Consider the following 458,560-nt stretch of genomic DNA (forward strand, 5'->3'; position numbering starts at 1 on the left):
AAAGTCACCTGCACTTTGAGGTTTATAGGTCATTTTCTCTCTGTCTCCTGTTAAGACTTTTTTTGTCTTTCAACTTTAACCATTTTACTGCTTGGGGCCCAGGTATGGATTTCCTCTGTCACACTTCTTTGGATTTGTTGCACTTATCAAATCTGTGACTTGAGTCTGTCATCAATTTGGGGAACATCTCAGCTAATTGTCTTCAAATATTGCTTCTGCCCTATGTGCTCTCTCTCCATCTGGTATTAAAATCACACAAGCACTTTCTTTGGGTTCCATGTGTCTCTTACACCCTCTTTCTATTTTATATCCTTTCGACTTTCTCAGAGTTTCAGTCTGTTTGTTTTCTACTGACCATTCCTCTAGTTCTCTTTTCAGCAATGTCTAATCTGCTTTTAAACCCACGATTGAATTTCTAATTTTAGTTATAGTATTTTTAAGTTCTAGATTATTTTATAGGTTCAAGGTCTGCGGTGAAATTTTCCATCTTGCCATCTTTTCCTTGAATATGTTAATCATGGTTATTACAAAATCTACTTCTGATCATTCCAATATCTAGATCACCTATGGGTTTGTACATATTGCCTTTTCTCTCCTTTTTTTCTAATATATTGTTCTGTGTCTTGGCATGCCAGGTAAATTTTTTTTTGAGTGCTGGGCATTATGTGTGAAAAACTATAGAGGCTCTGGATGGTAATATATTATCTTACTTCGAGGAGGGTTTATCTTTCTTCCAGCAGGCAGGTAGGATGAGAAATTTTACTTTTATCCAATCAGGAGCTGGGATGATACCAGGCTGTTCTTCAGTCTTTGTGAACACTAGCCTGTTCCCCCATTTGCCCTTTCCCCCGGGACATAGCCTTCTCTGGACAGGTCCTGAATGTCTAGTGTCTCTGGAGAAGACCCTGACCCCCTGCCATCCCCAAAGACCAGATCCCTCCGTGCGGCTCTTTGCGAAGACCTTTTCTCTTTGTGCGTTTTGTTGTTCTGGACTTTTCTGCCTTCATCAGAACCTTGCTGTCCCAGCTCATTCTTTATGAGACGCTCTCCCTTGAGTAGTAACGTTAGTTTAATTTCAAAAACTACTTTTTCAATGGTATGACATGGAATTCAATCCTATTCAGTGGAATGTGGCTAATGTATAATCTATCTGTTTTAACAAAGGTCTTTGATCTGCCTGCACTTTGCTGTGGGACACTGGACGAGTCACCATCCTACGGGGATTGTAAAAAGGGCTTGGTGTCCTCTCGCTCACACTTCGTAACTCCACGACCCTCATGGCGCACACCAGAGGAAAATCTTGTTGTGGTGAGTAAATTTAGACCGAACATAAAAAGGTTAGCAACAGCAAACATTCATATTTTTCCAAAGCATAGGCCAGCGTGGATAACATGGTAAAACCCCGTCTCTACTAAAAATACAAAAATTAGCTGGGCTTGGTGACATACGCCTATAGTCCCAGCTACTCGGGAGGCTGAGACAGGAAAATCGCTTCAACCCAGGAGGCGGAGGTTGCAGTGAGCCAAGATCACACCACTGCACTCCAGCCTGGGTAAGAGAGCAAGACTCCGTCTCAAAAACTAAAAAATTAAAATTAAAAAAATAAAAAAAGAGAATTCTATCAAGACTTGTTATCTGATAAAGTTACAGGCATGACTGAAAGCAAGGAATGAAAGGATCTTGGCTCAATTGTCCATGCCACAGTTACACATTACACAGGGTCACGTTCCAAAGTCTACAGCAAAAGATAACACGTAGGCTGGTAGGCTGTAGAAAAATATTCTCGAAGAGCCCTTAAGTAGCTAAAAAGGAGAGTATGCATAACTAGGGAGGAGACTGATTTTCCAATTCTTCATAGGTCCAAAAAAGTCCGTTTTTCTTTCAACAATAGAACTTAAGTTGACCACCAAAGTATTTGGTTTCTATTTAAAGGTTATATCATATTTTATTTAGTTAGTTAGCTAGTTATTGAGAAGGGGTCTCACTGTGTTGCCCAGGCTGGAGTGCAGTGGCGAGATCATGGCTCACTGCAGCCTTGACCTCCCCAGGCTCTGGTGATCCTCCCACCTTAGCCTCCCAAGTAGCTGGGACTACAGGCATATGCCACCATGCCCTGCTAACTTTTTGTAGTTTTTGTAGAGATAAGGTTTTGTCATGTTGCCCAGGCTGGTCTCAAACTCCTGGGCTCAAGCTATTTTCCCACCACAGTCTCCCAAAGTGCTAGGATTACAGGTACGAGCCACCATGCCTGGCTTTAGAGGTAATATTATATTTTAAAATGTACATCTAAACACTAAAATCACATTGATGCTACAAGAGACAAATAGGAGCTGAAACCATTTAGGGAAGAGTAGATTAAACCTCTCATTGTATATTTGGCAAGGGAGGTGTTGTGGGCATCAGCTCACTGAGGAGCATGACAATGGAAATTACCATTGCAGGTTTCCCTCCACAAGTGGGTAATTAAATTCCCATGAGTTAAGTGTGTATATTATGTGCTTTTTACTGAAACAGATTATATGGGTGAAGGGAGTAAAAGACTCAAAGGTAAGAGCTGCAGGTTATGGGATACAAATTAAATTAGCCAGGGCGCTGAAATTACTAGCTGTGCCACTGTTTCTCAAGTGACAGAAAAAGAACTTGGAGTTTAACATAATAATTCTATAAAAGATAAAAGAGAGATTGCATATCATGTGTCTCTATTACTATGAGGTATCACACTTATATTCTTTTGACAATTGAAATGCTTTTACTGATGCAGAAATAGAAGATCTAAGAGGGATCCCAGCCCATTCATGGGGACCTACTCTCTTCATCTAAGACTGCCCAACTCACTGCCCACATTTCCCACATGCTGGAAATTTGTTAAATGCCTTGAGTTGAGGGATCCTAGTTGTTCTGAGCTCTCTGTTATGTTTTCCCTCCACTTGGGCTTAAATATGCAAAGTAATAAGTTGCAATAATAATGGAAGTATGACTTGCTGAGATCAAATATATATATATATATACACATACACACACACATATATGTATATGTATATATACACATATATATGTTTACCAATATATGTACACACACATATATATATTGATGGTTACTTTTTGTGTCAGTGTGACTGGGCTAAGGGATACCCAGATAACCCAGGTAAAACATAATTTCTGGATGTGTCTGTGATGGTGTTTCTGGAAGAGATTAGCATTGGAATTGGTAAACTAAGTAAAGAAGATCATCCCCACCAATGTGGGTGGACATCACCTAGTGTGATGAGGACCCAAATACAGCAAAAAGGCAGAGGCAGGGTGAATTAGAAATTTGGCCTCTCTCTCCTTGAGCTGGGGCATCCATCTTCTCCTGCCCTCTGACATCTGAGATCCTGTTTTCCAGCCCTTCAGAGACTTGCAACATCACAAACCTCCTCCTCCTCTTCTCCTCCCTCTTCTTCAGCCCTCAGGCCTTGCACTGGGACAATGGGATGCCCACCGTTGACCAAGGGCTCCTTGGTCCTGGGCCTTCAGACTCAGTCTGAATTACACCACCAGCTTCCTCATTCACCTGCTTGCAGGTGGCAGATCTTGGGACTTCGCAGCCTCCAAAATCACATGAGCAAATTCCTATAATAAGTCTCCCCCCTCCGCCTCTCTCCCTCTCTCTCTCTCTGGAGAGAGATGGTTCTGTTTCTCTGGAAAACCCTGACACACACACACACACACACTCACACACACACATTTATACACACACATACACATACATACCATGATACTGGTGTCATTTTTATGAAAAATTCTTTACTAAAGAGGAAAGAACTAATCCACCACCCTTTTTACACATTGGGCAAGGGCAGGTGTAATTAAATTGAAAATATGCTCTTGATTGACTTCTAAGCAGCTCTGTTGAATGGAGCGGTGATTCCAAACACTGATCGACAGTCTTACAATCAACAGAGCAATGAAGCCAGGACACGAGCAACCAGTAAGAGGCTGTCCTGTGAGGGATGATAACTGCTTCTTGCTGCGTAGATGGAGAAGAATCTAGACATTGAGTTGTGACAAGTCCATGCCCGAAGCTGATTAGGCTGCTCACACAGCATGTGCATAAATGGCAATAATTAAGCTCCACTGGATAACAGCTGGGCTGTCACTTCCCACATCCTCCATGCTGGCCTGCCTGAACAGAGGCATTCATGCCTTGCCTGGCTTTATCTAAATTAGGCTCCTTTGTAGGAAATGATATCTGAAAGTAGCAATAATAACCAGAAGCAGTTACATTTTGTGTTGATGGGAAATATTAGTATAAATAACAAAATACGAAATGCATATCCAGTGGCTAATCTCTTGTGGGAACATTTCCATGGATGGACTTCCCACATTCTTACTTTCTTTGAAATGGAGATGTCAGCATCTTTCCCAGGACTCCGTTCCTGGGGGATTATGGTTGCTGGATTTATTTTGACATCATCATTTCACAATAAGAAGTGTCTAAAGAAAGAAGTGGCTATAGAATTGTCTAAAGAAAGACTTTGAAGACTTCACAAGATAATTACAAACCCATCAGGGGTGTCAGGTGGCCTGTAACAGTGGCTTAAAACTTGGGACATAGGTAAAGCTGTTAAGGAACAAGTCCTCTCATTCTTTCCTTTTTATTTTTTGATTAGTTGGTTGTGTTGACCAGAGATCACTAACGTATTGTATGATTGCCCTCATGCATACTGCGATTGGGTCACACACAAGGAAATTGTAAATGGTTTTCTATTTCACCCACCTGCCTATCTTTTACCCTTCCTTTAAACACATTTAACAGACTCTTGACTTTCAATTAAACTCCAATTTTTAAAATTCTACTCTAACACTTCCCATTTAAAGTGCAGTCATAACTGGGAGAGAACAAATCCATGCCAGGATGTGGCTGGGTCCTGAGTGATAAGCTCAGCTCTCGAAAGCCAGCCATGCCTCCCGCAGGATCCAGATCCCTTGGGGGCAGTTACAAGTAATACCACAGCTCATGGACTGCAGTTGCTCTTACACCTATAATGCCTCAGGTCTACTGTGCCCATGCACTATACTAGGGCTGAGGACAGGTATAAAAGCCACACTCTGTGCCTTCCAATACACATTAAAGGGAGAAGAGAGGCATCTGATATGGTTTGGCTGTGTCCCCACCCAAATCTCATCTTGAATTGTAGCTCCCATAATTCCCATGTGTTTGGGAGGGACCTGGTGGGAGGTAATTGAATCATGGGGTCAGTTTCCCCCATATTGTTATCATGGTAGTGAATAAGTCTCACTAGATCTGACGGTTTTGTGAGGGGAAACCTGTTTCACTTGGCTCTCATTCTCTCTTGTCTGCCACCATGTATGACATGACTTCCACCTTCCGCCATGATTGTGAGGCCTCCCGAGCCACGCAGAACTGTGAGCCCATTAAACCTCTTTTTCTTTATAAAGTACCCAGTCTCTGGTATGTCTTTATCAGCAGTGTGAAAATGAATTAATACAGCATCCTCGCTATATCATGCTGGATGGTAAATACTGGTTAGAGATTTACACAGGGTACTGTGGATCCTCTCCCAGCGATGGGAAGGTAGGCAGTGAGCAGAGATTGAGGAAGGTGCCCAAGATGCCCCTAGACCATGCCTGAGAGGTCTTTCTGTCTTTTCTATTTTTCTGTTTCTTCCTGTCCTACCATTTCTTCTTCCTCCCACTTCCTTCTTTTCTTCTTCTCCATATTTATTCATTCTCTTTTACTTTCCTTTTTCTCTTCTCATAGTTTTTCCTCTCCTCCCCTACTCAGACCTCCATTTTACTACCTGCCCCCACTACTCAAATGGGCAATGCTTAGGAATGTTGAATTTCTTATTTTCTCTAAATACCATGTTTTTTTCATGTCTCTGGACTTTGGCACATACACAGACAAGCACACCATGTGATCTAAAAATGTTAGGATATAATCATAATGTAACACTTCCCAGCTAAACATCAATCTCATCCATTTCAAGCCTGATGTTTAGTAAGAAATAAAATATGGCAAGGGGGCAAAAAACAAGTTCACTTATATCTGAGCTGTTCTCTGCTGAGTAATATAAACAAAATATTTTAGTTGAAAAGTCTCACTCCAAATATGAGTTATATTTTTAAAAAGGAAAAGGCAAAATAGACTTTTGTGGATATACAGAAATCAGTAAGCATCAAAACCATTGGTTTGAAACTAACATAAATCATCTACCTTTAGCCTGACCTTTTATAGTGCTTGTGCTATTGGCATTCTGGGGGGAGAATTTATTGTTCAGACTGCCTTTGTATCATCAAAAATTAAAAACTTTTATACTTCAAAGGATACCATCAAGAAAGTAAAAACAAAAAAAAACAGAATGACAGAAAAATTTTATAAACTATATATCTGATAAGGGGCTTGTATCTAGAATGTATAAAGGTGTCTTACTATTTAATAACAAAAAGGCAAATAACCCAAATTTAGAAATGGACACAGGACCTAAATAGATTTTTCTTTAAAGAATATACACAAATGGCCAATTTTCACATGAAAAGACATTCAACATCATGAGCCATCTGGGAAATGCAAATCAAATCCACAATGGGATACCACTTTATATCCACTAGGATGGCTATAGTAAAAGAAACACAATAACAAGTGTCGGAGAGAATATGGAGAAATCAGAACCCTCGTGGACTGCTAGTGGGCATGCAAAACAGTGTAGCTGCTTTAGAAAACAGCCTGGCAGCTCCTCAAAATGTTAAACATAGAGTTACCACATGACCTAGCAATTATCCTCCTAGGAACATACCCCAGAGAAATGAAACCATGTGTCTACACAAAAACTTCACATGCATGTTCATAATATACATAGCATTAAAGAGAGTCAAAAAATGGAAACTATCCCAAAGTCCATTAACTGAAGATTGGATAAAAAAAAATGTGGTATATCCATGCAATAGAATATTATTCTGCAATAAAAAGAAATACAATGCTGATACATGCTACAACATGGATGAATTTTGAAAACATTACACTAAGTGAAAGAAGCCAGTCACAAAAGACCACCTATTGTATGACTCCATTTATGTGAAATGTACAAAAAGACAAATCTATAGAAAAAGACAGTAGATCTGTGGTCACCTAGAGCTGGGAATAAGGGGAGAAATGGGGCATAATAATGGTTATTATTCTTGTGATACTGAAAATGTTCTAAAATTGATTGATTGGCTGCACAGCTAAAAGCCATTGAATTGTACACTTTAAGTGTGTGAATTATATGGTATGTGGATTATATCTCAATAAAGCCTTTAAAAAAAAAAGACTTCCTGGGACATTATAGAACTGATCCCACACCACCCACCCCAACTCTAAATGCCGGTAGCACTCCTTCTGTCATTGTGACAAACCACTCAAACAGCACAGAAATTTCCAAATTCCCCCTGATTGAGGGAACACACTTCCCCCCTATTGAGAATTACTGGAAAAGAATAATGCTGAGGCTGGGTGCGGTGGCTCACACCTGTAATCCCAGCACTTTGGGAGGCTGAAGTGGGTGGATCACCTGAGGTCAGAAGTTCTATAGATGGTGAAACCCCATCTCTACTAAAAATACAAAAATTAGCCAGGCGTGGTGGCAGGTACCTGTAGTCCCAGCTACTTGGGAGGCTGCGGCAGGAGAATCGCTTGAACCTGGGAGGCAGAGGTTGTAGTGAACCGAAATTGTGCCACTGCACTCCAGCCTGGGTGACAGAGCAAGCCTCCATCTCAAAAAACAAACAACAACAACAAAAAACAAAAAAAAAAAAAACGAAATAAAAATAATAATAATAATAATGCTGAATGAGGTGACGAACGAGCACAATGGGGATGCCCAAGGCTCTTGCCATCAGGTACTCATGCAACGACGAAAACAAAAGTCTTCTCCACTGTTTTTTCTCTAAATTACAGGACAGTCTACAATCAGGAAAAATAAAATGAACCTTCCTTTAAAACATCCTATATGTTTCTTTCAAAAATGCATTGTGACATTTTCAAAATTCATTTCCTTTCAAAATGCATTCTTTCAATGCACTGGCATTGTGACATTGGGAGCAATCTCACATTAATTTTTCTGAGGCTACTTTCATTTCCAAAATAGCCAAACATTTTAATCTCTGAAATGGGGGTGTTTTCAAACCCATAATCTAGATAGGAAATGATTTCTGACAGCCTGTAAGAGTGTCTGTGACACAGTGCTTCCACGGCTCTCCAGTAAAGAGTAATCTAATTGAGAGAAAATATATTGACAATCATACAGGCAGAGAAGAGGGTGAATATGGAGTGAAAGATTAGAAGGAATGATCTCAGCTCAACATCATCAATGCTTATGTAACAAAAAGAGGTCAAACGTGGAATAAGAAAAGTCAGACCAATGAATTATGTGATGATTTAGTGAGTGAGAGCCAGAAACTACCTGAGTATGACTGTGTTATTATACTGGCCTGTAGGAATGACAGCCAGTGCATAGGACTTAATATATTAATCATAGCCCTTTAATCTCTGTACATGCTGATTACCCTCCTCTCTTAGGCTTTGGAGTTACATTTTTTCATCACACACACACAAAAATGTTTTATTTGAAAGGGATAACCCCATTCCGCCCAAAATTGATGCTGTAAGTTGGGTGGGGCTAAGGGTGGAGTCAAAGCTATCCCTACATGTAGGCCAGTGGCTAATTCTTATCCTAAATGACAAAAGACCTGAGTAATAGATGATGTGTAGATACATGTGTTGGCAGAACATTTGTCACCCATGGGCTGTGACATGGGGAGGGCAAAGACCAGTGATGGGGTTCCAATTTGGGAAGACATTCAATTGGCATCCACATGTATGAGGGCCAGGCCTAGGAGATTCTAAACATGCAGCCAAAGCAGGAGTGACTTGAGAAGACAGATGAGAAACAGGAGATTGGGGTAGTTGTGGTTAAGAGTCTAGACTCAGAAGCTAGACTGGTTGGCTTTGAATTTTAGCTCTTCCCATCTCTCATTGTGTAATGCTGGAGAAGCCACTTAACATGTCTGTGCCTCACTTTTTCCGTCTGTAAAATGGGGATGGTAGACAGTCTCTACCTCAAAGGCTTAATGTGAGGCTTTATTGAGTTACTCACCCAAAGCACATTGAAGGGTGTCAGGCGCACAGAAATCCCTGGAGCTTTATTATTCCACCAGGAAAATCTGCTACCAGCTGTTCTCCCTATGTACTCCAACACATTGCCCACTAGATGCCCATGTTGGGGCTGCTGGGAGTGATGGCTTTTCCTTCCTCATAGGAAAACACACCAGGACTAGGGCTATTGGAAGAAGCCAGAAAAGTGATTTCTTGCACCTATTTATTCTCTTGAGGGCCATTCCCCACTGTAGCTGGGAAATGGTCTCATGAATGCCCAAGCCAGAAGGAATTTTAGGGATGTGAGCCCAATTCACCCATTTGCAGATGAGACAATGTGCTCAGAGAGGTGGTATGAGTTGCCCAACATCACTCAGCTGTTACAGCAAAAGTGAGCGTAGACCCTAGCCACTCACTTTAATACTTTTTTCTATTTCACCATGATCTGGGGCTAGATCTGAATGATTCAGCCTTCCAAATGGAGGCACAGTGGCACCAACCTAGTGGGCTGGGTGTGTGGTGCTCATAGGATCCGTCAAAATCCTGGGCAGTTCATCCCTCAAGCTCCCTCTTCATCATCCCAAGATCTCCAGGAATGGCCCAGCTGTCACCTGGGGACCTGAAGGACCCAGGAGGACTCCACAGAGCCTCTTGCCCAAGATGTGAGTTTGGAGACACAAGTGCCTCTCTGGAGTAAGGGTAAGCCCAGAAAACGCCATTATGCACTTTCTCAGGAAACTTCAGCAACTGCAAGCAGTGGAGATGATGCAAGTCAAAGGAGAAACCACCCAAAAGAGGGGACAGTTTAAACTTAAACAAGCACAGCCTTCAGAGAGCCCCCACCCTATGCCGAGAGTGCCTCAGTCCTTCCCAGCAGGGAGTCCACCTTCATATCATGCACGGCAGGGATGACTGCTTTTTTCCAGCCCTCTGAAGTTACATGATGATTCCCTTTGGGGGCTATCATGTGACAGGGCAAACTGAAATACTTGTTTTGCAAACTTCACCCCAATGAGGGAGACTACGGAAAAACATGTCAGCAAGTGCCTGTGGATATTGTGCTTTGGAAGCTTAAGTGCCCTCTGGATTTCAAGGGAGTGGATTTCATGAACCCTTGACAGATTGTCAAGCCAAGATAGGGGGTCAAGTCTAAATGCGGAACTTACCATCTGACTTTTGAAAGGCACTTGCATAGGAACAAAGGTTACCCTTTGTTGAATTTGTTAAAACAATTAGAGGCAGTAATTAAATGTTTCAACCCAATTTCACATATCAAATTTAGTCCTAATTCCAGCTCTTCATGAGAAGAAACCATCTTCAGCCTGCAGATATATTTCATTTCAGGTCCTTTGGTTCAGGAGCCCATGAGGGAATTAACCAAAACCCTGGTTATTAAAAAAAAAAAAAAAGCAAGGGATTGAGCCCCAGTTAAACTCCCACACAGTTGTGGCAAGTTTTGATTTACCTGGTGCTTCTAAACAGATGCTTCTGAATTCAAGGCCATGTACCTTGAACCAACAGATGGTTCTGAAAGGTCATGAACTATTTTGGTGTCCTAACTGGTATTTACTGACACATGGTTACCTATACAGGGGACATTACAAGCAAAGAAATCCTCTTTGGGGCCCAAACCCAAGGATCAGCCCCAAGCCATGATGGACCAGTATCCATAACCTAGATCAGTGGCTTATAAAACTTTTTGGCCTCGGGACTTCTCTGCATTCTTAACAATTGATTCACAGCCCCTAAAAGCTTTTGTTTATGAGAGCTATATTTGTCAATATTTACCATACTAGAAATTAGAACTAATAACATTCTTAATATGTAGTGATTCATTTAAAAATAACAATAAACCCATCACATATATAAACATACATAACACATTTTTATCAAATATGAGAACAGATTCTAAAACAAAAATAATTAGTGAGGACAATGGCATTGTTTAACATTTTTGCAAATCTTTCTAATGTCTGGCTGGAAGACACCTAGAATCTCATATTTGCTTCTGCATTCAATCTGTTGCAATATGTTGTTTTAGTTAAGCTATATGAAAAAAAATCATATATTTAATTGGAAAATAAAGAAGTTTATAAATTTTTTTAGATAATTCTGGATATTATTACTGCTACACAAAAGTTCAACAAATAGTAATTTCTTAAGGCAAAAAAAGATATAAAATTGGGTCAATTAACTTTTTGCTCATTAATGTGGCTTAACATCCATGGTCTATCTTGCATTTTGCATGGATCTTTTACTCATGTTTGATTTCAGACCATCACACAGTAGTTGTTTGGAAAATATTGATTCACTAAGTTATGCATGTCTTCCAAATGTTGACACATTTCCATATTACAGTAACAAAAAATCACATTTGTTATTATCACTTCTGGTCTCATCAGAAATGTGTTTAATGTTGGGCAGCTGTCAGGCTAACAGTGATGGATGTAAGGTTTGCAAAATTCCATTTTTCTAATGTCTAAATATTCTGTTGATAGTTTGAATTGCATCATTGGCAACAAATCCATTCCGTGCATATGTCAACACATTGGAAAAGATAAAAAATTTCTTGGTATATACTGAAAATAGTTTTATTTAACAGATCCTTCTGAAAGGGTTTCGGAAAGTCCCCCCACCAACAGCGTTCTGTAGACTACACTTTGAAAAGCACTGGTTTATATGAAAGGTTGGTCTAAGGGCTGCCCCATGCCCCTCCACCTGTATCTCACCTTGGTTCCCAATGTGGCTTAAATGGAGGAAAAGAAATGTTTTTCTATTCCCTAGCCATATGAAACAAATTCCAAAACAAGAAATAGCTGTCTAAATGGGGAAAGAGATTGTATGAACCAAGAAAGCAAGCCATATAGAAGAAAGAACACTTAACCACTTGACTCCTCTCCCAGAAAGCCCATAATAAGCAGGTGTTCCTAGACTGCTGACTGGTACAGCCATATCCTTCCTGGTACAAGAGTAATTGACAGAGAAATCTAGAGCACATCCTCGGCTCCCAACAGCTATAGCATGAAAATTTCATTCCCTGCACTTCTTTAAAAAAAAAAAACGCATTTATTCTTAATATAAGGAGCGAGATCCAAAGTCTACCAAAGGTTCTAGTACTTCCATTAGGGAAGTAATCAGCAAAATTCCAAAAAAAGACCTGCATCTAAGTGAGACTGTTTCTTATCTTTTCCCTTTGTCCTAAGATCAGTATCTCAAGACGGTTTTCAAATGACTCTTTGATGCTTTCCCCAGAAGTTGTTTTACTATTTTATTTTCCAAAGTAACTTTTGGTTTTAAAATTGTATTAGGCATATTTTCAAACATACTTAGAAGTGTTAAAATGATTAATTGGGGGGTGGGTGGGCATTAGGCTAAGACAGCTCCAGCACCTTGGGTTCCCACATAAGCACACCAAAACCCAACTCAATGTAAACAGTGAAGGGAAACTTGAGCTTAACCAATCAGAAACTGCCAACTCACCTCTAACTGGAGACTTTACCAATCAGGAACCTCCAACTAACCTCTAATTAGGTATTTTCCACTTTAGCCAATCAAATATTTCCTTTATCTTTCTTCCAGGAACACTCTATAAAAGTTCCCCCTTCACACTCCTACAGTGGAGCACTGAACCACTTGAGGTCTGGTGTTGCCTGTTTCATGAATCACTGAATGCCCAAATAAATTCACTGAGATTTTAATGTGCCTAAATTTTTCTTTTAACAGCAGTTAAGAAAATAAAGAACCTCCATATAGTCTTTACCTAGATCAACAATTATTAAAATTTTGCCCACATTTGCTTCAGTTATTTCTTTTTTACTTTCTTTTTTCTTCTTCTTCATTGAAGTATTTTAAAGCAAATTCCAGACATCAAGTCATTTCACTGTACATAATTCAAAAGGCATTTCTAAAAACATTACTTATGTAACCAAGATGCCATTATCACATGTAATAAAGTTAACAGTCATTCCTTTGTTTCCTGTAATACCCAGTCCATAAAAAATGTTCCCAGGTGTCTCAAAAATGTCAATTACATTTCATTGATTCAAATCAGAATCCAAACAAGGTCCACTCATTACCTTTAATGGTTATGTCTGAATTCTCTTTTAATCTAGAGGTTTTCTTTCTTAGTTTTTCGTGTGCCAGTCATTGACATGTTGCAGAAACTGTTAACCGCATATAAAATGTTCCATGTTCTGTAATTGTTTCCTTATGGTGTTTGCTTGTTTCTCCATCTTCTTTGTGTTTCCCGTAAATGGTAGTTAACCCTGCACGTTTTATTAGATTTAGGTTCAATTATTTTTTTTTGCAGGAATCCTTCATCAGTAGTGCTGTGAGCTTCATATCATATCACACCAGGAGGTATACAATCTCTAGACATCCCGTGGTTAGTGATGCATGACCGATCAATGAATTCAGAAGGTGGCAGTCTGATCTCCTCTCCTCCCCCGCTATAAAGCTTCCCATCAACCTTTCACCTAGTGCTTCATCTATTGGTGATCATGAACTGCTGCAAAATGGTGAGTCTTCATTTCATGATTGCCTTCACAGCTTTAGCTGGAGCTCTTCTCTAATAATGGACGCTTTATCTCATCATCTAGATAAGATAACTCTTATCAGGCTTTGTGATAACTCTGAAATATAGGTCATATGAAAAGATGGAATAAATGTCTAATTCTTTACTTTTAGTTCCTGGCTTTTGAGACAAGTTGCTTTTACTTTTGTTCCTTCCAGTGGTGTTCAATGAGCTTTTTCTTAAGTATCATTTTGAACTCTTGGCTTTCTATACAGCAAGTATGTTTCAACCAGTTGCATTCATTATTCTTTTTAATATTCATATATCTCATCTTTGGCCAATGGGAGCCCCTTCTTTTTTGGCACCTGTGTGTTTTGAACATGTACTATGCATCTTTTTTAGCTTACTTTTAGGCCCAATGGAACATTCCAGGGTCTTAATATATATTTCCTTTCTCACAACGGCATTCAGTTATTCTCCAGGGTTCTTGGTGTTCTCCAATAGCAATAATATTTAAGATCACAGTCTCAGTCAATGGAATGTACCCGTCGATTATGGGCTGTCATTTCTTTTTAGCCTTTTCAATGGACAAATCTAGAAAATATGTAATTTTGAAATAAAAATTTCAAAGGTTCATACTAATATTTCCTGTTCAGGTATTATAGAGCTTTACTTACATTCTCTAATTTTTCACTTACGCTTCCCTTTTTACACTGAAAATTTGGCTTTCAAACATTCCTAATATAATTATTTGTTTGTAATATCTTATCATATGCTTAAAAGAGATTCAAAATAATAATTCCAATGTTACCCCTAACAAACTATGGAATCCAACTTAATATAATTTTGCTTTTTTATGTTTCCTTACTATGTATTTCACTAAAAATGTATAGTCAAAATACTGTTTTAAATATTAAGACAGAAATAATTTTTTTCTATCTGTGGTTTATTTAAAAACTAGTTGTTAGTGTTTACTTTAGGTTGTTTTTCATTTTTAGATATAGTTTTTAAGTATGTAATACATTTATAGGTTTTGGAAGCCAAAATTACATAACAAAATGTATATTCAGAGACGTTTCACCTCCAAATCTACCCCACGCATTTTCCTGTTTCATCTATAACTGGATAATTTTCCACTTTATGAATGTGCCATCCATCATCAAGTCCTTTACGCTACATTTTTATGGTGTCACAATTGTTGTAGTGTACAACCTTGAATATTAGCTATTTAATAGCTTTTCCCATAATGTTTTTGGGATAGAGCCTTAGAACTGGAATTACAGGGTCAACTGATCAGTGACTATGATATTTTGATACTATGATACTGCCAAATTCATCTCTGCAAATGTTACACCATTCTGACTTCCCGTCAGCAATGTGTGAGACTGCCCATTTCCCACAGCTTGCCAATGAACAAAGCTGAGCATTTTTTGGCCGTATGTTAAACACCATGTTCATTTCCTCTTCTGTGAAGTGTCGGTTGACATTTTTTGCTCATTTCCCAGAAGCTCCTTTAAGATTGTAATTACCATTTCACTTAAATTAACCCCCAAATCATATTATATCCTAGACTAAGAAATCCATCTACAATCTATTTCCATTCTCAAATTTTGTCACTATGTTACCCAACAAAGGCAAAAAGATAGGCTTTTACAAAGTGCATCACCACAGTCAAAAACTGCAATGTCAGCAGTATAAGATGCCCACTCCATTAAATTTCATCCTCATAGCAGCTCTGTAAGGGAATATTACTATTACCGCAATAATTTGAGGAAATTAAATTTTAGAAATATTAAATAACAAATCTAAGATTACGCAGTTAATAACAAAGCCAAGACTCAAATCCAAGTCTCTTTCACGCCAAATTTTATTCTCTTTATGCTAGGCATTGCCTAGTGTTGTCTGCCTTATTACTGTTTTAAACTTCATCCAGTAGCTCCTAACCTTTTTAATTTTTTATATCTTATTTCCCCAACTAAATTATAAGCTCCATGAGACGGCATTTTAAATATACAGTTGTTTAGGTCTGTCAAGTTCAAACTGTCTGTAGAGTGTAGCCATATACTTCTCTGTAGATGGATATTAATTTTTTTTTTTTGAGACAGGGTCTTGCTCTGTCACCTGGGCTGTAGTGCAATGGTGTGATCATAACTCACTGCATCCTTGAACTTCTGCTCTCAAGTGATCCTCCCACCTTAGCCTCCCTAGGAGCTGGGACTACAGACATACACAACAATGCCCAGCTAATTTTTTTAACTTTTCGTAGAGACAAGTTCTCACTATGTTGCCCAGGTTGGTCTCAAACTCTTGGGCTCAAGAAATCCTTCTGCCTCAGCTTCCCAAAGTGTTGGGATTACAGGCATGAGCACTGTGCCTGGCGATGTTTTTTCTATCAAGCCTATATTATATATGTATTGTGTGTGTGTGTGTGTGTGTGTGTGTACAACAGGTATACGTATATGTGTGTGTATATATTATATACATATTATACACACACACACACACACACATACACATATACATACATATTCCTTCCTGTCTACACAACTAGGGAATGGTGCGTGTGTAGAATGATGAGTAAACCAGATAGTTTTGGAAAATTAATAATCGCAGCAAGGCTGTACAAGGGCTGCCTGATCAGCATTCACCTAGTATAACAAGTGAGTTTTAAAACGTGAGATTAGGCAAATACCCCGAGAGTGGAAATAGCTATTCAAACTAGACCACAAAGTCAGATAGGTCTGACTTTGAAACTTCTGGAAACCTACTAATGTGAGGAATGCATAATAAAGCATTTGATAAATTGAGCCAATACCTCCTGATTCGAATTTGATATGTTAGAGTAAGTGGTTGGGGGAATATCTCCGAGGACAGAGGCATCAGAGGAGTGAAAGGGGAGAGAAGCAGGGGAGTGTATTTCGTATATCACCAAGTCTGGGCCACGCTGGAAACAGTTACAGGCATCATCAAGATATAAGAGCCCAGAGTGGGACAAATGTGAAAGCCATTTCTGATCTAACAACAACTATAATTATAAGATGCACAGATATACATACACAATATCATCTAAATATAAAGCCCTTATTTATATGCTTATTTATGTTCTTAGAAGAGAAGTGAGAATATAGCTGAACTTAATTCCTTGTTTTGAAGGGGCGTGGTGCCCAAAAGTTACCATTTTACTCACCTCTGCCAATTAACAAAACATTGGGGGAAATTAAAAGTAAACAGCTAAATTCTATCAAAAATAAAATGTACCTATCATGTTTTTAAGAGGTATATTTAAAGATAGTGACATCAAATATTTAACACTTATGGAACATATAAATGTCATTTGTGCAAGATAAGCTAAAAAATGAAGGTTATATCATTAATATCATAGTTGAGTTTAATGCAAACAATGTGAAATAAGCCAGGAAGGCCACTTTAAACTGGTAAAAGGTACAATTCACAATGAACACGTGTTGTGAATGTTATGTGCTGGATCTCTCATCTCCAACTGCTCTTTTTCTAGCTGCGTCTGCTCCAAGCACACTGGTTTACTTCTTGTGTGAACACACCAGGAGTGCTCCTGCCTCAGGGCCTTAGCACTTGCTGTTCCTGTTGCATGGATTGCTCTAGCCTCAGAGAGCTGCAGCCTGACACCTTGACCTCCTCAGATCTTTGCTCAGCTATTGTCTGACAGTGAGGTCTTCACTGACCGCCCTATTTAAAGTTGTAACTCCCTTCCCCTGACAACAACCTGTTCTATTTCCCTGTCTTATTATTCCTTATAATCCTTATCTGCACCTAGCATACAAGTTGTTTTACTTATTTATATTATTTATTGTCTGTTTGCCTCCAGCGGAATGAAAAGTCCCAGGGATTATTTATCTATTCTATTACTAGACTAAGAACTAGTAGAGTTCCTAGCACATATTGGGTGGTCAATAAAGAGCCTTCAATGGTGGAATGAATAAGTTATATTGTATTAGAAATAGAAAGAGAATTTTATAGAAAACAGTAGTAAGGAGGAATTTAAAATAGCAAAAAAATAAAAACTTAAGAAGATTACAGAGGCTAAGTAATGTAACTAAGGTTGACTCAATAGCTATACTATGTATCAAACTTTAAATCATACATGTGTATTTTTAAGCAAACATGGAACATTTACATTAACTTGTCACATATTAGGCCACAAAATAATTTCAATGTGTTTTTCAAGGAGAGTTTGTACAGGATGTGTTTGTAAAATTATTATAATAAAAATGGAAATTAATAACCAATGGAGAAGTAAAAATAACCTCTTCCAAATAATTACTGAATCAAAGAGTATATCAAAACTGCAATTACCAATTATTTACAAAATGAAACCATGAGAACCTGACATATCAAAATGGGTGAATTTCCATCAAAGATATACTCGTAGGAAAATTGAATGCCTTAACATTTTCATTCCTAAATCAGTAAGAATGAAATAAATGAACTAAACATTCAGTTGAGGAAATTGGAAAGTGAACCCCAAAACGAACTTCAACAAAGTGGGATTATATTGATAAATTTTAATTTTTTTAATATTTTTAAAAATTATTCTATTAATGAGCTGAAATAAATATATTTATAAATATACACAAGTGTTAGTTCTTTGAAAAAGAAAATAACATGGAAAAATTTCTGGCTAGTCTACTCAAGAGAAAAAGTAAAAGCAAAAGTCCACAGTTATATAACGTAGGAAAGGGAAAGTGGATGTATCTATATAGAAAAATTAGACATTACAATAAAATATAATACTCACTGCTTTCACATGTTAACATTTACTGAAGGGTTTCTATCAACAGACACTTGTCTTCTCACTTGGTTTTCAAAAGCCCAGTGACATTGCAGGTGGGATTAAATATACAAGGGATTTATTGAGGGAGAACACCTGTGAGAGGCTAATGGAAGAGTGTTGAAAAAGTCCAGGAAAGTCATCACGTGGAGGGGCAGAGTTGACTCTTGTGGAGGAGAAAGGGAAGGAAGGAGGGAAGGAAGGAAGGAAGGAAGGAAGGAAGGAAGGAAGGAAGGAAGGAAGGAAGGAAGGAAGGAAGGAAACTGGAATAGAATGAGCCTTAGACTGTAATGCAGTTATAAGATAGTCTGGGCAAGGCTGATGGGAGTCCTCAAGGGAAAGAGAGTACCCACTAGAGGAGCCCCTGGCATCTCAGAACCTGGACTGCTTTAGAATCCCTGCTTTGCTCTGTCATCGCTGGGAGCACCTGTGGGAAGCCTGGCCTCAGCTTGGACACTATTGGATTTAGAACATAGCACTTCAGGGACATAAAGGAGACTTGAATAATTGTAGAAAAATGCCATTCTACTCCTACATGAAAATATTCAATGAGTCAAAATTTCACTCCTCCTCAATTTGGATTACACAATTCTATAAAATATCCAATAGAATTTGGAAATGACCTAGAAAATTGTTTTTAAAGTTTTTCTTTTGTTCTGGATTGCTAACTTCATGGTTGGCCATGATAAATTTGAGCCAAAATAAAATTATTTTAGAAGAGTTATTCTATTTTATTTTAAAGCATAAAAGTATATTTATTAAAATAATACTGGAACAGGTATGAAAATATAGATTAGTGGGACAGAAAAGAAAATCACAGAAAACTGTAATATATGCACAAGGATGTATTATGTGTTAAAGAAATTTAGAACATTCAATGTGGAAAAAAGAAGGATTACACAAAAATACTAACAAATAACTGGTTTGTAATAATTTAAAATCAGAATCTTACCTCAATCCATACATCCAAATGAATTCCAGATGGAGTAGTTAAACTTAGGGCAGGAAATAAAATCCAAGAGTTTCAGAAGAAGCAACAGATAAATATTTATATAACTGTGTGGTAGGGGAAAATTTTCCAAACATTAAACCAAAAACAGAGGCCTTAAAGGAAAAAAAATACTAGATTTAACTAAATAAAATTTTTAAATATCTGTGCATCAGAAAATGACAAAACAAAAATAAATAAATATAACTAATTGGGATAAATATGTCCCAAACTATTTCAAAAGTTAAATAACCTCCTGATATGAAGAGCAAGAGTAAATTAATAAGAAAAAGGTAAACATTCCAATAGAGCAAATAAATAAGGGATGTTAGCAGCGAATTCACAAAGTAAGAAATATAGACGCAAAAAATTATTTTTCATGTGTTTAGTCTTACTAATAATGAAAGAAATACAAATAAAACCAATGAAATTCAATTATTGGAATCTATGTTTGAAAAGATGATGCTATCCTGGAATGGTGAGGGTAGAGAAAATGGTATAGCGTTGGTGTAAAGTGTGAAGTGGATTAACTTTATGCGAGGTAGTTTGGCAGTATATTTCAAAAGTCTTAGATTTTTATATCCTTTTTGAGCTAACAATTCTTGGAATGTATCCTAGGGGATTAATTATGAATGTATGCAAAAAACTTGTCCTCATGGGTAAACACCCCCTCACTGTTTTTGTAAGTCAGTACACACATTTTGAGAAAGAAACAGTCAAAATACTCATTGTCAAAAAATATTAATTTGATTAGTTATGATATGTGCTTACAAATGAATATTAATACAACCATTGAAACACACTGTTGTAAGAGAAAAATTAATAACATGAAAAAATGTTAATGACACAATTTCAAATGGAAAAAGCAGATTACAAAAAGTATACGCCAAATGATTCAATTTTAGAAATACTTTAGAATATATATGCAAAGACAGGTACGCATGCATAGAACAAAGATTGGAAAGCTATCGAATAAAATGCTAACTGTTTTTACCTAAGTGGTAGGATTATTTTTAGTTTTTTCTTTTTGCTTATCTATACTTGCCAAATTTCATATAATAAACATGTGTTGCTTTTCTAAAAAGCCAGTAAAAGTTACGTTAAAATTTTTAATTCACTTGAAAAGTGTCTTTCCTATAGATACTATCTGTGACAATAACAGCATCCAAGCAGGAAGGGAGAGGGGCAAAGTCCATCATTTGTCCAAACTGATTTCTCTTAGCATATGGAATTTACATTTTTGTCCCATGGGAAAACCTAGGGGACAAAAACCTAGGGGGACATTTTAAAAAAAATGGGACTCCCAGTCTCCAGGTCATTTTTGTGCAACCTCCATCCCTAACTCCTATATTTTAAACTCATGATTTTCCTTTAGGTTTTCCTTGGGTTGCTGTGTTCCAAGCGTAAACTGAATATGAGTTTGTCCACAATTCTGTCCTGTGACTCTGACATCCACACTTTTAAAAGTTAGCATTCCAAGGAAATTAGTGAGCATACATTCCCACTCTTCAAAGCTCATTTTTTAAATAGCTCTCCACCCCAAGGCTCTCTCTGTCCCTGTGTAGCTACTGTTGATGCTTCTGAGATTCATGAGAACAGTGTTTCCTCTGCCAAATGTTCCTAGTTGCAACCTTCCAGTACTCCCCAGAGCTTTAGACACCTTACCTGCACTTATTACAGCACAAATATCCTCTAAGACCCTTTAATCCAGCTACAGTAGAACATGACTTGATTTCCCCGGAGTATCATATCAGTCCCTTAAATCTGCATGATAATTTAGAGAAAGTATCAACCCCTTAAAATCAAAGTTCTCCAGTTCAAAATTCTGTGTGTTTAGGGGTGACTCCACCACCAAGTTAGAAAAGGATCAACCACACCTCATCCTACATCCTTCTCCTATGATGATCTACTCCAGATGCACAGTTACGTTTGCACCTTGAGTGAGCCTGTCCTGGCCATTCACTCGCTTATTCATTCAATAAATATCTACTGAGCACTTACTTTCTCCTGGACACTACACTAGGCACTAAGTAGACATTGTGAAAGAAAGCCGATGGGGTTTCTCTTTTGCAGAGTGTATACTCTATTGAAGGAGATATCAAATGAACGAACAAATTCTTAAACATTGTGATAAATGCCAACATAGCTACTACAGTGATGGAGCAAAATAGAAAAAAAGAGATTTATTTAAACAGAAAAAGAAGGCTTGCCTCTCTGAGGAGGTAGCATCTCAGCTGGGACCCAAAGGGTGAGAAAGAATATAATCTGTGATGAGGGCATGCAGGCTGGGCTGCTGTTGGCCAATGCATGCCTAGTCCTTTCCTTGTGCTGCCAGATGTCCATCATGATTGGCTGAAGTTCATGCCAAATTGGAGGGCCTCTGCCATACTGAAATGTTTGAATATCACTTCTGGATACAAGTTAACAGAATAGCATGAGCAAAACTTGTGCAGCAGAAAACTTACCAACATGTTTAAGAAATCTAAAATCAGCTGTCATGAATGGTAAGTAGTGAGGGGGAGGCATAAAGCTATGGTGAGTGAAGTTTGCAGAGACAAGACTATGGCAAAGAATAAAATTTTCTTCCATATTCCATAGAAAACTACTAGAGAATTTAAGCTCAGGAGAATGGCTCAGTATGATTTAAGGTGTATGAAAGGTTCCTATGGCTACTATGTGGAGAAGGAATTGGAAGTTGGCTAGGAAAACACCAATTAATGGTAGCCCAGCTGAGAAATGATAATCAAGATGGGAGATATGAGAGATGAGGAGGTTGGCAGTGGAAATAGAGAAAACTGAAGGTCTTAAATGCATACATCTGGGAGGAACAAACAATAGAACTTGCTGATGAAGTTGGTGAGAGCATGAGGAATCAGGAATTCAACCAGATTTCTGACAAGCCACAAGCGGATGTTTCTTTTTACTCACTGAGATGGGAAAGACGAATTTTAGAAAGGTAGAGTGGGAATTGGTTATTTAATTTGTGACAATTAATTTTGAGGTGCCTGTAGCAGAAATTCAAATGGAGATAAAAAACTAACATGACCCTTCTGACGTCCCTACCAAATGCTCTGTGTATTCGGTGTGTTCTGTCCACTCTGGCTTGGTAAACTTGGATGATTCTCAGCTCTGTGTGAGCTCTGGAAAGGGTTCTCCTTACAGCTCCCTATCATTGCTCTCTCCTCAAATGTTGTTCTCATCTGGCAGTTTTTGGTTTTTCTCTGGAAATTTCTTCATTCATCTTCATTTTCTGGAAGGTATGAAAATTGAGCTGCTGCTATACTCAGCATCTGAAAGCATTATTTTTTTTTTATCTTCCAACATCTTTCATTTGTTGGGAAGATAACTATTTCATCTGTCTAGTTTTCACTGGTTTTCCCATGATGTGCCTAAGTGTGCTTTTTTGTGTATGTCTACATGGCTTGCAACTTAATTCTTTTTTTTTTTTTTTTTTTTTTTTTTTTTTTGAGACAGTCTCACTCTGTCGCCCAGGCTGGAGTGCAGTGGCGCGATCTCGGCTCACTGCAAGCTCCGCCTCCCAGGTTCACGCCATTCTCCTGCCTCAGCCTCCCGAGTAGCTGGAACTACAGGCGCCCACCACGCCCAGCTAATTTTTTGTATTTTTAGTAGAGACGGGGTTTCACTGTGTTAGCCAGGATGGTCTCGATCTCCTGACCTCGTGATCTGTCTGCCTCGGCCTCCCAAAGTGCTGGGATTACAGGCGTGAGCCACCGCGCCCAGCCGCAACTTAATTCTTGAATCAACCAACTGATATTTATCAATTGATTGATACATTTTTCCTACTTGGCAAAGTTGTTCAGTCTTGGTCTCTTCAAATATGTTTATAACTCATTCTTTCTATACTTTCCTTCTGAGAGTCCAAAGTGCATATATGCACTCCCTATGTCTCTTACACTCTCTTCTCTGTTTTCTATCCTTTTTTCTCTCTGTTTTTCAGTCTTGCTATTTTTTCAGATCTGCCTTCCAGTTTACTAATTCTTTCTTTATTATATATAGTCTTTAACTATATATATAGTCATTAACTATATATATATAGTCTTTAACTATATATATATAGTCTTTAACTATATATATAGTCTTTAACTATATATATATAGCCTTTAACTATATATATAGTCTTTAACTATATATATAGTCTTTAACTATATATATAGTCTTTAACTATATATATATAGTCTTTAACTATATATATAGTCTTTAACTATATATATATAGTCTTTAACTATATATATAGTCTTTAACTATATATAGTTTTTAACTATATATATAGTCTTTATATATATACAGTCTTTATATATATACCGTCTTTAACTATATATATAGTCTTGTACCTATATATATAGTCTTGTACCTATATATATAGTCTTGTACCTATATATAGTCTTGTAACTATATGTATATAGTCTTGTAACTATATAGTTACAAGCCATTGAGTTCTTAATATCGTTTTTATACATATAGAATTTTTGTTCATTTTGCATAATGTTTAGTTCTCTGAGGATATAAAAATATTTTTTATAAATCTCCTTAAATATAATAAAGATTTTCTGCCTCTGATAACTCCATTATCTAGAGCCATGGATCTGTTTCTGTTATCTGTTTTTAAATTCTGGTACTTACTGTATTGTCTTGTCTCCTCCCAAGCCTAGTTGTTTATTGTTTACTAGACATTTAAAGTTCTGGATGTTGATATATTCCTCTATAAATTATTTACCTTTGCTTTTTGCAAACAGCCAGGAATACCAGCAATTCTGGATTAAAGATAATTTCACAAATAAAATGATGTGAAGCTGTTAATCCTGATCCATTTCTTATTTAGCATTGTTTCTAAGGTATAGCTTCTTGAAGTTTCAATCCAGCGTGTTTCTTGGGGCTTCCATATTTAGTACATATTGAACTGTAAGTTTTGTACCCACAGGCACAGGATGCTGTCAAAAACTCTGGTCAAATTCTTAGACACTCAGCCATTTCTTCTTGAATTGATAGATTCCCCTAACAGAAAAGAGTCCACGGGAGTTCACCTCTAGATTTCCTTCTTATTCCAGATTTTGGTTGGCTTCACCGTTTTTCACTGCTTTGTTAATAGGGTTGTTTATATCTTCTATATTCTTCCTGATTTTCTCTTTACTTTTCTATCATTTATTGAGATGGGATATTGAAGTCTCTGACAAATTGCAGATTTGTTTATTTCTCCGTGCAGTTCTTTCAGTTTCTGCTTTATATACTTTAAAGCTATGTTATTAAGTATACCTAAGCATTTAGAATTGCTATGTTTTCTTGGTAATTTTATCTCCTTATCATTATGAAATGACTTTCTTCATTAGTCTTTTCTCTAAAATCTACGTATTCTGATATTAATATAGCTTTTATTTAATCATTGTTGTCATGGTATATATTTATCCATCCTTTTTCCTTTACCTTATTTGCATATTTATATTTAAAGTGGGTTTCTTGTCAATAGCATATCATTGTGTCCTGCTTTTTTATGCAATCTGACGATCTCTAATTTTTAATTGGAGGTGTTTAGACTATTTACATTAATATGACTATTTATGTGGTTAGATATAAGCCCATATCTTGCCATTTGTTTTCTACATGTTCTATCTGCTCTTTTTTTTCTTGTTTTTGCTTTCTTTCATACAAATTGAATATTTTCATGATTCCATTTTATATACTTCATTGAATTATATATAAACTATACATTATATATAGTATATATACAAAGTATACATTATATATAATGTATATATACAAAATATACATTAAATATAATGTAGATATATGAAGTATACATCGTATATAATATATAGCTATACAAAGTATATATACATCAAGTGTATTGTATGTGTGTATAGTGGTTTTATATAGAGAGAGACACATAAACACACATAGATGTATCTTTTATTAGTTTAGTGGTTGTGTTAAGGTTTATAACATGTGCTGTTAATTTATCACTCTCTACTTTCAAGTAAAGATGGGCTTTATTCATAGTATAAGAATCTTACAACAGTATATCTCCACTTTCCCCATCCCAGGCTTCATGTCATTATTCTCATACATTTTACTTCTACACATAGTATAAACCCCATAATATACATGGTATAAACTCAAAAATCATTTGGCTTTAAACAGTCAATTGTATTTTAAAGACTTAAAGAGATTTAAGATATTATTTTAAAGTCTTATATTTACCTACATACTTATCATTTCTGATGCTTTTAATTTTCTGTGTAAACCCAGATTCCCATCTAGTATCATTTTTCCTTTCCCTGAAGAATTTACTTCAACATTTCTTGTAGTAATGGTCTGCTAGTGGTAAATTCTGTCAACCTTTGTATGTCTATATATATAGAGAGAGACATACAAACGTTGACAGAATTTATATATATATATACTTTATATATATACTATATATGTGTGAATGTGTGTATATATATATACTTTATATATACTATATATGTGTGTATGTGTATATAAAGTATATATATATACTTAAAGTTCTAGGATACATATGCACAAGGTGCGGGTTTGATACATAGGTATACATGTGCCATGTTGGTTTGCTGCACCCATCAACTCATCATTTATATTAGGTATTTCTCCTAATGCTGTCCCTCCCCCAGCCCTCTAACCACTGACAGGCCCCAGTGTGTGATGTTCCCCGCCCTGTGTCCAGGCGTTCTCATTGTTCAATTCCCACCTATGAGTGAGAACATGTCTTTTTAAAAATATTTCTCGGCCATTCGCAGTGGCTCACGTCTGTAAACTGAACACTTTGGGAGGCCAAGGTGGGTGGATCACTTGAGGTCAGGAGTTTAAGACCAGCCTGGCCAACATAGGGAAACCCGTGTCTCTACTAACAATACAAGAATTAGCCAGGCATGGTGATACATGCCTGTAGTCCCAGCTACTCAGGAGGCTGAGGCAGGAGGATCGCATGAACTCGGGAGGCAGAGGTTACAGTGAGCCAAGATCACTCCACTGCACTCCAGCCTGGGCAACAGAGAGAGACTCTGTCTCAAAAAAAAATTTTTTTAAATTATCTTACCATTGTTTTTTAAATAAAAACATCATTTTCTTTAAACTGTTAGATTTCTTAAAAATGTAAATAGATTATAAACATAAAAGAAATGTCACTGGCCCATAATTATATTAAATTTAATCAACTTTTAGTTTGGTTCCCGTGGTTACTATTAGAAGGAAAAACCCTTAGACAAGTTATATTTAGTAGAACTTATTTCAGTAAGGAAAAGAGAAAAGAAAAATTCATCATTTGAACAGCCTCAGAACCAGAACAGGTTCAAAAATCTCTAATCTACAATGTTATCAGGCAGTATTTAGGGACAGAAAACAAAAGTGAGGTACAAAAATAGCTAAACTGGTTACAAAGACAGGAGACTGCCAGCCAGGCTACAATAGCTGTTGCAATCCCGTACTGCTTGGCTTTTTTTCCCTTGAAAGTTTGGCTGCTTTTAAGACTCTCTTGATCACTGGTCTTAAGGGAGTTGATTCTTGTGTTTGAGATTATCTGAGCTTTGCAATCTGAGTGTTTATAGCTTTCATCAAATTTGGAATTTTTTCAGGCAGTATTTCTTAAAGTGTATTTCTCCCCAACTTCCTCCTTCAGGGACTCCTATTACCTGTACATTAGGGTGCTTAAAGCTATTCCACAACTTACTAACATTTGTTTGTTTGTTTTTCAAAAAATGTTCCTTCATGTGTTTTATTTTAGTTTTGATTTCCATGACTTTAAGTTCTCTAATCTTTTCTTCAGCAGTGTTTAATTCCATCTCCTGAATTTTTTATAACAGGTATTGTACTTTTTTATCTTGGACATTGGATTTTTCATGTATAGACATTTGTGTCTTTTTTAAAAATATATCTCCCATGTCTCTACTTAACATGTTCGAGTTCTCCTTACCTTTTTGAACATGTAGGTTTCAATATATGTATAGGTTTTAATAACTGTTTTAATATACTTATCTACTAATTCTATCATTGCTAGCATTTCTGAGTCTCTTCTATTGATTGATTTTTTCCTTCCACTCTTTTGCATGCCTAGTGATTTTTTAATAGATGTTAGCCATTGTGAATTTTGTCATGTAGCATGCGCTGGATTTTTTTTTTTTTTTTTTTTTTTTTTTTTTTTTTTTTTTTTGAGAAGGAGTTTCACTCTTGTCACCAGGCTGGAGTGCAATGGCATGATCTTAGCTCACCACAACCTCCGTCTCCCAGGTTCAAGTGATTCTCTTGCCTCAGCCCCCTGAGTAGCTGGGATTCCAGGCACACATCACCACGCCGGGTAATTTTTTTGTATTTTTAGTAGAGATGGGGTTTCACCACTTTGTCCAGGCTGGTCTTGAACTCCTGACCTCATGTGATCCACCTGCCTCAGCCTCCCAAAATGCTGGGATTACAGGCATGAGCCGCTGCACCTGGCCTTTGCTGGATATTTTTGTATTCCTATAAATATTCTTACCTTTATTTTGGGACACAGTCAAGTAACTTGGTAATAGATTGATCTTTTCAAGACTTTACGTGTTGTTATATAGGACGAGAGTGACCTTTTTTCCAGGGCTAATTTTGCCCCACTGTTGAGCCAATACCTTCCTGTATGTTATATGGCATACCCTATGAATTGCTTGGGTTTCCATTCTGGCTCATGGGAACACAAATTACTTTCAGCCCTTTCAGAGTGCCAGGGATTGGTCCCTGTATTTCCTTTGTGTAGATCTTTTCCTGGTATTGGGCAATTTACTCACTTGCATGAGCAGATCAGTATTCAGCTGTAGATACAAAAGGGACCTTCTGAAGATCTCCGTATCTCTCCATTCACATCTGTCTCTCTTCTTCAGTACTTTGTCAGGCAAACTCTGCCTTGGCATCTTCACACCCCGAGCTCTTTCATCAACCTGGAGAGACCTCTAGGCATTGACTGAGTTTTTCCTCTCTTCACTGCAACCTGAAAACACTGTAATAAAAAGACTAGGGACATCGTTGGGATCATCTTTTTCTCCTTTCTCAGGCACCGTTATCTTGTGCTGCCTGCTGTCCTGTTTTATATAGGTCCAATTTTTTAGTTGTTTCAAGGCAGGAGGATAAATCTGATATTAGTTTCTCCAATCTGGCTAAAAGCAGAAGTCCTCACTATGCAGTCAGCTCACCACCCATGCCTTCATGTATATAGTATAGTGCAGCCATTCTAATTGTTTTTACTGGGAAGGTTTATCCTGGTTTTGAAGTTTCCTATCTCACTCACCATGATATTAATCTCCCCTTGTTCTTACTAGGTATAACTGCTTAGTTCCTGCCATGACGTAACTCTCCTAAAATTACTTTTATCTATATATTTCCTTCTGAGTTCTCTTTTTTTCTTTTTTTTTTTTTTTTTTTTTTTTGAGAGAGAGAGGTTCTTGCTCTGGCACCCAGGCTGGATTGCAGTGGCACAAACAAATCTCACTGCAGCCCCGAACTCCTGGGTAGAAGCAATCCTCTCACCTCACCTTCCCAAATAGCTGAGACGAAAGGTACATGCCACGACACCTGGCTTAAGTTTTTTTATTTTTATTTTTTTGTAGACTTGGAGTCCCACTATGTTGCCCAGGCTGGTCTTGAACTCCTGGCCTTAAATGATCCTCCCACCTTGACCTCCCATCTCTTGAGGTATATATAGCCAAGAGTTTTAGCGGTCCCATAGGTTCTGTCTCTGGTATCTTTCTCAGCACATAGCCTTTATGACAATGGCAATCACATTTTTCCTCTTAAACACTAACCTCTTGATTGTTATGTAGCCTCACTTTTCCCCTGTATTTTAAACATGTTTTATTAAAATAATTTGTTATATCAATAATCTTATTTTCTTTATATGATATGTTTTATTTTTATCTCCTATCCTTCCTCTTCATCCATTTCCATATATCTTATCATCATAAGTATTACTCACATTGTAATCTTCATTACCATCACACAATCCCAGCATATCCACCAGTTCCAAAGTTTCCCAACACATTCCCACAGCTAGAGACCAGTTGAGTAAGAGAATTAAATGTATCTTTTTCCCACCAGTATCAGATAACAGCTTGAGTAACTCCCTTAATGCATGAGCCATGTTTGCTCATTTGGGACTTTGTGCACATGATTTGCAGTTATTTTCACAGCTTCAGTCACCTATGTGATACTTCTTCCAAATGATCAGCCTTCTATTTTCATAACAGGCCTTTCAATCTGCTAAAGTCTTTTCTCAAGTAAGAGTTTCTCTTGTATCCGGCAGAAGAGAACCCTGAACCCAGCTCTGAATCAGCATCCTTCATAACTATATTCACCCACTAGCACCCTAAGGCATATATATATATGTGTGTATATATATGTGCATATATATGTGTGTATATATATGTGCATATATATGTGTGTATATATATGTGTATATATATGTGTATATATATGTGTATATATATATGTGTGTGTATATATATATATTCTTTTTCTTGGGGATATTTGATTAAAAGGAACAGTATAATCCATGTTGGGACTTTGGCTAAACTACTTTTTGTATTTCTACACTCTGCTGAGATAACTTGGGATACTTTTACTGGGAGAATTCTTTTTCATCCAGTTTATAGACAGGCTTAAATTGTCTGCCTCAAGACCCTTTTCTCTGGGCCCCAACTTGGTTACCACTTTGTCTTCTGAGAGATGGAGGGCACCATGGAGTGCTGCCTTCTTGAACGTAGGAGAAAGTACCACGCCATCCTACATCAGCCAAATTAGAAAAGAATTACAAAGAGAAACAGTCCAAAAAGGGGAATTGACTCAAGAAAAACAAGGAGGCAATCTCAAGTGGAAGGAACTTTTGATTTCTTGGTTTTCTCCCTTGAGAGCACCAACTCCTAACCCAAAGTCCTAAATATGTCCCTGGGTGCCTGATGCAAGCGCACAGCTCCCGGAACGAAAGGGAGGGTGGAACCCAGGAGAAAGCCTGGAGCTCCCCCTAATGCGACTTAAGGCAATCATTTTATTGGACTTTTCCTGATAAAAGACAATCTTTGTGTAACTTCTTCCCTTCTCCTCTTTCTCTTCTTCGGAGTGAATGGAAAGAGGAACAAGAGAAGCATAGTCTTCAGAGATACCAAAAATATTCATGTATAGTTCAAAGGGAGAAAAACAAAAGAAAGAAGGAAGGGAAGAAAAAAGAGAGACAGAAAGGGAAGGAGGGAGAAAGCAAATAATGGAAAGAGGAAGGAAGAAAATAAGGATGGAACAGGAAACTAACTTCCTGGAATGCCCATAATCCTTCCCAAAATGTGCTAGGAACTTTGCATAGGTTATGTGATTAATGCTCATTACAATCTTAAAAAGAAGTATTTTCTATTATCACCACATTATAGCGGGAGCAACTGTGTCTCAGACAAAGAAGATAATTTTGTTGATGCCAAGGTAATGTTTGTTCAAAGCTCGGGTAATGACGAGAAGGTGATGTATGAATAAATTATTCCCTGATAAGGTATGTGGTCATTCAGCAATGATGGTTAGTTGGTAAACCCTGGGAAGAAGAACATGAAAGATATTAGAAATTTGGAGGACCTGGGGAGATTTTAGGGGAAGAAGAGTGAAGAGAAGCCACAACTGATAGTAACTGAATGGGCACTGTGCAGCCAGGGATCAGAGATGTGCTCTCAGAATCAGTCAGCAGACCCCAAGTACCACTGAGTTTGGGAATCCGTCACTGTTTTGAAGCACAATGAAGTAATAAGCTACATATGGAAAGAAAGGCCTTTTCCTCCCCAGGGACCAAAGGAATCAGAAGGTCCACAGTCTTAGACTGGAAAGTAAAAGTGAGCTTGAACATGTAACAGATGGACACATGGTTCATTCAATTACTATTCCCTACAAATGCAGCAACATTGGCTGGACGCCATGTTACTAAATGAGATATGGTTCCCATAACCCACCCAACTGGGAAATGAAATAAAATAGGCCTAAATTTCACAAAGAAATATTTAAGGTAACTCTCAACTGAATACTGTCAATCTGTATACATGAAACTTCTTTATAATCTTTATCCACAAATTCTTTCAAACTGCAATAAATCGGTGAAGTTGAAACAGCTAACTGAAAAAGATCTCAGATATACGTCTGCCTGATTTATAATGGGGATTATTAGTATAAAAGCCAAAATATATGCCTTTAAGATTGTGTATTGTAAAACTAAGAATTAATGATTTTGAAAAAAAATTATCATTATGCAACCCTCCCTGCAGTCAAATAATCTATTGGAATAGCTAAATGTGTGGATCATTGATTCTTATTTAGGCTGATAATTAAAGTCATTAAGTTGATCTACTAGGTTTGAAAAGGAATAATTCATTGATTACCAATGAAATCTAGGACAAATATTAATTTGTATCTAAAATATCCTGAGTAGAAGTCAATTGTCCACCTTTGGATAAAATAACTTGTAGGCTTGATCAAAAGTAATCTGTCAATTTAGCATCAACTGGAGAGTTTAAAAAAATATGGATAGATAAGCACCAAGGAAAAAGCTCATGTTATAGGAGGAAGACAAGATGGTAGCTGAGCCAATGGATGCTAAGGAATCGGACAAGAGAAGTGAGCTCAGAAAAACAGGTGAACGTGAACCTTAGTCACCTAACAAAAAGTGGCCATTGAGCATGAACAACAAGGTAAAATTGTGAAAGCTTCTATTTTACAATGAAGTAAGCTTCTACCTATGACCCTAAGAGCACTGCCAGCCAAAACACCTTTGCTAGATTTATATAGTTTGTGAGCCTAAAATACCAATACTTGTGTGTGCTGGAAATAAAAGAATATAAAGCAGAGAGGGAAAGGTGGGAGGATTTGTCAGCTCCAGATTCATCAAGTGGCGCTTGGAAAGAGTAGAAATTTAAAAGTGAAGTTGTTTAAATCCCACTCCAGATGTTGGTGTCTTTCCCTGTTATTTTCTCCCCACCCTGCACCCCAGAATTCCGCTGTTGTCTGTTGCAGTGACATTGGGAGAAAGGCAAGCAATGGAAAAAGTAGGTAAATGGAGAAGTAACATTTATTGAGAACCTAGCTGCGTATCAGGCACTTTGCTGTTTTATTACATACATTATTACACTTGACTCTCAAAGTACCCCATTCGGTGAGTTTTATCATCCCCATTTTAGAAATGAGAAAATGAAGACTTAGACATATCTTCCCTCATCTCGTGCAACTTGTAAGTTGTAGGAAACATGTTTGAGCCTAGATCTGTTTAAATCCAAAATCAAACAGAGGCTGCCATATTTGAGGATGCCCATCAGTGGAAATAGCATAATGTTACCCTGAGGAAAGGAGTCAGATACCTTCGATCTAGTGCCCTGTCACAGGCTTTGACAAAGAGCACCACCCTCGGGTGCCATTCTATTGTTCTTCTTTGGCCATCAGGAGGAGATTCAGACATACATGACACTTTCCCAAAAAATGCAGGAGACATGGTGACATACACACAATAACCCATTACTGAGGATGACTACTTGGGGAGACAAGATATATATAAGCAAACACTCAGTGTTCTTGCATTTTCATGGGATTTTTATGGGTTACATTTTATCATCAATCATAAATTGATTATTCACAAGAAGAAACGTGTTTTTCTGAAAAATAGCTAGCAACATATTGATCTGAACACTTCAGGGAAAATGTGATGAAGTAGAAAATTAATGGAGAGTAGAGAAGTGAAAGCGTTTCAGTCTTTTGAGAATATGGTAATAATCCCGAGCTAAGGTACTAATGACTTATTGCTAATGTTGTTAGCCATGTCTTGGATGCTGGATTCATTCATCCAATAAAATTTATCATTAAAGATCATTTATAGGAATAATTGTAATCAGTGGCATTCATGAATAGATAATTCAATTGGAAAATATTTCTTAGATGCCCCAAAACAACAATTAATATTTATTGAGCCTCTGTTATGCACTAAGCCTTTGTTGATTAGTGCCAAAGAAAAAGAACTCGGCTGGGCCCCATGGCTCACACCTGTAATCCCAGCACTTTGGGAGGCCGAGGCAGGTGGATCACCTGAGATCAGGAGTTCAAGACCAGCCTGGCCAACATGGCGAAGCCTCGTCTCTACTAAAAATACAAAAATTAGCCGGGGATGGTAGTGGGTGCCTGTAATCTCAGCTACTCAGGAGGCTGAAGCAGGAGAATTTCTTGAACCCAGGAGGCGGAGGTTGCGGTGAGCTGAGATCTTGCCACTGCACTCCAGCCTGGGTGACAAGCAAGACTCTGGAAACAAAAAAAAAGAACTCAACACCTTGTTGGGGAGACCTACATGAACATATTAAATTACAATTGAACCCGTACTTAATGTAATATTTATTAACCCTAAAGGAATAAAATGAAGATAGATTCCCTATGTGTTAGTGACTATTTCATTGGAAGGGTTTGATTGTCATGTGAATTTTGGGAATGTAACAGGATTCTCATATATTTTAATATGCTGTTGTACATGGTCAGTCTCCAAGAGCATTAGCAGGCAATCTTTCCCACACGTGTTGGACCAATGGAACCTTTCTTCATGGAGCATTTTTATGAAAACTACACTGAGAAATGTTGGTGGTGGAGATAAAACATGAACAGAAAATGGCAAAAATCCACTGTGGAGTAAGATAAGCATGTTAAAAGAAGTACTTTCTGTCACTCTCAACACTCCAGTTACAGCTCATAAATCACAGAAGAACGTGCGAAGAATAGCGACCACTGCGGTTTGCACCATCTTGGCGGATTTTCATGACCTTGCTATGCCAGCCATTGTTATCAAAGGATATAATCTGATAGCTCACAGGCGTTGGGTCTTCCAAAGCCATAAACATCCCAACACCCTCTCATCACCATAGCAACCCTATCCCAATTACCAATGGTAACAGCCTGTCTCGTGAAAGTATACGTTTTTGCTGAACTATTGCTCAAGCTCCCAGAAAGAAAACAGCCAGAGCACCACCTGGTGGCCATAACTCTCTCCTGCAAGCTCCCAGACCACTTTGAGGGGCAATGCCAGGCACTCAGAATACCAAGGCTTCCTTGCTGCACAGATCCTCCCCATTCTCAGAAACAGCATGACTACACAGAATTTGCACAGAAATAAATGTCCATGCTTATCTCAATGGAAAACAATTCCCAAGCCTAGTGGAAAATTCTCAGTACGTAATAGAAAGCCAAGACGGAAAAGTAGGAAGGAGAAAGTAGAAATAGAAGCATAAATTTGGTCTTCAAGAAATGGATTTGAGGGAGAGGGGAGGAAGAGCATCAGGATAAAGCTAATGCATGTGGGGCTTCATACCTAGGTGATGGGTTAAGAGGTGCAAGTCACCATGGCACACATTTATATCTATATAACAAATCTGCACGTCCTGTACATGTATCCCAGAACTTAAAATAAAACTAAATTTTTTAAAAAAGAAATGCATTTGATCTGGAAAATAAATATCTCTCATGGACTGTTTAATGAGATCCACTTTATCTACTTTAGTACACAATGAATAGTGAGGAAATAAGTAGATAAACATACCCTTTAAAATGAATGTTTTGCCCCATGCCACAAGTGATAAAAGTTGATCAATATAAACATTAAAATAGTTTAAGATGGCCAATTATGAAACAGCAGTCTAGCAATACCCTTGAAGTCAAAGCACCCTGAGCCCTCCTGGTTATGTGACCCCATAAAGTCCCTTTAATATTTAAATTCATTTGATTTGATAGATGAGTTTCTAGCATCTATACCAGAAGAGTACTTATTAATACATCATACATTTTGTTCATGTCTTGTTCATTTTTAAAGTTTTCATTTGTCTTTTTCCTCTGGATTCTAAGAGAATTTTCCACCTTGGCTTGAATACTTTATTCATGGTGAGTTTATTTATTTATTTATTTATTTATTTACTCACTTACTTATAAATTAAAATATTTATATATATAACCAATTCTAATGCATGTCTCAATTCTGGTACGCATTTTATTTTCCTGAAATACTTCCCAATATCATAGGGATCTCATTTTATGTTTTTCTTTCTCTTCTCAGTCCATTTCACATAAATCTATTTTCTCATCTTTCATCATTACTTTGGTCCATATCTTCTGGAATTTTATAGAGACAAAGCAAATGCTATTTAAAATATTTCTATGGTAATAAATATGTCTCAAAGCAATACCAACCATTCCTATGCAACTTAGTGCTATGAAAGCCTTGTTTTGTGCTTTTGTCTCTTTTCAGTCTGATTGCATTTTCCCTGTTGACACGTCCTTGAACAAGGACAATTCTACATGACCCTGGCATTGGTAAGTCTCTTTCTGCCCATTTTATGTCTCTCTATTTTCTGTGGAGTCCTTATTACAGAGCATAAGCTAAAGGGCTGGCTGGTAATCATCTACATTACCATTCAGTGACACAGCAGCTGGAGGTGACTGAAAAGAAAAATCCTTGAGGAGCCCCAGGAGGCAAAATCTACCCCTGTGCAGTCTCTTTTGCATATTTTACATAAGTTTTCCCTATCAAATCTCGTCTTTGGTTTGACTTCGCTACAAGGTTCCCAGATGGCTGTGCCTGGCTTTTTTCCTGGCTTTGTTTCTGGAGCCACTGTTCTCCTAGGGCAGTGGAGGGGGAGCTGCTCTGGCTTTCTGCCTGAAAGAGCCCTGCAGGACCCCAGCCTCCAGTTCCTCCCATTGCCTTCAGATTAGATTGCTCCTCACTGGCAGGAGGAATTTCAAGAAGCATGTGTTTCCTTGTGTTCCTGAACCTGCCACCACCTTTCTCCCCTGACTCTTCAAGTTAGGGTGTGTGGTGCGCAGAACCGCAAAGATGGCCCCCCAAGATGCCCATTCTATGGAAATGGGGTTCTTCAACCAAACACCAGTCTGGCTGCTGCTGTGAAGAGATTTTGCAGGTGTCATTGAACTCCCAAATCAATTGACCCAAAGCTATTAGAGATAAGCCATGTCCTTAGAGCAGCGCCACAGAGATTATCCAGGTGGAGCTAATTTAAGGACAGGAGCCCTTTAAAGCAGAAAAGAGAGGCAGAGGACTTGAAGCATAAGGATTAGATGGGTCCTTGCTGGCTTGAAAATGCAGATTGCACATGAGCAGGAATGTTAGTGACCTCCAGCTGCACAGAGCAGGTCCCAGCTACAGCCTGCAAGGAACCGAGGACCTCAGACCTATGACCAGGAGGAACTGGAATCTGCCAACATGAATGAGCTTGGAACTAGACCTTTCCCATAATTTCCAGATAGGAGTCTAGCCTAGCCAACCCCTTGGTTTCAATGTCATGAGACCCTGAGAGATCAACAGAGCCCAGGCTAGAATCCTTACCCACAGAACCACAGCTGATAAATGGGTAGAGATTTAAGCTGCTGAGTTACAGCGGCAAGAGAAAATGAATACAGGATGTATTCATGGGCTACTTCTAGAATCCCCTCTGCTCTCTTGAGTTGAGATTGTGCAGCTTTTCTTGGGAAGGGAGCTTCAAGTCAACCCTCAGTGCCTGCCTTCAATCTGGTTCTATCAGCATGAGATGTAGCAAAAATGCATTAAGATAGTATTTCCATGTTACAGAAGAGTAAAGCTCGGAGATATTAATTTGCACGATATCACACAGCTACACATTTTTAGAGCTAAGATTTAATGCAAGTTCAAAACCCATCTTTTTTCAACAGTGCTAAGTTGCCCATGTTAGAAATGTCAAGTACATGGCAGGTGTTTCACCACTTTCTTCTCCTCCTGTACTCACATCAGACGGCTCCCATCAATCACAGGGCTCTTTTGCAATGAGTCCAGTTGGGGTCTCAGAATCCTTCCCAAAACAGGGTCCCAAAGCCTACAGTTAGCTCCAGTGATTGAAGCTGGCATAAGAAGTGAAAATATTTTCCCATCTCCAGACTAATCCACGTCAGATAAAAATCCACCACCTATTTTTCTCTACCCATCTCCTCCTTTCCTTCCCCAATTCGCTAAACACCTCTTTGGTCTTCTTTTTTAAACACTCACCCAAACCTTTGACCTGGAATGCCACAAATCTAAAAGATCTTCTATCCAGCGACAACAGCCCTTTGGAGACATATCAAAGTCCTTTGCCGGTTTAAGCTCTGCCTCTCCCATGTGTTGTATTCAGCACAGAACGACAAGGGTTGAGCAGCAGGGTTAGAACAGATGTGACACATCAGCCTACCACTGCAGTCTGGCCTTTTTGGAGGAAGCTTTTCCTACCCTCCCAGACTAGGTCAGGTCTCCCAGGTGCACATCCTCTTAGCGCCATGTCCTTCCCTACAGAGAACTTATCATTTTTATTCCAGCCTAATTTTCAGGTATTTTTTCTGTCTTCCCCTCCAGTCTCTTTGCTCCATGAACAAAGGCCACAACTGTATTTACCCAGCGTTGTCTCTCAGCACCTAGCACAATGTCTAGAACAGGCACTCAAAACATTGTTTGGTTTCCCTGTATACTGAGATACTCTTCCCACCCACCATGCAATTTTTCCCTAGTGAGCTCGTGGCATTCAGTAATACCATTTGCATAAGCACAGAAGGATCTAGGCTTTGCTGGATGTCTTTGGCTTTTCATTAATACATCATCAGTCAGACACCTGAATTATTAGAGGTTACATAGCACCAATTATGGGAGGGGGAACAGTGGAAGAACAAGTTGCAGAGGCTGCACCTGAGTGGCTCTGTTGAAGAGAGGAGGATGTCAGAGCCTACAGTTACCAGACACCGTGCTCCTTCAATCCTGTTGATTTACCATCTCTAATGTATTTCTTCATGGTTTAAGTTGCCTGCTTTGCTGTTTGAAGATGCAGCCTGGGCAATCTGAAATAACTTTTGAATTAAGAGATTTGAACTGAAATGTTGCCCTTACCACTGTGTGATCTGTATGATCTTGGAAGAGTCATGTTCTCTCTCTAAGCATGAATTTCCTCGTCTGGCAAATGAAGGATATGGACTAATGGTCTCTAAGGGATTGTCCAGCCCAAAAGTCTATGATTAAATGAAGGAAACATTAAGTCAATAGATTTGTCAAGAACATGTCAGGATATTATGCCACTATAGTTTTTTTGTTTGTTTGTTTGTGATGGAGTCTCACTCTGTCACCCAGGCTGGAGTGCAGTGGCACGATCTTGGCTAACTGCAACCTCCACCTCCCGGGTTCGAGCAATACTCCTGCCTCAGCCTCTGGAGTAGCTGGGACTACAGGCATGCACCACCATGCCCAACTAATTTTTGTATTTTAGTAAAGATGGGGTTGGCCAGGCTGGTCTCGAACTCCTGACCTCAGGTGATACACCCGCCTCAGATGGATCTCAAAGTCCTGGGATTACAGGCATGAGCCACCATGCCTGGCCTACTATAGTTTTGACTGGAGAATGATGAACATTCTGGGCTCCCCATTTAATCAGCAATATCTGGAATAATAACTGCTTCAGAATTGCCAATTAGCAGGGATAGGTTCAGTCACAGTCTAGTCCTGAATATGAAACCTGGAAGCTTTCTTGTGGGGGAGGCATTATATTGGCTTCCTACCCAATAGCTGTTCCATGCATCTTCGTTACTGACAGCCTGACCTCCTACTTTATTCTCAACATAGAGACTAGAAGTGTCAATGTTCTCTCTACCAGGAGAATTCTTCCCAAAACAGGGTCCCAGAGCCTACAGATAGCTCCAGAGATTGAAGTTGGCATAAGAAATGAAAATATTTTGCCATCTCCAGCCTAACCCATGTCAGATAAAAATCCACCACCTATTTTTCTCAACCCATCTCCTCCTTCTTTTCCCCAATCCGCTAAACACCTCTTTGGTCTTCTCTTTTAGCCACCTACTCAAACCTTTGATCTGGAATGCCACAAATCTAAGAGATCTTCTATCCGGTGACAACAGCTCTTTGCAGACATTGCAAAGTCCTTTTCTGGTTTAAGCTCTGCCTCTGCCATGTGTTGTAATCAGCACAGAATGACAAGGGGTGAGCAGCAGTGTTAGAACAGATGTGACACACCTGCAGCCTACCACTGCAGCCTGGCCTTTTTGGAGGAAGTCTTCCCTACTTTCTACCAGCCTGGCAACCTGAACATAGAACATGACCACATGAGTCCAGAAGACCTGAAGAGAAGTGTACAGATTTGGGTTTTCTTCCCAAAGAAGAAGAGGTGGGCAGGAGAAACTTCTTCCTGCTTGTGGATGCAGTTGTGCGAGAATATAATTCCCAAAGCAACAACAGCAGCCACTTTGTGACCACGAGGTAACCAACCCAAATGGAAGCCAATGTGGTAAGGAAGGCAGAACAAAATTTGTTTAATACAGATTTTTAATGATCTTATTAAGCTCTTCGAACCAAGTTTGGAACTACCTTCCTCAGAATGAAAAAAACAAAAACAACTGGGAATTCTGTATCCGAGATGCTTGTAGCCCGCCTTTCTAGCATAGGGTACATTCACTCCAGCTGGTTTACCTCTTGCTATCAAAATACATAGGGCCTTTGTTGGTTGTTTGGATTTCCTCTCAGTGTTGTGCAGACCAACAAAATTTGGGGGTATATTAAAGTAAATATGCTTTAAAATTAGTGGTTGCACTGTGTTCTTATTTAACACATCCATTCAGGAAGGAATATGATTATGAGCATGGATTTTGATCAGATCGCCTAAATTTAAAACTCACATCCACCTCTTACTAATTTTGGGATCTAAGGAAAGTTACTAAACACTCTACCTCGGTTCCCTTATGTGTAAAGTGAGGCTATTACTGGTATTTACCAGAAGAGCTGTTATGAGGCTTTCGTGAGTTAACACATAATGTGCTTAGGACAATGCCTAGGTTAGAGTAGCTGCTCCTTAAAGCTAGCAATTACAGCCACCCCTCTGCATCCACAGATTCTGTATCCGTAAATTCAACTGTAGATCAAATATATATTTTAAAAAAAGGATGGTTGCATCTATACCGAACATGTGCAGATTTTTCTCTTGTCATTATTCCCTAAACAATACAGTCTAACAACTACTTACGTAGCATTTACGTGGTATTAGGTATCATAAGTAATCTAGAAACGATGTAAAATATATTGGAGACTGTGCAGTTTTTTGTTTGGGGGGTTTTTGGGGTTTTTGTATGTTTCTTTTTTTTTTTTGAGACAGAGCCTCTGTCACCTAGGCTGGAGTGCAGCGGCAAGATCTCGGCTCACTGCAACCTTCGCCTCCCGAGTTCAAGTGATTCTCCTGCCTCAGCCTCCGAAGTAGCTGAGATTACAGGTGTGTGCCACCGGGCCTGGCTCATTTTTGTATTTTTAATAGAGATGGAGTTTTGCCATGTTGGCCAGGCTGGTCTTGAACTCCTGACCTCAGATGATCCGCTCGCCTCAACCTCCCAAAGTGCTGGGATTACAAGCGTGGGCCACCGGGACTGGTCTTGCACAGTTTACATGCAAATACTACAGCATTTTCTACCAGGGACTTGAGCATCCTTGGGTTTTGATATCTTCAGGGATCCTGGAGCCAATCCCCCATGGATACCACCGAGGGATGCCTGTTCTTCATACCCTTGACTGTATAATTTTGGGTGAATTACTTAAAATTCCCTGAGTCCTGGTTTGCTCATCTATAAAATGAGAACTATCATACTGCAACTGCACTCATATTTCTTGTGAGAGTTCATGCTGATACCCAGTACCGTGCCTTAATACGGAAACTCAGTGTAAAAATGCTACTTCATCCTCACTGAAGTCAGAATGTTTTTGTTGGCATATCAACAGAGCGTAAAATATTTTGGAGAATTGCTGTAAGCAAGAGTCCTGGTGCTGCTAAATGAATTATGGAATGATTTGTTTCCATTGTGTTACATTTTAAGGCAACGGGATCTGTGATTCAAAGAAATTCTTGGGCAAAGCAAATATCCTCTAATTTATCTTTTCTGCAAACGGGGATTTTCATATATCAGATTTGCCTGAAGAAAAAATTGCTTATACTGGATACGTGCTTGTAACCAGAGAACATTGAGAAACATTTCTCTCAAACATCCAGTTGCAGCATTCATAGAATTCAGGGTTTGGGGCTCCCTCCCAAGTACACTGCATGTATGCTTCTTGTTTCTACATGGGAATCTGAGTTTTAATTTTGTATTTTCCCCTCAGTGAGCAGGTAAATAAGTATGGCAGTGACCCCAGAGCTTGGCAGTTTTGTACAGCTAAAAGAAGAACAACGTTAGAATCTGATGAGCACTTAATGAATGGCCATCCTGTATACTTCCGCACACCCCTGAGCAAGTTACCTCTAGTTTTCTCACTAGTAATAAAGTGGAAATATGTCTACCTCCTTTTATTTTTAGGAGGATCAATACAAATTGTATATTTGAAATACCCGTTCTGCACATGGACACAGGGAGGGGAACATCACACACTGGGACCTGTCGGGGTTGGGAAGCAAGGGGAGGGAGCGCATTAGGACAAATAGCTAATGTATGCGGGGCTTAAAACCTAGATGATGGGTTGATGAGTGCAGCAAACCACCATGGCACATATATACCTATGTAACAAACCTGCACATTCTGCACATGTATCCCAGAACTGAAAGTAAAATAAAATAAATAAATAAATAAATAAATAAAATACAAACATTATATATGTGTTTTACATTATGTATTATATAAAATTAGTAGACAAAATTAACTCTTTTCTTTGCTATTATGTTTAAACTGGGGAAAATGACATTTTGAATTGTGTTCTATGCAATTTTTAAATTTGAAAAATCATTGTTTTAGGTAAAAAGATTGACATTAATTTAAAATCCTAGTTCAGTATCTATTTTGTATTTCATAAGGTTAACTTTTGAAAATATTTACTTTTCACACCAAGAATTCTGGACCATCTTCTTGTTTTATTTGGTATTTGGTATTAAATAAGGCATTATCTTTAAATAACCAATCATCTGAAAGTATTTAGTTTTGAAAAATAAAAATATCTTAAAACCGATAGTTTATTGATTATTAGCCTTGTGATGATTATATGGATATTTAAAGTTAATTGAATGTGTATTTTGAACCCAACATTCCTAGAATGGGGGGAATAAAAATAATTTATATAAAGCAAAAAATAAAGTAATACCTGTTCTGTTATAAATCATAGCTATTATTACTTACAATATTATATTTAGCACCTACTTTGGAGACATGGTGAGGGCATGGGATAAAAATATGAAAGAGTGATGTGTCCTTTAAAATATCTCTTAGCTCTTTCTCCCCACAATAGGTTCTGTGTTCATCCTGAAAAAAGCTTAAAGACAGCTGAAGAAGGAAGTTAACTTTTCCACTCTTCTCTCAGCCAGGGACCAGTGAGATGGCCTGAGGCAAGTCATTTGAAATCTAGATTCACATATTCATAAAATTTTGGCAATAACATCCATTATTCTTATCACAAAGAAGTAACTTTAGTGTCAGATTGATGCAGTGAGGAAAACAGGAAGGAAGGAAGGAAGGAAGGAAGGAAGGAAGGAAGGAAGGAAGGGAGGGAGGCAGGGAGAGAGGGAAAGGAAGGAAAAAGGAAAAAAGTAATTCTAGAAAATACTTTTAAACAAAAATATTAGAAAATACTTAGAAAATATCTTAGAAAAATAGTTAGAAAATACTTAGAAAAAATCTTAGAAAATACTTTTAAACAAATTATTTATCTGATGCCCACATACAATTCCATAAAGTATGGAAATTAAAATAGCCTGGCTCTCTTTGTTATGAAACCCAAGCAGGATATTTTTATAGCCAAAGCCTATTGAACTCAAACAAACTGAAATGTTGATTATATTAAGCCACAATGCAACTGCCAAATAGCTAGTCAGGACAGACTCCCAGTTTCTGGTTCAGCATATAAAGAATTGAAAGTTGTTGGCTATGCTCATAACAAAAAAAAACACTGAACAAACTGAAAATCAGCAACTCTTCATAGATCCATCAGAGAATTGAGGTCATGGGGCAAATCACTGTCCCCAAAATTAAAGAAACAGACTGATACAGAGAATCACAACTTACCAGAGCAGAAACCTCTGTAGGAACCAGTATTGGAGCAGTAAAATCTAAACTGTAGCTGAAAGATTGCTGGGGGCTCAGCAAGAACAAGTCTTAGGGTTTAAAACTCCAGGAGAGGCCAGTCTTAGTGGAGCCCCCATGTTTTGTGAATTTTTCCTCCAGGATCTCTACCAGCTTCTCATAGTGAAGGTCAGAGAAAAATCCCCTCTTGCTTCCAGCAGGGAAAGGTAAAATAGCAATTTTGAAGTATGCCCAGAGAATTCTGTTCTTCATAACAAGTCCTACTCTCAAAATAAACTATTTTACCAGATCCTAACTGACTGGGGTTTTACTAAGGCCTAACCAATCTGGGGAAAGTGAAATACCAAAGTTCAGACATCTCTATCCTTCCTATCTCACCTAAGGAGGAGAGGACTGAGAAGCACTTGTATAGGTCACAGCCCAGGGTACAGGCTCACTAAATGACTGAATTATAATAATAAGACTTCAAGCACTCCCCTTTCCTCCACACCTCACTAATATATCAATAGAGCTCCTGTTTAATAACAGGGGGATACAACTGGAAGAAATGCATATCTCAGACCTTATTTAAGAAGAAGACTCTAGGGAAACCTAAAGACAGCAGGGGAGAGAAAACAAGGATGCCAGAAGAAATTTAGCCTCTGAGACCTACAACTATAGCAAACAGTAAACACAGTGTAACTCCTAGACAGATGAAGTCTCACATTAAAAGCCTGTTTACCACAGTTTCTTTTACCCAATAAATCATATCGAGCAAAGTATACTACAATCATGACAAAGTATGCTACAATACCAAAAACACATTCTGAAGACAGAGCAATCATCATAACCAGATTCAAATGTGGCAAATATATTGGAATTGTTAGACCAAGAATTTAAAACAACTATGGCTAATATACTAAGTGTTCTAATGGAGAAATTGGGAAAGATAAAAGAAAAGGTGGGCAATGTAATCAGAGAAATGGAAAAATCTAACAAATAATCACAAGGAAATGCTAGAGATAAAAAAACACTGTAACATAAATTAATAATTCCTTTGATGGGCTCATAAATTGACTGAACACTGCAAAGGGAAAACATCAGTGAGTTTGAAGAAAGTTCAATAGAAACTTCTAAAACTGAATGCAAAGATTAAAAAATATATATTAAAAACACAGACTAGAATATCCAAGAACTGTGAGACAATTACAAAAAGTATAAATATAAGTGGAGAAATGATAGTCTTTTCACCAAAAGGTGCTGGAACAATGGAATATATATATGCAAAAAATGAGCATCAATGTATACTCAGATGATATATTAAAAAAATTAATGCAAAATGGACCGTAGACTTAATTTAAACCTAAAGCTATAAAATGTCTAGAAGACAACACTGGAGAAAAATATCTGTGACCTCCAATTAGGTGAAAATTTCTTAGCTGTGACACTAAAAGCACAATCTATGAGAGAAAAAAAAAACTGATCAAACGGACTTCACTGACATTAAAAACTTCGAAAGAAACCATTAAGAAAATAGAAAAACAAGCCACAGACTGAGAGAAAATATGTGAAAAAATGTGCTAATTGACTTGTATCCAGAATATAGTGAGAATGCTAACAATTCAACAATAAGAAAACAAGAAATCCAGTTTAAAAAAGGGCAAAAGATGTAAACAGAGACTTCTCCAAAGAAGACATACAATTGAGAAGTAAGCATGGGGAAAGATGCTCAACATTATTAATGATGAGGAGAATGCAAACTAAAAGCAACAATGAGATACCATTGCATACCTATTAGGGTGGCTGCAATTCAAAGGACTAACCATACCAAGTGCCAGTGAGGATGTGGATGAACTGGGAATTCTCATACATTGCTAATAGTGATGTAAAATGTTATAACAACTTTGGAAAACAGTTGAACAGTTTCTTAAGAAGTCAAACATATGCCTAACCATATGGCCTAGCTATGCTATTCCTGGGTATAAAACCAAGAGATAAGGAAGCATATGTCCACACAAAGACTTGTCCATGAATGCTCATAGCAGCTTATTTTTATTTCCCAAAAACTGGAAACAACCCACATATTCATTAACCAGTAAACAGATAAACTTTGGTAAATCCATTCAATTAAATATTACTTAGTAACAAATAGACAAACAAATGAAATAAAATAAAGCAATGAACTATTGACATATGGAACAACATATATGAAACAAAATAATTATGCTTAATGAGAGAAGCCAGACCAAATAAAGAGTACATACTATATGATTCCTATTAAGTTTAGAAAATTCAAGCTAATCTGTAGTTACAGAAAGAAGATCAGTGCTTACCTGGGCATGAGGAGGAGGAAATTGGTGGGAAGAAAGGAGTATAAAGGGCCACAGGAAACTTTGGAAAGTTGTGGATATAAATTTATACATGTACATATGTGTCAAAACTTATCAAATTATACACTTTAGATATGTGCAGTTTGTGGGCCAATTATACTCAAAAAATCTGTTATTTAAAGTATAAAATCATCTAAACACTCCCAATTAAAAGACAGAGATAATCAGATTGGGTAAAAAATGTCAGACTCAGCTACATGCTACCTATAAGAAAGCCAGTCCAGCTTTATTTAGATTTGCACTAACTTGATATGTCTTTTTCACCCTTTTACTTTAAACCTTTTTGTGTCTTTATATTTTAAAAAAGTTTTTAAAATATAGTGTTTCTTGTAGGCAGTATACATAGTGAAGAGACAATAACTGAAGTTTTTTTAAATATAATGGAAAACCTCAAACTGCAGATTCAGGAAGCTCAGAGAACCCAAAACTGATAAATAATTCCTCTCTCCAAAAAGTCGTCACACACTTTGACACAACTGCCAAAAACAAACATAAAGGAAAACTTTCAAAGGCAGCCAGAGAAGAAAGACACATTGCATACAAAGAAACAGAGTAAGACTAACAGCAGACTTCTCATTAGAAAATATGCAGATGAGAAGACAATGGAGAGAGATTTTTAGAGTACCACAATACTTCCTTCTTTAGATCCAGATTGAGTAAAGAAAAAAGAGGCCAGAAATAAACTATGAGATTTAGCATAAGTAATCCCAGGTGTGAGGAAACATAGGAATATAAAGGAAGCTAATAATAATATCTAACACTAACATCTTAAGTGTTTACTATGTTTCTTGTACTATAATAAAGCATTCCAGGGGGCATCAGTAACTTCTCATGTCCCTCTGAAGTATTAGTATCTCCATTTTACAGAAAAGATGCAGGCATTAAAATTGTTCATCTTTTTGAGAACCAGAGAAGCTGCATGTGCAGGTATTTCAAAGATTAAATCCATGACATACCAGGTTGGAAGGCAAGGATACAGTGTCAAGAGTCACTGGGATCTGAAAGATCAGCATCAGGAGAAAGACGATGGTTGGCAATGTGTGAGCAAATGGAATGGATGACTGCCAGGAATTAGGATAGGAGAGATCAAAAATAAGAAAATTCAGAAGAGAGCTGGGTTAGAAGGAGATCATTACAGAGAAGAGGTTCTACTCTTCTTGAGTGGTTCTACTGCACTTCCTTTTACCTTCTATGCAGCTGAAAAAAGAATCTTTCCCAGGGGCATTATCTAAGCTGTCCCAGGACCTGTCATTCATCAATAATCATTTATTCAGCACCCAATAAACACTGGATGCTAAGAATAAAAAGAAGAAACCACAAATATTGTTCTCAAATAATTTAATTAGAGGCAAATAAATTGAGAGATTAAAAACAACACAAAGTAGCAGAATTCTAAATTCCAAGGGAAGGGCAGACTTTAAAACTACAAAGGCTTCACAGTGGAGATGAGATTTGAGCTGTTCTATGAAAGAAAAGCAGGGAATAGGCAGGAAAGAGGAGCACACTCCAAGCATGAGGACAGACAAAAAATTGGGAATACGTATTTCACAAGAGACAGATTGTAAGTAGATTACACTGTAGGAAAAAGAGCTTTGCAAAAGGGAATATTGAAAGTTAGGATTGGTGAGATAAATGCAGGAATGTGTGAACTCTTGAATCCAGACTGTAGGGCAATGCAGGATGTTCCATTTTCCAATCATTTTCTATTCCAATCCATTTCTATCTCTATTCTCTAGAGTCCCATAACCTGACAACAAGGGTTTATGCTCATAGTACTATATTTCTACCTCCAAGCACATGACAATTCCCTGAAATAACCAAGGAAGAAAGAAGGTAAGAAAATTAAGCGCACATTACCATGAGTGTTCAAATACTTTTCTTGAATATTAGAAATTTAAAAAGATTAATATCCTGTTTTATTTGAGATATTCAAGACTTCTGAAACTAACTAAAAGTAGCTTGATAGCATGGTGTTCGTATGTTCTTAAAGCTTTCCATATGGGTAAGGGTCTTTTACTCCTGCCCTTTCACTGAAGCTTGTGGTTTATATGTGAAGAGATATAGTGACTTTTAAAGGGGCTTAGCATTGCTCAGTTATTCTTTCTGTATCATTGACGGCAGAGCTTTTCAAGCGGCTTCAGAAGACTCCCTTCTTTATAGATTCAAGGAATCCAAATAAAATTACCAAGAAGAAGAGACGTATGAAGGCTATACTTCCTTCCCATGAGAAACTTAGCCTGCAATGACTCATATACTTAATCAAGTTCCTAGAAGCATCTCCTTTGGGTATTCGAAGCACATCTTAGTTTACCTCATTGAGTATGCACAACATACCCAAGTTCTCTCAGCCTGTAGGAGGCACAGCCAGAAAGTTCTTGGTGTTTTGGAAAGATCTTGGGTTCTAGAGTCAAGCTGATTAGAATTTAAATCCTGGTTCTGCCACTTAGAAAAATCTGATGACTATATCAGTCTCTGAGATCTTCAGCTGCTCTTTAAAATGGGTTCAATAATGCCAACTTCCTAGGGTTTCATGGTGATTAAACTGAATGAGGTAATATAGGCTTCATGCCAGCCATAGAATAGGCACGTAGTGGGAACTTTATGTTTGCTTTTTTCTCCAGTTTCCAGTATGAAATACAATATTAAGGTTATAAAATTTTCCTTTGGTATTTATAAAGAATGAATCTCAAATTAAATTAATTGCACTCAAATAATACTATTAGGAATTCAACCAAAAAGACATTTAATGTATATTACCATTAACCCACAGAGAAGCCATGTACAGACCAAGGGAGAAAGTGTGAAGGTCTCATTACAAATAAATTTAGAGACAGTTTTCTCCTTCCCTAAGGCAAAAATGTTCCACAGCCTTAATTAAACTTTTCAAAATTTGTTTTGATTTTCCCTTCTATTCCTTTGAAATCTTATCTGATATTAGTCTTCAGGCTTTCTTCTCTCCCTTATCTGCCATCTGGAACTTCTATTAAAGATGCACACACATTCTCTCTGTCTCTCTGTCCTTCTGTCTCTGTTTCTTTCTGTTTTTGTCTCTCTCTCCCTTCCCCCTGCATCCTGCCCATAAAATACTTTTAGTCCTTTGGAAAAAAAAAACTGTAATTATAATGTATTTCTATAAAGATGCCCTTCACTACTTTGCTGGCAACACACTGTGAAGTTCTGAATATGAAAATGTGTGATCATTTCAATGACAGGCTGTGAACAGATTTCTTGTCTTTGCAAAACATTTGCAAATCATTTTAATTACCTGTAGATTAAGTCCAGATTTCTCAGTCTGACGTTCAGTGTCCTTCCCAATTGTCCATTCATTCCATGCCCATCTTCTACCAACCCCATTGTACGTGGTCTTCTGGCCACTCTGGATAATGTACTGTTCCCTGAACACAACAGCCTTTCAGGGAATGCTGCCTGGAAATTGTGCATACCATTGCATTTACCCATACATAAGCTCCTTGAGATGCCTTCACCCACCCCACTTCTCTACTCGATGATAGCATAAAAATGCTAAGGATTCATTTTGAATGTCAACCTCACACAGGCAAGGCTAATCATTCCCTCTTTTGTGCCCCTTGAAAACAGCAAGTAATAGATCCTATCACCCATTGTTTTGGTTGGCGAAATATGAGTCTTCCCCAGTAGAACACAGGCAGACCTCAGAGATATTGCAGGTTTAGCTCCCGAAGACCACAATAAAACAAATGTCACAATAAAATGAGTCACACGAATGTTTTGGTTTCCCAGTGCATATAAGAGTTATGTTTGCACTACACTGAGTCTAGTAAGTGTGCAGTAGCATTATGTCTGAAAAAGCAATGTACATATATTAACTGAAAAATACTTTATTGCTAAAAAATGCTAATGAACATCTGAGCCTTCAGTGAGAATCTTTTTGCTGGTAAAGGGTCTTGCCTTGATATGGATGGCTGCTGACTGATCAGAACGCTGGTTGCTGAAGGTTGGGGCATTTAAGAAATTGCTGTGGCCAATTTCTTAAAATAAGACAAAAATGAAGTTTCACACATTGATCGACTCTTCCATGAAAGATTTCTTTGTAGCATGTGATGCTTTTTTATGGCATTTTACCCACAGAAAAATGTTTGACTTCTTTCAAAATTGGAGTCAATCCTCTCAAACCCTGGGTGCTGCTTTATCAACTAAGTTTATGGAATATCCTCAATCTTTTGCTGTCATTTCAACAATGCTCACAGCACCTTCACCAGGAGTACATTCCATCTCAAGAAACCACTTTCTTTGCTCATTCATAAGAAGCAACTATTCATTCGTTCAAGTTTTATCATGAGGTTGCAGCGATTCAGTCACATCTTCAGGCTTCACTTTCAATTCTAATTCTCTTGCTATTTCTACCACATCTGCAGTTCCTTCGTTCCCTGAAGTCTTGAACCCCTCAAAGTCATTCCTGAGGGTTGGAATCAACTTCTTGCAAACTCCTGTTAATGTTAATATCTTGACCTCCTTAGGGAGTCTCTCTGAACCTATTCTGGTTCAGGAGGCTGCCCAATTGCCAAAAAAAAATTAAAATTTTAAAAATATATATTTTGACCTCCTCGTATGAAGCACAAATGTTCTTCATGGCATCTAGAAAGGTGGATCCTTCTATGGTGAATACTAACAATAAGGCTGTTTCACATTCTTATCATTTTTCTGTTCACTGGAGTAGCACTTTTCATTTCATTCAAGAACTTTTATTTGCATTTACAACTTGGCTAACTGGCAAAAGAGACCCAGCTTTTGGCCTGTCTCAGCTTTCAACATACCTTCTTCACTAAGCTTAATTATTTCTAGCTTTTGATTTAAAGTGAGAGACAAGCAATTCTTTCTTCCCCTTGAACACTTAGAGGCCATTGTAGGGTTATTAATTGGCCTAATTTCAAATTGTTATGTCTCAGGGAATAGGGAGTTCCAAGGAGAGGGAAACAGACAGGGGAAAGGCCAGTTGGTGGAGCAGTCAGAACACATAATAATGTTCATCCATAAGTTCACCATCCCATATGGACAAAGTTTGTGGCACTCCTAAACAATTACAATAGTGACATTAAAAAATCACTGATCACAGATTACCATAACAGATATAATAATAATGAAAATGTTTGCAATATTGAGAGAATTACCGAAATGTGACACAGAGGCACAAAGTGAGCACATGCTGTTGGAAAAAAATGGTGCCAATAGACTTGCTCAACAGGGAGTTGCCACAAACCTTCAATCTATAAAAAATGCAGTGTCTGGGAAGCACAATAAAACAAGGCATGCCCGTATACACTTCATGATGGCAGGGTCTTTTTTTTCCCCATACCCAGAATCCCAGAGTTTTTGATGCATTGTTACAATCTCAGGATGTGGGAAGGGCAAGAATTTTACGTGATTTTTGCTAATAAGAAGAAAAAAAAAACTATAGCCAATACTATTCAATCAAATTGTAACTGACAGAAAAAAAATTCTCAAAAAAGTTTCTTTCCCTTTTATAAAAGCTCAGGTTGCAAGTCTGAAGTGAATTTGGATTCCTTGGGGTTAGAGATCCAGGCTTCCTCCACCTCATACCTCCATGCATGCCTCTCCTCCCATCTTCACCTCTGGATCCAAGACTCCATCACATCAACATTCAATCCAGCAGATGAGAGGGAAGAGAAAAAGTTTACATTAAAAACACTCCTGGAAGTTGTATATACCATTTCCACTTCCAGCTCAGCAATTGGTAAAGTGACAATATCTCACAGTAGCGGAGGCTGGGAAATGTAGAGTCTTTAATCTTTACAGTTTCATTATGCAAATTAAACACAGGCTCTTGAACCAGACTTCCTCCAGCCACCGTGACTTGCAATCATTTGACGTTATGCTGAAGGCAAGTTAAGGTGCAATACGTTTAGCATTCATTAGTTACTTCATCTTCAAGCATACACTTTCATACATATTTATAGCTAGGACATAAATTTAACTGGATCATGTGTTAAGATATTATTGCAGTCACTGCTTCTGAGATTGCATATGTCTACTTTTAGCAGATTGTTCTCCCCAGCTTTGGTTGTTAAACATAGAGCTCCATTACTCCCTTGATGGTGTTAATGAAAAACAACTCATGAGTGAGTTATATAACTTAATTGTAATCAAGAACTCGACCTAGTTGTATTACCTAAGGAAATCACATCTTAAATTCATCATACCCTCAACTGAATACTTTCCTCCAGAACTTTCCCCTCCTCCCATATTCTCATCCTGAGGGTAGCATCATCATCTGTCTAGCAGGTCAAGTCAGAAACCTGGAAATCTCTCCATTCAATCACCAAATTCTGTTGATTCTTCCTGTTCCAATCCTTTCGGTTGCTCCATCATTATCAGAGTGTTTGTTCAGGTCCTCACCTACCTGGTCTGCTACACCTTCCCTGACTAGGCTTCCTGCTTCTGGTCACAGCCCCTCCTCACTGCTGTCAGAATGCCCACCAGTTACAAGTGTTCTGCTCCCCTGCTTTCAATCCTCCCTAACACTCACAGGATCATGCCTGTGATGGTTAATATTGGATTGAAGGACGCAAAGTATTGTTCCTGGGTGTGACCGTGAGGGTGTTGGCAAAGGAGATTAACATTTGAGTCAGTGGACTGGGAAAGGCAGACACACCCTCCATCTGGGTGGGCACCATCTATCTAATCAGCTGCCAGCATGGCTAGGATAAAAGCAGGCAAAAGAACACAGAAGGACTAGACTGGTTTAGTCTTCCAGCCTGCATCTTTCTCCCATGCTCAATGCTTCCTGCCCTCAAATATTGGACTCCAAGTTCTTCAGCTTTTGGACTCTTGGACCTTCGACCACAGACTGAAGCCTGCACTGTTGGCTTCCCTACTTTTGAGGTTTTGGGACTGGAAGTGGCTTCCTTTCTCCTCAGCTTGCAGACAGACTACTGTGGGACTTAACCTTGTGATCGTGTGAGTCAAGAATCCTTAATAAACTCCTCTTTATATATACATCTATCCTATTAGTTCTGTTCCTCTAGAGAACTCTGACTAATTCCATGCTCATGCTCCTAACTCCCACCTCTCCTGGCCAAGTGAAAATCCTGGATCCTGCCAATCCTTTCAGCTCCAGTTCCCGGCACATCCCCTTGGTGCCCTAAACTGTCTTTTAAGCAGTCATTGTCACTTTCACTTTGCAAGTGCTGATCCCTCCCCATCTGGAAGACTCTTCACTCCCTTCCCCTAATTCCTTCCTTGTCTTTCTTTGCCTGCCTGATCTCCCCTAGTTATCCTTCAAAAGTCAGTTCAGTCAGACATCATTCCTCTGTGAAACTTCCTCTGCCTCCCCTCCTCCCACCCCACTGTAAAACAAGGCCTTTCCTCCACTCCACTCACATAAAACATATGCTTTTATTATATGACTTATCACATTATTTTAAAACTCTATTTAATTATCTTATTGATTGCAAGATATTTGAAAACAAGAATTTTTCCTTGTTTATATTTGCCTCCTCAGATCCTTGCACAATTCCTTTTTTTTTTTAAGATAGGGTCTTCGTTGCTGCCCAGGCTGAAGTGCAGTGGCGCAATCCTGGCTCACAGCAGCCTCAAACTCCTGGGCTCAAGAGATCCTCCTGCCTCAGCCTCCAGAGTAGCTGGGGATACAGGCACATAACACGATGCTCAGCTGGTTTTTAAAAATTTTTTTGTAGAGAGATTATCTTGCTATGTTGCCCAGGCTGGTCTCAAACTCTTGGCCTCAAGCAATCTTCCTGCCATGTCCTCCCAAAGTGCTAGGATTGGAGGTATGAGCCACAGTGCCAGGCCTCTTGCACAATTCCTAACACATAAGATCTCAACAGAATGAAAAAACAAACAAATTATCATTCTGGTGTGCATAATTTTATATGGCTGAGGATAACTGAATGTATAGTTTGATATTCTGTTTTTTCCAATTAAAATTATATAATAATCTTTTTAAATTTTTATACAGCCAAGTGAGTTAACCTCTCCTTATAGTCTTAAAATTTTTTATCAACATATATTATATCACTGTCCTATACTTTTAGAATATTTTCGCTATTGAAGGACATTTGCATTTGTTGCATTTTTTGATATTGTATTTAATACTTTGATGAACTTTATTGTTCATAAAGATTTGTGTTTCAGAATATTTTATTTAGAATAGATTGTTAGGAAGCAGAATTTCTAGAAAGAGAAAAAGTAAGTCAATGGATATGGACCTTTTTGAGGCTTATGTTTTATTAGGCTGGTGCAAAAGTAATGGCAAAAACTGCAATTACTTTTGCACCAACCTAATATATTGCCAAGTGATTCACTATTATGTTGGTGCACAAGTAATTGTGGTAATGGCAAAAACCTTAATTATTTGTGCACCAACCTAGTAAAATGACAAAACCCATTTGGATTCACACAGGCAGTATATAAGAGCAAGCATCTCATTTTAAAAGAGGTGTAGACCAACCAGAAAGCATCTATCACAGAATGAAAAGAATTTGAGGAATCAGTAAAGCGTAATAAGCAAACAATCATTGAAGGTACACGGGGCTGGTTGCAGTGGTTCACACCTGCGATCCTGGCACTTTGGGAGGCTGAGGTGGGTGGATCACTTGAGGTCAGGAGTTCAAGACCATCCTGGCCAATGTGGTAAAACCTCGTCTCTACTTAAAACATAAAAATCAGCCAGGCATTGAGCTGGATGCCTGTAATCCAGCTGGTATCCTGGGAGGCTGAGGCAGGAGAATCACTTGAACCCAGAAGGCGGAGGTTGCAGTGAGCCAAGATCATGCCACTGCACTCCAGCCTGAGTGACAGAGCGAAACTCTGTCTCAAAAAAAGAAAAAAAAAAAAAAAAAAAAAAAAAAGTACATGGAAAATTTACCTAAAGAAGAGAAGTAATGAGAGAAACTTGACAGATCTTTTCAAATATTTGAAACACCATCATTAGGAAGAGGAAGCAGATTTTGAGAACAATGATAGAGTAACTCACTACTAGGTACTGAGTGTTTGCTGTGTGCCAGGCATTGTGTTACGAGTTTTTGAATCTTCATTTCACAGATAGATAACTAAGACTTCAAAAGCTTTCGTCACTTTACCTAGTCACAGAGGTCACTAGTAGCAGATCTGGTATTCGTAAATCCAGGCTGCACTGGCTCTAAAGCTCATGTCTTAATAGCCACACCAGCACTTCCCAAACTTTCCCATCAAGGTGAATTTAACGGTAAAAAATAGTGAAAGCAGATCCTTAGGGTAGGTGAGGTATAGATGAAGCTAGCTGTCTATAAGCAAGGGAATTCCTAGAAGCCTTCATTTTGCTTTTAATCTATGTGCATTTTTACAGTCGCTATGGAAAACAACGTGACAGTTCCTCAAAATATTAAAAGTAGAATTACCATAGGATCCCGCAACCCCACTTCTGGGTATACACTCTGTAAGGAAAGAGTAGTAGAAAATAGGACAGGAGGGTTTTCCAGAAGACCCCAGAGTCCTATGAATATCTTTCAAGGCCTATGCCTTAATGGTATTAAAAAGAGACCAAGAGAGAAATCAACCTATGAAATAGTTTATGCTTTAGCACTTCCACTTATGTTGTATTTCTCCTTACATTTTGAATATTTAGCATTCTTAGCATGGCATAGTTTTGAGTCTCCAGATATGTAAGTTTATATAGTTAAAATGCTTGTGGGCATTTGCTTGCAACTAACAAAGATAAATCAAATAATTGATAGTAGAATACATTCTATCTGTATAGGAAGTAAGAAGACAAATGCCCTCTACCTACTTTCTGAGACTGCCTGGTGACCCTAATATTGGATTTGTAGATTTTAAGGGTAATTTATTGTGTAGCTATAAGCTCTTGACCCATAATTCTTTGCTATGGCTGTCAAGGACATTGTCCCTCAGATTTTTAATGGACTCTTACAGCTAAAAGCAAGATGAGAAACAAGAATACCCAGGAACTACTTGATCAGGCATCAGCATGACTTCAGCTTGGAGCAAGCCTCCCATCAGCAAGTTACTTTTATGTTTGAAACTAGAGTGAGACTTTGATTTAAAGAGAGATGATTTCCTGTTGCTGAACACTGTGCATGTGTGTGTGCACTCAAGTGTATGTGCGTGCACTCAAGTGTGTGTGCGTGCATGCATTTGTACACGAGTTTGGTAGATTCCTAATTCTCTATCATTCCTGGAGGCTAGTATTCTCACAGTCAAGCTGAAGCTGTATTTCTTCCTTATTAATACACATGCTACTGAAAAGTTTCTCAGGTTCTCAGAATTCTTATTAAAAATTATAGTCCAAGGAAATTTTTTCAGATTTCAGATTCTCCAATGAGAAGAAAAAAGCTTGACATTCTGATTTCATGTTGGCTTTTACAGCTTTTAATTAAAGCATATCATATCTGCCCATCTTCTTTTCTCCAAATTAGTGCTATTTTGTACTAAAAGAAATTAAAAGTGAGGAATTAAAATTTGGAAAGGAAGAAATAATAATACTATTTAAGGATGACCTTTTTGAAAATCCAAAATAATTCAATACGTAGATTCCATTTTTCTATATGAACTTGCTTTTTTGAAAGGGTTTTTGTAGTTTGTGTCTTTCCAAGGAATTTGTCTATTTCATCTATTATGTATTGGCATCAAGTTCATCGTAATATTCCCTTATTGTCTTTTTAATAATGTCAGTGGTCATATTTCCTCTCTCATTTCTGATATCGGTATTTCTGTCTTCACTGTTGTTAACATAATCAGCCTACCAGAATTCTCTCAATTTTATTAATCTTCTCGATGAAACAGTTTTTGTTTTCATTGATTTTTTTTCTGTGTCTTTCTGTTTTTAATTTCATAGATTTCTGCTCTTTATTATTTCCTTCCTTCTACTTTGGGGTTAACTTGCTGTTTCTTTTCTGTTTTCTGTTTGTTTATTTGTTTGTTTTTTGAGGTGGAGTTTCACTCTGTCGCCCAGGCTGGAGTTCAGTGGCATGATCTTGGCTCACTGCAACCTCTGCCTCCCGGGTTCAATCAGTTCTGTCTCAGCCTCCTGAGTAACTGAGACTATAGGCACATGCCACCATACCCAGCTAATTTTTGTATTTTTAGGAGAGGTGGGGTTTCACCATATTGGTCAGGCTGGTCTCGAACTCCTGACCTAAAGTGATCCACCTGCCTCGGCCTCCCAAAGTGCTGGGATTACAGGCCTGAGCCACTGTGCCCGGCTTTGCTGTTCTTTTTCTAAATTCTTAAGGCAGAAACTCAGATTACCGCTTTAAAATCTTCTTCTCTTCTAATTTGGCATTTAAAGATCTAAATTACCCTCTAAGCATTTCTTTAACTGCATCCTATATATTTTGATGTATTTTATTTTTGTTTCCATTTAGTTTAGAATATTTCTAATTTTCCTTGTGATATATGCTTTCACCCATGAGTTATTTAGAGTGTGTTGCTTAATTCCCAAATATCTGGGATTTTCCAAGTATCTTTCTGTTACGAATTCTAGTTTAATTCCATTATGATCTAAGAACTCAATGTGTGTGATTTCCACCTTCTTAAATTTTTTGATACTATTTTATAAGCCTGAATGTGATCTTTCCTGATGAATATTCCATGCGCACTTAAAAAAGAACGTATATTCTGCTGCTGTTCGGTGTGGTGTTCTAGTGGATCAAGTTGGTCAATTATTTCTCCTTTCAGTTCTATTGGGTTTTGCCTCATGTACAGTATTTGGAAACTCTGTTACTGGACGCACATAGTCTTAGAATTGTCGTATCTTTATGAATCAATTCCTTTATCATTGTAAATTGTCCCTTGTTATCTCCGGTAATAATCCATGTTCTGAACTCTACTTTGTCTTATATGGGTATTGCCACTGCAGCTTTTTTTGATTAGTGCTTGCATAATATATCTTTATTCATCATTTTACTTTTAACCAATCTTTGTATTTATATGTAACATGGATAACTCTTGTCCAGCAGATAGCTGAGTCTTGCTTTTTATCCAGTGTGACAGTCTATGCCTTTTTCATTGGAGTGTTTAGACAACTTAAACTTAGTGTAATTATCAATATGGTTAGATTTAAATATACCATCTTGCAATTTTCTGTTTGTTCCAGTTGTTCTTTGTTTCCTTTTATTTCACTGTTTCTCTTGCCTTGTTTTGGTTTGGGTAATTTTTTTTAGTATTCCACTTTATCTCCAGTCTTGGCTTATCAACTATAACTTTTTGTTTTTGTTTTCATCTTCCTTATTGATGTTATTGTTGTTTTCATTATTGCTCCAACGTTTGCAATATACATCTTCAACTTATTTCAGTCTATCTTTTAACATTGCACCACTTCACCTATAGTGAGAGACTTTACAACAGTATATGGAAGTTATATGCTATATTTATATATGTACACAAGTTATACATTATATGTTCCTCTTCTCCTTTTGTGCCTTATAATAGTACATTTTAAACCCCACTGTGCATTGTCATTAACTTTACTTTAAACATTTAAAAAATAAGAAAAAATGTTTTTATATCTGCCCGAATATTTATGATTTCTGATACTTTTTAGCCCTTTGTATGATGACTTTGTTCTGATACTTTTTAGCCCTTCCTGATGACCTCCTTAGTCACGCAAACCTCTTTCTTTATAAATTACCCAGTCTCGGGTATGTCTTTATTAGCAGCATGAGAATGGACTAACACACCCTACATCCAAATATAGTCACATTCTGAGGTACTGAGAGTTAAGGCTTAAACATATGCATTTTGGAGATATACATCCAACCTATAACAATTTATTTCTGATAATAATGTGCTGTGACTCTTAGCTTTAATCCTCTGTGTAATGTCTTTTTTCTCTTGCTGCTTTTGGGATTCTTTTTATCACTGTTTTTCAACAGTTTGGTTGGGATGTTCTTTTTAGTATGGTTTTTTTGTGTGTTTTTCTTTTCTGTGTTTATTCTTTTTGTTAGAATTTTAAAATCTGATGTTTTATACTTTTTGTAAATTTTGAATATTTGAATAAGCCATTACTTCAAATACTTTTCTGACCCCCACCCCAGGGTTCTCACCTCTGGAACTCAAATTTCACATCTATTAAAGCATTCTGTCTTATTCCTCAGGTCACCAATGCTGAAACCACCTTTGCAAAATTGTGACTGAGACAGTGAAAGAGATCTAACCTCACCTATTCCATCTTGCTTTTAACCTCCAAGCTGTCCTTGTTCCTTCCTGAGTGTAGGCTGAACTAACTTTGGGAGGAACTTAGTTTATAATTTATAGTTTAAAACAAAGACAGTAACAGCCCTTTCCCAAAACAAACCTCCTTCTTGCCTGGGGACTAGACTGCCTTTGTAGGATTAACAAATTAGCCACAAAATTAAAAACCTTGGTTTAGGGGTCATGCAGCGGGAGGCTACAAGATTCTGACCCTCCCTAAACTGCTCCTAAGATCAGTACTTGAGATATTTTGCAGACCCTGCACTTGATGGATCAGCTGACACCACCCAGACCACCACAAGAGGACAGCTTCAATTTCCCATGACTTCATCTCCTACATAACCAGTCAGCAGTCTTGGCTGTCTGACTTTTCCCCCACCCACCAAATTGTCCATAAAAACTCTGATCCCCAAATGCCTGGGGAAACTGATTTGAGTAATAATAAAACTCCCATCTCCCACACAGTTGACTATGCATGAATTACTTTTTCTCTATTGCAGTTCCCCTGTCTCGATAAATTGGCTCTCTCTGTGCAGCAGGTAAGGTAAACCCACTGGGCAGCTACTATGCCTTCTTCATTTCTTTAGTCTTTTTCCCTGTCCGCTTTGTTTGGATCATTGCTATTGTTTTGTCTTCAAGTTTTCTTTTGTGGTAGCTAACCTGTTGTAAATCTCATCCAGTGCACTTTCTTCCAAATACTGTATTTCTTATTCTAGAAGTTCCAGTTGGCTCTTTTTCATGTCTTCCATTTCTTTTATGTTTTCCAGTACTTCCTTGAACACTTGTATCATCTTTCTAAGGGCTGTTTTAGAATCTTTGTCTGCAAACTCCATTTTATCTGTAATTTCTATATCTGTTTCCATAGGTTTTTCTCCTAATTGTATGTAACATTGTTCTGCTTCTTTGTATATGTAATAGATGTTTACTGGATTCCAGATATTTTGATTTTTACATTGTTGGGTGTTGGGTTTTGTTAGATTATTTTACATTGATTTGGACTTTGTTCTAGTCGGACCTCCAGAGAGACAAAATTCATCAGAGCTACACATATAGGCAGAAAGATAAGAAGGGATTTATTAAGAGAATTGACTCACTCCATTATGGAGGCTAAGTCCCAAAATAATCCATCTGCAAGCTGGAGACCCAGGGATCCCTGTAGCATGGCTTGGTCCAAATTCAAAGGCCTTAGGACCAAGGAAGCTGATGGTGTAACTCTTAGTGCGATGGCAAAGGCCTGAGAGCCAGTGGGGCAAGCAGAGGTGCCCGCTGGTATGTATCCTGAAGTCTAAAGAACAGAAAACCTAGAATTTTGATGTCCCAGGGCAAGAGAAGAAAGGTATCCAGGCTCCAAAAGAGAGAGAACAAGCATTTGTCCTTCCTACACCCTCTTGTTCTATCCAGGCACCCAGCCAATTGAATAGTGCCCACCCATGCTCAGGGTGGATCTTTCCCACCCAGTCCACCAATTCACACACAGTCTCCTTCAGAAACAGCCTCACAGACACACCCAGAGCAGCCCAATCATTCTAATCAGAAGCAAAACCACCTGGGTTTTTCTTTCAACAGAAAGAGGATGGGTTCAGTGCCTACTGAAGCTTTGAGAATAATTAGTGCAAAAACTGAGAATAAATGATATTTTACCAGCTCTCTGGGCTTCCCTTAATCCAGTCAACTTGACACCCCAAATCAACCATCACAGACTTTGATTCTTTCAAGGCTCACTTTTAAGCTTTGTTGGGGTGACTCCAAAGTAGCTTTTTGCTGGGGGAAGGCACTGAGTAGGAGAATAGAGTTAAATCCAAGGACAGAAAGTGAACCAAGAGAAAAAGGTCTCAAGCCATGGAGACGGCACAGAGCAATAAACCAAATCAGAGCAAAGATCGGAGACTAGCAGAGCTGAAGACTTGCATTCCTGGAAAAGCCAGTGTATATTTAAACTGCAGAAAAACTTTGTGTTTATATGTAAAACTGAGCTAGGTTCTGGGATTAGCTCATCATAAACAGGTTTCTCATTTACATTCAGAAGTGAAGAGTAACATGAGACATTCTCTTGGTGCACATCTAGCATTCTTGGCCTCCACCCACTCACTGGAAGCACTGTGCCTGCCTGCTCCTTGTGTCCACCAAAATTATTGCCACACATTTCCAAAGTGCCCCCTGTGGGAAGCATTACACCCCCACTGAAAGCCACTGGTGTAGGAACAAAGGATTTAAAATATGCCTCTCTTATTTTGCCCTTCATTGTCCCTATTTCCTCATCCTGCTGCATCATCAGGGAAATCCAAGGGCCCTTTTCTGTATACATTCTTCCTGGATGATGAGTTCACTCACTCCTGTGGCTGTAGCCACTGCCTTAATGCCCGTTCAGACGTCCACTCCTTCGTCTCCAGCCCTGCCTCTCCCTTTGTGCCTATTCAAAATCTGCTCATCCTCCAAGGCCCAGCTCAGATTCTGCCTACTCCGCTAAGCCTCCTCCAAGGATTTCAGCTAACATTGACCTGTCCCTCCTCTTGCCCCTGGAGACACTGCCTAAGGCTTAGTTCTTAATTGTACAGAACTCATCAAACTGTGGTCATGATGGGCCTCCAAAAACCTGTGATTAGATTTAGTCATTCCACAATGTATATCTATGTGAAAGCATCATGTCATACACAATACATATGTATAATTTTATCTGCCAATGTTCATATATAAATAAGATGTTTAACAACCAATTGGAATGGATGACAGCCATAGTGAAACTGCCTTCGCAAAGATTACGGCAGTGAGAGAAATCTACCATCACTAACTCCATTTTGCTTTTAACTTCATAAGCTAACTGCCCTGGGTGTAGGCCAAACTATGGGAGGGATTCAGTTTAGAGTTTAACTTTTAAAGCAAGAATGATAATAGTTCCTTCCTGAAACTAACCCCCTCCTTGTTCAGGACCAAAACTGCCTTTGTGAAACTAATGAAGGGCCACAACGTTAGAATCATGATAGGAGCCTGAACTCTGCATAGTTAAGTTATAACCAGCCATTGTTCCCTGGCTTGCTGACTGCTCAGAAGTCAAGTAGCTGGAGGTCACAGGATTTGTGACTTCCCCACTTGCCCCTGTAGATAACATCACTATTGTAAAACCTAAGACTGGTCTTTGAAACATTTTCCAGACTTTTGCATTCAGGCAGACCAACAGACACCACCCCGACCTGAACCTGAGACTCGTGCCAAACAGCTGACTCAACAGGGCCTGTGACCCCCCCACCCAGAAGCTGACTCAATGCATGAAGACAATTCCAACACTCCTATGATTTCATCCCCCATCCAGTTTGCAGCATCCCTTCCCTAGCCACCTGCCCACCAAAAAACCCTAGCCTCCAAGCTCCTGGGGAGGTGAATTTGAGAACTATCTCCCATCATGCTTCTGGGCTGCCTTGTGATAATTAAATCTTTTCTCTGCTGCAACACGCCTGCTGTCTCAGTGTATTGGCTTTATCTGTGCAGCAGGCAAGAAGAACCCACTGTACTATGGCAACCATGAAGTGAGGGTGTGGGGGGCCCTGTAGCACCAAGCTTGAATCCTGTAGTCTTTCTGGATTGTGAGGAGGCACAGAGACTCCCAGGGGAGGAGCTGCACAGCTGGAATGGCAAGGTCACCAGCCAAGCAGAAGGGACATTGGATGAATCAAGACCCACAATAGCTGTAAACCACTAGTTTGCCAACCCTGGCACATACCAACTTGACATAAATTCTGCCAATGACCAAAAATAATTGAAAATGAGGTTAAAGCTTATTAAATCTTAAAAAAAAAAAGAAAAAAAGAAAAAAAACCCGGGGAATGACTTGCTAAAATGTAGTGTCCAGGGCAACACCCTCAAAGGATACTGTAACTCTGGGTGATTATTTCCATTCCCGAACACCTAAAGCAAAGAAATCTACACTTTAACAAGCCCTCAGAGGGATTCTGATGTAAACTGAAATTTTAAGAGCCATGGCTTTGGTACTTTCACGTGTGTCTCAACTGATTTGTAAACTCTTTCAGTGCAAGAATCGCTTTTTAATGCTTGGAAGCTAGCCCCATGCTGGGCACATAATTAGAGTTTTCAGTTTTTAGTGTCAGGAGCTGGGGATTATTCCAGTTCTGGGGCTGTCTTGGATGTGGGTTTTAGTCTCCTGTATAATCTTCATCAGCCATCTCCATTCTCAGTCTTACCTTCAGTGCTGCAGTAAAGTCCTCACAAATGAAGCTTCCAGGTAAGACCCCCGACCTCTCTTTCAACAGAAATGCTGCTCCTAATCCCATCCTATATGGTAATTCTGGAGTAGTCACTGCCTGGACATGGAGATTAATAAACCTGATTTCTGTTTTCAAGGGACATCAAGTCTAAGAGATGAGAGGGATAGGTACATAAACAATTACACCATAATCTAAGCATATAAGAAATATAGAAACACTGGCAGAGTCGGGAAACTTAATATCTGGGCTGAGTTTAAAAAGAATGAATAGTAATTAATTCAACCAGGCAGTGAAGAGCAAGCCTAGTGAGGGAACTGCATGGGCAAAGGATGGGAGTGTCAGTCAATGTGGTTTATGGGCAGGAGATGGATGAGAGAGAGTGCTGGGAACAAGGCTTCCTCTTGGCTCTGGGTATTCCAGTGGGGAAATGCAGATGCTATGGGTAAATTTGTGAAAATAGACTCTTGAGGCCATCCATATGCTTGTCTCTGTTTGCTCAGAAAAAGTTGATTCTTGATGGAAAGGCCACAGCCTCTCTTGCTTTCTCAACCACAGCAGCTTCCTAAAGCCTCCTGGGCTGCAGCCTGGATGTCCTGGCTCTGTCTCCATGTTGATTCTAAGGCAGTAACCTTCAAAGGGTTTTGACTGCCACCCCCCATAAGAAATGCACTTTATGCTGCGATCAACACATATATACACAAAATATAAAATTGAAACACAATTTCCATGAAATAATGCCTCCATTATCACCTGTCACCCATTTTGATGTTTTGTTTTTCTATTCTAATCCACTTAAAAAAGAAAAGAAAGGTTGGGTGGGATCCACTACGTTGATCTCAAGATCCAGTGAGTCACCACTCACAGCTTGAGAAACCCTATTCTGGGACTCAGATGCTAGTTTGGAGGTGTCAAGAAGCAGCACACTCCAGTGGCTAAGAATATGGACTCTGGGAGCAAACCGCCCAATTCAAGTCCCTGTTCTCCCATTTACTCCCTGTGTGACCTTGCCAAGTTACTTACCCTTTCTAGACCTCAATTCTTTTGTCTACAAAATGGGATGATAAGAGTACCTACCTCCTACAGGTGGTGTGAAGATAAGTGAGATAATATAGATGTAAAAGTACAGAAAAGTGTAGGACATCTAGTAAGTGCTGCCTAAGTTAGCTGCTGCCATCATCATCATCATCATCATCATCATCATCATCATCATCTTTGATCCTCCTGTTATCTTATTTTAAAATAAAGCCAAATTACAGTACCACTAGTGAGAAGAAAGAAAAAAAGGCTATACCAAAGGGTTTATTTGCAAAGCTGTAAAAAACTACACAGTGTGCAGAGCAGAGTGGGAAGAGGTCCTGGGACCCGGTTAACACAGGCAGCCCCTGCACTCATGTTTGCAGGGGAAGGGAGGAGGAGAGCTTCTTTTCCAGCCATGGTTCAGTGTCCTGGAGACCAAGACTGCTGGGTCTGGATGCCTCCTTTGCCTTCTACTAGCAAACACTTTATTTCCTTGCTCGTATTTTCTAATCTACCTAGAATCTCAAACCCCCAAAGCATGGAGGACTTCTGCTATGGTGTGAATGTTGCTGTCTCCCCCAATATACAGGTTGAATCCTAATCCCGACACTACAGAATTAAGAGATAGGGCCTTAAGAGGTGAGATCATGAGGACTCCACCTTCATGAATGGGATTAGTGCCTTAAAGAAAAGGCTCAAGGAAGCCCTTTTGCCCTTCCCTTCTGCCATGTGAGGATGCAGCAAAAAGGCATCATCTTTGAAGCAGATGGCAAGCCCTCACCAGACACTGAATCTGCTGGCACCTTGATATTGGACTTCCCAGCCTCCAAAACTGTGAGCAATCAATTTCTGTTATCAATTACTTAGTCTAAGGTATTTTGTTACAGCAGTCTGAACGGTTGTGACTAAGACAAATTCCTTCTTACAGTGCATCTTGGGGACCATATTAGGATGTCAGTTCATTGAAAGGAAGATTGAGTTTCTTTTCTCATCAATTTAGTGCATGCTATCCAATAAAGATTAGCCCACAGAGGGGATTTTAAAAAACAGAAGAGAAAACCTTTCAATTATGCCAAAGGCTGGCCTGATTCAACCCACCTCACCCAGGCTCCAGATGCTTGAATGGCAGAATTAAGGAAGCAAAGGGGCATCTGCCATCAGATGGATGAAAGCCAGGTTTCGAGAACTTTTTAACAATTACCCAAAGGACACATTTGGGAAATAAAGAACTGGACACTTGGAGTCAATGTTTCATTGGTCATGATGATCAAAAAATGATGGTTCACACACACACACAGACCTCATCCCACCTGCTGCAGGGTGGAAGCAACACCACTGGTACTCACAACCCCTCTGGCTGGGTTCTCTGGTGCGCCCTGCAGCCGCTGCCCCACCCAGGACTCTGTCCTTCACCCTGAAGTTCTACCGCCCTGGTTTTCATCTCTCCTCAACATGGTGCCTGGAGGCTCAATGTCCAGGTAGAGATGTGAAAATCAGATCTGCGCCGGGCAGGGTTGCAATGTCCTTGAGTTCTTCTCCATCTCCCTTTCCCAAACTCTCTCCTCTCCCCTCTCCCACCCCGTCATTGTTCCCCGGAAACAAATAGGATGGCTTCACTGGTCAATTCTTAACATGTACAAACACCAAAAGCAGAGGAAACGCCCCTTGGCCACCCCCCTCCCCCCAAACCCCAGTGCTGGGAGCGCAGCCGGCGGGCGAGGCTGCCTGGAACGTGGAGCTGCTGGAGCTGTCCGGCTGACCTGGAAAGTTCTTTGGCCTCTAGGCTTTACCTGGAGGCCTCTTCCTTCAGCTCCTTGTTTTTCCGCACCTCCTCGGCGTGCTTGTCCTGGAAAGGAAGGGAGGGAAAAGGGCAGGTCACACAAGGCTGCCCGGGGACAAAAAGGGAGGCCAAGGGGCAAGAGAACCAAAAGCAAAGAGTGGCCACCACAGGCAGCGAAGAGCTCTGTCTGCAAAGGCATCCCGAGAGGGGCAGAAGGTGGCAGGTGAGGCTGGCAGGAGGCAGGGGGCAAGCCTACTGGTGCTGCCCCAGGGAGCTCAGGGTCCTGTGGGTGTCAAACTGCAGCAGGGGCCCACCTTACAGTGACCATGGGCCACGCAGCCTCCCCCTCCCTCACCTGGCCATTCTGTGGTTTGGATTAGATCATATGGCTTGACTTAATATAAGGAGCTGCTGGGGGTAATTTGTGCCAGAGGAGCAGGCAGAACAGACAGGCCTCACTACAAGCATCCCCTACAAATCACATGCACCTGCCTGCTGCTTCTAGTTCTCATCCATCTCCTTTGTGAGAATTGCCTTAACCCTCTTGGTGAAAGATGAGGATTCTTTGATTTTCCTTTGTTATTATTTAAACAAAAATAGAGATGGGATCTTGCTATGTTGCCCAGGCTGTCCTCTAACTCCTGGCCTCAAATGACCCTCCCACCTCTGTCTCCCAACGTGCTGGGATTACAGATGTGAGCCACCGTGCCCAGGTGTGGACTCTTAAAGTGCAAATCGACAGAAGAATTTTGAAAATGTTGCCCAACTCCAAAAAGTGGACTTTCTTACACCTATTATAAGAGAACCTTCTTTTATTTCACAGGGTAGTGCAGCCAAAAGATAGCATCTGCCTTCCAAGGCCCATCTGCAGGAGGATCTTGGCTGGCTCACTTCTCCAACCAGGCCTCAGTTCTCTGATCTTTAAAGAGAAGGGCATAGACAGGTGGTCTTTCACCCCTCAAGTTGTGATGTTTAGTGTTCACCTGCTCACTGTGCAGATTCTCTATTAGACAGTTCTCTATTAGACGGTGACTTTCCTGTGGGTAGGGACCACATTATCTTTTCTACTATGGTGCCTTACACATGGCAAGCACTCAACCAATGTTGTCCCTCCCAGAGCCTGGCACTGTCACATCCAGATGACAGAATCAGCCTGAAGTAGACCCACGGAGGCCCCCAGGTTTTCAGGATAAACTATAAACTACGAATCTGTCCCTGCAGACACCCTAGAACTTTCTGTGGCCTAGGAGTGAGGAGTGGTGTGCACAGGGCAGGGGTTCCCAAACTTTGGTATGTATCAGCATGACCTAGGAAGCACCATCCCTAGACAGCCAGGATTAGTGTTCTGGGGAAGGTTCCAAGTATCTGTATTTTTTAATTTTATACCAAGTGAGTCTGGTACACAGGGTCAGTGACCCACACAAACACTGGCACAGCAGGCATTGTTGAAGGTGTCCCTGGCCTGGTGCACAGGTGGACAGGGCAGAAAACATACACCCAACTCTCACCCAACCTCCCGCCTCCACCAGTGGGTAAAGGGGAGCAGGGGCCGAGGTCCCAAAGGGATGCTGCCCCCTCAAATGTCTGCTCTGACCTCACACCTCTTTGAGTCTACCCGACCTCCACAGCCATCACTCTACAATATGGACCTTTCCAGTCTCTCTGCCTCTGAATCTACCGATCTCTCTGCCTCTGAATCTACCTCCATTCTTGGGTGAGCTCACTGGGCAGAGCCCTAAGTTCTGCACTCCCTTTCCTCGGCCTCCAAAGTCTCTCTTGATGACAAAAGGCTGGCAGGACAATCACAGGCTGGTCTCCCTGAACCACTTGGACTTGGAGCCAAAGATCTGGGTGCTAGTCCTAGCTCCACTGCTTATTAGTTTCGTGACCCTGGGTAAGTCATTTGACCTTTGTTGACATGTTTTTCTCATCTGCAAAATAAGGATAACACCTGTCCAGCTTGCCTCAGGGACTTGTTGTGAGGATAGTGGCGAGAGGAAATGAAAGTATTTTGCAAAGAGTCTCTCAAGTGCTATATCCTGGGTCGAGCCTCAGTGATTTGTTTTGGGTCTGGCCTCAGGGCCATGCCCATCTTAGCCCAACCCCAGGTTTTTGTTAAGAGTTTGCTCCAAGTCATCCCTCCATAACTGGAGAAGCCTGAGGGCCGACCCAGATCACCTCCCTCCCATGTGACACTTGGTGGAGGCCCTGCCAAGCTTTGCAGGCTGGTGCATCAGAGCACAGGGGCTGCCTCGTGCTGGCCAGCTCCAGGGCCTACGCAACATTCAGACACCTTGTGAAGAAACCAGATCCTTCTAGGACCTGTTGCCAAGGGCCTGAGACTCTAGGTGGATGGGCAGGAAGGAGCGGGGACCACGCTGCTCACCATGGGACGAGGCCACCGATCAGGTCCCGGGAGTCACCGCGCAGCAGGCGGTTCCTGGAAATAAAACACAGAGCTGGAGCTCTCCCAGGAGCTGCAGGAGAAACTGGGGCGGCCTTGAGACTCAGGAAATGAGGCCAGCGTGTTCTCAGCAGAACGGGCCGGTATTCTGCTGACACACAGAACCAACCCCGGCCTCATGTTTCTCATATTTAGGTGACACCGTTCCATTTATTGACAAAAGGCAACATATTGGAAAGACCTGTGACTCACTGGGTCTGTGTCAAGAGGTTTAGAGAGAATCATGTTTCCTGCTCAGTGGGAATCTCAGCTCATCATACCCGTGACTTAGAGCCAAGAGCTCAAGAAAGCATCTTTCCTTCCATCAAATCAATCCATTCAGGGATGAAGCTAGGAATGCATACCTGCTTGTCTATCTCTACTCCTTTGTATTAGACAGGCTTCTTCTAGAAAATCAGACATATATGCTCCCTAAGGCAATGAAGGATTTTAATTGTGTAACTGTGCAGAATATCCCCCAAGGAAACCCTGAGTCTGGTTCCTATTTCTTGCCTCTGACTTCCCTGATCATCCTTCGGAACTCTCTAAAGATCCTGCCTAAGAAAAAGATCCTGATTTTTGCCTGAGGCTGCTTCCTCCCTGAGATGATCAGCAGGTCCCCGCATACTTGCTGCAGAAGGAAAACAGCATGTCCCAGGAAACTCCTCTCTAGCCAGGGACCCCTCACCTTCTCTTGCAGCCGTTCCAACATGGCGGCGAGGTGGGCCTCCCTGTTCTCCTTGTTGGATTCCATCTTCTGGGCCAGTTTTTCCTTAGCCATCTTGATGAAGTTGTTGTTTTCCTCAATGGCCTTTTGGATCACCTCTCTCTCATGTTCCCGTTTCTCTGCTAGGTGTTTCAGGAGCTCCGCTTCCTGGTACTGGGGAAGCATAAAGGCAGAAGGAGGCCCTTCACAGTGAGTGTGCCAGGGTTTATTTTCACCATCGTGGCTGAAAAGCTGCACACTCAGAACACTCACCTCCCTGGGCCTGGTCCCCAGACCATTAGCAGGAAACAAGGACACTTCCTAAATTCCCCCCACCACTTTCAGAGCCTTCCACATTCTTTGATTTTTTTTCCCAGCCTTTTCCTAAATACCTTCATGGCCCTTTTGCTCATTGCCATCATTCATTCATTCATTCACAAACACTAAATGATCTTATACTATGTGCCAGGCACTGGTCTAACAGCTTGGGGTAAAAAAAAGTCTCACAGAGGTAAGACATATATACATCACTAAAATCCAGACTAGTGTAGACATATGCCCTAAGGTGTAGACAGGATGCACTGAAGGAATTCATGATAGGGGATTATTTTCTTTTTGAAAGATAAAGAAAAGTTACACATAGAAGACGGTATCAGAATCAAGCCATGAGAATCCATAGAAGGCATCCCGGGCCTCGAGATGCACTACACCATGATCTTCTCTCCCTCCTCCAACGAAGAAGCTCTTTCCTTAATTCCCTAGCCTTTCCCTAAATCCTTAGTATTTGTCAGTCTTATTTTTGCCACCATGCATATAGGGCCACCTCTTGGAGGAACATAGCAATGTCCTATCCCCCTAACCAAACTGTGAGCTGCAAGAGGCCAAGGGTGTTTAGTTCTTTGTTTCCCTCAATGGTGTCTCATTCTCCACCGCACACTCGGGAGATGCTCCCTAAATATTGCAGATTGGTGATGAGCTTATCCCAGCTCAGGTCCACCACCTGTCTTCTCCACCTCCCTCCCCTTTATGCTGAGAGGGAGGAAAGAAGGAAGGGTCAGCATTTACCTTCCTTCGCTCCTCAGCCGCTTCTAGTTTCTTCTGGATCTCTTCCAGGGATGGGTCTCGCCGCCTTGGCAGGGAGGCGTTGAACTCGGGAACCCCATCAAAGGAGGGTGGCTTCAGGATGACTTCAAAGGATTGGCCCGAGGTGCATTTGTTCAGCTCGATGACTTCCATGTCGGAAATGACGCACCAATTCAGGTCCACCGTGTCTGCTACAGAGGGCAGAGAAGGGGCTGCTCACGTCCTGAAGAATGCACAGGCACCCAGCAAGCATGCGGCGCATGCACACGGGAGTGGGAGAACTGGGGCCCCAAGCAAGCTGGAGACTGGGGTCTGGCTTAGTCCTACACCCTAGTACCTAAGGGCAATGGCCTCTGACGGGGCTGAAGGAGTTTGTAGCAACAGTGAGGCTTCAGCCTGCAAGAATAGGGGGCCCCAGGCAATGTGATTTCCTACGACACTGGCTGCTTTTGCCTTTGCTTCCCCCACCAGCCTCCTCTGACTGCTGAGCTGCTCAATTTGTCGTCCGTGGTGACAGGCAGGGGTGCGTTTCAGCCCCCGCCCACCCCCGGCCACAGCCCATCTGACGCTCGGCCTGCGGAATCCCTCCGCTGCCTCCCTCCTACCCTGAGCTCTTCTTTCTCTCCAGTCAGCACTGTCTTTCCGCTGGCTTTCATCCTTCCTCCTACACTGTCTCCCACACCAGCCTAGACAGAAAAAACAACCTCAGGTCATCCGAGCATGCCTGTTCCTTGGTGCCAGACCAAACCAAACCCATCTCTGCTTCTAACCAGGACATTAGGAGGTGACCTGGTCCCCGAGCACCCCTGGTGAGGACGTGGCCACCCAGTGCTCCCTGCTGGTGTCTTGGGGCTGTCCCGGCTACAGGCCCCACACAGCATGGCTGCCACAGAACCTCCTCTTCCCACCTCTGGACTCTCCCAGAGCATTCTCTACCCTTCCCAGAGGAGACCTGTTGACCTGGAAACTGACTCACATCGTCTCATCTTCTCTTCTGGTCTAGATGTTCCCCACAGGTAGAATATCTGTCTGGCTCACCTTTGCATACCCCCCAGTCTCGATTTGCTGGATGCATGCACAGAGGTGACAAGATCGAGTGCACTCTGGGGGGCGCCTGATGCAGACCTTCATGGCCTCCCCCTAGTGCCCAGGCTGGACCACTGCAGCTCAGACCCTCGGGCTCACCCGCTGTGATTTCATCGGCACTGGGAAGGAAACTGTCTCGGGAGGAGAGATTCACGGGACTGGGGTCGGGGTGCAGGACCTATGAGGACAGGACACAGGGCCCCCCCGCCCCTCACTTTCCTGGCTGAGCCTTCACTGACCTTCATATTTGTAGGACGACTTATTCAGGGGATCGGCCAGGAAGCAGGAGCAGAACAAGGACACCAGCGGGAGCTCCTTCATCTTCTCTTTGTAGGCTGCGGAAACACCCAGTCAGGTGAGGATGGCGCCTCTCCTAGCCTCAGAAGTCAGCGTCCTCACGGGTCTGGGGCTCTGAGCAGCCCAGGGTTCCATAAAGGCACTCAAACCACGCAGGCACACGCCAAGCCTGGGGATCCAGGCCTTTCGCCCTGAGCCGTGCTGTTCAGGATCCCTGTGTGGGATTCGAACCCACTCCTGTCTCCTGTGGAAACCTAAGCCTTCCAGAGCATCAGATCCTTCTCCACAGTATGTCTCCTCCCCTTCCAGACCAGAAAGCAAAATGCCCTCATGGAAAGGTCCCAAGCACCAGTGCCTCAGCTCTCCATCCCCCAACATCTGCCCCAGGACATTCCGATTCTTTTTCTCCAGGACACAGGAGACCCACACTCCATTCTACTCCAAATACCTGGCAGCGCTGGCCTGCAGGGTTAAGGAGCTGGATAGGAGGGGACCGTCCTCACCACCATCCCTCTGGTCTGCCCCTCACAAGGTCAGGCTATAAGCCTTCTCTGACCTTTCCAACACAGTGCACAGAGCCTGGGGGTCGCTGGTGTCCCCAAAAGCTGGAGCATATCCCCGCCACCCTCTAGTCTATCTGTGTTTGGGATGTCAGGGGCCAGAGCTGTCCTGGCTCCTGAAAGTCCCTCTCCTCACCGCCTTGGGGCCCGTGTGTCTGGCTGCTCAGGTTGCAGCCCTTAGCTGACCCCTAGCACAGCGCAGGTGTTGCCCCCATCCTCATTTGCTTGTACAATTTTTTGTTGAGATGAGGGTCTCAATATGTTGCCCAGGCTGGACTCAAACTCCTGGGCTCAAGCGATCCTTGTGCCTCAGACTCCTGATACTGGGGACTATAGGCATATGCCACTATACCTGGCTTCCTTTTACAGATTTGAAAATACGTGTAACTGCAAAAATAATATATAGGCATCATAAAAACTTAAAAAAAAACACACATATACAGATGAGCAAAAGGAAGAAAATCTCAGCTGTGACACACCCCCCACCACTTGTTCAACTTGTCGCCTGTGGTGACAGGCAGTGGTGTGCCTCCCGCCACTGCCTGCATGCCCCCAAGCCTCCCATCACTACCTGCACCCCCCCACACACCCCGTGTGCTTCCTGCCAGCTGTGTTCTTCCCTGCTTCTGTGAGTCCATGTTGGGTGAGGGCAGGGGGAATAGCCTACGCCCCTTAACACATGGTTTTTGTACCTACCAGCAAGGGTCATGTTTCTGGGATCTGGTGGCTGAATCTAGCTGAAAGTTACAGAGTGGGTCTGTCACCAGCTTGGGACGCTGTCACCAACCTGAGAAAAGGGGAGGACAGGATTTTACCATCGATGGATTAGACAGGTTATTCTCATAAGAAAGGTCTTTATACACTGGGGAGGGAATCTCAGGGGTACCTCATTTGCTCTTCCTCCAGGCCCTCTCCCCACCAACTCTCCCTGGGGGTCCCCTACCCCGACCTCCCTCCCACAATGATGCTAAACAAGCTCAGATTCCATGAACTAATGATACTTCATAATTGGCTTTCCAGTCTCAAGCCCCCTAGCACATGCAAGCGTGGGTTTCCCAAAAACGTATGGATCAAGGGGTGCTCATCTGTCTCCCTCCATAGCTCAAGAACCTGGCCCAATTCAAGGGTTAGGGTGAGAAGCAAATCCTCCTGCAGAATCAGCTGGGAGGCATTCATAAAATAACTGTGTGTCCTGGACTTCTCCCCGCACATGCCCCAGAAGTCTTTGGGCCAATTCTGATATGGGAAGAGAGGGAATTGGACATAGGATGTTAACAGGCCTCTTCAGATGCCTCTCACCTTCCCTTTCCCAAGACGACTGACCTAAGCTGTGTTTGACCCTATTTAAGACAATCCGGGACACAGGAAAGAAAAACATTAAGGAATCATGTCGTCATCACAGGGCCAGCCAGCACACCACCAGAAATCAGCGTGAGGAATTGCTGTGGGACACAGAGATAGGGCTCCACACCACCAGAAATCAGCATGAGGAATTGCTGTGGGACACAGAAATAGGGCTCCACACCCCCAGCATTTGCCAGGGAGCCTGGGAGGTGTCCCTGGTGTCGGTAGCACCTGAGCAGTGCCTTGAAGGATGAGTTAGAATCAGACAGGAGCTGGCAGGAGGGCATTGTGCAAGGGAACATCACGGCCAAGGGTCGGGGTGAGAACGCCACTCAGTGTCCGTGGGATCAGGTCAAGCTAGTTGACGCTAGATCAGAAAGTGGAAAGAGGAGGGGGCGGGGCAGGAGACAAAACAGGAGAGTCAGGGAAGGAGCAGATCTGGGAGGATCAGAGGGGTGGAGGTGATGGGAGCCCATGAAGGCTACTACAAAGAGAGTGAGGAGCAGCCAGCAGTGAGTGGCCATCCTCAGGACCATTTGATCCTCGGTCACCCTCTGTGGTCACTGTGCCAGGGGAGGGTGGCGAGAGCCAGCAGGCTCACTGCCTACATCCTTGCCAGCCAAAGAGACTCTGAGACCCACTTCAAACCCCTTGCCTTTCTGTGCTGGCTGGAGACTGGCAGGAGGAGGTAATGGGGCAGTGAACTCAGCTCTGGCTTTAGGGCTAGACCAGTGTGGGGTCAAATACAAGTATCACCTCTCTTACCAGCTCTCGCTAGTCTCTTTCTCCATCTTAATCCTGCACAGAGCTGTACAAATTAAATGAGAAAAACCCATGCATAGCATCCAGCAGACAGGAAGCACTGAATAAATGTTAGTCTCTTTGCCCTGTCTTTTGCATCAGGACAGCTATCAGGTGCCACATGCCTGCTTCAGAGCCATTACCTCTGGACCCACAAGTAAGGACTGTTGTTGCCATGTGCGGATGGGGAAACTGAGGCTCAGAGGGTTTATGTGCCTGCTCAGGGCAATGCAGCTAGCAAGTTAGAGTGCCCATTTGAACCGAGGTCCAGCTGGACTTAAACTGCTTTGTTCTCCTTGTTCTTGTTGTTGTGCTTTGGAGCCAGAGGCCCCTGTCATTGCAGCACAATGGGTCTTCTCTCTGCAGAACTAAGCTGGTCCTGACGGCACCAGTGAGTCCCTGAACAGAGAGGCAGGCCTGGTGCCTGCATGCGACTTCCCTGGTCATGACACCCCATCCCGCAGTCTCTGCTCATGGCCAGGCTGACTGACAAGTCACTGGCAGAGTTAGTAAGCCCTTGCCAGAGTGGCAGTGGCCTTGGACTTCTACCTGGGGAAAGGATCAGAAGTGGAAGCCTGAATAGGTGGAGGGGAGGCAGAGAGGGATGCCTGAGAAAGAAGGCAGATGGAGTAGGAGCAGGCAGTTGGAGTTATGGAATGTGCCTCCAGCCCGAGCTAGAAATGATGATAGGACCCTGTGCTCAGGGGGCACTCGACACCCACCACATTATCCTAGTCTAACTTTGCATGAAGCTGGCTTAGGCTGACAAGACAGGCATCATCAGCTTTGCTTTCAGATGAAGAACCTGGGGTTTGGAGAAGTTCAGACGCTTGCTTAAGGTCACACAGCTCTAAGGGTGCAGAGCTGGGTCTAGTCTCCAGGTCTCTCGACTTGTAAGCTCTTCCATTGTAACCAGTGGAAGAACTAGATACTCACTAATGCTTTCTCTATGGTCCTGAGGACTCACAGAAAGCCAGCCTGGCCTGGGGATATGAGTTAACTTTAAAATATGTGGTAAGTGCTTTCTACATGGAAGGAAATGGGCTAGGAGTTTTAGGAACACAGAGAAGGTCAGAAAGCCAGAAAAGGAAAACCAGGGCAAGAAACGAGATGTTGTAGAGGTGGGCAGAGGTATGCATGGTCATGATCAAGGGATTTGCAATGGAGACCTCTCAGTGTTAAAAATGTGTGCTTACTGAGCAGCTGCTATGTGACAAACTCACTTTAATTTTCGTAATAGCCTCGTAAGGCAGGAATTACTATCCCCATTTTATAGAGAATGAAATCGAGGCTCAGGGAAGCTAAGTGCCTTTTCAAGGCCATTCAGTACAGTAGGTTAAATAATGTCCCCTACATGCATACATGCTCATCCTAACTCCTACAACCTGTGAATATGAGCTTATTTGGAAAGAAGGGCTTAATGAAGGATCTCAAGAAGAGACATTCCTGCTTGCCTGAGAAAGCCTTAAACCCAATGGCAAGTGTCCTTATAAGAGAGACTGAGAGAAAAGGCCATGTGCAGACGGAGGCAGAGATGGGAGTAAGGCAGCCACAAGCCAAGGAACCTTTGGGGCCGCCAGAACCTGCAAGAGACAAGGACAGATCCTCCCCTGGAGTCTTCAGCAGAGTTCAGTCCACTGACATCTCAGCTTTGAACTTCCAGCCTCCCGGTTAGTGGTAAAGTGATGCAGTAGCCCCGGGGAAACTAATGTCCTCAGGAAGTGACAAAGCCAGGGCTCAAACCCATGGTTTTTTTCACCTCAGGTACCAGCATTCATACATGGGCTGATTTATTCCTCAAAATGATCTATGTGGCCAGGCGTGGTGCCTCATGCTGTAATCCCAGCACTTTGGGAGGCTGAGGTGGGCAGATCACTTTGAGGTCAGGAGTTTGAGACCAGCCTGGCCAACATGGTGAAACCCCATCTCTACTAAAAATACAAAAATTAGCCCGGCATGGTGGCGCATGCCTGTAATCTCAGCTACTAGGGAAGCTGAGGTAGGAGAATCACTTGAGCCTGGCAGGCGAAGGTTGCAGTGAGCCGAGATCGCGCCACTGAACTCCAGCCTGGGTGAGAGAGTGAGACTTTGTCTCAAAAAAAAAAAAAAAAAAAGATGATCTATTTACTTGTGCCTGTGGGTCCATAGGGCCCTTATAAATCCTCATGCCAACAGTCACATCATTTCTTTTGCACTCAAGACCCAAAAGATATGCCCAGGGGACATTCTGAGAAAGGACACAGAAGATAAAAAGGTGGGAAGCAGAGGGCACAGAGATGAAAGGAGTCTTTGCCACTGGGTGGCGCCAGCCATGGCAGGAAACCCAACTTTATCCCTAATAACCTGTGGCATCTGCGCCCAGTGGGGCCAGTCACATGTCCCTCCCCAGCACCTGGCCTGGTTGTGTGATGCTAGGTTGTCTTGTGGGGTTTGTTAAATGGCCATGGTCATGTTATCATGCCACAGCAATATACAGCCTGCAAGGGAGCGAGGGCCACCAAACCTCTCCTGGAACTGTCAAAGAAGGACAGTAAAGGTGTTATGCCCAAGGTCAGAGCACACAGAGTGCCAGGGATTCAGGTGGCATGATGAAGATGAAGAGACAATAGAGGCCATAGGAAGCATGAGGCAAGGAGTGCAAATCCTCAATGGGAGATTCTATCCAAGACGTCAGCCAGCAGAGCAATGGAAGGCAAAACCCAGTGCAGAAGCAAACCTCCATCCCCATCCCTCAGAGGTTCCTTATGTGTTTTCTGTTAGGTGAGAGCCAATCCTAGCCCTTCTATTGCCCCTAAGGAAGACCAGGAAATTCATTGCATCCAGCAGCAACAAAGATCAAAGGAGCCCCAGACAGAAGGTCAATGTGGCAGTCATTCAGCCAATATCCAGAACCAGAGCTAGAGCTCAGGATGGCAGGCCCTCCAGCTCCTGCCTGGTGGTCACTGTCAAGCACTTCTGATGGACACAAACTGGTTGGTCAAGAGCCAAGGCCTCCCTGGGCAGCTGAGCCCCTGTGCTGGCAGGGATTGATCCAGTGGAGCAGGTAGAGAGAGGACTCTATTTATTTATTTATTTATTTATTTAGTATATAATTCTGTGCCAAGCCCTCTGCTAGATCTTCAGATGGCAAAGATTCGAGTGTGGCCTCATCCCAGACTGTGATGAGGTTACTATGCAATTGAGGTTCTGCAGTGCCTATCACCTTGCAATGACTGTGAACCTGACTGTGTGCCAGGGATGTGGACTGGGTTTACTCAGGAACACAGGAGGCCCACTGGGCTGCATGCAGGGTGCAGTGGGACAGAATGCTAGAATAGGAACTGGAAAATTGCAGAGACCTCTGGACCAGTGAAGGACTTTGTGCTTTATCTCCCACCCAGTAGGAAGCCACTGACATCTTTTGAATGAGGGGAGAAGAGAACAGTGATGCTGATAATAATAGCAATAATAACAACTACCATTCTTGGGCAGGAAAAGCACGGCTGTTATCTCATTTTTCTATTAGGTTCTTTGAGAATGAGGACATTGAATCTCAGCAGTTAAGTAAGTTATACCGTCGTCACACAGGTAGGTAGGGGCAGAGCTGGGATTTGAGTCCTCATGTGTTTCATTGGAAAGCCTCTCTGTCTTTAGGTTCTGCTGCGAGTGTAAAAAGATTCATCTGGCAACATTCGTTTGGGGAAAAATTAGGAGGGATAGGCTGGAAGCCAAATAGCAGTCTGGGTACAAAGTGTGGGTTGGACCTGCTGGATTGAGTTCCACTCTGAAGTTTTCACATCTCACCCAGCACTATTTTTCCATTTACAAACTGATCCATACATTTCCCCCAGCACCAGCATCTAAGAGTCTGTACAGAAAAGCAAGGAACCAGAGCTTTTTGTTGATGGCTTGAACCATTAGCATAATTGTTAAGAAATAAATTAGTGGGTGATAACCCCCCCCAAGCACAGAGCCAGCCGTAAGGAAACACAGAATGAGTAAGTTTTGATTGGAGGCAGACGTGGCTGAGAGTGAAGTTGTAGGCTGTTGACTGAGGAGGGATCTCACGGTGGGACAGTGGGGAGAAAAAGGTGGTTAAAGTGAAGAGATCAGAGCCCTCGATTTCACCCAGAACATTTGAATGTCAGAGATGGAGAGAACAGGCAATCACAAGCCCATGGTTCTCGACTCAGTGCAGTCTCACTCCCGGGAACTACATGGGACTTTTCAATGGTCATGAAACTGAGGATGCTACAGGCATTTAGTGGGCAGAGGCTGGCGAGTCTAAATGTCTTGCATTGTATACATCAGTCCCACACGATAAACAACTGTCCCTTCCAAAATGCCAATAGCCTCCTACTTGGGGACCAAAGATTCTGAGGTCACGCAGAGAACTCCTGGCAGAGATTGGATGGATTCCAGTGTCAATGCCCTTCTCCTTTATACTTGCTCCTTCTCTGTCCCCAAACACCATCCTGGATGAGAGGGGACAGCCCACATGGTCACCAGAGCAGCTCTGAATGAGAAGATGGATACACAGAAGGGAGACCCCAGCAGGGCACTTTCATGCAACCCACACTTCCAGGCTTTCCGTAATTCAGCTGATGTCCAGGGGGCAAACAGAAAAGCACCAAGTTCTCAGATGACACGTGGCCACCTACTGGGTGTATGCCTGACCTCTTAGTGCCTCTGACTGCCCATACGACAGAATGAACAAGCATTTTATTGGTCACTGTAAGAAATGCCCCAAGAATGCTTGCAGGATGTGTCAAATTCCATCTGGACTATTTTTGAGGGATGAGCAGATAATGCATGTCCCAGTGGCTTGAACAGAGTTGTACCTGGCAAGGGTTTCGGAAGACAAATCTAGAAACTCTGGCCAAGAATCAGGATGAATACCTCATGGTTGTGGGGGCAATGAATTCTGCCTGAGGTCCTCTAACCACAAGCAGTACAGGAAGGTGGTTCTTTAAGTCTGTGCCCTATTGCCAATCTTCTTCAAAATCCAGTTGAGGTCATATATTTACCCAAAATTAGCTGCATAAGCTATCTAAATGCCACATTTATTTGCTTTGGGATGAATCATGTCAGCTCAGAACAGTGGCCCTGGTTATTTCATGCTGATCAAAAGGCTCTGATTGGCAGCCATGTGTCTTCTTTGGGTTTAAAATCAAAAGGAGATAAATTATTTTTTCATAAATGTGGTTTTCATTCTTTCTACAATATTTACTGAGTATTTAATTATGTGCCAAGCCCTCTGCTAGATCCTAAAATAACCACAGGAGTTTTTGTTGGTGGAAAAGTAAAACAGGTCCCTGGATGGGTATCTAGAGCCATTGGAGCCTTTGGAGGCTCTGCAGATGCTCTGCGGGCCTCAGCATGGTCTTCCGCGATAATGTGGACCATGCCATAAAGGGAGAAGGAGTGGGAATTAGAGTGCAGACCAAGAAGGAACCAGCGAGACCTACAGAGGGAAACTGGGCAAAACAGAACAGTGTGTGATTCACTGGGTCTGGGGAAACTGGCATTGTTTAATCACCTCTTAGGCTCTTGCTTCCAACAGCATCTAGAGGAAGAGATGATGGGGACCTGGACAAGGGCAACTCCCAGAGGGTACCCAACAGGCTTAGGCTTCTAGGAAATAAGCACCTATGACAAAAGCAGAACTCTGAAGGCCTGAATCTGAGGAGTCCTTCTTAGCACTAACAGCTATGTTAAGAGGCAAGTCAGAGAAGGAAAATTAAACTGGAAAAGTGACAGCCCCAAATAATCCACAATGATGGGATTTTCTGGGCAATTTTTATTTCCAATTTAATATATGCAGAAGCGGCTGAGTGCGATGGCTCATGCCTGTAATCCCAACACTTTGGGAGGCTGAGGCAGGCAAATCATGAGGTCAGGAGTTCGAGACCAGCCTGGCCAACATGGTGAAACCCCATCTCTACTAAAAATACAAAAATTAGCCCAGCGTGGTGGTGCATGCCTGTAGTCTCAGTCCCAGCTACTCGGGAGGCTGTGGCAGGAGAATCACTTGAACACAGGAAGTGGAGGTTGCAGTGAGCTGAGATCATGCCACTGCACTTCAGCCTGGGTGAAAGAGTGAGACTTCATCTCAAAAAATAAATATATATATATACACGTATATACGTATATATATATACATATAATATTATATATATACGTATATACGTGTATATATATTATATATATACATATGCAGAAGAATCAGCATCACAGAAGTCAAGTTCAGGGGCATGGACTTCCATTCTGGGCTGCTGGAGAGTGTGCAAGGCATGTGACCCAGGAGTTCTGTGAGGTCCTGGGTTAAAAGCACATGAAGCCATCAATATACAGGGCAAGCCCTTTTAATCTTACTCCCAATAACAACAATGTGATTGAATATTGCTTTATGATTACATCTATAGGCATATGTGCATCTTATAAATAATGCTTTAATTACAAACATATTCACATTATATTTTGGAAATTCTATGTAACAGAAAAAAAGAAAATAAATCCTTGTAGTCTTGCTACTTTATGCTATTGGCATTTTCTTCTAGGTTTTTTCCCCTCTGTCTACTATTTTTACATAAGCCAGAAACCAGGGCTTTTACAAAAGCAAGGGAATCTACATTTAAAAAAAATTTCTTTTTTGCCATCTTTTTTTTTCTTTTTTTTTTTATTATTATACTTTAAGTTTTAGGGTACGTGTGCACATTGTGCAGGTTAGTTACATATGTATACATGTGCCATGCTGGTGTGCTGCACCCACTAACTCGTCATCTAGCATTAGGTATATCTCCCAATGCTATCCCTCCCCCCTTCCCCCATTCCACAACAGTCCCCAGAGTGTGATATTCCCCTTCCTGTGTCCATGTGATCTCGTTGTTCAATTCCCACCTATGAGTGAGAATATGCAGTGTTTGGTTTTTTGTCCTTGTGATAGTTTACTGAGAATGATGATTTCCAATTTCATCCATGTCCCTACAAAGGACACGAACTCATCATTTTTTATGGCTGCATAGTATTCCATGGTGTATATGTGCCACATTTTCTTAATCCAGTCTATCATTGTTGGACATTTGGGTTGGTTCCAAGTCTTTGCTATCGTGAATAATGCCGCAATAAACATACGTGTCCATGTGTCTTTATAGCAGCATGATTTATAGTCCTTTGGGTATATACCCAGTAATGGGATGGCTGGGTCAAATGGTATTTCCAGTTATAGATCCCTGAGGAATCGCCACAAAGGGCTAATATCCAGAATCTACAATGAACTCAAACAAATTTACAAGAAAAAAACAAACAACCCCATCAAAAAAAATTTTTTAAGGTAGAGATGGGGTCTCACTGTGTTGCCCAGGTTAGCCTCAAGCTCCTGTGCTTAAGTGATCCTTTGGCCTCAGTCTCCCAAAGTGCTAGAATGACAGGCATGAGCCACCGTGCCTGGCCAGGGCATACATATTTTATCATTTTATTCTGCACACCAAATCTTATACACACTTAATAGATCATCAATTTAGGTAAGTGACTTGATTTGCCCAAAGTCATACAAGTAGAAAGTGGTAAACATGGGATTTGAATTGAAATCTTCTTATATCAAAGCCCATGCAATTTCTGATAAAGCTCCATGTTATGTCCTCATATCCAAGACTACCCTAGATGTAAATGCAATGGATGATTGCTGATGGCATGTGATTGAAGGGCAGGCAAATACCCCATATCAGCCTCCCTTCTATGGGTGCATTCCATGCTTAAAATTCTCACCATTATATCTATCCTTCAGCTCAGGCATTGCCTCAGAGAGTCCCTGTTAAAATGCACACAACTGACCTATCAAGTGTACTAAATTAACTCATTTTCATATCAGCAGAGGACAACCAATGAACCTTGTAGAAATTCCCAGAGGTCAAGCTCTCTGCCCATTCTGCAGTCCCAGAGTTAGTAGCAGCCATGGAGCTCTCTAGAGTTTCCATTCCTACCTCTTTTCAGAGGAGGAGACAAGGAGCCCAAGAAGTGCCTTGCCTGAGGTCTCAGAGAGAACAGAGCCAAGCTTCTGGCCCACATTGAACTACGCTGAAAGAAATTCCTTATCTTTTGCAATATTGCTCTTGTTTTCTTTATTCTTTCATTCTCCAATGCTTTGTAAATTTTACATATTACTTTTAATTTTAGCTTTATGTTAAAATCTTTTATGTCTATATTTCACTACATTAAGAACATTAAGAATAAAAGAGTATCTAATGATTTTATTTGTGTGAGATGAGAGGTTTAGCAACAAACCTCTCTGTACAAACCTGGTTTTGTCAGAATGATCTGGATTTTCAGTTCTGGATTATCGTTATTGAGTTCTTTCTTACATTATTCATTCAACAAATATTTATTGAGGATCTACTATGTGCATTATGCAAAGCACTAGGGATCCAGTGATGATCTTACAAACACATCCCCTAGCCTCAAGATGTTTGACATTTGCATTTAGCTTTATAAATATGCCAATTATAACTAGACAATGGCTCTAAATTCTGGTGTTTTCTTTACTTGTGACCATCATTGATACCATTTTTTTTTGTATTTGATTTCTTTAATTTGATTTTTTTTTTGATTAGCTAGAGTACTTCTTGGAGTAATTGTTTTTCAGAAAGGAATTGTTTTTTTTTTTAAGACGGAGTCTTGCTCTGTCACCCAGGGTGGAGTTCAGTGGTGCAATCTTGGCTCACTGCAACCTCCGCCTCCCGGGTTCAAGCGATTCTCCTGCCTCAGCCTCCCGAGGAGCTGGAATTACATGCGTGCACCACCATGCCCAGCTAACTTTTGCATTTGCAGTAGAGATGAAATTTCACCATATTGGCCAGGCTGGTCTTGAATTCCCGACCTCAAACGATTTGCCCACCTCAGCCTCCCAAAGTGTTGGGATTACAGGTGTGAGCCATCGTGCCCGGCCCATGGTATGTTTCTTAAGTCCTTACACATCTGGTTTGATGGCAGGTGCAGATGCTAGACAACCCTCTCCAGGATCAATAGTTGAATTGTGTTTGTGTGTGGGCACACAGAGTCTGCCTGAAAGGTGCTACTCCCTGACCAACTCTTTCTGCATGCTCAGTGTGAACTTTTCTCCCTCTAGTCTGGCTGTCTAGGCACAGACTCCCACATGGTCCACTGACACTCTGCTCATCCTCCCACTCTGGGTCTTTCATCCTAGATCTGCGCTCAGCTCCTTTCTCTGGATTCATATTCTCCAGTTTGTTATCCAAACTCTCGAGTTGCCTAAAGCCCATCATGAATCAGGCCATCCAGCCCCAGGCTCCCGCCTTTTCTGATCTGTTCTGTTCTCCTGCCTCCCTCCACCCGCCTCTGACAGCAGGACCCTAGGGGAGTGGACACGCAGCTCTCAGTTTTAATTGATGGAAAGGCCAGCAAGCTTTGGGCTTCGGTGGGGAGGGATAGGTATGCCTATGTGTGTGTAGGGGATGGAGTGGGAGCACTCACATGTGTGTAGGGGGTGGGGTGGGAGTGTTCAGATGTGGGGGTTCATGTGTGTGTAGGGGATGGAGTGGGAGCACTCATATATGTGTGTGTAGGGGATGGAGTGGGAGCACTCATATATGTGTGTGTAGGGGATGGAGTGGGAGCACTCACATCTGTGTGTAGGGGGTGGGGTGGGGTGGGAGTGTTCAGATGTGGGGGTTCATGTGTGTGTAGGGGATGGAGTGGGAGCACTCATATATGTGTGTGTAGGGGATGGAGTGGGAGCATTCACATGTGTGTGTAGGGGATGGAGTGGGAGCACTCGTGTGTGTAGGGGATGGAGTGGGAGTGTTCAGATGTGGGGGTTCATGTGTGTGCATGCATATGTAGGTGGGAAGGGCGCAGGTGTGCATGTATTCATTTGTCTTCCTAGAGGGACTAGAGATGTAAAACTCTGAAAAAAAAAACAATTTTTAAATGGCAGGGAAGAATTTTTGGTATCCATCCCTCTCTAAAGAAAAACAGAAAAAGCAACCTTTCCCAGGCTGTCACATCTCTAAATATAGCAAATGCTAATTTAATAAGCAAATCGAATTATACATGATGTATGTTTATTTCTCAAGCTTAAAAAAAATGGATTTGTTCCCTGAGTGGCGTTACGAAAATTACACTTTACATGTTGTATAATTCCCCAAAATTTCTATCTCTCCTCCCACAAAAGCAGTTTCATTTCTCCCCATCTGTGTCTTCAAAATCTCCGGGAACTCTATGTTTCCAAATGAGAATCTCCAGGTAAGTATGAAATAATATAAAGATATCAGAGGGGGCAGGGGAGACAGTCTGAAGCATTCTTGAAAAATTAAGCCTTTCTTTGATTATGATCTTGATACTTAAATATCCTATTATTTAAAAGCAAGAACACAAAATATCTGAATTTTTCCAATCCGTCTATACAGTTGGTTTAATATAGACACAATTCTCCTCCTTTCTTTATCTCTCTCTTACCTTCCTAATTTATTTGCCCCATGTTCCTTTTTCCTGCTCAAATACCCTATTCTCTGAACCTCAGTTTGTCAATCTTTGTTGCTCTATTTTAAAAGTTATCAATCAGCCCACATCCCCCTACAGGAAAAATGTGGTTAAAAATGGCCTAGTCCAGTAAAAGAAGATAGCCACTTGGAATTTGGGTTTCTTTTATTGAACCAAAGTGAAATCTAGCTATTAAGCAGCCATCCAAGCAAAAATGCAGGACACTTTCACCGTCCCTCCACCTCTAGTCGACAACCTGGCCACTATGGACAATATGAGACCAAACTTCTCCGTCTTTGATAGGTCCTTTAGAATGAAGTAACTCACTAAAGAAGGACAGCTTCCCATAAAAAAAAATATTTAGATTTAATTACAACTTAAAGGCACTTATTTTTTACTTGGGAATAGGGACACACAGTGTACAACATGGATGAGCCTTGAGGACATTACACTCAGCGAAATAAGCCAATCATAAAAAGACAAGTACTGTATGATTCCACTTATCTGAGGTACCTAGAGGAGTTAAATTTATAGAGAAAGAATGTAGGATGGGATTTTCCAGGGGCTGGGGCACAGGAGAATGGGAAGTTAGTGTCTAATGGGTATGGAGTTTCAGTTTTGCCAAATGAAAAGAGTTCTGAAGATTGCATGCACAGCAATGTAAATCTTAATACTACTGATTTGTACACTTAAAAATAGAATGGCAAATTTTATGTTATGTGTATTTACCGCAGTTAAAAATTAAAAAAAAAAGGTTGACTATCTATTGGGAGTTTTTCATAGGCTTGTAGTCTTAGGGTTAGGAGAGGTAATTAGAAGTCACTTAGCCTAATGTTTCTCAAACTTTTTTGACTGAAGCTCACAAAAGGTGCTACATTTTATATTATGATCCAGTATGTATTTGTCATGATATGGACATATACACACATATATGATTACAGATACAGACATATATGTACATTTGTACACACAAATATACACATAACTGATATGTAACTAAAGACAGCATAGGAAGCATTAATTATCCCATTACATGAGATGTGCTCTAATTATTTTCTACTCTTATTCCATTTTATTAAAACAAAATACCATTTACAATCCATAAGTTGATTTCACAATGTACTAATGGGTCTCAGCCTTCAGTTAAAACACTAACCTAGACCAATCCCTAACATAATGCAAAAATCTCCTCTAAAGCCTCCCTGCTGGGTGGCCATCCAACTTCTGCTTGAATGCCTTCAGTGACAGGGAACTCACTCCCTACAGGGCAGCATGCTCTATGGTAGTCCCATCTAGCACTTGCAGATCCTGCTCACTCCAGAGCTGTTCCAGGAGTGGCCTGGGTGGAGCTGAGAATGCCAGGAGGGCTGGGACCAGCTGACAGGTGCTCAGTGGTTTCCAAGAGGGGTGAAAGTACAGCTCCTAGCAGCAAAGCGGAGGGTTGGGGTGAGCCAGAGACTAGGGCAGCATTGCTGGGAGACTCTGGCTTCCTTCTGTGGAGCTGCAGATCAGACCTTTTCCCCTCTGCCTTCTCACTGCTCCAGCACTATGATTATTTCCTCATCTGAAGGATGATCTCATTCCCCTAGCACCCGCCTGTGGGAGAGGTTTCCTCCCCCTGGGAGGCGGGGGCTCAGCCTCAGGTGGAGACAGATTCCCTCATATTCCCTCTCAACCTCCCACCCATCCCTCGAGCCTCAGCAGGCCACCTCTGGCCATCCCACCTTGTATTCTCTTGGTCTTAAGACAGGGGGTATCCCTTCCCAGGGCATTCAGATAAGGGTGCCTGAACATTCCTGACCTCTCCCTCCGACCCCCATACAAACACACACACACACACACACACACACACACACACACACACACAGCATTCTGGAGACCTGCTCATGTTCAGGACAACAAGACTCCACCACACCTGATTGTGTCTTCCTGGGAGAAATAAAACAAAGACAGCACCGCCACGTGGGGACAGCTGACTGCTGGACATCAAAACCCTGGGTCCCAGGATGAGAAATGAATGATGCCTAAACTCCTGGCAAGTGTGGTGGGCTGAATAAGGAGGGGGACTGGCCAGGGCCCCAGTCAAGGACCAGGGCGTGGCAGTTCTGGGTGTCTGCAGTTTTCAGCTTTGGAGCCAGCCACCTCTGGCCAGGTAGGATTAGGCTGACCTCAGGGTGGGGCGGGGCCAAGAGGAGGTGATGATCTCATTGCATCCTTAGAACCAAGAGAAAAAAGTAACCCGTGCATAGAGCCGAAGGAAAAGATGTGTGATCAAAATGGGAATGGGAGACAAGAAAAGCTGTGTCTGAGGAAGAAAAGGTAAAAACACAGGAGAGCTTCCCACTTGAAAGGGATCTTCAGGTCACAGCCAGCTGCAGGGGCAGCCAGACTCAGCACAAAACCTTTCTCCTTAAGCAACAAAACATTTTTATGCAGAAATAGCTCACCATAGCATCTGACAATTCCCACCCATCCTGCCTCTCCTGAGCTCTGGAATAAAAGTGGCACCCGGAGCCCACCCTCACCCCTTGGCCGAGCGCCATTCTTTCTGCCTCACCCCCTTTCCCCCAAGATCTGACAAAGTTTAAATGATTGAGTAGAACCAAAGGTGACACAATAGGTGCTAGGCCCCTCGCTTCTCCCCACTGTAGCTGCTGTCTTGTTTTTTCTTTTGCCTGAAAAGCCTCAAATTAGTTGCATTTTATTTCTACTTACGTGCAGTCCAGTTAGAAGCGAGCTGCTCTCTTCCTCACTCCCTCAATTAGTGGTACCCTGGGCTTCTCTCAACATCAGCACCACTGCTCGCTCTTGCCATGACATCACCTCCAAGCTCTGTGATTGGCCAGCAGTGGGTTGCTTGGCAATTGGACAGTCTCCTCTGGTGGAGCAGGGATTGCCTGAGTGAGTAACTCTTAGCAGGCCAGGGAGTGAAAGATGATGTCAGACAAAGAGCCTGCTTTCTCTGCTGCCTGTGGAGCTGGAGAACCAGAGGGGTGAGGGCGGAGAGGAAGAAAGAAAGAGGGAGTGGTACAGAGAAGGTTGGGGAGAAGCCACAGCTTGCGAGCTGGGGGTATAATGAATGATTTCCAGGATCTTTAGGTCCTTTAAATTTGGGGGTGAGAGAATATGGAATCCAGAGAAGAAATAAAAAAGAACAGATGAACCCTAAAAATAGCTTCCTGGAGGGCTTGGTGCCTGTTTCCAGCTCTGTCAGAAGGGCTGGTGGGTTTGAACGATGACTCAGAAGGCGGGGGGTTGCGGGGACTGCAAAAACCCCAGGATTGGGAGCTGATGAGGGCCCTGCACTGGAGTCTCTGGAGAATAAGGCTTCCCTCTGGCCACCTTTGCAAAGGTATCAGCCACATCTCTGCTGACACTAGTGGGTCCTCACTGCCCCTCCCATCCAGCCCTCCTGGGCCTTCCAGAGGGAGCCACAGGTAGGAAGATGGACTGGTCATTACACTGGTGATTCCCAAATATGGTGGATTTTTTAAAATTTTCAGTAAGTTTTTGGGAAACAGGTGGTGTTTGGTTACATGAATAAGTTCTTTAGTGGTGATTTCTGAGATTTTGGTGCACCATCACCCGAGCAGTGTACGCTGTCCCCAGTGAGTAGTCTTTTATCCCTCACTCTCCTCCCACTCTTTCCCCCAAGTCTCCTAAGTCCCTTGTATCATTCTTATGCCTTCGCGCCCTCCTAGCTTAGCTCCCACTTATGAGTGAGAACATATGATGTTTGGTTTTCCATTCCTGAGTTACTTCACTTAGAATAATGGTCTCCAATTCCACCCAGGTTGCTGCAAATGCCATTATTTCATTGCTTTTTATGGCTGAGTAGTATTCCACGGTGTGTGTGTGTGTGTGTGTGTGTGTGTGTGTGTGTGTGTGTATTACATTTTCTTTATCCACTTGTTAATTGGTGGGCATTTGGGCTGGTTCTATATTTTTGCAATTGCGAATCATGCTGCTATAAGCATGCATGTGCAAGTATCTTTTTTGTACAATAACTTCTTTTTCTCTGGGTAGATACCCAGGAGTAGGATTGGTGGATCAAATGGTAGATTTACTTTTAGTTCTTTAAAAATTTTTCACACTGTTTTCCATAGTGACTGTACTAGTTTACATTTCCATATGGTGGAATCTTGAGGGGGGGTGACGGGTCAGCGATGGTGGCTTCTGTAGTTCCCTCAGGGAATGAGGGAGCCACTAACATAACCTTCACAGGCTGCTGCCCTCAGCCAGTGAGCTGGAGAGGGCAGGGTGAGGCAGGAGAGGAGCCAGGCAGCTGTGGAGCGAGACCCCCTCCTCCAGAACACCTCTCCAGATTAAATCCCCCCAAGATGTGTCCATCATCCCCACATTCCACCGTCCAGCCTTGCCTCATGTGTTCTTCTTGGTGGGGAGGGGTAATTTTTTTTCTTTTTTTTTTGAGACAGAGTCTCGCTCTGTCACCCAGGGTGGAGTGCAATGGCGTGATCTCGGCTCACTGCAACCTCCACCTCCCGAATTCAAGAGATTCTCCCGCCTCAGCCTCCTGAGTCACTGGAACTACAGGCACGCACCACCACACCTGGCTAATTTTTGTATTTTTAGTAGAGATGGGGTTTCACCATATTGGTCAGTCTGGACTTGAACTCCTGACCTCGTGATCTGCCTGCCTCAGCCTCCCAAAGTGCTGGGATTATAGGCATGAGCCACCACGCCCAGCCGGGGAGGGGTAATTTTATTGAGGCTGAACATGTCCAACATAACGCTCACCATTTTCACTATTTTGAAGTGTATAGCTCACTGGCCTCAAGTGCACACGCATTGCTGTGTAGCCATCACAGCTTTCCATCTCCAGAACTTTGGCATGTTCCCCAATATTCATATGTAACCAGTAAGCAATAACACTCCTTTCCAGCTAACCCCAAACTACTTTCTGTCTCTATGAATTTGCCTATTCTAGGCACCTCGTATCAGTGAAATCAAATAGTATTGTCCTTTTGTATCTGGCTTCATTCTCTTGGCATGTCTTCAAGGAGCATCCATGTTGTAGCATGTGTGATAATTCCATCACCTTGCTCCTCCCTCCTTTTTTTTTTTTTTTTTTTTTTACAAAGTCTTGCTTTGTCATTGAGGCTGGAGTGCAGTGATGTGATCATGGCTTACTGCAACCTCTGCCTCCCAGACTCAAGTGATACTCCCACCTCAGCCTCCCCAGTAGCTGGGACTACAGGCATGTGCCACCACACCCAGCTAATTTTTTATAGAATCAGGTTTTCACCATGTTGCCCAGGCTGGTCTCAAACTCCTGGGCTCCCACCTGCCTTGGCCTCCCAAAGTGCTGGGATTATAGGCATGAACCACCACGCCTGGCACCTCACCCTATTTTAGGAGGGTTTGTTCACCCTCTACCACCAAACCCCTATTGACTGAGAACACGAATAATGACAAAAGTTGCCTTGAATTCAGCCCATGCTTTGAAGTTATTATTTTTAAACTACAGTAGCATCAATGAGCATTTGAAAATCATAGTTAATGCATGGATGTCACATGTTCACCCTGCAGACTGTGCTGGGGATTAAGTAGATTCTCAAGCCCTGGCATGAACCCCTGACCTGCACCCCACTGCCAGGACCTGCAAGCTGGCATCTCACCACAGCACCCCGTGTGGTTCTCCAGGAGGCCCCATGTAGACACACATCTCCAAGCCCCCACTTCACATCCAGAGGGGAGGGCTCCAGTTAGGCTGCCAGCCCCTGGCCAAGCGGTGGCCAGGATGAGGAATGAGCCCTGACAGCCTTTGGGGTTTTCAAAGCACACCAGAGCTGAATCTATGGTGTAATCCTTTCAGCAGGGCTGCAAGGACGGCAGGACGAACACTGTGCTGTTTGACATTCAGTGAGTATCACTGAACAACACACTTATCATTCATGCCACATGCCACCAACCCAGGACCCTCAGCCATCAAGCTGAGCCTTTTCAGTGGGAATCAGGACAACTAAGGATATCAGAAAGTCATTCCCTCAACATGTGGAGACAGGAGAGGCCACACTGCATACCAGGCTGGAATTTGGAGTCCAAGCAAACCCCAAATGCATGGCTATCCTAGCTGTGAAGGGGGCCTCTCTGTCCTCCCCTAGTATCTTCCCTCCCAGCCCTGAGAAGTCTGGAACTCCACAAATCTGCTGGCTCTGGAAAGTGAGGGATGGGGAGAGAAGGCAGTAGGTTGCCATGGTGATGGCAGCCAATCAGAGATCCTCTGCTGCTAGGGGAGGAGCAAGTTCGGTCTGAGTCCCCCTCACTGACTGTGAAGGAGGGTGGAGCTGGAACAGGGGGAGAAAGAGACAGGACATCACTGCCTGACAGCAGAGACCAAGGTCGGGGAGAAGGGTCATGGGGAGGGTGGCTCTATTTCTAGGATTACCTAGTTTCCATTTGGTACTAGGTTGTGATGGTTACACACACACACACACACACACACTCAGTACATCTCACAACTGCCCTGTGAGAAAGGGATTACCCACCCCATTTATAAAAGAAACAGACTCCAATAGGAAAGGTAACCTCAAACAGCCTACCTGTTATGCAGCGAGGCCTGGATTTGAACTCTGGGGAACGGGATGCGGGAGACACTGGCGAGAGAGTGAGTAAGGTAAGCAGGGTAGAGCCACGGCCCCAAAGACCTACTGGGTGGGAGAGTCCCTGGGACTTCCCTGAGATGGCATAAAGCAATATGTTGATAAAACAAGAAACACAGAAATGGTAAGAAAATGTACCAAACACCAAGTCCATAGAACAAAGGGCGAGGAGAGACCAAAATCAGAAAAGAAATCAGCAAGGTCAAAACTAGGAGGCTCAGAAGGACAGGATGGCGATCAGGGAGCAGGTGGAGGGGAAGGCGAGGTGGGCGCTCTGTTCCTCACACCGCAATATGGAAAGCCCCTGTGAGCCTTGTTGAGAAATGTGGGCTGGCCCTGGACCTGCCAAGTCAACTTTGGGTTAGACCTGTTGCTTGTGATCAATCTACCCAAATGCTGGACTTTAGCCAAAGGGGCATGGGGCCCACAACGCCCCTCTGCAGACACCACCTCTCACAGCCCAAGTTGCACTACAGCAACAATACTAGGATGGAGTGTGTGTGGCCATTCCCTGAATCCCCACGCATTGCCTGGCTGCACCATGCGGACCCGATTCCTATATCTCTGCCCAGGAATCCCAGGGCAGCCACTGCTTGGTGACTTGACTCACCATATAATAACTCACACTCACAGCCTCTCAGGCACAAAGGAAGGGGCCCCTGCCCTTCTCAGAGGTAGTTCTATCATAGGACCAGCTGGGAAGTCACCCTGGGGACCCTCATGGAGCCTGGGATCTCTTCCCAACCCTCAGAAAAAGTGGACCTAGTCTCACATGGGAATTCAGAATATCTAATCCATACATGCATGTCTCTTCCACTCACACCAATGTGGTTTGTAAAAACTATAGAACATCAATGGGAATTTATCAATGGGAAATTGCAGTTTGTGGGATTTTCTTCTGTAGAATTTGTTGAATTGAACATTATCAGTTATTGACTTGAAACAAGTAAAAACATGTTTGCACTATGTCATTTTAAAAATGTGAACTCTTATTTCACCTGAAGAGTGGCTGTCCTGACTCACATGCTCTGGAGTCACTAGTGGCTTAGATTTTCCTTCAACAAATTAAAACACAAATCAATTCAATCGATTTGAATCCAAGCAAAGCTGGATTGCTAGAGCTGTTTGTTTATGTCCCTGATTAGATTTGTTAACTAAATTGTAATGGTGGTTAATATTTATAACCACAACATATGATGTTTATAAAAGCAATATTTATCAAGTGAGCTAAAACCTGTAAATCACTTAGAACATTGCCTGGCACAAAGTATGGGCTCAGTAAATGTTAGCTATTATTATGATGTCATTAAATACAAGAGCAGACTGTGAATGAGTCTTAGGTTTGCAAGTAACAGAAGCACATTCCAAGATTGTTTATTTAAAAAAAAAAAAGACAATTTATATTAAAATCTAAGAGTAAAACAAATTTTAAATACTCACTAGGCTCTCACCTATAATCCAAGCACTTTGGGAGGCCAAAGGGGGAGGACTGCTGAGCCCAGGAGTTCAAGACCAGCCTGGGCAACATAGCAAGGACCCCATCTCAACAACAACAAAAATATTTAACAAAAAAAAAATTTAAAAAAATTTGGTTCACAAAAACAAACAAACAAACAAAACCCATTCAATCCAATTAGAAAAGGGACAAAAGATATGAAGAGATGTTTCACCAATGAGGATATACAGATAGCAAACATATGCATGACAAAATATTCAACATTAGTATGATAAGGCAAGTGCAATTTAAGACCATGATGAGGCCTTAGTACACACCTGTGAAAAAAGCTAAACTAAAAAACAGTAGGCCAGGCGCAGTGAACTCACACCTGTAATCCCAGCACTTTGGGAGGTCAAGGTGGGCTGGATCACTTGAGGTCAGGAGTATGAGACCAGCCTGGCCAACATGGCAAAACCCCATCTCTACTAAAAATAAAAAAGTAACCAGGTGTGGTGGCACGTGCCTATAACCTCAGCTAATTGGGAGGCTGAGGCAGGAGAATCGCTTGAAACTAGGAGTCAGAGGTTGCAGTGAGCCAACATTATGCCACTGCACTCCAGCCTGAGAGACAGACAAGACTCAGTCTCAAAGAAAACAAAAAACAAAAAACAAACAAACAAACAAAAAAACAGTAGGCCAAGTGTGGTGGTTCACACCTGTCATCCTGTCATCCCAGCACTTTGGGAGGCCTAGGCAGGCGGATCATTTGATCTCAGGAGTTCAAGACCAGCCTGGGCAACATAGTGAGACCCCTGTCTCTATTCATTAAAAGAAAAAACAATAATGACAATACCGAATGCTGGTGAGAATGCACAGAAACTAGATAGCTCCTGCATTGCTGGTGGCAATGGAAAATGGTACAACCATTCTGGAAAGTCATTTGGGGGTTTCTTAACTAAACATATACTTGCCAGATCACCAAGCAATTGCATTCCTGGGCGTGATTCCAAGAGAAATGAAAATGTATTCACACAAAAATCTTGTACACAAATATTCATCACAGTTTTATTCATAATAACCCCAAACTGGAAACAACCAACATGTCCCTCAATAGGCGAATGGATAAACAAACTGTGGTTCATCCGTACCATGGAATGCTATTTGGTAATAAAAAAGGATGAACTGCTGATACACACAGCAACTTGAGTGGATCTCAAGGGAATCACGCTGAGAAAAAAAAAGCCAGTCTCAAAAGGTCACAAAGTGTATGATTCCATTGATAGAATATTCACAAAAGGACAAGACTATAGAGATGGAGAACAGACTGGTAGTTGCCAGGAGCTAGGAGTGGTGGAAAGAAGGAAGGATCACTCTAAAAGGGGTGGCAAGAAGAAAACCTTTGTGGGATGGAACAGTTGTGTGTCTTGATTGTGGTGGTAGTTACACCAGTCTACACATGGGATAAAATGACATAGAACTATAGACACACATTGCACCCATTTCCTGGTTTGATATAGTACCACAGTTATGTAAAGTGTAACCACGGGAGGAACTGAGTAGAGGGTAGGTGGGACCTCTCTATTATACTATCTTTGCAACTTCCAAATCTGTAATTATTTCAAAATAAACAGTTACTAGAAAAGGGGAGAAAAGAGGAGTTGGGAATTCTTTATTTAACCCAAAACGGAGGATTCCTCCCAAAAAAGAAGAGTCAGGAAAGCAATCACAAGTCAGTTCTTTCTCTCTCCCTCTTTTGTTCTCTCTCCCTCTTTCTCTCTCCCTCCCTTTCCTTCTTTCTCACCCTCTTTCTCCCTCTCCCTTTCTCTTTCCCTCTTTCTTTCTCTCTCTCCCTCTTTCTCTCTTGCTCTTTCTCTTTCTCTCCCTCTTTCTCTCTCCCTCTTTCTTTCTTTCTCTCTCTCCCTCTTTCTCTTTCTCTCCCTCTCTCTCTCTCCCTCTTTCTCTCTCCCTCTTTCTCTTTCTCTCTCTCCCTCTTTCTCTTTCTCTCCCTCTTTCTCTCTCTCCCTCTTTCTCTCTCCCTTTCTCTCTCTCTCTTTCTCTCTCCCTTTCTCTCTCCCTTTTTCTCTCTCCCTCTCTTTCTCTCTCTCCCTCTTTCTCTCTTCCTCTCTTTCTCTCTCCCTCTTTCTCTCTCCCTCTCTTTCTCTCTCTGCCTATCTCTCCCCTCTTTCTCTCTCTCCCTCTTTCTCTCTCCCTTTCTCTCTCTCCCTCTTTCTCTCTCTCCCTCTTTCTCTCTCCCTCTCTTTCTCTCTCTCCCTCTTTCTTTCTCTCTCTCCGTTTCTCTCTCTCCCTCTTTCTCTCTCCCTCTTTCTCTCTTTCCCTCTCTCTCTCTCCCTCTTTCTCTCTCTCCCTCTTTCTCTCTCTCCCTCTTTCTCTCTCTCTCCATTTCTTTCTCTTTCTCCTTCTCTCTCTCTCCCTCTTTATTTCTCTGTGTCTCTCTCCTCTCTCTGCAAAGCTGCGTCATTCATCTTTGCAGACCACCTTCTGTGCTGCTCATGCATGTGGCTGCCTCACAGCCATGAAGGATGCCAGTGCTTTTTGGTGGTGCTAGTGTTCGTTGTAGTTGGGCCACACAGAGAAACCCATTAGCCCTCTCTTAGATTCAGTTTAAAGCTCTCAGGAAAACAAAATCCACTAACCCTGCCTGAGCCTGGAGTCCATGCCTCTTCCCATGGCAGTGGGGTCGCACAGTACAGATGTAACTGCCTCCGGGAATATGGACGCTTCCTCCTTTCTACACAGAGGTGAGGTCCTGATCCCAGGAAATGCCCCTTTCTCCTCCAGATCAGTCCCAGATGGATGGGTCTATAAAGCAAATGACAAAAACCCACCATCTATAGTCCACCTGATAGAGAACACTGGGAGAAAGGCTGGCCAGTAGCCATAAAGCTTTCCCACTTAAACACAAAGAAGGAAGGACCCTCAAGACAGAAGCCCCTGGGCAGGCTACTGGTGTTGAAACCACCTTTCCAAAAATTACACACTGAGAAAATGATGGCAGTGGGAGAGATCTGATCTAGCCAAACCCCATCTTGCCTTTGGCCTTCAAGCTGCCCTTAATTATTTCTGGGTTTAGGACAAGCTAACTTTAGGAGAGATTTAATTTATAGTTTAAATAATAATCAATAAATAATAAATAAAGTTTAATAATAGCCCTTCCCCAAAGCTTTAGCCTTTGTAAAGTTAATGAGAGATTGCCAGGCTAGGAGGAGGAGAGGAGGCTGAATTCGGCTAAGGTGCAGACATAAACAACTGCCAGCCATTATTTTGGAGGTCACACGATATGCAATGTCCCCAGTCACTCCTGCAAGTAACATCACTATTGAAGAACCTAAGATTGGCCATTTGAGATATCTCTTCAGGTTTTTTGCATGTTTGATGACCAGTGGCTCCATCTGGGCCCTCCAACTGCTCCTGTGGCCCCACCCAGAAGCAACTCAGTGTGCAGGAGGAACACTTCCCATGCCCCATGATTGTGCCCCCAACCAATCAGCAGCAACCACCCATTGCCTCGCTACCTCCACCCCTTCCTTCAAACTGTCTTTGATAAACCCTAGCCTCTAAATGCTCAGGAAGATTGATTTGAGTAATAACTCTGTCTCCCCCATGGCATGACAGGCCTCATGTCAATTAAACTCCATGGTCTCCATCAATTGCTTTTGTCTGTGCATTGGGAAGGAAGAACTCATCAGGCGGTTACAGTGTAAAGTGTGGGCTGCCTCCCATGGGACACACGATGAAGCTTGTGGCCCCCTGCATGGTGACTCCAGCTGACACCCAAGAGAGTTCCTTGGTGAGCCAGTAAACCACTTTAGGCTCTGCCCACAGGGATATTGCCCTTGTCCAGGGTCCTCCCGGCCCACCTCGGAAGGAGCCTGAGAAGAAACTGACTGTGGTCATGTGACGTCTTCTGAAGGCAGCTGGCAGTCTTCTGGCTTGGCCCACAGCTTGCCTGAGGGATGAAGATGCCCTGTGTGTGGTTGGTTTGTGTTGATCTAAAGACCCTGTTCTCCAGGCTTGAGGTTTTTTTTGGCAGCACAGCACCTATAAAACCTTAACTGGCAGCCTGTCGATTTAATTTAGGGAGACTGCATTTGTTGAAAGCTGTTTCTAGACAGCTTGTGAAGCTGAGCAGCTGAGCTGGGCCCTGCCTGTGGGGCTGCAGTTTCTTAGAAGGAAGCCCGAGGGCTCTGGTTCTCTGCTTAACGGATTTCGCCTTAGGGTGCGCAGGGCAGTTGAGAAAGTCCACCTTCACCTTGTTAATTTGTAGATCATCCCAAACCTGGTTCCAAAGGGTGCTTCACAGTGGGAGGCACCCCCCATCTTGTCCAGCAAGAGGGTGCAGAAAAATGGACCGGAAGAAGTTTGGAAGATTCAGGGTTTCCCAGCTCCCCTGGCCTTTCCTGAATGTCCTTATTCCAAGTGCCAGAACCTCGCTGTTTCATAATTGGTGCACCAAATTTAGTTCTCGATGTAGGTTGCTGCAGAGTGTAACTGCTGCAGCTCTGTAAGTCCTGTGATTAACTTCGAGAATTGACTCTAAGTGGTCTCAGATCCTATACTATGAGCAGAAAGGACTTCAGGAGCAGGGTTTGCACAACTGACCTAGTTTTCCTGTTTTTCCCATCCACTTTAAGCCCAACAGCCTCAGACTTGACCCCATGCACTTTACTGAAATCCCAGAGAGTCAACAGCATGGCCTGACGTCCTTCAAGATGGCCTTACAATCCCCTAAAGCCTCAGTCTCAGTAGAAAAACTGTCCAAGTTCCAAAAACCAGCAACACTGATTTCACCAGCTGTTTCTGTTTGTATATCACTGACAGGCAGCCAGCTTCCCCAATCCCAGAATGATGGGATCCCATTGTCTCCATGCCCTGAAACGGGTCAGTTATGTGGTTATGTGTGGCTTCATTTCCTAGTACCAGGTTGCATCTTATTTAGAGTTCATTTGGCTGCAAATTAACAGGAATCTACTCCAGATTACCATAAGCAAAAACAGGAAATTCATTCAAGTTTAGAAAGATATCACAAAGAAACCATCACAAAAAGACAGCTGGCTGGAACCAGGAATCAGCAGCAGCAGCACCTGGGAAGTCTGTCTCTCTCTCTCTCTTTCTCTCACCCCCACCTTATTCTGCATCTGCATCTCCCATCTCCAAGACAGACCCCCTCTCTGCTTCCAAGCAGTGGCCAGCCCACGATTCTTGGGGTAACAGAGAGACAGACTAGCCTTCTCTCCATCCTGATTTCAGAATGTCCAGGCAAGAGAATCCGTCTGGCTCACTTCAGGTCAGGTGTGTGTGTCTGGTGCCAAGGATTTTGACCAGAGGGTGGACTGCATTGTGCAAATCTGTATGGGGTAGGGGTCCTCTTCTGCGGGGAGGTTAATGGAGAGCCCAGCAGACACCCCACATGTGTGCTCCATCAGGGTCAGCAAGTAACAAGCAAAAAATAATATTGTGTTCATTACAAAAATGCCTGAACCTAAGTTCATTGCCAGTGGTGGAACATTTTAATTGGGTTAGGCAAGCTGGGGATGGGAAAACGATTTGCCTTGTGAGTATCCTGACCTCTAGCACCACAGCTGCCTCTCCCTACTGCAGAATCCCCAGGGGCTGAACATCCCTAGAGATGTCAGAGCAGGGTGTGAACAAATGAGTCTTTTAACATGGGTTGTCAAAAGGGCCAGAGACTGGGAGGGAAGGAAAGGGGGCCACCTCTTCCCCAGCTGTCCAGTTCTATCTGCTGCATGCTTTTGTGTGCCAAAGGTGCTGGAAACAGGGAGCTGGAATCAGCTCTGGAGTCACCCTGCACATTCCCTCCCTGCTGCACTCAGGAGCACACAGAGATTGATGAGGAAGGGGCTGGACTGGCCCACCTTCCCCAGCCCCCTAGAATTTAGATTTAAGGACAGTAGGGACTTGAAAAATCATAAAGTAGGTTTTAAAAAGGGGTGGAATGGGAAGAAATGCATACAGTCCTCTGCGGCTGCTAAGAAAACGCTGCTGTGACTCCCATGCCTCTTCCTTTGTAGTTTAGGGTCGGCCTCATTCTACTCGATGGGCTCAAAACCAATTTCAGACATACATACACCAAATTCAAGCACAGCAATTTTTTTTTTTTTTTTTTTGAGACAGAGTCTCTTGCTCTGTTGCCCAGGCTGAAGTGCAGTGGCAGGATCACGCTCATTGCAGTCTCGACCTCCTGGGCTCAGGCAAGCCTCCTGCCTCAGTCTCTCAAGTAGCTGGGACTACAAGTGCACACCACCATGCCCAGCTAATTTTTGTATTTTTTTTTTTTAGACAGAGTCTCGCTCTGTCTCCCAGGCTAGAGTGCAGTGGTGCGATCTCGGCTCACTGCAAGCTTGGCCTCCCGGGTTCACGCCATTCTCCTGCCTCAGCCTCCTGAGTAGCTGGTACTACAGGTGCCCGCCACCACGCCCGGCTAATTTTTTGTATTTTTAGTAGAGACGGGGTTTCATCCTGTTAGCCAGGATGATCTTGATCTCCTGACCTCGTGATCCGCCCGCCTCGGCCTCGCAAAGTGCTGGGACTACAGGCGTGAGCCACCGCGCCCGGCCAATTTTTGTATTTTTTGTAGAGACAGGGTCCCACTTAGTTGCCTAGGCTAGTCTTCAACTGCTGGGTTAAAGCAATCCTCCTGCCTTGGCCTCCCAGAATGTTGGGACTATAGGAGTGAGCCACCATGCCTGGCCTGCCTGACTCTTCTTGTTTCACTCAAATAATAGAATATCCTTTTTTCAGTCCCCCAGACAGCTTCAGTTCAATGATTAATATGTCCCATGGAAACTTTCCACTTTGATGTTACCACTCTGGCCCCCCTCCAGCCTAGGTATGTTTGGGGCTGGGTCAGCTCCTTTTTTCTGCCCCTCCTGCCCAATCTGCCAGAATGGGGATACAGGAGAAAGGGAGGAAAGTGAGGGAAAGAAAGGTCGACTAAGGCTGTGATGGTCATGATGATGACCCCTTGGCGTTCTCTGGGCCTTGTAGGTGTTTAGAGCTTACTTTTCCTCTTGTAGTACTTTGGAGAGTTCTTCAAAGAGCCTCCCTCCACCTGCCACCCATTTCTTATTTTTATTTACTTAAAAAAAATTTTTTTAGAGACAGGGTCTCGCACTATCATGCAGGCTAGAGTGCAGTGGTGTGATCACCACTCACTGTAGCCTCGAACTCCTGGGCTCAAGTGATCCTCCCACCTCAACCTCCCAAATTGCTGGGATTACACACAAGCCACATCTGGTCCTCAGGGCATTGTCACATGCCATTTGTGGCAGACTGGCAGACTGTCCCTGATGCAGCAGCCTCCCTTTCCTCTGCCATCAGAGCAGTCAGCCAAGCGTGGACGCTCTCTGTTGAATTCCTCAAGCAATGGTCAGATGGTGGCCCACTGTGACCTCCCAGCTCCAGGGGTCACATAGCAAGTATTCCGGTAGTTCATTCATGTTGGAGGAAGAGAAAGACATGTCCTTCATTCTCCATGGCTGCGGAAGCTTGGGCTTGGGGTGGGAAGGAATTGGAATGGTGAGATTGGGAGGAAGGGTGGGATCACAGCATACCAACAACACCCTCGCCGGGCACGGTGGCTCACGCCTATAATCCCAGCACTTTGGAAGACCGAAGCAGGCAGATCACCTGAGGTCAGGAGTTCAAGACCAGCCTGGCCAACATGATGAAACCCCATCTCTACTACAAATACAAAAATTAGCTGGGCTTGGTGGTGTGTGCCTGTAATCCCAGCTACTCAGGAGGCTGAAGTAGGAGAATTGCTTGAACCCTGTAGGCAGAGGTTGCAGTGAGCCAAGATCGCACCATTGCACTCCAGCCTGGGAGACAGAGTGAGACTCCATCTCAAAAAAAAACAGAAAAGAAAAGAAATCTGCCCTCTAACCTCAGCTCTGCCTTTGATTTTCCAACTTCTTATAGGCTGAAGGAGGAAAGTCCACTGAGGTTTGCAAAACAGGCTGTCAGCTTCCTTGGATACCCTGCTTTGGGTTCCCACTCCTCACTTTAGACTGTAGGAGAGGTGGGCCCTGTTTTCTTAGAATCTTAGCCTGAAACAATAACAACAATAGCTGTTAGACACCGATTCTTGCACAGGCCAGGTCCTCTGGTAAGTTCTTGACAAAGATTTTCCACAATAAACCTATCTGGTGGGAATGACTATTACCAGTTTATAGATAAGGAAGCTGAGCCTCAGGGAGGTTAACTAACTTGGCCAAGGTCACATGGCTATATGGTGGGGGTAAATGATGAACTGGAGTTTTCTGACTGCAAGACTCTATGTTGCGCTGGACCCAGGAGCAAATACTTTACGTCGGTTGATATTATGAAAGTAAAATCCACGGTTTTGTTCAGCCTTCAAGGAGTGTACAGTCTAGATGGGGCAGACATTACCCCCATGCTCCTTCTCTTCTACTCATCCTGCCTTCCTCCTCACAGGAAGCCCCGCCTTCCCCACCCCACCCCACTGCTCCTTTCAGTTCTTGAACTGAATGTTGTCCCTGCACTTGCACAATATATTTTACTCCCATTAGACTATGAGCTTCTCAAGTTCGAGGACCATGTCCTGTTATCCTCTTATCCTCTGCATGTATCTCAGTGCCTGGCAGAGGCTCAAACACAGTGAAATGTGAGAAGTCATGAAAAAAGAAAAAAACACAAACAAACAAATAAATAAACAGGAAAGAGACTGCCCTTGGCTATCCCAACCTGGGCCTGAGGATTTGGCTGCAGAACTTGATGTCCTAGGTGTTGTCTGGGATGGAGAAAGGAAGTGGGTTTCATGCTCCCAGACTGTAAGATGACGGGGCTAATCATATCAAAGGCCCCTTTCAAGGACGACCACCATAGCTCTTCAAAAGTCCAAAGAGAAGAAGGAAGACAGTGCATTGTCTCTGTCTGCTTCAGTTTTTTCCTTGGACTGGGTGGAGCATTTCAACAGAAACCCACGTGCAGTGCAGGTATCGGGGATTCACCCAGCAGGTTCTGAGCCCAGAATGTAGGAAACATCCCAGGAAGAAGGAAACAAAGAAGAGTACTCTTGGGGACAAAAGCTGTAGATGGAGTTACTCTGCAGTAATATAGAATCAAACTTACTATTTCCTGGGTAATGCATTTCAAGTTTTGAACACTTATCCCCCAGATGAACTGTTAGAACCCAGACCACTGTAATTTAAGATCCACCTTCATGGACTCTGAGGGAGGTTATACAGGATTCTGTAGAGGAGGACCCTACAGTGCTGAGGACCTATTTCATGTTGGGTCTCTGTTTCTTAGGGAGATTATGAAAATTGACCAGAATCAGAAAAAGGCATTGTCAAATTTCTTCCCCATCATGGTCCACTGACTTTGTTGTTGTGGGTTTATAACTTTACTAACATTGTTATGGTGTCTCAGAAAGAGGAGGGAAACCTGGGTGCAGTCTACCATCTTGGACAGAAGGGCCTAACATTTATTTTCATCTTTAACACAGGAGTTTTCTTTCTAGGAATTTATCGTAATTGAACAGGACTCCTAAAATACAATGTATATACAAGTGTGTAAGTGTGTCCATTGCAGTATTGCTTATAATAGTGACCTGGGGATTTTTTTTTTTTTTTTTTTTTGAGATGGGATGTTGCTTTGTCACCCAGGCTGGAGTGCAGTAGCACAATCTCAGCTCACTGCCACCTCCACCTCCCAGGTTCAAGCGATTCTCCTGCCTCAGCTTCCCAAGGAGCTGGGATTACAGGCACATGTCATCATGCCCAGCTAATTTTTGTATTTTTAGTAGAGATGGGGTTTCACCATGTTGGCCAGGCTGGTCTCGAACTCCTGCCCTCAAGTGATCCACCTGCCTCAGCCTCCCAAAGTGCTGGGATTACAGGTGTGAGCCACTGTACCCAGACTTGTCCTGGAAATTTTAGAAGTCAATTATGATATACTTCAGCACAAATCATTGGAACCAGTAAAACTGATGCCATAGATTTCCATAAAGGAAAATTGTACACTTATGGAATGTCTATTTAGTTGAAAAGGTTTACATCTGCTAAATCCTATACATTTGAAGATATTTAATAGCAAAGAAAACAGTAAGTGAATAAAAAGGGCTACAAAAATGTAGTGTGATCTAATTTCTGTACAAATCTCACACTTTTGAGTTTAAACATATAAAAAGAAACTGCATAAAAATGTTTACTAGTATTAACTCTGGATGGTGGAATTCTGGGTGATTCCTTATACATATTTCTGAATCAACATACATTATGTATAAATATATGGTCTATATTATATATGGTATATTATGATGTATATATGGTATATGGTATATTTTTTATATATGGTTTATATAGTATGTATATTTAACAATACTCATATAGTTAAATATATTTATAGAAATTATATGTAAATTTATATATGGCATACGTAAATATATTTATATAAATTTATATATGTATATATGTAAATATATTTATGTACACCATGTACAAATACATTTATATAGATTTAAGGTATATATATGTATATATGTGCACATATACACACGTGTGTGTGTGTATATATATATATACCTATATCTATAAAACCTGCCCGTCTGCTCTTACTCAGTTTATTTCCATTTCCACCTTCTTACTCCTCTGTCCGGCAAAGCATAGCGAAAGAGTTGAGGAGGGTTGTTTTTGTTGCCCCTATGGCTTAGGAAGAGTTAATTAACTCCTAATTAACGCATTAGACTAGGAGGAGCAACTGAGTTCAGATTGGATGACAGTGACATCATGCCAGTCGCGGGAGCCAATAGCAGCGCCCCTGCCGCTGAAGTTTCTTAAGCCCCGGATGCCTTAATGAGCCTCCTGCACCCGCTGGGTAGTAGTAGTTGCCGTTCTGTACGCAGCCGGCTGAGCTCCTCGGGCGCCCGTCCTGCATACCCGGACCTTCTGGGCTGTGCCTAGCGAGGGCCCCTTCCCACTCTAGTTCCTCCCCCAGCCCCTCTCTTCTGGGGCGTCACCAGTTTCTCTCCGGGGAACTTCGCCACTTGTTTCTCAGGAGGTGACTGCGTCCTGCTAATGAGTCAAGGCAGCGACTTTCCTTTGTCCCCATATTTTTCTCTTCCTCTCTCTTGGGACTCTGCTCAGGGGTTACGCCCGCTCTCGCTTGTGGTGAGGCTTCCTCATAGCCTCGCAACTCTTAAAAGAAAACCCTGTGTCCAGGGCACCAAGAAGCACCTACTAAACCAAACCTAACAGACTGGCGTTTTCATACCGCGACCCTTTCTCACTATAAATGTCACGCTTCTCATTCTAGAAAACAGAGGAGTCGGAGTCTGGGGGTAGGGGTCAACAACCGTGCAAACAGCATCCAAAGATATCCATGGCTTACAATATCTAAAATATGATAGATTTACAAATTTGGCATCGCACTGACTATAGTTTTAGGTTTGGCTTTAGTCAAGTGAGCATTTCCTCCTCTCTTTAAATATTCTCTATTTTTTTAATTTTTTTAAATTTTATGTTGTTTTTAAATTATTATTATACTTTTAAGTTTTAGGGTACATGTGCACAATGTGCCGGTTGGTTACATATGTATACGTGTGCCATGCTGGTGTGCTGCACCCATTAACTCGTCATTTAGCATTAGGTATATCTCCTAATGCCATCCCTCCCCCATCCCCCCACCCCACAACAGTCCCCAGAGTGTGATGTTCCCCTTCCTGTGTCCATGTGTTCTCATTGTTCAACTCCCATCTATGAGTGAGAACATGCGGTGTTTGGTTTTTTGTCCTTGTGATAGTTTACTGAGAATGATGATTTCCAATTTCATCCATGTCTCTACAAAGGACATGAACTCATCATTTTTTATGGCTGCATAGTATTCCATGGTGTATATGTGCCACATTTTCTTAATCCAGTCTATCATTGTTGGACATTTGGGTTGGTTCCAAGTCTTTGCTATTGTGAATAGTGCTGCAATAAACATATGTGTGCATGTGTCTGTTTTTTAAGCGGCTTCGTAGCATTCCAGCATATGGAATAATGTACTGAACTCTTCCCCTATTGTTGTATATTTAGATTATGTTCAACTATTTTCTATTTTAAATAATTCCATGATGAACGATGGATCTTTTGTACATATTTTCTTGTCCTAATATCTGAATATTTCCTTAAGATAAATCTTAGTGAAATTATCATTTTGTTTTCCTAAAAATACCTTGCTTAACATTTTTCTTGTTATTCCAAATTAAATAAAAATCACTTTGTCTAATTTCAAAACCAGACCTCTAGGTATTTTGAGTTATAACTGTCTGCTTATTCTAATTAGTTTTTTAGATTTCAGTAAAGTTTCATAGTTCTGTTTTAAATTTTAACTCAAGGTAGTTTTATATTTCAGTTGCTATTATGAATGGAGTCTTATTTCCAGTATATTTTCTTCCTGGATATTACTGATATCAAGAGTGTTCCTATTTATAAATTAATGTCATTTGAATTCACTTCACCAAGTCTTTTATTATTTATCAGTTGATTCTTTTGAGTTTTTAGGTAATCATTATACCACCAAACTTTCAGTGTATGTCAAAGAACTTGCCTTATGTATTTGATGGCTTTTTTTTTTTCCAGGAAAAAAAATCTCTTTATATCTCATTTTACCCTTTTCCTTTGAACTCCTGCCTGAAATTATCACCATCCTGTTTTCTGTTTGGATCTGTTTTGTTAGAAACCAGACTCCTTGGTACTGTGATTCCGTTGGTCATTATTTTGAGATATTTTTTATCAGAAGCTGATTATCGGGTTTTTAAAATTTGAGAATCTTAGTTTTTAATAAGAATATTTAGATAATGTGTATCTGCTGGATAGCAATGACGACATTTTCTTTGGTGACTATTTCATTTGTTGTCATTCTTTCTGCATAGACTTTTTTCCTTCTCTATTTTTTCATGTTTTGGAAGAAAAGTATGTACGCTGTTTTAAAAGTCTCCAGTGTTTTAGTGATCCCTGAAAGCAAGCTTTCAACATATACTTGTTTCAATATCAGAAATACATAATAAAACAGTATTTTAAAAAGAATTCTGTTGCTTCCCACCTCTTTTCCTCCATATGGGGATTTAAGAAACTTTACTTCCCTTGCCTCCAAATTTTCTGGGTTTGGTTACTATAATCTGGAGTTATATAACATGATCACTGTTATTAAATTCTATTTAACATTATATATCATCTCTTCCAAGAAAAACTTTTGACATTTGCAATATAACACTTATTCAATCAAATTATTCCAAGTGGGGTTCATTTATGGCATATTTTCTGAATCCTTGCATTTTGAAAATGTCATTTATTTTACCTTTGCACAACTTGTCTGGATATAAAATTCCAGATGATTCACAATCTTTGCTCAAAATCCTGTACATATTTTCCCATTATTTGTCTTTTGGCAAAGCAGACTGATTTTTATTCCTTGGTAATTGCTAGGTTTTTATTGTGTTGTTTTGCTTTGTAGCCCTGGATGTTATTACAATTTATTTTGTATCCTATAATTCAAAGTATTTGCCATGAATTTGTTTGGAATGTGACAAGCACTTCCAATCTTCAATTCTATCAGTCATTTCAGTTTTAATTTGTTATTTTTTTCTTATAATTTTTGTTAGACTTTAATCCTCCCCCTCCCCTCTCTCTCCTCCCCTTCCCTCCCCTCCTCTTTCTTTTTCCCCTCTCCCTGTCTTCTGGGAATGTTTCTCAAATTTGTCTTCCATGTTGCTTACTCCATTTTTCTCAATCTTGGTTACAGCTCTGTTCTTGACTCTCTCTTCTATGAGTTTCAAGTCCACTGTGTTCTTCTCAGTTTCCTTGCAGTTTTGCTCTATCTCACTCACTCCCTTCTCATACTCAGCCTCCTGTCCTCTTCCTCCCTCTGTTCCTGCTTAAAGAGACGACTCCTTATTAAGGATGCCAAAGCTTCCTTCCAGGTACTGCAGATGGCCTTTTAAAGAGATTATTTTCTTCCACAGAATCTTCAGGATAATTCCTCCCCTTTGCTCTGTGGTATTTTGTCATGCCCCCATGTTGTTTTTATTTTATTTATGTTAAGAGACAGAGTCTCACTGTCGCCCAGGCTGGAGTCCAGTGGTGTAATCACAGTTCACTGCAGCCTCGAACTCCTGGGCTCAAGAGATCCTCCCACCTCAGCCTCTCATGTAGCTGGGACTACAGACACACACCACCATGCCCAGCTAATTTTTTTTTTTTTTTTTTTGGAGACAGAGTGCAGTGGCGCGATCTTGGCTCACTGCAAGCTCCGCCTCCAGGGTTCACACCATTCTCCTGCCTCAGCCTCCCGAGTACCTGGGACTACAGGTGCCCGCCACCATGCCCAGCTAATTTTTTTGTATTTTTAGTAGGGACGGGGTTTCACCGTGTTAGCCAGGACGGTCTCGATCTCTTGACCTTGTGATCCGCCCACCTCGGCCTCCCAAAGTGCTGGGATTACAGGCATGAGCCACTGCACCCGGCCCATGCCCAGCTAATTTTTAAAAAATTTTTTGGAGAGACGGGGTCTCACTTGTTGCCCAGGTTGGTCTGGAATGCCTGGGCTCAAGTGATCCTCCCTCCTTGGCCCTCCCAAGGTGTTGGCATTACAGTTGTGAGCCACTGCGCCCAGCCTGTTGTTTTTAATGAATAGACTCAACACCAAAGGAGGTGAAATCTAAATCCTAGATTCCCTCAGCTCCACATAAAACTCACACAAGAGATGAGACGGGTACAATGAATAGCAGTTGGGGTAACCCAGCTGCCAGCACTCTCCCAGCCTCTCTCAGCATCAAAGCGGGTGGCTCTGCTGTCTGGAGGCAAAATCTTCTATGCCTATAGCACTCCTGAAACTATGAAAATGAGGACTGACAAAAGCACAGAACAATAAACTAAAAAACCCACATGCACACCAGAAAAGGTGCTTCCTATCCCTGCCGCACTGTCCTGTAGGAATTCCACCTCCCAGGATGCACCATGTTGCCACCAGTTCCCCCTTCTCTCTGCCCAGTTGCTTCCTGGAGCTTGCAGTCGCTAGGATGGTGCTGCAGGATGAAGGACAGAAGAAAACAGGATTCCTGGTCACTTCAAAAAGCAGCTGGAGAACAGTAAAGAGTTAGGACATGTCAGAAAACTCCCTTAATTAAAATAATGCCCTGATGCTCAGGAGAATGGCTAGATCCCACAGCTCAATTTTTGTTTCTGTGAACCCCGAAAATCTGAGACAGGTCTCAGTTAATTTAAAAGCTTATTTTGCCAAGGTTGAGGATGTGCGCCTGTGACACAGCCTCAAGAGGTCCTGACGATATGTGCCCAAGGTGGTCAGGGCACAGCTTGGTTTTATCCATTTTAGGGAGATATAAGACATCAATCAATGTATGTAAGGTGTACATTGGTTCTGTCCCAAAAGGCGGGACAACTCAAGCAGGGAGGGGGCTTCCAGGTCACGGGTAGATGAGAGACAAACAGCTGCATTCTTTTGAGTTTCTGACTAGCCTCTCCAAAGAAGGCAATCAGATACGCATTTATCTAAGTGAGCAGAGGGATGACTTTGAATGGAGTGTGAGGCAGGTTGGCCATAAGCAGTTCCCAGCTAGACTTTTCCCTTTAGCTTGGTGGTTTGGGGGCCCCAAGATTTATTTCCCTTTCACATTTCCCAAATTCACTTTCTCCCTGGGGGTTGATTCAATTGTTTAGGCATTCACTCAACAAATGTCAAGCTCAGTAAGTGCCCCTGTCACATGCTGCAGATGTTCCTGGAGCCCCAGAGTGGGAGTCCTCCCTTAATTCCTACAGCTGAGACCCAGCTCTCAGAGAGCAAAAGGGCATGCTGCAAGGAGTAACCCAGGAGCACGACTCTGCAGCACCCAGATCACCTCTTTGGACCCCAAAGGTCCAACATCGGAACCTCAGTGGCATCTGATCCTCAGGGTGTAGACAGGGGAGAGGGAGGAAGGGACAAAGAAGCTTTCCATGTGTCTGGGTGGCTGCTGAAACTCAGGCTCCATGGGCTTTATAGGGGAAATCCTCCCCAATTTCTGCCAGTAGGCTGGTCATCCATCACTTTTTGTTGGTCATCGGTGTTTTCGTCTTTGCTTCTGTCTTCCCTGGTACTGGGCAAAGCCATGCTGGGGGCTGCAGGCTGTATGCCATCTTAAACGAGTCAATATGTTACTTTCCATCCCCCTTACATCTGAATTCGGGGTCTTTTGACACCACTGTTCAACGTATTTGTATTTGCATCTGTTACGCCGCCTTCCTTTGGTTGCAATTCTGCCTCTATTCACTCCTCGTAAGTCTTTAACCTGAATCTTCAGCCCCCCTCTAAAATGTGCCCGTGCCACACGACTCCGTATCTCCCGTGCAGATCCTGGACTCCAGAGCTCTCTAATGGCCTTGAGCTCTCTAATGGCCTTCCCTGTGCTTCCACCCAATGTCCTCAAACACGGCACTGACCTCACCACGCCGCAGTGACCAGCACCAGTCATTCAGGCCAAAAACCTGGCAGCCCCCTTTCTTCACCTGGTCCAGTCTGTACACAGTCTGCCTGGTAATCCCACCTCCTCCAGGATTTCTAATCGCCCACTTCTCCCCACACCCCCTGCCTTACCCCCACACCCCCATCTTAGTTCAGCCCCTCATCAACTGAACTGCCTGGATTATACCACATTTACTGCTGCAAACCCAGATGTTTTGAGATCTAGGGACAGTAACACCAGGAGACTAGGGTCTGAGGTTCAGCTCTGTCACTGATTAGTCCTGTGACCTTGAACAAGCCCCCTGACCTCTTTTTTAAGCCTATCTCACACAGTGCTCAGGTAGTAGGGATTAAAACAGAGCCTACATGAGGTGCTTTATTAAGTAAACAAGGGAGGTTTTGCACGCCTATAGCCAACTTAAGAGGGGATAGAGAGTAAAAAGCACCAATATTTGTTGAGCCCCAAGTATGTACCATACCCTGGTTGGGGCACTTCTCACACACCACCTCCCTCCATCCTCAGGGCTCCACACTGCTGCCTATCCAGAGAGCAGGGGAAGATACGGATTCGTGTCCCTAGTAGGGGGCTGTATGCAACCCGGCTGCCCAGACCCTCCAACTCGTTTCCATGTGCATTTATGTTCCTCCTGGGTCCACATTGTTCCCAGACTGTCTGTTCTCTGAACTGTTATGCAAATCCCAGCTAGTCCAGTATCCATAGAAACCAGAATCTCCCATCTTCCTCAGCTTATTCCCTGGCAGGAGAATCCCACCCAGGTGACACCCACAAACAAGGACAAACAGCACCCTAGAGAAGGGGAGCTTCCCCCTGCCCTGGGCCATCAGACTTCAGTACTTATTGTTCAGCAGGTCCTGAAGGCATTTGTCAGGTTCTCCAGGCATGGCTGGGAGGAGGAGTGAGTGGCACAGGCCAGTGTAAGCAGCTGCATTTTCGTTTTGAAATCTGGAAGGGAGATGCTGTAATCCCAGCATCTCACATCGCTAACAATCATTTTTGTCCAACCCAAACAGCTCCACTGCTACTGGAAGTTAAGATCACCTTCACAGTGGACATGAGTCAGTATTTGTCATCATCTTTAATCTCATACATACGAGTACATATGTCATCTCTGGAACATAATGACATGATTTCATTGTGCATAGTCAATTACTAATTTTATGAACATTTTTTAAAGATCTCACTCCTCTCCAGAATAACCTGTCTTATGCCTAAAACATTATGACTCATTAGTCTTTTTTTTTTTTTTTTTGCTAGAGTCAAAACGTGAGACAAAAGTTTCTGCTCCCAATCCCAAGTTCTGGAATATTGGCCGGCAGCAGCACCCTGAGTCAGCAATCCCTACTGTGCACAAGACATAGGCTTTTGCTAGTGACATAAATTATGAATCACAGGATGCTAGAATTGGAATGACCTGGAAAACACATGCAAATGCCCAAGTTTCCCTGTTTACAGAAAAATACTTCAATGGCTATATCCTGCAGCTATTTAATTAGCAGAGCCAGGGTAAGACAACAGTAAACTCTCAACTGTGCCAGATCCTCTTCTAAGTGTTTCACACATTTGCTCATTTAACCTCATATCCACCCTGTGAGGTAGGAACTCTTACTATCTTCATTTTCCTCACGATGAAACTAAGGCACAGAGAGGTTAAGTAACTCCCCCAAGGTCAGACAGTGGTTCAGTCAGGGTTTAGGTCCAGGTTGTCCAATCTGGTATCCCAGCCTCTTAACCACTAGAAACCTTTGTAAGGGTTCTAATGAATTGAGATTTTAAAAATGCACATTGAGGCCGGGCACAGTGGCTCATGCCTGTAATCCCAGCACTTTGGGAAGCCAAGGCAGGCGGATCACCTGAGGTCAGGGATTTGAGATCAGCCTGGCGAAACCCCATCTCTACTAAAAATACAAAAAGTAGCCAAGTGTGGTGGCACATGCATCCCAGCTACTCAGGAGGCTGAGACAGGAGAATTGCTCGAACCTGGGAGGCGGGGGTTGCAGTGAGCTGAGATCACACCATTGCACTTCAGCCTGGGCGACATGTATATTGAGGTCTCAGCTTTAAGGTTTCTGCTTGGCTTTTTCTCTTTGTTTTAAAACCTTAAGGTGAAATATTTAAACACGAACAAAAAGTAAAATCTATCCACTGAATGGACTGAATGAAAACATCGTACAAACCTCCCCCTTGAGAGAAAAGGATTTTAGTAACATCTTTGGGGTTTTTGCCTCTTGGTTGGGTTGCTTAGGGATGAGAGCTAGAGTTGTCTGCTCTAAATTATAATGTATTGGGGTGAACAGAATATACCCATCAACAGGATATGTGCTATGCATAAAATATCTCTGGGAAGTTTGAAAAAAACTAGTAATATATATTGCCTACCAGGGGGGTTGCTGAGTGTTTGGGCAGAAAAAGGAGACAGACTGTTCTAGTACATTTTGTACCTTTGGAATTCACAGCCATGTAAACAGATTATCTAATCAAACAACACAAATTAAAGACAGGCTCCTGCTTGTCTTGTTGTGAGTACGCTGCATGCCTGTACTTACTGCTTTGAATCCTATTTTTTTGGTTCTTACAACATAACCATTTTCTCATGCTACTGAAAGTTTTTCATGAACATGAGTTTTATGCAAACGTTCTTGTTAAAAATCTGAAGAAATCGGAAGACTCCCAAAACAGGTAACTTCTATTTCTCAATCTCTCACTTTTCTTTGGGATTTGTCATTATTGGGAATCACAATTTATATATTCAGAATCTCCCATTTCTGAAGAATTCACCAATGTGTATTAATCCTATCCTAGGTTTAGAACACAATACTTGGCATTTTTACCGTCATTTTCCTCATCGAATCCCCACAAGTGCCTGAGGTAGATATTGTCATCTTCGTTCTGTGTAAGGGAGCAGAGGGTCAGAAGATTCAGGCAGCCCAGAAATCACAGGGCTTGCATCTGGATCCAGAATCTGGACTGTGGGCTTCATGCCACTTTCTCCTTACCAAAATGCCACCAGTTGGTCTGTGGCACTTTCAAAGGCAGCTTTCCTGCCCCACAGTGCACGTCTCTAACCATACATGCACTCAACAATCATTTATTTATTTTTTTATTATGATTTTTTATTGAGACGGAGTTTCACTCTTGTTGCCCAGGTTGGAGTGCAATGGCACAATCTTGGCTCACCGCAACCTCCACCTCCTGGGTTCAAGTGATTCTCCTTCCTCAGCCTCCCAAGTAGCTGGGATTACAGGCATGCGCCACCACGCATGGCTAACTTTGTATTTAGTAGAGACGGAGTTTCACCATGTTGGTCAGGCTGGCCTCAAACTCCCAACCTCAGGTGATCCACCCACCTCGGCCTCCCAAAGTGCTGGGATTACAGGCGTGAGCCACCGCACCCGGCCTCAACAATCATTTATTATGGTCCAGCAACATCCACAGATTTGGGGCCTGAAAGAGGAAGATGACATGCTTCCTGCACTCCCAGGTCTGCAAGCAGAAAAGACAGCGAGGTGCTCTTCCACAAAACAGGCGGCATGCAGTGGCAGCCCAGGGAGCCCCGGGCAGGTCTGGGAAGGCACCTCCGAGCTGACAAGGGGGACTGAGCGACAATAAAGGGAGGGCGACAGGCGCTGCAGGCAGGAGGAACAATGGGACCCTGCACCCAGGAAGGCTGGGCAGGGTCTTTGTAAACAGTGGTGACCGTGGTTGCAGGAGTCAGCCGGGGAGGGGTCTCGAATGTCACTCTGGAGGTGGGAAAACTCCCGCCACTGCCCCATCACTCACCACAAGGGTCACGAAAGACTTCCACTATTGTGATATTGAGCAATCAAATACTGTTGAGAGAAATTTCATCCCCCACAAGCAAGAGGAAGCAAAAAAGGAAATGGCCCCTGTGCACCTAATTCTGACCAACTGATACCTGGTGGCTGACGTGGACATGACTGGGAGCCTGGAGGTTACTGAGGCTCTCGTGTGCTCTGAGACTCCAGTTTCTGAGGTGCTCACACTGCTCAGACATTCAGGAGGTGGGGAGGGGCCCCACTTCTACAGATGAGAAAATAAGATCAGGCAGGCAGTGTGTGCCCCAGGAGATATCACGTAAGCGGCAGAGCCAATATGATCAGGAGAGCCAGAGCAACCAAGGTCAGGACATTCCAGTGACAACGGGCCCCTGGTGAGGGCAGGTGGCCTATTTCAAGGGTAAACAGGAGCCTGGTCCGGCTGGAGCCATGTGTGACGGGACTGAGAAGACTCCGGGTATAAAGGCAGAGTGCAGTGACAATGTGCCCTGAGAGCTGCCCTGGAGAAATGCACTGCAGCGGGTTGGAAATGGGGTCTCTCCAGGTGATGGGAACATGAACGATGGTGCATGTGGAATGGATGCAAAAGTGGGAGAAACTGGAGAACGGGGGCCTTCCCAGAGAGCTGCTGCTTTGAGCCTGGACACAGTAATGAGAAGGAGAGTGACGGGGTGAGTGGAAGGCAAGGGCAGGAGAGGGGCTTCAGGGAAGAATTAATGAACTCGTGGACTAGCGCTTCCTGCCAACAGAATAACTGCCCCATCCCTGAGCCAAAACCCCGAACTTACATGGACCTAAGGGCAGTATCAAAAGTGAGATTTCTAGGATACATGTACAACAAAAGAAAAAATAAATAAAAATTGGACATCATCAAAATTAAAAGCTTTAGTATTTCAAAGGACATCATCAAGGAAATGAAACAGCTCACGGAGAAAAATTTTATAATCATATACCAGTTAAAGGGACTTGTGCCAGGCTATAAAAGGACTCTTACAACTCAATAATAAAAAGACAAATAACCCAATTAAAAAATGAGCAAGTGATCTAAAGATAGCTGTCCTAAGAAGATATGCAAATGGCCAATAAGCTCATGAAAAGATGCTCAATATCATTCGCCATCAGGGAAATGCAAACCAAAATCACAATGAGATGCCACATTACCCCTACTAGGATGGCTAAGTTAAAAGATAGATAATAAAAAGCACTGAGGGATGTGGAGTCATCAGAACCCTCATGCCCTGTTGATGGGATATAAAATTGTGTCACCACATTGGAAAACAGTTTGGGAGTCCCTCAAGGGTTAAATAGAGTTTCATATGATCCAGCAAATCTGCTCCCAGGCATATACCAAAGAGAAATGAAAACATATGTCCACACAAAAACTCATACACAAAAGTTCCTAGCAGCATTATGTATAATAGTCAAGAAGTAGAAACGATCCAAATGTCCACCAATCGATGCATGATAAATAAAATGTAGTACTACCATTCCATACAATGGAATATTACCCGATGAAAAAATAAAGTTGAACACATGCTACAACATGGATGAACTTTGCTTATAAGAACATTGAAAAGAAAATGCCAAAAGAAAAATGAGTTTTAGCTCAAATTTTTTTTTAAGAGGCCTAGCCTGCTCAAGTTATCCTGTTAAAAAAAAAAAAAAAAAAAAAACTCTTCCCATATCTAAGGTGAAAATAAAAAACATTTTTAAAAGTTTAATATAAAGAATGAAATAATTTCAGGTCAAGTTTATTATACAGAAATTATATTAATGGGTGGGATAAATACTTTACAGGAGAGGGTCACACTCTCAGACACTTTGGCTCCCAAAGGGCTTGGAGCTTTTGTGAGGCTGAGCATCTTCCAACCAGGTGCATGCACTGGTTTGCCAACATCCTCACCACGCCCAATCCAGCCCCTTCACACACTGACATCGCCTACCTGGGCCCTCCTTGTGGCCTTAAGTTTTATCTAACCAGTGTACACAACATATTTATAACCAATTAATACGTGTGAGTCATGATTTGTTTAAAATGTCAGCTTTTGTGAACTGAAGGGGATGGGCAGAAGGCAGGATGCTGTCCTTGGTCAGGAATGTGACCCAGATTTTAACACTGCTCCTAGGAAAAAAAAATATTTCCTTTTATGATGCCACTTCCTGGGACATGATGAGCTGAAGATTAAAAACTCTTCAGAGATGTGCGAGAAAAAACAAGCCCAGGGAAAAGTCTGCAGGCATGGTGGAGGAAGAAATTAGGGATGAAATCGCAAGTGGCAGAGCAAGCATGACCAGGCTGAAGTCAGCAGAGACAAGAGGGCAGCGAGGCCCAGCCTCCTCTTCCCTCTCCCACAGCGTTTAGGGCCACGTCCATGGCGCCACCCCTCTCCTTTCTTCCCAACTGAAAAGGGTGCCCTCTTTCCTTCTTTTCTGCAGACGCTGATGAGAATTAACCAGAGGAACTTCCTCCACAGCAACTATAACAGGACATCCTCATCCAGTCCTCCTATCTCATTTCCTGGTGGGGAAACAGGCCTGGCAAGGAAATAGGCCGAAATCACGATTTAAAAAATGTTGTGTTTAAGTACTCTGGAACCCTGTGTTCAGAGGAAATCGTGCAAGAATAGATCAATCAGAGCTGATCTGATGGAGACGGAGGATCCAGCCACACAGAGGCCCTGCATTAACTGTATTTCCTGTACTCTTGATGCTCTGGTATCTGGGGCCTCGCTGACCTGGACAGACTGATCCTCCCAGGCTAGCCAATCCCCCAATCCCTAGAGATGGCAAGCATCTGGCTGAAAGCATGCCTTTCCTATGGAAACCAACTAATCCGGAGCGATGGCGCCAGCTGCCTCCTTCACATGGCTCTCCCAGGGCTGTCACACCCCAGGCCAACATTCACCTGTCCTGACTATCCCGGGGCCAGGTATCAGACAAAAAGGGCAGCCCCTATCCTGAGAGCCACTGAAATTACTCAAGCCAGCTACCCTTAAACCTGTCTCCCCTGCTTACTCTGCCTTGCCCATTTCCTCCTGAGGAAACCAGAGGAAGTCTCTTGCCCACACGTTCCCCTCCCTCCTTCCGCCTTCTGACCCACCGTGGGGCTTTCCTATGTGGCCCCTCCTCTCAGAACCGTAAGTAACAAACTCTCCTTTCCATGGCAGTCCCCTCCTCATCCAATGGCTTTACCACACCTCGATGAGATGGTTTACAACAGGCCCATTCTAGAAGTAAACATTATTCCCAGAAATCCTGGAATAGGGATTCAGAAAATTCACATTGTGGAGGTGCCACGACTCGGGAGAGCCTGGCCAGCGAGGTGCCACCCGAATAGCTCCTGACCATGGGCACAGAAGGGACCAAACATGGAGAGAGGCACAGCCTGGAGTCATGGAAAAGGACCAGGCAGGACAGGAGGAAGAGCCTGGCAAGGAGGCAGGGGCGCAATAGTGCCCAAGCAGTGTGGGCATTAGGAAGAGGGCAGAAAGAAAACAGTGCTGTGGCACAAGACCGGGGCAGCCCCGGGCCAGCTCAGCCATCCAGTTCTTCCTTGACACTGATGTGCAAGGGGCAGATGCGCAAAGGCTCTGGAGGCCCGGCGCCCCGTGCACCCCCCAGGTAGAAGTAGGGGCGAACCTCCCCAAAGCGGGCGTGGAAGGTGTACAGGTGGCAGTGGCGCTCCGCGTCATAGAAAGACAGCTCGCCCTCCTCACACTCCAGCTCCACACGCAGGCGGCGTGGGATGGCCAGGACCAGGGGCGACGTGGCTGGGTCCGAGGTCACGCAGTGGTCCCCCTCCACGCCCTGCGTGCGGCAGACATACCAGAAGCCCGAGCGTGTGTCGTGGTAGCAGCTGTGTGAGTGGCCCTCAGCGCCCGAGTCCTGGCGCACACGTACCACGCCCACCCTCCAGCTCTGCAGCCCCCCAAGGGCCACCTCCCAGGCGTGCGAGCCCTGTGAGAAGACACGGGAGCCCAGCAGGCAGGGCGCCGAGGAGAAGCGTTCCGGGTTCTCCACCTGCACGCGGTAGCCATGGTTGGTGACGCTGGTGAGGTCGTCAGACACGGAGAGCCAGCCAGCTGCGGTGTTGGGGTCAAAGCTGAAGGGTACTGCAAGCAGAGGCGGAAATGGGGAATCAGCAAACCTGAGGTCCCTTAGGCCACACGTGGATATCTCCAGCCCCACAAACCAACCACTGTGTCACACCTGGCCCCAAGTCCATGCAAGGAGTGGCCCAGGGCTGGAGTGGTGGCAGGGGTTGGGCTGTATCCCCCAGAAGATATGCGGCAGTCCCAACCCCTGGTACCTCCGAGTGTGACCTTATTTGGGAATGGGGTGGTTGTACACATATTAGTTAAGATGAAGACTGGAGGAGGGTCCCCAATCCAATATGACCTGTGTCCTTAAAATAAAGAGGAGACAGACACAGATACACAGGGGAGAATGCTGTGTGATGGCGGAGGTGAGGATCAAAGTGCTGAGGGGGAGCCAATAAGGCCAAGAATGGCCAGGAGACACCAGGAGACGGAAGAGGAAATGAAGACTCTCCTCTACAGGTTTCAGAGGGGGCCTGGTCCTTCCAACATCTGGATTTTGGATTTCTACCCTCCAGAACTGTGAGAGAGTCAACTTCTGTCATTTTCTAGTTTGTGGTCCTTCGTTATGGCAGCCACAGGAACTCATACAGGCAGAGACTCTTAACACTCACACGACCAAGGGATGTTAGGACAGCACGGCCCATTCCCTGAGTCAGTGATATTCCTCCCCGTAAAACCAGGACACTGTGGCTCATGTGGGCTGCAGTCGCCTTAGGAGAGGCAAGCCCAGATGCAGGAGGTCTTTTATCATACAAAACACAGTTCTGAATAGGCAAGAAAGCCAGTTTCCCTCTCTGAAGAAGGGACCAAGTGTCAGGACCCTGAGAGAAGGCATTCTACCAGGAGGGTTGGAGGTGTTGGGCAGAGTGGAAAAGACCAGGGTACAGGAACCTGCCTGCGAGGGACTGGCAGAGGGATCAGCTGAGAGAGGAGGGGAGCTCTGAGGAGGTGGGAGGTGGGCCCGGCAGAGACCAGCCCTGGTGCCTCTTTGCTAACATGAAGGGCTTCCACCCATGCTTGGGACACCTGCCGGCACCCCCGCTCACCAGATTCCACAGATGCAAGCATCTTCTTCCAGACGCGGTACTGCAGGGAGCCCAGGTACTTGCAGACATCGATAAGCATGCCGGGCTGGACTGGCTCTGGCTCCATGGTGCAGAAGAGTCTGGAAAAGTACAATGGGTATGGTGGGCAGGGCCAGAGCCATGCAACCTGGGCCGAACTGGGCCAACTGGAAACCAGCAACAGGACTTGTTCCCTTCCCTCAGGCCCAAGTTTCCTGGCCACCTTCTCCAAGACAAGACTGGACTGGGCTACGATGGGAGATGGGCCAAGGCCAACAGGGCTGCCATCTCCCTTCAGCATTCAATCCGAGGGCTCACCCTGCCCCAACTAGGAGAAATACAAACAGGAGGTTCTCCAACATGGCTGCCATCCTTGCAGGCAGAAATCACACTTACACATCCGGCTCATGGGATGTCTGAGTTGGAAGGGACCCTAAGGATGCTCTAGTCCAACAATCCCAAGGTGTCCTCCAGCCTTTGCTTGCACACTGCCAGTGGGAAGTGAGCACAGGGAACTCACTCCCTCCAAAAGCACTCTATTCCATCTTTGCACAGCTCTGACTGGGACACAGCTCTTCCTCATTCATCCCTGTGAACCCAACAACCATCAACACAAACCACCATGGCCTAAGGCTCTCAGAGGGAGGGGGCTGATCAAGAAACAAGCCTGACATTGACTGGCCCCGAGAAATGCAAGCCACATGCAGGATAGTGTTCTCCTTCCCTGCACGGCAGGTGGGGACCCTCCACACTCAGGAGAACAACACTGCCCCAGAGCCAACTTGAACTGGATGCTGTGAGAGGGCTCTCTCCACCTGGCCATTGTCCACCTCTCCCTCTAAAACCAGGGCCAGTAGCTCATGTGTGCTGGTGCACCCAGCTGGTTGTTACCTGCTTGCCCCGGGGCCACTGGAGTTTGCACCCCTGGTATTTCTGCCCACTCTTCCCCTCCCCTCCACCAGCTTTGGCAACTTACCGGCGTTTTCGGCTCTTGTGTTTCTGAAAAAATAAAAATAAAAAAATAACACAGAGACACAGATGTAGAGGAAATGTATATGTTTCTGACCTCAAAAGAAGTCATGCATTCCATGGATCATAAGTCTTAATATTGTCAAGATGTTAACAATAACATCCCTGCTATGATTTGAACATATTATCCAAAAGTTCATGTGTTGAACACTGAATCCCCAATGCGACAGTGTTGGGAGGAAAGGCCTAAAAAGAGGTGATTGGGTCATGAGGGCAGAGCCCTCACAAATGGATTAATACCGTTATTGTGAAGTGGTTTAGTTGTCATGAGACTGGGTTGCTATAAAGCAATGAGCAACTACTCTGTCTTGCACTCATTTCCTCCTTCTGCCATGAGATGACCCACACCAAATGCCAGAGCCATCATGCTCCTGGACTTCCTGGCCTCACCCAGAACACTGAGCTGAATAAACTTGTATTGTTTTATAATTTACCCAGTCTGTGATATTCTGTCATAGCAACAGAAAACATAAGAAGAGACTCCTTAAGTTGATCTACTGATTCAGTGCAATCCCTTATCCTAGCTGGCTTCTTTGCAGAAACTAAAAAACTGATCCTAAAATTCACACAAAATTTCAAGGAACCCAGAATAGCCAAAACCATCTTGAAAAAGAAGAACATTGGAAGACTCATAATCTCCAATTTCAAGACTTACTACAAATCAACAGTAATCAAGATAGTATGGTACTAATATAAAAACAGGCACTGAGATCAATGGAATAGAATTGAAAGTCCAGAAATAAACCCTCATATTTACCATCAATCAATTATTTACAATAGTGCCAAGATGATTTAATGGAGGAATAGTCTTTCCAACAAATGGTACTGGGAAAACTGTATGTTGACATGCAAAAAAAAAAAAAAAAAAAAAGTGAAGTTGGACTAACCCTTACTATACCATATACAAAAAAAAAACTCAAAATGCATCAAAGACCTACATGAAGAGCTAAAACCGATAAAAAACTTGTATCTAGACTATATAAAGAACTCTTACAACTCAACAATAAAAAGACAACCCACATTAAAAATGGGCAAAGGATGTGAATAGACATTTGTCCAAGGAAGATCTACTAATGATCAAAAAGCCCATGAAAAGATGTTCCAAGTCATTAGCCATCAGGGATGTGATGACATGCAATACACAAGGAGATACCACTTCACACCTACAAGGATGGTTATAATTTTTAAAAAACAAATTTTGGCAAAAATATGGAGAAACTGGAATCCACATACACTCCTGATGGGAATATAAAATGATACAGTTGCTCTGAATAATGGCCTAGCAGTTCTTCCAATAGTTAAACCTAGAGTTACCATTTGATCCAGCAAATCTACTCCCAGACATATTTCCAAGAAAAATGAAAACATGTCCACATAAAAATTGCTACCTGAATGTTTATAGTCATATTATTCATAATAGCCAAAATAGAAACAACCCAAATGACCACTGTCTTAGTTCATTTTGTGTTGCTGTAACAAAATACCACAGACTGGGTAATTTATAAACAATAGTTTATTTCACTCGTGGTTCTGAAGCTGGAAAGTCCAAGAGCATGGCACCAGCATCTGATGAGAGCCCTCATGCTGTGTCATCCCATGGCAGAAGGAAGAAGGGCAAGAGACTACACATAAGACCAAGAGCAAGAGAGCAAGAGGGGCCCAAACTCACTTTTATAACAAGCCCACTCTCTCAATAACTAACCCACTCTGCCAGTAACAACATTAACCCATTCATGAGGGCTCTCATGACCCAATCACTTCTTATTAGGCTCCACCACCCAACACTGTTGCATTGGGGATTAAGTTTGTAACACATAAATTTTGGGGAACATATTTAAACCACAGCAACCACCAATTGATAAATCAATCAATAAAATATAATATAGCCATGTGCAACGTAACGATGTTTCAGTCAACAAGGAACCACATATATGACTATGGTATGGTCCCATGAGATTATATCACTGTTTTTTACTGTACTTTTTCTATGTTTAGATATACAAATACTTAACAGTGGGCTCCAGTTGCCTACAGTATTCAGTGCAGCAACGTGCTGTACAGGTTTGTAGCCTAGGAGCAAAAGGCTATTCCATATAATCTAGGTGTGCAGTAGGCTACACCATGTAGGCTTCTGTAAGCACACTCCATGACACTTGCATAATGAAGAAACTGCCTAATAATACATTTCTCAGAACATATCCCCATCACTAAGAAGTGCATGATTATATATCTATGCCATGGAATATTATTCAGCCATAAAAAAGAATGAAGTACTGATAGATGCTACAACATGAATGATGTTTCAAAATATGCTGACTGAAAGAAGGCAGTCACAAAAGGTTACATGTTATATAATTCCATGCATTTGAAATGTCTACAACAGGTAAATCCATATAGATAGTATGTAGACTAGTGGTTGCCAGGGGCTGCTAATTCTAGTAATTACCACTCTGTTAGACTCAATTTCGGTAGCAGTTTTTATGTGGGAGGAGGAACTGGGGAGTGACAGCTAAAGCAGGGCTGCTTTTGGAGGCATGAAATGTTCTAAAATTGTCGTGATGGTTGCACAACTCTGTATATACTAAAAATCACTGAGTGGTACATTTTAAATGGGTGAATTGTTTAGCATGTAAATTATATCTCAATAAAGTTGTTAATAAAAAATAAAAAAGAGTCACAAACCAAAATCATCCCTGAAAGCACTCTGAGTACTGGGCAGACAATACTCCCAATTCCCTAAACAGAATCCTCGAGACACACAGCTTTTAGATCCCACAAAATGATTTTTCTTTTTCTTTTTTTTTTTTCTTCATTTTTCTTTTTAGAGACAGCTCTGAACACAGAATGATTTCATAATCAGGGACATTTTTGAGACAGGAGACTTCATGGTTCCAGGCTTTGAGTGAGGTGGAGAACTCCTAAAGGACCCACCCAGGAGATGACACTGCCTGAACAGATAACTGTCCCTGTCGCCTCCCACTCCACTCTACAGCGACACCCCTTCCACAGCAGTCAGCTGTTTTCCAGGTACAAGAGACACCTCACCACCCTGGCCAGTTTACAGACCAGCTTTCGAGCCCAGAAATTTCCCTGTAGGAAATTTGTAAGGACCACTGGCTCATGGGGAGGAAATAAATCAATAAAAGGAAAAAAAAATGAATAATACTGTTTTTTTAAAGAGAGAATGGAATCATCCTTTTCTTAAGAAGACAGAAAGCCAAGGCATTATATTTAAATAAAAAATTTAAATAATTGAATGATTTTAAAAGAATTCATCTTATTAAAAGGTAGAGACCGGAAAAAAAATGAGAGTAAGAGAGAGGGCAAGAGAAAGGAAGAAAGAAGAGACAGGAGCTGGGCACAGTGGTGCGCCAGTAGTCCAACTACCTGGGAGGCCAAGGTGGAAGCATCACTTGAGGCCAGGGATTCAAGACCAGCTTGGGCAACATAGTGAGACCCCCCTCACCCCTACCTGACTGGTAAAAAATGAAAAAAATTAGTTGGGCATGGTGGCTCGTGCCTGTAGTCCCAGCTACTCAGGAGGCTAAGGAGAGAGGATCACTTGAGCCCATGAGTTTGAGGTTACACTGAGCTATAATCACCCACTGTACTCCAGCCTGGGTGATACAGCAAGACCCTGTCTCTAAAAAAAAGAAGAGCGAGGAAGAAATAACAGGGTTTCAAGGAACTCCGCCCTGATAAGTCTTTTTAGTTTCATGACACAAGCAGAGCAGGTTACTTGTGAGCTCCTCCAGGCCAGTACCCAGGAAGCTCCAGGAAGATGACGTTGGCCAGGGCTGGTGGGCTATGGCTCCCAGCTGGTCCTGGAACATGTGGCCCTGTCACTGAATCCAGACGCTGAGCTCCTTACCATGAGAAAAGAAACGTCGTCCTCCTTCATCTCCATCTGCAGCCGCTCGATCTCATGTGCCAGCACCTCCGTCTCCTCTGTGAGCTGCTTCATCTTCTCGTCGGCCAGAAGTTGCTTCTGCCTTGTCTCCTCGGCCATGGCATCCAGAATGGCCTGCTCCTCCACTCTCAAGAACTCGCGAAGCTTATCAAACTCCTGCCGGATCCGGCCTTCCAGCCATGCAGCCTCCACCTACGGAAGACAGCAGGAGGAGTCAGGGGTCAGATGTGGAGAGGACATCCATAGCCCAGCAACTTTCCCATTTTTAGCAAAGGAAATTTATGTTCAAATAAATCATGTATAGAACCCCTACAGATAAAATATCAACATAATAGTTTATAAGCACAAATTTCTAAGTTCCGATTTCAAATGGGAAAGTCCAACAACCTAATATTAGATTGTTTTGACAGGGTTTTTAAAAATAAAATCACAGCTTATATAGATGGCAACTGTAGTACTATAACCTCATCTACATACAATGTTCAGTTCCTTCTTTAGGTTGCACCATAACAAGGGAAGTCCTGAATCATAGAAATGAATGGCTGCGAATAGCAATGATTTTTTTTTAAGTATTTACCTTCCAATCTTAGGACTTAAAATTTGTCTGATCCAGAGGCTTTACCAAAAGAGCAGTAGGAAGCATTCATTTTAAAACAATCATTAAAATAATATACACACTCCAAATCACAACCACAAAAAGTTTGTTTTTTTTTTTCTTTTTGAGACTAAGTCTCGCTCTTTCACCTAGGCTGGAGTGCAGTGGTGTGATCTTGGCTCACTGCAACCTCTGCCTCCTGGGTTCAAGCAATTTTCCCTGCCTCAGCCTCCCGAGTAGCTGGGACTACAGGCACACGCCACCACGCCCAGCTAATTTTTGTATTTTTTAGTAGAGATGGGGTTTTGCCACGTTGGTCAGGCTGGTCTCAAACTCCTGACTTAAGGTGATCTGCCCGCCTCGGCCTCCCAAAGTGCTGGGATTACAAGCGTGAGCCACTGTGCCCAGCCTCACAAAAAGTTTTTTAAAAGGGAAGATAAAACCATAAATGTAATGAAAGAAAAAGCAAATAAATATTTCTCAGCTTGGAATAAGAAAGACATTCCTCGGCACAGTATGAAACTGAGAAGCCTTGAAGAAAGAATGAGATAACTGAATACACAGAAAAATAAGAGGTGTGTATGGCAAGAGACTATCATAAAGTTAAAGACAAAAATACAATTCCATGACAACTGTTGGAAAAACCATTCAAAATGTGTGCTGTGGCAATGGCAGGTTAGTAAACTCATCTTTGGACTGAAAGTTAAATACAGATGCTCCTCAAGTTATGATGGGGTTACATCCCAATAAACCCATCATAAGTTGAAAAATAGTTAAGTCAAAGCAATGAATACACCTAACCTACTAAAAACATCATAGGTTAGCCTAGCCTACCTTAAACGTGCCCAGGACACTCACATTAGCCTACACTTGGGCAGAATCATCCAACACAAAGCCTATGTCATAATAAAGCACTGAGTGTCTCATGTAATTTATTGAATACTGTACTGAAGGGGAAAAACAGAATGGTTGTATGGGTACTCAAAGTACAGTTTCTACTGAATGCATATTGCTTTCGTACCACAGTAAAGTCAAAAAATCATAAGCCAGGGACTGTGTGTATGTTTACAGCTCTGAAAATATACGAAAAGGATTCACTGAAAAAATGAAAATGGCCAAAAAAATTGAGAATGATCCACTCAAAAAGAAATGACAAACTAGGAAATATATTTGCAACATTTATGACAAATGGCTATTATTATTAATGTACAAAGCACTCTTACAAATCCACTAAGAGAAAAGACAAATATTCCAAGGGAAAAAAAGAATGTGAATTAGCATTCACAGAAGAAGCATAAATGACTATTATGCTTGTGAAAAGATGTACAAACTTACCAATAATCAAAGAAATGCAAATGAGGACAAACAGCATGGTTAACCTATCAGGCTGAAAAGACTGATAATGTCTGCATTGGAGAGAGTAGAATCCAGGGTGATTCTCTTTTTTTTTTTTTTTTTTTACATTTAAGTTCCAGGATACATGTGCAGGACATGCAGGTTTGTTACATAGGTAAATGTGCGCCATGGTGGTCTGCTGCACCTGTCAACCCATCACCTAGGCATTAAGCCCCGCATGCATTAGCTATTTATCCTGATGCTCTCCCTCTCCCCAGTAATTCTTATCACACAAAAACATCAAGAACACAGCATGGCAGGAAAAACCAGCAAGTGCAAGGTCAACTCCTGCCCACTCACCGTGGGCAATGACGGCCTCACTGTAAAGGAACAAACACCAGAACTTTCACTTTCCTCATCGACCTGATAACTGAATTTAATAGAAAAAGTACTAATCAGGCTGGAATTCTAGGGGCTTCCCATGTGACCTCATTACCCTTAGCCTCAGCAAAAAGCTCAGGACTCCTACACTCCCTGGGATGGGCAGGCAGTGCCACCACACAGACAGACAGATACTCCCTAAGTATCCCCAACCCAGTCCTGTACAAGGCAAGCCAGTCATATGGCTTTAGCCACAGAAGGAAACCAAGTAAGAGAACAATGATAAAGCTACATGACTCCACGATGACTACTGGAAAAACAACTCAACAAACTCCAGCAACAGCAGGTTCGTAATCGCTATTTGGAGTTGGAATTTCAACATGTATTTATGGCTCTGACATCGGATGACAAAATAATCTACTGAACAAAGTGAAAACTCTCTCCCACCAGTTTGTTGGTCTATTAGACATCAGAAATGTTAAGGACTTGTCTCTGTTGGGCACTTGTATGCATTATCTTATCTAAATTTTTTTTTAAAAACCCTAGTAAAAGGGAATTGCCCTCTTTTTACAGAGGAGGGGATTAGCTTGGAGGGGGTTGAGGGATTTGCTGGGGAACTGGGCTTAGATTTGGAAATAGGTCTGCTTTGCGGTTACTGCCCTGGCACCCAGTGTGTCACATAATCCTTTCTTCCACACTGTTCCACCAGCTCTGTGGCTCAGGGTAAACTCCACAGCCAAATGTTAATGAGGCTCTTTCCTGGGACTAATCCTCACCTATGGACACATGGTGGAGGGGACCGCAGGCTCCTGAGGACAGCGCCCAGCAACCTGGACCAGGCATGGCTCAGCTGTGGCTAAGATGAGTCTAACAGAGTGGTAATTACTAGAAGCAACCACTTCAGAAAGCCAAAGACCAGAGCCAAGATCAACAGTCAGAAACAAGGTTGCCAATCCACACAGGACCTGGAGGAAGAGAGGGTGCCAGGCAGAACAACCAGAATGGGGACAGAGGGAGCCCACTCATTCATTTGATTAACAGTTATTGGTCACCTACCCACTTCACTCATTCAATCAACAATTTTTATTGGTCACCTATTGTGTGCCAAGAACTCCTCTAGATAACTGGCAATAGTGTGCCCTGTTTTCATTATATTTTGACAGGAAGGGATAAAAAGCAAATAGAAAACAAAAGGTAATTACAGGTAATGAAGTGTCATTAAGAAAATAAACCAGGAAATTATGCCATCGAGTAAAAGAGGAGGATGATCAGGAAAAGCTTCTTTAAGAGAACATCTGAGCTGAGATTTTAATGGCAAAGATGCTGGGCATGTGTTCTGGGGAGAAGACTTAGTTTGCTTAAGGGACAGAAAGAAGGTGAGGCAGAGAAGTAAATGAGGTTGAGGATAGGCAGGGTCAGGAGATGGCCTTGGAGGCCATGGTAAGGAATCTGGGTGGTACTGAGGGTGACTGGAAGCCACTGGCAGTTTTAAGCAGAGGAGGGGCACGGCTGGTGTTTTTTTCTAAACGATCACCCCAGTCCATGGAAAGGAGAATGCACAAGAATGAAAGCATGAGGCCCTAGGCAGGAGGCCCAGTGAGAGATGATGATGACCTGGACCAAAAGGTGGAGGGTTTTACAGAAATAACATACTTTGGAGATAGGGGAATAGGATTGCTGATGGAGTGGATGTGGGAACTGAAAGAAAACAAGAAAGTACATGAGTCCCAGGTCATCATTGAACACACAGGTGGCAGTGATATGATGCATGTGCCATAGTGCAGATGGTGTTGGTAGCTTTTTAAGTCACTCCTGTGGCTGCTGGCATGACCACGCCTGGGTCTTTAGAGGGGCCAAGGCAGAGAAGCCACAGTCAGCATCCAGGACGTGGCTGCACAGGACCATCAGAGGTAAGGCAGCCGACCTCTACCCAGCGGGTTATGTGAGCCAAAGCCACGGCTGACACATCTTCACTCCTCCCCAGACTGCCCTGAGTGGACCCAATCTTCCCACTTGGCCCCATCGTTCGCTCACCTGATTGTGCTTGGCGATGGCCTCATAGGAGCGCCGCATGGCCCAGAAGGCCTTGGCCTTCTCCCGCAGTGCATGCTCCATGTTCCTGCACTTGGCCTGACATGGGAATGAGAGAGAGGGAGGAAGACAGGTTAGGGCTGGAGGCTGGGCAGAGAGGGCAGACACATCACATTTACAACTGGGACTCCACTTCAACACAAGTGTAACTCAACTGCATTTGCCTAACCCCATCCATGCCAAGTGCTCTGGGCACAAATGGTAAGTAAGGTCCTGATCCTGAATCAGACATCCATGGGATAAAGAGCCCTCAGACATCCTGTAGCCCAGCCTGGTACAGACTGGGAGATGGGGCTGAGAAGAAGCAAGCTGCTCTCTCTCATGTTGGTCACAGCACAGGCCAGAAGAGTGTCCCATGTGGGCCAAAAGCTGGTTCATGCTGGGTCTGAATCCCTGAGCTGTGTGGACAACTGCAGACAGTGTGGTCATAGGTTCCCTCTGCAGTTTCCTAAACTGAATGGGTCTGCAATCTCTAATGTGAGGTGACTGACAATGGGGGTGGAGCCAGTCATTTCCCACGGGGTTCAGTTACCTCCCATGAGGCCTCACCTCAACATGCCCAACATGCCCCTCCATACCCCTCCTGCATCCTGACATTCTAACACTGCTTGTATCGCACGGAATACTTTAATCAGCAGGCACAAATACTTTTGGTTTAGTAGTTTTTGTTTCTTAAACTTTAATGATTGTTTCTGATGTCCTTGGACAACTTGAAGAACCACTAGAGTGTTTTAGGTTGGATTCCTGCCTCTTGTATCTTAGGCCTATCATTTTTTCTCCCTCATTATCCTTTTCGATCTACATTCTCAGAAAGCTTCTCAAGTTTTTTCTTAAGAAAAATAATTCAAATAATTATAAATGGTTATCATTTATTCAGTACTTACTCTGTGCCAGGGACAACACCAATTACTTGAGAAATTATGTCATTTAATCATTACTTCTCCCTAGTAGATAAGTAATATTATTGGCCCCATTTATAGATGAGAAAGTGAGGCACAGAAGGGAAATGACCAGCCCAAGGGCACACAGCTAGTATGTGGAAGGACGTGAACCTGGACAGCTATGGAGGCAGCTGCTGAGACAGCACCCAGTGATCCCTCCCTCCTGTGAGATGAGAGTGTTTTAAGCTGCTAAATGTCGGGGTGACTGGATATGCAGCAATAAATTATACAGATGTGTCGCCCAAAGCCTCATTCCCATCTGGACCTGATTTAGATGACAAATCTGGACTTTGGGCTGATGCTGTAAAGGGATGAGATGTTTGGAGAGCTTGGGAGAGGGCCAGTGCATTTTGCATGTGGGAGGGACATGACTCCTTATGGGGCAAAGGACAGATTCAGGCAGGCAGCCTCTAAAGTGGCCCCAGTGACCCTCACCTCCTGATACTCATGCTCTTGTGAAATCCCCTCCTCTGTGGGTGACTTGTTTCTAACCAAAAGAATGTGGCAAGTGATACTAAGTCACCTCTGAGGTTAGGCGACAAAGGCTGTGTACACCCTGCCTTCCTCTCTCTAGCTTGCTCACTGGGATGGTAGCCAGCTGCCCATGTGGTAATTTGCCCTGGGAGTGACTGCTGGGGCAAGAAACTGAGAGTGGCTTCTGACCTACAGCCAGTGAGGGACTCAGGCTCTCAGGCTAACAGCCCGTGAAGACCTGAATCCTGCCAACAACTACAAATGTGAGTGTAAATAAGGATCCTGCCCTAGCTGAGCCTTCAGATGAGACCACAGCTCCATACCTACAGCCCCTCATGACAGACCTTGAGGCAGAGGCACCCAGAGCTAAGGCAGGCCCAATTCCTGACCCACAGAAACTCAAAGATAATAAATGTTTGTTTTAAGGCACTAAGTTTTGGGCAATTTGCTAGGAAATAGAGAACTAGCCCATTGGTTAGAACTAGCCCACAGAACCCTGACTGCAGCCCCTCATGAGACACCTTGAGGCAGAGGCACCCAGAGCTAAGGCAGGCCCAATTCCTGACCCAAAGAAACTCAAAGATAATTAATGTTTGTTTTAAGGCACTAAGTTTTGGGGCAATTTGCTAGGAAATAGAGAACTAGCCCATTTGTCCCACTCAGTAGCCCATTCCTTTAAGTCTTTCACTACAGAAAACAAAATGGTTACTGATTTCATTTTCTGCAGTTCTGTTTTATTTTCAACTCATTTTGATCTTTTAATCTTAAGTGACAATATTTAAGATTTTTAAACTTTGTTTTCTGTAGTATATCATCTCTAATTTGCATGAGTGCCCCCACAAAACCACTGAAATGTCATTCCAATGTTTTATTTTATAGAATGAGATTTTTGATACAAAATCATGTAATACAGTTCAAAAGGAAAATTTAGTGATTTGCCAAATTAGTTAAGTGACAGGAGTGAAGCAGCTGTCCATACGCATTACCCAAAGGTGTGCAGGCCCCAAAACAACACAGTTCAGCCCCTGCCCTTCAACCCTGGCCCTTAGGAATTTATGGGACAATAAGGATGGGAAGGGGATAGTCCCTTGATCTTCTCAAACTTTTCAATCACTTGGAGAGTTCTGGTTTCCTTCAGAAAAGACCAATCCTAAAATGGCCCTTCTCTGAGATGTCAGCTGATGAGACTAACCAACAATTATATTACTATTGCTAGCAAGCAGTTACTATTAAGCATGTACTAGACACAAGGCACTAAATTATGCACTTTACAAACATTCTATTTAATTCAATTATTTAATTCGAATTCTCCCTATAAGGTTAAGCACTGTGAGTCCCATTATACAGAGGATCAAGTTAGACCCAGAGGAGGTAACCTTCTTGTACATGTCTCCTGGGGACACATGGGAACTCGTTTCTTCATAATATATTCCTGGGGATAAAACTGCTGGGCCACCATATGTGTCTTCACTTTACTGCGTAATGCCAAATTGTTTTCCAAAGCAGTGGTACCAATTTTTACAGCAAGAGCAATGTTAATAGAAAATGTTTATTGACCACTTCAATGTTTATTTTTAAGTACTCAGTAAAGTATTGTCCATTTTTCCATTGCGTTGCCTGCCATTTTCCTAACTGGTTTGTGGGAATTTATTATATATACACAATGTATGTCCTTGATTAGTTAGAGGTGTAATGAATATTTTCTACTTCATCATTTATCTTTCTTAATTGAAATATGGCCAAATTTATTAGTCTTTTCCTTTAGGATTAGTATACTAGTTTTAAGAAACACCTCCCTACACTGAGATCACAAAAACAATCGTATTATTTCCTCAAAGCTTTATAGCTTTGCATTATTATTGTATAGCTCTGTAGTATTTTCTCAAAGCTTTATAGCTTTCCTTTCACATTTAGGTCTGATGTGGATACCTGGAGTTTATTTTTGCACATGGTGTGACCAGGTAGCTCATTGTCTCAGCACCATTATTTAAAAAGACCATTACTGCCCACTGGTCTGCAGAGCCACCTCTGTCTTAAATCAGACACAGATCTGTTTTTTGGTTCTCTCCATCTGTTTCTCTGGCCCATCTGTTTATCCTTGTGCCAACATCACACAGCCATAATTTCTATAGCTGTAAAAAAGAGAGGATTTCTGATAGGTTTCTCTTCAAGAATGTCTTGGCAATTTTTGGCCCTTTGAGGGTCATATAAATTTTAGAATCTGTGAAGTTGCATAAAAATAATCATGTTGAGATTTAGATTAGTACAATATTGTCTCTATAGATCAATTTGGGGAAAACTGAAAGGCTTAAATACTGACTTTACTAATCCACGAACATAATATATCACACCAGTTACTTAATGTTCTTTGATAGCTCTCAACGAAGTATATTTTTCCCTATCAGAGTTTTGCGTATCTTTTATTAATTTCTTCCTAGTTATCTTATTTTTTATATTATTGTAAACATATTTTTAAATTAAAAAAACCCAAAACAGGGTCCCCCTCTGTCACCCAGGCTGCAGTGCAGTAGTAGCACAATCATAGCTCACTGCAGCCTCCTGTGCTCAAGTGATCCTCCCACCACCTCAGCCTCCCAAGTAGCTGGGACTACAAGCATGCACCACCACACCTGGCTAATTTGTTTTAACTTTTTGTAGAGACAGGCTGGACTATGTTGTGCAAGCTGGTCTGAAACTCCTTGGCTCAAACGATCCTCCTGCCTCAGCCTCCCAAAGTGCTGGGATTACAGGTGTAAAACTCCCTGCCTATATTTTATTTTCTATTTGCTAGTGATACATAGAAATACAACTGGTTTTGCATCTTGATTTTGGATTCAGCATTCACCTAAACTTATTAATACTTATGATTTAACTGTAGAATCTTTATTTTCTACACATAGAAATCTCAGTGCAAAAATATGCAACCATATTATCTACACATGCCAGTTTTGCTTCCCTTCTTTCCAAACCTTACATCTTTTATTTATAATTATTGGCTTACTTCATTGACAAGGCTATCCCACACAAAACTGAATAGAGTTGGTCATAATGCGCATTCCTGTCTTTTTCTTGATCTCAATAAGAAAGCTTTCAATGTTTTGCCATTAAATGTGATATTTGCTGTAAGTTTTTTTGCTAGATATACTTAATCAAACTAATGAAATTCCTTCCATTTCTAGTTTCCTGTTTTTTTAAACACAAAAAGATGGTAAATTTTATCAAATGTTTTCTCACTGAGATAATTATATTAAGCAACACAGAATTAGGTTTCGTTTTCTTATCCAGTCAGATCAACATTTTCATTTAACTGGAGTATTTAACACATAATTACCGATATGTTTGCATTTAAATCTGCCACCTTGTTCTGAGCTATTTGTCTTGCTTATTCTATTTTTCTTTTTCTTCCTTTCCTTTTTTAAAATTTACTACACATTTTTTATTCCATTTTCCCCTTCTGTGCATCTAGTGGTTCACCTAGGAAATATGACATGTAAGAAGTGTGAATTTGAATGCATCTAAACAATATTATTTTGTTTGCTTTTGGTATTAATTTTAACCCTAAATATGCTTAGATTACAAATAGAACTACCACTCAAGGGGCCTGCCTGTAGCCCAAGGAGCACATGAATGAGCAGAGATGGGCAGTAGCAGGGGCCCACAACAGATCTGGAGCATCCCCCAGCCCAAGCTCAGGAGAGCAAACAAGCTTCGATGTTAGCATCACATTATAACATTAAGATTTTTTATTTATTTATTTTATATTTTTTACTTTTTTGAGATAGAGTCTCATTCTTCTTGTCCAGGCTAGAGTGCAGTGGCGCAATCTCGGCTCACTGCAACCTCTGTCTCCCAGATTCAAGCAATTCTCTTGCCTCAGCCTCCCAAGTAGCTAGGATTACAAGTGCCTGCCGCCATGCCCAACTAATTTTTGTATTTTTAGTAGAGACAGGGTTTCACCATGTTGGCCAGGCTGGTCTTGAACTCCTGATCTCAGGTGATCCGCCCGCCTCGGCATCCCAAAATGCTGGGATTACAGGCATGAGCCACCGCGTCCAGCCTACGTTAAAGATTAGTTATAAACACACACAAAATAGGTTTTTATTCATACTAAAGGATCCAGAATGTGATCATATAGACTACATGATTTCCCAAAAATGACAAGTTGATTCCTTAAGCAACAAATTTCAATTGCATATTGAAGATCTTAAGCACTTTACAAAATCACGTTACCCACAATTTTCATTAACAGGACAGGTGCTCTGTGGTATAGCTGGAAGCAGGAAGGTAGGGGCAAGGGAAAGAATGAATTTCATTGCACAAGGTCTTCATAGCCTCTTTGCAAGGACTTACCAAAGTGCTAGAGTTGCATGTGAAACCAGCTCTGTCTGGCCTGAGCCAGGTTTTCTGTCTTGTGAGACTTGATACACACTGTTGCTCTGCCTGGTTCCCACCTGCTTCCCCCAACTAACCCAACATCACCTTGAAAACTCGGCTCTAGTACCCCTCATTTCCTCCAGGAAGCCCCCCGATCTTGCCAGCTCAGGTTCCATTCCAGGGCATCACAGCACCCTGGCCACCTCTGTCTCAGCACTCACTATCCAGGGTAATAGCTTCTCTTTCCTGAGGGCAGGTCTTAACCTCCAGGTCCTCTCTACCTTGCATAGTGGTGCTCGGTACACTTCTGCAGAAGGAATGCTTGCTCTGCAAGGTGAGAGACTTTGTTTTGTCCCCTGCATGTCCAAGTCCCTGCACAAAGTAGATGTTCAGTTAACCACCTGCCCAGTCAATGAGTACATGGAATGCCTGTGTTTTTTCTGCTATATACCTTGCCTCCTGGACTGAAGGTTAGGAGAGCTGGTTTGGAGCCTTGTCTTTGTCACTATCCACTGGTGAGTTGGTAAAAAGTTCCTTCTCTCTTCGGCTATCAGGCTCCTCACCTTAAAAATGAAAGCAGAGAAGTCTCTACAGTCTCCCAAATTTCACGATTTGTTTTCAGGCAGATTGATGTAGCAGCCAAGAGTTCTGGCACCTGGCCGACCAGGTTCAAATCCCAGCACCTCTACCTAGTAGCAGGTGATCTTGAACATGTTCCTTCACTTCTCTGCACCTCCATTTCCTCATCTGGATAAGAGGGATAAAAAATACTACCAAGCTCAAAGGACTGCTGTGAGGACTCCACAAATCAATCCCTATAAGATGCTTACATGAGAGTGGCAGGCACATGCTGTGCATTCGGCATAGCTCTTAAGTGCCACCTACATGCCAGGTAACCTAACTGTCCTGCTGGATATGGTCCAGGTTTCTTAAATGAACAGTAAAAATGCATGGAGCTTTCTTATGCAACTCCAAATCAGTCTCCCAGATCTGTCTTTCCCCTTTGTGTTCAGACCTCCTTCCAAAGCAAGTGTCTGCCATGCAGCCCACTGCTGGAGGCCATCACTCAGGAGCCTCAGTGTGCAGGGTCTAGTGAGACACCCCCCACTCCCAATACCACTGGGCACAGGCCTGGACAAGCAAGCAAGCAACAATGTCCTCTGGTGCAACCAAAGAGCTGGTAAGTCCTCACCTAGAAGCTGGGGATCAGGATGGGGGTGAGTGGTTAGGAAATGGGGAAAAGCATTGGAAGGGGGAAGACCTGGAATGTGGCTTAAGAGGTATCGAGAGTACCCTTGGGTTAGATCCAGCCAGATGGACTCTAAGATGTTGACGCCAGAAGGGGAGAGAGGGCTGGAGCTGGGACAGGGAGAGGCTGGTGGCAAAGAATGGTCATCATGCCAGTCCTGCAAGATGGATAAGACAAGGGTCTGCACAAGGCAGCTCAGCACAGGGCTGCTGTAGAAGATGCAAGCTGGAGAGTGCTGGACTGGGAGGCAGGAAACCTGAGTTCTGATCCTAGAACTTTATTTATTTATTTATGTAAGATACAGGGTCTCACACTGTTGCCCAGGCTGGATGCAGTGGCCCAGTCATAGCTCACTGCACCCTCGAATGCCTGGCCTCAAGCAATCCTCCCATCTCAGCCCCTCGAGTAGCTGGGACTACAGGTATGTGCCACCACACCCGGCTAATTTTTTTCTTCTTTGGTGCAGGATCTTGAACTACTGGCCTCAAGCAATCCTCCTGCCTCAGCCTCCCCAAGCACTGGGATTACAGGCATGAAACACACTGGCCTTGATCCACTTCTCATTACTTAGATGTAACCACCTCCTCACAAGATGTAACCATTCCATCACAATAGAATGACGCACGGTCTGTGTCTGAGGATGTTTTCATTTAATGGCAACCTAAACCAAACCTAAGACAATCCTACTCCAAGCCACGACATAAACAGCGCTGACACATGCTTTCAGTTCACAACTTCATCATCAGCATTCGTATTTTCTTTTTTTCTTTCTTTTTTTTTTTTTTGAGACAGTGTCTTGCTCTGTCGTACAGGCTGGAGGGCAGTGGCACGATCTCGGCTCACTGCAACCTCCATCTCCCGGGTTTAAGCGATTCTCCTGCCTCAGCCTCCCAAGTAGCTGGGACTACAGGTACCTGCCACCATGCCTGGTTAATTTTTGCATTTTTAGTAGAGATGGGGTTTCACCATACTGGCCAGGCTGGTCTCGAACTCCTGACCTCGTGATCTGCCTGCCTCGGCCTCCCAAAGTGCTGGGATTACAGGCATGAGCCACCACACCCGGCCACCATTCATATTTTCTTAACAGCTTACTTGATATCAAGACATGACTTTCATCGTCTTGTCCTGATAAGGAAAGAAGAGAAATACACATAGCAGGTAAAGAATGTGCCGGACCCAAATGAAGGCCAATCCCGTAACAAGAAAGCTCCAGAGCTCTTCAGAGAAATTTGGGCGGATTAAGTAGTCACTTGGAACAGAGTAATGGGAGAATCAGAAGTATCTTGGCCAGGAGTAGAGATTTTGTTCCAGCAAAATAAAACTTTAGAATTAATATTTTAAGTGGAATGTTATTGATTATAGTTTTGTATTCAGTCTGTTCACTTCCTTTTGTTTTATTGCTTATATGTAGCATGAGCAAGTGCTATTTATACCAGGTTTGCATTTGTATGCATGTAAATAATAACATAATTTAACTCTCACTGGCTAGACTATTTTTTCCTTTAAGAAGAATGCATACTTGTTCAAGTTTGAGAAACGCCAGACTAGGATTTCTGAAGGTCCTTCCAAGCACTGTTCCTTGCTACAGCTCTGCTGTAAACATGATGCCAGGCTCCCAAATCTCATCAGTCCTTCCATCATGCGCCACTGCACCTACGATAAAAATCCCAGCTCCTAAGCAGGGCCCTCTGTGTCCTGTGGGATCTGTCCTGCAGTTCCTCATCCCCACGTGAACCATCTCTCAGTCACTGCACACCCCCACGCTGTGCCCCGCCGCCACACCCCCGCCACACACACACACTGCTCGCCGCCCCTCAATCAGCTCCTCTCAGCGAAATCACTTCCTTGGAGACTCCTTCCCACACCCCACCAAACAAGAGCAGCCTCCCCCTTACAATCTCCCACCACATCCTGTACTGTCCTTCACAGGAATGTTGAGCTGAAACTATGTAATTATTAGTGAGATGATACAACCATGCCCACAAAGGCAAGGTCTAGGACTGTCCGGTCCTGTCCTGGACACAGTACTGGCACACAACCAGTACCTTCTGCCAGCCCTGACAATGGTCAACAGCCACTCCAACCCCTAACACACAGTCAGCTGCCCGCTGAAGTCTGAGATGAGAGAAACCTCTCTCAAAGTCCAGGACCAGTGTGTGAACTGAACAAGGCTCCAGGTGATCTTTAGAGCTACTTGCTCTGTGACTTTGGACAAGTTTCTTACCCTCTCTATGATTCTATAATTGTCTATAAAATGGGGATAATAGCACCTAACTGTAGCAAGCTGAATAATTATTTCCCCGAAAAGATGTCCCCATTCTAATCCCCAGAATCTTGTATGGCAAAAGGGACTGTGCAGATGATTAAATTAAGGATCTTGCTGTGGGGAGGTTATCCTGGATTACCTGGGTGGGCCCAATGTCATCACAGGGTCCTTATGAGAGGGAGGTAGTAGAACTGGTCAAAGAAGTCAAAGTGACAACAGATGCAGAACGGAATGACACACTTCAGAGCTGGAAGAAGGGGCCTCTGCAAGCTGGAGAAGGCAAGGAAATAAATTCTCCCTGGAGCCTCCAAAAGGAATGTAGCCCTGCAGACACCTCGATTTTAGGACTTCCAACCTCCAGAACCATAAGAGAACAAACTTGTGCTATTTTAAACCACCACATTTATTACGCAGTAACAGGAAACACAGGACCTGAAAATACGTTTTTGTGAGCATTAAATTTGTTGACGTGTGAACACTGAAAAGCATCTAGCACACAGTGAGCACTGAAATGTGTTAGCTGGGATGATTTTGACTTTGCTGTTCCTCACATAGATAGTTGGCAAAGTAATCTTTCTCTAAAACACACATCCCATCACAAACTCCCCTGTTTAGAATCTTTCAGAGCTCCCCACAGCACAAAACGGAAAACCCCCTCAGTGAGGCACACAGCTTCTTACCCAGTCCCTTCTTACCAAGTGGTGGAGGGAATCTTCCCATACCGCTCCCCCACAACCACCTACCTTGAATCACACAGAACTACATCTTGTCTATTGACTGTCTATGCCCCCTGCTCAAATGAGAATTCCATGAAGCTAAGAAGAGGCCACAGCACACAACAGCCATCAGTACCCATTTGTCTAGTAAATGAGTGATTTGCACCCTGCATCAGGCTGACCACACCTGGCTCTCATTCTTCTCAGATCCATTTGGGACTAGACTACTCAGCCCCTGACATCATCCTGAGTGTCCACTGACTTGACACCATCATTCTTCTGCTAAAACCCCCAGCTGCTGTTCACAGCAAGGGTGAGCCACCGGCCTCCTGGATCCTCCTGCACGTCCCTCCTCATTCTAACTACCCTTAAATTCCCTCAGTGCCTAGAAAGTCAGGCTTTCCCACTTCTGGACCCTTCCAAATGCTGCTGCCTCTATCTGAAATACCCTCTTTCACCTGGCTAACACCTCCTCTTCCCTCGGGTCTCTGCTGGAAGCTCCTTGAGGCTGGAAATGGTCTATCTTGTCTCCTGCAGTATCCCTGGGACCTTGCAGTACCAGGCATCTGCTGGTGCATGGCTCTCTGCTCTTGAATCCTGGCTTGGCCCCAGCCTGGGGGCTCTGCCTGGGTGTTCTCAGCCCTGACCCCAGCATCTCCTGATCAGCACCTCGGCCAGCCAAATAGGCATCAGTCATGACCTGAACCATGATCCCTCCTTTACCTGGGCCCCAGACCCCTGGCTGGCCAGCACTTATTCCAGCTGTCCCAAATCAGGATCTGTCACTTCTGCCAGTGGAAACAGGAAAAGCATTGACATGGACCCATGTTAAACAAAAAAGATGACAGGAGTAACAGGGTTACTCATTGAGACATGCGTACTGACAGCATCCTTACATTCCCCTTCAATTAAACTTTGTCAAATGCATTTGGAGCGGAACAGACTTCCGTATTTAAAAAGGTATTGCAAAAAAAGAAGGCAGGGCCACAGAGGGGGCCAGAAACCAGGCACAGGGGACTCGGGCAGCTCCTCCTCTCCAGTCCATGCAGCTTCGGGCCAGCTACCCAGTGTTCTCCCAATTGGGGCTCTGACTCATGCATTAGCAGGTGATGAAATAAATTCAATGTTTCACATTCTGGGTAATTTTTAAAAGTAACAGAGGCCAGGCGGAGTGGCTCACGCCTGTAATCCCAGTAGTTTGGGAGGCAGAGGAGGGCAGATCACTTGAGGCCAGGAGTTCCAGACCAGCCTGGCCAACATGGTGAAACCCTGCCTCTACTAGAAATTAAAAAAAAAAAAAAATTAGCCAGGCGTGTTGGTACATGCCTGTAATCTCAGCTACTCGGGAGGCTGAGGCACCAGAATCGCTTGAACCCAGGAGGCGGAGGTTGCAGTGAGCTAAGAGCACGCCACTGCACTCTAACCTGGGCGATAGAGGTCTCAAAAAAAAAAAAAAACAAAGGGAAGTAACAGAAAATATCAGAGTGCCATGGACATGTTCAGAAAACTTTTGTTTCAACTGATACATATGTTCTGGGTCACAAGGGAAAATGCATTGCTTCCTATGGGCTAAGATTAAACGTTTTGGAAAATGCTGAGTTAGGCTAACCCTTATCTTCTATTCATTTTTCCTTCCTATATCAAAGAATTCTCCATGTTAGTTTTGCCCTGTAAGTTGCTCCTGGGTTTATGTATAGTCACTAGAACTCTAGATATGGAGATGCTGCTTTATAAACCAGAATAGGCCAGCCAGCCAGGGTCAGAGACCTCTCACTCAGATAATACAAACCGCGGGATCAGCTTGGCAAGTAGGTGACTGGTTTGGGGGAAATCTTAAGACTCCACACCCCTGGCCAGGTCTGTGGCTCCTCCTCCACTTCTAAATTGAGTGTGCCAAGCTACAGGGCTCGTGGGCTGCACCCACATCCGTGCCGCTTAAAGGGACCTGGGCCACACCCGGCTGGCACAAGGGGTGCATGGCCTGGGCCCTTCAGAAGCAAGTGTCGCTGTCTTGGGAACATCATGTAACCTCATCTGTCACTTTCCGTTCGCATTCTCTTCTCCCAGCACGGGCCCCTGGGCCGACCTTGAAGAAGCAGCCAGCCCTGAGAACCTGGGTCGGAGAGGTGGGGTCCTGCATGCTGGGAGCGAGACGCGGGCACACTGGGCTCTGGCAGGCAGGAGGGGCGGGAGCCGCAGAGCCAAGGGATTCCGGGTTCCAGACCCGGCTCGGCCGCCTCGTGCAAATCGCTGCTCTTACCCGAAAGTCGTGGGCAGTGTCCTTCACCGGCTGCACGCGGTGCCCCTGGTGTCGGGGGTCGGCCTGGCAGGAGCAGCACAGCAGCTCCTTGTCCTCGAGGCAGAAGAGGCTGAGCTGTCCGCGGTGCAGGCGGCAGACACGCGAGAAGCGGTAGCTGGTCCAGCGCGCGCCCTCGGCCTCCTCGCGCAGCAGCTTCTCCACCAGGTTGTTGAGGGTGTGGTTGGTGCGCAGGTCGGCGGGTGACGCGCGGTCTTTGCACACTGGGCAGGTGGGCGACACCTGCACCTCCCAGCAGCGGCTCACGCACCCGCGGCAGAAGTTGTGGCCGCAGCGCAGAGTGACTGCGTCGCGGAAGGGGTCGTAGCAGACGGCGCAGAGCAACTCCTCCTTGAAGGAGCGGGAAGGCCCGGGGGACACGTCGGGACTCCGCTCCATGGCACGAGCAGCCGGCTCGGGCGCCCGGAACTTTTGCTCCGGCCCCTCCCACCCGCCCGGCTGCCAACGCCCGCGACCCGAGTGCTGGGAATCGCCCAGTCCCTTCCCCTGGAACGCTGAGAGACAGCGGCGCTGGCCAATCGTGCGGGGGGGATGGCGAGGGGGAGGGAGGGGGCGCTCGGAGGAGCCCCACCCACTTCCGGTGTGCGCGGGAAATCTTGGGAGAGCGGGGTGGGCCTTCTGCCCGCAGTTCCCGCCTCCTCAGGTCCGGGCGGGTCCCTGGCCGGGGTAGCACGGAAGGGTCTCCCAGGCGGCGTAGTAGGGCTTCCGTGTTACTGGAAACCTACTTCCGGCTGCAAATGGGAAAAGGAGCCTCTACCTTAACCAATCCCCGGGAACCTCAGGCCCGCGGATGGGAGAAACCAGAGATGCCAACTTCCTGCTTCCGAAGTAGTGGCTGGGTCTTAAAGCACCGTGAGTGCAATCACCACTTAAGTTTGCAGCGCCTTTTTGAGGACCTATGCCACTCTTGCATTAGTCGTTTACTTATTTTGGCCAGTCTTCTTCTGGCCCGCCGCGGTAAGGAGAAACAAGAGAGGGGTGGCGGCAGAAGAGCTCCGAGAAAACCTGATTCTTGTCCTGTGGTTGAAAAAGTGAACAGGTCATCATGTTTCAAAGTCCATTTACTCATGAGTACAATGGCTGTAATAGCTCTGTTTCCATGAAGTGTGAGGATAAAGTGAAATAAATGTGGAAAGTGCTCATGACAACCACTGTTTTAATGGGCAAGTGCCCATTAAAACAGTGAAATTGAGGACTTCTGCAAAGTTTAGCTGAGATAACTAGAGTTCATGCTCAATTCTTGCCAGGTACAGTAGGCCTGGATGGTTCCTTCAGATCTTCATTCCTGCTTCAGTTTGATCACTTTACAGCCTCCAGATGCAGAATACTTTTCACACGATGCACTTTCATTCCTTTTCTATTGGGAGACAATTCACATGTGTCATGTTCCTGCATGTCTTGAGAGAGCAGAGGCACTGACTGCCTTTTTCCAACTATCTTTTCAAGGATGTTTCTGCATTGAATAGCCCTGGAAGACAGAATTCTTGTCTCTCCAAAGATCTGGCAGACTTATTCCCAATTATAAGAGATGTGAGTTTCCTAAACTTGGGGCCCCTCTCCTGTAATGCAACCTACTGTAGCCTTCATCACATAGTCTTGCAAGAATTAGGGCTCAGAAACTGGCCCAATGACAATACTGTGACTACTATTATTGCTGTTAGTATTATCCTTTGTCTCTGACCCAGGAGTTTCATCTTTTAGCAGTATTCATGAAATTTTGGCATGCAAACTTGTTAGTGTTGAAACTCAGAAAACAATACCCCAAAATGGCCTCAAAAGCAGAAATTTTTCTCTGCCCTCCTATCTCTCAGTCCCCCAAGGATAGCCATAGAAATTAGAATTCCTTTTCCCCAAGGCAGGTCATAGAAACCAGAACCCCTTTTTCCTAAAGCCAGTCTTGAAACCTTAAAATATTACTCTTTCTCTCTGCCTTTCTGTGGAATAACTGGCCATAAAGAAATTATCTGACCTACCTTGTTTGACTGTAGGCCATAAGAGCCCGATTCCAGAGAGGGTCCTACCCCATACCTGTTAGGGGTAGAAGGTGTCTGAGTTAACAGCAGTGAATCTGTATGGGTCTGCAGCAACCTCAATTCTTGCCTCCTTGGAAGAAAGAATTAGACTGAGGGGCATGATATGGTTTGGCTGTGTCCCCACCCCAAATCTCATCTTGAATTGTAATCCCCATAATTCCCACGTGTCAAGGGAGAGACCAGGTGGAGGTAATTGAATCACAGGGGTGGTTTTCCCCCCATGCTGTTCTCCTGATAGTGAGTGAGTTCTCACGAGATCTGATGGTTTTATAAGTGTTTGGTAATTCCTCCTGTGTTCATTCTCCTTCCTGCAGCCTTGCAAAGGAGGTGTCTTGCTTCACCTTCACCTTCCACTGTGATTGTAAGTTTTCTGAGGCCTCGCCAGCCATGCGGAACTGTGAGTCAATTAAACCTCTTTCCTTTATAAATTACCCAGTCAGTCTAAGGCAGTTCTTTATAGCAATGTGAAAATGGACTAATACAGGGCATAAGGCAGAAAAAGCAACTGAGGCAAGTTTCAGAGCAAGAGTGGAAGTTTATTAAAAAGTTTGGGACAGAAAAGAAAGTACACTTGGAAGAGACCCAAGCGGGCAACTTGAGGGACAAGTGTGGCATTTAACCCTGATCCTGGGACTTCATATGCTGGCCCACTTCTGGAGTCTTGCTGCCCTCTCCCTTCATTCTTCCCTCAGTGTGAGCTGCCCGAATGCACAGTGCCCTCCCTATGCTTGGGAGGTGAGCATGCACCATGTGCTTAGGAATTTGTACACATGCCCATCTGAGGCTTTCTTCCCTTTTCCAGTGGAATGCCCCCGGAAGGTCATACTCCACTATTTTGTCTCTTAATGTGCATGCCCAAGCTCACTCACCCAATTTCTGAAATTTTATTGGAAGCTGATTACCAATCTCAAGTGTTTTTATCTGTTTGGGAAATTGCCTATGCCTGGCACCTGCTTTAATATCAATTAACATCAAGTAACACTTTAGTGACAGCTGTGGACCATCAGGGAATTGTCTCTCTCCCTCTCTCTGGCCCATCTGCCAAATTATCCATTTTAGAAAGGCAGTGTGATAACTGTGAAACCATCACCTGGCATTCTTGCTTGAGGGGATTGGGGAGGGTAGAGTCCTCTCCTGCCCTGCTCATGCCTGTCTAACTACCTGTAACATACCTGGAAGGAAGAAATGCATGTTCGTAGAGGCCAAGAAAAATCTAGACAGACAGGCCTAGGTTCCCCACTCAGTTTATTAACATTAGCTCATACCCTTTTGTTCAATCATATTTCTACACAGCTACTCATACTTTGCTGAACCTAAGCATGAAAATGAGCCATTTCCAGTCTATCTTTAGGTCTTCATTCTGAAGGCTCCCATGTCACATAAAACTATGATCAGGCCAGGCATGGCGGATCGGGCCAGGTGCCAGTGGTGGCTCACACCTGTAACCCCAGCACTTTGGGAGGTCGAAGAAGGCCTTGAGCTCACAAGTTCAAAACCAGCCTGGGCAACATAGCAAAACCCCGTCTCTACAAAAAATACAACGGGCGCGTGTGGTGGTGTGCGCCTATAGCCTGAGGCAGGAAAATAGGGTCTGGAGGCAGGGAACATAAGGCCAATTCACACTTCAGCTGCGACAGCAAATATCCTCCCCATAGGGCGTAGGCCAAGTAAATAACTTTGTAACTTTACTTCATCCTCTCCATTTACATAGGGCGTACCCCAGGTAACCAATGGAGTCCTCCAGAGGGTATTTAAACCCCCAAAAGTTCTGTAATGGGGCCTTTGAGCCCCTATCTCAGGCCGGTTCCCACACTGTGGAGTTTACTTTCATTTTCCATAAAACCCTTCATGCCTTCCCTGCTTAGTTTGTGCGTTTTTTCCAATTCTTTGTTCAAGATGCCAATAACCTGGACACCCTCCACCATTAACAGTCCCAGCTACTCTGGAGGCTGAGGTGGGAGAATCGCTTGAATCCGGGAGGTGGCAGTGAGTCGAGATTGTGCCAGTGCACTCCAGCCCAGGTGACAGAGCCAGACCCTGTCTCAAAAAAATAAATAAACTTCTATCCCTTTCCTCTTCTTAACCTTTTTGTCAGTGATTTGCAGTGAAACTTCAAGGGGCAAAGGAGACGTTTTCCCTTGGCCCACACATTAGCTTGCAAGTAGGGTAAAATCTCAGACCTTTAAAGTTCTTAATAATTTCTTTCCACACTTTTCCTCAGCATAGTCCTTTCCTCACAATGACAAGGGATGAATACCACTAACTCTAATTGCCTTCAGTGTTTCTTAAATGTGGTTCATGGTTCTCCTGCAATTACCTGGGGAGTTTTCTAAAAGCAGTTTCCTGGGCCCACTTTAATCTACTCATCTCTCTTGTGGAAAGTGAGGCCCAGGAATCTTCATTTTCACTTGCATGCTAGGTGATTCTGAGGTGCAAGAAAGTTTGAAAGCAATTATCCTAGATCTATTCACCCAACAAGTTGTTGGGTCTCCAGCTATGGTTGGTTAGTGGTTCAAAAATTAACCTTAGAGGCAATATCCAAAAAAGCCACAAGATGGGGCTAACAACGCTACACTCCAGATAGCCCTCTCCCCTCCCCCCAACGCAGAGACTCTTACGTCGTCTCATTCTCTTTCACTGTGTTCTCTTATCTCTGTGTCCCAGTTGTGTTGTGAATCGATATGTGTTGCTGTCTATGTGTTTCATTCTGTTCTTACCTGATCTTCCTTATTTTGTTGGGTCTTTTTTTTTTCTCATATTCTGAATGGGGCCACAAATCAAAAACAAGAAGGAAGAGTAGAAATTGTATCTTTTAAACTACAATACAAAGGTTAACATTAAACCAATAAGGCTCTTCAATCATTCTGGAAATCCAGAAAGGACTTAGTTCTAGTCCAAGCTCTACCACTACCCAGGGGCAGGACCTGGGGCATATTATTTCACTTTTCTAACTTGCTTTTCCTCCACTATAAAAGAAAAGATGGAACTAATTGCTCCAAGTTCTGACCAACTTAGATGCTCTGAAATTGTTTTATTCTTTGCATATGGTGGGGGGGTGGGTAAGGGTGACTAAGACTTAGCCAGAGACCAGGAAAGAGAAATCTTGGTGACTAGAACCAATCTGTCACCAATTTATATTTCTCCTTTCAATACAAAGGACCTTATTCAGAGGTCCTTATTGATGTTCAAGTCCTATGTATACTAGCTAATCTTCTGCAAGAGCTTACTCAAAAGTTCTCATAATCTCTAATTTCCTGCATCCCACCTCCCAAATGCCCTGCCAAGCACTGCCAGATTTCCAAACCCCTTGCCATCACCATGTAAATTTGTGTAAGGAATAACTTTTTAAATTGTTAAGAAAATAAATTCCCAGGTGCAGAGAGTAAAGGAGGAAATTGCCTTGTTTTTTTTTTTTTCTGAAACAGTGAACTAGAAAGTGGCTACTGCAAATAAAGGCAGAGATTGTTAGATTATATAAAAAGGCAAGACTCAACTATATGCTGGCTATAAGGAACTTAACTTTAAATGTAAGCATACAGATTGAACTAACAGGATGGAAGAAGATATACCACACTAATGCTAATAAAAACAAAGCTGGTTTGACTATGTTAATATCAGACAAAGCAGATTTCAGATAACAAAATATTGGGATAAGGACAACAGTTGCTAAATAAAGTCAGCCACAGGGCTGGCAGCAGCATCTTCGGAAACAGGCATCCTGGCACTGCAGACATAATCGACCTTGTTCATCAGAGTTACCAAGTAAATCTTTGAGGAAATCACTGTAGTCCGATGTACCTTTACTGAGGCCTAAACTACAGAAACAAGGAGGGTGGGAGCTCTCAGTTGATCTGAATAATGCAGGGAGAACTTCTGTGAGAAATAGTGTTTAATCCAAGTAACTAGGGAAACACTGAGGGTGGTAAACTGCCTGCCTCTGGGTCATATTTGACTGCAAACATCTTTTATTTGACCTATACTTTTTTCTGTCTGTATCATTTATGATCTTTTAAGCTACATATAGATAAAATGCAACATAAAATGATTTAAGCCATAAGGGGGTGTATTATCTCACATACCAGGAAATCTGGAGGCAAAAGGCATCCACTGTTGGTTATGTCAGTGACTTTAGATTCATCCTCTCTCTGGTCAGCCTATGGCTTCCTTTTGGTTGGAAAATGACTGCAGCAACTCCAGCATCTTATCCTGATATGAACCAATGTCCAGAAATGAAATAAGGCCATTTCTCCCTGTATGTCTCATTTTCAGAGCTAAGAAACCTTTCTTAAAACCTTCCAGAATACTCCCTTGCATCTTATTGGCCAGAACTGGGTCACATGTTCACTTCTAAATTCATCACTGGCAAGGGGAATAAGACCATCATGATTGATTTGAGCTAATCAGAATTTACCTGAATCATGTGATGAAGGTGATTACCTGAGATACATTAGGGGCTCTGCTATTTATTATAAAAGGGAGAAAATTTTCCATTTGATAGGCAGTGACCTAGGCAATATTATGTCTTCCAATCCATGAACACAGGATGTCTTTTCCATTTCCTTATGCCTTCTATTATTTCACCAATGTTTTGTAGTTCTCATCATGCAGGACTTTTGCCTCCTTGGTTAAGCGTATTTCCAAGTATCTTATTTTTGCTGTCATTGTAAATGGAATTGTTTTTTCTTAACTTCCTTTGCAGATAGTTCACTGTCTGCCTTTGCGTTTTGAAAAAAGGAGGATCTGGCTTCATTAAGCTTACTTTTCTGCATGGCAATAGACTTTTGAGCTGAATAGCAGCTGCTCCCTGTAGGAGGGACATTTGTTCTCCCATTTGCCACAGTTCCTATCCAGCCAGCTTCCCTCACATTCCCTGCTCGGCCCCTGTAGGCATTTCGGCTTTCGACCTCTTGTTTAGATCATCCACATGAAGTTACACATTGCTGCAATTCATTATAAAGACACTGGAGTGGTACAGGAATAGACAGCCAACTTGGCAACTGGACACAACACAAAGCTGATTTTCCATGTTCCTGAAATTTATATTGAAGCACTCAATTATTTTATTGGAAACATTTTGAATGGGAATATTTCAGAAATATATTTTGTGGTTTTTTTTCTCTAAAGCATGCAGAACGTAATATAAATCATACCTCATGATGCACCAAAATAGACAATAATACTCTACTGTGCTGGCTAATAAAGTAATAGGAGTTAATGAAGTATGCAGGGTTATTTGTCTCTGTCCTGTAAATGGCCACAGATGCTTGGTTTTGAGGGCTCTTGCACATGCTAGGCATTTTTTTCCTGTCTAGAAGTTCTTCTTGTTCCTAACAATGCATTTGCCTGCAGCAATCTGCTTTCACTTCCTAGTTGATGTTTCCTGCACACGGTGGGCTGGGACCAGATCACCACGTTTGTTAAAATTATGGAATTCGACACTGGCAAGCAAGGTTTGGGCAGTCACTCAATGCTTCAGAGCTTATCCATGGGATGTTGGGGACCAGATGAGCCCACTCACAGGTGGGGGTTAGGGGTTCAGAGCCAAGAAGACCAAAGTCATAGAGCTGATTCAGAGTCGGCAGGGCATCAGGGAAGTCTCCTTTTCCAGGCAGCCACTCTTTCTAGGAGCAGCCTGCAGGCCAGCCCTGCAGCAACCTGGGGAGTTATGGAAATCCTGAAGCGTGCCCAATAGCTGCGGAAACCATGTGTCCTCTGTGGCAACCATGTGTCCTCTGTGGCATTGAGGCTTTCTCTGCATGGTTTTGTTTGTTTGTTTTTGAGGCAGAGTATTGCTCTATTGCCCAGGCTGGAGTATAGTGGCATGACCTCGGCTCACTGCAACCTCCGCCTCCAGGGTTCAAGCAATTCTTCTGCCTCAGCCTCCGGAGTAGCTGGAATTACAGGTATGCACCATCACACCCAGCTAATTTTTGTATTTTTAGTAGACATGGGGTTTCACCATGTCGGCCAGGCTGGTCTCAAACTCCTGACCTGAAGTGATCTGCCCACCTCAGCCTCCCAAAGTGCTGGGATTACAGGCGTGAGCCACTGCGCCTGGCCTTTCGTGTTGTTCTTTAATGGAACAATTAAAAATGCTCTTCAGTGTTTTCCATCCTTCCAAAAATTGACCCAAATCAATTTTTCAATGGTTTAACTATGTCTTTATTTTTCCCAAAGAGATTCACATTGGATTATTTCCAGGAGCCCTTTTTTATCCTCTGTGGAAAGATCTTATTTTGTTCATTTTTTTTAACTTTTTCATTATGTGCAGTTTCAAATGCACTCAATATTTTAGAGAGAACAGTATAATTAACCCCCACATACCCATCATTCAGCTTGCATTATTATCAACTTTGCTATTTTCGTTTTATCTCTCCCCTCTACAGATTTTTTTTTGGATGGGGGAGGTGGAATATTTTAAAGCAACCTTTTTTTTTTTTTCAGGAACCCGTTTTAAAAAGTTACAACAGGGTGGGGCATGGTGGCTCATGCCTGTAATCCCAGCACTTTGGGAGGCCAAGGCGGGAGGATCACGAGGTCAGGAGATCGAGACTGTCCGGGCTAACATGGTGAAACCCCGTCTCTACTAAAAATACAAAAAAAATTAGCCAGGCCCGGTGGCGGGCGCCTGTAGTCCCAGCTACTCGGGAGGCTGAGACAGGAGAATGGCATGAACCTGGGAGGTAGAGCTTGCAGTAAGCCAAGATTGCACCACTGCCCTCTAGCTTGGGTGACAGAGCAAGACTCTGTCTCAAAAAAAAAAAAAAAAAAAAAATTACAACAGGACATAATATCCATTAATGGTCAGTTATGAGCTATAGCAATAGCAAGGAAATGCACATGTACTTCTAGTTTTTCTAACATCCCATAAGGTAAATTAATCCCATTTTATACATGAGAAAATTGAGGTTCTGCCTTAACTTATATCTAAAAGAAAATAGGATAAATGGTGGTGTATTAGCTAGGATGCTCTGAAGAAAAGAAAAACGCTGCATATTTCTCTGTACTCTTCTGTACCACCCAACAGTCACGTCTGATGCTGGATGTGCAGGAGTTTCTCCCCACCAACAACTGATTGCCAGTGAACACCAGCTGGTGAGACAGCCGGGTGGGAAGGGTCCCCAGAGAAACTCTAGCCAGCCTGTATACTGGGAGGAGTGCGCATTGGGGTGGAGCCACAGGAGTTCCTGCTGTTTGTAGTGGGGAGGAGTCTGGCCCCTCCTTTTCCTGGGTGGTACCTGCGATTCAAACTGTGAGGTAGGAAGCACGTAGGGACTCTGGCTTTGTGAAGGGTCCCTGTTGCCATTTTTTTCCCTCTTCACCCAATAAAACCCTGCCTTACTCACCCTTCAAATTGTCTGTGAGCCTAATCTTTCATGGCCATGAGACAAGGACCCCGTCTTTAGCTAAACTAAGGAAAAGTCCCACAACACTGAGCGTCCCATAATTCAGCTCAATTCAGACACTATCTACCTGGAGATAGCATCAGATCCCACAGGCTAAGGGCTCAGTCCCACAGGACTGCCCCAACTCCCCACCCTGCCACCCCGCTCCAGCTTCAGATGCCAGTAGCAAGTCCCGGGTTGTGGCCTGTGCTTCCGACTGACTGGCTATACATCAGGGTTCCCATGACCCCTCCTTAGGTTTGATTAATCTGCTAGAGTGGCTCACAAAGCTCAGAGAAACACTTTTCTTTCTTTTGTCCTTTATTAAAAAAGATATTGTGAAAGATACAGGTGAGCAACCAAAGGGAAGAGATGCACAGGGTGAGGTCTGTGGGAAGGGGCATGGAGCTTCATGCCTTCCCTTAAAGTGCCACCCTTTGAGAACCTCTGCAACTTCAGCTCTGAACCATGTTCTTTTGGGTTTTTAGGAAGGCTTCTTTATGTAGGCATGACTGATTACAGTATTGGCCATGGGTGATCAACTCAACCTTCAGCCCCTTTCCTTCCCCAAGTTTTAGGGATAGCGCTGAAAGTTCAGCCTTCTCATCATACCTCAGTTTTTCTGATGACCAGCCCTCATCCTGAAGCTATCTAAGGGATCTAAGATACCTAAGCCACCAGGCATCTCATTGGCATACAAAAGGCTTTTTTTTTTTTTTTTTTTTTTTTTTTTTGAGACAGGGTGTTGCTCTGTTGCCCAAGCTAAATTCATCCACTGGTGCAATCATAGCTCATTGCATCCTCAGTCTCCTGGGCTCAAGCAATCCTCTTGCATCAGCCTCCCAAGCAGCTAAAACTACAGGTGCATACCACCATGCCCAGCTAATTTTTGTATTTTTTTGTACAGATGAAGTCTTGCCACGTTGGCCAGGCTGGCCTCGAACTCTTGGCCTCAAGCAATCCTCCCACCTCAGCCTCTCAAAGTGTTTGGATTATAGGCATGAGCCACCATGCCTGGCCTCAAAAAAACATTCTTAACACTCCAGAAATTCCAAGGGTTTTAGAAGTTGTGTGCACGGTCAGAGACCAAATATATATTTCTTATTATGTCATAGTATCACCGATGCAGTTCAGGCTATGGTAACAGAAAGGCCAAAATAAAGTAACCCAAGCAACTTAAATTTCTTTCTCATGTAAAAGTTAAACTAGGTTCAGACTATGTCCAGGGTAAGCATGGTGGCTGGACGGCATTAGGTACCCGGATTCTTAACATCATAGACTGGATGGCTGCTCCAGGTTTCATTGTCAGGTGGAGGTGGAAAAGATAAAGTGGAAAATATTGGAGGATGTGCTCATTCCCTTGAGGGGCATGATTCTGGAGTTGCGTGCATAACTTCTACTCTTCAACCATTGCGGAGAACTTAATCACATGGTCGCACCTGGTCACACATGCAAGGGAGACTGGGAAATGTAGCCTTCATTTTGGGCAGGCTGTGACCATCTGAAAGTCAGGGATTCCAATATTAAGGAAAGAAAAGAGAAAGTTCTTTTTTAGGTTGAGGGCATGATTTTGAGTTCTATTCAAGCCATACTCAACTTATTTTGGCCTCAACTGTGGCCCACTTCGTAAACATAGTGATGTCTGGTTAAATTAGAGGTAGACATCCCTTGGTGATGAAGTACTTTTTTCAGTACTTGTACCCATAAGTTTTTCTTTGTCCCTTTTTTTTTTTAAATGGACTATCACTCTGTCACCCAGGCTGGAGTGCAGTGGCATGATTATAGCTCACTGTAACCTCTGCCTCCCAGGTTCAAGCGATTCTCCTGCCTCAGCCCCACCAAGGAGCTGGGACTACAGGCATACACCACTATGCCCAGCTAGTTTTTGTATTTATCCATTTTTTTTGTTAGAATACTTATAACCATACTGTTCTTTTAAAATAAAATTTATTCTACATAATAGTAAATTTACATGATGTAATTTAAATTCCATCATTTACAATGGAGAGATGCCAGTTACATAATGTCGCAGCCCTGCCAATGATGGGTTTTGCTCTTTACCACCTGGGAGCCTGTGAATAATTTATTTACCTTATCCAAGCTTCCTTTTCCTTTCTGCAAACCAGGAATAGGACTAGCAACTTCATAGACGGTTGTGAAGACAAGCTAGACGGCAGATGAAAGTTCTTGGCACAGAGTGAACACTTGATAAACTATATGGCAGGTATGTATGTACTATCTCCCCATAAAGCTTACTTTAATTGCTATCATTTCTAAAAATTATAGCTATAGAATTTTTCATAGCATTTGTACACCTATCACTTAATTTGGGCTTCACAATACCCTGGGAAACAGGTAGAACAGATAATACTTATTTTTCTACTTTTCTAGATTAGGAAATAAAAGCTCAGAAAGATGGATTCGCATGTCCAAAGTCACAACCTCTTCCCTCTTGACTGGATCCTTCCTGTGAGCATTGAAACCTGCTCTACTGGCTATCATCCTAAATGACAAATCAGTCCTCTTTCAACCCACGACCCCCTCCAATATCCCCTGGTCTCAATTGCCCTTGGCAGTCAAGCTTTCCAGGACTCATCAGCGCGTGCCGCCTCTGTGTCTTCACTTTCAGTTTACTTATCAGCCCACCCCACTTGACCTTTGGCTCTTCATTCATTTGCTCCTGGTAAGAGCTTCACTTGAAGTCCTCTGCTGTCTCTGACTCTTGCCTTAGACAAGTTTATCCATTCTTGTGGTTTCAAATGCCATCCCAAAAGTTAATCACCAGCTCAACCACCTTTGTGATCTCCAGTTAGTGAAAAGATAAGAAAAGAGAACCTGAACCAGGATGGGTCAATAGGACAGGAAAGAAAACGAGGAATAGGAAAAAAGTTTGTGGGACTCCCAGGACTTAGAGATTGGAGATTGCATGGCTGCAGGGTAAGGAGGGAGAGGGAGAGTCAAAGGTGACTTCTCTTTTGTTGACATTCACAGGGAGGGCTGGAACGGGGCTTGTTTGAAGAGCAATATGAGCCAGGGTTATAGACCTGAGTTTGGGGTAAGAGTGGAACATCCAAATGGAAGAGTCCAGCAGCTGAAAGGACATTTGTTCAAAGGCCTTTTTCATTACAGTTTTCTCCTTCTTCTGATCCAGGTATGCATCCCCCCAACACCCCCACAATTAGGGCCTCCCACATGGCACTTGGTCAGCTTGAGATACAGAAGTAGAAGGGAAATATTTTTCTTCTCTAACTGGGGTAGATCATTATTGCAACTTATGCCATATGGAGAGCATCGCCATGGATAGTGTCTTTTAGGGATTTCCATGGAATTTGAGGGCTCCTGAGGCATTTCTGATGGGTTTTTTTAAAAGGCAGTAACAGGCAGAAATGCATGACCTTGTCACCTGAGTTGCTTGTACATGACACTGGACAGAACCTAGGGAGACCTGATGGCGGAGTTGGCCACCCCAGAGAGTTTCTCAATGTCTTTTTCATTTAAAAAGCTATGGGTTTATGATTCTGTGAGGTAGATTTGGGAGATTCTTTTTTTAAAGTGCTGAAGAATTCAACAACCTCTGAAAACTCACCTTTCCCAGAATTGGTCCCAGCAAGATAAGATTGTAGTTCATTTATGTGGCCACACAGGGGCAGCACACACAAACTCTCCTTTTCTTAAACAGGTCTTGATTGTCTTTGCTTTTAGTTCCCACTGCCACCTCCTAGTACAGACTCTCAACAACTCACCCAGGTATCTAACTTTTGTGCCACTCAGCCTTCATCACTTCATTTCCAAGCGCAAGAATACGGAGGGGACACCCACTGTCAGATGCCCTCTGACCATGTCCTTGCCATGTAGTCAATTACCTGCCTCCTCATCCCCACACCTTCCCTGCTAACTTCAGTGTACCTCTGTCTGACTTGCCTCTCCATCCCTGGCCAAGTTCTCCCACCTGACCACCTTCTGACCTGCTGACCGCTGTGTAGTCACCAAGATTACCTCCAAAATGCTGAGTGCTGGGAACGTGACAAATCTGTGAATAGCACAAATGGGAAGGGGTGGGGGGGCTCCAGCTGTCAAGGCTGGCAGTGCCCATCAATGGGTTGTGAGCCCCATGCTGGGCAGGTGGGCCCTAGCTGCAGAGAGTCTGATCTTCATCGGACCCAGAGTGACATCCAGCCAATAGCTATGGGTAGTCCACTAATTATACTTTGAGAAACATTGACTTCCTAGCTTTGTTAACTTATCTAAGTCTCCAGTTTCTTTTCAGAAATGGGAAGGAGTCAGTGCAATCTTGGAAACTGAGTGCTTCCTCAGCACAACTCCAGGGGGCGCCATTCTCAGAAAGTACATTGTGAATAGCATCCTCTAGAATTGTGCAACAGGGCAGCTCTGGGAATCAGATTCCAATCCTGCACAGGACACAGAATAAAGAAGCTTGGGACAGGGGCTCTGGAGAGGACATTGTAGGATGAGGATGATGCTGCGTACACTCCACTTTTTTCACTTTATGCCAAGTCCAGGTCACTTCCTCCTCCTACTCAGGAGCAAGTCTGGAGTTTTCCTAGGGATAGGGAAGAAGTGTTGCTAAGTGCCCTTGAGTGCCTGCTCACATATCACCGGCCTGAGGAAAGAGGGGACCAGCCTCTGGGCGGGGCCCCTGGAAGGGGCTGTCCAGCATCTCTAACTATTCTTGTGCTGTCCTCAGACCCTACTTAGTCACAGCTCAGGGACCTGGTCTTCTGTGTTCAGGGACCTGGACCGGTTCTGCCAAAATCCCTAGTGGTATTTATGATTTTTCATGCCTGCAAAGGGACTGGGGCCACTTTAGGACATGGAGAGATTAGGACACAAGTGCTCAGTACCATGTAGATATAACATCTCCCACTGCGGGGGGTCTTGGGAGAACCAGCCTGAGAAGTTGGTTTCCTCCGCCCGCCCTGCGCCCCCACCCACCTCACACACACCTTTTGGCCTCCAAAAGGCTGCAGGTGGAGTGGACAGAGGATGGAGGGGTGTTAGGAATTGGGGAGTTAACTGCTCACAAGGGGCACATAACATCCGAGGATCCCATTTGCGGCCGGGGGAATGGCAGAGATCGCCCCCCAGGTCTGCCCGGCGCTCAGGGAATTGGTGGCAGCGTCTATTTCAGAGTTTATGGTAAGAGGCTGGAGCCGGCACACACAGACAACACACCCCACCCTTTAAGGAAGTGGGGAGGAGAGCAGCAGGGGTGTGGTTAACAACTCAGAGGAGGAGGGAGAATCTAACCTGTCAGCCCTTTTACTCAGCCACAGCCTCCGGAGCCGTTGCACACCTACCTGCCCGGCCGACTTACCTGTACTTGCCGCCGTCCCGGCTCACCTGGCGGTGCCCGAGGAGTAGTCGCTGGAGTCCGCGCCTCCCTGGGTGAGTCCCTCCCGCGAGCCAGGGCTGAGCGCTGCGCCCGGCAGAAGTTGGAGGCTTGACCGGGTGGCAGGGGTTGGGGACAATTCCGGGATCCTGGGCACCTGAGCTGGGAGTTCCCGGAGAAACGGCCAGACCCAGGAAATCGGAGCCGTGGGTGCTGTGCACATGCCCGGAGCTCGCCAGCCTTCCGCGGGGAAGAGGGGTTCTATTTTTGGAGTAAATTTGACACTATAGGGTGTTTCTCCCTCTTTGTCCTCTCAACATATTCAGACAGGGGAGGCTGGGGGAGGCTAGGGGTGACGGTGTGAGGGCACAGCCAGGCTGCTGCCTCTAAAGCTCAGGTTAGGGAGCCACGGGGTTTCAGCTCCTGCCCCCGCTCCCCGCTCCCTCCCGGGCCCTTCCGCAGCCCCAGGGGTTATAGTCTCACCCCCAGCCCACCCTGACTCTCCTGCAGCCACTCCTTGCACCTGAGAGGTCATCTTCTGAATCAAGCCCTGGCTGGAGGAAAGCAAGGGTGTTCTGGGGCACAGGGGAGCTCGTGTGTATGTGTGTGTGTGTGTGTGTGTGTGTGTGTGTGTGTAGTTAACACTGGCCATTCTGGTATCTTGAGAAGCCGCCTCCTGAGTGCCACTCAAGGGTTAAGTTCAGAGCTGCCTCTGCCTGCTGTCAGGCTGCGCGTGGGCACCGCTTTGGGTGGGTGAGCGTGGAGCGGCATATGGGTGATGTTCTGCAAGCCCTGCCACCTGCCCTAAGCCTCGACCACATGACACTGGCATCTCCCTATACCCCAAACTGGGAGCAAAATCCAAGTCCGCTCATTTAAGGAGCCAGCAGAAGGACAAGAGCAGAAAGTTGTGCCTAGAGGTGGCTTTAGCCAGGAGGAACTCGGAAGCTGCGCTGTGGCTGGGTCTGAGCCCACTGGGGCAGTGCACGTGGTGTGATGTGGTGGTGGGTGCTGGGAGGCCCCTCTACGTGGGATGCTCTCTGTTCACCCCAAGTGCTGTTGCTGAAGGCCCTGTCTTTCCCAACCACTCTGGGGGAGGGGGAGGAGGACACTGATGAAAAAGTGACTAAAGACAGAAGGGAGGAAGGAAGTAGTCACACTGGAGAGCCCCAGCATTGGTGGGACAGTCTGCAGTCATCCATTCAGGAGGCACTCACTGGCTTCCCACCTGCGGCCAGGTGCAAGGTGTGGGGACAAGGTGAGTGTGGCATGGCCTCTGCTCACCAGGGCAGTGTGGGATACCGGGTGGTTGAGGGAGGGCTGCCAGGGGAAGGTGCAGGGTACTATCCAACCCTGCACTAGAGGGCTGTGGGGGGAGCCAGTCAGCAATGGCCAGGAGGGCGTCCTGGCAGAAGTGACTCCAAATTGAGAGCTGAAGGATGACTAGAAATTAGCACAAGAGAAGAGGGGAAAGAACAGCAAGTGCAGAGACTGGAGGCTAAAAGCAGCAGGAGGCTGGAAGCAGCGGGCGGCATCCAGGAAAATGAAAGTAGCTGGGCTTGTTGGGAACCTAGAGCGTGCAGGGGCGAGGGGAAGCTGCAGGGGTGAGTGGAGACTGCTCTAGAAGGCTTTGGAAGGCCTGCCAGGCTGCCATGGCAACTTCTGTTGGAGCAACACTTGGGACCTGGAGCCAGGCAGGAGACTTCCCAGCAGGAAGAGATTGCCAGATTTAGCCAATAAAAGCACGGGACACTCAGATTTGAATTTCAGATAAGCACTCAATGGTTTTTTTTTTCACTACAAATATGTCTCATGAACTACATGGAACATACTTATACTCAAACATTATTCACTGTTTCTCTGAAATTCACATTTAACTGGGTGTCCTGTATTTATCTGGCAACCCTACTCTAGGAGAAGCTGAGGTTGGCGCAATGCTGTGAAGTAAAGGCTGGAAACTGCCCAGGCACTCTGAGAACAGTCTCAGGTCTATCTTGTAACCATTCCTCCTGGATTTTATTATGAGCTCATTTAAAAAACAAAAAATCAATTCCTTGGTCAGTTTATTCATCTATACAGGTGAAGGAGTATGGTACCTCAGAAAAAACGACATTAAATCCAGACAGATCTGGGTTCAAATCCATGTAGACCGGTGAGCTTCTCTGACCCTCAGAATCCTCTTTTCTGAAATGAGGGCAGGAGTATCTGTTTGTGCAGGTGGTTGGGAGGATCCCTGATAATGTATGTAAATTGCCTAGTGAGTACTAAAGGAAACATGGTACATATTGAATTTTGCAACACCTTCACAGGGTTGAGCAAAGCAACAGCCACAGAGTGCTTGGGTTCATTTACTTCCACAAGTGAGCACTTGGAGGTCTCAGGTGAAATACATAGTAGGGTTCATGCTTCCAGTGAGAACTCGTGGGGTTAGCCCTTGGGTTGGGGACAGAGTCTGCATTATGTTTTTAGCTTTGCTACTCCCTTCCCATATGACCTGCTTCAAGGGGTGGAGATATAACACTCTTCTTGAGGGATGGTGGGTGGGCAGAGAGTGACTCAAAGTAGAATTAACTGAAGGGAAATGTGAATGAATTAAAGTAGAGAATCCAGATAAAATATTCAGCGCAGACAAATGCGCCATGAAATTTGGCTGTCATGATTCCCAGTTTTAGGATGAGTTCCTTATTAGAAAAGTAGCGCTAAGAGATAGAGGAAGTGAAGGTGCCTTATGAACTGGATTTTGACTTTAATGGGAGCATTTGTAACAACAAATTAGGGTCCTCCTAAAAGGGAACCTAGAGGAAGTTAAGAATTCGTTAAGAGAAAGAGGAAATGGAAAGTGTGTTTCCCTTGTGGGAACGGCTAGGTTAAAAATGGTCCTTCTTTCCAGTGGCTAAATCTCCCCATCCCCCTGTGATAAACATTTTGTCCCCAGGCCCTTGGATTGTTTGCCCAGGTGGTGTTGAGAGAGACCCTATGGCGTGAGATGGATAGAGGTGTTCCACTGATGAAACGTTCAAATGAGCCTGCACTTGGACATGTGTCTTGAATATTTGCAAGATCAAGGTTATGATAAGTCCTGCATAAAAAGACACGTGTCATTCCCTGAGGATGGCTGTAGAGCCCATGCACATTCTCAGGGAAACAGCATTCCACATTGAGTGAACCTTGATGTGAGGGCAGTTTGGGGACCAAGCAGGTCGTTCAGAAGGCATAGCCCTTCTCATAACTCTAGCCAGGATGGACCTAATTCATTCTAGACTAGGCAGTGTCCAACTTAGAGAAGATCTTCAAGGAAGGAGCCCTTGCGTGCAACCTTTTTTTTTTTTTGAGATGGAGTCTCACTCTGTTGCCCAGGCTGGAGTGCAGTGGCGCGATCTCAGCTCACTGCAACCTCTGCCTCCTGGGTTCAAGTGATTCTCCTGCCTCAGCCTCCCGAGTAGCTGGGATTACAGGCACGCACCACCACGTCCAGCTAATTTTTGTATTTTTAGTAGAGACGGGGTTTCGCCATGTTGGCCAGGAGGGTCTCAATTTCTTGACCTCATGATCTGCCTGCCTCAGCCTCCCAAAGTGCTAGGATTACAGGTGTGAGCCACCGCGTCTGGCTGTATGCAATCTTTCTAGCATCATGCATCCTTCAGAGACACAAACTCCCACCTGTATCAGCCTGAGTCTTCCCATTGCAGATCCGGCCATGTTTCATCGTGCAGAGGACCCTGGAGAAAGTCCAAGTCCCTTGGCACTTAGCTCTCCATAGTGACGACAGTAGCTCCATGTACCCCAAATACTGCTAGGACAAAGGAAACTGATGGTGAGGCTAGGGAGGGGAGGGAGGCTACCCTGGGGCTACCCTGCATGGTAGGTCACTCAGTCTCTAGTTTCCCCTGCCTGGGACCCATATGTCTCAGGACCATGTGACCCTGGCCTCCCAGGTAAATGGCCACATTGGGGGATGGAGTAGAGGTGCAGAGCTGCGACGTGCCCGGGGCTGAAAGTGTGGTGATGAAGATAAGTTTTGCTGGCTTGAGGATGAAGAGTTTCCTTGTAGAGTACGGGTCAGTTCCAGGGTTAAGGAGAAAGAGCAGGGATAGTGGTGACTCTGCAACACTGATATGCCTTATCTGTCCAAGCAGTCGGATGGTCAAGAGCTCAGGCTCAGTCAGTCTGCCTGGGTTCCAGCCCAGGTTTGGTACCCCCTGAGTGACGTTAGGTAGGTGAGTTAGCCCTAGCTTCCTATTTGCAAGATGGAGACAATAACAGGGCTTTGGGTGAGGGTGGCATGAGATAGTGTACATTAGAGAGATATTCAAAATACAGCTACTAAAACCTGAGTACAGATCAAACAGAACAGACACCACCATTACTCTGAGCAGCGTCAGAGAGGCCCCCTTCCATGCCAGGCTCACCCCGTCAGTGCATCTTGTGGAGTCTGGGGGTGGAAGAAACAGGCCTTTGGAGGGCTGTAGCGTGGACATATCCAACGAGGATGGACTGTTTCGATATTTCAACAACCCAGATGCACCCGCTTAATAATAGCATCTTATGCACCCACTGAATAATAATAGCGTCGAAGTACAATAAAACATTCAGTCCCATAATTAGGCAGATGATATGCATCCAATAAGTATGAGCTCTCTGGTATCTTTACACATATGGCCATATCTGAGCTGGCGGGGCAGCACCATTTATTTTTCCAGAGGTTATAGGTCCTCTTCTGCGAGGCATCAGGCAGCTTCCCCTGAGCACTCTCTCACAAGCATACATCAGGTATTCAATGATGTTTGTTTCTGCCTAATCCCACTCTCAGTTCACTGTGTTTTGGCAACAGCCAGCCCTCATTAACTCTTTAGACAGCGAAGAGACTGTCTACGAATGCCCAGCCGGCACTGAAGTCTAGATGGTCATTTAAAGCGTTCAGAGAGCTGACAGGTAGGAGAAAATGGTGGCTTCACTTTCTGGGCCTCCTAACTCTGTGTACAAAGCTGCGAGCTGTGCAAGGGGGCGGCAGAGGGGGAGGGGATAGCTTTTTGAGTCACTCTGCTATTTCTCAAGGAATAATTATTACTCATGGTGACAGTTTATTAAGAAGAGCAGACTTGAGGCTGCATGTTCCGACACACTTTTCACCCAGATGCAGCGGGCAGGTTGGTGTGAATGCAGAGTTTAATTTTCAGGAGACCCTCCAGGTAGGCCACAGGGGGCCTGCAGGGGTGGACGCTGCTCTGAGTTTAGTGGTCTTCGTGGCCTCTTACCTTTTCCCAGCACTAAGGTGGTTGCTGCTTTTATGAGGCAGCCAGTTAGTGTGACTAAAACCAAGATCAGCAATGGCCAATACCTGCGGGAGGCAAGCCTTCCCGTTTCCTAGCTTGGCTGTGTTCGCTAACATCTTCCCCCTCTCCAGTTCTCTCTCTTCCTTTTATGTTCTGAAATCCACCCACACAGAATCTGGTAAGATCACTCACTAGAGACAGGAGGGCTCAAAGAATCCACCTCGCCCAGGGTTTAGAGCTCGGTACCAGGTTTAATTCACATCTCCTGCATTTGTCTTCCTTTAAATTGGACCAATTCTCCCAATAATTGTGGGGGCAGACCCCCTTTTAATGCCCTTTCTTTCTTGAGGGCCTTGCACCTGATTCTGTGAGAACCTGCCCCCCACAAGCCATAGCAGTCCCACTGGTTCATATGGGGGTGATTGATGGGGAGGGGTGTACTGGGAATTCTGACCTGAGTTTGGGTTTTGCTCTTCTGGGGGTTCCCTTCTCACCTTTCTCACCTGGGACGGAATGGCCCCTGTGGTGGTTCTGACCACTTGGAGCACCATCATTTTCTGGTTTTTTTTTTTCTTTTCTTTTTTTGAGACAAAGTCTCACTTGGGTGCAGGGGCATGAGCCAAGACTACAGGCACATGCCACCACACCTGGCTTATTTTCTTTCTACAACCTCTACCTCCTGGGTTCAAGAGATTCTCCTGCCTCAGCTTCCCGAGTAGCTGAGATTACAGGCACCCACCACCATCCCTGGCTAATTCTTTTATTTTTAGTAGAAACGGGGTTTCACCATATTAGCCAGGCTGGTCTCGAACTCCTGACCTCAGGTGATCCACTCCCCTCAGCCTCCCAAAGTGCTGGGATTACTGGTGTGAGCCACCACACCCTAAATTAATGTACTGATTTAGGGTTTCTGATTTCTAAATTAATGTACTATGTCCATCCCACTGCTCTGGGAACCTCAAGTGCTTTTCTATGTTCTCTGGCAGTATTTGGAGTCAAAACCCAACCCCTCTCACCCAGCTCCATGTACCCAGTCCCCGCCCCCAGGTCCCACCCCAGGTAGGTTATGAGAGATCTGATGCTGCTGCACTTTGCACCTCTGCAGAGGCTCTTGGCAACATCCGGTCACATCCCCTCCGCTATTTAGGCAGATGTTTGGTGCTGGCAGACAGCGGTGCCAACCAAGACAGCTGCAAGTGGCTCACTGCAAGTTTGAATCCCAGCCCCTAGCTCATTACAGGCAGAAGCTCAGGCAGTTTTTCAGCCCGGGCAAGAGGAAAGAGAGTCAGAGGGCAGGAGGCCTGAGCTTTGGTGTAGATTCTCTCACCTGTTAACTGGGGTACATTGGCTAAATCTCTTTCCTCTTCAAGCCTTCCTTTTCTCATTTGAAGATGAAGAATTGGTACTGCCTCCCTAATAGGGTAATGGAGAGAAATACTTGACTGTGTGAAAATCCCCCATAAAACATCACAGGCATTGTCCCAGGAAAAGTGATGAATTTGGGATCAGAACGTGGTGGGTTTGACTCTCGACTCTGTCATACTCTGCCTGTCTGACATCGCCAAGTGATAGAACCTCTCTGAGCCTTACTTTGCTAATTTGTAATTTGTTCTAGGCACTTGTTGAATGTTTCTCCCCATCACCCCCTTTACTCTCAGGGTATAGTTTTTCTTCCCCCAATTTTTTTTTTTATCTCATTTCGAGACAGAATCTCACTCTGTTGCTCAGGCTGGAGTACAGTGGTGCGATCACACCTCACAGCAACCTTGACCTCTCAGGCTCAAGCAATCCTCCGGCCTCAGCCTCCTGAGTAGCTGGGGCCACAGGCACATGCCACCACACCCGGCTAATTTTTAAAATTTTTGTAGAGACGATGTCTTGCTATGTTGGCCAGGCTGGTGTTGAACACCTGGGCTCAAGCAATTCTGCTTCGGCCTCCCAGAGTGTTGGGATCACAGGCATGAACCACCACTTCTTCCCCCTAATTTGAGGAATTATATCTGTCCTCACAAAGTTTATAGTATGGTAGGGGAGGCAATACATGAAGATAAAGAACTGTAAGATATTTATTTAACTCTAAGTTACTTAAAGGTAAATAATGTGCCATAAAAGAGGCACGAAGTGCTATGAGATTGCAGGGCAGAGATTCCTTCTGGCTATGGACTCTGGGAATGCTTCCTGGAGGAGACGGCATTTGGCAAAGCTCTGAAAGGATAGACAGGATACACTGTGGGAACTTGAGATGGTGGCTGTAGTCAAAGAAGAGTATAAATAACAGCAGAGAGATGGAGAGGTGTGGTTTGAGTGACTCATTTTGGGTGGAACCAAGAGTGGCAAAAGGCAATCAGAGTTGGGGGTGGAACGGAAGATAAGGCTTGGACAGGGAGGCCAATGTGTTTGGGAGTTATCCTGGAAGTCCCAGACAGCCATGGGGCTTTATTCTGAAGGCAGTAGGAGCTGTTGACCATGCTGACTTCGGTGGAGGTGCGAGGGTCAGATTCTGGTGTGTAGAGTGGATGAGAGTGAAGAGAGCTTGAATTCGCAAGGGAGCAGATAAGAGAGTGTTGTAATATTTCAGGCCTCACACATCTGAATAAATTGCGTAACTCAGATACTTTGCGGTCCTGTGGAGCATGCAGGCATCCCCTGGAGGCTTCTACTTTCTCTGAGCTGAAATTGGTTCTTTGATGAATTTGAGAGATATATAACTTATGAGAACATCCATGAGAAACCCACCATTCCTCTTCACCTCTGTCTTCCATATTCTTGATTCCCAGCCTGGCCGCTTCCCCCTGGGCCTCCCCTCTGCTAGGAGTGTGTTAAATGCCAAGCCTGTCTCAACCTCTATCTGGCAGCACCTTGAAGTATCAAGTCAGGAATATGCACTTAGATCCACAGGCCCCTTCTCCATCATGTCTCCGGTGACCATCCAGATGTGATGATTCCCAGGACCCTCCCTCCCTCCCTTAGCCCTCACTTCTAAGAGTCTGTAAGATATTCCCACTTGAGGAGCTTGTCTTCTTCAATGCTGTATCTCAGAAATTAAACTCCTCCTTTTCTCACGCCAAACCATCTCTCCTCCTGGCTTCTCTCCTCTTCATGGGGTTGTTCATCTCCCACACACTCAGGTCAGAAACCTTGCTATTGCCTCCCCTCTTTCCACGCCCCCACTTTTTTCTGCTCATATCTTGCCCATCACTCAATCCTGCAGATTCTTTCTTCATGCCTTTCATTCCTTCCTTCCCGTTTCTATGGCCCCTACTCTGACCCAAATCATATTACCTAATATTGCTTCATATTTTTACCCAAGAGCTTCGTCCTATCTCTGGTTCCCTTGGAAGCTCCCCAATGCCTGCAGGCAAATCCAGCCCCCTTAAATTTACCATTCAGTGCCTCCCATAATCCAACCTTGATCTGCTCTTCTAACTAAACTTTCCCCATACCCAAATGAAGCCCCAGCCAGCCTGGTGTGCTCCCCAGTCTCTGGCAAGCCTCTGCTCAAGTCCTGTGTTCTGTTTGGAATGCCAGCCCCATGCACTTCACCAGTCCTACTTACTCCTTTAAGGCTCAGTCGGTGACCCACCCTTTTGGAGGACATCTGAGCTCCCCATGGCAGCTTCTGGGCTTCTTTGCATCCTGGGATCTCCCAGAATCTATTTTTCAACCTGATGCTACATTCCTCCACAGCAGGGAGATGCCTTTTATTTTGTTCTTCTTCCTTATACCGTCAAATTCCAAGGATAGAAAATTGCATTTCCCTGGGCCTGTGAAAAGGGATCCCTCCCTCCCTGCACACTCATGCCTGGCTCACACGGAGTGAGCCAGACAGCGCTTCCTCATTCCCCGCAGTGGGTGTCGCAACAGCCAGTTGCAACTAGAATAGGGGCCACATCCCGAGTCTCTTGAATTCTTGCCCTGTGGTTAGGATGCCCTTCTTGCCTGTCCTGAAGGTGGAGATTTCCTACAGCCGAGAGAGAGGGAGTCAGCAGTCTAGGGCAGGAACTCCATCATTTCTTTATTAAACCACTCCTAACTCTCTCTAATCTCTGTGAGTCTTGCCTTTCCCTTTTCTCTCCTCCTCCTACTGTTGAGTACAACTAGGCCAGGCTGAATGAGAGGAGAAAGATGGGGAGGAGGAAAGAAGTTAGGCAGCCTTGGCAGAGGGTGCAATGCTCCGGGAAAATGGGAGAGATTTACAAGGCAGAGATTGACAGTTTTTAGTAACTTGACTTTGACCTCCAGTGTACACAGACATAGCCTTGGCTGCTGGACTCTGAGCTTTCTGGCCCTGGGAAGCTCGAGATTTGCAAACACTTGTTCGACAATCACCTCGTTTATCTGCATTGTCACCAGTGCAGCCTCTGAGCCCTCTCCCTGTCTTTACTTGACCCTGTATAGAAAAATGCTTTCAGGGCCAATTGCAGTGACTCATGCCTGTAATCCCAGCACTCTGGGAGGCCAAGGCGGGCAGATCACCTGAAGTTGGGAGTTTGAGACCAGCCTGACCAACATGGAGAAACCCCATCTGTACTAAAAATAAAAAATTAGCCGGATATTGTGGCGCAGGCCTGTAATCCCAGCTACCAGGGAAGCTGAGGCAGGAGAATGGCTTGAACCCAGTAGGCGGAGGTTGCAGTGAGCCAAGATCATGCCATTACACTCCAGCCTAGCTGGGCAAAAGAGCAAAACACTGTCTCAAAAAAAAAAAAAAAAAAAGAGAAAAGAAAAATGCTTTCTGCACCCAACACTGAAGACTCAGCCCCAGCCTGTGTTCATGCCCTGGGGGTCCCTGGAAGAGGGCACAGGAGCTGCCCTGAGCCTAGGAGCCCTGGGCTAGTCACTGCCTCCTTCATATCCCACCACATGCTATGGGGTGAGTCCCCTGGGTAAGCCTGTTCAAGCCTCCTGTTTTTTATTTGTATGTGCAATCAGGGGGTGTGGGGACTTTTTAGCAAAGCTTTCTTCAAAGCAGATCTTAGGCAAGAGCCCAATATAAACCAGGCAAAAATATTCCTATCCAGGGTTGAAGTGAGAAGGCGAGGTACCTACCAGGCCCTTGAGTCCCCTCCATGGATCTCCTGGGGTGCAGGTCATCTGGAATTCTTTCCGGGTCTCAGGCTCGTGAGGTGCTCATTGTGTATGTGTCATGGGAGCTGGAGAATGGCTGTAGGTGCAAATGGACTTGGAAAAGAACAATGTCAAAGTCGTAAGTCCAGCCTGGGGCATGGCAGGTTTATGTATGTGTGAGTGGCGGGAGGGGCTGTAGATTTGAACTCCCTGAAAGAAGATATGTGTAATTCTTACCAAAGAGTAAATGCATATGTTTATGAAAGAAAGTTCATTGCTATCATCTGGCTCTCCAAGGCACCTGTGACCCCAAAAGATTAAGAACATCTCTCATAAGATATTATCATCCGTTCTACAAACCTTTCATAAAAATGACCTCAAACTTGAGCTCCTTTTTAATTCAGACAAACTAGGCCATAAGCCCTGTTGAGGAAAGAACCGTATCTGTATGGAGAGTCACTGTTACATCCCAAGGACACAGCCTGGTACCTGACACACAGCTGGCATTGAGTACGTACAATGTGTGCCTGATATAAGGCAGCTCTGTTCTCCCAATAAGGAGGGCTGCTAAAAAAAAATTAAAAAGCTTATTTTCATATGTAAACTTTGTAGGATAATGTTGAATAGATTATTTTAGCGATACATTTTCAATCACATGCTAATAACAATACATTAACTTAAATACTGCTTTCCCCCAACTCTCCCAGTTTAGGAAACATTGTAACTGTTCACTCCCATCTCTGACATCAGTGTCCTTCTTGTCACCAGAACCCTTTCTGCATCAGCTCTTCATGTTCTGTGGGCATCATAGTCCCTGTGGTCTAAAGAGAGTTAGCTGTTTCAAATTGATCCAAAAGGAGTTTATTTACTTATTTATTTTTTATTTTTGAGACGGAGTCTCTCTCTGTCACCCAGGCTGGAGTGCAGTGGCACAATCTCGGCTCACTGCACCCTCTGCCTTCTGGATTCAAGCGATTCTCCTGCCTCAGCCCCACGTCCCCACCACCCGTCCCCCCTCCCCCCGCCACTGCCAGTTTTTTAATAACCGCTAATTAATACTTATTGATGAATAGTAGTTTTTTGAGATACAATTCACATACCGTAAAATTCACCTTTTAAAAATGTGCAATTCAATGAGTTTTAGTACGTTCACAGAGTTGTGCAACCATCACCGCTTTTTTTCTTTTTTTGACAAGAGTCTTGTTCTGTTGCCCAGGCTGGAGTGAATGGCATGGTATCAGCTCACTGCAACCTCTCCCTCCTGGGTTCAAGTGATTCTCCTGCCTCAGCCTCCCAAGTAGCTGGAATTACAGGCACCTGCCATCATGCCTGGCTAGTTTTTGTATTTTTTAGTAGAGATGGGGTTTCACCATGTCGGCCAGGCTAGTCTTGAACTCCTAGCTCAAGTGATCCACCCGCGTTGGCCTCCTAAAGTACTGAGATTACAGGCGTGAGCTACTGCGCCTGGCCCTCCATCACTGCTATCTAATTGCAGAATATTCTCGTCACTCCAAAAAGAAACCCCCGTACCATAAGCAGTCACACCGTGTTCTCCACTCCCCCGTCCCCTGGCAAGACTAATCTACTTTCTATTTTTATGGATCTGCCTTTTCTGGTCATTCCATATAAGTGGAATTGTACAACACTGTGGCCTTTCGCGACGGCTGCTTTCACTTAGCACAATGTTTTGAAACTTCCTCCATGTTGTAACATCTATTAGTACTTCGTTTCGTTTTGATTGATATTTATTGATGAGTAACATTTTGTTGTGTGGATATGCCATATTTTGTTTATCTCTTCATTAGTAAACATTTGGATTGTTTCCACTTTTTGACCATTGTAAGTACTGCTGCTATAAACATTCACATACAAGTTTTTTTGTGGACATATGTTTTCATTTCTCTGAGCTATAGACTTAAGAGTGGAGTTGCCGGGTCCTGTGATAACTCTGTTTAACATTTTGAGGAACTGTTGAATGGTTTTTCACAGCAGCTGCCTCATTTTTTATTCCCATCAGCAGTACTTCTTGGTTCTAATACCTCCACGTTCTCGCCAACACTTGTTGTTGTCTGTAATTTCGTTGTTAGCCATCCCAGTGGGGATGAAGTAGTATCTTACTGTGGTTTTCAGTTGCGTTTCCCTGATAATTAATGATGGTGAACATCTTTTCATGTTCTTGTTGGCCATTTGTATGTCTTCTTGGGAAAAAAAATGTCTGTTCAAATCCTTTACAAAGTATTTATTTTTTATGTCAACAATATAACCACTCAGTACACTGCTTTTTAGACAATGATCTTTTAAAGGTTTGTTTACAACATTTAGCACTTGAAATTTTAAGGTTATGCCCTCAAAAAAATTGCTGAGGGAGCTAAGCTATGAAGATGCAAAGGCATAAGAATTATACAATGGACTTTGGGGGAATCGAGGGAAAGGGTGGGAGGGGGGTGAGGGATAAAAGACAAATTGGATGCAATATATACTGCTCCAGTGGTGTGAGTCCATCAAAATCTCAGAAATGACCACTAAAGAACTTATTTATGTAACCAAACACCACCTGTTCCCCAAAAACCTATGGAAAGAAAGAAAGAAAAAATTTTAAAAAGAAAAATTGCTGAATCTATATTATAGTATGGTGGTTGCTTTTCATAAAAACCAATTCTTTTAAGTAACCTTTGTAAGCATCCCAAACTAGCCTTGATTGATTGGAGTGCTAATACTTTTCCCAAACAGTATATTGTTGTTCAAAATAAGATAATTGAGAAAGCAACCCATAACATGAAAGATTCTGTAAGGGCTTGGATATAAACTTTCTCCTTTCTGACAGATAATTTGGGAAGGTAGAGAGCTTTACCTCCTATTCAAGCAAATGTGATATTTAAAAATAAGTAGATGGATGAATGGACAATGGACTCATGAATGAATGAACAAAAGAAGAAATGCAAGCAAGTAAACCAATCAAGCAACCACACCAATCTTTCCCTCTTTATTTAGGATTTTCTAATCCCCACTTAGTAAATCAGCCTTGGTCTTTAATTTACATTTTATGGAACCATATATAAAATTGTTTAAAAAACAAGTTTACAGTTACAGATTAGAAACAAGACACTGTATTTTCTGTCGCCTGGAATATCTTTATCATCTTCCTTTAAAAATGGGAAGAAACTAAGGCTGCGCAGGGTCCTGGAGGCAGTTGAGAGACTCAGACATCAAGTGATGTGATTGCAGGCCTTGGTCCAGAGTTGTAAGTCACCAGAGTGGGACCTTTAGGCTTGTGACATGATAACAAGGATTTTCTTGGGTGGGCCCCCCAGCTCTTCATTGCTCTTTCCATCAGCACAAAGGCTTCTGGGTTGCTGATGTTTTGTGTGGTGGCCCTGGAGGTCTCTCCTTCTACCTTCTCTGGGGTGAGACAGTCTGATCCATCTCAGAGGCCACACTCACCACCTACTGCACAGAGACACAGCCCCCTCCCCATCCTTTACCATTGGTCCTTTCTTAAGAAAATGTGTCAGCTGGCAAATGGTACTCTGGAGTTTGGGGTAAGAGAGAGAAAGAGGAAGAATACTGGGCAAGAAGGTAAGAAAGGAAGCTGTGGCCTGACATGGGCACAGAGACATGGGCGAAAGCTTGAGAGATGACCTTTAAAGGCTCAGACCCCGGAAAGGGAAGAAGTTGGGACAATGGAAAGACTGGCAGGGTGGTAACATAGCAGGCAGGCTCTGGCGTAGTTGACTCTGGATTGTGTATGGTTGGAGTTGGGGATCAGGGGGTCAGGGACAGTACACAGCAATGTGGACATACATGGCCTGGACTCCTTTCCTTTACTGATGGTGGTTGGCAGGTTCAGAATTAGGAGTTCAGGTCAGCATCTTTCAGAGAAGCATTCAGATCCCTTCTGTAGAATTTTAGTCCATTCCTGGGCAGGATTCCAGTGTTTCCAGTGACAGTGACACCTAGTCCTTTCTTCTGTGCCTGTCGGTCAGGACGGAGTCTCACCTATCCTAGCAGGTGGCTGTTTTCCTTTCGGCTTTAAACATCTGCAAGGAATGAGTCTATGTGCTTCCTTGAAGCCATGTTTCCTATTTTTGAGAATGTAGAATTGGTGGCTTTGACATGGTGAATCTAAAGCCCAGCTCCACATCACTTAGCACCTGCTGTGGGCCAGGTACCATGCAAGGCATGAGTGGTTTCAGAGGTGAACAAGGGGTACTATTCTCAAGATGAAACAGTAATTCAGGCAGCCACAGTGAGACCAGATGTTCTGCATGACAGTGGAGCAGATGCCATGGAGGCAGGAAGGCCAGAGCTACCAACTTTACCAAGAGGTGGCCCAAAAGGTGGTGCTGGGAAGGATTTTGAAGAAGATATGTGTGTGCCAGGCAAAGGGTGGTTGGGTGAGGTGCTTTACAGGTTGAGAGCACAGCATATGCAAAGATAAGAAGGCACTGAAGAAATGGGGCCTGTTTTGGAAGCTGGGAACATCTCAGGGTGTCTGGATCTAGCAGGAGCACGGTGGAGATAAGGCGAGAATGCTATAGAGACCCTTGATCTGGGTGGCTTAGTGTTGGACATCATTCTCCGGTGACAGGAAGCAATAGGATAGATAGGATAGGATAGGCAGTTGCAAGAATTTTTAAGCAGGGAAGAGAGTCAGATTTTTGTTTGAAGAGGACTTTGGCCCCAGGCCACAGGAGCTCTTGCACCAAGCATGGAGAAGCCTTGGCTGGGCATGGGCAGACAGGCATTTCTGGGGTGTGGCCAGGGCTGCAGGCAGGGCTGAGCTGGTGCAGCAAGTGGGAGGTGCCAGCCCTCCAGGGGCATGGCCCAGGCTGCCAACTGCTGCTTGGGCATTGAAGCTGTCCATGCTGGCCGCTGGCCAGCAGGGCTGGTGAAGGAAGAACCCACTTCCTGCCTCTTGCTGCTGTTTGCGTATGTGCAGTGGGGAGGGGGGCAGACAGAACAGACAGGGCTTGGCCAGGCGGGTAAGAACCAGCCAGCTGTCAGCAAGAGGTGCAGTGGGAGAGACGGATGAAGGGGATACCTACCTGGAGAGCAAGGGGGTGGCCTGGCAGCTATTTTTGCCCCAACAATTGGGCTCAGCTATTCCATCGGGATGATGACACACAGAGGATGTTCAGGAGTAGAAGGCGCTGTGGTGGAGGGAAGGGCATCCTCATGTTCTACCTCCCCGGGTGCCCCTCCTCCCAGAGCTCTTGGCTGTACCATCCATTTGTGCCTGGCACATGTTTTCTTGAGATAAAATTATTTTTCACAAGTACATGCATTGCTAAATGGGATGAAGGAAAGGCGGGCCCCCGTCTCGTGCCCCTTTGTCTCCCAATCATAATCTAGCAAATGTCAGGATACGGAGCTCACACTCCGGAAACATTTGTTCAGATGCGGAGAAGTTTTAGGGAAAAGATTATCAAGGAAAAAGTGCTTGTTTTGGGATGGTCTCTGATACCTGTGGAAATGAGGGGCATCAGAGAGATTCAGATAAGAACAAGATGCACAAAAGCTCATCCACTCCCAAAAGAGCTGAGTGAGTGGAGGACTCCCTGGCCCCAGGATGCGGCCACTTCAGTGGAGGGTGTTCTGAGGGGAGATGTGTGTCATGACCAAGGCGGGCAGTCCTTGGACTCACTGCAGCCCTTCAGCATAGCATGGAGTCAGTGGCATCAGAATCACTTGCAGGGCTGTGGGGGGGTTTTGTGTGTTTTTTGTTTCTGACAGGGTCTTGCTCTGTTGCCCAGCCTCCAGTACAATAGCATAGTTATACCTCAATGCAGCTTCTACCTCCCAGGCTAAGCAATCCCCTCCACCTCAGCCTCCCTAGTAGCTGGGACTACAGGCACCCACCATCACACTCAGCTAATTTTAAAATATTTTTTGTAGAGATGGAGTCTTGCTCTGTTGCCCAGGCTGGTCTTGAACCCCTGGGGTCAAGTGATCCTCCTGTCTTATCCTCCCAAAGTGCTGGGATTACACAGGTATGATCCACCCCACCTGGCTGCAGGGCTTTCAAACTGGGCTCCAACTCCATAGTTTCTGCCACAGTGCATCTGGGGAGAGCAAGAATTGTACTTCCCACAGGGTTGCAAGTGATGTGGACGCTGCTGGCCTGGGAACCCCACTTTGAGAACCACTGCAGTGGAGGTCCCCCACAGGGATGTACCCTCAAGCACCTTTGCAATTCCATTCCTTAGGGGTGTGTATCAGAACCCCCTACTCCACGGGTGAGATTTTGAGACACTTCTGTGCCTGTCTGCTGTTGTGCCCAGGCAGTCATTTCTTCTTCTCTTTGGTTTTGCTTTACTTTGTTCCTTTTTTTTTTTTCTTGAGACAGGGTCTCACTCTCTTGCCCATGCCAGAGTGCAGCAGTGTAATTATAGCTCACTTCAGTCTCAACCTCCCAGGCCCAAATGATCCTCTCACCTCAGCCTCCCGAGAAGCCACTGAGCCCAGCCTGCTTTGTTCTTAATGCTTCAAAAATAGTTTTGGTGCCCACCCTGGTTGAAACAACGACTATGTTTCCTTTCCTGCCCACAGCGCCCTGACGACTTGGTTGGCTTCCCCAGTTTTTTGTCTTCGTTCCCGGTGTTCTCGAAGGCAAGACTGCCTCTCCCAGGCTTCCTAAATTCCCACCTCTCAGATTCCTTCGAACCCTCCCCCTGTGTCACCTCTGCCATGTGCTTCTCCCAGCACCCCCAGTTCATCCCGTCTGTGCTCCTCTGATCCCACAGTCTTCTTCCTGACTCTGTTAGGACTTTCCTTCTGCCTTATTTTATCATTCATTGGACATGTGCCTTCCCCACTTACACTATAGTCCTGAGGATGGAGTCCTGGCTCCTTTATCCCCCCTCAGTGGGTCACATAGAAGATGTATTCCATCCATATCTGCTGAATTGCAGTGAGAAGGGCCTGAGAAACAAACCAAAGCAAACCGAGACCTGTTTACATTGGCCCTTGCTGGACACCAGCTCTCGAAACGCACCTACCAAGGCCTGGGTGATGGGGAGGAGGAGGCGTTTGTGAAGCCACCCCTGAGCTGATGTGGCCGAGTGCCAGGGTCCGATGTGCTCATCAACCTTGAAAATAATTTGATTACTGATCTGTATCGCTCAGGGATCTACCACCCCCAGAGCTGTATTAAGAATGTTTTCCTCAGGCAACAAATATGCGGGCTTTGACATCCAAGTCAGCCTCAGGAATTTCATTTTATGATTGATCCTTCTTTGTTTGTTTGTTGTTTGTTTGTTTATTTTTTGCTCGTTCTTGTACATCTTCCAGATCCACCTTCTTCTTCTGGATCTCTCAGTTGACATACAGCCAAGCCCTCCCACTGCTCCCTTCCCCTCTCAAATCATTTCCAAACATGGTTCCTCTTCCTCAAGCCTGACTCAAGGTCTTGCTCTTTTACTTTGTTACGAAAGTCACAAATGACTTTGAAATGAAGCCACTGGTGTTTTCCAGGCAGATGGGGTCCCCTAACCTGGGGACCCCATGTAGTCCCCAAAGCTCTGGAGTGTTCCAGATAACTGTCTGGGAATGACTGCCCTTTTATGCTTTTTTATACCTGTCTAATGACATATCACCCCGGAGGGGATGCCCAGCTCACAGAATGCACCTTCAGCCAGTCTCAGCCCAATGCCACAGAGGTGTGCTTGACAACCCCATTCAACCTTTACCTTATTCATTCACTGTTACCATGTCGCCTGCCTTCTGACCTTTCTCCTTTAAAAAAATTTCTTTCGCCAGGCGTGCTGGCTCATGCCTGTAATCCCAGCACTTTTGGAGGCTGAGGCAGGTGGATCACGAGGTCCACTCTCAGATTGAGAGCATCCTGGTTAACGTGGTGAAACCCTGTCTCTACTAAAAATACAAAAAATTAGCCAGGTGTGGTGGTGGGCGCCTGTAGTCCCAGCTACTTGGGAGGCTGAGGCAGGAGAATGGTGTGAACCCAGGAGGCGGAGCTTGCAGTGAGCCGAGATCATGCCACTGCACTCCAGCCTGGATGACAGAGCGAGAATCCGTCTCAAAAAAATAAATAAATAAAAAATAAAAAAATAAAAATTTTTTCATCAGTGCTGTAACTAAAGGAAAATGCACTAAGTTTGGAGAAAGGACTCCTAGACTCAGTTCCTGCCTATATTTTACTCTTTAGGGAAATGGCACACCCCTCAGCCCATGTATTTGTGCGCCCTCTCCCACTTCTCTCTCCCCAAGACCTCCCCTCCCCAGCATGAGGTTGGAACTGATATTATTGCTCTTTTAAATTTGGAGCAATATGTCTCCCCGTGGAGAAGGACGAATATCTGGTTTGCACACAATTATTCACACTATATCAGCAAGGCAGGTCCCAAGGGTTAGAAGCGAGGGCTTCTCAAGGTGTGGCCCCTCTACTTCCCAGCCATGTGACCTCAGCACCTTCTGACCCCTCCCATCCTCAGCTTTCCTGCATGCTGAAGGGTGACAACCCCAGTGTTTTCCTTAAGGGATATTGCAAAGATTAAAAGGAGATCATACACATACGTATATAAAGCACTTAGCATTCATTGGTGTGCTGCATGTAATAAGTATTCAATCCATGTAGCTGTTACTTGTATTGATGGCATATATTACTAGAAGACAGAAATATAGATAACTAAGGTCACCCAGGATCCCACCCCTCGTCCGCTTGATGGCACTTGGCAGGAACTTCAGCCCCTCAGCCTGGGGCTATCTTGGTCTGTCTACACCAGGTGTAAACTCACTTCCTTGTGCTTCTGCCACCTCTGTACTGTTGCGTCTTGTTTGGCCACTTTACTCCAGGACACACAACTCAGCCCCTTCACCAATGATGCCAAGAAGTCTCAGACCATACAGAACACTTACAATTTTTCTTGGAGGAAGGAAGGAGGGAGGAAGAAGAGTATTAGGGAGAGAGGCCGGGCATGGTGGCTCATACCTGTAATCCCAGCACTTGGGAGGCCAAGGCGGGTGGATCACTTGAGATCAGGAGTTTGAGGCCAGCATGGCAAAACCTCGTCTCTACTAAAAATATAAAAATTAGCCAGACATGGTGGTGGGCACCTGTAATCCCAGCTACTCAGGAGGCTGAGGCAGGAGAATCGCTTGAACCCAGGAGCCAAAGGTTGCACTAAGCCAAGATGGCGCCACTGCACTCCAGCCTGGGAGACAGTGAGACTCTGTCTCAAAAAGGGTTAGGGAGAGGGTCAGATCATGGGGGCATTCCCATTCCACTACTTCTTTGGCTTCCTCCTTGCTTTTATTTCTCCCTCTTTTCCCAGAGCAATGAACAAATTATACCACCCCAGCTTCCTCGGGCCTCATCTTCTAACTGCAATGATTTAGTGAGCACATGTTTCTAAATAGTTTTCTTCTTAGGAGGACTTCTGTTACCATCTCCTCTTCATCTTTTATACATTTAAACACATGCCACATCCTTGGGGCAGAGCTGCCCATGTTGACATCTGGGCCACAGCGAGGACCTGCCTATCCCTGGGGAATGGTGGGGCTGCTCTGAGTGAGGGGCTTAGCAGCCTGGAGGACAACCCCTCTTGGAGAATCCCCCTGATTCCCCTGTAAAGGCAAGCTGAGCCAGGAGTGGGGTGTGGATGATTCTGTTTGTGAATCCTGGGAAGTACTTGCCTTCCCCAGCCTGCAGATATGACATTTGGATGATGGGACCCAGTAACCTATTTGTGCAGACTTCTATGCTGACTTTCTGATCAAAGGAGGAGATGAGAGGTAGGCAGCTTCTATGACACATGGGTGATTCCAGGCATGGAAAACATACGAAACCTATAACATTAATGGGAAGGCGAGTCAGGTGAAAATGTGTATATGTGCCCCAGATCCAGTAGCTGCCATGGAGGAAACCAGGACCTCATGATCCTGGAGGCCACAGTGAGGGGTTGGGGCCATGGTGAGGAACTTAGAGGAGCAGGAGATGCTCACACCACTGGCTACAAAGTGACTGAGCCTGTCTGAGACACCAGACCAAAGGTGTCCAAACTCCTTGCTCCCCAAAAAAAGATTCATGTCTCACCCCTCTGCCAGAAGAGCTGTTTCTCCTACTCAGATGTTCCTCATTCCCTCTTGCAATTTTGAAGTTAAGGAGAAGCTGATTCAGCTACAAGTCTGGTTGCTCAGGACTATGGCATATGTTACAGGTAGTTTGCCCTCTTTGAGCTACAGTTTTCCATTTGCAGACAGGGAAGAGCTCATAAAAGAGGTTATGTGGATTCATGTTTTCACTCTGTTTTCTTAAAAGTACTTGCTTTCTTTGCGGGGTGCTGTGGCTCATGCCTGTAATCCTAGCACTTGGGAGGCTGAGGTAGGCAGATCGTTTGAACCAGGAGTTCAAGACTAGCCTGGGCAACATGACGAGACCCTGCCTCCACACAAAAAAAATACAAAATACGAAAATTAGCCTGGTGTGGGGGCACACGCCTGTAGTCCCAGCTACTCAGGGGGCTGAAGTGGGAGAATTTCTTGAGCCCTGGAGGTTGAGGCTACAGTGAGCCGTGATTGTGCAGCTGCACTCCAGCCTGGGCAACAGAGCCAGACACTGTCTTGAAAGAGAAATAAAAGTTGCTTTCTGCTCTTCATGCTGCTGTGAGTGATGGAGGAAGTGACGAGCAGTCTCCTTTCATCACAGAAAAATGGAACATCACAAAGGACCAGAAATATCCCCATTGAACAACAAATTATTTGAGGGAAAAGTGGGGCAGACCACTAAAAGTCATCCAGCCCAAACTCCTCCTCATGGAGAAAGGTATCTTTTCCTTGAGCACCTGTTGGGAATGTTTCGTCCCAACACCTCATTCCAATTGTTGGATAACTCATGGCTGGAAAGTTCTTTCTTTCACTGAGCCAAACTGTCTGAAGCTCACGCTCCTTTGGTGCTGAACTGCACTTGGCAATAGCCCAGAATGATGACTGTTTTGCAGTTTGACAGCCCTCAGTGATAGGGAGCTACCCACCGCATTATCCCCTGATCTAGGCTTAACATCAAGAGTTACTTCTCCTCTTCTTTGCATGAGGTGGGTTTTCAGATGTCGTGCCTTTCTGGCTCTCCACTTCTGGATCAATGATTCTGTTGCCATCTTAAAAAGTCATGGCTAGGCTGGACACTATGGCTTATGCCTGTAATCCAAGCACTTTGGGAGGCCAAAACGGGTGGATCACTTGAGGACAGGAGTTCGAGACCAGCCTGGCCAACATGGTGAAACCCCATCTCTACTAAAAAAAAAAAAAAAATTAACCAAGCATGGTGGCATGCGCCTGTAATCCCAGCTACTTGGGAGGCTGAGGCAGGAGAATCACTTGAATCCAGGAGGCAGAGGTTGCAGTGAGCCGAGATCCACCCACCTCGGCCTCCCAAAATGTTGGGATTACAGGAATGAGCCACTGTACCTGGCCATTCTTATGTTAGTTTGCTCAACTGTCATCAGAAAGTACCACAGACTGGGCAGCTTCAACAACGGAGATTTATTTTCTCCCGGTACTGGAGGCTGGAAGTCCAACATCAAGGTGTCAGCAGGGCTGGTTTCTTCTGAGGCCTCTCTATTTGGCTTGCAAATGCCATCTGTTGCCTGTGTCCTCACATGGTCATCCCTCTGTGTGTGTCTGTGTCTTAATCTCCTCCTCTTATAAAGGCACCAGCCATACTGGATTAGGGCCCACCCTAATGGTCCCATTATAATCACCACTTTAAAGACCCCATCTCTAAATACAGTCCCATTGTGAAGTACTGGGGGTTAGGACCTCAACATAGGAATTTTGGGGGACACAATTCAGCCAGAACATTCTATCTTAGCATCATCTAGCCAAGCTGACTTTACCTAGTCTCTGCAATCACTATATTTCTACCTCTCATGCATTTGACCCCACTACCTCTTGCCTTCCTCCCCTGCTTCTCTTTCAAAGCTGCTCTTCCAAGAAGCTCTCATGCCAAGCAGGTGTCCAGTCTGTTTAAACACCCACAGAGATGGGGAGCTCCTTCTCTCTGAAGCAGCCCATTCTTCTGGCTTCAACAGCATCATACCCTAGCAATGTGGACCTGGAGAGGCCTCACGTTTCACAAACCCAAGGTGCTTTTCAATTCAGATAAAACAATCTCCAGATAAGTAAAACGACCTCCAGATAAAATGAGAACTGAGTAACATATGGGAAAAAAACAGAAATATCCCCAAAGTTGAAAACCAGTGAAACTGGATGCCTGAAGTCTGTCCACTCTGAGATACTCTTCTTGGGGAGCAGCTTTAAGCCAAATCTGGCCCTTTTCCTGTGTTACGAATACTCAAATGTTTCTTTGCTTGTTTCCAGCCGTGCGGGAGTACCGTGGTCTCTGCCCTGTTTCCTCTGCATGACAGGACTCTCCTAAATTTCACTTGCCAAGACCCCTCGGTCAAAGTAAAATTAACAGAACCCCCTGTTCTTCCCACTCTGCTTTCCAGCTCTTCCCGGCGTGCACACACACCTCCTGGAACTCCAGCCTTGTGCATCATCTTGATGCCGTCGCCTAGTAACGATATGCTTAGCAACCGGTAAGGGAAGTGCGATCGCACCTCCCAGCACTGTATGTGAAGCACTGCAGACAATACAAACAGTTCCCTGGTTCTCTTTGCAGCTAGAGGAAGGTAATTGTCAGAGGTGGCCAGCATTATGCTCCAGAGATAGTGGCTCATCATCCGGGGGCCCAAATTGGTTGTTGCTTGGCTTCTACTTGGCATTGGGCAATATCTTTGTGGGGGCGGCTGGGTAGGTGGTTCTTGAAGGGCCGGATCTCTCTGCTTGCACTTGTTGTCAGGATGCCAGTGATGCAGGCTGGGCAGCTTGCAGAATCCTCTCTACTCCCACGCAGCCCTGCCCTGTACCAAGCCACATCCCCCTGCATCCCAAGCCATTCCCCGCTGCCTCTTCCATTTGGAGGCTGTTCTTCTATGCCCTGGCACTGCACAGGCCTCCACCTTGCAGCTGACCTGTCCTCCCAGTACCCATGCCTCTGTCTTTCCAACACCCCATCAGGCATGTTTCTCCCTCATCACTATCTCTCACGTTCCTATGCATCCCAGCCTCAGACCACTGGGTCTGATGCCAAACAGAGGGGACTGAGGCCCACCTCCTGTTCTCTTCTGGTGTCCTTATTAGAAATTGGATCATTGTGACTTAACTAAAGTTTCCAAGGTGTCATGTTGCACTGAGAAAACAACAGAGAAGGCCAGAGAGTCTAGAGTCTAAAAGTGTATTTCCAATCCCAGATCCCTTTTTCTGTTTGTTTTTTGGTCTTAACTGTATGACTTAGGTCAAGTTTCTTTAACCTCTTTAAGTCTTAATTTTCTAGAGGGGTTGGAATATTTGCCTCACATGGCTAGGATGACAATTACATAAGGTACAAATAGAACCCCGTAATAAACCACATGGCATACAGTCAGAGAACCCGTTAAATATCCTCTTCCTGTCCTTCCATCTCTGCCTCTTTGTTCTTCCTTTCAAACTTCAAGCTAAAGCCAGTTTTGGAGTTGGATTCTCAGAAGGCAGCACAGTGCATTGGCAGGAATGCGGGGCAGGGGGTGAAGACCTCAGCTCTGATCCTGGGCCCCACCCCCAACAGCCCCGAGATTCCTTTCATTCCCCTGTAAAATGGAGCGAAGAGCACCTGGCATGTCTCATGCAAAGAGCTGCTATAAAACTCAAAGGAAATAATATTCATCAATATCCTGTACACATTTTGAGATGTTTTACAAATTTTAGAATAATTTTCTCGGACAAACCTGGTCTCATTTTTGCACCTGTAAAATGAAATGAGATTCCAACATGCCTAAAACCCCCTTAAATCCTAATATTGTGACAAACTGAGAGGTGATGGTTGCTTGCCCTTCAAGGGCCACCCTAGACAGGACAGACTCCTTCATCACAGGCAGTCTTTGTCCTAAAGTTGTCAGGATAGATTGCAGCAATACTTCCACTCTCTGTTCACAGGGTCCCCTTGACCAAGGTGGCTGGTTATCACCCGGTCAAGACTTCAGCCCAGTAACATTCTGCAGGCTTCTCATCCTAGCATGGAAATGTATATAACTCTGTTCTTTCAGTAAGCAAAACAAATGAGTCAGAGCATACTCAAAGCATGATAAAGGTACGGGGAAGCAATCGCTAGTGTAGGTGTTTGAAGTTTATGTCATGGATACTTCCATGGTGGCTGTGTATTTAGTAGCAGCCTAAAAGACAGTGGAATTTGCAAATGGAGGATACATTAAGCAAGAAATTTAAAAAGGCGTAACGTAAGTCACAGTAAGTCAAACAGCAGAGGGACAAACAAATAGAATTTGGATGTTATTGAAACCTTGAAGGTTGGGAGTCTGGCCATGAGCCAGAGACATTTGCATTCTCTTCTGAGAGACTTCCCCCAGCCAGGCAATTATAGGGTCTCCAAATAACAGAGCATCTCAGCAGATAAGATAGGAGATTCAGAGCTCTCAAAGCTCTGGATTTGTCTGGAATATCTATTTCAATAACCTTTGGGGAGAGGGGTGCAACCCCACTCAGGGACCTTGCTGTTATACATTCTCCAGTCCCGTGACTTCAGGGCAAAGATCAGTAGAGCCTCCTGTTAATAAGTGGGGGAACTCCTGCTTCGTAATAAAGTTGCAAGAGGTCGGACATAACACAAGTGCGAACTGTTAACCCCAGTTGTAACTAACTTTTTAAAAGTATAGGTATTTGGGGCTGGGCAAGGTGGCTGATGCCTGTAATCCCAGCACTTTGGGAGGCCGAGGCAGGTCATCACCTGAGGTTAGGAGTTCAAGACCACTCTGGCCAACATGGTGAAACCCCATCTCTACTAAAAATACAAAAATTAGGGTGTTGGTGGCACATGCCTGTAATCCCAGCCACTTGAGAGGCTGAGGCAGGAGAATTGCTTGAACCCGGGAGGCAAAGGTTGCAGTGAGCCGAGATCACACCAGTGCATTCCAGCCTGGGGGACAGAGAAAGTCTCCGTCTCAAAAAAAAAAAAAAAATATATATATATATATATATATATATATATATATATATATATATATATATACGTGCTTGGAGCAGGCACAGTGGTGCACACCTGTAGTCTGTAGTCCCAGCTACTCAGGAGGCTAAGGTGGGAGGATCACTTGAGCCCAGAAGTTCCAGGTAGCAATGAGCTATAATTATACCATTGCACTCCAGTCTGGGTGACAGAGCAAGACCCTGTCTCTAAAAATGAAATATATATATATTTCACAAGGAGCAGTGGGATTTAATCTATGTTCTTCCTGGACCCATAGAATAGAAAGTCATGGAATCAAAGAATATTAAGCCGATAGGAACTGTAATAATCACCTGGTCCAATCCCTTTAATCACGGGTGAGAAAATGGTCTCCAAGATGTTAGAAGTGATTAATCTGGGATTGTAGAAATGTTCCATTTGCCTTTAAAATAAAAATACAAAAATAAGAAAGCATAAAAGTGACTTACCTAAGGTTCCACAGCCACACAGACAAAGAATTTGTCTAGACCCTGAATCTGTTGACTTCCATCCCTCTACTGGTCCTAATGGATTCCATCTGAGGCTAGAACTGAGTTTCCAAAAATATCCTTTACCAAAAAAAATAAATTAATTAATAAATAAATAAAAGTGTACTAATGCCTCCAACTAGTCTTTGCAATGTAAAACTTTCCATTTTCAACATTTCACAATCTCCAGGATAATTTCATCAACATTATCTTTTGAATAAAACATAGACTTATCTATGGGGAAACATTACACCTAAAATGTCAGCAGTCAGCAAATCTCTCAAAAGACACCTGGTTATGTAGGATTAAAACCACCCGTTGAAGGGCAATGTGAAAATGGAACCTCTGTTTGACTTTCGTAACCCACTTCCCACGTAGCCCATCCACTGGAGGGAAAGAGAAACTGCTAATGGGATGGTAAAAGCAGTTTGAATGCCATCCCCCGCAGAAGCTCCTGTCTACAGCTTTTGTTCCCATGGTCTCTTCAATAAATATGACTCAGGCTGCTGTTTGGGCTTCACTTCCTCTGGGCAGGGAGCTGACAGCAGCGGCTCTGCTGTGCCCATCATGGTTGACTCAGGGGACCCACGGCGGGGGGGCTGCCTGTCCTCTCCCCAGCTGACCAAACACCCTTCTGCTCTTCCAAGCGCTGCTGTCCCTGACTCTTCTAGCTTTCAAAGTTCTCACCAATTCATAAGGCTGGTGGCTCCCCATCACCCCATTACTTTTTCTAAAGCAGTGCTGTGCACGTATCTTGATAAGCTGCCAAAGTGCTTTTTTCACCCACCTACTCACCTATAGAATTCATAGTCTCCAGTGTAGGCATGACGCATGGAAGGCCAAGGAAAGGCCAACATGTGTTCCTGCAAAAAACAAAAGCAAAAGACAGGAAAAGCCTCCCAACCATCTCACCTCTTCTAAATGCTTGTTGGAGCAAGACCACAATCTACTTAACGTCTTCAGGGGTGGAGGGGGGGCGGTCATCTGGGCCAGCCTACACTTGTAAACTTCTTTTTGCTATAGAATCAGCTATGAAAGGAGCTTTCACTTATTTGGATACACATTATTTGATATGGTTTGGCTGTGTCCCCACCCAAATCTCATCTTGAATTCTCATGTGTTGTGGGAGGGACCCGGTGGGAGGTAATTGAATCATGTGGGTAGGTCTTTCCAACACTGTTCTCATGATGGTGAATATGTCTTGTGAGATCTGATGGTTTTGAAAAACGGAAGTCTCCCTGCACAAGCTCTTTTTGCCTGTTGCCATCCATGTAAGACGTGACTTGCTCCTCCTTGCCTTCTGCCATAATTGTGAGGCTTCCCTAGCCATGTGGAACTGTAAGTTCAATTAAACCCCTTTCTTTTGTAAATTGCCCAGTCTCAGTTATGTCTTTATCAGCAGTGTGAAAATGGACTAATACATTATTATTCTAAACTCAAGGGGATGGATTCTAGAACAAGAACTGTAGCATTTTACATAACAAGAACAGTTACAAAGGATTGAATAAAGAGTATGGGGGTCTCCTTCACCTAAGCCAGCCCAGGCTACAGTCACCTAAAGGATACAGAGAAGTGGAGAACCACATTTTCACGGGACTGCTCATCTAGTCTTGGGATTAAAGGGGATTAATTGCAAAAATATTTAGTTAGCAATCCAAAAATATTTAGCGTCCACTACAGAAGAGACCCAGAAGATTTACGGTATAAGTTTGCCATAAGCTACATACCAGTTGGGCTGTTAATGTTGGGGGCTGTGTTTTTCTCCAATACTCAAGGGCAGTAGGGAGTGGATGGGGAGATACCACATCAGGCTAGTCAGTCACCCTTGGCTTTGGGATGGCACTCCTTGTCCAAGAAAGTGCTGTTTTTTGCTAGGACATCTCAGATGCAGGGTGCATTGCTTACCAATCTGCTGTGAAATTTTCTCCTCCTTGTCCTTTCTTCATATGGGATAGGAAAGGCCCAGCTTGGCCTAACTATGCCCTCACACGCTGATCTGTGAGTGTGAGTAAACACAGCTCCTAACTCATTCACTCATGCATGCTCGCTCTCTCTCTAACACACACACACATTGATCCTGTGGTCACCATAGCACAGCCCTGTATCTACCTAGTAATGGCAGACCAAGACAGCACTTGAACAGATGAGGCAACTAGGGTAGGGCTGTTCCCAGGGGAGGCTGTTCAGGAGGCACGATTTCTACTGCTCAGCTGCATGAAGGTTAATAGCCTGGAGTGCCAACTCCGTAAACCTTATCAGTCACTTAGACCTGACTATGGGTGGCTCTGTAAGATATTTCCCAAGAGCAGGGGACAAAGAGCCTCAGCAGAAATGGGCCTGCTATTGAAGATGAAGCAGGGAAAGGCAGGTGTCACACCCCTGTTTATTGTCCCAGCACTCTTTTAGTTGCAGATGACAGAAACCCAAAAGAGAGGATTCACCTTGGCTCACATACCCAAATTAAGGGAAGATTCAGGAAGCAGCTGAACTCAGGTGTGGTGGGAATCAGGACCTCATCCCAGAACCTCAGACATCTCTGTGTCTGCCCCTCTGCCTCTGCTTCTGTCTCTCACATCTCTGGCTGTCATTACATGTTGGCTTAATTCTTTCAGAACAACTTGTGCCAAAAGAAAGGAACTTGGTGGCTAATGGTGTCTGAGCTCCCAGCCATAGCCCTATCACCCAGAGAAAAGCCCTTTTCCCCAAGCTAAAGTAAAAATGCCAAAGAATAACTCTGATTAGTTTGGCTAAGATCGTGTGTCCATTTCTGGACTAACCCCCACAGCCAAAAGGGTGGGGTACTGTGTTTGCTTCCTCTTGATTAATGTGCCCCATCCTGTGGTCCAGGCCAGGACGGGGAGGAAGAGGAGATGGTGTTCTGTGATGAGCCGTCTCCACTAGCACACAAGGCTGGCCTGGGAGGAGGAACAGTCTCACAAAGAAAGCCAGTGAAATTCTCCCAAGCAGGGAAAGGAGACGTTGCAGACAGATGAAACAATTGAGGTCACCTGCAATCTATGTGCAAGCAGTTTTTGATTTGCGGCCGGCAGGTATGTTGACTGTTGGGAGGACTGTTAAACTTGGAAAACAGGAAAATAGTGACATCCGAAGTGCTTGAAAAATGGCAGCGTGTAATTATAGCTGGGAACAAAATAAAACTTTGCAGAAAGAACAGGTAGTGAGGGTGTGAAGTATATGTCAATAAATCATTTACATACCGCTGGGCTGTTTGATGATTGTTATTCTATGAAGGTAAATGAGCTTGCCTTCCTTGTCTCATTGGCCTGCTTGTAGGATCTCACCAACCAATTTGTGTGTTTGCTCCTTGTTCTGTCTCTCCTGGGCTGGAACCCAATGTCAATATTAGGGATGGTCTTCCGACGGAATCATCCCTGATTTTCAAGGATGATATTTTTATTATACTGCTTATGTCTAGAGCTGAAAAACCACCTTGCTCTTCAGTCTTGAGGGAATGATGTTCTTACAGTAAACGACTCTTTTTGATTCTGCCTCTTAACTCCCCAGACTATACTTTGTTCTTATTCAAAAGGAGCATTAGCTCTAATACTCTGCTACAGGCTGTCTAATAACAACCTCCCAAAGATGTCCGCATCCTAATCCCAGAACTTGTGCGTGTGCTACCTTACATGCCAAAGAGACTTTGCAGATGCAATTAAGTTAAGGATAGTGGAATGGGGAGATTATCTTGGATTATCCGGTTGGACCTAATGTTATCACAAGGGTCCTTTTAAGAGAGAGGCAGGAAGGTCAGAGTAAGAGAAGGCAGTGCAACAACAGAAGCAGAAGTCAGAAAGAGGGAGGGAAGAGAGAGAGAAGAGAGACAAGAGAGAGATTGTAAGGCACTATGCTGCTGGTTTTGAAGATGGAGGAAGGAACCGCGAGCCAAATAATGTAGCCTCTAGGAGCTGGAAAAGACAAGAAGAAGGATTCTCCCCTAGCACCCCAGAAAGAAGTCAACCCTGCTGGCACCTTGGTTTTAGGACTTCTGACCACCAGAATGGTAAGATAAATTAGTGTTGTTTTAAGCCACTAAATTGGTGGTAATTTGTTACAGCAATAGTAGGCAACCAATACAGCTACCTTTCTGGAGAGCAACTTGGCAGCATGTACTAAGAAATATGAGTGTATTCCTTCTGACTCAGTAATTCTAGCTCTAGGCTTCTCTCCTAGTGAAATAATCAGATCTGTAGAAATACACTTATATATTTAGAAGTTTGAGGCTACGCATGGTGGCTCATGCCTGTAATCCCAGCACTTTGGGAGGCCGAGGCCAGTGAATCACAAGGTCAGGAGTTTGAGACCAGCCTGGCCAACATAGTGAAACCCTGTCTCTACTAAAAATACAAACAATTAGCTGGGCATGGTGGCAGGCACCTGTAATCTCAGCTACTTGGGAGGCTGAGGCCCGAGAATTGCTTGAACCCGGGAGGCAGAGGTAGCAGTGAGCCAAGATCATGCCATTGTACTCCAGCCCAGGCGACAGTGCAAGACTGTCTCAAAAAAAAAAAAAAAGTTCCAGTATTATCTAGAATACTAGAATAGTAACACCTTGGAGCCGTCTGAGAGCCCTACTGGTGGCTCTATCTCTATTATAATTACAACACTGTTCAAGTAAGAAAACATGGCCCCCTTAGTGATGACAGTCCCTCTCTATGTGGCTTCCAGCAATGTGTTATGATCGCAGGTTGGGGTGGCCTGTATTAGGAAAAGACTGTGATGACAGCTTTGCTGTTGATCTATTGATTCAACAAATGCTTACTGACCGTATTGGGCCCTGGGCCAGAGCTGAGGGCAAAGAGTAAAGGACATCTATGGGATTGTAAGGAAGCTGCAAGAGTCTGGCCAGGGAGATGGTTATCAACACAGAGACTTCACAGAATACTTGGTGTTTTACTTAAAACTTGAAGGATTGATAAGAATGAACTGCAGCTGAAAAGCCAATGAATTCATGGAATGCAGTATAGATCCTCACTGCTCACGAGGAATTCTGAAGGCTCTGATGAACTGCAGCTGAAAAGCCAGTGAATTCATGGAATGCAGTATAGATCCTCACTGCTCACCAGGAATTCTGAAGGCTCTGCAGCCTGAAGCAGGACTAGCCCTCTTGTCAAAGAGCTGCAGTCAATAGCGGAAAAACGTAAACAATGCAAATGTCCTTTAATGGGAGACTAGTATATTCACACCATGAAATACTACTCAGCAATGAAAATGAACAAACTATTGACACGGGCAACGACCTGGATGGATCTCAAGGGTATTATGCTGAATGAAGAAAATGTTCATCTCAAAAAGTCACATACTGTATGATTCCATTGACATCACATCCTTTAAGAGATGAAACTGTAGAGATGGAGAGCAAACTAGGGGTTGTGGAGATGGGTGGTGGCACGAATGTGTCTAAAAGGGGTAACCCAAAGAAGTCTTTTCACGGTGATGAAACAGTTCTGTATCTTGACTGTGGTGATGGTCTCATGAGTGTGTTCACAGGATGAAATTGCATGGAACTACATACATACCACACACACCCACACATACGAATGAATCCATGTAAAAAAAATAATGAAAATGGGATCAGGTCTGTAGTTCAGTCACAGTATTATATGAATGTCAGTTTCCTGGTTTTGATATTATTATTCTACAAGGTGTTCCCATTAGGGGAAGATGAGTCAAGGGTACTCAGGACTCTATGTGCTATTTGTACAACTTCCTGTGAGTCTATAATTCTTTCAAAATAAAAAGTACAAAAAATACTGACAAATTAAAATTCCTCTGACACTTCTTCTGTCTCCAAGAATTTTCTCACCACTTGTATGGTTCCAGAGCCACTTCAGTTGGTGTTTAAATATTAATCCCTCATGGTCCTCACATCATTTCCAGGGGTCTTCTCATGATCTTGTAGGATAGGGAGGTAACCAGCAACTGACAGCAGAAGAGAATGGGAAATTCATTTTCTTGCAAATCTCCAGTGCAGGGGGCCACCCCGTGCCTGCCATCTCCCTTAACCGCTATCAGGAGCATCATTTCCCAACCACCAGCTTTGAAGGAAATTGGGTCTCTTGTTGTGAAACTGGGCTTTCTTCTCTCTCCTTTGTCAACTCTGAATGAGAGAGGGGAAATGGGTCAGGTTAGAGAGAGGAGATGCCTTTTTTGAAGAGGAGATCTGAGTGAGATAAAGATATAGATAGCCAAGAGTAAGTGAGATAACAGAGTAGGTGCTCTGGCATAATAGAAAATGCACAGGCTTGGAATTACAGCTGCATTCATTCATTCATCTGATATTTATCAAGTGCCTAATCTGTGCCAGGCATAGTTTTACATGCTAGGGATATGGAGTGAAAATATGGTCCCTAGCCTCATGGAGATTATGTCAGATGACTGCAATTTAGACTCTATAGCTCCCCAGTCATGTGACCTCTGAAAAGTCACTTAATATCTTTGAAGCTCGGTTTCTACTCTGTAAATTGGGGTTACTAGTAGTAATTGGGGTAACCAAGCCAACCTCATTGGATTTCTATGGGGTTGCATAAGAAGGTTTACTTAGTTCTTAGCACAATGTCTTAAACATAGTAGACGTTCCCTTTTTCTCATTAGTTCTCTTCATCCTCACTCTTTGCTCCCCTCCTTGGTAGATTGGTTAGAACCATCTAAATTCCCCCAGGGCAGCACAGGGCTGTGGATATAGCTCTGCACTGTAGGTTCAGCTGAGTTAAGCCATCCTCAGTTGAGTTGACTGCTACACAGTTTTGTAGCACTCAGGCCAAATGAAACCATGAAGAAGAAAAGAAGCAATACTTTTTGCATTTCTGTCCATTTTTGCTTTATATTTTTAATTGTCTGTGTTTTGGTGCATATAAGCTTATGATTGTAACTTCTTGGCAAATTTTTCCTTTTTAACATGATTCCTCATAATCATATTTTTAATGTTTTTCTTCAAATCTTATTTGCTATTTTATATATCAATATCAACTTTCACTTAGTAACTGGTTTATATTTTTCTGTCTCTTTATTTTTAACTTTTGATGTCTTAATGTTTTTAGGTTTGCTTCTTGTAAACTACAGATAGCTGGATTTTTAAAAAATTAAGTCTAAGTGTCTTTGTCTTTTAACAGGCAATTTAAGCTTCTTTATTTATTAAGACTTCTAATATATTTAGTATATGTATACTACATTATTTTGTTTGCCATGCTTCATCTTTGCCTTTTCTCACCTCTTGCCTTTCACTGTATTGATTATGTGTTTATTATTTTCTCCTCTTGTAGCCTATTGGTTTAGAAGTTATATATTAGGTTTCTATTATTTTAATGGAAAAATAGGTTAAAAATAAAACCTAATAATAGGTTTCTATTATTTTAATTTTTTAACACATACTTGAATTTAAGGTCTAACATTAATCAATATCATTATCCTCCTTACCAAATTGGAAGGATTTTATGGCACTTTGACTCTAATCTTTCTCTTCTCATGTCCCAAACTGTTGTCCACTGGTATTATAGTATTATCTTCTTTTCAACATCTCCCCTCCCCATTTTAGCCATTAGGATTATTATCTTGGACTTTGCATACCTTCTTTTTTTTCTATTTAGATATTGCAAATATATATATTTTTGAAACATACATAGTCTTGCTCTGTCACCCAGGCTGGAGTGCAGTGGCGCGATCTCAGCTCACTGAAACCTCCACCTCCCAGGTTCAAGTAATTCTCCTGCCACAGCCTCCCGAGTAGCTGGACTACAGGCATGCACCACAATGCCTGGTTAATTTTTTGTATTTTTAGTAGAGAAGGGGTTTCACCATATTGGCCAGGCTGGTCTCAAACTCCTGACCTCAAGCGATCTGCCTGCCTCAGCCTCCCAAAGTGCTGGGATTACAGGCGTGAGCCACTGCACCTGGCCTTGCAAATATACTTTTTATTGTCTTAAGTTATTCCATTTACTTCAGTTCTTGATTTTCTAATCTATAACGTGCATCTGCTGCCCCTTTCTCAAGGTGGGTTGCTTGGTTGTATGGATCGTCACTGTGAATTGGGGCAGGAGGAGCAGGGTATTTATGTGTTTTTGCTTATGGAAATGCACTCCAGAGTTCTGCTTTTTCCTCTGCTTGAATCACTTGTCACCATCTCTGGATTTGTTTTTATTTTAATTACTTGGATTAGAATTCCCACTGCATGTAAGTAGAATGACACAGGTTTTGGGTTTTACCTTCTCTCTTTCTTTCTCTCTCCCTATCTTTCTTTCTTTCTTTCCTGGGACCCAGACAGAGGTCAAGCTTCTTCATGCCCAGGGCTGGTGAACAGTGTTTCTAGTGCCCACCTTGTAGTCAGGATGGTATTTGTTGAGTTAATCCCTGCCTCACAAGGGTCTGGAGCCTGAAGACATCACCCTGCACAAACGTTAAACCCCCGGCCCCAGCTCCTGGGCCAACATCCTCTGATACCCAGGTGGCCTCCATAGCTTTAGTGCCCACACACTGCTTTAGATTTTTCCGGATATTTCTGACACCTGAGAATTTCTTCTTTACCACTCGGATGTGATTAAGATGTCTTTGTTATGGTTTATTCAGCATGCCATGCATATGAAGGGGGAAGGGCCCAGTCGACATTAGGTCTGTCTATTACAGGACTGAAAAATCATACATCCCCATGTTCTCACATTGGCAAAAGCTCACTTTCATTTATTCAGTCAACAAATGTCACTGAGTCAACTAGAATCTAGGTCTAGGGTGACGCATAAAGAGACACAGTCCTCCCTGAGCTCCCAGAACTTAACACCCAGAATGGGAGATGGGCTGGAATCAGACAGCCCAAGGAATCCATGCGCGATGCCGGCAAGCGCCGCAGAGAAGGAAAGTCATGCTGATGCTGATGGGAGACGGCTGATGCTCAGAGGAGGCCTGGCCTGGGCAGGGGTCAGGGAGGGATAGAGACAGGGAGCTGTCACAGAGGCCAGAGGACAGCCCAAGAGCATTCAGTGTTTCTGGTGCCCTTCCTCCTTCCAGGTCCCTCCCTCCTTCCAGCCCCGTTCCTCCACCATGGAAGCCAATGTGACTTGTGAGCTAGCTGGCTCCTGAACCGGTGGCAGAACCCCATGGCGATGCAATCATAAAGGGGTGGGGGTGGGTGAGAGGGCAGGATTTCCTGGGGTACGATGCCCCAATACACTGTGAACTACCAAATGACACGTATATTCTGTGAACTTTCAAAAAAGGATGTGAAAGACTTCTGTGCAAACATTTCACCTGGGATCTTTTCACTAGCAAGATGGGGAGAAAAAGCCAAAACTGCATTTCTCTCGCCCTCTGGGTCTAGATGTGGGGATTTCTTCTCCTTCCAGATGACAACCAGGAAGGGCCCCCAATTATTCTCGAAATAAAACGTGTCGGTCTTTCGAAATGGTCAGTGGGGTGATGTCTGGGTCCCAGGAAAGAAAGAAACATAGGATTTGTGCTTTTTGTTGATATGAAGTTAAGGGGTACAAGTGAGAGTGATTTTGTTACATGGGATACATTGCATAGTAGTAAAGTCTGGGCTTGTAGTGCAACCATCACCCGAATACTGTTTATTGTACCCATTAAATAATTTCCTATCCCTCACCCCCTTCCCACCCTCCTGAGTCTCCAATGTCTATTATTCCACACTCTATGTCCATATGTACAAATTATTTAGCTCCAGATTTAGCTTTTTATTTCTTTTTTGTTTCCTTTTTGTTTGTTTATTTGATATAGGGTCTTGCTCTGTTGCCCAGGCTGGAGTGCAGTGGTGCAATCATAGCTCACTACAGCCTCGAACTCCTGGGCTCAGGTGATCCTCCCATCTTAGCCTCCCGAGTAGCTGGGACCACAGGCATGCACCACCATGCCTGGCTAATTTTTTATTTTACTTTTTGTACAGATGGGGGTCTCACTTTGTTGCTCCAGCTGTTCTTGAACTCCTGGCCTCAAGCGATGCTCCCACTTTAGCCTCCCAAAGTGCTGGGATTACAGGCATGAGCCACCGCAGCCGGCCTGGATTTGGCTCTTTAAAGGAAAGAGCGAGCCCTGGACTGGGCAGGGTGGGAAAATGGCCCCAGCTCTCCCTCTGACTTCAGGGAGGGACCTTGGATAGGGGGCTTATGGGCTCCAGGCACCTTCTCTGTAAAATTAGGTCATACTAAGGGAGCTGGAGGGCCCTTCTCTTTCTGGTATCCCAGGTGGTCTCCCCAGGGGTGGTGGTTGTGGCTGAGGCCCACTGCCTGCTTTTCTGGTGCTCTCAATGAAGTACAGTCCTGGGGTCCTCTGTATGTGGATGGACTAGGCTGTGAAGTCTATCCGCCCCCCTGCTCCGCTCCACACCCACACACTGCTCTTCACTGATAACCCCGATGATGCAGACAGCCTCCCTCAGGAATTTTTCTCATCCTCCTAGTCATCATTTCAGTCAGCCCTGCCCCGTGTGCCAGACAAGCACACTCTATGTGTTCAAAGGTGATGCACCGATCGTGCCCTGTCTGATGTTTACTAACCAACCTGACTGGGTCTGTGGGTGACAAGGGCAGGCCCTGTTTCCCTTGGATCTTCCTTTTATGGACACAAATCGCTGACCTGTCTGGGCAGGCCTGCTCTAATCCAGGTCTGGCCCTGAGCCTCCTGTCATTTTGCTGACCCAGTTCATCATCCTGGAGGCAGGGCTTGAGTTGAAAAGTTAGAGCCTCAGGGCAGCACCAGGAGCCTGCACTTTCCGGGGCCTCCCCTTCTCTCTCCCCTAGGCTGACCTGTCCTCCCCTCTCCACTTCCTGGGCGTGACTCACAGGCAGGCCCTATCGGCATGGCAGGTATGTGTCATTTCCTTATGCTGGTGAGACCCAGAGTTTCAGTGTTAGCACCCCCACACTGTGGCTCTTCTAGCCCAATGGAGAAGGGCTAAGGGTTTCTAAAGTCGTTGACCTAGGGATTTACTGTTGGGATGAATTTCTCACCTAGGGGAGGTGTTCTGTTTTTGCTGAGAGATGACTGTGGGGAGCAGGGTTCTCTGCTCCTCTGACACTACTCATCCTCCTTCCCAACACCTGTGGGCCTTTAGCAAAGCAACACCCCACCCCCACCTTCACCCTGACCCCAGCAGTGTTTTCTTTCCCCCCACCAAGACTTCCTTGGGGCCCTCTGGCCTTGCCAAACCCCCTTTGTAGCAGCCTCCCCTTCCAGCAGTGACAGGAGGGACCCAGCCTCGGGAGCCTGTCTCTGAGAGACAGATGCAGGCAAAGAGCCGTTACCATGCAAAATCTAGAACTGTTCCCACGTGAAATCTAGAACTTCTCCCACACGAAATCTAGAACTGCTCCCACACGAAATCTAGAACTGCTCCCATGCGAAATCTAGAACCACTCCCATGCGAAATCTTGAACCGCTGGGTGGAAATGAGGTTCAGTAGGTGCGGCAGTGTCACCTCTCTGGAGCATCTTCCCAAGTCTTTATGACAAACAGGGATACCCTCATGGCCAGAGTCAGCTGGGAATTTTTGTGGAAGCAGCTCCTTGGATAGCATCACTCCTGTTCTCGTCATGGTGGAAAATGACTAAAAACTCAGGATATCCCACTGGCCCTGGGCAAATTCCCTCATTGGAGTAGGGACTAGGACAAGGGCCAGCCCATCCTGTCAGGCCAGAGCACTTCTGTGGTCTTCAGCCCAGTTCTGAGGGCCCCTCTTGAACCAGCTTTTGGGAAGCTTTGAGGGAGAGAGGGGAGCCAGAGAGGACGTCTCGTGAGAAGTGTTTGGAGGAACTGAGGCAGGTCCAGGGAAGGCCTGGGAGAGCAGAGGAGCTGTTTTCCACTAGTGAAAGGTCAGGAGGTGGAAGTGAGATGGGTTTTGTTCTGTGCATCTCCATGAGCAGGCCCAGGAAGTTACAGAAAAGTAGATTTGGGATGAATATAAAGGAAGGTTTTTTAATAATTAGAGCTCCGAGCAATGGGACAGGTTGCAGAAATGTTGAGAGAGTGAGTTTCTCATCACTAGAAGAATTCAAGCAGGAAGTGGGCAAGAGGGAGTGCCCGCATGGTCTGGGATGCAGGGAATGGACTCTGACTGCTCTTGCTGCTCTGAGCCTCTTGATTCTGATTTGGGTCTACCCCTGCCCTTCTTGCAAGTCCTCCTTTTTCTCATCATGGACCTCCTCCCCGGAGCCAGGCAGAGGCTCAGGGGCTCTCCCATGTCCTGTCTGAGTAGGCTGCATGATGACTATTGATTGGCTGAAGCCCCAGAAATACCTGCCATGTGCTGGGCTGTGACAGTCACTTGGCGTTCCTGGGACATGTTCATGTGAATTCTCACCGGTGGCTTCACCCACCCCCAGTCCTGTGGGCCACGATTACTCTCCCACGTGCTGGAGATGAGGAAGTGAGGAAATACCCAGGGCGCTGCAGGGCTAAGATTAGACTAGGGCCCGGCCGCCTGTCTTGACACATGCGCACAAGCAGCTCCCCCAAGTTAAGAGCCTGTGTATCAGCTGAGTCCCAGGGCCTGGGGCTCTCCACACACTCTACATACAAACACCTGGCAAGGAGTCCTCACAACAGCGCTGAAACAGCTGCATCAGCGTCCCGTTTTACAGAGAAAGAAGCCAGGGTTCAGGATAGTTGGAAATAAGTCTGTGCATGACTAGCAAGGGATAGAGCTGTGGCTTGTGCTCAGCTTTGCCCTCTGTGCCACTGACTGCCACCAGAGGCTGTAAGCTGCCTTCCATGCGATGCACCTCAGGCAGCTCAGAGAATGCACCTCAGGGGCTTCAGCCAGGGCAGTTCGTTTCCATACTCCTGGGTGAATGATGGCCTCCTCCAAGAATTCCAGGTCCTATGCTAAATACAACTGGGAAAGAAGTGCGTAACGCATTATTTCCAGCTTACCAGAAACCTGGAGCCCCAAAGGGTAAACATAGCACATTTACAATAAGCCAGATGTGCTGAAAAGGGAACAGCAGCCGTGAAGAAAAGCTTCCTGACGGAGGTGAAACTTGAGGTGGGCTTTACCAAGAGGAGTCTTAGATAGGCAGAGATATGGAGGTGTGAGGCGGGGAGACATTCGCTCAGTACTGCAGGGACTGAACAGAATTTTGCCATGAATTCTTGAGCTACAGTTAAGCAAGCATTATTGACTTTCCCACTTTGTCTACCTGCATATGAGTGATCCCAGAACCTTCCAGCCCCACCTTCTCATCCTGACTTGATGAGTGGCCTCACTGACGTCCAATTGACGGGAGAAGATTGTAGGCAATATTCGCTTTTCTTCTAACTGGCTGTCAATTCCTGTGGATTCCACCTTGGGACATCTTCCTTCATCTACTCCTTTTTCCTCATTATCGCCCCCATCTTGAGTAAGACACTACTTCTTGCCAAAATCAATGCATTTGTCACTCGATTGCTGCCCCAGGGTTTCTTCCTGCAAATCTGTCCTATGCATACCTGTGGGTAGTCACCTCTGTAAACCTTGACACTTCTGATGACATCTTCAGCAAGCCTCAGGCTTTCCTGCAGTTTTGCTCATATACATTCTAAGTTTTTCTGATAGCTTTCAACCCACGTCTTCTTGTTTGCAAACCTATCCAGCCTGGAAGGTCCAACTCATATCCTGCCTTTCCCATGAGATGAAATTAACTTTCTTCACCCATGCTGCTCCCCAGACATAATTTCATGTCCCCTTCGCTTGCGCTAACCACACTGTGCTGCGTGGTATTATTTGATGGCGATATCTGTCTCCCCAACTTGGCTGTAAGTCCCTGGATCACTACTTACTCCTTTTGTACTCTCTCTCGTCTGCCAACCTGGTGGGTACTCAAAGGTGTTTGTTGAATTGATTGTAGTCACAATTCCCGCAGTTCATCCCTAGCCCGAGGGAAGGCAGGAGACCCATGACACCTTAATCTTGGCCTCTTTCTTTGGAAAAAGAAAGAGTTTAGCAAGACAGGGACCTGCCTAAGCCTTGGTTTCTTTCCTCTGCAATATGGCAAAGTCCTGTATGTTTCTTTGAGAGACAGTGTGGTGTACTGGTAAAGGAAATAGGAAACAGATCTGCCATTTCCTACCTCTGTGGCACTGAGAGAGTTCCTTTAATCTCCTATGCCTCAGTTTCCCCATATGTAACATGGTAGAAGAATGATAATACCAACTTCGTTTTGCGGATTAAATGAGTTAACATTTGTCACCACTCATTAAAAATACCCCAAAGATATTTATTATTTTAAGGTTATTATGAGTAGTAGCCTGTGCTCCCTCCTAGAGGGCAAAATGCACAACCTTAAAGCTAGGAGGGCCTGAGATGACCCTGGTGATGGGGACTGTTCCAGCCAGACATTGCTGGTAATTTGCCTTCCTTTCAAGGGCTGTAAAACTGCTCCTCAGTTATGAAATGAACCAATTAAGGACTTCGGACTTAGCCAGTCCTGACAGAAGCATTTCAAACAGAACCACTAATCATACCTGATGTTTTTATTGTTTTCTGTTGACACTGCCCCAGAAACATGAGGCTTCTGGCAGCCAGCCCTGGCACACCTGCCTCATCTCTTCATGACACCATGTTTCAAAGAAGCTTCCTTGTCAAATAGGAGAAGGACCCACCTGTGCTACTTCCTGTGATTGACAGGAAGTTCTGAAACCCAAAGAAGCAAATCATGGCTCTTGGGTCTTGGGGTGGCACAAGTCACTAGAAAATCTCACTCCATTGCTGATCCTAGAATTAGTTCAGGCTCCCTGAGGACAGATCCACCCCAGTACCTCCCACCCCTTCCATCTCTTCATCCCCCAGGGGGAGGCTGTCTACTTCTTTTGGGGCTTTGGACTAATCCCCCCAGTTCCCATCTTCTGAGGTTTTGTGCTAATCTTGTTTGTCTCCTATGTGTACAAAGCAATCACCCAGGCGACATCCAGCTTCTAGATTTGGGTGCCCAGGGTTCATGTGGTGCCATGTTGGCCTTTGCCTAATTAATTTTAGGAAGTCTTTCCACCAGCCAGATCATGGTCTTCCAAAAATCCTATGGAGTCAGTTCTAGGCAGAAGCTGAGCAGGCATCTGGGCATGGCAACAACTTCTAGCCTCTTCCTCTTACCACTTGGCGTCTAGCTCCCAGGCAGGTATTTCCTGAGCCAGGGTTCCTGTGCAGGTCAGTCTTTACAATATGCAAATTTCTTGTGACCCAGCCCATTTCCCCCCGAGGGAGGCAGGAAGTCCCTTTTGAAATTTCTGAGCACACACAACAGAGGCTAGGAGAGGACCAGCTCTGAGACTCCCACTCAAGCATGTCAAGGGGTGTTTGTGGCTGTGTGGCTGTGTGTGGAGAGCAGAGGGCAATGCTGGGCTGGGGCAGGGGAGGGTGCAGAGGAGAGGGTGTGGGGGAGGGAGGAGCTGCAGCCTCAGACACAGAATTGGACTGAGAAAACAGGATGCAGCAGAGGAGGAGGCTGAGTGTGGTGGCTCGGCTGGCACTGGAATGCTCAATGTGAGGAGGTAGAAGGTGCCTGAGACCAGGGTCTCTGGAGTTCTAGAAAAGCCTGGGCCTCTTCCATGTTTGGAGTCTCTCTGGATTAAGAAAGAAGAAGAAGAGACAGAAATAGCCAAATAGGACAGCAAACATTATGATGTTGTTTAAATGTTTACTTTCACCAATTAATAGTTTTAAACACACACGCACACATGCCACACACACACTGACTACATGAATGGACTCATTTGGAAATAATGTCAAGGGCTCTTTGTCCTGTGAGGCCTGGGCCCAGTGGCCATCCTGGTTTTGGGAGCAGCTCTGCCTGAGAGACCCTCCTGTGGGCATGGTGGCAGCTGGAGGGTGTTCTGGGCTGTTGAACAAAAAGTCCAGAAAGTCCATCTGGACTGGTCCTGCTGGGGATGGTGAGGGACTGAACAGCCCAGGTGCGGGGTGTCTGGGCTTGCCCACCTGTCCATGTTTAGCCAAGTGTCCATTTCAACAAGGAGGAAGGTGACAGGCCCCCAGGACGATGGCCTCTCTCCTCAGTCACCCCAGGTCAGTCCCCAGCAAATGCAGTGGGGCCTTGATGGGGAAAGTCCTTTCAGGGTTTGTATCAATTTCTTTGCATTGTTGTAGCAGAATATCAGAGGCTGGGTAATTCATAAAGAAAAGAGGCTTAATTGGCTCATGGTTCTGCAGGCTGTGCAAGCATGGCACCAACATCAGCTTGGCTTCTGGTGAGGCCTCAGGAAGCTTCCAATCATGGCAGAAGGGAAGAGGAGCTGGCATCTCAAATGGCAAGATAGAAGCAGGGGAGGTGCCAGCCTCCTTTTTAAACAATCAGATCTCACATGAACTCATTAAACTCATTACATGGGGAAGGCACCATGCCATTCATAAAGGATCCACCACATGACCCAAACACCTCCCACCAGGCCCCACCTCCCACACTGGGAATCACATTTCAACATAAAATTGGAGGGAACAAACATCTAAACCGTATCAGGGTCTCTGATTCCACAAGAGCCAGGGGACAAAGCAGGCCCCACGGAATAGGGTGCTGTGGAGTCAGGCCCAGGCTGGCCTGCTTTGGGGATGGGATGGGCCTCTGTGGGCCCAAACCCATGCTGCCCTTGTTAGCAGACGCCAGATGGCCTAGGACCGTCCTTTCTCTCTGCCATGGAGTGAGTGCGGGACGGACGGGTGGCTCCTGTTAGAGCTGATGCTTACATGGGTGAGGGAGGGGAACGGCTATGTCCCCAAATATCCTGCTCTCTTTGCTTTCCTTCCACTGACAAGGACTCCCTCCTTGACCGAACCTTAGGCAGGCTCCTCTGAGCCCTCTTTTTGGCTCCCCCACCCTGCTCCTTGGCCTGCTAAGCTCCAGAAAGTCCAGCAAGAACTACCCCCTCACCCCCTACCCCGCCACCATCACTACCTCACCAAATTCCCCTTGGTATTCATCCCTCCACTGACTCCCTCACCTTGCCCACTGGCTGTGAATCCCCAGCTGTTCCCCTTGTGGTAGGAATTGAGTTCAATCTCCCTCCCCTATTGGAATAGTCTTGGCCCTATTGCAATAAACTGGAAACAAGGCTTCCTGCCTGATTAACTTCACCTGGTGTGATTTTGCTCCTGCTTACATGTGCAATCACACACAAGCTCTTAACACAGACACTTAGCAAACCCTCTGGTTCCATCCCATTATCTCATTGTCTCTTCTGCTCCCAGCAACATTGCTTGAAAAGGGTATTCAGGTCCAGGGAGAAGGAAGCCACCTGTCCCACTTGGCCATGGAGCTTCTGTCCAGGAACACTGACCACTCTTGCTGGGGCCTGGAGTGACGGCAGGGCCACACTCTGCTCTGTCATGTGCCTGCCCTGGGCCCCGGAGACCCTGGAAAGAAGAACTAGGGCTGCCTTGGGCTAGGAAGGAGGAAGCAGGGGTGGGCAGGGCGGAAGTGGAAAGAGATCCAGGAGTGTCTCCCCTCTCAGGACCTCTCTCACTCCAGCCCTTGTGAAGGGCTGTTCTAACCTTGTTCCCTCAGCAGCAGTCTCTGTCATCAGAGGCATTTCTCAGCATCTCTATTTTGGAGCTGCAGCTGGTTGCTTCTCAGAATAAACAGAGCTGTGATATTATGTTGAAAGCAGAATGGAATAACATCTCTTCCTTATGCCCTCCCTCTTCCCCATGTTTTCCAACCTCCACTTCCCTCTTCTTAAAGGCCTTGCCCTAAGACCTCTTCCTCCACACCCCCTGCCCTACAGCTTACCTTCTACCCTCTTATAATCACAGGATCCCTTCACTGGCATGTAGGGGGACCTGAGATGACCAGGCCCTGTGCTGGGCCTGGGGGATCCAGGGGTTTCTATCTGCAAAGAACCCAATGCCAAGTGACACAGGAGTTCATGTATTAAGAACTTAAGGCTTAGTGTGGTGACTCACGCCTATAATTCCAGCACTTTGGGAGGCCGAGGAGGGTGGATCACCTGAGATCAGGAGTTCGAGACCAGCCTGGCCAACATGGTAAAACCCCATCTCTACTAAAAATACAAAAATTAGCCAGGCGTGGTGGTGGGTGCCTTTTGTCCCAGCTACTGGGGAGGCTGAGGCAGGAGAACTGCTTGAATCCAAGAGGCAGAGGCTGCAGTGAGCCGAGATCGTGCCACTGTACTTCAGCCTGGGTGACAGAGTGAGACTCCATCTCAAAAACAAAAGAACTTAAGTCAAGGCTGAGTGTGGTAGCTCATGCCCGTAATCCCAGCACTTTGAGAGGCCAAGGCAGGTGGATCACCTGAGGGCAGGAGTTTGAGACCAGCCTGGCCAACATGGCAAAACCCCCTCTCTACTAAAAATATAGAAAAACTAGCAAAGCATGGTGGCATGTGCCTGTAATCCCAGCTACTCGGAAGGCTGAGGCAGGAGAATAGCTTGAGCTCAGGAGGCGGAGGTTGCAGTGAGCTGAGATCACACCACTGCACTCCAGCCTGGGTGACAGAGTGAGACTCCATCTCAAAAAAGAAAGAAAGAACTTAAGTCAGAGATTATCAGAGCTGGTCCAGCATTCTGCTTCAATGAGGCAACTGAGGTCTCCATTGAAGATGTGTTGGGCTCAGGGTCTCAGAGCTCTTGGGAGTTCAGGTAGGAGCCATAACACTCTGTGCAGTTTTCCTCGTACCTGGCTATATCATTATCAGAACAGCTGTGTTGTATTGAAATCAGTGAAAGGGAGCTCGATGCTGCAAGAGACAGAGAAATCAGACCATTGTTTGTCTTGGACAAAGCAGATGTGCACTACCCAGTGGATTTATGGACTGAGATGGCTTCTAGGAAGAACAGGGCAATCAGAGATGCTTTCCGGATACCAGAGGGTGGGAAGGTTTAATCATTAAGGAGCAAATGAAGAGACATGTATATGTGGCCACATTCAAGACCACGTTATTAGCTTACTCTTTTGTAAACCAGTAAGTCTGACAGTGTGTGAAGGCCCAGGCATATCACTCACCTCCTCTGTGGTCTATCCAGAGCCCTTCCGTTACGGCCTTCATCCTTTCCCTCTCTTGTCCCTTACCTGTGGTTGGTATGATTTCCCTTTTGTAAAATATGCCTAACTCCACTCACCACCCATCCTCTATCTGCTGATCTGCTGTGTAGCTTCATCCACATGAGACTCAAGAGCAATGCAGAATGCAAGGACAGGGAGTTCCTGGAAACTGGGTATGTTGCCTCACGACCTTCTACCCAGGCCCAAGTGTGGTCAGCCTCATCTTGCTCCGTGGTCTCACTTCTCAGCCTGTGCATCAGACCTTTTTCCCCCTGTTACCTGAAAGCAACTCTATGATGAAAAGAGGATGATCTGAGACTTCAGTGGGTTTCCTCTCTTGGTTTTCTCTTATTTTTAAAGAGAAAACTGTGGTGAGACTCTCAAGTTAGTCTTTTTAGTTTATTTTTATTTTTTTTTGAGGCAGAGTTGCCCAGGCTGGAGAGCAGTGGTGCAGTCTCGGCTTACTGCAGCCTCTGCCTCCTGGGTTCAAATGATCCTTCCACCTCAGCCTCCCAAGAAGATGGGGCTACAGGTGCTCGCCACCACACCTAGCTAATTTTTATATTTTTAGTAGAGACCAGGTTTTGCTATGTTGGCCAGTTGGTCTCAAACTCCTGGCCTCAAGTGATACACCCGCCTCAGCCTCCCAAACGCTGGGATTACAGGCATGAGCCAACACATCTGGCCCCAAGTTAGTCTTTATAAGCCCCAGTGGAATGTCCAGGAGTAAAGCTGTCAGCCTGGGGGTAGCTTGGGCTTGCTGAGCATTGAGGGAGCTACACAGAGGGCATTCTTGCCGGCTGAGAGAGTTGTGTTGTGAATGCCAAGGTCGGCGGCTGGAGGTGGGCCTGGTTCTTCCATGCACACTGGGAATGGGCATAGCGTGAAGAATGTGAGTTTTGAACTCAAGGGACTTGGAGGTATGTCTCAGCTCTACCATTTCTTAGCTCTGTTACCTTGGGCTGGTTATTTATTGTTCTTGAGATTCCATTTTCTCATCTGTAATATGGGAATATAAACAGAATCTATTTTTATTATTTATATATATATATATATTTTGAGACAGAGTCTCACTCTGTCATCCAGGCTGGAGTGCAGTGGCACAGTCTTGGCTCACTGCAACCTCCGCCCTCTGAGTTCAAGCAATTCTCCTGCCTCGGCATCCCAAGTAGCTGGTATTACAGGCATGCACCACCATGCCCTGCTAATTTTTGTATTTTTAGTAGAGATAGGATTTCACCATGTTGGCCAGGCTGGTCTCGAACTCCTGACCTCAGGTGGTCTGCCTACCTTGGCCCTTCAAAGTGCTGAGATTTCAGGCATTAGCCACCATGCCTGGCCAACAGAATCTATTTTAAAGAAGAGTTCACTTCCTGATTTCAGGAGTAATCTACTGAGCACCTCGTGTGTGCCAGGCACCGATCCAGGCAGAGGCGCATGGCCTGGGAAGTACCAATATGACGCTTGAGCTAGGGACACTCATATGTTCTGCAAGGGGAACAGGGTGTTATGTGGATTGCATAAGAAAGCATATATGCATTGCTTAACCCCATGCCTGATACATACAAAGCACTTGATAAACAGTAGTTGCTATTGTGACTATATTCAACACTAGAAATATGATATAAATGTGGTCAGTGAGCCAGAAGAGGAGTTTCATTTGATAAAATCTTCAGTTTCTTCCTCAAAGGCGTAACTGTCTTTTAATTAAAGGGAGTGTATTAGTCCAAGTTCCCCAGAGAAACAGAACAGACAAGATGTAGAGATGTCTATAAAGAGATTTATTATAAGGAATTGGCACACAGGAGTATGGAGACTGGCTAGTCCCAAGATCTGCAGTCGGCAGGCTCAAGACCCAGGAAGAGTTAATGTTTCAGTTTGATTCTGAAGGCAAGAAGAAGCTGGTGTCCCAGTTGGAGGGTCCTCAGGCAGGAGGAATTCCTTCTTACTCAGCAGGGGGGTCAGCCTTTTGTTCTATTTAGGCCTTTAACTGATTGTATGAGGCCCATTCTCGTTAGGGAGGTCGATCCACTTTACTCAGTCTACCAACTCAAAAGCTAATCTCATGCAAAAGCACCCTGACAGACTCACCCAGAATAATGTTCAACCAAATATCTGGGTACTCCATAGCCCAGTCAAGTTGATACAGAAAATTAACCATGACAGGGAGCAATGGCCAGAGGACATCATAGTTGAGATAGCCTAGAGGAGAGCTGAGGACACCTGGGCTGTGCTGGCAACCACCCTGTTCTGGAGGGAAGGGTAACCCTAGCTGAGGTTGGGACAGAGGATGCAAACTAGTGGTCCTGGAACTTGATCCAGTCCAAAGATGTGTTTTTGTTAGCTTATACTGTTTTGCAAATCTGCACTAGCATTTAAAGATTAGAGAGTTCATATACAAAGTCTAAATTTCCACATAGACATTTCCAAAGTCTATGTGGCCACTTCAAGTCTTCTCTTGAAAGACTAGAAGTGGCCACATAGAGGTCAAGCATCCATTCTCATAAGGCAAGCATCAGCTGAACCCAAGCCACAGCTGCCCCCTTAGCCCAGATACCCACTGGCCTATCGGCTTAGGCTCCACCAGCCATGCCTGATGGGCTTCACTCATGCAAGTTACCACTGCTGCTGCTTTTGGAGAAAAGACACCCAGGCCTAAACATCAGGGTCCTGCCCCTGCCACAGTGGGGAGCCCATGGCAGCAGCATGCTGTGTTCTCTCTGTGGGAGCACAGCAGGGAGGCAGCATGAGTCTGTGTTCAAAGCACACATCAGACATCTTACTCCCTAGTCCCCACACAGACTTCTCCAACAAGCTGCTGTCTAAAGTGTTCTCCCTGACCAGAGTCTTCACATAGTTCTTTGCCTGGGGAGGGGACTTGGGTAGTGGTGGGAAAACTCTTCCCCCTCCAACTAGAAAGTAGCTAAACAACTGGAGAGAATTGGCCTTGGGCAAGCAGCTAGGAGAGGACCCGTTGCTCCTCCCTGCCTCTATATTGTGTAAGTTTATCCCGACATTTAAAACTTAGAGCTGGGTGTGGTGGCACACACCTATAGTTCTAGCTGCTTGGGGGGCTGAGGCAGGAGAATCACTTGAGGCCAGAAGTTGGAGGTTACAATGAGCTATGATCACACTACTGCACTCTAGCCTGGGTGACACAGCAAGACTCTGTTTCTAAAATAAATTTTTTTTAAAAAAAATTGGAGATTTCACATTAAAACTCTCATGAAAAACCAGCAGTGGTCATATGGAGGTCAGGCATCTTTTCAGGGCAGGGTGTCTTCTCCTTCTGGTTTAAAGCAGGAGAGGCCCTGAGAGAAGAGCCTTGGGATGGGATCTTCTAGAGCCACAGAATAGTGAAAAATACGCCTCTTGAACAGGAGGTGTTTGGTGGGAGAAGAAAAGCCTCTAGGGAACCCAGAGCTGCTGCTTGTAAAAAGCTGAAGAGACATTGCAAGGAGGAGGGATCGAACCAACCCTGCATGTCCCCAGAGGGCAGAAGTCCAAGCAGAGACCAAAGCAGTGAGAAAGCAGGCTTGCAGTGAGTATAATGTAGGCTTTACCACCAAGGAGAGCTCCTTGGAAGTGGGAACGCTGATACATAGGTGGTAAATCCTGAGGCTGAGGGGCAGCAGGGGCTGCACATTGGGGCTTCTAAGTCTTTTTCATGTGCAGTGCACATAGACAATAGAAGTATTTGCAGGGCACACAAAGTAGACTGGCAGGGATTTGAAACCCCAAAGGGGACTGCATTTAAGCCTAAAGGTTCAAACCATGAGTGGCCTGTTTTGAGGATACTTGGGATCTGTTTTAATCCAGTATGGTAGGACATGCAGATGCAGAGATGACTGTCATGAAGGAAGAAGTTCGCATTCACAGACCCCTCACAACAGGAGTCCCAGCACACCACATAGGGCCCCGTGGGGCAGCACAGGTGGGTCAGGAGGCAGAGAGAGTAAGAAAAAATGTAAGCAGGAGCATTTATTGTGATTTCTGTGGGAAGGAACATGAAACAGCATAGCAGGTTTAGGATTGGCTCACGTGAATAATTTCAGCAGGCTCTGGGCTCTCACATAGGCACTGTCCCCAGTTACCTGGTACCTACTCTGGGGTGATTAGGACAGTTGGATAGTGGCCTCCAGTGTGAGTGTGACAGGAGGCAGTTGCGAGTGTGGGCTCTGGATGGGTTGGTTTGCATATATGAAAGGCAGCTGTCAGAAACTGGCTGGCTCTGGGAGAAGCAGTCCCTCCAGGGTCAGTGGGGCCCCATGTCAAAGCATCAAATGTAGAAACCAGAAAACGTGGTTATTACAAAGCCTGGCCCACATGCCCTTGAGAGCTGAGGGGATCAGTTTGCCCAAGTGCACCAGATGCAAAGCACTGCACTATGTGATGTCTGCAATTCCTTTCAGCCTTGAGATGCTGTAAATCTAATAGCATAGTGAGCTGGAAATGACTTGGGAGTTCAGCCTTATCTTCTCTTTGAACAGAAGGGACCTGAGTCCAAAGAGCTGAACCAACTTGATTAGTCTCATGATGGATTATAAAGTGGGGACTGGAACTCAAGGCTTTCCCACCATCCTGTGAGGCTGGAAGGGGCTGATGGGAGTGGCATGACATCTTCATCCATGTGATCTCACAATCATGAGGAGGACATGGGCTCAGGAGTGCCAAGGCTGCAGCATAGGGAGTTTCTGGGGCAGAAGGAAGATGTGGGCAGTAGCACAGTCCCTGCCAGACCAGTGAGGCCCTCCTGAGTCCCCTTACCCTGTCCTTGACATGTAGGGAACTCAGAGCCTAAGGTCTTAGGGCCAGGATGTAGCCTGGGATGAGGAGACCTCAATCTGGTCTCAGCTTTGCCCTGAACCAAGTGTCTGACTTGGGCAGTTGAGTTTTCCTCTCTGGTATCACCCTTCCCAGTGGTCATCCAGTCATTTCCAAAGCATGCCATCATCATTTCTGTTCAAATAAAGATCCCTTTGCCCCACCCACTAGTTCTGACCTGTAGATCCAGGGCAGAACATATGTGTTTCCCTCGAGGAACATCCAGGTCCTAGAATCCACCAGACCCTTCCAGTGTTAAATCCTACAGTGCTCTCATTGACTGCCTCCTGGTCATAAGCTACTAGGTAGTGAAGGGCTGAGAACCAGACCCCACGTCTCCTGCCTCCGGGGGCCGTGTTCTTTCCCTGTCCCATGTGCCTCTCCCCGAGTGGGCACCTCCCTCCTCCCCAGTTATGCACGGGTGCCCCCAGCTATATAGAAGCGTGCCATGTCCACTTATGTCTGGTTTAGTATTCTGCCTGTACGACCTGTTTGTTCTCAGAAGAGCCGTGGGCTGCACTGGTGAGCAGGGTACCCTGTGTTCTGGAGCCTTCATTCCCCTCACCAGGCACACGGCCATGCAATTAGGCACTTGACACATGATGCCAATGTTGACAGCCGAGAATAGAACCCAAGAGTGGGAGGTTAGTCTGCTCAGCCGTGCTGTGGGATGAAGAGGTTTGTGGTTGCCACCTCAGCTTGAGGCTGAGCAGAGACCAGAGCTCAGAGTGGACGAAGCATCAGACAGGAGCCCCAGGTGTGGGCTGTAAAGCCATGGGAGAGAGTCCAGGGGTGCTTGACCTTCAAAGCCCATTCAGGTCTAAAGTCCTCAGAACCCAAGACCTAGACCCAGACAACAGGGAGCTGTAGAGTGGGTTCAGGCCAGGCCAATCTGGGCAGGACCAATAGGCTTGGCTGCCCCCACCCCAACTAGTGCCATTGGCCGTTCTGGGAGGGAGCAGTCTTTGGAGACTTCTGGTGATCATCACTGGTGTCAGCAGATCTTGTCCAAATTGATTCCTGTGGGCTTCTTGAGGTTGGGACTAAAATGTGTCTGAGCAGCAGGTGGGCCTGGACTGGAATGATCTTGAACCACACAAACCCTCATGTTTCTTTTTGTCAGAGGCATGTGAACCAGAGCAACTCCATCTTAAACAGGAGCTAGGTAAAATGAGGCTGAGACCTATTGTGTTGCATTCCCAGATGATGAAGGCATTCTAAGTCACAGGGTGAGATAGGAAGTCAGCACAAGATACAGGTCATAAAGACCTTGCTGATAAAACAGGTTACAGTAAAGAAGCCGGCCAAAACCTACCAAAATCAAGATGGCGATGAGAGTGTCCTCTGGTCATCCTCACTGCTACACTCCCACCAGTGCCACGACAGTTTACAAATGCCATAGAAATGTCAGGAAATTACCCTGATCTAAAATTTCTGGTCTAAAAAGGGGAGGCATGAATAATCCACCCTTTGTTTAGCATGTCATCAAGAAATAACTATAAAAATGGGCAAACAGCAGCCTTCAAGACTGCTGTGTCTATGGAGTAGCCATTCTCTTATTCCTTTACTTTCTTAATAAACTTGCTTTCACTTTATGGACTCACCCTCAATTCTTTCTTGTGTGAGATTCAAGAAACTTCTCTTGGGGTCTGGATCGGGACCCCTTTCCTATAACATTTTCACTCCTGCGTTTAGAACCAGAGACTCGCTGTGCAAAGTGGGAGTGAGGAGGGTGCAACTTGTGTCTCACAGCTCCAGAGGCAGAGCTGCCCCCTGCGGGTAAAAGGTGTAGAAAAACTCCTTTAACATATCCTAGGAAAGACCTCTTTGGTACTGAAAACCAACCAGAAATGGAATAGATAGGTTGTTTTTGCCAAAAGGGGCGCCTGTCATTGAAATATGCAGATGCTTGAAGGAACCAGAGGAACTTGGGTGATCTGTGATCACGGCCAACACTCAGTGTTGGGTATGTGTAGTTTACCACGTACATGATGGATATTATTTTTACTCATGTTCACAACAGTTCTGGGAAAGATAGTGCTAACATGCCCAATTTTATGGGCACGTACACTGAGATTCAGGGAGGTAACAGGATTTGTCCCAGATGATTAGACTGGGCCATGACAGAGCTCCAGAAATGTGCTTGTTTCATGCCAGTGTGATAAGAACTTTGCACACCTGGCATCCTTCTTTGGCTGCCATGGGGAGGTCTTAGTTCTAGTCCTGATTCTGTCTCCAGCTGAGTGTGGTCTTAACCCTTTCTGAGCCAGTGTCTCCTTCCTGTAAAGGGGCCAGGGCCACCTCCGGAGGCAGGAGAGAAGACAAAGAGCTAGTACACTGTGAGCTCTCTGTCACATGCACTGCCTGTGTCACGGGAGGGTATTTTTACTGAAGGGCGCCATTACATTAAAATGGAGACTCCATTTCTAAACAGGTGGGCACATTATCTCTAGCTGGAAGGAGCCTCCCCCAAGAGCACAGTTCACAGGTAAAGATTAGGAGGTGTTGAGTGCAGGTGGAGAAGGTTCTGGAAAATGTAAACCTCCTCCCCTACTTAACACTATTCCTGGCATCACCTGCATAGTCAGTCCTCAAGGGATTACTTGAAAGCTAGCACACCCCAGGGCATTTACTTTGGGGAAGGGAACATCCCTACCTTTGGTTCCCTCACTTGTAAAAACGAGGGAAGTAAAAACAAATTATCTGACATTCCCTTTAGCTTTGGTTCCTGCCATTGGTGAGTTTACAATCTTAGTTGTTACTTTTCTCTTTTATCAATATCTCCTTCTATCTTTTTCTTTCTTTCTGCTTTTCTCTCCCTCACCTTTTCTTCCCTCCACTGTCTCATATCTCCCTCAACAACCAAGGTCTCTCCTTGTAGCTAACGAGTTTAGCTCCCAGAATTATAGACCAAGACAATGATCCTGGAAGCATCAAATCTAGTCCAGGGGCTTTAGCCCAGACCTTAAGGAATCTTGGGCTATGGTGAGGGATTCAGGGGGGTTCTGCAAATATGGAAGTATTTTCAGCCAAACAATGAAGAAATAAACCACTTCAGGAGCTGAACGATCACTTTAAACAGTATGAAATATTCATATGCAAGACTGTTGGAAGAACGTCCCTCTCACCTAATCCCCTCACCTAATCCCCTCACTTTTTAGATGAGAAAAGCTGAGGTCAGATAGATAAGGTGATGTCTCCAAGTTATCCGAGTGTTGCTCTGGGGTTTAAGTTGCACATGATTCAAGAGTATAAAATCTTACAGCTTATCTGTGTGTGTGTGTGTGTGTGTGTGTGTGTGTGTGTGTGTGTGTGTGTGTACACAAGGCAATCAGAATATTCTGTCAATAGAAGCAGAAAAGTAGAACTTGGTTCCTTCTGGGGCTCCTGAAAACTGGGGTGTAGACATAACCCCCACACTCTACTCCCACCTGCTTCATCTTATCCCCCACCCCAAGTGGAGCTAGGGGAGAGCAGCACACAGTTCCCCTCCTCACTGGCTGTCTCCTCCCTGCTGCCTCTTGTCTGTGGTGAGGCTGTGGAGAAGTGGGTTGCTGTTCTTTTTTCTGACTTCCTGTGTGCTTCAGAAACCTCAATGAACAAAGAGCTAAAGGAAGAAAGGGCCCCGGCACCGTTATGCCAAACATAGACTCACATCCGACACGGGGGAGCTGGATGCCCGATTTTTATAGAGATGAAACCCAGGATTCAGGATTCTGACTGCCCTGTTCCCAACGTGGCTGCATGGGGAATGTCAGTGCTTGGGAGCTGGAAGTAGGTCGCAGGCTTCTCATTCTTTTCAGGCTTAGGTCTAATGTATTTAAAGAGGTAGCCGAAGTGAGTCTTTAGATGTATCATGGAAATCAAACCAACATTAAAAGGGAACATTTAATTTCCTCTCTGCAACCACTGTTTTTTGTTTGCTTTTGGAGACAGGGTCTCATTCTGTCGCCCAGGCTGGAGTGCAATGGCACAGTCATAGCTCACTGAGCTTTGAACTCCTAGGCCACCTCACCCACCTGGGTAGCTGGGACTACAGGCACATGCCACCATGCCGGGGTCTTTTTAAAAATTTTTTGTAGAGATAGGAGTCTTGCCTGTGGCCCAGGCTGGTCTCAAACTTCTGGGCTCAAGTGATCTACCTACCTCGGCCTCCCAAAGTGCTAGGATTACAGGCGTGAGCCACCACACCCAGCCTACCACAGCTGTTTTAATTTCTCTGTTTTCCTTCAGTGTACAACTCAGCTGTAACCATAGGAGCACATTTCCATAGATAATTTGCATATAATCTCTGGAATCTTCATATTCCCTTAATTGAATATGCCTAAGTAGTCTCCTCATTACTTACCTTTTAGCACATGCAAGTTAATTTACGAGTGAGTCTCTCCATCCAGGTGAGAACAGCATCGCAGGGAAAAATCTGTGCATTTTATTTTTGAGATGGTATCTAAAAAAACTGGACTGCAATGGCGTGATCTTGGCTCACTGCAACCTCTGCCTCCTGGGCTCAAGCGATTCTCCCACCTCAGCCTCTTGAGTAACTGGGATTATAGGCTCCCGTCACCATGCCCAGCTAATTTTTTTGTATTTTAGTAGAGACGGGGTTTCACCATGTTGCCCAGGGTGGTTTCGAACTCCTGAGTTCAGGCAATCTGCCCGCCTTGGCATCCCAAAGTGCTGGGATTACAGGCATGAGCCACTGCACCTGGCCCTGTGCTTTTTTGATGTTGTTTTTGTTATTGTTGTTTATTATTGTTTGGACGACACATTGCTGAGCTTTCTGTCCATAAGCTCCTATTCTCAGGGACTTGCTACTCACATCATGATCCACAGGAGACTCTCGGGGTCACGTCTTTCTCTGCCCAGCCCTGGCTTCCTGGTGCTGTGTTCATGTCTGATTTTGGATCCCTGAGACCTTTTTCTCCTACCTTTCTTCTGAAAGGATAGCAGTCATTTTGTGACCTTGCTCAGGAAATTTTCAGCTGGGTTTTCCCTTTGTATTTTATTTGATGTTTTTCACCAGGGAGGAAAACTCCTGCTACCATGTGAGTTGTGCCAGGGGAGACTTGCCAGAGAAGAGCTGCCTGCAGGGGGATTTCTCGCTACCACATGCAGGGTTTCCCTACTTTGGAAGCCTCGTGGCTGGAATTTTAAAGGCCAAAGTTCCCCCAAATTTTCTGAACGCTGAATGATTGAAAACACCTATTTTTTTTTTCTCTTTTTACCCAAGCGCCTTTTTTCCCAATAAAGGGCTTGGGTAACGACAAGAAACTAAAACTGAAACCACAACTCTGCTCTAAAATAAGAGACTCAGAGACACCCAGGAAGGGCCTGCCTTTGAGACTTGTCACTCCCTGAGATCCATCGTGGCACCAAATGTTTGCCGAGCTCCGCCCTGGGAGGGAGGCCTGCAGCCTGGGAACTGGGAGACCTGGGTCCCAGTGGAGAGGCCTCACCATGTAGTAAGTCTCTCTCGATTCAGTTCTCACAGTGAGTTGAGGGCCAAGCCAGCCATTCTTCAGCCTCACCGGGTGGGTACCAGAATCACCTGAGATGTTAGGAAGGTGGGGAAAGAGGGAGGTGTTGGTCAAAGGGGACAAAGTTATTTACGTAGAATGAGTAAGTCCCAGAGATCTAATGCACAGCATGGTGACTGTACCTAAGTATGCTGTATTAGATACTTCAGATTGGCTAAGAGAGTTGATTTTTTTAATTTTAGTAATTTTTTAAATTTATGCATAATAACTGTACATATTTATGGGGTACAGAATGATATTTGAATACATGTATACTCTGTGTAATAATCAAATCAGAGTAATTACCATATTCATCATGGAAAGCATTTATCATTTCTTTGTGTTGGGAATATCCAGAATCCTCTCTTCTATTTAAAAATATACAATAAATTATTGACTCTAGTCACCCTACAGAGCTACAGAACATTAGCACTTAGTCCTCCTATCTAGCTTTAATTTGGTATCCATTAACCAACCTCTCTCCATCCACCTTCCACCCTGCCCTTCCCAGCCTATTATAACCACGATTCTGTCTACTTCTGTGAGCTCAACTTTTTTAGCTCCCACCTATGGGTGAGAAAATATAGTATTTCTCTTTCTGTGCCTGACTTATTTCACTTAACATAACATCCTCCAGGCTCATCCATGTTGTTGTGAATGACAAGATTTTATTCTTTTTCATGGCTAAATAGCACTCCATCTGTTGATGGGCACTTCGGTTGATTTCCTGTTTTGGCTATTGTGAGTAGTGCTGCAATCAATGTGGACGTGCAGATATCTCTTTGACATAATGATTTAATTTCCTCTGGAAAAAATCCCTAGTAGTGGGATTGCTAGATCATATGGTAGTTCTAGTTCTATTTGTAGTTTTTTTGAGGAATCTCCATACGGTTCCCCGTAATGGTTATACTAATTTACATTCCCACCAATAGCGTTTAGGAGTTCTCTTTTCTCAACATCCTCACCAGCATTTGTTATTTTTTGTCTTTTTGATAATAGCCATTCTAACTGGGTGAGATGCTATCTCATTGTAGTTTTGATTCATATTTCCCTTATGATTAGTGATATCGAGCATATTTTCATTTATCTGTTGGCCATTTCTATGTCTTCTTTGTTTTTCTGAGACGGAGTCTCACTCTGTTGCCCAGGCTGGAATGCAGTGGCATGATCTCGGCTCACTGCAACCTTTGCCTCCTGGGTTCCAATGATTCTCGTGCCTCGGCCATTGGAGTAGCTAGGATTACAGGTGCACCACCATGCCCAGCTAATTTTTGAATTTTTAATAGAGAGGGGCTTTCCCCATGTTGGCCAGGCTGGTCTTGAACTCCTGTCCTCAAGTCATCCATCCACCTTGGCCTTCCAAAGTGCTGGGATTATAGGTGTGAGCCACCACACCTGGTTATATGTCTTCTTTTGAGAAATGTCCTTTCAGATACTTTGCTCATTAAAAAAAAATTATTATTATTTACCATTGAGTTGTTTGAGTTCCTCATGTATCCTGGATATCAGTCCCTTGTTGGATGAACGGTTTTCACATATTTTCTCCCATTCTACAGGTTGCCTGGTCCACTCTGTCAGTTGTTTCCTTTGCTGTGCAGAAGCTTGTAGCTTGATACAATCCCATTTGTCATTGGGAGGTCAAGACAGGAGGATTGCTTGAAGCCAGGAGTTCAAGATAAGCCTGGGCAACATAGTGAGATGCTGTCTCTGTTTTTTTTTTTAATCCCATGTGCCTATTTTTGCTTCTGTTACCTGTGTTTTTGAAGTCTTACCTGCAAAATATTTGCCCAGACCAATGTCCCGAAGGATTTACCCTGCTTTCTTCTAGTAGTTTTATAGTTTTGAATCTCACATTTTAGTCCTTATTCTGAGTTGATTTCATGTATAGTGAGAGATAGGGATCTAGTTTCATTCTTCTGCATATGGTTATTCAGATTTTTCAGCACCATTTATTGAAAACACTGTCTTTTTCCCAATGTATGTTCTTGGCATCTTTGTTGAAAATCAGTTAGCTATAAATATGTGGATGTATTTCTGGGTTCTCTATTCTGTTTCATTTGTCTGTGTGTCTGTTTTTATATCAGTACCATGCTATTTTGGTTACTTTAGCTTTGTAGTATTTTTGAAATCAGGTAGTGTGATGCCTCCAGCTTTGCTCTTTTTGCTCAGAATTGCTTTGGCTATTTGGGGTATTTTTTGATTCTACATGAACTTTAAGATTGTCTTTTCTATCATATTTCTGTGAAGAATATCATTGGTCTTTTGATGGGGGTTGCATGGAATTCGTAGAGCGCTTTAGGTAGTATGGTCATTTTAACAATATTAATTATTCCAATCCATGAACATGGAACATTTTTCCATTTTGTGTGTGTGTCCTCTTCTAATTCTTCCCACCCCCCCACTCTCCCAACACACGCCGAGATGGAGTCTTGTTCTGTCACCCAAGCTGGAGTGCTGTGGTGCAATCGTGGCTCACTGCAACTTCTGCCTCCTGGTTCAAGCAATTCTCCTGTCTCAGCCTCCCAAGTATCTGGGATTACAGGCACGTGCCACCAGGCCTGGATAATTTTTGTATTTTTAGTAGAGACGGGGTGTCACCACGTTGGCCAGGCTGGTCTCGAAATGGCTGGTCTCGAGCTCCTGACCTCGTGATCTGCCCACCTTGACCTCCCAAAGTGCTGGGATTACAGGTGTGAGCCACCGCGCCTGGCCTCCTCTGTTTCTTTCATCAGTGTTTTATAGTTTCCATCATAAAGGTCTTTCTTGGTTAAAAAATATCCTCTCTTATTAAAATTATTCCCAGTTATTTTATTATGATTTTTGTAGTTATCATAAATGAGATTGTTTAGTTTTGTTTTAGATAAGGTCTCACTCTGTTGCCCAGGCTGGAGTACATTGGCACCATCATAGCTCACTGCATTCTTGACCTCCTGGGCTCAACTGATCCTCCCACCTCAACCTTCTGAGTAGCTGGGGCCACAGGTGTGCACCACCACACCTGGCTAATTTTTTTTTTTTTGAGACAGAGTTTCACTCCTGTTGCCCAGGCTGGAGTGCAATGGTGTGATCTCGGCTCACCACAACCTTCGCCTCCCAGGTTCAAGCGATTCTCCTGCCTCAGCCTCCCGAGTAGCTGGGATTACAGGCATGAGCCACCATGCCCAGCTAATTTTTTGTATTTTTAGTAGAGACAGGGTTTCTCCATGTTGGTCAGGCTGATCTCGAACTCCCGACCTCAGGTGATCCTCCTGCCTCGGCCTCCCAAAGTGCTGGGATTACAGGCATGAGCCACCATGACCGGCCCAACACCTGGCAAATTTTTAAATGTTTTGTAGAAACATGGTCTCCCTATTTGTGCAGGCTGGTCTCAAACTCCTGGACTCAAGCAATCCTCCTGCCTCAGCCTTGCAAAATGTTGGGATGACAGGCATGAGCCACTGTGCCCAGCCAAGATTACTTTTTCTATTTATTTTTTAGCTAGTTGGTTATAAGTATACAGAACTGGTTTTTATATGTTGATTTTATATCCTGCAACTTTATCAAATTTGTTTATCAACTCTAAACAATTTTTGGTGGAGTCTTTAGGTGTTTCTTTATATAAAATCATGTCATCTGCAAAGAGGAACAATTTGACTTCCTCTTTTCCAACTTGAATGCCTTTCATTTCTTTCTCTTGCCTAATTGCACTGATTAGGGCTTCCTAGAGAATAGATCTTAAGTGTTTTCACTACAAACACAAGAAAAGGTAACTGTGTGGAGATGAATATGCTAATTAGCTTGACTATAATAATCAACTTGCTATACAGCTCAAATATATACAATTTCAGTTTAAAATATTTTATAAAGAATCACCTGAGATGTTATGGAGAAATACAGATGGCTAGGCCCCAACCCCCATGGTCTCCATGCACTAGGTCAGGTTAAGGCTTAGAGATATTTACACTATATATTCCAGCGATGCCAACATGCATGTAAACAGGGTGAAGAACCCAGGGACCAAGCGCTGTCTGAGGTTGTTTCTCATCTAACAGCAACGTTTTACCATTAGAACCCAGAGCCCCAGAGGACCTTACTCTGGGGGTGTCTATGGAATGAGGCCTCCTTCTTAGGTAGGTCTGTACTCTGAATTATAGCCAGAATCTTCATCACTGCAGGGCATAGCGGTAAAGAGCCCACACCTGTAGCCCCTTCTGACTCCACTCAAATCACAGTTCTGCTCTCGACTTGCTGTGTGGCCTTTGGGAAGTTACTCTGCTCATCCTCGGAGACCTCATCCATGGGACAGGGGGTAATGGTACCTAGCTTTTGGGTTTTTCTTAGGATGGACTGGGCTCATTGTGCATGGAAAGTGCTAGCCCAGGGTTGGGCTACGGAAGCACTCTGTTACCTGCTGCTGTTTCTCAGAAGTGAGCCCTTTGGCATGGAGAGCTGGAGGAAGAGGACGAATGCTCAAGGTCTCAGGGCTGGAGAGGAAATCATGATCATGGGGTGGCAAAGGACCTCAAGGCACTGCCAGACACTCTGGGCTCTTGGAGAACTGTTCAGAGTTGGCGATAACTTTCTGTAATCCTAGGCATCTCTTCTCTTGTCACATTTCATTGAGATATCTGTCTATCCTATTTAACCCAAGCCTGATTTTGGATAGGATCCAGAAATCTAGGTGAATTTCAGGGGCCTGGTTGCTTCCTCATCTAGCTTGGTGGTAAGAAGCTCAGCCCCTCTCTGTGGGCCATGTGGAGAGTACAGAAAATAAAACTGTATCAGGGCCGGGCGCGATGGCCCATGCCTGTAATCCCAGCACTTTGAGAGGCTGAGGTGGGCTGATCACTTGAGGCCAGGAGTTCAAGACCAGCCTGGCCAACATGGTGAAACCTCCTCTCTACTAAAAATACAAAAAATAGCTGGGTATGGGGGCGGGCACCTATAATCCCAGCTACTCGGGAGGCTGAGGCATGAGAATCACTTGAACCCGGGAGGCAGAGTTTGCAGTGAGCCAAGATCATGTCACTGCACTCCAGCCTGGGTGACAAAGTGAGATTCCGTCTCAAAAAAAAAAAAAAAAAAAGACAGTATCCGAGGAGGAGATAGAGATTGATGCATAGGAGAGAGGTCCAGTTTTTATCCTTGTGCAATAGACTTTACACATTTCTAAAATATATTTAACCAAAATAACAATATTATAACTGATGTAACTTAAGATCTTTAACTGCATGCAGTTCTAAATGTGGATTGTGTTTTTATGTAGTTCTAATCAGTATGTAAATTTCATTCTCTGTCACTTAACATTTTTATATAAATCTTTTCATGCACTACTCATATTTTTATCATAGTTTTTCATTATTGCTAGTGCTCCGACTTCCCCCTGAGCATTTTGTTTTGATTCTCATTATTTCACTACTATAAATAGTACAGCTAGGAACATCTTTGTGCAAATGCTTCACACCCCTCGCCTTGGATAGATGCGGTATGTTTCCCAACGTTGGGTAGCAAGATCAACACATGTGAGTTATTTTGTATTTAACTTCCTTGCTTCAGAAAGCCAGTTCTGAGTAATTGGCAATTGTACTAGTTCATTTCAAGTCCATGAACATAAGTTTTTCTTTTTTTTCCCTAGGTAACTTGGCTTGTTTAATAGGTTTATGGTGGTTCCTTAAAGTTGTTTTTATTAGCATTTTCAACTGCTGAGGGCTTTTCTGTCTATTTTTAATTTTCTCAAGTCTTTTCACACACAGGTGGCATCCTGTTTGCTTGAAGGGGCATTAAAATTGCTGTTTTATCCAATTTGCATTAAAATGAAAACTAAATACATCTACAGATTGGGGCTCGGTCATGTTGAATGGTTTTGAGGTCTGTTTACATAAAGCAAATGTTTGGCGTATACTAGGTTTGCAAAGAGTGGCAGACTAGGGGGTTGGCAGGTGAAGCTTGTTCAAGACAATGGTTTTGTTGGTTTTAAGGTGTTGAGAGATGGTGGGCTACATCTGTACAGTTAGACTTGGGTTTATACTTTCTAGTTAAAAAAAGTACCTGAGGTTTTTTTTTTTTTAATCACCTACTTTTTTTTCTGTTTATTACATGTATCATAAAATATACCTTAATCAAGTCCTACATATCCATGACTATATACATATTAACATGTCAAAAGTCTGCATTCCTTTCCATACATGTATGAGGAATTTGTGTTTGAGCAGAATTCTGGGGGCTACATCAGAAAAGCAGGTTCATCTGGGCTGTACTCTTTGGCACAGAAATAAGCTTGATGTGTGGAGACCAAGCTCAGATCAGGGGTGGAGGGAAGGTTGGGGGTCACTCACTGCTGGGATGTAGGCTGTGGACTGTGTTTGTTGGGGTACAGTGGAAAATCTGAGCTCTGGTCTTATCTCTGCCACTGAAGAAAGGGGACCCCAGGCAAGCTGCTCAGTCAGTCGCTTTTCCTCATCCTCAAAATGGGAGAGCAGCCTGCCTTGGGAGATATCAGTGAGGTAGCAAGGGTGCAAATGCTATGAAGGGAGATTCAGCATGTGATATGCAAATGTGAAGCTCCTCTTCCTCTAGCTGTTACATTTCTTCTTAACGTTGATTTGGATGAAGGAGTCAGATCCATCTTTCACGGGACAGTCCTACAACCGTTCAAAACCAGCAATCCATCCTGCGTTCCCATGACTCACTCTCTCTTTGGTTTTAGGGGTCTGCACCATGTGATAGGGCCTTGTTGAATGCCCTTGCCCTAGAAGACGGCCTCTCAAACCCCAGGCCCTCAGCTTTCACTGCTGAGGTGGGATCGTGTGTGCAGAGCCCAGAGGGAAATCACCATAGTTTCTTAGGGGTTTTCTGGTAATCCCAACACTACATTAACTTTTTTTGGCAGCCACATCATAGTGACTAACAGTGAATTTACAGTTAGCCTAAATCCTATTTTTTAATCCATCCACTGCTAAACCACATCTTTCTCATCCTAGACTGGGGAAGGCTTTTTTTTTTTTTTTAAATCTACATGAAGAATGGCTCATTTATCCCACTTCACAAGTTGCGTTTTGTTAAACTTGGCATGACTTACCAGCCTGTGAGGATTTCAAGAACTTTTTTTGATCCTCTGTTAAAGCCATAATCTCTCCCAATCCTGTGCTCAACTTGATGCTTCTTGTTTAATAACCACAAGCTCCTTCATACCCAATTAAAAGGCGTGAACAGGAACAATTAAAACAACAGTCTGCCATCCAGGTTAATGCAGACATTTGATTAGCAGTCTTTAGAAGAAACCATTTGACCAACTAGGAATTCACCTGCTATCATCTGACCTCCTTGTTAAACTCTCAAGAAAATGGGGAAGAACTCAGACAAATTGAAGCATTGATTCATCATGGTACCAAATTTCTCCGCTCAGCAACCAACTTTGTGACCCACTCAGAGGGGGACATGAGATTTGCAGGAGTTGGAGGTTGAGAGGGAAGGAAAAAGCTGAGATCATGATTTGAAGAGGAGAAGTTGGAGGATAACTTGGTTTGGGGTTAAAGATGACAAAGAGTGTGGTTTTGAAAATAACAACTTTCAGAGGACTGGAGAGTAAGAGAAAAGAAGCTCTTGGGAGGAAGGGGCACATGGTAAGATGCTATGCCCCCATGCACCTTGTACATTGTTGTCTTGAAGTACTGGGTGGTGCCACCACTACAGGCAACAAGTGGGACATCAACTGTCAGAGGTGGCTTGAGGCCAGGGACCCTGAGATCTGCCCTTTTTGCCCAGTCTGTCGCTGTTCAGACAGTGGTGTGCTGGAACCAACTCTCACAAGCCAATGGTGTCCATTTCTCCCCAACTCCCCTTTCAGTGCCATCATGCTGGTGGCTTGGAATCAGCCACAATGAAAGTATTTACACCAGAGAAATTGGCAAGTGCTACAAATCAAGGCATCCTTCTCTCAGATTGCCAGTGGCCACACACACACCAGGCACTTATTCTCGCTGCCCCTGTGGCCTTCCAGCTCACACCTGTGCTGTATCCTTGTGCCAGATTTATATTTTTAAAATGAAAATCTGCTTTTCCATGGATGATGTTCAAAAATTTCTTAGCAGATTGCCACCTTCTGGTCTCATTTCCCAATGACCCCTCACCCACCCTCTTCACCAGCCCTACAGGCAGCATGTCATGGGGTTTCCTGATCTTTCTGGGTCACTTTTTCCTAAGATCCTGAGGCCCAGTAGGCAGGTTCTCTTCTGTGATCATCTGGTCCCATGCTTAGAGTTCTATTAGAGACCGTAGCAGGCTGTGGCTGTTTTTGTGTGTTTTGTTCCGTTTTATCTTTTTTCTTTTTACTGGATTATGATCTAATAGATGGGGACCTTCTTCCCTCTTCTGTTTATCTTCATAGCTCCAGGTCTGCTATGGTTCCTGAAACATAGGAAGGCAGAGAGAGGAGGGAAGGAAGGAAAGAAGAAAGGAGGGAGGGAGGGAAGGAAGGAAAGAAGGAAGGAAGACAGGAGGGAAGACAGGAAGACACTCCAGCCAAAAGGCATTCATGACCTGGCAAGTAAGGAGCACAATGAGTATAATTTTTGAAGAACTAAGAGAAGAATGGAGCCCAGAAGTCAAATAGGAGATAAGAAAAATCTGGCTAGCTGCAGGGATCAAAGGCTTTGAGGGGAGGAGAGGTTCCTTTAGCAAGAAAGCCCAGGGTAATGCATCCCTGTTGCTCCCCTCCTGCCCCGCAAGACCCCCCCAAGCCAGCTGGCCTCTGAGCTGGCAGGAGCTGGCAACAGGGGGACTCCCAGTGGGTAATGGGTGCGGGGGTGGGGAGCTGAAAACGTGGTAAAGTCTCAACAAATGCGTTTTGTATTACATTCAATTATAGCTGGCAATAATCACAACCTTTCTGGTTCTTTCCTCCGCAAGGTAATGGGGAGAAAGCCTTGGAGAGGAGGGAGGTGATTTAGCAAATGCTGGACTGGAGGGCCCTGGAGCAGGCAGAATGCTGGCCCTGCGGGAACTGAGGGCTGAGAGGGCTCTGGTTGGGGAGGGGGCACTGTGAGGAGCCAGCAGGGCACAGCCTTGCCCAGAAACCTAGGACCAGCTCCCTGAGACTGCAGGGTCATTGCCAATTAGTTAAGTGGCTGCACTCAGCAGGCCTTTGGGATAGGAAAGGGCTGCGTTCTCCATCTTGTTGATGTGGAAACAGCAAGGGGAAGTGATTCAGAGGCGGAGTGGAAATAAAGTGTGTGTCTCGTGACATTGTGACTTCTGCTAGATCCAAAGGGCTGCACTTGACTGTCTCCTGGGAAGCTTCCTTCCATGGACAGGCGCCTGTGGTGCTTTCGAGACAGGCAATGGGGCTGTGCAGGAGCAGAGGAGAGGGAGGCATGATCTGTGGAGGTGGGGCAGGTGCATGGAGGAAGGCAGGGCTGGGTGAAAAGGCAGCCTCAGTGCACGGAGCACTGGAGGTAGAAGGGGCTGCCACAGCCACCTGATCCTGCACTTAGGAGGTCAGTTTAGATTTTTTAAAAGTCAGGTTTAAAGGCCAGGCATGGTGGCTCATACCTGTAATCCCAGCACTTTGGGAGGTTGAGGAGGAAGGATCACTTGAGGCCGGGAGTTCAAGACCAGCCTGGGCAACATAGAGAAACCCTATCTCTATACAAAATAAAAATAAAAAATTGAACTAGGCATGGTGGCATGTACCTGTAGTCCCAGCTACTTGGGAGGCCAAGGCAAGAGGATCACCTGAGTCCAGGAGTTTGAGGCTGTAGTAAGATATGATCACATCCCTGAACTCCAGCCTGAACAACAGAGCAAGCCCCTATCTCTAAAAATTAATAATAATTAAAATTAAATTTCAGAATTAAAAAGTGGGTCTTAGTATTATGTTTCTAATTCTCTCTTCTTCCAAGTCACAGACACTTAAAAAATGTATGTGCCAAGGAGTTTGCAGAAGTAATGGAAGTAACCTCTGATACTCCAGAAAATTCTGCAGGATAAGTAATAGTGACCTCATGCCCCAATGGAGGAAACTGAGGCCTACAGAGATTATCTTGTCCAGATCACACAACGGGTCCATGGCAGAGACTCAAGGCTGCCATGTTGTCACACTCACGTAATGGCCCAGTTGTATGGCTTACCAGCCCTGAAGAAAGTGGTTTAAATCCAGGTTTGAATGAGTTAAATGTACGCGCCTTCTCCCTGACATCATACGGCCTTTCTGACTAATGGGCCCCTTTCCACTCTCTCTCAAATCAGGAACAGAACCTTTTTTTTTTTTTTCTTGAGGTGAAGTTTCGCTCTTTTCCCCCAGTCTGGAGTGCAATGGTGCAATCTCGGCTCGGTGCAATCTCGGCTCACTGCAAGCTCCGTCTCCCGGGTTCAAGGGATTCTTTTGTCTCAGCCTCCCGAGTAGCTGGGATTACAGGCACGTGCCACCACACCCAACTAATTTTTGTATTTTTAGTAGAGAAGGGGTTTCACCATGTTGATCAGGCTGATCTCAAACTCCTGATTTCAAGTGATCTGCCCACCTCAGCCTCCCAAAATGCTAGGATTACAGTCGTGAGCCACTGCACCCAGCCAGGAACAGAACTTTCAGTCCTCAAGACCATGCATTTTATGTTTGGGACTCTCAGCATCCCCTCTGGTGTCTGCCTCCCCAAGAGGCTAAGCTGTTTACTGAACACAACATGTGTAACATTACCCTACAATGTCTTCAAAGGCAAGAGTTAAGTTTTCCTGTGATATTTATTCCTGTAACCCTAGCATCTCCCCTGTGCCAGGGGCACAGTACTAGGTGCAGTTACAACCTGGTGCATCTGGAGGGGACGTAAATGCTGCTTCAGTTCCCCCTCCTGCAGGCAGGTCAATGTCTTGCCATTCAGGAAGAGCATAATTTATTTTCTTCCTGAAGATCTTAAGAACTCAGAGATTGTCCATCCTCCTGTAGTACCCTTTGCAGATTTTGGCCAAGAAGTTCTTACAGACAATCAGAAGTTTTCCTGTTTTAATTTGAGCCCATTTCTTGTGTTTGTTATTCTTTGACTTTGATTGTGGCAGATTTGGGGGCCAGGAGGCAAACCGAAGCCCAGGATGGCTCAGAGCCAGGGTTTTCACTGGTGCCACAGGATGTAGTCTCCTCTGACTCTGCTCCGACGGTCTGGGGCAGACCAGGAAGCAGGGAGGACAGAATGCCAGGGCTTGGAGAGCCAGGAAGGTCTGGAGAAAGGGGCAGAGTTTTTGGCTCATGAGTTGAGCATCAGAGGATTTTGTGATCATTAAAGGCCAGAGATAGGCTATTGACGAGTAGTTCAAATAATCAGACAATATTTAGAGGCGTGAACAAGTTCTATCATCAAGAAGAAGAGCTGGAGTCAGCAGATTGTTCTCATCTCTTCCCAACTCAGCATTCAGTGGTGATGTGCATTGGTACCTGAAGGTCAGTCATGGTGGGAATTTTTACACTACGGAAATTGGCAAGTTCTACAAAGCGAGCTTTTTTTTTTTTTTTTCTGGAGCACTACTGACAGGAGGAGCAAGATACAGGGAATACAGGTCATCAGACAAGATTTTGGAAAAAAGGCAAGTGAAAATAGTCATGATGATAGAGCCTTTCACTGGTGTCCCACTTTATTGCTTACGAGGAACTCTCACTTATGTTTTCTCACTTCATCTTCACCACCCTTCTATGAGGAAAACAGGGTAGGCAGCATTACCCTACTTTATAGGGGAGGAAAATGAGGCTGGGATAGGTAAAGTTACTTGCACAAGATTTTAGAGCCAGTCAGAAAATGAGCTGGGAGCAGAACACAGGCAGGGTGAGCGCAAGGGAAGATGGCATGGAATTGAGAGCTATGTTCTCTCAAGAACCTGAAGAGGGGTGGCAGATGCCTTCCTTTCATGGAACCGTTCATTTACTTTGCTTCAAAGAGTTCTGAGTGTTCATTACAGATCTGTGTCTACAGCTCAGAGTTTTGGGTGCACTTGAGGAAGTTGCCATGTGTCAATAGAGACATGGGCACCACCTTCCTGGGCCTGAGGCTTTTGATCAAACCTATATTCTAGTGTTGAGTCCGTCTAGGACCTCTCAAGACAAAGTCCTGGCACAAGAAGGGTGATTATCTCTAAGCCAGGAGAGGTTCTGGATTCTTCACTGACTGGGAATATTCGATGCTAATTGTCATCTTTATCTTTCGTGGAGTTTGTGCCGCCCTTAGGGGATTTCACCTTCTTCCAAGGCAGCTGGGGAAGTGGGAGAAACTGTGGGTTTTGATTAAAACCTGGTTTGGGATCTAAGTTTGCTACTTAGCAGGCATGAATCCTTGACCAAATGGCTTAGACCTTTTTGAGTGTGTCACCATCTGTAAAATGGCCATCTTCACTCCTGCCCACCTCCCAGGATTGGGCAGCAGATTGTTGTGCAAAGAACTTGTGTTTCTGTATAGATTTTTAAATTGTAATTACTTTTGGAATGAGCATCCACAGCAGATGTTTCTGCTGCAAAGGGCTAAAGGGAGAACTGAGGAACTTGCATCAGGCTGAAGGTAGAGGTAGATTCTGGGTGACAGAAATGACTGCTGAAATATTTCTCCTTGAGCTATGTTGGTGACTGCAGTTAGTGGCTCTTGAATCAGGGGCCAAGGGAGAGTGAGGAAGATAAGACACCAGAGTCCTCCAAGCACGCTGATGATGTGTCTGGGTGGGCTGCATTGGGTCTGATGTACAGTGTGAATCTTTCTCTTTGGTCAGGACCGATATGGGAGTTGGCTCCTGAGTGGGCTAGACCCTGCCCAGCCAGGCTGCGGAATGGGAGGACAACTATCAGGGTGTGGTTTCTCATTGCTACATTTTTTTCTTAATAGACTATTTTTAGAGAAGTTTTTGTTTCACAGCAAAATTGAGCCGAAAGTGCAGAGTGTTCCCACATGCACCCTGCCCTGACACAAGCACCGCTTCCCCCACTATCAACATCCCTCACCCCCCAGAGTGGCGCATTTGTCACAGTCCATGAACCTGCGTGGACACATCATGATCGCCAAAGATGTCCAGGGGCCTCAGGGCCATAGGCTCACTAGATACAGTATATCCTGAAGCTGGGACCTGCTGTATGTGTGTTGCCTCCATAGCTGCATATACAGTCACCTGTCACTTAAGGGTAAGGCTGCATTCTCAGAAATGCATCATTAGGCAGTTGTGTGAACATCAGAGTACTTAGAGAAACCCAGATGCTACAGTCTACTACACACCTGGACTATTGCTCCTACAGACCTGTACAGCAGATTACTGTACTGAATACTGCAGGTAATTATAACACAATTGAGGGTATAAATACCCTAGATCCCTCACTCTCTGGGTTGGGTACATTCTGTCCTGGTTCCTAGAGTTTCCAGCAGGATTAAATGGCAGTTGCCCAAGTGATCACTTACTTGATCACTCTTTTTGACTGTTTTCCCTTCCCTATCATCATTTCTCTGGTTTACTTACACAAACCTAGATGGTACAGCCTAGACTATATGGTATAGCACATGGCTCCTACAACCCTATACAGCAAGTTACTGTACTGAATGCTGTAGGCAATTGTAACACAATGGTAGGTATTTGTGTATCTAAACATAGGAAAGGTACAGTAAAAATACAGTGTAAAAGATAAAAAATGGTGCACCGGTCTAGGGCACTTACAGTGAATGGAGCTTGCAGAACCGAAAGTTGCTCTCGGAATCTGCGAGTGAGTGTGAGTGAATGTGATGGCACAGGACATTACTATGCACTACTGTAGACTTTATAAACACGGTGTACTTAGGCTACACTAAATTTATTTTTTAAAACTGTATTTCTTTAGTAATAGATTAACCTTAGCTTACTGTAATGTTTTTACTTTATAAACTTTTTTTAAAGCTTGTTGATGCTTTTGTATAATACTTAGCTTAAAACACATGTGCATTGTACAACTGTACAAAAATATTTTCTTTCTTTATACCCTTATTCTATAAGCTTTCCATTTCTAAAGATTTTTATTTTTTATTTTTTTTACTTTTTAAACGTTTTTATTAAAAACAAAGACACAAACACACACATTAGCATAACCCTACACAAGATCAGGACCATCAGTATCACTGTCTTCCGCCTCCACATCTCGTCCCACTGGAAGCTCTTCAGGGGCAGTAACAGACATGGAGCTGTCATCGCGTATGAGAGTAATGTCTTCTTCTGGATACCCCCTGAAGGACCTGGCTGAGGCTGTTTTACAGTTAACTTTTTTTTTTATAAGTAGAAGGAGTATACTCTAAAATAATGATAAAAATTATAGTAGAGGAAGTACATAAACCAGTCACATAATCTTTATTATCATTATCAAGTGTTATGTACCACCCGTAATTGTATGTGCTAGACTTCTCTATTCCTGGCAGTGTGGCGGGTTTGTTTATACCAGTGTCACCACGAACACATGAGTCATGCGTTGTGCTCTGACCTTGCCACTGTTATGATGTCACTAGGTGAGAGGAATTTTTCAGCTCCATTCCACTCTTTGGGGACCACCATCTTATATGCGGTCCACCATTGCCTGAAACATGATTAAATATGCCATATTGTGCTGTGTGAGTATATTTGCCTGTTGTCTCTCTGACTAGAGTGTGTGCTCTTTAGGGAAAGGCATGCTTTTCTCATCTTCATACCCTGTAGCAGGGCTGCCACTGTTCCCTCCTGTGTCCCCTGGGCCCTGCCATTTCAGTACAATCCTCTCTTCTACCCACCTGCTGCCAGCTCTGCACCTCTGTGCCTGAGGACTTTCTCAGCTCTCCCTTGTGCAGAACTGGCTGGATATGCTGGAACAATGACTGTAAGAGTGGTGTATAAATACCCCAGATCCCTCCCTCTCTGGGTGGGGTCCATTCTTTCCTGGCTCCTAGAGTTCCCAGTAGGATTAAACTGTGGTTGTGCAAGCGATAACTCACTTGATCACTCTTATTAGCTGTTTTCCCCTCCCTGTCATCATTTCTCTGATGTTTCCTGGGGTTACCTCTCAAACGACTTCCCCCTGGATTCCTTGTTGAAGGTCAGGGGATCCGGGTTACATCTTCACTACATAGCAGAGTATTGACACACAGGACATGTCCAGCAGATGTTTGTTGGAAAATGGTATGGATACCTCTAGAATAGACAGATACTTCCAGAATATATATATATCTTTTAGATAAGAATATATATATCTTAAAGCAGATTGCATATTCTTCTCTCCATAGGTCTTATGCCACATTTTGCTGCCCTTGTGGACTCTGAGCTTGGTGCTGCCTGTTGTCTGCCTGCCCCTGACCTGAAGGACATGCCCAGCTCCTTCTCTCATCCTTGCCTCTCTTTTGCATCTTCGTAATACATATTCACTTTTTAAAAAAGGAATGGCTCTTTGAAGCTAATGGCTATCTAAATCTTTCTTTTCTATTGTCCAGCACAGTGTGAATAAATACATACAGGCTATGATTCCACTTTTCAAATGTGTGACTCCATGTTCGTGTTTTAACATTGTCAACTCCATCATTTTGCCCCCAACTCCTGGTCAAGGAATTTCCCTCCCTCTAAAATCACAGTCTCTTCTTAGAAAGGGGATATTTTTCTTTAAGAAGGGGTTTCAGGATAAGAGCTAAGCTCGTTCTAGAACAGTGGTTTCCAACCCAGGCCAAACGTTAGAAAAGTCCTGGGAAACGAATATGTCAATGCTCAGCCCAGACCAATTTGACAGCAGTGTCTGAGGTTAGGGCTTGGTTTAGGGTTTCTGAAAGCTTCCCTAGTGATTATGTGGAGCTAAGGCCGATGCCATCCATCTAGAGCTAGAATATCCACTTCTTCCTTTGGGCATTCCCTGCTTTAGATCAGTGGGAGATAAACCCTACTCTACTGAGTTGTATTGGACCTAGAGGCCAGGACCAATGTTGCTGATTCAAGGTGAACTACAGATTCCTAGGATTCTTATCATCTACATCTGTGTCAACCCAGGCTGTCTGCAGAACTGGGCTGGGTTTTCTAGAGTCCCAGCTCAGCTCCTTCCCATGTGCAGCATGCCCTTCCCTGCGGGGCTGCTGGGCAGAGCGCTGTTCCTCTTGAATCCTCCTGCATGTGATCAGTGATGTCTATGTGATGAGCTCCTGTCAGACGGAAGCCTCCCACCCTGAAAGTTTTTGTTGGCAGCTGAGGATGGGGGTGGACAGCATCAGTTGACAGCCTGGCCCTCCACCTGGGCCCTTTCCTGCCTTCTCCATTCCCATTCCCTCGGGGCCACTTCTTCTCCAATCTGTTTCTTCTCAGATTTTCCGCCTTGTCCCTGTTCCTCTCCTGCTATTTTCTACTGTCTCACTCTTTGCTTTTTCTGCTCAGCTGTGCCTTGGAACCAAGCTGTGACCGCCTTCTCTCACAGCTGCCTTTGCTAAGGGTGGGCCCCTTGCCTGGGTGCCAGGGTGGAGGGAGGAATGGGTCAGAGAGAGGGGCTTCCAGGAGACAGAGCTCATACCCCTGGGAGCCCCAAGTCTGGGTTTCATACCTGGATGCTTCTGCAACTTGCCCCTTTCTGCTGCATCTTTCCCAGTCAAGAGAGCCAGGTGCCTTGCAGGGGAGCTTTTGGGAATGGGAGAATATATAGCATTTGTGTCTGTCTTGGAGCTCGGTGGGTGCTGTCCCTGGGGCCATGAGGTATGTGGGCCTGTGTGGGGCTCTTTCAGGGCTGACCCTCTGCTGTCTCTGCAGGACTGCAATGTGCCGATCTTAGCTGCTGCCTGAGAGGATGTCTGGGGTGTCCGAGCCCCTGAGTCGAGTAAAGTTGGGCACGTTACGCCGGCCTGAAGGCCCTGCAGAGCCCATGGTGGTGGTACCAGTAGATGTGGAAAAGGAGGACGTGCGTATCCTCAAGGTCTGCTTCTATAGCAACAGCTTCAATCCTGGGAAAAACTTCAAACTGGTCAAATGCACTGTCCAGACGGAGATCCGGGTAAGTGTGAAGTGTCTGCCCTGTCCATCTGTCTGTCCCTCTGTCTTCTTCCTGGGCAGCTGAGCAGCTCTCCTGCAGCCTCGCAGCTCTCCCATATCCACCCCTGGGTGGAAGAGGTGAGGTGGCATCAGAGAGATGTGCTCAGCCTGCATCACCAGGCCTGCTCTCCAGATGTTCCCATACTACTTCTCTAGGAGCCTGGGAAACACATGTTGTAGCCTTTGCTTGAACCCCAGATAATTTGTTTGGCCTCTGATTCAATTCATTTCAACTTATTAAGTATTTATGATACTTGAAGCTCTGCAAGGGACTTAAAAGCTGCTGTCCTCAAAGAGTTTACACTCTGATGAAATAGGAATTAGAGATACACAAGTGATTGCATTAAAAATAGAACAAAACTGGTATAAGCCTTGTGTGCTGAGCATGTACAGGAAGGCACTGGTGGGGCACTTAGAGGATGACAATGAAGTAGAGGTGCTTTGAGCCAGGTGGAGGGTTAACAGGTGCCCTGCCTGGCAACACGTCCTTTTGCTCACTCCTACCCAGAATCACAACATCTGTTTTGCAGGTCCAGGTACCCACCTTCATCAGGGCACCTGGACACCAGGATGCCAGTTCACCTTAACCAAATGTATATGAGATTGTCATCATAAGCAGAGCTCCAACATGCTGAACTAATTTCAGTCATCTACATTTATTGAACAATTACTGTGTGGAGCCTGGGCCAATCCCTCTACACACATTATTCCATTAAATCTTCCCAGCATCCCCATGAGTAGATACACTGAGGACATACCTTTCCTCTGCCCAGAGCACCCCTTTCTGATGATGGGAGGGAAATCCAGATTGGTTCTCAGGTTGCTTAGTGGGTAATTTGAACAAAGGAAGCAGGAACTTTTGGGAAAGCTAATCAGGTCTGAGGACATGGGATGAGCCATCTCCAGCTCATAGCCAACCTTTCCCATGTCCTGAAAGCCAGTGTCCCTAAACTCCATGAATGTTTCCTTTCGTTAGTACTGCTGTGCCCTGGCCACATCATCCTGGCTGCCTTCCGTCTGCTATAGCACACGCTGTGCTTCCACACACCAGAGCAGAGTGTAATTGATTATGTCACTGTCATGGCCAGTTATCACCATTGATTACAGTTTGATTGGCTCTCTCTGTTTCCTGTAACTGATTTGATTAGGGCCTTGTTTGCTCATCTTTCTGATATAAAGGCACAATTGTGTCCTGAGAGTAAGCCCTGGTCATCTTCCTCCAGGAGGATGTTTTCCTCTCTCTTTATCCACTTCATGAGTCTTCCTTTGGGTATATCATTTTTGCAAAGAGCTGATGCCATCCACTGTGAATTTTACTAGTTTAATTTTCAGAAGTTAACCTGATTTCCAAGTTTAGGGAGGAGCACCTCATTGTTCTTTTGTGCTGAAAAACAGAGAGCAGCAGGTTAGTTCATATTAGGACATGTTCCATAGAGTCAGCAGTGAAAAGGGTCCTGAAAAAGAGGTAGGATTTAAAGCAGTGACACTGGGGACAGGAAGAGGCTTTCCAAGAGTGGGGAACAGCATGTCAAAAGGCAGGGAGGCCTCTGAACAGTAAGTAGTTCAGTTTGACTGGAGTATGGATTATATTTAGAAAAGTATCTAAAATCAAGATCAAAAAGGAAAGTTGACAGCAGAGAATGAAGGGCCTAGAATATCAGGCAGAGAAATTTGGAAATGGACAGGCACTAGGGAACAACACATATTTTTAAGCAGGGGCAAGATATTCCTGGAGTTGTATGATATACCCTGCTGGGTGTTTAAGGGATGAAAGTAACACAACAGGCCTATGGAGAAGGCAATGAGACCCAGGCTTAAGAAGAATGGCTTTGAGGCATTATCTGGGGTCGGTGGGGAACAGAGGTGGAGAACAGAAGTGACTGACTTCCAGGAATATGTCCAAGCCTTCTGATTTTTCCTGCTTCCAATGTCTCCTGCAGGCAAAATGCCACCTGCTTATTGCAAATAGCTGAGGGTTTAAAGCCACTTAGACTTCTAGCCAAGTCCTGCTCCATCCTTACTGGTTGTGTGGCCTGGGACCTAATGATTAACTGATCTGGGCTTCAGTCTCTTCACCCGGGGATCATGCTGTAAGGATTGGAGATGGTGGAGGAGAAGCACAAAGCACACAGCAGTGCCCATAACTGGAGGCTATTGACTGTGTGGGTATTAGGTTATTACCCAGCTCAGGAATCTCCAAGGGCCTCTAATTGCCCAGAGAATAAAGTGCAAATTGTCTTCTTTTGGTGTCTATCCAGGTATCTGTCTTATTTTCAAATAAAGAAGTAATATGATCAGATTTGTGTTCTAAAACAACAACATGGTGTTCTGCAAGATGTTAAGAAGTGTGCCCTCGGGAAGGGAATGTGTGGTCAAAAAGATTGGGAAATGTTTGGTTAAACAATTCTGAACAGATTCTTTTGCAATAAGACTTCTCAGAACCTTAAATAGGCTGATATGCCTGGTAAATCACTAAGAAGGGCCACAGAGGTGATATTTTCTTAAATAAACAATTTCTTATTTGCCTAAAAAACCCTCCTTTTAAACCACTAGATCTCTGGCCAATCATTTAGGGAACTTTTTCCCCTAAACTCTGACAGCAGAGAAAAAAGGATTGAATTAAAAAAAAAAAAAAAAACCTGGCCAATGGGAGATGGGTTAGGAGGCTGTGGTCATACTGCAAAAGGAAAATGATGAGGACCTGGACTAAGAGAATGGTGTTGGGAATAGAGATAAATCAACGTAATTGAGTACATCTAAGGAGACAGAGTCAATAGAATTTGATGATTAACTAGATATAGGGAGGGAAAGAAAGGAAGGAGAAAAGGATGACTCAAGCTTTTGCTTGGGCGACTAAATGGGTGTTGGTACTATTCATTGAGATCCAGACAGAGAAAGGGAGGGCATTCTGAGATTTCAGCTTTACATGTGTTGTGTTTAAAGTGTTTATGAAACACCCCCACGGAGGAGCGTGGGTCTGGAGCTCAGGAGGGAGAAAGAATCTAGAGACAAGATTCGGGTGTCATTATGCAATGGATGCCATGCAAATGGGTAGGCTTACCCACAAGGAATGAGTAGAACAGAAGAAAAACAGATCCAGCACGAGGTCAGGCGTTCGAGACCAGCCTGGCCAACATAGTGAAACCCCATCTCTACCAAAAAATTAGCTGGGTATGGTGGTGTGCACCTGTAATCCCAGCTACTCAGGAGGCTGAGGCAAGACAATCACTTGAACCTGGAAGGTGGAGGTTGCAGTGAGCCGAGATCGTGCCATTGCACTCCAGCCCAGGTGACAGTGTGAGACTCCATCTCAAAAAACAAAGAGATCCAAGTGGGAAACCTGGGGAAATCGACTTCTAAAAGGCTGATACAGAAAGAGCAGCCAATGAAGGAAAAACAAGAATCAGTCAAGAGAACCAGGAGAACAAGAGCAAGAGAACCAGGAGAACCAGGAGAACAGAATCTGAGGAGCCCAAGGCAGAGGGGGCTTTAAGGAAATAGTGGCTGGTAGTGTCAGATGCTCAGAAAGGATCCCAGATAAGGTTAGAAATAAGTGCATGGCTTTAGCAGCAGGTGCCAGGAATCATCTTTGTTTGGGCAATTTTAGTGGCAAGATGGGGGCAGAACACATTGTGCAATGAATTATAGTGGAGACAGTGAGTATAAGTAACATTTAAGAGAGGTTTTGACCAAGAAGGAAAAGAAAGAAGGGAAAGCTAAAGGAACAGTGTTCACTGCGGAGGGAACAGCATGTGTAAAAGTCCTGAAGTGGGAAGGCACATAGCGGGTTTGAGACTAAGAATTGCTAAAGTTTGGCTATTTAAACCATGTTAACCATTTTGGTTTTCATTCCATCTCTTATGGGAAGCCACTGATATAATTTAAAACTATGAGTGACATGAGATTGTGCTTTTTAAAGATCACTTGGGTTACATAATGGAAAATGCATTGGAGGAAGGCAGGAATGGATGTGGGGAAATGTTATGTGGCTATTACATTGAATCAAATGAGAGATGACAGTAGCTTAAATTAAGATTATAGCCATGGGGATAGTGATGGTGATGGTGATGATGATGGTGATGATGACAGTAGTGGTGATGGTAGTGATGATGATGGCAGTAGTGGTGATTGCAGCTAGCACTTTGGAAAGCAATAATATGCATCATCATATTGACTTCTCAAAAGAACCCAATAAAGCACAAACTATTATTATTTCCACTTCATATATAAGGAAACTAAGCACAGAGAATTTAAGCAAATTGCCAGTAAGGGGGGAAGCCTATTTTTAAACCTAGGCAATGCCCTTCCAAAGCCTGCACTCTTAACCACCGTGATCAATGGAGAGAAGTGATTATAATCCATAGAATTGAGGAGATGAAAGGCTTTTGTAATGACAGGAGATTCACGAATGAGGAAGAGGGAGGTGTGAAGAATGGCAGCCCTGGTCTGGGTGGTCAGGGTCCCATTGCCTAAGATGAGAAACACTGGAGGAGAAATCCACTGCAGAGTGGGGAGTTCACATGCCCAGTTTTGGACCTGTGGAGTACAATTGAGACACATTAACATCTTCACATGGAAATGCTGAGTAGATCCTTGGATACATAATTCTGGAGGAGGGAGCCAGGTTGGTCGTAGACACTTGAGTGAGGTCAGTCCAACCATCTGGTGGTTGAAGCATGGCTGTGAATGAGATCATTTGGGAAAGGGTTCTGAATTACTCCATCATCCACTCCACAAATGTTTGTTGGATCCTTCCATGTGCCTGGCATCATGGTAGCATGGCCTAGGGTATTAGCATATCCCAAAACACAGGTGTACTCCCTGCTTTCGTAGGGCTTCCTGGCCAAGAGTGAGACTGACATGGACTCACACTAATGAATGAACCTTCTCAATCTGAAGCATATGCTCCTACAGGAAAACATAGGTCTTGTGAGAACAGGTCACCATCATCATCTCCATGGCTACAACCTTCATTTAAGCTACTGTCATCACTCATTTGATTCACTGTAATAGCCACATAACATCTTCCCACATCCGTTCTTGCCTTTCTCCAAAGTATTTTCCATTGTGTATCCCAAGTTATCTCTAAAAAGCACAACCTTATGTCACTCCTAGGTTGTGAGAGCAAGACTGGGTTTACATGCAGAGGAGCAGCTTTGCTGTGTAGTGCCTGTGTGGGGATGCAGTGTCCAGTTGGGAGTCTAAGCCCAACTTCCTTGTCTGGGACCCTCTTGGAGCAGCCCTTCTTCTCTCTGCTTCCTGACTTCTTTTTGCAGTCTCCTTTCCTAGCTTGGCTTTATCCTTTGATGGAGTTTTCTACTTCCATCTTTGTATCTTCCTTTCCTCATTTTCCCAGTACTCAGAATGCTGCCAGCCCTTTCAAATTTGCCAAGCACATGTCCTTCCCCAAGAACACTTCTGAGATCCTGACACCCCCACATAGGAGTGTCTGATCAAATGGAAGCAGTCGCGAATCGCCCTGAACAGTCCACATGGCAACACATTTCCAAAACATAGTTACTCCATGCATATTTGCTGATTTCATGTTTTGGTCTTTATTCTCTGCTTTTTTTTCTGCAGACGTAGTAGCTTCATTGTGATTTCTCCATGTTGTAAAAAGCTTTGTGAATAAGCGCTGGCCCCTGTGCCTAGGACCTAAAAGAAATTAGGCAGGTGTTGCAGAGAACAATGAGAAATTGATTTTGCTCTTCTGGATTTTCTATTTCCTTTTTGTTTGATATTCATAGGAAATTGTGTTTGTTTAGGAGCTCTGAATTTCTGGGGCAAGCAGAGGCTCATATCATTATATTTTTCTCTACAGTGCTAATTTGCTTGTCTGGGAAAAGGGGTAAGATGACACTCTGAAAACAACTGGCAGAGTGGCACCCAGACGTGCCCACACAGGGCGGCTCTCTTTGGCTCTTGCTGCTGCTGCTGCTGCTGCTCCTCCTCCTCCTCCTCTTCTTCTTTCTTTGTTCTTCTTTCTTCTGTCTTCTTTCTTTTTTCTTCTTTCTTCTCTCTTCTTTCTTTTTTCTTCTTCTTTCTCCCTTCTTTCTTCCTTTTCTTCTCTTCCTCCTCCTCCTCTTCTTTCTCCTTCTCCTTCTCTGCCTCCTCTTCCTCCTACTTCTCCTCCTCCTCTCTCTGTCTATCTCTCCTTCCTTTCCCTCTCCTTTCTCTTCTTCTCAAGCCATATGTCCTGATTTGTCTCATCCCCAGTTTCTATACATTGCCCAGGGATGACTATCCACAGTGCCCCTGTCCTGCCAGTCTCAAATGTATCATGATATGGGTGACAATGACACAATAATGACATGGTCACCTTCGTCTAAGGCCCTGCTCTCTCCTCTCCCTGCCTGGCACACTGACCGGCTGACTCATGGTGTTTTCTCCCTCCAGCTTCCTCCAGTTGACCCACTCTTTTCATGTGCTCATCTCTGCCTATCACAAGACCATCTTTTCTCACCCAGGAAGACATTGAGCAGAAGCAGAGATATTCATCTGGGGTATGGTGTTGTTCAGAGGTGCCGATGGAGTCCTCTCTCTCAGCCAGTTTCTACCAAGCTGGAAACCTAGGTTCAAGATTCATCCTTGTTTTGTCCTGAAGCATCACCCCACTCAGAATTCACATTCACATCCTCAGGAGGGGCAGAGGCTGCAGCCATCCTGTGCCCTCCCCACCCAGTCTGGATGCATCCCTCCCACCCGCAGCAGGGACTCCAGGTTGCAGGGGTGGCCTTGGGCATTGCTTGCCTGGTGCATGAGGAAGGCTGTCCAGTTCCAAATGCAGCCTGGTCCACACACACCTGTCCTCACCACCACCCGTGTGCATTCAGTGATCATACAATCCCTTCCAGAAATCCCCAGAGGCAGACTGCAGATGTCAGAACCCATTGACTTTCCCCTTCGCTCCTTAAACCCATCACACACTCATCCCAGTTAGCTTTGAGTTTAATCTATTGTTACTCAACCAGACACAAGGTGCACAGGGTGTTATGGACTGGATATTTATGTCCCCTCACCCCCAATTCCATATGCTGATGCCCTAACACCCAGTGTAATGGTGTTTGAAGGTAGGGGTATTGAAAGGTAATTGGGCTTAGGTGAGGTCATGAGAGTGGGGGCCCTATAATGGGATTAGTGTCCTTATAAAAGAGGAAGAGGCTAGATTCCTCTCCCTCTCCCCCTCCCTCCCTTCCTCTCTTTCTCTTCCTCTCTCTCTCTCTCTCTCTCTCTCTCTCTCTCTTAGCCATGTGAGGACAGAAGGAGAAGGTGTACTTCTGTAAATGAGGAAGCTCACACCAGGAGCCAAATCTGCTGTACCTTGATCTTAGACTCCCAGCTCTAGAGCTGTTTAGAAATAAATGCTTCTTGTTTAAGGCGCCCAGTCAGGGTGATTTGTTAGAGCAGCTCAAGATGACCGGGACACAGGCCAGCAGTTCCCTGTGCCTGGAAGAGCAGTCTCAGGCACACAGGCCATTGGCTCAGGTTCTCTGTATCTGGAACAATCTCTGTCACCCTCCTTCAGATGCTGCTAGAGTAGGGCCCAAGGTCACAGTGCAAGAGGTAGGGAGGAGGAGGTTACTTGTCCTGGTAAGTTGCCATTTTTGAAAGAAAAGTTACCCTAGAGAGAATAAAATGGAAGCACACAAGGCTGGTCTCCCATGCATGAAAATAGTCCCTGAAAAAGAGGAAAGGGTTCATCCAGGAAACCACAACCCAGTGCCGCAGTATTTAAAAAGGTATATTCACAAGGACCTTCTGCACCCCCTCCCTGTTTCCTGTGTGTGCTCTGCAGGCCAGCCCGCCCCCACACAGACACCTACAGAGGCCAGCACAAGGTAGACACGCAGGTTCCGGGCCTTTGTGGATCTCCACGCCCACATTCATTGCATCCACAAATTGGCAGTCAGGTGCCTGGGCTTTCATTTCTATTTTTAATCTGGTAGTTGCATTGCTGAATGTCCTTGTTAGAGACTTTTATCACGTCAAAATGAATGCTTTCAGGGTGTTAAGTTATGCTCACTTGTATTATTTTGTTCTTCAATCACTTATTTTAGAATGATCCCTTACATGTGTTGCAAACTCAGAAGGTATATAACCAGTGTATCAGTTTTCTATGGCTGCCACTGCAAATTATCACAAACCTGGTGGCTTACAATAGAAATGATTCTCTCACATTTCTGGAGGCCAGAAGTCCTAAATCAAGGTGTCAGCAGGGACTCAGTTCTCCTGAAGGCTCTAGGGGAGGATCTCTCCTTGCCTGTCCCAGCTTCTGGTAGCTCTAGGCATTCGCAGCTTATGGATACTTCACTCCAACTTCTGCTTCCATCTTCACGTGGACTTCTCCTCTCTCTGTGTCTCTTTTCTGTATCTTTTACAAGGATGCTTATCATTGGATTTGGGGCCACTCAGTCCAGAGTGATCTCATCTTGAGATCCTTAACTTAATTACATTTGCAAAGCCCCCCATTTTTTTTTCCAAATGAGGTCACATTCACAGATTCTGGGGTTAGGACATGGACATATCTTTTGGGGGCCACCATTCAACCCATTATGACCTTCAATTCAGATCATAGTATCTGTCACTGGTACCTCCATTCAGGCACACACAGACCAGTGTACCCAGATGTACAGCAGTGAGTGGGCCTTTTGTCCATTTAAAAGCTTTAATTATGTCATTTTGGGGTATGTGCAGAAGAAAATAGAGACTCACCGAATGTGTGAGTCAGCTCTTCTCCCCAGGAGCCGTTCCACACCTCCTGGAAGTTGGCAGCGGGAAATGTGTAGGGGCCCTTTATAGTTGGCACATTGTCATGGTTCTCACGATGATTGGGGCTGGGGCTTGGCATTTGGTGGGTGGGCTGTTGCCATGGGTGAACAGTCCCATACAACAAAGAATCCTCCTGCCCCAAGTGCCAGTGGTACCCTGTTGAGATTCACTGATGTGAATTAGGAAGCATTATGGTACCATGAATGCTCTGAACCCAGTCCCCATGTGAAAAATAAAACTTTACCTGTCATGTTGAAGCGACACCTGCCCCTCCTGCTCTGAGGCAGGCACTGCATGTCACCGGAAAGAATGGTATAGTAACTGCTTTAAAAGATATTTTAGTAGGGGGACTTTGGGGGGAAAAATCTGTGAAGGCCACCTGGTACTCTCCCAACTGATCTTTATTGTTCTTCATCCCTCCTCAATCTCAGCGTGGCATCAAGAACGCTTCATACGGTTTATGGGTAAATCAGAATTTTTGACAGAATGGTCTCATTTTTAACAGAACATTTTTATTTTTCAGAGACACTTATATTCTGCTCAATATAGTGAGCGGAAAGAAAGGGCCTTCTAAAGAAAAGGCCTTTTGTTAACCTTTTCAGCCTTTTTTCTGCCTTCTCAGAACTCTACTTCCCGTCTTCACACACAGCAGAAGGTGCAAGGGAAGAGCCTGCTATCCAGGCCCTGGGAACATAAAACCCTTCATGATTCTCTTGCTCCAAACAGGAGGAAGTCATTTTTCTTTGCCCTGGGAACATAAAACCCTTCATGATTCTCTTGCTTGAAGCAGAAGGAAGTCATTTTTCTTTGCATTGTTCATCCCAGTCACTGGCATGGCCGGATCAGCCGTGGTCATGACCTGATCATCCTATGAGGCTCCTTGACTGCACTTCACCCACCTGCTGCTGGTGCTGGCTCCAGCTCACAAAGGGCCTCAGATCCCTTTCTTCAGGGATTGCTTCCTTCAACCACCTGTACCCCTCTATAGGGCTCAGCCTTTGGAAGAATTTAGAGCCACTACTGGACAGGTGCTCCCGGGAGGTGGGTCTCCCCAGGTGCCAGTTCCCACCCAGTCAGGGGAGTCAGAGGAACCTCTGGCCCAAGGACCCCGAACTCCATTTCCAGCTCACATCTTCATGTCTTAATTCTAGACTTCTTGGGTTAATCAACTCCTCAGGTTGACTTGACCCTTGAGCCATGTTCATCCTTCCCCCCTTACCCATCACAATGCTAGCTACCATTTTTTGAGCACCTGCTCTGCACCTACCATTGTGCTAAGCTCTTACGTGTCTGTAACCCACATAAAGCCAGTCAGTTGTTCTGACCTTGAAGCCAGTCTCAGTACAGCATCACATTCCAACATATATTAGTCTGCCATCTAAAAATAACTGGAAATCCATTTAAATCTTTACTGTAATCTCTTTGAGGGAGAGAACTGTTGGGGCTCAGAAAACAATATCCCCAAATGAAGGCCTCAGCAGCAGCCTCAGAAGCAAAAGTTTTTCTCTGACTTTCTCCTGCCCCCTGTCTCTCAGCCCCACTCTCCCCCGAGGTGCCATAGAAACTAGGATTGTCTTCCCCAAGGTGGGTCATAGAAACCAGAACCTCTTTTCCCCCACAGAAATCCGGCCATAAAACCTAAAAGTATTCCATGTAAAAACAGGCCATAAAGAAATTATCTGACCTACATTGTTGGACTATAGGTCATAAGGCCTTGATTCCAGAGAGGGCCTGCCCTGCACCCAGCAGGAAGGAACACTGCTCAGAGAGGCCCAGAAGAATCTAGACAGACAGGCCTGTCTGGGTTTCCCCACTCAGCCTGTCAACATTAGATCAGACCCTTCTCCTCCAATCATATTTCTACATGACTGTCCATTGTTTGCTAAACCTAAGCATAAAAATGGACAATTTCTCCTCTATTTTTGGGTCTTCATTCTGAAGGTACCTGTGTATGCATATTAAGTAAATTTGTATGCCTTTTCTCCTTTAATCAATCTGCCTCATTTCAGTGATTTTTTTCAGTGAACCTTTAGGAAGCCAAAAGCCTTGGCCCCCACAGGGGATATCACTGGGGGATCGCTGTCCAGATAGGTAGTAAAATTTATTAAAATTCTCATAACCGTATACCAATTAAAAGTAAAACAACTGTCTGTGTCTGTCTAACCCAAGGTCAGACATGGAGCATTGTTTTAGCTCTAACTGGTCAATGTCTGTATTAGTCTCCTAGGTCTGCTTTAACAAAGCACCACAAACAGAGTGATGTGAAACAACAGAAAGGTATTGTATCACAGTTCTGGAGGCTAGAAATTAAAGATCAAGGTGTCAGCAGGGCCCTGCTCCCTCTGAAGTCCATAGGGGAACCCGTCCTTTCCTCTCCCTGGCTGGTGATTCGCCAATGGTCTTTGACACTCCTTGGCCTGCAGCTGCATCACTCAAATCTTGCACCATCTCCCCGTGTGCATGTCTCTCTCTGCATTCACACTTCCCCCTTTTTTAAGGACACCAGTCATTTTAGATGACAGCCCACCCGAATGACCTCATTTTAACTCGATTAGTCTGTAAACACTCTATAAAGTCCTGCGCTAAGGCACTAGAGGTTAAGATTTCAACATATCCTTTTGGGGAACCACAATTCAACCCATATGGTATCTTACTAGATAGATGTATAAAGTTTTTTGGAATCCAGGGGAAGAAACAAAAACCTTATCACAGGGAGTCAGGGAAGGCTTCCCAGGGGCCCTCATAGTGCTCTCTGGGCCTTAAAGCATAACAGGGAGCTCACCAGGAGGAAAGGACAAGGGGGAGAGGGGAGCCAGGGGTCCCCCAGGCAGGAAGAATTAAATGTGTTCAGCACAGAGGAAAGCAAGAGCATGCTGTGTTGGGGGCGAAGAAAGAGAGCAACTTTGGAGACCAGGCACAGAGCACATTGTGGGTACAGAGGGGATGGGACTGGAAAGAACATGTGGGAAAAAAACCCAAAGGGAGATTTACGCCTTGTGTTCATTAGTTTGGGTCTTATCTGATTGTACAGAAAATGAGGAACCAATGAGAGATTTTCCACCAAAATCACCTGCATTGATTTTGTCCTCAACCTCAGAGTGACACCTTCTTAAATAAAATGTAAGCAAGACTTATTTTTATTTTTGAGACAGTTTTACTCTTGTGGCCCAGGCTGAAGTGCAATGGTGCGATATCAGCTCACTGCAACCTCTGCCTCCGGGTTCAAGTGATTGGCCTTCCTCAGCCTCCCAAGTAGCTGGGTTTTATAGGCATGCACCACCATGCCAGGCTAATTTTTGTATTTTTAGTAGAGGCAGGGTTTCACCATGTTGGCCAGGCTAGTCTCGAACTCCTGACCTCAGGTGATCCTCCTGCCTCGGCCTCCCAAAGGGCTGGGATTACAAGTGTGAGCCACCATGCCTGGCCTAAGACTTTTTTTCAACAAAAGCTTAAGTGTAGTTTATTTATTAAAATGTTAAGTATAGTCATCTTACTAAAACAAACAAACAAAAAAGAATACTTTGAAAAGAGTAAGGAGGGTGAATTGAATTAAGCCTGGGAAGCAGTTTGCAAGCCACTGTCCCAGGTGGGGTTCCTGGGAAGCAGACCTGGGTGGGAGGCTTGCATTGGAGGAAGCGTGTTGATGGGAGCTCCCAAGGCACACAGCTAGTGGGAGGGAAGAAAGCAGGATGGGGCAGAGGAAAAAGTTGGGCTGCGATGCAGCCACAGCAAAGGCCTCAGCCCATTCCACTGGAGCCTTAGAGCCAGAAGAGCTGTCCCAAATCAGGATGAAAGGACATAGGTATTATGTGTGTTCACCAGTCACTCAATATGGATGGCCCCTAGGAAAGGTGTGACCTTAGGCAAGGGCCACTCTTTGAGTGAGAGCAATCCTGGTGGAGGACAGTGGGGGACTCAGCTGTCATGTTGTTTTCAAAAACCCAGCCACTAACATCAAACATGTTTAATAAGCTTATTAAGAAAAAAGCCAAAAAGATTAGGTATTTTATTAGAAATAGGTGAGCCTGAGAAAATAGTGAGACAATAGAGATCACTGAAGAAAGTTATAAATGGATGAGCACTGACAAAAGAGAAGGAAAGTGAGCTGAGTAATTAATTCATTCAACCACCTTTTCCTTTTTGGAAGTAGATTATCCAGAGCACAGAGACAAGCCATCCGGTCCTGTTGCTTCTTTGTTTCTGACCTATAGGAAGAAAGGCCAGAGAATAGGGAGAGAGGCAAAGGTAGTTTGAAGTCTTTACGCTATTTGATAAAGCAACTAAATCAGTGTTAGCCAAGCAGGAGGAAAAGCTATAGACATTTTAATGTTTGCAAGAAAGCATTCAAAGGTTCTTAATAACCAGGCTGTGAGCCATGGGCAGTCGGAGAGCCTGGAAGCCCTCCTGTGGGAAGAAGCAAAGGTCTTCCTGTAGCAAAAAACAGTCCTGGGCTTACCCAAATAGCAACTGATAAAATTAAGACAGTTTTTAAAAATCATGGCACATATGGCAATCTAGTGAATAGATAATCATTATATACTGTCATTTTTTAAAAGTGATTTATTAATAGAGAAAGAAATATTGACTCAGTGGTAGCGGTCAGGGAGCTCTGGGTGGAGTGCTGATCTTGCTGCCCCTACTGTTTGCTTGAGAAGCTGTTTACATATTAGAATGATAAAGAAGAGGATTCAGGCTGAGGAAGGCAGGGCTCGTGCAAGAGCCAATGCAGGTGAGAGCATGTCAAATCTCAGCACTTACCTTTCTGTTACCCCAATCTGGCCACCCCCCTGAATTCACACCATACCTTTCCTCCTACCTATGAAATGTAAGGAGCTCCTTGAGGCAAGGGCCTATGTGTGTGCACGAGAGCCCCTATCTCTGTTTTGCATAGTGAGTATGTCATAGACAGTTGCTGATGGTTTGAATGAAGAAGCCATTCTGCAGCTTAACATGATGAGGCTGGAGGGCTGCAGAGAGGGGACTGTGGCTCAGGGAGCTTGTCATCCTATTGGAAGTACATGTCAAAATTGGGTTCTCACCCTCGTTTGTATGACTCCAAAGTTAGAGCTCTATCTGTGTCACTCATGGTCAAAAACCTTGTTTCCCCCACCTTCTGTGTGCCTAAAGGATTGGCACACTTTGCAAGGCAGTCCTGTCACAGTGCACTTCTAGAGTTAGCTCAGACTTCACAGGCTGAGGGTGCATCCTCCACAAGACTCCCTCCCCTTACACCCCAATTGCAAGCTCCAGGATTCCTAGGCCATTCACACTTCTGACCAATTGGCTACAAGTTTGGGGGTTTCTGCTATCCCAGCAGGTTCAACAGTTTCCTAAAACAACTCACAGAATGCAGGAAAGTGCTATCCTTACAGTTTTATCATATAAATGAGAGCCAGCCAAATGAAGAAACATAGAGGACAGGTCTGAGGGACCCCAAACAGGAAGGTTTCATATCCTCACAAGGCTTTGCCCTCCAGACACACCAACAAGATGTGCATCACCAACCAGGAAGTTCACCTGAGCTTTGGTGCCCAGGAATTTATTAGGCCTTATTATACAGGCATCGTTGATTGATTGATTGATTGATGGAATCACTGGCCACATAATTGGACTCAATCTCCAGCTCCCCTTCCCTCCCTGGAGGTCAGGCTGATACCATGTGGCTCAAAGCTTCAACTCTCTGATTACCCGGTTGGTCTTTCCAGCATTGCAGCCCCCATCCTGAGGCTAGCAGGGACCCACCATGAATCACCTCATTAGTATAGATTCAGGTGTAGTCTGAGGAACCCACAGTGAAGGACAAAGGCCATCCTAACTCTTGGGAAATTCCAAGGGTTTAAACACCCCCTCTGCAGAACCAAGGACAAAAACTCATCAAATTCTTTATGATACACCATCAGTAACCAGCAGTGGTGACATTGGTGGCAGGTGCTCCCTGTCCCCCAAGAACTTCAGGTTTGCCCCCCAGGAAAGAATGCACCACTGGTAAGAATCTGCCCAGCACCAGGCACCTCCCAAATAGCACATTTCATGCTTAGAAAGCTCCCAAGGTCTTCCTTACCTGAAGCTGAAATCTATCTTCCTATGAAGATATGTTGGGTGAAGAGTCTCTTAATGAATTTCAACCCCAAGGACCTCGAGTTAAATTTTCCTCCACCATGTCTACAACAGAAATTGGTTGCTTCTTAGAAGGAAATCTGAAAAAAAAATTTTGTGCAAGCAGAGTCCTGGAGAGTTTCACCAACTAGAATCATTAGCTGGATTTAGTCTGACCCCTCTCAGAGACTATGGGTAGGGGAGAAGGTGCACGGCCGTGTCTGGCCTGATACAAATCTTATTCAACCCCTTGATATGGTGCCTTTACTTCTCAAGTGGCTGGGAATCTCCCTCACCAGAGTCTCTTCTTTTTATTTTGAAATTATTTCATACTTTTTAAAAAGTTGGAAAAAAAAAAAACAAGGCTAAGGACTCCCATATAGCTTTCTCCCAGATCCTCAATGGTTTAAATTTATTGTTTTCTGTATTGCCAGCTCAGTCTCTTCATAAGCAGGCATACATGCATACACATACACAAATATGCCCATTATCGTTATTCTTTTTTCTGAACTATTTGAGAGCAAGTTGTAGTATTGCTGCCCCATCACCGGAATGCTCCAGGGTTTATCTCCCCAAACAGGGACATTCTCCTACAGAAGATGTGCTGCATGCATCTAAATCAGGAAGTCAGCGTTGCTATAACACTACCTTCCACACCATAGACGCCATCCAGATTTTACCAACTGTCCCAGCAGTGTCTGTTTTTCCTGTCTGATCCAGGAGCACACATTGCACTTAGCTGTCATATCCCTTTAGTCTCCTCCAATCTGGGAGAGTTCCTAAATCCAAAAGAGTACAGGCCTTTTGTTCTATAGGTCCCTGAGGAGGCTCTTCATCCTGGGTCTCTGGTCTCATGACTAGATCAGGCCACAGACTCATGGCAGGAAGATCTCAGCAACCTTGCTGCTCTCTTCTTGGTGCATCGAGACAGGAAGCCCGCTGTGCTTACCTGCTGCACCACTAGGGACGTAAACCATGATGATCGGTTGTTTGTGTCTGCCAGATTTTTTTGTGCATTTGTTTAGTACATTCTGAGGCTGAATGCCCTGAGACCATGTCAATATCCTATTCATCATCAAACCTCCACCCTCTAGCTTCATCACCCATTGATGAATCCTGCCTGAATCAACCAACACTGAGTTTGTTGCCAAATGGTGACTTTCTATTTCCATCCTTTCTTCTACATTTATTTCTTGGCATTCTACACAAGGAAGAGTATTTTCTTCTTCCCCAATTATTTATCTGTCTTAGATTCTATTTTATTTGGCAGGATGTAACTCATTCCTATCATATATTTTAATACTTAAGTAATCCTAGATGTGGCCGATGTGAGTTCCTTCAGGCTAATCCTGATTTGTGGTTATGTGTCCCCAATGTTCTCTCAACACTTTGTTTTTATATGGCACAAAATAACGTTCCAGGCACATCTTGTACTTTTCCCCCTAGCCCTGGAATCAGCCATTTCTGCAAGGAGCTTTGGATTCTTTAAGTGGAGAAGGATATTTGAAAACTGCAACTTGGTGCTGGGGTGTGCAATCACTATCGGCTGTCACTGCTTCTTCTTTTTTTTTTTGAGACAGTCTCACTCTGTTGCCCAGGCTGGAGTTCAGTGGCGCAATCTCTGCTCACTGCAAGCTCCACCTCCTGGGTTCACACCATTCTCCTGCCTCAGCCTCCCAAGTAGCTGGGACTACAGGCATCCACCACCACACCCGGCTAATTTTTTTGTATTTTTTAGTAGAGACGGGGTTTCACCATGTTAATCAGGATGGTCTTGATCTTCTGACCTCGTGATCCGCCCGCCTCAGCCTCCCAAAGTGTTGGGATTACAGGCATGAGCCACCGCGCCTGGCCGGGCTGTCACTGCTTCTAAGTCCTTTCCATAAATGAAGCTCAGTTTCTCTCTCTCTCTCTCTGTGTGTGTGTGTGTATCTCTTTCTATCTATAAAACCATGAGTCACACCTGCACTTCCAATTCCAATCCTTCACCTCCAAAGATTTCAAAAATGATGAGATAGGTTGGCTAGACTCTCTAGGCTCCCCATCTCCATAAGAGTTTCCCATTATCCTCAATACATTTACTTCTTTGCTCACTCCCCCCTTTGGTTACTTCTTTGCTCACTCCCCCTGTTTGGTTCTTTGCTCACTCCCTGTTTGGTTACAATCTCCTAATCACTCCAACCATCTCTCTTGGCCCAACTCCTTTGACCCCTGACCTTGCCACCACCTCCAAAGGAAGGAAAAAGAAAAGAAGATAGAAAGGTAGAGAAAGAGAAAAATAGAATGAATTTTGCTTTGTTTTCCCAGTCTGGTTTACAGAGCACCAGTCTGCGAAGGAGATTGCTGTGTCAAAATAAGGCTAATATTTTGTTGTTTGGGGGGCTGTTTTTTTGTTTGTTTGTTTTTTAGTATTTACCTTGGGCCAAGCACCGTTCTATGGAGTTTTATCTAATTTAATCCTCATAAAAGCATTCCAAATTGGTACTATTATTTTGTCCATATTCTAGATGAGAAAACCAAATCCAGAGAAGTTTAGTATGTACCCAAGCATATCCAGCTGGGTGGTGGTGGTGGGTGGATGGGGCACTGCTGCAGCCTGGCACCAGGGCTTGTACTCCTGGCTATTGCTAGTCTGCATTTCAGTTATCCATGACTTAAAAGGTATTCTCTGCTCCCCAACCCTCTCCCATTTGCAGAGAACACAGATTTGTTAATAAAATAGCACAAATATTTCAAAAATGATGGGATAGCTTGGCTAGACTAATCTTTCTCCAGATAACAATGATAAAATCTGGACAAAATATAAAAGGGAACTCTCTGCAAGCACTGGTGAGTGCCCATAGCAAGCACAAACTAAAAGGAAACCTGCTCTTGAGAGCTAAACTGTGATGAATGAGATCTGCAAGTTTGTGGCTTTTTGCCTGAGAGAACTTTCCAGTCTGGAATGGGCTCCAGGGGCAAAAATCTGCAGCCTTACTAGCTTAAAGTGTCAGAGGATACAATATGAGATTGGCAGAGCAGCAAGAAGATTAGCAGAAAATCATGGAGAGAGTAAGCCCCAAAATAAAACATTAATTTTTAAAAATAATTTATAGAAGCAAATTTATAAACTACTTAGAAATAAATTTAACAAAAGACCTATACAATATATATGTTGAAAATGATAAAACATTACTAAAAGAAAATAAAGAAGACCTAAATAAATAGAGAGATATGCCATGTTCATGTATTACAGGCATCAATGCTGTTAAGATGCCAATTCTGGCCAGGTGCAGTGGTTCATGCCTATAATCCCAACACTTTGCAAAGCCAAGGTAGGAGGATCACTTGAGGCCCAAGAGTTCAAGTCCAGCCTGGTCAACATAGCATGACCCAAACTCTATAAAAATTTAAACATTAAAAAAAAATGCCAGTTCTCTCCAATTAAGCTATAGATTTAACACAGTCCCACTCATAATGCAGCAGACTTTTTAAAAAGAAAGTGGCCAGCTGATTCTAACATTTATGTGGACATGCAAAGACCTAGCCCAATAATCTAGGGGATGGGGAACAGCGGAAGACTTAACCCTATTTGACTTCAAGATCTCATGTAAAGCTACAGTAATGCAGACAGTGTGGTTGACATTGGTACAGTATAGACAAAGATCAATAGAAAAGAAATGAGAGTTCAGAAATAAACCTAGATGGCCAAATGATTTTTGACAAAGAAAAGCAATTCATTTGGGAAGGGAAAGTCAACAACCAATGCTGAACAACCGTAGATCTATATTTTTGAAAATGAATACCATATACAAAAATTAATTCACAATAGATCACAAAACTAAAAATTAAAACTGTGAAGTTTATAAAAGAAAACATAGAATATCTTCATGACCTGGAGGCAGGCAAAGATTTCTTAGGATACAGAAAACGCTAACCATGAAAGAAAATGTTGACAAGTTAGACTCTGTCAGAAGACATTGATTAGGCAATGCAGAATGGGCACACTACAGACCTGGAGAAAATATTCATAAAATACATCATACAAAATACTTTTACCTAGAATGTATAAAAGCCTCCTACAACTCTCCTGCAAATGAAAACACAACAGAAAAAATGGGGAAAAGATTCAAACAACCACTTTACAGAGGAAGGTATATGAATGGCCTATAAACACATGAAAACATGTTCAATATCATTAGTCATCAGAGAGATGCAAATTACAAGCACAATGAGACACTACGCACCCACTGAGATGGCTAATATTAAAAAGACTGACAACACCAAATGTTAGTGAAGATGTGGTGTAACAAAAGTCTCATGTCACAGGAGAAATATAAAATGGAATAATCCTGACAGTTGCTCATAAAGTCAGACATACATCTATCTTTGATCCAGTAATTCCTCTTCTCAGCATTTATCCACAGGAAATCACAATGTATAGTCACAAAAATACTTGCACATTGATGTTCATAGTAGTTCAATTCACAATAGCCAAAAATTAGAAATAGTCCAGGTGTTCGGAAGCAGAAGACCAAATCAACATATTGTGATTCATTTACAAAGCAGAACATTACCGATTGATAAGTAGGAATGAATTTCTGATATATGCAACAACATGATGGATCTCAGACATTATGCTGAGTGAAAAAAGACACCAAAAAAGTGTATGCTAAATGATTCCATTTATACGAAGTTCTAGAACAGGCAAAACCAATTGAAAGTGGTGGGGGTAGGGTAAGGTTGACTGGAGAGGCGGGAGGTAGTGGGGCCATGAGGGTGGACTGAGAAGGGATATGGGGGAGTTTTCTGGGGATCTGGAAAGTTCTATACCTTAATTGGTATGTGGGTTACACAGTTGTATTCATGTGTCAAAATTGTATAGCTTCAATTTATGCATTTTAATGTATAGAAATTTTACATTTAAAGAAGAACTGTAAAAAAATAATAGTTGAGTCACAGCTGGGGAGTGGGTGGTGATATTGATGAAGCAAGAAGGCAGAAGGTTGGTAATTGTTGAGGCTGGGTGATGCGTACATGGGGGTTTATTATACTCTTCTGTTTACTTTGTATATGTTTGAGATTTTTGATAATCAACAGCACAGGAGTTCTAGCCCTGAGGAAATTAGATATTAGCCAAGTAGGTTTCAGCTGGAGCAGGAGAGGACTGTAAGTTCAAAAGCACCAGTGGTGGGGGCTCCAGGAGGGACTTGGGAGTGACGTGGGGGCTCTGAGTAATGCATTATTCCGGATGACAGTGGACAGAGCAGGGCAGAAGGTCAGGGACAGGAGAAATGGGTAGAGAGGATGACAAAATGGTTAACTTCACGGGCTTGCACTCCTCCCCCAACCAGATGTCCCTCTCACTGTAGGAGTGCCACTGATCCCAGTCTTCATCCCCTCCAGGGCCTCAGTTCTGATTCCTGCACTGGTTGTTACAACTGCTCACAAGTGCATTCTGTGCCTCTGTTTCCCCATCTATCTCACAGAGCAGTCGTCACCCTCTGTGACGGGCATTTTCTTTCCTAATGGGGAAGGGATTTTTCAGGCTGAGGGTCTTCTAGTTTCACAACTCCCTGGAGTCCAGAAGGGCTAGCAAGAGGCAGTTAGCCCGAGACAGATGGGTGCCCAGGCAAGCAAATAACTGGGCATTCCTTCAAACCAGGATTATCTAAATATTAGCATGACATTTTCCTAGTGGAGAGAGAAAGAAATTTATTTACTTCTGAGAAAAATAATATGCCTCCTTCTTTTCATTCCAATTAAGGAACTGATTACAGTTGATTGACTAAATTAGAAACTGTCTTGGGAGGCATGTTAAGAAAATGTAAAATCTAAATAATCAAATGCCCCTCCTCTTTTTGGTTTGACAGCAACCTATTATGCATTATTTGGTCTTTAGGCTGATGTAGGCTTGATGGCACGCACATTGCAGACATATCCAACAGAGATACGTCGGTGCCTTCGGGTTTTTAAATTTATATCCCAGAGGACACTCTGCTCTGTCAGGAGTGAGCTCAATTCACCAACAATATGTGGAACTACATGAGAAACCTAAGTTAAAATGGCACCAAAGTCCGGGCGCGGTGGCTCACGCCTGTAATCCCAGCACTTTGGGAGGCCGAGGCAGGCAGATCACTTGAGGTCAGGAGTTTGAGACCAGCCTGGCCAACATGATAAAACCCCATCTCTACTAAAAATACAAAAATTATCCAGGCGTGGTGGTGCCTACCTGTAGTCCCAGCTACTCAGGAGGATGAGGCAGGAGAATGGCTTGAACCTGGGAGGCGGAGGTTGCAGTGAGCCGAGATCACATCACTGCACTCCAGCCTGGGTGACAGAGCGAGACTCCATCTCAAGAAAAAAAAAATGGCACCAAAGTGATTTCAGAACTAGGCAGGGCCTTACAGATGGACTTCTAGGCAGCTGCCCGGTTGGCCCACCTGTTAATCCATCTCTGGCTCTAGGCCAGGAAGCTGTGGCATCAGGCTGGGAGACAGGCAGTCTATTAACCTCCGGTTAACAAGAAAGCAGGAACAAGAGGGCACGTGGTTTCTTGCCAGCACTCATTTCTTGTGTCCTTGCTCATGTGGGGATTGTGGCACTTAATCCTTCCAAGTGAATCTTGTCCTTATCTTTTCCAGCCCCACCACTCCATGAATCAGCTTGGCCTAGTAGAAATCCTCAGTCTAGTGTCCCAAGATTCCAAATCCCAGTTCCATTCCGTGGGTTGTGGGACATATATTAGTTTCTCCATCAGCCACACGGGATGGTAACACCTGCTTCCCTGTGTTGTGTGGATTCAATGAAATCATGTCTGCAAAGGGCCTAGCAGTGCCTGGTGCAGGAGCTCAGTGATGCTGGCTAAATTGCAAACCACTCAGAAGGTCTGCTGTTCACATAGTGGATGTTCCGTAATTATTAATTGGTTAGATTGTAATGAGGTGCAGAAGCAAATTTTTGTTATTCTCTGCCTCTTTGCATTTTCTCCTTCACTTCTGCTCTCTCAGTTCCTCTGTCTCTGCCTCATTTCACCCATTTGTCAATTTATCAGATAGAGCCCATTGTGTACAAATCTTCCCCTAAATGCTAGAGAATCAGAGACAAATCGAACATGAAGACAGAATCCCACCCTAGAGAATCCCACTTTTCAGGTCTGTGTGAGAATTATGGGAGCCCAAAGGTGGGCACCCCTGAGTCATGCCTCTCTCTTCTCCTCTGCAGGAGATCATCACCTCCATCCTGCTGAGCGGGCGGATCGGGCCCAACATCCGGTTGGCTGAGTGCTATGGGCTGAGGCTGAAGCACATGAAGTCCGATGAGATCCACTGGCTGCACCCACAGATGACGGTGGGTGAGGTGCAGGACAAGTATGAGTGTCTGCACGTGGAAGCCGAGTGGAGGTAGGAGTGGATTCCTGGGCTCTGGAAGTGGGAAGGAGAGGAATTTAGGGTGGGGAGGCCCTGGGAGTTTCTCCCTTAGAGCACTCCCCTGCCTCAGAAACTTCTAGCAAACCTGAGTGGCATTCTAGGCTTAGTCTTCCTCCAGTATCCAATGCATGTATTTTCCAGGACCTAACCTGGGCTTCATAGACTATCCCCATCCCAGAGCCAACACCTAAAGGTAACCCTAAACGGGATGCTGACAGTGCTAGGGGAAAAGAGAGACAGAAGGGTGGGGAGGATGGAAAGCCCAGGTCCAGGGCTAGCCTGTGAACCTAAGAGAAACAGCTGCCATGAGGGAGAAAGGTGGAGAGTCAGGGATAGCTCAGACCACCACCTGCCAGCCACCTCCCTGTTGATGGTCTCCAGCCCAACCGCAGAGGAGGGAAAGAGAAAAACCAGCCCTGAATGAGTGGCCACGAGACTCATGGGCAGCCCTTCCCTTTGCACTAGGGGATGGGCTTGCTTCTGCCCTTGGGGTCCTACTCCTTTCTTCAGGCACCAGCTTCTCTGTGTCAACCAGAGCCTGAATGTCTTGTTGCAGGTATGACCTTCAAATCCGCTACTTGCCAGAAGACTTCATGGAGAGCCTGAAGGAGGACAGGACCACGCTGCTCTATTTTTACCAACAGGTAAAAAGTACTTTATCTTCTTGCCCCGAGGCTCCCATTACACCTCAAATGCCAAGCATGAACCGTTCTCTCCTAGGGAGATGGAAAGACAAAGCCCAGATTATGGAGGGCCCAGGCTAGGAAGCTTCTCTTGAAGAAGGTCCTTGGTCTATGGTCCGCGGCTCCAACCCTGCTTTTCTCTCAGTATTTAAGCACTGGCTAAACTGCCCCATGTGCTCCCAGCTCCTCTTGGACTTTTCTGGTGGCCCAGGAGACCTGGCTAGTGAAACAGCAAGAGCAGGTCCAAGATGAATCCTGCAGTGCTTACTACACAGCTCTGCAGACTGTTGTCCACTAATCTAGCTCTGCCATTCACTAATCTGATAGCCTGGGGGACCTCATTTACTTGCATGAAGCTGTTTCCTCTGCTGTAAAATTATTATGGGAATCATAATAATAATACCTACTTTATAGGGTTGTTGTAGGGACCAGATGATATCATTGGCTGCTAAATTGACTCTCCAAAGAAAAATTCCCTTACACGTAGCACTTACCTATTTATTTATTTATTTATTTATTTATTTATTTATTTATTTATTTATTTCAATGGGTTTTTTGGGGGAACAGGTGGTGTTGGTTACATGAATAATTTCTTTAATGGTGATTTCTGAGATGTTGGTGCACCCATCACCCAAGCAGTGTGCACTGTACCCAATGTGTAGTCTTTTATCACTCACCCCTTCCCACTCTTTCCCCAGAGTCTCCAAAGTCATTCTTATGCCTTTGCATCATCATGGTTAGCTCCCCCTTATGAGTGAGAACATACAATGTTGGTTTTCCATTCTGGAGTTAATTCACTTAGAATAATGGTCTCCAACTCCATCCAGGTTGCTGTAAATGCCATTATTTCATTCATTTTTATGGCCCTTGCCAATTTCTATGGTGTAAATACCACCCCCCTCCTCAGCCTATTTCAAGCTACTAATAGGATACCTACTTGGCTTACAAAACTTCTGAAAACTTAATAACCAGCTCTCAGCAGCTATTTTGAGCATCTCAAACTTCCTGGACAGAATGCGTATGGAGTGCCAAGCCCAGCACCAGGTGCAGAGCAAAGCGCAGCATCAGCAGGAGTGGCCATTGCTGTTTTCTGTCTGATATTAGTTCCTTCCAAGATCTCCCTCCTGGTTTGCCAGAGACTGAGCTAGACTTTTCTTGGCCTGTGAATGACATTTATCACTACTTACCAACAGAGCTTTGGATAAATTACTGACTTCTTGCAAAATCTCAGTTTTCTTCTATCCAAAATGGGGGGCAGGGGAGGGGAATCTGAACTTCCTGCCTGTGGAGCAGGGAGAGAATGCCTGTAAAAGCACCTCGAAAACCTCACAGGCTCGGCCTGTGGAGGCACAAGCACCCTTTCCCCTCGTGCTCTCCATCCCTGCTCCATGCTTGTTTGTGGTGGGGTGGGTGGCTGTCACTCAGGGAGGCAGAATGAGGCCCTTAATCTTCTGAGGCCTCTGTGCAGGGAAGTGGGAGGTGAGGGTGCAAGCCTGATGCTTGACCTTTCTCCCCACCAGCTCCGGAACGACTACATGCAGCGCTACGCCAGCAAGGTCAGCGAGGGCATGGCCCTGCAGCTGGGCTGCCTGGAGCTCAGGTATGTGGCCCTGAGGCCTCTGCTGGGAGGGCGCTGTGCTGAGCTCTGGGCAGGCCCGACCTTTCCCCATGTCCAAGATGGGAAGCAGGAATGAGTGTGTGGGAGCCAGGAAGGGGAGAGGTGGTGACCGGCAGCAGGTGAGGCTCTGAGGGGCTGGGTGTTGGGTCTTCAGGATGGCAGGGGTAGATGGGCCAGCCCCCTCCCTAGTCTCACTCTCCTGGCTTCCATTGCTGCCACTGCTCTTGCCTGCAGGCTGCTGGCTTCTTCCATCTGTCAACCACCTTTGCTGCTGTTCAAGCGATTCATCAGATGTTTCTTGAGCACCAGACTAGAATCTGGGGGACATTCGAGCCTAGAGATGTCTATCTGTGTTGCCCATTGCTGTATCCCCATCTCCAGTAGGCACTTGATCAATATGTGTGATATTAGTACATCATCCAGAGAGGCCCTCACACTTCCATGTTGGGGAGGTGACAGATGTGTATACAATTAATCATAATACGAGGCAGAATGAGGATGGCACCAACTTCCATGTAGGAGCCATTCATCCTGCCTGAGAGCATCAGCAAGAGGGTATCTGAATTGCCACTGGAAGGAGGAGAAAGATTTCAATCAGCAGAGAACAGGGGTCAGGGGAGATACACTCCAGGCTCAGGGATCAGTGGAAGGAAAAGCATAGACTGGAGAATCGTGAGCTTGGAGGGATAAGTTGGGGCTGATGGTGGAAGACACCATTGAGACAATGGCAGTCCAATGATATCATTAGAATGACATTGTTAGAATGACATAATTAGAATGACAGTCTAAAAAAATAGGCCTTATTCTTAGCTGCCAGGGGGTCATTGCCATTCAGGACTGAGGAGGGTGATATGGCTGACCTGTGTTCTAGCCCTGTCTTGACCAGGGCAGCACCATTGAGTTTCACCATCCCCTGCCTTTTCACCCTCTCCTTCCCTTCTCTCTACCCCTTCTCTGTCTTAGAGCAGTGGTTTTAACATCTGCTTGCAAATCATAATCACCTGGGAGCTTAATAAACTGGAGACGTCCTGGCCCTACCCTTGGGAGATTTGATTTGGCAGGCCTGGGTGGGACCTTATCCTAGGCGTTTTTGACCAGCCCCCCAGGTGACTTGAATGCCATTAGATATATGGGTTGATGGGATGACTTTCAGGATGACTGCCAAGGAAATCGTTGGCCAAGGATTACTTCCTGTTTTCTAGAACTGCATTTCCGGAGCCTTATCTGTGACCTCATGGTTAATAGAGAGTAGAACTCTGCTGCTGCTTCTACGGAGCCAGCTGAGGGGCACTGGGGAATTCTGGCCCCATTGTGATTCTCAGTCAGAGAGAATGCTGGGGAGTCCTCCGGTGGGGCCAGTAGGATGGGAAAGGGAGAGTCCCACTTTGATTTCAGCATCTGAGGCTTTTGGTATTAGCGACAGAATAGGTCAAGGGCAGCTTCGAGGGCTTCACATTTCGTGACTTTGTCTCAAGAAGCAAGGGAGCATTCGAGTCCTCTGTACAGAGGAGGCCTGTGGTCCCTGCAGCTGCTTAGAAGGCAGCCCAGCTCACTGCCATTAGTAATAATCATGATAGCTCAGTGCTGGCAGACCAGGGGCAGTCTGCAAAGTTTATTTTATTATCTGTGCCTTTCATCCCTTCTCAGACTGCTCGGCTCCTATGACTTGCATTACATCCTGTACTGTCTCATCTTCCCCTCTAAAATTAGACAAGTCGAAAAAGCTTATCTTTACCTTTTTATTTATGGATCTCATACCTGGGATGCTAGCATCACTTTGAGACACCTATCACTTGTCACCTGTCAAGCAGTCATCACTTAGTTGTAAAACAGCACCACAAAGACCCATTAACATTCTATTTTATTTTATTATATCCTCCAATCATCCCCAAACTATTACTGGTGGTGGCCTAAGCTCCAGGCACTGCACTAATGTATTGGAGGACAGGGCAAGGCATCCGACATGACTCCTGTAGGTAGTCTTGTCAAGAGTGTAACTGCTGATATCTGCTATAACCAATGCAGGATGATATTCTAAAAGCCACACTTGTTTTGTGCAAGAGATGTATTGTTTCACATCTCCTGAGTGTGAGGAACAGAGTCAGAGAGATGTTCCTATTCTTACTGGTTGACCACTGAAATGCCGGGTGTATGATATCAGGGAGAGGATATGGAAAACACCTATTTTGTAAACCAAATAGAAGATTTGCAGGTCTAATAATTTTTAAAGTTGAATGCAGTTATTTGTTATGATGAGCCATTTTAAAGTCAAGTTACAACTATTTCTCACCCAAAGAGAATTGGACACACTTCGGAAAATTAGGCCATAAGGCAGAATTTTCTAGGGCTGTGGCTCTTGCCTAAAAATGTCCCAGAGTGTGGGGCTACCTACAAATCATGGGCAATAACCCCTTGTCCTATTAACATCATTGATTAGGTCACCTGCCTATAGATATACAACATCTCCAGGAAAAAAAAAAATTGTATCATTTCCTAGCTTAAAAAAGAGGTATGATGTATGCCTGAGATATGAGATTAGTGAAATGAATCCTCCATGGAGTCATGTGTTTCCTGTGTTACTCTGGGCAAGTCGATTACCCGCTCTCTGCCCAGATTCCTTCATCTGTAAAATAGGAATGATAATAGTAACATTATAGTCACGTTGTGTTACTATAAAACACGTTATGTTTCTATATAACATTTGTTATACTATATAACATATATCTGTTAGTATATAACATATATATGCTACTATATAACATATGCTACTATATAACATATATATGCTAGTATATAATATGTATGTTATGTTACTATTGTATAGTATTGCATAGTATACTATAGTATACTATTGTATAGTATTATATGGTATTGCATGCTATACAATAGTAACGTAACAAACCTTGCAGGGTTGTTACAAAGAATAAATGAGTTAATATATTTAAAGTACTTAGAGCAACGACAGGGACCAAAGTATTCAATAATTATTTATTATATTTTACTTACTTTTTTCTCTTTACCCTTCTTTTGTTTGTTTATTTTGAATAGACTTTATTTTTTAGAGAAGTTTTAGATTCTCAGCAAAATTGAGCAGAAGGTACAGAGTTCCTATATACCCCCTTCCCCACACATGCACAGCCTCCCCCACTATCAACATTCTCCACCAGAATTCCCCACCAAAGTGGTGCATTTGTTACAATTGATGAGCCTACATTGACACATCATTATTACCTAAAACCTGTAGTTTACATTAGGGTTCACTCTTGGTATTGTATGTTCTATGGGTTTGGCTAAATGAATAATGACCTATATCTACCATTATAGCATTACGCAGAGTAGTTTCACTGCCCTAAAATTTGTCCATACTCCACCTATCCATCCCTCCTTCCCTCTAACCCTGGCAACCATTGATCACTTTATTGTTGCCATAGTTTTGCCTTTTCCAGAATCTCATATAGTTGGAATGATACCTAGTTAATTTTATTCATTTATTGGAGGTGCTTTATAAATGCCAAATGTTTGATCTAAATAATGCCTCTAAATGAAAGTTTGAAATTCAGGGCCTCTATGCTAGAAATCAGTACCTGCCCAGTTTGAGGAACCAAATAACTTCTCCCCCTTGATCTGAGACACCTAGGACCATTGTCCACCCCCAGCAGAGCCCTAAAACAACAGCAACAACAACTACAACAAAACAGAGAATACGTAACCCCAGATTAGCTAAGTAACTGTTAATAAATAAAGATTAGAGAAACGACACACAGCTTGCTTTGCTTCAAAAGGCATCTTGGTTTGTAGTTAATTTCTATTGATGTTTAGAAGAAAAAAGTAACCAACTGGATTTGGTTTAGTTATTTCCTTATTTTCTGCTGTCCTTACCTGGGTATCAGTCATAGGCTTGTATCTGATTATAGACTCCACCGCTGTCCACCTGGTGTTAGCTACTCAAAATTGCAGGCTTGAGCTGGAAGGACCAGTCAGGCACTAGAGGGCACTCCAGGTAGGCACAGCCTCACTCAGTGTTGGCGGTCCAGGCATATTTGGGAGACGTGGGTGCCCCTGGAGAGCAGCTGAGATGGGACTCAACACAGAAAATTGGGAAGCTACCTTACTGGGGAGAGCAGCGTCTCCCTTGAGTGATGGTTACTAGTTCTCCCAGACATTCCCAAGATGTTCAGTTGCTCCAAGACATTCCCAAGATGTTCAGTTGCTCCAAATGTTAGAAACACCCAGATTGTGGCACATCTGAGTGATTGGACAGTTTTGTCAATGGTGACTATATAAATGATCTTCGATGCCTGAGAGAAGGGCCATTTGGGACACAGGGAGTGGCCTAAGCAAGCTGGATTCAGGAGATTGGGGTGACCTTGATGTGCTAGCTGAGCTTCCTTTACCCTAATAAAACATTTTTCCATTCACTACCACCTTGATCATGCTAAAATGCTCTTATTTTTTATGTGACTTAATTGTTCAGTGTTAATTTCAAAATGTGTTTACCCTTTCATTTAGCTAACCCTGTTTTAAAAAATTTAATATTTAAATATCCCAGTCTTCCAAATTCTTTCTTCACAAGTCTCGAAGTTCATTTATTCATTCAACAACAGATCATAAGCCTGGAGTGGCTTTAGGAGACCACTCTCCGTCGTGGCTGGGAAGCAGATCTCACCCCGTGGGTGGGTGATGCATCCTCCTGCTTGGCACAGTCTTCTCATTTCCCTTTTCAGCGTAGTAAACTCTTCTATCTTCTGGCACCTTTAGAAAACATACTGAGCCCGTGTTACCTGCTTGTCCTCTACATACATAGGAAACCTCAGCGTGAGCCTATGAGGTGTCAATTACAAGCAGTGTGACCATCTGCTCTTCCCATCAAGCCAGCCTAAGGGTCTCTTCATCTTGAAGCCTTTTCTGCCCCATCCTGAATCCCTCCAGCCCCCTTTGCAAAACCACTGTACTTGCACACAGCTCTGTGAGGCAAGGACATGTCCCCGTGCACCAGATTGTGAAAATCTGTCAAATCCTTAGAGTCAGAATGGGTGCTGCCTTTGCCTGGCACATCAGAGCTCAATACACAGTTGAATAAATGGATAACTGAAAGAACTGAAATCTTCTTCCTCAGTGGACCTTTGCCAACATTTATTCTGTTAGAATTAAATAGTTGTGTACAGCAAGCCAATGTGTTCAGTTACCTAGGAGTATATTTTATGGCTCACTCAACCCAGGGGAACTGTAGATGACCAAGCTGCCTATAATCACCCAGAGGTGTCTTATTAATGTGGAGGCTGAGCAGGTAACACTGGCTTGACATGTTTTCTGAAGCTGCCGTGGTCAGTCGCATGGAATTTTGGGATCTTAACTGCAGGCACTCTTCAGGTGGGAGGAGGAAGAGGAGGAGGAGCTTCCATCCAGGGGAGAATCCTGGGTAGGCTTCTCATGTCCTATACCTCAGAGGCCCCCAACCTTTTGGGCACCAGGGACCAGTTTCGTGGAAGACAATTTTTCCATGCACCCTGGTTGGGGTGGGGGATGGTTTCAGGATGATTCAAGCACATTACATTTATTGTGTACTTTATTTCTATTATTATTACATTATAATATATAATAAAATAAATATACAACTCACCATAATGTAGAATCAGTGGAAGCCCTAAGCTTGTTTTCCTGCAACTAGACAGTCCATCTGGATGTGATAGGAGACAGTGACTGATCATCAAGCATTAGATTCTCATAAGGAGCGTGAAACCTAGATCCCTCACATACATGGTTCACACTCCTATGAGAATCTAATGTCACCACTGATCTGACAGGAGATGGAGCTCAGGCAATATAGCAAGTGATGGGAGACAGCTGTAAATACAGATGAAACTTCAGTCACTCACCCACTGCTCACATCCTGCTCTGTGGCCAGCTTCCTAACAGGCCAGGACCGGTCCATGGTCCAGGGGTTGGGGACCTTTGCTACACCTGAATATCATTCCTATCTGCCAGTCTTCTGGTTTCCAATACCGCACATCTGCCCTTAGCAAGAACATCCCATCTCAGGCACCATTGCTTACCTCCCTCTGTCAGACACTCAGTACAGAGAAGTAAGGGTAGGGAAGAACCCATCTTCTTAGTGTTCTAAGTTCTCTTCTTGGATCAAATTCCCAGGGTTTTCTAGCCTCACTACTGCTGACATTTGGGGCTGGATACTTCTTTGTTAGGGAGGATTGGGGGTGGACTTCCTGTGCATTGAAGGATGTTTAGCAGTATCCCTGGTCTCTACCCACTTGATGCTGGTAGCACCACCAACCCCCTACTCCAACTAGCTGTGATAACCAAAACTATCTCCAGACATTGCCCAGTGTTTCAGGCTGGGGCACAGAGTGCAAAATTGGGACCATATTTCTTAAGAGGTAATTACTTATTTTGCTTGACAGTATATTCAAAGATACCATTTATTAAAAATTATTAAGGATATAGCGTTTTACATTTTATATTTTTATTAGATATTTCCTCTATGATTTCATGCCTTGAGTGTCTTCTTTTTAATTCTTTTGAGACGGAGTTTCACTCTTGTCACCCATGCTGGAGTGCAATGGTGCAATCTCGGCTCACTGCAACCTCCGCCTCCTGGGTTCAAGTGATTCTCCTGCCTCAGCCTCCCGAGTAGTACGTGCCACCATGCCTGGCTAATTTTTGTGTTTTTAGTAGAGACAAGGTTTCACCATGTTGGCCAGGATGGTCTCAATCTCTTGACGTTGTGATTTGCCCACCTCGGCCTCCCTAAGTGCTGGGATTACAGTCATGAGCCAACACATTCGGCCTAACCTTCCTATTTTCTAAAGACAATGAACTGTCTAAAAGTCATTGCTTTTGAATCATAAGTTACTTCCCTCACTCTGCTTATATTATTAGTTGCACAAAACTTTTACCAGATATTTATAAGGATGCCCGAATTAAAGGAACACTGAATGACTTTAATATAAGATCAGGAGTAGGATAATGTCTGCAACAGTCAATGAAATTACTAGTCACAGTGGCCCAGACAGGGAAGGGAGGCTGGCACATGTGAGAACATTAGCTATTTGGTCTCAGCTTAAGCCACAATTGCATAAAAGTATTTATCAAGGCATACATTTTTAGGGGAAATGAGACTTAAATAATATGAGTAAAATATTAATAGCTGCCTCCTCTGGTAAGACTATGAATAATTTTATTTTCTTCTGTAAGTCCTAAAGTTTGTATATGTACAGTGGTACCTTTAACAAGTGTCTAAATGAACACACAAACATACACACATATAATATCTCAGAGATAGCAAATAAGTGAAAAGGAAATCACAAGAGCCCCCCAGGACCTGCAGGTGAAGGTCAGTGTTCCTAGGCTGATCATTCAAGCATTGGCTGCCTTGGGCCTTTGTTCTTAGAGGCCACAGATGGAGCCACCATCTTCCTCCTCAGCCCAGTATCTGCCCATTCCTAAAGTGAGTTTCCTAGGATGCAAGGCTGGAGTCTTTTCTTGGAATGACATTTGTGGGGTTTCCTTTTCCTCACAGGTCAAAATACTAAATTTTATGACTCTCCTAACTTCCTTTCTCCTGATGATTCCCACGTATGGCAGGGGAAGGGGGCTTCTGGTGGCATGAGGTGCCCTGGGTCTGACTGCCTCATTCTCCAGCCTTCAGCCTCCCTCTCCACCACCTATTTCTCCAGGCGGTTCTTCAAGGATATGCCCCACAATGCACTTGACAAGAAGTCCAACTTCGAGCTCCTAGAGTAAGTTCTGGGATCACCCATCTCCCCTCCCTTCCTGTCCTTCCATGTGTACTTTTCCTCCTCACCCTCTCCTCCACCCCTCCCCAGACCAGAGCCACATAGGGCCGTCTCTAGGTCCCAAAGCCCTCTCACCTCTTCCTGATTGGCCCGCAGTCCTGTGGTGGGGGTGAGGGGGAGTCACATGCTGCCTTTTTCTTCCTTCTTGCAGAAAGGAAGTGGGGCTGGACTTGTTTTTCCCAAAGCAGATGCAGGAGAACTTAAAGGTGAGGAAACCAATGGGCGAGGACCTCTTCGTGCTGATTCCCGAGACTAGAGTGTAAGGGATGAGGCTGGGGCTGGGGATACTCAGAGAAGCCAGGGTATCTGCGCGGCCTCGGGCATTTGGACACAGGACCACTAAATGTACCCAGGGGTCCTCTCTGGGGCTGGGGATCCAACTGTTACATGCCTGGGCTCCGGCTCCGTATCGAGGCCGTATCAGCTCTGCGGCCCCAGTACTGGGAAGCTACCCCTCGCCCCCTCAACCTCCTTCGTAGGGTTACGGGGAGTCTCCCTTGAGACAATGGGTATGGGTTTTAGGTCATAGATCACAGCTGCTTTTGGGGCAAAGGCCCTGGGGATCATTTTCGAGCAGTGGGCAGTCTCTCAGCGAGACCCTAAGGGAAGGAGTGAGACCTGGGAGGAGCAGGCATTGCTCACACGGCCCATCCCCTCCCCCAGCCCAAACAGTTCCGGAAGATGATCCAGCAGACCTTCCAGCAGTACGCCTCGCTCAGGGAGGAGGAGTGCGTCATGAAGTTCTTCAACACTCTCGCCGGCTTCGCCAACATCGACCAGGAGACCTACCGCTGTGAACTCATTGTAATGGCGGGCTCTCTTGATCCTCTCCCTGACCTGGATTCCAGGCCTCTCGGAAAAGGGGGCCAGGAGGGGGCAGGGAGAGGCTGCAATCGCTGCAGATTCTCACTCAGGCAGCAGGACCTCGCTGACCTGCCGTCGGTGGAAGTCAAAAGCATCCCCTTGCCTGAAGCAGGCACTGAAATGTTGGCCTCCAGCTCTGGGAGGTGGGCAGGACAGGCAAGGTGTCAGGAGGGGAAGATCCATATGGCCAGGGTTTCGGTGAGAAGGAGCTGGAGACCCAGGAAACAGTGGCTTGTGTCTAGCTTAGGGAGCTTTTCTTCAAGTTTCTGAAGAATGGGGAGGACAGCTCTGGAACAACAGTCCACTCTCCTTTTATTCCAGCAAGGATGGAACATTACTGTGGACCTGGTCATTGGCCCTAAAGGGATCCGCCAGCTGACTAGTCAGGACGCAAAGGTAGAGAGACCCGGGGCAGCCCCACCCAGCCCCAGGCGGGGAGGTCGTCCCCTCTCTGCTGCCTCCCGCCCTGTCTGCCCCTTCAGTTCTTCTTGCCCCTGTTGCTGAAAGCAGAGTTCTTCTAAGGCCATGCCCTGGCGTGAGCAGCAGTGGAGAGCATTTAGAGATGGCAGCATGGGACAGATGGCCCTTTACATCCCTGTGACTGTCATCTGCACAGAGGTGGTGGGAGGGGGAGACAAGGCCTCAATGATTACTCGCAGAGCTCAGCAGTGTTGCTCTTTCAGTGACAATATAAGGCATGATTCCCTTGGAAGTCAGGGGACCTGGGTCCAGTCCTGGCTCCACTGCCAGCTTGGCACATGATGTTGAGCAAGTCCTGGCTTTCTCTAGACCTCATTTTCTCCTTGGCATAGGGAGGGGCTTGGTCTAGATCAAGCCTGTGGTCCCAGGATGGCTTTGAATGCAGCCCACCACAAATTCGTAAACTTTCTTAAAACATGTTGAGATTTTTTTGTGCGATTTTTTTTTTTACCTTCATCAAGTAGTGTTAGTGTATTTTATGTGTGGTCCAAGACAATTCTTCTTCCAATGTGGCCCAGGGAAGCCAAAAGATTGGACACCCCTGAACTAGAGGATCCTTCTAGCCTTAATAGTGTTTGATTCTCTCTTCATCTCCCAGAGAAACTCCCAGTTCCTCCTCACCCCGGCTCCCCCATACTGACCAATCTGCATGGCCTAGTCCTGGTAGTGGGATGGTCTGAAGCTCCCCCTTCTTTTCCCACAGCCCACCTGCCTGGCCGAGTTCAAGCAGATCAGGTCCATCAGGTGCCTCCCGCTGGAGGAGGGCCAGGCAGTACTTCAGCTGGGCATTGAAGGTGCCCCCCAGGTGAGTGTCTCTGGGCACTGGGCACCTGGCAGCTCTGCAGGGGGTATAATGGCAGATTGGGAGCTCTTGCTCAGACCAAAAGTCTGTGACACACAGGAAGCCAGGAGCTTCCTGGCTTTGGGGATCGTGTTAAGAAAACTGCACCAAGTTCTTAGACAAAAGGTACCAGGATGATGATAAATTGTAGGAAAATTCGGGAAACAATTTTTTTAATGTCAGGAGAAGAAATTGGGAAGGTTTTCAGGTAGTGGAATGTTCAAGGTGACCAGAAATCAGGTATAAATCACAGGCCTAAGTTATACCAAGAGAACAAGGATGCGGACATCAAGACCTCAAAAACATGGGTTTTTTTGTTTGTTTGTTTGTTTGTTTTTTACAGTAAAACACCCAGAGAGACCTCAGGCTGCATCTCTCTCTCCTTTCACCCATCTGTGCCCTGCCCCATTGCCTCCCCTTCCTCTTTCTTTCTTTCTTTCTTTTTTTTAGACAAAGTCTCACTCTGTCACCCAGGCTACAGTGCAGTGGTGCAATCTCAGCTCACTGTAACCTCCACCTCCACAGTTCAAGAGATTCTCCTGCCTCAGCCTCCTGAGTAGCTGGGACTACAGGTGCATGCCACAAGGCCCAACTAATTTTTGTACTTTTAGTAGACACAGGGTTTCACCATGTTGGCCAGGCTGGTCTCAAACTCCTGACCTCAGGTGATCTGCCTGCCTCGGCCTCCTAAAGTGCTGGGATTATAGGCATGAGCCACTGTGCCCAGCCCCCTCTTCCATTTTCTCAGTTTCTGCTTCTATTTATTGAGCACCTACTAGGTACCAGGCATCGTGCTATGTGCTCAGAGGCCAAAATAAGTGAGGCCTGGGACTGGCCTTTGGAGAGCATGGGCGTACAGGTGAAAGGGGTGACAGAGTGCAGTCTGGACTCCAGGGCAGGGCCCCAGGAGAGGTGCAGACAGCATTGGCATCCAGGCAAGGGTTGTGGCAGGGGTCCTGCCATCTCTTCTCCAGCCCTGGGGGTGGTCTCTAGCCAAGGCTCTGGGGTCTCACCCTTGGCTGGTCTCTGCTCCGCAGGCCTTGTCCATCAAAACCTCATCCCTAGCAGAGGCTGAGAACATGGCTGACCTCATAGACGGCTACTGCCGGCTGCAGGGTGAGCACCAAGGCTCTCTCATCATCCATCCTAGGAAAGGTGGGTTCCATTTAAAGGTAAAGTGGCTGGACCACGGGTGGCAGCACACCCGAGTCCCCAGAGGCGGAGTGGCAGAAGCTAAGCCACTGATGGATAAGTGAATGAGGATTCTTCCCCCACAGCCCAGCGGGAAGCTTCCAGTGGGCCCATCTTAGGCTTTAAGCCCTGGCCGGTCCACCTACCCACAGCCCTGCTAATCAAGGTCCACATAGAGGCAGCTTCTGGAGGAGAGGCGTTTTAGCCCCAGCAAGCTCAAAGCCATTGCTAGTAGAAGGCTGGTCCCGCCTGTGTGTGTCTCCATCTTGGGTCAGATTCAGGAAGCAGGGGTCACAGCTGGAGCACGTGAAATCTGGCCTGAGGCAGCCTCCAAGGAGGATTCCACTTCTGGCCCAAGGCCTCACTAGCTCCCAGGCTAGGAGAGAATGGAATTAGGGGCTGGGATGGGAGGAGAGTCCCTTGTAGGAATAGTGAGGAGGTCAGTCACCCATCCAGGTCCCTGTGTCCCCAGCTCCAACCTCCTCCTTCCTCCTCTCTTCCTAGATGGTGAGAAGCGGAACAGCCTGCCCCAGATCCCCATGCTGTGAGTACAATGGGGTGCAGAGGACAGGGCCCTGAGCTCAGCCTGTGCTGCTGAGAGGAATAAGAATAAACTGGGAGTCCCCACCTCCATAGTTTCTGGCTTTCAGGCCCAGGAGAACCCTGAAAAAAGATGATCTTTCCCTCCCAATAAATACCTGCAGGAATATTCCTATGCCTTCATGCCACCTGGTGTTATCCTGGGGGGTTGCTGCTGTCCCCCAACTCCAGCCCCCAGCAGCCTGGGCTGTGCTCCCAGGTCATTGCTAATTTGGACAGACTACTTCTCCACAGGGGGCAGGAGGAGAGGGCGGGCCGAGGCTGCCCAGGGGAACATTACCGGCCTCTGAGCTCACCTGGCTTCTGCTCTCTCACCTCCTACAGAAACCTGGAGGCCCGGCGGTCCCACCTCTCAGAGAGCTGCAGCATAGGTGAGCTGCCCGCTGCATCCTCCACCTGCTCCAGTTGCCTCCCGTCTGCTTGCTCCCCACTGCTTGCTCTCGTGACATTGCCGAGGGTTTCCTCCAAGTGACAGAAAAATGATCCTCTCCCATAACTTCTCAGTGATGGCTTTAAAATATCGTGAATTATGGCTGGGTGCAGTGGCTCATGCCTGTAATCCCAGCACTTTGGGAGGCCAAAGTGGATGGATCATGAGGTCAAGAAATCAAGACCATCCTGACCAACATGGTGACACCCCATTTCTACTAAAAATACAAAAATTGGATGGGCATGGTGGCATGTGCCTGTAGTCCCAGCTACTTGGGAGGCTGAGGCAGGAAAATAGCTTGAACCTGGAAGGCGGAGGTTGCAGTGAGCTGAGATGGCACCACTGCACTCCAGCCTGTCAACCCAGCAAGACTCCATCTCAAAAAAAAAAAATCATGAGTAGTAATCGCTAGTGTGTATTGAGTACTTAGTACATGGCTTAAGCAGCTTGGGCTGCCATAACAAAATACTATAGACTGGGTGGCTTAAAACCAGATACTTTATTGCTCACAGTTCTAGAGGCTGGAAGTCCAAGATCAAGGTGCTGGCTGAGTCTGCATCTGGTGAGGGCTTTCATCCTCATTTGCAGATAGCTATCCTTTCACTGTGGGCTCACGTGATGAACAGAGAGTTCTGGCCTCTCTTCTTCTGTGTACATGAGCACAGATCCCATTATGGGGGCTCCACGCTCAGGACTGCACCACCTCCCAAAGGCCCCACCTCCTAATCCCATCGCATTGGGAATTAGGGCTTCAACAAAGGAATTTGGGAGGTACACAAACATCCAGTCCTTAATGGTATTAAACATGCAACAGGTATTATTTGATTCAATCTTTATAGCATCCCCCAATACTCATTTCATAAAAGGGAAAACTGAGATTAAGGGAGATTAACCAACTTGCCCTAAATAATGCAAATCGGGAAGCAGAGAGCAGGGAGTTCAGCCAAGGTGCCCTGGGCTCTGTGGCCACTCTAAAACCTGGGCTGGGAGCCCGGGACATGCCTGGCTTCTCCTCCTACCCCCTTGGGCTCCACTGGCCTCCAGCAGGGAGCCCCACACCTGATTCCTGGCGGTGCCCACCAAGGGCATCTTGTCCACGGCTGAGCCTCTTCCTGTTGTTCCAGAGTCAGACATCTACGCAGAGATTCCCGACGAAACCCTGCGAAGGCCCGGAGGTAGGTTCTCGACCCCGCCACAGCGACCGTAGTCAAGGCCCTGTGAAATGACATGGCAAGGACTCTGGTGACACCACAGGGAACATTCTTTTCCTCCTTTATCCTCCCTTCGTGCTAGACTTAGACAGTGGCAAACCTGAGATGCCTTGGATTTGAAAGCTGAGATTTTTTTTTCTCTCCCTATACTGATTGACCTTTTGTGTGCCCATGGAGCTGTGCGGGGATTCTAGTAACGTGGACCTGGGACCTAGCCTTCAGAGGGAGCAGGGTGATGGCTCTTCCCTGGGTCTGAGACAGTGGAACATTCTAGACCCCCATTTCCCCAGCCCAGTCCCTGGATCTTGGCTGAGGTGTTATAGATCTGGTGACGCCTGGCTTTAGAGCCTGCAGACACTCAGGTTCCCTAGGGGATACCACCGATCTCTGTGATCTGCGACTGTTTTCTCTGTCTGTGCAGGTCCACAGTATGGCATTGCCCGTGAAGATGTGGTCCTGAATCGTATTCTTGGGGAAGGCTTTTTTGGGGAGGTCTATGAAGGTGTCTACACAAATCACGTGAGTTCTAGGATCTTCCCTTACACTCCTCTTCCACATGTCTGTAGGGTGAGACAGAGCTCGAATCTGAGCAGGTTGGAGTTGGCACAGCCTTCATCCACTTGGGGCCCCTTGTCCCTAAGGGCCTCTTGTCCACTGGGCATGGTGGTATTTATTAAATACTCAAAGAGTGGTGGAGACAAGAGTCATTTCCAAGAAGGGTAGCAAAATACCAGGGGTGGAGATATAGGCAGAACCTGGAGAAGGGTCAGTATTCTTGGTGGGAGAATACAAAGGGGGAGGCGGGATAAAGACAGTTCTGAGAAAAGGTGAGGCAGGATCTGGAGTTAGTGTCAAGGCCAGTGATGGGGCAGGGTAAGGCTGACCGCTGTGGTAACGCTTCTAGCAGGCCCAGGGGAAGAAAGAAAGAGGCAGTAAGAATGAAAAATCCAATGATAGAGAAAGGCCCAGCCCCCAGGCATGATAATGGCTTGCAGGTGCCTCTGGCTTTGGGCAGGTCACACGGCCCCTCAGTCTCAGTGTCCTCATCTGGATGGCCAGGGGCTTGACTCATTTGACCACTACAGCCCTTTTCAGTTCTAACAGACCCTGATCAAGAAGAAGGGGAGTGGAGAAGGAGAAGAGAGGAAGACAAAGGGGAGAAGAAGAGAGACATAGGAGAAAGGGCCCTTTCCTGGCAGCAAAATCTGCAGGAGGCCATGGGGAGGCCAGGAGGGAACATTCTGCTGAGCACTGGGCTGGACCAAGGGGTCCTGAACACACTCTTGTTACAGAAAGGGGAGAAAATCAATGTAGCTGTCAAGACCTGCAAGAAAGACTGCACTCTGGACAACAAGGAGAAGTTCATGAGCGAGGCAGGTAGGGACCCCTGAGACCAACCAGGCCTCCAAGATGGGAGGGGCTTCAGCCTGGGAAGAGAGGGGTGAACAGTGCAGGGACCCATGTTGGAGGAGGGGTTCCCGTCCTCCCAGCTAGAAGAGCAAAGGCCTTTTCTGAATTGGACCTTTGAGCCGCTCCACCTGTCCCTCTTGCCCCACCACACTGCAGTGATCATGAAGAACCTCGACCACCCGCACATCGTGAAGCTGATCGGCATCATTGAAGAGGAGCCCACCTGGATCATCATGGAATTGTATCCCTATGGGGAGGTGAGCTGGAGGACCCTGCGATGACAACTGGGCTGCAGCATGGGGGGCATTCAGAGCACAGCCCATTCCTCCCAGCTTCCTGACTTCTGTGTTCCACTGAAATAAGCCAGAGGCCCTGTTTGTCAAGGAAATTGCTGGAACATTTTGCCAGCTTTGGGTTTGTCTCCCACCGCCCCCAGGGAAGGGTCAGGGGTTGCCAGCACCCTGGTCCCCTGGCTCCATACTGGGACCAACCAGGGGTCTTGATGGCACCTCCCCATTCCTGCAGCTGGGCCACTACCTGGAGCGGAACAAGAACTCCCTGAAGGTGCTCACCCTCGTGCTGTACTCACTGCAGATATGCAAAGCCATGGCCTACCTGGAGAGCATCAACTGCGTGCACAGGTAGGGGTGGAGGGAGTGGCCAGCGGTATGGAAGCCAGGCCTTCACCAGATCCTCAAGGCCTCTGGGTAGAAGCAGGGCTTGTGGGTGACACAGAGCAGTGTTGGAATCCCAGCAATTGGCCCAGCAGCTTTGAGCACTTGAGCAACCTCTCTGACCCTGTGTCCTCATCTGTAAAGTTGCAGGCACTGTATGTACCTCATGGGGTTGTTACGAGTAACTCTGAAGTCCGAGGTGTCTGTCTATATATCAAGACCTTCTAGCCCCTCCCCTGTGAGTGCCAGGAAATCGCCCCCAACCTTGCTCAGAGCTTGCTCACCTCCAGCTCCCTGGCTTGGTGGCACATGGCCCAGGAAGAAGGGACTGGGCTGGAGCAGGGCCAAGAAGATCCTGGGGTCCTAGGCCAGACATCACCCTGGTTGCCGACACCCCTGGGCTGCCAAATCCAAGTCTCCCTGTGGCTGTGGAGTTGGCCCCTGCTTTACCTGGCTTTGTTCCCATTCCCTGCCATGAGAACCTGACCCCCAAGGGAGTCAGTGGTTGGGCATTACCCACCATTGACATTGGCTCTGTGGCCTTGTGCCTGACTCAGGGTGTGTGAAGCTCTCATGCGATCCTGGTATCCTAAGTGCCCCATCAGAGTTAGCTGTGCTGCCGCTGCCACTCCTGCTATACCAAAGACCTAACCAGTCCTGTGGAAATGCAGATGAGAGAGAATACCTGTGTTCAGGGAAGTGGTTGGAGTTTATCCTTGAAGAATCACCAGGTGACAGCCTCCCTGGCATGGGGGACAGTGTAGGCAACAGCACAGAAGTGGAGTGTAGCAGATGCCAGGAATCTGAGCCAGGCTTCAAGCTGGAGATGGATGAAGGGGTGATGGGAGACAGAGCCCAACAGCAAGAGGGAAGGAGATGGCAAAGCACCTGTGCATGTTGGGGTGCAGAGGGGCCAGCTGGGCTCCCACCTGAGGTGTGCTGTGGCAAGACCACTCGATGGGGGCAGTGACCCACAGAAGCTGCCCGATTCTGCTCTGGAGTCCGAGTCCCTGGCTTAGATTCTTGGTCTCTTTTTCCATCTGTCTGTCCATCTCTCTGTTCCTGCTCCCATGGGGGTGGGCAGTGCCTCATCCTGGTCTTGATGCCCTTCTTCCAGGGACATTGCTGTCCGGAACATCCTGGTGGCCTCCCCTGAGTGTGTGAAGCTGGGGGACTTTGGTCTTTCCCGGTACATTGAGGACGAGGACTATTACAAAGGTGAGGGGGCTTCCCAGCCTCTGCATTGGCCTTGGAGGGGTCGCTGAAGCCAAAAATTCCAGAAGAAGGAAGTCTACAGTTGGACAGCCCAGGCTAAGGGTCTTCAGAAAGTAGGATGTATTTCTGGATAATTCTGATCTTTCTTCCCTAAAAATCAACCTCTTTGCCCACCCAAAGCCTCTGTGACTCGTCTCCCCATCAAATGGATGTCCCCAGAGTCCATTAACTTCCGACGCTTCACGACAGCCAGTGACGTCTGGATGTTCGGTGAGTGCTGATTTGGGAGGGCATGAAAAGGTGTTCAGATTCTCACTTCTGAACCAGGCTAAGGGGGTGGGTGCAGGGAGCAGGGGTCTGACCTCCACCCTCCGTTCCCAGGGTTCTATTTTGCTGTGGCCACTGAGAAGTCTCAGAGGTGGGGAGGCCAGTAGGGGTAGGAAGGGGAGTGACCCAGGCTAAGGACTGGCCTGGGCTGTGCAGGCTCATCTTCCTGGAAGAGGCTCTTGTGACATGTGTGCTCCACCTACCAGCCCCAGAAACTAAGACGAAACTCTGTGACTTATTCTGAGAGAGGTACAGGAAGGAGAGAGAGCAAAGGCAGGTGTAGAGAGACAGCCCCTTACGGAACACCTCCTGCAAACCATCTCACTTAGTGCTCCCACAGCCAACCCTGTAGAACATTATTATTACTCTCATTTTCCTGTTACGAAAACTGAGGCTCAGATGAGTCAGGAGCCTGCCCGCAATCACACAGGCACCAAGTGTTGGTGCGAGGCTTCCATTTCCAGCTTTACTAAGGAGTGGCTCCCCTCCCTCCTAAGAGAAGACACTTGTGGTCCCAATAGCATGCCATGACTGCCACCTCTTGATCCTGCAGCACCCTGACAGGGGTCTAGCGAGCAAGGCCTTAGGTCACTTACTGCAGAGGTAGGTCACTTGTCCCTCGGGCAGACCACCATGGTAGGCAGGACCCCAGGGTGCTGGAGGAGGAGGAGGGACCGCAGGAGCTGCTCCTGGTGGAGACTGAGTGCTAATGGCGATGGTGCTTCTGGGTGGGAGGGACTGGTCTCCCCCACCCAGGGCCTGACGCTCCCTTACACCCCAGCCGTGTGCATGTGGGAGATCCTGAGCTTTGGGAAGCAGCCCTTCTTCTGGCTGGAGAACAAGGATGTCATCGGGGTGCTGGAGAAAGGAGACCGGCTGCCCAAGCCTGATCTCTGTCCACCGGTCCTTTATACCCTCATGACCCGCTGCTGGGACTACGACCCCAGTGACCGGCCCCGCTTCACCGAGCTGGTGTGCAGCCTCAGGTGAGCATGGAGTGTGGGCTGTGGGCTGGGGGCCCACCCGGCTGCACCAGGGAGCAAGACCAGCACACAGAGAGGTTTGCACCACATCTCCCTAAAGAAGACGGGCCAGGGTCAAGGACAGGAGGCTGAAGCCAGGTTCACTGTCAGATATGAGCTCAGAGATAAGGCAGCCGTGGGGAAGCCTGACTCATCTGGGCATCTGTCAACACAGAGCACAGAGCCTTGTTCAAAGGATGTGCTCAGAAAATATTTTCTAGGTTAGACTCAAAAGCCTGAGCCAGACTCTCATCGAAGTGCCTGTGCTCTTTGTGATGTTGAGGCATCCTACCTGCTTTCCTCTCGCCTTGTCTCTCGACTTTGATCTTTCCTCCCAGATAGCAAGGAAGGGAGTGATCTTTGACCTGTTTTCAAGACTATGACCCAGGGGCCACCTCTCCCTTCTGAATGGGGGATAAGGGACCTGAGGGCCCGTCGGTGCCCAGGAGCCATGATTCCCTAGGTCTGGGGAGGTCACTGGGGAAGAAGGTCATCTGTTTCAGAGGTTCAGGGTCCCCCAGTTTTCTTGGTGGCAAGCCTGCCATTAGCCCTCCTGTGGGAGATCTGACTTCTTTTGGTTTCCTCTGGGGTGGGAGTCAGTAAGCATTTTCTATAAAGGGCCAAATAGTAAATATTTGGGGCTTTGCTGTTTATGCAAGTCTCTGCCAAAACTGCTAACTCTCTTAGCTCAAAAACAGCCACAGACAATACATCGATGAATGGGTGTAGCTGGGCTCCAGTGAAACACCATTTTGGATGCTGAAATATGAATTTCAAATAAGTTTCATGTGTCATGAAATATTTTTTGTCTTTTAATTTTTTTCAGTCATTGAAACAATGTGAAAACCATTCTTCATTTGGGTCCATACAAAAATAGATGAAAGGCCAGATTTTCCCTCTGGGCGCTTATTTGCTGAACCCTACTTTAGGGAGTCTGGAACTTAATTGACTTGAAAAATATTTTTAATACTGTACTTTAATACTGATTTTAAATACTGTAGTCAACATGTTGCCTTGTTTGATTTTAGGGCAAGTAAACAGTCCCTGAAAACTGCCTGGTGGGGAGGCACCCCAGGGGATGCCAGCAATGCCCAGGCCAGGGGCACTGAGGGTGACCCTGCATGTTTTCTGTGGGGCAGGGCCTTCAACATCATCTGTAAAACCTCTGGCTTAAAAGGCATCTCTGTTCCTCTCTATCCCTTCAGTGAGCCTCCCAGTTAATTCTAGACTCCTGTGTTGGTCCCTTGTATGGGAGGTTTGAGAAGTCAAAAGGCTGCAGGATAAAAGTATTTGAAGGATGTAATTTGGGAGGTTAAAAGCCCTGGGGGGATGGAGCTGGGAGTCCTGATTCACTCTGAGGCCTTGAGAGCCACAGGGAGCTGTGCAGGTGTCTCTCCTGGGCTGAGAGGTGTTCCCATCATCTCCTGGGCTGAGAGGTGTTCCCATCAGAGGCATCGACCAGGCCTCTGCCACAAGTGGAGGTGGGAGCAGGTTTCTGGTGTGATCTGGAAAACACTGAAAGACTCAGAAGACCCCAGGTTGCTTCCTCAGACCACCACCTGACTCTTCCTCCTTAGAGTTCAGAAGGGATTTGATCAGTGTTTCCTAACCGTTCCAGGGAGGAAAGGCCCTTCTAATGTCAAATTTTGAGTGTCTCTGTGTAACAATAGTTATATTTTAAAAATCTTTTGCTGAACAAAATGTAGTGGGCTATATAATGCATTTTTATTATACATAATAAAATATATACACACTTGAAAATATAGTATCAAGTGTCACATATTCAGTAGTATATAATACTTGCTACCCATATGAACATGTGGATTCATGGGCAGTAATAATTCCAGAGTCCTCTGGGGTCTGTGATTCCAGGTTAGGAGCACTGGATTGGGTAAGAAAGGTGAGAGGCGCGCACATGGCTAGCCTGGGAGTGAACCCACATGCCTCATTAGCACATACCGGGGATGCGTTGGGGGATGTTTCATGAGAAATAGGAGATGTAGATTCTAGGCCAGGGCCATGAAGTTGGCTGGGACTTTGGAAATCTACATAGGGGTTTGGTGCCAATCACAAGCCCAGGAGGGCAAAAGGCCTGAGGAGTGGGGCTGCAGTCAGGCTCCTGCTGCATGTTTGGGCTGGGACTGGCTCACCAAGGACGCTTTTCCACCTTGGATCCATTCCTGTGATCCTCCCAACCTCAGTGTGGCCTCAGGGCCCATATCCAAGCCTGTCTCAGGGGGCTCTCCCCAGGACACTCTGCAGTGAAGATCGAAACGGAAATGGGACCTAGCAACCTTGCCCAGGCCTCTCTGGGCCTCCACGAAGTACAAAGAGGAGCCCCAAGGAGCGTCTCACTTTGACCTAGTTTCTCTCCTTATCTGACGTGACTCCCTGCAGTGACGTTTATCAGATGGAGAAGGACATTGCCATGGAGCAAGAGAGGAATGCTCGCTACCGAACCCCCAAAATCTTGGAGCCCACAGCCTTCCAGGAACCCCCACCCAAGGTAAGCCAAGCCATGGCCTCATAAGTCCTGTGAGTCAAAGCAAAGCCAGGTCCCTGTCTGATCCATGTCCCCCTTACTGCACAGGCAGGATGCCCCCTACAGCCCTTTCTCAGTCCTTCACCCAGCATCCACCATCACTGTCAGCGTGTCACATCAGTGCCCTGGCAGGTGGACTTGGAGATAGCAGCCACCTTGTGGGATAGCTGGGTCAAGAATCATTCCTCAAAAGTGTCCCCTGAGGGGCTGGGCTTCTCTTCTAGGTGTTTTCTTAGGAACAAATGAGATCCCCCTGAGGACACATGGGTGGGAAGTATCCTGGGTCTTTTAGGTCCAGTCCCTACATCTATACCCCGCATGGCCACCCTGAGCTCAGGAGCCAGGGCCCTGCTGCCATTAGGTGGGTGGGTCTGAGAGGCCGTGCCTGTCTTAGTCAACTGGAGCTGCTGCAACAAAAGACCACAGACCAAGTGGCTTAAACAGCAGATGTTTATCTCTCACAGTTCTGGAGGCTGGGAAGTCCAAGATCAAGGTGTTGGTGTCTTGTGAGGGCTCTCTGCCTGGCTTACAGACAACCACCTTCTCACTGTGTTTTTACCTGGCAGACACAGAGTGGTCTTTCTTTCTCTTCTTATAAGGGCTCCATCCTCATAACCTCATCTAACCCTAATTACCTCCAAAAACCTGCACTTCCTTAATGCTATCACATTGGGGGTTCAGGCTTCAACATGCAAATTGAAAAGGGGGACAAATATTCAGTCCATAACAATGTCTGATCCCATCTAAGGCCTTTTCTCACTTGTCCCTCTTGCCTGGCATGTCCCACCCCTCCCCGCGGGCCTGGCTCAGCGTTCATCTCCTCCATGCAGCTTCTGTGAATGCCCAAGCCCCTGGTGAGCTCCTACCTCTGCATGCCTGTGGCTCTGGAGCTCTGACTTGGTGGGTGCTCCCACGTATAGGGAAGCAACACATGCACCAATCATTAACCCTCCAATTAGCCATAGCCCCGGGAGGGCAGTGAGGTGGCTTCTTTGTACCTTCCACCACTCAGTAGATAATCAGTGCTCAATAAATGGATGCAAAATGAGTTTCATGACAGCTTTGTCCCTCAACTTTCCTTCCTTTGGAACAAGCCTGAGGTGTCTTTGACCTGATGTTCCCCTTGGTGAGTTGTGTTCACTCAAGGAGAGGGACAGAGACTGACCCATCTGTGTTCTCTCTCCAGCCCAGCCGACCTAAGTACAGACCCCCTCCGCAAACCAACCTCCTGGCTCCAAAGCTGCAGTTCCAGGTAAAGATAGAACCAGAGGACGGGAACTTCAGGTCTACCTCTCATCCAGGTCCTGAAACTCCATTCTTGTGCCTTAGAGGAGCAGCAGTCACCCACTTGGGTGATGGAGATGGCCTAGGTTGACTCTTCTTTGGCACCCAGAACAGAATGCAGACTCAGATCACAAGAATTAAAATGCAGTTCTCCCAGGCTGTGCTCAGCTAAGACCTGCCTTAAGCCCCATCCCTCTGTCTACATCATCTGCTGCTTTGTGTGCCTGCCTGCTGCTCTCTCCCCACATCTAAGGCCTCCCTGGCCTCCTTACCAGAAGGAATCCCAGGGAATATTTCCCAACAAATGGAGTAGCTCCATGGGACTCCCCAAAGAGGCCCCATCCAGAACCTGGGTGGCCATTGAAGAGACAGCAGGGTTTTACCTGAGCTTTCTCCCAGCTCCATTATCCCCAACCATGACTCTTTCCCAGGCTGTGCGTCCCTGACCCTGAATGTCTCTGTTCTGTGTCTCTCTTGCCTCTAGGAGAGAGGGAGTCCAGTCTCCTCTTATTTCTTCTCTTGCATCCCCCAGCTCAGAGCCACTGCTCAAAAATTGATCCCCTCAACCACCAGAAATAATGTCCATTTAGTTGGTGCCCTTTATAGAAAGGTGGTGTCCCATGGTCCTATATTTGTTCTCAAGGAAATGCCTGAGTGCCAAAACAAGACCATCTAAGGACTAATAGATAAATCCTCTTCACGTGAAGAGAAAGCCTGATTCAGAAGATGGAAAAATCGTTCTGAAAAAAAAGAGATATACCCATGTGCAATATTTAAAACAGGGAGTTAGGTAGGGTGGAACACACCTGTAGTCCCAGCTACTAAGGAGGGTGAGATGGGAGGATTCATTGAGCTCAGGAGTTTGAGACCAGCCTGGGCAATATAGTGAGACCCCATCTCTAAAAACAAATAGTAATACAATAAAATTGTGATATACTTATTTTTTAATTAAAAAAAATTCAAGGCAGGCATGGTGGCATGCATCCGTAGTCCCAGCTATGTGGGAGGCTGAGGCAAGAGGATTACTTGAGGCCAAGAGTTTAAGGCTGCAGTGAGCTGTGATCATACCACTGCATCCCAGCCTGGGCAACAGAGCAAGAGCCTATCTGAATTTTTAAAAAACAATTCATACATATCTGTATAAATTGGTGTGTTAACCACATCAGTCAGTCTGTAATGCAACTGAAACAACTATTTTTTGAAGAGTCCTGAAGGAAGAGCCCTGGTCTCAGTGGGTCCGTAACCAGCATGGACCCCACTGTGTGCAGAGCATCTTGGGGGAATGTTGGATGAATGAGAGGCTGCACTGCTCCACCATCTCTCTCGGAGCAATGGAAGGCCCACGTTTTGTTCTTTATTAACTCCTGGAGAGCAAGCCCCATTCCCTGTGGTGCTCATGCATAGTTTCTTTGTGCTCGTGTTTGTAGCAGCTAATTGTCTACCTTCTCGCTTTGTCCCGTGCCTTGTGCTTCTTTGCTTTTCCTGAATAGGTTCCTGAGGGTCTGTGTGCCAGCTCTCCTACGCTCACCAGCCCTATGGAGTATCCATCTCCCGTTAACTCACTGCACACCCCACCTCTCCACCGGCACAATGTCTTCAAACGCCACAGCATGCGGGTAAGAGGGCTCTGCATGCTGGTCCCTGCCCGGACTGAGGAGGCTGCTGGAGGGAGGTGGCCGGGGACACTGGAAACCCCACGTCCTCAGCTCAGGAGGGCCCTTCCTGTTCCCATGCACCAGTCAGGCCACTGAGGTGGCACTCTGTGACTTCCTTCCCTTTGCAAACACATCAGAGGCTGGCAGCCACACCAGGCCCTGCTCTGGAGGACACCAGCTGGACCTAACCTGCCCTTGGCCATGCTGGTGCTATGGCTAGAGATGTACAAATCTCCCCCTCTCCTGAGCCCCAGGGGTAGGGGGATCTGTGGCAGCTTGGAGGCTCCTAGGCAGGGCACAGCACAGCTTAGTGGTGCTGGAGAGTATCCTTCCTAAATGATGGCTTTGGGTGTGAAATCTCTCCTCAGTCAAAGGAAAGGCTTTCTTGTGGCTGCTCCCCTTTCTGCTTTTGTTCAGGCTGCTGCTGGGTGAGAAGGAGTTTAGGGCTAGTGGGAATACAGCCTCATTAACTGGCTAGAGCAGGGACCTAAGCCACTTCCCTTGTCAGCTCTTTGTCACGGGGGGTTGTTAACTGCTGGTGAAGCCCGGAGTGCTTCATGGCTGGCTTCTGATTGTCAGGTCTTGTGTGAAAAAGACACTTTTGCTTATAACCAGATGCCCACTGGTCACCAACCACCTTCTTCCATACAAATGGCCCCTAGTGGTCAGTTGCCACGAACACTTGATCTATTTTACTAAACCAACTAAAACACTTATTTTAGCTCTAACTCTGCATGCATGCACAATATTTCAGGCTCACTAAACATGACTAAAATATTTTTTGAAAAAAATTAGATGTTTATCATAATATATTTGGAAGATGTAGGCAAGTATGCTGATATTACTTTCATGCCATTATGCTTAATTTAGTAGAATTTTGAAATGAGCATGATAACTTAGAATTCCAGACACTAAGATTTTTTGTGAAATCAATTTTCCTCTGACCTACCTCGTTTTTCTCTTTTATATTAATTTAACCAATTTCTGTCTTTGCGTGTGCTTAACAATAATAAACTACATTTTTAGGCATGTGCTATAATTTAGGCTGTGTTCGGTTTCTCCACCCTCCTGCCTTTGACTCTCTATTCATAAATGATTGTTTTAGTAAGTTTTGCTTTAAATTGTGTTATTTTAGAAAGAAGCTATTTTGCACATTTGAGGGGTAGCATTGCCTTCGTCCAATTTCCTGCTTCTCCACAAGGACCTTGTTCAGTTCCATAAAGAGATTGTGCAGTAGGAAAAAAGACCTTTTGTATCAGGGCTTTAGAAGTAATTGACATAAGGAAAATCTGCCTAAAAGAACATAATGAGCATGTCTTTAAATAAACAAACCCAAAAAAGTTAAAAATATAAGCTCCATTTTATGACACAGATCAGAAACACTGAGAAAGTCTCTTCCAGGTAGAATGCTGAGAAGGTATAATAGGCTCCTCACAAAGCATTTGGAAGCATTTAACAAAAATACAGAGGTGGTGTTCCCAGAAAAACAGTTTTTCTACTGAGTGGCTCTATAGCCTGACTCATCAGGGAGTCTGTGGGATGCCATACCAGCATTGGGATGGCAGCAGTCTCTCTCCTGAAGACCTCACAATTGAGCTTTAAAAATAATACAATTCAAGGCCAGGCGTGGTGGCTCACGCCTGTAATCCCAGCATTTTGGGAGGCCAAGGTGGGTGGATCACTTGATGTCAGGAGTCTGAGACCAGCCTGGCCATCATGGCAAAACCCCATCTGTACTAAAAATACAAAAAATTAGTCAGGCATGGTAGTGTGCACCTGTAATCCCAGCTACTCAGGAGGCTGAGGCAGGAGATCACTTGAACCTGGGAGGCAGAGGTTGCAGTGAGCTGAGATCACGCCACTGCACTCCAACCTGGGCAACAGAGCAAAACCCTGTCTCAAAAATAAAAATAAATAAAATAAAAATAATACAATTCAATAAACAGTAGGGCTTGCTGTGATTGCTGGACGCTGTCCTCGGTGCTGAAGGGGGGAGGCGCTGCTTTCAAAGCGCTTACAGTCGACCAGAAGGATCAGACCAGGTGCACACTTACCTGTAATGCAAGCCAGAAGGTCGTGGGTACCACAAAGTGGGAGTTCAGAGAGGAGGACAACCCTTTCCAGCTTCTATTTAAAAGTTGGGCCTTGAAAGATGGGAAAGATGTGGACAGGAGGAAACTGAGATTCAGGGAATGGAAGAGGCAGGGGCTTCAGTAGGAGGCAAGACTGAGTGGTGGGAAACCACAGGACAAGTGCAAGAACTGTTGGACTACAGCAGGAAGGGTACTTGTGGATGTGGAAATAAAGCCAACAGATGGGTCATAGCCAGATTATGGAAGGTGTCACAACTTACGAGAGTCATTTTAAAACACCATGAGTACCCAATTCCTTTTAAGAATAGAATGTAATGAGCAATGTAAGTATCCATTACCTAATAAGAATATTGGAGGCGCATTTCAGCAAAACCAACCTCAAAGAGATTCCATTTTTTTGAGTGTTCATTTTTCTCCTTGAGTTTTATTATGAAATTGGAAGGCATCAGGATGTCTCCTAATCTGTGTTTGTTAGAATATGTGGTACGATCAGGCCTGAGGCATGCTAGGCATTTTAGTGGTGGAATCTTCTGTCAACACTTATAAACTTACAAATACTTACAAATACTTGTAGAATTTTCTTGATTCTAGTAGCTCATCCAACTGGTACTTACCATACTCTTCCTTAACCCATACATTTTTCTCACATCCAGAAATCCCTAACTCTATATTTAGAACTTTTGACACTTAGTTCCTGTTTGTCACTATTTGTCAACAGCCTGGGGCAGCCATGCCATTGTGTCTGCAGGTGTTGACATTTAACTGGGGATTTTTATGGCCTTAAAATGTCCTCATTTTTGAGTATCAGCCTCTGATCAACAAAACCTATTTTATTTTTATCAATTCCATGATTATAAAATACTCTTATATGCTGGAATTTGTTTTCCTAAAATAAGGTCTAGCTCAGTGGTTCTCAGCTAAGTTATTTTCCCTCTGAGAGGACATTTGACAATGTCTGGCAGCATTTTTGTTACAACTGGGGTGGTGCTATAGGCATATATTGTGGGGAGGCCAGAGATGCTGCTAAGCATCGTACAATGCACAGGAAATTGCCCTGGAAATAAGGACTTGTCTGGCTCCAAATGTCAGTAGTGCTGAGGTTGAGGAGCCTTGGTCTGACTAGTATTTACTTAACCCCACGAGAATAAGAACATCGTATAGTTTAACATCACTGTCCTCCCAGCACCCAGCCCTGCCACATAGTAGTTGCTTAATAAATAATTGTTGAATAGATTAATGAATAAATATTTCAGCAAGAAACCTAACTCATGGGGAAACGTGTGATTAGAAATTGAGGTTAGTAATTGAAGCTCAGTGTGCACTAAGTAAAACATCCCAATATAACCACTTTTAGACCATATTGTAATATTCAAGTGTGTTTTGTAGGGCTTAGTGAGGAAACTCTTTTAAGAGGCTTGGTAGGAATTATTGCTTGCTAAAAGTAGATAGAGATAATTGTTAGCATCTTCTGCAAGTGACCTGTATGCAAATGGCCACTTCAAAGGCAAGGAACTGAGGGACCTGCCAGCTTAGATGTCACAGAAGAATCCTGCCCTAGCAAAGGCAACTCCTGGGCTTTGTGCAATCAAGAGGATGCCAATAATATTCCTCCTCCATCTGTCCAGGAGGCCAGGGTCCCCATGTGCAGCACAACAAGAGCAAAATAGTTTAGAGACACTGAGCAGATATTTATACAAATGAACCGTGGGGGAAGACTGAATGAAAATAGGAAGACATGCAATACTTTCTGTTTAGGAACTAGCAGCTAAAATTATGAATAGGTCCAAAGCCCCAGAGGTAAGTTAAAGCAAGAGTTAGATTACTAGATCTAGGGAGAGGAAGCATTTATCTTCTCTCTATCAAACTATATTTCTTTGAATTTTGTTTTTCATTTTATCTATTAGTTCATGAATTTCTTCTAATCATTGGTTAAATAACTCAAGCTATGATTGCATTTATCTTATCTCTATAGAGCTGTATTTCATGAAATTTTGTTCCTTATTTTATCTCTTAGCTCATGCATTTCTCCTAACATTTAGTTAAATAACCCAAGCTATTATCTTAATAAAGAATGTGTCTTAATAGGAAGGCATGGTTGGTGGGTGCATGCTGTTGCTTGTTCTCTCAGGCTCTGCTCATTCATGGACACACGTGGGACTGCACACCGTGAGGCTAGAGGCAGCACCCCTGTCTCTCGAAGCTTCCAGACCTGCCACCTTGGTCCTTAGGTGGAGATAGCATCAGAAGGGTGTGATGCTCTCCAACTAAGCAAAGCCAGCCCCTTGGAAACCCTTTGGATGCTTTTAGTAGATTTTAAAATAGATTTTAATAGACTTTAATAGCTTTTCTTTTTAAAATATATTAAATGACAACAACCATCACAAACACTGAGATAATAGTAGGGCAGTCACTTGGTAAAATATCATGAGCAGATCGTGTAATCATTTGAATACAGCGCACGTTGAGCAGTGGGTTCTTGGGTTTGGTATCACATTGCAACGCAGATACATGCTCGGGGCTGATACTGGATAGCTGTCTGCACATATAGCTCTGGGTTTAAGAACAAACTTATGAGAAAAAAGCAGCTGGCCAGGCCAAGGCTTGCAGCTGCCATGAGGTTCTTCAGAGGACTGTCCCTCCCTGAGTCTGAGAGCAGGGCTCATTGCATCCTCTCCCTTCTCTCTGCCGTCCTCCCAGGAGGAGGACTTCATCCAACCCAGCAGCCGAGAAGAGGCCCAGCAGCTGTGGGAGGCTGAAAAGGTCAAAATGCGGCAAATCCTGGACAAACAGCAGAAGCAGATGGTGGAGGACTACCAGTGGCTCAGGCAGGAGGAGAAGTCCCTGGTGAGCACCCCAGGAAGGATGTCGGTGCCCTGCACCCATCTGTGTCCTCTTCCACCTCCCCAGGTGGCTGGGGCAAGGGTCCCCTGCATTCTTGGTGCTTTCAGCTCCAGAATTCTTAGTCCTTCGCTCTTGTTTCTTCCTCTGCAGGACCCCATGGTTTATATGAATGATAAGTCCCCATTGGTGAGTTGCCAGGAGAGGCCGCCTCCTCCATGCCAAGGCCTGGGAAGGCCTCGCCCACCATAGGACCCCCCGCCCAACTTGCTCCTACCCCCAGGCCTGCCCAGCTCCTCCTCAATGGCTTTCCATGTTGGGAGGGTGTCTTTTCCTTTTCTGCCAATCCCTACATGGCCCTTTTCCTGAACTCTCCTGTGATCGTGCCCTTAGTGCTGTCTGTGGCCCTCCCCAGGGCCCCTCGGCCTCCCAGAAAGGTCACATTGGGTCACGAGCTGCTCCCAGAAGCACCCCCGACCCCATGGCTGTAATCTCTAAACACACAGTGGAGGGACTGGGGAATGGGTAACCAGGGAGGGGGTTGTCTCCACAGCCGCATGAGTGACGTTCCTGTTCTCTTTCCTCCTTCCTCCAGACGCCAGAGAAGGAGGTCGGCTACCGTGAGTGTTCCCGCCCTTCTTCGGGGGGTTTCCTCTTGGCACCTTGTGCAGAGCCACCATCCTTGCCCACCGCCCAGGGCAGGGAGCAGCGGAGTCTGTCTGCATTCCCTGCAGCATCGGCCATGATTTAATTCAGAGCATGTGGGGCAGGCCAGCTTCCCCTCCGCTCCCTCCACCCCATTCCTCTCCCTGCCTAGCACCCTGCCCTTCTCTCTCTCAGTGGCCACATCCTTAGGCCCCTCCTCAGATCATCCCCCTCCTGCATTAGTTTGGAGGAGCTGGAAATTCTCTCTTCCTCATTTCCTGCTCTGTTGGAAGCTCCCGTGGGAAAAGTTAAGCAGTGCCACCTGCCTGTCCCAGTTCAGATTCATCTTCTGTAGGCCTGAGGGACAGAGGAGAGAAAGTGAGAGGGGCAGCTGAGCCCTCAGGCTCTCTCCAGAAGACCCTGTTGCAGGCAGGGAGGGAAGAGCCAGCAGTAAGCCCGGGGCCTGGAGGGGTGGCATTGAGGAGGAGGATGATGACAGCCATCACAGAGAACTGGACACAAGTCAGGCATGGGCCTGGGACCATTTATTATCTTCTGAGGCACAGGGTGATTAGGTAACTTGTCCAAATTCACACAGCTAATAATTGGCAAAGTTCAGATTTGAACCCAAGCCTTCTGACTTTAGGGTCCCTTCTGAGCTCACCCTCTTATCTTACAAATGAAAATTAAGGCTCGGAATGTGAGCTGCCTAGAGTGGTCACAGAGCTCTTTGGCGGCAGAGGTGAGAATAGAAGGCCAGGTGTGGTGGCTCACACCTGTAATCCCAGCACTTTGGGAGGCTGAGGTGGGAGGGTCACTTGATCCCAGGAGTTTGAGACTGGCTTGGGCAACATAGCAAGACCCCATCTCTACAAAAGATTAAGAAAATTAGGCCTGGTGATGCATGCCTGCAAGCCCAGCGGCTCAGGAGGCCGAGGCAGGAGGATTGCCTGAGCCTAGAAGGTGAGGCTACAGTGAGCTGTGATCACGCCACTGTGCTCCAGCCTCGGTGCAAGCCCTGCCTCAAAAAAAAAAAAAAAAAAGAACAAAGTGTGCTGAGTGGACTTTTATGTGTCTTTGCTCTTCAAAGTGGGAGTGAATAGCATGTTTCTGCTGCAATTTTGCTTCCTTCAGCCCCAAACACTCTGGGAAAACCATTAGAGAATCCACACAAATTTACCCCATGAGCTGCTGTCTCCCCAGGTCAGGGGCACCACAGACACCTGCTGGCATCAGAGAGAGAGGTTTCTTCCTTTCAGATCACCCAGTACTGTTCCTTAGGCCTGGTGTCCATCAGGCAGGAAGCCCAAGCCAGAGCTGGGGCACCACTGCAATCCCCCCATCTTGCTGGGACTTTGCCTTTTTCTTCCTATAAAAGGGACAACAGTGCTGTCCCTGACTACTGCAAAACCAGGGAGACCAGGAGGTTCCTTCCCCTGCCCGCTTCCTGGATTCAGAGTTAATTTCCCTGAAGTCTCCTGGTGGTAGAGGGGAAGGGGCTCATTTGATGTCAGCAGGTACGAAGGGAAGGGTTGGAGTGCTGAGAACTGCCCCCCACTTGCTGTTCTTTTTATTGCAGTGGAGTTCACAGGGCCCCCACAGAAGCCCCCGAGGCTGGGCGCACAGGTATGTGTTGGCTCTGCTGAAACTGATAAATGAGAGTGGGGGTTGCACAAAACTGAAGACCATGGTCTATGAAAGATTCACAGTTCTCAGATAGAATCCAGTTCAGTGTCCTCATGATACAGATGAAGCCCGGGGTTAGGGGGCGGGTGGCGGGGTGCCTTGCCTAAGGCCACACAGCTAATTCATGAAAAAGCAAGAGGAAGAACCAATCTCCCACTCTCCATCCCCCTCCCAGACTTGGAGTAGAGCTCCCTGGTCCAGCTTCAGGGAAAGTGGTGTGGGCTGCTTCCCTCTTCTGAGCCTCCTCACTTGGTTTCCAGCATCCATTGTCCTTACAGCCATCTGGGGTGGTGCTGGCTTTCTTTCCTCTGGAACAGTGGTTCTCAGCCTTGGCTGTCCATTAAAATCACCCAAGGAGCTTTGAAACTCTCTGCATAGGCCAGGTGCCGTGGCTCACACCTGTAATCCCAGCACTCTGGGAGGCCACAGCAGGAGGATCGCTTGAGCCCAGGAATTCAAGACCAGCCTGGGCAATATAGCAAGAACCCATCTTTACTAAATTTTTTTAAAAAAGATTAGCTGGACTTGGTGGCACGCCTGCTACTCAGGAGACTGAGGCAGGAGGATTGCTTGAGCCCAGGAGGTCAAGGCATTAGTGAGCTATGACTGTGCCATTATACTCCAGCCTGGGCAACAGAATGAGATCCTGTCTCTTCAAAGAAAAAAAGCCTGCCTGCACCCTATGTCCAGGTGGTGGTTCTAATAGTCTGTTGTGAGGCTACCACTAGTATTCCGTTAAGGCTCCCTGGCTGGAAACTGCCCCAGAAGTGGACAGAGGCAATGCACCCCGGGACAGGGCACAATTATTCTAAAGAAGAGTCCTTTCCAATCGGGCTGGTGGTGGAGTTGGCCACAGTGGTGCCTGCCCAGGAAAGAATCATTCCGTGCCCCTGGCTCTCCCCAACTCACTGGCCACCTGCGTCTTCCCCTCAGTCCATCCAGCCCACAGCTAACCTGGACCGGACTGATGACCTGGTGTACCTCAATGTCATGGAGCTGGTGCGGGCCGTGCTGGAGCTCAAGAATGAGCTCTGTCAGCTGCCCCCCGAGGGCTACGTGGTGGTGGTGAAGGTGAGAGCAGGGCTGGGTTGGGGAGGTGGAGGCGGCTCAAGTCCGCCCTGGAAGGAAAGGGGACTGCGCTTCCTGTTGGCTGGCCCAGCAGATCCTCTTAGAGCAAGCTGGGCCAGGGGAATTGAGTCCCAGGCCACTCGCGGGGGACAAGCACCACCCCAGGAGAGCTCTTCCCAGGGGAAACCTGGCTCTCTCCAATAGCTAGGAGTGGCGGCCATCCTGCCCCTTTCTCCCCCCAGAATGTGGGGCTGACCCTGCGGAAGCTCATCGGGAGCGTGGATGATCTCCTGCCTTCCTTGCCGTCATCTTCACGGACAGAGGTGAGCGTCCCATTCCAGACAGCACCATAGGCTGTTGCTTTGCTCCTGCTTATGAGCCTCATTAGAGGCTCATGATGGCTGCCTGGGCAACCTCATGTCTGTCCACTGAGTCCCCACCAGGTGGGTTCTATGTGGCTTATCCATCAGCTACCACCAGAGGGCTGAGAGGGCACCCAGGGACCTGGCCAGAGGCTAGCAGGGATTTCCTAGTTCAGGTCTCCAGATGACGGCAGTGAATTCTTTCTGAGTTTATGCTAAAGGGGACACACCTTCCTTTCCCCCCTCCTATTATTGTTTATCTGGTTGCCTTGCCGTCTGTGTTAAGATTAACATGGATGTGTCATAGAAATATCACTTAAGGTTTCTTTATTTAATCTGATTTTCTTTATTTAAATAAGAAACAATCACTGAAAATCAAAACAAGAGTCTTGGTGCTCCATGAGATGGTTCCTGTAGTAGGGAGAGTAAAGGCCCCCAAAGATGTCCACATCCTAAGCCCTGGCACCTGAAAACATGCCACCTTCCATGGCAAAAGAGACTTTGCAAATGTGATAAAGTTAAGGACCTTGAGATTGGGAGATTGTTCTCAGTTATCAGACTGAGCCCAGTGTTGTCACAGGGATCCCAGGATCAGGGGTCCTGATCTTACAGGGATCTCTGTGACAACACTGGCTGGGTGTGGAAACTCACATCTATAATGCCAACCATTTGGGAGGCCAAGGCAGGTGAATTGCTTGAGCTCAGGAGTTTGAGACCAGCCTGGTCAACATGGCAAAACCATACAAAAATTAGCTGGGCGTGGTGGCCTGTGCCTATAGTCCCAGCTGCTCAGAAGGCTGAGGTGAGAGGATAGACTGAGCCTGGGAGGTGGAGGCTGCAGTGAGCCATGGTCATACCACTGCACTCCAGCCTGGGTAACAGCAACACCCTATCTCAAAATAATAAATAAAACAAGAGGGAGGCAGTGTGTGACAAGAGACACATGGTCAGGGTGACAGATGTGATGGATGAAGGAGGCCGCAGGCCAAGGAAGGCAGCAGCCTGTCAGAGCTGGAGAAGGCAAGTCTCCTCTGTAGCCTCCAGGGAGAACAAGCCCTGTGGCCACCTTGACTTTAGCCCAGTTGGACCCACTTCAGACTTTTGCCCTTCAGAACTATAAGACAATAAATCTGTGTTGTTTTGCGCCACTAAATTTCTGGTAATTTGTTGCCAAAGCCATAGGCACACAATACAGTGCCATGGGACGTTTGTTGGTTCTCCGTCTGGAGCCCTTTGATCCACTGCCTCCCAGCAGCCAGCCCTGCGGCACAGATGACTACCACATCCCACCACTGTCCCCACTGTCAGTGGCCACCCAAGGAAGGAGAAGGCAGGAGAGTTTGGGCCAATTTCTGGCCTCTCTCTCAGGGGCAGTGACAACACATACAGGAGCCCTAGGTGGGGCTGTGGGGCTGTCTTGTCTCATTTAAGAGCTCCTTACCCTTGGGATGCCAACCCATTCATTCATTCATTCATTCATCTACTTCATTTGTAAATACCTCTTGAGCACCAGCTATGAACAGGCACACCTCATTTTATTGCACTTTGCTTTAATTGCACTTCCCAGATATTTCATTTTTTACAAATTGAACATTTGTGGCAACCCTACAATGAGCAAGCCTATTGGTGCCATTTTTCTAACAGCACGTGCTCACTTTGTGTCTCTGTCACATTTTGGTAATTCTCACAATATTTCAAACTTTTTCATTATGATTATAACGGCTATGGTTGGTGATTGGTGATTGGTGATCAGCGATGTTAGTATTGTAATCGTTTTGAGGGGCCATCATAAACTGTGCCCACATAAGACTTATCAATAAATGTTGTGTGTGTTCTGACTGCTCCTCCGACCATGCATTTCCCTATCCTCTCCTTGGGCCTCCCTTTTCCCTGGGACACAACAATATTGAAATTAGGCCAATTAAGAACCCTACAGCGGTCTCTGCATGTTCAAGTAAAAGGAAGGGTCACCCACCTCTCACTTTAAATCAAAAGCTAGAAATGATTAAGCTGAGTGAGGAAGGCATGTTGAAAACCAAGACAGGCCAAAAGATAGGCCTCTTCTGCCAGTTAGCCACGTTGTGAATGCAAAGGAAAAGTTAGCTGCTCCAGTGAACACATGAATGATAAGAAAGTGAAACAGCCTTATTGCTGATATGGAGAAAGTTGGAGTGGTCTGGATAGAAGATCAAGCCAGCCACAACATCCCCTTATGCCAAAGCCTAATCCAGAGCAAGGCCTTCAATTCTATGAAGGCTGAGAGAGATTCAGGAAGTTGCAGAAGAAAAGTTGGAAGCTAGCAGAGGTTGGTTCATGAGGCTCAAGGAAAGAAATCACCTCTGTAACATAAAACTGAAGGTGAAGGAGCAAGTGCTGATGGAGAAGCTGCAGCAAGTTCTCTAGAAGACCCAGCTAAGATCATTGATGAAGATGGCTCCACTAAACCACAGATTTTTCAATGTAGATGAACAACTTTCTATTGGAAGCAGATGCCATCTAGGACTTTCATAGCTAGAGGAGAAGTCAATGCCTGTCTTCAAAGCTTCAAAGGACAGGCTGACTCTCTTGTTAGGGGCTAATGCCAGTTGAAGCCAGTGCTGATTGGCCATTCTGAAAATTTTAGGGCCCTTAGGAATTAGGCTAAATCTACTATTGAGGTTTACTACTCAGAAAAAAAAGACTATCTTCAAATATTACTACTCATTGACAGTGCATCTACTCAAGAGCTCAGATGGAGATATAGAAGGAGATTAATGTTTTCACTGCATCCATTCTGCAGCCCATGGATCAAGGAGTAATTTCTACTTTCAACTTCTATTATTTAAGAAATACATTTCTAAGGCCATAGCTGCCATAGATAATGATTTCTCTTATGGATCTGGCCAAAGTTCACTGAAAATATTTTGGAAAGGATTTACCATTCTAGATAATATTAGGAACATTTGTGATTCATGGGAAGAGGTCAAAATATCATTAACCATTTGGAAGAAGTTGATTCCAACCCTCATGGATGATTTTGAGGGGTTCAAGCCTTCAGTGGATGGCTGGGTGTGGTGGCTCACGCCTATAATCTCAGCACTATGGGAGGCCAAGGTCGGAGGATCACCTGAGGTCAGGAGTTCAAGACCAGCCTGGCCAACATGGTGAAACCCCATCTCTACTAAAAATACAAAAATTAGCCAGGCGTAATTGCAGGTGCCTGTAATCCCAGCTACTCGGGAGGCTGAGGCAGAAGAATTGTTTGAACCCAGGAGGCGGGCATTGCAGTGAGTTGAAATTGCACCACTGCACTCCATCCTGGGCAACAGGAACAAAACTCAGTCTCAAAAAAAAAAAAAAAAAAAAAAAGATCAGATTCGCATTTTAGAAAGTATGAGGTATGAGGGGATGTTTCCATGAAGGGACGGTCAGGCTGGGCTTACACAGGGTTGGCTGGGTTCTGAGATGTCTGTGATGTCAGTCCTTGCAGACCTGACTCGACCCTGCACGGGGTGTTGCATTCAGCCCTCTCCTAGGTCTGATTTGCTTCCAGGGAACTTCTGATTGCTTTGGCCAGCATGCAGGTGGACACCTCTGTGGCTTCCCTATCCTCCAAGCACAGACTTTGTGGCCTCTCAACCTGTCCTGTGTGATCTTCCTACAGATCGAGGGCACCCAGAAACTGCTCAACAAAGACCTGGCAGAGCTCATCAACAAGATGCGGCTGGCACAGCAGAACGCCGTGACCTCCCTAAGTGAGGAGTGCAAGAGGCAGATGCTGACGGCTTCACACACCCTGGCTGTGGACGCCAAGAACCTGCTCGACGCTGTGGACCAGGCCAAGGTTCTGGCCAATCTGGCCCACCCACCTGCAGAGTGACGGAGGGTGGGGGCCACCTGCCTGCGTCTTCCGCCCCTGCCTGCCATGTACCTCCCCTGCCTTGCTGTTGGTCATGTGGGTCTTCCAGGGGGAAGGCCAAGGGGAGTCACCTTCCCTTGCCACTTTGCACGACGCCCTCTCCCCACCCCTACCCCTGGCTGTACTGCTCAGGCTGCAGCTGGACAGAGGGGACTCTGGGCTATGGACACAGGGTGACGGTGACAAAGATGGCTCAGAGGGGGACTGCTGCTGCCTGGCCACTGCTCCCTAAGCCAGCCTGGTCCATGCAGGGGGCTCCTGGGGGTGGGGAGGTGTCACATGGTGCCCCTAGCTTTATATATGGACATGGCAGGCCGATTTGGGAACCAAGCTATTCCTTTCCCTTCCTCTTCGGCCCTCAGATGTCCCTTGATGCACAGAGAAGCTGGGGAGGAGCTTTGTTTTGGGGGTCAGGCAGCCAGTGAGATGAGGGATGGGCCTGGCATTCTTGTACAGTGTATATTGAAATTTATTTAATGTGAGTTTGGTCTGGACTGACAGCATGTGCCCTCCTGAGGGAGGACCTGGGGCACAGTCCAGGAACAAGCTAATTGGGAGTCCAGGCACAGGATGCTGTGTTGTCAACAAACCAAGCATCAGGGGGAAGAAGCAGAGAGATGCGGCCAAGATAGGACCTTGGGCCAAATCCGCTCTCTTCCTGCCCCTCTTTCTCTTTCTTCCTTTACTTTCCCTTGCTTTTCCCTCTTTTCTTACTCCTCCTCTTTCTCTCCCCAACCCCCATTCTCATCTGCACCCTTCTTTTCTCATGTGTTTGCATAAACATTCTTTTAACTTCTTTCTATTTGACTTGTGGTTGAATTAAAATTGTCCCATTTGCTTTGCGGTTTGTTTTGTTTGTTTGACCTGCCCTTTGGGGGATAATGGGGACTGTGAGCCAAGTCCTGGAAGAAACCTATTGTGTTCATGTTGGACAGAGATCAAGGGCTATCCAGCGCTGGTCATCAGCCAAGGAGGTTTGAATGGTGATATCCGGCAGTGGGTCAGGGGTGTGCGCTGGCCCTTTTGCCCTTGCAGGGACAGTGGGGGGCAACTTTCCAGGAGGGACCCAGAGCAGTCCCCTCCATGGCCACATGAGGAATGCCATGTCATTTCTCTCTTAGTGGGCCCCCAAACCACCCAGGCTCTGGAGGGGCTTGGGTGACACTGGCGATGTTGAAGTGCAGCTGGCAAGGAGGGGGTCGCACAGTTGAGTCAGCAGTAGGTGCAGCTTTATTTAATCTCTTTATTCACATGCAAGATGGATGGGAGACATGGATAACAGAAGTGAACATCACTGTCTCAGGAGAGTGGGTCTGGGAGCCTGGACCCGAGAGCTCTGAGGCCTCCGGAGAGCAAGTGGGAGGAGAGGGGGCGCTGGGGGCTGCATGCACACGAGTAGACAGGAGCCAGAGACCAGATGTGCCATGAGCAGGGGGGTTGTGGGAGAGAAGTGAGGCATGGCAGGGCCTGGGCCAGGGCGTCACAGCCAGGCTGGTTTCCCCTGAGAGTGTCAGGGAGAGACATTTTGGGGTTTGGAAGGAGGGGACCCCTAGGACCAAAAGGAAACTGGAAGCTCGCCCTGCTCGGCTTCCTGCCTGGAGCCTCCATGCTGTCCCGAGAACCCGATGCCCACATCTGTTAGCTGCCAATGTCCCACCCTCCAGTCTGGACAGAGTTGGGGGGAGGTCTGTTGCCCGATCCCAGGAGCAGCAGCTCGGCCTGGGATCCTGGGTGCAGCCTCAGACTGTGGGGTGGTGCATTGCATTCCAAGGTGCACACACAGGCTGCTCTGAAGGGTTCAGAGCAGGTCAACACACCTCGGGGCTCTGGGAGAGACGAGGCAGGCTGATAAGGGACGGGACCACAGCTTTGCCATCTACACAACAGTCCTGGGGCCCAAACAATCCAGCTTGCTCCCCTCAACCACTCAGAACAAACGCCCTAAGTGCTGACCCCACTCACCCGGCGCTGTGCTAGGTGCTGGGGGTGGGAAAAATAACAGGCAGAGTACCTGCCTTTGAGAAGTTCAGAATCAAAGGAACTAAAGGCAAAGATCTTCAACTCCCAAGTGAGGCCTCCTCCTGATGGAGCCAGGCACAGGGAACAGGGTTCCTGGGGAGGGAAGGAGGGGTGAAGGGAGGGAGGACAGGCCAAATGAGATGAGTTTGAGGTGGGTCAGGAGCAGCTCAGGATGGTCTTTCTTGTTTGCCTGCTGCACGCGTAGGGACATATGGAGCCCCTGCAGGCCATGGCTCTCAGCTCTGCCAGACCTCCTGGGGGCCGGCTGGTGCAGAGCCATTTTGCAGCAAGGAAGGAGAGGAATGACGTCAAGGAGAAGCCTGGAGGCTCAAATGTGCTTCCAGATGGATGGAATAGCCCAGCCACCTGTATCCAACCATCCATCCCTCCCCGGTAGGGAAGATCTGCCCTGTACCTCCACATCAGGTGCAGGCCCTGCCTCCCGCTTCCTCCCCTTCCAGAAGAGCCCTTATTACTCCCCTGCTGGACCATACAGCTCAGCACCCTGCAAACTCGGACAGACTCCAAACTTCAACCCCAGCCTGACTTACAGAGACCTCACCTGGCTCTCCAACCTCCCACCTCACCTGGCTGTTCTCCCTGGCACTTTGGGCTCATCTCCAAATCTAAACATTGTTCAAAGCCCTTCCACATCCAAGAACCCTCCCCTTTGCCCCCACGGCCCCTCCTTTGAGGTCTGCATTCCCTTCCTCGTCACCCTGGCCCCACTGTCCCCCTGGTTGACCCTTCTGTCACTTAGGGTCTGCACTGCTCCTCCAGGAGAATCTTACTCTGCCCCACTTGGTCACCACACTATTGCGACCTTCTGCAGAGCTTCCCCAGCTCCTCCGTATCCAAAACAGGGCTTTGCACCCAGCAGGCTGTCAGCCCTGGTACAATAACGTTAAGCTGGATGGAAGCCTGCAATCCCTGGGTCAGTGTCCAGACTCCGCGGAGAGGCACCTGCTCATCCCAAAGGGGACACCAGAGGCAGCTGTAGCAGAGACGGTCAAAAGATGGTCAGCGGGGGTGCCCTGGGAGCCAGCTCGAGGGAGGTGCAGTCAGATCATTCCAGCTAGGAACGGAGGCAGAAAGAGGCCGATGGTCCCCAGGAAGCAGACGATGATAAACAGCCAGAGGAAGATCCTGTCGATGACCATGGCAACATACTTCCAGTCCTCCTTCACCTGTGGGGAAGACAGCACACAGTGACAGGGGCCAGGCCTGGGAAAGGGATGTGTTCCCCCCATTCACAGCCCCTGCACAGGCGGCCACTGGGGGCAGCAGCAACTGCCCCACAGAGACCTTGGGGAGCAAAGGTCAGCACAGGGAGCGGGGTGAGTGGAAGGGAGGGACGGGCTGTTTCAAGGCTCCAGTAAGCTCCACTGATGATTCCCCTCCCATCCCAGCCCCTCCACATGCCCAGACCTGTCCATATTATGCTCCTAGACTATAGGTAAAGGAGGCTAGAGGGACGCAAGGAGGCGGCACGACCACCCAGGGGCATGGGCCCTTCTAGGGGGCCTGCAGTGACTTCAATGCAACACCAGACTTTGCTGCTCACAGGTTGCCTCCTCACCCACCTGCTGGAGCTGGGGAGAGGGAAACAGGCGAAGGTGGTTGGGACCCCAGGCAGGCTGGGGGTGGGGCGGGGGCTTTGTAGAACTTGGGCTCACAGCCCAGACAAGGGAGCCTGGATTCTCCACTGCTCCTGGATGACATCATGATTAATTTTCTTGTCTGTTCATCAAGGCCACTCAGTAATAACCTCCCGGCCTTTCATCCTTCCCTAGGCTTAGTAGAATTTTGTGCTAGAGTAGCGGCCTGCTCAATGGCAGACAGGAGCTGGGGCAGGGGTCAGGGTGGGGCCAATGCCATGGCAGGGGCGGGGGAGCGGAGTCCACCTGGCACAACCAAGAATCTGCAGGGTTTATGGTTGAAGAGTGAAGTTTGCAAGATCCTCAGGAGCCCATGAACAAGGAGGCGGAGGAAGAGACCATCCAAGACAAAAGACAAAGGCTGACACTGCAGCAGCTGACTTTCTGGGTCTCTCCTGAAATGCTCCCCCTGCCTGCCGCCACCTCCAAGGCAATGGTGGGAGCTGGCGGCGTGAGGGAGGCACGGGGTTCAGCATCTGGGATCCTCCCTCTCCGGCTCTCAGGATCCCTGTTAGGCTGAGCTGCTCATGCCTGACTCCGTGGTGTGTAACATGCCACGTGCCAATAAACGTCCTCAAAGCGGCCAGCTACATGTGCTCTCTTGCTATTTATTCCATCTAAGGACCATGACTGAGGAAAGTGGGCCTTCACGAGAGGGGCCTGGGCTGCCCAAGCTCACACTCTGCGGTAAGGTGGTTCCCCGCTAAGTTGGTGGGGCCACCCAGGCTGGCGCCTCTCCCAACCCCAACGCACCGAAGAGTCAGCATCCTCAGACCGCAGGTGGTCGGCAATGTAGTGCACACCTTCCAGTGCCTTCTGCATGTGGGGTGATAGCAGCAGCTCACCCTCCTGCAGCAGAGCCTCAGCCTTGGGACCTGAGGCCCCAGAGTGCAGGTGGCCGTGGCTGCAGAGGGTGCCCACAGAGGGGGCCACATGACCTGCACATGCCCATCTGTCCTCCTCCTCCACCACCACCTCCCTCTCCTCGGCATCCACGTTGCTCTCCAGCCAGTGATAAGAGGGGCTGAGCTTCAGGCGTAGGGGGTGGCAGAGCTCCACGGGTGGTGGGGGCCGGTTCATCAGAAGCCACCGGGGCACACAGCCCAGAAGGGCCCCCCGCACCCAGTGGGGCATGGTGTGGGTGCTGGGGGAGCGGTGGTGCACATTGAGCACGAAGACGGTGATGACGATGGACAGGGTGACGAAGATCATGGTGAACAGCAGGTACTCGCCGATGAGCGGGATGACCAGCGAGGTGGACGGGATGATCTCAGTGATGAGCAGCAGGAAGACGGTGAGTGACAGCAGCACCGAAATGCACAGCGTGATCTTCTCGCCGCAGTCGGAGGGCAGGTAGAAGACCAGCACAGTGAGGCAGGAGATGAGCAGGCAGGGGATGATGAGGTTGATGGTGTAGAAGAGCGGCAGCCGCCGGATGACGAAGGCGTAGGTGACGTCGGGGTAGATCTCGGCGCAGCAGTCGTACTTCTTGCTGTTGTAGGTGCCCGTGGCATTGACGATGGCCCACTCGCCGCTCTCCCAGTAGTCCTTCAGGTCCACAGTCTGCTCCATCTGCTCCAGGTCGATCTTGGCCTTGTCATAAGTCCAGGAGCCAAACTTCATCTTGCAGTTCTGCTGGTCGAAGGGGAAGAAGGTGACGTCGATGCTGCAGGAGCTCTTGTAGATGGCCGGGGGCACCCAGTGCACAGTGCCCGTGGAGAAGAGGTGGGCCTTGGTCATGTGGGTCACTGCAAACTCCCCATCTGCACTGAGAAGAGGAGAGGAGCTGGGGAGACCCCTGCACACCCACCTGCCTGAGCCAGGCTACTCAGAGAGCTGGCAGCAGGGGAACCCGAAGAACCAAGTCAGACCCGGCCACACTGGCGGGGTTTATTTATGCAAGTGTGTAAGTCTCCCCCGGCATGCACATTTATAGCCACTGAGCTGTCTTGTCAATTACTACCTTTTTAAATACAAAAGGAGGAATTGTGAGGAATAGAAGGAAGTACCAAGAATTCTAAAAACAACCACTAATAACATTTTGATGATATATATGTATATATATAAAATGTAAAACGATTATATATACATAATCTATCAGTATATGACAATCATATATTTGTGATCATGGGGTATATGTTGCTTGATTGCCTATTTTTATTCATTTAATATTTTATTTTATTTGCAGTAAGGAAAGAGTTGAATAGACACAAGGCCAGCCACGCCACGGGGGAGAAGGAGATAGCATTCAAAGCATCTCTTCCAAAGTTCGTGCGTGTTAGGGGTTTTTCAAAGGCAGTTTTGGGGAAGGGGTGGGTGTGGCCAGGTGCTTGCTGCTGATTGGCTGGGTGGGGATGACATCACAGGGGGTCAAAGCTGTCCTCCTGCGAGCTGATCATTTAATATATTAGAGTGATATCTATGAGTCTGTTTTTCTTCCCTAGCAGATGATGAGTCGGTCCCTTAGGAGGGCGATCCCTTTCCACCTGGGATCATCCTTGCTCAGAAGAGACCTAACACCTTTGCGGGTGAAGATACTACCTTGAATGTATCCATTTAACATGCGTTTTTGAGCCCCTCATCCGCTAGGGCCTGTACCAGAGCTGTGCAGAAGAGGAATATGAGAAAAGTCCCTGCCTTTAAGGAGCCATGAGGAGATGAGACGTCTCCAGGAACCACTGCAACATCAGGCAGGCAGTTGGCAACACTAAGAGGGCAGTCTGGGTGCTCCCCAGACCCTTTGGGGGAAAACTCCCTTCTGGGAGGTGAGCAGGGTCATCGATAAGCCTGCCGTTTGCAAAAGGCCTTGACTGATGGTAGGATTTGGCTGAGAAATGGGCAGAGAGCCTTCCAGTAGAGGGTCACACAGGGACAGAGAGTGTGAATCAGGGGTATCGTGGGACTAGGCATTCAAGGACCCACAAGGAGTCTGGGGACACTGGAATAGTGGTGACCAGTCAGGTAGCACTTCCTGGAAGCCTCAGCCCCTGATTCCACCAGGAGGTGGCTCGGTGGGCTCCTGCTCTAGTCTTTAACCATCCTCCCTCCCCTTCTAATTCCCACAGTCAATCCTAAAATCCAAGAAATCAGAAGAGTACTTGGGAACAGGGGGCTTTTTTCCCCCATGGAGTAGTTCCATGGTAGAGATATGGGCAGGCTGGAAATAGGAACTTTGAAAGGGAGTAACAAATACATTGAGACAAAAGTTAAAAAAAATTTTTTTTTGAGGCGGAATCTCACTCTGTTATCGGGCTGGAGTGCAGGGGTGTGATCTCGGCTCACTACAACCTCTGCCTCCCAGGTTCAAGCAATTCTCCTGCCTCAGCCTCCCAAGTAGCTGGGACTACAGGTGCCACCACCACACCCGGCTAATTTTTGTATTTTTAGTAGAGACAGGGTTTCACCATGTTGGCCAGGATGGTCTCAATCTCTTGACCTCCTGATCCGCCGGCCTCGGCCTCCCAGAGTACTGGGATTACAGGTGTGAGCCACCGCGCCCAGGCAAAAACAAAAAATTTTTAAGCATTTTGTTTATCACAAACAATGACCACTAGATGGCAACATGTGCTCACTTGGGGGAAGGAACCTTGCAAACTCTAAGATGCCTTCCTCTTAACCTTGAGTGGGGTATCTGGGTGGAGGGGATCCATCTCTAAATGTAAGCAAGACTTCGGCTTGGAATTTTGTCCCCCACCAACATTTCTTGTAATAAATCAGGTAACACCGGCTGAAGTCTTATTGGATAATTGTCAAACTCGAAGTCATATTTGATGTAGGACTTTGCTCCTGACCTCTGCCACATGTACAGGAAGTGGAAACTAGAAGGACCCTGGGTGCCAGCTATGGGGCACAGAGATACGACAGGGTGGGGAGTTCATGAGTCCTGCAGCAGCTGCAAACACTAGGCACCTGCTGTGTGAGAGCGGCCAGTGTAAGAACCCAGGATGAACACGTGTTCCCCAAAATGGCTTAGGTGCAAGGGCGTAGTTCTGACCAGAACTGGACGGTGTAAAAAAAAAAATCTGACCCATCTGAAGACACAAAATCCAGAAATGGGTTGTTTTTCCTTTTATTTCTTTCTTTAAAGATAGCATTTCCAAAGTAGGATCAAATGAATTGGGAAATGCTGGGCTAGGTGGGTGTCTTTGCTGCAGAACTTCAAATAACATTTTTTAAAATGCTATTGTGCTCTGCCATTTTCCAAAGGACTTGGGTGGGGATGGGGGTGGGTGTTGTGACATACAATGTTATCCAAAATTACTTGACCACAGAACCCTTTTTCATACCTATTTATAACTCAAAGAAGCCATGCTCCTTACAGCCCCACCTTAGAAAACCTTTTTAGATGAACATAACACCAAATATCTTTTCATTTTAACTTCTTTACTTCTAAGGGAAGAATTGTCTGATACCAAACACAGAAATGAAATTATAGATGTCTATTTATTCCATCAAAATATTTTTTATTGATTTATTTTTGTCCCCTGGGGCTCTCTTTAGACTCCTCTGCCTTCTATTAACTTCTTGTCATTGTGGTCAAAGATTACTCCTTTTTAGTCTTGAAGACAACTACAAAACAACATGATTGGGAAAAAGGAAACTGCATACCAAGTGAGCACATGCCCTTTGAAGGTGCTGGCCCGATGCTGCCTGCCTGTCTGAACAACACTGCCACCCCTCACAACTTCAACCCCAAGGTATTGTTTTTTGAGCCTGCACCAAATTTTTCAAAGAATACTCAGTATGGACAAATCTCTGTCCCTCTAGCACAGTGCCAGGCACTGATACCTAAAAGGTGCTCAGCTGCCATTCATTTTGGTGTAGAGTGAGAACAAAAGGAAAGAAATGAAGGAATAGAGAGAGAGGTAGGGGAGGCATGCTCAGCACAGCAGTCGAGAAGGAGGCGAGGAAGCTGACACCAGGGGGGCCCCTCCCAAGGCCATGGACCCGGCCCCTGCAAGTTGGCCTCCCCTCATCCCCCCAGGACCCCAATGGCTTCCTACTTGTTGTAGAGAACAATGTCGGGGATCCAGATCATCTCAGAAGGGACCCTGAGAGATGTGATGTTGCCAAAATCAGTGGGGTTCCAGCGCAGTTTGTAGTCGCTCCACTCCTGTGTGTGGGGAAGGAGTTGTGTCAACCTCGCTTCCAGGGAGCAGCCTAGGGCAAAGCTAGCACACCCCGGGGATGCCCAGAATTGGGCCAAGCAGCCCCCTTGGAGCAGCCAGGGCTCCCCACCCAGCCCAGAATAGTGGAGGGAGCTGCGGTGCTGGGAACGGGCTCTGAGCAAGTAACCAACCTTCTCGCTTTGCCTGGACTTTAGTAGTCAAGGTCCCGGGCACATGAAGTTCACCCTTGTCCTGCCTCTAGTCCTCGCTCTGCCAATCCCTGGCTGGACGACCTTGGTGGGCCACCTCACTCATCTCTAGTGAAATCTCTCATTTTTAGGGCATCACAGTTTATGGTTTGTTTTATGCTCTCCATCTAGGAAAAGCCTCCACGGGAGAGCCAAGCGGGGAATGCAGAGCAGGTGAAAGTATCTCCCCATTTAGCAGATGAGCAAACTGAGGACCCAGAGACAGGAAAATCAACCAGCCAGAGGCATACAGTGAGGCAGGGGTGTTACCCGGGGACCTTCAAACTGCACTCTCAAGTGCCCCACAGGAGTCCCACCAGAGACGGGATGTCTGGCCCCCACCCCTGCCTCCACCGACGCAGGTCCAAATCAGTCCCCCTGCCTCCATCAGGTTCGTATTATCTCCGTAGTCCATCTGTCAAGTTTTCAGGTCCAACCAACATTTTGAGGCACCCACACCAAATTGTGGTACATTAATCCTCCCAGGCATGTGGCAGTAGGTTGTGTTATCCTCATTTTGCAAATGAGGAAACTGAGGCTCTGAGAGGTTACGTAGCTCATCCAGTATCACAAGCTAATCAGAGGCATTGCTGACTGGCCTCAAACTCCAGTACTCCTTCCTTGCCCTGCCACCCCAACCCTGAAGCCCAGGTGACCAGCCCATGGGGACAACTGTGGCAGCCCAGGTTCTAGGCCTGCCTCCCTGCACACATACACCGCATGACTGGGTAGCTTCCAAGTTCCTGCTTCCCTCTGGCCCTCAGCTGTCACATCTGTAAAGATGAGATGAGTGACCCCCTGATAGCTCCTGGGTTACAGCATCAGAGGGAGGGAAGCCTCCGACCTAAGCGGGATCTGTGCGCCCTTTCCTGAGTCTAACTGGGCTCTATGACTGTCTGGACCAGTAGTATACAACAAGATCAATGCTGGCCCAGTTTCTTTTACTCCCTGTCTCTTGGGACTCTCACTCTGGAATCCCTGAACCACCAGGCAGGATGTCTGACTCCCCTGCTGGAGAGACTCTGAGGATGCCTGAAGGGGGCGAAGGGCCCATCTGAGTCCAGCCTTCCAGAACCTTCCAGCACCTTCCAGAGCCTTCCAGACATCCCTGCTAAGGGACAGATGTGTGAATTAAGCTGTCTCAGACCCTCCAGACCAGATGAACCCTCACTCAAATATCACAAAGTAACCCTAGTGGTCACCATGTGAAGCAGAAGAAACCACCCAAACTCCTGGCCATAAAGCCATGAGATACAGTGAGCTGGGAGCTGCTGTGAGCCTCTAAGTTTGGGGTTATTTGGGTGGCAGTATAGGTATTAAGCACTCAGCGTTCTCCCATAGAAGGAGCCTGGGACTCGGAGTCAGGCACAGCTGGGCCCCCTTTTCCAGCCCAGCTTCTCTCTGCTTCGTGATCTCCTGAGCTGTAAAATGGGCAGAATGAACCCCCCGTGGGGCTTTGGGGAGGATTCCGAAGTAGCAGGGATGAACAGATGCCTGTTCCCAGGAAAGCACCACTTGGCTTTCTAGTGCCTGAGGCTATGTTCTCAGGCACTAGACTCCAGTCTAGCCACAAAGAGCACAGGCCCTGTGGAAAAAGTCAGCTTTGGGAACATCCCACATGGCATCTGCTTGGTAAACTAAGTTCAGGGTCTTGCTGTTCCTTGGTCTTTCACTAGCGAAGAAGTCCTGGAGGGGTCTGGGGTCCATGGATTCCCGGTACCCGCCACCTGGACTGGAGGAGGGGGGCCCTCACCTGTTTTAGCCAGACGTTGGTGGTCATCATTTGGTTCTTCTCATCCTGGCCCAGAGAGAGACAGAGGAGCAATTAAAGGGGTGGGCCCAGCCCCAGAAGACAGGGTGGAGTGGGATGGGCTGTTTTCAGACCCTCTGATAGGACACCCCAAGCCCAGCCCGCCCGCCACCCACTCTGAAACCTGCCACCCTTACTCAGATTCTCCAGGGTCACACAGGCACTGCTGCCAATCAATGCCCTCCTAGGAGGGAGCTCCAGAGCTGGGAGAGGGGAGAGCGTAGCCGCCCTGGGAAGAGCCATCCCCAACCCCACCCCAAGTCACTGCTGTGCGTGAGGGCAGGGCTGGGGTAGAGGAAGGAGCAGGGGGAAAGCGGTGGGTGGTCTGGGATCTCCTTCCTCGGGCCAGCGGTGGGAAGACAGGCGCACCACATCGATGAGCTGAGCGATGGACAGTCCAAAGCGCACAATCACCACGTCTGAAGTGTTGGGCACCGGGCGCGCCCAGCGGTTGTAGCCCCGGAAGAGGTGTTTGAAGAGCCGGTCCTCAGTCTCGGTATGCGAGCCTCCCTGCGGCAATGCCGTGGGACTGGGAGAGGAGAGTGGGTCTCCAGGAGCCCTGGGAGGTGGGCGCTTAGCTTCCTCTCCACCTGCCATCAAATCAGAGCCACTCAGCCTCACTGAGCCTCAGTTTGCTCATCTGTAAAATGGAGATGCTTATCCAGAACCTATCTCAAAACATTGTTGAAGATGGCAGATGATAATGTCTATCAGAGCTGAGCACAGCATGAGCAGGCTGCGGGGTCGGAGCTCAGGAAAGGTCAGCTGTTTTGTGATGTTAGAGAAGAAAAGAGTGAGAACTAGTGCTGCAGGTGGCGAGGGGCAGGGGCAGAGGCAGGGAAGAGGGGAAACGAATCTAGAGACAAGATTCAGCCCCATATGGAGGAGTGCCAGGTGGACAGGGAAGTGGAAGAGACGCCTGGTCTACGTGGCGGGGCTGCAGGGAGAAGGGCTCTGGCATTGCAGTAAGCCTGGCCAGGGTAAGCAGTCTCCCGTTCCCACCCACTTGTCCGATGAACCATTAATGCTAACAGGGAAATGGACCGCTTTGGGAACCTCCCCAATTTTTTCTTAAACCATGGGCATTTGCCACTTCCTATCAGATAAACAAAACTTTTCAAAATGTTTCTATGGCATCGCTCATGTCAGTTTTCACTGTGTTCAGCAAACAGCTTCACCCCTTCAGGGCTCTGCTGTCCGAGCGAGTCGAGAACTACAGCTCCAAATCCCAGAAAAACGTGTCAGCACCATCTGGGACAGAAAGCGCTGTGTCCCGAGTGCCTCCTGTATCCCAGATTCTGGTCACAAACTTGCGTTTAATCCTCACAATAGGCCTGGGAGGTACACAACACTATTTGCGTTTTGCAGCTGAGGACATTGAAGCTTGGGGACATTTAAGGTGACACAGATGCTAACGTCAGAGCTGTGACTGCCCCTCCACCTCTGCCAGTGGAAACAGCCACCTGGCTGATGGCCTCTGAAGTCCCCTGCAGCTTTGACGGTTGCAACACATCCACCTGCAGACTCCTTCCTACAATTTGTGAGCCCACAGGCATGAGATGAAGTCTTACAATGACAGGTGACAAACACTCACCTGCTGGGGTCAGAAGGAGCCACCACAGGCTGAGCTTTGTGAAGGACAGGAACACAGGACAGGAGGGGCCCATGGCTTCTCCTGAGCATCAGGAGGTCAGGTCAGGGCTTTGCTGTGGGTTGCACCATGGACCATGTCCCCAGCAGAGCTGCTGCTGGATTCTGTGAGGATTCTGCTGGATTCTGCGAGGCTTCCTCTCACCACCGAACCTGAGCAAGCCCAAGAAAGGGCTCTTAGGGTCATGCATCCTTGACATAGGCATATTTCTGTTTCTCATGCTCCACACAGGCATGAAATGAGAGCAAAAGGCCCTCAGCAGGCCTCTCAGCAGTTAAGTGCTCCTGGGCTCTCCCTGGCTTATTGAGGAATCAGCCTCTTCCTCTTTCTCCAGAGTCAGCCAGCGACTCTGCCCTAAGACCAGCCCTGACCTACTGGGCAAAGGAGGGCACAGGATGGGACTGAGGTCCCCATTGCTTTGCCTCAGTGGTCATCTATAAAATGGGGATAATCATACTGCAAAGAGTGGTCAATAAAAGGATCAGGGTACTATTCACAAGATCCAAAGAGTGGAAACAGCCTTTTGTCCAAACAAATGTCCATCAGCTGATGAATGGATGGACAAAAGGCAGTAAATCCTTACAACGGAACATGATGCCACCATAAAAAGGACTGAGGTGCTGACGCTTGCTACAGCATGGAGGAACCTAGAAAGCATTGTGCAAAGTACCAGAAGCCAGTGGCAAAAAGCCACATACTGAAGGTGATATTGTAAAAAATATATTTGGTCTTCAATCCTATCTCCTGGAATACAACTCCTAAGATACTGGGAATCTCCAAAATGATATCTTTTTGCATGACTGGTGGCTGGCAGCCCCTAGGCAGCTGCAGGATGGGGCTGGTCACAGGAAGACAAAGGCAGGCTTTAAAGGGTTGGGGCTTTCAGCCCCACCCCTCAAACCTCCAGGGACAGGAGAGGAGATAAAGGTTAAGTTGATCGCCAATGGCCACTGGATTAATCAATCGTGCTGCATAATGAGGCCTCCATAAAACCCCGAAAGGACAGGTTTTGAAGAGCTTCTAAATAGCAGAACATTGGAGGTTCCTGAGGGGTGATGAGCCCAGCGAGGGCATGGAAGCTCCGTGCCCCTTCCCAAACCTTGCCGTATGCATCTCATCACCTGTATCTTACACTATCTCTTATAAGCTAGTAAACCAGTGTTTCCCTGAATTCTGTGAGCCACTCTAGCAAGTTAGTTGAACCCAGGGAGGGGGTCATGGGAACCCCAATTTATAGCCAGTGGGTTAGAAGCACAGGTAAAACAACCTAGGACTTGTGATCGGCATTGACATTGGGGGGCAGTGTTGGGGACTGAGCCCTCGACGTGTGGGATCTGAGCTGTCTCCAGATGGATGGTGTCTGAATTGAATTAGAAGGCACCCAGCTGATCTCTGCTGCAGAATTGACAGCTTGCTTGCGGGTGAGGAGAAATCCCCACATCTTTGGGGGGTCACAGAAGTCTTCCGTGTTGATTGTTGTGGGGTGAGAGCAGAGAAAAACAGTTTGTGGTTTTTCCTACACATTGTATGATCCTACTGATATGGAATATGCAGAATAGGCAAATCTATAGAAACAGAACGTAGATTAGTGGTTGCAGGGGCAGCGGGAAGGAGGGATGGGAAGTGACTGCTTAATGATCACTGAGTTTCCCTTAGAGGGGATAAGAGATCTCTGGAACTAGACGGTGTGATGTTACACAGATGTGTGAATATACTAAAATTCACCGAATTGCACACTTTAAATGGGGGAATTTTATGATATTTGAATTTATCTCAAAAAAAGTTATTATTAAAAAATAAACAAACACCTCATGGATTAAGAAGCAGCAGCTACCCCTCTTGACTGTGGTGACAGTGATATTTGCCAAACATGGAGAATCAATACACAAAGGGTTCTAGTGACCAGAAGGACACAGATGTCAAAGATGGGGTAAATATAATGTTTCATATGAAATGAATGTTTCATAATTGAGAAAATTGGGAAAAGCAGTATTTTAAAATATTATTTTATAGAGTATTTGATTTAAAAAATATATATATATATCACTAAAATAACATTATTGCCTTAAAAGCTTACACATTCAAATTAGCATTTTTTGAAACAGCCCCCCTTATGGAGAGAAGAGCATGGCCTCATGTTCCGGGACACATCGTGTATGTGGCCTAGGGAGATAACAAAGGCTCTCGGTACAGCTAGTGGGTGCAGGATTTCCTTTGGAAGGGTGAGAATGTTCTGGAACTAGATAGTGGTGACGGCTGCACACTGTTCGAATTGTACTAAATGCCAATAACGATCAATTTTATGTTATGTGTATTTAGCCACAACTTTTCAAGAAAGAATAAGGGTAAAAGTGGCTTTAAAAATATAAACCAAGGGCTGGGTACAGTAGCTCATGCCTGTAATTCCAGCTCTTTTGGAGGCCAAGATGGAAGGAGTGTTTGAGCTCAGCAGTTCAAAACCAGCCTGGGCAACATAGTGAGACCCCCCCCGCCGTCTCTACAAAAAATTCAAAAATTAGCTGGGCATAGTGGTGCGTGCCTGTGATCTCAGCTACTGGGAAGGCCAAGAAGGGAGGGTCGTGTGAGCCTGGGGAAGTCAAGGCTGCAATGGGCTATGATCTTGCCACTGCACTCCAGCCTGGACAACAAGCAAGATCCCATCTCAAAAAGAAAATAAAAATAAAAGTAAACCACCGGGTATGAGAGAATCAGAATTATTATTCATGAAGTTGTGAAACCACTTCTATCTAGTCATTCTCATCCCCCCCGTCCACTCTGACACAGACTCTCAACAGTGTTTCCAGCATCACTAATCCTCCATCTCTCCCAGGGTCGGTTGCACCGGCCCATCCTAACCTCCTGGCAGGAGATGAGAGCAGGGCTGGCACTGGCAAATGTCGCTTTGAGTCCTGGCCCCACCACTGGCTGGTGATGATCTGTGAAAGGTCACTCAATCCCCCTGGGATTTTGTCTTAAGATAAAGATTGGACACTTTCTGCCCTGTGGGAGGAGTGACGGGAGCAAACGGGATCACTTGTGCCCATGAAAGTCCCCGGGGAACTGCAGAGGGCTGGTCAGGGAACAGGTTGCTCTTATGGTTGTCAGGGCCCATGACCCACAGTGGCATTGCACAATGACAGTTTGGGTCAAGTAGGAGAAGAGGAATGTGGGAAGGATTTGATGTGAATTTCAATGTGTTGGAATTGCTGGCATATACTGACTACAGCACAGACACCAGAGTGTTTTAGGGGAAAAGGGCCTGCCTGCATCAATTTCCCCAGAAGGTTTCAATTCAAAGACTTGTTGAAAATAGAGGATTACATTTTTCTTCTGTTCCCTTGGGAGAATATTGCCCCTGTCCATGAGCTGCCCTTATCCTCCATGCCACCCTACACCCCATCCTGCCCTGGGATTCCTCCCTTTGTCCCAGCTCTTAGAGGTTCCCGGTTCCTTCCTGGCTCTGAAAATCCCCAGCTGGCAGGTGCAAAAGGTTGGCGGTTCCCAGTATATGTATGGAATGAACTGCCCGAGAGAGCATCCCAAAGCTCTCCCAGAATGGTGCCTCCAGGGGGAGAAGCAGGGAGTCCTGGCAGTGGGAAGCTTCTCCACAGATAGGCCTGGTACACACAGCCCCACTGGAGCTGCTCTGTTCACACAGCAAACCCTGCAGCATAACTGTCAAGAGCTCTCGTTCAGGAGTGCAGCTTTATATAATGTGTAAACTCACATCGCCCTGCAAATTATGCAGAATGTTTGTACAGCACCCACCCCAGCCTGGGCATCAGCAGCTTCTGTGGCTCAGGTGAACCGCAGTGGCAAGGTCTGGGATCTCTGGCCCTCGAAGGTGCAGGGACTTGTCCCCAGGGGACTTCCCCAAAGCAGACCATTGCAAAGGAAACAGCACAGCTAACTGATTTCCAGAGACAGCTTTACCATCTTGCTCTTTTCTCTTTTAATCTCTTTTCTGCATACAAATAGATCACCTGTGTTATCTCTGGGCGCAGGAATTAGAGGTGATTATTATTCTTTTTGACAGTTTTCTGCATTTTCCAAATTTCCCACTATCAACATGTATCGGTCACTTAATATAAAAATAATTTTCAAGCAGGCAGCAATACCTGTGATGTGTTTTACAAGCCCTCCCCTCATCTCACAGCAGCAGGAGCTCACCCAAACTGTGTAGATTTGACTCCACTCTTCCATCAGAATGCAGTGCAGTTCATCAATCAGCTGTGTAAAAAGTGGAAGCAACTCCGGTATCCAGCGACAGATGAATGGTTGAACAAATGTGGTCTATCCATACAGTGGAATATTATTTGTCCTTAAAAAGGACAGAAATTCTGACCCATGCTACAACGTGGATGAAACTTGAGGGCATTATGCTATGTAAAATAAGCCAGTTACAAAAAGACAAAGACATTATGATTCCTTTTATAGGATGTTCCTAGAATAGTCAAATTCATAGAGACAGAAAGTAGAATGGTGGGTGCCAGGAGCTAGGGGGAGGGGAGTGAGGAGTTATTGTTCAATGGGTACGGAGTTTCATTTGGGATGATGAAAAAAATCTACAGATGGACAGTGGTGATGTCTACACAACAATGTGAATGTTCTTAACACGATGAACTATATACAGTTAATAATGGTTACATTATTATGGTAAATTATGTTATGTATATTTTACCACAAAAATAGTCTTTTTAAAGGTCAGCTGTGTTCATCTGGAATCACCTTAGGGCTGAGGCCTAGGAAATGGGATCGCTACATTGATCTGAAAGGTCAAATGGGACTTTCAGAGAAAAGTGGAACTTCCTGTCGTGAGGTCACTCCTTAAGGGTGACCACTGTATCTTATTCACCTCTTCCCTCCAGCCCCAAGCACAGCCCCAGCTTACTTTGTGGGTTCCAGGTGTTCAGAGCTACCTGCAAAAGGTACCCAGGGCAGGAGGAGGGCTCCAAGAGCCTGAGGAAGGAGACTAAGGCTTCTCACTTAATTTGGGGAGCAGCACTGCATCAAACATTTGCATTCATAGTGTGATTGTTTATCCTTTTCTTTGTTTATCTTTCCACTACCTCATTCATTTTGTTGTTGTTGTTGTTTCATGCTTGGACTGTAAGAGAATGTACTACCTCATTCTTCATCAGGGCCAACAGTGTGCCAGGCACTAGGAACAGGGAACTGAGTGAGCTTGAGTAGAGAAGAACCAAAAGGAAGGAAAATGCTAGAGTCTCATCCACTCGTCCACCCCTAATGTGGGGCATGACTTTATTCATTTAGCCCCATTGCTTCCAAAGCCATCCAGGGAGGCCCCAAGTTCCCTGAGGCATCCTTTCCAGGCTTTTTACAACTCTCCACATTGGGAAGCTTTTCCTCGAGTCTGAATCTGCATAAGCATCTGAGAGATGCTTGAGTTGTGTTGAGTTGAGTTTAGAGACCCTAGTGTTGTTATCCGAGATTAAATCTCGTTAATACCCAGGGGAAACTGCAGAGCAGGTGAAGTTTTTTTCTCTGCTCTCCGCAATCATTCAAACACCTGACAATCACAAAGCTGCCTTTCTGGTTCCTTGTCTCTTGTCTCTTTCATCCTTTCTACCTGGAGGATTTAGGATCCTCAAAGATCCCACACCCTTCCCCATTTACCTGTGGCTCAGTGCCATCTAGAAGTTTCATTTGCTAGTTAAAATAAAAAAGAGTTGTGAAATTCCATTGCTTATGTCTACTTTCATACAGGCGTGAAGTTTTTACTAGATATTAGAACACAGGGCTGATTTGGGGCAGGGAACGAGGATTTCAGAATCCCCCTTGATGTTAATTCCTAAAACGTCTTCCTAAGAACACTGTGCATTTATGTTGTTTTCAGGTTTACAAGGTACTTTTGCAGCTTTCACCTATTTGGGCCTCACGTGACCCCTAGGAGGGTGTGGGGAAGAGATATAATTATCCCTTTCATGTAAGTAAAAAAAAAAAAAAACTGATGTTCAGAGAAGTTGACCAAAGCCATATAGATAAAAAGTGATAAAGCTGAGATTCAAGCTAAGATCTTTAGCTTCGAAACTAGAATGCGATAAATTATAACGTGGTGTTAACTAGGGGGGCGATTTCGTATTAGCAATTCAGCCAGTACTCACCTGTGTTCCGTAGACCCTAGCACTGTGTCTGTCATTGCTAAGCCACCATCAGGACTGAGGTCTGTTGAGGACAAGTGAGGAGAGGGGACAGGCACCTCACCCCAAAGCTAGGCCCACCTGGATCCCAGATTCTAGCAGGTTCCTCTAGTGCAGATTCACTTTCTCATCCAGCCAACCAATATCATAGTTGCAAATTCCAAAGCTATCATCTGTTTCACCTTTTAACCAAGTGCATTTTTTAAAAAGGAGATTTTTTTTTCTCCATTAGTGAGAATAGGAATCCAAGCATGCTAACATTGCATCATTTAGAGATCCAAGGAGAGCCACCCGGGAACCCCCAGAAGAATGTGCAAATAAGATGCAGTGACTCTAGAGGATGTATTCCCAGCAAGATGCCTCAAACCTGCATCCCCTGTGATAAGCCCACTATATCATTTCATTTAATTTGTCACTGGAAACCAAAGGAGGAATTGTTCCAGGTGATTGACAGTAATTAGAGGGAACTTCCACCTCTGGTTAGGAAGATGTCAAAAAAAAAAGAGCTGCACACTTTGACCCTCTAAGTGGCTGGATTGGCAGATTTGGGGAAGGGGAGAGAGTGGGATGAGGTCCCTAATTGTAAAGTGGGTCTGGGTGAATGGGGTACACAGAGAAGCCTATGTAAAAGAGATTGCATACGTAAAGTGCTCGGACATCAGTGTCCCCACTGGGCTTGTGTCGCTGCTCACGTACACCAGTTCCAGGCCACCCCCACCCCACCCCCACACTCACTGCAGCATCTCTAGCCTGCCTGAATCCTGGTTCCGTGGAGGTCAAGGTGATTTGAGCTCACTTCCCTGTCCATGGTTCTACTAATTCTGTTTTCAACTTCTCACCCACCAGTCCACATTCTCCTCTTTTTACTAACATTTCCTTCTCCCAAAAGGCTGCTTCCATCCCACCTGGTTCCTTTCTGCTGTCCAGAACCTCCCCAAGCATACAGGTCTCAGCTTTTTCACAACTGGCAACATTACACTCCCAAAGAAGCCCCTCCATTAGAGAAACCAGTATGATTTCTTCTTCCAAATAAATGCACTCAAGGTGCTTAGGGGCTAGAGAGTGTAATTCTAGCTTTTATATCTGTTTTGCTCAATCACAGAAGTTTAACACTCAAGGTTGGGTGGGATCTTGAAGGTCATCTGAACAACCACACCAGCTGATGGAGGAATCCACTTCACAAATGCCAGCCTTGGAACAAGCCCAGCTGTAAAGAACTTGAAGAACCTTGGAAGGTATTTACCTTCTAAGTCAGTAAATAGCATTGCTGTCTTTTAGCCCTTTTAAAGGACATAGACAATTTACAGAATGAGTAAATAAATGAACAAAAGAATGGACAGCAGTAGTAAAGACATAGGAGCAGATACAGTGTAACAAAGCCACTATTCCTGAGACTGGGCTAGCCATCCTAGCCAGGAGGTGTTCATCGTCACCTGGCTGTGGACAGCTCCAGCAGGGACAACCAGGAGACTAAAATATTTCTAGGAGCAGGTGACATCCAGCATTCAGACATAACCCCCTCCTGAGTACCCAGAAACTGCTAGTATTTCTTTGACCCCATATCCACAAGCTCTCCACATGCATGCCGCCCTCAACATAAGCCTTGGGTACCTTTCTTACCTGTGGTTACAGAAGAAAACAGGTCATTGAAAGGATGCAGAGAACCAGCCTGGCTTGGAGATTCTGGGCAGCTGACAAAAGTCACCCCAGAAATAGAGTGGCAGGTACAGAATAGAGCTCAGTCACTTCATTTCATGGTCAAACAGAGGCTGAAGAGTGAGGGTTTAGGAGACACCCCGTCGAGCAGAAGACTTACATGAGAGGCATTTGGCTTCCCGGGGACAGCTGGGCAAGCTCTGCAGAGAGGTGGGTTTTCCTGGGGCTGTCCAGCTCTGGCAGCCAGAACGGCTTCATGCAGGTGCCACTGAGGACAGCCCAGGCAGCCCAGCACAAGCGATTCTGCAGGTGAAACCCAAGCCTGGCCCCAGGAGGGGATGAGGGCTCAGCACACAAGCACACAGGCTCACGCTGTTCTCTCTCTCTCTCACACACACACACACATACACACACACACACACACACACAGCCTCTCTGGAGGGGAAGGAGGAGGAGCCTGTGACTCTCCAGCCTATGTCCGGTGGGGACAGATGCAGCTCTGTCCAGTCACCACGATGCTCCCTTCCCTGCTCTCTGGACCCCTGGGCTCCAGGATCACTGCCTGGGGCCCCTGAGTGCACCCACAGGTTCTGGGTCCTGGGTCCTGGGTCTGTCTGTCAATACAGCTTCACTGTATGTGAATCCACTTCACAAATTCCAGCCTTGGAACAAGCCCAGCTGTAAAGAACTTGAAGAACCTTGGAATGTATTTACCTTCTAAGTCAGTAAATAGCATCGGAAAAATTGGAGTAAGGACAGAGCTGCCAGCCAGCCCACGGTTCTCTCCTTGCCCTCCTCCCCTGTGAGACCCCTCCCCCCACCACCCTAGAGGACCACCGGTCACTTGCGCGGCCACCCGGTGTGGCTGCTTCTCTGTCACCCCGTCAGCCTCCTTGCAGGTGACCTTGCCTTTGATTTTCCGGTGAAGCCTCCTTTTCTCTAGTATCAGATGAGTACTCCTGTCTCCTCCTGTGCATGGCGAATCCTGGCCCACTGTGATCTTGACATCACCCCATCTATTAACAGCCTGGGCTTTCTCAGATCCTCCCTCTCTGCCCCACTCGTTCCTTCCCTTCAGCCCCTAAAGAAGCTCATCCTCCACCCTAAAAACACTCTGCTTTCGGCCTTTCCCTCAAGCTACTTGCTAGCTCATCTCCCTTATTTTGTTAAAAGCAAAGGCCCTGGACATGACCCGGCCACAGACTGCTGAGGCTGAATTTCTAGCTCTGCTCTTGAACAGCTGCATAATCCTGGACAGGCCTCTTCAGCTTCCTATGCCTCAGTTTCCTCAGATGTAAAAAGAGGATGTGAACAATGGCTCCTGCCTCATAGGTTTACTATGAGGAGTCAATTAGCACAAATAAACACAAACACACACGTGCATTGTGTGTACACATGTGCATGCGATTGCTAGAATCATCTTTTGAGAGAATTAAAAGACATAAAATACCAAAAAACCATAAACACTCATATTTCCACTATTCATAATTAATAAATGTTAATATTTTACCATATTTACATATATATAAAGTTAGATGTATACATTTTTCATTTGGAGACTGAAGGAAGGAAGGAAGGGAAGGAGGGAAGAAATAAGAAAAAAGAAAAGAAAGGAAAGGAAAGGAAAGAAAAGAAAAGAAAATCACAGCTTGTATCCATCAGGATTCTTGGTTGCAAGCAATAAAAACCTACCAATTACTTTAAGTGGAGAATGGTTTTATTGAGGAACAACGGGTGGTTCACAGAAGCACCTAGAAATCTGGAGGGGCTGCTTGGAGAGCAGGGAGAAGAGGGAAGCCTCTGCCCCGCGGCCAGCATGGTGGGTCCTGCTGCTACAGAGCTGCATGTGAACCTGGCACCGTCATGGGTGCCGCTGTCACCGCTGTCCCTGGAAGCAGCCATCCCTGCTGCTGCCACCGCTGCCACAGTTAATTCTCCTCCAGCCCTGCTCCTTTGTGTCACTAGCTCTGCATACAAAGGTCGAAACAGATGCATCTGATTAAAGCATGTGCTCCCAAACCAGATGCCAGGAAGGCCAAGGAAGCAGGAATCTGGGGTTTTGAGCTTCTATGTGGAAGGTGGGCTCTGCCCACTTCAAGAGGGGGGACATTCCTGAAATATTTGAAAGTTGTTTCAATGCTGGAAAGCACCCCCCTCCCCGCCACACGAAATCTAGCTCTTTGGCTCCTAACATCAGTGCACACTCGACTTTCCATCATCACACTTTGAAAAAAAATGTTTACATCTAATTGTCCTAAAATTTTCACCCAGAATTTGTTTTAATCAGGTTTGGTAAGACATGCAGACACAGAAGTGACTGTCATAAAGGAAGGAGTTTATACTCACAGATCCCTAGAAACAGGAGGGGTGGCACATTCCCGCAGGGCCACACAGAGCAGCACCAGGGAGTGTCAGGAGGTGGAGGGCACAATGTGGGAAGCCTGGCCCCGAGCCTTTATGAGGTTTCCCCGGGAAAACCAGGGCAGTGCAAGGAAGCAGCTTGCGATGAGATAGTTGGAATAATCTTGGTGGGCTCTGAGCTATAGGGATGGTCTCTAATTGCCCAGTACCTAGCTCTGAGGTGATTTGTGGCAGGAGGAATACTGGCTCGGTGTGTGAGAGTTAGACAAATGGTGCTGTTGGGGATACTGAGTCAAGATTAGGCAGAGGGCTTGTACTATAACTGTAGTGCACCTGCAAAAGCTGATTGCAGGGGAGATGTAACAAAGTTGGCTGTTAGTTTGGCCGTGCATATAGTGGATGCCAAACATACAAATGTAGAATCTAGCAGAATGCAACCATTCCTCACACAAGCAAAAAGCCTCCCCCTAACCCCACCCTAACTCCACAGGGATAGAACCCCAAGTCTCACCAGTGACCATCCAGCTCCAAGTCCAGCCTCCTGCTCTAATTCCTGACACATGTGCCACCTTGAAATTCTGTTTTCTATGGAATAAATCATAACGTTCACTCAAAATACACACATAGAAAGTAATGGGGTGGGCAGAATATGAAATAAATTAGCAAAGCCAGTAAGAAAATACAGACAGGTACAGTGCTCATTGTAGTAATAGATCATGAGGTTAGAGTGGGTATGTATTGGTTTCCTCTCCAGCCATTCTCCAGAATAAGCATCTACTGTATTCCACAAAAGCCAGATTGCTGCCTTCTCAAGCATATAAGGCATTCACTACAATCAACTTGCCACCAAGTGAATAATTTGAACCTCTGGGCTCTGCCAGCACATCCAGAGACCAGGGTTTGCCACTACTGCTGGGAAGATGAGCATTCGGGCCACATTGGGAACAGCTTCTGTAATCGGAATCACTTAAGTTTACAATGAACCACTGACATTCTATGAGACCCATCTACCTTAGGTAGCATTTGGAGATCATCAAAATTACCACTTCTGCATCCTTACAGCCTTTGCTGGTGGCCCTAATCCTTGGGATTCCTCTGGAGACATTGTATTAATTGCATTTATGGTTTTGTTAGGTAGGGGGCACTACACAGCTTCCTCTTGCTTCCTCCTTCAGCAGACAGATGATGGACATGTGCCATTGATAGGTTTGGATTTGTGTTGCCACCTAAATCGCGTGTTAAATTGTAATCCCCAATGTTGGAGGTGGGGTGTGGTGGAAGGTGACTGGATCGTAAGGGTGGATTTCTCCCTTGCTCTTCTCATGATAGTGAGTGAGTTCTCACAGGATCTGGTGTTTAAGAGAGTGTAGAATCTCCCCCTTCTCTCTTCTTCCTTCTGTTGTAGCAATGTGAAGACGTGCCTGCTTCCCCTTTGCTTTCTGCCATAACCGTAAGTTTCCTGAGGCCTCCCCAGCCATGCTTCCTGTACAGCCTGCAAACCGTGAGCCAATTAAGACTCTTTTCTTTATAAATTACCCAGTCTCAGGTATTTACAGCAATGTGAGGATGGACTAATACAGCCATGCACTGAGAAGTTTCCCTAACTCTAACCTTCGGACTGAAGGTTCAAACCACTTCCTGCACTTTCCTGTAATTGAGATGATGGTTCTTCCTCACCAATGCACCTCTCAAGGTCTTGGAAAAAGAGGTCTCTGATGAGTCCTTCCACATCAGGAGGAAGGCGAGCAGGTCATATATTAAGAAATCCATTCCAATATTCCTGTTCCTCCAAGTCTTCCATTACATTGAACTAATTTCTGGTATCTCATCTTCACTTTGCATGGACTACCAGTTGAGCAAACTGTGAGTACTTTCTCCAGCTGTTCGACTTTGTAGACTAAACCCAAATCTTTAGAAAGCACACCCCTGTCAGCCAAACTCCACTTCAACTTTCTGTCCTTGGTCTAGGACCTCAAGAGTCTATTCCTGTGTATATTCACCAGATTGTGACCACAAACAAGCAGAATCTTGCAGACTTGGGGTGTGTTTTACGTTTCTTCTCAGGTTTTCCCATGCCCCACCTGCCAGGACATGTAGGGATCTGACTCTAGTTGAAGTCTAGAGGCAGGGAGGGGGTGGATCATGAAGAAAACTGGTTTACCTGGGGTGTGTGGTGTATCCTTCAGGCAAGGATGTGACAGGATTTTCAGCTTAGGCAGGAACAGGCTCATCAGGCAGAGAAAGAGAAACATTTTTCATTGGTAAGGAAGGCTCCATGGCATTTATCATGGAAACCTTCCCAATTCATTTTGTTGTTGTTGCTGTTGCTGTTGAGATGGAGTTTCGCTCTTGCTGCCCAGGCTGGAGTGCCATGGTGCGATCTCGGCTCAGCACAACCTCTGCCTCCCGAGTTCAAGCGATTCTCCTGCCTCAGCCTCCCGAGTCACTGGGATTACGGGCATGCGCCACAATATCCGGCTAATTTTGTATTTTTAGTAGAGATGGAGTTTCACCACGTTGGTCAGGCTGGTCTTAAACTCCCGATATCAGATGATCTGCCCGCCTCGACTCCCAAAGTGCTGGGATTACAGGCATGAGCCACCGTGTCTGGCCCCCCAATTCTTGAAGTCTCATTTCTTCCAGTCAGTGCTATGAACTAAGTGATGCAATAATTGGGCACATCACAGGATTGAAATTTGAGCTTGAATTTTAGCCACCTGGGAAGTTATGAACTAGTTGCCTCACCTCTGAATGCACTTTCAATATATCTCTTTAAGCGTTTCTCCTTCAAAGTGTGCACGATGTTATGCTTTCTCAGTAGAGAACAATGTAGAGACATTGCAGGAGGATGAGAAGGGGGGTCATTGCCATTTCTGACACAGGTGGGGCAGTGGGGCATTGCAGCCTCCCCATGGCTGTCACCTTTCTGAGGCCCTCTTGACATGGAAACAAGAGACCCACGTGATCTGCCTGCAATTGACTGTAGCCAGAGGCCACGCGTGGGGAAGACTACAAAAGAACTCATTTAGGAAAAAGAGACTGGCCAAGATCACCAACAGGGTGATTGTAGATAAGAAGAGGAAGAGGTCCAAGGACCAACTTTTTATTTAGAGATTAGGACAATGATGAGCCTGCAAAGGAAATCAGGCAGGAGCAGCCTGGGGGAGAGGATGAAAGCCAAGCGAGAAAGGATCTCAGAAGCCAGGAAAGATGGCCTGCTAAGGAAGAGAGAGGAGCAGCTGGGCCAAAGGCTGCTGATAGGTCAGGTGCCACGAGGACTTCCATTGACCTTTGGATTTAGCCATGTAGAGGTTTTTTTGGGATGTCGGCAAGATGACTTTCAGCAAGGTATAAAGACAAAAGCATGATTTCAATGAGTTCAGGGGAGAATGGGCCAAGAAGGCTTAGTGATAAAAAGTAGGAACAATTCTCTCACAGACTTTCTCTTTAAAAGAGAGAAATACGATGGTAACTGGAGGGAAATGTGGGCTAAATATGTCATTTTTGTTGGTATGAGAATGAGATGATCCCATAGAGGAGTTAACCAACAATGTGGGAGATGTGGCATTGTTCTCTTGCCTACAGGCGCACCGAATCTAATGCCTCAGTAGAAAGTTGGCCTCAGCTAAGAATGGTGGGGCCTGGACATCGTGGCAGCAGAGAATCTGCTTAGGTGCAGGTAGGGGGGTTGACAGGGGGCTGGGATCCAGTGGAAGTTTTCTGTTTGTCCCAGTTTTCTCAAAGAAATAGGAAGAAAAGGTATTGGCTGAGAGTAAGGATAGGGGAGAGAGTATTGGAGATGCAAGCAGAGAAGGGAGCTTACATAGTCTTCTAGGAGATTAGGAGAGAAAACGGATTAGAGAAGAACAGTAGAATTAGTGGGTCTTCAGGGACAATTCAGGAGCTGTGATGAGGACCAAGAAGGACAGCTGCCTGTCCTTGCCCAGCAGCACAGGCAAGGAGGGGAGAGAACACTGAGCATTTGCAAAGACTGCAGTGGGGGCCAGGCGTGCGGTGGGGGCCAGGCGTGCGGTGGGGGCAGGCATGGTGGTTCACACCTGTCATCCCAACACTTTAGGAAGCCGAGGCAGGAGCTTGAAGCCAGGAGTTTGAGACCAGCCTGAGCAACACAGCAAGACCCCATCTCTACAAAAAATTTAAAAATTAGCCAAGCACAATGGCATATGCTTGTAGTCTGAGCTATTCAGGAGGCTAAGGTGGGAGGATCGCTTAAGTTCAGGAGTTCGAGGTTACAGTGATGTAGGATTTTTCTTCTCAATCACTTTGCAAGCTGAGGACTTCTGGCCAGCAACACCCCACCCAGGCCCTGCTTGGCTAAGCTGGTGTGCCCCAGCTTGCCTGCGTTATAGCTTGTACCCATGTTTGGTGGTTCCCAAGCTCTTGTACTGCACCCAGAAAGAATGAAGATATGCTGGACATGGAAGGGTGAGCAGGGTGGAGAAGACTCTTATTGAGCGACGAAACAGCTTTCAGCAGAGAGGGGACACGGGGGTGGTCCCCCTACCCAAAGGTGGGAAAGTCCCTCATGTGGCTGGGTCCGGGCCTTTTATGGACTCAGGATGGGGAGTGCATGCTGATTGGTTTGTGAGTATGCAAAAAAGGTTAAAGTGAAGACACCACTCAAAGGCGGGCATGACAATGCAGAAAACAAATTAGGAAAGGTTAGGTATATGTCAAATAGGTGCAGGGTGGGAACAATCTGAGGAAAGTGTGCCAAACAGGAAGACGAATTCTCCATCCGATCTGGGGATTTAACTTGTAGTTTGGTGTTCAGGCTTTAAACTGTCTTCGGCTTGGAGGTGGGGCTTCACCAGGGACCTGCCCCTATTTGCCCAGGCATTTGGCTGCCTCCTGCTGCTCTCAATAGTGAGCTAGGATCATGCCAGTGCACTCCAGCCTGGGCAACAGAGTGAGACCCCATCTCAAAAAAAAAGAAAAAAAAGAAAGCAGTTTCCTCAGGGGAGAGCCAGGTTTCGGGTACAGCAGGAGGGGAAGAGAATGGAAAAGAGGTTGAGGAAATGGTGAATTATGCTGATAATAAAACCAAGTTCCAGAAAGTTCCAGATGGCACAGTAGAAGGGTTTTTGGAGTTGGTGAAGAGTGAGAAGTGCCTACTCTGGCTGACTTAAGCACAGAATTTGAGGGCAGGATATCAGTGAGGGCCCTTGGGAGCTTGGAGAACTAAGCCTGGAAAACAAGAGCAAGGTCATTGCCAAACTCATAGCACAGAACTGGACTTGTGAAGACACCACTGCTGCAGTTGGGCGCTGAGGGCCTCGGGGCCTGCACCGTCCCTGCCAGCCAGGGACCCTGGCCGCTGCTGCTGCTGCCCTTGAAACTGCCGACCGACACCCTTCTCCTCTGGCCTGTTTCCTTCACCTGCTCCCACTGTAAGGGCTGGGTTGGTGCACCTGAGTTGCTGAATGGAGCTCACAGGCCTTCACTCTCACTTCCAGGCAGGCTGGGGAGTGGGCACAGGGCATTTCCAAATTCTGCAGTCAATGCGGTTCTTCCTTCTATCAACATTCATAAGGCCGGTATGCGTTATAGGGTTTTTATTACAAACTACAGAGCTTCCTCTCGGTCATATAAGCAGAAAGGTTCTTATTATAGGACATTAACACACAGAATCTCAGGGAGGACAAGAGATGCAGCTTTGGAAACTATATAGCCAAGAACAGCACAGTGACCGCAGGCCACCCCTTGGTGCAATTTTAACAAAGCCACCACTCTGCCCCAGCGTGGGCACCAAGTACACTCAGGACCAGACCAGAGAAGCTCCATCACAGCCTCCCCAGAAAAACTAGATGCTGCTGCTTCTGCCTTCGCTGAAAGAAAGTTCCCGCTCACACAGCTGTGGCTTTGGGCTGCCCATCCCCATTCCCAAATCCCTGGCGAGTATGCCCAATTGGCAGAGCCCGTGCACCTGGCCAGCATTAAGGAAGCCTGGGCAACATGTTGTTTGTGGATTCTACTGTGAGAAGGTAGAACTCAAAACAGTAGTAGTTCTCAAACAGTGAGAACTATCAAAATAGAAGATGTTGAAAGGATGTTGTGTATCTCTGAAGCAGAACTTCATCACTGCCAGATGGAATTTTCTCTTCTTCTCTACTCTACTCTTCTCTTCTCTTCTCTTCTCTTCTCTTCTCTTCTCTTTTCTCTTCTCTTCTCTTCTCTTTTCTTTTCTTTCTTTTGACAGAGTCTTGCTCTGTTGCCCAGGCTGCGAGTGCAGTGGCATGATCTTGGCTTACTGCAACCTCTGCCTCCCGGGTTCAAGCAATTCTCCTGCTTCAGCTTCCCAAGTAGCTGGGATTACAGGTGTGTGCCACCACGCCCAGATAAGTTTCGTATTTTTAATAGAGACGGGGTTTCCCCATGTTGGCCAGGCTGGTCTCCAACTCTTAACCTCAGGTGATCCACCCACCTCAGCCTCCCAAAGTGCTGTGATTACAGGTGTGAGCCACCATGCCCGGCTGGAATTTTCTGTATGTAAGAAAAGGTTATAGATGTTAGGAAGCTGGAAAATGACAAATAAGAAAAACGGCAAGTAGCCACCACCACTATTCCCAATCTCATTCTTCTCACTGCTCCAGAAGCCACCAGCCACTACCATTTGAATTCATTATTCCACTAAAATGGAAGATCCTTGACGGCCCCTATATTTGTCTGATTTATTTAACAATTGATCCCAAGTGCCTAGAACAGTGCCTGGCACATAGAAGATGCTTGATACATATTTGCTGATGGAATGAAAGACGCTCGTTCATTTGCCGCATTGAAAAAAAGACAAAACTTCAAGTGGTTTGTAGGTTTAGAAAACTGCCAGAGGTAGCTTTACTTTGAACTCCATGAGTATCTACAGTAGAGAGAAGCAGCAGTGTAAAGTCCTCCCTCCCAACCCCTAGTGGTTAAACAGATTTTATAAAATAGGGTTTGACAATCAAGGACTAGCAGGAAGTTGCAGAAGGCACAGGAATGGCAGAAAACCCAAAATAAACCTTAATGAGGTCAGTGTACATTCATTATGAATTTAGTGATTGAAATCAGGTGTAATTTATAAATTTTCACTACTACATTAGCCATCTTTTATGATTCATGCTATCACCTAAAACATATTTCATAAATATTAAAATTAGAAGACATAGGGGTTAGGATTTACATTTCAAAAAGCCACCCAGTTCCCATAGCCCTGCTGGGTAAGCCCTTATCTCTCTGTACCTTAGTAGCAGAAAACACAGGAGAAGCACGACCATGAAAAAGGGCAAAGTGCAGTGAAATGCAATTGAGACCTTTAATCTTTGCCTAAGCAATTCAGCCAGAAAGCTCTGTAACTCACAAGGCATTATAAAAATATTCCACACCAGAGCTATTTACAAGTTAACTGCTCCTGAATAAATAAAAGTCCATGTGATAGCTTCATGGCTTTCTCTTAACCAAAGAGGAAAGTAAAACTCATATTTCTATGTTTTTAAATTTTTCTTCTCAAAAGGGGGCTTTATGAAATCTAGTTCTGTAGGTATGTCGTTCCTCTACACTTTACTGCTTGTATAAATATACTTACGTATTCATAAGCAATACTGTGCTAGATGCAGAATTCAGATGCAGGCAACAGAAATCACTGTAGTTATTTTAAATAGAAACAGAAGAAAGGGATTTAAGATGAGAGACTGCAAGCCTACACAATCTTTGAACGGAATGGAGGAGTGAGCTCCAGACTGAGCCTTTAGGAAGGACTCCCAGAAAACACCACCATAGAACTAGAAGCTGCTATCTCTGCCTCAATCAGCAGGCCACCGCTAGAAACACGAACATATGGTTTGGCTGGGAGCCAAGGATCTGGAAGCAACTCCGTGGTCTCGGGACTGAGCCACTGAGTCAATGGGGATGCCAGTTTGTAAGATAGGGAACACACTAGGAGGAACAGGCGTGGGAAGTAGAAATGCAGAGAGAGTTCTGTTTTAGCCATGATAAATTTGAGATGCCTGTTAGACACTCAAGAGAAGATGTTCAGTAAGAAGTTGGATATTGACGTTGAGTAAGATGTTGAGTAAGAAGTTGGCAAGTCTGGAGCCCAAAGGAAACTCTAAGTTGGAGATTTAATTTCTTTCTTTTTTTTTTTTGGAGGTAGAGTCTTGCTGTGTCACCCAGGCTGGATGGAGTGCAGTGGCACAATCATGGCTCACTGCAGCCTCCACTTCCTGGGCTAAAGTGATCGTCCCACCTCAGCCTCCTGAATAGCAGAGACTACTGGCATGCACCACCATGCCTAGCTAATATTTTATTTTTATTTTTTATAGAGAGAATGTCTTGCTTTGTTGCCCAGGCTTGTCTCAAACTCCTGGCCTCAAGCAATTCTCCCACCTCAGCCCCAAAGTGCTGGGATTACAGGTGTGTGCCACCATGCCCAATCTGGAGATTTAACAGGTTTCATACTATATAGGTCAGGCTGCAATTTTCTTTCTATTTTTTAAAATTCAATTATACCTTTGAGATCAACTAACTTCATGAGAAACTAGCTTGCTGTACTCCCTTCTCTGCCTATCTTTCAGTCTTCAAATCCAGAGTAATCCAGTTTCTACCATAAAGGGCCCACAAAAAGTGTTCTGAAACATCCGGTGTCATCCAAGTCCAAAATTGGACAGCTTTTTTTTCAGTTCTTCCTGTAACATTTGGCAGTGTTGGCCACTCTCTGCTTCTTTGGCAAGAATCTCAGAAAACACTAATAACTGCTCCAGGCAGGAGCCTGGAAGAGGTTACCAAGCTAGAGAAGGAAGCAACAGCATAGCTTGCTAAGGGCAAACAGCCCAGAGGAAACCCACGGCTCTGGTCAATCCTGTTGTTGATTGCTAGATCCAGAGACTGTTGTAGACCTCCCAGTTACAGTGAGGTATCTGACAACCCCTCACAAGGTTCTTGAAGCTCCGTGGTGGAGGGTATCTTGGATAAATCCACAGAGACACATTCAAGAGTAAATTCTCCACTGTTGGAGACCTCACTCACTCTGTTTGGTCTCCACCAAAGACACGGTTTTTAATTCATGGAGCTGCACTACAACAGCTCAAGAACTCCCAGCCAAAGTTTTAGTTTTTCTAGGAACATAAACGAGCCAATAGTGTGGAAATCGGTGATTAAAAACAAACCTCGCACATTTTAAGACAGAATTATTACAAGTAGCATGTACAAAAGGAAAATAATAGCCTACATTTAGTTCTTCTAAGCTTCATTCCACAAGAGATTGAAATCGAAGTATTCTGGGCTGGCACACGATAGCTGGAACATCATATTTTATTCTAGAAACACATTTGCCTTGGCAAAGAAGAGCGTGCCTAGAGGAGTGGTCAGGATAGTGAGGGATCTGTGATCCTTCGTTCTGAATCTAGAAAAGTCACTGGATATGCCCCTCCCCCGCCCCCCAACACGGTCTTATGTTCTGAATGTAGAAGTCACTGGATGTGCTGACACACACACACACACACACACACACACACACACACACACACACACACACACACAGAGTCTGTGGCCTCTTTCCCAGGCATTCCAAGTCCAGCAAGTTCGCAGGGAGCTGTCAGTCCGTCCAGGAAGGCCCGGGCCTGGGTTTGCCTCTTCAAGCAGCTACTGCAGGGGCGTGGGGAGGGGGCATAAGAGACTTTGGACTTTCCTTTGAGACAGTAGAAAGCGTTACATCCAGAGGCGAGATTCTAGCCTGGGGTCCCCGCCTTCCCGGCCTCCTCTTCCTCTCCCTCTGACTCCCTTTCCTGTGCCCCTCCCCCTGCCTCTTTCCCGGCCAGAGTCCAGCCTTAACCCGGGCAGAGGGCGGAGTCCCGTTAAGGGGGTGTGGGGAGGAGGCGGGGCCAGGGCAGGGGCGGGGCAGAGCCGGGCCAAGCTGGGCGGGTCATGCGCCCTGGCCTTCGCGCATCTCCCAGGTTAGCTGCGTGTCCGGGTGCTAGGCTGCAGACCCGCCGCCATGACGCTGCGCGCGGCCGTCTTCGACCTTGACGGGGTGCTGGCGCTGCCAGCGGTGTTCGGCGTCCTCGGCCGCACGGAGGAGGCCCTGGCGCTGCCCAGGTAAGGGGGCCCAGCGCCGCCGCCGCAGTGGGTCGGGGCCTCAGGAGGCAGACCGCGCTGGGCTTGCAGCCCAGCTTTCAGATTGCTCCTGTGCCGGAGCCCTGCGAATCATGCGAATCATGAAACTGAAGACCTGGCCCTGAAGTCCCAGTGCATATGAGGAGATCCGTTGTCTTTCTAAATGTTCATAATTAAACGTTGCCAAGGTCTCCAAAATTGCTTTCTGTGAACTTTTCCAAAAGGGAGAGGAGTTACTCATGGAGCTTTGTGCTTCTGCTGCCTCCTGTCTAATGGGGTGGCGCTTAAAGATGCGAGCCGAGATTCAGGAGAGAAGAAAGTTCTCTCCCCAGGTGTGGGTTGCATGCTTACTTGTGTAATAGCAAACTGCAGCAACCGCCCAAAGCCACATCACTGGGAAATGGTAGATGGGGTGTGCAGAGTGAGAGCTCAGGGACTTGGGAAAACACCTGTTCTACTACATGAAAAAACCACCCCACCAGAATCTGAAGCTATTTATACAATATGGTTTCAGCTATGGAAAAAAGGTACATGCAGAAAAGTGCCTGAAAGAAATAGGCCAAAGTACATCAAATGAGATTAGGAATAATGTAATGATTTTCTTTCTCTCTCTCTTTTTTTTGTGTTTTTTTTTTTTGTAGTTTCCAACTTCTAAATTTATAAACAATGTATTATTCCCACATTCAGAAAGGAGAGAAGTATACTTATTTATAAAGTGAAAAAGAAGGCCAGGCATGGAAGCCATTGTTCATATCCTCCTTTTACATATGAGGAAACTGAGGCACAGAAAGAAACCAGCTGTCCAAATCACATAGCTGTTAAAGAGCAGAGCCAGAAATCCAACCCCAGTAGTCCATGTCCGGAGCCTTTGCTTTTAATATAGTAAGGAAGATGAGATGGCAAGTAGCTTGAGGGAAAGGCATGTAATCTCTGTGCTTTGGGAAGCTAAGGTGGGAGGATCACTTGAGGCTGAGAGTTCAAGACCAGCCTGGGTGAAAGAGCAAGACCCTGTCTCTCCAAAAATAAAAATAAAATTAGCTAGACATTAGTGCATGCATGTAGCCCCAGCTACTTGGGAGGCTAAGGCAGAAGGATTGCCTGAGCCCAGGAGTTGGAGGCTATAGTTGTGTCCAGAGTTGGTTCCTGTCGGTGGGTTCGTGGTCTTGCTGACTTCAAGAATGGAGCTGTGGACCTTCGCAGTGAGTGTTACACTCGTAAAGATGGCGCAGACCCAAAGAGTGAGTGATAGCAAGGTTTATCGTGAACAGCGAAAGCACAAAGCTTCCACAGCATGGAAGGGGACCCCAGCAGGTTGCCGCTACTGGCTGGGGTGGCCAGCTTTTATTCCCTTATTGTCCTCTCCCATGTTCCATTTCTGTCCTATCAGAGTGCCCTTTTTTCAATCCTCCCCGTGATTGGCTACTTTTAGAATGCTGCTGATTGTGCGTTTTACAGAGCGCTGATTGGTGCATTTTACAATTCTCTTGTAAGACAGGAAAGTTCCCCAAGTCCCCACTCGACCTAGGAAGTCCAGCTGGCCTCACCTCTCAATCCTCCCTCATAACAGGACACCCCACCTGCTACTGGGAACTGGGTGATGACCACTCTAGCTACTTCCTGCTGGATAGGGGCAAAGAAGGGGCCCTGCCGTTGTAGTGTCCTCCAGAGGGGAACTCTCTAGGCCAGTCAAAGGGCCAGTGGGTCAGTCTAGCAGTCCTCGGTAGAAGTTGTGAGTTAAGCTCATTTGGGGTTCCATTTGTAAGACCATCTGTAGCTTGATGGCCTTGATCCTGGAGGAAACAAATTTGAGGAGGAGGTTAAAAATACAGGGACTGAAGGTGAGTAATAGCAAGATGGCTGTCACGGGACCTAGAAAGGGGAGAAGCCAAGTCACCCAACTCCAGAGGTTGGTATAAGAATTTGAAAGGTGTTGTCTGGTTTCAGAAGCCTTTTCCTGTAAATGCCAGGCAGCATCCTGTACTATCCCTGACTGGTTAGTTTAAAAACAACACTCCTCCCCTAAGAAGGTGCAAAGTCCTCCTTTCTCAGCAGTGAGGAGGTCTAGACCTTAGCGGTTTTGGAGAGTCACTGTTGCCAAATAGTCTATTTGGGATTGTAGAGTAAGGATAGATTTATTTATTGCAAACTGTCTGAGAAATCCTTTGAGAGTGTATGGTAGTAGGATAATGAAGTAGTTAAACTGGCTATTCTGGTTCCTGTAGCAGTGGGCATTCCTAGCCCTATAAGTAGGGGTATTAGTTGTATGGTCCTGGGCTGACAGACTTGAGCTTTGAGGGGCACTGATAGGGTCTGATTTCCTGTGGCATTGTTAGTGTTGGGACTTAGGAGAAGGTGCAGGTGCCTGTCCAGCTGGTGGGAGGCAGATATAGGTTGAAGTTCCACATAAGAAGAATATGCCTTGGCTGGGTAGAATAAACTGGTTGTGTATGTTAAAAAGGTGTGTGAGTTTGTTTTCATTTTCCCACACTCCTAGAGTACTTGCCAAGGTAGCTCTGGTGAGCAGCTGGAAAGGGTGTTGGGAGCAGACTGAGTGGCTCCCTGTGCTCTATTTTCCCATTGGAGAAAAAACCGTTTTGTATCTACTAGGAACCATCCAAGAGAGTAATTGAAAGAGGGGATAAGAAGACATACACTAGTGGTGGGGGCGCTGCTGCAGGGGGTCCAGGGGTGAATGGTCATGCAGGGAGTATGTTTGCCATTACAAAACCCAGACTGTTTGTTAAACAGGGAGGAGGTGATGATTTTGGGGGGCCCTGAGAAGCAGACAAGCCATCTGAATGGAGGTGTTTGGGTGACTCAGGAGTTACTATGATCAGTTGGGGCTTGAAGTTATAGGGTGTAATTACACTGATGGGATAGTAGGTGCCCCAGGGGCAGGCCTGATAACAGGTTGTGTTGGATGCATAAAAGGGCTTGGAAAGTTAAGATGGTATTCGGTATTCGTGGTCACAAGGTCTTGTATGGGCTTTTCCTGAGGATTGTGGCCTCCAGGCACAGTGAAGGTGATATTGTATCTCTAGTGCCCTGGAAACTCCCTGAGTTACCATGGCTTTAAAAGCCAGACCATTGTCACTTTGTAAGCTTTGGGGAAGCCCAAATCTAGGAATTACTTCATGAATTAGGACTTTAACCACTTCTTGAGCCTTCTCTGTCTTGCAGGACAAGGCTTCATCCAATTTGCAAAGGTATCAACACAGACCAACAAGTATTGAAATCCCCTTGACTTAGGCATATGGGCGAAGTCTAACTGCCAGTCTTCTCCTAGATAGTGCCCTATTCTTTGTTCCCCCAGAGGGGCCTTATGATGGACCAAGGGATTATTCCTTTGGCACACCTCACAGGCTTTGACTACTTGTTGGATGGTCTGAAGGAGATTTGGCCCTGTAAATAGGGATTTGGCCATTTGATGAGTGTTCTCAATACCCATATGAAAAGTTTGGTGGAGGGTCTTAAGTATTTTCCACTGGCTGGCTTCGGGCATGAGTACCTTTCCCTCTTCTGTTGTTAACCACCTGGAGGGGAGAAAACTATGCCCCCATGAAAGTCCTCATTCTGTTTCGGTTGGGGAATACTGGGGCTTAATCTCTTGGAGAGGGTTGTTCCATACCAAGGGTCCTTCCGTAGGTATTTCTAATGGGAGGTTCCACCTGGCAGCAATTTTGGCCTCAGTGTCTGCCTAATGGTTTTCTTCTGCCTTTTCTCCTTCACCTTTTGATGGCTTTGGCAGTGTAAGACTGCCACCTCTTTGGGTTTTTGCACTGCGTGCAATAACTCCATGATTTCCTTGTGGTATTTAATGGGGGTTCCCCTGGAGGTTAGGAACCCCCTTTCCATATTGCAGCATTGGGCATGTAGGATTAGATAAGCATACTTGTTATCTGTATACACATTTATTTTTTTTTCTTTCCCAGTTCTAAGGCTCAGGTAAGCACCACTAGTTCTGCTAACTGGGTGCAGGTCCCTGGGGAAAGAGGCTTACTTTCAAGTACTGTTACATCACTAACTATGGTATAACCTGCCCTTCATATCCCATTCTCCACAAATGAACTTCCATTGGTATATAGGTTAAGGTCAGGATTAGCTAAGGGGACTTCTAAGAGATCATCTCGGGCAGCATAAGTCTGGGCTACAATTTGTTGGCATTCATGCTCGATTGGTTCCCCATCCTCTGAGAGAAAAGTGGCAGGGTTCAGGGCCACACACAAGCGCCTGGTATCTAAGCAGGCAGTTGTCTGACAGCCATAAATTTCCTTTGGCACCTAGTATGCCATTTACATCATTAGTAGTCCAGACAGTGAGATCCTTTCTTTGTATTATTTTGATAGCCTCCGATACTAAGATGGCCACTGCTGCAACTACCCATAAACAGTAAGGCCAGCCTTTTGCCACTACATCAGTTTCCTTACTTAGGTATGCCACTGGTTGTGGGGTTGTCCCACGAGTCTGAGTAAGGACTCCAAGAGCTATTCCTGCTCTCTCTGTGATGTATAAAGAGAAGTCTTGTCCTTTGGGAAGGCTTAAAGCTGGAGCTTGTACTAGGGCCTGCTTTAAGGTTTTGGAGGCTGTTTCTGCCTCTGGTTCCCATTCTACTAGATTAGTGTTTGCCCTCTGGGTCTCCTTGATTAGAGCATAGAGTGGCCTGGCCATCTCGCTGTATCTGGGGATCCATAGTCGGCAAAAGCTGGTGATCCCAAGGAACCCCCACAACTGTTTTAATGTCTTAGGGCAAGGACAAGCCAGTATAGGCTGTATTCATTCTTTGCTTAGAGCCCTGGTTCCTCTGGCTAAGATTAGGCCTAGATATTTGACTTGTAGGCAGAGCTGGGCCTTCAGTTTAGATGCCATGTACCCTTGATTAGCTAGAAAGTTCAAGAGAGCTAGAGTAGCCTGCTGGCATGAGGCTTTTGAACTGGTAACCATAAGTAAATCATCCACATACTGAAGGACCAGAGTGCCTGTACTTGAGAAGTGGCCTAGATCTTGGGCCAGTGCCTGACCAAACAGATGAAGGCTATCCCTAAACCCTTGAGGCAAGACCATCCACGAAAGTTGGGACGTGTGGTCTGTGGGATCCTCAAAGGCAAAGAGAACCTTGGAGTCAGAGTGCAGGAGAATGCAGAGGAAGGCATCCTTGAGGTCCAGAACAATGAACCATTCTGCTTCCTCTGGTATTTGAGAGAGCAGGGTATAGGGGTTGGGTATAGCTGGATATAGAGGAATTACTGCCTCACTGATGAGTCTAAAATCTTGTACTAGTCTCCACTGAACGTTCGGTTTTTGTACTCCTGGAATTGGGGTGTTGCAGGGACTGCTGCATTTTCTTACTAAGCCTTGAACTTTTAAATGTCTAAAAATATCATGTAATCCTTTATGAGCTTCAGGCCTTAAGGGATATTGCCTTTGATAAGGAAAAGTGGTGGGGTCTTTAACCTGATTTGGACTGGGCAGGCATTTTTTGCCCTTCCGAATTGTCCTTTCAATGCCCAGACTTCAGGGTTGATTCCCTCCTCAAGTAGGGGACAACAAATGGGTAACTTGTTCCCCATATTTATAGAGATAATATCTCTAGCTTTGGCTAATATGTCCCTCCCTAATAAGGGTGTGGAACTTTCAGGCACAACAAGAAAGGTGTGTGAAAAGAGCAAAGTCTCCCAATTACAACTGAGAAGGTGGGAAAAATAGCTGGTTACAGGCTGTCCCAGGATTCCTTGGATGGTAACAGACCTTGAGGACAGCCATCTGGGGTAGGAGATTAACACTGAGAAGTCTGCACCAGTGTCCAGGAGGAAGTCAATTTCCTGGCCCTCAATGGTTAAACTTACCTGGGGCTCAGTCAGGGTGATGACATGAGCTGTCACTTGCCCTGGGCACCCTCAGTCCTGTTGTTGGATCATCCGGTTGGGGGCTTCTGGCCCAGAGAACCTTTGTCCTCTGGGGCAGTGTGCCTTCCAGTGATTGCCTTGGCATAGTGGACATGGGTGAGGGGGCAGCTTGTTTCTTGTTGGACAATCTTTTTTAAAGTGTCCTTGCAAAGCACACTGATAACAAGCCCTACTGGGTGATTGGCCTGCTCTGTTTTCTGTCTTCTCTGAACCACCAAGGTTTGTTTGTGTGAGGGACATGACTAAGGCTGCGGCCTTTCTCTTATCTCACTTTTCCTTTTTGGCCTGTTCCTCTTGGTCCCTATTGTAGAACACCAAGGTTGCCAGGTTTAATTATGCCTCCAAATTTTGTTCAGGGCCCAGGGATAGCTTTTGGAGCTTTTTCCTGATATCTGCGGCTGATTGGGTAATAAACTTATCTTTTAGAATCAATTGACCCTCGAGGGAGTCAGGTGACAGGGGAGTATATTTTCTTAAGGCCTCCTGTAGCCGCTCAAGGAAGGCAGTAGGATTTTCTACCTTTTCCTGAGTTATGGTGGACATCATTGAATAATTCATGGGCTTTTTCCTAATTCTCCTTAGTCCTTCTGGAAGACAGGTCAACGGATGTTTGCGACTCCAGTCCCCATGATCTGAGTCTAGGTCCCAGTGGAGATCCATACTGGGGACGGCTTGTTGACCGGTAGGGATTTGTCCCTTTCTTTGGCTGTCATTCTGTCATTTACTTGACTAAGATACCATTTACTTGACTAAGATACCAAACTCTCAGGCTGCAGCTAAAGCCGCATTCTTTTCATTAAAGGGCAGGGTTTGATCTAACAATAGCATGACATCTCTCTAAGTGAGGTCGAAGGTTTGCCCTAGACCCTGTAGGACATCTATATACCTATCAGTATCATCTGAAAACTTCCCCAGGTCTACCTTGATCTGCTTTAAATCAGAGAGGGAGAAGGGGATATATACCCAGGTTGGGCCAAATTCCCCTCCCCCTACAGCTTGAAGGGGACATAACCGATAGCCCGGGGGTTTTATGGTCCCTTGGAGATTTCTTTGCTTGTTTCCTTCTGAGTGGGGGAGATTAGAGGAGGCTTATCATTAACAGGAAGAGGAGCTGGAGCTAGGCTAGGATATGGAGGTAAGCTCATGTTTCCAATACCAAGAATGTTCTTGTTGTATCAAGTTGCTTTTTTTTTTAATGACCACCTGCCCTTGTTTTATAGATTCAGTGGTATCTTCTTCCTGTATAGTTATATTCTTTCCCTAGTTCCTCTTCTTTTATCATCTCCCATTCTCTAAGAAGAAGAAATAATTTTCCCCTGTTTTCCCACTCACCTAGTGTCTTGTAGTTATTTGTTTATACCTTGCCTCCCTTGTTCTTCTGTGAGCTTCCTATGAATAGCATCATATTTTTCCACTTTTGCATCACAGCACATAGCACAATGCCTCACATACCTAAGATGCTCAATAGGATTGTTAAGTTGAATATTGCATTGCTTCTTAATACTGAGGAGCAGATACTGAAAGGGACCAGGAGTCTTTTGGAGGAGGTGGAAATGTTCTAAAATTGGAATGTGGTGATGCTTACACAACTGTAAATTTACTGCAAATCATTGAATTGTCATACTACATGAATTTAATGCTATGTAATTGTCTTAGTCCATTTTCTGTTGCTTACAACAGGATATCTGAAACTGGGTAATTTATAAAGAAAAGGAATTTATTTCTTGCAGTTATGGAGGCTGATAATTCCAAGGTTGAGGGGTTGCATCTGGTGAGGGCATTTTTGCTGGTAGGGACTCTCTGCAGAGTCTCAAGGTAGCACAGGGCATCATATGGTGAGGGGGCTCAGTGTGCTAGCTCAGGCCTCACTTCCACTTCTTATAAAGCCACTAGTCCCAATCCCATGATAACCCATTAACTCATTAACCCATTAGCCTATGGATGAATTAATCCATCCATGAAGGTGGAGCCCTCATGACCCAATCACTTCTTAAAGGCCCACCTCTCAATTTTAATTTAATGCCACAATGGGGATTAAATTTCAACATGAGCTTCAGAGGAGACAAACGTTCAAACCATAGCAGTAATTATACCTTAACAAAGCTGTTTAAAAAACCAACAACTGTTGGCAAAGGTATGGGAAAACCATTGCTGACATTGAAAAGTTGAGCAAGGCCACAGATATTAGGTATATGTCTCCATATAGTTGGTCCAGAGCTGACCACTGTTACCTGCAAGAGGGTGTCTGATAAAAGGTATACTTGACTATTATCAGAAATAAAGCTCCCAGGATGGGGATATTTGTTCTGTTACTCAGGGCTGGTAATTTTAACTGGCTTGCCACTTCAACTGGAATTCATCTGGGATTGGCAAGCCAGTTAAAATTACTTTCCAGACCTGAGTAATAGAACAAATGCATTCGTACACATAAATACATTTGTTCTGTTACTCAGTGTATTTATTTACTGAGGCTGCTGTAACAGCAAACAGAGACTGGATGGCAACAATGGAAATGTTTTCTCTCACAGCTCTGGAGGCTGGAAGTCCAAGATCAAGATGTCAGCAGGGTTGGTTCCTTCTGAGGCCTCTCTCCTTGGCTTGTTAACAGTGTTCTCCCTGTGTCCTCACATGGTTGACTCTCTGTGTGTGTCTGTGTCCTAATCGCCTTATAAGGGCACCAGTCCTATTGTTGGATTAGAGCCCACCTGTATGATCTTATTTAACTCAATTACCTCTTAAAGACCCACTCTCCAAATACAGTCACATCCTGAGGTATTGGAAGTTAGAACTTCAATGTATGTATTTGGGATGGGGGTATACAACCCAGCCTTAACACAGTGATATGGTTTGAATTTGTGTCCCCACCCAAATCTCCTGTCCAGTTGTAATCCCTAATGTTGGAGGAGGGGGTTGGTGGGAGGTGATTGGATCATGGGGGTGGATTTCCTCCTTGCTGTTCTCGTGATGTTGAGTGAGTTCTCATGAGATCTAGTTGTTTATAAAAGTGTGTAGCACTTACCTCTTCTCTCTCTTCCTCCTGCTCCAACCATGTAACACGTGCCTTGCTTCCCCTTCACCCTCCGCCATGATTGTGAGTTCCCTGAGGCCTCCCCAGCTATGCTTCCTCTACAGCCTGCAGAACCATGAGCCAATTAAATCTCTTTTCTTTATAAATTACCCGATCTGAGGTACGTCTTTATAGCAGTGTGAGAACAGACTAATACAGGAAACTTTTTAAAGGTTAGAAGATGACATTAAGATAAAATAGAAACTAGAGAGGCAGAATCGAAACCACAAAAAACATATTCCATTCTTTTTGAAGAAGGTGAACTCATGAAAAAGTTCTTTGAGACCATGCCTGGTGCACACGAGGACAGTAATGGCCGCGTGCCCACTCTCGGTTCTGACCGTTATATAGTAAAGTAGGAAGCGCCTCTGGGTGAAGCTGCTATTAGGTGGTTTCCCATGGGCAGCTTCTCTGTGGAACATACTGTGATTTACTGTATGGTCTCATGTCCTCAGCTGGATGGCTCCTTGCGCGCAAAGATCCCAATTTGAACTGCGTTTGCATTTTCCAGTTCCTGGCAGTATCCCTTTCTAGTGGCTGCTTCTCAATGAATATGAACAGTGTCTGTTTCCATGTGCTGCCATGACAAAATCCACAGAATGTTCCTGATGTTCTTTGTGTTTTCCAGAGGACTTCTGAATGATGCTTTCCAGAAAGGGGGACCAGAGGGTGCCACTACCCGGCTTATGAAAGGAGAGATCACACTTTCCCAGGTGAGGGGACATCACCACACAGAGCCCTTTGGATGAACGTTCTCTGCCTGTGTGCCCATCTCCCCGAACTTGGGGCCCACCATAATAGAAAACACCCACCTTTTCTGTGAAGACAAATGTTGTTTTAATGGTATTAATGGGAGTATTGCAGTCACCTTAAAACATACTTGCTAATATATTGTGGCAAATGGTGAACGAAAACTGTGATGAAACTATTGGGAAGAACATTATTGAATTATTGACTTTTTATTTAATCCATAAAAAAACCTCAGTAATATTGTTGGAAGGTAAGAAAGAGGGAAATGCTATATATTTTCTTCTTCTTCTTCTTCTTCTTCTTCTTCTTCTTCTTCTTCTTCTTCTTCTTCTTCTTCTTCTTCTTCTTTCTTCTTTCTTCTTTCTTCTTTTTCTGAGACAGGTTCTCACTCTATTGCCTAGGCTGGAGTGCAGTGGCATGATCATGGCTCACTGCAGCCTTTACCTCCTGGGCTCAGATGATCCTCCCACCTCAGCCTCCCAAGTAGCTGGGATTACAGGCACACATCACCATGCCCAGCTGTTTTTTGTATTATTATTATTATTGCTAGAAATGGGGTTTCACCGTGTTACCCAGACTGGTCTAGAACTCCTGGGTTCAAATGATACACCCACCTTGGTGTTCCAAAGTGCTAGGATTACAGGTATGAGCCACCATGCCCAGCCTATATTTTCAATGAACATACAGAATTTAGAGTGAATTTCTAGTAATTGCTATGAAAATCCTGCGTTTCATTCAGACTCCTTTGGTGGCTTCTGATAGTCTGTGTGTAACTTCTAGGAAACTGGCATGGCTAGAGGGAAGAAGCCTGGAAAACTAAATTATATCATGCTAAGGCTATTTACACTTGACTTGTCTTAAAAAAAAAAGTCTTATCTTGGGAGTGAATGTCATCTTTTAACTTTTCATGTGTATATACTATACAGACAGAAAAGTACACATAGCATACAGCTTGATGACTTTTCACACACTAAGTATACTGCTGTCACCAGCACCCAGATCAAGAAATAAAACATTCTCAGCGCTGTAGGCAACACATAACCCCGCTCTGGATACCATCCCTCCAAGAGTATTACCATTCTAACTTCTATCCCAATAGATCACTTTTACCTGTTTTGGACTTTATGTAAATGGAATTGTGCACATCAGCTCTTTTGCGTCTGGCATCTTTTGCTCAACATTGTATGAGTGAGACTCATCGTTGTTGCATGCTGCCATAGATCATTTTATTCTCATTGCTGCATGACATTCCATCACATTCATATACCCCAATCTATCCATTCTTCTATTGATGGGGTTCTGGGTAGTTTTCAGTTTGGGACTATTACAAATAGTGCTGCTATGATGATGTGTATATATAACAATCCATTCTGCTATTAGTGAGTGTATTAGTTTGCTAGGGCTGTGTCTTACATAGCACCTTCAGCTGCTACCTACAGCAAATATGCCATAGACTGTGTGACTGAAACAACAGACATTTATAGCTCACAGTTCTGGAGGCTGGGAAGTCCAAGATGAAGGCACTGGCAGGTTCAGTGTCTGGTGAGGGCTCTCTTCTTGGTTTGCAGATGGCCACCTTCTTGCTGTATCCTCACATGGTAGAAAGCAGAGAGACAGGGGAAAAAAAGCAAGTTCTTGGCTGTCTTCTCCCTGTGTCCTCACATGGTCATCCCTGTGTGTGTCTATGTCCTCATCTCCTCTTCTTATTTGGGCACCAGTCATATTGGATTAAGATTCGTCATAATGACTTCATTTTACCTTAAGTACCTCTTTAAAGGCCTGATTTCCAAATATAGTCACATCATGAGACTCTGGGGGCTAGGACTTCAACACAGGAATTTTGGGGAGGACACAGTTTAGCCCATAACAGTGGACATTTGGGTAGTTCCAGTTTGGGGCTTGCTATGGTCCAAGTGTTTGTGCCCCCCGCCCAAAATCCCTATGTTGAAATCCTAACCCCCAAGGTGATGTTATTAAGAGGTGGGGCCTTCAGGAAGTAATTGGGTCATGAGGGTGGAACCCTCAGGAGTGAGATCAGTGCACTTATAAAAGAGATCCCAGAGAGCTATCGAGCCCCTTCTACCATGTGAAGACAGCAAGAAGGTGCCATCTGTGAAATAGAAGGCAAGCCCTAACCAGACACCAAATCTGCTGGAGCCTTGATCTTGGACTTCCCAGCCTTCAGCACTGTAAGAAATAAATTTCTGCTGTTTATGAGCCACCCAGCCTCTGGTCTTTTGTTATAGCAGCTGAGATGGGCTAAGACAGGGCTCTTAGGAATAGCACTGCTATGACTGTGGGTGAATATAATACAATCTATCCATTCTGCTGTTAGTGGGCATTTGGGTCGTTTCTGGTTTGGGACTCCTAGGAAGAGTATAGCTATGAACATTTTTGGCCATGTCTCTTGGAGAACATATGTTGGCATTTCCAGTGGGTATGTGTCCAGGAGTGGAATTGCTTGGTCACAGGGAATGTATATGTTTAGATTTAGTAGACCCTGCCAGAGCTTTTCTGAGTGGCCATACAAATTGTCCCCTCACTTCACTTTGACAGTGGATACCACTCATGGAAGAAAACTGCAGGAAGTGCTCCGAGACCGCTAAAGTCTGCCTCCCCAAGAATTTCTCCATAAAAGAAATCTTTGACAAGGCGATTTCAGCCAGAAAGATCAACCGCCCCATGCTCCAGGCAGCTCTCATGCTCAGGAAGAAAGGTAAGGATCTGATACTGGCCAATCTCAGGCCGAACCACCCAGAACCCTCGGGAGCATTAGGTCAGAATCCATTGAAGTGAGCTTTGAGATCACAGATCTTCTGAGCCACGATGGAAAGCCTCTTTAAACATGGCCCCAAAGCAAGTTTTATCCAATGGCAAAAGCAGCACTATTAGAAAAGCTGGAAAAATGGCAGGATTTTACTTAATAAAGCAATTGATGCCCATGACTGCCTTGTGAACATCATTCTCCCCTTCAATGGCACTTTAGTAATGACCCAAATGACATGATCTTTTGTCACAGTGATTAAGAAACAAGGCCTTTTTAGCAACTGTGATTTTCTTAGCCTCTGGGTATCAGAGTGTCCAAGCTATGAGTTGGCTGACATGGGCTCAGATTATGTCACATAGTCTAAGACATGAGGTCAAGTTCATCCATAGGCGTTGACTTGGTGTGAACACCTGACTCTTGTCATAGGCATATTGAAACTATTCCACCCTCTTATCAGTAGACTTACCTGGTTGTGGCTGAGCCATCCCATGTCTGCAACTCTTCCCTCCTATTGCGTGGGAAGAGTCTCACCATCAACTCTTCAGTGTCTTCTTTCCAGCATTGCCTAGTTCTCACCCTCGCTGGTTAGGCAGATAAAGCCAGGGGATAATCCTATTTCTATGTACACTTCTCTAGTTTTGAAATAGAAACCTAGTCCCTGATTGCCAAGGCAGGTATTCTGGAATTTAGTCAAGCAGTGTTTTCAGTAGCATGGACTAGAAAGAATGCTGGACCTTCACCATGTGGCTCTGGGCAGCTCGTAACTTGTCTGAGCTTGTTTGCTGATCTGTGAATCTGGGAGGGTAGGATTGGCCCTGTCCACCCCTGAGGTGGTAGAGATCAAAATGAGCTGATGAATGTATAAGTGCTGCTCCACTGTTGTCAAGGAGGAAGGAGGGTAGTTTCTCCATCTAGGCTTCTGAGGGCCTTGAATGAACCCAGCTCATGCTTGTGTCTGTGTCAGAGGTGTTCATGGGTCAAGATGATTCTTTTCCAATTTGTCAGTTGAAAGTTGGGCATAAGAGATTAATAAAAGTGAGCACAACCTGCTTGGCCCATCATTGGAGTCCCTTGGGGGTATCTGGAGCATTTCAGGGCAAAGGTCTGTAGCTGGTCTATCTACTGGTGGCTTTTTGCTCAGGATTCACTACTGCCATCCTCACCAACACCTGGCTGGACGACCGTGCTGAGAGAGATGGCCTGGCCCAGCTGATGTGTGAGCTGAAGATGCACTTTGACTTCCTGATAGAGTCGTGTCAGGTGGGAATGGTCAAACCTGAACCTCAGATCTACAAGTTTCTGCTGGACACCCTGAAGGCCAGCCCCAGTGAGGTACGGAGACACTTCCTTATGGCAGAGAAGGATGTTCAGAGATATTGCAACCAGGGAAAAACTGAGGAGTGAGCAGGTGGGATGCATCTTGGGCCTGGCAGGACAGCTCTGAGTCCACTTCTCCCAGACCACGTCTTCTCCTAGAAGACTGTTACCCATTCTTTGATCTAGAAAGTTCTCCCAGAGGTGGGCATTTGGCTCCATTGTATAGCTCTTACAGAACTTTGGTCAAAACAGGCATCAGCAAAAGCTGTTTTAGCCCAGCTGCCTCAGTTTACTTACAAAGAAATGGAGATCCTGGGAGACTTGCAAGGCCACAAGACTAGTAGTCAGGTTCATCCCCACAAAGGGTGAGTGAGGACAGGCTCCGGTATTGCCATGCTCTCCCACCAGACACCCTGTGCCCTGAGCCTGTCTCCAGAGATCACCTGTCCTAAAGCTCTTTTCTCTTTGTGTGTCTCTACTTTAATCTACAAAAGGTGATTGAATGGAGATTAAATTCCTTTCCCTCACATTTCCAACCCCCCACCTCCCCACAAGCTGACCAGAGCAAACCCTGAACTCTAGCCTTGGAGTCCTCACCATGCTGCATCCTGGGACCTCCCCTTTCACCTCCTGGACTTTGCTTCTTCTCTTCTCAGTGCCTGGAGTCAGCCTCAGAGCAGGGCTCCCAATCTAAGCCTGCACAGGAATATATCAGTCTTCCTATCGATGGCTTCCAGGTTGGATGAGCTGCTTAGAATTCTAGACTTCCCTTGTCCAAGATGGTAAATGCATGCACCCATGCTTTCTATGACTTCCAGGATTTTTCTTCTCTTTTTATTTATTTATTGTTTAACTAATTAATTTATTTTTTCTTAGAGACAGAGCCTCACTCTGTCACCTAGGCTAGAGTGCAGTGAAGCGATCATAGCTCACTGCAGCCTCAAACTCCTGAGCTCAAGTGATCGTCCTGCCTCAGCCTCCCAAGTAGCTATGACCACAGGTTCATACCACCATGCATGGCTAATTTTTTACATTCTGTTGTAACGGGGGTCTCACTATATTGTTCATGCTAATCTTGAACTCCTGGTTTCAACCAATCCTTCCAGTCTCCCAAAGTGCTGGGATTACAGGTGTGAGCCATCAAGCCTAGCACTTTCTTTATTACTACATATAAATTTTTGATTCATTAAGAATCTATTTGGGGGTAAGATATAAAGTAAGGATCCATTTTATTCCCCCAAACAGTTAACCAGTCATACCAAGGCCATTAAACAATCTTCCTTACCAATTGGACATGACACTTTTCTTAGAAACTAAATTCTTATTTGTATTTGGTTCTATTTCATAGACATGTCTGTTTCTTTTCTAGTGCCAAATTTCTACCTTTTGTAGCTTCATCAATTGTTTGACTCTCTGCCCTCACTACAGTTCTTTTCCAGATACATTTTTTGGTCTACTTATGCCTGTTGATTTTCCCAGAAGAATTTTAATGTCACCTTGATAAGTGTGTATCCTCTCCTAACCCTCTTGCAATTTCAGAAGTGGCTGAAGCCAGTAGGTCTGTGTGGGGTCATATGTGCCTTTGTTTTCATGCGTATGTTGTGTAATTAAATGCTTTCCATTTTAGCAGTAGATGGTTATAAAAGAAAAAGAGTTTTTAATCTCCTCATCATAAAATAGCCCCTGTTTGCATTCTGGTGAGTTTCTTTCTGAGATTCTCCCATGCTGTTTTGGGCTCAGGTCGTTTTTTTGGATGACATCGGGGCTAATCTGAAGCCAGCCCGTGACTTGGGAATGGTCACCATCCTGGTCCAGGACACTGACACGGCCCTGAAAGAACTGGAGAAAGTGACCGGAATCCAGGTAACTTGACTTCTGAGCGAGCCAAGCTTCCTGGACTCATCTGTGGTTTCTGGACTCAGGAGAAAACCACGAGCAGAGAAGCTGCTGTCCGTGGAGTCCATGAATGACTCCTGGGCACCGCTGGTTGGGAGTCCATCACCCACTGTGCAGTCAGCACGATGTCCCTAAGGAGCATCTTGCCTCTTTCTCTGCAGTCAGTGAACAGGGAGACAAGAATTTATACTAGTGTTAGTGCCAGGGCCGGGGAACTGGCAGCAAGAGTGGGATGTTCAAGGTCATCCTGACCTCACTTTTGAGAGTAAGTATGGAGAACGTTTACCCTAAGGATCAGGGCCCCTACCTGGCATGTCGAGCATGCCGCTGGCACTCAGGTGCAGCCCTTTAGTTCCACCCAGCTCAGAGGGAAGCCTCTTAAGAAAAGCCTGTCCGTCCCTGAGGTGGTTGGGACAGCCATCATGATGTCCCTGGGGTTGCCTGGGGATTAGCCTGCTCCTCCAGTTCTGAGGCACCTTTCTTTTTTGGGGTTGACCTGAGATCGCTGATCTCACTGAGTCCACAGCCTTCTGCAGAAGTGCAGCACCCTCATCCTGTGAGCACAGGGGAGAAGAGGCAGGAGAAAGCTGGCACTCAGCTGAGGCTGCCACATGTCCAAGGATGCACAGCCATTGCCTCAAAGGGAAGTAGGTTAGTTTGCTCGGGCTGCCATAACAAAGTACTACAGGCTGTGTGGCTTCAACAACAGACATGTATTTTCTCACTGTTCTGGAGGCTGGAAGTCCAAGATCAAGGTGCCAGCAGGGTTGGTTTCTCCAGAAGCCTCTCTCCTTGGCTTGAAGACAGCCACTTTCTCCCTATTTCCTCACTTGGTTTTTCCCTGTGTCTTTCTGCTTCCTAACTTCCTCCTTTTATGAGGATACCCGTCAGATTGCACTAGGTCCCACCCTAATGACGTCCTTTAACCTTAGTTACCTCTGTAAAGGCCTAATCTCCGAATACAGTCACATTCTAAAGTATTGGGGGCTAAGGCTGGGTGCAGTGGCTCACTCCTGTAATCACAGCCCTTTGGGAGGCCAAGGTGGGCGGATCGGTTGATGTCAGGAGTTCGAGACCAACCTGGCCAACATGGCTACAACCCCGTCTCTACTAAAAATATAAAAACTTAGCCAAGCATAGTGGTGGGCACCTGTAATCCCAGCTGCTCGGGAAGCTGAGGCACGAGAATAGCTTGAACCCAGGAGGTGGAGGTTGCAATGATTCAAGATCGTGCTACTGCATTTCAACCTGGACAACAAGAGCGAGACTCTGTCTCCAAAAACAAACAAACAAAAAAGTATTGGCACTAAGACTTTAACGTGAATTTTGAGAGTGATACAGTTTAGCCCATGACAAGACTGATTTTTTTGTCTTTAGTGAATAAATTAAAATGTATACCCAGTGACTCCATAACCTTAAAGCATCTTGCCCAAGCTTTGTTCATTTGTCCTTCTACAAACCTGCAAGTCCCAGGCAACAGAGAAGAAAGCACATCAGACTTGGGCTCAGGGAACCCATGTGCTTGTGCCCCTGGCTAGGTCTGTCCCCTCAGCATACCTGAGCCACAGATACCTGTCCTGTGAAACTGGGAAAGTAAAAACTATATCTCACTTCTCTTTGTCTCAGGGGTAGGAGGAAGAGGAAGATAGAAGGAAAAATGAACATCATCCCCCTTGTATTTTTTTCATTGTGGAAAAATGCATGTAACGTAAAATTTGCCATCTTTGTGTGTGTGTGTGCGCGCACGCACGTGTGTGTGTGGACAGTTCAGTGATGTTAAGAAAATGTACACTGTCGTGCAGTCATCACCACCACTCACCTCCAGAACTTTTTCATCTCCCTCACATGAAACTCTGGACCATCAAACACCAACTTTCCATTCAATGGCATGCCCTGGCCCCTGGCAACCCCCATCCTGCTTTTTTTTTTTTTTTTTTTTTTTTTTTGCTAGGGCTGTGTCTTATATAGCACCTTCAGCTGCTACCTACAGCAGACGTGCTGTAGACTGTGTGTCCTGGCCCCTGGCAACCCCCATCCTGCTTTTTTCTCTATGAATTGGACTCCTCTAGGGACCTAATGTAAGTGGAATCACAATATTTGTCTTTTTGTAACTGGCTTATTTCACTTAGCATAATGTCTCCAAGGTTCACCCATGTTGCAGCGTGGGTCTGAGTTTCCTTCCTTTTTGGGATAGAATACTAACTATTCCACTGTATGGATAGATCACATTGGGTTTATCCACTGAGCTATCCAAGGACGCCTGAGTTGCTTTTGCCTTTTGGCTATTGGGAATAGTGCTGCTATGAATGTGAGTGTGCATGTATCTCTTTGAGACCCTGTTTTCAATGCTTCTGTGTGTATACCTACGAGTGGAATTACTGGATCATATGGAAATTCTGTTTTTCTTTTCTTTTATTTATTATTATTTCTTTTTTCAGACAGAGTCTCACTCTGTTGGCCAGGCTGGAGTGCAGTGGCACAATATTGGCTCACTGCAACCTCTGCCTCCCAGGATCAAGCGATTTCTGGCTAATTTTTGTATTTTTAGTAGAGACAGGATTCCCCCATGTTGATCAGGCTGGTCTAAGTGATCCACCTGCCTCGGCCTCCCAAAGTGCGAGGTTTACAGGCGTGAGCCACCGTGCCTGGCCAAAATTCTATTTTTAAATGTTTGAGGAAATGCTGTGCTGTTTTTCACAGCAGTTATACCCTTTTATATCCCCACAGAAAAATCACCCCTTCTTAAACAGGGGAGCCTGCGTCTGTTTCTCAGAGGAAGGCAGTGGGCGTCAGTCATGAACAGCCTTTGTAAATTGCACAAACATATAAGATGATTATTAAAGTAGGAACCCCCCACTTTTCCCACCCCCAAAAGCAAGGGCATCCCCTGGTGTATGACCTAGGAAACTGAGGACACATGGCAGGAGGGACCCTAAGGGGCACCGGCCCTGCTCACAGGCCTTGGCTCCCGCCCGACCATGGGCTCATGGCCATCAGGAGACAGCAGCCTGCCCTCCCCCATCACACTGAGTCCCTCCCTGCCCCTGTCTTCTCCAGATGCCATGGAGATGGGAGGACTCACCTCCTGTGTCCCCCTCTGCAGAGTCTTCCATAGTTATAAAGGAGGTAGATTTCTTAGCTTACGTCCCCATTTTAGAGGTCACAAAACTGAGTCACTGAGGAGAATGAATTTTTCGTTGGGTTACGCCTTTAGGACTAAAAGTGACCAATCCAGCAGTAGGATTCACAGCGTGTCCAGCAGCAGAGTTCAGGCATAAGGCTATATTCACATACGTGTCCTCAGTAGTGGGCTCCTTGTCATTTCTGCCTCAGGGAAACTGATTCCAGTAAGGTACAAAAGCCACCATAAGGACTCCTTGTTCAGGAATTTCCTATTTACTGAGATGGGTTAGTCTAAGCCCTCACGGACTCCTGAGAACAGGCCTGGCACCTGCCGGTGGAAGGCTATTAGGGGCTAGACTGTGTCCCCCAAAATTAATACAGTGAAGTCCTAACCTCTAATACCTCAGGATGTGACTGGGTCTGAAGAAAGGGCGTTCAAGGAGGTAATGAAGTTAAAATCAGGTCACAAGGCTGAGCCCTAATCTCATCTGACTGGTCTCTTTAGAAGAAGGAGAGATTAAGCACAGGAGCCGTGGCTCACTCCTGTAATCCCAGCACTTTGGGAGGCCAAGGTGGGAGGATCACTTGAGGCCAGGAGTTCGAGGCCAGCCTGGGCAACATAGTAAGATCCTGTCTTTAAAAAAAAAAAATAGCTGGCCGTGGTAGTGCACACCTATAGTCCCAGCTACTTAGGAGGCTGAGGTGGGAGGATCCCTTGAGCCAAGGAGGTCAAGGCTGCAGTGAGCTGTGATCACATCACTGCATGTCAGCCTGGATGACAGAGCAGAGACCCCCAAAAAAGGGAGAAGAGGCAGAGATTAGGACACACACAGAGAGGTACCCAGGGCATGAGGACACAAGGGAAAGACCATGTGAAGACACTAGGAGAAGATGGCCATCTGCAAGCCAGGGAGAGAGGCCTCAGGAGAAACCAGCCCCACCAGCACCTTGACTTTGGACTTCCAGCCTCCAGAACTGTGAGGAAATAAATATCTGTTCTTGAAACCACATAAACTGGTATTTTGTCATGGCAGCCACAGCAAACTAATACAAAGGCCCAGAGAGTTTGATTTTGGCCGACTTGAAGGAGAGACCTTTCAGCAGAGCTGTGCTGGAGTGACTGCTGTGTGAGCTTCGCATGGTGTCCCACATGAGCCTGGGCGACCATCGGAGGAGCTGCCACAGAAGCAAATAATATTAATTAAAGTCCAAATTCTCTCGCTTAGAGCAAGTGATTTTTGCTTCTTGCTTATATGGAGTTCAGTGGCCAGTGGCCAGGGGCTTCGCCTCATGCAGTCATTCAGGGACTCAGGATGATGGAGGATGCACTGTCTTCTACCTGTGGTTTTTGAGGTCACACTGGACACCCAGCTGGAAGATGGGGAGTTGAGGAATGTAGAGAATCATTTGGGGGTTTTAATGTGCCAGGTAGGAGGCTGCACTCTTCCATCTGCATCCATTGGCCAGAACTCAGTCTTGGGGCTCCACTCAACTGGAAGGCAGGAGGGAGAATGGAGTCTGGCTGTGCTGGCAGGAGAGGGAGATGGGCTGGTCAGCCACCAGGAGGGCTCAGGATGGAGTGGAAAAGGTGATTTCCAAGGCCTCCCCTGGCACCAGTATTCAGGAGAGCCTCTCACGGAAGGAGGCTGCTGCTGTCTCTCTCACTATACCTTTCCTGCTTACAGCTTCTCAATACCCCGGCCCCTCTGCCGACCTCTTGCAATCCAAGTGACATGAGCCATGGGTACGTGACAGTAAAGGTGAGTCAGTTTTGTCTCTCAGTCGGCTAAGTGCTCTCCCACCAGGTCACCTAAAACGACCAGCAGAGACACCCAAGAGGCTGAGCTGTGAGGATCACCTGAACCTGAGCCTGGGAAGTGGAGGTTGCAGTGAGCTGTGATCACACCACTGTGCTCCAGCCTGGGCAACGGAGTGAAACCCTGTCTCAAGAAAAAAAAAAAAAAAAAAGGACCAGCAGTGACATTTGTTAAATATCGAGGGTGGTTGAACATCCACTATTTATAAGGAAATGTTATTTCCCACAAATCTCATTCCTCAGAAATCAGTGAAAGACAGACCCTGTCTCGGATTCTATAAAGCAGTGTGACTGATGTGGCCAAACCCCCATAGAACAGCAGGCTAGGGAGCTTGGGCAGCCTGGGAGGCTAAAGCATGCACACAGCTGGCCTGTGTTGGAGGAGAGCATGTTTTCATTCAACAGGCATTTATCGAACACTTCCTCTGTGTCAGGCACAGGCCAGATACAAGGGGTGCAGTGACGATCAAGACAGACCTGTCCTCAAGGAGCCCACATTGAGGGCAAAGAGAGGGAAAGGTCATTAAAATGTTCTTTTTGTTTTAAAGGGTTATCATAAAGCCAAGGCCACACACAGAGGGCCCTGGCTCGTGGCCTGGCTGAGACATCTAACTTGGCTTGCTGACACAGAGCAGGGGTTTAGTACGTCCTCATGGATTCACTTTGGGATCTTTCCTCATTTGTCATTGGCCTCATTTAAATATGAAAGGATCTAAAGCAGTGGGTCCACTCATCAGCAAAAAAGGCCAGACAGCTACTGTGCAGGCAGATAAACCCAGCTGGAATCTTGGTTTTGCCACTTAACTGACATTGCAGCCTTGGACAAGCATCTTATCCCGGTGAGCATCAGTATCCACAACTTCATAATGAAATGACAATAATATCTCTCCATGCCATTTCTGTGAGAATTAAATGAAATGTTGTATGCAGACCATGGGGCATAGTATCCAACAGCCACGTACTCCATAAACAGCAGCTGACAAACAGGAGAACTGGAGGCTATGGCTGTGCTGACCTTGGAGACCTTGGGGACCCTTGCTGTCCTGGAGGAGAACCTTCAGAGAGAAATTCTGAGATGAATGGAGGGTCTTCCATGGTCCCAGGGATTTTACACTCACAACCTCGGTGGTTTGGTTACAGCAAGGATGAGGTGCCTGCTCAGAATGGGATCTGTGCTCAGAATGGGTTCTGCCAGGGTGGAGGCAGCCACCACAAATGTAAAGTGGGCATCCAGGCACGAGTGGGTTTGCATAGTAAGAAAAGGCTTTTCTGGGACTTAAAGCTACTGCTCAGCGCCACTGACATCCCTTCTATAACTCTGGGTTCTCCTGAAGGGGTGAGTGTTTAATCAGGGCCTTCTGGTCTCATCTCTCTGGTGGTAAAGAGGAGTGAGGGGCTTTTCGCCCAGGGCTGGGGGCTGGATTGTAACCGTGGACAGGGTTATTCTCATAATTCCCTTAGGGTTTGCATATCCAGCCAGTTTCAAGAGATTATTTATTTGACCTTGAAGGAGTGTGATCAGAATCACTTTACCCCACCTTGTCTTTCCCCCACCCCATATTTAAGAGCTGGCAGTGAATTTCTGGGGAGTCCCAGCTGCGCCAGGCTCTCAGGGGGCTGTTGTATTGATTGCCACTGAATCCTAAACTGGGTTGATAATAGATCTTTCTGTGTTCTGGCTTTATGGACATTTTTCTTAACACAGAAAAAAAATGAGATGGGAAAGGACATGCGTTTGCTGGGCTACTCAGCTGAGTCAATATGAAGCTGTGAGCCTCAGTATCCACAGCTTCATGATGAGATGATAAAGCTCAAGAGTGAGCTGTTTAGTTGGGATCTGTGCTAGAACACAGGCGAACTAGGATCGTTTTTGATCAGACATAAGTGTGAAACATTTCTCAGTGTAAGGTAGATCAAATTTAATGTCAACTTTTGCCAAGTGCTGAAGGAAAGACTATGGAACAAACTCTGATAAACACTGTAGTCTGTGAGAGGGTCTGCCAGATGCCCACCTAATGTTTTCTTGAGCAAAATAGCTTGTTGGGAATTATGAATAAAACTTTCTGTGGGGCCAGGTGTGGTGGCTCATGCCTGTAATCCCAGCACTTTGGGAGGCCAAGGCAGGAGGATCACTTAATGCCAGGAGTTCGAGACCAGCCTGGGCAACATAGTGAGACCCCCCATCTCTAAAATTAGCTGGGGTGGTGGTATGCATCTGTGGTCCCAGCTACTTGGGAGACTGAGGTGGGAGGATCGCTAGAGCCCAGGAGTTTGAGGCTGCAGTGAGCTATGATCATGCCCCTGCCCTCCAGCCTGGGCAACAAAGTGAGACCATGTCCCCCACACTGCCCAAAAAAGAAACTTCCAGTGTGGGGCACAGCTTGGAGTCATCTAACATACAGCCAAGTGGAATTGTTCCACGTGAATTTCTATAATGTGACTCTGATTGTTCTCCTGCATTTCCTTTAGGATCGTGGAGATATGTAATTGGGGTAAGAACAGGGCACTTTGATTATTTGGTTCATTTGGCTGGACCCCACCATAACAGTCAAGGCTGGTTAGTGGCTATAACAAACACCCTGTCCCTTTCAGTGGCTTCACACCAAGTGTATTTCTCGCCTACAGCACAGTGCAGTGTTGTGGGCTCTGTCCACACAGCCATTCAAGCAACCAGACTCCTTCTCTCTGCTGCCTCCACCTTCCTCGAGGCCCATGTCATTCAGGCAGAGATAGGCAAAGGGAGGGAGGCCACGCACAGGAGGTTCCTGTGACCCCCGGATGTAGCACCTTTCCTCTGCTTGGGAGACACTGGCCGGAGCTCACTTGTGCGTCCACACCGACTGTAGGAGGGGGAGGTGCTCTGCGAGATGCTACCATGTGTCTGGAAGAAGATGGGAACACAGACTTTGTCAAGCCCTCACAGTCTCTGCCACACCCGTAGCCCCCAAAAAGACTATGGGTGTGGCAAAGCTTGAACAGATTTCATATTTAAGAAGTAAACAGCTCTTAATGAAACACTTATAGTATTGAGACAGCCAGGTGGGAGGGGGTCCCCAGAGAAACTCCAAACAGCCTGTGCACTGGGGTGGAGCCTCAGGAAGTTCTTGCCCTTTGCAGCAGGGAGGAGCCTGGCCCCTCCTCCTCCTGTGTGGAAACTGGGATTCCAACAGCGAGGCGGGAAGTGCTGTGGCAGGGAACTCTGGCCTTGCAGAGAGTCCCTGTTCCCCGTTTTTTTCCTTTTCACCAAGAAAACCCTGCTCTTTACTCATGCTTCAAACTGCGAGCCTATATTTTCATGACCTTGGGAACAAGAACCCCGTCTTCAGCTGAACTAAGGAAAAGTCTTGCAACAGTATTCTGCACGTGACCATGAATATTAAGCTCTGCACAGTATCAGCCCCCTGTTTAATATACTGAAAACACATCACAACAGCATCAGAAACTGTGAGAGTATGGGGGCCTTGTAGAGAGGAAGGAGAAGTGTGTTGTTTTGTTTTATTTTGTTTTCCAACATCATAATCTTTGCAGAATTCTTAGGTTATGGTGAGAGCCACCTGTTTTTATTGAGTAGGTTGGCCAGGGCCTCTTCTCAGCCATTTTCATGTAACACTGGGGTCTTTCACTGAGAAATCTGGGTCATGCACAATCCAGCAACGGACTGAAACGGCCCTGGCATTCTGCAGACGCTGTGGGGCCTGGGTCCACTGGGCCTGGTGCTTGGTCGCTGCCCTCTCCTCTTTCCCTTCCACAGCCCAGGGTCCGTCTGCATTTTGTGGAGCTGGGCTCCGGCCCTGCTGTGTGCCTCTGCCATGGATTTCCCGAGAGTTGGTATTCTTGGAGGTACCAGGTGAGAAAGCTGGGGAAGATGCAGCCAGTCAGGGTGAGGTTGGGGGAGTCTAGATGGTGTGGTCCGACGTGGACTGTCGTGAGGAAGCTGAAACCTGACAGTGGAGCATTGTCTCCAAAGTGTGACCAGGTTGGGGCAGGAGGGTGACTCCAGACCTCAGGGCTATGTTAGGCCACGAGGCACTTTTGCAGATTAGAAAAGGGCAGACTTCTTTAAGACACTCCATGCCCCCTGCTGGGAAGTCTCTGTAATGAGTATAGAAAGCTGCAAGAGCTTTGCCAGGGAAGATGCTGTCTTAGATGTGGCATTTCTCCCGTGCCCCACCACCGTCCACAGCAGCCCTGTATAAATGGGCTTATTTCAGCTCCATGGCAAAGTTACCGGGTAGTGCCCTGTGGCTCTTGGTTTGATCCATTTACAGGAAGAAGGGGATGGAGGGAAGCAAAGAGGGAGTATCCGCCTAGGACTGATGGGACCATGCTGGAGTGTGCCTGTTTGTTTTCTAGATCCCTGCTCTGGCCCAGGCAGGTTACCGGGTCCTAGCTATGGACATGAAAGGCTATGGAGAGTCATCTGCTCCTCCCGGTGGGTGTGCTGTCTTGCAGCTGTCTTATGCTGGTCTTGCCTTCTACCTGCCTGAGCGCTCCACGCCTCGGTGCTTTCCCTGGTCCCAGATCAGAGTAGCCTTCCCCTTAAGAGAGTCTGACTTCACCTCTTTCCTCTCCTACGGTGCCCTGTGTCTCTGCACTTTGGGCCTCAGATGCCCCTGCCCCCCACACTCTGAATGAATACAGCAGCCCCTAAGGCTCATGCTCCAAGGGATCTCCCACTGATCATGGGGGATGGCGGACATAGAATGTACCATCCATCTCCAGAACATTCTTCATCTTGCAAAACTGAAAGGCTGTATTCAGTCCTCAGTTCTTCCTCTCCCCAACCCCTGACAACTTCCATTCTACTTTCTGTCTCTATGAATCTAACTCCTCTAAAGACTGCATATAAGTGGAATCATACAGTATTTGTGCTTTTGTGTCTGGCTTCTTTCACTTAGCATAATGTCCTGAAGTTTCCTCCATGTTATAGACGGCACCACAATTTCCTTCCTATTTTTTTTTTTTTTTTTTGAGACGGAGTCTCACTCTGTCACCCAGGCTAGAGTGCAATGGTGTGATCTTAGCTCACTGCAACCTCTGCCTCCTGGGTTCAAGTGATTCTCCTGCCTCAGCCTCCCTAGTAGCTGGGATTACACGTGTGTGCCACCACACCTGGCTAATTTTTGTATTTTTAGTAGAGACCCACTTTGCTGGATACATTTATCTTTCAGTTCTTGTAACTTTTCATGAATTATTTCTTTGATAATTTTTTCTTGTATTTTCTCTATTTTTGTTGTTCTTTTTCTTTTTGCTTTCTGGAATTGCTATTGTTAAAATATTGTTATTGTTAAAATTGCTATTATTTTTTAAATCATACTACCCATTGATTTGGGTACTCATATGACCCAAAGTAACCTACAGATGCAATGCAATCCCTGTCAAAATCTCAATGGCATTTTTTACAAAAATAGAGACAGCAATTCTACAGTTCTTATGGACCCACAAAAGACTGCAAATAGTCAAAGCGACCTTCAGAAAGAATAACAAAGCTGGAGGCATTTGAAGCACACTTCCTGATTTCAAACTACATTATAAGTCTATAGTATGATACAAACAGTGTGATACAAACATAAAGACAGACATACTTTCAGTGGAACAGAATAGAAAGCCCAGCAGTTGATCCACATGTATGTGGTCAACTGATCTTTGACAAGGGTATCAAGAATACACAGTGGAGAAAGGACACTCTCTTCAAACAAATGGTGGTGGGGAAACATGAAAAAGAATGAAATTGGACCTTTATCTTACACCACACACAAAAATCAACTCAAAATGGATGAAAGGCTTAGATGTATGACCTGAAACTGTACAGCTTCTAGAAGAAAACACAGGGGGAAAGCTTGACATTGGTCTTGGCAATGATTTCACAGATGGATATGACATCAAAAGCACAGGCAACAAAAGCAAAAGCAAACACTCGAGTCTACCTCAGTCTAAGGATTTAGTAAGTTTTTGTGGGTTTTTGTTGTTGTTGTTTGGTTTTTGGTTTTCTTTGCAAAAAGGTCCTTTTGATGTGTTGATATATTTTAAGTAACGTGAATTAAATATGTTTCTTTTATTTTTAATTGCAGAAATAGAAGAATATTGCATGGAAGTGTTATGTAAGGTAAGAAGAATCTTGGGTAACATCTTCCCCATCCTGCGATTTTTGTTGCTATAAACCCGAAGCTGGGGTATCCATTCAAATTTTAGGGAAGCATCATTTCACAGCCTCTGGGTATAAATTCCTACTGAAAGTTGAACAGTATTTCCAAATGATAGCCCACATGTATGCAGCATCGACTGTGTGTCAGGTCTTCCTCCAAGCAACTGACAGAAGAGAAAACTGAGTCATGGGAAGTTAAAGGTAATTGCCTGAGGTCAGTAGCCAGTAGAGCCAGGTTGGAAGCCTGCAGTACTGCATTCGATTGCCTCACCATCTAAAGCATTGAAAAAAGTCACTTTATTCTGGTAAAGACATTGTTGGCCAGACCTAGGCCAGACCTGTGCAGACTGTGACCAGCATGGAATTCCTGCTCTAAGACAGGTGTAAGCACCATCCTGGAGAGGGGCCCCTCACTTCAGTGCTGGCAGGGGAGGCCAAGGCCAAGGGGAGGAGAGACTGGGTCCCAAACCTCCACGCAGCTCAGGAGCAAAAGCAAAAGCTGGGGGAGCCCAGGGGAGGAAACAGCCCCCAGGTTGGCTGGGGAACTAGTAATGCTGCTGGTGACACTACGATTACAAAAGCCTCCATCTCTGAGTCACAGCCCTGTGGGGGCTTCTCCCCCTCATGTGTGCCCCACAGCTTCATGCGCTGGCTTTGGCATCTCAGAAGCAATCATGGGTAAAAGTTCCATTTCCAGGCAGGGCTGCTCCTCCTTCCTCAGTTTTCCAGTCTTTGCCTCTTGCACTCTGCTGCTTCTGATCCCAAGTGTCTCCCCCAAAGTCCTACCAAGGTCTCACCAGTGACCCCAGGAGCCCCTATCCTGCTGTTGTCCTCTAACCTGGACCTTGCTTATTTCCATCAAAATCCATTCTTGAGACAGGGACATTGGGTCACTTAGGAGAACTGGTCTCTTGAAGAAAGTCCTTTTACCAAAAACAAACAAGATGGTGCTCCCATCCTCCTGTTCCACCTTTGAAAAATCATGAGTACATCCACAGCTAGGTATTTACCCAAGAAAATCGATGACATAGGTCCACAAAGATACCCAGATGCAAATGTTCACAGCAGCATTATCCCTAACAGCCAAAAATGGAGACAACCCACATGTCCATCAGCTGATGAATGGATAAATAAAATGTGGGCCATCCCTGCAGTGGGACACTGTTCAGCTATACAGAGGAATGACGTGCTGGTGCAAGCTTCAGTGGGAATGATCCCTCAAAAGACGATGCTTAGCAAAAGAAGCCAGTTTCTGTGTCAGGACAGTGGGTGGTGGGGGCAGGAATGTGTTGTCCCCAGGGTGGAACGAGCCTCTCACTGCTCCCCTGCAGCAGCACAAGGGCAAGCTCTACAGGGCAGCTGTCTTCCGTCCCCCTCCAGTAAAGAGCCCAGGCTTGCTGTCTTACAATGGTGATGGGATAGTTAGGGATATGTATTGGCATACACTGAATAATTCACTGTGCGTGTTTGGAGTCAGCTTGGTTCCTGAGAGGATGCTGGGAAGGGAAGGGTGATGTCGTGAAGACTGATGAACGATGGACGGCTGCACTGCTCAGCCTGGCTACCGTAACAAAGCGCCACAGACTAGGCACTTCAACAATAGACGTTTGTTTTCTCACAGTTTTGGAGGCTGGAAGTCTAAGATCAAGGTCTCGGCCTCCGGTGCCAGCACTGAAGTGAGGGGCTCCTCTCCAGGATGGTGCTTACACCTGTCTTAGAGCAGGAACTCCATGCTGGTCACAGTCTGCACAGGTCTGGCCTAGGTCTGGCCAACAAAGGCACAGTTGTTTCTCTGAGGCCTTTCCTGGGCTTGTAGATGCCACCTTCTTCCTGTGTCCTCACGTGCTCGTCCCTCTGTGCGTGTCTGTGTCCTAATCTCCTCCTCTTTTCTTTTCTTTTTTTTTTTTTTAATAAGCAACAGGGTCTCCTTATGTTGCCCCGGTTGGTCTTCAACTTCTGGGCTCAAGGGATCCTCCTGCCTCAGCCTCCCAAAGTGCTAGGATTACAGGTGCGGGCCATTGTGCCCAGCCTAATCTCTCCTTTTTTTTTAATTTTATTTTTTTTATTTTTTTGAGATGGAGTCTTGTTCTGTTGCCCAGGCTAGAGTGCAGTGGTGCGATCTCAGCTCACTGCAACCTCCGCCTCCTGAGTTCAAGCGATTCTCCTGCCTCAGCCTCCTGAGTAGCTGGGATTACAGGCGCCGGCCACCGTGCCCAGCTAATTTTTGTTTTGTTTTGTTTTGGGTTTTTTTTTTGAGATGGAGTTTCACTTTGTTACCAGGCTGGAGTGCAGTGGCATGATCTCGGCTCACTGCAATCTCTGCCTCCCGGGTTCAAGTGATTCTCCTGCCTCATTCTCCCAAGTAGCTGGGACTATAGGCGTGCACCACCACACCCAGCTAATTTTTATATTTTTAGTAGAGATGGGGTTTCACCATGTTGGCCAGGATGATCTTGATCTCTTGACCTCATGTTCTGCCCGCCTCGGCCTCCCAAAGTGCTGGGATTACAGCCTTGAGCGACTGTGCCCGGCTTAATCTCCTCCTCTGATCAGGACTCCCAGACCCGTTGGATTAGGGCTCACCCATATGGCCTCATTTTACCTTAATCATCTCCTTAAAGGCTGTATCTTCAAAAACAGTCCCATTCTGAGGCCCTGGGGGTTAGGACTTCAACACAGCAGTTTTGGGGAGGACGCAGTTCAGCCCATCATAAAGGCTGAGGCAGGCGGGTGTGGTTGCTGATTTTGCCTGTGTGTGTCTTCTTCCTTAGGAGATGGTAACCTTCCTGGATAAACTGGTAAGTCATTATTTTGAACTGATATCTTTGGAGAATTCCTTTGGGGCCTGGGTAATTAAAGAAAAGGCGTCAGCCTCGAGCAGAGGTGCACGGGCAGGGAGGGCCCATTTTGGGGCAGTTTAGGGCAGAGTGGGCATGGGCAGGGAAAATCACAAAAACAATGACAAAGAGCAAGGATTGCGTGGAGAACAGGATGGAGATGAGCTTGTTTATTTGTCTTTTAATGAAAGGCAGGTTCCAGGGAATGGGACCAGGGAGGACAGCCTTGAGTATCCATTAGAGAAGTTTGGAAAATACCCCATAGGCTAATATTTCTCAGCTCTTTAAACTTTCATCCCTTCTGACACTCCTAAAACCTCCTGTTTGCATTTGACATTGTCATGAATGTCAAACTCAATGATACCAAATGAAAGCAAATCAGCAGTGGTGAGCTGAGAATGCGCTTTTGCAGAGTACACTTCCCACTCCCAAGACTGCATGGTATAACAGCGTCCCCTTCCCCCAAGTGAGGTCAGAGGGGCAGAATGGACGGAGGGGTCAGGCCCAGGCAGAACAGCAGCAGTGGAGGACAGAGAAGGATGATGGAGCTGTGGGACTTAAGGCCTCTTAATTGGATGTGGGAGTCAGAGAGGATCTAGGAGGCTGACCTCTGGTTCACCAGCAGGGCGCTGTGCCTGACACGGCAGGGAAGAGACCCTGAGAATATCATGGTCCCTACCCTCTGCAGATTCTCAGTTTCCTGGGATTAGGTTTGGAACTTTTGTGTGTGATGGGGACAGGGAACAGGGCATGGCCCAGAGTGGCCACCCAGTCCTGACTCTGTACAGACTTCTGTCTAGAAGCGTGTCCCTTATTGTTGAGAGAGTGACTCTGCGGTTGCTGCCAGTGGGGTCAGTGTGGAGCGAGGTGTGGATAGGCTCTGCCATCTAGGTTTCGCTCTGTGATGTTTGTGTGACAAAACCACCTGACACATTTCTGAGAACGTGTCCCCCTTGTTAAGTGACACGTGGCTATAGCTCTTCCATAAAGGGGAGTTGACGTTGTCATTTTCAATACCAGCAGCGGAAAGAGAGAGATTAAAGATGCTTTGGGACTTTTAATGGTTGTTTAAGGGAGGAGAGCTTCCAAAAAAGTGGGGTTGTGGGGGGTAGAAGCATAATCATTTGATAAAAGATGCACATGGAACATGAAGAGGTAAGTTTTACTTCTTTTAAGATAGAAGGGAGGAAAAAGAAAAGAACGAAAGAAAATTTGATTTGAGAGAAGGTAGAGAGGGAGAAGGAACCCATGGCCTGTGGCCTTGGTCTCCTAAGCAGATGTAAAAGGCTGGCTATTTGTGTTGAGGGTCTGTGGCTGGTGGAGGGAGGAGAGGCTTGAAGGGTGGGCATTTGGAGAGCTGCTGTGGGTCGGGGGAGGAGACCCTGGTGTCGAGGGGCTGGCTGATGGCCGAACCTCTCAGCACCCCGTTCCAGAAGCCTCCCCACATTCGGCTCCCTTCTTTTTCCTTCTCTAGGGCCTCTCTCAAGCAGTGTTCATTGGCCATGACTGGGGTGGCATGCTGGTGTGGTACATGGCTCTCTTCTACCCCGAGAGAGTGAGGTAATTGGGCCTCGGGCAATAAAGATTTGGAGGAGGCTGGACTTGAACTCCTGTGAGAATTGTTCCTCAGATCTTTAAGCCCAGAAAACTTCTCAAAAACAAGTAGGTAGTCTGGGAAGGTGATGTCTTCACTCTTTAGTGTCTGGTGACACATTATAAAGAGGGCCTAGCCGGGCGTGGTGGCTCATGCCTGTAATCCCAGCATTTTTGGGAGGCCAAGGTGGGTGGATCACCTGAGGTCAGGAGTTTGAGACCAGCCCTGGCCAACATGGTGAAACCTCATCTCTACTAAAAATACAAAAACTAGCCGGGCATGGTGGCGTGCACCTATACTCCCAGCTACTCTGGAGGCTGAGGCAGGAGAATCGCTTGAACCCAGGAGGTGGAGGTTGCAGTGAGCCAAGATCATGCCATTGCCCTCCAGCCTGGGTGACAAGAGTGAAACTCCGTTTCCAAAAAAAAAAAAAAAAAAAAAAAAAGGGCCTAATGAGCTAATGTGTTAGGAAGCGGCACCTGTTCCACTTACAGGCAATGGGACAAATAATTCAGGGCCCGAGTGGCCAGTGGGAATACAGGAGGATCCTGACTTGAGCTTGAGGGGTGCAGGGGAGGCAACAGGTGTGTCTTCAGTCCTGGACTGAGAATCAGAAAGCGTGGCCTTCGGTCTGCCCTGATCAGCTGTGTGACACATCACTTCGCTTCTTAGGCTTTGGCATTCTCAACCACAAAGTGGTAATGGTAACTCCTGCCTGACTCCACAACCAGAAAATGCTGTGCAAATGTCCAGTGAGCCCAGCATGTCATGGTCCCCACCATTTCATTCATAATCATTCTTAGACCAGCATTTCATGGCTTGAGTGGGAGCTATCAGATGGCAGGTTTTGGGCCCAGAGACTCTGTAGTCTCTTTGGCCATTTGAGCTGGTGAGCTGCAGCTAAACCTGTCTGACTTCCCATTTCAGCCTCTGGTCTTAGCAAGTTAAAGAAACATCATCCTAAGCCACCATCTGAATTTCCCTAACTAACCCAGTTATTTTGTATTTGGCTAAGTTTATGAGATTGGAACTACCAGGAAACTTTGTTCTGCTTCACTCCTGGCTCAAATGATAGGATTATATCAAAGAATAAAAAGAATCAAATGTTCCTAAAATATTGTTAAAGTTTTCATGGTATTGTTGTGTTCATCTCTCTAGCTTTTTAAATTTTTTAAAAAAATTTCTTGTGGGTACATAGCATATTCTAGCTTCTTCCTCTCTCTTTCTCTGTCCCCTCTCTCATTCAAAGTGGAAATAAGAGCTTGATTCTTAAGAACTGGGTTCACCAAAAAGTTACCCTGCAGACTGCACAACGTACTGGTTAAAGTCAACAAAAGGAAAGATAGCAACGAGCTGTGTTTGCCCCTCAAATTCACCCCCTTTTCTATTCCTGTTTTTTTTTTTTTTTGAGACAGAGTCTCACTCCATTGTCCAGGCTGGAGTGTAGTGGTGCAACCTTGGCTTACTGCAACCTCTACCTTCTGGGTTCAAGTGATTCTCCTGCCTCAGCCTCCTGAGTAGCTGGGACCACAGGCATGCACCAACACGCCCAGCTAAATTTTGTATTTTTAGTAGAGATGAGGCTTTACCACATTGGCCAGGCTGGTCTAGAACTCCTGGCCTCAAGTGATCCACCCCCATCAGCCTCCCAAAGTGCTGAGATTACAGGCATGAGCCACTATGCTTGTCCGTCTTTTCTATTCCTTTTGCTAGCATCCTATTCCCTCTTCAGGTGATAAGTCAGTGGTCTACTGGCTGGATTCCCAGGTTCTGGCCTCTCTGTCTGCTTCCATATGGTCTCTCAGTGCTTGATTAATCTTCCTGACCTCTCTCTCTGTGTCCATGTGGTCTCTCAGGGCTGGATTAATCATCCTGACTGCAACTCGGATCCACCCTCCCTTCTTCTGAGACGCCCTCATGGTTTTCTTGGTTCTTACAGCACCAAATTCAGACTCAGGTCCCTTCATGTCTAGGCTCCCCACTGCCTTTCTGTTGTTATTTCCCAACATATTCCATTCCATGCTTGGCTTCTAGCCACGCAGACTGTGTGCTCCATTGAATACAGCTGCAAGCTTTGCCCCCTTCTAGAATTTGCTCAGGCTACCTTATGTTGTTCCCCTCCCAGGCCTTGTTCTCCTCCCCAGCTCTCCCCATTCTGAAAAGCCAAGTTCAAATGCTCCCTTTTCCACAGGGTCCTCCATGATGCCCAGTTCAGGAATTCCTTATCTCCTTCCAACTCCTATGCTATTTTGTGCTATTCTATGGCTCATATCATAGTCATCTCATAAGGTCACTGTGTGTTTTTCTATTTTTCCTTATTAAATTATAATGAGCTCCTTGAGGATAAAAACGATATTTTATTCATTTTACATTTTCTCTCCTCTAGTATATGCCATAGAATTATGCTCAATCCAGAGGAGACACAATGAGTGAATAAAGGGAGGGAAAAAAAATGAATGTATATTTTAAAACTAGAGAGAGATTCGTGTCTCCATATTCTATCCAGGGTTGCTACAGTATGTGTACTGTGTGTGTGTGTGTGTGTGTGTGTGTGTGTGTGTGTGTGCGCGCGCGCGCGCGCACCTATGTGTCTAAGGCAAGTTGGTGAGAAATACTGCAGTTTAGTAGGAAAAAAACCAATGGACTAGGAATCGAAAATCCTGAGTTCTGATCCCATTCTCCCATTCACTGCTAGTGTATGACCTTGTGCATAGAATGTTCCCACTCTGAGCTTCAGTTTTGAACTGCAAAGTCCTTTCTGGCTCTTGTAAGACTGTCTTCTTACAGGGGCTATGTCTTGCTGCCTCTTATTTCTGTAGGGCGGTGGCCAGTTTGAATACTCCCTTCATACCAGCAAATCCCAACATGTCCCCTTTGGAGAGTATCAAAGCCAACCCAGTATTTGATTACCAGCTCTACTTCCAAGAACCAGTAAGTATGGCACCAAGGGCAACAATGGGAGCATTAGTGTTTGCCTTTCCCCTTCCTGTCTCCTTCTTATTTGCTTTATCACTGTCCCCTTTAATTTTATGTGGCATTAGTCAGAAATGATTTTACAAATGGGCTCAGGTGAAACTGGCTGCCATGCCCAGCTGATCCTTCCCAGGCAATGGCACATTTCCGTGTGTGTTCGGGTGGTGAAGGGCCGGGGGATGTTGTACCCTGGGGGGATGGCTTCTCTGGTGTCTCTGCAATTGCAGAGTTTTGGGGCTCAATGCTCAGGTAGAGCTGCCCCTCCTCATTCTCTGGCTGAAAGGCTGGTGATTATGGCACCAGGGTCTAAGAGTCCTGCAACAGGCCCCACATGTGCTCTGAAGAATCTGAGAAGTTTCTAGGTATCAGTACACGTGCCACAAAGATGCCTTTCAAAGATGCCCCCAGATGTGGCTGATACATATATTGGGGCATCCCTGCCACTGTTAACTGGAATTCACTGAGAGCAGCATCAGGAGTCAACGTCACCTGGCCTGGTGCCCCGCCTACAGCTGCCCTCTTCTGTGGGAGACATCTGCTATGCATCCACTTGCAGGAATTATCCAGAGAGAATAAAAGATGTTTCCTGCACACTCCAGAGAGAGAGGAATGGAAGGAATTAATTAATCAGGAATGTGAGAGCGTCTCCCACGTTCCTCTCCCAGCCTCCACCTCTGCTCCTCTTAGGAGGGACCGTTTCCAGCAAGACCACAACCATCCCAGTTTCGATTCAACGAGTAACTGTTCTCCAACAATTATTTTCATTGATGAGACAGCATCTGTGTGAAAGGAGCTTTGCGATTCAGGCAATAACTGGACTCATTCACCAAAAGCTCCCAGCGGCATTTTGAAGAGACCTCGACATGTCGCATCCCACATACTACAGGGAGGCCTGGGCCCTGCTGTGCCACAGCCTGGTGTGTGGGAATCCACGAGCTTCCTTTGGCCTGAATGAAAGCACAATGTCCTTCATTAGTGTGAGATAGTCTCGATGGTGAGACTATGGGTGTGGTGTGTGGTGTAGAGGGCGTATTACTTTGCTGGGGCTGCCATAACAAAGGCTAGGTAGCTCAACAGACTGGGCAGCTTCAACAACAGAAATTCACAGTCTTATAGTTTTAGAAGCTGGAAGTTCAAGATCAGGGTATTTGTAGAGTTGGTTTCTCTTGAGGCCTCTCTCCTTGGCTTGTGGGTAGTCCTCTTCTCCTTGTTTCCTCATATGGTATTTAGCCCATTAAAAAAAATTTTTTTTGAGACAGGATCTCACTCTGTCACTCAGGCTGGAGTGCAGTGGTGTGATCATAGCTCACTGCAGCCCCGACCTCTCCAGGCCCAGATGATCCTCCCATATCAGCCTCCTGAGTAGCTGAGACTACGGGTGTGTGCCCCCACACCTGGCTCACTTTTTGTGTGTGTATTTTTTATTTTTATTTTATTTTATTTGAGGCGGAGTCGCCCTCTGTTGCCCAGGCTGGAGTACAGTGGCGCAATCTCGGCTCACTGCAACCTCCGCCTCCTAAGGTTCAAGCAATTCTCCTGCCTCAGCCTCCTGAGTAGCTGGGTCTAAGGTGCATGCCACCACTCCCGGCTAGTTTTTTGATTTTTTTGTTTGTTTGTATTTTTAGTAGAGACGGGGTTTCACCATATTGGCCAGACTGGTCTCGAACTCCTGACCTCATGATCTGCCCGCCTCGGCCTCCCAAAGTGCTGGGATTACAGGTGTGAATATATAGAGACGGGGTTTCACCATGTTAACCAGGCTGGTTTCAAACTCCTGGGCTCAGGTGATCCACATGCCTCGGCCTCCCAAAGTGCTGGGATTATAGGTGTGAGCTACTGCACATGGCCTAAAATATTTTTAATTGTGGTAAAACACATGTAATGTAAAATTGACCATGTCACCTATTTGTAAGTGTGCAGTTCTGTGGCATTAACCACATGTACATTGTTGTGCAGCCATCACCACATCCACCTCCAGAACTTTTTCATCTTCCCAACTGAAGCCCTTCGCCCATTAAACACTAACTCCTCATCTCCCCTCCTCCCAGCCCTGGCAGCCACCATTCTACTTTCTGTCTGTATGATTTTGACTCCTCTAGGAACCTCATATAAGTGGAAGCATGCAGTATTTGTCCTTGTGTGACTAGTTTCTTCCACTTAGCATCATGCTTTCAAGGTTCACCCATGTTGTAGCAGGGGCCAGAACTGCCTTCCTTTTTAAGGCTGAATAGTATTCCATGGTGTGTATAGACCACATTCTCTTAATCTGGTCATCTGTCAATGGGTTACAGCTACAGCTGTTTTTGAGCTCTTATGTGCCACGTGGTTCTAATCTTCACAGCAACACGAAGAATTCTCTCCTATCTTCTCAGCTGAGCAAACCGAGGCTCAGAGGGCTTAACCCCAACTGGCCCAAGACCAGGTACATGATTGGGTCAGGATATCGACCTAGGCCTGTTTGACTCCAAAGCCCATGCCTCCAACTAAGCCATGCTGGAGGGGAGCTTGGGCTTTGTTCTGTGCGCTATGGGGAGTCAAGCAGAGAGAGGAGGGACAAATCAGGATAGGCTCAAAATCCTGATTGCAAAAGTGACCTTAGGAGAAAGACGCTTAGTAATTACAGCCCTTGTCAAGGCACAGTTTTTTGTTTCAAAGGTTGTTAACAGTTATTGTGGAAAAATCAGTACCTCTATTCTGTTGTAGCAGCTGGGTTTAAAATCTGCAGTGAGAGTTTTGGGGACAGTTTTGTTCTTAAGAACAAAGCGCCTTGGCAGGGAAATGTTAGATATTCAAATTAGTGATCTGGCCACTGAAAGATACCCAGTAACCAGGTTGGGCTGCATCCAGCCACTGGAACCACTCAATAGGTACAGAGCTGGGACTGGAGGAGAAATCACTCACAGGGGTTCCTGCCAGCCTGCCTGATACCTACTCTCTAAGGAACAAGTAGGCAAAGGCACTTCCCATCCCTGGCCCTCAGTTTCCTCATCTGCAAAAGGTTGGTTTTGGGTGGTTTTCAAACAGGTAATAGCTTCAAACTTAAGCTGATTCCAGGTCAGCAAATAAAGCCAATAACATGGAGAACAGCTCTTGGATGTATAGTGGGTGCTGGGAGTTCCTCCTTCCTGCCACCTCCTAACCCGCTCCCTCCCTGGCCAGGAGGAGGCATTTCTGACATCTCCTCCTTCTCCCTAGGAGCACTGAGGCTGTTCCAGACCCATGCAGCCTAAGGAAGACTCCTTCTGTGCTGTGGGTGCACCCGTCTCCCCCACTTATTTTTTTATTATTATTATTATTTGAGACAGAGTCTCACTGTGTCGCCCAGGCTGGAGTGCAGTGGCACAATCTCGGCTCACTACAACCTCCAGCTCCCAGGTTCAAGCGATTCTCCTGCCTCAGCCTCCCGAGTAGCTGGGATTACAGGCACCCACCACCATGCCTGGCTAATTTTTGCATTTTTAATAGAGACAGGGTTTCACCATGTTGGCCAGGCTGGTCTTGAACTCCTGACCTCAGGTGATCCATCCTCCTCGGCTTCCCAAAATGCTGGGTGAGCCACTGCGCCCAGCCCCATCTCTCCCACTTCTGGGTCATCTCTGCTGAGCACTGCAGGGTGAGGCTTAGACTAACTCCAAGTTTAGAGTCAGCTCCCATATAGCTCTTTGAACCCTTAGCCAACGTGCTGAATCTTGGCCTGGGAATCTGCCAAGTCTGCTGGAAACAAACAAGGCTTGCTTTTCTTGCCTTCTCAGAGAAGAGGTGACAGCTTTCCATGTGTATAGTGAGAAAGCATGAAGACTAGGCAGCTCTGGCAGCGAAGGCCAGTGGAATCGGCTGGGTCATTTCAGCTTAGCTGTTCCATGTTTTAATTCTGAGGATTCCCAAAGTCCTCACTTGGCCTGGGGGATACTCACACCCCATTATGCCCCCCATACCAGAACGTACCTAGGATATCCTGTGAACCCTGCTCTCTCCCACCTCACGACACTGGTCCTCTTTACTTGTCCTTAAACCGCACATGTGTATTTTTATTTCTTTGAGGAAGACTGGGTGGCAGGCACCTGTGTGTGTGTCTGGAAACATATAGCAAGCTAGAGGCAGATTTCAGGCAAAAAAAAATGCTCTTTTGGGCTGGGCGTGGTGACTCACATCTATAATCTCAGCAGACAGGTGGATCACCTGAGGTCAGGAGTTTGACACCAGCCTGGCCAACATGGTGAAACCTCGTCTCTACTAAAAATACAAAAGAGCTGGGTGTGGTGGTGCATGCCTGTAATCCCAGCTGCTCGGGAGGCTGAGGCAGGAGAATCTCTTGAACCTGGGAGATGGAGGTTGCAGTGAGCTGACATCGCAGTACTGCACTCCAGCCTGAGCAAAAAAAAAAAAAAGAAAAAGAAAAAAGAGCCCTTTTATTTAAGTATTTAACCAGAAGAGAAACTAAGGATCAGAGAGAAAATGTGGGAAAAGAAAAATTGTAGGCAGAAGGTTTTACCTGGCTGAAAATCATCCACAAATGATTTTCTTTCTCCTCAAAACATTGAGTCTCTCTCTCTTTTTTTTTTTTTCTGCTGTGTTGCCCAGGCTGGTCTCTAAGTCCTGGCGTCAAGTGATCCTCCCACCTCAGCCTCCCAAACTGCTGGGATTACAGGTGTGAGAGCTGCCATGCCAGCCTAAATGTTGAATCTTTCTTAATCTCTAGAACACAGTAGCTCCTTCAGGCCATGGGGACAGCTGGTGATTAGTTACAGAGTTTATTTTTTAGGTTTTGTTTTTGTTTTGAAATTATGAAGTAATTCATCCTTGCTATTTAAAAAAGTCCTGTGTTGTGTAAAGTAAAAAGCTGAATCGCCCTTTGCCCATCAACGAGCTACTAATAGCTACTACTAATAGTCTGGTATTTCCCAGACATTTTTTGAAATATTTAAAAACTATTTTTGAATGTTTTTAAGCAAATATATGTGTGTATGAGCACACACACATATATAATTTTTCATATAAATGGAATCATGCTGCTTTTTCATTTAATACATATTGCACAGATTTTTTTGTCAGCACATATAGATTTATCTCATTCTTTTTAATGGCTGCATGGGGTTTTGTAACAGGTAGACTATGGATTATGTAATCCTCTGTGGAGGGACATTATTTTGATTATTTTTCACAGCCGAATAATATAGTTTAAAAGAAAGTGCCACTGTTTGCTACCTTATGCACCAAGCTTTAACTATTGTTACTTTAATTTTTTTCTTTTTTTTTTTTTTTTTTGAGATGGAGTTTCGCTCTTGTTCCCCAGGCTGGAGTGCAATGGCATGATCTCAGCTCACCACAACCTCCATCTCCCGGGTTCAAGTGATTCTCCTGCCTCAGCCTCCCAAGTAGCTGGGATTACAGGCATGCACCACCACGCACGGCTAATTTTGCATTTTTAGTAGAGATGGGGTTTCTCCATGTTGGTCAGGCTGGTCTCGAACTCCCACCCTCAGGTGACTTACCTGCCTCGGCCTCCCAAAGCGCTGGGATTACAGGCATGAGCCACCACGCCCGGCTGTTACTTTAATTTTTATGCCCTTTATGGAGGAAACCCTTGGCAGGGTTATTTTCATTGTCTTAAATTGGCAGTGTTGTGTTAGGTTGTGGTGAAAAGAACCAAATATGGAGGGGTTTGGAGTCTGATGTTCTCATTTATAATCTGCCTGACCTTCAACGAGGCACTTAAGGCCCCTGACCTGAGCGTCTTCCTCTGTGAAATGGGCCTCACAGCTCAGGGCTGTTATGGACAGAAAGAGCTGGCACCATCAGCATGTGGCAGGCGGCCCCCAGTGCCCTGGGTCCCTGTAGAGCCTTCTAAGTCTTTGCTGTCCACCTCTTTCTCATCTGACCAGCCACACTGCAGAGTCAAAGGTCAACAGTTTGCTGTCTGCCCAGATTTCGGATGCTTCCAGCCACTGCCATTTTTGACCTCAGGGACAACCACCCCACTGTTTCTCTTGGCCTGTCTTGGAGAACACTGGCGCAGACTTCCAGAGGAATTGGAGTCATTTTTGTCAAGGTAGACGGAGCATGAAACAGAGTCACTGGCCCAGCCCGCTGACCAGCAGAGGCTTCACCTCCACTCCTGGATGGCATCCTTTGGCGTTACTTGTAAAGGGCAGGAGGGCTGAGTGGGGGCTTCGTGGACCTGCAATTTGGCTTCAACAGCTGCCTCCATTGTCTCACCCACAAAACAATAGCCACAGTTAAGTGCAGCCTCTCAGCAGACCTGTTCTCTACCTTGGAAAGGACACAAGAGAAGATTAAAGAGGAGAAACTCCTGGGATGGTGGAGGGGAGCTCTCCCTGTTAGGAGGGCTGAGCACAGGAGGCAATCCTGTGCCCTCCACCAATGTGGGGGCACCTCCCTGGCAAATTAGGTGACTGACAGTGCCGCCCCTACCAGCGCTGAGTGGAAAGTCTAGACAAAACTCCATCTTTTTGTGGTGCCCTGCATTTCTGGGGGCTCCTCTGACAGTGTGCTGAATACGCACATGGGAAGTAAATTGAGAGGATGAGGGAAGTCCAGGGCACCTTGGATCCTGGGACCCTCCAGACCCCCACCCTGCGGTTGGCACACCTGCTGCCTGTTGCTCCTGGGGGTGGTGCCTGGGCCCCCTGAGCCCAGGGTAATGAAGACCCTGGCCCCTTTCCCTCCTCACCCTCTCCCCTCAGCCCCCACATCAAGATACCCCCTGGAGACATGCTTTAGTGTAAGCTGGGGGCCAGAAATGGGAGGAAAATAACAGAAGATAACATTTGTCCTCTGCTTATGTGCTTAGCTGAGACCTTCTGACTCTTTTTAATCTACAAAAGGTAAGACCGTATCTTTAAATCCTACAGACCAATGACAAATTTCCTGCCTGCTCTGGATAGGGGCTTCTCCTTTTGTGTTCCCACTCCCGGGGCTGCCATAACAAAGTACCACAAGCTGTGAGTTAGAACCACAAAAGTGAATTCTCAACAGTTCTTGAGGCTAGATGTTCAAAATCAGGGTCTCGGCAGGGTTGGTCCCTTCTGGGGGCTCCCGAGAGAGAGTCCATTTCATGCCTGTCTCCCAGCCCCTGGCCGTTGCTGGCAATTCCTGGTGTTCCTCAGCTTGTAGACACATCACGCCCGTCCCTGCCTCCGTCTTCATGTGGCATCCTCCCTTCTGTGTCTCTGTATGTCTCAATTTCCCTCTTTCTCTCATAAGGACACAGGTCATTAGATCTAGGGCCCAATCTAAAGCCAAGATGATATCATTTAAAGAACCCTAATTAGATATTAATTTAAAATTTTAAAAAATCAGCCAGGTGCAGTGGCTCACACCTATAATTCCAGCACTTTGGGAGGCCAAGTGGGAGGATCACTTGGCCAGGACTTTGAGACCAGCCTGGGCAACATAGCCAGACCCCGTCTCTACAAAAATGTTTTAAAAGTTAGCCAGGCATGGTGGTGCACACATGTAATCCCAGCTCCTCAGAAGACTGAAGCGAGAGCATCACTTGAGTCCAGGAGTTTGAGGATGTAGTAAGCCATGATTGCACTACTGCACTCCAGCCTGGGCAACAGAGCAAGACCCTGTCTCTAAACGAATAATAATAATAATGGAGATAATGATATTAATATTTATTGGCATGCCTCCTGCATGTCAGGCATTGTAAGAAATGGGCATTATCTCATTTAATCCTTACAAAATCCCCATTTTACAGATGAGGAAACCGAGGCTCTAGGGAAAGAAGTTCCCCAGCTGGTAACTGTCAGTACTTGGGCTTGAAACTGTGTTTATTGGATTCTAAAGTCCATCCTTTAACTTCTGTGCGCAGGAACACAGAAGGAGGAGCCCCTCTCCAGGGCAGACAGGAAATTTGTCATTGGTCTGTAGGATTTAAAGATATAGTCTTATCTTTTGTAGATGAAAGAGAGTCGGAAGATCTCAGCTAAGTGCATAAGCAGAGGACAAATGTTATCTTCTCTCCTTTCTGGCTCCCAGCTTCATCCTATTCTTTCTGTTGCTCTGCTGCACTTTTATGTGAGTGAACAGATTTATTTACCTTTTTTCTCTCTGATTTTTTTTAAGAGACAGGGTCTCACTCTGTTGCCCAGGTTGAAGTGCAGTGGCACAATCATAACTCACTGCATTCTTGACTTCCTGGGCTCAATCAGTCCTCCTGCCTCATTCTCCCTAGTAGCTGGGACCACAGGCATGCACCACCATGCCCAGCTGATTTTTAAAATATTTTTTGTAGAGTCAGGGTCTCTACTGTTGTTCAGGCTGGTCTTGAACTCCTGGCCTCAAAGTCCTCCTGCCTGGACCTCCCGAAGTGCTGGGATTACAGGCTTGTGCCACCACACCTAGACTCTTTGATTTTCTTTACTGACTTTTTGACATCGTTTGCCCTTTAAAGGATCATTTGAGGCAAAGCCCTGTCCAGGCTTCCATGGGTTCCTTCAAACACTGAAATGCACCCCTGAGCTCATGAACAGCAGCTGTTTCTGGGATGAGGACTGCTCTCAGTAAATAAGAATGATGACCGACAGCCACACACACAGACCTGACCAGGGCTTCCATCCATGACCTAAATGTGCTTCTTCCCATGGCTATTTCTCACTGTGGCATTCATCATCATGTTGCGGAAGGCCGCCATTGGCACCATTATAATTGAATCTTACAAAACGGAGGGAACTGTCATTAACAGGCAGACATAGCTTTCATCAGAAAATCTCCAACCCTAGATCCAGCACCGCCAGATGATCAATGTCTCCATTCTTCTGTGCTGCCACTGCACAGATCCAGAGCTCTCGTGAGGAGTGATGAGCAGAACAAAAAAGAGTAACGTCTCACTGGGCATGGTGGCTCATGCCTGTAATCCCAGCACTTTGGGAGGCCGAGGCAGGCGGATCACTTCAGGTCAGAAGCTCGAGACTAGCCCGACCAACATGATGAAACCCCGTCTCTACTAAAAATACCAAAAATTAGCCGGGCGTGATAGTGGGCCCCTGTAATCCCAGCTACTTGGGAGGCTGAGGCAAGAGAATCTCTTGAACCCATCTTGGCAGTGAGCTGAGATTGCGCTACTGCACACCAGCCTGGGCAACAGAGCAAGACTCCATCTAAAAAAAATAAAAATAAAAAAAGTAACCTCTCAACGTGTGCAAGCACTGAGGACTGCAGGTCGCTGGAACGAAAGCTTTGTGGATGTGGCTTTAGGATCTTCCTGTCCTCTGACTCTATCTCAAAGGCAGCCACAGATGCTGCTGAGAACAGGATGAGTCCCCACCACTAAGGGGATCCCAGGAGAGCACATTCAAGGCTCTGCAGGATCCAAGAAAAGCAGAGTTACCCCTTGGTGGTGGGAAAGATGGAACCTCATGGAGAAGGCAGTGTTTGGGTCCGGTGTTGAAGGCCAAACTAATAGAAGTCCATGCTCTTGGTGAAGGTCACAATGTGTTAAACCAGGGAGGCCAGCGAGTAGGAGGCCCGCTCAGAAAACACATGCAGAACAGTTCAGCTGATGTTTGGGTGCGTGCAGGTGGGTGGTTAGAGGGAAGGAGAGGAGAGTCAGTTGGCATTGCCACACTTAACTCAATTCCCTCTGGTAGCACTAGTCCCTCAGCAGCAGCTGTGTTACAGAAATATTTTATTTTATTTTATTTTATTTATTTTGAGACAGAGTTTCGCTCTTTTTGCCCAGGCTGGAGTGCAATTGTGAGATCTTGGCTTACTGTGACCTCTGCCTCCCGGGTCCAAGTGATTCTCCTGCCTCAGCCTCTGAGTAGCTGGGATTATAGGCATGCACCACCATGCCCGGCTAATTTTGTATTTTTGGTAGAGACGGGGTTTTACCATATTGGCCAGGCCGGTCTCAAACTCCTGACCTCAGGTGATCTGCCTGCCTCGGCCTCCCAAAGCTCTGGGATTACAGCGTGAACCACTGCACCCGGCCAAGATTTTTATTATTTCTGAGTGGTTGCCCCTAGTGGATCTCTGCCTCCAGGACAGCTGTTTTCTCCTAAACTACGTCTGGAACAGCTTTCGGGTCCACCATCTTTCAACTTCTGGAAACGACAGCTTGAATTAAAATTGTCCTCTTATGCTCCAAAAAGCCATGAACCAGGCTACCCCCACTAGGAGAGTAGGATCCATGGATGGATCTCTTGTCACCTTCCAGCCATTCCCCTGTTCTTGGTGTCTGCTTTGCTGAAGTGCTCCTGGAGAGGGTTGGGGTAGGAAGGAGAGGGGAAGCAGGAGAGGAAGACTCCACACCCTGAGCCTCCAGTAGGAATCTCCTCCCCAGCCCTCAGCACATGACATTCAGTGACCTGGACACTTCACTTTAGTCCTCATCCAAGCCCCTCCCCCATCCTTTGGTCCACCAGGAAGGTTCTGGAGCCTATTTTGTACATTGGCATCTCTTGGTCCAGTTTGCCAGAGAAGGAGCTCAGTGTCTGTGGAGCTGATGAAGCAAGTTCAGGTCAGAGAATTCCCACCATACACAAGCCAGAGACCTGGGAACAGCCAGAGAACTGTGTGTCGACTGGGTAATTAAATGCCATACTGCTCCCAAGAACTGGAAGGACCTGGTCATTTGTCACCAGGAAGGCTATGTGTCCCAGCTCTTTAACAGTGGAAACCTTGCTGCCCTGTCTGTGGAATACAATCTATTGGCAATCTAATGGTCTGTAACAATTAAGACCCAAGTCAAAGGAGTTGATTTTGAAGTTTCTACAGCAAAAAAAAAATTGTTTAAGTTTCTTTGTAAAGATGGGGTCTCGCTAGGTTGCCCAGGCTGCTCTTAAACTCCTGGCCTCAATATAGCGAAATTTAGATGCCTGGATGGAAGAGCATTTGGTATATAGTTTTTGGCTTTTCTGCTTGGTTTCTCAGAATCCTTGGAGCCCCTCTCTTCTTACCACCAGTCAGCCTCCAACCCATTCCTCTACCAGCCCCCTCCCAAGTCCTTTCAAGAGATTATTATAAGTAGTACCTTCTCATTATAGGAATATTGAAAAACACAAAGAAAGTGGCATCTATAAACCTGCCTCCCGTGGGGAACTACAGTTAGCATCTTGTATTTTATGCTAACCTTTTTAAAAGACATGTTTTATGATGAAAATTCAAATGGATGCTATTCTGATGAAACTTGGGCTGGATGGGGCACAGGTAGGGTGCTTGTTGCTTTCAGTCAGATGAAGGAGGGGTACAGTTTCCACGATTTCTAGGGGGTCCTTCATTTTGCTTTCTTGATTGTTTTAGGGAGTGGCTGAGGCTGAACTGGAACAGAACCTGAGTCGGACTTTCAAAAGCCTCTTCAGAGCAAGCGATGAGGTGAGGGGTGGGGATGGGTGCAGAAGAACAGGAGGGGGCAGTTGTGAAGGAAGTAGGGTACCTAGTGTGTGGCAGGGACCAGGAGTAGCAATCTGGCCTCCTTTTCTTTCATTTCTATAGTCAGGGTAATTGAGGTCCTCACTCTACTGGGAAAATTTACATCCTCGTTGACACACAAGGTCAGAGAATGATTATAATAATGATGGCTTGGAAATTATGCTATTACCATTACCATTTTAACATGCATAATTGGCTTACCCAAGTACAAAATTAATTGATGTCCCCAACCCTCTTCTTGAAGCAGAGGAGTTTAGAAACCTTTAACTCTGTAAGCTGCACCCTCCTGTCTTAGGTGTTAGGAGTCATCATCACTATTGTTGTTTTATATACAGTCAGTGCCTGCTCAAACTGTCCCATATTTTCTACTTTCTTTACTGATCACTTCTTGCATCTCACTCATTTGCATTGAGTTCAGTTTCTTTCTTCCTGAAACATCCCCTTTAGTAGTTCTCTCAATAAGAGTCTGTTGGTGGTAAATTCACATTTTGGTGCCTGAAGACATCTTAATTTTAATCTTGAAGAATCATTTATCTGAGTATAGAATTTTAGGTTATTTTCTTTTAGAAACTTCTGTCATTGCTTGTGAGTCAGCCTCGGGTCTAACCTCCTATACATTAATTGTCTTAGCCAATTAATTGTCCTGGACACTGCAGTGTCTGATCTGCAGTTTAACCTGTCTTTGAAGTTTTAATTTCAATAAATAGTTTTTTTTAATTTGTGAAAGTTTTATTTGGTTCTTTTTCAAATCATTCTGATCTCTTTTGATAGAGTCTTGTTGTATTCTTATTTTTCAGTTCCTTTTATGTTTTCAATTATTTTAAGTATATTCATTTCTAATTCTCTCTTGTTTCTCTCTCTCCCTCTCGCAAACTCTGTTATTGGATGTTTTTGGGGAGTCGTATTTACTGTTTGCTACATTTTTTGCCTCTTGCTGTGGGGCCTTTTTGTGTGAGTGTGGGTTTTGTAATTTTGGTTTATAAGCTCATCTTCAGCAGTACTTAATCTGTACCCATCTGCTTCAATTGGGCTTGAGGAAATGACCCCTTGAGTGGTTAAGGATTTCTTCTGCCAGGCATCCTGGTGGCATTACCAACCCAGGCTCACTTTGTTGTTATTGTTGTTGTTGTTCTTGTTTACTTCACACCTTGAGAGTTTCCAGATCATGCAGAGAATGCAAACTCAAATCCAAGCACTTGGGAAGGCAGGCCTAGAGCTATGAATTCCCAAGGGGGTGTCTTTTGGTTTCCTCTTAGTACCAAGCTGAAACAGACAAACTCCTTTAACATCTTTATCATCATGAGGGGATTTTTTTTCTAATCAATTTTTTCACTGAGGGTATAGCATGTCAGAGACCCCAGATTTACTGGATTTACCATGGAGGAGCATGGAATATCACATCTTCAACTTCTCATCATAGGCCAAGGTCTCTTTTCTTGTTCCCATTGGCTGATAAACCTAGGTCTTCATATTACCAAGGTCTGCAAGGGCCCTGGGGCAGTCTCAGCCCAGAGCTTTGGTCGTGAGCCCGCTCTTTACTTGACTTCTGTGAGGGGGTCCCTGGCTCTCTTGGGAGTTCCACATGTTTGTTACAGTCTGCGTGGTACTCAGAGGTCATTTGTCATAACAGGGTTTTCAGATGAGCATATTTCCTTTGTCATTTGTCGTAACAGGGTTTTCAGATGAGCATATTTCCTTTGTATCACCCATGACATCATTTGTAACTCTTTTCTTTTCTTCCTTCAGAGTGTTTTATCCATGCATAAAGTCTGTGAAGCGGGTAAGAGACATGCTTGGGAGAGCCATATCTGGAACCAGCTGAATGTTAAAGGGATGTTTCTGTCTCTGACTGCTATGGGCAGAAGCCCTGAGCTCTCCAGCTCTGAACTTTAAGTTGCCCAACCAGGGTCCCCTCGGCATGCATAGGGCTGACTCTAACCCCAGGCCTGAGCACACAGCCTGGAGTTCCTACCCTCTAGGGAGCTGTGGCTTCAAGATCTTAAGCAGTAAGAGCTTGGAGGAGTCTTAGAGCTTGTCCAGGGCAAAATCCACCCTCTACTGATAAGGACCCCAGGATTGAGAGCTTACCTCTATGGGGGTCACCTCGTGTATGCAGGTGGAGTGGAGTGGGGCCCCTGCCCAGGTCTCCTCCATTGCAGTCCACTGGCCCCTCTCCATCCAGGCGCCATGTTTCCAATTCCCCCACCTGGAGCTCATCCTTGTCTCCCTCCTGGGTTGGGTATGAGTGAAGGGTCAGAGTTGAGATTTGATTTGAGCTCATCCCCATGGCCCCTAGATCCAGCACTCTTCCCACAAGACCTTATTTTTGCTGCAGCACTGTGGCCTTGACAGCATTCACTTGTATTTTTATGAATAATGATGACCACTGTCACTTGTTTGGGCACGTGCTGACCATCTGTATAAAACTCTGGACTAACCCCCTTTAGATAAAATATTTGTGATCCTCGAAGCATTCTGAAAAATGCTACTATTTTTAATTTCCAAAGAGGAAAACAGGTCTCAGAGGGTTAAGTAACTTGTCCGAAGTGGCTGAGCTGGGGTTAAACTCCTCTGACCCTGCAGGCCATGCTCTTGTCACTGCTCAAAGAACATCTTCCTTCCCTCCCCCACACCCACATTCCCTTATTCCTTCACACCGTCTGTCACTCATTCATTCACCCATTCATTCATTCCTCAAATGCTGTGAGCACAGGCTGGGTATGAAGCTGGGGCTGCATGCTCAGCTACCCAGACACACGAAGCAGGGTGGCCACCCTCAGTGAGCCCACAGTCTCACGGGAGGCAGAGCAGCTGGGATGCTCGCAGAGGGGCCCTGAGGTACAGTGAGTCTGGAGCACCCGCCTGGTGGGGAGGCTCAGGGTGGCTTCATCACAGGGTGACATCCTCATCACATACCCCTTTGATGTGTCTCACAAAAGCCTGGAATGACCAGTTCCTGTGCCTCCGGGTCTTCGTGAATCTGAAAATGCCGACGGGCCCTGTTCAGGCACCAGCATTGAGGCTGTGCCCTGTGAAATTGCAGTGGTCCCTGGGCTGCCAGGGGTCATCACAGGCCATCCTCTGGAGGGACTGTGCAGCACCCTGAAGACAAGAGAGGGGTCCACAGTGGGATACCACAGAGGGTCTGTGCGGCACGTGGGAGGTGACAGGATGCAGCCACCTGGCCTGGGTTCTCTTCCTGCCTTAGAGGAAAAACGGAGCAAATCCTTATGAAAATTCCAAGAATCTCTGGCGATATCTCCAAAGGGCCACAGTTAAGCTGGCTGGGAAAGGTTTAGACGAGGGGAGAGCAGGAGCTGGGGGCTGGCAGGGTCTGGGATATAGCTGCTGTGTGCCTGAAAAAGCCGGCAACTGTGGTTGGTCCAGGAGCTGTGATAATAGCCCGTGAAGTCGTGGCTAGGTGGGAGGGAACATCAGGCTCCAGTGTGACCGTGAGATCACAGCTTTGAGCTTTCGAGGAGATGGGATCACTCTGGCAAAGGATAAGGGAACAAAAGATGGAGGCACTCATAAGGCCTTGCGCAAGTTCAGATGGTCTGCGAGAGGCAATGAGGTCCCCACCTTAAAATGCAGACACCTGGCCCGGGGATGGGAAAGTCAACAAGTGGCTTTTTTTGCAGGAGGACTTTTTGTAAATAGCCCAGAAGAGCCCAGCCTCAGCAGGATGGTCACTGAGGAGGAAATCCAGTTCTATGTGCAGCAGTTCAAGAAGTCTGGTTTCAGGTAAAGAGAGCACAGGGCCCAGACACAGATGAGAGATGATCGACAGATAGGGATCTTCAGCCCTCAGGGTGGAGGGTGAGGCCCAGTTCTCCTCCACCACAGCCCTCGTTAGTGCCAGGCCAGCCTCTGCTTCAATGCCTCCAGTGTCGGGAGGCTCACTACTTTATGGTGCTCAGCCTGCTCTAGTTTGGGATAGCTCAGCTTGTTCTTCCTTATGCTTATGGGGCCCCCATAGGGCAGAGGGTTTTCACTACTTTTTAGTCATGGCTCCTCAGAGAATCAGATGGCAACTCTGGGCTCTTTCTTCAGAAAAACATAAAAATCCACATAAACTCAAAAAGTGCATACATTTTGGTGCATTTGCCCTACTTCCTGATGTCATATTAGGAGGGGGCATCTTTGCTCCACCTCCCAATGTCCCTCTCAAGTGGGCTCCCTGGGGCAGGCGAGTGGCCTCTGGATGGTGAGGCTGCTAAACCAAGTTCCCCACCATCAGCAACCTCCCCAGCCTCCAAGGTGACACGATGACATTCCCTGGAGGGTCCTGTAGGGCCGGCTTCTTTGTGTCCCAAAAGCCAACCTAGAGGCTGCCAGTTCACTCAGTGGAGTCCTGTGTCCTTGCACAAGGCCTTGCTGCTAGAGCTTGGCAACTGCGCCCGACAGCAAGGCGTGGGTCCTGGGCTCTATTCTCTTGCCCCTGCAGGAGGCTTTGCTCTTCCCAGGACGACTGGCTGTGCAGAGCAGGTTTCTGCTGGTGTCTGTAGCAGAGCCGTCTACTTACTGCCTCCCTCTTTTTACTTTCTGATCTCTCCCCAGAGGTCCTCTAAACTGGTACCGAAACATGGAAAGGAACTGGAAGTGGGCTTGCAAAAGCTTGGGACGGAAGGTGAGTGCCAGGTTCAGTGTAGTCTCATCCACACCCCAGGACCCGCCCGCGGGGCTTCCCATTGGCCTGAGCTGATATGACCTGGGCCAGAGCTGGTTGTGGACAGATCTGCTGGCCACCTCCTTTCCCTTTGGGGTTTGGGAAGTGACTCCCTTCAGGGGTTTCCCTAGGATCTTTCTTGCTGGTGCTTCTCTTGGGATGGTAGAGGGTGACCTTGGGGATGGAGCTGGGGTGTGTCCAGGGAACTGCAGCATCCATCCGGAATCCCCAGGTCCCCTGGTGGTACCCCAAGGCAGGGCTGCAGATGGCCTGGGGCACCTCCCAGAAGTGACATGGATACTGGAGCCCCCAGCCCAGAGGAGCGTTAGGTGCTCTCAGAGATGTGACTTTAGCCTTCGGTTGTGTCACCTTGCACAAGTCAATCTCTGAGTCTCAGTTTCCTCATTTGTCAAGCAGAAGATGAGTTTCCAATCTCTGGGTCTGCAGAAGGAGTAATGGAGGTTCCCAGTTTACATTCAAAATGTTTAAAAATCTAAGGGAAATCTGTTCCCCAGTGTGACTGCACAGGTAGCTAGGCCTTCATCAGCTCACTCAGTAGCCATGGTTACCTTGTTGGTTCACTCTGTAAGTGAACACACTGCTACATGCCAGACTTCCTGCCAGACCCTGGGATACCATGGTGTGTAAACAGACCAGGTCTTGACCTCCCAAAATTAAGTCTTGAGGCACTAGAGTATATAACATCGTGGTTAAGAGCAGGCTAGGAAGCACATGGGCTGAGTCTAATCCCTGTGTGACCCTGGGAAAGGTACTTAACCCCTCTGATCCACTGTGGCTTCTTCTGCAATATGCAAGTGGCAAGAACAGTGCCTCCCTCACAGAGCTGTGTAAGGATGAAATGGTTGAAGGCATGTGACCTGTTACAAGCAGTACTGGGAACCTATTAGCTCCATTAGTGTTCCTTGTCATTATCATCATATGACCGATGAAAATGACCAAACTGCAGTTGGACAGACAAAATCTCTCAAAGCGTGGAGGAAAATATTGACAAAGGCGCTGGGAAGGTGAATCCCAATGGTGCTAAGGTCAGAAACCCTCCTCTTCTGCAGTTTATTTTTTGAGACAGTCTTGCTCAGTTGCCCAGGCTAGAATGCAATGGCACGATCTCGGTTCACTGCAACCTCTGCCCCCTGGGTTCAAGCAATTCTCCTGCCTCAGCCTCCCAAGCAGCTGGAATTACAGGAGTGCGCCACCACACCCAGCGAATTTTTTGTGTTTTAGTAGAGATGGGGCTTCACCATGTTGCGCAGGGTGGTCTCAAACTCCTGAGCTCAGGCGATCCACCCACCTCGGCCTCCCAAAGTGCTGGGATGACAGGCGTGAGCCACTGCACCCAGCCTCTCTTCTGCAGTTTCCAGCTGGATCTTCCTCTCTCCTCCCCCACCTCCTCCCATCCCATCCTCTCCCCCCCCCGCCCCCCGCCCAGTTCACATTTTAGCTTGGAACTTTCTAGAGTTTACAAACCTCATAGAAGCCTCAGGATTCGTTTTAGCCACAAAATCATTTTTGACCTTCTCCTGGCTCCTGGTTGTGGGAGGAGGGAGGGGTGTGGAGAGATGCCCATCACTCTGGGTGTAAATGAAAATAGTGCACGTTCCTCAACCAGGGATGGGTCAAAGCTGCTTGGAAATTAGGGTAATGGTGGAGCGAGAACAAAGGAAAAAACACAGAGGCTTTCCTGGCCTTCCTGTGCATGCCTCCCTGTGTTCAACTCATTTGCCAGCAATTGGAAGTTACTTTGCTGCCATTCATGTCACATTGATTACTACTGTGGCTGCCCCCATTTTCTCTGGAACCTTGGTCGCCCCTTTTAAGCATCTATTTAATTCAGGGAAGAGGAATCTTGATCTTCATTCAAGGGTGTCTTCTGCCTTCTTGGTGCCATCAATTCGGTTCTCCCAGTTACATGCAGCTCAGCACACGTTCTCACTCACACACATCTGCACACATAAGACCCATATTGGCCTCTGCACTGCTGAAGCTGTTATTTTAAAGATCTCCAGTAATAACCACGAGTCTGTTGTGCAAAGTTCGGCAGATACAACGTCAGGACCACAGCAGGGTGGCGAGCAGGGGTCTTTCAGAGGAGGAGGGAGGGCTTCCTTTGTGGAGTGCTGGCCACTTCTGTTTCCTGTTCTCCCCCCAGATCCTGATTCCGGCCCTGATGGTCACGGCGGAGAAGGACTTCGTGCTCGTTCCTCAGATGTCCCAGCACATGGAGGACTGGGTGAGGGAATGGCCCTGTACAAGGGTCATCAGTGCACCCCGGGAGAGGGCACGGGTGCTCAGAGGGAAGACGGCAGCAGAAGATACACCTTGTCATGTGGATAGGACCATGGTTGAAGCACATCATCAGTAACATCACTGTCCCCCCATTGCAAGCAGCAACCGTGACTGTACCTTCCTTTCCCCTGCATGGATGTGGGGTCTCATTCATTCATTATTCCCTTCCTAAATCATGCAGGGTTTGGGCAGGGTGGCCTGCGGGGAGCAGAGAGAAGGCGTCCATTGCCCATTGCACTAGCTAGAGACACACCCATCTGCCTTCTTCCATTTACCTTTCTGCCTGGGGTTTCCTTTCAGATTCCCCACCTGAAAAGGGGACACATTGAGGACTGTGGGCACTGGACACAGATGGACAAGTAAGGAGGTTGGGGGCTCCTGGGGTCGGGGAGAGCAGGGCCCCCCGTTCACCTTCCATAAAAGCTTTCCTGGTTTCATTGTGCTGGCTTTGGCCTGGCTTAGCCACTCATGTCACTCACCTCTGCCTTCGAGTTGGCTGGGTAGGTGCAGACAAGTGTGAATGGCTATTTTTTTCTTTTACTTCTCCCTTTCCCCCAGGCCAACCGAGGTGAATCAGATCCTCATTAAGTGGCTGGATTCTGATGCCCGGAACCCACCGGTGGTCTCAAAGATGTAGAACGCAGCGTGTGCCCACGCTCAGCAGGTGTGCCATCCTTCCACCTGCTGGGGCACCATTCTTAGTATACAGAGGTGGCCTTACACACATCTTGCATGGATGGCAGCATTGTTCTGAAGGGGTTTGCAGAAAAAAAAGATTTTCTTTACATAAAGTGAATCAAATTTGACATTATTTTAGATCCCAGAGAAATCAGGTGTGATTAGTTCTCCAGGCATGAATGCATCGTCCCTTTATCTGTAAGAACCCTTAGTGTCCTGTAGGGGGACAGAATGGGGTGGCCAGGTGGTGATTTCTCTTTGACCAATGCATAGTTTGGCAGAAAAATCAGCCGTTCATTTAGAAGAATCTTAGCAGAGATTGGGATGCCTTACTCAATAAAGCTAAGATGACTATGCTGCTGGCTGTCTTTGTTCTTGGAGAGGTGGAGTGACTGTTCACGGAGAATGCACGGCATGGGGATGAACCCTTTCCCTCTGCTTTTGAGCCCTGTTCTGGGCTCCAAGGTGCTGTATGATCTAGGCCGTGCTGGCCAGGAGACAATCCTATGGGGATGGCAGTGGTGTCTTGTGCTCTGTCCCCTAGAGCAGTCACTGGCCACAGGTAGCCACCTGCCTTTCTCCCGGCTTCCCTAGCAGAGTTTGCTCAGGCACAAATGTGCACCTGGAGCATTTGAAATGTGCTAGTGAGGCTGAGGAAGAGAATTTTAAATTTCATTGAATTGTAATCAGTTTAAAGTTAAATAGCAGCAGCTGCCATGAGGCTCAGGCAGATCCAGCTCATCTTCCCCTCTGCCCCCTCCTCCCTATCTTCCCCTCTACCCTCTCCTGCCTCCTGTCACATCCGGTTAGGCTCCCATCTCACTGATGTGTCTCCTGCAGTGGTCTCTCCCCTGCCCTGCTTCCAGCCCCAGAGTCCTGGAGCAGCAGCCTCCTCACGGGTCTTGCCGCCCACATGGTTGGATCCTGAAACTCGCAGGGCCTCCCCCAACTGCCCCTGCCCACCCCCAGCCCGGCCCCATCACCCTCCAATTCCTAACCGCCCTCCAGCAGCACACTTGCAGGTGCTGATCCTCCTTGACCCTCTGCCTAACTTACCCATTCTTTGCCTGGAATATTCCTCCTGCCACCTCCTCCAAGCCCATAGGCTGGGTTCCGAGCCCTTTCTGCCTGCCCCCCTTGCATGGTTATCGGGCTCACAGATGCACGCACAATGGCCTCGCTGCTTGCGAGAGAAAGTGGTCCCTCCAAGCTGAGTTTGGCATGATGACGGGCATGAGTTGGCCAGGTCACAAGAGCCTGAGTATCTGTGTATAGGGAGAAAGCCAGGAGAGGTTTGAAATGGAGGCTGCTGGCATTTCTTCACTGCCCTAGTGCACCTGGAGTCTTCCATGCACCACCTCTGATCCTTCCAGAGAGTCCTTCCCATTTAACCGAGAGGGAAACTGAGGTTCAGATAATTTGCCCAGGACTGCTTGGCTAGATGGGGGCAGAGCCTGGATTCAGAAGCAGGCTTTCTGGCTCCTAAGGCTGAGCTTTTTCTACAAAAAAATGTTCTCGTCGCGCCACTGCACTCCAGCCTGGGCAACAGATTGAGACTCCGACTCAAAAAAAAAAAAAAAAAGAGAAGTTCTCCTTTCTAAATCTGGAGCCAGACCACCTAGGTTAGGCCTCCGGTCAGCTGCATACTCGCCTTGTGACCTTGAAAAAGGATATCTGTGCCCCAGTTCCCTCATCTATAAAAAAGGGGACGTTAGTAGGACCTAACTCATGGGTGGTTGTATCAAGTATGTTAATAATATGCACAGAGTTCTAGAACAGTGCTTGGCATGGAGGAAGTGCTATGGAAGTATCAGCTATAAGATTTCCAGTTTGTCTTAGGACAAGACCTCTAAGGGCTTTCCATTTCCAGCCATGCCACCACCATCTCAATCTTTTGCATCTGAGAATTAAAGGGCTAATTTAAAGGCAATCATGAGGACTGGGGGAAAGGCTTACACCAGATCACATTATTTTCCTAACTGGGTGTATTCAAGCTCATTTGTAAGGGAGCAGTTGGGGGAAAGGAAATAATCAAAACCTAAAAGCGTCCTTTACTGGAAGGAGCACAAACAGCAAACCTGTCTTCCCGAAAGTCTCGCTTTTAATATTCTATCCAGTCATCTCCATCAGCCATCAAAAAGGCCTCAGAAATTCTGCTCCTTTGGCAAGTAAGAGTTGAATAACTCCATTCCATAGCATTGCCAGAAAATATAACTGGTTATACAAGATTGAGGGCTGTATCGGTCTGTTCTCCCATTGCCATAACGAACTACTGGAGACTGGCTACTTTATAAAGAAAAGAGGTTTAATTGGCTCACGGTTCTGCAGGCTTTACAGAAAGCATGGCTGGGGAGGCTCCAGAAAACTTACAATCATGGCAGACGGTGAAGGGGAAGCAGGCACATCCTACGTGTCTAGAACAGGAGGGAGAGAGAAAGAGAAGGGGGAGGTGCTACACACTTTTATAAACAACCAGATCTCATGGGAACTCACCATCACGAGAACAGCAAGGGGGAAATCCGCCCCCAAGATCCAGTCACTGCCCACCAGGCCCCACTTCCAACATCGTGGATTACAATTTGACGTGAGATTTGGGTGGGGACAGAAATCCAAACCGTATCAAGGGCCATAAAGGACAGTGGACTGGAAGAGGTCTTTAGGTTTTTCAAGAAGATAGTGGAATGTCCAGGGCTATGTTTCCTGGTCTGCTTTGAGGACCTTTGGGCCACACGTCAACTGTTGCAGTGGTGGTATCAGGGCATTCCCTGGAACAATCAGGGAAGATTTTCAGATGCCATTTTAAGTACAAATGGCAAGGAGTGTGTTCAAAATGATTTAATTATAAAATGCTATATTTTGGGATTGAATTTAATTTGTAATTAACATACTAGTACATATTCATGGGGTACATAGTGATGTTTTGATACATATAATGTGTAGCAATCAGATCAGGGTAATTACACATGTCATCTCAAACATTTATCGTTTTTGTATTGAGGACATTTAATAACCTCCTTCTGGCTATTTAAAACAATGTATCATTGTTGACTGTAGTCATTGCTCAGTGCTATACAACGCTAGAACTTACTCCTCCCATCTAGCTGGAATTTGACATTCCTTAAATCCCTCCCTATCCCCCACCTCTTCCCCAACCCTTCCCAGCCTCCTATCCTCCATTCTACTTTTTACTTCTAGGAAATGAATTTTTTTTTAGCTTCTGCATGTGAGTGAGAACATGTGGTGTTTCACTTTCTGTTTCTGGCTTATTTCACTTAACAGAATGCTCTCCATTTCCATCCGCGTTGCTGCGAGAGACAAGATTTCATTCTTTTTTTGTGGCTGAATAGTAAAAATATGTTATTTTTATTTCATGATTACAAAGGGAATAGATTACAAGTATATTCCCCTCTGCTAAAAGAAATCGGCCCTTAAAAAAGAGGTCCAGCAGTCTTCATATTCTCTCTCACACCCTCCAGCAGTGGGTTGTGCTGCTCCCGGGAGGAGGCTGAGATCACTCACATATTCTGTCAAGGAAGGACCACTTAGTGGCTGTCAATTAGCAACATCCAAGGTTTCCAGGAGACCCGTCTTCTAAAAAGTGAGTCTATTAGACTAGACAGGACAAAAAGCTATTTCTGTCTGTCTTGGGGTATAGGGAACCCACGGTTTTAGACCTTGACATGACTGTCCACCAGTTTCCGTGTCGTTCACAGCCACATTACCATCAATACAAATTAAAAGCAAACAATGGTTAAAATATCTAGGTCAGAGGCTCAAAGGGTTTTTTTCCAACAGGAATTGGGTGACAAATATTATGCCTCACTGTTCAAAGGACTCCATCTGGCCACAAATGATAAAATACTTTCTTGCCTGAGCAATTGTAAAGTGTCAACTCCTGCACCCAAATGTGTAACTGTCTGTCTCCCTGTTAGACTGTGAGGGCCCTGAGATCGGGGGCTGCCTGTCTAAGTAATTCGTCCTGAAACCCAACCCAGCACTGGCCTGGCATATGTAAAATGCTCATTAGACGTTTGCTGAATAAATTGGAGAGTATATGCACAAATGGATGAATGGACAAATGCATTAGTTTCAAGTTAAAATAATTAAAATTTGATCGGGCATGGTGGCTCACATCTGTAATCCCAGCAATTTGGGAGGCCGAGGCGGGCGGATCACCTGAGGTCAGGGGTTCAAGACCAGCCCAGCTAATATGGCAAAACCCCATCTCTACTACAAATACAAAATTAGCTAGGTGTGGTGGTGGGCACCTGTAATCTCTGCTACTTGGGAGGCTGAGGCAGAAGAATCGCTTGAACCCAGAGGCGGAGGTTGCAGTGAACCAAGATCATGCCATTGCACTCCAGCCTGGGCGACAAGAGGGAAATTCCATCTCTATAAATAAATAAATAGCCTAATGTCCTCGAGGTTCATTCATGTTGTCGCATGTGTTGGAATTTTCTTTCTTTTTAAGGCCAAATAATATTCCATTGTATGTATAGACCACGTTTTGTTTACCTACTCATTCAGCAATGGGCACTTGGATGGCTTCCATATTTTGGCTATTATGAATAATGCTCTGAGCATCAGTGTACACATATCTCTTTAGGGCTCTGAATTCAGTCCTTTTGGGTATATATCAAAAAATGGAATGGCTAGATTATATTGTAATTTCTATGTTTAATATTTTGAAGAACCACCAGATGGTTTTCCATAGCTGGTTTCCATTTTCTGTTTTTTTAATATATAGAATGGCCATGTGATGTCCCATGATGGTTTTATTTGAATTTCCCTAATGATTAGTGATGTTGAATATCTTTCCTTTTTTTAAATTTATTTATTATTATTATACTTTAAGTTTTAGGGTACATGTGCACAATGTGCAGGTTAGTTACATATGTATGTATACATGTGCCATGCTGGTGTGCTGCACCCACTAACTCGTCATCTAGCATTAGGTATATCTCCCAATGCTATTCCTCCCCTCTCCCCCCACCCACAATAGTCCCCAGAGTGTGATGTTCCCCTTCCTGTGTCCATGTGTTCTCATTGTTCAATTCCCACCTATGAGTGAGAATATGCGGTGTTTGGTTTTTTGTTCTTGCGATAGTTTACTGAGAATAATGATTTCCAATTTCATCCATGTCCCTACAAAGGACATGAACTTATCATTTTTGATGGCTGCATAGTATTCCATGGTGTCTGTGTGCCACATTTTCTTAATCCAGTCTATCATTGTTGGACATTTGGGTTGGTTCCAAGTCTTTGCTATTGTGAATAATGCCGCAATAAACATACGTGTGCATGTGTCTTTATAGCAGCATGATTTATAGTCCTTTGGGTATATACCCAGTAATGGGATGGCTGGGTCAAATGGTATTTCTAGTTCTAGATCCCTGAGGAATCGCCACATTGACTTCCACAATGGTTGAACTAGTTTACAGTCCCACCAACAGTGTAAAAGTGTTCCTATTTCTCCACATCCTCTCCAGCACCTGTTGTTTCCTGACTTTTTAATGATTGCCATTCTAACTGGTGTGAGATGGTATATCATTGTGGTTTTGATTTGCATTTCTCTGATGGCCAGTGATGGTGAGCATTTTTTTCATGTGTTTTTTGGCTGCATAAATGTCTTCTTTTGAGAAGTGTCTGTTCATGTCCTTCACCCACTTTTTGATGGGGTTGTTTGTTTTTTCTTGTAAATTTATAGGAGTTCATTGTAGATTCTGGATATTAGCCCTTTGTCAGATGAGTAGGTTGCAAAAATTTTCTCGCATTTTGTGGGTTGCATGTTCACTCTGATGGTAGTTTCTTTTGCTGTGTAGAAGCTCTTTAGTTTAATTAGATTCCATTTGTCAATTTTGGCTTTTGTTGCCATTGCTTTTGGTGTTTTAGACATGAAGTCCTTGCCCATGCCTATGTCCTGAATGGTAATGCCTAGGTTTACTTCTAGGGTTTTTATGGTTTTAGGTCTAACGTTTAAGTCTTTAATCCATCTTGAATTGATTTTTGTATAAGGTGTAAGGAAGGGATCCAGTTTCAGCTTTCTACATATGGCTAGCCAGTTTTCCCAGCACCATTTATTAAATAGGGAATCCTTTCCCCATTGCTTGTTTTTCTCAGGTTTGTCAAAGATCAGATAGTTGTAGATATGCGGCGTTATTTCTGAGGGCTCTGTTCTGTTCCATTGATCTATATCTCTGTTTTGGTACCAGTACCATGCTGTTTTGGTTACTGTAGCCTTGTAGTATAGTTTGAAGTCAGGTAGTGTGATGCCCCCAGCTTTGTTCTTTTGGCTTAGGATTGACTTGGCGATGCGGGCTCTTTTTTGGTTCCATATGAACTTTAAAGTAGTTTTTTCCAATTCTGTGAAGAAAATCATTGGTAGCTTGATGGGGATGGCATTGAATCTGTAAATTACCTTGGGCAGTATGGCCATTTTCACGATATTGATTCTTCCTACCCGTGAGCATGGAATGTTCTTCCATTTGTTTGTATCCTCTTTTATTTCCTTGAGCAGTGGTTTGTAGTTCTCCTTGAAGAGGTCCTTCACATCCCTTGTAAGTTGGATTCCTAGGTATTTTATTCTCTTTGAAGCAATTGTGAATGGGAGTTCACTCATGATTTGGCTCTCTGTTTACAGTCTGTTGTTGGTGTATAAGAATGCTCGTGATTTGTGTACATTGATTTTGTATCCTGAGACTTTGCTGAAGTTGCTTATCAGCTTAAGGAGATTTTGGGCTGAGACAATGGGGTTTTCTAGATATAGGATCATGTCATCTGCAAACAGGGACAATTTGACTTCCTCTTTCCCTAATTGAATACCCTTTATTTCCTTCTCCTGCCTAATTTCCCTGGCCAGAACTTCCAACACTATGTTGAATAGGAGTGGTGAGAGAGGGCATCCCTGTCTTGTGCCAGTTTTCAAAGGGAATGCTTCCAGTTTTTGCCCATTCAGTATGATATTGGCTGTGGGTTTGTCATAGATAGCTCTTATTATTTTGAAATATGTCCCATCAGTACCTAATTTATTGAGAATTTTTAGCATGAAGAGTTGTTGAATTTTGTCAAAGGCCTTTGTGCATCTATTGAGATAATCATGTGGTTTTTGTCTTTGGTTCTGTTTATATGCTGGATTACATTTATTGATTTGCATATATTGAACCAGCCTTGCATCCCAGGGATGAAGCCCACTTGATCATGGTGGATCAGCTTTTTGATGTGCTGCTGGACTTGGTTTGCCAGTATTTTATTGAGGATTTTTGCATCAATGTTCATGAAGGATATTGGTCTAAAATTCTCTTTTTTGGTTGTGTCTCTGCCCGGCTTTGGTATCAGGATGATGCTGGCCTCATAAAATGAGTTAGGGAGGATTCCCTCTTTTTCTATTGATTGGAATAGTTTCAGAAGGAATGGTACCAGTTCCTCCTTGTACCTCTGGTAGAATTCAGCTGTGAATCTATCTGGTCCTGGACTCTTTTTGGTTGGTAAGCTATTGATTATTGCCACAATTTCAGAGCCTGTTATTGGTCTATTCAGAGATTCAACTTCTTCCTGGTTTAGTCTTGGGAGATGTATGTGTCAAGGAATTTATCCATTTCTTCTAGATTTTCTAGTTTATTTGCGTAGAGGTGTTTGTAGTATTCTCTGATGGTAGTTTGTATTTCTGTGGGATCAGTGGTGACATCCCCTTTATCATTTTTTATTGCATCTATTTGATTCTTCTCTCTTTTTTTCTTTATTAGTCTTGCTAGCGGTCTATCAATTTTGTTGATCCTTTCAAAAAACCAGCTCCTGGATTCATTAATTTTTTGAAGGGTTTTTTGTGTCTCTATTTCCTTCAGTTCTGCTCTGATTTTAGTTACTTCTTGCCTTCTGCTAGCTTTTGCATTTGTTTGCTCTTGCTTTTCTAGTTCTTTTAATTGTGATGTTAGGGTGTCAATTTTGGATCTTTCCTGCTTTCTCTTGTGGGCATTTAGTGCTATAAATTTCCCTCTACACACTGCTTTGAATGCGTCCCAGAGATTCTGGTATGTTGTGTCTTTGTTCTCGTTGATTTCAAAGAACATCTTTATTTCTGCCTTCATTTCGTTATGTACCCAGTAGTCATTCAGGAGCAGGTTGTTCAGTTTCCATGTAGTTGAGCAGTTTTGAGTGAGATTCTTAATCCTGAGTTCTAGTTTGATTGCACTGTGGTCTGAGAGATAGTTTGTTATAATTTCTGTTCTTTTACATTTGCTGAGGAGAGCTTTACTTTCAAGTATGTGGTCAATTTTGGAATAGGTGTGGTGTGGTGCTGAAAAAAATGTATATTCTGTTGATTTGGGGTGGAGAGTTCTGTAGATGTCTATTAGGTCCGCTTGGTGCAGAGCTGAGTTCAATTCCTGGGTATCCTTGTTGACTTTCTGTCTCATTGATCTGTCTAATGTTGACAGTGGGGTGTTAAAGTCTCCCATTATTAATGTGTGGGAGTCTAAGTCTCTTTGTAGGTCACTCAGGACTTGCTTTATGAATCTGGGTGCTCCTGTATTGGGTGCATATATATTTAGGATAGTTAGCTCTTCTTGTTGAATTGATCCCTTTACCATTATGTAATGGCCTTCTTTGTCTCTTTTGATGTTTGTTGGTTTAAAGTCTGTTTTATCAGAGACTAGGATTGCAACCCCTGCCTTTTTTTGTTTTCCATTTGCTTGGTAGATCTTCCTCCATCCTTTTATTTTGAGCCTATGTGTGTCTCTGCACGTGAGATGGGTTTCCTGAATACAGCACACTGATGGGTCTTGACTCTTTATCCAATTTGCCAGTCTGTGTCTTTTAATTGGAGCGTTTAGTCCATTTACATTTAAAGTTAATATTGTTATGTGTGAATTTGATCCTGTCATTATGATGTTAGCTAGTTATTTTGCTCCTTAGTTGATGCAGTTTCTTCCTAGTCTCGATGGTCTTTACATTTTGGCATGATTTTGCAGCGGCTGGTACCGGTTGTTCCTTTCCATGTTCAGCGCTTCCTTCAGGAGCTCTTTTAGGGCAGGCCTGGTGGTGACGAAATCTGTCAGCATCTGCTTGTCTGTAAAGTATTTTATTTCTCTTTCACTTATGAAGCTTAGTTTGGCTGGATATGAAATTATGGGTTGAAAATTCTTTTCTTTAAGAATGTTGAATATTGGCCCCCACTCTCTTCTGGCTTGTAGAGTTTCTGCCGAGAGATCCGCTGTTAGTCTGATGGGCTTCCCTTTGAGGGTAACCCGACCTTTCTCTCTGGCTGCCCTTAACATTTTTTCCTTCATTTCAACTTTGGTGAATCTAACAATTATGTGTCTTGGAGTTGCTCTTCTCGAGGAGTATCTTTGTGGCGTTCTCTGTATTTCCTGAATCTGAATGTTGGCCTGCCTTGCTAGATTGGGGAAGTTCTCCTGGATAATATCCTGCAGAGTGTTTTCCAACTTGGTTCCATTCTCCTCGTCACTTTCAGGTGCACCAATCAGCCGTAGATTTGGTCTTTTCACATAGTCCCATATTTCTTGGAGGCTTTGCTCGTTTCTTTTTATTCTTTTCTCTCTAAACTTCCCTTCTTGCTTCACTTCATTCATTTCATCTTCCATCGCTGATACCCTTTCTTCCAGTTGATCGCATCGGCTCCTGAGGCTTCTGCATTCTTCACGTAGTTCTCAAGCCTTGGTTTTCAGCTCCATCAGCTCCTTTAAGCACTTCTCTGTATTGGTTATTCTAGTTATATATTCTTCTAAATTTTTTTCAAAGTTTTCAACTTCTTTGCCTTTGGTTTGAATGTCCTCCCATAGCTCGGAGTAATTTGATCATCTGAAGCCTTCTTCTCTCAGCTCGTCAAAGTCATTCTCCATCCAGCTTTGTTCTGTTGCTGGTGAGGAACTGCGTTCCTTTGTAGGAGCAGAGGTGCTCTGCTTTTTAGAGTTTCCAGTTTTTCTACTCTGTTTTTTCCCCATCTTTGTGGTTTTATCTACTTTTGGTCTTTAATGATGGTGATGAACAGATGGGTTTTGGTGTGGATGTCCTTTCTGTTTGTTAGTTTTCCTTCTAACAGACAGGACCCTCAGCTGCAGGTCTGTTGGAGTACCCGGCCGTGTGAGGTGTCAGTCTGCCCCTGCTGGGGGGTGCCTCCTAGTTAGGCTGCTCGGGGGTCGGGGGTCAGGGGTCAGGGACCCACTTGAGGAGGCAGTCTGCCCGTTCTCAGATCTCCAGCTGCGTGCTGGGAGAACCACTTCTCTCTTCAAAGCTGTCAGACAGGGACATTTAAGTCTGCAGAGGTTACTGCTGTCTTTTTGTTTGTCTGTGCCCTGCCCCCAGAGGTGGAGCCTACAGAGGCAGGCAGGCCTCCTTGAGCTGTGGTGGGCTCCACCCAGTTCAAGCTTCCCGGCTGCTTTGTTTACCTAAGCAAGCCTGGGCAATGGCGGGCACCCCTCCCCTAGCCTCGCTGCCGCCTTGCAGTTTGATCTCAGACTGCTGTGCTAGCAATCAGCGAGACTCCGTGGGTGTAGGACCCTCCGAGCCATGTGCGGGATATAATCTCCTGTTGTGCTGTTTTTTAAGCCCGTTGGAAAAGCGCAGTATTCGGGTGGGAGTGACCCGATTTTCCAGGTGCCATCTGTCACCCCTTTCTTTGTCTAGGAAAGGGAACTCCCTGACCCCTTGCGCTTCCCGAGTGAGGCAATGCCTCGCCCTGCTTCGGCTCATGCACGGTGCACGCACCCACTGACCTGCGCCCACTGTCTGGCACTCCCTAGTGAGATGAACCCGGTACCTCAGATGGAAATGCAGAAATCACCTGTCTTCTGCATCGCTCACCCTGGGAGCTGTAGACCGGAGGTCTTCCTATTTGGCCATCTTGGCTCCTCCCCCGATGTAGAATATCTTTCATGTGCTTATTGACCATCTATATATATCTTTGAAATGTCCATTCAAGCCCTTTGTCTATTTTTTGTTGGGTTGTTTTGTGTTGTTGTTGAATGTTAAATCTTGTATATTCTGGATATTTATCCCTTATAAGATATATGATTTGCAAATATACTCTCCCATTCTGTGGGTTAGATTGTGTAGGGGTGGAAGGTATGATACTTCTTCTCACCCATCATAAGGGTCACGGCTGATTCTTCTATAGCAAAAGACAGTAAACAAGGGAAAAGCATACCACATTTATTTAATCACAATTTTACATGACAAGGGAGACTTCAGAAACGAAGACCCAGGAGAACTGTCTGTTTTCATGCTTGTGTTCTATGAAGAATGGACAGTCCTGTGGAAAAGTGATTGACAAAAGGCCATGACCTCATTGTAATAGACTAAGGGGGAACCCAGCAAGGCCTGTGTGCTCAGATTCTTCTTGGCCTTTCTGTATAGCATTCCTTCCTCCCAGGTATAGGGCAGGACCCCTCTGGAACGAGGGTCTTCAAGGGAGAGGGGAGAAAGTGATCTAAGTTTTATGGCTTGCTTTGGGGGAGAGGAGGTCTAGAGTCTATGACCACCTTGGGGGAAGAGGAATTCTAGTTTTTGTGACCCCATTTTGGGGAAGAAAGAGGACCAGAGACAGAAGGGCAGGAGAAGGTCCAATAGCCCATGCTTTAAGGCCCTTCCAATGTGACTATGTGGGCTTAAACGTCAGAGTTTCAAAGACAGAAACAATTTTTTGTTTGTTTGTTTTTGAGACAGAGTCTCTGTTGCCCAGGCTGGAGTGCAGTGACACGATCTCGGCTCACTGCAACCTCCACCTCCCGGGTTCAAGCAATTCTCCTGCCTCAGCCTTCCAAGTAGCTGGGATTACAGGTGCCCACCACCATGCCCAGCTAATTTTTTGTATTTTTAGTAGAGACAGGATTTCACCATGTTAGCCAGGCTGGTCTCGAACTCCTAACCTCAGGTGATGCACCTGCCTTGGCCTCCCAAAGTGCTGGGATTACAGGTGTAAGCCACTGCGCCTGGCCTGACAGAAACAACTTTTTATTTATGCAACTCAAAGTAAGAGAATTCCTGAGAAAGCCCCAAATAGTGGTGTTCATTTTCATTTGAAAGTATTAAGGGACAAATACATATTCATCCTCTTTATCAATTATCTTGGATTCAGATGGTAAAGGAAGTCTGAAGTACTTTAGGCAGCCTCGTCTACTTTGTCTCACATGTGCTGAAGGAACGTTATGCCCTGTGTTGTATTTTAAAGGGAACATGCTGGTGGAATGAGGCAAGGAAGAGAGACCTGCAGACCAGAAATGATTAAACACCCTTCACAATGTCCACAGTAAGGACACGGGTGTTTCACAGAAATGTGTTAGGTTCCCAGGTACAAATGGTGTATTAAGGAGCGCATTCTCAATGATTAACAAGTCTGGGAGGGGAAAAGATCTAAAAACAAGCCCTTCGGTGACCACTAAGGCAGCAACATTCATTTTCCTTGCCAAGAAATGTTTGTAAAAGTTAAGACTCAGCAAGTCCAGAACAGGCTAAGTCCTTCAGGCAAGAGGAAATAAATAACCCCTCGATCACAATCATGGGACGGTGGCAACACAGATCGAATGAACTGATTCACGTGATTTTTGCTGAGTTTCATATTCTCATGTAATTTTATTTTTTTCAATAAAGGCAGTTTATAAAATTGATGTGCTTGGCTTAGGGCGGGGGTAGGAGCATTCCATCCAAGGGCAGTAATGCCAGGTGAAGAAAGGAAACCTCCTGCATGGATCCAGGCTCTGGAAATTTCAGGGGAGAAGGGCAGAAAGTCCACAAGGGTCCCAGGGCTGTGGACTAGATCAGGCCCACTCACACCCCCCAACACTAGGCTCAAAATGTAGTCAAGAAAAAAGGAGCACTTGGACTGGACTATAGCTGAAAGGGGAATTTGTGGGTGGAGAGGAGAATGTACTTTCCTTAAAATTGTAAGGACAGGGTTTGAGAAGGAAGTGGGGAGTTAGAAAAGAAAATAACTTTTATCTGAGGAACACAATCCTTTTAATGGCCAGGCCCAAAGAGACATTAAAACGATATAGCAATCATGCCCTCCTCCCGGCTTTGAGCTCTGTCTCCATCTCTTGAAGCTGCTTGCTTCTGCCACAAGTACTTATAAATTAACCTAACGGTGCCACACTGGACACTCCGACCCATACCCTATAGCTTAACAACGTCTAGCTATTAGCTAACTAATCAGTGTTATTTCTGTAAAGCAAAGAGAAATCCTGACAATTTTGTATCAGTCCACTCCCTGTCCCCCTTTTTTGCCTTGAAAGTCCATCTGTAACTGCTGCTAATCAGAGTGTCTATTCAGGGCAACTTGAATCTATGCTCCCAGGTTGCAATTTGCAAGCTTGGCCCAAATAAACTCTCTACTCAGATTAATTTCGCTGCAGCTTCTTTCCTTTAGGGTCTGCAGAAGCAAGTCCTTGGTTTAGGGTGATACCAGGCTACACCTCTGCATGCCCTCCCCGCTTGCCAGGCGCCTCTCTGTCCCCAGGACTTGATACCAGTCAGTCCTTGTGTTGGCCACAGCCCCTGGGCCCCTTGCAGAGCTTTGGGACAGTGAGTGTGGAGAAGGGACAGCTGCTAACCTGACAGCTGCTTTCTCCAGTCTCAGCCCCAAGGCCCCCCCAACCCCAAGCCCTGCCTTTTCCAGCAGGGAGTCTGCGGTCCTGCGGGGATCTCTGCCCCTGGGCCATGGAGCTGGCAGTTCTGGGGCCCTGCAGGCCCTGCCCCTTCCTCAGGGACAGCCCCAAGTGCGCAGACGCAAAGGGAAGAGTCCTGGCCTTGCCCTATTCTCTCCTGAGGCCCTGACCCCAGGCTCTCCGGCTCGCAGACACGATCTGCTATGGCTGCCATAACAAAGTCCCACAGATCAGGTAACTTAAACAGACGTTTGTGTTCTCACAGTTCTGGAGGCTGGAAGGCTGGGATGAAGGCATCAGCAGGGCTGGTGCCTTCTGAGGCCTCTCTCCTCGGCTTGTAGACAGCCACCTTCTCCCTGAGTCTCCTTCTCATGGTCTTCCTCCGTGTGTGTGTCCTGAGCTCTTCTTATGAGGAGACCAGTCACATTGGACAAGGGCCCTACCATCTGTGCTACAGCCACCAATATCCTGTCCTGTCTCCATAACAGTGGAGCGGGGGCTTGGCTTGGTCACCCCCCAGGTCTGGCAAGGGAACGAACACACACAGGGACCCAGGCTTCAGCTGCACAGGCCTGTGCCCTCCTCCAGCCCAGGGTGCTGTGGCAGCCCCACATCAAGACCCCCCAGCACCCCCAACATCACAGCCTCCCCTGATCTATGATGCTAAGTACCTAGTTAGAGGCTGGGGGTGTGTCATTTGGCTCCAGAATCCCTAGGATTGGGGTCAGAGTTCAGAGAGCTAAACCCTGCCCTCCCACCTTCCCTCAGAGAGGGAGCCCAGGGCGGGAGGCAGACCTGAGCATCTGTTTGTTTATGGCCTTAATCCTGCCTGAGTGGAACCTGTCAATGCTGCTCACTTGCCTCTTGCCAGAGCCCCCTCTCCACTTCTCAGGAGCAAGAGCAGTGAGCAGGGCCCCGAAAGATAGACTCACCATGACAAATACAGAAAGGTGCAAGGTGGCATTTAGCTGACTTTACAGATGAGGAACTAAGGATCAGAGAGGGTGAGTGATTTGCCTGGGGTCGCAGAGCCAATCAGCAGCAGGGCTGGGCACAGACTCAGGACTGATGCCAACTCTGTGCTCAGTTACTGTCCATGCAATTGAGCCAGTACCTGGTGAGTGCCCCCAGGTGCCTGCCAGCGAGTCAGGGTGCCGGACAGGTGTGCTGCATGTTACTCCCATTCTCACCTGCTGGGGCCAGCTTCCCTCAGCTGTAATTTTTGCCAGATAATCTCCCCTTCCTCTATGCCTGCTAGAAAGGCTCTGGGATTCTCTCTGCTATTTCCTTATTTGCTCAGGCTGATGGTCTCTAACTTGTAGAAAACATCTCAGCTGAGACATCAGTCATGGTGGTAATGAACTCTGATTGCTAATTAGTGAGGATTGGGCTCCAGCAATCGATTTCACCGAGCTCTGTGCCCCGGGTCCATGGAATGCGCTTGTGCTTTGGAGTCAGACAGATGTGCCTTCTCATCTCAGTTCCACCACTGATGTTTGTGTGACCTTGGGCAAGTGATTTCAAGTCCCAGACCTCAGTCCCCTCCCTGTAAAGTGGAGAGACCATTCCCACAGCCCAGGGCTGCCATGGGGATCTCATGACATAGTACCCTTGTCCATATGGCAGGCACCAAACAGACAGTACGTCTCTTCCTCTCCCTTCCAGCTCTTAGTCTTTGCCTAGGTCCTCACACCTCCCAGGGTGAGAATAAGTGGAGAATTTGAAGTCCATCTAGCAAAGTCAAGACCCTATGGGAGTACGCCCTCTTTGGTTGGTGACTTTGTGCAACTACACAAAGCAATCCTGGCTTCCCAGTCTGGGCGGTGGTGGGAGCACAGGGGTGGAGGAATGCTAGACCCAGCTCAGCCCAGTGAACTTGGGCCAGTCTCTCCTCCTCCCTGTGCCTCATCTTCACCTTCGAACAGAAGGCATTACCCAGAATATTCCTAAAGCTCCAGCACTCTCAGGCTCCTGCAGAGGACGTGGCTCAAGCTGACCCCAGGCTGGGACAGACCCACTTATGCTCCCAAGAAGCTTGGCAGCAGGAGTGAGGGCTGGGCAACCACCTGGCTCCTCCCGGCCTACACTGGTCTCTTGCAGGTGGATGAGGAGAAGAAGCAGGTGACCATGGAGGCTGGCATCCTCCTGGCCAACCTGCACCCACAGCTGGATGAGCATGGCCTGGCCCTGTCCAGGTAAGAGCCCATGCTGCCACTCCTGGGTGGGCCAAGACCACCTGCCCACCCCCCATCCTTGCCTGGCTGGACACTCAAGGATCTGTCAGGAGCCACAGAGGAGCGCCTCCCAGTGTGCACCCCTTTCTCTGGGCTCCTGTTCTTCCCCATTGTGGTGCCTATCTCCCCATCCCCCATGGGTTCAGGGGCTGTTGTGTTGGGAATAGAAAGAAATAGGCCAGAGATGAGATGAGCATTAAATAATAGTCTCAAACAGAAATGGGACAACCCTGGATTAAGTCATTCTGAAAACTTGCAACAAACAACTCCAGGGATCCAAATACAAGAAAATGCCAATAAACCCTCAGAGGAACAGAAGACCCTGATGACTGAGCCCCAGGGTTTCCTGGCATGCCTATCCATGGCTTCACTTGTTCCTCCATCCAAACATGGTGTCAGCGATTGCTCAGGTTTAATATCAGGGGATTTCCTTTGAAACAGGAGCAAAACACAGCCAAAGGAGTGAATCTCTAACTGCAGAATTTCAACCATTAGAAACAGGTGACAGAGCTGTTTGGAGCAGTGAGGTGAGCAATCTCCTTGCAGCTGGGAATCATACCCATGGAAACCTGTAGTTGGTCTTCACGTGGGGGTGGCCTGCATGCCTTAGCTTTCTTATCACAGGCCCTTGGGCATCATGACTCCTCTGCACTCTGGAAACCCTCTGTTCTGGCCTCTCTAAAGGCCATGGCAACGCAAACATTTATAGAGTGTCTACCACGTGCAGGCCCTGTTCAGGCCTTGGAGAGGCAAAGATGAACAAAGCCCAGACCCCACAAGCAAGGAGCTCCTAGCAAGGGGCCACATAGACGAGGAACTGGCAGGCATCACACAGAGCAATAGGTTCAATGTCAGTGAAGTATTCAGGGCAGCCTGAGGCCCAAGTTCAGCCTTGGCAGGCAGGGAAATGTGTGAGAGGGTAAGAATAGGAACAGAATCCCTTCAGGGGGGACCCCCGGGTTGAGCCCCAAAAGATGATTAGGTATTAACCAGCAAGAGGAGAGGAGGGAGGAATCTCAGGCAGAGGGAGCCGCAGTAACAAGGCCCAGGAGAGGGACAGAGTGTGAGGTGTGCAGGACCTGGAAGCAAACGGCGGAAACAGCCCTTGACCAATGACAACAGGAGGAGACGTGTTCTTCTTAATTACGGGCATCAGCTCCTGGGCCCTGAAGCATTCTTGCCCATCTAAGATGTGTCCCTGTCCTCCCCTAGGGGCCCTGTCCTCCTCAAGTGGCTCCTGGGATGAGGCCCATCTGCCTCTCCAAAGGCAGCTGGGATGTCCCATCCTGTATGTCCTAGGGGGCTGCCTGGGACTGCAGTTCCAAGGATGCTGGGGCGCTGTTGGGAAGAGGAAGGCTGCATGCGGGGTCTGGACGCCGTCTTTGGTTTAACCGTCACATCAGCCCTGTGGGGAAAGGATGAGAGTCTCACTTACAGGCACAGAAGCCAGAATCTTACCCAAAGATGTTATAGGAAAGGGGTCCCGATCCAGACCCCAAGAGAGGGTTCTTGGATCTCGCACAAGAAAGAATTCAGGGTGAGTCCGTAGAATAAAGCGAAAGCAAGTTTATTAGGAAAGTAAAGCAATAAAAGAATGGGTACTCCATAGATGGAGCAGCCCCAAGGGCTGCTGGTTGCCTATTTTTATGGTTATTTCTTGATGATATGCTAAACAAGGGGTGGATTATTCATGCCTCCCCTTTTTACACCATATAGGGTAATTTCCTGACATTGCCATGGCATTTGTGAACTGTTATGGCGCTGGTGGGATGTAGCAGTGAGGATGACCAGAGGTCACTCTCATTGCCATCTTGGTGTTGGTGGGATTTAGCTGGCTTCTTTACTGCAACCTGTTTTATCAGCAAGGTCTTTATGACGTGTGTCTTGTGCAAACCTCTTGTCTCATTCTGTGATTTAGAATGCCTTAACTGTCTGGGAATGCAACCCAGTAGGTTTCAGCCTCATTTTACCCAGCTCCTGTTCAAAATGGAGTCGTTCTGGTTCACACGCCTCTGACAAAGTCATGCAGCTGGAAGGCTCCGAGACTTTGTGTGTTTGGTGCCAGGCGGGGCAGGGCAACATGATGGTGAAGCCCAGCTCTAGGAGCAGTCGGCCTGAGCGTGAGCCTGCCTCTACCTTGCACCAGCTGTTAGGCAAGTGCCTTGTGCCTCGGGGCCACAGCATCCTGCCTTAGAAAACAGGTCTCTAAAATAGGGGTATTCAGAGGGCTGGTGAGTTAGAGATGCCCCTTGTAGTGTGGTTCAGTAAACGTCAGCCTCCTTCATTCTGGCTTTGTCAAGGCCTCGCTTCAGGGACTCCGGACATGGCCTTTCTCCTCCCCTTGTTATCTCCACTCTCTCAGGGACCAAAGTCTAATTCTTCCTTCCAATTGACTCCTTTTCACTGAAAGCCTCGCTTTTATCCCTGTCTTTTAACAGGGTCCTAAGCATCTTGCCTCTTCCTCTTTAGTCTTCATACACTTCATGGAGAAAAGAAGCTCACCCTGTCCCATTGTTGGCATTTGGGTCACTCTCATGCTTCACCGTTATTAACAATGCTGTGAGGGACATCCTCACATGTGTGCCTGCCATGTACTGGAGTATTTTCCTAGGGCAGAATTTCTAGGGTCCTCTTGTATTTAATCATTTTTTAAAATTTTGGATTCAGGAGCACATGTGCTTGTTTTGTTACATAAGTATATTGTGTAATGGTGGGGATTGGGCTTCTCGTGTACCCATCACCCAAAGACTGAACGTTGGACCCAGTAGGTCATCTTTCAACTCTCCCCCTTCCCCATCCTTCCCTGTTTTTGGAGTTCCAGGTGTCTATTATCTTCATCCTTATGTCCATATGTACCCACTGTTTAGCTTCTACTTATAAGTGAGAATATGCAATGTTTGATTTTCCACTTCTGAGTTAGTTCACGTAAGATGATGGCCTCCAGCTGCATCCATGTTGCTGCAAAGGACATGATTTTATTCTTATTTATAGCTGCACAGTATTCCATGGTGTATATGTACCACATTTACTTTATCCAGTCAACCATTGATAGACACTTAGGTTGGCTCCATGACTTTGCAGTTGTGAATTATGCTGCAATAAATATACAAGTGCAGGTGTCTTTTTAATATACTGACTTCTTTACCCTTAGGTAATACCCAGTAGTAGGATTGCTGGGTCGAATGGTAGTTCTATTTTTAGTTCTTGGAGAACTCTCCATACTGTGTTCCATAGAGGTCATACTAATTTACATTCCTACCAGCAGTGCATAAGTGTTCCCTTTTCTCTGCATCCTTGTCAACATCTGCTGTTTGAGACTTTTTATTTTTATTTTACTTTTGTTTTTATTTTTTTGAGACAGTCTCGCTCTGTCACCTAGGCTGGAGTGCAGTGGTGTGATCTCGGCTCATTGCAACCTCTTCCTCCTGGGTTCAAGTGATTCTCTTGCCTCAGTCTCCTGAGTAGTTGGGACTACATATGTGCGCCACCACACCCGGCTAATTTTTGTACTTTTAGTGGAGACAGGTTTTTGCCATGTTGGCCAGGCTAGTCTCAGGCTCCTGACCAACTGATCCACCCGCCTTGGCCTCCCAAAGTGCTGAAATTACAGGCGTGAGCCACCGCACCCAGCCAGGACTTTTTAGTAATAGCCGTTCTAACTGGGGTATTACTGGCTTTTCCTGTAATAGCCATTCTCACTGTGGTTTTGATTTGCATTTCTCTGATGATTAGTGATGCTGAGCATTTTTTGTATATTTATTGGCTGTGTGCGTCTCCTTTTGAGAAATATCTGAGATCTTCTTTTCACATTCTGGCATTTTCAGAAGAGGCATTATCACCCACTAACCCCACCAACATGGACAAATAGATGAGAGTAGCCAGGAGGGTGAGTGGGTGGGTGAGGGAAGGCTAGAAGAGGCTTGTGTGTCCTTCACCCTCTCCCCATTCAGCCAGGGCAGCACCAGGTCTCATCTTCTCTCTCTAGGAAGGCATGAGGTGAGATTTCCTAATCATTGTCACGTTGGGTTCAAAGTGGGAGATGTGGAGCCTCTGGTGTCCTCCAGCCTCCCTCAAGGGCCCTCGGTCTGCAATGGAGGAACTTGCCACATCCCTGCCCTCCCATCTTTTACCTGTGAGAGCACTGTGTGTGAGCTGAGGACAGCTGGGCTCTGGGGAAGCTGTCTCACAGCTTGTGAAGCTCCAGGCACCTGAGCCCTTGGAGGTCTTCAGAAAATATCTGTTTCCTTCTCCTTTAAGTTAGGGCTGAGATGACTCAGAAAGTTCCTGGGAAGTAAGATTTTTTAAACTCCTGATCCGCTCTTCGTCCTTGACCTTGAGATCGGCAGGTCTTTCTAATTCCTGCCCCCATGGTGCACGCCTGCCAAGGGATACAGGATTCCTTTCATGATCTTGTCCTCCTGTGCACATGGAAGCCTCCCATTATTCCTTCTAGGGCCTGGAACGCCAGGCTGAGGGATGAGGCCTTTCTCCTGGAGCCCCTGAAGGTTTCTGAGCAGGAGAGGTGACAGGGCCTCCTCCTCCTCCTTTCTCATCTCCCCAAACCTTTCTGGGATGTTTATTTGTGAGATCTGAACCAGGCTGGTTCCATGAGGATGTTGCAGGCCTTGGTAGGCTGGGTACCTAAGAGAAGTCTTAGCAGGAGAATTTTGGCCTTTGGTTTGTGGAGAGGGTATTTATTGTTGGCAGATGGAGGTTGGAGGAAAGGAAGAAAGGGGTGTTGTGGGCTGCAGAGGCCCCCAGAGCCAGGCAGGCAGGCCTCCCCTCAGCCCTGAACCATGTCGCCACTGGGTCATCTAACAGGCCACTTAGATGAGGAAACTGAGACCCCGAGAGAAGACAGGCAGGCCACATCACACAAGCTAAGTCATAGCAGATTTGGGATGAGAACCCAGACAGCACTGAATAAACTTTTCTGCCCTGAGGGGCCTCGCACCTCAATCTGATGTGCCTGGGAGTGTGCCTGCTGCCCCGGGAAGCCTAACTGGTCTCTTGTGTCCTTTTTGCTTCTTGCTGAGCCCAGCCTGGGCATAGTGGTAGATGTGACTGCAGCTGGCGTCGTTGGGTCTGGAATGCAAAACATGGGAATCAGGCCTGGCACCCCGGCCAGCCAGGTGAGTCCACCTGCTTCCCCTGCAGTGCTGGCTCAGCTCTGTGGGGGCCTCATACCCAGCCCAGCTGGCCCCCTTTGGCAGAGATGCAACAGGTGCCCTCCAGGTATGTCACTGCCTTCTCTGGCTGACAGTCACGATGAGGAAGGGACCCTGCTGCATGTCGGTGCTCTGACAGTTGCACAGTGCCCTCCCACCTTCGTCTCTTAGGAGCTTCACTGCCACCCTGTGGGAAGGGATGGGCAGGGATGGGGTGCAGGGAAGGGGTGCCATCTCCACTGAAGATCTGAGCCAGAGCTGTGCAGGGGATGGGGCTGTCCAGGTTAGCAGGTGCAGGGAGGGGTCAGGATAGGAGCCCAGTGCTTGTGGACCTGGAACCCCTACCTTATAGTCATTAAAAAGCATTTCTTACACTTCACAAGAGACCATTTGGGGAACTGGTTAAGAGCACAGGTCTGGGACTCAGCCCTGGGTTCAAAGCCTGGCTCCACCACTCACTGGGTGTGGAATGCACATTTGGTTGCTTAGCTTCTCTGGACATCCCTGTAAAAAAGCATCACCCCCAATGGGGAGAGCAATCCTCAACTCGTTGAAGAGGAACTTAGATAGCACATGTTACATGTGTGGCCAACCAGAGGACAATTCAGCGGATGCCTGTGTCAGGAGCCACCCTTTGGAGGGCAGTCACCTTGAGCTTTCAATATTAGGAGGGGCTTCCTCTCTGCCAGGCTGGGCCTCCCTGGAGCAGGCTGCTGGGGTGCTTGCAGAGGCTGGCTGCTCATTTGTCGGAGACGTACAAGACACTCCTGTGCTGGTGCAGTGGTGCACACACTCAGCTGTGCTTTCTTTCTCCTGTATGAGCCCATTTGCACTAGGGGCCATGTGGCTTTGGCCCCTGGAGCATCATGGCTAAGTGCTGGGGCTCCACCACTATTGTCTGTGTAACCTGGGGCAGGTCTCTTTACCTCTGGCTACCTCAGTTTGCTTACCTGGAAAATAGGAATGCTCATGATAGCCATGCATGTGAGGGACTTAGAAGAGTGTATACAGTTAGTGCCCAATAAGTGTTTATGATGGTTTTGCTTATAAGACAAGCCCTTTTCCAGAGCCCACACTTGGTGCTGACTTAGAAGCTTCAGCATTGCCAGGGGTTAGACCACATGGGTCATCTAAGTTTCCTCTCGACTACACAAATTTCCTCTTGGTTCTGCATACGTTTCCTCTCAACTAAGCATACCCTGCCTTCTCCAGGGGTTCTGATGAAGGCAAGCAGCCAAGCAAACACTGTCTGACTGACTTCTAGGAGTTTGACCCCAGGTAGTCCAGGCTCAGAGCAGCACTGAGACCAAAAGCAAACAGCCCAAGTCTGGGCATGGTGGCTCATGCATGTAATCCCAGGATTTGGGAGGCTGAGGTGGGCAGATCACTTGAGCCCCGGAGTTCGAGATCAGCCTGGCCAATATGGCAAAAACCCGTCTCTACCAAAAAAAAAAAAAAAAAAAATTTAAATATTAGCCAGGTGTGGTGGCACATGCCTGTAGTCCCAGCTTGGGAGGCCGAGGTGGGAGGATCACTTGAGCCCAGGAGAGTGAGTGCAGTGAGCTGAGATCACGCCACTGCACTCCAGCCTGGGCTACGGAGTGAGACCCTGTCTCTAGTAAATAAATAAAAACAGCCCAAAAGCAATTTCTAAGGGATGCACTTTGTTTTTATTTGTATTTCTTGAATTCTGTGAAGGGAAACCTAATTCCCAGTGACTGCTCCTTAAAACTCACTCTGCTTTCTCTTGGGCATCACATACACACCCTCGTTGCTCCTTGCCCTTCTCCTCCTCCCTCTTTTCATCACAAAATCCTCAAAAAATCACCAGGCAAGACGGGAGCATCTGAGGGGATGGGGCTGCGGAAGGGGAAGGACTGAGGCCATTCGCATCCATCATTCTTGCGCCCTCCCAGGTAAGAGGCTTTGCAGCAAAGCATAGAGGGATGTGTGGGTCCTGATTCCCCAGAGCCCAGCATGGACATTCTCATTTCCTCCTCAAAGCTGGGTTCACTGCCCGAGGGAGCCCAGTGGTAACTGAGGGTGAAGGATGACATGAGAGCCACCCCCTTCCTCAAGATTTGGCCCCAGTCCTAGTCCACTATCCAGGACTTATGTCAAATCGGTTGCCTCAGTTTCTACAAAATGATCAGCAAAGTATGAATGTCATTGAGGCTGGGCGCAGTGGCTCACCTGTAATCCCAGCACTTTGGGAGGCCGAGGCGGGCGGACCACCTGCAGTCAGAAGTTCGAAGCCGGTCTGGCCAACATGGTGAAACCCCGACTCTACTAAAAATACAAAAAATTAGCCGGGTGTGGTGGCAGACACCTGTAATCCTAGCTACTCGGGAGCCTGAGGCAGGAGAATCGCTTGAACCTGGGAGACAGTGGTTGCAGTGAGCCGAGATCTCACCTCTAGCCTGGGCAACAAGAGCAAAACTCCATCTCAAAAAATAAAAAAATAATAAAAAAAAAGAAAAAGAAAGTCATTGAGTGGCCACAGATCAAAATACACACAAGAGTTTCTGGCTTTTCTTAGGAGCCCAGCTGAGCAGGTCTGGAAGCCAGTGGAAGGGGCTGCTGTTTTTTTTCACAACTTACCCTGATATTCCCTCATTTTATCCTCACCTCAATAGTTATAACTATTATCTCCATTTTACAAACGAGGAAACAGGCTGAATAACACACCCGAGGTCATACAGCTAGCAAAGACAGTGCCTGTTGCGCATTGGTTTCTGGATCCTGTGGAAGTGTTTTGCAGGCCAGCTCTCATTTGCTTCCCTGGATCTTAGACAAAAGCTAGCTTTTGTAAAACTCATTCTGATGCCCTCACCCTGCTCCCCAGGTGCCCCATTTCTGCCAATTTCCTATCTCTGGTCTTTGCTCACTGTTAATGAGAATTAGTTCAGCTTTATGTGTTCTCTCACCCCAAGCTCCTGGCCACCAACTGCACATGTCAAAAGCAATTTCCATCAAAATTAGCAGGTAGCGGAGTGTGAAGTGCTTAAACAGCGTCAAGAGAGGTTTCCTCTGGAGATGCCAGGGGAAGGTGTAGAAGTCAGTCATCAGATTTCCACTGGGCACCCTGGTCTTTGCAGAAACCCAAAGACATCTGGCTGGGTGTGGCTGAATAGGAGGATCTAGTTCCGAAGGTGGATGGGCACGTGGATGAGGGGAGGGACAGCTTGGCCAACACATTGCCCAGGAAAAGCAATAGGCAGAGAAGTGCCTGGGACCCTGGCTCCTGGGCTGGCCTGACCCCAGATGCACACACATCCTCATTTTGTCTTCCCAAGGCCCTTCCCCCAGGAACCCATGGCTCCTTGAAGCCTAGTCTCCTCTTAGAGCTGCCCTGGGCAGAGGAGGCCTTGCTGCATCCTGACTGTGAGGCCCACAGGGTGCATGGGCAGCGGTTCTGGGAGGATAACCCAGGTCCCCTCATGCAGTGTTGGGCCCACCCCCTGTGGGGAACTGATGCCCACTTAAGCATAGCCTCCCTTTCCCCATCTCTACTGTTCTTTCCCATGACAATGAGACCCCTCAGGTTGTGACAGTAGACCCTGGCTCTTCAGGCCCCCTGAATTGGGGCAAGGGAGATGACCTCACCACCCTTTCCTTGGCCCTGGGGACACTGTGGCCAGGACCCTTCTGAGCAGGTCAGTGAACCTGGAGGAACTGCAGGAGGTAGCAGAGGCATGGGCAGGAAAAGGGGTTGAGTAGAGACTTGCCACAGGAGACATGAGGCTGGTGTGAGCTGCCGCTCCTGGGAGGGCATTAACCCTCAGCTGCACTGAGCCCCAGAGGATATGCCTGGGATTCCCTTTATAATGGTTTCTTCACAGCAAGGTGGGTGGAGTCATTTTCAGGCTTATTTGGCTGCTTAAGGTGACATGCAGGGTATTTGGATCTGGATAACGGGGGGCTTGTAATTTATAGCAGTGCTTTTTGAATGAATGAAAAACAGTGTTGTATGGACAAATGGATGGATGGATGGATGGATGAAGGACTAGATGGGTAGAGGGATAGATAAAGGGATGGATGAAGGGACGGATGGATGGATTGATGGATGGATGGATGGTTGAATGGATGAAGGGATGGATGGATGGATGGATAGATGGATGGTTGGTTGGTTGGAGGGATGAATGAAGGGATGGATGGATGAATGGATGGATGGATGGTTGGTTGAAGGGATGGATGAAGGGATGGATGGATGAATGGATGGATGGATGGTTGGTTGGTTGGAGGGATAGATGAAGGGATGGATGGATGGATGGTTGGTTGGTTGGAGGGATGGATGAAGGGATGGATGGATGAATGGATGAATGGATGGAGGGAAGGATGGGTGGATAGATGGATGGATGGGTGGATAGATGGATGGATGGTTGGATGGGTGGATGAAGGGATGGATGGATGGATGGATGGATGGATGGTTGGTTGGTTAGAGGGATGGATGGATGGATGGTTGGATGGATGGATGAAGGGATGAGTGGATGAATGGATAGCTGGATGGTTGAATGGTTGGATGGATGGATGAAGGGATGGATAGATGGATGGATGGTTGGTTTGAGGGATGAATGAAGGGATGGATGGATGGACAAATGGATGGATGGATGGATGAAGGGATGGATGAAGGGATGGATGCATGGATGGATGAAGGGATGGATGGATGGATGGATGGACGGATGGATGGATGGATGGATAGCTGGATGGATAAAGGGAAGGATGGATGATGGATGGATGGTTGGATGGATGAAGGGATGGATGGACGGATGAAGAGATGGGAGAATGGATGATGGATGGATAGATAGATGAAGAGATGGATGGATGGGTGGGTGGTATGCAGCATACCTGAAGTGCCTGGAATCCTAGATCCATTCTTCATATTCACTAAGCCATAGGACTCAAATCTATGGTTTCAAGTTCCTTGAAGTTTGGGCTCTTCTCTAGTCATATTGAATAAGGATTCAATATGAGCAGATCCTCTGTGCAGATGGAGTTGGCAATAATTTGAGCAGTACTGACTCAAGAAGATGAAGATCATGGGCTTTGAAATCAAATGAACCCAATTTTGAATGCTGGCTCTGCAATTCCTAAGCTGTGAGCGTGTGCCAGTCATTTAATCCTGCTGAGCCTTAGTTTCCTCATCTACGGAGAGTGTTAATAATGTCTACCTTAAAGTATTGAATCTGAGGATTAAGCCAGATAATACATGTAAAGCATCTAGTTTAGTGTTCAAACATGCCCCGCATGGCACTCAGTAGGTGACAAACAGAAACTTGTTTTCTAGCCCCCAGTCTAAAATCCTTCCCACTGGAATTTCTAATACTTTAAGACTTGGGGCAAAGACCTTCACTCCAGAAGCCCCCTCCTCAGAGGCATGAGTTTGGGGAAAATCTTTACCCAGAACTCCCAACTGGTGGTTGAAAAAGTGATTCCACAGTTCCCGGGGTACAGCATGGATCCCTGAGGTGCCAATGCTGGGCCTGCAGAAATCATTCAGCAAATGAGATGCCTGATGTCTTAGCCCAAGAGAGTGGGGCAAGTTCAGGACAAGAGCATTCCGTAGAATTGTTGGGCTTTGAAAAGGCATGCCTGAGCCAGGGAGCCCCGTGAGGAAAGGGGCAGGGAGGAGGACACTGGAATGAGGAAGGGAGGCTGGATGTTCACTGGCCCACACGGCTCCACCTGGAGCCGTCCCAGACTCTGAGCTTTTTGGGGTGACCTTGGGTGTGCTTCAACCAGCCACAGTCCCTCAGAGCAGTGCCAAGGGGTTCACCAAGGCCACTTGTTCACACCAAACAGGGTTTAAAAGGCATTTTCATATTCTGCCCAGTGCCAGGCATGCTGATTGAGAGGGATTGTGGATTTGGCATTTGGGGCTCATATGACCCATGGGCTCACCTTGAGAGCCATGAAATACCATTCTGAGCTCCCACCATGAAGACGGAAGAGATTTTCCTCCAGCCCTCATGCCTCTGTTGATCGTGGCCTTTCCCCTCTCTGCCTGTCAGGAGTGAACGCTCCCTCCTGGCTATGCAGCAGAATGTGGCAGGGACTCCCACAGAGGTGCAACCCAGGGAGGGACCTTTGTCAGGCCTGTGCTGGGCAGCCCAGTGACCCTTTCTTCTCCTCAACAGTCCCCTCCAGGACAGCCTGCATCTCTCCCCCTCAGCAGCTCCTGCCGTCATCTCTGCCCTTCAGGGTCCTTCTGGCCTGGACTGGACTGGCTGCAGAAGTGATAATAGGTCTTTTGCTTGGCTCATTCCTGCTGTCTCTGAACCAAGTACACCAGCCTTTCTCAGTTAAACGGTTTCTAACATACAGGGAATTATGGAAATAGCATGCAGCGAGGGGTCCCAGAGCAGCCCGTCTTGGTCTGTGCACTGAGGTTAAGCTCTGCGCGTGGACTCGTGAAGGAACTTCAGCCTTAGAGCTGGGCCTCCAGGACCAGCAGAGGAGCCAGCCTGCCCTTGGGGCTTGAAGTTGAAGGCAGTATCCAGTGCAGAGGGCCTACCCAGGAGCTAAAGAAATAATTCAAGCCTGGCAGAGACGGCCGAGGCAAAGACCATGCCTCAAGTCCGGAACATGGGAAGGAGGTGTGGACGAGGCTGGGCAGAGTGAGCATGGCCTGGAGAGGATCCTAGGGGCTGGAATACAGAGCCAAGTCCATTTTCTCAGGGTCCATGTTCAAGAGGTATTTAGGATGAGGAACCAACAGGACTCGGCAGCTGAGTGTGTGGTGAGGTGGCAGGAAGGAAGAGTCAAGGATGATGGGGCCACCATCAGTAGAGAATCCAGGAGGCTCGGCAGGGGCAACAAGGTGATTGTTTCCTTTGGGAACTTGAGTTCGAGGGGTCTCAAGCGGAAGTGTCGGAGCAGCTGCTTTGAAGTTCAGGAACTCAGGGGCTGGAGGTACAGATTGAGATGTCATATTCACCAGCTAGAGAGGCCATAGCAAATACCACAGGCTGGGCAGCTTCAACAGCAGATATTTATTCCCTTGTGGTTCTGGAGGTAAGAAGTTCAAGGTGAAGGTGCTGGCAGGGTTGGTTTCTCCTGAGCCTCTCTCCTTGGCTTGCACATGGCCACTTTCTTCCTGTGTCCTCACATGGTCATCTCTCTGTGTGCCTATGTTCCTAATCTCCTGTTCCTATAAGGACACCAGTCACATTGGATTAGGGCCCCTTCATATGACCTCACTGAACCCTAATCACCTCTTTAAAGACACAGTCTCCAAAGACAGTCACATTCTGAGGTGCCAGGGGTTAGGAACTCAACGTAGGACTTTGGAGGAGGCACAGTTCAGGCCATAACAAGGGTCATCAGCTCCAAGACAAGTGACCGCAAGAGTGGAGGGGACACCCAGGGAGAATGGGTTTGGGTGACAAGAGGGCCTTCGAGGACAGGAGCATTCCACGGGTGAGAGGACGCAGAGGCTGCCATGAAGGAAACAAAGGGGATGGTGAGAGAAGACTGAGGACCATAGGAGGGCGGTGCTCTGGAAGCAATGGTGCTGGGTGCCCAGGATGGAGGCGTCAATGCTGCAGGGAATCAGGGACCCACACCCGGAGCTGATTATTCACAGCCATTGCTGACCTCTCTCTGTGAGAACAGCTGGAGTGGGGCATTGGGCAGGGTGAGGGGTGAATGACCATCACAAGCCAGGAAAAGATGGGTGGCAGGACCTCTTTCAACAAGAAAGGTGCCAAAACCCTGCCTAGTTATAGAATCAACTTTTCTACTTCACACTCAGATCAGAATTTATTAATCTTTAAGCTGAATGTTTTGACCCAGAGATAAAGGGATGCTTCTTTTTGCCAGAGGATTGGCTTTGGCCCCCTCTCTCCTGCTAGGATATTAGAGGTGGGTGGAAGATGGACGGTCTCCTGGTACCTGCCCACCCTCTCTCCGCCCTCTCTTTGACCTGGCTGAGATGGGCTGAGATTGATTACAGCTAAGTCCTGTTTCTGTCAGAGCCTAAGCTTGGGCTGCCATGCGCGCGCACGCGCACACACACACACACACACACACAACTGACCTTTCTGTGTTCGGAGCTCAAGATTGTGGCCTCCAGGTCATCTCAACATGGAGGCTTCTCACTTAAACATGACATCCTTGAAAACTCAAAGTGACTCTTAGGCAATAGATTACCTTCCCAAAATTTCCAATTTATTTAACTTTAGAAGGCTGTGATGCATGAGAAATAGCAATTATAATCTCCCCCCCCAAGAAGACAAAATACACAATTGCATGCATGTGTGCACCCACACACAATTGCACAACCAAAAACTCTCAGCAAGGTGCAACGGCAAGGACTCTGGGAAGGGAGGCAGGTGCCCAAGCCCTGCTGTTCTGCTGACTCTGTGTGACCTTGATCAAGTTCCTCCAACTTTTGGGGACTCAGTTTCTATGTCTTTTAACAGTGAGATTGGATTGGTTAATTCCCTGCGGTCACTTTCAGCTCTGACATTCCATAAGCCAGCACAGCACTTGGATGCAAAACTGTCCCCCCAACCTTATTGCTCCACCCTAGAGATAAGGCCATCTCTTGCATTACTGTTTCTCTTCCTTCAAGGATCTGGTGAAAGTTCTTGGGCTATCCCTGAGGAGGACGTGAACCCTGTTGGGAATGTTGCTGCAGTCCCCACTGGTGACCCCAGTTCATCCCAGGGGGCTTATGGAGCAGGACTTTGCTCTCCTGCTCACTCATCTGTGCTTCAGTGCACTCTGGATGGATTCTCTTCCCTGCCCTGAAGTGGCAGCTGCTGCCATACCCTGCTTTGCAGACCCAGCACCAGTCTTAGAGGCCATCCTTAGTTTCTGTCACCACCACCCCCCACCTCCATTGGCAGGCCATAAACAAGGACTGCCACCAAGGGTGGGTGGCAGTTTCAGCCCTGTGATTCACTGCAAGGGGTGTGTGCAATAAATAGCTCTGTAGTTAATTGCCTTTTGCTTGCCACTCAGAGCAGCCTGTAAAGGGCATCTGTGAGAAGCTGAGAGTGCTTGGGATGCACCAGGGTGGGGTAGGGGCGGGAGTAGGGAGAGCTAAGCTGAAGATGGACAAACACAGCACAGGCCTTGCTCCCGCAAAGGAAACAACTCCATAAAGGAGCGGGAAGGATAGATTTCTAAGTCAGGAATCAGAAAATTCCTATGTGGGCTTATCTAGGGGCTGCTCTGGGATGCATACAGCTCCCCAGCCCCAGGTCCTCTGTTTAGCATAGAGCTGCTCTCTTTTTATTATTATTATTATTGTTATTATTATTATTATTATTATTATTATACTTTAAGTTTTAGGGTACATGTGCACAACGTGCAGGTTTGTTACATATGTATACATGTGCCATGTTGGTGTGCTGCACCCATTAACTTGTCATTTAGCATTAGGTATATCTCCTAATGCTCTCTTGACAGTCAAGCTCTCCAGGCAGGTGGGTCCTGAGTCACGGGAGGAAGTTGTGAGGCGCACAGACGCCTGGACGAGGAGGCATGGTGATTGCTTCCTGTGCATGTAATTAGGGTTGAAGATTCAGCTCTTCAGCCATTTCTCCTTCCCTTATATTCCCTTCCTTTCCTTTCCCATTTCCTTCCTTCCATCTAACACATGTCTATAGAATCACTACAGTGGATCTTCCACCCTAAGTTCTGGAAGCGCCCCAGGAGACCCATCAGGAGGGTTGACCCCTCAGTGTAGCAGTCGAGGCAGGGGGGATCGCATCTCCAGAGTCAGACCATCTGGTCCCCACCAACCTGCTGTCACTCTGCACAAGTCCACCAGCCTCTCTGGGACCTGGATTCCTCACCCATGTGGTGGATGAGAGCTCCGCTGTCCTCCTGGGACTCTGGTCAGGCTGAGAGGGAAGACTGCACAGAGATCCTTTGTCTCACTGCCCTTTACAGACAGCCTCAGAGAGAGAAACCCGCAGTTCTACCTCTGACTCTTTCGGGAGATAATGCCGGACACCGGGCCCAGGCTCTGTGGGGTTGTGTGGATTCTAGGATCAGAGTCAATGCTGGACTTTCCTGGCTGGATGTGCTGGTCACGCCCATTTTGCTCATGAATGTTGTCACCTCCTCCTGGCATTTGTCCCTCCCTCTTCCTGCTGGATGGTCAGTTTCTTGGGGGTGGAAGTCTTGTCTGAGGCAGTTTTAGCTCCCCAGGGTCCACTAAGTACTCTCAATCTAAGATGACTCAATGATCAGTTGATCAAGAATTGAGTAAAAATCCATCCTTTTCTGGGACTTTCCCCATACACTCCCACCCATGCTGTCTGTGGTCCACGTTCCCCAGTACTGAGTCTATTAAATGCATCTCAGTATGACTGTGAGTGCTGCTCAAAGCCCTGTTAAGGAAAGGGATCATTCTCAGACCCCAGAGAGAGCTGGGATTCATGCTTCAAGATGCAGGGCAGTGGGGTAAAGACAGACGTCTAGTTCAGTTTTGTGAAGGTGGTGCTGAGATCGAGGCTGCCTTGTGGCTTTTCATGACAGATTCTCAGCATTAACAATTCTTGGTGGTCTGGTCAGTATGGAATCACAGCTAGAAGACGGGGATTTTAGAAATCATTGTCAACCTTTATGCCACCCAAACCATGACATGATGCAGCGAGTGTAGCTGGCTGCCTGAATCACCCCGCCCCCAACCCCAGAAGTAGGACTGGAGCTGGGGACATGCCAGCATTGTTGGCTCATTCCTCTAGGAATCTCCCTTGATGGTGTTCCCAGGAGATACAAGTCAGATCCAGGGACTCCATGAGCCCAGAGAATGCCCTTCCCCAGACAAGACAGTTTGTGAACCCCGATGAGAGGGTGTTGAATTCACAGTGGGATAGGCCTTAGTAACCACTTGGTGCTAGGTCAGGGGCCGTGGAGGGCACTGTACCTAATCTAGCCCTAAGTGCTTATCACATGATGGAACCACCCAAGTAGGAAGCTGGACATGCCTCTCGGGAACCGCAGCTGAGAAAGGGGCGCCCTTACAGTTACTGCTGGGATCCTAGAGTTGATTCTAGAAGTTATTCCAAGACCAGTGCTCTTCTCCAACCCCATAGCTGCCTGACAAACCCCAAATCTATACTTGGGCTCCACCCTTGTCCTGTAACAGATTGCTGGGTTTCAGGGAGGCATGATTTGCTTTGTGATATTATGTGGATGTGTGCAGTGATTAGCTCTAACACAGCAAGACTCTCCTGTTCATTTTATTAAGGACCCACTATCTGTCAGGAGATAAGAGATGATGATTACAACGTAAGAGGGATAGTACTAGAGAACTGGGTATGGTGGCTCACACCAGCAATCCCAGCATTTGGGGAGGCAGAGGTGGGAGGATCACTTGAGCCCAGGGGTTTGAGACCAGCCTGGGCAGCATAGTGAGACCCCATCTCTACAAAATAAAAATAAAAATATCTGGGCCCGGTGGAGTGCACCTATAGTTCCAGCTACTCAGGAGGCTGGGGCAGGAGGATTGCTTGAGCCCTGAAGGAGCCTAGGAGTTTGAAGCTGCAGTGAGCTAAGATCGTGCCACTGCACTCCAGCCTGGGTGACAGAGCAAGACAGCCCTTTTAAAGAAAAAGAATAATAGCACTAGAAGCAGTAGCTGATGCCTATATATTGCTTGCCACGTGCCTGACCATTTTAAACACCTTCTAGGCCTTAGCTCATTTACTCTCCATAACAATCCTGACGTGGATACTGTTATTAACCCCATTTTACAGATGAGGCACTTGAGGCCCAGAGACATTAGATAACTTGCCCAAACTCACACAGCTAGTACTTGCTCAAGCCAGGACAAAGAAGAAATCACTTCTGTCCTCTAAACTACTCGGGGAAGTCATCATGTAAGTGGACCATTTGAATGCCCAGCATCTTATAAAACTCATTCCATGCTATTTGCAATGTTATGACATCTTTAAGTATTTCCTTTTGATGAAGAAGAAACTGAGGCACACCCATGCCCTGGCTTCCATTACTCGCATCACCTTCCTATGGCCAATGTAGCCTCTCCCTTTTCCTCCTGCTGAGGTCAGTTCCTCCATAGCCTGGACAGCATTGGAAGAAATCTGAGGACTTCTGCTTCCTCTGGTTCCCACACAGCGAGAATGTCAGTGCCATCCACCAGGACCACACCAGCAAGGCAGCTGCAGCTCCTGCCTGCACCTGTTTGTATTCTAGTTTTATGAATCCCCAAATAAGAAATGTGTTAGTTTGGCTTTGTGAGTGAGTTTTATCCATGTTGCTGAGAGGGAAGACTGTACAGTTCTAATTATTTATTTTTCACTGTATATATTTACCATGGTGTATTTGTACATACTCTTGTTGATGGACATTGGGGATGCTTCAGGATTTTTTTTTCTTTTTGCCATTACATATAATGTCGCTGTGAGCATTCTTGGGAACTGTATGGCACATTCTCTGTCTCAAGGACATACTCAGAGGGCATTCTTGGGCCGTCAATCAGGAGCATCTTCAGTTTTATCAGAAACCAAGTTGTTTTCCAAAGTGTTTACAACAAATTAATCCCCAACACTACAAGCTTCCCACACTTGTCAAGATTGGAGTTGTCAGACTTTCAGATTTTCATCTGATGTGTATTAAACAATATCTCATTCTGGTTTTTCATTCTTATCTCCCTGGTGATGAACAAGGTATCACATCTTTTCAGTTTACTGATCATTCAAGTTTCCTCCTCTGTGCAATGTCTATTTATGTATTTTGCCCTTTTAAAAATTGGGTTGTTTTTCTCATTCTTACTGTTTTACAGGGTTTTATTTACATATATTTGGAATACTAGTCCTTTGTTGGTTGTATGTATTACAACATCTTCTTTCTGTTTGTGTTTCGTCTTTCATCTTTATGGTCTTTTGGTGTGCAGATGTATTTGATTTTAATACAGTCAAATCTACCCATCTAATATTTTATCTTTGGAAATTTGGAGTCTTATTGAGAAATTCTTCTCTAACCTAAGGTCATAAAATATTGTATTTTTCCCTAAAGTTTTAATTGTGCCTTTTCATGTAAGTCCTTAATACCCCTGGAGTTGATGTATGCCTGTAATTTAAAGTAGCAAACAATTTCAGTTTTTCCAAGTGGCTAACCTATTGTCCTGACACTGTTTAACAGTTTTTTTGTTTGTTTGTTTGTTTTGTTTTGTTTTGTTTTGTTTTTTGAAATTGAGTCTCGCTCTGTCACCCAAGCTGGAGTGCAGTGGCGCGGTCTCAGCTCACTGCCAGCTCCACCTCCCAGGTTCACACCATTCTCCTTCCTCAGCCTCCCGAGTAGCTGGGACTACAGGTGCCCGCCACCACCCCCAGCTAATTTTTTGTATTTTTAGTAGAGATGGGGTTTCACCGTGTTAGCCAGGATGGTCTCGATCTCCTGACCTCGTGATCTGCCTGCCTCGGCCTCCAAAGTGCTGGGATTACAGGTGTGAGCCACTGTGCCCGGCACTCCCATATACTTTAAATCATCTCTAGATGACTCAGGGTGCCAACACAATACCTACACATCACTTCACATGCATGGCTTCAATGTAGTACTTGGTGCTTGGTGAATTTAAGCTCTGCTTTTTGGACATTTGTGGCATTTTTTCTGAATGTTTTCTCTGTGATTGGTTGAACCCATGGACCCGCAGATACAGAAGGCAGACTGTAAATGTATAAGAAGGCTTAAAATCTGCTAGAGCAAGTCCCCCACCCTGTTGACTTTCAGAAGCATCTTGGTTGCTCTCAACCCATTGCTGGAACTTTACCTTGCATTTACATCCCTGCCTGGCCCTCACCTCTCAGTTTCCCACAAATTCTCTAACCACCGCGGTCCAGTCCTGTCTGGCAAGTGTTTGCTGCAGCTCTGGGAACTACTGTGTGAGTCCTTGTGTTGTAAGAGAAGATCCATCTCTGAGGGCTGAGCCTACATTCTCCCACCCTGGGCATCTCAGAACCTTCCGCCATGGAGAGCCAAGTCCTAACCCCACTCTGCCCTCTCTCATACCCAGCAGTTTTCCAGCCAGTCCAACTCCCTGGCTTCAGGTTCCTGCTCTACCACCTGGGAGGACTGGGGCAAGCTATACAACCTCCCCGTGCCTAAGTTCCCTTCTCTGTGAAACAAATCATAATAGTATCAATCTCATAGGGTTGCAAGAACTCAGTGAGATCACATGGAGCTCTTAGCACAGCACCTGGTGCTTGGGGGGTATCATCTATGCTTTGCTACAAGTGTAGCCATTTACATTTCTCCCATTTCTCCCAGCTCTTGCCTCCCCTGTGTCTCCTCTGGTGGAGGAAAGCTCTAATAGGACCCTGCAGTGCCAGGTCCGCTGTGCAGGAGCACACCTGCAATTGAATAGTTCTCAAGTCGGATCCAGCCCATCTGCCACGTGGATCTGAAATGCATGCATTTTTCATCTCTGCTGCACACTGGCTCTGTTCTCTCTTGGCTCCCTGTGGCCTCCCACAGGGAGGCTCCTTTCCCGGTCTCCCACCTCCACTCCTGCACTCTCCACCGAGCAGCCAAGGTAATCATTCCGAAAGACAGATCAGATCACGTCATCTCCTAACTAAAGGCAAACAGATGCTTTATTAAGGTATAATTTGCATACCTTATGTTCACCCTTGTAAATGTACAATTCAGTGGTTCTCCCTATATTCACAGTGTTGTACAACCATTTCTGCAATCTAATTTTAGAACATTTACATCACTTCAAAAAAAAAAAGCCCTAGCCCATTAGCATTCATTCCCCATCCTCCTAGCCCCTGGCAACTGCTAATCTGGTTTCTGTCTCTATGGATTTGTCTGTTCTGTATATTTCATAAAAATAGAATTAGGCAATATGTTGCCTTTTGTGACTGGTTTTTTTGCTTTGCATAACGTCTTCAAGATTCATCATGTTGTAGCTTGTGTGAATATTTCATGCCTGTTAATGGCTGAATAGTATTCACATTTTGTTTATTCATTCAGCAATTGATGGACATTTGGGTTGCTTCTACTTTTTGGCAATACTGAATAATGCTGCTGTGAACATTCACAAATAAGTTTGTATGTGGGCATATGTTTTCAATTCTTTGGGTAGGTACCTAGAAGTGGAATTGCTAGGTCACATGGTAACTATGCTTAACATTTTGAGAAACTGCCAGACAGTTTTCTAAAGGGGCTGTACCACTTTGCAACCCCACTAGCAATGTATGAGGGTTCCAGTTTCTCCTCAACCTCACTACACTTATTGCTGTCTTTTTTTTTTTAAGCCATCCTAATGAGTGTGAAGTGGTATCTCATTGTGGTTTTGATTAGAATTCCCCTAATGACTAATGATGATGAGCATTTCTTCATGAGTTTATTGGCCATTTGTCAGTCTCCTTGGGGGAAAAAATGTCCATTCAGATTTTTTGCCCATTTAAAATGTTGGTTTGTCTTTTTATTACTGAGTTGTAAGAGTTCTTTATACACTCTGGATACCAATCCCTTATCAGAGATAGGAGTTGCAAATATTTTCTCCCATTCAGTGAGCTGGCTTTTCACTTTCTTGATGGTGTCCTTTGAAGCACAACAAAATTTAATTTTGATGAAGTCTTATTCTCTTTTTCTTTTGTCTCTTGTGCTTTGGGTATCAATTCTCAGAAACCATTGCCCAACCCAAGATCATGAAGATTCGCACTTGTGTTTTCTTCTAAGAGATTAATAGTTTTAGTTCTTACATTGCTCTTATTGTACATGGTGTGAGGTAGGAGTCCAATTTCATTCTTTTGCATGTGAATATCCAGTTGTCCCAGCACCTTTGTTGAAAAGACTTCTTTCCTCATTTATTTGTCTTGCTACCCTTGTCAAAAATCAATGGCCACAAATGTAAGCGTGTATTTCTGGACTCCTAATTTCATTCCATTGACCTATATGTCAGTCTTTAGCACACTACTCCAGCATCTTGATTCCTGTAGTTTTGCAGTTAGTTTTTACATCAGGGAGTGAGTCAATCTCAGCCCACACCCTATCCATCCATTTCCCCTCCTGCCCTGCGAGCCTTGGGACAAAATCAACATTTGCTGCTGTGTTTCCTTCTGCCTGGAAGGCCTTCCATTGTTGTCCTGGTGAATTCTCAGTTATCCCAAAATGCCCAGCTCAAACTTCCCAACTTCTTGGCGCCTCTCAAGTCATATGGTTATCTCTCTTCTGTTTCCCACCTTTGCTGTAAACCACAAAGCCACCCGCTGCACCAAAGTTCTAGGCCTTTCCTTCCAGCTCCTCAAGGTCAGTGAGGTATCCTCCTTCATCTTGGTATTGCAAGCACCCAGCACAAGGCCTGGCACCAAAGGACCGCTCAGAGAAATGGAAGCATAAACAGGTGAAATGTCTGGGACCCATGGAGGAAATGGATGTGCAATGGGGAAGACTCCAGGGGTACTCAACTTAGGAGGCGCTTCCAGATTTCACTGAATAGTCAGTGTCAGCTCAACAGGTTGAATCTTAGCTCTGGAATTTAGAATGATGATTAGAAAAATATACAGACAACCACTTCTTTGTGGCATTGTCACAAGTGCCACCCTGTGAATTTAGAAAGCCAGGGTGTGACAAAGCAAGAGAAGGTTCCGTTGGGGGTGGGAGGCAATGGTATGCAGTTGTGTCATCTTCAGAGACACCACAGCCCTGCTTTGGGAGGCCTCTGCCTTCAGGTTCAGTCCCAGATGCTACTTGGCCAACATGAATTTAACCCAAAGGTCCTCCAATATTTTTTCGCATAAATCCAACTAAGAAGCTCCTGTAGATGACAATGGACCTGCACCCTTGTGATGAAATAGACCCTCCCCCAGGGGCCTGATCTACTACTACATGATACTGTGCTTCTTCATGTTGCTACAGCCTCAAAGAAATGTGGAATCAAAGGGGATAGGCCAAAGGCCAAGGTCTGGGCTCTGATCTAGGGGAATTCTCCAGCCAGAGTAGAGCCCCTTTTCCTTTCTCCTCTACTGAGACCCAGATACTGCCAACCAGTGCTCCCCTGAAGCAGAAGCCCAGTCCAGCCCTGAGGCTCCGAGCCTGGTGGAAAAGAACACATGTTGTAGTTTCCTTTTCACGAGATCAACTCAGGCTGCAAACATTCACTAACCCCTGTTCTTGTCCCCGCCCCTGTCCCCAACACTCTACCAGTGGGCAGCAGCCATCAGAAGCAGTAAAGGGTTTATTTTTCTCTTTTAATGTTGTTATTTTTAAAGGGTCTCACTCTGTCACCCAGGCTGCAGTGTAGTGGTGCAGTCATAGCTCACTGCAGCCTTGAACTCCTGGGCTCAAGCGATCCTTCCATCTTGGCCTCCCCCGTGTAGCTGGGACCACAGGCGCGTGCCACCATGCCTGGCTAATTTTTTGTTATTTATTTATTTATTTTCTTAGTAGAGACAAGGTCTTTGTTGCCCAGGCTGATCTTGAACTCCTGGCTTCAGGCGATCCTCCCGCTTCAGCCTCCCGGAGTGCTGGGATTCCAGACGTGAGCTACTGAACCCAGCCAGCAGCTAAAGGTTTAAATGTACCACGTGTTCTTTGTATGCCAGGCCTGCACTGGGTGTGTCATTCCTTTTAATTTTTGCAGCATCCCTAGAAAGTGACACATTGCCCTTACTTTACAGATGAGGAAACTGAGGCTCAGAGAGGTATCTCCAGAGGGTCTGTGATGAGCAGCCAGGATGGGATCATAGGACTCACTGGCTCCAGCTGAGCCCTAGGCTGGGCTGTAGTGTTTTCTCCCAAGCCAGGCAGCCCGACAGAGTCCACACCAGCAGCAGAGCCTGGGGGACCCACTGGAGTTCATGGCATTTCTGGGTGTGGCCAAGATTGTTCCGCTTTAGGTCTGAACCAGGAATCAAGGGACAAGTCGGCCTCTTTCCTCCAGAGGATCGGCCTCTCCCCAGGGGAGGGGGACTACAGGTGGCACTAGAGGGACCCCACTAAACAAACCATGAGGAAGACTAACTGCCTGAAAGGTGCTGGGAAGTGAAACACAAGAAGCCACGTATTGGATCTGGGCAGGGAAGGGCCAAAGAGCAGTGAGGGAGACCAGCCCAAAGGCCTTGCTCTGTCTGGGTTACAGATTTGGGGTGAGAATGGAAAGGGCCCCGCAGGCTTTCTCTCTGTGGCCTCAGCTCCAACACAGCTGACAGCTTTATGTGCCTGTGTCTGTAGAGCCGGAGCTGAGCCAGGGAGCTTCCCAATAAATTAAACTCTAAATCACACCTGCCACCTTCCGGCGAACAGCCAGAAGCTCCAAGAGAGCTCCAGGGCCTCTGAGCTCAGCCCACGTGGCTCTCCGGCTTAGCAGCTTCAGCAAACTGTCCCTGGGGAGTGAGCCAGGGCCAGAGACACACTCAGCGCCTGTGGTTAGAATAACCCTGTGCCCTGGGGCCTGTGGAAGCTCTGCCATGGCCAGGCTGGTCCCCAAGACACCACAGAGCATCTGCCTAGAAAGAGGCAAGTGCCCCTCCCCAGTGTGTACTCTGCATATACCCAGACCTGATGCCCAGAAACTCTGGCTCCTTGGGACAGTGGAAGATGCCCAGGCTGTGGATTCAAGTGGACTTAGCCTCTGATCCTCGCCCCTCACTTACCTGCTGTGTGACTCTAGGTAAATCGCTCTGCCTCTCTGAGCTGTGGTTTGCCCATATATAAAGTAAAGCTGGTAGCAACAATTGGGGTTGGGAGGATTCAGCGTCTAGTCCGCATGAAGGGTGCTCACCAGATGTGCCCTCCCTTCTCACTATGATAAACAAAGATTCTTCATTCTCCATACAAGACCCCCACCTCTGGTGTCATCTGAAACCCCACAGGAGGTGCCCTGGGCATCTGGTTTATGGCCCACAGTGAGATGGCAAGGATGGGACAGTGGGACAGGCTTGTGGGGTGGGAGGGGGCGAACGACCTCTCCAGTGAATCCAGAGGAGGGGCTGGGCACTGGCGATGCAGGCCCAGTAGAGGCAGCAGCGCATTCACACGTTAACCAAGCCACAGAGGCCACCAGCTCCAGTCCCAGCCCTATTATGCAAGGTCGTCAGTGGCTCCAGGAGAGGCAGGAGCTGCGATGGGAGGGGATTAGCACCAGCTCCACTCAGAAGGCCTGAGCTGGCCTTTGTCCCTCTGGACTCCTCCAGGGCCCAGAGCAGACAGGAGCTGAGTTCATGAATGGGATGGCTGGACGGGCCTCCTCCCAATCGTCCCTCCACTCAACCATCCCCACAACAAGCCACTGGACTTTGTCCCCTCTGTCCCCTGCCCCTAGAGTTCTTGGCTGCAGATCTGAGGCTGGCCTTCTCTGAGGCTGCCTTTTAGCCTCTCTGTTCACGGCCTCAGCTCTCCGCCCTTAATATGCAGAAGATGTCACATTTTCAAGGACACAGCCGTGAACTGTTCACTTCCCTGGATGATCCTCGCCATGTTTCCCATGTCCCTGTTCCCCAAGTGCATGTACAATAGTGCGAGAGCCTGGACTTCTGGGCTTCAGCCAGACCTGGCTGGGATCGATGCCCTAGTGACTCCATCCATCAAAAATGCAGCTACAAATGCTAGGTCTGACATTGCACTGGCATTGAGAATGCTGACTTTATGGTCTTGGCTTTTCAAAATATCTATAATGAACATTTAGTTCTTTTATAAAGGGGGTAAGGGGAGAAGAGCTTTAGTGTGTGTGTGTAGGTGTAGATTTGGATGGTCGTGCCTTGGTGAGTTCCTTCCTGGCCCAAGAAGCGTGGAGCCCTCCCTTTGCAATTACTGGGGCAGTTCTGCCATCATTTCTAAGGATAAGAATCTGTGACCAGAGACCCCAACCCAGAACACTGGTCCCCATTGGCCACTCAACCCCATTGATCCCAGCCAGGTCTGGCTGACACCCAGAAGTCCAGGCTCTCAACCCTTACAACAATCAAGGCTTCCCAAGGTGTGGAAGGAGGTGAATTAGCACAGTCTGTAAGGAAATTAATCTGGCAAGAAGCAGCTGAAGTTAAAACTCTACTTTCCCTTTGCTCCAACAATCTGGAAAGGCTTTGAGACTAAGACATTCGCTATAGTGCAGCGTGTGGTGGCACGACACTGAAAACATCCCACATAGACACCGAGAGAAAAATGGTGGAATAGCCTGTGGCCTTCCCCAGCCTGGACTTCCACGCAGCCACTGAAAGAATGACCTCCAGCAATGGCCCGGAGGGACTCCCAAGCTACAGGGAAACTGCAAAGGCGAGCTAAGGGGCACAGTCTGCTGAGAATGAGGCCCTGGTTTGTAAAGAACTCTGCTCAGAGCCTGCACCCAATCAATGTCAGGTATCACGATGACTGTGTCCCCCATCCCCACCCTGCCTGGCCCCACACCCTCTTCCACCCTGTCCCCACACCCTCTTCCACCCTGTCCCCTGCAGCATCTTCTTGCAGTGCCTTGTGGGCTGGATCAATGGCTTTTTGTTTCTGACTCCTGTTTGCCTGCCAGGAGAACAGCAACCTCAGCCCCAAGATCTTCACCCACGTGTGCCACTTCAAGCAGCATGTCCAGCACTGGGCCATCCCCAGGGGGCTCTGCCCTGTGGCCGGACTGCAGGGAGTCAGAACCTGCTGCCTTAACCATCCCTCCCTGTGGACCCACTTTACTGGGTCAGCTCAGGCGGTCCTCAATGTGACCCTAGCAGGCAGAGCACCAGGTCTCATTTGCAAACCAGGCTCCGAGTCCTGCCCACTCTTCATGGGTGGCCACGGGCTCTGAGTCCTCTCGCAGTGCTCCTGGGACCACACCTGTCAGCATCATGAGGAAAATAGACACAGAACCCATCCCTCTCCCCACCCAGAAGAGCCCACCCAGCGTGCTAGGGTCCGGGTACTCTGTGTTGGAGGGGACCCCCCAGCAAAGACCTAAGGATAGGCCTGGAGCCTGGTTCCCTGTGGCTTTCTCTCTAAATTCTCCTCTCCTTGTCTCTTTCTCCGGGGGAGGAGAGGCTGGTGCCTGGGACTCTCAGGGGTTGCCTCTGTCACTGTGTTCAAGGGTGAGGCCCTCCAGATCTTCAGGTGGGAATATTAGGAAGAAGGAGGATTAGAACCAGAGGGACTCTCCTCTGAAGAGGAGGACGCCTAGGGATATGAGACAATTGTGGCCAGAGATCTGAAGGGAGCCCCGGATTCCATGGGGCCCCGGGGGCCAGATGAGCAACAGGTAGATCTTCAGGGAGACACCTCCACAGGCTCCGCTGCTATGAGGAAGGGGCCTTGGAAGAGCTAGGAGCCCCTGTCACAGCCATGTCCAAGGGCAGCTGAGGCCTTCTGAGGCTGGGAACCTGTGCAGAGTCTTGAGGGAGGGCACCCAGCGGTCCCTTCCCACCCTGAGTTCTAGATTCTGTCCCCCTGGGCTGAGTGCAGAAAGAAGACCACGGAGGCCCTGCTGGAGCTGAAGGCCGTGCTGGAGGCCCACCCTGAGGTGGTGTCCCACTACCTGGTGGGGGTACGCTTCACCTGGAGGATGACATCCTACTGAGCCCCTGCTTCCAGTGGGACAGCCGCTACCTGAACATCAACCTGTACAGGTGACAGCTCACTGGGAGGTGGAGATGGGCCTGGGAGCCGGCCCTCAGAGTTGAACGGACCTCCTCCTTCTCCAATCTTTCTATGTCTCTTCTTTTTCTCTTTTGAGACAGTCTCACTTTGTCGCCCAGGCTGGAGTGCAGTAGTGAGATCTCGGCTCACTGCAACCTCTGCCTCCTGGGTTCAAGCGATTCTCCTGCCTCAGCCTCCCTATGGAGGAGGGCTGAGATTACGGGAGTGCACCACCACACCCAGCTCATTTTTTTGTATTTTTAGCAGAGGCGGGGTTTTGCCATGTTGCCCAGGCTGGTTTCGAACTCCTGAGCTCAGGCAATCCGCCCACCTCAGCCTCCCAAAGTGCTAGGATTACCGGCGTGAGCCACCATGCCTGGCCTCAATGTCACTTCTAATGTCTCCTTCTCTAGGGGAACTTCGCTGATCCTGGCAGCTGGGGACAGTCTCTCTCTCTTCTGAGTTCCTATAGCTCTTCCGCTCCATAGACCCTTTCTGCACATACCATTTCCAGCCCGTATTGTGTTAATATAAAAATTGTATGAATTCATAGATAATAGGAATAGCTACCATTTATGAAGCTGATATGCTGGAATGACAAATGTACTCTATCTCATGTACCTCCTCTAGTCAGTGATCCTGACAGCCTGGAATGCTGTGTTGAGAAGGATTCTGGGGCCAGATTGAAGTTCAGCAGAAGAGACCATCATAATCAATGCCAGGTGCCCGTCATGGACTCATTTGCCCATCAGCCAGCCCTGCCTGCCCCTGTGCTATGCCCATGCCCTTGACTGTGTTATCTCTTCCCAGTTGGTTAGGCAGTGGTCTCCCAGATGAGGCTTATATACCTGGGTCATTTAAGAAGTTGATCTTGGCTGGGCACCATGGCTCACACCTATAATCCCAGCACCTGGGAAGGCTAAGGCAGAAGCATTGCTTGAGCCCAGGAGTTCGAGACCAGCCTGGGCAACATAGTGAGACCCTGTCTCTAGCTGGGCATGGTGGCTTGCACCTGTAGTCTCAGATACTCAGGAGGCTGAGGTGGATCGCTCAAGCCCAGGAGGTCAAGGCTGCAGTGAGCCATGATTGTGCCACTGCACTCCAGCCTGGGAGAAAGAGCAAGACCCTTTTTCAACAAAATAAGTTGATCATGAAGAATGCAGGGTGGGGGAGGGGGAGCCATCCCCACTGCACCCAGGTAGGGCTGCGGGTGAGAGCCTCGCGGAGCGGCGGGGCAGCTGCGGTGCACCATGCACTACCATGTCCAGCAGAGGGCACTGCTCTTCCCTGTGCCTCTGCCACCCCCGGGGCTGACCCAGGAGATGCAGGGCTGAGCCCCAACTACCCTTCTACCCTCTCTTGGGTTCTTGTTCCAACAGCGCAGTGACTGCGATGCACTCAGAGTTTTCAGAGAAATTTCTCATCTTTCAGTCTATTTGATTATCATAGAAACCCAATGAGCAGGATAAGGCATCATGAGTCCATTGAACAGATAAGAAAGTGAAGGTCTCTCAGAGGGGACAGGACTTACATATTAATTAGCAGTGGAAATAGGGCCAGAGCCTCCTCCACTATGTATCACACTGCTGATTGCAATAGAAATAGGGAGGTCAGTGCTGCATTTTAACATCCCCCTTCTTTACTGTCTAAAACGCTCCTCCATTCTATTGGGATCTCTACATTGTGTGTGTGTGTGGTGCACACATGTTTGTCTCAGGGCACTAGTGTCACACATGGAGGCTCCTGGACACAGGTGTGCCTGGTTTGCAGCCCTGCTGACATACCAGCCCTGGGACCAGGCCCGTTGCACCTGGTTGCTTCTACAGGTGCCACACTGTACCTCAAAGAACTTTGAGAAAATGCATCCTGCCTTCCCAAAGTTCTGTGCCATCTGAGAAAAGCTAGAACCCACTGGGATGTTCCTAAATTTGTATTTGGAGAAGGTGTTCTACTGAAGTCAGAGCAGAAAACAAGCTACCCTCATGCTCTCCCCAGGCCTCCCTTGATGAGGGTGGAGCCCCAGCATCCCATTGGCCCAAGGATGGGGGAGCAGATGTCCCCTGCCAACCCCACAGTGATGAACTAGGTCCTGGATAGGGGCCCCCTTTATCCTCCCAATCCCTGCAGCTGGAGGCGGCCCAGCACCCACATCCCTGTTTACATCTTCAACAGGCACCCCATCCTGCAATCACCACATCCTGTTTTTCCAGGAGAAAGAAGAGCCCTGATATGTTTGTCTAGAAGGTCAGGGGTTCAGTCACTCACAGATTCCACCTGGGTGTGAAAGTAAAATTTGCAGGGTCTGTAGCCTTGGGGGTTCCCTATCCAGCCCTCTTCAGAAGGGAGCTCCTTGGCAAATGTTGGAGCACAGGGGTGGTGTGCACCCTGCTCTGATTTCTCTCACCCTTGAGGGTCTCTCAGGTGCTCAGGTGAGAGCCCACTCCCCTGGAGCTGCCCTCTTCTAGCAGGGTCTGCCTGGACATCAGCCCTCCCATAGCCTGACCAGCAGCATGTCTATTTCGGGGGTGTTTGGGGAATGGGACTCTTCTCACCTTCTTCTTAATAAAGACCAAGAATTGATTCCCTCCCTGTCTCCTCTTCTGCACCTCCAAGATTATTCTTTGGGAGCAGGAGGCTCACTGATTACCCCAGGAGGCTTCCCTCCTAGGGTACCCAGTCTTGGACTTGCCTAGAAAATGCTTTTCATGTCCCTTTTTTCAAACCTCGTTTCAACTTGCCTCCGACCTACCATGCCTTGCAGACTTCATGGAGCGCATTCCTTGATCATAGGCCATGCAGCAAGTGCTTGAGGGGAATAAAAAGAACCTTAAGGTAGGTTCCTACCCTCAAGCAATGCATATTTTAATCATTTATCTCATGAGGGATTCATATCCAAAATACCTTGAGAATTCCTACAATTCACCAATGAAAATACAAATGACCCAATCAAAAAAGTGGGCAAAAGATTCAAAATAGGCATTTCTCCAAAGAATATAAACAAATGATACTTAAAAACCACATGAAAAGATGCTCAACATCACTAGTCATTAGGGAAATGCAAATCAAACTACAATGAGAGACCACACCCCTTAGAATCAATTAAAAAAAAAACAAAAAACAGAAACTAACAAGTGTCTGGTGAGGATATGGAGAAACTGGAACTCTTTTGCTTTGGGGGTTCCCTCAAAGCACAAATGTAATGGAAATGTAGCAGAAGTGTAGAATGGGGCAGCCACGGCAGAAAATGGCATGGTGGTTCCTCAAAAAATTAAACATAGAATTCCCATATGATCCATAAATTCTATTTCTGGGTATATACTCAAAATAACTCAAAGCAGGGTCTCAAAGAGGTGGTTGTACACCCATCTTTATAACAGCATTATTTACAATAGCCAAATGTCTTATCAAGACAAATGGAGGAACAAAATGAGGTATATTCATACAATAGTGTTATTCAGGCTTTAGAAGGAGGGAAATTCTGACACATACAATAACAAAATGAACTTTGAGGACATTGTGCAGAGTGAAATAAACCAGACACAAAAGGACAAATACTGTGTGATTCCATTTATATGGGGTATCTAGAAGAGTCAAATTCAGAAGCAAAGTAAACAGTGGTTCCCACAGGCTGGAGGTGGTGGGGAAAGAGGAGTTAGTGTTTAATGGGTACAGAGCTTCAGTTAGGGAAGATGAAAACGTTTTCTGGAGAGGGATGGGGGTGATGGTTGTGCAATAATTGTAAGGAACTTAAAGTCCTTGAACTGTACACTTAAAGTGCTCACGATGGTGAAATTTAGGTTCTGTATATTTCTATATATTTCTCTATTTCTATTGGGGCACTAGGACCGGCTACATAATTTGAAGGCCTGCCCAGTGCAAAATAAAAATGGAGGAGCCCTTGTTCCAAAATGTTTAAGAATTTCAAGAGGGTGACAGCAGGGCATTAAACTGAATGCAGAGTCCTTTGGAGCACTACCCAGGTCATCCTCCATGAAACCGAGTGCAGAGTCCTTTGGAGCATCCCCCATGAGCACAGGGTCCTTTGGAGCACTACCCAGGTCATCCCTCATGAAGCCAGCCCAGCTGGGAGGTATGTAACAGTTAGTTTTCTGTGTCAACTTACCAGGCTACAGTACCAAGTTATTTAATCAAACACCCATCTCCGTGTTGTTGTGAAGATATTTTGTAGATGTGGTTAACAATCAGTTGACTTTAAGTAAAATAAATTATCCTTGATACTGTGAGTGGATCCTATGAAATCAGTTAAAAGGCCTTAAAATCAAAAATCTAGGTTTTCAGGAGAAGATGAAATTCTGCCTCAAGGCCACAGCACTAACTCAGCCTGAGTTTCCAGTCTTTGGGGCTGCCCTACGGATTTCGGGCTTGCAAGATTATAATCGTGAGCTAATTCCTAGAAATAACTCTCTTAATAGAAATATATATTGGTTCTGTTTCTCTGAAGAACCCTGACTGATACATAAGAAAAGAAATGGATTGGTGAAGTTAATAAAAACAAAAGCACAGCAGGCTTTGAAAATCATCAAGTCCAAATCACCTGGTTGTTCTGCATATGAGGAAACCAAGGCTCAGAGAAGTGATGAAACTTGTCCAGTGTCACACAGCAAGTTAGGAAAGGCGGTGTCTTCACACTTCTCCATCAAAGAGTGCCTGGTAGCCGTGTGTTTTCTATAGCTTATATTTTAATTTCTAAACGTCTATGAATTTTGCATTCTATTCCATTATATAATTGTGTTTTCCATTTTTAAGTAGTGTTTTATTTTCCAAATCGTTTTCCCTAACATTTCTGCTCTAGGAAGGAGTGCCACGCCTGTTCCGCGGACTTCTGACCCCGCACACCAACCCGATGGAAGTAGTGAAGACAGTAGGGACGCACAGCACAGTGACTGAAGCCTGAAACCCTGAGGCTCAGTAAAACTTCAATTCCTAGAAGCCTAAGGCAATCGAATGTTCTCGAAATAGACCTTCCAGAATCAATGCAATTTTCGGTTCAGCTTTTAGATGCGTATAAGATACTCTTTCTTTGCTGTGGGATTTTTCTGGTGCTTGAGATCTTCTTTCCCGAGCGTTCTCCTTGCAGAGATCTTTTGATATGGAGCGGCGTGCACGCAGCCCCTAGGTTGGGCGCTGAGGGGCATCGCTGATGCGATCCACGTGCCTCCCCGTCCTCAGGCCGCTTCCTTTCCTGGTTTCCAGGTCCTCGTTTCTCCCAGCGCTGCCCTCCCCATCTAAGCCCAAGTCGCCGTGAGCCCGCGCTGCCCCCTTGTGGCCAAAGCCCTCCCCAGCTCAGGAAACGGGAACGCTTGGCGGCCAGGCTGAGAGTCGGTGCGCGTGACCCGGCTTCTGCTCGCAGCATCCAAGAAGTTGCAATAACGTGGAAGGATGGGGAACGGCGCCTCCCTGGCTAGCGTGAAACTCAGCCACAGCACAAAATTGAGGCTGTTGGCCGTGAGCGGCTCTCAAAGCTGAATTTGAGGTAAGAAGTCGCCTGCCAACAGGGCATGCGCAAATCTCACCATGTAGAGTGAGTGGCTTTCCGGCAGCTTCTCCCCTCCAGGCGGCCACCTGGCCCCACACTCCTCAGGTGCAGGGCCGAGGAAGGGAGGGGTCCAGCTGAGCTCTGAGCGTCCCAGGGGATACAGCACCTGACCACCACTCAGAAAGCCCCCCCAAAAATACAAAGACAGAGAATTGAAGACAGATGCCACCTCACTTGACTAGTGGGGATTGGGTGGGGATAGCCCAACATCGGCAGAGCCAACCTGGCCACCTACATGGGAGGGTCCCCGGGGTAAGATGTGGCTTTGTGACCTAAGGAAGGCGGGTAGGTCGGGCTGACGGGGGAGAGGGGCCAGTGAAGCCCCCATCCCTAGGGACACAGTTCAGCTGAAGGAATCTCACTCTGGGCCTTCACAGGGTTAGCATCCTGTCGGCCCCTGCGCGGGGCCGGGGGGGCGGGGATTCAGGTGGCCCCTGGTGGCAGCTGTCTTAACCCAGGCGAGGCACACAGGAGGACACCAAGCCCTGGTCTCCAACCTCAACCCTGCACAGCCTGCTAGTCCCACGCTAAAGTGATTGAGGAATGGCACAGAGACGGGAGCGAACCCCCAGGGAGGCACCAGGCGAGTTGCCGGAAAGGAAGAGTTCGCTACAGGACAGACAGGTGGTTTCAAACTGGAAGGGATGTCTCCGAGTCCCCTGCGAGAAAGATCTTATCCTTAGGTCTGCGGTTACTAGTTACGTTACGTTACGTTACGTTACGTTACGTTACGTTACGTTACGTTACGTTACTTTTTGAGAACAAGTCTCACTCTGTTGCCGAGGCTGGAGTGCTTTGGTGTGACCCTGGCTCACTGCAACCTCCGCCTCCCGGATTCAAGCAGTTCTCCTGCCTCAGCCTCCCAAGCAGCCGGGATCACAGGCGCCCGCCACCATGCTCAGCTAACTTTTGTATTTTTAGTACAGACGGGGTTTCACCATGTTGGTCAGTCTGGTCTCGAATTCCTGACCTCAAGTGATCCACCCGCCTCAGCCTCCCAAAGTGCTGAGATTATAGTCGTGAGCCACCGTGCCTGGCCAGGTTTGCGGTTACTAGAATGAGGCAAAAGTTGGGAGCTATTTCCAAAATGGAAGACTGGAAGACAGAAGAATACCTATGAGTACCCTCATCCCAAAGTCCAGGTGGGGCCTTGAGTCAGTAAAAAGGAAGAATTTCAAGGCAGTATCTCAGTAAAGATGCACTAAATATCTGAGCCTGGTATATCTTAGTTTCCACCCTGGTTTTCTTCCCCATATGGCAGGGCTTTTAGAGATTAAGAGAGGTCCAGACATTTCCAGAAAATTCTTTTTTTTTTTTTTTTTGAGACGGAGTCTCACTCTGTCACCCAGGCTGGAGTGCAGTGGCGCGATCTCGGCTCACTGAAAGCTCCGCCTCCCGGGTTCACGCCATTCTCCTGCCTCAGCCTCCTGAGTAGCTGGGACTACAGGCGCCCGCCACCACGCCGGGCTAATTTTTTCTATTTTTAGTAGAGATGGGGTTTCACCGTGGTCTCGATATCCTGACCTCGTGATCCACTCGCCTCGGCCTCCCAAAGTGCTGGGATTACAGGCGTGAGCCACCGTACCCGGCCCATTTCCAGAAAATTCTAAAACAGACTTACTGACATTTTGGGTTAAAATTTTTGACACACACAAAGTGAGATTATATTGTGTTGTGCTCAAGGTAATTGCAGTTAGAGTTTTAAAAACCAATACCACCAGGCATGGTGGTGTGCACCTGTAGCCCCAACTACTAGGGAGGCCGAGGCAGGAGGATCACTTGGGCCCAGGAGTTGGAGGCTGCGGTGAGCTATGATTCCACCACAGCACTCCAGCCTGGACAACAGGGCAATAACTCATCTCTATTTAAAAACAAACAAACAAACAAAAATGCCTCGTGTTCTCTAAGCATGTGGGCTGGTGATGGGCACAGGTTTCAACGTGGAAAACAAACACCTTCCTTTGACAGTGTCAGTGCATCTCTGTGGTTTTATACTCATGTGGTCATTTGTAAATATGTTGAAGTCTTCTTATGAATATGAGGCTGGAGTAAGTGTCCCCCTGTCACCCCCTCCTCATGATGAACCTTAAGGATGGGGCTAGTCTTTATAGGATTGGGCACCTGAGCAGGACTAGGGGTGAAGGTGGGGTCCTGGGAGAATGTCTGGCACCAGCTCAATGTCATGGTCTTTGTTCCTCTGGGTGCTGGTGGCAACAAATGAGGATAGGCAGGTAGTATTGCTGTACCTCTCCCTGTCCCCTTTCCTACCCTGAGGAAGTCCCCACCCTGCCTTGGGCTGGACCAGAGCTAGCTAGTGGCAGCTGTTGGACCTCCAGTGAGCTAGCCCTCAGCGTGGCATTGTGGGGGCCAGGGCAAGAGGAGCTGTCCACACTGTGATGTGGCCCCGGCCAACACTGAGAGATGCCATCATCTAGGAGGATTATGACCAAGGGGCTGGGCTTACAGGTTAACCAGATCAGCGTAGGAGAAGAGCAAACAAAGAGTTCATTATTAACCTTGTAAATGTGTCCCCCAGGCCTGGCCTTCGCTGCTATCACATCGGCTGACTTAGTAATCATTGGTTCTATAATAAACCGTGGAGACCCAAGTCCTCTTTGCATTGTCTCTAGAACTACTGGATACTTCCTGGGTTTGCCACTATCCTATTTTCTAGTGGGGCCCTGTGATCCCCAGAGACAGACCCGTGTTCATTCTTAGCTTCAGCACTTACCAGTGGCACAACTGCAAAAAAGTGGTCCCTGTTATTCCCACAGCCCAGCCTCTCTCGGGGTGACCTCGCCCTGGGATGCGTCATGTCTCAGCCTCACGCTTCATTGTGGATAACAGCTCCTGGAACCGGTTTATTGTGGAGGCTCAGCTCATTTGAAGACACAAACGTGAACCTTTTATTCATTCTAACCAGTGTTCCATCACCTGGTAACATCTCAAGCAGACTCTATTACTTCCAGATAAATCCACAGTTAAAAGAACAAGTGGTTTGCTTGAGAATGTCAGGCATTTTCACATCAAAGCACTTTGCCTCCCACTCTGCTGCCACCTATTCTATACCAGAGCTCTGCTCTGCACACCTGGGTGGCTTCCTGGCTCCCACCCCTTTCCTACTCTGGGCCACTTCACAGTGAGGGATGGGCAACCCTGAAGTCCCTTCAGCAGGCTCCGTGGGCCACAAAGGCTTGGGGTGGCTGCTCCCCCATTCTGGCCTTCCTAGCCCCAAGACACTTATCTGATGCAGGCTATTCTGGGAAGTCTTTGTAATGTGGGGAAAGTAACTCCTGCCTTGGAAATAATTATTGAAACCTAGTGAGATTACATGAAGTAATTGGCCCAAGGCCACTGTTTACAGTTGTACAAGCCATGCACTGCACAACTCCAGCACCGTTTCACCTTGTACCCATGAGAGATTGTATCTTATTACAATTTTCTGGCAGATGACAGTTGAGTGTCAACAGAGGGGCTCAGCAGGGTTGGTGCTGCCTCCCTTTCCAGACAGATGTCAAATCCCTCTCTTCTCAGCACATCAAGCCCTGCTCCCCCTTTGCCACAAGAGTCCTAGAAGCCAGACACTAAGGGCTCAGGGTCCGCAGTCCCCCAGGCAGAATTAGCCTCATCTCATCCCCACACCTTGGTGACATCATGTGCTGACTCAGTCTTCCCAGTGCCTCATGTTGGAACCTCTGTCAGGGATGGAGAGACATCTAAGGACCCCCAACCCCAGGCCACTGTGCAGAGGGGTAAGGAGGTGCAGAGAAGGGGTCTCAGGAAGCTTTAGAGCCAGCTTTAGGATCTGTCTTTCAGGGTGCTAGTATTTAAGAGTGTAAAAAAAAAATCCAAAACACTGGATATAAAGGCCTGGCACGGTGGCTCACGCCTATAATCCCAGCACTTTGGGAGGCTGAGGCAGGCGGATCGCTTGAGGCCAGGAGTTCGAGACCAGCCTGGCCAACATGGTGAAACCCTGTCTCTACTAAAAATACAAAAATTAGCCAGGTGTGGTGGTACGTGCCTGTAGTCCCAGCTACTCAGGAGGCTGAGGCAGGAGAACTGCTTGAACCTTGGAGGTGGAGGTTGTAGTGACCCGAGATTGCACCACTGCACTCCAGCCTGGGCAACAGAGTGAGACTCTGTCTCGGGGGGCGGGGGGGGGGGGAAGCAGCAACCAAAAAACCCACTGAATATAGTGAGTTCCAGAGTCTAGCAACATAACAGTGGAAAAGAAAAAGTAACTTTTGAAACAGTGTGACATTAATGTGACAATGTGACATATACTTTACAATTATGATCACTTAAGCAAATACCTCTGACCCCATAATTCTAATTAATGTATATCATTAAGTGAATCACACTGACTTTACTCTGAATTTCCTTGACAGCCATGCTAAAATACTTACCTTGGACATAAGCTAAGCTTTAAGTTTGTTGTTTATAACTTCAAAGAGAGACAAGGGACAGTGACTTAAGAATATTCTAAGCTATAAATTTACATGTGGACTTTGCTACACACCTGGGATGCAGCCAGATGAGTTTTGTTCCATTGCAGTACATCTGATGACCAGAATTCTATCAGAGAATGTTAATGAACGAAAAGCCTGAGCTTTAAGACTGAGATTGGTACCACGGGTAGTCATGGCCACCTGCTGGCAGCGTAGGGTACTGCAGCCCAGCTATGGTTCAGACTAAAAGCCGAGAAACGCCTGTGGTCCAGGGAAAGGTATGAAGATCATATAAACCGGCGGTGGACAGGAAATGCCACAGTCAAGAAGATGCCCCTGGGATGCTGAGCTCTTACAACTCGAAATCAACAGCTTTTACAAATAAAACCGCTGCAAAAGCAATAGCTCTTACAAATAAAACTGATAATTTGGACTTCTGGGCACCAAATGTTTTCATAACGAAAACATCAATTATGCATTATAATACCAAGTACACCTTACACTTACTGATTCTTCTCCTTAACTTTCAGTGTATTCCTTTAGGAGATTGTCGCACCTTGGTCAGAATACATCGACAGTTTTATAATAGAACAGAAAAGCTTCCATTTGCAGCAATATATTTTAGTTGGCTTGTTGAAACACATCTCTCTTCCTGAAAGCAAGCAATTCTTGAAGTGGATCAACCTTGTCATCATATCCCTTTTATTCTTCACCCTTTTATTCTTCACTGGTATGACAGTCCCTATACCATCTTAGCCACTGCTTTTTTGTTTCTACTTATTTTCCATCCCCCCTGCCTGCCCCCCATAGCAAAATGAAGGCATGCCGGGAAGCAGCAACTCAACATAAAAAGAGGACCCTCCAAGCGATCAGCTCACAAGACAGTTTTATTGAATTAGTTGCATGCAGGAGCAATTCTGTTCTTCCCATGAGCAGCAGAGTCGAGTGTTAGAGTGCAGGATCCAGAGCGGGGAGAGGCTGGGCGGAGTTGGGGGCCTGGAGGCTGGGGCCTGGTTACTTGGTGACGTGCAGAGCTCTCTCTGGGGGGCTGCAGCTCATCTTGGGGGGAGCTGGACTCAGATGCCCCCGTAGGTGCAAAAGCAACATCCACATCTCACTCCTCCCTGAAATAAAAAACAGTTATCCTCCAAAGTAAAACATCCTCCAAAGGAAAAATAAAATTCCCCCGTAACTTCCTGGCTTTGTTCTTGGGCTCTGGCTCCGGGCGGAGTCGTTCCCACCAGGCTATAGAGTCTGCACTTTGTTTGTTTTTTTGTGGCTCCCAGAGACTCACTGGGCCCTGCAGGCCCGCAGGAAAGGCCCGCCTGCTTACCGGTGCTTTTTGCGGTATTCCTGCAGCGCTTTCTCCGCCACGGTCTCCATAAATTTAGGGTTCTTCCTGGAGACTTCTACAGGGACCGTCACAGTGATGGGATCAGAGTCAAAGAGCTTCACGACCACCTCAGTGACACCGGAAGGAACGTCCGAGTCAGAAGTGTGGGAAGCCACCTAAATGGAACAAGAGAAAAGGGAAGAGCTGAAACACTGTGGTCAAAATGCATGCGCTCTGCAACAGAAGTCAGGCTTCTGATAAGGAAGTCCTCCTGCTTCTCCAAGGAAACCTAGAGAGCTGACCCCATGCTTCTTATACATCTAGACGTAAGTACAGCTCAGTGGACAGAACGGACCTGGTTCACAGACACTCATGTGTTGGGGCAAATGTCATCTGCAAATGACCAGCCCAGGGAGCACCCCAAAGAATAAAAGTGGTTTCCAAACATTTGCTTTAGAAGCAGCCCTTGGTCAGAGTAGGGTAGAAAAGGAATCCAGAGGGCCTGGAGGGAAGAAAGAAAAGAAAAAGAAGAGTTCCCAGTACTAGAAATAAGTTTTATTTGATTTTTTAACTTTATTTTATTATTTTATATATATATATTTTTTAAGAGACAGAGTCTCACTCTGTCACCCAGGCTGGAGTGCAGTGGCGTGATCACAGCTCACTGCAGCCTCCACTTCAGGGCTCAGGCAATCCTCCCACCTCAGCCTCCTGAATAGCTGGGACTACAAGTGTGTGCCACCACACCTGACTGATTTTTGTATTTTTTGTAGAGAGGGAATCTTGCTGTGTTGCCCAGGCTGGTCTCAAATTCCTGGCCTCAAGCAATCCTCTTGCCTCTGCCTCCCAAAGTGCTGGGATTACAGGCATGAGCCACCATGTCTGGCCTAGAGAGAAGTTTTTATCACTGGCAGAGAGTGATGTACTAATTCATAAGCCATTTTACATGCCAGAGGGCAGCCTTGTAGCTTTGAGAAAAGAACAGAGGCTTCTGGTTTATTCACAGATTTGTGCACCAAAACAAAAACAACAACAACAAAATACAGGCTTGGCAGCCAGGCAGTCAGGTTCAAATACCCGTCCAAGTCATCTGTCAGCTATCACACCTTGGCCAAGCTGTGGAACCTCTCTTACTTTGCTCCTTTGTAAAGCAGGGTTATATTTTCCCTGAGTGGGTGATGAGGCTTCAAGGCAACAGGGGCGCCTAAAGTTTTCTATTTTCTGCCGTGTGATAAATGCTCAGTCAAAAGCACACATGCCCCTGCTCCCGATCACAGCTCGGGCTCCCGAGCCACAGCATGTGGCCGGGACACAGCTCACCGTGGTGACCCGCAGATAGTACTGGTCTTCGCCTTGCGTGAGGTTTGCCAGCCGGGACACCCAGTTAAACTGCTCGTTCAGCTGCTCCAGCAAGGAGGAGGTGTTGAGCATCTTCCACTGGTAGGACTTTAGCAGCTCGTTGTATTTCCTGGTCAACCTCTCAGCGACCTGGAGGGATTCGTCGAGCTCCCGCCGCAGCTTAGCCTGGGAGGGGTTGTTGGTGGAACAGTCTGCCCAGAGATGGAAGAAACGCAAGTGAGAAGTGTGAAGGGAAGGCTACAAAGGGATAGAACCATGAATGAATGGAAGTTAGCACATGCAGCGGGAACAAAAGCAGTGCTTCCCTAAGGGAAGGGCCACAAACTGGAATTGTCCACGACAAAATAAAGGTTTTGCCTCAGAATGTGAATCTAGACACTGCTTCCGTCATCCAGAAAGTCTTTTGGGTTTTTTGTTTTTGTTTTTGTTTTTTTGAGACAGAGTTTTGCTCTGTTGCCTAGGCTGGAATACAGTGGTGAGATCTCGGCTCACTGCAGCCTTGACTTCCCAGGCTCAGGCTGTCCTCCAACCTCAGCCTCCTGAGTAGCTGGGACTATAGGCACATGCTACCATGCCCAGCTAATTTTTGTATTTTTTGTAGACACGGGGTTTCTCTGTGTTGTCCAGGCTGGTCTCGAACTCCTGGGCTCAACCCATCTGCCCAAAAAGTGCTGGGATTACTGGTGTGAGCCACCACGCCCAGCCTGAGAAGCCTTGCTCTGGAAAAATACGCCAACTGACCTAAACAGTGTGCTTCGTAACATCATTGATTTATCTTTGGGTGCCAGACCCTTATCTCTTTGGTGACAAACTGTGTTGACCACACTTCCAAAAGCACTGATCTCAAGTTCTCCATGTTCTCAGACCTGGAGTGGCTCTCGTTGCCCTAGTCCCTCCCGGGAATCATTTCCAGAGAGGAGGAATATTACTCACAGCTGCCATTCGTGTGGCACTGCCTTCGTCCCAGACACCGCAGAAAGTTCTCTCTGGATATCCTTTTTCTCTAAGAATTGGATCTGTTCTGACTTAAGGATTAGGACTTAAGTCCTAATTTTACCAATAATGAAATAATTTTTACCAATAATGAAACTGAGGCCCACAGAAGTATCAATAAATAGCTTACCTAAAGCCATAGAATAAATGATCTCTGGGCCCGGGATTGAACCAGGGTCTTCAGCTCCTAAGCTTGGGCTTTTCCTACCCTGGATCTGTGGTTCTGGACAATCCTCCAAGCTTGTCTTTTTTTTGAGACAGAATTTCGCTCTTGTTTCCCAGGCTGGAGTGCAATGGCGCGAGCTCAGCTCACTGCAACCTCCACCTCCCGGGTTCAAGCAATTCTCCTGCCTCAGCCTCCAGAGTAGTTGGGATTACAGGTGCCTGCCACCACCCCCGGGTGATTTTTTTGTATTTTTAGGAGAGACAGGGTTTCACCATGTTGGCTAGGCTGGTCTCAAACTCCTGACCTCAGGGGTCCACCCACCTCGGCCTCTCAAGGTGCTGGGATTACAGGTGTGAGCCAATGCACCCGGTCCAAACTTGTCTTTTGAGCATGTCTGTAGAGGTGGCAGTTCTGGTGCCAGGAGTTCATGCAGCTGATGCACTGGCACCTGGTGGCCAGGGGTCCTTGCCTGCCCACCTGCCCGCCCATGGCTGGTCAGTGAGTTCATCAAGAGAGCAGGGAAAAGAGAATTCATTCCTCTTGGCCCTGGGCTGCAGGTTGTCAGATTCATTAAGACCTGGAAACTGTCCACTAGCTCTTAAAACTACTGTTTTTCTCCCCCTAAGGTATTTCAAAAATATCCAGAGGCAGGTACATCAAACGTGAGTCAGGGGAAGGGAGATTTTGCATATGCTTTAGGATGATGACTGCAATCATTTATAGTAAACAAAATGTTAGGTGGGGAAAGAAACAGAATTACTAACAAGATGCCAGTTTGAAAATAAATATGTAATAAATAAACTTCATTATTTTACCAAAAAAAAATTTAAAAATAAGAAAAACTAGCTCACACCTGTAATCCCAGCACTTTGGGAGGCTGAGGCAGGCTGATCACTTGAGGTCAAGAGTTTGAGACCAGCCTGGCCAATATGGTGAAACCCTGTCTCTACTAAAAATATAAAAATTAGCCAGGCGTGGCGGTGCACGCCTGTAATCCCAGCTACTCAGGAGGCTGGGGCAGGAGAATCGCTTGAACCCAGGAAGCAGAGGTTGCAGTGAGCAAAGATTGCGCCACTACGCTCCAGCCTGGGTGATAGAGCGAGACCCTGTCTTAAAAAAATAATAATAAAATAAGAAAAATCCTTGAGAGCTGAGGCTTAGTCTAGAATAGAGGTTCTCTACTGGGGTGACGCTGTCACCCAGGGAGATTTAGCAAGTTCTGAAGCTGGTTGTCACAACAAAGGGAAGGGAGCTGCTGACCTCTAGTGGGCAGAGGCCAGGAATGCTGCCAAACACCCTGAACTGCTCAGGACAGCCCCCAACGACAAAGAATGACCTGGTCCAAAATGTCAGCACTGCTCACACCTGTAATCCCAGCACTCTGGGAGGCTGAGGTAGGAGGATCACTTGAGCCCAGGAGTTAGAGACCAGCTTGGGCAATGTAGCAAGACCCCATCTCTACTAAAAATAAAAAAATTAGCCAAGCATGGTGGAGCACACCTGTAGTCTGTTACTCAGGAGGCTGAGGCAGGAGGATGACTTCAGCCCAAGAGGTCTAGGCTGCAGTGAGCTGTAATGGTGCCACTGCACTCCAGGCTGGGTGATAGAGAGAGACCCTGTCTCAAAAAAAAAAAAAAAAATCAACAGCGCTGAAATTGAGAAATCCTCATCTAGAGTTCCCAGGCAGTACGTGCTTATATGGTTGCAAGCACCTTAAATAACAGTAGGCAGTCCTCTTCAGTGTAGACTATTTAGCTCAGCTTAGAGAATTATTCTTACCAATAATTCTCTAAGAATCTATCTCAGGTCAGGCACAGTGGCTCACACCTGTAATCCCAGAACTTTGGGAGGCCGAGGCGGGCAGATTACTTGAGGTCAGGAGTTCAAGACCAGCCTGGCCAACATAGTGAAATGCTGTCTCTACTAAAAATACAAAAATTAGCTGGGTGTGGTGGTGCACACCTGCACTCCCAGCTACTTGGGAGGCTGAGGCAGGAGAATCACTTGAACCCAGGAGGCGGAGGTCGCAGTGAGCCGAGATAGAGCCACTGTACGCCAGCTATAATCAATGACTGATAAGACTGGCGCTGGCTGCACTCTCAACTGTAATCAATGACTGTTAAGATTGGCGCCAGACCTGAGCCCAGCCTGGGCAACAGAGTAAAAATCAGCATAAGAGGTCCAATCTGGGCACAGGCATCTGGACATCTTTTCTCAGACCCTAACATGACTTTCTTGTGGTGAGGTACCATGTAATTGATGCCACTCTATGATATTTTTTATAGAAAAAGCCCCAAGGCCTGGTTGTGCACTCATCTACAGCAACTTATACTTCAGCCTGTTAAAGCACAACTGTTTATTTTGCAGTGGCTTCTAAAATTATAGGAGTGAGGCTAGGAATGTTTAACTAGACCCTGGCGGCCTGCCATGGCAAACTCAAACTAAGCATTAAGTAAGAGCAAAGCCACCAGATCGATAAGCTGTTGACAAGGGGAAACAATTAACTCTTTGTGAGTATGAACTGCTGTGTACCAGGAACTAGTCCAAATACTGTCACAGCTGTTATCTCTAAGTGGAAAGAAGTTAACCCATAACCAGAGCTGGTGAAACGGAGGGGGACAGTTAAAGGGAAATATTCCCTTTGCCTAGGGGACCAACCAACCGACCAAAGGGACTATTGCTTGGATGCCCAGGTACTGAGACCCGTGACTTCTGTGGCCAGAGGCTGCGAGGGGCCCCAGGAGAGAACACAGCGCCCTAGGATTGAAGCCCAGCTCGCCCATGTCGGGGTCAATCTTGGATAAGTTATTAACCTTTCTGTGGCTCAGTTTCCTCAGAGGGTCATTCTGAGGAAATGAGGAAATGTATGTCGAGTGTTTAGAACAGTGCCTGGCCTCTGGTCAGTTTTGTTAAACAAAACACATACTGTCTGCAATGTCATAATCTGCAGAGGAAAATGAAGATGCCTACTGCGCTTGGCGCTTGGGAACAGAATCACCGGGGAGTCCCAGGGGGATGACTTTTTTCAACAAGCTTTTTTCAACATGGGGCCGACCAGGTGGAGGGCACTTTTGCATCTCTAACGACATCTCACCGACTTCAGGGACAGCCTCGCATCATCATCTCATTCTAAGATGAGGAACCGAAGCTGCATGAGGCTCAGGACCTGCCCCGGGACACAGCTCAAAGGCTGCAGAGCTGGAATCCAAACGCTTATCTGTCTGACTCCATAAAGGCAGCACCAGTGAGGCCCCAGTGACCCCAGGACACAAGGGATCAGGGGGGACGGCTTGTGGTCTGGACCCCGACTCACCCACAGACAAGATCTCCCGGCACTTGTCACACTGGTCCTTCATCCGCAGGCAGCCCGTGGAGTTGTGGCGGATCTCCCGGCACACAGTCCGGTCATCGTCGCCTTCTGGGGACACACGAGGGAAGAAGAGTCAGTCATCCAGCCATGCAGAGATGGACTCCACTGATTCCTATTGTTATTTTTATTTATTTTTTAATTTACAGACAGGGTCTCACTCTGTTGCCCAGGCTGGAATGCAATGGTGCAATCATAGCTCACTGCAGCCTCCAACTTCCAGGCTCAGGTGACTCTCTTGCCTCAGCCTCCCGAGTAGCTGAGACTACAGGTGTGCACCACCACACCCGGCTAATTTTTTAAGTTTTTATTTTTGTAGAGACAGGGTCTCACTATCTTGGCCAGGCTGGTCTCAAACTCCTGGCCTCAAATGATCCTCCCGCCTTGGCCTCTCAAAGTGCTGGCATCACAGGCATGAGCCACCATGCCCAGCTCAGTTTTTTTCCTCTTTAAATAAGGATAATATCACCCTTGTGATATTGCTGGAGAAAAATCGAGATGACACCCGCTGAGCCCTCGGCATGGTTCTCAGCATCTAACGAGTTGCTCAAAAGGCCATGAGCTTCCACCCCTTCTCACCTCGTATGAATTCTGTTGGCGGGTGCTGGAAGGCCGGGCTATGGAAGTGGATGTCCATGGCCTGCTGAGCCTCGTGTATCATCTCAAGGAAGGGCTGGAACATGGCGTGGAAGTTCAGGGGCTCGTACGGAGAGAAGGGCATCAAGCTGCGGACGATGCGGGACTTGGGAAAGAAGAAGTGAGGCCTCCGGTGGGGCAGGCTGAAGGGCAGGTAGTGGTAGGTATCCTGGGGCTCCCGGGTGAAGAACCTGTCCTGGAAGAGCTCGTCTATGATGCTGGACGCGCGGCTGAAGTGGTCCTGCATGACATCCAGCATGTGCGTCTGCTGCCGGTCGTTCTCCAGCAGGGAGTCGATGCGGTCACCATTCATCCAGAAGTAGAAGGGCGAGCTCTGGTTCAGGAACTCCTCAAGCTGGGACAGCCAGCATGGGCACAGTTAGGAGAAGCTCACCAAGGCCACGGCCTCCTGGCCTCCCACCCCCTGGTGAGCCAGGCCAGGCCCTGCCCATGGCTGTAACAGTCACACAGCAAGTGACCAACAGCCCAGCTGGGACCAGCCCCCAGCACCCCATCTGTCAGGTCCATGCTCTTTCCTTTTATCTCCCTCCATGGGGGACAGTTTTGAGACACCTGGGAGGCCCCAAAAGTCACAAGGCCCAACATTTCAGGTTCATTCACTGTCATCTTTGGCCACCAATGATATCCACCCCCGCTCGGCTAAGGGCCAACTGATGTGACTTCAGGGATTGGAGCAATTCACTGAGTCCCAATCAAAAAAGCCCTGCAGCAGAGGACAGGAGCAACACTAATATACTACAAAATCTTACATTGGCTGGGCATAGTGGCACACATCTATAATCCCAACAATTTGGGAGGCCAAGGTAGGAGGATTACTTGAGCTTAGGAGTTTGAGACCAGCCTGGGCAACATGGCCAAACCCCATGTTTACAAAAAAAAAATACAAAAATTAGCTGGGTGTGGTGGTACGTGCCTGTAGTCCCAGCTACTTGGGAGGCTGAGGTGGGAGGATCACCTGAACCCAGGAGGTCGAAGCTGCAGTGAAACATGATCACATCACTGTACTCCAGCCTGGGTGACAGAGTGAGACCCTGTCTCAAAAAAAAAAAAAAATTCTTAAATCCTTCCACATAAGTGGACACAGGGCTCTGCCATCCCACGAAGCAGTTTATTATGTCATCCAGCTAAGCACTGCTGCATGAGTTTTCTAAGAGAAGGCAGATACCTGGCCTACATCCTTTTGATGACTCCACTCTCTCTACTCATGCCAGACATTACCAATGGAGCATGGCACTCTGGGCAAGCCAGCCAATGCTAATCAATTGCATCTGGCATGCGGAATGAAGCATATTTCACTAGGCTCCCCTCCTTCCCCACTCAGAGCCTTGGCCACTCATGTGTCCCCTTTTCACCTGGCGGCCAACCAGGCCTGAGCCACTTCTGCAGACGCGTGCGTAGAACTTCATGCAGGTCTGTTTCAGGCAGGGCTTACACTCTTCCCAGAGGGCCATCATGGTCTCATTGCACACTCCTGGGAGCTCCTTCAGCTTTGTCTCTGATTCCCTGGTCTCATTTAGGGCATCCTACAGGAAGACACAAGGCTGGCTGAGCCACACAGAGACCACAGGCTCATGCACTCAAAGAGCTGCTGGGTGCCAGGCCCTCTGCCCCAGGGCAGGCCTTCCCATAGGCTGGCCACCCAGCATGCAAGTGCCTACCCTTGCTCCAGTTCAAGCTTCCCCTCATTCGCCCACCTGGAATCCCCTTCCCACCTGGCTTAAAGAATCCACTCATCCTTCAAGATCCAACTGTTCCCTAACTCCTAGAAGCTTCCCAACTCCTGGAACCCATGTGGACACCACCTCTCTCTCTGATCACCTACTCAATGACTACCCTCTCACTGAAGCCTCATTTCCTATTCTCTGCTTCTGGTGTTTAAATTTCATCTTCCAAAGCAGGCTGCAGACTCCCTGAATCTTACCTTTCTATTGCAACCATGCCTCCTGGCGTGCAAAGGGAATGGCAGGCATTCAGCACCAAAGCCACACCAGCTATCAAAATTCTCTAACGGGCCCTTGCCACTTGACCCAATAATTCTGTAAGAATCTGTCTCAGGCCAGGTGCGGCAGCTGACACCTGTAATCCCAGCACTTTGGGAGGCCGAGGCAGGCATATTACTTGGGGTCAGGAGTTTGAGACCAGCCTGGCTAACATGGTGAAACTCCATCTCTACTAAAAATACAAAAATTAGCTGGTGTGGTGGTGCACACCTGCACTCCCAGCTACTTGGGATGCTGAGGCAGGAGAATCGCTTGAACCTGGGAGGCGGAGGTTGTAGTGAACCAAGATCAAACCACTGCACTCCAGCCTGGGTGACAGAGCAAGACTCTGTCTCAAAAAAACAAAACAAAACAAAACAAAACAAAACAAAGACTCTATCTCAAAGGAATCCCCTGACAAAGAAAAAGATACTTAAAAATATTTGAAACAGTATTAGCTTATGGCAAAAAAAAAAAAATCAGAACCAACCCAGATGCTTAAAAGAGACAGATTAAACAAACTATGGTTCATATAAAGGGTAGATGGTACATCATTACAAAGGATGTTTATAGTCCATTTTGAATATTATATGTTAAAAATTCATAATTTTAAATATAGCCACTGTCAAAAAAGCATAGAAGAAAATAATAGGAAAAATAGATCAAATGTTAACAGTGACTTGTCCTTGGGCAAAAGGATTATGGAAAAACTTTTCCTTTTCTACTTTTCTATATTAAAGTCTCTATGAATGAGTGTGTTAGTCTTCAAAAAAAAAAAAATAGCCTATCCACACCCCAGAGTTAGGTGAGGTCTTTGTCCTGCTCCATCATCCCCTGTCCCCTGCTGGGCAAGGACAACCCACCTCCCACTGAGCCAAGACACAAGCGCCACCCCTGCTACCTACTTCCTTGCCTTCTGGCTCACCTACTCCTCAACTAAGAAGTAGCAGGCTCTTTTCTCCAAATGTATGTGATGTGCTTTATTATAAAACCAGAATTGTTGAATGTCAAACTCCAGTGATAACCACAAAAATGTGAGAACAAGTCATGCCCCTTCCCCAGGAGCTATTTGAGGATTCTCATAGAATGGTGAGAACTGATACTAAGGCCAAGAAAGGGCATGAAACTTGAAAAAAAGGTAGAGCCACATCCAGGCCAGCAATCCCTGAAGTGGCTCCTATGGAGCTGTGCTCAAAGCGGCCAGGAAAAAAAAACAAAAACAAAAATGAATTCCCTGGTCAGTTTGGAAAACTCTGGGTTTCATGGAGTTACACAGGTTTCTTTACGGCAGAACTTCTCAGAGCCTTTGAAATGCTTTTAACATGCACGATGGATCATGAAGCTTGCAGGTAGCTACATCTTAGCATCTGAAGTAGGGCGACCGTGAGAGGAGGTTTGTAGGATACTCTTAAGGAGACTTGATTTCTTAAATAAGTTGTTCATTGAATTATAGTGTTTTAGTTTTGTTGAATCATTAAGCACAGGCTAGACCTGCTATATCCACTACTGGGCTTAAGATGTTTCTTTATGAAGTAGTCCAGAACTCTAGCAAGACGTGGGGTGCTGTGTGCCTGCCTTAACCCTAACCATATCACCCCTATTAGATAAGCTTCCTGAAGGTTGGACGCCACGCCTGTCTGGGCCCCTGCCGCCACCCCATCCAGAGCCTGCTTGGAACTAGCATGTGATCAGGGCTTAGAAACATCTATTGAAATGAATCTGGGCATTAGGCCCTGGGCCAGGCTCATAACAAAACCAGATCCAAGATCTCACTCCCTGATGCTTTCAGAAGCAAATGAACCTTCCCTGCTTCTTAATTGCAGCCTCAGCATCAGCTGACACAGCCTGGGAGGACTGCGGGTCACCATGGCAACCCAGCAGGGCACCGCGCAGTGACCCCCTCCCTCCCCTCCAGTGGGATGGTCAAGGCAGGGAGGCGGTAGCGGCTCCTCCTGACCTCTTTCTTCTTCTTGGCTTCTTCTAGGTTGCTGAGCAGTGTCTTGCGCTCTTCGTTTGTTTTTTCTATGAGAGTCTTTATCTGTTTCACCCCGTTGACAGCATTTTGAATTTCCTTATTGACGTACTTACTTCCCTGATTGGACATTTCTGCAAGAGAAGTGCAAGAGGCAGAATGAGGCGAGAGGAAGAGGTGGCCTCAGGACCCTGGAATGAGCTGGATGGCCAGAAAGGCCCGTTCAGTTCAGGGGCTGTCAAGGCTGGGACCCCCACTCCTGCCAGCAGGCAGCAGCATGGCCCCAGCCTTGCCCTGGCACAGGCTCCCATCACAGGCTCCTTGCTGACTGCACCCTACTGCTTAGAAATGCAGACCATGGGAGCCGGCACACCCAGAGTTATGCCCAGCCACTGCCATGTGCCCCTGGAGAATGAGCTGGGTGCAGAAGAAACTTGGCAAGGAAAAAAAAAAACCCAGAAGTGTCAGCTTTGCAGCATCAAAATATAAAATATTGTTATTTTGGACACAAATCTTTCTAGAGTTCAGTTTAAACAGATATGTGTATTTCTTTGTTCCAATGCAGTGCCAGGCGACAGGAATAAGAAGATGAGTAAATGAGTAAGGTATAGCACTGGTGACAAATGCAGCGAAACACTGTGTCACCTAAGTGCTACTTCACTGGTGTTTATCCCATGCCAAGCACTGCGCCAAACACTTCATGTGCAGTTTACATAATGCTCCAGCCCCCCGCCGTGCCCACTTCGCAGAGGGAGACATGGGAAGTGTGATATGATAAAGGGTCAAAGTGTTCATCAGGTAGGAGGAGTATGTTCTGGAGGTCTAACATACAGGTGGTGCTTATAGTTAATAACACCATATCATAACTGGAAATTTGCTAAGAAAGTAGATTTTAAGTCTTCCCACCGTCCCACCATAAAAAGTGGTCATCATTTCAATGTATGTGCATTTCAAAACATCACGTCATATACCTTAAATATACACAATTTTTATTTGTTAATTATATCTCAATAAAATGGGGGGTGGGGGGAGTGTCATGAGATCAAGATAGTGGCCCAAAGTCACCCAGCTGAGAAGAGGTGAAACAGACTCACACCCATGTCTGATCTGGGTTTTTAACAATGATCCTGCAGAAACCGTCAGCTCACAGGAGGGATAAGCTCTGGGCACTCCAAAGGGGAGAGGGATAAGAGCTCCGGTGGTCCAGACACAGCTTCGTGGAGGAGGCCTGGGAGCTGGGCTAAGGGGCCTGGGAGGGGAAGAGCTGAATGAAATGCAACAGCCGAAAGTGCTTGGGAAATGCCTGCAAATGCCGGCAGTCTGATGCACGCAGAGCCTGAACCAGGGGCCTCGGAGCTGAGGCTCAGAGTGGGCCCAGACACAGGCACCCAGACCCAGTGCACAAGATAAAAACGGTCTGTAACACTGGGGCCTGATAGAGAGGCACTGAGCAGAATTAGCTACCCTGCCCTCTGACCTCATCACCCTGTGGCCAGAGGAACATCATGCTTGGTCTACTCACCCTGGAGCTCATTGTCTGAGACCGTCTGGTCCCCCAGGACCTGCCCACTCTCCCAGGTCAGCAGCAGCCCCACAAACAGCAGCAGAGTCTTCATCATGCCTCCAATTCTGGAGTCTTTGCACGCCTCTGCAGAGAACAGGAGACCATCATGGGAACAGCTAGACAGCCTGCTGGCGTCCCGCCCACCTGCTGCCTGCAGCAGCTCCCCAGGGCCTCACTGCCCTCAGCTGTCCCCACAGCAGGCACTGCTGCACTTTTATTCCTGAGGAAATGGGGGGAAATGACCAGACTTGCCATGGACACCTCGAATGAAAGCGAAGGCAGGAGGTGCAGGGAGGGAGGGACTGCAGGACAGCAATGTTGAGTGGAAGAAACAAGAACCCTGGCATCGGAGGAACCAGGCTCTTGTCCAAGCCACATCCTCCCCGACAATCAGCGAGGCACACAGGCTTTCTGCATCCTGGCCTCCTTGTCCAGAGTGGTATCGATCATGTCAGACACTGAAAATACCCCCCTTAGGTCATGCATCCGTCCCTCCCCATGCCACCTCCACAGAGGGACTGCATCCCAGAGACCAGCCACGTCCTCTGCAATGTGCACCTAAACCTTCACCCCAGCAGACGCTCCCCATTCACCACAGCGCTGCAGCCCCCAGGGAGTCTCAGCACCACCTGAACTTGACTTTCAAGAGCCGGAGGCAACAGCAGCCAGCCCTTCACACCGAATCCATCTGCATCCCTAGTGGGAGACTTGGGCCGGGCTGCCTGTGCATTCAGGGGTGGAAGTAGTGGAAGCCAGGAAGGACAATTCCCTTCGGAGAGTAGAGAGGGTTCGCAGTGGCCCGAGGAGCAGGCTTCCCAGAGAAAGTCCCTTTGGAAGGATGAGTCCTCTTGCTCTGCCAGGCCCTCCACACTGCCCATCCCCTCTAAGCCGACAGCAGGCTGCCCTGCCAGTGTTCCTGCCACCACTGGGCTGGCTGCCCTGAGCCACGGGGCACAGGCCATAGCCCCGGTCTTACACAATGGACCCTTTCCCAGAAGCTGAGGCTGTTGCATAAAACAGAAACCCCTCCCCCTGCACTCCACCCCCACCATGCCCCTCCCAAGAACTGCTTATCTGAGCTCACCCATTTGCCATCACAGAACCAACAGGACGATGGGGTTCCCCTTCCTGAAATGGTTCACATCCAAAGCCCGCTCAGCCCAGCAGGCCCATCTGGACACTCAGTAGCACATTAACAAGGAGTGCCTCTCATGAGAAGTAATCAGGCGCAAAGAGCCAGGGAGCAGCGTGGGAGAAGAGATGGGGTCAGCGCCTTCCCCAGAGATGGGGTAGGGGGCGGAGACCGGGCTCACCAGGAAGGCTGTGGTCTCACGGGCTCTGCCCCAGCTGCCCACTGAGCCCTGAAATGCCTCCAGCAGGAACAGAGCCTTTGTCATGCCAGAGAGACAAAGCCAGCCAGAAACACCTCTCTGCCAGGGGCCCCTGAAAGCAACAACTTCTGGAAAAACCCATTCAGAACTAGGTTCTGACCAGAAGACAGGGTGCTGGGCCATGAAGAATGGGGCAGCCAAAGGCAAGATACAGGAAAGGAATTCCAGACTCAGCAGCGGGCACAGAGTCTGCTCCAGGGAGCCTGGGGTCCCTGGTGAACCATCCAGCTCAGACCTGGGAAGGAGGTCGTTCTCTCACCCAACCTCTCTACCCTAGCGGTGAGGCTGAAGCCCAGAGAGGGCATGGGACTCCCTAGAGTCCACAGCATGCTCATGGTAACCCTGGGATGAGAGCCCAGCCCTCCCGACCCCTAGTCCAGTATTCTTTCCTTGATTCCAAGTCACTTAAATATCTGAGCCTCAGTTTCTTCATCTGTAAAATGGATCTAATCCAGACCTCAGAGAGGGGAATGTGTTCTGTAAACACGAGGGTCTTATGTAATCATAGTAAATTCTGACTACTTCCAAATTAGACTGAGGTCTGAGGCTGGGCATTGGCAGTGTCTAATCAACATGTCTGGAGAGGGGCAGGAAAACCGAGACAAGCACACAGAGGCCACCTGTGGTCCCCCGGACTGTGTGGCTCTGCTTTGCTGAAATGATTGACCACTTTTTAAAGTACTTATGAATCACTGCAGGGCTGGTTATAATGTTGGTTCTGAGACTGCTTTTCCAGCCAGTCTGCAGGTGATATGGATGCTGCTGATCCAAGGAATGTTCTAGAACCGTGACTGCACAGCCGACCTCCTTTCCTTTGCTCGGACTCACCTCCCCCCTCATCTCCTCTGCCTCCTGGGAGCCTGGCTGCCAGCTGCCCTGGGTGGAAGAGCCATGCCAAGGCCAAGGCCCTCGAGTCCCCAGCACTACCACACAGCCTCATTCTCCCTAAGAAGGCTTAAACCACTTGGCCTTGCTCCTTCTACCAGAAAAGGCCGGTTCTGTGGACAAAGGGGCTGCTCAGGGGAAGAGGAGGAGGAGAAGATGGCGGGGGGTGGGGGGCAGGGGGGGCGGGGGGAGCAGGCAGACTTTGGGAGCAACTCCCCTCCAGGCACACCCTCCTGGGAACTTTGAACTGAGCAGCTTCCCAAAACGTTTCCAAGCAGGGCAGGGCTGGAGGCTTAAGAAAATCAATGACCTGGCAGGGCGCATTGATTCACACCTGTCACCCCAGCACTTTGGGAGGCCAAGACAGGCGGATTACTTGAGATCAGGAGTTCGAGACCAGCCTGGCCAAGGTGGTGAAACCATGTCTCTACTAAAAATACAAAAATTAGCCGGATGTAGCAGCATGCGCCTGTAGTCCCAGCTACTCAGAGGCTGAGGCATGAGAACTGCTTGAACCCGGATGGCGGAGGTTGCAGTGAGCCGAGATGGCGCTACTCTACTCCAGCCTGGGCAACAGAGTGAGACTTGGTCTCAGGAAAAAAAAAAAAAAAGAGAGAAAAGAAAGAAAGAAAATCAATGACTGTGAACAGGGAGCCGTGGGGAGGATGGGAAGACAGTGAAGAGGGCACACAGATGGTGAGGGTTTCAATCCCAAAGCCCCGGCTCCTATCTGCTTCTTCAAATGGAGAAAACTAAACCAAAAGGAAAATAAGAAAAATAATCACCGGTAATTCATATCACCCAGAGGCAAAGGTTAGCACTGTGGTATATTTCCTTCTGTCTTCCATGCAGTTTATACAAGATTCTTCACATTCACCATCTTCAAATATTCTTTAAGGGCATACTTTTATGGCTATGTAATACTCCACTTACTCACGGACCTAAGTTTATTTTACCATTCTCACAAGATTGGCCATTTCAGTTGTGCCCAATGCTCCACTATTATTATAACTTAACATTTTCATGGGCATCTTTTTTTATATAGTATCTGTACTTTCCTTTAAATTCCTAACCTCTCCGTTTAAAAAATAATAATAAAAATCATATTTTTTTTAACTAGGTCCAGAAATTCTGGAAGGTCAAGAGGCTTTGGCTCGAATCCCAATTCTGATACTTATTTGCTGTTTAGTGTTGGCACCAGTCCTAAACCTCTCCAGGCCTCAGATTATCATCTGTAAAATGAGACTGTGGAATCAGAGGTCTGAGGCCTGGTGGATCTTGTGTGACTTTTCTCTGATGCACCTCAGATGCATTAGGAGGCAGAAAAAGTCGGATTTCGGTGGTTGCAGCATATACTGAAATCCGCAGCCTCATACTTACAGGCAACAGTGTCCAGAGAGCTAGAGAATTTAGAAGAAAACTAGATGACTCATGCATGCAAGCCGAAAGCCACAACTGAGAGATCCGCATCTTCGCAGAGGATATGCTGCAGGAAGGAGCTCGGTGCAGGCCAGCTCTGTCACCTGCTAGCCTGGGTCTCCCGCAACGCGGCAGGTCTCCAGGTCTCAGTTTCCCCATCTTTGCGAAAGGATGATCATTATATCTGTTCTATTTACCCCCCCACCACAGAATTGTGGTTGGAGCTCGTGCTCTCAGGCGGCGGTTGCGCCGGGGCCCCTGGCTCAGCTGCCTGGTGATGGGGCTCCGGCCACCTCCCCTCCCTGGCTTCCTGGGCTCCGTCGAAAGCGCAGGGGTTGTGACTGCGAGCTGTGTCATCCCTCTCTGCCTGGCTGCCATCCCCTGCCCGCCCATCCGTCCTGGTGTGGCTCTGCTCAAGGGTAGGGAAGACGGGGACATCTCACCGGTCAGCGGCACCCTGTGCCCGCGCGCTCCTCCTGGCGACGCCGCGTTGTGGGCACTGGGAGGCGCCGTATTTATAGCGCTCTGCTCGCGCACACACCCCCTTTGGGGCTGGCTGCAAACCTGCATGACTCACGCCCAAAGAATGCCGCGGAAAGCAAGGGGAGCTTTCTGGAAGCCGGGAGGTGGGGGCCGGTGCAGCACCGGGCTGGGGGCGCCGGGGGGCGCATCATCACCACGAATAGCTGTGCTGGCTCCAGGAGAGACCCTGAGGTGCGGCCGCTCGGCGCTTCCAGTAGGGAAGAGCCTGAACTCGCGTGCCCATCTGGGAGCCCCTCTCACGCGGTTAGCCCGGCTGTCTGTCCCAGTCCAAGACACAATCTCACAGTTCCCTGGCCCTACTGACCTTAACCTTCACATTACACAAGCGCCACTTCTCTTGACCCATTTAAATAGTAAAGAGTCAGACATAATGAGGGTGGGATGGAGAGGGGCCTTGTGCTGGAGAAGAGAGCACAGGAAGTATTGAAACGCCTACTCCTGGAAACATCACACTGATGGGGGTCCCTGGACTGACCCGCCAGGCCTGGAGGAAACAGAATTGTGTTTAGGAGTGATCAGAGCAGATATGTGGAGAGCCAGAAGGCCTCTCCGGGGTCCTTGATCCACAGAGCTTAAGCAATCACTGTCCCCATCTTTTTGGAACCCAACCAAGCAGGGTGGGCTTCATGGCTGTGGGACCCTTGCAGATCCACGTTTGGTTTAATGGGCTACTGTGACGGTCTTGAAATTCTTCATAGTTTTTGAACCAGTGGACCTGAATTTTTATTTTGCCCTGAGCCTTCCCAGTTAGGAAATCAGATCTGTGTCCAGAGGGGTTTGCTGGTCTCCAACTGCTGGAGTTCCTTCTGCTGAGAGCAGGGAGAATCTCCTGTCGCAGCCACCCCTCCCCCTGGCAAGGAGGGGCAAATCTAGGAACCCTGGAGGTGCAGCTACTTCTTGGGGAAGAAAGTGAGCTGCCCATTTTGGAGCCAGGGATGTTTAAGCCCCAGGAGAGAAGTCAAGGGGCTGACAGCTGGGGCAATGGGTGGACAGGGCGGGTACAGGCAGCCCCACTGTGGGTGGCAGACTTTGAAAACCATGTGAAACAAAGGGGCTTAAAGGAGAGCTGCGTGGTCAGGGGCTGAGTTTTCCAGTTCAGGATCAGGACTATGGAGGCACAACATGGAGGCCCAGTCCCTTGCTTGCCCAACGTCCAGGGGCCACTAGGACCCCAGTCCTTTTCAGGAGGCAGCCTCGGGGAATCTTCAAGGCCCATGACTAAGTGGGAGAACCCAGACCAGGTCCATGAAAGTCTGATTACAGTCCTAGGTGTGCCCCTAGACACTGGGTGACCTCGGACTAATCACTTTGCCCTTGGGCCTCAGTTTCTTCCATCTGGACGATGAGGAATCGGGAATGGATCATCTCCACGGCTCCCTGCAACCTAACCTAGAGCCAAGCCAAGTATTAGAAGGCCATTAACCCAGAAGAAGAAAAAAATGTCCCAGAAGAGGCTACACTTTATTTTTCTTAAAAAAAAAATGTCTAATTATCAGTAACAGCTACATTTTCTGTGGACAGTGCCTGCTCCTTATCAGTGCCTGCTCCTTATCAATACCTGAGGTTAGAAGAATTGTTTTTGAGCTCGCTCCTTGTAACTTTTCTGTTCTGTAGCTCCCTCAGCATCCGGAACAGAAGGCATAAATCTAGTTATATTTTTAAAAATTAGACTTTGGAGGTCAGTCAGTGAGATCCGCCTTAGCCAGCTGAATTAGGGGAAGGGAAGAGAGGAAGAAAGGACTTGGGAGAAAATAGCATGATTCACAGATTCACAGTCATGACTGTGATCCCTTGGGAATAATTACTTGATTATTCCCACTACTAAGCAAACAAGGTTCAGAAGGTCAAACTTTGAGGAAAGAAAAGTGTAAATTTTGAAAGCGCCATAAATGCATCACCAGATGTTTCATATTCTAAGCAGATCATAGACATTGATTGGTTCAGGACTCACACACTGCTTGATTCCTACCCCATCCCCAGCATCTGCACCCGGTGGTCATCCTGCCCATGTTTGAATGCCACCAATAACAGGGAGCTCACTACCTGCCATGCAACCATTTGTCTAGTAAAGCTGTTGATAAAGTTAGGGCCTTCTTTGGTTGAGTCACAGTCTGGCTCGTGTATGGGCCAATCCGGAGCCCAGTTCTGCCCTCTGGAGCCACACAGAGAAAATCCAGCCTATCTCTCCCATAGTGCCCCTTCTGATATTTGAAGGCAACGTAGTCTGCTTTTCCCAGTGACCTCCAGGCTTGCAGCTCCTTGCCTTGCCGTGGTTTGCAGACTTTTCCCCAGCCCTTTGACATTCTGGACCTCATCTCTCTTGAAACCCTTGGCCCAGCCCTGGACTAGCCAATGCCAGTGGGGAGCCTTGGACCAGCCAATGCCGGAGGGCCTGAGCACACAAAGCAGAACAGGACCACCCCTTCCCTTGCCCTAAACACTCCAAATAAGCTTTATCAGATGCTGAGTCACTGGGCTGATTCATAGAGAATGCATCATCTTCTTGGCAGGTGCTGCTGTTTGATCCTCTGTCTCCCATTATGGACTTACACAGCTGGGTTTGGGGCATTAGCTTGATTTATTTTCTTGGAGAGTCAGAGCCATGGGGAGGGCCAGGGAGGGATGAGTAAAGACCCTTGCATTTATCTGTTTATCTATGCTTTGTGCACCATCTCTGGCTGCCTGAATGTCTCTGGGGCTGCTTCGCTACGCAGTGTCCTTATTACACATCCCCAACCAGCCTTTGTCTGGCTCAGCACCACAAGCAGGACAGCTCAGCCAGCAGTCTGATACAGCTGGAACAAACTAGGAATGGGCAAGAGCAGTATCCTGTGGCCTGTGATTAAGAATCACTCTCAGATGGGCGTGGTGACTCACACCTGTAATCCTAGCACTTTGGGAGGCTGAGGTGGGAGGATCACTTGAGTCCAGGAGTTCAAGACCAGCCAGGGCAACATAGCAAGACCCAGTTTCTACAAAAATTAAAAAATTAGCCAAGCATGGTAGTGCATGCCCGCAATCTCAGCTACTCAGGAAGCTGAGATGGAGTATCGCTTGAGCCCAGGAGGTCAAGGCTGCAGTGAGCTACGATCGCACCACTGCACTCCAGCCTGGGCAATAAAGTGAGACCCTGTCTCTCAAAAATAAAAATGAAAAAAATAAGAGAATCACTCTCCAAGGGGAGCAGGGAGGGAGGATGGTGAGAGATTGGTCAACCAGTACACAGTTAAAGTCAGATGGGAGGGATAAGTTCTGGTATTCTATCGCATAGTAGAGTTTAACTTTTTTTTTAGGTCCCAGTATCTATTGCTCCCCTCTATGTGTCCATGTGTTCTCATCATTCAGCTCCCACTTATAAGTGAAAACATGCAGAATTTTGTTTTCTGTTCCTGTGTTACTTCACTTAGAATAATAGCCTCCAGCTCCATCCATGTTCCTGCAAAAGACATGATCTCGTTCTTTTTTATGGCTGCATAGTATTCCATGGTGTATACCGTAGTATTCCATGGTGTATATATACCATATTTTCCTTATCCAGTCTGCCACTGATGGGCATTTAGGTTGATTCCATGCCTCTGCTATTGAGAATAGTGCTGCAATGAACATATGAGTGCATGTGTCGTTATGGCAGAGCAATTTATATTCCTATATATACCCAGTAATGAGATTGCTGGGTGAAATGTTAATTCTGTTTTTAGCTCTTTCAGGAATCATCACACTGCTTTCCAAAATGGTTGAACTAATTTACACTCCCACCAACAGTGTATATAAGCCTTCCCTTTTATCCACAACCTCACCAGCACCTCTTATTTTTTGAATAATGTATATTTCAACATAGGTAGAAGAGAGAACTTACAATGTTCTCACCACAAAGAAATGTTTGAGATGGATTTGGTAATTACCCTAATTTGATCCTTACACAATGTGTGCACGTATCAAAACATCACATTGTACCCCACAAATATGTACCATTCTCGTGTCAGTTTTAATTTTTTTTAACTTAGTGAAAGGCTGGGTGCAGTGGCTCACGCCTATAATCCCAACACTTCAGGAGGCCGAGGTGGGGAGATCACTAGGTCAAGAGACCATCCTGGCCAACATGGTGAAACCCTGTCTCTACTAAAAATACAAAAATTAGCTGGGCATGGTGGCACGCGCCTGCAGTCCCAGCTACTCGGGAGGCTGAGGCAGGAGAATTGCTTGAACCCGGGAGCTGGAGGTTACAGTGAGCTGAGATCGCACCACTGCACTCCAGCCTGGCAACAGAGTGAGACTCCATCCAAAAACAAACAAACAAACAAACAAAAGGATGGATTTGCTAATTACCCTAATTCGATCATTACACAAACGATCTTAGTAAAAAGATCACAAATGATTCTTAGTAAAAAAGAATCACTTTCCAAGCTGTAATTATTTAATGGGTATATACATTTATTTAATCAATTACAGGCCCATGATCAAATGGTGGCTAATAAAATCATATCCAGTGAAATCAGCCCATAGATGATACAGAGGTATTCTGAGTGATTTTCTCCGGACCTCCGTAAAGTCCAGAAACATTCACTCCATCAGTGGGTGTGTCTCATCTCCCCATTCAGGATCTTCTTGGGTAAAGGTCTGAGGCTAGCCAATCCTGAACTGTTTAGCATGTGCCTACAAGTAAACAAATGTCGCTTATGCCACCTTCACTGTCCCTCATGCTATTGAGTGGCTATGTGTTCTGTATTTCACTCCAGAGTTGCTTTACTGTGACCTTTAGCTCCAATTATTAGGTGAATGAGCCCTTCAAAAAATGGTGCCAGATCTGCTTTAAGTCAAACCTACTTTTTCCACAACTACCCAGATGGCAATTAATACTTATTTTAGATCAATGGTTCTCAGTGGAACTACACAATGGATATACAATGGAATCTCCTGGGAACTTTAAAAATTATCAGTGCCTGAGTCCCACCTCCAGAGGTTATGAATGAATTAATTGTGGGTGCTGCCAGAGCATCAGGATTTTAAAACTCTCCAAATCATTTTAATGAGCACCTAAAGTCGAGGACCACTTCTGAATTTACCCCATCTGTTCCTTACTGCACCTCTCTGTCATTATTAGAGCATCTGATATTGTTCTCATTTTATAGAAGATGTAAAAGAGGGCAAAGGAATCTTGGCAGGGTTTTGTTTACACAGAGCTAAAGTCTGCCTCCTTATAACTTCTTTTTTTTTTGGTTTTGTTTTGTTTTTTAATACGGAGCTCATCCCGTCGCCCAGCCTGGAGTGCAGTGGCATGATCTCGGCTTACTGTGACCTCCTCCTCCTGGGTTCAAGCGACTCTTGTGCCTTAGCCTCCTGAGTAGCTGGGATTGCATGTGTGCACCACCACACCCGGCTAATTTTGTATTTTTAGTAGAGACAGTGTTTCACCATGTTGGCCAGGCTTGTCTTGAACCCCTGACCTCAAGTGATCTGCCCGCCTCTGCCTCCCAAAATGCTAGGATTACAGGTGTGAGTCACCGCGCCTGGCCACCACCTTATAAATTCTTTGTCCCATATCTTATTTCTAAATCAATACATGATAAGTTGGTCCCTCCCACAAGAAAGCCCTTCAAACATTTGAAAACCAATATTGTATCTCAGCTTAAATGTATTTCCTTACAGTGTAATGTCCCTCAACATCCTCGCATAGAGTGGAGTTTCCAGATAACCTCACTCTTCTCATCCCTGCCCCCAAGGATGCCACATTTCTTCATTGTCCCTCTGTGTGGCTTTTACACCAAACACAGGAGAACTGCTTTGACTGGCCAGGGGAGAGTGTGGCAGGGCACTTACTACCTGTGATTTGAGAGGTGTCACTCCCTGTGCTCCCAAGGCACTCTCTGCTTCCTTTTGTATTATATTATACCACACTGTGCTTCTCAGATTGGCTTGAGCTGACTTCTGGGGAGGTTGTACTGTACACAGAGACAAGGAGGCCACTGGCTCTGGTATTACTCAGAGATTCAGGGGGGAAAGTTAATGTTTAGTGAGTAAACTTCCTTTTCCCTTCCCTCCCTCCCTCTGGCTCTCCCTTCCTCCATTCCTTTCTTCCCTCCTTCCTCCCTTCCCTTCTCTTCCCTTCCCTTCCTTTCTCTCTGTCTTATTTTCAATTCCTCACTAAATCTCCGGCTTCTAAAGTTAAGTGGATGTCTATTTATATACATACATATACATGTATTTATATTCAGAATATATGTGTGCGTGTGCGTGTGTGTATATATGTGTGTATGTATATATCTATCTAGATATTGATATCTACAAAATGGATTTTGCCTTTTTATCTTTTCCAAAAAATAAATTCAAAATTATATGATACATATTGCTCTGCTATCTACTCTTTTCCACTTAATAAAATATTATTGATATCTCTCTGAGCTAATGCACAGATAGATCTAACTCATACTTTTTAATAGCTATATAATATTCCATGGTGAGGCTGAACATATTTTCTTCAGCCATTCCCCTTGTCCAAGTTTTTGCTGTCACTCTGAGCAGTGCCACAATAAACAGCCTTCTGCATGCATCCTAATTTGTTAGAGCCTTTATTGCTCTATATGAGGTAGATTGTCCCACTGAGATGCCTGGATGAAAGAGAACATGTATTCCTAATGCTCATATATCTTGCCTGATGACTTTCCCCAAAAGCGTCTGTGGCTTCCACCCTGTCTGAGAATGTCCATTACCATATGATCATCGGGCTGGTGTTGATCCTTTGAATTTTTGCCAATCTTGTGGGTGAAAAATGACATTTTTACCACCTTAATCTCTTTGTATATTTTTTGTTTTCAACTATTTATTTTTAAATAAAATTTCCCCTCTGTCACTTGTCTATCCATATTGTTTGCTCATTTTATCAAGTTATTCATCTTTTTTTCTATCAATTTATAGGTGCTCTTTAAATAGAGAAAGTGACCCTTTGTGTGTTGTCAGTTTTTTTCCAACCAGATTATCATTTTTTTATCTTTGATTACCAAGGACTTTTTGAAGTTTTTATGCAAGTGATTTTTGTTTATCTTTTTCTTTATAGTTTCTAAATCTCATGTCTTGTTTCAGAATGTCTTCCTCTGGCTAGAAGACAGATAGCTATTCTAATTTTCTTCTAACTTTCTATTGTGTCAATTTCTTATTAGATAGGTAATCAAGATGGAATTGATATGTTTATGGTGTATGTGTGTATGACTGTGTGTATGCGTGTGTAAGAGAAGGATGACGTAGGATCTAATTTCATTTTCTTCCAGATGTATAGCCAATTATGTCAACACAATATATCAAATAAATCACCCTAATCACACTGAGTTGAAATACCATTTTTTCACATATAAATTTCCCCAAATAAACTTGGATCTGTATCAGGACTTTCTAGTTTATTCCTCTGATTCCTCTCTTCATGCATAATATACTGTTTTAATAACATAGCTTTAAAAAATATTATTTTATTTATTTATTTTTGAGACAGGGTCTCACTCTGTCACCCAGGCTGGAGTGCAGTGTCATGATCATGGCTCACTGCAGCTTCGACCTCCCTAGCTCAAGCAATCCTCCCATCTCAGCCTCCCAAATAGCTGAGACTATAGGTGCACGCCATCATGCCCAGTTAATTAAAAAAATATATTTTTTTAGAGACAGGATGTCAGTATGTTACCAGGCTGGTCTTGAACTGGCTCAAGAGATCCTCCCTCCTCAGGCTCCCAAAGTGCTGGGATTACAGGCATGAGCCACCACTCCCAGCCGTAACTACATAGCTTAAAAACAATATTTAATATTGAGAAAGTAATCTTCTTCACTCTTCCTTTTCAAATTTTCTTGACTTTTCTTGGACATTAATTCTTCTAGATAAACTTTAAATTAATTTTGCCCCATTGAAAAAACATGGCATTAGGCCTGGTGCATTGGCTCATGCCTGTAATCACAGCAATCTGGGAGGCTGAGGCAAGAGGATCACTTGAGATCAGGAGTTCAAGACCAGCCTGGGCAACATAGCGATAACCCCATCTCTACAAAAAATAAATTAAAAAAAATGAGCCGGGCATGGTGATGTATGCCTGTGGTCCTAGCTAGTTAAGAAGCTGAGGCAGGAGGATTTCTTGACCCCAGGAATTTAAGCCTGCAGTGAGCTATTACAGCACCACTGCACTCCAGCCTGGGCAACAGAGTGCGACACTGTCTCTAAAAAGAAAAAAATAATTAAAAGAAAAAAGAAAAAACATGGCACTGCAATTATAATTGCTTTAAATTTACATATTAGTTTTAGAAGAATTCACATTTCTATTCTTTCTTCCTGTGTAGGACAATAACATATGTCTAGAGTTAATTCAAACTATTATTTTTATTTGTAAATGCATTTTTATACAAATTAAAAATATCAGCTCCTACCCTCAATTCAGTAAAACCATTATTATTGAATATTAAAATATATATTTTTTCATTGTGGTATGGCGTGTAACTCTTATATAGTTTTAAAAAATAAAATGAAAGACTTCAAAGATATGTTTGCTACTTCTTTTCCATCATCATGGCAATGGAAAAATTAAAGAAATCCTGATTAAGCATTTTATATTGAAATTTATCAGATGATTGTTCACACCTTTTTCTGTCATTCAGCATTCAGCTCCTGTCTTAGTCTGTTTTTTGTTGCTTATAATAGAATATAGCAAACTGGGTAATAAATAAAGAATGAGAATTTATTTTTTACAATTATGGAAGAGGAGAAGTCCAAGGTTGAGGGGCTGCATCTGGTGAGGGCCTTCTTGCTGGTGGGGACTCTCTGCAGAGTCCCAAGGCAGTGCAGGGCATCACATGGTGAGGGGGCTGAGTGTGCCAGCTCAGGTTTCTCTTCCTCTTCTTATAAAGCCATCAGTCCCACTCCCATGATAACTCATTCATCCATTACCCCACTAATCCATTAATCCATGAATGGATTAATCCATTTATGAGAGCAGAGACCTCATGACCCAGTCACTTGGTAAAAGTCCCACCTCTCAACACTGCCACATTGAGGATTAAGTTTCAATGTGAATTCTGGAGGGGACAAATATTCAAACCATAGCACCTCCCATTCTTTAAGACACAGTTTAGCATGCAGTAGGTGCTTAATACATGCTTGTTAAATTACCTGAAATAACTTTTCCATTATTGCAATCTAAGATCCTATTTATTTTTGATTCATATCAAAGCTATACTATCCATGTGGATAGGAAACATATCTCTGGCTCATAGCACCTGGCTACACAATCAAAATACATTAATTTAATAAATGAACAAGAGCCATGCATGACCAAATATCAACTAGATCTTCTTCTCTGAATTACTAAGCTTCATCCTTTAGTGAAAATGATGTGACACTAAATGTGGGGTTTTAATTTATCTCTCTTGAATTTTATCTTATCAGTGCACTATAGCTCTCTGTCAGGATTGCTCTGAATTTTGTTCTTCCAGTTTTGAGTGAGAAACAAACAGGTAAGCTGGACTTCTGGGTCTCCATCCAGAGCATGGATAGAAATGTCCATCAGCACCCTTGTTATCATGTTAAAAGCCCAACCTGCTGCAGGGCTCCCATAAGGACATTTCTGTGTACCAAATGCTTTGGAGAATACCTTCCCCAAAGCAGTCCCATCCCTCCAGCTCTGATCCTCCTATTTTAATATGTCTAATTCCTCAACACCTGAAGACAGAGATGTTTCCAGTCCTACTTGCAGTAACCTAAAATTGCAGGACTTCCTGCAGGGATCCCTTTTCATTCTCCAGTGGATCATTCAATTAAAAGAAGCTTGCCCTTCTTACATATCCTCAAGCCTCTTTCTTTTTTCATCTATATCCAGCCCCGAATGAAGTCAGCCACTTTCATGCTGAATTTATAATTGATTCAGATGAAGAACCTAGGTAGTTTTTCTTTGCTAAGATGTTATTATATTAATCTGGAAGGGTTAAGCTCTGAAATATCTTTTGTATTAAGCTACTTTTCTCAGAACTGTATCCTTACAGAGTTCATGAAATAAGGTTCATGAACCTAATTAATGAGCCTAATTAATACCTAAGGTTCATAGGTATTAACTTGACCCTATTAAGCCCTCTTTGAAGATTTATCAGGCTACAAGAGGCCATGTTATATAGCATCACCCACTGGTTTAAGAGTGGTATTGCAATACACCTCTTGGCCATTATAATACTCAAAAATTCCAGTATTGGTAAATGTACAGTGAGGCAAGAATCCATAGACATGGGAGATACCATAGGGGAAGTTCTGGGAGGAAGTAAAAAAAGAAAGGAGACTCTTGAATTGTGAAAATATCACATAGTTCAGAGAATGGCCTTTAAAAAATCAATTTAACACTTATCCGGAGAAGTCTTCAATTGAGTATGTTGAAGGACTTTTTTTTTTTTTCAGGGCATTCTATTTCTTATTGTAAATTGAAGTCAATATTAGAACTAAACTGAAGTTTTCACTTTATAGCCAACTTTGCTGGAACACAGTTATGACATTCCCTTGACTAGTCCTCTGTGTCCTCTCAAAAATATTTTGCTCTTTAACTTCCAAAGGATTGATTTTTGTGGGAGAAACCAAGGCAGCAACACTGCATGAAGCTCCAATTCATGACATTAGAAAGTTCATTAGGGAGAAAAGGTAAAAATTCTGCAGAGGTCTGGGTTGGAGAGGGGTTCGTTAATGAGTTACTGTTCACCAACATCTTTGTTTCCCTTTTCTTCATGGTAACAGAGATAAGGGATTTTTTTCCCAGCCCCCTTAACCTCTAGTTGGAGCCATATGACTGAGCTAAGGTCAATGGAACAAACGTACCTGATAGCAATTGTGTGACTCCTCCAGGCCTGTCCCATGATTTTCTCCACTGCACACTCCTCCTATCTCTCTCCTTTCTAGCAAATCTTGTAGGCTACATATTGAAGATGGCAGCATCACAAGATGGAAGGACACTGGATCCTTGAGTCAACATTTATAAGACAGACACCAACTTGCCATGGATAGTGATATGAATGAGAAGTAAATGATTATTGTGCTGTCACTAAAATCTCAGTTATTTGTCAGAGCCAGGCATGACCATGTATGGTACTACTTGCTCTAACAACTCTAGAAATGGATAGCTTGAAATGACATGCTGCCATACTAAAAATGGAAATATGGAAATATTGCATAGCAAGTGAGGATCCTGACATTAGGAGGCTGAAGATGATAATTGGTCTTACGATAATTGGTAAACTGGGCCTATGATATTGAGGATAGCAGGCCCCATGCTATCTACTACTGAGTCAGCATGGCTAGGGGCATCTGTTAGAAAGAAGCAAAGTAGTGGTGTGTGTTCTCTGCTAGTGTCTGTATTTAACAAAGGAACACAAGGAAGAGAAAAGTGAAATAATTGACTGCTTTGCAAAGAGAAGTAAATTGGAACAAAGTCCAGAAAATTTAAGCCTAAAGGGAAGGAAAACACCAACTGCCTCTAGATCCCAGATAATAGAAGTAAATTGCAAAACTTTCCAGCAGCCAAGGCCCGCTTAGACCTAGCCAGGTGGGATGATTAGATTAAGGATGTGGCTTTTCCAGTCAACCCTTGTAGCATCAAGGTAGCTGACTGCCCTTAGGGAGAGAGGCCTGGGGGAGAGGAAACAAATTAAAACAGTAGGTTTGGAAACTACAGCTAGGAAAAAACTCTGGGTGTGGTCACTGGCCCATGGAATGGACTAGAAGCAAATAGATGAGATTTTGCTAAATGTTGAGGGACTATCATTGCCCAAAACCCCTACAGGTCCAGACCTTCACCAGTACCTTTGAGGTAGGAGGTGGGACTTGACTTTAGAGATGGGGCTTGAACACCAGATCAAATTGAGGACTAGCTAAAACAGGGGCATGGCAGGAGGAACTTTCCATAAGACATGCCCGTCAGTATGTCATGTCAATTTACCACTGTCAGGCCAACACCCAGAAGTTACCACCCCTTTCCATGCAACGACCTGCAACCCAGAAGTCACCATCCTTTTCCTAGAAATGTCTGTATAAACCACCCCTTAATTTGCATATAATTAAAAGTGGGTATAAATATGACTGCAGAACTGCCTCTGAGCTGCTAACCTGGGCACACTGCCTATGGGGTAGCCCTGCTCTGCAAGGAGCCATCCCTCTGTTGCCAATGTGCACTGCCACTTCAATACAAGTTGCTGTCTAACACCACCGGCTCTCCCTTGATTCTTTCCTAGGTGAAGCCAACAACCCTCCCAGGCTAAGCCCCAGTTTGGGGGCTCGCCAGTCCTGTGTCACCCTGACTCAGGGAGCTAAAAAACAACCTTGCTCCAAGAAGAAGTGGGCTGTGAGAAATGAACAGCCCTCAGGAATGGCTCATTCCCCAGCATCCACTTTAGATGTGCACAAAGAGCGTGGTACACCAGGAAGCACCTTCCAAAGGGCATGTCTAAGGTGTCATGGACAAGAGAATTCTTCCAGAGATCTGCATCAGGGCCTAAACAAATAATTTTCCCCACCCCAGGGTTAGAGATCTTTACAACATCTGAGGGATCTCAACATTTCTGTAGACCAGTAGCAACTCTGTGTCTTTCATTATTCCATTTTCTAAATGGGCATTTTGATTGTGATTATCAGATCCATATTCCTCCCATTTTATATGGGAGCTACAGGCTGACCTGATGAATAAGGATCACACAGAGAACCTGGACTTTGAGCTCAGTGCAATGACCAGATGGGACTTTGAGTTCCCTCCATGGTGAGGGGTGAATGTGTTTTATGTGTGAAAACAACGGAGCAAACAGGTATTTGGAGACCAGGAAGGCGAACTATGTGGAGAATGCCGGTACCCCCTGATCTGTGTTTCTTCTCTCCTTCCAGGGCATATGGCTGCCTCTATTTTAAAGCCCTCTTGCTGTTAGGTTGAGCCCAGTTTAGTGGGCTCTGGCCAATGGAATGTCAGTAAGAGTGTTGTATCCCACTTCCAGCCCAGCCCGTAAAATTCTCCTATGCATGATCCTCCATTCTCTCTTCCATTTTGCAGCCACCTTAGGGGCCATTTGTTACAGATAATGGTATTACAAGATGGAAGAACCCTGTGTCCCTGAGTCATCATTTGGAAGAGAACTGCCTAACCCATATTGAATTGCAATGTGAATGAGGAATAAGCTTTCATTGTATTAAAGATAATGGGGTGTCAGGATGGTTGCTATAGCAGCGATTGTTACTTACACTGACTAACATAAGGGTAGGGAAGGCCCGTATTTAGAAAATACACCAGCTGGGCATGGTGGCTCATGCCTGTAATCCCAGCACTTTGGGAGGCCAAGGCGGGCGGGTCACCTGAGGTCAGGAGTTCTAGACCAGCTTGGCCAACATGGTGAAACCCCATCTCTACTACAAATACAAAAATTATCCGGGCATGGTAGTGCACGCCTGTAGTCCCAACTACTTGGGAGGCTGAGGCAAGTGAATCACTTGAACCCAGGAGGCAGAAGTTGCAGTGAGCCAAGACTCCAGCCTGAGTGACAGTGTGAGACCCTGTCTCAAAAGAAAAGAAAAGAAAAGAAGGCTTGGCATGGTGGCTCATGCCTGTAATCTCAGCACTTTGGGAGGCCGAGGCTGGCGGATCACGAGGTCAGGAGATCGAGACCATCCTGGCTAACAGGTGAAACCCTATCTCTACTAAAAATACAAAAAAATTAGCCGGGCGTGGTGGTGGGCACCTGTAGTCCCAGCTACTCGGGAGGCTGAGGCAGGAGAACGGCGTGGACCCAGGAGGCGGAGCTTGCAGTGAACCGAGATCGCACCACTGCACTCCAGCCTGGGTGACAGAGCAAGACTCCATCTCAACAAAAAAAACAGAAAGGAAGGAAAGAAGAAAGAAAGAGAGAGAGAGAAAGAAAGAGAGAGAGAGAGAAAGAAAGAAAGAAAGAGAGAGAGAAAGAAAAAATATACCAATAAGAGAAGCTAACAGCGAAAGTCAAAGAAGTTTAGAAGGAGGACTAGAAGTATGTAGGATCAGATAAGCCAGAAAAGAATCAAGAAGGAGCTGTCAATGGAGTTTGTGATGGGTGATTTTATGTGTGAACTTAGGCCACATTCCCCAGATATTTGGTCAAGCACTATTCTAGATGTTTCTAAGATGAAGGTATTTTTTAGATGAGATTAACATTTACATCAGCAAACTTTGAGTAAAGTGAATTACCTTCCATAATGTGGTGGGTCTCATCCAATCAGTTGAGGGTCTTAAGAGAAAAAAGGTGTGGTCCCCTGAGAAAGAGAGAATTCTGCTTCCAGACTGCCATTAAACTTGAGCTGCAACATCACCTCTTTCCTGGGTCTCCAGCCTGTCAGTCTGCCCTGCAAATTTTGGACTTGCCAGCCTCCATAATTACATGAGCCAATTTCTTAAAATATTTATTTCTATCTTTATCTATATAATCTTTCTCTATACACCTATATCTATGGATATGGATATATATATAAAGAGATACATACATAGCTATATACATATGTCCTATTGGTTCTGTTTCTTTGGAGAACCCTG

General features: G+C 46.0%; 6 protein-coding genes, 2 long non-coding RNA genes, 2 other non-coding genes and 1 pseudogene across 89 annotated transcripts, besides 52 other annotated features; 6 read left to right on the forward strand and 5 right to left on the reverse strand.

Moving 5' to 3' along the window:
* Positions 1 to 854: 854 nt before the first annotated feature.
* LOC105379340 (uncharacterized) lies at positions 855 to 40,049 on the forward strand. Its single transcript, XR_949607.3, has 5 exons — positions 855 to 972; positions 1,165 to 1,308; positions 13,446 to 13,653; positions 35,721 to 35,785; positions 39,308 to 40,049. It is a non-coding gene; the product is annotated as an uncharacterized LOC105379340 (long non-coding RNA).
* A 24,524-nt stretch (positions 40,050 to 64,573) lies between these two features.
* Positions 64,574 to 87,670, reverse strand: STMN4 (stathmin 4). Of its 11 annotated transcripts, none has more exons than NM_001283053.2 (8): positions 87,617 to 87,670; positions 72,977 to 73,067; positions 71,663 to 71,758; positions 70,943 to 71,023; positions 70,320 to 70,528; positions 69,237 to 69,428; positions 68,492 to 68,545; positions 64,574 to 66,171 (listed from the first exon to the last, which is right to left on the reverse strand). In NM_001283053.2, exons 2-7 carry the CDS (start codon positions 72,987 to 72,989, stop codon positions 68,525 to 68,527), a joined length of 612 nt encoding a protein of 203 aa, NP_001269982.1. In that variant the 5' UTR covers positions 72,990 to 73,067; positions 87,617 to 87,670; the 3' UTR covers positions 64,574 to 66,171; positions 68,492 to 68,524. The 11 variants fall into 11 exon arrangements, with proteins under 11 accessions (NP_001269982.1, NP_001381316.1, NP_001381317.1 ...); NM_001394387.1 differs by lacking the exon at positions 70,943 to 71,023 and adding an exon at positions 73,856 to 73,991 and having other exon boundaries at positions 70,320 to 70,525; NM_001394388.1 differs by lacking the exon at positions 70,943 to 71,023 and having other exon boundaries at positions 70,320 to 70,525.
* Positions 65,727 to 66,227: an enhancer, noted in NCBI's record as "H3K4me1 hESC enhancer chr8:27093978-27094478 (GRCh37/hg19 assembly coordinates)". NCBI's record gives its function as "activates a minimal SCP1, AML or CMV promoter by ChIP-STARR-seq in primed H9 embryonic stem cells {active_cell/tissue: H9 hESC(primed)}" and the evidence as "EXISTENCE:reporter gene assay evidence [ECO:0000049][PMID:30033119]".
* Positions 66,228 to 66,728: an enhancer, noted in NCBI's record as "H3K4me1 hESC enhancer chr8:27094479-27094979 (GRCh37/hg19 assembly coordinates)". NCBI's record gives its function as "activates a minimal SCP1, AML or CMV promoter by ChIP-STARR-seq in naive and primed H9 embryonic stem cells {active_cell/tissue: H9 hESC(naive and primed)}" and the evidence as "EXISTENCE:reporter gene assay evidence [ECO:0000049][PMID:30033119]".
* Positions 71,422 to 72,373: an enhancer, noted in NCBI's record as "H3K27ac-H3K4me1 hESC enhancer chr8:27099673-27100624 (GRCh37/hg19 assembly coordinates)". NCBI's record gives its function as "activates a minimal SCP1, AML or CMV promoter by ChIP-STARR-seq in primed H9 embryonic stem cells {active_cell/tissue: H9 hESC(primed)}" and the evidence as "EXISTENCE:reporter gene assay evidence [ECO:0000049][PMID:30033119]".
* Positions 104,068 to 104,570: an enhancer, noted in NCBI's record as "NANOG-H3K27ac hESC enhancer chr8:27132319-27132821 (GRCh37/hg19 assembly coordinates)". NCBI's record gives its function as "activates a minimal SCP1, AML or CMV promoter by ChIP-STARR-seq in primed H9 embryonic stem cells {active_cell/tissue: H9 hESC(primed)}" and the evidence as "EXISTENCE:reporter gene assay evidence [ECO:0000049][PMID:30033119]".
* On the reverse strand, positions 114,152 to 140,538 carry TRIM35 (tripartite motif containing 35). Of its 4 annotated transcripts, none has more exons than NM_171982.5 (6): positions 140,067 to 140,538; positions 127,730 to 127,825; positions 123,346 to 123,576; positions 119,422 to 119,444; positions 118,428 to 118,546; positions 114,152 to 117,393 (listed from the first exon to the last, which is right to left on the reverse strand). In NM_171982.5, exons 1-6 carry the CDS (start codon positions 140,499 to 140,501, stop codon positions 116,816 to 116,818), a joined length of 1,482 nt encoding a protein of 493 aa, NP_741983.2. In that variant the 5' UTR covers positions 140,502 to 140,538; the 3' UTR covers positions 114,152 to 116,815. The 4 variants fall into 4 exon arrangements, with proteins under 4 accessions (NP_741983.2, XP_047277558.1, NP_001349742.1 ...); XM_047421602.1 differs by lacking the exon at positions 140,067 to 140,538 and adding an exon at positions 134,027 to 134,109; NM_001362813.2 differs by lacking the exon at positions 119,422 to 119,444.
* Positions 139,507 to 139,616: an enhancer, noted in NCBI's record as "active region_27132". NCBI's record gives its function as "activates an Ori minimal core promoter by ATAC-STARR-seq in GM12878 lymphoblastoid cells {active_cell/tissue: GM12878}" and the evidence as "EXISTENCE:reporter gene assay evidence [ECO:0000049][PMID:35858748]".
* PTK2B (protein tyrosine kinase 2 beta) lies at positions 139,772 to 288,657 on the forward strand. Of its 43 annotated transcripts, none has more exons than XM_047421543.1 (37): positions 140,744 to 141,162; positions 141,570 to 141,653; positions 142,471 to 142,553; positions 149,184 to 149,251; positions 151,668 to 151,765; positions 152,533 to 152,692; positions 154,830 to 154,947; positions 226,814 to 227,054; positions 249,161 to 249,339; positions 249,923 to 250,010; positions 251,570 to 251,649; positions 259,359 to 259,421; positions 259,630 to 259,684; positions 260,142 to 260,282; positions 260,664 to 260,738; positions 261,526 to 261,627; positions 262,701 to 262,818; positions 263,359 to 263,398; positions 263,779 to 263,825; positions 265,009 to 265,059; positions 265,517 to 265,614; positions 266,388 to 266,472; positions 266,662 to 266,762; positions 267,031 to 267,146; positions 268,297 to 268,397; positions 268,575 to 268,664; positions 269,503 to 269,707; positions 272,141 to 272,249; positions 273,472 to 273,537; positions 275,060 to 275,185; positions 280,015 to 280,161; positions 280,309 to 280,344; positions 280,751 to 280,775; positions 282,380 to 282,426; positions 283,420 to 283,557; positions 283,797 to 283,877; positions 287,560 to 288,657. In XM_047421543.1, exons 8-37 carry the CDS (start codon positions 226,851 to 226,853, stop codon positions 287,773 to 287,775), a joined length of 3,030 nt encoding a protein of 1,009 aa, XP_047277499.1. In that variant the 5' UTR covers positions 140,744 to 141,162; positions 141,570 to 141,653; positions 142,471 to 142,553; positions 149,184 to 149,251; positions 151,668 to 151,765; positions 152,533 to 152,692; positions 154,830 to 154,947; positions 226,814 to 226,850; the 3' UTR covers positions 287,776 to 288,657. The 43 variants fall into 43 exon arrangements, with proteins under 43 accessions (XP_047277500.1, XP_047277501.1, XP_047277508.1 ...); XM_047421533.1 differs by having other exon boundaries at positions 140,744 to 140,975; XM_047421537.1 differs by lacking the exon at positions 149,184 to 149,251 and adding an exon at positions 151,933 to 152,224 and having other exon boundaries at positions 140,744 to 140,975.
* Positions 140,017 to 140,236: an enhancer, noted in NCBI's record as "active region_27133". NCBI's record gives its function as "activates an Ori minimal core promoter by ATAC-STARR-seq in GM12878 lymphoblastoid cells {active_cell/tissue: GM12878}" and the evidence as "EXISTENCE:reporter gene assay evidence [ECO:0000049][PMID:35858748]".
* Positions 140,247 to 140,396: an enhancer, noted in NCBI's record as "active region_27134". NCBI's record gives its function as "activates an Ori minimal core promoter by ATAC-STARR-seq in GM12878 lymphoblastoid cells {active_cell/tissue: GM12878}" and the evidence as "EXISTENCE:reporter gene assay evidence [ECO:0000049][PMID:35858748]".
* Positions 140,547 to 140,756: a silencer, noted in NCBI's record as "silent region_19046". NCBI's record gives its function as "represses an Ori minimal core promoter by ATAC-STARR-seq in GM12878 lymphoblastoid cells {active_cell/tissue: GM12878}" and the evidence as "EXISTENCE:reporter gene assay evidence [ECO:0000049][PMID:35858748]".
* Positions 154,863 to 155,012: an enhancer, noted in NCBI's record as "active region_27135". NCBI's record gives its function as "activates an Ori minimal core promoter by ATAC-STARR-seq in GM12878 lymphoblastoid cells {active_cell/tissue: GM12878}" and the evidence as "EXISTENCE:reporter gene assay evidence [ECO:0000049][PMID:35858748]".
* Positions 155,063 to 155,112: an enhancer, noted in NCBI's record as "active region_27136". NCBI's record gives its function as "activates an Ori minimal core promoter by ATAC-STARR-seq in GM12878 lymphoblastoid cells {active_cell/tissue: GM12878}" and the evidence as "EXISTENCE:reporter gene assay evidence [ECO:0000049][PMID:35858748]".
* Positions 155,718 to 156,547: an enhancer, noted in NCBI's record as "H3K4me1 hESC enhancer chr8:27183969-27184798 (GRCh37/hg19 assembly coordinates)". NCBI's record gives its function as "activates a minimal SCP1, AML or CMV promoter by ChIP-STARR-seq in naive H9 embryonic stem cells {active_cell/tissue: H9 hESC(naive)}" and the evidence as "EXISTENCE:reporter gene assay evidence [ECO:0000049][PMID:30033119]".
* Positions 155,893 to 155,962: an enhancer, noted in NCBI's record as "active region_27137". NCBI's record gives its function as "activates an Ori minimal core promoter by ATAC-STARR-seq in GM12878 lymphoblastoid cells {active_cell/tissue: GM12878}" and the evidence as "EXISTENCE:reporter gene assay evidence [ECO:0000049][PMID:35858748]".
* Positions 156,705 to 156,901: a silencer, noted in NCBI's record as "fragment chr8:27184956-27185152 (GRCh37/hg19 assembly coordinates)". NCBI's record gives its function as "represses an EF-1alpha promoter that drives an FKBP-Casp9 reporter gene in an ReSE screen in HepG2 liver carcinoma cells {active_cell/tissue: HepG2}" and the evidence as "EXISTENCE:reporter gene assay evidence [ECO:0000049][PMID:32094911]".
* Positions 160,030 to 160,089: an enhancer, noted in NCBI's record as "active region_27138". NCBI's record gives its function as "activates an Ori minimal core promoter by ATAC-STARR-seq in GM12878 lymphoblastoid cells {active_cell/tissue: GM12878}" and the evidence as "EXISTENCE:reporter gene assay evidence [ECO:0000049][PMID:35858748]".
* Positions 160,200 to 160,269: a silencer, noted in NCBI's record as "silent region_19047". NCBI's record gives its function as "represses an Ori minimal core promoter by ATAC-STARR-seq in GM12878 lymphoblastoid cells {active_cell/tissue: GM12878}" and the evidence as "EXISTENCE:reporter gene assay evidence [ECO:0000049][PMID:35858748]".
* Positions 162,456 to 162,735: an enhancer, noted in NCBI's record as "active region_27139". NCBI's record gives its function as "activates an Ori minimal core promoter by ATAC-STARR-seq in GM12878 lymphoblastoid cells {active_cell/tissue: GM12878}" and the evidence as "EXISTENCE:reporter gene assay evidence [ECO:0000049][PMID:35858748]".
* Positions 170,028 to 170,077: a silencer, noted in NCBI's record as "silent region_19048". NCBI's record gives its function as "represses an Ori minimal core promoter by ATAC-STARR-seq in GM12878 lymphoblastoid cells {active_cell/tissue: GM12878}" and the evidence as "EXISTENCE:reporter gene assay evidence [ECO:0000049][PMID:35858748]".
* Positions 178,698 to 178,992: a silencer, noted in NCBI's record as "tiled region #9089; K562 Repressive non-DNase unmatched - State 7:EnhWF". NCBI's record gives its function as "represses a minimal TATA promoter and a strong SV40 promoter by Sharpr-MPRA in K562 cells {active_cell/tissue: K562}" and the evidence as "EXISTENCE:reporter gene assay evidence [ECO:0000049][PMID:27701403]".
* Positions 181,518 to 181,577: an enhancer, noted in NCBI's record as "active region_27140". NCBI's record gives its function as "activates an Ori minimal core promoter by ATAC-STARR-seq in GM12878 lymphoblastoid cells {active_cell/tissue: GM12878}" and the evidence as "EXISTENCE:reporter gene assay evidence [ECO:0000049][PMID:35858748]".
* Positions 190,851 to 191,010: an enhancer, noted in NCBI's record as "active region_27141". NCBI's record gives its function as "activates an Ori minimal core promoter by ATAC-STARR-seq in GM12878 lymphoblastoid cells {active_cell/tissue: GM12878}" and the evidence as "EXISTENCE:reporter gene assay evidence [ECO:0000049][PMID:35858748]".
* Positions 191,331 to 191,440: an enhancer, noted in NCBI's record as "active region_27142". NCBI's record gives its function as "activates an Ori minimal core promoter by ATAC-STARR-seq in GM12878 lymphoblastoid cells {active_cell/tissue: GM12878}" and the evidence as "EXISTENCE:reporter gene assay evidence [ECO:0000049][PMID:35858748]".
* Positions 191,331 to 191,923: a biological region, named in NCBI's record as "H3K27ac-H3K4me1 hESC enhancer GRCh37_chr8:27219644-27220174".
* Positions 191,393 to 191,923: an enhancer, noted in NCBI's record as "H3K27ac-H3K4me1 hESC enhancer chr8:27219644-27220174 (GRCh37/hg19 assembly coordinates)". NCBI's record gives its function as "activates a minimal SCP1, AML or CMV promoter by ChIP-STARR-seq in primed H9 embryonic stem cells {active_cell/tissue: H9 hESC(primed)}" and the evidence as "EXISTENCE:reporter gene assay evidence [ECO:0000049][PMID:30033119]".
* Positions 193,550 to 193,729: an enhancer, noted in NCBI's record as "active region_27143". NCBI's record gives its function as "activates an Ori minimal core promoter by ATAC-STARR-seq in GM12878 lymphoblastoid cells {active_cell/tissue: GM12878}" and the evidence as "EXISTENCE:reporter gene assay evidence [ECO:0000049][PMID:35858748]".
* Positions 199,915 to 199,984: an enhancer, noted in NCBI's record as "active region_27144". NCBI's record gives its function as "activates an Ori minimal core promoter by ATAC-STARR-seq in GM12878 lymphoblastoid cells {active_cell/tissue: GM12878}" and the evidence as "EXISTENCE:reporter gene assay evidence [ECO:0000049][PMID:35858748]".
* Positions 203,742 to 203,791: an enhancer, noted in NCBI's record as "active region_27145". NCBI's record gives its function as "activates an Ori minimal core promoter by ATAC-STARR-seq in GM12878 lymphoblastoid cells {active_cell/tissue: GM12878}" and the evidence as "EXISTENCE:reporter gene assay evidence [ECO:0000049][PMID:35858748]".
* Positions 204,802 to 204,861: an enhancer, noted in NCBI's record as "active region_27146". NCBI's record gives its function as "activates an Ori minimal core promoter by ATAC-STARR-seq in GM12878 lymphoblastoid cells {active_cell/tissue: GM12878}" and the evidence as "EXISTENCE:reporter gene assay evidence [ECO:0000049][PMID:35858748]".
* Positions 205,262 to 205,391: an enhancer, noted in NCBI's record as "active region_27147". NCBI's record gives its function as "activates an Ori minimal core promoter by ATAC-STARR-seq in GM12878 lymphoblastoid cells {active_cell/tissue: GM12878}" and the evidence as "EXISTENCE:reporter gene assay evidence [ECO:0000049][PMID:35858748]".
* Positions 207,769 to 207,958: an enhancer, noted in NCBI's record as "active region_27148". NCBI's record gives its function as "activates an Ori minimal core promoter by ATAC-STARR-seq in GM12878 lymphoblastoid cells {active_cell/tissue: GM12878}" and the evidence as "EXISTENCE:reporter gene assay evidence [ECO:0000049][PMID:35858748]".
* Positions 209,650 to 209,709: an enhancer, noted in NCBI's record as "active region_27149". NCBI's record gives its function as "activates an Ori minimal core promoter by ATAC-STARR-seq in GM12878 lymphoblastoid cells {active_cell/tissue: GM12878}" and the evidence as "EXISTENCE:reporter gene assay evidence [ECO:0000049][PMID:35858748]".
* Positions 209,960 to 210,269: an enhancer, noted in NCBI's record as "active region_27150". NCBI's record gives its function as "activates an Ori minimal core promoter by ATAC-STARR-seq in GM12878 lymphoblastoid cells {active_cell/tissue: GM12878}" and the evidence as "EXISTENCE:reporter gene assay evidence [ECO:0000049][PMID:35858748]".
* Positions 216,956 to 217,005: an enhancer, noted in NCBI's record as "active region_27151". NCBI's record gives its function as "activates an Ori minimal core promoter by ATAC-STARR-seq in GM12878 lymphoblastoid cells {active_cell/tissue: GM12878}" and the evidence as "EXISTENCE:reporter gene assay evidence [ECO:0000049][PMID:35858748]".
* Positions 221,995 to 222,124: an enhancer, noted in NCBI's record as "active region_27152". NCBI's record gives its function as "activates an Ori minimal core promoter by ATAC-STARR-seq in GM12878 lymphoblastoid cells {active_cell/tissue: GM12878}" and the evidence as "EXISTENCE:reporter gene assay evidence [ECO:0000049][PMID:35858748]".
* Positions 222,437 to 222,576: an enhancer, noted in NCBI's record as "active region_27153". NCBI's record gives its function as "activates an Ori minimal core promoter by ATAC-STARR-seq in GM12878 lymphoblastoid cells {active_cell/tissue: GM12878}" and the evidence as "EXISTENCE:reporter gene assay evidence [ECO:0000049][PMID:35858748]".
* Positions 255,478 to 255,772: an enhancer, noted in NCBI's record as "tiled region #13363; K562 Activating DNase matched - State 12:CtcfO". NCBI's record gives its function as "activates a minimal TATA promoter and a strong SV40 promoter by Sharpr-MPRA in K562 cells {active_cell/tissue: K562}" and the evidence as "EXISTENCE:reporter gene assay evidence [ECO:0000049][PMID:27701403]".
* Positions 255,478 to 255,772: a silencer, noted in NCBI's record as "tiled region #13363; HepG2 Repressive DNase unmatched - State 12:CtcfO". NCBI's record gives its function as "represses a minimal TATA promoter and a strong SV40 promoter by Sharpr-MPRA in HepG2 cells {active_cell/tissue: HepG2}" and the evidence as "EXISTENCE:reporter gene assay evidence [ECO:0000049][PMID:27701403]".
* Positions 259,601 to 260,317: an enhancer, noted in NCBI's record as "H3K4me1 hESC enhancer chr8:27287852-27288568 (GRCh37/hg19 assembly coordinates)". NCBI's record gives its function as "activates a minimal SCP1, AML or CMV promoter by ChIP-STARR-seq in naive H9 embryonic stem cells {active_cell/tissue: H9 hESC(naive)}" and the evidence as "EXISTENCE:reporter gene assay evidence [ECO:0000049][PMID:30033119]".
* On the forward strand, positions 262,636 to 262,700 carry MIR6842 (microRNA 6842). Its single transcript, NR_106901.1, has one exon. It is a non-coding gene; the product is annotated as a microRNA 6842 (primary transcript).
* Positions 288,589 to 288,832: a silencer, noted in NCBI's record as "fragment chr8:27316840-27317083 (GRCh37/hg19 assembly coordinates)". NCBI's record gives its function as "represses an EF-1alpha promoter that drives an FKBP-Casp9 reporter gene in an ReSE screen in HepG2 liver carcinoma cells {active_cell/tissue: HepG2}" and the evidence as "EXISTENCE:reporter gene assay evidence [ECO:0000049][PMID:32094911]".
* On the reverse strand, positions 289,022 to 308,527 carry CHRNA2 (cholinergic receptor nicotinic alpha 2 subunit). 9 transcript variants are annotated; one of them, NM_001347707.2, is made up of 8 exons: positions 308,090 to 308,527; positions 304,479 to 304,538; positions 300,252 to 300,460; positions 299,072 to 299,247; positions 298,601 to 298,645; positions 296,495 to 296,604; positions 292,245 to 293,123; positions 289,022 to 291,020 (listed from the first exon to the last, which is right to left on the reverse strand). In NM_001347707.2, the coding sequence occupies exons 7-8, from the start codon at positions 293,112 to 293,114 to the stop codon at positions 290,895 to 290,897; spliced, it is 996 nt and encodes a 331-aa protein (NP_001334636.1). In that variant the 5' UTR covers positions 293,115 to 293,123; positions 296,495 to 296,604; positions 298,601 to 298,645; positions 299,072 to 299,247; positions 300,252 to 300,460; positions 304,479 to 304,538; positions 308,090 to 308,527; the 3' UTR covers positions 289,022 to 290,894. The 9 variants fall into 9 exon arrangements, with proteins under 9 accessions (NP_001334636.1, XP_047277267.1, XP_047277268.1 ...); XM_047421311.1 differs by having other exon boundaries at positions 292,245 to 293,259; positions 299,027 to 299,247; XM_047421312.1 differs by having other exon boundaries at positions 292,245 to 293,259; positions 299,027 to 299,247; positions 304,479 to 304,629.
* Positions 291,659 to 292,587: an enhancer, noted in NCBI's record as "H3K4me1 hESC enhancer chr8:27319910-27320838 (GRCh37/hg19 assembly coordinates)". NCBI's record gives its function as "activates a minimal SCP1, AML or CMV promoter by ChIP-STARR-seq in naive H9 embryonic stem cells {active_cell/tissue: H9 hESC(naive)}" and the evidence as "EXISTENCE:reporter gene assay evidence [ECO:0000049][PMID:30033119]".
* Positions 318,152 to 318,466: a transcriptional cis regulatory region, noted in NCBI's record as "candidate enhancer chr8.973 targeted for multiplex CRISPR interference". NCBI's record gives its function as "positively regulates EPHX2 gene expression with high confidence in K562 cells {active_cell/tissue: K562}" and the evidence as "EXISTENCE:mutant phenotype evidence [ECO:0000015][PMID:30612741]".
* Positions 320,213 to 320,492: a silencer, noted in NCBI's record as "silent region_19049". NCBI's record gives its function as "represses an Ori minimal core promoter by ATAC-STARR-seq in GM12878 lymphoblastoid cells {active_cell/tissue: GM12878}" and the evidence as "EXISTENCE:reporter gene assay evidence [ECO:0000049][PMID:35858748]".
* EPHX2 (epoxide hydrolase 2) lies at positions 320,409 to 377,892 on the forward strand. 15 transcript variants are annotated; one of them, NR_182233.1, is made up of 19 exons: positions 320,409 to 320,575; positions 330,192 to 330,276; positions 332,870 to 333,029; positions 334,222 to 334,412; positions 336,138 to 336,260; positions 341,102 to 341,176; positions 344,984 to 345,079; positions 345,586 to 345,664; positions 347,304 to 347,338; positions 350,149 to 350,175; positions 351,689 to 351,769; positions 354,628 to 354,739; positions 366,050 to 366,121; positions 367,925 to 367,958; positions 369,820 to 369,922; positions 370,739 to 370,808; positions 373,015 to 373,095; positions 373,452 to 373,510; positions 373,710 to 374,185. NR_182233.1 is itself a non-coding variant. In NM_001414017.1 (19 exons), the coding sequence occupies exons 1-19, from the start codon at positions 320,475 to 320,477 to the stop codon at positions 377,170 to 377,172; spliced, it is 1,653 nt and encodes a 550-aa protein (NP_001400946.1). In that variant the 5' UTR covers positions 320,409 to 320,474; the 3' UTR covers positions 377,173 to 377,892. The 15 variants fall into 15 exon arrangements, 12 of the variants coding, with proteins under 12 accessions (NP_001400946.1, NP_001970.2, NP_001243413.1 ...); NM_001414017.1 differs by lacking the exon at positions 373,710 to 374,185 and adding an exon at positions 377,109 to 377,892 and having other exon boundaries at positions 351,689 to 351,774; NM_001979.6 differs by having other exon boundaries at positions 351,689 to 351,774; positions 373,710 to 374,830.
* Positions 357,044 to 357,244: a silencer, noted in NCBI's record as "peak6969 fragment used in MPRA reporter construct". NCBI's record gives its function as "represses an SCP1 promoter by STARR-seq MPRAs in K562 erythroleukemia cells {active_cell/tissue: K562}" and the evidence as "EXISTENCE:reporter gene assay evidence [ECO:0000049][PMID:32103011]".
* Positions 384,001 to 384,501: an enhancer, noted in NCBI's record as "H3K4me1 hESC enhancer chr8:27412252-27412752 (GRCh37/hg19 assembly coordinates)". NCBI's record gives its function as "activates a minimal SCP1, AML or CMV promoter by ChIP-STARR-seq in naive H9 embryonic stem cells {active_cell/tissue: H9 hESC(naive)}" and the evidence as "EXISTENCE:reporter gene assay evidence [ECO:0000049][PMID:30033119]".
* On the forward strand, positions 406,877 to 418,339 carry GULOP (gulonolactone (L-) oxidase, pseudogene; annotated as a pseudogene).
* Positions 417,478 to 417,772: an enhancer, noted in NCBI's record as "tiled region #1589; K562 Activating non-DNase unmatched - State 20:ReprD". NCBI's record gives its function as "activates a minimal TATA promoter and a strong SV40 promoter by Sharpr-MPRA in K562 cells {active_cell/tissue: K562}" and the evidence as "EXISTENCE:reporter gene assay evidence [ECO:0000049][PMID:27701403]".
* Positions 420,482 to 426,825, forward strand: LOC124901919 (uncharacterized). The gene is made up of 2 exons (XR_007060868.1): positions 420,482 to 421,878; positions 426,333 to 426,825. It is a non-coding gene; the product is annotated as an uncharacterized LOC124901919 (long non-coding RNA).
* Positions 422,156 to 422,656: an enhancer, noted in NCBI's record as "H3K4me1 hESC enhancer chr8:27450407-27450907 (GRCh37/hg19 assembly coordinates)". NCBI's record gives its function as "activates a minimal SCP1, AML or CMV promoter by ChIP-STARR-seq in primed H9 embryonic stem cells {active_cell/tissue: H9 hESC(primed)}" and the evidence as "EXISTENCE:reporter gene assay evidence [ECO:0000049][PMID:30033119]".
* CLU (clusterin) lies at positions 426,183 to 443,966 on the reverse strand. Of its 3 annotated transcripts, none has more exons than NR_045494.1 (9): positions 440,867 to 441,017; positions 439,741 to 439,866; positions 438,204 to 438,352; positions 435,620 to 435,790; positions 434,190 to 434,601; positions 433,557 to 433,661; positions 429,046 to 429,275; positions 427,726 to 427,901; positions 426,183 to 427,516 (listed from the first exon to the last, which is right to left on the reverse strand). NR_045494.1 is itself a non-coding variant. In NM_001831.4 (9 exons), the coding sequence occupies exons 2-9, from the start codon at positions 439,835 to 439,837 to the stop codon at positions 427,507 to 427,509; spliced, it is 1,350 nt and encodes a 449-aa protein (NP_001822.3). In that variant the 5' UTR covers positions 439,838 to 439,866; positions 443,921 to 443,966; the 3' UTR covers positions 426,183 to 427,506. The 3 variants fall into 3 exon arrangements, 1 of the variants encoding a protein (NP_001822.3); NR_038335.2 differs by lacking the exon at positions 440,867 to 441,017 and adding an exon at positions 440,412 to 440,637; NM_001831.4 differs by lacking the exon at positions 440,867 to 441,017 and adding an exon at positions 443,921 to 443,966.
* Positions 438,295 to 439,001: an enhancer, noted in NCBI's record as "H3K27ac-H3K4me1 hESC enhancer chr8:27466546-27467252 (GRCh37/hg19 assembly coordinates)". NCBI's record gives its function as "activates a minimal SCP1, AML or CMV promoter by ChIP-STARR-seq in naive H9 embryonic stem cells {active_cell/tissue: H9 hESC(naive)}" and the evidence as "EXISTENCE:reporter gene assay evidence [ECO:0000049][PMID:30033119]".
* Positions 439,708 to 440,415: an enhancer, noted in NCBI's record as "H3K27ac-H3K4me1 hESC enhancer chr8:27467959-27468666 (GRCh37/hg19 assembly coordinates)". NCBI's record gives its function as "activates a minimal SCP1, AML or CMV promoter by ChIP-STARR-seq in naive H9 embryonic stem cells {active_cell/tissue: H9 hESC(naive)}" and the evidence as "EXISTENCE:reporter gene assay evidence [ECO:0000049][PMID:30033119]".
* On the reverse strand, positions 439,867 to 440,017 carry MIR6843 (microRNA 6843). Its single transcript, NR_106902.1, has one exon. It is a non-coding gene; the product is annotated as a microRNA 6843 (primary transcript).
* Positions 442,379 to 442,564: a silencer, noted in NCBI's record as "fragment chr8:27470630-27470815 (GRCh37/hg19 assembly coordinates)". NCBI's record gives its function as "represses an EF-1alpha promoter that drives an FKBP-Casp9 reporter gene in an ReSE screen in phorbol 12-myristate 13-acetate-treated (for megakaryocytic differentiation) K562 erythroleukemia cells {active_cell/tissue: K562(+PMA)}" and the evidence as "EXISTENCE:reporter gene assay evidence [ECO:0000049][PMID:32094911]".
* Positions 443,598 to 444,097: an enhancer, noted in NCBI's record as "H3K27ac hESC enhancer chr8:27471849-27472348 (GRCh37/hg19 assembly coordinates)". NCBI's record gives its function as "activates a minimal SCP1, AML or CMV promoter by ChIP-STARR-seq in primed H9 embryonic stem cells {active_cell/tissue: H9 hESC(primed)}" and the evidence as "EXISTENCE:reporter gene assay evidence [ECO:0000049][PMID:30033119]".
* Positions 444,120 to 444,209: a silencer, noted in NCBI's record as "silent region_19050". NCBI's record gives its function as "represses an Ori minimal core promoter by ATAC-STARR-seq in GM12878 lymphoblastoid cells {active_cell/tissue: GM12878}" and the evidence as "EXISTENCE:reporter gene assay evidence [ECO:0000049][PMID:35858748]".
* Positions 445,054 to 445,554: an enhancer, noted in NCBI's record as "H3K4me1 hESC enhancer chr8:27473305-27473805 (GRCh37/hg19 assembly coordinates)". NCBI's record gives its function as "activates a minimal SCP1, AML or CMV promoter by ChIP-STARR-seq in naive H9 embryonic stem cells {active_cell/tissue: H9 hESC(naive)}" and the evidence as "EXISTENCE:reporter gene assay evidence [ECO:0000049][PMID:30033119]".
* Positions 445,845 to 446,601: an enhancer, noted in NCBI's record as "H3K27ac-H3K4me1 hESC enhancer chr8:27474096-27474852 (GRCh37/hg19 assembly coordinates)". NCBI's record gives its function as "activates a minimal SCP1, AML or CMV promoter by ChIP-STARR-seq in primed H9 embryonic stem cells {active_cell/tissue: H9 hESC(primed)}" and the evidence as "EXISTENCE:reporter gene assay evidence [ECO:0000049][PMID:30033119]".

This window comes from Homo sapiens, chromosome 8 (genome assembly GCF_000001405.40).
Source record: "Homo sapiens chromosome 8, GRCh38.p14 Primary Assembly".
In the NCBI taxonomy this organism is placed as follows: domain Eukaryota; kingdom Metazoa; phylum Chordata; class Mammalia; order Primates; family Hominidae; genus Homo; species Homo sapiens.

Bases quoted from the DNA above. Each gene is read 5' to 3' on its own strand.
- EPHX2 (NM_001979.6), top strand. From the start codon at position 320,475: ATGACGCTGCGCGCGGCCGTCTTCGACCTTGACGGGGTGCTGGCGCTG. The intron at 333,030-334,221 runs GTAAGGATCTGA...CTTTTTGCTCAG, and splicing joins TCTCATGCTCAGGAAGAAAG to GATTCACTACTGCCATCCTC. The intron at 345,080-345,585 runs GTGAGAAAGCTG...TTTGTTTTCTAG, and splicing joins GGTATTCTTGGAGGTACCAG to ATCCCTGCTCTGGCCCAGGC.
- CLU (NM_001831.4), bottom strand. From the start codon at position 439,837: ATGATGAAGACTCTGCTGCTGTTTGTGGGGCTGCTGCTGACCTGGGAG. The intron at 434,602-435,619 runs GTGAAAAGGGGA...TGGCTGTCCCAG, and splicing joins CAGGCCTGGTTGGCCGCCAG to CTTGAGGAGTTCCTGAACCA. The intron at 429,276-433,556 runs GTGAGTCGGGGT...ATCTCTGGGCAG, and splicing joins CCGGGAGATCTTGTCTGTGG to ACTGTTCCACCAACAACCCC.
- TRIM35 (NM_171982.5), bottom strand. From the start codon at position 140,501: ATGGAGCGGAGTCCCGACGTGTCCCCCGGGCCTTCCCGCTCCTTCAAG. The intron at 118,547-119,421 runs GTAAGTTGCCAA...GTACTTTTCCAG, and splicing joins CACAAGAGCCGAAAACGCCG to ACTCTTCTGCACCATGGAGC. The intron at 117,394-118,427 runs GTGAGCGGGGGT...CTCTGCTTGCAG, and splicing joins GCTTGCATCTGTGGAATCTG to TACCCTTCAGCTTTGACCCC.
- PTK2B (XM_047421544.1), top strand. From the start codon at position 226,851: ATGTCTGGGGTGTCCGAGCCCCTGAGTCGAGTAAAGTTGGGCACGTTA. The intron at 262,819-263,358 runs GTGGGTTCCATT...CTCTCTTCCTAG, and splicing joins CATCATCCATCCTAGGAAAG to ATGGTGAGAAGCGGAACAGC. The intron at 265,060-265,516 runs GTAGGTTCTCGA...CTGTCTGTGCAG, and splicing joins AACCCTGCGAAGGCCCGGAG to GTCCACAGTATGGCATTGCC.
- CHRNA2 (XM_047421313.1), bottom strand. From the start codon at position 300,324: ATGGGCCCCTCCTGTCCTGTGTTCCTGTCCTTCACAAAGCTCAGCCTG. The intron at 299,248-300,251 runs GTGAGTGTTTGT...ATTTGATGGCAG, and splicing joins GCTCCTTCTGACCCCAGCAG to GTGGAGAGGAAGCTAAGCGC. The intron at 291,021-292,244 runs GTGCGTTGGGGT...TCTTCCCCACAG, and splicing joins CTGAGGATGCTGACTCTTCG to GTGAAGGAGGACTGGAAGTA.
- STMN4 (XM_005273652.5), bottom strand. The intron at 71,024-71,662 runs GTCAGTGAAGGC...TTTTCTGTCTAG, and splicing joins GTCGTCCTACAAATATGAAG to GCTGGTGTGGGAGACAGTGT. The intron at 70,529-70,942 runs GTAGGAGGGAGG...TGCCCTCTGTAG, and splicing joins GAGAGAAAGAAGAGCTCAGG to CAGACACGGTGGACCTGAAT.